We start from the raw sequence: 576,716 nt of genomic DNA, 5'->3' as shown, positions 1-576,716 counted from the left end.
GCGAGCGCAGCGGATACCTGTGAAGCCCGCGAAGGGACGCGTTTACCTGTGAAGGTATCCGCGTCCCCTCGCGAGGCTCGCTGCGCTCGCCATGCTTGGGGCTCGGTGGCTCGCTGCGCTCGCCACACTATTCTATTCTCACTCCACGCCCTAGTGGATAGTGGGGGTATGAAAAGGTCGGAGGACGCGTACCGCCGCCCCTCGCGGACTCGCTGCGCTCGCCACGCTTTGGGTTCACGTTCATCGCGGGGTGGCGTGAACTACTTTTGGGGGGACATTTCACTGGTCAGGGGGGTTTTTTGGGCTTTCTGGCCCATTTACCATTCTTCCCTATGATGATTTGGGTAAATTGACCCATTTAACATTGTTTCCTATGGGAAATCGGGGTCATCGCGGGTAAATTGAGGCATTTAACATTGTTCCCTATGGGGAAATCGCGGCCATCACGGGTGGACCATTTAAGCATTTTTAGGCGCACACGACGCGACCGACCCGATTTTTCACTGTTTTCAATGCATTTCAATGGAAAAATCGGGGGCATCGCGTCGGTCGCGTCGCAGGTAGGGAAGCCAATCCCGGGACACTTTTTCAATCCCGGGTATCGGGATTGAAAAATGCTCAATCCCGGGATTCCCGGGATCCCTGGATTGGCTTCCCTGATTAAAAAAAATGCCCCGGCCGCCCCGCATATCCACTTACATGTGTGGCGGGTGCGGCCGGGTAGGGTGGGCTGCTCCTCCGGGAGCTGGGCAGGCGACGGGTAGGGTGGGCTGCTTCTCCGGGAGCTCGGCAGGTGGCGGGTAGGGTGGGCTGCTCCTCCGGGAGCTGAGCTGGGCAGGCGGCGGGTAGGGTGGGCTGGTCCTCCGGGAGCTGGGCAACCGTACGATCAGCGTGGTGTGCTGTGCGACCTGCGCAGCGTGACCTCTGACATAGTCACGCTGCGCAGAGACGCTCTGCCGGGCACGGGAGAAGCCGGGCAGCGTCTGAGCAGGGTCTCAGACGCTGCCCGGCATTAGACTGCGCATGCGCAGTCTAATACCGAAATCCCGGGATTGGAGAGTCCAATCCCGGGATTGAAATCCCGGTGTTTTTAGGGCCAAATCCCGGGATCCCGCCGATCCCGATCCCGGGATTGTCCACCCTAGTCGCAGGCCACTATAATTAACCCCGATGGCCAAGATTTGTGGCCGTGCTAGGAAACAAGTACCGAAATACTTACATGGAATTATGCTAATGAATTATCTAGGGCATCACTGAAATATACTAATAAACTAAAATGCAGTTCCTTCTCCTTGTACACTAATGGTGTCAGATTGTGTATATACTGTAGTAATCATATTTTTTCAATGTACTCTGCATTTTCCTGGGTATTGTTCACAATTATCTATACTAGCTCTGTAAAGGCAATGCGGCTTTCATACCAAGGGGTAAATGTAATAGCGGACAAGTTTTTCCTATGGGACAAACTCACACTTTTGAAGATGTTAGTTTGCCCACAACTCGACAAAGTAATAGCCTACAAATTTGAGAGTTGGAGGCTACAACATTATGCCAGTCCAGGTAAGTTTTTTCCCTATTTAAATACATTGAAATGTGGGGTTCAATACAAGTTGTGAGTTTGACAGCAGCATGAACAGATTAGTTAGACCTGTGCATGCTACGGTCTGTAAAAATTCTGAAATAGTTAAAAATAAAAGCACAGGCAGGGGCGGTTTGGGAACTAAAAGTGACCCTGGAAAAATCTCTAGAAGTGGCCTCACATGGGCAACACCAAATTAATTGTAGGAAGAACAACACCAAAATAGGCTTAGACTATTGTGTGAAAGCACCTTATACCTTTAAGCTGCTGTGACAAACCACAACCCTCACATTTCACATAATACCCCTCCCCCCCACTGAGACTGACCACAGACCCCAAACCCTCCATTAAGCAGACAAACAACTCATTACCATAATCTCAAAAATAGTACAAATATCCCAACCCTCCCCCAGAAATGGTTACTCCCCCAGATAGTACCCACTCCAGTCCCTTTAACAGATGTCAAAAGGATACACAGTAGATGGACACTCACCTTAAATTGGTATTTGTGGTGTTGGGTACTGGCTGAACCAGAAAAGGTTGTTTGTATGGGATACAGCAGGGCGAAAGGGATACTATTCTGGACAGGGCCACATCTTTAAAAAGAATAAAAAAGACTTCCGGTGGGCGGGGCGCCTAGAGTGGCCGATTTTTACTGTGGCTCCTTCCAGCTTTTTGAGAATCAGCTTCCATCGCTTCTCCACTACATTTTCCCAAGCTGTAATATACCCCCCTGAGTGCCTTACACAGGGGGGATTGCGGTGCTACCTTTATCGAGCCAATAACACGAATTTCCACCGGAGTCTGGCCCTCAGTGTGGAGGGCCCGCATGACCGCCTGAGTTCAGGTGTGAAACCCGGGGCCATACTGCACATGCTGCGCGGGACCCAGATACTTGCTCAATTGTGACTACCCGCCCGTGGACTATTGCTGCCCAGTGGTGCTATGCCCCCCCTGCTTTGGGTGAGCCCTATTACCCATGCCGTTTGCACGCACCGTGGTGTCTTGGACCCCTGAGGGACGCCGCCTGTGCTGATAGATCGTGCGGATAACCTGGTGCTGCTGTGGTGTCCACTCTGCTGGCCGGAGACACTCCGGAGCTTCCCAGACCCCGTTTCCTCACCTGACCTGGGCTCCTCGTCTGTGGGAGGTGGACTGGGGCATTGTCCTTCCCCTCCGACGCTGCTGGAAGGTGCGGGGTCTCAGTGACGGCTGGACCTGCCGGGGCGGGTGGAGGCGCCCCCGATGCCTGTCACCCACGGTAGCCGGGACTGAGCCGGGATTGTGCCTGCCCCAGGACTGCTTCTCCCTGGAGGGGCAGCGTGGCCTCTATACCTGGTACGCATCACCCTCCCCTGCCTCATACTCCCGCCGGAAACCTTGGACCCCTCCGCGATTGTTGCCCTCGGAGCTGGACCGCGCAGGTGCCGCTACAGGGCGGTGCTGAGTACCCACTGCTTGGTGAGGCTCCATCCTGCTCCCCACCTGCACGCCTGCCCTGGCCTCTTCCACAGATCCGTTATCCCCGGGGTGGGGGTTGCTTTCGCTGCCCAGCGGCTGCTGGAGCCCCCCTGTGTTCCTGGAGCTGCGGGTCAGTGTGGGATCTCGGCATCGGCTGAATCTGCCCGGACGTTGGGGACTGCTCCTGCCGCCTGCTTCTAGGGTTGGGTGAGTGCCCTGCCAGAGGGGGACCCCCCTGAATCCCTCTTCACCACAAGGGACTTCTAGCTCCCATTAAGGGGGAACTTTCCCCACACAGACTGCCTCTCTCCTCACTGACTGTCCCTATCCCACTCAGGGAACACTCCCTTCCTACCGTTGGATATTTGCAAAGCAGTCAGATTCTGCCTTTCTGGATAGAATTGTTCTTACATCACAAATCTAACACCTGTTATTCATCGGAGATCCCATGCTTTGGGACGTCACGTGCTTATTATTTTGTGTATTTTAAAACCCTGCTGCCTCACAGACCAGCTATACCTGGCTACTGAGCCTAGGTTTTGAGGTACCACCCAACCTCCTATAGACTGGGTTAGCCAATACTTGATGGCTCTGATTTCTGTCCTCACTGCACCCTAATATATTGTGCTTATTACTGAGCTTCTCTGTGCATATACTTTTGTTTCACTTGTTGTTATATTAATTTTCCTGCATCTATTTGTAAGATACATGCCAATTGAATATTTGCCTGTATTTTCTGGGGTACTTGTTTCCTAGCACGGCCACACCGATTTACATCGGGGTGGTCGTGTCGGAAAAATCGAGTCGATCCCATCGCATGCGATTTGGTCGCATGCGATGCGATCGACGCGACCGACCGATTTTCGACCCGATTTTTTCATTGAATGAAATGTAAATCGGGTCCCTGGGACCCGATTTTACATTGGATTCAATGTAAAATATTCCCAACCCCCCCAAATTTTACGGCGAACACCCCACCCCACGATAGACGCCAACCCGAAGCGTGGCGAGCGCAGCGGTGCGCGTCCTCCGACCTTTTCATTCCCCTACTATCCACGTCGGCGTGGAGTTGAGAATAGAATAGTGTGGCGAGCGCAGCGAGCCACCGAGCCCGAAGCGTGGCGAGCGGACGCGTATACCTGTGAAGTTATACGCGTCCCCTCGCGGGGCTCGCTGCGCTCGCCACGCTTCGGGCTCGGTGGCTCGCTGCGCTCGCCACACTATTCTATTCTCAACTCCACGCCGACGTGGATAGTAGGGGAATGAAAAGGTCGGAGGACGCGCACCGCCGCCCCTCGCGGGCTCGCTGCGCTCGCCACGCTTCGGGTTGGCGTCTATCGTGGGGTGACGACGGGGACATCTATAATGTGAAATGGGTCATATTGGCCCATTTCACATTTTTCACATTTTTTCACGATTTCAATGTTAAAAAATATTTTAACATTGAAGCCTATGGAAAAATCGGGGGCATCGCGTCGGGACCAATGTTAATGGTCCCGACCGACGCGATGCCCCCGATATTTTACCTTTCCCGACACGATTTCAAGGTAAAATATTTTTTAACATTGAAGCCTATGGAAATATCGGGGGCATCGCGTCGGTCACGTCGGGACCAATGTTAATGGTCCCGACCGACGCGATGCCCCCGATATTGTGTCCTAGCCGGCAAAATGGACCTGATTTCAAAGGAAATCGGGTCCATCTTATGGATCGTGTACCTTAACTTAAAGGTACACGATCCATAAGATTGTGGCCTTTTCAAGTACCTTTTCTGGAAAAAGTATACTCTAAAGCAGCGGTTCTCAAACTGTGGGTCCTGACCCCAAAGTGGGTCCCGACCACCTCAACATGGGGTCACGACTCTATGTTGCTGATCATCAGGCTAATGTGTCTGTGGAGGGGGGACAGGGCATAACTCATTAAGGGCGGGATGTTGTAACATCCGCGCCCATTATCGCCGGACATCGCATTTTTAATAACGGCATATGCTATAACATATGCCGTTATTCATGCAAGGGACAGCTCTTGCGGTAAGAGCTGTCCCTTGCGATGCGGTGCCGGCGCTGGACTTCCGGGTCTGTGACCCGGGAGTCCATCTGCGCATGCGCAGACCCCGGCGCCGGCCGCAGGGCACGCTGGGAGGGATCCGTGACGGATCCCTCAAACAGCGCTGCGGTAAGAAGCCCATAGGCTTCTGCAGGGATTCGCCAGCTTTAGCTGGCGATTCCCTCCGCAGCGCTGACACTGCGGAGGCGCCATATAGCATATAGAAATGCGGTAGAAACCCCGAAAACGGGGTTTTTACCGCATTTCTGCTATATAGCATCCCGCCCTAAGTAAACACCAACTGCTTCCCACTTCCATTACCCTGTCACCTTTTTCCATCCCCCCATTACCCACTCTCTCCCTGTCACAATAGCAGTCACTTCACTTCACATGTGGCGGCCATTCAGTAGTAACTTGCTGGGGTCCTGTAATAATTTTTATTGTCTGACGGGGTCCCAGAGCAAACTAGTTTGAGCACCCCTGCTCTAAAGCCACACTAGTAGATTAATATCCGCTGTGGTGCATTTAGTGAAATCTGCACTATTACTTACTATCAGGTTCTACACTATACTAATTTGTGTATTTTTCTAGGCGCATGTTATTGCTTAGTTTACTATTCTTTTTGTTCCTCTGCATTTAGTTAAGCACCGCGGTAGGATAATTGCATGTGCTTACTGTAAACCAACACTTTCCTCCGCTACCATACTCAGTAAACATTTGCCAGAGTACTTTTGGTACTGAAATCATTTATTTACTACTAGAGAGCCTGGTCGAGTCTAGCCGGATTGTTGCAAACAAAGCACTTAATAACATTAATACTGTTTAGTATCTATCAACATTAATCTCTTCTAGCACCCTTCTAACTGTAAGGGATTCCTCTCGGTCAGTTTTGTTAAATACACTGCTCAGTCAAGAGGAGCTTATAGTAATGGCAGAAGAGCCTTTTGATCATCCAGTTACCATGATACTTACAGTTACCTGCTAATAATAATATAGATATTGTTTTGCTCTGTTGTTTTAGTTGGTTACTTCACTACAGGAGTATATTTTGTACACTCTGCATAACAATATTTCCGCATATTTCTATATTAATATTTCTGCATATCTAAACCCACCTCTGTTACATACTATGGGTACAATGACCTTTGTACACCTTTACATACTGTACAATGACATCAGATTTACCCATGACAACAGACACATACTTAAACACAAAAGAACTGCCAGTGCAGATTTCTCCTGGTTTAAAGCAGAAGCTTTTGCTTGACAACAACATATTTAAACCAGGCTCTTGTACGCCATTTTCAAATCCTAATTATATAAAGTGATTAAGGTGTCAGCCCTAAATTATTTAATATAGAAAACTCCAGCTAGACCAGTATTACCTTTCTATTTGACTACATATTTAATATGCACAAATATAAGCAGTAAACAGTTGTGTAAGCATTTATGACATTAGAGAAATATGAATACAAACACTCAGTAATCTAATAAAACCTGTATTAATCCCACAGTAAGTGGAAATACGGTACTTGTTTCCTAGCACGGCCACAACGATCATAATCGCGGTCATCGGGGGTAAAATCGGGGCCATCGCGGGCATCGCATGCGCAAAAAAATCGGGTGCAATGGGCCAGACGCGATGCCCGCGATTTCCCCATAGAGAACAATGTTAAATGCCTCAATTTACCCGCGATGACCACGATTTCCCATAGGAAACAATGTGAAATGGCTCAATTTACCCAAATTATCATAGGAACAATGGTAAATGGGCCAAAAACACCCCTGAACATTGAAATGTCCCCCCAAAAGTAGTTTACGCCACCACGTGATCAACGTGAACCCGAAGCGTGGCGAGCGCAGCGAGCCCGCGAGGGGCGGCGGTACGCGTCCTCCGACCTTTTCATACCCCTACTATCCACTAGGGCGTGGAGTGAGAATAGAATAGTGTGGCGAGCGCAGCGAGCCACCGAGCCCGAAGCGTGGCGAGCGCAGCGGATACCTGTGAAGCCCGCGAAGGGACGCGTTTACCTGTGAAGGTATCCGCGTCCCCTCGCGAGGCTCGCTGCGCTCGCCATGCTTGGGGCTCGGTGGCTCGCTGCGCTCGCCACACTATTCTATTCTCACTCCACGCCCTAGTGGATAGTGGGGGTATGAAAAGGTCGGAGGACGCGTACCGCCGCCCCTCGCGGACTCGCTGCGCTCGCCACGCTTTGGGTTCACGTTCATCGCGGGGTGGCGTGAACTACTTTTGGGGGGACATTTCACTGGTCAGGGGGGTTTTTTGGGCTTTCTGGCCCATTTACCATTCTTCCCTATGATGATTTGGGTAAATTGACCCATTTAACATTGTTTCCTATGGGAAATCGGGGTCATCGCGGGTAAATTGAGGCATTTAACATTGTTCCCTATGGGGAAATCGCGGCCATCACGGGTGGACCATTTAAGCATTTTTAGGCGCACACGACGCGACCGACCCGATTTTTCACTGTTTTCAATGCATTTCAATGGAAAAATCGGGGGCATCGCGTCGGTCGCGTCGCAGGTAGGGAAGCCAATCCCGGGACACTTTTTCAATCCCGGGTATCGGGATTGAAAAATGCTCAATCCCGGGATTCCCGGGATCCCTGGATTGGCTTCCCTGATTAAAAAAAATGCCCCGGCCGCCCCGCATATCCACTTACATGTGTGGCGGGTGCGGCCGGGTAGGGTGGGCTGCTCCTCCGGGAGCTGGGCAGGCGACGGGTAGGGTGGGCTGCTTCTCCGGGAGCTCGGCAGGTGGCGGGTAGGGTGGGCTGCTCCTCCGGGAGCTGAGCTGGGCAGGCGGCGGGTAGGGTGGGCTGGTCCTCCGGGAGCTGGGCAACCGTACGATCAGCGTGGTGTGCTGTGCGACCTGCGCAGCGTGACCTCTGACATAGTCACGCTGCGCAGAGACGCTCTGCCGGGCACGGGAGAAGCCGGGCAGCGTCTGAGCAGGGTCTCAGACGCTGCCCGGCATTAGACTGCGCATGCGCAGTCTAATACCGAAATCCCGGGATTGGAGAGTCCAATCCCGGGATTGAAATCCCGGTGTTTTTAGGGCCAAATCCCGGGATCCCGCCGATCCCGATCCCGGGATTGTCCACCCTAGTCGCAGGCCACTATAATTAACCCCGATGGCCAAGATTTGTGGCCGTGCTAGGAAACAAGTACCGAAATACTTACATGGAATTATGCTAATGAATTATCTAGGGCATCACTGAAATATACTAATAAACTAAAATGCAGTTCCTTCTCCTTGTACACTAATGGTGTCAGATTGTGTATATACTGTAGTAATCATATTTTTTCAATGTACTCTGCATTTTCCTGGGTATTGTTCACAATTATCTATACTAGCTCTGTAAAGGCAATGCGGCTTTCATACCAAGGGGTAAATGTAATAGCGGACAAGTTTTTCCTATGGGACAAACTCACACTTTTGAAGATGTTAGTTTGCCCACAACTCGACAAAGTAATAGCCTACAAATTTGAGAGTTGGAGGCTACAACATTATGCCAGTCCAGGTAAGTTTTTTCCCTATTTAAATACATTGAAATGTGGGGTTCAATACAAGTTGTGAGTTTGACAGCAGCATGAACAGATTAGTTAGACCTGTGCATGCTACGGTCTGTAAAAATTCTGAAATAGTTAAAAATAAAAGCACAGGCAGGGGCGGTTTGGGAACTAAAAGTGACCCTGGAAAAATCTCTAGAAGTGGCCTCACATGGGCAACACCAAATTAATTGTAGGAAGAACAACACCAAAATAGGCTTAGACTATTGTGTGAAAGCACCTTATACCTTTAAGCTGCTGTGACAAACCACAACCCTCACATTTCACATAATACCCCTCCCCCCCACTGAGACTGACCACAGACCCCAAACCCTCCATTAAGCAGACAAACAACTCATTACCATAATCTCAAAAATAGTACAAATATCCCAACCCTCCCCCAGAAATGGTTACTCCCCCAGATAGTACCCACTCCAGTCCCTTTAACAGATGTCAAAAGGATACACAGTAGATGGACACTCACCTTAAATTGGTATTTGTGGTGTTGGGTACTGGCTGAACCAGAAAAGGTTGTTTGTATGGGATACAGCAGGGCGAAAGGGATACTATTCTGGACAGGGCCACATCTTTAAAAAGAATAAAAAAGACTTCCGGTGGGCGGGGCGCCTAGAGTGGCCGATTTTTACTGTGGCTCCTTCCAGCTTTTTGAGAATCAGCTTCCATCGCTTCTCCACTACATTTTCCCAAGCTGTAATATACCCCCCTGAGTGCCTTACACAGGGGGGATTGCGGTGCTACCTTTATCGAGCCAATAACACGAATTTCCACCGGAGTCTGGCCCTCAGTGTGGAGGGCCCGCATGACCGCCTGAGTTCAGGTGTGAAACCCGGGGCCATACTGCACATGCTGCGCGGGACCCAGATACTTGCTCAATTGTGACTACCCGCCCGTGGACTATTGCTGCCCAGTGGTGCTATGCCCCCCCTGCTTTGGGTGAGCCCTATTACCCATGCCGTTTGCACGCACCGTGGTGTCTTGGACCCCTGAGGGACGCCGCCTGTGCTGATAGATCGTGCGGATAACCTGGTGCTGCTGTGGTGTCCACTCTGCTGGCCGGAGACACTCCGGAGCTTCCCAGACCCCGTTTCCTCACCTGACCTGGGCTCCTCGTCTGTGGGAGGTGGACTGGGGCATTGTCCTTCCCCTCCGACGCTGCTGGAAGGTGCGGGGTCTCAGTGACGGCTGGACCTGCCGGGGCGGGTGGAGGCGCCCCCGATGCCTGTCACCCACGGTAGCCGGGACTGAGCCGGGATTGTGCCTGCCCCAGGACTGCTTCTCCCTGGAGGGGCAGCGTGGCCTCTATACCTGGTACGCATCACCCTCCCCTGCCTCATACTCCCGCCGGAAACCTTGGACCCCTCCGCGATTGTTGCCCTCGGAGCTGGACCGCGCAGGTGCCGCTACAGGGCGGTGCTGAGTACCCACTGCTTGGTGAGGCTCCATCCTGCTCCCCACCTGCACGCCTGCCCTGGCCTCTTCCACAGATCCGTTATCCCCGGGGTGGGGGTTGCTTTCGCTGCCCAGCGGCTGCTGGAGCCCCCCTGTGTTCCTGGAGCTGCGGGTCAGTGTGGGATCTCGGCATCGGCTGAATCTGCCCGGACGTTGGGGACTGCTCCTGCCGCCTGCTTCTAGGGTTGGGTGAGTGCCCTGCCAGAGGGGGACCCCCCTGAATCCCTCTTCACCACAAGGGACTTCTAGCTCCCATTAAGGGGGAACTTTCCCCACACAGACTGCCTCTCTCCTCACTGACTGTCCCTATCCCACTCAGGGAACACTCCCTTCCTACCGTTGGATATTTGCAAAGCAGTCAGATTCTGCCTTTCTGGATAGAATTGTTCTTACATCACAAATCTAACACCTGTTATTCATCGGAGATCCCATGCTTTGGGACGTCACGTGCTTATTATTTTGTGTATTTTAAAACCCTGCTGCCTCACAGACCAGCTATACCTGGCTACTGAGCCTAGGTTTTGAGGTACCACCCAACCTCCTATAGACTGGGTTAGCCAATACTTGATGGCTCTGATTTCTGTCCTCACTGCACCCTAATATATTGTGCTTATTACTGAGCTTCTCTGTGCATATACTTTTGTTTCACTTGTTGTTATATTAATTTTCCTGCATCTATTTGTAAGATACATGCCAATTGAATATTTGCCTGTATTTTCTGGGGTACTTGTTTCCTAGCACGGCCACACCGATTTACATCGGGGTGGTCGTGTCGGAAAAATCGAGTCGATCCCATCGCATGCGATTTGGTCGCATGCGATGCGATCGACGCGACCGACCGATTTTCGACCCGATTTTTTCATTGAATGAAATGTAAATCGGGTCCCTGGGACCCGATTTTACATTGGATTCAATGTAAAATATTCCCAACCCCCCCAAATTTTACGGCGAACACCCCACCCCACGATAGACGCCAACCCGAAGCGTGGCGAGCGCAGCGGTGCGCGTCCTCCGACCTTTTCATTCCCCTACTATCCACGTCGGCGTGGAGTTGAGAATAGAATAGTGTGGCGAGCGCAGCGAGCCACCGAGCCCGAAGCGTGGCGAGCGGACGCGTATACCTGTGAAGTTATACGCGTCCCCTCGCGGGGCTCGCTGCGCTCGCCACGCTTCGGGCTCGGTGGCTCGCTGCGCTCGCCACACTATTCTATTCTCAACTCCACGCCGACGTGGATAGTAGGGGAATGAAAAGGTCGGAGGACGCGCACCGCCGCCCCTCGCGGGCTCGCTGCGCTCGCCACGCTTCGGGTTGGCGTCTATCGTGGGGTGACGACGGGGACATCTATAATGTGAAATGGGTCATATTGGCCCATTTCACATTTTTCACATTTTTTCACGATTTCAATGTTAAAAAATATTTTAACATTGAAGCCTATGGAAAAATCGGGGGCATCGCGTCGGGACCAATGTTAATGGTCCCGACCGACGCGATGCCCCCGATATTTTACCTTTCCCGACACGATTTCAATGTTAAAATATTTTTTAACATTGAAGCCTATGGAAATATCGGGGGCATCGCGTCGGTCACGTCGGGACCAATGTTAATGGTCCCGACCGACGCGATGCCCCCGATATTGTGTCCTAGCCGGCAAAATGGACCTGATTTCAAAGGAAATCGGGTCCATCTTATGGATCGTGTACCTTAACTTAAAGGTACACGATCCATAAGATTGTGGCCTTTTCAAGTACCTTTTCTGGAAAAAGTATACTCTAAAGCAGCGGTTCTCAAACTGTGGGTCCTGACCCCAAAGTGGGTCCCGACCACCTCAACATGGGGTCACGACTCTATGTTGCTGATCATCAGGCTAATGTGTCTGTGGAGGGGGGACAGGGCATAACTCATTAAGGGCGGGATGTTGTAACATCCGCGCCCATTATCGCCGGACATCGCATTTTTAATAACGGCATATGCTATAACATATGCCGTTATTCATGCAAGGGACAGCTCTTGCGGTAAGAGCTGTCCCTTGCGATGCGGTGCCGGCGCTGGACTTCCGGGTCTGTGACCCGGGAGTCCATCTGCGCATGCGCAGACCCCGGCGCCGGCCGCAGGGCACGCTGGGAGGGATCCGTGACGGATCCCTCAAACAGCGCTGCGGTAAGAAGCCCATAGGCTTCTGCAGGGATTCGCCAGCTTTAGCTGGCGATTCCCTCCGCAGCGCTGACACTGCGGAGGCGCCATATAGCATATAGAAATGCGGTAGAAACCCCGAAAACGGGGTTTTTACCGCATTTCTGCTATATAGCATCCCGCCCTAAGTAAACACCAACTGCTTCCCACTTCCATTACCCTGTCACCTTTTTCCATCCCCCCATTACCCACTCTCTCCCTGTCACAATAGCAGTCACTTCACTTCACATGTGGCGGCCATTCAGTAGTAACTTGCTGGGGTCCTGTAATAATTTTTATTGTCTGACGGGGTCCCAGAGCAAACTAGTTTGAGCACCCCTGCTCTAAAGCCACACTAGTAGATTAATATCCGCTGTGGTGCATTTAGTGAAATCTGCACTATTACTTACTATCAGGTTCTACACTATACTAATTTGTGTATTTTTCTAGGCGCATGTTATTGCTTAGTTTACTATTCTTTTTGTTCCTCTGCATTTAGTTAAGCACCGCGGTAGGATAATTGCATGTGCTTACTGTAAACCAACACTTTCCTCCGCTACCATACTCAGTAAACATTTGCCAGAGTACTTTTGGTACTGAAATCATTTATTTACTACTAGAGAGCCTGGTCGAGTCTAGCCGGATTGTTGCAAACAAAGCACTTAATAACATTAATACTGTTTAGTATCTATCAACATTAATCTCTTCTAGCACCCTTCTAACTGTAAGGGATTCCTCTCGGTCAGTTTTGTTAAATACACTGCTCAGTCAAGAGGAGCTTATAGTAATGGCAGAAGAGCCTTTTGATCATCCAGTTACCATGATACTTACAGTTACCTGCTAATAATAATATAGATATTGTTTTGCTCTGTTGTTTTAGTTGGTTACTTCACTACAGGAGTATATTTTGTACACTCTGCATAACAATATTTCCGCATATTTCTATATTAATATTTCTGCATATCTAAACCCACCTCTGTTACATACTATGGGTACAATGACCTTTGTACACCTTTACATACTGTACAATGACATCAGATTTACCCATGACAACAGACACATACTTAAACACAAAAGAACTGCCAGTGCAGATTTCTCCTGGTTTAAAGCAGAAGCTTTTGCTTGACAACAACATATTTAAACCAGCCTACTTCGGAATCCCCTTAGCTTTCCTTCCTTCTGAAATGATAAACCTGACTCGGAGTTGGCTCTTTAGGTACCCAAGCCCCTTTTGTTTGTCGTTGCCCTTGTTTCAGGGCCTTTTTGGTCCAGTGACAGGTATTATTATCTAAACATACTGCAGGACAGATTGCTTTGATATGACCTCATTTACATGCCATGACACACTGGAAAAGTTTATTGCCTAGGTTACTTTGTTTCAAACATGAACATCCCCCATAAATATTATAGATTTTATGGAGTACCACTTTGCAGGCTACCTCCTTCCTATATTCGGACCCCGATATTACCATAGGTTTACAGTAGCCAGGTTATCCTTATATTATCCAAGCTATATCTGCCTCTGGACACTACGTTGTCCAATAAATAAATTGGATTACTTATCAGCTGGGTATAATTTGTCTTGATGTTTAATGATGGGTTGTGCCTTCCACAATCTTCTATATATCTGGCTTATATATAGCACTCCAATCCTTACCCAGCATATTGGGTTTGGTTTGGTTTTGATTATTTAATATAATAATTTGTTGAATTCAAAACGAACCATTGAAAAAATGGTTCCTGTTCTTTTATGCAGGTTTGGAAAACTAAGAAAATGTGGTAGAGAAACTTTGCATCATTTAGTTTATAGATGTAACAATATTGTAACTTTTTCCTAATCCTCTTGTAAAGGATAAATCTGCTTTTATTCTCTATGTCATACAGCTCTTGAGATTTGTAATACCATTTGATATTTATACTGTTTACATTTTTAGATATATGTACATGTATATATATCAGCACTACATATTTATGTTGGATATAATGATGTGTATGACTTACTATAATGTGATGCAAATGTTTCAATAAAAATGTATTTAAAAAAAAAAAGAATCAAAAAAAGTAAATGGCTGACAGGTGGCCTCACATGTGCACTGGCCTACTGTGAATCTTCCCTGTAAGGTCTATCTGCCCGAGCACTGGGTTCCACTATCAGGAGTCCCCCCTCAAGGAATCCAAATTCATCCCGGCACTCCTGGGCTGTGGGTGTCTTGTGGTTAACCTCTTTTAACATCACTAACCACAAGGTTAATAGAGCTTAACCTTGCAGTTTCTATCATAGGATAAAATGTACAGATGTAACCACATTTAATGTTGCCATTCCAATCAGCATGTGCATCTCCCGTGGCAGTTGGCACGACCCTGTCGCCATGCGTGTACATCTAATTCACTCCTGTGGCTCATAGAAATGCATTCATCGAGTGGAGATATCGCAGCACGGGGATTCCACACAGCGAGTGTGAATTTGGCATGCCAAATGGTAAGAAGTGGAGGAAATCCCTCAATGATGAGCGCGGCTTCATTTTTAGTTATTCTCATCATAGATGTTAATGGCACTTTAATGGGTGCCGGCAATAGCCCCATCGTCAACTCTAGCCTGGGGTGCCTGGAGGGGAGACCCCTTTATTCTGGGGTGGGGCACACCCGGGGAGGGGGGCACTCTATTACATTGGATCTAAAACTAATTTTTTAAATGGTGATCAGCAAGAGACACTTGGCTGATCACTGGCACCAACTCCAGACTCTGTTCTGCCTGTCAAAATGGATAATGGAGCCAGTAATTGGAGAGAACCTGAGGATAACACAATCTGAAGATAGTGTTATTATCACAGAGCTGTCTTCTGTATTTTCTCATATATTTTTTTTTTCAGTACATTTTGCCAGATCACATTTCCCAAGTCTGATTACAAAAAAGTGGATCTGGAATTGTTGTTCACAAAAACTGCTCCAGAAAATCCTTTTAAATATTTCAGTAAAACTATAATAATGTGAAAAGTCCTTTCACATTATTTTAATAAAAATAATATTAACAAATATGCTATAAATGGTTAACCCCAAAAGCTACATTTACCAGTAGGAGCAGTGTATTAATGTAAAGGGTCACTCGACCTGCATAAGTCAAATATATAATATACAGTAAGCATGTATTTAGCTGTTAAATCAATCATACCCTCTTAATAAAATGTATTTTATGAAATGGCTGCTACCAAGTTATTTGAGTATAACCATTATTTCACATATGAAAACATTGCAGTTATAGTTTAACACAATTTTTTCATTTTTAGAAATGTTCTTATCCCCCATGCTAACTGATTTACCTTTCATTATGCTGGATATGTTGTGAGAAGGTTTAATGGAATGACAACAGCTAAAAATATTCTATTGAAGGAGAGCAGAGATACATTTCAGCATTTAAGTATATATTACTGCTGCATAATGGAATAAAAGAAATATCACAAGGGATGTCAAGAAATAAAAGAGAAAGGCTATTATCATGCAATGTGTTCCTGGAATATATCCAAGTAATGCTCCAATAAATGTACAGTGGGACACATGCCGGCAGAAAGCAAAGGAATGGAAATACAGTGAACAAATACTAAGCACCAATAGCAAGGTTCCCTTGCTGCTACAGTATTATGCACATAACTTATGTCCTTCCTGAGCTGTCAGTATTTTTTTATTATTTGGTCACTCAGAGTATTACCATAGTAGAAGCTCTAAAATCCGTCAAATATGAGAATGTAAGCATATTTATTACATTGCTTATGATGGTAAACAACTTACCATCAGGGTGGACTTAAGGGCCAGTCTGTATGCCACGAGATGACCAAAGTAGCCCCAACCTAATCCTACTACCATTTCCCAGACCACAAGTTGCTGTCCATTATTATCTTACTACTGTCAGTTGCAATCAGCGGCGGCTCTTACCTCTGCGGAGGAGGGGGGCTGGCAAGATGTTACCCCCTCCCCACTGCCGCCGCTGTGCTCATGGTCCCTGCCGCTGCCAGTCCACACCGCTTTTGCAGCAGCCCCCAGAGGCATATTACGTATTGTCCTTGTATTGCGCAAGCACGGGATCCGGTTTTTATGGGCTGCCATTCAGCAACCCATGTAGAGGCATCCCGCAGCGAGGCAACACCTCCCAATGGGCCTGCCTTGGGTGACTAGCAGGTTGGACTTCCAATAGGAAGTCACTACCTGTCACAGTGAAGCCAGAGTAGTCTCACAGACTGCATCTGGCTTCACTTCGTCAGAGAACAGTGACGTATTTCACCTGAGGGGGCTGTAGCCCTACAGCCCATAGGTAAAAACTGCCACTGGTTGCAATTTAAGATATAGTAAATATATATTAAATAAATTAAAGGTATATTAAAAAAATAAGTCATAAAAACAAAAAAAAATAGAATCACCTAAGTTCCAAAGCCTGGTAAGCTACCCTCCAGCAAGTGCCGCCCCTAGGCACATGCCGCCCTTGCCTAATGGGAACTCAACCACTGCTTACCATGTGCCTCTAGCAGACAGCAGAGCATGGTTGTGATGAGGCCTTACAGGCAGACCATCTATTATGTTCAATTTTATATAGGGGAGGTGAATGGGGTGAAACCCAGATAAAGACATAGGCTTAACAGCTGTCGATCCGGATAAGTATAGAGTTGGGGAGTAGATTATGGGCACCATAGCATAAAACATTTAGCCCTCTTAAAAAAGTTACGACCTTGTGTAAACCAATATTACTGCTGTTTGTCACTATACCACATAAGCTATTTATAAATGGCAATAGCAATCCATTCCCTATTTATAGCAAGTGAAAGTGTCATACGCCTTTCATCTTGGCCATTGGGCATGCACGTGACACTGCAGCCTGTCACTGTTAACGCGAGACTTCCAGTGCAACCCTGAAAATGAGATTTTTCTTAAGAAGTCCAATTTTAGAATCTACCCTGTGTCACATGTAAACTGGGTATAAGTCCAGATGGTCATGGCTGCCAGTTTAGCACTATATGTTCATGTGAACACTGTAGCTGCCAATTGTTTTTCTGTCCACACTCTCAACTGTCAGAATTAGTATTGGCACTTACACCTACCTCATGCTGGGTGCCAGAGATCCATCTAAAACAAGCGTATTCGCTCCATAAAACCAGCTCAGAATAGCTACACACAAACGGCCAGGACCGGTGTAAGGTTTCTCTGGACCCTAGGCAAAGCATCAACTTTCTGCCCCCTCAGGGACATGACTCCCAGAGGCAATGAAGACACCATCCTCTGGAATAATAGCACTGGAGGGACACCTGCAATTTACAGCAGCACCTGTGCAGTTGACAGTGGGATCCTAGTGTGACCGCTGCTCTACCACTAGAGCTCTGTGTTGCACCCACATAGATAACTGGCTTTATCCCAGGAGTCAGACTCAGTGGTGCCCCCCAAGATCCTGGCACCCTAGGCAGCTGCCTAAAGCTGCCTAGTGGTAGAGCCGGCCCTGCAAACGGCACACCTATCACAGTCCCACGACATGGTTCTCTTGCATGTATCCACAGGATAGCTACTCAGTTGACATCTAGAAATGATCAATTCACAGATGCAGAGAACCGCCTGCTGTCAAAGCCTAAGTGCATATACATGGCGCAATGCGTAGTTTGCAAAGAATGAGTAGATACTGTACACTGGCACTTTGACTTGCGTTAGAGTCAGAACAGTTGTGGTCTTAACTGGAAGTGTTAAATCAGTTTCCATTTAATATTAGTTTTAACCAGAATTTCACTAAATAACTTTATTACTGTAAATGTTTATTTTGTGTGGGGTTAAATATAATGCCTTAGCATTGATTATTTTACTCTTCAATTTAGAAACTAGAATTGAATTTAGGATATAAGATAAAAACTTTACGGACCACTCCATAGCACTCCATTCATGAGCTACTGTATATAAGTGTGTTATATATGTATCTATATATTCTATGAGCAGGAAAATGATTTACTTTACATAAAAGCATAGAACATGATAGCTGAAAAGTACCTACAGTATAGGTTTATCCTGTCTGTCATATGTGTATATTTATTTATTCATAATGATTTTTCTTAATATTCCAATCTAGCTCTTTGCATTTGGAATCTGGTTATCACATGAATTAGAAAGAGATTATTGCAGGGATCAATCACCCTTCCTGTAAAAAAGGATGTTTTATGTAGCTACATGCCCATACATTATGCACCAAAAATGTAATCCACTGAATGCCAAAAATATTGATGTTGTTCCAGTACACTAAAGGGTTAAATCTTATTTTGCCCAAATAAACATGCCAGCATGTTCCCCGAGAGTAATACCATTTATAAACTTCTAGTCTACTGAGTAAATGACTGATTCATCAAGTGATTGTAACCACTTATGCAGTATGGCTTACTCTTGTTTAGGTGTAAGTATTTATAAAAGGCACATTTTCAAGAAAATTGTTCTTTGCACGTGTAAAATTAGTGAGCTAATTATTTATGTGATCAGCTCCGCAGCACTCTGGTAATTATTTGCCATTGCTTGCTTCTCAGTCTAATCATAAATGCTGCATTATCATCATCTGAAGTATGCTTTGAGCAATTTTCATGAAAACAAAGAGAAATCAGCATGATCCTGGTATTGCATCATGTGACTCATTCCTCTACTTCAGGAAGATACATTTTCTGCAAATTCAGTTGCACATTGTATACAAATATTAACTAAAGGGTCCATGTGCTCAAAAACATGACTATTCAAGTCTTCCATTAATGAATCATTAATCATTTTGTTAGGACATTAAGGGCCAGATGTACAGATGGAGCAGCTCCCGTCGAAGCTGCTCCTGGTGATCGAATCGCCAACCGTCAGCTGCCAGCCACAATAAGGGGGTGTGCACAAAAGACGCTCATGAACCCCGTTCCAACGGAGCCCTATGCCAGTGCTGCAGCTCTCCCAATGCCCCCCAGCTGCCCCCAGCTTCCCCTTGATCCCTGCCCGTCGCCTTGAAGCACAGACAGGCTGGGAAAGCACTCCCCTCCCCACTGCCGTGTTGATGTGGACGCGCGTGCATGTGAGGCGCTCGTGCTTCGATGGAGCACCTCTCCAGCTAAGGGAATCTGTGGAGAGCGATAAATAACCAGCCAATCAGCTCCTACCTGTTATTTTTCAAACCCAGTCTGTAACATGGCAGGAAGGAGCTGATTGGCTGGTTGTTTATCAGTCTCCATTTTATCAGTTTCTGAAGCTTGATATATCTGGGCCAAAGCTAGGAATTAGCCATCAATGCACCTACAGAGACTACTTTCTTATTTTTACTATTGCATTGTCTAATTTAAGAGAAATGTTGTAGTTTCTATAATGAGTTACTATATTTGCCTTCTCTTCCTCCCTATTGACTGTGCTCACAATGGGCAGCACAGACAGTGTAATGGTTAACATTACTACCTCACAGCACTGAAGTCATGGGTTTGAGCAGAGTTTGTATATTATCTCTATGCTTGTGTGGGTTTTTTCCATGTGCTCCAGTTTCCTCAACAACTCAAAAATATACAGGTAAGTTAATTGTCTCTCAACAAAAATTAACCCTAGAATGTTTGTGTGCATGTACATATGTATGGAATATAGACTGTAAGCTCCATGGGGCATTGACTGATGTGAATGTTTAAATATTTTCTGAAAAGCTCTGCGGAATAACTAGTAATAATTATAATAAATAATAACTCCTTTAAAACAACATGCGTAGATCGCGGGTATTCTTCAGTCCAAGTAGGCATCCACGTACTTTGCAAAACAAAAAAAGTCAGTACGGGGATCCCTATACTGACTGAGGAGAAGCCGCAGTCTGTTTACATCCTGCGGCTTCTCCCCATGAATAGCGCTATTTGTATATACGGCCACTAAATACGAATACGAATTAGCCAGAATACGACTGGCTACGCCATCCCTCCAAATACGAATCCGTAAATAGGGCAGATTAGTTAATCTGCCCTATCTACGAATTGCATTTCGGCAAAAATACATCCGCTGCCATTCGCATTCATTTGTATAAGAATACTTATTAAATGTCTCCCTTTGATTGGTCTACTTAGTAAGCCTGACCACAAAAGTGTGCTATAGGTAGTGAGCTGTGTAACATGTGCAGCAAGGGTCATTTGTGACTTCTGGTGTACAGTATATTACATATATTATACAGATTTGTGAAACACAATTTATGCTGATATTGTAGTCAACACATTTTGAAATGTAACATGTCTAATTGACCATGCAATTTATTTATATTAATTATAGTTAAAATAAATATATAAAGGTGGGTTATTTTCTAACTTTGGAGCCTTTTACAAGTCTAATGCACTGAATAGATCCCAGATAATGTGGATGCTCCATCTAACCATTCACTACAATGTTACCAAATTCTAAATTGTTATTCAGGATAAATTATCATATGTGGACATTATCATTCTTATTATTATAAAAAGTACTGGAACTTTAGTGTTAGCTGGGCAGCCAGTCTATGGAATTACAGAGAAGTTTGGAAATCTTCTACATAACGTGTATAAGGCATATACTGTAGATCAGGCATTCCCAACCACGGTCCTCAAGGCACACCAACAGTGCAGGTTTTAGTGATATCCAGGCTTCAGCACAGATGGTTTATTCAGAATCACTCAGGTACTAAGTCACCTGTGCTCAAGCCTGGATATCACTAAAACCTGCACTGTTGGTGTGCCTTGAGGACCATGGTTGGGAAAGCCTGCTGTAGATGTTATAGCCATGCTCCAAGAGGCAGAAATCCATATATAATACCATCACAGCCATTAGGTGGCAAATGGAACATGAATGTTTTCAATATTAATTGATATAATTCTCATATGCATTCTCCTGTTTCAGAAATTCATAAATTCTGCACATGTTCAAGAAATAATATGGCGCCCCTCACTGTAAAACAATTGTGTTACAATTTCAGTTGTCAGAGATAATGAGTTAATCATTTCTATATGTACAGTAATTATTCCTGTCAATTCTCATGTGTACATAGAGGAAACACATAATCACAGATAATTATAGCACTTCCCAAGAAAATGTAGTTGAAAGAATTAACATTCTATACATTAGCTATGAATTTGAAATATTGTATCTACTTAATTGTTTCTGCATGGTTTCTTCTATTATGTTTCTCCACATGCTATACAATACATTTGTGCTTATGAAAAAATACAAATTACAGTGCAAAGCTAATAAACATTTGTATTGAATGTTTTCATTTAAAAACACATAAAGTGCAGATGCCACATGTACAAAACAAAAATTATAGCATTTGTAGATTATAAACATTGTATTTTTAGGCCCACATACACATAGGCCCTTATTCTGATTCACTTGCAAAGGCAAATTCCTTCTCAAATGGACAAAACCATGTGCACTGCAGAGGGGTAGATGCAACGTGCAGAGAGATTTAGATTTGGGTGAGTTACTGTATTTTGTTTCTGTGCAGGGAAAATACTGTAAAACCCCACCCCATTTCTAACTCCCTTACAGGTGTCATTGACGAGGGTGTGTTATTTATAGGGAAGGTGTGGGTGATTATAGGGTTCACATGTGTGATTTTTTTCACGCTTGTGTTTTTTTTTACATAATAACATCAAATTCGCCTGCCTTAAGTTGGTCTATTTTTTTGGCGATTTGTGGTAAGGTGAGCCATGCGATTTTGAAATTCATCCACTATTACATTTGCGATTTATTTACTTTTTATAATGGGAAACATCTGAATGTGAATTAAAGTATTACCAAAAACCGCAAGGTCGAAATTTGCAAATTTTGCGTCAAAAAGTGCAATATTTACCGCAATTCTCAGACTATTACATGTGCGATTTTCTGGAAAACGTGCAAATTTGGTCGTTTAAAAAAAAAATCACACATATCTAAAAAACCGCACCAGATTACATTTTGCCCCTGATATTTGGATAAGGGATATTGGCACTTATGTAATATCTGGGCTCCCGTTTTTCTTATGAGACCGCGTCTCCTCGCCACGCTTCTGGCACGGTTGCTCGCTGCGCTCGCCTTACTATGTAAAATCAACTCCATGCGTAGTTGGATAGTAGGGGTATGAAAAAATGGGGTGCATTTAACATGGGAGCCCAGATAATACATAAGTACCGGGATATTTAACCAAATTACATAGAGAGAGGGAGAGAGAGAGAGAGCACAGATACTTCAGAATTATTGTACAGAAGCAATATCGACCACTTTCATTTTAATGATTTAAAGTGTATGGGGAGAAGTGCCCCTTTGGGAGCAGGAGTCCGGCGGCAGATGACTCCATTGCCTCCCAGAGTTACACCTCTGCACACACATCAAGGTTTAGCAATTGAATGAAAACACTGGGGCTCTTCCAAGGATGCGTCAGATTTATTTAGGGGAATGAAAAAATAAACTGGGATCATGGAATAATAAGGTTTTTGGTAAGTCTTTTATACATGTGTGTCTGCTGAGCCGGTAAAGGAGAGAGAATCATAAGGCAAATGTGAGATAGCTTCATAGTTATTGCAAAGGGCTGGTCAAAGTAACACGTAACTACTGGAGCTTCAGGGGACGACAAAATAGCACCGTGTAAGGGCATCTAATTGAAGAGTGCAGACATTTTTAAAGTTGAGAGACTGAAAGAGATGAGAAGGGCATCATAGCCTACAGACCGAGTCACCAGTCTCATAGAAGAGACTAATAAAAATGTAGCTGCAATACGTACAGACGAGCCTGGTCACTAAGACAGCCAATTAGAGAACCCTGCCATATAGTTAAAGCAAACTGCAAAGCTATCTGAAGGAAATCTTACTCCCAGAGGCCAGTCTGCCATAGCACAGGAATAACTTGCCAAAGGTCCTATAGAAGCTGTCAGAGAACCAGCAAAGAGGAAGAGACATCAAGGTATCAGACAGGCAAAAGAGTCATCATTACAGTATTTATTTGTACAGGACTCACACACCTCTGCAATGCTAGACAGTAGAATTACTAATCATAGAAAATATAATTTAGACAAAAACAGAACAAGCACATACAAGTTTGACATATTAGGTTCAGACATGAGACAGTTGGTAGGGGGTCCTGCTTGTGTGTCTTTAGAGTCTAAAGGCAGGAGGGATGGCAGGGTATCTAGAGGAGGCAGATCCATTTACATAGTTCCACACATAATAGTAAACTGTGGCTCTTTGGGCCTTATTCTAGTTCACTCTTTCTGACAAAATCCTTCTTAGATGGACAAAACCATGTGCACTACAGGGGGACACATGTAAAATGTGCAGAGAGAATTAGATTTGGGTGAGTTAATTTGTTTCTGTGCAGGGTAAATACTGGCTGCTTTATTTTTACACTACAATATAGAGCTCACTTTGAATTAAAACCGCACCCAAATCTAATTCTCTCTGCAAAAGTAACATCTGCCCCACCTGCAGTGCACATGGTTTTGTCCATCTGAGAAGGATTTTGTCAGAAAGAGTGAACTAGAATAAGGCCCTTTGTGTGCATGCTCCTTTCTGAAATGAACCCTTGATTAATAAGTACCAATATAACTGTTCTTGGAAGCATGAAATTAAGATGGTACTCTCAAATAAATTATACTTATAGAACTGATGAGTCCATACTCATGTTTTAGAAAAACTGCTGCTGGGATGTCACTCTAAATGAAACAAGAGTTTCCAATATAATATATAGTATAGCAAAGGAATGGTTGCTTTCACCAGTCTTGAGTTTAAATGCCTAATTCAGGTTGGCTCACAAAAGCAAAATCTCTCTCTAATGGGCAAAACCATGTGCACTGCAGGTGGGGCAGATATAACATGTGCAGAGAGAGAGAGTTACATTTGGGTGGGGTGTGTTCAAACTGAAATCTAAATGGCAGTGTAAAAATAAAACAGCCAGTGTTTACTCTGCACAGAAACAAAATAACTCACCCAAATGTAACTCTCTCTGCACACTGTTACATCAGTCCCAGGTACTTTAGCCCTGGTTCTTGAGTGGCCTGTAATGGGGGACCCTTATTTGGGGGCCCCACTCCCCCAGGGACCCTAGCCAGGGCTGACCAGTTGGGGGTATGGTACAGCCATGGTCACTTACATAAAAGTGGCCCCTGGCTGTGGCATTAACTTACTGACTGGTGGAGCCGGATGCTGGCTTTAAAAATACAATGGACCCCTATGTCTTTTGCCTCATGTATATTTAGAAGTAGAACCAGTCCAAGAGTCAATTGCTGGTTGTTAAAATACATGGGACTCAGCCATATTGTTACCTGTATTTTTAAAAGGACCAGCTCAAGGAACGCAAGGCTTGTTATGCTTGGGAGGGGGAACTAGGAATTTTTGGGGCCCGGGACTGATTTAGCACTTTACAGACTATCAACCCAGCACCCACCACCCATGGGTGCCAAGAATACCCCCGGACTTTGGTTTTGGCTCTTGGCTGGCCTTATTAGGGTGTCCCCTTTCCCCCAGGGACCCCAATCAGGGCTGACAAGTGCAGGGGTATGGCACGTCCACAGGCACAGAATGTAAAAGTGACCCCTGGCTGTGGCATTCTCTTAGTGGAGCCCTGTACTGGTTTTAAAAATATAGGGGACCCCTACGTGTTTTGTCCCCCATATTTTTGGAACCAGGTCCAGTCCAAGAGCCCGGTGCTGTTTGTTAAAATACAGGAGGACCTCAGCTATTTTTGCCCCTGCATGTTTACATCCAGGACTGGCACAAAGAGTCCAGGTCCAGTTATGCTCGGGAGGGGGGACCCCACACGTTTTTTTTTAATTTTAGTGAAAAGAAAACCTACATTCCCTTTACTTAAAATATCACTTTCACTTTAATAGAAATCACACATTCAATATTTGTAAAACTGCATCCAGAAATGGGTTTCAGTACATAACAGCATTAGTATTAATAGGTATGCAACTATTAGGGCAGTGCAGTTCTGTTTTTAGTTTTATGTACAATAAACAATTATTTCTGGACCAATTATGATAAAAACATCTAATTATTTCCTCCAGATATATCTGTTCTCTTCCCTGCATGTGAAGATAATAATATATTTATATTGAAAAAATATTACAGTAAACAATAATTATGTCAATTTCTAAATCTTACAATGGTAGAAACTAGCAATTAACAAGTATGGTTAGTCACTATCAAAATATATACAGTAAGAATAGTAATATTGGTGTTGATACCAGGGTCAAATGCAGGATTTTCAGAAGGGGGTTTCCAGAGGAGCGGAGCAAAGCACGGAGATGGACACTTAGGTGACCCAGTATATGCCGGGTCAGTTAAATTATTATAGATAGACCAAATGTATATAAATAATAATAATTTTATATATATATATATATATATATATATATATATATATATATATATACACACACATATACATATATATATATATATACACACATATATATATAGTAGAGGGGGGGATTGGTGGCACTCCAAGCTAACGGAAAATCAATGTCTCTTGAAGCAAAATGAAGCGGTGCCCGTCCACTAATCAGCGCTAGGCTGTGGGTATGCAAGGGGGTGAGGGGCGGCGGCACTCGCAAGTAACTTGAGACCACACCATTTGGACACCCATTTGGTGTGGTCTCAAGTTACTTGCGAGTGCCGCCGCCCCTCACCCCCTCACATATATATATATATATATATATATACATACATATATATATACATACAGGGGCGTCAACAGCAGTCTACACCCATGGGCATACTATTGTATTGGGGCCCCAACCGTTCCTCCAGCGGTAGGGGTGGGGGAAGCTTTAATGTCCTGCGGGTGGTAGGGGATATTATATCAACTGCTCAGCATGTAGGGCCTGGATCAGTAATTTCCTCTAATTACCCCTTTACTGCACATATGGTGGGAGATGGGGTGGGAGAAGGGGGCATGGGCTGAATGAAGGGGCCCTGATACATAACTTCCAGGGTGGTAGAGGATGTTTAATATGCAGAGGAGGGGTGTATAGTGGAGTGGGCTTATTATCCATCATTTTCTGGTGGGAGGACAGCTTGCTTGACTGTGGATATCTCCAGTTCCCGGAAATAGATTTCATAGATTTTAATGGAATTAAAAACTAGAGAATCCCACCTACCAAATGGTATTGGGGACTAGGGGATCAGAGTTCAGGAGGCAGAGCAATATGCCAATGAGAATATGAGACTACATACCAGGTGTGTGGGGCTGGAGCAGTAACCAGCTGCTGGAAGGCTGATATCTCTGGTTCTGGGGACAGTAGAGACAAGCTACTAATGTCCATCAAAGGGGGAGAGTCCCAGCTTTTGGAATATACCCTCAGAAAACTTTAAGTCAGACAGAACCTGAAATATCTGACTGGGAAGAGCAAATAACAGGCTTGGATGGGGACCACTGCTTTGAAGTCAGATATCTCCGGCTCCCAAGGGCCGATTTTTAAAATTCTTGTACCCATGGAAAGAGGGGACCCTCAGCTTTCGGACCTTAGACTCCTAAGGGGGGTTTCTGGGTACTCATAAACCCCCCCTGCGTGCACCACTTGATACAGCGCGGCTCTGGGTATGACAGGCGGTGTAGAGGGGAAGAAAGGAGAGAAGAAATACTGTGATGGGTTTACGAGTAGGTGTGCAGGTGCGAGTGAGTACTTGGGGAAAAAAGACTGGGACCCCCAGTGGTTTAAAATTTCTTTATTTCTAATAGGAAATGTGCATACATAATGCCTGTTGGTACAGATTGGTAATGGGCAATTGTTTTTACAATGCATCTGAAAAATATTCACAGTGCTTCACTTTTTCCATATTTTGTTATGGTAAAAAAATGGAATAAATTAATTTTTTCCCTCAAAATTCTTCACACAATACCCCAGAATGACAACATATAAAATTACATAAGTATTCACAGCCTTTGCTAAATACTTCGTTGCTGCACTTTTGGCAACAATTACAGACTCAAATATTTTTGAATAAGATGCCACAACTTGGTATCTTTGGGCAGTTTTGCCCATTCCTCTTTGCTGTGCCTCTAGCTCCAGCAGGTTGGTTGGTTGGTTGGGAAGTGCCGGTGCACAGCTTAGATTCCTCCAGAGATGTTCAATCAGATTCATGGAGGCCAAACATATGCACCGTGTTCAAAAAGGATCAGCAGTGGATGAGCAACACCCCAGCCACTACCTATTTAAACTGCTCCCAGCTTCAGGTCCATTCCTACTCTGACAACTAGATCCTCAAAAAGCTTCTTCCCTCTAGCAGTCCACCTAATGAACAATGTCCTCCATGGCTAATTTGTAACGCAAATGCACTGATATGCTAAATACACTTTGATTTTTCATATGTGTCATGTATGTAATATAAGCTGTGTACCCCCCACCCCCTTTTGATGTCCCCCTTATGTTGTTACTTGGCGATGCGTGGTTACCGGAAAAAAATCCCAGTATACGTGACTATACCTGGCCAATAAAGCTGATTCTGATGTCTAGGCTAGGCATCAGAATCAAGGACATTCACAGAGTTGTCCTGAAGCCACTCCTTTGATGTCTTGGCTGTGTGCATAGGGTCATTGTCATGCTGATAGGTGAACGGTCGCCACAGTCTGAGGTCAAGAGCATGCTGGAGCAGGCTTTCATCCAGGATGTCTCTGTACATTGCTTTACCTCTATCCTGACTAGTCTCACAGTTCCTGTTGCTTGAAAACATCCCCACCGCACGATGCTGCCACAACCATGCTTCATTGTAGAGATGGTATGAGTGGTGCGAGTGAACCAGAATCAGGCCACGTATGTAGTGCCCTTGATTCATATTAAATCACACAGTAGTGCCCCTTATACACATAATGTCCATAGTTGTTCTGCTTATACACATCTGTCTCTGTCACTCCAGCAGCTCACTGTCCATGTCCCTCAGCAGTTCCATACCCTGTGTCCCTCCAGCAGCTTCCCCACCTCTGAGTTCCTAAAGCCCACTCTCACCCTGTCTTGAGCAAGCACAGAGCCTGTTCCTCTTAGTGGCACTTCTTCACTTCAGCGGCGGTGATGGCATGACATCACATACGCTGTGCCAGAAGAAGCTGCTTGGACAGGCTTTTCTGTTGGAGTTACTGGTCAGGGCTGTGGTAGAGGTGGAACTCAGTTTCCCCTATTATTTGAGGTGGTAGAACTCTGTTCCACCTCAGTTTAGCTCCTGTGTATACAATTTTCTAGGCAGCGGCACCCAGTGGGTTTGAAATAATGTAAATTCACACCATCGCTGTTTTGCAAGCTTTCGGAATTTGTTTCCCTTCGTCAGGTGGCATAAACAGATGATAACATATAATATAGAGGGCTCAGCTTAAGTACCTTAGCTCTGTACTGATCAAAGCTTGCTGACCGGCGTCCGGAAACCGGGAGTGTTCCACGCAATTTGATCAGTATATTTATTGCTGTGGGGCTAATGTGTGATTTCAGGCGAGACAGTCCATGGTGGTCCTTGAAAGCTTTTTAGCTTCCAAAGCAGATCTTGGTTGAGAGGTGCTAGATGAGTATTGCTGTGGGTGAGGGGTGATGGGTGTTGATGGCAGATGATGTCAACTGGTCTGCTGGTAAGTATTGCATAGCATGAGCCAAAATCTTGCATTGGGCACCTAATTGGCTAGGGCTGGCACTGCCTCTCTCCATCCACAGAAAATGTACCCTGCCTATCCTCACTAACTATGTACCAAGAATGTGATGTGTTCCAGGGCTTAAATGTGGAGGGCTTTGTACAACTTATCCTTAGAGGATTCCAATTGGATCCCTCCCAACACCACCTGTGGCTGCTGCATCCCTTGGGCCCAATCCCAGAAGTCCCAAAATTGCAGGACACCAGCAACCAATGGGAGGGACAGTGTCCAAATAGCAAGACTGTCTTAATGAAATAGCTGGACTGTTGTTGAAATTCTGTATGCATACCTCTCAACCAGGCCCGGTGACAGGGAGGGTCAAGGGGGTCAGCTGTCCCAGGCCATGATGACCTGAGGAGCCCCAAGGCCCACCAGCCCCCCGCTCAGCTGTCACTCAGATGAAGTCTCCACTTCCCATCCCCTCGCTCATATGTCATATGGCAGGTTGCGGCAAGCCTAGTATTATAAGAGTCCTGCAGCTCAGCCACTCTCTCCCTGCCAGTGCCACTGCTTGCACGCACGCATGCACGCACTCGGGTAAACGGGGGCAGAGCTACACAGAACTTGGAGGGGTGGAGCTACATGTTCCCGGAAGGGGCGGGGCTACAGAGTGACAGACTCCTGCAGTGCTGCATGTTCTGAGAGCCTGGTAGAGGAAGTAAAGAAGCTGCTGCTATTCCAGGGCCACCCACATTGAGAATGCACTCTGTGAGTGTTTATAATGTTAGAGTAAGTGCTTTGTGTGTATATGTAGGGTGGGTTAGGGTGCAGGATACAGGGGTAGGCAGGTTTATGGACCATGTCAGTGTGATAGAGCGCAGGCCATGGGCTGAGGGAGTGCATAAGTGTGATAGAGTGCAGGGTGAGGGATTGCGTTGGTGTGATAGAGCGCAGGGTGAGGGTGTGCATCGGTGTGATAGAGCGCAGGGTGATGGAGTGCATTGGTGTGATAGAGTGCAGGCCACGGGCTGAGGGAGTGCGTCAGTGTGATAGAGCGCAGGCCACAAGGTTAGGGAGTGCGTCAGTGTGATAGAACACATGCAGCAGGGTGAGGGAGTGCATCACTGTGTTATAGAACGCATGCCGTAGGGTGAGGGAGTGCATCACTGTGTTATAGAATGCATGCTGCAGGTTGAGGGAGTGCATCACTGTGTTATAGAATGCATGCCGCAGGGTGAAGGAGTGTGTCAGCATGGTAGAACACATGCTGAAGGGCGAGGGAGTGCATCAGTTGGATAGAACACATGCTGCAGGGTGAGGGAGTGCGTCAGTGTGATAGAGCATGGGCCGGGTGCTGAGGGAGCGCATCAGTATGATAGAATGCAGTCCACGGGCTGAGGAAGCATGTCAGTGTGATAGAACGCAGGCCACAGGGTAAGGGAGAGCATGGGTGTGAAAGAGCGCAGGGTAAGGGAGTGCAATGCGCTCAGTATGGAGCGCAGGTCGTGGGGTAAGGGAGTGCGCCAGTGTGATAGAGCCCAAGCCGTGGGGTGAGGAAAGGCGTCAGTGGTAAAGAACGCAGGCCACAGTGTGTCCAGTTTATGTTCCAACAAAAGGGGGGGGTTGATAGGGTTTGAGGGTGTGGGGATCCCCCAGGTATATCAATGTATGGGGCCCCAAAAATTCTGTTATCAGCCCTGCTCTCAACTGTCCTGATTACAGCGGGAGGTTGAGGGAGCCGATGATCACCGCTTCTCTGATCAGCAGCCGGTCATCACTTCTGTGCTGCAGGTCTCAATTTGAAGGAGAACAAACTTGCGAGGTATGTATAGGTCTTTATATTCTCAAAATATTTATATTGGTCTTTTTTTCTATGTTACATGTTAACAATTTGTATATAATAATTGCCAACAAGAGGACTTTTGACAGTGATTATTTACATTTTGATTACACTCCCAAGCAATACTGTAAAAGTCAGTGCCAGAAGTAGACATTTCGGTGCCAGGTGCTAGAAAGGGAATTGGTGGCCTCACCCCAATCATCCCATACTCAAGATAGATACATTTTAGGGGAGTGGCTTCACGGGGAAGGGCCATGCCACATAATAGTACCAATTCACAAACTCTACACAGTAGTGTCCGTTATTCACATTACACCACACAGTTTTGCCACTTGTACACATTGCGCCAGGTAAAGCCACTTGGGGCCCAATTCATACATTATCACTGCTGTGCGAATTCGGCCTGCATGCTGTCACACCAACACAGTCCCTCAACCCTGTGGCCTGTGCTCTGACCCTGACCCTGTGCTCTGACCCTCCCTGCTAGTGCCTAACCCTTACCTCCGCACCTTGCCACCTAACACTCCCACCTGCAGTCTAACCCTAAACACCTGCAGCCTAAATCTAACACGCACACACCATACTCACTCTTACCTTACTAATAACCGCAGAGAACGTTTTCACTGTTTTATTAATGCTTCTGTTTTCTGGTGAAAAGTGTGTTTCTTTTATTTGATGGTAAAGTGAAACAAACACCCTCAATGGTGAAAACACCTTCTGATAACTATAAGGGTAATTATGAGGAGTTGGGCTGCTACGTTTTGGAGGAATACGGTTACTAGGTCTACAAGGAGCAGGTGTGCCGATGGGTGGTATTTCATGCCCTACCATCCACTAGGGCACTGATGGCTAACCTTTTCAGCTTCACAAATCGTGAAAAAGTGTAGCCTCGAGTCATGTGTCACTTCAAGAAATATCCATTATACAGTACATATGCCACACACCGTTATGCTCCATTATACATATGCCACACACTGTCATGCTCCAGTATACATATGCCACACACCATGATGCTCCATTATACATATGCCACACACCGTGATGCACCATTATACATATGCCACGCACAGTGATGCACCATTAACAGAAACATGGCTCTCACAATCAGACACAGCCTCCCCTGCAGCCCTGTCACACGGTGGTCTCCACTTCACACACGCCTCCAGGCCTGGTGACAGCAAAGGAGGTGGCGTTGGAATATTACTATCCCAATCCTTCACATATACAGTTATACCACAGATTCCATCACTAACATTCAGATAATTTGAAGTACATTCCATCAGAACTTACACTCCTTTCTCACTGCGTGTTGCAGCTATCTATCGCCCACCTGGGCAACCAACACAATTTCTGGAAGAGTGTTTTGCCTGGCTCCCGCACTTCCTTTCCTCTGACATCTCAACCATCATCATGGGTGATTTCAACATTGCTATTGATAGCCCAAAATCTGCTGCTCATGCCTCTCTCAGTGGACTGACTCTTCTACTCATCGGGAGGGCCACTGCCTTGATCTTGTATTCACTAAGCTGTGCTCAGTGTCTGAATTCACCAATATTACTTTCCCTCTCTCAGATTACAACCTTATCACCTGCATGCTGTCCTCTAGTACTTCAAACTCCAAAACACTGAAATCCCTTAATGCACCTCAAGCCCACAGAAATATTAATGATACTAATTTTTTTATTTTTTTTTTATTGTTTTTATTTGCATATAAAAAAAGAAGACATACAAGAACAAACATACAAACACATCACATATTAACATACATAGTATACGACCTTGTAAGGCATTCTCAATTCCTGCTTGATTAGCCGTTATATACAGCACGGCCCTAAATTCATGCATATTAACCGTCCCTTTGCAAACTTCTTTAATATTGATTAGTTTGGTTCCATTTAAATTAACCCTACCACACCTTCCAATTTGAAGTCTGATCTACCTCCCCCTTTTTTTTTTTTTTTTTTTTAATATTAAAAATAAAATTTATTTATGTTAATGTATTGTATTGTCATTCTTAACCCTAGAAGATCAGGTCTATTACTTCATATAAGTTCATTGTTAAGACTCAGCAAAATTCTACCTACTCGTATTTGTGACAGCTCTATATTACATTAGCTTTGAGTGTTAACCATTTGTGCCATATTCTGTTAAATTTAGATAAACAACTTCTACTTTTGTACACATATCTCTCGTGCTTTATTGTGAATTTGACTAGTGCCCTCCATTCTTCTATTCTTGGACCATTTTTTGCAAGCCAATTTCTGGCTATAATAACTTTGGCCAGTGAACACATATTATTAATAAACATTTTAGTGAATTTATCCATGCCATCACCTTCCCTTATATTCAACAGACAACACTTAGGGGTGAGGGTCTGTCCCTCTATTCCAACTTCAATTAATTCCCTTTTCACCTCTGACCAAAATTCTTGCAAAGTGCGACATTCCCACATCAAATGGATAAAAGTGCCAGGTGCATTACCACATTTAGGGCATATATCCTCCCTCATGGCTCCAAATTTTACAAGCCTCCCAGTCGAATAATATGCCCTGTGCATAATAAATAATTGTATTTGCTGCGTCTTAACTGAACTTGTCGATTTTGGAATTATTGCAAGGGTGCTTCTCCATTCCTCATTAGATATATCCCCCAGATCTTTTTCCCACCCGTCTTTTACTCTGTTTAGACCATTTTTATGTTTTTCCTTTAGAAGAGTGTTATATATCTTTGATATTTTGTTGGCTCTTCCCCCTCCTGACAATATTTCTTTCACAGGTGAGATTCCAAACACCGGGGCCTCGTTTCCATGTTGGGTTAGCAATATATTTTTCAACTGGAGGTATCTAAACGTAAATGCTGAGGGGAGACCATACTCTTCCCTCAGCTGGGGAAATGACTTTAATTTATTATTCTCATATACCTGGTTGAGGAATTTTATTCCATATTTCTCCCAGGCTTTAAACATCTGTATCGTATCTCTTTTAGTTAACATCTTACCACTTATTAATGGATATTCCATGTCTAGGGCTTTAAAATCATACAACTTATTTATTTCTAACCATATTTTTCTTGCTTGTGTTACCATTGTTAACTCCCTACTTACTTTCCCTCCCAACATTAGATTTTGTACTGGCGTATGGATACCACCACTGTTTCGGACTAAGTCCTTTACCCCCTCGCCGATAGGTGTATCTCCGAGCCAGTCTACCAGTGATCTTACTTGAGAGGCTACGTAATACATCCTATAATCTGGCATAGCCATCCCACCATCATCTTTTTTCCTTGATAGGGTCTGAAAATTTATTTTGGGACGTGAGTTTTTCCAAATAAAAGACCCAGACATGCTATTAATTTTCCTGAAAAAATCCTTAGAGATGTAATGTGGAGACTGTTGTATAATGTATAGTAATTTAGGAAGTGTTATCATTTTTAAGAGACTCACTCTACCCATGCTTGTCAAGGGCAATTTACTCCAATGCTTTATCTTATTGGCCAAGTCATTCGTGAATGGGACAAGATTCAGTTTCTCAAATTCCCCTGTGTTAGATGATATCCAAATTCCCAGATACTTAATTATATCAACTACCTTAAGTGGGGAATTGATACCTATGTCACTTGCTTGAAGCGGAAGAATGCTTGACTTACTCCAGTTAACCTGGAATCCTGCATAATTCCCAAATTCTTCAATTACCTTAAGGGCAGTTGGAACTCCCTTATTACCATCTCTTAAAAACAATAACACGTCATCTGCGTACAATGCCACTACGTCTTTACATTTACCCCTATTAAACCCCTCGCTATGCAGTGTTTCCCTTAAGATACAGGCAAGGGGCTCTATTGCCAGTGCAAACAAGCTTGGGGACAAAGGGCACCCTTGCCTAGTCCCTCTACTGATCGCAAATGGATTAGAAATGTGACCATTTATTGCCACCCTGGCCTCTGGGTTATGATACAATAGCTTCACCCACTGTATGAAATTGGGGCCTATACCTACTCTCTCCAGTACCCCCCACAGAAAGGACCACTCCACCATATCAAATGCTTTCGTAGCATCCAAAGATACTATTACCGGGCAGTGGTCTCCTTCATGGGGGGCCTGGAGATGCATGAAGACTTTCTTCAAATTAAAGGAGGTATCCTTCCCCGGCATGAAGCCGGATTGATCTTCGTGTATAATTTGATCTATAAATTTATTTAGTCTCTTTGCCAGGATTTTGGCCAGAATTTTGGCCTCCACGGCAATTAAAGATATGGGCCTGTAAGAGTCCAGCATCTCAGGGTCCTTATCAGCTTTCAACAATATCACTATTTTAGTTTCGAGCATGGACCTTGGCAAACTTTTTTCCAAGAAACAGGTGGTGATAGTCTCTATTGATAGCCCAAAATCTGCTGCTCATGCCTCTCTCAGTGGACTGACTCTTCTACTCATCGGGAGGGCCACTGCCTTGATCTTGTATTCACTAAGCTGTGCTCAGTGTCTGAATTCACCAATATTACTTTCCCTCTCTCAGATTACAACCTTATCACCTGCATGCTGTCCTCTAGTACTTCAAACTCCAAAACACTGAAATCCCTTAATGCACCTCAAGCCCACAGAAATATTAATGATACTAATTTTCAAGTACTGTCCTCCTCTCTACAACAACAGCTTGCCCCTATTTCTGCATTCACTACTCCTGAGATGGCGGTTTCACACCTAAACTTAACTCTCAAAACAGCCCTGGATGAAGTGGCTCCAGTTACCCACCGCACTCCCCGTAGGCCTAGACGCCAAACCGTGGCGCTCTAAATTAACAAGACACCTACAAAATCTCGCACGCAAAGTTGAGCGTAAATGGCGTAAATCTCACAGTCCAATGGATTTCTTTACATATAAGACTATCTACCAGTCCTATAATTATGCCCTGGAAACTGCCAAACAAACATATTTCCAAACTCTCATTTCTGCTCAAGGTTCTAACCCAAAACGTAATTTTAATACATTTAAATTCCTTCTCAACCCTCCCTCACCCAAGCCACCAGCCACTATCCATGCACAAGATCTTGCTTCTTACTTCAGGCATAAGATTGACAAGATCAGAGATGAATTGGTATCCTCCAACTCAGTTGGTGATCCGCTCCATTCCATGCCTGAGCCCTCTGACACATGTAATTCATTTGATCCCACGAATGAAGATGAAGTATCTGCACTTTTCTCTTTCTTCCACTCTACTACCTCTCCTCTTGACCCTATACCCTCACAAATAAGTAAATCTCTGTCTCCTGTGCTCATCCCAATCTTAACTAAAATCTGTAACCTCTCTTTCTCTACTGGTGTCTTTCCTTTATTGTTTAAATACGCAGTTATTACTCCGATTCTGAAAAAAAAAAAACAGAATTCTGACCCAAGCTCTCTCTCAAACAACCGTCCCATCTCTCAACTTCCATGCACCTCCAAACTACTTGAAAGAATTGCCTACACTCACTTTCTTAACTCGCACAACTTACTGGACCCGCTTCAGTCAGGCTTTCATGCCCAACACTCCACAGAGACAGCACTGACCAAATTTGTGAATGATCTGGTCACTGCTAAGTCTAAAGGTCACTATTCACTACTTATTCTTCTAGATCTCTCTGCTGCTCTTGACACTGTTGACCACACACTTCTCATACAAACACTAGAATCCCTATGTCTTAAAGACACAGCCCTCTCCTGGTTCTCATCCTACCTATCTAACCACTTTTTTAGTGTTCGTTTCTCTGATTCTACCTCCTCTTCGCTACCTTTTTCAGTTGGAGTACCTCAGGGTTCAGTTTTAGGTCCTCTGCTTTTCTCAATCTATACCTCATCTCTTGGCAAACTAATCAGCTGTTTTGGATTTCAGTATCATCTGTATGCGGATGATACTCAGCTCTACCTATCCTCCCCTGACCTGTCCCCATCTGTATTGAGCCGTGTCTCTGCTTTTTCATCCTGGATGTCATCTCGCCACCTCAAAATTAATATTTCAAAAACAGAATTAATTATATCTCCGCCATTAAATAGTAGTTACCAACATGATATCTCTATTGCTGTTGAGAATATGACAATCACTCCTACCTCTAAAGCTCGCTGCCTAGCTGTTATCCTTGACTGAACATTCCTTTGTACATCTCAAAATCATGCCACATGCATCTAAAAAACATATTCAAAATTTGCCCTTACCTTACACAAGACACTGCAATCCAAGCTCTAATCCATGCTCTCATCATTTCACGCATTCATTATAGTCTCCTTATTGGCTCTCCCCAATACAGACTCTACACCACTACAGTCCATCATGAATGCAGCTGAGACGGCTAATCTTCTTAGCAAGACGTTTATCCTCTGCAAAGCTACTCTGTCAGTCACTTTGTTGGTTACCTGTATTCTATCATATTCAATACAAAATTACATACAAAGCCATAAACCAAACTACACCAACATACATATCTTCTCTTATCTCAAAATATCTTCCAACCTGACCTCTACGCTCCTCCAAAGATCTGCGTCTCTCATCCACACTCATTACTCGCTCCCATTCCAAATTGCAAGACTTTTTTCGGGCTGCACCCACTCTGTGGAATGCCCTCCCAAGCACAATAAGACTATCCCCCAGTCTCCAAACCTATAAACGTTCCCTGAAAACTCATCTCTTCAGGCAAGCTTATCAAATTCCAGAACCAGTCACTGAACCTTGCATTCTGGTGGAATCGATGCAATAAAGAATACAGTGGGCATTTCCAGAAAATCGCATATTTTATAGGGTGCGATTTGAAGTCCAGGATCCGAAGTAATACAAAAGGGGTACCTGAGGAAGGAAATCCTACTCACCTGGTCCCCGGCGACGACCCCGACATCTTCTCCGGCAGACGCGCTGCTCCCGGCTGGTACCCGCTCACGGACTGGAGAGGCGCAGAGATGTTTCATCTTCCGCGCCTTTCCTCCGGATGATTCTATTGGCCGCCTAGCGGCCAATCAGGAGCCGACTTTCTCAGCTCCTGATTGGCCGCTAGGCGGCCAATGGAATCACTCTGAGGAGAGGCGTGGAAGATGAAACATTTCTGCGCCTCTCCAGTCCGTGAGTGGGTACCAGCCGGGAGCAGCGCGTCTGCCGGAGAAGATGTCGGGGTCGTCGCCGGGGACCAGGTGAGTAGGATTTCCTTCCTCAGGTACCCCTTTTGGATTACTTCGGATCCTGGAGCCCGGAGACATCAGCCCTGGAGCCCAGGACCCCGGACCAGCTCCGGAACCAGGACCAAGGCCCCGGAACCGGACTCTTCAGCCCAGGAGCCCCGGACCCAGGAACCGACCTACGGGCTCAAGGTAGGTAAGTATCAGTATGTGTGGGCTGTGGATGTATTAAACTTTTATTTTTCTGGGTGTCAGTGTGTTTTATTTAACTATTTTTTGTACTGTGGAACTACAAGTGCCAGCGGGCCCTTTAATGCCCCGCATGCTGGGACTTGTGGTTCTCCAAGTCCCAGCATGTGGGGTAGGCTTGCTGGGACTCATAGTTCTACAGTATAAGACAATAGTTTTTATTCTTTTTTTTTACACTTTTCATCAGCCCGATGCCCACCGCCCAGGGGCATCGGGGACAGCCCCGGACTTTCAGCATGGACTGGTAAGTCCTGGAGGGGGGGACCCCTTCATTGGGGGGTCCCCACTTCCCCAGGACCCCTGCCCATGCTGACCAGCCACGGGGATAATGCTTTGGCCGCGGGACCTTATATAATAAGTGTCCCCCGGCTGTGGCATTACCCTGCTGGCTGGTTGGGTCTGGTGCTGGTTCTTAAAATACGGGGGACCCCTAGTCATTTTGTCCCCCGTATTTTGGGAACCAGCGCTGGACCTTGAGCCTGGTGCTGGTTTCATTAAATCAAGGGAACCCCTATTTGTTTGTCCCTCTGATTTTATGATACCAGCACCGGCTTTTTGAGCCCGGGGCTGGTTGTGCTTAGGAGGGGAACCGCACGCCGTTTATTTTTTTTTTTATTTTTCAACACACCGCACAGTACTGAAAATGTGCCGATTTTCATGACTGAAAATCGCACATTTTCAGGACTTAAAAATCGCCCGAAATCGCACCATATCGCACTTTTTTGCCGCAAATTCGCATCTCATTACATATGCGAATTCTCGGCAAAAAACACGATTTTTAAAGGTGCGATTTGGTGCGATTTTTTTTTACGAAAAAAATCGCACCCTATTACATTTCACCCAGTATCTATCCTTATGTATCAATGCCTATTTCCCTATAGTTTGTAAGCTTGCAAGCAGGGCCAACCTACTGTACCTTTTGACTGTCTGTAAATACCCTGTTTATTGTATCCCTGTCTCCTTTTGTAAAGCGCAACCGGCACTGGGTTCTCCATGTGGCGCCAGGCAAAATGGGGGGTGTCTGGGCGCTGCTCACCTGGGGAGGGAGGGCTGACCTGCCGCCCAACTGCTCAAGCATCCGGTCCATGGGGGGCGGAGTGCGGGCAGCCGCCAAGCTGATCAATTGCTCCATGGGGGGGTGCAGCAGATCCACCGCTCACAGGCTCCAGCGAGGGGGGGTGCGCACAGCCGCTTGGCAGCTCAGTTGCTCACAGGTTCCAGCGAGGTTAGGTGCGGACAGCCACCCAGCATCTCAGTTACTCCACGGGGGGGGGGGGGGGTGCGGCAGACCCGCTGTGCGCTGGGTTCATCCTCACACCACAACGCCACCGCATTGTCCGTGCCCTAGGCAATTGCCTAATGCTGCCTAGTGGTGGCACGGGCCCTGGGTGTACACCTGGCACTTCAACCAGACATGCAGCCCAGCCCAGCACTGATCACTGGCGAAACTTTGTCTGGTGTGCGGGGGTCACTTTCAGTGCGCACACTCCAAGCCAACATGCGGTCTGTGGCCTTATACATTAGCTACGCCACTGCCCCCTCCCCATCTCCCGCCAGTACATGCCACACCTGCAAAGTTTAAATAGGTCACTCACTGTCTTGGTGACTTGTTAATGCTGTTTGGTGGGCTTCCTGGGCAGTAAAGGAGGAGACAAGACAGATGGGCACAGGCTGATCTCTGAATCCACTGAACTAGCAGGTGGCTGCATTTGCGAAAGCCAGCGTCTCCTGGGAAGAGTGAAGCTCCCTGCCCAGGCATAACAATCAAGCGCCGAGCATATCTCTCTGCTCATCAGCACACATGTCACAAGTGACACGTGTGTCATAGGTTAGCCATCAGGGCACTAGGGCATGGCGGGAAAATAAAATAGTGTGCTAGACGACTCTCGGCTCTGCCCTCGGATGCAGCGGTATGGGATAGTGGAGCTCCGCTGCCCGGGCACCCCATGCCGCTTCAAATAAGGCTACAAGCCTCCCAGCTGCCTGCCTGTCACCTCTCCTACCTGGCCCAAGTTCCCCTGCCGCATGAAGCGCTACCTCAGCGCCATGCCCAGCACCGCTGGCTGCCATAAAAGGGAGAAGGAGCGCCTTGCCCCAGGATCCAAGATGGCGCCGGATGCCACATCCCGTAGAGCCCCTCCAGCATCTCTCTCCTCAGCCACTCAGGGGACATCACCCTCCAGCACTCCAACCTCTCCCCCAGGAGACCCCACGCACCACCACAGTGAGTACGAGTCCCCAGACCTCCCCTTGCCGCCTCTGATCTCCCCTATCACTTATGGGGACATGGTATCAGCCAAAAGGGCTGCCATAGGACCCCTATTAAAGGAGCAGATGGTGGATATTAACAAGCAAATTGCCCAATTACAACAGAGAGTCCAAGTTACGGAACAGACTGTGAGTGCAAATTTTGCTGACATAGCTGACTTAAAGGACTCCCTGCAGACTGCCCAGAAAGAAGTCACTTATCTGCATAACAAGGTCCAGGACCTAGAAAATCGTTCCCGCAGATGCAACCTGGGCATTATAGGTTTACCTGAGGCAGTCAGGAGTCAGGATCTGTTTGACTTTATTTGGGTGACCCTCCCTGAGCTGCTCCAGGTTTGTGCAATGACCTAATCATTGAGAGAGCCCACAGGTTAGGCTCCATTCGGCCACAAGATGGTGCCAGACCGTGGGCTGTGATTTTCAAACCTCTGAACTTCCTCCATAAATAACTCCTGTGGTCTTCCTCCAGAAAACTCTGGGACCTTACATGGCAAGGTCACAAGATCCTACTATTTCAGGACTTTTCTGCAGAATTATCTAAGGCTTGCAGAGATTTTGCCCCTACATGCGGCAAACTTATTTGGGATGGAACCAAATTCGCCATGCTATACCCTGCCAGGCTTTGTATCTTCGAGGGCAATACCTTTAAAGATTTTACCTTCCACCTTGACGCTGAGACCAACCTTCAGTGTCTGCTCACCCAGCCAGGGAATGGGCTGACGACCCCTGCTGATCGACCCGAGACTGCCTCTCCCCTTTTTTTATCCAGCCCGGTGAACTTTCCTTCTACATTACTGTTGCTAGTCCCCTCCTATTACAGCCAAACCCTCCCACTGCCCACACCTTTCTTTAGACGGATATGCACCCACTTCGTACCACCCTACCCTAACCAGGGACTAAGAATCCACCTCCCCCCTTTTTTTCTCCCCCTCTTGCCATTATTCCCCTTCATTGTGCCGGGAATAGGCTGGCAACCACTGCTTATCGACCCGAGACTGCCTCTCCCCTTTTTTGATCCAGCCTGGTGAAGTTTCCTTCTACATTACTGTTGCTGGTCCCCACCTTTTACAGCCAAACCCTCCCACTGTCCACACCTTTCTTTAGCTGGATGTGCATCCGCTACGTTCCACCCTACCCTGACCAGAGACTTGGACTCCACCTCCCCCCCTTTTTTTCTCCCCCTCTTGCCATTATGCCCCTTCATTGTGCTGGGTTACTCTACTCTGATATATGCAACTGTTTATTGTTTGTGTTACTGAATATGTCATTTATCGTCTCTCTCCCTTCTTCTTAACCTCTATGCCCCATTCCCCATCCTCTACTCCCCCCCTTTCTCTTTAGAACTCTGATGCCTGTGGTGGGCAAAATGCTTAGTCTGTTACAGTTATTTATGTTATATATTTGTTGCATGTGTGGGGGTGACGCCCAGGTGGAGGAATCGCTCCTGACTAAGGATGGCCATCGACCATCGATGATTCAAAATTATAGATGGTTCATGGCCGATGTCGAATACTTTTGCCATCGATGGGGGAGAACCAGATGGTTTCCCTCCATCTTTGGAACAGCAAAACAATGTTTTCCTTTTTCTTTTTCAAAGTGCCAGGACACGGAGCATAGCTCCGCCCCGGAGACACACAAAGCCCCGCCCCCATGTTTTTATTGACCCACAGGCCAATCAATCAAACAAAATGGATGGCCATCGATATGTAAAAATATTGATGGTCATCCATTGCCTAGTTTATCACTATCGATGGTCAGTTGCAGAATTGCCATCGATGGCAACAATCGATGGCAATGGCAACGATGGCCATCCCTACTCCTGACCCCCCCATCCCTTGACTGTACTTCTCGGCTTACGGTTGCAGATGTTCAGCCTCTCCACTTGGAAGTCTGTTTTTCAAAGTTTTCTTCTCCCTTCCCTCCCTTTTCCCTTATTCCTCCAGCTTGCAGCTCTGATGTCCTCTTATGTACTCACCATGTTGATAAAAATGTCCTTATTGTATTTAGTTCATTTTAGCCCACTTCCACTTCATTCATATGTCCACTTTGACAATTGGTAGCTGGAATGTGGGCAGAATAAACTCTCCTCAAAAGAGGAAATGCATTTTACTGTATCTTAACAAACTCCATGTGGATGTTATGTTCCTGCAGGATACTCACCTTACCTAGCCTGAGAGGGCTAAACTCCAAATGCTCAACTGGCAGGTCCTTTCTTCCGCTTCAATTCCCGGGCCTGGAGAGATGCGATCCTTGCGAGGAGACAGATCCCACTTACAGCCGAGACTCTCCATTCCGACCCGGAAGGTAGATTTACCCTATGTTGCATCACCCTTGCACAAGCTCAGTACATAATTTTTAATGTCTATGCTCCCAACACATATTCCAGGCATTTTTTCCTTGACATATTACATCTGCTCACCCCCCTCCTCCATTTACCACTTGTCCTTTGTGGTGATCTCAACTTAGTTTCTGATCCTAATCTAGATAAACAAGTCTCCTCAAACAGACCCCTCCCTAGGTTGGGGTCCCGGTTCTGGCGGCGAGGCTACAATTGATGGATATCTGAAGGGTGTAACTTCACATGCCTTTCTGCCTCCACCAGCAACCTCTCCTGTATCGACTACATCCTCCTCCATTCTAGCCTTTTCCCTGCAATTCTTTATAGAACCCATTTCCCTTTCTAACCGTGCGGTTATCTGGCTGAAAATACGCCTCTCCCCCTAACGAAGCCCCATTATCACATGGAGATGCCCCTCCTTTCTTCCCACCTCCACCTCCTCGAAGACAGCTGTCCTTTCTGCATGGGATGATTATGCGGAACATAATCACTCCACGGCTTTGACGAACCCACCCCTCTTCTGGCAGGCCTCTAAAGTAGGGATGGCCATTGTTGCCATTGCCATCGATGGTTGCCATCAATGGCAATTCTGCAATGGCTGACCATCGATATGTTTACATATCGATGGTCATCCATTGTGTTTGATTGATTGGCCTGTGGGCCAATCAAAACACGGGGGCACGGCTTTGCAGGTGTCACATGCGACATGTTGACAAGAACCTGCCAGTTTCCCTATTTGATACGGCTAAAGGTTGCTATGTTCACTCTCCTCTTCACTATGTCCACTGTTGTTGTAGTGTTATATGAGACCTTGTGTAGTTTTCCATTGCCTTTTATACACCAACGTGGATGCTCTGTACGTACGTTATCTGAACCTTAACATATTTAAAAATAAAAAAAGTGTGCTGAGCGTATTAAGGTACTGTGGCCGAAGCGTGGTGAGCGTGCGCTCGCCATGTGAGGGGACGCGGTGCTACGAGTCCACATTCAGGACACAAAAAAGTGAAAAAGCCCATGTTGACCTTTTGACTGTCGACCTTCCCCATGTCGACCTTCAGTCATGTCGACCTTCCTGCATGTCGACATTCAATCATGTCGACCATCCTGCATGTCAACCTTCATGCATGTCGACCTAGTGGTGTCGAACTAATGCTTATTGACCCAGTTGCTGTCTATCCTATGATCCATACCCGTTTTGGAGCCCAGCGCTCAGTTTGCTGCTTCTCCACCAGAGTGAAAACCAGCCCCTGTGCACCGCTGCGAATAGTAATCACAGCCATGTGAATATTAGCAAATCCATTCACATCACTCTCACCATCTGAGTAGCCATAAACTTACTCAGTGCTGTGATGACCAACAGCACATCAGGTCCAGAGCTGATGCCTTGGTCATGTCTGAGCTTTTCCTGGACGCTACTGAGACCTTCCTCCAAACACCAGCCGCTTGTCAATCCGCCAGCATACGGCCAGCGTTTACATGCTGACGCTGGCTTTCATCACAGGCTGGCTTTATGCATGCGCACTATGATCCGTGTGCATGCACAGACATTCCATAATTTCTGGGGCTGCTAATTTGCTGTCCGACGTACAGCTTTGAATTACCCCCTATATCCAAAAGTCATCATTTCCAAATTGATGTTCTGTTTTCGACATAATGTTCTTCTAATAGTTTTGAAAAAAGAATACAAAAAAAACATTCCAATTATAATTCTGTTGCAAACATTTCACTTTATTTTTACTATGTTTGGTCATCTTTGCAAGTAAATGAAATTTTTTTATTTATTATATATTTTATTCATTTTTACAACAAGCTGTAAAATAAGAGGAAGATGTAGAAATGGCTCAGTAAAATGGTAAATGTCAACATGCAAGATATGAGAAGGATGTTTTGGTATGTTTCAGCTCAACTCATCCTCAACTGCTCAGTACTGTCCATGCAAATAGAAACAAGTTAATTTGCCTGCTCAGATGCATGAGGAACTGGGTAATTCTGACAGATGCACCACTAGAATATCACCAAAGGCAATTGTTAACTCAGGCAAACATTCATTGTGGATTTTATTTCAGAACGAAAAATGTGCTCATCTAGTCACGACTATGCCACTTCTGTGGGGTTTTTGCACACCACTTTATCATACAGACGGCAGAACACATTAATGTTGTATTCTTTCATATTTCTGAGCTCTAGAAAACATAACCAATAAAGAAAGCTTCACCCTTTATAACATGTAAATACAAAAGGATCAAGGATATTAGATTCTATATGTTCAAAATATTTTCAATCCAACCAAAGTAGTCATAGCTGCATCTTTGTTTCTTTGCTTATTTATTAGTGTCATGCATCCACTTGTTTTATAATTTTAGTACTAGTACTTCCACCCCCCACCTAGTAACTCTCAACATGTATCCCAATTTCTGTGGCATCAGCATCAGTTTGTTTAATGTGCTTATGAAAAATCTTTTATTGTGCTATGGATCATGGTTGGAACACTCTGGGGGACTTTTAATAGGATGCGATTTAGATTTTTTTTCTTTTTGCGATTTTTCTGCAAAACGGCTGAAATTGAGCGTTTTCCCGATATCGTCAACTTAATGAGATGCGAATTGCTATAAAATCACGTATTCTGAAATGCTGATTTTTCAATTCGCATCCAGATGTTTTCCCATTAAATAGTATACAAATAGCAAATTTAATGGGATGCGAATTCTAGAACACGTTACTAAAAATCGCCACAGAAACAGACCAGGTTGTGATGGGCGATTCTGACAGAAATGTGTTAAAAAAAAAAGTTCAAAAAAATGGAGTGGGGTCCCCCCTCCTGAACATAACTAGCCCCGGGCTCACAGAGCCGGTCCTGGTTTCATAAACCGAATAGGGGTCCCTAGGATTCTATAAAACCAGCACCAGGCTGAAGGGCCGGTCCTGGTTCACAAAATGGGACAAAAAGAGTACGGGTCCCTCATATTTTAAGAACCAGCACCGGGACCAACCAGCCAGCAGGGTAATGCCACAGCTGGGGGGGAGACTTTTAATACAAGTCCCCCGGCCAAAGCATTTACCCCCTGACCAGTCAGCATGGGTAGGGATCCTGGGAATGTGGGGATCCCCCCAATGAAGTGGTCACCCCTCCAGAATTTACCTGCCCATGCTGCAGCCCAGGGCTGTCCCCGGTGACCTTGGGCGGTGGCCACCGGGCTGAAAAATGTGTAAAAGTGGAAGAAACTATTGTGTATTGTTGTGGAACTACAAGTCCCAGCAAGCCTGCACCGCATGTAGGGACTTGGAAAACCAAAAGTCCCAGCATACGGGGCATTAAAGGGCTCGCTGGGACTTGTAGTTCCACAGCAGTACAAATAGTTAAATAAATACAAACACACATCAGAAAAATAAAACTTTATTACATACGGAGCACATTCATGCAGAAACTTACTTATGTTGATAGTAGTTTGGTCCCCTTGTCCAGTAGAATGCATGTGGTGTTCCTGTTGAAAGAAAACATACTCACCAGCCATCTTCGGTGCTTCTCGGGGACCCCTGTAATGCTGTAGACACAAGCCTGTCTTCTGATTACATCGGTGGCTCCGCTCACAGATCAGGAGTTAGGCTGCCTACCAGCCAATCATATTTTGCCATGATTGGTTGGTGGGTAGTGATTTGTCCCGTGATTTTATGAAACCAGGACCGGCTCTTTCAGTCGCGGGCTGGTTATGTTCAGGAGGGGGGACTCAACATCGGTTTTTTTTTTCCCACTTTATTTACACAAAATTGCACATGTCTGAAAATGCGCACATTTTCATGAATAAAAATCGCACCATATCGCACTTTTTTGCCGTGAATTTGCATCTCATTAAATAGTCGAATTCAGGCCCCCCAAAAAATGTGATATAAAAAAATGCAATAAGGTGCGATAACGGAAAGTTCCTAAAGTCGCATCCTATTAAATGTCACCCTCGGTCTAGGCCCATGGGCTGATTCATCTCGGACAAACAGCTGAGTTCCTGTTGGGTTATATGCTTTACAGGGATTATGGGTAGCAGCTCTGATATAACAGGGTTGGCTACACTACTGTGCTGGTCCATCCGAAGAGACCAGCCACCCATGACCAGCAAACAGATAAAATATAAATTTGGGGCTCAGTCAGCAGCTGGTCTCTATGGTTGTTTTTTCTACTACAGGTACTCCATCCTCTAAATCTTCAACTGCAGCAGGTTTCTCTCTTCATCCCTGTTGGTATCTGCATGCTGCCAGTGCAAATGATCACAGGGTTCCACATGTCAAGGCTTCCACTGCCAAGTTCAGTGTGATCAGCTGACTGTGGAACTACCAATTGGAAGGTAGTTCCTGCCTCTCTGCAGCCTCAGCCAACCAGAAGCAACCAGTCCCTATGAAGAGACATTCATGGCAGCCGTCAGAAGAGGTGGATTTTTGAGGCTTTTGACAAGACATGACAATATTTAAACAGACCCCATCCCCATCATCAGAATCCTTATCATCAACATTCTCATTAGCACCAGCTACACCAATATCCTCCTTATCGTGTTGTACTTCTACAGAGACATCCTCAATATCAATGTCAGTACATTGACTGCTCCTCCCAACACTTACAGAAGGTGTGCAAGTGTTGAAAAAGTTAGGCCTATACATCGCAACAGAGGCCTTTCTTGGGGATTGGTAATATTTGTGAAAGCACAATTGGTTCCTGTGCCTTAACAAGTTCATTTTTTTAACTCTTCTACAGGGAGGAGGGCTTACATCTTCATTAAGAGACGCAGAGCCGCATTTCCTTGCCACTATGAATGACGAATAGCATATTGCCAATTTTATGTTTCTCTGTAGCCAAATGTAATTTTTTTTTTTTACCTTATCCATTGAAAAATAATTCTTCTTCTCACATTATACATGCCATGCATGCCCTTTGCCAATGGCCTTAGTAGAGGAAGCTGATGGACTTATAATATCATGACTGTTGGCAGCACCTGCAGCACTGCTATGTGCTTCCTGCTCTACTCACAGTTGTCTGTCCTTCATATCTTTCACAGCACAAAAGGCCAGCAGTCACAGTAGCGTATACATACTTAGGGTACGGCCAGCAGCCATAATACCATATACACTGTGTGGGTATGGAGATACAGTCACAGTACCGTTAACAAACAGTGGGGTACAGACAGTAGCCAGTACCATATACAGAGTAGTATACAGCCTGCACTTACAGTAACTTCCTACTCTCTTGAAAATTTTCCCAAAAGGAACAAAATTATTTAATTTGTGAATTGAATCTAATAATAAAAAAAAAGAAGTGGAGCTTTTAGCATCCAAACTTCAAGAAAAGCATGCTCTTGAGCTAGATGTTACTATAATGTCATATCAAAATAAAGAGCAAGCCATACTGCCTTTTTTACCCAACATAACAATCTTGTGTATTGCAACAGTATTTATTCCCGAATTCTCCAGATGATTGGCTTACCAGAATATCGAGCAGAAGACTGGCGTCTCATCTTGGATATTTCTAAAAAGAGCTTAAATTGTGCATTACTACCACCTCTTCTTATCAAACTGGGTTCACTGAATCATTTTGTCAGGCAACTGTTTCATGTATATGTCGAACATTTCCATCTCATGCAGTTGTATTGAAAATTAAAAACAGGAATTTTTGACAGCTCGCAGATATGGAAACTGGTAAAGGATCCAAATTTTATCACATTTATCTGAAGCAAGGCTGATTTATTTGTCTGTCATTCAAAATTTTTAGGCACTGACAAGGCAGGCAACTATCAGGAATTAGTCCACAACACGCTAAAATGTATCAACAAAGTAGGTGCCAAAATGAATATTAAAGTACATTTTATGCACAGACATTTAGATCAATTCCTGTCTAATCTAGGAGATTTAAAGGAAGAACAAGGTGAATGGTTCCACAAGGATATTCAGGTAATGGTTGACACATACCAAGGAAGGTGGGATTGCCACATGATGGCCAATTACAGAGGGGCAGAGGGACTGCCCTCAACAAGAATACAAAAAGATTTCCAAGAAAAATATTTCTCATAGCTTCCTGACACTTATGTATATAATCAACTTGTCTTTTTAAAACATTTTACAAATCAAATTTTAAGCAAACTAAAAATATATATTTTTAACTATTTTTAATATTGCATGCATATATAAAAAAACAGAGCCAATTGAAAAGTAATATGGAGAAGGAAAAGGTATGGGGAGGGGGTTCGTGCACAAGCTGCAATATGTGTTAATACAGAAATCCACTATAAAGATAATTATAAACCAAATGGTATACAGAATGATAACCCAAGTGGAGCTGTTACCCGGAGAGTAAAAAAGTTTGTAGAAAGAGAAAGTACTCTCTATTTGTGGGGGCACTCTTATTTAAAATGTAACTTTTAATTGATTTGTTAGAAATCTAGATACAGGAAAATTCACGTCAAAAGACAAACTTTTACACACAAATACACAACACAATAAAGAAAGTATTTATATATGTGCAGGATTTGAAAAAGTCAACGACACACAGGAAATGTGTCTCCTGATTGGTTTTTGCATTGGAGCTGACCAGGAAGTGTCATGGCACCATCCACAGAGAGAACTGGCAGGGAATGCCGGCGTGGTGTGGCCCGCTGAATCCGGCCAGGTTGCTGAGTGGGAATGACGCAAAGGCAACAGCGGGATGCCAGATGAGACAGGGGATGGAGGACTTAGGATAGCCCCGTAGGTATGAAAAGGCGCGGATGGGGAGCGCTGTTAACTTCCATTTTGTGACATTTTTCCTTTTGTCTCATTTCTCTTTTTTAAATACCATGAACAAAAATGTGGTCAAAGATAACCAAACCCAAGTCAAGTTTATGGGCTAAATATAGTAAGATAGGATTCTATTAAAAATGGTTGCTACAGGCAACATCTTTGGCGAGATTTATTGTGTTGACCGTTTTTCAGAAAATGCGATTTTAACTCAAATCGCCCTATATCGCCATTTTTTAAAATCGCATTTTTTCCCAGAAATCGCGTATTGAATGGCTGGCGCAAAGCCGCCTGAAAAGTGCGATAGATGGCGATAGACGGCGATAAGGTGAGAATTGAGTCGATGTAATACGCCATAAAAGTGCGATTTCCGGGTTAGGTCATGTGCGTATTTGCGGCCAACCGGAATGCGATTTACACCAATACACCTGATCAGCCCATACAACATGCTAACCTATTGGCCCACCTTAGTCCCTTGCAATACGCATAACACCCCCTATATAAAGGGGCGCAGACGCCATTTTACCCTTTGAAAGGGAGTAAGGCGTTTGAGATGGAGAGGAGAGGAGCAGTGATAAGGTGCAGAGGAGGCAGAGGGACAGCCAGCTTGGGCCCAAATACCCCAACCACTGGGAGAGGTAGGGGAGTGAGAGGCAGCACTGCCAGAGGCAGGACAGGGAGAGCCAGCATGCTCCCAGCAAGAGCTGCGCCAGGGAGAGGCCACATGGTGGAAGCTGAGCAGGTGGCTATGGAGGATGAGGAGGAAGCAGGCACAAGCCATGTGTCCTCACAGGAGGAACAGAGTGCCAGGCACACAGAGGAGGAGCTGCAAGAGGTGGACTGGCCTGTGCAGGAGGCAGATGAAGCAGACTTGGAGGTGCTGGGGGAAGAACCAGGACAGGAGGAGGAGGAGGAAGAGGGTGAGGCTGAAAATGTGGAGGAGGATGATGCAGCTCGTACAGCTAGTGGGAGGAAAGTCAGGTTCTCTTATGAGGAGAATATGGCCCTGGTGCGTGCACTCTTGCCCATGTATGACCGCCTACTTGGTCCTCACCATCACCGCACAAGTGTGGCAAGGAAGAAGGGGATGTGGGACAATATCACCTCCGCGGTAAATACAGTTAGCACACACAAGAGGAGTGTGCGCAACGTCAAAAAGCGATACAATGACATCAAGCGCCTCCTCAAAGCCAAGCTTGCCCTGGAGAAGAAAGAGGCCTGTCGCACAGGAGGTGGCCCTAGGCAGGAAGTCCGCTTTAAGGCCTATAAGAGGCTGCTACGCCGAATCATCCCACCGGAGGTGCTTCCCGGCATCCACATTGCCGACACAGACAGGCCCCCCACTCCACCGCCAACTGGTAAGTGTCCACACATGTCAACTACACATTTTGCTATGTCATGTGCGCATGCTATTATGGTGGTATGCTTCATGTGTCCAAAAGATTGCTGTGTGTGGAACTACATATCCCAGCAAAATCACATTTTGCTAGCTTGCATTGCTAAATAATGGACTGTGCATTTTGCTGGGTTATGTAGTTCCACAGATCCAATTAATGTGTGCTGTCCTAATCACTGTAGGGCTGCAGTGTACTTGATTGTTAATCCATATCAATCCTCTGGGTAGTTGGAAAAGCACTTTACAGTCACTTTTACATGTCTAATCTGCTGGTCTTTCCTGTTATTTGCAAGTGGATTAAAAATATCGTTCACAGTCATAATACTGAAATAACCACTTCAGTTCAAAGTGTTCACATTCCTTATGTAATCAAAAGTTTGATATTGGTAAAGTTTTTATCAGCATATTTGAAAAAGTGACAGTTAGGTGCAAATGATCATTATGGAAAATGTCTTCTTCTTTCAAACAGCTCCATCTCTGGAGTCCCAGCCTGCTGTTGAGCAACATCAGCCACATCCGATTGTTCACACTGTCCAGTCTGCAGGTGAGATATCATACTGTTACACAAACACATTGCACATTTCACACATGGCTGTCCCCACCACAGTAGCCTGTGCCAATGCATAATGCATGAGCAACACCTAACCATTCCAACTAAGGTAACATGACCCACCATACACCAATCTGCATAGCATACTTACCACTATTTTCGCATTTGTAGGTCCTTCACAACCGATGCCTGAACCTACGGATCCCATGCAAAATATGGACGACATGAGTGAAATCATCCTTGAGACGGTGCCATCGTTGGAACATGCACAAAACCAAGCACACCCAGTCAATGAGGCCCCCTATATGCAGTCACATAGGCAGCAGCCCCAAATCATTGCAGCCACCAACACCCCCACTAGTGCGGAGGAGTTAGCGCAATCTATCCATCTTTTCAAGGGGAAACAACTAGCTTTTATGGAGGTGCAGACCACCCAACTAGAAACCGTTAAGGGGTATGTGCGTAACATAGCTCTGCAAATGAGACAAATTTCTCAAAGTGTGCGGGCTAATGTAGGGACACAAATTCGTCTTGTCTCCACATTAGACACACGCTTAGCAGAAATTGGCCAAGCCATTCAGGGCCAAACTACTAATTTTAGAGCACTAAAACCAATATGGTTGAACAGACCCAAGCTATTAATGGCCAAACAACTGCGTTGATGTCCCTACAAACGCAACTTAGCCTCAGTGCAACTACTTTGTTAGGTCAGCACCAAACCACATCTACCCAAAGTAGTAGTGTGTCCTCCACACCCATGAGTGGATCCCCCACTACTCCCCCACGGCGTAGTGTCCGTACTAGGGGTGGTGGTGCCACTAGTGGTAAGGGTGCTAATACCCGGCCTGTATTCAAAAATGAATAATGTTGTTTGCATTTACATGTGTATCATGTTCTTTCTTTTTTTCCTTCACTCATGCAGTGAATGTTCCTGAAAATTTTTAATATGGTATGGCCTATGCCTAAATGTTTCAGCAAGTAAAAATTATTTGCATCCAGCAAACTTGTTGTCATTCTTTACAAATGATTACCCACACTGTTCTATTATGTATTGTCAACTAGTGACATTTTAGCAGCCACGGGACTTTGGGTTGTGTGTGCTTATTTGTCATGGAATTTTAAGGAAATAGTCACATTGGAAGGGGATAAGCATTGGGAATTGCATACTGTATGTAGGCGCCACTTGTTTTGCTACATTTCAACCACCTTAGATCAATGATCCATGTCACCTCCATCCATTAAGCCTATGTTACTTTGTATTTGCCAACATTTGTACACACAGAAAACTACAGTACTTACTTGACATTGTTATAGGTGTTATCATGTTGCCAGGCATAAAGTATGCTGTGGTGGGGTAGCTTGCAGGTGTTGGCCATTATTGTTGGTCTGCTTCTGGGCAATTAACATGGACAGGGAAAAATGTAATGTTACCAATGTATGTGTGTTACAGGTTCCCCATTACTATTCATTGTACACACAAAAATTACCTGTGAAATGCTGCAGGATCATCTGTGTACGAACCACATCCCCCCTCCGTGTACTTCGCACTACAACATCAGTAGTTTGAGCTTCCTGCACGACTGCTGCAGTGGCCACATCTACATAATTTGGTTGACCCAAAGCTATGTTATGCAGCATGCAGCAAGCCTGGACAACCAAAACCACTTTGGCAGGGTGGTATAGCAGTGTACCTGCTGACCTGTCCAAACACTGAAATCGGCTTTTCAGAACCCCAAAGGTGCGTTCCACTACATTGCGGGTAGCAATATGTGCAGCATTGTAGCAGTGCTGTGCAGGGCTTTGTGGGTTCCGCAGAGGTGTCATGAGCCACGAATGACACCCATATCCTGAGTCACCTAACATGTAAAGGGATTTGTGTGGTCACATATCATGTGGGTAATTTGCACATAATAGTAGCAGCCTATACTATATTGTTTGGGCTGGTATAAACCAACAGAAATGACTCTTGAATAGAAGGTTACACACATGGATGTTAAAGGGAAAGACATAGGTAAGCAAACATCAGTGACTTACCAAGTAACCAGCCCTCTGGTATGGTGTTGATATACATTAAAAAACAGTAAAAAATTAATTGATCCAGATCTCACGTGGTAGGGAATGTCCACATTCAGATTGTGTACAACCTGTACTGTCCTCACCGACAATGATCCCTGTGAAGGGCAAGGTCCAAAAAGGGGATGGAGACCCTTATGGAGTGAGTGTGGTGGTTGAGGGAGTGGCTGATGTATGGAGCCCAACTGCTACCTCACCATCATTTGTATCCAATTGTAGGAAATGATCCAGTTTTTATAGAGGTCGAGGACGGGAGGACTAAGTGTTTGGACAGGTACACCGGTGTGGTCCACTGAAACAACACGGATCTGGAACAGGAGTAGCACCACCAACGCGTTTCACTGGGCTGCCGCCAGCTTTATCAAGGTGTCACCTTGATAAAGCTGGCGGCAGCCCAGTGAAACGCGTTGGTGGTGCTACTCCTGTTCCAGATCCGTGTTGTTTCAGTGGACCACACCGGTGTACCTGTCCAAACACTTAGTCCTCCTGTCCTGGACCTCCATAAAAACTGGATCATTTCCTCCAATTGGATACAAATGATGGTGAGGTAGCAGTTGGGCTCCATACATCAGCCACTCCCTCAACCACCACACTCACTCCATAAGGGTCTCCATCCCCTTTTTGGACCTTGCCCTTCACAGGGATCATTGTCGGTGAGGACAGTACAGGTTGTACACAATCTGAATGTGGACATTCCCAACCACGTGAGATTTGGATCAATTAATTTTTTACTGTTTTTTTATGTATATCATAAGTTTATTCATTTGTGTTACAATAAATGTATTCTTTTTTAACTGAATTGATTCACCATCATTAATTCAGCGCTGCTTAATACCCCCCCTTTTTTTCCGATTACCTTGGGGACCGACCCACCCCACCTAAGCAGCTGCTATAAGGAAACAAAACATATTAAAGCGCTCTTTAGTCAGAGGCATTTTTTTGTCTCTGACTCTTTGCATTCTTCTGGTATGGTGTGGTTGTGGAAACGGTCCCAGAGAGCTGAGTGCCACAGGATATAGGCATCATGGCAGTTCCCGGGATAGCCTGCAACCACACTGAGAATTCTGAGGTTGGCATCGAAGACCACCTGCACATTGAGGGAATGTTTGCCCCTGCGATTCACATAGACATGCTCCCTCACGTGCGGAGCCCAAATACCAATGTGGGTGCAGTCTATGGCTCCCAGCACATTTGGAAATGCTGAGAGCCGATAGAATGCCACCTTCAGGTCCTGCCACTCGGACTCACAACGTGGGAATGTGATATATGTGTGCCACAGCTTCTTTAATGCATTTAACACTTGAGAAAAATGTTTAGAGAAAGTGGCTTGTGACACCCCCAAGGTCCATGAGCTCACAGACTGAGTGGAGCCTGTGGCAAACAAGTGGAGGGCGCACATTAATTTCTGCAGCCCAGACACTGCATAGTTGGCCCCCCCACAAGGGTCCAAATCATCTCTCACCTGCTCATATAAGTTCAACAGGTTCTGTCGGTTCAACCTAAACATGTCCACCACCTGTTGATCAGAGAGGGAGTCCAGGTACACCCTAGCACGGTACCGACGAGAAGCACGGAGTGGTCGGGGTACCTGGATCTGGTGGGCAGCATCATCCCTCCTGCGTAGCTCCTCCAAATGCCCCAGCTCACACACTAGCACCTCCAGTCCACTCTGCAAAATGTCCATCTCAAACAGCCTCACAGGTGTCCATAATCATGTGGGGGTATATGTAGGGGAGTTACTAAGTGCTATGTGGGTCACCTGTGAGAGATTTTACCGTTTATACGCTCAAACACTGGCGATTTTAAGCAAATCGCCACCCTGTACTTGGTCTATTTTTTGGGGGGGGGGGAAATCGCATTTTGCTGCCGATTTCCAAATGCGGCAAATATTAAATTAGCGATTTGTATCTTTTTCAATGGGAAAACATCTGGATGCGATGTTGTAAATCGCCACTTCAGAAAGTGCAAATTAGCGGCAAAAAGTGCGATTTATGCAGCAAATCGCCACCCATTAAAATAGTCGATTTGGGAAAAAAATGAAAAAAACGGCCATTTTTGCGATAAAAATCGCCAAAAACCCAACAGCGAACTCTAATAAATGTCACCCCTTGTCTTCAATAAAACTGCCGTCTTAGTAAATTTACCCATATGAGTTCTATCTTCATCACTTGCACTTTAGGTTGATTATAGAATCAAAACTACCATGATTGTTACTCACTTCCTGCCACTTTGTTTACTCTCCCTCACTATACATTCATACACACATTTTATATATATATATATATATATATATATATATATATATATATATATATATATATATACAGGTGTGGGGATATATATATATACAGGTGTGGGGATACATATCCCCACACCTGAGGGATTTATTCCCAAAAAATTTTTATGGTGATTAACCCCAGAAGTCCACGGTTTATGAAAACTAATCTGCGGATATAATTAACCTATGGATCTAGTATGGTTGCATTTACCACTGAATGTGCTTCCAATTAAATTCTAGGAGAAACTCCACCGCATTCCTATAGATGTTCTTCTAAAGAAAATTACTCATTTTATATTTTATATTGTATGTTCTGTGAATAAGGTTCTATCTTTTGGTCCGTAATTTATCGGACCTTCATGGATATTTGTCCACAATCAAATTTGACCTGACTTTGAAGGACATAAAATGTTGTATTCCAAATAAAAGATCACAAACCCCTGATGAAGCTTCTTTTGGAGGCGAAACGCGTTGGGTACTGATCACGGTTTTCAAAATAAAAATACATTTTCTTCAAAAGAACTACCTTGAAAGAATTGTTTGATTCTATTACTGATTTTATTATTATTGTTTTATTGTATAAACTATATGGACATTACAAGAAAAGGGTGCTGAAGACACTATTGTGTAGTATATTGAAGGTGTTTGCAGTCCCAGCTAGTAGGGGATTGAGTGTCAACAGCGACCGATATAGAGCTTGAATATAATAGCGCAATTTTAGGGATTTTGTTTTGGAATATATATATATATATATTAGTGGAAGAAAAGGCACTCGCTCTGATTTCTTTAAGGAAGAGGGACAACAAGAGTTGTGACCGACGTTTCGAAGTTTAATCCGTTATCAAGGTAGAGAACGATAATGGATTAAACTCCGAAATGTCGGTCACAACTCTTGTTGTCCCACTTCCTTAAAGAAATCTGAGCGAGTGCCTTTTCTTCCACTGCTGTTTATCCCCTTGACTATTGCACCCCGGTAGCTACCTTCTCCTCTAGAGGAGTGCCATTCAATGTCTACATACATATATATATATATATATATATATATATATATATATATATGGAAAATGCACAGGTGTATCAATCCAGCGCTAGTTTGCGATCCTCACAGCCAGTTAGCAATGGGTTAAGGCCAACCCTTTTCAAAGGTACACTAAGTCCAAATCCGGACTGCAGCTCACTCCGCAAGATTCCAGGACCCCAGGAATCAAACAACAATCTGCAGAAACATAACAACAGAGGAGCGCTCCATAGTGTAAAACTGATTTTTTAATAAGCATAAAATTGCTCCGGTGCAGTCTAGGTGGACTCGTACCAGAAATAAAACAGGTGTGGGCTGGGTACCACAAGGCGTATAATAACAAAGACCAGGCTTATCTCCTACCACCTCCGGGGCGCTGCGGACACGATTGGTATCCCGTCGGGCTCACACAAAGTGGGACACGGCGTTCCGAGAGTCCTAGCAGGAACAGATGAGGCAGGGGAGACCCGGCGTACAAGCAGGCTGACGTCACCAAGCCCCGCCCTAACGCGTTTCGTATAGGAACTTCGTCAGAGGGCGTGGCTGGTGACCGGCAGCTCTGTGTTTAAGACAGAAAGTGGCGACCAATAGGAGAGTGTTTAGCACATGTGGGCGTGAATAATTCACGTGCTGATTGCTATACCACATAGGCTCTTTACATACAAAGTTTTCAATAGAACATTGAGCGATTAGTTAAAAAAGCATATACATACACAGATCCGCAATTTTTTTACGTACATTGCTTTGATGCACATATTAGAGACGCAAACATTTTTATAACAACGTCCATAGTATCAACGGTCTGTATTGTATTCACTAACGAGACCGGCTGGCCATAGATGGACAGGAGCTAATTAACCCCTCACTTGCTAGCATAATATATATGTACATTTTATGAATAGTTTCACTACATCGTAAGACTTAGCAATACATGGAGAGAACAAACTTTACATATAGAATAAATATAAAAGCAAAAAAACATATAAAAAAAAGAAGAAAATTGGAAAAATTTGTCGCGAGTGCTACAGACCATAAGATCTGGAGATTGTACAATCTCGCAAATTTTTTTTTTTTTTTTTTTTTTTTTTTTACAATAGACTATATCAATCATATTAAATTTCAAAGGACATACATATAAAAGAGGCACAGAGATACAGGTATACATAAGATAGGAACCACATGATACAATGTGCAGAATAATAATCACTCCTAAAAATGGTCCCTAATAGGATCAATATAAAATATGGATCCACCATTATACATATTATAGCTTAAGGGTTCTACAAAATATATAATACATAAATATCAAGTTAATACATGCAAACCCAAGCTAAATAGTAAAGAGCGATTTAGAGGAGATTTTTAAAAAAAATTATTATTAGAGGGAAATTGAGAGGCTATGTATTTATAAAGGGTGTAATCTCGTAGCCCTCATTCAGGCCAGACGGGGTAAGGGTATTTAGTGTGAGAATCCAATAAGTTTCCCGTCTAAGGAGAGCTCGCTCCCTGTCCCCCCCTCTTTTATTAATCGGCACCATCTCCAAACCTCTAACTTTGAGGCCAGCAGGGTTACAGTTGTGGGTATTTTTAAAGTGTCTAGGGACACTGTGGTTGGTAATTCCATGTTTGATGTTTCACACATGTTCTAAAATACGGGTTTTTAAACACCGCTTCGTTTTACCCACATATTTGTAACCGCACGGGCATATTAACAAATAGACCACAAATGTCGAATTACAATTAATGAAATGGCCCACTGAAAACATGTTGCCATTTTGTCCCTCAAAGGTAGATCCCTTTTGTATTAGTGGACAAATTTTGCACCTACCACAGGGGAAGCAGCCCTTCAAGGCTAGAAAAGATGAAGCAGTTGACACCTCATTCGAGGGCACTTGATCGAGTTGGCTTTTTGCGACCCATGATCTAATGGTCTTGGCCCTGGTATAAACAATTTTGGGGGCTTCGTCCAGCAAAGGCCCCAGCAAAGGATCGCATTTTAAAACATGCCAATGTTTTTTAAGCATTCTAGAAATTTTGCGCTCCTCATCATTGTATTTCGTTATGAATAAGCAATCATTTCTATTTTTTTGTATCATCTTTTCTTTCCTTGTATTGCAGGACAGTACTTCTTTCTGCCTCTCTTGCCCTGTTAAATGCCAGTTCCACAACTTTGGTGGTATAGCCTCGTTCTCTGAACCTTTGTGTGTAGATAGAGGCTTGTTCAAAAAGGTGCATGTTTCCACTTTTTCAAGAGTGTTGATAGCAACAGCTATCTAGAGTATGAGAGCTGCCACTCCAAGCCATGGAGGGACAACATCCCATATTCACAGTTCCTGCGTTTACGCAGGAACTGTACAAACCTTGAGATGTTTGATGAACAAGCCTCTATCTACACACAAAGGTTCAGAGAACGAGGCTATCCCACCAAAGTTGTGGAACTGGCATTTAACAGGGCAAGAGAGGCAGAAAGAAGTACTGTCCTGCAATACAAGGAAAGAAAAGATGATACAAAAAATAGAAATGATTGCTTATTCATAACGAAATACAATGATGAGGAGCGCAAAATTTCTAGAATGCTTAAAAAACATTGGCATGTTTTAAAATGCGATCCTTTGCTGGGGCCTTTGCTGGACGAAGCCCCCAAAATTGTTTATACCAGGGCCAAGACCATTAGATCATGGGTCGCAAAAAGCCAACTTGATCAAGTGCCCTCGAATGAGGTGTCAACTGCTTCATCTTTTCTAGCCTTGAAGGGCTGCTTCCCCTGTGGTAGGTGCAAAATGTGTCCACTAATACAAAAGGGATCTACCTTTGAGGGACAAAATGGCAACATGTTTTCAGTGGGCCATTTCATTAATTGTAATTCGACATTTGTGGTCTATTTGTTAATATGCCCGTGCGGTTACAAATATGTGGGTAAAACGAAGCGGTGTTTAAAAACCCGTATTTTAGAACATGTGTGAAACATCAAACATGGAATTACCAACCACAGTGTCCCTAGACACTTTAAAAATACCCACAACTGTAACCCTGCTGGCCTCAAAGTTAGAGGTTTGGAGATGGTGCCGATTAATAAAAGAGGTGGGGACAGGGAGCGAGCTCTCCTTAGACGGGAAACTTATTGGATTCTCACACTAAATACCCTTACCCCGTCTGGCCTGAATGAGGGCTACGAGATTACACCCTTTATAAATACATAGCCTCTCAATTTCCCTTTTAATAATAATTTTTTTTTTAAAATCTCCTCTAAATCGCTCTTTACTATTTAGCTTGGGTTTGCATGTATTAACTTGATATTTATGTATTATATATTTTGTAGAACCCTTAAGCTATAATATGTATAATGGTGGATCCATATTTTATATTGATCCTATTAGGGACCATTTTTTAGGAGTGATTATTATTCTGCACGTTGTATCATGTGGTTCCTATCTTATGTATACCTGTATCTCTGTGCCTCTTTTATATGTATGTCCTTTGAAATTTAATATGATTGATATAGTCTATTGTAAAAAAAAAAAAAAATTGGACAATCTCCAGATCTTATGGTCTGTAGCACTCGCGACAAATTTTTCCAATTTTCTTCTTTTTATATGTTTTTTTGCTTTTATATTTATTCTATATGTAAAGTTTGTTCTCTCCATGTATTGCTAAGTCTTACGATGTAGTGAAACTATTCATAAAATGTACACATATATTATGCTAGCAAGTGAGGGGTTAATTAGCTCCTGTCCATCTATGGCCAGCCGGTCTCGTTAGTGAATACAATACAGACCGTTGATACTATGGACGTTGTTATAAAAATGTTTGCATCTCTAATATGTGCATCAAAGCAATGTACGTAAAAAATTTGCGGATCTGTGTATGTATATGCTTTTTTAACTAATCGCTCAATGTTCTATTGAAAACTTTGTATGTAAAGAGCCTATGTGGTATAGCAATCAGCACGTGAATTATTCACGCCCACATGTGCTAAACACTCTCCTATTGGTCGCCACTTTCTGTCTTAAACACAGAGCTGCCGGTCACCAGCCACGCCCTCTGACGAAGTTCCTATACGAAACGCGTTAGGGCGGGGCTTGGTGACGTCAGCCTGCTTGTACGCCGGGTCTCCCCTGCCTCATCTGTTCCTGCTAGGACTCTCGGAACGCCGTGTCCCACTTTGTGTGAGCCCGACGGGATACCGATCGTGTCCGCAGCGCCCCGGAGGTGGTAGGAGATAAGCCTGGTCTTTGTTATTATACGCCTTGTGGTACCCAGCCCACACCTGTTTTATTTCTGGTACGAGTCCACCTAGACTGCACCGGAGCAATTTTATGCTTATTAAAAAATCAGTTTTACACTATGGAGCGCTCCTCTGTTGTTATGTTTCTGCATATATATATATATATATATATATATATATATATATATATATATATTTGTCGTGCAGTCGGCAGCTCCACCCAAAAACTGAATTCAACAGACCCTGGTGCCTTCCCTGGCAGGGAGACTCTCACCACCACAGATACAGGAACGGTTAGGGCGGCACTCACTGGTTTTCAAATAAAGAATAACGCCTGGACACAGAACTACCTGTGTCCAGGCGTTATTCTTTATTTGAAAACCAGTAAGTGCCGCCCTAACCGTTCTTGTATATATATATATATATATAGTAGAACAGGCAGGTAGGCACACACTAAGGATATTGCAGGTACGGTGCAGCAGTCCATAAAATAATGATATATAGAAACTCACTCACCCAATCTCCGTTTGTAAGCAGACCAAGCAAGAAGGGACCAGCACTCGTTTAGGTGAAAAAAAGGGTTGTATTGAAGTTTACAGTACAGGCATGTTTAGCGTACAGACATCATGTACAGCTGACCCAACAGCCGTTTCAACCAGAACTTCTGGTTTTCGTCAGGGGTCTGACGAAAACCAGAAGTTCTGGTTGAAACGGCTGTTGGGTCAGCTGTACATGATGTCTGTACGCTAAACATGCCTGTACTGTAAACTTCAATACAACCCTTTTTTTCACCTAAACGAGTGCTGGTCCCTTCTTGCTTGGTCTGCTTACAAACGGAGATTGGGTGAGTGAGTTTCTATATATATATATATATATATATATATATATATATATATATATGTATACAAACACAGGTGGATATGCGCAAAGCAATACTTATGGATCAGTGAAACCCGTCTTCTGTTTGCAGTGCAGCTCACTCTTGAGAGGCTTTGTCACGGCCTCAAATAGAACACATGTAACACAAAAGAAAAGAGGAGCGCACAGGTGAGCAAGATTGAACAGCGTTTACTGAGAAAAAAGTGCAGGCTCACATACATTAAGGATAGCAGCAGTCAGCATATGTGGTAATCACCGTCAGCACACCAGCACATAGCACGGACACCGGAGGACATCCAGAAGACCGGCAATATGGAAATCAGGACAGCGGCGGCGGCGTTCTCCACACACGGACTCAAGACGGACAGGTAACTCTGTAATCAGGATCATATGTCACATCCTCGTCAAAGAACAGTGGATCTCGACACAACCAGTGTGTGCAAAAAAGCACTATGAAACGTGCGGCGGGTATTCATTCTATATATATATATATATATATATACTCTTCTTGACGGTGGCACTCTGGACTTCCAAAGAATAACGACAGACCACTTGGTTTCTGCAACGTTTCAACGCTTTATTGCGTTTTTATCAAGCTTGATAAAAACGCAATAAAGCGTTGAAACGTTGCAGAAACCAAGTGGTCTGTCGTTATTCTTTGGAAGTCCAGAGTGCCACCGTCAAGAAGAGTGTGAAGTGCCCCGCTGTCTTAATCGGAGCATACGGGAGGCACCTGGCGAGTAAAAGCCTGCATTTCAATTTGAGTGCCGACACATGGAAATTATATATATATATATATATATATATATATATATATATATATATATATATATACACAATGATGGATGGCGGCACTCACAGGACTTAAGGTAAAAATGACAACCATTCTGGGAAATCTTGTTCGACGAACCCGAATTCCCAGAGTGGTTGTCATTTCTTACCTTAAGTCCTATGAGTGCCGCCATCCATCATCACTGTTCCTGGTATTTGCTTACCCTGGAGGGCACCCATACAAGTAAGCAACTAAGTTGTGGCGAGACAGCTTTGTTCTGTCTATATATAGTATTTAATCATTTCTACTACATACCCAAATGTTTACAATAACAAATTTTAAAGAATGTTTTTCCCAATATGTTGCAATAAAAAGTTACTATTACTATTTTGTTTACTGTACTATTTTACTGTCAGTATGGTAGCTTAGAATTAATTAATGTTGTAAAAGACAGGGGTTGCTTGTACAAGTAATGGCATATATCTGGGACTGCTAGTCTAACATTAGCCTTATAACCATATATCAGTAAGCAATAATGAACACTTTTGTTTTTGCTTTCTATTGTAAAATATTTCCAAGACAAGTATCTCATAACCACAGTCACCATGGTGAATGCATCATACTTCAGTATTTCTGCCAGCGAGATTTAGAATACAGCAGTAGATTTCCGAAGACCCAAAAGCTAATATTCTCAATACAGCCTTGCTGCTAAGGAATCATACCTTTTGTTGTCTCCTCTGGAGAAATGACCTTTCTAGCTCATGCTGTTAGTATTACTATTTTAGCTATCAGTAAATAACTGAAATGTCTTCTATAACAAAAAAACAATCTTGGTTTCCCAACATCATTTTAGTTTATAGACTGATTATGTTTGTAAGCCATTATGAGGGAAATAATGTAAACACAGACAAATAAAGTAGAATTTTATGTTATAGGGTTCCGTAAGTTTAATCAGCAATGTATAATGTGTAAACATAAAACGTCTATGAATATTATAGATCAGACCTGGACAAAAGGTAGATCGTGATCCAGGATCGTGAACCAGTAAATTACCAATCCAGCTTACCTACTGCCAATACTGGCTGGGACAGCCGTATGCACCCATTGTGAATATCCAGCCAGCTGGCTCTCTATCTCTCTACAAGTACAGATTCTATTGTCCTTTTATGGGGGTTGTGGAACCTAATGAGGAAGAATATCCCCTGTAAGTCGGGATCCCGACTGTCGGGCATTTAACAGTTAGGATTCCGATATTGGTATACTGTCAAAATCCCAACTATTGGGAGGTCAACTGGCACCTTATAGCTCAGTATAAGAATAGTGAGGGCGCTGGACAGAAATTTTTCGTACATTTTGGTCCATGCGTGTACCAAAAAGTCTTTTCAGGGGTTTTTCTGCATGCACAGTAGTAAAAAATAGCTTAACTGCGCAAACATCAGTAAAGTGCTGCCTCATGCGGGGAAATACCATACACATCCCCTTGCATGCTAGCAAGGGTATTCGGTGCGTGAGCGTTCGGACTGGGCAGCATTTACTTGTTCACTACGCTGCGCAGCTCTGAATCAGGCCCATAGTTCAGATAGCCCGTACACTGCACAATGCTATATTTTGTGTCTGTTTCTCCCTTACATCACAAGTGCTTATGAGAAAGGACAGCCAATATGACACGATTTCTTGCATCCTTTTTGGTGGTCCTGGACCAAATGAAATCATTTATGATGAAAGTGACAGGTAAAACCAGTGCTAGTGGCTGTTAATCATAAAACATGTGGACAAGAAGCATAACTGTATAGCATCACATCACCGAGCCTAAGGCCATACCTCCCAACATGACCCATTCCTGGAGGAACACAATACTGTTCCTGGACTTCCCCCTTCATTTATAATTGCCATCACCTGTTAAATGATGAGTAAGGTGTTTCACCACACGTAATGGCAATTATAAATTAAGAGGGAAGTCCGAGAACAGCACATTCTGTCCTTTCAGGGATGTGTTTTGTTGGGAGACATGTACGGATGACATGTAGGCACAATTTACTTACTGTATTTTATCATCTTTTTCTAAAGTTATCAATAAAAAAACTTTTAACATAGAGGTGTTGAGAAACAAATGCTGATACTATTATAAGCAGGGGTATTGATTTCTGTAAATATTTACATATAAAGGGTGATGTAAGTAAAGTTTTAATGAACCAGACAGTAACACATCTTGGAAGTTATTGATTTTCTCATCCTCTAATATTCTCAGTACTTTACGTGAATGAACTCACATCATTTTTGCAGTTTTCACATGCAGCTATTTTAACCTCATATTAATGGACAATTCTGCTAGTAGCTTTGTTCTGTTTCCACCTGACTGATTCTTTAGCGTGTTTGTCTCCCATGGTGCAGATATGAAGTTTGAACAAAGAATAAAGATTAAATCATTTAGATCTCATGCATAACAATGATGTATTTGCGTTCTTTGCAATGAAATATATAAAAAGAACCCCCATTATCTGTCATACAAAAAAAAGAAGCTCCGGAAATGTCATGAACCTTCCGCAACTGGCCAGTGAATGCATAGCTGAACAGAATACTTAAGAAAATGTGGAGATCTGTTTTAAGACAGTGGGACATTTACTAAGCTGGGCCGTATTGGCCAGGCCACTATACGAATGTATGAATGGGTACGAACGGCTTTGGCATTGACTGACGTATTTTCGGCCTTAGAACTCAGAAAATTTACATAGCTGGCGAGTTCTCAGGATTCGTATTTTGCGATGGTGAAGTCATTCATATTTGGCTCAAGAGTATTACTGACCTTGAAGCATCACACCGATCTGACTGATGCATCTCTGTGTAAAAATAAAGAAGAAGTTTTGGAAAACAAAATGGCCTCCTGAGCATAACCAGCCCAGGGCTCTTTGAGCCAGTCCTGGTTTCAGAAATAGAGGGGAAAACATTATAAGTGTACTCCTGTATTTCCAAAACCAGCACCGGGCTCTTGGACAGGAATGCAGGTGACAAAAAGAGGAGGGGTGCCTTGTGTTTTTGTTACCAGCACCAGGCTCCAACAGCCATCAGGGTAATGTATCAGCTGGTGGACACTTTAATACAAGGTAATGTGGCCATAGCATTACTCTGTGACTGGTCAGCCCTGGTGGAGTACCTGGGGGAGTGGGGTCCACCCCAGGCCACTTGGCTGATTTTGTAAGTTTGCCAAACAGGGGGTCTTATTATCAAATGTATATGAATGGGTGCATTTATACCCATTTGATCTTAGAAAATGCCCCCCTTAGACAGAAAAGGGAATCTGTGATTTATTTATTTATTTACATTTTCCCACATGCCTGTTCCGACATACATACACTATGCAAAGACAATGATACGCTGCTTCATTACCGTATCCCATACCTGCCTACAAAAATTGGGTCCACCTCCCCAAGGTGATGTAAAACTCATCATCGCTGCCCTGCTCCATGTTGTGCAATGCCTGTAATATCAGCAATGCACAGCAGAGGCGTGGCCATGATGATGTAATTACAATTACCACGCCCCCACACAGGCTCCTTTGGTGAACTCCACCCCCTTTTGCATCACTTTCGCTTGCTCCACTCCCGGAGAGGGCAGCCTAAAAGTAAGCAACCCTACATTATCATAGAGATGAGAATTCTGTACAGTATGCCCTGTTCAGTCTCTCCCAAGCTGTCTATTACCAAACATATAAGAGATCTAAAATATTAATGTCTGTGTTTACAAATACTTATACCGTGTATTTAATGGATATTATTTTAGCCATTGCACTGTTCAGACGATAAATTTGTGGACCATTGGCCAATGTTTACTAGCGATATGCCTGTGAACAGTGTTTTTCACAGATATATTGCGTTGGCTGTGCAAAACAGCTATTGGACGATTTATCTATATTATTGGGCATTGTGCTGTGTTTACAGGTGGTCCGTCGACTGACCTTACTTCCACACCAGGAGCCGGGAGTTAATGACAATTCAAGTGGATGGGCGCCCACCTAGTTGTGATGTCAGTCAGGATGGATCAGGCACTGTGTATGGTGAACACGCTGCTCAATCTGTCTGTAGCTCAATTGATCTGCAGATATATCTACCAGTATGTACCCAGCTTAACTGTTACTACAATCAAGTTATTGCCTCTTCAGATCACATTTTTTTTTAAATATATAAATTAAACACAAATAATGACAAACAGCTTGTAAAAAATAACAGTATTAACACAAATTCCAGTGTGTATATATCAAGATCTTGAAAACAGTTTTATAATAAACCGAAACGTCGATCTGATAAGCATTGCCTCCTCTTGATTTATTACAAGACCCTGAGTGCCGGGATCTCTGCACCTCTCTCTCTCTCTCTCTCTCTCTCTCTATATATATATATATGTAATTATACATATGAGTGTATGGGGAAAATTTACTAAGATGGGAATTCTTTTTCACATGGTATATTGGTATGGGCAACCAATCAGAATATACTTCTTATTTATTTAGCACCTTCTAGAAAATAATATATAGTATCTGATTGGTTGCCCATAGCAACATTCCATGTGAAATACTGTAGAACACACCAGCGTGACTCTGATGTTTCTGAGGAAACCGTCAATACTTGAAGGACGGAGAAATGCGTTAAGAGAAGTTATCCTTGCATCTGAGCGATTCACTATTTATTTAAACCCCGATACTACTGTACTCCACCCTTTTGTTCCTATTTGGTGGATATCTGCACGCATCCCGACACTTACAGAGGAGACCTGCGGCGATCCTTAAGTGCACAATACCGGCACCTGGACGGTGATTGGTGTCTCAACCTTTGAGAAGCAGAGAGTAACACTCTACGGCGGCTCCCAGCGCCGGCTCCCTGTCTATCGGAGTCACGCTGTTGTGAGCGAGTCTGGGACGTTCATACCATCGCCTGCCTCACTGCGTATCTGCTCCCGGCACCGGCTCCCTTCCATCGGAGCAACGGCGGTAGAAGCGGACACTTTAACAACCATCCCAGCACCGCACCAAAATCAGCAGCCGGTAATATAAACCATCTTGAATGCAGAACAAATTCCAATGTCAGTAGCCACTTAGGCTTCTTTTATACCAAAGAGCACATTGATTGTTTTCAATAACATTGATACAAAATTTCAGCATATCATTTGAAAAAGTTTATTGGAACACTATCCATTTTAACGGAAGGCTACAATATGTTTAAATGGGTTTGAGGCACCCAGAAAGAAATATATTAGAATAATTGATTAAAAAAGTGGATGCTGTTGCATATTGATAATTAATGTATGAAATATTAATTGCAATTTTTTTAAGTTTAATTATTGTTTTATGTGTATGTCATTAGGTTATATATATATATATATATATATATATATATATATATATATATATATATATATATAATTTTTAATAAAACTACTATGATTTTTAGTTTAGGTATTATATTAAGAGTGATTGTACATTTTAATGACAGTGACAGAGGGCAGGCGGGTGCTGTGTATAGGAATATTCGGCTGGGATAGGACACAGGAGGCAAGTGGGGGAGGTGAGCTGGGGCCAGGAGGAGATGGGAGCCAGGTAAAGAATAGTAGGCCGGGTTTTAGACGGGTACTCGAGGAAGCATGAGCAGACAGAAAGTTGGTGCTGCTGGGGCCAGGTGCGCCGCAGTAATGTCATGCCATCATTACTGGCAGGCAGGGCCGGCGCCACCACTAGGCAGCAATGTAATGTCATGCCATCATTACCGGCAGGCAGGGCCGGCGCCACCAGCGGCCGGGCGGCGGCGCGAGAAGCGCTGCTGGGTTTGAAAACACTTGCTGCACGCTGATTGGCTGAGATTCAGCCAATCAGCGTGCGGCAAGTGTTTTCAAAATCAGAAGCGCTTCCCGCGCTAGTTATTTGCTAATCACTGCAGGGACCCCGCCGCCGACAGCTTAATACACAGCACCGCAGGCACCCCAACGGCACAGACACCCCTCCCGCTCCTGCCAGATGGCGCAGCAGGTACCCCTCAGCCCCCCCCCCCAGTGAGCACCGGGGCACCCCCCCCCTCGCCTGGGGTGCTCTGGTGCCTTGCACCGGCCCTGATGGCAGGTGTCTGGCCATTTAGTAATATGACAGGGGAGGCACCATGAAAGGAAGGAGGGAGTTACTTGTGCTCACAATCCTGGGAAATGGGTAGGGCCTCAAAGAGAATACCGAATACTTATGATGGGCATAGGGTGATGTCTTAAGAAAGCAGAGGGTGACAGGAACAGAGAGAGGATGAAGGAGAGATAGTGACTCAGGGGAAAGGCTGAGGCAGTGGGAGATGGAGAGGCAGAGGGAAATGGGATCAGTGGGCGACAGGATGGGAGGACACAGATGGAGAGAGATGGTGGTAGACAAAATGGCAGTAGGTGACCATAACATACTATCCTATCATGCTGCCTCACTCCCTTTTGGAAGCAGACCTAGAATTACAGGGATTACATAAAACAGCAGACCGAATGTTTCTCAGCAGCTATGTATCTATAATAATAATAATAACTGGAATAATACGTGACAAGTAAGCAGAGTGGTTGCAGGCCTTGGTACACAGTCTCTTGCAACCAGCAGGGATAAACAAGCAGCAAGCAGGTGTGCATGTATCAAGTATGTAGAGTGGTTGCAGGATTTGGTACAGAGGGGGTTATTCTGGTTGACTCGCAAGCTGCGAATTTTGCAGCTTTGCGAGTCATTTAAACGCTGCCCGCACGAACGCCCACCGCACGCACCGCGAATCTCCCAGCACACATGTGTGTGAATGGATGTTTTGCATGAACATCCATGCTCAGCTTGCATACGGCGGCAAAATCATTTAATGGTCGGCGACCCTCGAATGACTTTGCCAGTACTTGCAGCTCTAAGTCAGTCTATGTTGTGGCACCCTGTATGGGTAGAGGGTGGGCATCTGTCATCCACTGTCAGCTGCCTGCCCCCCGCTCCCGCATCACCAGCAAATTTCCATGGGAACACCCAGCATTTTCATGGCACGAACATGGCCCACCACCCCATGCCCCCCACCCGCACTTCTGTGGCCGGTGAATAATCAATTCGCCATGCCCGCTCGCACAAAGAGGATGCACATGCCGATAAATGCTTATGCATATGGGTAGTCTCTAAAAATCACTCCCCTGCGCGAACTCTCAGGGGAGAAAATCAATTAGAATAATCTCCACAGCCTCTATAACCAGCAGGGATACATAATTAGCAAACAAGTGTGCACTTAACAGGTAAGCAGAGTGGTTACAGGCCTTGGTACACAGTCTCTATAAACCATCACTGTCTTTGCAACACAACCTCTGTAACATTTCATAACCAACAGATCAATAACGTATTTCCAACAGCACGAAGGTAGCGTAAAACTGGCCACTATAATGTTGTTTAGGCATACACTTTAATACATTTCTATTAGCATAGAATCAGCATGAAAGTAGCCACTATGTGAATACAGCCCTACCCCTAAAAAAAACCACAGGGGACCCAGATGCAGAATGTTGGCCACGGAAGGGTTACTTAACGCTAGAACCCCTATCCTGTCCCATTTAAAAAGGGAGCTATCCCCTATTATATACAAAATAAATAAGGAGCCCACCAGCAGACTTGGCAATGGAAGGGCTCCTACGGGGAGTCCAACCCTAATTTGGCACTTGGTGGGTAATAATAGCAGAGTACTGGCAGCGGACTTTCACCACCAGCTGCAATGCTTCTGCCACCTCTGACCGACCTCTGTCTTTGGCACCACCCGGGATGCAAAGCACTGCTCCAGGGATGCAACCTGCCGTGGCTGTCAGCTGTCCAGATCTCTCCACGCCACTGTATGTGGGGTTATTACATGTATAATACCATAGATCATGAATCAGGCCTTATGATACGTCCAAGAGTATATTTTATCCAACATTTATTATTATGAGCTTCTTTTACTGTTCCATAAATGAAACTAAAACAAAATCCCAATTATATAAATCCAATTTGCACTTGTATAAAGCTGTTAAAAAACTACACTTGATATATCCAAACCTGCTGTATTTCTTACCTCCTGGCTGCTGGAAGTCCTATTATGCAGCTTATGGGAGCACAGCGCAAGGAAATAATGGTTCTTACTTTGTGCTACTGGTGGTCTTTCAGTACAGTACGCAGCAACAGTATCGGGACACATTTGTAGGTAGCCTTGCCAGATCAACCCTTTAGATGGGACACAAATGAATTATGTGGCTGGATGAGTACTAGTCTCAATTTCACCTTGTTTTAAATCAGCCACAGAACCAGGGTAATCCATACAGTATGTGCCCCTTATTAACCCCTTACTGACACAGCCTGTTTTTGCCTTCCTGACAGAGCCCTTTTTTTCAAATCTGACATGTATCACTTAAGTGGGGATAACTTTTTTTTGCTTTTACTTATCCCAGTGATTTTGAGATTGTTTTCTCGTGACACATTGTACTTCAAGTTAGTGGTAAATTTTGGTCGATACAGTCTGTGTTTTTTTGTGAAAAATACCAAAATGTCGTAAAAAAATGGAAAATTTTGGCATTTGCAAAATGTTAAATTTTCTGCTTGTGAGACAAATAATCATACCACTCAAAATAGTTCATAACTAACATAGACCATATGTATACTTTATGTTTACATCATTATTTCAACCTCCTTTTAATTTTTTGGACACTAGGAGGCTTAAAATATGAATAGCAAATTCTCAAATTTTCAAGAAAATTTCAAACACTGATTTTTTTAGGGACCAGTTCAGTTCTGATGTGATTTTGAGGGACTTGTATGTGAGACACCCCCATAAATGATGCTATTTCAAAAACTGCACCCCTCACAGTATTCAAAACAGCATTTTGGAAGTTTGTTAACCCTTTAGGTGTTTCACAAGAATTAAAACAAAGTGTAGGTGAAATTTCAAAATTTCATTTTTTTTGCAGATTTTCAATTTTAATACATTTTTCTAAGGAACACAGTAGATTTTACTAGAGAAATGTGACTAAAAATTGATTCCCCCAATTCTTTTGTTTTCATAAATATCCTATATGTGGCCCTAGTGTGCACGTTGACCAAACCACAGGCTTCATAATAGAAGGAGCACCTACTTGATTTTGGAGCCTCCTTTTTATGAGATTATTTTTTAGGCACCATGTAGGTTTCTAGGCACCATAAGATGCTAAAAGTTAGGAACCCCCCCACAAGTGACCCCATTTTGCAAACTACACCCCTCAGGGAATTCATCTAGGGGTATAGTGTACATTTCAAACCCCCAGGGGTTTCACCAATTTTGGTACAACTGGGCTGTGAAAATGAAAAATTACATTTTTTTACACAAAAATGCAGTTCTGGCTCAAAATTTTTCATTTTCACAAGGAATGAAGGAGACAAAGCACCCCAAAATCTGTGCCCCAATTTCTCCCGAGTACGGCAATGCCTCATATGTGACCAAAAAATACCATTTGGGTGCATGGCAGGACTCAGAAGGGAAGGAGTGATATTTGGATTTTGCCGCACAGATTCTGGTGGAATAAATGGTGGGTGCTATGTCGCATTAGCAAGACCCCCGAAGCACCAATACAGTGGAACCCCCCCACAAGTGACCCCATGTTGCAAACTACACCCCTCAGGGAATTCATCTAGGGATATAGTGTACATTTCAAACCCCCAGGGGTTTCACCAATTGTGGTACAACTGGGCTGTGAAAATGAAAAATTACATTTTTTTACACAAAAATGCAGTTCTGGCTCAAAATTTTTCATTTTCACAAGGAATGAAGGAGACAAAGCACCCCAAAATCTGTGCCCCAATTTCTCCCGAGTACGGCAATGCCTCATATGTGACCAAAAAATGGCAGGACTCATAAGGGAAGGAGTGATATTTGGATTTTGCAGCACAGATTCTGGTGGAATGAATGGTGGGTGCTATGTCGCATTAGCAAGACCCCCGAAGCACTAATACAGTGGAACCCCCCCACAAGTGACCCCATTTTGCAAACTACACCCCTCAGGGAATTCATCTAGGGGTATAGTGTACATTTCAAACCCCCAGGGGTTTCACCAATTGTGGTACAACTGGGCTGTGAAAATGAAAAATTACATTTTTTACACAAAAATGCAGTTCTGGCTCAAAATTTTTCATTTTCACAAGGAATGAAGGAGACAAAGCACCCCAAAATCTGTGCCCCAATTTCTCCCGAGTACGGCAATGCCTCATATGTGACCAAAAAATACCATTTGGGTGCATGGCAGGACTCAGAAGGGAAGGAGTGATATTTGGATTTTGCCGCACAGATTCTGGTGGAATGAATGGTGGGTGCTATGTCGCATTAGCAAGACCCCCGAAGCACGGTGAAATGATGAACCTAATAATCCATAGATGTGTGGTATATTTTAAAGCACTCCTTCATACATAGGCCGGGTTTGTCGGGGCAAGTTTCACAGTGGAAAATAGTTTGCTTTCGTATTCCCTTTTTATAGCAAACTTTGCACCTTTTTTGTGTCCTGCCCTTTTTTCCAGTGGAGGGGATTTCGTTAGGAAAATGCTGCCCTGATACAATACGGGGGCCAGTACTAGAAGTACTGGGGCCAGTACTAGAAGTACTGGGGCCCTCTGCCTGCTGGTTCCCAAATATTAGGCCCTTTATGACTTCCTCTTGAAAGTGCATAAATGTCCCTGTCTGGCTGGTAGAACGGAATAGTACGTAAGCGTTATACAGTGCCATCTGGATGATATACACGGCCAGCTTCTTATACCAGATTTTTGTTTTCCGCAGGGCACTGTACGGCTTCAGTACCTGATCTGAAAGATCCACTCCGCCCATGTACTTATTGTAATCAAGGATACAAATAGGTTTTGAGGTGTGGGTACTGGTACCTCGTACAGGGACGGAGGTGGTACTGTCTCCGTGAATTGTTGTCAGTATAAGGACATCCCTCTTGTCCTTATATTTGACCAACAACATATTTTCGGTGCATATTCCCCTGCTTTCACCCATTCTCAGTAATTAGGCAACGTGCGTTTTTGGGAGGCCTCTTTGGTTCTTGCGCACAGTACCGCAAGCTGCTGTACCTCTTGAACCAAGGGCCTTAAACAGGGGGATGCTGGTGTAAAAGTTATCCACATAGAGGTGATAACCCTTATCCAGGAAGGGGTGCACTAAATCCCAGACAATCTTTCCACTAACACCTACGAGGGAGGGGGGGCATTCTGGCGGTTCAATTCTTGTGTCCTTCCCTTCATATACCCTAAACCTGTGGGTGTACCCTGAGGTACTTTCGCACAGTTTATACATTTTTATGCCATACCTTGCCCTCTTATTGGGAAGGTACTGGCGGAATTTAACCCTTCCTTTAAAATGTATAAGTGACTCGTCTACACAAATGAATTTTTGGGGGATGTACATCTCAGCAAATTTGGCGCTGAAATGATCAATGACCGGCCTGACTTTAAATAGCCGGTCAAAGGTGGGATCATCTCTGGGTGGGCACTGTGCATTATCGTTGTAATGCAAAAATTTAAGGATCGTCTCAAAACGAGTCCGGGTCATGGCCATACGATGAAGTGGGGTGCTGTACAGAACATCTGTACTCCAATATTGCCTAATTTCTGGCTTTTTAACTATGCCCATATGTAACACCAGACCCCAAAACGTCATCATCTCTACTGCATCTACAGGGGTCCACCTAGCAAATGATGACGTGGGGTTTTGGGCAATAAACTGCTGGGCATATAAATTACTTTGGTCCACCATTAAATTTATAAAATCATCAGAGAAAAAGACTTTGAAAAAGTCAATTTCTTTGAGGCCTGTACTATCAAATTGGATTCCTGGGTTGGCCAAAAACTCAGGAACCTGGGGCTCAAAATTGTCTGGTGGTGGGGTCCATACGAGATCAAACATTGGGGGGGGGGTCTCAGCTGCTCTACGGGGGCGTCTTTGAGGGGGTCCCTCATCACTAGAGGAGGAAGAGGAGCTTAAGACAAATGCCAATTCATCGCTCACTTCACTGGCTGTGTCAGTGTCAGAGGCAAGAAGGGCATATGCCTCCTCCGCTGAAAACAGTCTTTGCGATGATTGGGACATTTTTATTATTTTTAAGTGTAGTGTATAGTGTAGGGGGGGTACAAACTTTATTTCAACACGGGGGGTATGTAGTGTGTATGTAGTGCTTTAACACGTGTAAGTTAAAAGAAAAAAAAAAAAGCTCCTGCGCCAAAAATTGAGCACAGATGTTGGTCAGTAACGTCCGTCACTGATCAGCGCTCAGCGGGCACAGGACACCCACAAAAGCACCGTGGGTGTAAAAACAATTTAAAAAAAAAAACCCACAGCAGTCTCCAAAAAAAAAAATTAAAAAAAAACTGCTGATGAGTCAAAGGCAACAGAAATTTGATCCAAAAAAAAAATAATAGATCAACCCTGTGCCAAAAATGCTGATCAGTGATGTACGTCACTGATCAGCGCTCTGCGGCCACAGGACACCCACAAAATCACCGTGGGTGTAAAAATTTTTTAACCCCCCCCCCACAACACCCTAAAAAAAAAAAAACTGCTGATCAGTGATGCAACACTGATTAGCAGTGAGGGGCAGCAGGCACACAACTGTGGGTGCAACCTGACAGGGTATATATATAAAAAAAAAAACCCTACACCCCAAAAAAGGTGCTGATCAGTTAGTTTATACTAATCAGCACAAAAGGGGGGCAGCAGGGGGCAGCAGATACAAAATTATAACACACAATTTAAATCTCTGACACAATGACGCTGCTGCAGCAGCAGCAGCAGCACCAACAGCTCAAGCACCAGGAAGCAACCAGTAGCTGGCAGCACGGATGCCACCAACGCTGATCAGGTCAGTATAGGGCACAGATGGGCACGGAGACCGCTCTGCACGCTGTTCCTGACCGGAATGGCGGCTGAAGGGCTGTCTCCGTTATCTCATTTGAGGTGTAATGGCTGTGATTGGTCCGTCGGTCCGACGGACCAATCACAGCCTTTGGGGGCAGGTGGGGTGAGGTGGGGTGACCACCAGTGACACCCTTACACCCTGTGGTGATTGGTGCTGTACTTAACAGCACCAATCACCACCGATCCCTGTGTCACCAGCGAACGTTATTCGCCGGTACACAGAAAACGCTGTAATTGGCTGTTCACATTGAACAGCCAATCACAGCGATCGCCGATGGGCGGGGGCATCGCTGCCCCCCCTGGGCAATGAGGGAAGATGTCTGCTGTCAGGGACAGCAGACATCGTCCCTCTGTCACCGCGTCTATAGACGCGGTGACAGTTAAATGGCATGACGTACATTTATGCCATGTGTCGGGAAGTACATCCCGACCATGACGTAAATGTACGTCAAATGTCGGGAAGGGGTTAAAGGGATGATTTGGCAATCAAGATTTGCAGGCCGCAGGTCATGTGCTCTGTGTCAACTCCAATTCCTTGACCACAAAAACAGAGGCTTTCACATACTATTAGAGACAAAGATCGTTGGGAGAGACAGAAGATGAACACAGAAAGATAGAGAGGTAGAGATAAAGGGTGAAATGTAATAGGATGAGAGATTTAGAAAGTGAGAGATTTGGTAAGAAATTTCCAGTTCTTTTAAAGCGGCAATCATTTACACTGCAAAATCAAACTGGCTTTGCTGTGTAAAGGATTGCCGCTTTAAAAAAACTGGAGATTTCTTACCAAATCTCTCACTTTCTGATTCTCTCATCCTATTACATTTCACCCATACAATGAGAGTGACAAAATAAGACATATAGCACATAGGGGGAAATTTACTAAGATGTGTATTCTACTTCACATGTGATGTTGCTATGGGCAACCAATCAGATCCTGTCTACTATTTTCTGGAGGGTGCTAAATAAATAAGAAGTAGATTCTGATTGGTTGCCCATAGCAACATCACATGTGAAATAGAATACACATCTTAGTAAATCCCCCCCCCCCCCACCCTCCCAATTTTCTTTGTAGGTTTTTTGTCTAATGTATGCACTTTTTAAGAATATTTAACTTCTGAAACACCCCCTTAACACTAGTACTGTAGTTGCTTTCATATGCCTTACATTTTGCCACACCTTACACCAGGCATGTCCAAACTATGGCCCTCCAGCTGTTGTGAAACTATAAGTCCCATCATGCACTGCCACAGTTTTGCTATTAGGGAATGCTAGAACTATGGCAAGGCATGCTGGGACATGTAGTTTTACAACAGCTGGAGGGCCATAGTTTGGACATGCCTGCCTTACACTCTACAACACGTGACATCACAGATATACTTTATTTATGAGATGCCCAGGGGGGTTTTGGCTGTACGGATTTGGGGGCACCCTGCGTCCAGATGTGAATTCAAGCGTGGGGACCTGCTCGACAAAGGTGACCTCAAAGTTGGTGGGTAGGTCCATATTTTTAGTCAAATATATTGTAACAACCTCTTAATTAAATATAAAAAGGTAGTATATATAATACAATAGCAGTAATGATTGTACAGTGCTCCTGCACACCCTCCTGTTTTGCAATCTGTCTGATGAGAACAAATATCTTATAATGTATGAGAGCAAAAAAACAATAAACCATTTGCTCTCAAATGCTGGAAAGCAGATAATAGTCATTCAGACAAAGTGGTTAAAGCCATTTAATATATCAAATTTATCCAAACAAATGTTTTTATCTGTTTTTCAGCGTATTTGCTTGTCATTTGCTTAAAGGCTCAGTATGGGACATTTTCTGAAGGTAATGTACACTTATTAAATGGAATAGTGCTGGCTACAGTATATGAGTCCCTGGGCCTTATTCTGGTTGGTGCGGCTGGCCCGTACGCGTACGTTCGGGGGTTTTTAATGATCTGCGCATGCGTACCATCTCCAATGCGCAGGCGCGAACACTCCACAACGCTTACGGACGGGTCTCTCCGTGCGAAAAAACCTGTACGCGAGAGTACGGGCATTGGGGGCGGCATAGGGGCGTGTTGAGGGGAGCGGCCGAAATAATGAGGGAAAATGGGCGTAAATATGGGCGTACACGGGGGTGTGCACCAAAAATGAACGGTGCTACTACCGCACGATCGGCTAAAGCACCGTTCATTTCGGACACAATGTAGGCGGCCGCCAACCGCCACCTCAGACCACCCCTACAGATACCGCATGCCAGCGTGCGCCTGGGTTTGCAAATTTACGCTGATTACTACTCAAACACATACACCTGAATGTAATAAGCAATGCTGCAGTCTATTAAGTCCAAACCATGATTTCACTACCTTCAAGCCACACACAGCACTCAAACACATTAGAAGCTTATCTTTCTATACTTCTCTACATTTAAAGGTTTGTTTAATTTAAGGTAAGAATCTTTTTTAAACCTGCTTATATATGCTAAGGTAGGTATTTGTTAAACAGTTATATACATTCACTACGTGCTTTCATAGACTTTACACAGTAGCACACTCAATCTACACAAGTCGACATGTGTCAACGTGTTCACTCTAATACAAACAAAGGTTTTGTATTTATGATACAATAACATAAACCACATCTAACACCTACAAAGGATGTTTCAGCAATGTTTTAAGCCCATGCCCACTATTTTGCACACAATCTTTGTATAGTACCCAAAATACAGAACTGTACCACTATCTGATCTGCTATGAATTGGATTTTACTACACTCTGGATGTAAGATGCCACCAATCACATTATTGCACTCACATCTCTCTAACAAAGGATTCCTACATCTGCTTATGACACTGTAAAATCATATATATTTAAAAAGTTAAACATGTTTGTCCACAATGTGAAGGGGAGTGTTTGCAAGAAGCAAACCAAAAGACAAATGTGCCTTTTTGGGCGCACTCTTTATATAGATTCGATATGGTTACTGCATTAAAACATAACTTTTAATAGGCTTCTTACACTAAAATATTGAGAGCATCCGTCAGTTTTTGATCAGTCATTTAGTATATATTCAATTGACTGTCACTCAAAAAATCACATATAACATTCAACTGAGACATGGACGGACAAACATTTAAGAGACATATTATATTAATAGCCTGTCTTAATAGGCATCATGATATCAATCTGATATTGAATTGACTTGGTACAATACCAATTTCTCTGTTGGATTATCAAAGAATAAAAATATTAAATGCCTTGGCAAAACATCAATTTGTAGCTCAGCCGCTTCAGTTCGGACCGTCACTCATGCTCTTGAATAGAAATATCAAGTCACTTGCTATACCTTGAGAACAGATGGAAGAGGGAGAAATCACTGAAGATGAATGGAGATATGAGAAAAAAGGAAAGAAAATACCCCCGTGAACAGTACTCCTACAACCGGTGGCTCCTGAGTGTCTACTGTTCATTCACCCGTCTGAGTTACCAACCAGTCAGTTCACCAGGAGTCTCCTCTCTGGAGACTCCTGGTGAACTGACTGGTTGGTAACTCAGACGGGTGAATGAACAGTAGACACTCAGGAGCCACCGGTTGTAGGAGTACTGTTCACGGGGGTATTTTCTTTCCTTTTTTCTCATATCTCCATTCATCTTCAGTGATTTCTCCCTCTTCCATCTGTTCTCAAGGTATAGCAAGTGACTTGATATTTCTATTCAAGAGCATGAGTGACGGTCCAAACTGAAGCGGCTGAGCTACAAATTGATGTTTTGCCAAGGCATTTAATATTTTTATTCTTTGATAATCCAACAGAGAAATTGGTATTGTACCAAGTCAATTCAATATCAGATTGATATCATGATGCCTATTAAGACAGGCTATTAATATAATATGTCTCTTAAATGTTTGTCCGTCCATGTCTCAGTTAAATGTTATATGTGATTTTTTGAGTGACAGTCAATTGAATATATACTAAATGACTGATCAAAAACTGACGGATGCTCTCAATATTTTAGTGTAAGAAGCCTATTAAAAGTTATGTTTTAATGCAGTAACCATATCGAATCTATATAAAGAGTGCGCCCAAAAAGGCACATTTGTCTTTTGGTTTGCTTCTTGCAAACACTCCCCTTCACTCAGTCACAAATACTGAATGTGTTGGGCGCACCACCAATCCAAGACTACCTTAATTTTATAAGAGCAGTCCAGTATATTGGTCTTTACAATGTTTTTCATAAATATAAAAATTATGTTCTAGTCTGTGCGGATCCACACCCCCTTCTTTCTTGGCATGTTTGTCCACAAGCAATTTTATCATGTTTGGCCGATTCACACATCTTTTTTTAGGGAGGACACATATGCATTCCTACACAAATGTCCCTTTTGACCCTTGTTTGTCTACCTCACCCACTCCATGAGGAAATCATTGTTCTGGACCTGCTTTTACCTACTAATGTAGGAGCTACCTCACCTGCACACAAACTGCTTTCTCACCTATTAAGTTGCTCTGCACATGTGCTGACACAAACTAATTAGCAGGGAAAAGTTGGATATGAACATGTGAATGGCCATGGAGAGGGTTACACATGGGAAACTTCTACCACACTTCAAGAAATGCTCAAAAATACCCTGGTCAGTAAGTACACATAAATGTAGTATTTGTTTCACACAAGAAATTACACATACAACAATTGTGTTTTAATTGGTAAAATAAATTTATTTGCTGTTCAGCATCACAGCTTATTTGACACTTTAATGTCATAAATCAAATAAACAAATAAAATATACACAAAAATAAAAAATCAGCCAGAACAAGAGGTTGCATATCTCCAAACATGTGTTACCCTGCAAATGCAATGGTGAAAGAAATGGGGACACCAGAATACGTACTGCAACAACCAGGGTGAATACTAAGCAAGATACACACCACCAAAAATTGATCCTGCATTTGTAGAGGTCAAAATAAGAACTTTAATGCCCATGGCACGAAAATGGATCGATGGCCAACTCAGGAAGTGGATGTCCAGTGCAATTTAAACATTTGGGGTCCAACCACAGAGGAAGTGAACCAGGTCTCATTATTTGGGCCCTTTTTTCCCCTTTTTAGATGGGGCCTTGGGGACAGGGGCCTTTGGCTCAGATGGCTTGCGCCGTCTTCCCCTAGTGGACACAGGAGGGTCAGCAGAGGTGGAAGGTTGGGGAGCAGCTTGGGGTGGGCCAGCAGATGGGGGATTGTCCCTTAGGGACCTGGCGGTGGTCAGCAGCTCCGCAAGAATGACATTCTGGCGGCTGAGTTGCTGGTCAATGCTTTGCATGCCAGCCGCCAGAGTGTCATTGATGCCGTTTAAGGCCTCACACTGCTGGCTCTTTGTGGACTTCCAATCTCCGAGAAATTCCACCACCTTCTGCTGACAGACCGTAGAATCCTCCACTCGCTGCTCCATCCTGTCCAGTATCACCATCCACCTGGCATCCCATGTGTCCTGTGGCTGGGGGTGTCGGGTTGGTGGAGGCTGGACCACTTGCTCCACCTGTGGCTCTGCAGAGGAAGATGCTGCCGGTTCATCCTGTGTTTCTGCTTGTTCTAGGATAATAATTGAAAACAATGTCACCATCACATACGCACTAAAAAATATCTTTCCAAATACAATGCATTACTGTGACTTACCATCAAAATCAGCAGCAAAGACCTCCACCGGGAGCTCACTATCCACATTGGATATCCCCCTGACCTCGGCCACATCAATTACATCCAAGGCCTCCTGCTCCAGGGGGGTATATTCCAAGCTCTCTGGCATAGGCCCCCTCCGGTGGACATGCTGTGGTTGTACCGGTCAGTCATCTTCCTCTTCAGTGTCGTTTTGAAGTCTGTCCACCTACAAGTTTAAAAATACAAATATCACCATGAGATATGTGCACCACTGTGCTAGTGAACATCATGACTACGTTACATTTCCTAGTGTGGGTGATCTTATGTTTTTTAGCCATAAGTGTCCCACACACACATTAATGTCTCCATTATGAGGCATTTCAGTGTCTCATCTCATTCATTAGGCCACTAAATGCACATACATAGATCACTATGCAGAAATGACATCATCCATAGCCAAATTATGCACCTCCACCTGTTGTGAAACTACACATTCCACCATAGCTTGACAGTGTGGTTATTATGGAGTAATTTAACTATGGGAAGGCATACTGGGATGTGTAGTTTCTCACCAGCTACATGTGCACAGTTTGGTCATTCTTGTTTCAGTAGCATCATATGGAACATGTTACAACAACTCTTTTTCAAAACACACTTTCTCTTGTCCCATCACATACTTCACATGAGCAGAACTGTGCCCATAACCTCACATCACACCAATGGTGCATGTTTCATATATAAATGTGGGTTATTAGACATGGTTGTGTTCACATGTGACATTGAAGTGTAGCACTATCTACAAACACACCTTTCTATTATTCTCAAAACATACATGTAACATATGTACACACATATGACATTATCAGGGGGAGAAACACACTTGCCTTTTCTTCACCGCTAGCCAATCTCTGACCACTGGTGACACCTGGTTCACTTCCTCTGTGATCTTGTCCCAAAGGTTTCTCCTTGCACTGGCACCCGGCTTCCTGGTTGGCAATTCGATCCATTCGCGTGCCCTGGGCACTAAAATTCTTAATTCTGCCTCTACAAATGCAGGGTTTCTCTTTTTGGTGGTGGTATCCTGCTCAGTCCTCACCCTAGATGTTGCAGCTCGTTTTCTGGTGGCCCCAGTTCTCTCACCATGCACCTGCTGGGTCACACCTGTTTGGAGAGATGCAACCTCTTGTTCTGGCTGGTTGCTTGGCCCTTGTGGAGCTGGTGCAGTTTGTACAGGGCCTGTTAGTGAGGGGCCCGCTTGGTCTTGCAGGCTACTCCTCTCTTGGGCCCTCCTTCTCCGCTCCTGTTCCCTCTTGTTCAAAGCTTCAAGCAGGGATTCTGCTGTAGCTCTCTGTAGAGCGTCCTCAGCTGCGGAATCATCTGAGCTAGACATGTTTGCAGCAATTCTGGCCTGCATCTGACTGAATATTTATATGGTAATCTCCCGCCATGAACAAGGGGGCGTATATTTTTCCCCGCAATGTAGTAGCTAATTTACGCCGATATTTCCCGCCGATAATTCCCGCTTAAATTACGCAGGTCTCAACGCACCTGAACATTCACCTGTACATGCACATACACAGGTTGTGGAGCATTGTGTGCTACATGGTGAAATGTGTGCACCTGTCATTCCAATGATGAGTGTTGTCAGCTGGTATCTGTTGGAGTTCGTGTATGCTTTCTGAATCACATTTCAAAACATCACGTTATAATGCTTTCCTTACATATGTAATGAGTATGAAATTGTCATACACCAACATGTTGCATTGTGCCTTTTTTAGCAGCGTATTTATTAGTAGACGGTTGCGTGTATTATTTTCAGCACACTGTATATACAGTACGTCTCTCTATACATTGAAAGCATACTGTTGGTTATGGTGTGTGTATATCAGAACGGTCCGCGTAAGTTTCTATTCGCATCCAGTTTGTTAATGTAAGAAGGATTAATAAAGTTAATACTAAACAAACAAGTTTTTAGACCAATCAGCAAGCACCAAAAGTGATATATGTACCTGCAATTAATAACTGCGCCATTGCCAATATGACTTCAACCAGGGCTAACGCGTTTTCTACCCAGGAGCTGGTGGCCTTGGTTGAAGTCATGGACCGGCGCCTGGGGCCCAGGGGCCCATATGTGTCCAACATGGACAAGCGGCGGGCATATAATGCTGCCCGCCGGCTAATATACGCCCGGACCGGCATCCAGAGAAGCTTGGCACAAGTAGAGCGGCGCTGGTCTGACCTGCGCTGGCGCCAGCCAGTGATGCTGTGTTCGATTCGCCGCCATATTGCCCGATGTAAGTTTTTATTAACTAGTATGTCTGCGTTTTTTTGCAATGATTTCTGTACTTTTTATAAATATGTTCATGAGTATGTGGGTGTATATGGGGTGTATATGGGGTGTATATGGGGGTATATATGGGTGTATATGGGGTGTATATGGGGTGTATATGGGGGTATATGGGGTGTATATGGGGTGTATAGGGGGTGCATATAGGGGTATATGGGGTGTATATGGGGTGTATATGGGGTGTATATGGGGTGTATATGGGGGTATATGGGGTGTATATGGGGGTATATGGGGTGTATATGGGGTGTATATGGGGGTATATGGGGTGTATATGGGGTGTATAGGGGGTGTATAGGGGGTGTATAGGGGGTGTATAGGGGGTGTATATGGGGTGTATAGGGGGTGTATAGGGGGTGTATAGGGGGTGTATATGGGGTGTATATGGGGTGTATAGGGGGGGTATAAGTAGTCGCTCTGTTTTTGGGTGTAGCATATCAATTAGTTAGCATGATAAATGTCTGAAATATAACAGAAATGAAAATTTGTAAGGTTATGAGCATGACTAATGTGAATTTTTCTTTTCCCCATTTTTATGAAACCCAACCTTCGATTTCTATGCCATCAACATGAACATTTCAGCACGGGCAAGGGCACGCATGGAAGCCCGGGAGGAGGCAGCCCGGGAGCAGGCAGCCCGGGAGCAGGCAGCCCGGGAGCAGGCAACCCAGGAGGAGGAAGAGGAGGAGGAAGAGGAGGAGGAAGAGGAGGAGACTATGGGTCCTGCTGGTGACCACCACATTTCCACATCCCCTTCCACCAGCCACTCCCCTACCCCCACCCCCTCCCCTACCCCCACCCACACCCCTACCCCCACCCCCTCCCCTACCCCCACCCCCTCCCCACCCCATTTCCAACCCCCCTACACCTCCCCACCACCCACCCCCAAACCTCTCCAATCCCCACTCCAACCCACTACCTGTATCCCAAGTCCTATCCCATCCCCCTTGCTCCTGACCCCCCCAACCACCGGACACCCAACCAGCGGCGAGCAGGATGGCTCAACTAGCCGTAAGTATTTAATGTGTCTAATGTTTACATACACATTTCTACACATAAACAATCACAACAACCACATATGTGTATCCAACATCAACATTAGTTGCAACATATCACTGCAGGGCGACCATGAGGTGTGGCCTGTCCTTCTCCAGGAACAAGGGTCCCCTTGGTGGTTTTTTGGAGTGTGGCCATGCCTTACCCCTTGAATAATTGACATAACAGTACATCCAATGACATATCCAACATTAGTGGTGTGGAGGTTATGTGGGTCCAGGTGTTGTGTAACTCCACTTCCCAGCATGATGTGCAACATTAATTTATAGATTGTTTTGTTAATAGTATGTGAGGCCATGCGGATGCATGCTTTACAAACATAGCTTTAGGCCTATAATTAGTACAGCAATGGTCAACATTTTACTAAGTAAGGAGTGCTTAAGCCGCAACAATGTCATAACCCATAAATAGCACAGCCTAATTGTGAGGTTAGAGGTGAGTCCCCCAAAACCAAACTACCAATTGGGATACAGCATACATTCATCCAAGAAGGAGTAATTTTTATAATTTTATGTAATATGTACAGTATGTGTGTGTTAACAGAATAGTATTTAGGAACGTGTTTACAGCATACCCATCTTCAATGTAGTTTAAAAATGTATGTGGCCTTCACACTTAACTCACAACTTCTTATTATGTACAAATACAACAAACATTTGTGTATATTATATATTCAATATAATGTTTTTTTTTCCTTCACTACAGACACTGAACAGCACCAGGAAGATGTGGGCCGCATTTTGCAGGAAATATTTTTAACCCTGCTTTATTTGAACATTCTTTTTTTGCGCCTGGAGGCCCTTCTTTAATTTTTTGATTATTTTTGTTTTTATGTTTGTAAAAAATACAAGTTTATATTCAGTTAGAAGTTGCCTGTGTTTTTAATTAGAAAAATGTTAGAGGGTTTGTAAGGGCAGGTACATACAGATGTGTCATGTAAGTTATATTGGTAATTTGAGGTGAGGGGTAATGAATGATGTGTGAATGTGTGTGTTTTGGGGTGAAATAACACATAGTGAAAAGGCATGATTTTTTATTGTTGTTAGATGAAAACATCACACATAACATCAGGGTAGGTATACATGTTAAAAAAATCAGATCAAACTAATTATGGACATAATTTAGTACATACACACAAACACCAACATAAATTTATTTACAAGTAAAAGCAATGTGGGGACACATAGATAGTGATTAAAATGCCACATTAGAACATAACAAATATACATGTAATGAGGGTTAAAATGTTGTGTTATTAGGGTCTTTATTAAGGTAGACAATTGAGTTAATAGAAAACAATAATTGAATAACAATTAGAATAATTAATTAATTTTCTTAATTATAGATGAAAGGCAAGATTTGCAGGTCCATATATGTGAAGGGTATGGCAGCGTGCACGGACGTACGCTCACTCTCACGAGCGGTGACATAAGCTGAGTTTTCCATTGAAAACAATAGCGACCCGTCCGTGCAAGCTGGCGTACGCTCAGATTGCCGCAAGAAGTCGGTAGGAAGACGGACGAGAGACGTCCGTAAACGGTGGCGTACGCTCTGTTGTACGCCAGTTGTCGGAGTCTAAGGGCTGATCCGTCCGTGTACGTTGGTGTACGCTCAATTGTACGCCACTCCCCTTTGACGTTGTTTCTGCCCGTACGTATGCGGCTGATCTGTGGGTGGACTTAACCTCAACGGCCGCGTACGGAGAGCGTACGTTGATATGTAACGTACGCACGTTTGGCCGCACCAACCAGAATAACCTCCCCTGTCTGATACTGGGCCTTGGACTGACCATCATATGAGACAGAGGAATAAACATTCTTCCTAATAGTCCCATGAGAAACATTGTGGTCTTGACCTTATGCATCACCAACACACACTGTACTACATTAATGATTCATAGGGTCTGATTCAGCAAAACTACAACGCCTGGCGCTAGCATGCAGGGAGCCACTCATCACATGGCCTTCCTACTGAGACGCCCATACAGTAGGTCACTATGCAAAATGAGACACACCATTGTAACACCATTGAAAATTGCACCAACACAATGGAAGCAAAGACTCACCATCTGAACATGGCCACCTGTGTCAGTACAACTTTGGTATATTCAGGCGCTTCTGGGAGTGGTTTCTCTAATGAGCTGCTGCTTGGTTGAGGTGTATAGTCAAGCACCTCAGATACATACAATGGAAAAAAGGCGGAAAAAAGCAGCGCTATAATGTTGACAATTTATAACATATATATGCAAGCGGGACTGTCTACGTTATAATTAGTAATTTATTAAAAAAACATTAATAACAATTAAAATATAACAAGAAAAATGAATATTATTTCAGAAATAACAAGCGCATTGGCATGGGGGGGATGGCACAATATATCTGGCGTAGTCCTCCCTAGTTATTGTCCTCCCTAGTTATAACAAAACATCTTTGTGAATGAAATTGTATATATCTCACCGCTACAGGAATTAGTATACGGTAGTTTAAATGTGAGTCCTCTTGATTTTGCAGATAGCCGCTGGAGTCTTCTCACAAGTGACAATCCTGGTATCCTCTCCAAAGATTTTGCAGCAAGCCGTAGGTGGATTAGCCACTGAAGTACTCCATTATACCGGTATGTCCAAGCCTTCCTCAATAGAATGCGGTATCTTTCCAAATATTGGTTTAACAATTAGATGGAATGTTTGCCAAGTTCATCTGGGGTTGATAAAAATGCCAGTAGTGTGCTCCAACATGACGACTCCCTGCAACATGCCTGCATCTGGGTAGCCATACAGAAATGCCAACCAAAATCTCATCTCTGTGTCTTTGGGCCTTATTCTGGTTCACTCCTTCTGGCAAATTCCTTCTTAGCTGGACAAAACCATGTGCACTGCAGGTGGGGAAGATGTTACTTGAATTAGATTTGGGTGGGGTTTTACTTCAAAGTGAGATCTATTTGTATTGTAAAAATAAAGCAGCCAGTATTTTTCCTACAGAGAAAAAAAATAACTCACCCAAATCTAATTCTCTCTGCACATTTTACATCTGTTTCCCTGCAGTGCACCTGGTTTTGTCCATCTAAGAAGTAATTTGCTAGAAGGAGTGAACCAGAATAAGGCCCTCTGTGCTGTGACCATCAAGTAGCAATTGCTGACTGAAAGCAATCAACATCGCCACTGTATGCACCTCTGAATCAAGCTCACAATTTACAAATGAAATAGAAATGCTCTGAGTAGATGCAAAACAAATCACCAAACACACACAAAGGCCACATGTGATTAAAACAATCCCAATAAAGGTTGAAATGTAATAGGATGAGAGATTCAGAAAGTAAGAGATTTGGTAAGAAATCTCCAGTTTTTTTTAAAGCGGCAATCAAAACTAGTTTGATTTGGAAGTGTAAAGTGCGTACACACATACAGATTTTTCTGTCTGATCTATTTGGTGGGAACAAAAACCTGGAAATGTATGGGAGTAAATGACAATCAAAAAATTGTTCCCAAACACTTGAAAACAGACAGTGATCAGTCAGACAAATTGTTTAAATCATTCTGATACAGTATAACACATTTATCAAAGCATATATTTTTTTATGTTTTCCTGCATTTGGGTGAAATTTTTTGATTGTCATATGCTCCCATACATTTCCAGGTTTTTGTTCTAACCAGATAGATCATACAGAAAAATCTGTATGTGTGTACGCACCTTAAATGATTGCTGCTTTAAAAAACTGGAGATTTCTCTCTCACTTTCTGAATCTCTAGTCCTATTAAATTTCACCTAAAATCTCATAGTGTTTTTTTTTTTATTATTCTATTAGATTGGCTATTATCAAATGAGGTCTTATGACCAATCAATTAACATAATAAAATTAGGCCAGGGGGGCGACCATTACTGTTGTGCTTAGTGCCCTCACCCTTAAGTAATTTTGCTTTGGATAGCCATTTTCTCCATATTTATAAATGATGGGCAAAAGATCTTAATATGTATACTTTAGAGCAGAGAAGAGAAAGGGGGGACATGATAGAAACTTTCAAATATATCAAGGGTTTTAACAGTGGCGTAACTACCTATTTTGCGCCACCCCGCCGCAAATTTTTGGGCGCCCCCACTCCCCCTCCCCTCGGCGCCCCCCCCCCCCCCCCCGCTGCTGTCTCTGCCGGTACCTGCCTGCCGTGCCCGGTGCCGTCACGGTCCCGTTTCCTGCTGCTATAATGAAAAGTCTCTTAGAAAATGGCTGCCCCCATACTGCAGACAGAAAACTGTCTGCAGTATGGGGGCAGCCATTTTCTAAGTGTCCGTTTTCATTATAGCAGCAGGAGCCACTAGCCAGCACTGGGAGAGATGGGACCGTGACGGGACCGGGCACGGCAGGCAGGTACCGGCAGAGACAGCAGCGGGTAACTATAGCCCCGCAGACCCCCCTGGCGCCCAAACTTTCTCTGCGCCTCCCCGCCACCACGGGGGCTGCATAGCTATAGTTATGCCACTAGGTTTTTAACAAGGTACAGGTGGGAGACATTCTTCACAGGAAGAGGAGCAACAGAACACGAGGACATGCACTGAAACTAGAGGGAGAAAGATTCAGGGGAAATGTGAGGAAGAATTACTTCACAGAAAGAGTAGTAGATAAGTGGAATAGCCTACCATCAGAGGTGGTAGACGCAAATACAGTAGTACAATTTAAACATGCTTGGGATAAGCATATTGATATCCTTACAAAAAAATAAGGATCAAATATGTTTTGAGGTAACATGTTTAAAAAAAGGGGCAGACTAGATGGGCCAAGTGGTTCTTATTAGGGATGGACATCGGAAGCCAACCATCAAATGATGGCAGTGCTTCCACCATTGAAACTTTCGATGCGATGGTAACTAACCATCGAATCAAAAGTATTCGATGGTGAAAACTAGTTATATGACTAGCGCATGCGCAAAAGCCTGTATTGCCATTTGTAAGGTGGTAATTGGGTTTGGTGGCAGGGCCCAGGCTCTGAGCAACATATTACTTTATCATTGGACATTGTGTGTATAATATACATATATAATATTCACACAATGCCCAATGATAAAGTAGTATATTAATTTTGTACACATTATTAACACTTTAACAGCAAGTAATCAAAATGTAATAAAATTAGATAAATTGTAAACTAACTCGTTTTAGGTTTCACTATTTTTCCAGATAGGAAAATGTCTATTTATTAAGGCAAGTGTAACTACACACACACAAATAAGGGAGATGATGGTATAGTGGTCACATCATTTATATGGTGAGATAAATATTGCAATGAGCAGGGCTGGCTCTACCATTAGGCAGCTGCCTAGGGTGCCAGGATCTGTGGGGGCACCACTATAATGCTACACACTAGGCGATTCTAGCTTCCATCGTCGCTCAGTGACCATATTGCCGGTGATACCTAGCGACCTTCGCCGTGTGCGCGCTCCCACCGCAGCCCAGCGACGGTCGCTGGTCGCAGGAACTTGCTAGAATCACTGGTCCCCAGTAAAATACTGATAACCAGCAATTCGGTCACTGAGCGACCAATCGCTAGCGACAAGGTCACGTAATATAAAAAATAGTTCACTATCTATAAAAACAGTTAAGGTGCCCCTACACTGAGGCGATTTGGTCCGATTGTGGCCAATTGCGACCAATCGACCCCTTAAATCGGACCAAATCGCCTCTCCCTGACATGCTGTTGGGTCCTGTGCGCATCGGACCCGACCAGGTGGTCAGACCGGCAGGCAGCCACCCGTTCCTCCTGGCGGTGAGGCGGGCCGGAAGCAGGGATGCATGCAATCCATCACAACGGATCGCATGCGTCCGTGCCTTGCAGGCTGTCGGGTGTCCGTACACTGCTGCGAGGCGTCACAGCAGTGTAGGGGCACCTTTATCTTGGTTCATTCCACTGGTACCCCAGGACTGTGTATATTGTTCCTCACTATCTCACTATATTCACAGAAACAGACAATCTCTGACCAACACTTCACTGATGATCATATAATGGTTGCTGCCTGGTAATACTAATGCAGTATATTAATGAGTGTTGTATGTAAGTGACATTCACAAATATCTGTAGCTAGCTGTATTGTGTACTTATTATTATTATTATTATTATTATTATTATTATTATTACTATTATTATTGTAGCTTGCCTGAGCTGGTATAACATTCAGTGACTTCTCCTCCTCTCTGAATCCTCCAGAGCTCAGTGTGTCTGTGTCTGTGAAATTTGCTGCTGTTTGAGTGACTGGTGCTGCAGGGTGAGGTTTGTGCTCTGATTGGCTCTCTGAGTCAGGGAGAGCCAATCAGAACTAGCAGTGGGCCCTGTTGCCTAGCAGCTACAGCAACCATAGAGAGGGAGAGGGAGGGAAGCAGAGAGAAAGTCAGACAGCCTCCAACGAACCTAGGAAGTTTCCCTGACACAGACCCAGCAGCCAGGGGAGGCATAGCTTTTGGGAATTACAAAAAATAAGCCACCATCGGTACACCATCGAATGATTAGCATTCGATGGTGACAAACATCGGAAGGTCACCATTAAATGGTAAAAACACTAACATCGAAAGAAAAACATCGATGTTTCAGAAACATCGACCATCGATGTCCATCCCTAGTTCTTATCTGCCGTCAAATTCTATGTTTCTATGGGCAAAACTGAATTAGAATTTGCACATCTACAGTATATTTCATTCACAACAGAAGTAAATAAGACTAAGGGGGGTATGCAATGTTGGTCATGCTCCCACAGCCATCTCTCGACGGGGGAGATGGCTGCGGGGCCCTATTCAATGCTGTCTTCCCCGACAGCATTGAACCGGGGTTCTCCGCAGAACGAGCCCGACATCACAAGCTGTCGGACTCGTTCTGCCGAGAAAAGCCGGAAATAGACGAGCTCCGGCCGGGAGCTCGCCTATTTCCATCCTTCAACTCGCGACCACGCCCCCTTCTCGCCGCTCGGCGGCCGGGACATTGAATCCCGACTGCTGAGCTCCAGACGAGCAAAACGAGAACGGGACAGGGGCACGGCTGTCACGCTATCTCGACAGCCATGCCCCTGACATTGAATACTCCCCTAAGGGCCTGATTCATAGGTGGATGCAATGCTGATATCTGCAGATGTGAGTGTTTGTTTGTGCTGCACATAGGGCAGGATGTATTAACATACATCGCCGTCCCCACCACGATGCTAGTGCATATGATATCTACTAACAGTGCGGTTATGGAGGCCCCCCCGCGATACCTGTGATGTGGTGTGCGGGGGGGGGGGCGACACCTCCTGTGCTCTGCGGCGGTACCCAGCGTCTCCTCCTCCCCCCTGCAGCCGGAAGGACATTCCCGGTTTTGACGTGCTGCTGAGGGAGGAGGAGCAGCACGGAAGACGGGGAAGGTTGTAGGAGTCTGCGGCGATACCCTGGTGATACCCTGCCCTGTGATGACGCAGGGGGTTTTACCGCATTTTTGGCTTAGTACATCCCACCCGTATACCAAAGTTACAGGTGGCAGTTGCAGTGATGATTTGGGTGCAGGGGAAAAAAGGTTGGTTTCTTACCAAAAGGTAAGAGGTGGGCGACAGAGAAGGGGTGGTTGTGATCCAAGCAGCTCACACCAAGGAAGGTCAGTTCCTTGAAAACATACGTGTAAAGAAAAAGGAGAGGTAGTGGAGCGCTAGGCTAGTATTAGAAAAAATTGGTTTAAGTAAGGTCAATTGGGTATCACAATTAATAGGTATTTATTAAACACTAATAAACATAGTATAAAGTGGTTGATACACTTAGACACATAAAAATGGTTATACAGTAAATGAATAAAATCAGCATATAAAAAGCTTTAAGATTAGCTGGACTGAGCACTATACTTATGCGTTCTCCAGCTTGCCAAATGTCCGAGCCAGTCCGTCCTGACGGTTAACTGGAGATTATGGAGGCTGGGTGTCCATAAACCATGCTGGGAATTGGATGCCACTGTGTAAGATGTCGATGTCTAGATGTTATGATGACAGATGCACAGGCTGAAAGTAGGCTTCCCAAAGAGTATGCTGGTGGTGGTAGCCCAAGGCTCTCTTCCAGTGGAAAGAAACGGATGGAATCTTGTTCTAAATGCAAGGGCTGGGCAAGGTGTAGTTTGGGAGTGTCCCGCAATAGAGTTTAGAGTCCAAATTGGTTGTATCCTGACGCGTTTCGTTACCTTGGCTTTTAACTTTATCAAAGGAATTCCTTTGATAAAGTTACCAGCCAAGGTAACAAAACGCGTCAGGATACAACCAATTTGGACTCTGAGCTCTATTGCGGGACACTCCCAAACTACACCTTGCCCAGCCCTTGCATTTAGAACAAGATTCCATCCGTTTCTTTCCACTGGAAGAGAGCCTTGGGATACCACCACCAGCTTACTCTTTGAGAAGCCTACTTTCAGCCTGTGCTTCTGTCATTATAACATCTAGACAGCGACATCTTACACAGTGGCATCCAATTCCCAGCATGGTTTATGGACACCCAGCCTCCATAATCTCCAGTTAACCGACAGGACGGACTGGCTCGGACATTTGGCAAGCGGGAGAACGCATAAGTATAGTGCTCAGTCCAGCTATTTTTAAAGCTTTTTATATGCTGATTTTATTCATTTATAACCATTTTTATGTGTCTAAGTGTATCAACCACTTTATACTATGTTTATTAGTGTTTAATAAATACCTATTAATTGTGATACCCAATTGACCTTACTTAAACCAATTTTTTCTAATACTAGCCTAGCGCTCCACTACCCCTCCTTTTTCTTTACATGATTTGGGTGCAGAGTAATTGGCAATAATAATAATAACAACACATTGATTTATCTGAAAATTATTTTTTTTTTTAATGCATTTTTGCTTCAGTGCATCCCATCCTATGGGAGGTAATGAGGGATGGCTGGAGGGTTTTGGCCATGTGGGGTCATATCTCAGCCTAAAAATGCATCTGTGTACACAGTTACAGTGGTTCCAGCAACTTACTTCCAATACTTTCAACGAACATTCTGAGCAACCATCTGGCTTAAATAATGAAACATTTTCCATAGTGCAATAGTTGTTCGGAGATGGCACTGAAGTAAGGAACCAACTGAAGAGGATTCTGATGTAAAAGACAGTTGTGCTGATGCCGGTATTACATTCATCGTACATCCAAGCCTCATCTTTTAGACTACTATAATTTGTGCACAACTTATACATTTATTCATTTACTCTGACATTTCGTCTTGTTCATGCAATGAAAAATCTCTTACATGTAGATGGTGCGAATAGCTGAGCTGTCCCCAGGGTCCACTTACTGGAAAAGAAAAATGAGCTTTACCTGGGAATAACATATTCACACTACATATTCCTGCTCAAGATCTGTTTGAACAATAAAGCCTGAAATAGTGGAATTCATGGTGTGACTGAATAATGAATAGAAGTACAGTATATTTCTAACTAATAGAGTGAACATACTTTGTTCAATGCTAAGTACACTACAGCATATAACATTGGAAATAGACAATGATACAGTACTATAATGATATATCAGATACTTCCTAATATGTTGAATTCTATATACAGTAGGAGCAAGTTTCATCTTTGCTCCTTTGGGCGTGGCTAGCCATGGCTATTCTATTGTTCTCAGCTGCAATACAATAAGTATTGCAGCTGAGAACAATAGAATAGCCATGGCTGGCCATGGCTAGCCATGGCCAAAGGAGCAAAGATGAAACTTGCTCCTACTGTATGTCCCACCTTGTTAAATATTCCTGTATGGTGAGTACCTTATTATTTGTAGCAGTTACACCCAAATGTAGAAGTTAATGATGAGACCCTGCAAACAGGGCCAAATTTACCCTTTGAGGGGCAGGGCAGTTTCTACAGGGGGACTCGCCTCCCGCCGTGCACTGACTGCTGACTACTATTGGTGCCAGGTCAACAATCTCTACCTGAACGTCAGCAAAACTAAGGAGCTAATGGACTTCAGCACAAAGCAGGAGAGGAACTATCAGTCCCTGACCATCGGCGGGACACCAGTGGAGAGAGTAGACAGTTTCAGGAACCTGGGTGTCTACATCATGCAGGACCTGACATGGTCCTGCCATGTTAACTCACTGGCAAAGATGGCCCGGCAGCGTCTCTATCATCTTAGACGACTGAAGGACTTTAGACTATCCTCAAGTGTACTAAAGAATTTCTATTGCTGCACCATTGAGAATATCCTGACAGGAAATATCACGACCTGGTTTGGAAACAACACTAAGAAAGGAAAGGTAGGCTCTCCAGAGGGTTGTGCGATCGGCAGAGCGTACCATCCGTTTCGAGCTCCCAGACCTGGATACTATATACAGCAAGCAATGCCGGACCAAAGCCAGGAAGATAATACATGACCTCAGCCATCCCAACAATGGACTATTCTCTCTGTTGCGGTCAGGGAAACTCTACCGCTCATTGAAGGCAAACACAGAGTGCATGAGAAGGAGCTTCTTCCCGCAGGCCATTAGGGCCCTCAACCAGACCTCCTAGTACCGGGACTTTCTTTCTTTCTTTCCTTCTGGACCTACCCAACACATTCTCTCTACACTCTTCCTCAGCCGAAGTAATGTAGGACAGTTGTATAAAAAAGCATTTCACTACATATTGTACTATGTATGATTTTGTATGTGACAAATAAAAATTCAATTTGATTTGATTTATTGCCTGTGGGCTGCCCGCTACTCACCCACCTGCAGGTTTCATCCTCACTGCCTACCGGTATGGCTGGTTTCAGGCTGCCAGTGGGTCCGGGTGCTCCCTCGATTCATCTCTCATACCCGACCCCTAGTACTGTGCTTGGATTGTGGAGTTACTCCAAATGACACTGCTGCATGCAGTGCAGGATTCCTGTGTTAGGATGCAGCAGTGTCATCTAGAGTAACTCCGCCCACTGTTTGGAGTGGTAGGTCCGACTACACATAGTAGGCTGTGCTGATAAGGGGCGCCACAGGGGTGCAAGTGGCCACCATCTCAGAGAGGGCTGCACAGCAGACAGTCACAGTGAGCGGCATGCAGTCATTGTATAGACAATGTCTAGGTCGACAGTCACTAAGTCAAAACCTAAAAAAGGTTGACATACATTAGGTCGACACTGCCAAAAGGTCGGCACAAGCTTATGGTCGACATAGGCAAGGTCGACAGTGAAAAGGTGACATGAGTTTTTCGTTATTTCTTTTTTTTAAAGTTGATTTTTCATACTATCCAAGTGAGCATAGAGTGGGAATATAATAGTGTGCAGCATGGCGAGTAAAGCGGTACATATTTATACGTGTCCATGTCAATGTGCGATTACATAGACACCAAAAAATCATTAAAAACTCATGTCGACCTTTTGACTCCCGACCTTGCCTATGTCGGCCATATGCATGCGTCGACCTTTTTGGTAGTGTCAACCTAAGGTATGTTGACCTTTTCAGTGTCGACCTAATCACTACCGACCATTAGTAGTGGAACTAGTGACCTAGACATTGTCTATCATCTATACCGTTACCACAGTTACCACAGTGAGTTCCGGGCCAGGTAGTCTTTTTCTGCAAGGCTACATCCCTGCCATAAGGCCACTCCCCTCCCTGAGTGGCCACACCCCCTTTCTAGTTTCTTGGTTTTTTTACATGTATGTGGGGGGGGGGGGGGGCAGGACATTTTTGCTTGTTCGAACTTGGAGTCAAATGGTCTAGAAGCAGCACTATTGGGGGGCCAAGTGCACTTAATACAGCGTGGTCATGGGGGTCCGCCACATGTTGTCAGCATGGGTATGGGTCATTAGGACGACAAAGTCTAGGTCGACAGTCAAAAGGTCGAGCACTATTGGTCGGCAGTCAAAAGGTCGACACATGAAAAGGTTAACATGGAAAAGTCAGCATAGAAAAACTTCCATATGAGCTATTCCGTATAAGTGTACCGCATCCCCTCACGTGGCTCTCTGTGCTCATCATCATTCGCTGAGCACAACACGCTACTCTCCCTCTATGCCCACTGGGATGGTAAAGCATGAACAAGTCCGTTTAAAATAAAAGATGAAAACTCATGTCAGCCTTTTTCCAGGTCGACTATAATCATACAGTATAGTGTTTCCAGCTTAGTTTCCTCAACAGAGAAGCAGTTTAGATGCCTACTTATACACAGACATGTTCAAAAACAAAGTAACAACTTAGAACAAAATGTTTTTGCAACCTGTGTATATTTCCTGTATAGTTTTGCAATTTATATGCTCCTTAATTCAAATACACATGAATGAATATGAAATAGCAGAACTCCCAACTGTCCCGCTTATCGCGGGAATGTCCCGGTATTTTGGGACATTCCCGTGTCCCTCCCGCCGTAGGCAGTGTCCCGCGGCGGGGGGGGAGGGGGGGCGGGGCGCAGTTGTGAGTCCCCCCTGTCGTCCGTGAATAGACGTTGTGCGCATGCGCACAGCGACTCTACTTGCAGGCAGAGGGGCTGGGGGCTGGCCAGTAGCTCATAGAGCTGCTGGGCATGCCCCCACAGCGGTGAAAAATGGGGGCGTGGCCTCACAGCAGCGGCACAATTATAGGCCACACCCCCTTTCTTATAGCCCACGCCCCTGGAAAATCGCTGCGCGCCTCCGACACGCACCCTGTCCCTCCCTGGCATCTTCAAAAGTTGGGAGGTAGGAAATAGGAATGTTCCACATATTAAAAGCAAAGGAAACCCCATTTATTAATGAAAAGTGATAAGCCTGAAACCAGGCTAAAATATATTTTGTGCTGTCTCTGTTACTACATTACACCTAGAGACAGAGGGTGAAATTTAATAGGATGAGGGCGGGATGTACTAACGTGTATCGCCGCGGCTGACGAATTTAACCTCCGCGCTTCTGTGTTCTCATATGCACAGACGTTGCAGTGTTTTTTTTTTCTGTCCTCACTTGTCCGTCGGGAAGTATCGCGGGACCCCCGCGTCGAGACTTCCTGGCATTAACTGCTGAGGTGAATTTGCGCGGCTGAGATGTTCTATCAGCCGCGCTGCTTGGTCACCAGTCTCATAGTAGTGCTTATATTCGCGCCTATCACCTGGCGAGTTCCTTCATTTTGCTATTAAATTTTTTTGTCTGTATTCTTTTTTTATTACTAGACTTTCAGGTAAATCATAATTATTATTAAACGTGCATTACCCATAGTTTGTTCTGAGCTATGAAGTATATATATATATATATATATATACACATATATATATATACATATATACATATATATATATACATACATATATGTATATATATATATACACATATATGTATATATATATATATATACATATATGTATATATATATATGTATGTATATATATATATATATATATATATATACATATATATATATATATATATATATATATAGAACTGTGGCGTCGGGAAATGCATACTGCGCATGACGGCAAGGGGTAAAACCCTGCGCATGCGCAGTGAAGACTGGAAAAAACACCGCGGCGGAGACAAACTCCGCAATTTCCCAGGGGACGTCCGCTGCATAGCTCATAAGGCGGGCGAAAAAAAAAAAAAAAAGAAAATCGCGGCGGAGTAAAAACGTAAGTGAGACGAAAAAAAAAAAAAAAAAAAATGATATTTAGTACATCCCGCCCTGAGAGAGTTAGAAAGTGAGATGTTTGGTGAGAAATCCCCAGTTTTTTAAAGCAGCAATCATTTCCACTTCGAAATCAAACTGGTTTTGCAGTGTAAATGATTGCCGATTTAAAATGATTGCCGCTTCTTACCAAATCTCTCAGAAGGTCAGAAGACTGATAGCTTCATGCCGATGCTGAGGATCCAGACAGGTAACCAGTAAGTACCCTCAACCTCTTCTTCTACTCCCCTAACCCTGCCCAACTGCAGCCAAACTCTGAACCCCTTCTCCTGCAGCCAGAGGAGTAACTAGATATTCGTAGGCCCCAAAGCAAAAGTTTGTAAGGGCCCCCTTATTTTGCAACTGATGGTGATAAATGTATGTAAAACATGTTACTTAGACAGTAAAGATGGCCCCCCTTCAGCTGTAGGCCCCATAGCAGCTGCACCCCTTGCACCTATGGTATTTATGCCCTTGCCTGCAGCCTAAAGGCCCCCATACACCAGAATTATATTGTACCCAATCGTACAATCTCCACTGGTTGGGCACCTGCACAGAATACATGCACAGTATGACCTCCAATGAGAGCAGTCAGGTAGCTTTCTGTACCTACATCACAGCCTGCAGCCAGACAGTAAATGGCATTCACTGTATAGAAGTATGGACAAGAACAGTGCAGCACCACAGGAGAGGTTAGTTATGTTTTTTTAATTATTATTTTTGTGCATGGGTGGGTATCTGCTGTCAAACCAGTTTGTACACACTAATGGGGTGATTCAGGTTGGTTTGCAAAAGCAAACTCCTTTTTTAAATCAACAAAACCATGTGCACTGCAGATGAGGCAGATGTAACAGGTGCAGAGAGAGTTACATTTGGGTGAGTTATTTTGTTTCTGTGCAGAGTAAATAATGGCTGCTTTATTTTTTAATACATCCCACCCAAATGTAACTCTCTCTGCACATGTTACATCAGCCCCACCTGCAGTGCATATTGTTTATCCCAGTGGTCAAAGTGGAAATTTAAAAGTGAGGGTATGCAAAAGTCAAGTATGTAATTATGCGCGCGCTCGGGGGGAGAGGGCGTGGCTACTAAAAAGGGGCTTGTCCTACAGTGCCAGATACATATTATATGCCTGACATTGTCAGATACACATTATGTGCCCTCAGCATTGCCAGATACACATGTCCCCATAGTGGCAGATACATATATGCCTCCAGAGCCAGATACACATTGCCCTCACAGTGCCAGATACACATTGCCCCCACAGTACAAGGTGCACGGGTCCCCCAGTGCCAGATACACATGCCCCCAGTGCCAGATACACATGCCCCCAGTGCCAGATACACATGCCCCCCCAGTGCCAGATACACATGCCCCCCAGTGCCAGATACACATGCCCCCCAGTGCCAGAAACACATGTCCTCAGTGCCAGATACACATGTCCCCACAGTACAAGGTACACGTGCCCCCAGTGCCAGATACAAATGTCCCCAGTGCCAGATACACATTGCCCCCACAGTACAAGGTGCACGGGTCCCCCAGTGCCAGATACACATGCCCCCAGTGCCAGATACACATGCCCCCCAGTGCCAGATACACATGCCCCCCCAGTGCCAGATACACATGCCCCCCAGTGCCAGATACACATGCCCCCCAGTGCCAGAAACACATGTCCTCAGTGCCAGATACACATGTCCCCACAGTACAAGGTACACGTGCCCCCCAGTGCCAGATACACATGTCCCCAGTGCCAGATACACATGTCCCCACAGTACAAGGTACATATGCCCCCTAGTGCCAGATACACATGTCCCCACAGTACAAGGTACACATGCCCCCACAGTGCCAGATACACATGCCCCTACAGTGCCCGATACACATGCCCCTACAGTGCCAGATACACATGCCCCTCCAGTGCCAGATACACTTGCCCCCACAGTGCCAGATACACGTGCCCCCACAGTGCCAGATACACATGCCCCCACAGTGCCAGATACACATGCCCCCACAGTGCCAGCTATGTCCCCACAAAGCCAGATACATGTGCCCATAATATGGGTATGATGGGTGGAGCTGGCTCCTACCTGGGAGCTGAGGTACCACTTCAGCCACTCCTCGTACAATGCCTCCCTGCGGCTCGTTCTCCATGCCGGACGCTGCACCTCTTCTTGTGCTTCTGCCCTCCTGGAGCTGGCCATCAGCAAACGGCTGTGCCTCCAGGATCTCTTTTACAGCGCACTACAGCCCTGTCTACGGGAGCGGGCACCCGGAGCACTCTGCAGACACGGGGGCTGGAGCGCCAACCCCCGTCCCGACTTACTCAGCAGCTGCAAAAAAATCAGGCTGATCAGGGCCAGAGCTGACATCACACACCCTCCCTCCAAACACCTGGGCATGCCTGCGTTTCCCTGATACTCCCAGAAAAGTCAGATTATCATCACCAAACACCTGTCAATCAGCTAGTGTACAGAAATCTAAAGAAATCTGGCTCTGTGGCTTCAATTTAAAAAATTGTTACAAATACTGTATGATACAAATGACACAGTACTATAAAAACAAAATTGTGGGCAACTGTAATATTCAGGGGCGCTCAACCCTAAAACAAGGAAAAAACACAAAATGACAAAAACACTGCAGTGAATTTAGTATTTTGTCAATCAATTCATGATATTTATTTATAAAATGTGCTATCAGCCACATCAATCGCTTACACTGTACACATGGCAATAAACAGAGGTGGGCCATGTGCAAAAATGTGGTCTCCCCCATAACACCCCCCCCCCCCCCCAATCCCAAACACGCACACAAAAATCGACAGTGTCTTCTCTTTGTTTATTTAAAATTTAAAGCCCAGTAACCATTATGCAACACACTGCAATGCCCATTAGCCTCAATGCCACACACCATAATGCCCATTACACATTATGCCACACACCATAATGCCCATTGCACATTATGCCACACACCATAATGCCCATTACACATTGTACCACACTGAATTGCCCATTACACATTATACCACACACCAAAATGCCCATTACATATTATGCCACATAAGTGTGCTTACCTACATGCTTGTTGCCAGGAATTACATGCTCCTTGCCAGGCGTTACATGTTCAATGCCAGGGTTTACATGTTCCTTGCCAGTGAGTTACATGCTCCTTGCTACAGGGGTTGTATGCTCATTGCCACAGGGATTACATGCTCGTTGCCAGGGGTAGTTACATGCTTGTTGCCCAGGTGGGATAACATGCTCCTTGCCCAGGTGGGATTACATGCTTGTTGCCTGGGGATTACATGGTCATTGCTCAGAGGGATTACATGCTCGTTGCCTGGGGGGGACTACATACTCGTGTCCCAGGTTGGATAACATTCTGGTTGCCCGGGATGCAGGCGCTCGTCGTGCCAGCACTTCTGAAATCCGCACTTCCAGATAGCACTGGGTGCCCTGACAAATGCTATAGGTGCAAGAAGACCTCTAGCGTCTGTCTCCTCTATGGTTGCAGCCATTTTTGGAGGGGTGCAGGGTCTCTGTCTGTATGTGTACAGAGACTCTGAGTCCCTGAGGGGCCACTCCCCACTTATCCCGGATTCTAGTTTATTTGTTTAATTTAAATGGCAAGCGTTGGATGGCCGAGGATCAGTGGCGTAACTACGGTGTGGCAGCCCCCGCCATTGCTTGGAGGAGCAGGGGTCTGCGGGGCGCAGCTGAATACACCCGAGCTGCCATGCAGGAATGACCAGTGAAGTTAAAGGGGAGGCGGAGGCTCCCACTGGCAGCAGCGCTGACAGTCTGCTCCCATCTGCAGCGTGGACATCCTGTTCCCATCCACAGCGCTGACAGTCCTGCTCCTACCCGCAGCGCTGGCTAGGTAAGAGGAGATGGTCCAGCGGGAGACAGGACACTGGAGAAATAGCCGCGGACATAGCCGCGGACCTTTCTGCTCCTGCTCGTCGGCTCCTGCTAACCCGCAGCGCTGTCTAGGTAAGAGGAGATGCTCCAGCGGGAGAGGGATACAGGAACTGGAGACATAGCCGCGGACCTTTCTGCTTCTATTCGTCGGCTATTTCAAATCTCGCGCTGCCAAGTGAGCCCAGCAGCCAGTCAGGAACTGCAGTGGTGGCTACTGATTGGCTGCCGGACTGAGAGCTGGCGCGAGATTTGAAACGGCCAACGATCAGCCAGGTCCATGGCTGGGCTATCTTTCCAGTGTCCTGGCGAGGACCTGCTCTGATACAACTGGGCTATGGTTGCTCAGCTGCCTGATGCCATGCTCAGCTGTCACCTCACTCACTGCTCTGTCATCCACCCCCTTGGCAATGCGCATTGATTAACCTCCCACTTGGCACTGATAACATTGATAGCACTCCCCATTGGCAGCTAGCATCGATTACACATAGCCCCATGCTATGCCTCTGCTTACTTAAGAGTAATCTTGCACAATATGGGGACAATATATTAAGCACTGTCATCACTGGACTTCCGAATGAATATAGCTTGAGGGGTTGTTTAGTATACTTAATGCTTTTGTGCACTTTAAATCACTAGCTTTATTAGTTATAGCACAGGAGCTTCTGTGCAAATTCTACCCTGCTCATTGTTCCGCTCCCCCATGGCAATGAGCATTTCACTCCCCTGTGGCAACGAGCCTGTAATCTCCTGTGACATTGAGCATGAAGTCCCTGGCATTGATCAAGAAACCCCTAACAAGTAACATGTAGGTAAGTGGCACTTATGTGGCATAATATGTAATAGCCAATACTGAGTGGTAAAATATGTACTAGGCATCACGGTGTGTTGCATAATGTGTAATGGAAATCACGGTGTGTGGTATAAGGTGTCATGGGCATCACGATGTGTTGCATAATTTGTAATAGGCATCACGGTGTAAGGCATAATGTATAATGGGCATCATGGTGTCAGGCATAATGTATAATGGGCATCATGGTGTGTGGCATAAGGTGTAATGGGCATCACTATGTGTTGCATAATGTGTAATGGGCATTACAGTTTGAGTCATAATGTGTAATGTCAGGCATAATATGTAATGGGCATTACATTGTGTGACTTAACATGTAAGCAAGAAACCCCTGGTAACAAACATGCAGGTTAAACATTGGTAGAATTAATGTGTGTGTGTGTGTGTGTGTATGGGGGGGGGGGCGCCAGAGACTTTTTTGGCAGGGGGGCGCAAAATTTCAAGTTACGCCACTGCCGAGGATTCAGCGGGGATAGAGGCAGAGGGTGCCTCACTGACTTGGCAACATCCCACCGCTCTTACCAGATTCGGTACTTGTGTAGTTTCACAGCGGCAGTTATGTAGATAGCATAGCATCCCTTTCAGAATCTGCATAGTGTTCCTGCAGCCAGCGTAAGCAGCGTAGTTAGCGTCCCTGTCAGTATCAGCATAGTGTTCCCACCCGTTCGCGGCTAGCCAGAGCTTACGTAATTAGCGTAGTCATTTAGATGTCCCTGCCAGTATCAGCATAGTGTTCCCGGCCATTTGCGGCCAGCCGGAGCCTATGTAGTTAGCGTAGTTAGTCAGCATTATGCAGTTAGCATAGTCAGTCAGCGTTTATTACATTGTGTGGGAACCATTGACCATTTTAACCTGCCTTACATGACAGGTGTGAATGTGTTACTGAAACACCCCCAATATCCATGCCAGCCCAAAGCGCGGCTAGCGTAGTGTACACCCACTATCCACGTAGGCATGGAGTTGATTTTATAAAGTGTGGTGAGCACACCAAGCCCGAATCGTGGCGAACACAGCGAGCCCCGCGAGGGGGCGCGGAATAAACATCAAGTAATCCGCGTGGGCACGGTAGTTCGCTGCGCTTGCCACACTTTATAAAATCAACTCCATGGGTTGCCGTACCCAGTTGCAATAATTACTGAGACTCTCTACTGAGACCTGCGTCTCAGACAGATGGAGCGCCTCTCCGCCAGCGCCGGCATGATCCCCTCTCCACCGGCGTCCGCCAGCGCAGGGGATCTGGCGGTTACCGGCGCTTTTTGAAAGGCGCTCAATAGGCTTGCCAGGGATGCCGGGGACAGAGCTGCAGCTCCCGGGGACAGTACGGAGACTAGCTGCCTGACGGGGACACTACGCTGACTACGCAGGGCTGCCGTGGAGTCGCTACACTGACTACATTGGACTATGCTGACAGTGTAGTTTAGCTATGCTGAAAACGTAGTGTAGCCTGTCGCCGTGAAACTACACAAGTACCCCGGGTTCCACCTGCTCTGTACACATGTAATGTCACTATAAACACAAACGCACATATATACATAGACACACAACTAAAGACAATGCTTAAAAAAGGTACAGCTCTTATCTGACCCCCGATTAGTATACTTGCTCTATGTCCAGCATGTTATGCAATACTAATATATAATGGCTCTATATAATGGCTCGCCATTGTTGGGACAAACAGGTAACTGTTGTATAGCTTGGTTAGTATTGATAATGCATTCCTGTATACTTATGCATGCAGTCAATCCTATTATTACTCCAACTTGTTAGTATTAGTTAGCAGATGATTAGTAGAATAGCATAAGCATATACAGTTCAGTATTCTGTCTGGTCAGACGGTTAAAATGTACCGTACAGAGTTAAGCAGACCCTTCCAGGACGACAGCAGTTCTGTGCCTCTTAGCTGCTGCTGCTTAGTCACCTGTAATGCAGCTTTCTCCAGAGTTTATATGAGAGGGATGCCCTTTATCATGTGGATAAAATAGGAATGTGTATTCTCAGGTGCATAAGAGAGCAGGGTTGCCGACTTTATTATTCTCCTCTCCGGGAGAAGCCCGGAGAGGAGAGTTTCAGCAGCAGCTAAGGGGGCTGGGCTTAAGCATGACATCACTAAGCCCTGCCCCCATGATGCTAAACCAGCTAATTCAGGGATCTCCGTGGAGGGGGCGGGGCTAAAATGACGCGATTGTGTCATTTTAGCTCCGCCCCTCCTCTGAGACCCGAGGATTGCGGCATTTTAATGTCGCAATCCGGGGGACAGCGGGGGTCCCCCCTGAATCCGGGAGGGTTGCCCACCCTTCCGGGGGGCCGGGAGGGGGACCCTGTTTTCGGGAGACTCCCGGAAATTCCGGGAGGGTCGGCATCCCTGTAAGAGAGTAGTCAGTGAGCCACTAACACGTTTCCCCGCCTGCTGTGAGCCTCAGTGGCTTCCTCAGAGACTAAGGGGGATATTTACTAAAGGAAATTTTAAAAAAAAATAGGTGTATTTGTATCTAGAAATACACTTATTTTTTACATTTACTATCCCGAAAATACGGCAAAGCACATCAATACGAATACGAATTGCCATATTTTCGGGATAGTAAGGGGGACATTTACCAAAATGGATTCGTAGAAAAAAGGTGTATTCGTAGGGAGAAATACACCTTTTTTTTACGAATTTGTATTTTCGGGATTTACAATCCCAAAAATACAACAATTCGTATTCCTAAAGATGGAACATTCGTATTTGTATTTACAAATACGAATGTCCTACACCATAGATAGAATGGGGGAAATTTACCAATATGAAAAACCTAGTTTTTCGTATTGGTTGTTTCCCTACGACTGCATACGACTGTTTAAGTCGTATGCAAAGTCGTGTTCCGGAGGGGGATTTACAAAGCAGTCAGATACGACTGCTTTGTAACCCTCCGATGGTGTAATGATTCGTATTAGCGGCCGTATATACGGCCGCTAATACGAATTATTTCTAGCAGTCTGCACGGATCAAGTCAGATCCGTGCAGGCTGCAAGGTGTAAAAAAAATAGAAAAATAAATAAATAAATAAAAAAAACGGCGTGGGGTCCCCCCCACAGCCATAACCAGCACCAGGCTGAAGGAGCCGGGGCCGGTAATTAAAAATCAGGGAGCCCGACAAATAGGGGTTCCCCGATTTTTAACAACCAGCCCCAGGCTCCAGGTCCGGGGCTGGTTCCCAAAATACGGGGGACAAAATGAGTAGGGGTCCCCCGTATTTTAAGAACCAGCCCCAGGCACAACCAGCCGGCAGGGTAATGTCACAGCCGGGGGACACTTATAATATAAGGTCCCGCGGCCAAAACATTCTCCCTACCGACCAGTCAGCCTGGCCAGGGGCCCTGGGGGAGTGGGGACCCCCCCAATGAAGGGGTCCCCCCCCTCCAGGACTTACCTGACCAGGCTGAAGCCTGGTGCTGTCCTCGATGCCCCTGGGCGGTGGGCATCGAGCTGATAAATGTTGTAAAAAATAGATAAACCTATTGTTTTTTACTGTGGCACTACAAGTGCCAGCAAGCCTCCCCAGCAAGCTGGGACTTGGAGAACCACAAGTCCCAGCCTGCTGGGCATTAAAGGGCCCGCTGGCACTTGTAGTTCTACAGTTAAAAAAATAGTGCACAAAACACACTGACACACTTTTAAAATAAAACTTTATTACACACAAAGCCCACACACACTAATACTTACCTATCTTCTCTCCGTAGGTAGCCCTGATGTCCTGTGTCGGCGTCTTCTGGTCCTGTGTCGTCTTCTTCCTCCATGTCGACGTCGCTGTCGGCGATGGTGTCCCCGTCCGGATCCGAAGAAATCCATTTGGGAAGCTGTGGAAGGAAACCATACTCACCTGTCCCAGCGCGACGTAGTCCAGGTAAGGGTCTTTGCAAAAAAATAAACCGAAAACCCCGAAACCAAACCGGACACGACGGAGACGCACGGTGTGTTTGTTTACATCGTGCGGCTCCGCCTCCCGAATGCCGCTATTGGCCGCTAGGCCGCAAGGCGGCCAATAGCGGCATTCGGGAGGCGGAGCCGCACGATGTAAACAAACACACCGTGCGTCTCCGTCGTGTCCGGTTTGGTTTCGGGGTTTTCGGTTTATTTTTTTGCAAAGACCCTTACCTGGACTACGTCGCGCTGGGACAGGTGAGTATGGTTTCCTTCCACAGCTTCCCAAATGGATTTCTTCGGATCCGGACGGGGACACCATCGCCGACAGCGACGTCGACATGGAGGAAGAAGACGACACAGGACCAGAAGACGCCGACACAGGACATCAGGGCTACCTACGGAGAGAAGATAGGTAAGTATTAGTGTGTGTGGGCTTTGTGTGTAATAAAGTTTTATTTTAAAAGTGTGTCAGTGTGTTTTGTGCACTATTTTTTTAACTGTAGAACTACAAGTGCCAGCGGGCCCTTTAATGCCCAGCAGGCTGGGACTTGTGGTTCTCCAAGTCCCAGCTTGCTGGGGAGGCTTGCTGGCACTTGTAGTGCCACAGTAAAAAACAATGGTTTATCTATTTTTTACAACATTTATCAGCTCGATGCCCACCGCCCAGGGGCATCGAGGACAGCACCAGGCTTCAGCCTGGTCAGGTAAGTCCTGGAGGGGGGGGACCCCTTTATTGGGGGGGTCCCCACTCCCCCAGGGCCCCTGGCCAGGCTGACTGGTCGGTAGGGAGAATGTTTTGGCCGCGGGACCTTATATTATAAGTGTCCCCCGGCTGTGACATTACCCTGCCGGCTGGTTGTGCCTGGGGCTGGTTCTTAAAATACGGGGGACCCCTACTCATTTTGTCCCCCGTATTTTGGGAACCAGCCCCGGACCTGGAGCCTGGGGCTGGTTGTTAAAAATCGGGGAACCCCTATTTGTCGGGCTCCCTGATTTTTAATTACCGGCCCCGGCTCCTTCAGCCTGGTGCTGGTTATGGCTGTGGGGGGGACCCCACGCCGTTTTTTTTTTTTATTTATTTATTTTTCTATTTTTTTTACAATGAAGCCTGCACGGATCTGACTGATCCGTGCAGGCTAAAACGCAAATAGAACAGGAAAATGGTGTTCTATTTTCCTGTCGTATTTGCGTGGGTGTTTCACACCACTAAGCAGCCGTATTGTCAGTACGGCTGCTTAGTAAATCAGAAACCACCATTCTTTTGAATGGTGATTTCTGTCGTATTCTATCGATGGTGTAGACATTCGTATTTGTAACTACAAATACGAATGTTCCATCTTTAGGACTACGAATTGTTGTATTTTTGGGATTGTAAATCCCGAAAATACAAATTCGTAAAAAAAAGGTGTATTTCTCCCTACGAATACACCTTTTTTCTACGAATCCATTTTGGTAAATGTCCCCCAATACGACAGAAATCACCATTCAAAAGAATGGTGGTTCCTGATGTACTAAGCAGCCGTACTGATAATACGGCTGCTAAGTGGTGTGAAACACCCACGCAAATACGACAGGAAAATACACCTTGCTTTCCCTGTCGTATTTGCTTTAAGCCTGCACGGATCAGTCAGATCCGTGCAGGCTTCAGTGTAAAAAAATAGAAAAATTAAATAAATAAATAAAAAAATCGGCGTGGGGTCCCCCCCACAGCTGTAACCAGCACCAGGCTGAAGGAGCCGGGGCCGGTAATTAAAAATCAGGGAACCCGACAAATAGGGGTTCCCCGATTTTTAACAACCAGCCCCAGGCTCCAGGTCCGGGGCTGGTTCCCAAAATACGGGGGACAAAATGACTAGGGGTCTCCCGTATTTCAAGAACCAGCCCCAGGCACAACCAGCCAGCAGGGTAATGTCACAGCCGGGGGACACTTATGATATAAGGTCCCGCAGCCAAAACATTAACCCCCTGACCGGTCAGCCTGGCCAGGGGCCCTGGGGGAGTGGGGTCCCCCCCCCTCCAGGACTTACCTGATCAGGCTGAAGCCTGGTACTGTCCCCGATGCCCCTGGGCGGTGGGCATCGGGCTGATTCAAGTGTAAAAAATAGAATAATCTATTGTTTTTTACTGTGGCACTACAAGTGCCAGCAAGCCTCCCCAGCAAGCTGGGGCTTGGAGAACCACAAGTCCCAGCCTGCTGGGCATTAAAGGGCCCGCTGGCACTTGTAGTTCCACAGTTAAAAAAATAGTACACAAAACACACTGACACACATTTAAAATAAAACTTTAATACATACAAAGCCCACACATACTAATACTTACCTATCTTCTTTCCGTAGGTAGCCCTGGTCCTGATGTCCTGTGTCGTCTTCGGGATCCATGTCGACGTCCTTCTTCATGTCGACGTCGCTGTCGGCGATGGCGTCCCCGTCCGGATCCGATGAAATCAATGTGGAAGCTGTGGAAGGAAACCATACTCACCTGTCCCAGCGCGACGTAGTCCAGGTAAGGGTCTTTGCAAAAAAACAAACCGACACCCCGAAACCAGCCGAACAGCTGAGCCGCACGGTACTCTGTGTACATCGTGCGGCTCCGCCTCCCGAATGCCGCTATTGGCCGTCTTGCGGCCTAGCGGCCAATCAGGAGCCGCTAGGCCGCAAGGCGGCCAATAGCGGCATTCGGGAGGCGGAGCCGCACGATGTACACAGAGTACCGTGCGGCTCAGCTGTTCGGCTGGTTTCGGGGTGTCGGTTTGTTTTTTTGCAAAGACCCTTACCTGGACTACATCGCGCTGGGACAGGTGAGTATGGTTTCCTTCCACAGCTTCCACATGGATTTTGTCGGATCCGGACGGGGACGCCATCGCCGACAGCGACGTCGACATGAAGAAGGACGTCGACATGGATCCCGAAGACGACACAGGAAATCAGGACCAGGGCTACCTACGGAAAGAAGATAGGTAAGTATTAGTATGTGTGGGCTTTGTATGTATTAAAGTTTTATTTTAAATGTGTGTCAGTGTGTTTTGTGTACTATTTTTTTAACTGTGGAACTACAAGTGCCAGCGGGCCCTTTAATGCCCAGCAGGCTGGGACTTGTGGTTCTCCAAGTCCCAGCTTGCTGGGGAGGCTTGCTGGCACTTGTAGTGCCACAGTAAAAAACAATAGATTATTCTATTTTTTACACTTGAATCAGCCCGATGCCCACCGCCCAGGGGCATCGGGGACAGTACCAGGCTTCAGCCTGGTCAGGTAAGTCCTGGAGGGGGGGGACCCCTTCATTGGGGGGATCCCCACTCCCCCAGGGCCCCTGGCCAGGCTGACCGGTCAGGGGGTTAATGTTTTGGCCGCGGGACCTTATATCATAAGTGTCCCCTGGCTGTGGCATTACCCTGCTGGCTGGTTGTGCCTGGGGCTGGTTCTTGAAATACGGGGGACCCCTAGTCATTTTGTCCCCCGTATTTTGGGAACCAGCCCCGGACCTGGAGCCTGGGGCTGGTTGTTAAAAATCGGGGAACCCCTATTTGTCGGGTTCCCTGATTTTTAATTACCGGCCCCGGCTCCTTCAGCCTGGTGCTGGTTACAGCTGTGGGGGGGACCCCACGCCGATTTTTTTTTTTATTTATTTATTTTTCTATTTATTTTTAACACACTGCAGCCTGCACGGATCTGACTGATCCGTGCAGACTGCTAGAAAAATTTGTATTAGCGGCCGTATATATGTGCCGCTAATATGAATCATTACACCATCGGAGGGTTACAAAGCAGTCGTATCTGACTGCTTTGTAATTTTCCATCCGGAACACGACTTTGCATACGACTCAAACAGTCGTATGCAGCCGTAGGGGAAATACCAATACGAAAAACTAGGTTTTTCATATTGGTAAATTTCCTCCTAAATGTCAAAAATAAGTGTATTTCTGGATACAAATACACCTATTTTTTACAAATTTCCTTTAGTAAATTTCCTCCTAAATGTCAAGAAGGACTTGAACTTGTCTACAGCCAGCGATAAAAACAAGCAGCAGGATGTGATCACAGGATGTCCTCACATATGCACACTATAAGCTGTACGCATGCGTAGTCTATGGATGAACACCCGGCCTGTGATTTTGCAGCTGTGTGATCAGGTCTTAATAAGGCCCATAGTAGAGCAAGTCCTGGCAAAAATGTTAAATTCGAAAAAAAAACTAGAACTAAAAATGTACCCCACCATTATTATTATTATTATTATTATTATTATTATTATTATTATAATTTTATTTATAAGGCGCCACAAGTGTTTCGCAGCGCCGTACAAAGGAACAATAAATAAATAAACGTACTACTACTACTACTACAATACAGGGAGACAAAGCTTGGCATAACATTGAATAAATAACAAGAATACAGTACAAATAAAGAGCGCCACAGTTCAATACACATTATAGCTTGAATATAAGTAGTGAGGACTCAATCAACATACAACTAGAGGCGAGATGAGTATGCGGACAAAGATGGTCACTGAGTGTTGGAGTATAGGAGAGCTGTGAGTGACATGTGAAGAGAAGTGGGCTTTGACAACAGGAGGGAAGAGGGCCCTAATCAGAGGAGCTTACAATCTAGAAGGAAGGGGAGACAGACAGATTACAAGAGGTGCAAGCAAGTGGGTGGTGGTTAGATAGCAGGATGTAAACAGGCAAGGGGTTGGAGAACCATCTGGTTTATGCAGTGGAAGGGTATGCTTTGATGAATAGGTGATTTTTTAGTGCCCGTTTGAAGCTTTGCAAGGTCGGGGAGAGTCTAATGGAGCGAGGGAGTGCGTTCCACTGAAGGGGTGCAGCACGGCCAAAGTCCTGTACTCTAGCATGGGAAGCAGTGATCAGGGTGGAGGAGAGACGACAGTCGTCAGCCGACCGTAGAGGGCGGGAGGGTGTATGAATGGAGATGAGGTTAGAGATATATGGAGCAATGGAATTAGAGATGGCCCTGTATGTGAGTGTGAGGTGTTTGAAGAAGATTCTGTAGGGGAATGGAAGCCAGTGCAGATTTTGTTGAAGGGTAGTGGCAGAATTAGAGCGGCGGGAGAGGAAGATAAGCCTGGCTGCAGCATTGAGGACAGATTGGAGAGGAGCCAGTTGGGATTGAGCGAGGCCGGTGAGGAGAACATTGCAGTAGTCGAGCCGTGAGATGACCAATGAGTGGATGATCAGCTTAGTTGCACTCTGTGAGAGAAAGGGCCTGATGCGAGCAATGTTGCGTAACTGGAACCGACAAGAATGGGCCAGGGCTTGGATGTGGGGTGCAAAGGAGAGGGAGGAGTCAAGAGTGACACCCAGGCAGCGGAGTTGGGAAACGGGGGAGATGATGGTGTTGTTAACAGTGATAGAGATATTAGTAGGGGGCATAGCTCTGGGTGGGGGAAAGATAATGAGTTCGGTTTTGTCCATATTCTGCTTCAGAAATCGCTCAGACATCCAGGTGGAGATGGCAGAGAGGCAGTTGGAAACCTGAGAGAAAACAGTGAGGGACAGATCAGGAGAGGAGAGGTAGATTTGGGTGTCATCCGCATAGAGGTGATATTGGAGGCCAAAGGAGTTAATGAGTCCACCCAGAGAGGAGGTGTACAGAGAGAACAGAAGGGGGCCAAGGACGGAACCCTGAGGGAAACCGACAGGAAGGATAGAAGGTGGTGAGGGAGAGCCAGAGGCACAGACTGAGAAGGAACGGTTGGAGAGGTAAGAGGAAAACCAGTTGAAGACTGTGCCAGAGAGGCCAATGTTTTGGAGTGTGTGGAGGAGGAGAGGGTGATCCACAGTGTCAAAGGCAGCAGATAGGTCCAAAAGGATAAGCAGGGAGAAGTGACCCTTGGATTTGGCTGACAGCAGGTTATTGGTGACTTTCACTAGGGCAGTCTCAGTGGAATGAAGTGGGCGAAAGCCAGATTGAAGGGGATCAAGGATGGAGTGGTCAGACAAGTAGCTGGTGAGACGCCTGTAAATCAGCCGTTCTAGTATTTTAGAGGCAAATGGGAGAAGAGAGATAGGGCGGTAGCTTGTGGGAGATAAAGGGTCCAGGTTTGGTTTTTTAAGAATAGGTGAGACCAGAGCATGTTTGAAGGGTGAGGGAAAGATGCCAGTAGAAAGAGATAGGTTAAAGAGGTGAGCAAGGTGGGAGCAGCCAGTGGGGGAGAGGGAACTGAGGAGACGGGAGGGGAGAGGGTCCAAGGGACAGGTAGAGGGGGGAGAGGATGAGATGAGGGAGCGGACTTCCTCAGCTGTAGTAGGGCAGAAGGATGACAGAGTGGGGTAGTTGGGAGGGGAGGATAATTGGGGTGGGTGGGCAGCAGAGGGGGTATGGGAGGAGATATCGGGTGACATTCTATGGAATGCGATTTGCGTTTTTTGGCGTTAATTAGACAACAAAATGGCGATATCGCATTTTCCCGTCAAATCGCCAATTTAATGGGATGCGCTAAGGGACTGAAATCGCATATTATGTGCGTTAAGGTATGCGGACCAAAAGTGCGAGATTATTTCGCATTTTTATTGCATCCAGATGTTTTCGTACAGTAAACTATACAACTCGCTTATTTAATGCAATGCGCATTTGCAAATCGCACTTTTTAGGTGTCTAATTATCGCACTTATTTCAGACCAGGTTCTGTTTGGCGATTTGGCCCAGAACTCATTTTGGTCAAGTGCACACATGGTTAATTTCACCAGAGGTGCCCTCATTTTCACTAACAAACACCCCTACATAAACCCCAACATCATAAGGGACACCTGTGAGGGTTTCAAACATGGAGATTTTGCAGACTTTTTTGGAGTTGCTTATCTGTGATGTGGGCCATTTGGAGGAGCTGCGCAGGAGGGAGGAAGCTGCGCAACAGATCCAGGTAGCCCCCTGACTACTGCGTACCCCACGTATGTATCGTGCTCGCCTGTACCTGGACTCCCTCTCGGATCCACAGGTTGTGGGGATGTTTAGGCTGAACCGCATTAACCTGTTGGACTTATATGAGCAGGTGAGAGATGATTTGGACCCTTTTGGGGGACCCAACTATGCAGTATCTGGCCAGCACAAATTAATGTGTGCCCTCTACTATTTGGCCACAGGCTTCACTCAGTCTGTGACCTCATGGGCCTTGGGGGTATCACAGGCCACTTTCTCTAAGCATTTTACTCAAGTGTTACTTGCTATAAAGAAGTTGTGGCGGACATACATCAGCAGCCGTTACTTTTCTGGTAAGCACATGTGTCCTGTACTCCAAAATGTACCTGTGGTGTAAGTGTACTCATAAACAAATTATTGACCAATACCATCTGTTTCCACCCACATTTAACCTAATACACAGTGCCCAACGGATGCAGATGGTGGTGCTGAACTATCCCTTGCTGGTATCTAGCTTGTAAGTACATTTGATACATGTATGAATGAAGTTTGCAGTCAAACATGGCTCAATGGTGTTGTGGAACTACATGTGCCAGCATGGCATGTAGTGGTTCGACTTTTTTACTTGTGTCTACTTTTTTCGAAGCAATCTGCATTTTGGCAGGTGAAAAATAACAACTCTGGGGGCATGTTACAAGATGTTTGGGATTTAACAAAATTAACAAACATATATATCAGCTACCTTCTCCCAGCATCAGGCACCCCTACACCACTTCTAGACCCTGCACCAAGCCCACCACGGGTCCGAACACTCCGACGGGGTGGGGAAGTGGGGGAGCCACTTATTGGGGTGCTGGATACACTGCTGAGGGTTGATGCTGCGCCACCTCCCACATTGGCTTCCAGCTGCTGTATTTGGGCCTGCGTAGCTAGTAAGGCATTGGTCTGCGCTGTGCATGATTGGGTTAGTGCTGTGATACTTTGCGCCAGGCTGCCAATATGCCTATTCTGTTCCCTTAGAGCAGCAGTTTGTTCTGCAAAACGGGTGTCAATGCTGTTAGCAATGCGCACATGAGTGCCTACACCTACCCGTACAATACGTGCAATTTTGCGTAACTGAAGGAAGGTGTCACGCATGTACAGTACCCCTGGATGTTACCTATTTGGAGGCTTTGGGAGGCCATGAATTCTAACTGTTTGTCCTTGAAATTAACCAAGGAGTTAGCTACTTGGGAAGCAGAAGCTGCTGTATGGGGTGTGTGGGTGGGTGGGGGTGGGTTGGGAGACACCCCACTTGGGGGAAGATCACTCTGTGACGAGGTCTGTATTTCTTCCTCTGCCGCAAAGGTGTCGACCGGATCAAGAATTATGTCCATTTCATCTAAGACCAGTATTGAAGAATCTGTTTGGTTGGACCCTAGTTGTATAGCACCTGTGGATACAGATGAAGAGGTAAGTACTGATGCATATACTGGCCACACTGTCTTCTATACTGTTTTACATAGGGCTTGAGATGCTGGACGCACATACCTAGGGGTGTTATGTACTTACACATGTACCCCGATAGAGCATGTAACATTGACATGAATAATATGTCACATGCCTAGCTCAGATGACATTCATGTCCGTTGCAATGTAGCAGCAGGAGATGAATGTAGTGTGAGATATTGTTGATGTGACATGGGTGTGTGTACTGTATGTGTAATGGCGTTTTTTTGGATCATTTACCTGCTTCCGCAGATTCAGCAGCAACTGGCCTTCTTGTCTTGGATGCGTGAGCACTTCGTGATGGACAATCTGTGCAAGGAAAGATGGGCAGGCATTATGGACCTTGCTATGGCTAAGCATTTTCTGCAAACATGCATTGAAATGACAATAATGGACAATACCCTTTGGATAAGGACTGCATTATTTCTTCACCACCTTTTTTTTGGTTTATACCCAAAGATTTTAATGGAAGATTATTATTAAACTATTGTACACATGACAACTATTGGATAATCTGTGGTATGTAGTCATGGCAGCTAAACCACCAGTACACCTCTGGGTTTTGGGCCACATACATGTTAGGCTGCTAGAAAGAATGTTACAGTGTTGAACAATCTGAGCAGTTGTGGAACTACAAGGCCCACCATTATGAGCAATTTAAAAGTAGGAGCAGGCAATTTCTTGTGCATGACCTTGCTGGGCTATGTAGTTCAACAGCAGCACTTTACTTAGCATAACAATACAAGTGAACATTACAGTTATAATACATTGCCATGTATGTTTAACATTGCATGGAGTCACACTTATCAGCTCTGGATGGCGTTTGCGGCCTATCGGTATCCGCCACGTGCATGCCAGGCAGGACCTCAGGGGGTTTGATGCGCTTCAGCTTCACCTCATATGAATTGTAGCACACAGTGGTGGGGCTTCCTCCTCCAGTCTTGGCGGCCTCCTCCAACTCCATGGCCATTTTATTTTTCAACTGCCTTTTGATGTCGTTAAAGCGCTTTTTCACATTGCGGACCAGGCGCTTGTGCTGACTGACAGCGTTCACCGCCTGGGTGATGTCCTTCCACATTGCCCTTTTGCGCTGTGCAGTGGTCTTGTGGTGAGATTTGCCAAGCAAACGCTCAAACACTGGCAGGATAGCCCGGACAAGTGCTGCATTTTCCTCATATGAAAAGCGGACCTTTCGGCCACTTTTGGTGCGGCCAGCTTCCACCTCCTCCTCCTCCTCATTTTCAACTCCAGCCATGTAGCCCTCCTCCTCCATGCCAGTGTCTTCCTCCTCCTCACCACCATCTTCCTCCACCTCTGACATGTGGCCCTCCTGCAGCTGGTGTGGGGTATGGTCAAGGTCCTGGCTGTAGGATGGGGATGCCAGCGGATCCTCCACCTCCTCCTGCTGGGGCTGGACGCCCAGGGCCTGGTGTTGGGCTGCCCTTGCTGTGGCAATGCTGCCTGCCACACTGCTGGCTCTCCCACTTGTCTGGCTGCTGCCACTGCTCCCTCTGCCACTGCTCCCTCTGCCACTGCTTCCTCTGCCACTCCTCACTCTGCCACTGCTCCCTCTGCCACTCCTCACTCTGCCACCAACACCTCTTCCTCTACTCACACTGCCACTGCTCCTCTCCATGCTCCTTACTTCCTATCAAAGAGTGAAATGGCGCCAATGCCCCTTTATATAGGGGGTGTGATGCATAATGGAGAGGACACTGGTGGGCCAATAGGTTGGGGGGTTCTTAGTCATGCGGAGACAGTTTTGTAAATCGCACTCGGGTTGGTCCAAAACTCGCACATGACCGGCGGAAGAACTCGCACTTTTTTGTTACTTAAAATCGCACCACTTCGCCGCAAATCGCACCTCTTCGCACTTTTCAGCCTCCAATGCGCATCACATTAAATATGCGAATTTTGACTGAAAAGTGCGAGTTGAAAAGGTGCGAATAGCGGCGATGTGGTGCGCTAAAAAAACATGCGCATTTATCTCAAAGCATAGAATGTCACCCATCATGTCAGATTATCTCAGTTTTAGAGAGGAAGAAGGAGGCAAAGTCAGTGGCAGTGAGGGATGAAGGGAGGAGAGAGCAGCGCTGTAGGAGGAGAGAATAAACTTGAAATGGAGGAAGTCTGCCAGAGAGTGAGATTTCCTCCAGAGGCGTTCAGCAGAGCATGCACATTTTTGCAAGAATCGTGTTATTTTGTTGTGCCAGGGTTGGGGTTTAGAGTGTCTGAGGGGGACAGTGTGGAGGGGGGCTACAGAGTCTAGAGCAGAGGTGAGAGAAGAGTAATAGAAAGAGGCAGCCTGGTTGGGGCAAGTCATGGTTGAAAGAGGAGAGAGGAAAGTCTCCAGGGAAGACAGGACAGTAGGGTCAAGAGACCCGAGGTTACGTCTGGTGACTGTGGGTCTGGGCAATGAGGGGAGAGGGGAGGATGAGAAGGTGAAAGAGAGCAGATTGTGGTCAGAGAGTGGGAAGGAAGAATTAGAGAAATCAGAGAGATTACAATGGTGGGTGAAGACTAGGTCAAGGGAGTGTCCAAGATTATGAGTGGGGGTGGAGGTCCATTGAGAAAGTCCAAAGGAGGTGGTAAGGTCAAGCAGATTAGAGGAGGCAGCATTATTGATGTCAATAGGAATGTTAAAGTCACCGAGGATGATAGAGGGGAGGTCAGAGGCAAGAAAGTGTGGAAGCCACGCAGCAAAGTTATCAAGGAAAGGGGAGCAGGGGCCAGGGGGGCGGTAGATTACAGCCACAAGGAGGTGAATAGGGTAGAAGAGGCGGATAGTGTGTACCTCAAAGGTGGAGAATGTGAGGGAGGGCTCAGGTGGGATGGCGCGGAAGGTGCAGTTGGGGGAGAGGAGGATGCCCACTCCTCCACCCTGGTGGCCATCAGGTCTGACCGAGTGTGTGAAGGAGAGGCCTCCATAAGAGAGGGCAGCAGGGGAGGTAGTGTCAGAGGAGGAGAGCCAGGTTTCAGTGATGGCGAGAAGGTTAAAAAAGTGGGAGATAAAGAGGTCGTGGATAGTTGGGAACTTGTTGCAGACTGATCTAGCATTCCAGAGAGCACAGGAGAAAAGAAGGGAGGGGAGAGGTGAGATAGTAATTAGGTTGTGTGGGTTGTGGGTGTGTGTGAGAGGTGTGAAAGTTGAGAGGGGGTGAGACCTGACAGCGAGGACTGGTATGGGACTGGATCGAGGAGCCATATTTCTGTGTAAAGTTGTTCAGAGTAGTGATATAGAATGAGGTTGGAGTGGCCTAGAATGAGTAGTGAGAAGGTGATATACTGGAAGCGTGGAGAGCCTACAGGAAGAATAGGTAATGTATAAGTGAGACAGAAGCAGTGTGTGACAGCACTTAATTCAGTGTGGAGATCAGTGTCCAGGTTGTTCAGACTGTAGGTGATGTTGAGTCAGGTAAATCACTGCAGTACTGTATGTTGATTGCTGGGGTTGCAGATGGAGGATGACGTGTTCTTTGTCCTCCTGTTTCCCTCCTGTTCATCTCCTGTATATCTCTGATGTTATATTACTATAGTCTGCATACTTTACACTAGAATACCATCACCATCAATGAGAACAAGTGAGGCCCCCTTCAAAAAGGGGACTTGACTCCATGGGTGAAATAATAAATAAATAATGTTTTTTAAAGGTTTATCAGCAGGTATTCATACATTGTACACAGGACCTAATTCAGCTTCAAATCCTGAAAGTTGTACTGTAAATCGGTATTAGGCAATTTTGGCACTTCTGTGCACATGCGGATGCATTAGTCACTAATAGGCTGCAGCAGGGCAGTGGAACAGCATTGGGAAGGCATGGTCTGGACAACACAGGCATGTCTGGACCATTTCGGTGTGGTTCATGGTAGCTGTGTGACATCACAGGCAGCCGGTGTGAGCTGCAAAAGTGGCGGCCCTGCGCCTGCCTTCAAAGCTGAGCTATTTAGCCTTGGGGCTATCTTAGAAAACATTGCATTTCTGCGATGTGATAGCAATTGCTTTGCAATCGCATGCTGGGCAGTGATTTTGCTTTTTGGGTGGCCTTGCCCTGTACTGGACAGCCCCTAGCATGCGAGAGACATCAATTGTAGTTTTGCTTTTTAGAAATTAGATCTGGGGAAAACAGTTTATATAGCAATAAACTAATCCTCAAATGCTAGATTAAATTAAAACAAATATATATCTTAAGGTGCATACACACTGCGTTTTTGCCCAGTGTGTATGCCAAGCGATGATGTGAAAATCGCTGATTGATAAATCGCTCAGTGCATACACACTGAGCCAGGGGTGTTACTAGAACATTGCGGGCCCCATAGAAAAATCTTGAAGACCCCCCACCCCCCGGCCATTGTCACTATAGTGCCCATTAGGGGGCAGAAGAAAGAATAAGTGACAAAGAAGGTGTAGCTTAAAGAGAGAGAGAGAGAGAAAGAGAGAAGCGAGGGGGTGGTCAGAAGAGAGTGCTTCATGAAAAAGAGGGCAGAGCACAGAAATGATAAAAAGAAAGGAGAGAAAATGGGGAGGGGAGAGGAAAATAGGAAAGGGTGGTGGCTGGGGGGGGGGGGGGGATCGGGGAGACAGGGAGAAGATGGGAGAGAGAAAAAGAAGAGAGAGAACGGAGGAGCTCGTCCACCTTGTGACTGTCTTGCCGCTAACTTATGTTCCTGCCAATATAGATGCGGTCGACTATATTTAGGTGTCTAACTAGATGTGTTCAAACAAGAGTGGTCGACCACGTGACTATAAATCTGGACGCCATCTATCCACTATACCAGAACCATAGGTGGCTGCTCACTAAAATTATGAGAATATTTAATTGTTCACTATGGGGCAAATTTACTAAAGCTTCTAAAAATAGAAAGATGTGATGTTGCTGTAGCAACCAATAAGATTCTGTCTATCATTTTCTAGGATGCAATAGAGAAATGATAGACTGAATTTGATTGGTTGCTATGGGCAAAGTCACCTCTTTTCATTTTAGAAGCTTTAGTAAATTTACGCCCATGTGTCGGTCTTCTATTATAGACATCAATAAACAAACAACTCGCAACAGCACAATATTCAGGCATTTTCTGAGCGATTTTAACAAATCACTAAGAAAATGCCTGAAAATGCATGTAAATCGCTGTGTATATAGCCCACACAGCGATTTACATGCGCGCCACACATTCGGGAGATGAGCAGGAGCTTTCTGAACAACTGCTATCAATTGTACGGCGGGTCCTTTCTGAATCTTGGACAAATTCAGAACGGACCTGCCGTACAATTGATAGCAGTTGTTCAGAGAGCTCCTGCTCATCTCCCGAATGTGTGGCCGCAGGCAGATGAGCAGGGCTGTTCTAAGCGACTGAAGCCCCGCTGCGAACGCCGCCACTGCACCTGAGTGAGGACTCCGAGGAAGACCGCCGAGCCATCCGCGTACTGATCCGGAAGCCCCTCCGCCGCTACCCGCTGTTCACCATGGTCCCCTGAGACGCGTCTGGAAGCCAAGCAGTCAGCAGCAGCAGAGGGGATGATAAGTGCTGCTGCTGCCCGGACCAGCCGCTCCCTCCTGGCAGACGATGCTCAGCATCTCTGCTCAGCACCCAGCAGATTGCCACTGCGGCAGGAAACACTTGGTTGGACAGGTAGATCCAGACCTGAATTTATGAATGAATGCTTCTTGCATCCGAGCCACTAATGATTAAATGTTTAGGGGGGAGGGGGGTCACTGAGCCAATAATGATTAAATGTTTGGGGGGGGAGGGGGTGTCGCTTATCCCATTTTAGCCTCGGCTGGGGGTCAGCACTTATGCTGGGTACACACCAGGACGACTAGGGCCCGATCCCCTCAATCTAGATCCAATTCCGACCAATTGGATGTAGATTGTGTGGTGATTGGGCCCTTTTCTGTCCTGGTGTGGACCGATACCGATCCGATGCGCGGTCCCGCGGGTCGGTCGGTCGTTATTGAGATCCTACCTGCTGCAGGTAGGATCTCAATGACGACCATACAGCCGAGTGCGGGTCGCCATAGGATCGGACATCGTGAGCGGGTCGTGCCCCCCCGCATCACTGTGAGCGGGTCGGACGAGACACTGACGCCCTGGTGTGTACCCTACATAAGGCGCATGCGCAGACCCCCTGGCGCCCAGGTCAGCACAACGCAGGGAAGCGCTCCTGATCAGTATTATTCCACCAAGATTGCAAGATGCGATCCTTCATAAATGGGCCTCTATAATTTAATAATAAATATACCATTATTACGTCACTTTTCTGTGACAGTTGTGACAGATTTGAAATCTCCCATGCTGAATCTCTGACACAAATCTCTCTGTATGTGGCTCATTATCTGAGAGAGTGAAATCTCCCATTATGAATCTCTGACACAAATCTCTCTGTACAGTATGTGGCTCATTATCTGAGAGAGTGAAATCTCTCGTGCTGAATCTCACGTTATGAATCTCTGGCACAAATCTTTGCGTATGTAGGGCCCTTTAGAATGGATTGATTGACATTGTGAATCTATGGTTTTAAATCCCAATAAAGTAAATGAAAAGGTAATTCAACCTACAACATAGTGGGTTAAAGATTTTTTTGTTTTGTTTTATTCTGATAGTCCTCTTAGTTTGCAACGTTAACAGCATTTCATCAACTGCTAGGTGTTATTTTTTACAGCTAAATGAGTATTGCGTAATTTAGGGAAATAGGATAACAGTGCCAAACTTTCTGCTGCAACTTTATTTACATGCTTAGTTTTAAAGCAGTCGCTGTGTATAGCAAACCAACACCCTTCCCTGTGATTGCCTAATAAAGTTATTATAGTATAGTATTTGAAATATTTGTGTATATAATCATAATTACAAATCAGGGACTTTATCGTATTTTGAAATTATGTCTCGTAGGACACCTGTAAAAAGAATGTGAAAATAAAGACACAGACATCATGAAATGTAAAACTTTATTTTACACTGTAATCACATTCTCACATACCCGTTTTCATCCCTTGAACTTTTACATATTTTTTGGGACAGAACCATGCACAGATCTCACTGATCTGTGCATGGTTCTGTCAAACTTGCCAGGATGGACCTGGTCTATTTGTTTTGCAACTTTTGGTTATTTTAAGCATGAATATTCGCACTCTATTACATTTGCAATTTTGATGTTTTTTATTAGAAAACATCTGGATGCAATTTTTAATGTGCGATTTTTATAGACAGGTCAAAGCGTGCAAATTGTGGTAAAATTTGCACGTTTTGATCTGTCTAAAAAAAAAAAATCGCACATGTCTGAAAATTGCACCCTACAACATTTTGACCTTAGGTTAAAGGGGGAGGGTGTTGCCTGTGGAGGGTAAATGGTTAGGTGTAGGCTGTGGGAAAGGAAGGTTAGGGTTAGTCTGCATGAGGGGTTGGTTAGGTTAGGCTAGTGAGAGGGTTGGTTCGTTTTAGGGGACTGGTTAACTTGGAAGCCATCAGCATTCTCAGAATTGAGATTCTCGTGATGGGATTCCGACTGTCAGATTTCATACCTAGCCTTTACAGACGAAGACATGCACACACAGATAAATAACATGGTAGTGCCAAAAGTGTGTCGTGAAGCTGCAGAGCACAGAGCAAGAAAATGTTACACCAGATGGAGACATTGCATACTGAAGTCAGTATAGCGAATATCATTAAGGAATGCTGTAGGGGAGGATTAGAGGTGTTCATTGTGCATCAAGTTCCAAGGCAGTGAAGAAGGACTGAAGTAGGGAACAGGGGATGCAACATGAGTACTGGAAGAGATTCCTCATCAGTGTTGCACTGCTTATTTTGCTGGGGTAAAGTCCCAGTGCTCTATTGAAAGCATTGTATGAACAACAAAAAAATGTACTCTATGCCTCTGGGTAATACAGATGAATTACAGAGTGGACATACTAAATAATAAAATGAGAGATTTGATTAGCATATGGTCTTGTATATAGTTACATAGTAGTTACGGCTGAACAGGGCCGGCGATAGGGGGGGGTCAAGGGGGACAAGTGTGATGGGCCCCAGTGATCTGAAGGGCCCCATCTGTGTGTGGCTGAGTCTGACTGACTCACTATGTGCCACTGCGGTCTACTGTGTTCCGTTCGGCTCTTAGAGCCGTCTACTCTGTGTGTGCACATGGCCTGGGGCCACAGGGGCACAGCTGTACCTGACGCTGTGGCCTCAGTCTTTGGCCCCTGTACTTTTACTGCGCCTGCGCATGTCATCTGTCCTGCACTCTGCAAATGACCAGCCCTGCCTGCTCGTAGTGCTCAGCGATCTTTTGTTAAAGTGACAGGCCAACAGCAGCCGGGAGCCAGCAGGAAGCAGGAACCAGGTCTTAGAACGAGAGAAGTCTGCACATGAAAGCAGGCTCTGGAGCAGTGAAAGATTAAATAAGGCTCATGCAGAAGAGCGTTGTGTGGATTTGGGATTAGGTGGGTGGCCCCAGAAATATTATTGTACAGGGCCCCAAGATTTCTGTTGCCAGCCCTGCAGCTGAATAAAGACATGCGTCCATCAAAAAAAATCCTTGAAAAAGCTGCTTTTTGCGGCGAAACGCGTTGCCCCAGGCTTCAAACTGCCCATTGATTACACTGCTCCCTATCATCACCATCCACTACCCACAACCAACTGGAGATCCATAACTGCGAATACCACCGGCACACCTGACCTGAGTGAGGCACTCACCTTCTGAAGGCAAGCCGTCTATCTAACACCCACCCAGTGTCACCCTGCGGGCGTCTCGACCTAACTTTCCATTCCGAATTGGGAGGCTCGCTACCCCCATATTACATCTGGATAAAGTTTTACTGAGCACCGCTGTTGCCAAGCACTACAGGATCTAACCGTCATTGGGTTCCCATTGAACTGTGGACATACAAAGGTGATATCAATACCTCAGTGGATGCAGCATTTTATTTCCCTCCCCCCCTTCTTTTTTACTGTGTAATTGTATTGTATTTTATGTATTTACATTACAGCATGCTATTGTAGTATTAAAAAATATACTTTTTTAAATATCCTCACTCTGTCATCAATGAGCCCAGTCTACCCTTCTTTCTTCCATTTTCTATAGGGACTGACAATCCCTTTATTGACAGCTGCTGGTTGAGGCCACTCATACAGGCGCCCCTTCAGTTACTTTGGTAATTGACCCCCCTGTTCCTTTCTATGCGTCCATCAAGTTCAAACTTTGGTTATAGTACATAATCTATTTGTTACAACCCTTTTATAAACTGTAAAATCTGATTTAATTATAGACAGATCATGATGGTTGTATGTACCCCTGTATATTTTTACCCAATAGATGCTTGTCCAACCTTATTTTAAATGTATTTATTGCATCTGCCGAGACCACCTCTCCAGGAAGAGTTTTATAATTTAACTGCCCTGAATGTAAAAAACATTTTTTTCTACTAAGGGTATGAAATCTTATCTTCTCTAGTCCAAACTCATGCCCACGTGTCCTAGGTTCCTTCCTCAGAGCAAAAATGGTGCCTGACAGTTCCTTATATTGGACCTTGATATATATTGTACACGAAAAGCAGGTCTCCCCTTAAACATCTCTTTTCTGGAGTAAACAATCCCAATTTGTTGAATCTTTCTTCATAGCTGCATTTTCCATCCCTTTTATTAGCTGTGTTGCTCTCCTTTGGACTTTTTCCTGTTCTATGATGTAATTTTTGTAGTGTGGGGGCCCAGAATTGTACTTCATATTCTACATGCGGTCTAACCAATGCTTTCTAAAGAGGCATAATTACATTTGAGTCCCTAGTCTCCATGCCCCTTCTTATACACTTGTGCCTTATTGCTTAATGACAATGAGCACTACACCTCTGTTGTCAATTTGGACTCCTAGATCCTTTTCCAGTTCCAATTTACCCAATGCCACCCCGTTTAGGTTATTACCAGCACACTGGTTATGTTGAACCTCAGTTTCCAATTTTTTTGCCCACTCTTCTAGCTTATTTAGGATTTAGGTCGCTCTGGAGCATGGAGACATCCCTGAATGCTCTAATTACCCTGTTCAGTTTTGTGTCATCAAAAATTTAGACTTTTCTGAGTATACCCACCCCAATATCATTAATGAATATCTTAAATAAAAGAGGCCCCAGAACTGAACCCTGTGGCACTCCAGGTCTCATGCTTGATACTACACCATTTACAACATCTGTTCTCTGTACTATACAGTATTCCACAGCTAGTTTCCTACTCATCTACAATTGTTTACCCCTAGTCCCAAATCCTCCAATTTATTTGTCAACCTCTAATGTGGCACAGTATAAAAAGCCTTGGCAAAATTCAGGAATACCACGTCTACACCCTTACCATTGCCAAGATTGTTGCTAACTTCCTCATAAAAGCTTATTAAATTAGTTTTGCATCAGTGTTTTTTTACAAACCCGGGTTTGTTAATACTAATTATACTGTGCAGCTCTAAATGTTTTTGAATATCATCCCTTAAAATTCCTTCAAATAATTTACCCACTATTGAAGTTAAGCTCACAGGTCTATAATTTGCTGGGTCATCCCTTTTTCCTTTTTTGAATAATGGTACTACCTCTGTTAGTCTCCAATCCTTAGGCACCTTACCAGATGAAAATTAGTTCTCAAAAATTTACTGTACCTGTGAGTTCCACTGTCTGCTCCTCCCTAGTAAACACCAACGAGAAAAATGGATTTAACAGTTCTGCTTTGTCCTTATCCTCAGTAAATCTATTTCCATTGATACTGGTTAATGGGGCTACTGTATGTTCTATTTTATTATTTTTTTGTTTTGTAGTTTAGCAATGATTTTCGTAATGCTAATAGAGAGTTTCCAGGCAGTGCATAAAGCAAATGCATGAGGCGAATAGTAAAAGGTTTCACAGGACAGTGTTGGTATGTCAAGAACACTGGAGTAGTGTTTGAGGGCAGGTATATTTGTCCCAGGTTCTTGTCCTACACCTTTTAGAAACAGGTGTTTGACCTCACAGAGGGCTAATCAGCGAGCAGCTGTGAGTGGGATGAGAAAAGGCTGCCAGACTGAGCAGTGTGCGCAGATTGCCTGAGGAGACTGCAGAATCTCTGTGTGAGAAACAAGCTGCCTTATACAAGTGAGCCACCCAGTGTTGACTGGGAAACTTTGTGTTTTTGTTTAGTGACAGTTAGGAACATCCTGTGTTTAGTTAGTGCCAGACAGACAAGGAATTTTCTTTTGATGTTTATTTTATTTTCTGCTGAATAAAACTCATTGTTGCCAGTTGCACCACAAAGACTGGACTTGTCTGATTTCTCAGCTGCTGCTGGCTGCCTTCTATCCCAGGAAAAGGCATGCAAATTCCCCTACAGTGTTACAACTTGGTGGAGAATGCGAGCAACCTGTTCTGTGCAAAAGTGAGAGCAGCAGCTGTGTGGGGCCTGCAGAAAACTGTGGTTTATGCAGATACAGCCCAGTGTGAAGTTGCTGAGACTCACCTGAGGATTTGATATATGTCCTGGGTGAAAGCAGCTATAAAGCCGCAGGAAAAATCTGTCAGCATGGATGAACTGCTTAAAGCCTTGCTGCAAGCCACAGCGGCACAGCGGGAGGCCACCAGGCTGCAGCAGGTGGAAATGAAGGAACTTTTCAGGCAACAGCAGCAGGATAGAAAGGCCTTAGTTGAAGTAGTGCGGAGCTTGGCAACACGGACTGGGGATGTGGCCATCAGTGCTCCGTCCAGCTCTGGTTCTGTGCGGGCCAGTCACTTCCTGCAGAAAATGACAGAGATTGATGATGTGGAGGCCTATCTGACCAATTTTGAAAGGACTGCTGAGCGTGAGAACTGGCCCAAAGCACAATGGGCCAGTCTGCTAGCACCTTTCCTCTTGGGTGAGCCCCAAAAAGCATACTTTGATTTAAGCCCTGCCGATGCTCGGGACTATGACAAATTAAAAACTGAGATCCTAACTCGCCTGGGAGTCACACTGTCCATACGAGCCCAATGGATGCACCGCTGGGTATATGACCTGGAGAAGCCTCCCTGCTCACAGATGCACAACCTTATTCAGCTAACCAAAAAATGGTTACAGCCAGAGACATTAACTGGTCCCCAGATGGTGGAGTCGTCATGGACCGCTATTTGAGATCCTTTCCTGTGGTCCTGCGCAAGTGGGTGAGCCATGGAAATCTGGATACTGCTGACCGGTTAGTGGATATGGTAGAGAGGTATCTGGCGGCAGAGGAATTACTGATGACCACCCAGCACCCCACAGATCCTCAACAGCGCCCTTCAGTAAAGACTGGTAAGACTGTTCCATGGGAAAATGTTGCTGGGCGGTTAAGAGAACGCAAGGCTGGAGAGACTGTAAACAGTGGCCCTGGAGACAGGCCAATGGGACTAGAAAGGTCTATGCTGCCCAAACGGGTTGATAGTCATGTGAATAAATGTTTCAGGTGTGGTATGCCAGGTCATATTATTTGCTAATTGCCCAGTTACGCAGAAACCCATGCAGTGTGATGCTGCCTTTGAATGTCGCAGAATGTCTTTCTTTGCTAGGTTAGCCTGTACTGTGGTACCTTCACCTAAACTGGAAAAACAAATGTGTGATGTGTTCTTAGAGGGTAACCGGGTAGAGGCTTTGCTAGACTCAGGAAGTTTGGTTACCCTAGTGAAAGCTGGGTTAACGAATCCCTTAAAAGTCCAGCAAATACCTATTGGGGTTACTTGTATACATGGGGATACCCAACATTATGCCACTGCTGAAGTACATATAGAAACTTGTTGTGGGTCAGCAAGTGTGAAAGTAGGACTGGTCCCCTCCTTGGTGCATGAGGCCATAATAGGGAGGGATTTTCCTCATTTTTGGAAACTGTGGGAATCACGTTTAGCCACAGATGGGAGAAGTGAAGAGCCAGTAGTTAATACCGATGATTTTGTGGATGTATTTGTGTCCTCTGAACCTTCTGACCCTTTATCTTTTGCTAGTTTGGCTGGGGAGGGGACAGATGGAGAGTCCAGTAAGGACCCTCTTGCTGGAAACGGAGAGGTAGTAGTGCCTGATCTGGAGGTAAAGAAGGATTTGTTTAGGTCTGAACAGTTAAAGGACCCTACTTTAATAAAGGCTAGAGAAAATGTTAAGGTTATTAAATGACGAACCCGTGGTACCAGGTGACAGGATTACGTATCCCCACATGGCTATTTGTAATGAGCTCTTGTACCACGTTGTCAAAATGGGTGAGGATGTGGTGGATCAGCTGGTAGTTCCCCAGCCTTATAGGAGAACGGTACTAGATTTAGCCCATAGTCACGTTACAGCAGGACATTTAGGGGCAGAAAATAGAGTTTTACAAAGGTTCTTTTGGCCAGGGGTTTAAAGAAGTGTCTGAATCTTGTTCCTCCGGTCCCGAATGCCAGTATCATGCCCCTAGAGCTCATTTCAGGAGCCCACTAGTTCCCATGCCTATTATAGAGGTCCCATTTGACAAAATAGCCATGGATCTTGTGGGGCCCTTGTAATAATGGACTACGCCACTCCATATCCTGAGGCTGTCCCTTTACGCATTATCACAACCAAGGCGATAGCTAGGGAACCGGTGCAGGTTTTCAGTAGAGTGGGAATACCAAAAGAAATTTTGACTGACCAAGGTACTCCATTTATGTCAAGGGTCATGAAAGAATTGTGCAAACTGATGGGTTGTGGAAAGATTTAATAAAACATTAAAAAGTATGTTAAAAAAGGTTGTTGACAAAGATGGGAAAAACTGGGATTATTTGTTTCCCTACTTTTTGATGGCCGTCAGAGAAGTTCCGCAGTCCTCTACGGGGTTTTCTCCATTTGATTTGTTGTATGGTAGACACCCCAGAGTGCTGTTGGACATTGCCAAGGAGACGTGGGAAGGACAACCCACCCCTTATAAAAGCGTTGTTGAACATGTATCACAAATGCAGGATAGGATTGCAGCCATGGTACCTATTGTCAGAGAGCACATAGAACAAGCCCAAAGTGCTCAACAGAGGGTATATAACTGGAGTGCCAAGATACTGGAATTTGCTCCAGTAGATAGAGTTCTTGTGTTGGTGCCCACTGTGGAAAGCAAGTTCCTAGCTAAATGGCAGGGACCATTTGAGATTTTGGAGAAAGTGAATGAGGTCAATTATAAAGTATACCAACCAGGAAAGAGAAAACCTGAACAAATCTACCATGTTAACTTAATCAAACCCTGGAAAGATAGGTTGTCTCTGTCGGCAGAGCCTTGCTCTTCGGTGTCTTCACCTCAGTTGCTTCCCGCGGTGAAGGTGTCAGATACATTGTCAGCTGAACAGAACAATCAGGTTAAAGAATTTCTCATCTGAAATAGGGAGATATTTTCAGAGCTGCCTGGCCAAACGACCATAATAAAACATGACATTGTCACTGAACCAGGGGTCAGGGTGCATTTAAAGCCATACAGGATTCCCGAAGCTCAGAGAGAAGCTGTCTCTAAAGAAGTTAAAAACATGTTAGAACTTGGAGTCATAGAGGAATCCAACAGTGAGTGGTCCAGTCCTATAGTTCTCATCCCGAAGCCAGATGGTAGCATACGCTTTTGTAATAATTTTCGTAAATTAAATGAGGTGTCCAAATTTGACACATACCCCATGCCCCATGTGGATGAGCTTATAGAAAGGCTGGGAACAGCCAGGTTTCTCACCACACTGGACCTGACTAAAGGTTACTGGCAGATACCCCTAACTGATAGCGCAAAAGAAAAAACAGCCTTTTTGGTTCCAGAGGGGCTGTACCAGTATAATATGTTACCCTTTGGGTTGCATGGGGCTCCAGCAACCTTTCAACGGACGATGGATACAATTTTGAGGCCCCATAGAAAATATGCAGCTGCCTATTTGGATGATGTGGTAATTCACAGTACGGACTGGGGGTCCCATTTGGTTAAAGTACAAGCAGTACTGGACTCAGAGAAGCAGGGTTTACTGCTAACCCAAAGAAGTGCTTCCTTGCATTGTAGGAGGTTAAGTACTTGGGCTTCACCATTGGTAGAGGTCTGATTAAGCCCCAATTGAATAAAATCTATGCTATTCAAAACTGGCCTCGGACAGTGAATAAAAAACAAGTAAGGGCTTTTTTGGGAATTACTGGGTATTACAGATGATTTATTCCTAATTTTGCAGCCACAGCAGTGCCGTTGTCAGACCTTACCAAGGGGAAGCAGTCAAATATGGTGAAATGGAACTCTGAGGCAGAAAAAATGTTCCAAGCGTTAAAAGTGTCTTTGTGTTCACAACCTGTACTGATAACGCCAGATTTTTCAAAATAATTTGATGAACAGGCAGATGCTTTAGAGGTAGGGATAGGGGCTGTGTTGTCCCAAACCAGAGATGGGGACAAACACCCTATCATTTTGAGTAGGAAACTCAATGAGCATGAAAAAATAGATACCTTGAGAAAAACAGTTCAGGCTAGTGACAGATCACGCCCCTTTAAAATGGATGCATGTAAACAGAGGTCAGAATGCTCGTGTAACCAGATGGTTTCTAGCATTGCAGGATTTCAAGTTTAAGGTCAAACATAGACCAGGTACACAGTTGGCCAATGCAGATGCATTGTCCCGCACCTTCTGTTTGGGGGCTACAAGTGTTCCGGCCCCTAGGTCGAAACAGGGGAGGGGGATATGTGACAAGAACACTGAAGTAGTGTTTGAGGGCAGGTAGATTTGTCCCAGGTTCTTGTCCTACCCCTTTTAGAAACAGGTGTTTGACCTCACAGCGAGCAGCTGTGAGTGGGATGAAAAAAGGCTTCCAGACTGAGCAGTGTGTGCAAATTGCCTGGGGAGACTGCAGAATCTCTGTGTGAGAAACAAGCTGCAAGTGAGCCACCCAGTGTTGACTGGGAAACTTTGTGTTTTTGTTTAGTGACAGTTAGGAACATCCTGTGTTTAGTTGGTGCCGGACAGGCAAGGTACTTTCTTTTTATGTTTATTTTATTTTCTGCTGAATAAAACTGGTTGCGGCCAGTTGCACCACAAAAGACTGGACTTGTATGATTTCTCAGCTGCTGCTGGCTGCCTTCTATCCCTGGAAAAGGCATCCAAATTCCCCTACAGTGTTACAGTTGGATTTTGACCCAGTGATATCAATGAGATTGTTCTTCACCTTTTTATCTTCTCTATAACTCTGAATTATACTATAAAAAAAGCTTACTAGACTTGTAGCAAAACACACATACAGTACTTGTACATATTCAATGTTTGTTCTAACAGACACATGATATCAGCAAAATGAATCAACTCCCAATAACTTCCTAAAACAATATTCAAAGTTAATAAAAATGTTTTATCACTTAGAAGCACAAACAGTAAACTTGAATTGAATGTTATTATTATAAACAGTACATGCATGAATATATTACACATATAAAAAATTATATGAGGTGGGAGCCATTTTGTACTTGCTGCATGTTTCAAAAAAGTGAATTTCAACTGTAAAGTTCAAAATTAATTTTGTTATCTTAAATAGGTGTCAGATTATTATTATGCAGAATTAATGGTCTATATCAAAATGTAATATTTTTAGATAATCCACAGGCACCATCATGTATTTATTGAATTCAGTCCTCACAGCATCACACGTAACATCCCCCTCCTTCTGTAGACAGATATAAGTTTCTCTTCTGATGATCAAGACATGAGCCATGCAGTTCTGTTTGTCTGCAGTCATATGAACAAACAGCAGGATAAATAAAAACATTGAGCTCTTAAAAGTATGCTTACTTCCAATCAGTTTTCAAGGCACTGGGACTGCTGGAGGATGACATGCATTGGAACAAATTTGGGCTGTTTCGCTGCTTCACTCAGGCATTTGTTCTCTATAATTTTAGTATTTACCATGTGTTCGATCCTCTCTCTCTATGGCGTGCACATAATGAGAACATATCTGAAGATATCTTGCGCTGCATTTGGATGGAACACTCTGATAACAACCTTGACTTCAGAAAGAGTAGAATTAATTTTGCCTTGGGGAACTGTATACACCTGTGAAGGCGCTCATAAATTAAACTGTAGAGGATTTAGGTCTGCCATGACCATATATAAATGATCTAACAACACTTGATGTGAAATTCCCCTGTGAGATATCATTTTATCAATCTGTCATGCAACAGTTTGTTATAACCAATGAAGCAAAACTGAATTTGGTTCTGCGAATGATCTATGACAGATCTGGTTGGAATTCTATTTTTACTAGATGCTCCTGGTGAAATTGGGAGGACATTTCTTATTAATTTGACCCTGGCTAAACTTCTGTCCTATGGACATATTGTACTTGCTGTGGGTTTGTCTTGCATAGTAGATGTCATGATCTGGGTAAAAAAAACATTATTTTTACCTTCAAGTGTCACCCCACAGTCTCTCCAGTAATTACCTGATTCTGCAGCTGTGCAGCAAGGCCTGCAATCTTGCCTGATGCCTCAGCTCACTACAGCTGCACTCATTATTACTTTGGTCTTTCGCCAGCCAAGTCTCCTCCCACCTGCAGGTATAAAAGGTGCTAGGAGGACTACTGCACTATGCTAGTGCGTCAGTTGTCATTTGTCTATGCAAGTGTTACCTGCTGTAGTGTGTTATCCAGGTTTACCATCTCCTGTGAGTATCCAGGTTACCATCTCCTGTGATTCCGTTTCCGCTGCCAGACTTACCTGCTGGTTCCAGCCTAGCTCCAGGATTCCGATCCTAATCCAATGTTCTGCCATCATCTGTGATATCCGATGTTCCATCATCATCTGATTCCGTTGTTTCATTCATCATCCAAGTTCCGATATTCCAGTCATCGATTCACAGTTCACTCTCATTCAAGTACAGTAAAGTATCACTTCCTTCATATTGACTTTGGCCCTTATTCTGGTTGGTGCGGATATATCCGCGTGCGTTCGGGCCGCCGATGTTTTGTATCTGCGTATGTGCAGAGGCGTCTCTGCACATGTGCGAGCGGGGCGTACGGCCAAATCCCGCATGATATGTTAACACTCCGAACAGGGGGTGGAGAGGGGCGTGAAGGGCTATTTGGGCTCATTACCATATGCATACGCCCCGCGTTTCATGGGCGTTCCCATGAAAATGCTGGGCGTACGTATGGTAATGCGGCCGTGACGCACGTGTAGGGGGCGGACATATGACATCGCCGGATGTCAGCTGCCCGCCCAGATCCCTGCTTTTGCACAGAAAAATGTCTGTGTGGTCTGAGGTTGCGGGAGCTGGTGGAGCACTCGGTCCTGCATTCGATGGTCTGCGACCATCGGATGATGGGGGAGGTTCCCTTAGATGGAGGAGGCGTATTCCGTGAAAAATACACGTGCGGTCCGTTCGGCCAGCTTCTTACCGCGTACGGACGGAGTTGGCGATCCGTATGGAAGGCGGGGTTTCGCACGCACGGTCCTGGCCGCATAATCGGATCCGGCCGCACCGATCAGAATAAGGCCCTTTGTTATTTATGGACTTCATCAGTGCTTTGCACTGCACCATATTTAATCTGTCCTGTGTCATTCCGTATTGCATACTTTTCTGCCCGTTATATACAACCTTCCTGTCTTTCAATAAACCTGGTTGTATTTTATCACTGACTCATCTCTGCCTCTGGGTGCATTGTCGCGCAAGTGAATGCGCAGGGGTCTCCTGCAGCCTCCCCGATTCCGGTATCGGTCCAGGTCCCCACCAGAGGTCTTATGGTGTGTACACACGGTCAGATGTGCCTTAAGATCCGATCAGATCGGATCTTAAGGCACATCCGATTTGCATACAATCTTGACTATATAGTGCAGATCTGCACTATATAGTCTTGGCTGCCCTGTCTATCTGATTTACGATTTCAGCTGACACGTGGGCGCGCATCGGGGTCGCAAGGGTAAAAACACATGCGATCTGTGCGTGATTCCGATGCGATTCTGACTATATAGTCAGAATCGTAAAGAGATTGTACCCGTGTGTACACAGCATTAGTCTCCACGACTCAGACTCCTGGTGTGACAGTAGATACTCTTAAAGAAGGTGGTAGAACAGAACAGCCCATGCCACTTTAAATTGCCATAAAAAATTTGGAATGACCACACTATGTGTAAGATTATAAAAAGAAGACAAGATCACTTAAAAAATGTCCTCTTGTGTGGGATGAGAGTACAATGTTCCACAAAGAATTTGCTGAAGCTCTGGAAAGGACACACCGGGATTTCAGAGATAACAGAGTGCTCATGGTAGGGTCACTGTGCTATTTACAGGAGACTTTAGACCAGGGGTCAGGAACCTTTTTGACTATGAGAGCCATGAAAGCAAAATATTCGGAAATTTATTTCAGTGAGAGCCATATAATATATTTTAAAAGTGAATTCAACTAAATGTCAATATAAAACGCCTCTGAATTTATTCTTTTAAAATTTAAAAGAATAAATTCAGAGGCGTTTTATACTGACATTAAAATTTAAATAATGTTGTTATAATACTCACCATTAATGCGACTTCTGGTGCTGCATGGATTTGCTGATGTCTTTGTAGTCTGGTTGGTACTTGGTGAGGTTAAGCTTCATGCAAGCGTTGAGACTTTCATCCGTTAAACGTGATCGTAGATTGGACTTGATGTTTTTAAGATGTGAGAATGACTGCTCACATGCATACGTAGATCCAAACATGGTCAACACAGCATTACTCACACGCTGCAGTGTGTGGTATGTGACAGGAAGCGCGTTCCAAGTTTTGAGAATCAGCTGGTCTTCGGTTTGAAGTTTTTTCATTTCTGTCCACATGTGCTTGCTCGCCAACTCCGCTTTCTGTCGTGTGATTCTTTCCAAATCTTCATTCAGTGACTTGAACTTGTTCACCCACATGTCTGAGGCCTTCAGGTCAGCCACTTCTGCTTCAAAATCTCTGATGGAGACACCAGCAATGTAACTCAGATCGGCTGTGTTTAGTGAACACTCGGTTGGATGGGTGATGAACTTAAAAAGACTAGCGTGCTCACGAAATTCTCCAAAGCGCGCTTTGAAGGACTGTAGGAGACTGGATGTGAAGCCAGCTAGCTGGTGGAGATCCAAGTTTTGATTGGGATCACTTGCTGTGCATGCATCTTTAAACTGGCTCAGTTTTTCAAAATGTAGTAAACGACCTGTTTCAAGATCCATAATGAAGAGCTCTAGCTTGTTTTCAAAAGCAAACACAGCTTGTTGAAGGGATAACACTGTATTTCCAATGCCTTGCATTTTCACGTTGAGCTGGTTCAGATGTTCAGTCATATCTACGAGATAGTAAAACTTGAGGAGCCACTCAGTATCGGCTAGCTCAGGATGCTCGATGCCTTTCATTTGAAGGAAAGTCTGGATTTCGTTCAGGCAAGCCGCAAAACGGCTAAGCACCTTCCCTCTTGACAACCAACGCACATTGCTGTGCAAAAGCAGACCAGGATAGTTATTTCCAACTTCATCCAGCAGTGTTTTAAACTGGCGATCATTTAAGGCTCGGGCAACAATAAAGTTGATCACACGAATGACCAGCGACATCACTTCGCCAAACTGCCCGTCACACATCTGAGCACAAAGTGCCTCCTGGTGTAGAATGCAATGGAAACTTAGGATGGGTCTATTTTCATGTTCACGAAGAAGCGCCACAAATCCTTTGTTTTTCCCCACCATACACGGAGCACCATCAGTACACACTGAGAGAAGTCTATCCATAGGTAGATTTTTTTCTTGAGCAAACTCCATGAAAGACTTGAATAAATCCTCACCTCTTGTGGACCCTTTTATTGCCAGAACAGCAAGACTTTCTTCGCGCAGTGTGTCACCAACAGCATATCTTGCAATCACGCTGAACTGCGACAAATGGCTCACATCTGTCGACTCATCCAAAGCCAGGGAAAAGAACGGCGCTGCATTTATGTCCTTCACTTGCGTTTCCTCCACTTTGTTTGCCATCATGATGGTACGATCATGAACAGTTCTTGCCGACAGAGGCATGTCTTGTATCCGTTTGATTATCTTGTTTTTGTTCGGAAGATCATCAAAAAGTTCATTGGCTACATCCAGCATGAACTTTTTAGCATACTCACCATCTGTGAATGGTTTTCCGTTCCTCACTATTGCTAAAGATCCAGCAAAGCTAGCGGAATTATAGTCACCTTGCCGGGACCATACGCGGAGTTGCTGCTGGCTAGCTTGCACCCTGCTCAGTAGCTCTTGGCACGCTTTCTTTCTGCTGTCTCCCACAGGGTATTTTGATGCAAAGGTAGCATGGCGCGTGTCGAAGTGCCGCTTTATATTTGACCGTTTCATCGATGCAATTTTGTCATTGCAAATTAGACACACCGCAGAACCTGCTCTCTCCACAAAGGCAAATTCTTCGGTCCATTCGTCCTGAAATGTACGATAGTCGTCATCTTTTATTCTTTTCGCCATCTTGTGGGCGGCCCTGTGAGCGGTGGTAGATTATAACTGCTGAGAGTGTAGGGGGGTGGTGCTGTGGATGGTTGCCCCTACCCAGGCTTTCTTCAACCGCAGGACCTGAAGAGAAAGGGGTCTCCTCTGATTGATTAAGCCAGGCCCAAAATCTTAAATAAGAGAGGGCATATCCCAGTGTAGGTTTGAGGTGAGGCTACTCGAGTCTCCTCCTGGGCATTAGCTGCTGCAGCTACCCCCTTAGGGAGTCTGTCTGTTGTCCCTATCTGACAGCAGCAAGGAGTCAGGAGGGGCTTGGATAAAGGGGTATACGGGAGCTCCAGTGAACTGGCTGCCTATCAGGGTCCCCGCAAGTCCCCTTCTCACCAGCACACATACAGGCCGCAGCGCGTCAGCCACGCCACAGCAAACAAACTCCGGGTCCCCGCCGGGTTCCCCCGCGTCTCTTGGGGCCACAAGGTGGAGGTGAGGGCACAGAGAGTGAGGCTGAGGAGAATCTTCCGGCGGTAGAACCGCCGGGCGGGAACACAGATGCCGCCGGGCTCCTCTCCTAATTGAGCTCCCGGCTTCCACCACCGGACCAGGCCACAACCTGCAAGCGCACCTAAAAGTGCACTCCGGCTCCGCGGCTCGGGTCGGTGGATTCAGGATGGTGGTAGGTGGCCTTGGGAGGTCGAGAAGGGTGGGTATCAGGGCAGGTTCAGGGCTGATTACCAGGGTCCTTACGGGAGCTCCTCTCAGCCGCGTCCGGTCCGAGCGCCAGCCACGCCACGCCTCCGCCCAATTAAAATAATGGGCGAGCCATATGAAGTCATCAAAAGAGCCACACCTGGCTCGCGAGCCAGTGGTTCCCGACCCCTGCTTTAGACAAACCCTTCCAGTCATCGTAAGAATCACCCGTGTGGTCAACGCATATCCTACATCTGGTTAGAAATGGTGAAGGGGTCTCTCATGGTAAACCTGTGTACACTTTTCTGTGGTGACAAAAATTAAAGCATATTTTCAAACACTCTTCTGAAATTGTGCTATCGCAATCAGCCTAAAAGTGAGTGTAAAATATCCATCAACAATTATCAGCTGTGTGTATTAGTGGATAGCATAAAAGAGTTTGTACAATCAATACATCCAGACAACAATAACTCCCCCCAAACCTTTTCTCCTGGTTTAAATAATGTGCAATTTTGGCATTCGCTAAGGAAACTGTAAATAACATTAATTAGCACATTCTAGAGATATTTGAAGCACCATCTAGAACATATTAATCAGTTAATTGAGTTATTAATTTCCAGAAAACAATCCAATATCCATTTACATTTTTAAATACACTTAACCCATTCAACCTCCCTGCTCACCAGCTGAAACTAAAATCCAATGCATGTATAATTCTTCTGCAAAATTTAGATCTGCTAAAACTCTGTAATGGAACTAATTTAAAAATATTCATAATATAAAGCTACTGATGCCCCTTTCAGACCGCACTAAATAACCGGTATATTGCCGATTTTTAACTGTTTTAAAACGGTATTCTGTGCGGTCTGAAAGTTGCAGTGATTTTACCGTTTCCAAAAAAACGGTTTTTGGAAACGGTTAAAAAGCAGGGTCCTACCCGTTTCAGACCCGTTTTTTTGCGGTCAGAACGGGTCTGAAATGGTATTTAGGACCCCACACTGGTCCCCACCCCCCTGGACAGCTCGGTCCAAGGCAGCCCCCCCCCCTCGTACCTGGACAAACAGCCTGTAATCCAGGCGGCATGCCTCGCTGTGGACAGGGGAGCCGGGATCAGATGCAGCAGGGTAGACGACTGCGTGGTCGGAAGATGGGGGGCAGGATGCTGGATCCCCGGGGCGCCTCATCCGAGCAGTTGTTGGGAGCGCCTCCATGCACAGGTAGTTGGGGTTGTTCTTGTTGGGCAGCTTTGCGCAGTCCAGCAAGTCGGGCCACCTGAAGTTAAACTGCTCCATGATGGGGGAGCAGCGGTGGCGTGCACATCTCCGGGCAGTTGGGGAGTGGGGAGCGGGGCTGCGGTGGCCATGTCAGGAGCTGCCAGCGGGGACAGCATCCCTGCTGCAGCAGGGGAGACGAGTCCCTGGGTCCAGGGGTCTCCCCAGCAGCACTGGGGAGACTGAAGGAGTGCCTGCCCCCTGAGCACAGGCGCAACAGCATCCCCGGCAGTGGGGAGCGGGGCTGCGGTGGTTATGTCAGGAGCTGCCAGCGGGGACAGCATCCCTGCTGCAGCAGGTAAGACGAGTCCCCGGGTCCAGGGGTCTCCTCAGTTGCACTGGGGAGACTGGAGGAGTGCCTGCCCCCCCGAGCACAGGCGCAGCAGCATCCCCGGCAGTGGGGGAGCGGGGCTGCGGTGGTCATGTCGGGAGCTGCCAGCGGGGACAGCATCCCTGCTGCAGCAGGGGAGATGAGTCCCCGGGTCCAGGGGTCTCCCCAGCTGCACTGGGGAGACTGGAAGAGTGCCTGCCCCCCCGAGCACAGGCGCAGCAGCATCCCCGGCAGAGGGGAGCGGGGCTGCGGTGGTCATGTCGGGAGCTGCCAGTCTCCCACTGGGGAGACTGGAGGAGTGCCTGCCCCCGCAGCCCGTATCATCACCCCCCGACCGGGGTATCGCTGTCCAGGTATGGGGGGGGGGGGGAAGCTGCCTAAGACCGCACTGGCAAGACCCTGTATTTGGAAAGTTTCCAAAAACGGGTTTGCCAGTGTAAAAAAAAGTCACTTAAATGGTAATATACCGTTTAAGAGATGCGGTGTGAAGGGGGTTTTGCCTGGCAAACCCGTTTTTGGAAACAGTTCCAAATACAGGGTCAAAGCCAGTTATGCGGTCTGAAAGCAGCATGACTGGTTGCCCCACAGAAGAAAGGGTCATCATCTCTTCAGATTTTCAAATAAAGCACCTTCAATTTCCCATGAAACTTTGTTTAACAATGACCACAAACAAGACAGTGTCAAACACTGAAGGAGGCCAGCATGAGTTTTTTGATCGTTGCTTTAACTACGTCACCTGCTCCTGTGTTAGCGCAAGCCACCAGTGTCAAACCAGGGCATGAACGGCTCACTGGGGGAAAGCAGTAGTAGCGACCCAGGTGTATGGGTGAGGCCAGACTATAGAGGGAGTGTGGCCAGCCACCACACAGGTTTTATTTCTGAGGGAGAAGCCAGTGGGGATCTGAAGGCTCCACCACCTCCCATAGCCAGAACACAGGGTGCAGGTCCCATCGGGTGTATGAGAAGAGTAGTAGTTAAGGGCTTGGCAAGGGCTGCTGTTTGTGAGTACATTTTTACTATGAGCATCACAGCAGGTGCCACTAGTTATGACTGAAAATGCCCTGCTCCTCAGCAGCATGTACATGGATCAACGCATCCTATTCCTCGTTGGTCATTAAAGTGGGAGGTGGGCCAGATCATTGAAGCATTGCCTGCTTCCCAGATCTCTTGAATACAAATTCATCAGTAAATACGAATGAGAAGTAGAACATCTTTTTGCAGCCTGCACGGATCTGATAGACCCGTGCAGGCTTATAACCACATCTGGCCTATAACCACCCCCGGGCTCATTGAACCGGTCCTGGCTTTAGAAATTCAGGAGGATAAAAAAGTGGGGTTCTCCAGTATTTCTAAAACCAGCATCAGGCTCATGGGCCAGTGCTGGTTCCTAAAATGGGTATGGATCATCGGATAGACAAGCATTTGATCTACAGTACAAGAATAAGGTTGACTACTAAAGGTCGACATGCATGAAGGTGGAAATGACTGAAGGTCAACATGTATGAAGGTCAGCATGACTGAAGGTTGACATTGGTTAGGTTGACAAGGTCATTAGAAGGACATAAGCATAAGCTATGGGGTTTTTCACTTTTTTGATCCGAATGTCGACATGTACAATAAAAAAGTGCACCACGTCCCCTGCTTTGGCACACTATTGTATTCTCTCAACGCGCCCTAGTGGATAGTGGGGCATGAAATACCGCCTGTCAGCACATGTATGGTTTTTGTAATGATAATGTGTGATTTTTATACACGGAAGGGTGCGGTATTTAGTAAAACAAAAAAATACACAAACGGCGTTCCTGAGTCAAACCAGCCGCGGACTCATTAAGCAGGTCCTGGTTTAAAAAATATGGGGGACAAGAAAACTTGGTGTCCTCCATATTTTGGAACCAGCACTTGGCTCCAACAGGCAGCGGTGTCATGCCACAGCTAGGGGAAACATTTTTATACAGGTTCCCCTGGTCGTACCATGAGCACCATGGCTGTTGCCGGCATTCCAGTGTGGCAGACACCGGGCTGATATGTGTAAAAAATTATAAAAAACAGGAGAACTACAAGACCCAGCATATGGGGGGGGGGGGGCATTAATGTGCCTACTTGGGCTCGTAGGTCTCCTGTAAAAAGAATGTGGAAATAACCGACACACCCAGAAAGTTAGAACTTTGATAATCATCCCTTTTACACCAAGAAATCATTCACACTTTCTTACCATGTCCAGTACTGTCAGCACTGTTGCTCTGCTCACTCAGCAGTGACAGCCGCCAACTGAGCAGGCTGCTCTATAGCGGATACCCGATGACATCACCACTATTATTGAGTAACGAGTTCAGGACACGGAGTGTAGACAATCGAGAATTAGTTCCCCCTTTAGGGTTGAAGACCAGCAGGGAAGGTCTCCATTGTTCCGCCACTGCTTGAAGCTGAAACCATTAGAAGTAATAGGTTAAATAACAAGTAATGAGTGAAACTGGAATAGACAAGTAGTAAAAAGAACTCTTGGTTAGAGGGATACAAACCCAGCAGTAGATATGAGGATAGGCCGTAAAAGAACAAATATGTAGATAGAAAGTGGCTGAATTTAGCTTAATTGTGAAAAGAAAAAAATGTTTGTACAGAGTTTATATGAAACGGATAAAGATAAATCAAATTACCCCTTGCTAATGCACAGCATCCAATGGGATTATATCCAATCCATCAACTAATCTTACAATTAAACACTGGGCTAGATTTATAAAGAATTCCAAATTTTGATTTTGATAGATGTATCTTAAGTCAGTGATGTGTCATTCATGTTGAAATAGCCCTGAGAAAATCAGACATTCAACTGAGATTCTACAATGCTTTTCGGCATACACACTGTACTAGCGTAGCATCCGCATAAAAAAGATCATTGAACTCAATGATCTAATGATGTCTCAGAGAAAATGTACACAGAGAAAACAAAAAAAAAATACCAAGGCACCCCTATAAATAGGAAAATAGATAAGGAACAACTTTGTTTACTTAGAACTGTGAAAAAGGGATATGGAAAATATGAGAACAACCATTAATTTGCATTGGAAGGCAAGAAATGAAGAACCACAGAGTAATTTCAAATGTTGAAAGTAACAGATAGGTGGAACAAGATGAGAATTGAAAGACTTCGCTTTGCCTAGCAGAGGGGAGGTTGTCAATTTAAAATGTTGGATGTATGATGACAGATATAGGAGCCTGTAATCAATGGTATTATCAGAACTTCATCTGCAATTTGTACTACTCTTGCTAAAGGATATAATTCCACCTTAAGGAGCGCCTTTTGTACATCATGTTAAATTTGAGTGCTGCATGCAAATTGCACCAGTATTCTGAAGTGCATGCAGTGTTGGACTGGGGCATGGGGGCCCATAATGCAATGGGAGGGCCTCACTGAAGGGAAACGACACAAAGCTGAAGAGGTGTGCCTAGCCAATTAAGAATCACAGTGATCACCATATACAGTATTACAGAGAGCATTGCAGTGACCACCATAATTACTGCTATAAATGCAGAGACCATCAGTGTGTCTTTAAAGTGAGGGATTGTGGATCCAGCTGATTATTCATCCGTGGCATATAAAAGAAACCCCTATGTACACATAGGGCCCAGATTAGAGGTCAGTACACCTTTGGAAGCCTAGATAAGGGATTATTTATTTGTGGTTGTGAAGCGCTAGAAAACCATATGCAGACCAGCGTGTGAACAAAATAAACCCCTATGTGCATATAGAGCACCATCACCAGGTCAGTGTGGTGATATTAGATGCCAGATGAATGATTGAATACCTACACTGAGAAAGTGTTAAACATTAAAAGGAATCTACAAGGAATTTTAGTTAGGACAGCGCTTGTGGTATATTTCAAAAGTCTTTTTGAACATTCCCTGTCACTTGGGACAGGCATCACTTTGTACATTACACCCCATGCTACACTCGCTCTGTTCCCCCTCCCATTCAGTCAGCTTTGGGTCTCCCACTCCCCTGCACTGGGTCTTCTGCTGACTAGCGCCGGGTCTCCTGAGGTCTACTGCTCACCGGTGCCTGCTCTTCTGGGGTCTTGGCTCACCAGCGCCTGGGGTCTGATGCTCACCAGCACCGGGTCTCCTGGGGTCTGATGCTCACCAGCACCGGGTCTCCTGGGGGGGTCTCCTGACGCTTACAGGGTCTCTTGGGGGGGGGGTCAAAATCATAGCTGCTGACAGGGGGATGGGGGGGGGCAGCAACGCCACTACTGTTGTAGCACTGTTCATAATTTCAATAGAGAGCAGGGTTAATTGATCTATATCTGCGGTGTGTGTCCAGTGTCACATAGGGGGTTATTCTAGTCCATTCTTTCTGACAAAATCCTTCTTAGATGGACAAAACCATGTGCACTGCGGGTGGGGCAGATGTAACTTGTGCAGAGTCCAAGTAACTTGTGCACACATACATGTATAGATGCTTCACAATAAAGCAGGGGCACTCACCAATGTGAGGCTTAAATCAGCACAATTTATTTGTAGTTTTTCAAATGATAGTCGACGTTTCGACCCTCTGGGGGCCTTTGTCAAGACAGCACATCATTCTAGGCACAGCAAGCAGGAGAAGTGATATCTATCTATCTATATATATATATATAGCAAACAGGCAGGATGGCACTCCCAAGATTTCAATAATGTAGATAAAGAAATAACAGTCAAACACCAATAGCTTGTGTCAACGTTTCGGGCTGAGCCCTTTAACAAGACAGGGCAAGTGAACAAAACAGTACTTACATTTATAGGGAAATGGGGGGAAAGAAGAACTCGTGCAGCCAACACCAACGCAGCCCCGGCGGGTAGTCAGTGACGTCAGGAGGCGCACTAGACTGCTAATCGGGGTCACTGGGGGGTGTGTCTGGAACACCCGGAGTGAGGGAGTCATGGCAACACAGACGCTGAAAGACGCGACTGTAAATAGCCGGGGAAAGGGCAGGAGCAAGGACGCCGCCTGCCCAGTATGAGAACATAGCTGGCTAGACCGACTGAGCACTAATGGGCAGAAGACAAAGATGACTGCGGCTTGTTGCTGTAGGCTGCAGCGAGTATTACAGCAAGCATTACATATGATGAGCATATAATAAAACGTACATACTGTAACAAACATATGAGGGCTCAAAACATTGTAAATTATGCAGCGTCAGCAAACATGATAAGGAAGCAGATCTGGGCAGCGGGTGGTAAATGCGCTGATACCAAATGAGTCCAAAGAAACAAGCAGGCATATATAAAATGACAGAACCTTCTCCGTACTACCAGGGGCCGAGTCCTGTTACTGAATCGTGAGGTCTTACTCACCCCTAAACCAGTGACTGCCACTTGCAACCGCATCGTATGGCCACAATGCTACTCAACCGCCAGCCATGTTATCGTCAAAGCTGCTAGAAGAATATGGCCCATCATCACCATGTACCCCAAATTGAAGGCTCTTAAAGACTGCACCATCATGCTGGCATTCAAAAGGAGCAAAAACATCAAAGACTTCATTGTGCATAACGATATATCCAGTCACAAAGAGGCCACAGCACAGACTTTCCTTCGCAGAAAAAAACGGTAATTTCCGCTGTTTAAACTGTGTCACCTGTAATGGACTGGAAACAGGCGACCATTTCGTACACCCACGAACTGGCTCCAAATTCAAGATCCGGTACCCCTTGACATGCAGTAGCCGCTATATTGTCTATTACATCAAGTGCCCTTGTGGCCTCCTTTACGTTGGCAAGACTATCCGTCAGTTGAAAGAGCGCATTGCCATGCATAAATCCAGCATAAGGGCTGCCTTGGGCACGAAGGGTTCAGACCAGCCGGTTGCGAGGCACTGGAAAGCACTGCAACACAGCCTCCCTAGCCTGAGGTACAAAATCATTGACTGGGTACCTGAGAGCCAGAGAGGAGGTGATAGGGGTCGCACCTTACTCAGACTTGAAGCTAAATGGATTCACCTTCTTGATACTGTACAACCACATGGACTTAATGAAATGATGCCATTTGCTTGTTTTCTGTGATTTGCCTTGTTCTGTCTCCCCCGCCGTCAGCCACTTGCTCTTTATTCTTTTTCCCCCCTTGCCCTCTCCATTTTCTCTGTCATCTTTCCTCTCGTCCGTCCTTTCCTTTCCCCTTTCACCTGTAGTCTACCACAGCACTTCAGTTTAGCCGGCACCCCGTCACGGCACTAGTCACTTCTAGATCCTGCACTTTGTCGTTTTACGTCAGCCACTCACCCGTCTAGTTCGTCTTCCACCTTTCGCGCTGACATCTCAGCCATGCTTAGTCTCCCTTTCACCCCACGTTTGGTGTCACGCCCTGCTTAGGTTCCTCTGGTTCACGTCCCCCTTCTTAGACCCCCCTTGCTGAGCCTTTGACACAGTCCCAGCCCGGTTCTTGCCATAGGCGCACCGCGGTTACACTGCACACCCTGCCATATCCCTAGTCGTGTTTGCCCCGCAGCTTCAATGAGGCGTTCCGCCCTTAGACTTTCACGCTAGCTCACTTTTTCTGGCGGTCTTGGTTCTCCTCTGCTCCCTTCCCACACCCGTTTTCCGTTTTGCCTCCAGCGCCGGCATCTCTGACATTTTTACGTTCTCTTCTCGTTTTCTCTTCACTCTCCCCCTCCCCTGCCCATTGCCTTGTCCAGTGGTCCCTGTTATTACTGTTTTTCCACAGAGATCATCCAGTAAGGTTCTGTCATTGTATATATGCCTGCTTGTTTCTTTGGACTCATTTGGTATCAGCGCATTTACCACCCGCTGCCCAGATCTGCTTCCTTATCATGTTTGCTGACGCTGCATAATTTACAATGTTTTGAGCCCTCATATGTTTGTTACAGTATGTACGTTTTATTATATGCTCATCATATGTAATGCTTGCTGTAATACTCGCTGCAGCCTACAGCAACAAGCCGCAGTCATCTTTGTCTTCTGCCCATTAGTGCTCAGTCGGTCTAGCCAGCTATGTTCTCACACTGGGCAGGCGGCGTCCTTGCTCCTGCCCTTTCCCCGGCTATTTACAGTCGCGTCTTTCAGCGTCTGTGTTGCCATGACTCCCTCACTCCGGGTGTTCCAGACACCCCCCCCGGTGACCCCGATTAGCAGTCTAGTGCGCCTCCTGACGTCACTGACTACCCGCCGGGGCTGCGTTGGTGTTGGCTGCAAGAGTTCTTCTTTCCCCCCATTTCCCTATAAATGTAAGTACTGTTTTGTTCACTTGCCATGTCTTGATAAAGGGCTCAGCCCGAAACGTTGACACAAGCTATTGGTGTTTGACTGTTATTTCTTTATCTACATTATTGAAATCTTGGGAGTGCCATCCTGCCCGTTTGCTACATTTGTCCTTATTTGGATTGGAAAGGCAACCCAAGTCGCTGCTTGCTCTCATACCAGAGTGCCGGGACCCATTCTACTATATATATATATATATATCTTGTTTTCTAGCACGGCGCCCATCGCATTGTATACCATAAGACTAAATATGGTATGCGATGCTGCACGATGTTGTACAAAATTGTATACAATGGCATACAATGCGATAATATACGATTTTTTATTGTACAATCACTCAGATGGGTCCTTACAATGTTAAATGCCCCCCCACTATCAACGCCAACCCGAAGCGTGGTGAGCGCAGGGAGCCCGCGAGGGGCGGCAGTATGCGTCCTCCGACCTTTTCATACCCCCACTATCCACGTCGGCATGGAGTTGATTATATATAGTGTGGCGAGCGCAGCAAGCCACTGAGCCCGAAGCGTGGCGTGCGAAGACGGAATACATGTAAAGTAATAGGCATCCCCTCGCTGGGCTCTCCACGCTCGCCACACTATCTAAGATCAGCTCCATGCCGACGTGGATAGTGGGGGTATGAAAAGGTCGGAGGACGCGTACCGCTGCGCTCGCCATGCTTCGGGTTCGCGTTGATAGTGGGGGTGGCGTGGGGCAAAAATAATAAAAAATAAAATGCATATACATGGCATCACAGACGGAGCAATGGTTAGCATTACTGACTCACAGCACTGAGGTCATGGGTTCGTTACCCACCATGGATCGATCTGTGCAGAGTTTGTATATTCTTCCTGTGATTGCGTGGATTTCCTCTGGGTACTATGGTTTCCTCTCACAACCCAAACAAATACTGGTAGGTCAATTGGCTTCCAACAAAATTAACCCTAGAATGTCTGTGTGTGCATGTACATGTGGTAGGGAATATAGATTGTAAACTCAACTGGGGCAGGGAGTGATGTGAATGTTCAAATATTATCTGTAAAGCGCTGTGGAATATGTATGTACATATATTTAAATGTATGCTGATTCGATCCCCAGGAAATTCGCCAGCACTGAAACATTGGCACTTGGGAATCAGGATAAACTATTACACACTGTTAAGCCTGCTTAATGTTCTCCTTTGAGGCCAATTAGAGTCTGGTGGGGCCCGATTAACAATGGGTAATGGCTTATGTGGATTCCCGGGTACTGATGCGCTCAGCATTGGGTATCAATGAAGCACATATATTACATACATGATAACATGTATGTATTGATGTTCCCAACTATTGGGAAATTATTGGTAAATTGACCCCTTCACTGGTGGGGTTTTTTAGGGAGCGCTCCCCACTGGACAAGTTTTTTCTGTGGAGAACTCCGTGAAAAAAACTCCCACCACTGCAGCCCCAGGTCCAGGCAGCGCCGCTGAACAGTCCATCAGCCTCTGCCCGGCAACCCGGCTGTGTGCGGCGTGATGTTATAAGGTCACGCCAGACACAGCCGGGTGAAGGAGGCAGGGCCGGGAAGCCTCTGAAGCTGAGCACGGGTCTGATCTCAGTGCTCAGTTGAGCGCCACAGCCCGGCGGGAGGGAGCTTAGGTAGTGGCACTCCCGAGAATTTTCTGGGTTTGCCAGTCTGCACCCCTGGAGCATAACCCAAAAAATTCTCAGGAGTGCCACTGAAGGGGTTAAGAAACAATATATTAATTCAATCAAATATGTTTATGTCATTTTTAGGTTCAATTATGTAGTGAGGGACAGGATTAGCTTCTGTTAATCCATATATTTTATGACTAGCAACCACAAGAACTGGCTTTGCCTATATTATGGGCCATAATTAATTTCAATTGGTCCTAGGCCCCCAACCCAATGCACCTCTGCCAGGGTGCCACACAAGGGCGTAACTACCATAGGTGTAAGGGGTGCAGCTGCTATGGGGCCCAGAGCTGAAGGGGGCCCATCTTTCCAGTCTAAGGCAGGTATTCAATGCTGTGGGAGAGTGGTGACAGCGAGCAGAGCTTTCTGCTCACTGTCACCACTCACCCTGACAGTATTCAACACAGCCCCCTCATACGCCAATTCCCCCTCGTTCCATTTTTTGAGCGAGGGGGAATTGGCGTATGCGGCTCCTGAACCAGCAAGACTCGCGGCTAAATACAGCGAGTTTCCTGCATTAGCCACGGGTCTCGCTGTTTTGGGGAATTCTCGCCGTCCTGTGACGGCGAGGATTTCACCAGAACATTGAATAAAGCGAGCTGCCGGCGCAGGGGGTTAAACAGCGAGGATCACTGGTTTTCTGCAATCCTCGCTGTTTAACCCCCTCGCTGGCCGCGGCATTGAATACACCCCTAACTTGTATGTGCTATATACATTTATTACCATCAGTTGCTAAATAGGCGGCCCTTACAAACTTTTGCTATGGGGCCTACGAATAACTAGTTTCGCCTCTGGCGCCACAGTACATAGTTTGGGAACCACTGCCCTATCTCATCAATCCAGGATACATAATTTACACACTGTGGCTGGCTCAATTCAAGCTTGCACTTCATCAGCCACAAAACCTGTGTAAATCTTACCTGTCCCAGATTAATGGGATGTTTTAGCAAAACTATCCTTACAAACGTACCGAAAGCCAAATCACCAGAGCGAGCAGGCTAAAGAAGAAACACTGACGCTCTTTTGGCGTCATATAAGAAAATATGCCAAATATCCCTGGGGCCATAATGGGGAAGTTTTTTCCTCCGGAGATGATTAGCCAAGCAGGAACACGTCCGGGATATCAGGATTCCCGGGTGTGCGAAAAGTTCCAAAAACAAAGTAGTCGCCAACTGTTCAGGCCCTGATCAGTGCACGCACCCTGGGTGCATGTCTTCTCCTCCCTTACAGCACGCAGCGGGCTCTACCTCTCTAGCTGCTGTCCGGGGCCGGGCAGGACATAGCCCTGGCTGGCAGCCAATGCTGTAACTCTATGCCCGGGCCCCGGAGTGAGTTGCAGGGATTCCTTCTGTGCTGCTGCTAATACGGAGGACACAGCTTCTGCCTGTCAGAGCCTCTCCCCGCCTCCTCCTCCCTCCCATGTGGATGTCTGTCACCGCTGCACGCTGCATGCATCCTCTCACTTGCTGGCAGCGGAGCTGACTATACACAGGAGTCCCCGGCTCTCCTTACCTCAGGTTCTCCCACCTACACCCGCACCTCTCCATGTTCGGGCCGGATAAGCTGGGGTACGAAATGGAATTCGGCTTTAGGAGTACGGCTTCTATGGGCGACTTTAACCCCTTCAGCGCCAGCATCCCCGCCACCAAAGTGGAGCTAACAATCTCTTGCAGGTGAGGACCATTTCTGATCCCTCCCCCCTCTCCAACCTGTGCCCCGAGCCCTGGCGAGCTGCTGGCCGTGCTCCAGTCCCGGACGGTCCCCACCTCAGTGTTGTGACGGTCTCGCTCAGCAAGTTTCTGATGGACGCACATAAAAGTGTTGTGTACTGCGTATAATTCCACGCCTAGGTATTTGTAAGGTGTGATCTGCACAATGGCTTCGTTATTGGCAAATACAGGATTGTCAGGCAATGTACGTGGTTTTGCTGTGTGTACAATATATTATATACTGATGCAGCTGACATGAGATTAGGGCTGATGTCTCCCATGCATACTTTATATAACTACTTCTACAGTAGCATGGCTTATGGCAAATAGGGTGGTAACTGTGTACTAATGCCCAATTATACTTCAACACATACCAGCATTAATGGAGTAACTGTGTACTAATGCCCAATTATACTTCAACACATACCAGCATTAATGGAGTTGACTGGGAAACTATGGCATTTGGAAATGTTGGTGGATGTGTTGGATTTAATATCCTAAGAAATCCCATTTGTTTACTGAGTGATTTGGCATGGTGGTCACAGGGTATGTCATATAAACATAGCTACTGGCAGGGCTGGAGCAGTGCACAGAGCTGTCTTTGTCAATCAGTCCCTCCCAACACATACTCCCCACATTCCAGACCTACTGTATTTGCATTCTATTATTATGGTCACATTTTATTTGGTTTTACAATTATTTGCACAGTAATGGAAGAACTACTACAATGTTTTTTTTTCGTTGTGTGTATTGTTGTCATTTTCTAGCGGATCTACATAGATGCTGAGGAATATTCACTATAAGCAGTAACCTATAGCAACTAGTTGCCAGTTACTTTGCATTGATATATTGCAATTTAAATGAATACATTAAATCTTTAGTTGGTATTGTGTTTTTTTGTTTTTTTTAGCTCTATTAAATAGCCTTTACAGCTCACATATAATGTATAATACTTCTGTAGTGTTATTTGATTCCCATATAATCTACTTCTGCATATTGGGCATTGTACCCCAAAATAATTGTAATTGCGTCTTCCCCATGAATCTTAATAGTGTAGAATTCCTCTCTCTCTCTGTCTCTGTCTTTTCTCTCTCAATAAATGAAGTATAAAGTAGATCATTTAAGTATACTAGCTGTATACAAAATGTATATTTTTTTTTAGTAGATAAACTGCAAAATATGATTGGCACTCAATCAATGTTATTGTATAGTATTTATTGTAAAACAGAAGCATATGCCAATCTACAAAATAATGTAAATATACAGCAGATAAATATTGAATTACTGGTATTACAATAACAAATTCAAGTTTAAGAACAATGGGAAAAATGTAAAATGTTGGGGTCTGGGATTTTGTCCGAGGATGGTCATATTTTCAAAGTGGCAATCATTTACAAGGCAAAGCCTACCCAGTTTTGCCTTGTAGATAATTGCAAATTAAAAATACAGCCATTCTTCGATGAAATCCCAGACCCTATTCAATTTACCCCATTGTGGTTGATTGAACTAGGTGTGATGTGGTTAAAATAAGTGTGGCCATATGTCACACTTCAGTAACTTCAGACTTGCCGATCTTCGTTTGCCGCCCCAAAGGGCTGTATAGTAAAATCTGCAAATTCGGGGTGAGTTGGGGACAAGATGAAGTGGAGTTGTCAGCATTTTCTGACCGCTGCAATGAAATTTCACTCCCTCGCACTTAATCGAATTGAACCCAAATTCTCAGATTCCCCCAAAATTCTTCTGTTTTTATGTTTCAATAAATAATAAAAAATATTATTATATAACATCAAAAGGTTAACAGATCATTCAACATTGGTATTGCTTTAACACTTCATGGTCAAATTTGTGACTACACAGTGGGATTAAAGGTGTATCAAAGACAAAAAGGCATCTTTACATTTTCATAGATACCATATTGCACTGATTTGTATTATGTAATGTAAATATATAGCTTGTATATGATTACTATTGTAAACATGTAATATCGGATGTATTCCCAAATGTAGTTTTTGATCTGGGCAACCATGGTCCATTTAATGTAAACTGAAAAGTTCACACCTAACCAGTGATAACCTTTATTATATATAAATGCTAAAATGTAATTAGATTATTATTATAGCATGGTTTATTGTGGTCTTATAGAAGACTACATGCATAATAACTTCATATTACTAGAGTAGGTGAATATAGTATTTCCAGGTATGTGCAGAAATGTGTTCATAAATACAACATCTAGTTCTTACTTCTAAAGGTGCTCAGACACTGAGGTGACTTTTACTAGGGGAGAAGTCGCCCGTGATCTCCCTTAAACAGCCTGAGAATCTCCCGGGTGACAGTGACAGCATACGATACACCGTATGCAGTCCTTTTGCATGCAATAAATTGTATGCGATCCAAGCCAAGCCTGCAGGGCAGATTTGTGATGCGATAAATATATAGTGCGGCCCGTGAAAACTTCAGGCTCTAAAGCGATGCTTACGGGACCATACATCTCATTGGATCTTAAGTCCATAACATGTGATTTGGACACTTTTCATCCAATTTATTGTCGCAATCGGATGAAAAGTGAGGAAATTGCCATGAAATATCCAGAGTGTACTCAGCCCTGGTGAATTTCAGAGAGACGGCTGACTACATCCTGCCAGCCCCGGGAGCCATGGCCAAATACACAGTCTACCAAGACTGACAAGTGTACAAGTGTTGCCTGCACAGACTATTTGGCCGGGGCGATGGCAACGCTGCAGGGCCGCACATCGCTATCGCCCGCGGTGTACACATGGGACAATTCTGTCAAACCTACTAAGCAATTATGACAATGTAATCAAAATTGCTTAGAAGATTCGCCCCCTGTATACACTCCTTAAGGGGGGTATTTATCAAAGCTGGGAGAGTGAGAGAAAATTGTACAAATGGTAAATGCTAACCAATCCACTTTCTAGGTTGCATTTTACAGGCTGTGCTTAAAAAATGACAGGAGCTGATTGGTTGGTATTTTTATCTCTCAAAATGTTCTCTCTCCAAGCTTTGATAAATACCCCCTTACAATTATTTGTCAGTTGAAAGTTTAATTTGTCTTTTTGTCTGGGGGTTGTTAGATTTTAGAAGTAGGTTTTTTACAAGACCATGCAACTTTCATATTTGCAGTTCACGTCTGTGTAGTAACATTTCTGAGTTGTGTTTTGAAAGTTTTACCCATGTTGCTATTTCAGTTATTGGAAAAATAAAATGGTAAAAACCTAAATGCCGTCTTACTGGCTTTCTGTGCTGTGCTGTGCTGTGAGGTTAGACTGTTATACTATAACTGTACTGTATACTTTAACATTTTTGAAAGGGACAAATGTCACAAGCCACATGGTCTATATTTGCAAACAAAACGGGTTGTAAAATGAGGGTGATTTCAGAAAATGTGTAGTGTTTATAGATCTGGGCACACACATTATAAACAGACCTATGACTATTAGATGCATGACTGTTGCGTAAACACTCACTACTTAGGATCCTGTTGCCAGTTACTGAACACGTATTGCACAACGTCAGTTAAATGTGACCAAACATTTTATAACTCATCCATAGTTCAAACATTGCTGAGCTTCAGACCGGGAAGTGCAGTAGAATGTAATATTCTGTACTCCTACAGACTACCGTGAGCATATGGTTGGTTGTAAATACTGTAGCTACAAACTACCTACAAATGTATTTTACTGTGCAATTTTTTTTTTATATAATCACTTTCAAAGTTGATGAATATATAATATTCCGAATACTTTAATAATTATTCAAATTCTGTGTTAGCCTGTTTTACACCCACGTAGTTGAAAGCATTTAGAGTTGTTGGCACACTCTACCATCAGCAATATTCGTTTATAATTTTAACCTTTTTGCATCTGTATAAAGTTGACTAATATGGAAGGCTATGTGTTTTCGCAGCCTAACGAGTATGTTAATGCCACCCCGTGAATGCATGCCCACCCTGTGCAGGCATGCAAACGGATGTATACCCATACACATACGTTGTAGCTGCACAGAGGAGACATCATTCGATGGTTACTTACCATCGAATGATTTCTCCTTCGCTCCGGCACTCGCAGCCGCGTGGCCCAGGAGCCACTTGGCGACTGCACGGATCGACGCAAATTCATGATGGACGCCAATGTCTTATGCCCACTTCCAAGCAGGCAGGGGAACGCCTGCATTCGCTGGGGCATGCAGAGTGTTTATATGGGCCTGCCCACCGTTTCTGAGGGTATGCACATAAAATGCTGGTGGTCCACCCGGAAACACCCCGTGCCTGTCACTCAGGCTGCGAGCGCATCAGCAATGAGAAACTTAGCCGAAGTTGCTTGCAGCCAGGTCCTACAGATGCGTATTGGTGACATTGTGCATGTGCAGACCCAGAACATCAGCGGAGGTGCTGAATTTGGACCTCTGTGAAGAGGTCTGAATTTGCCACATATTTTCCTGCAAATTTCAGTAAGGTCAGACTTACTCGGGCTGCAGTAGCAGAAGAACACCATGCCAGGTAGTCGCTGTGTTCCTCTTTAGAACTGCGAATGCACCGCAGCTTTTAGCAATCCTAAATGCAGGTAGGAGGTGGTGTGCACCACCCTCCGGCATTTGCATTGCTAGGGATCGCATACGCTAAGCTGCTGCAAGCAGCAAAGTATATACACTCCTTACTGTATTAGGCCCAAACATGAACATCAGTCTAATGTCAATGACTTTTAATCGTATTATAGTTTACTACTAAATTGGTCACTTCTTAGTAAAAATGCAGTGGCAGATGCAGAATTTGCATGGTCATTTCATGCAGAATGCCAGACATTTAACAAGTGCTCATCTGTGTCCAGCCCCTCCCTTATAATGCAGCATGCTCAAGTGATTGTACGTTGTAGCTCATCCTTATCGTTGCCATGCATATATTTGCTGTTTGCAGTACTCAATCATCCAGAGTTTATGAGCATTTGATGCATTTTTATCCAAAAAACTGTTGTGTGAAGGGGTTGCTTGCTTATGGGAAGCCTAACGGTGTGATGGTCCATATTTAATGCACTGCCAAGTGACCATGATCTCTTAAATTTGCAACTGAACTGTAAAAATGATGATTCTGTCTTGCCAATACTTTAGGACACCCACCTTCATACATGGGCAGTACAGATGGTGTAATGGTTAGCATTACTGCCTCACAGCACTGAGGTCATAGGTTCGATTCCCACCATGGCCCTAACTGTGCAGAGTTTGTATATTCTCCCCGTACTTGCGTGAGCTTCCTCCGGGTACTCCGGTTTCCTCCCACAATCCAAAAATATACTGGTAGGTTAATTGGCTTCCAACAAATTAACCCTAGAATGCCTGTGTGTGCATGTTCATGTGGTAGGGAATATAGAATGTAAGCTCCACAGGGGCAGGGACTGATGTGAATGTTCAAATATTCTCTGTAAAGCGCTGCAGAATATGTGTGCACTATATAAAAAAAATGTTAAATAAAAGAAAATACTGCTTCATTTTAAGTACTTAAAGACTTCTATACAGTATGTGCCTTTTCTATCCCATGACCAAATGTGGCTAGACGTGTCATGGTCTCTCTAGCACCCCCTTTAGAAGAAACAAAATATTGCACTTCCTGTAGATGTTACAATCTTAAAAATTCATATCCATGTATTTTTTTTGTATAAATCAGAAATATGTACAGAGTCACAAAATGGCAATCGCTGCATTGACATGTTTTTGCATTTTGAGGTTTTGCTCTTTCAAATGGCATAAGTTACTTGGAGTTCAGAATTATTACTACCAGCGGTGGGATGTAATTCAGTCTGAGTTTGCTTGAGGGGCTGGTGCATGTAGTTTATGAGGTAAAGTTGTGGATGCTAAAGTTATAATAGCATATGAACGCATCTTATAATTTATCAGGGAACAATGTCCATACTAATTATTCGGATTATGAACATGGAGCTGTATATTACAGCGATTCCCAAACTTTTTTGAATCACTGCAAAAAAAAGGGGGGGGGGCATGTCAGGGGGGCCCTGGTCTGGACACACAGTTTAAAAAAAAAAAATTTGGCCGGGTCTGAGTGTGCCGAAATCAGCTGTTCAGCGGCAGCATTGGGAGTGCGGATGTGGGCGGACGTGGGGACAACAGCACCACAGAGGTCCTTCTGAGCGTTGTTCTGCTCTCCGACTACAGGGCCTGCCACATGACTTGGGAGTTTACCGTGGCTCAGCAAAAGGAGGATACTTAGAGTAGGTAGTCCCTGGGTGCTGGGAGGAACTGGGTCAGAGAGAGGCCACCTGTCGCCGGAGTACCACCCACTCCGCAGAATCCAGCCTGCCCCACTCCTCACATTCCCATCCATGCCATGTCTCCAGCCCAGCAGTCCCAGACCTGGTTCCCCACCCATGTCCAGTTCCAAGGTGGAAGGTGGAAGGTGGTTGGCTGGGTGCTCTGTGTCTGCTGCCTCCCTGTATGCTGCTGGGGCTTAGATCCGACTCTGGAAGTCAGCATGTAACTCCGTGACAACGAGCATGTTAACCCCTGGCAGAGCATGTAAATCCATGGCAACGAGCATGTTAACCCCTGGCAGAGCATGTAACACCTGGCAGAGCAGGTTAATCCCATGGCAACGAGCATTTTAACCCCCTAATATGCGATGAGCATTACGGTGTGTGGCATAACGTGTAATGAGCATTATGGCATGTGGTATAATATGTAATGGGTGTCTGTGACATGTGTAATAGGCATTACGGTGTACATTTTTGTCCCTGTATCCACCTTGGAAGCAGTGGTGTAACAACAGGTCCGCAGAGGAGCTCTGTCTGGGGGGGCCCCAGGAAGTTGTTGTACCAGGGCCCAGGATTTCTCTTGGCGGCCCTGACCCTAGAGCAAAAAAAGGTTTTCAAGGCACCCCTAGACTAAGTGTTTCTTATGGAGAAAATTCAGAAAAAAATATTAAATTAAGTACATTGTATTTATATATCATAGTTATGTGGTGAGGGACAGGATTTGATTCTGTTTGTCCACATATGTTATGATTGGCAGCCACCAGCACTGGTTTTGCCTGTTACATAAATAATATCAATTGATCCTGGTCCACCAACCCAAGGCACCTGAGGCACACAGTATAGTAACCACTATTTATTTTAGTATTACAGCTGTTGCATTTCTCAGCCAGAAGGTGGCACAGCTAAGTAGTACTTTATAAATCTTCTAAAGACACAACTTGGTAAAATGAAGGTCCAGTTACTCCCAACACCATGTGGTCAGAGACAACTTGAGTCACCGTGGTTCTTGTTAAGCTTTCTGTAATCATCTGAATTTACCCAAAGAGCTTAATGTTGGTGGTGTTCATAGGTGAGACATTTAATATTATTATTATTAAGTTATTTATATAGTGCATACACATTCCGCAGCGATTTACAGAGAATATTTGAACATTCACATCCGTCCCTGTCCCAGTGGAGTTTACAATCTATATTCCCTACCACATGTGTGTACACACACACACACACATACATACAGACGTTCTAGACAGTGCTATTGTGTGGCTGTGCCTGTGCAGTGCAGCCAGGCCAGCTGACACCCACGAGGACAGTCTGAGACTGTCATCAGTTAGACAGTGATGACTGTTGGGAGGGGACGGGCCGGCCAGGGACGGGAGACCTCATGCTTGCTGTGATTCAATGGCGTCACTATTGGGGGGTGCGGGCCGCACCCAGTGTCACTGGCCACTGCTACCCCCTTGCAGACTGCCCTCATTGCGGTTTCCCATCTAGATGCTCCTGTTGTGCTGTCACCACTGACTGGCGCTACTAGTATGCAGTATGCAGAGGCACGTAGACTTCTCAAAGCCCTCCAGTGGTCTCTGGCAATTTCAAAAGCCGAACCCAGCTGACACCATATTTGAAATGCTGGAAAGAAGGGTGGGAGAAGCTTGCACTCTGTTCTCCTCCCCTCAGTGACCAGAAGCCGCTGCCTTGAGTGCCGGTAAATGAGCACTACCAGGGGGCATTAAGGAAATATGCGGCACTACAGGGGGCATTAAGGAAATCCGTGGCACTACAGGGGGCGCTATGGTTAAAAGTGACACTATAATGGCACTACATGTTTCAACCCTGGCAACGAGCATGTGAACCTTGGCATCAAGCAAGAAACTCCTTACAATGAGCATGTAACTCCAAGCAAAAAGCATGCAAGTAAGTGTGGTGTGAGCCACTGTATCATTAAAAACATATTAGCATGTAACTCCAAGCAAAAAGCATGCAAGTAAGTGTGGTGTGAGCCACTGTATCATTAAAAACATGTTCCCAATCTTTTTTGAATCACGGCACCCTAGAATATCAGAATTTTTTTGCGGCACCCCTACGCTAAAAAAAAAAAATTAGATTGTGTTTATATGCGATTTTTAGGGTCAGTTATGTGGTAAAGGGCAGGATTTGCTTCTGTTTGTACACATTTTATGATTGGCAGCCAGCAGCACGGCTTTTGCTCAAAAATAACTAACCATTAATAAATTGAGTTGGTCCTGGACCACCAACCCAGGGCACCCCTGTATGTGTCCTGAGGCACCCCTGGGAGCCACGGCACACAGTTTGGGAACCACTGTATTACAATATTACAAAATTGTATCGTAGCACTAGGAAAGAATGGCTTTAGGAACGCTTCCTGTTTTTTTGTTTCTTCTAATTTTATAATCTATCCTTACTTAACCTATTAGAGACGCATCATTTATCTGCACAGTTGTATGAACATCATGCCTCTAGATTCTAGTTAATTTAAGTAGCAGATGTCAGTAGAGATAAGGAAGTGTTAAAAGGGACTGTAGATATTCAAAGTTTAACTGGATGTCTTGTGAATAAACAGGTTTTGTTTTCCCTGATGCGGATAGATTCTACTGTGTATGTACTTCCTGACCTATGCCCAAACACATTTCAAATGACTAATGGGAAGAGAGGGAGTGACCTTAATTTTAAATGTAATAATGTCATTTTAAATGTAATAATGACTAATACTGATCTGTGATATGTTAGTATTCATGTTTTCTTTCTGTTTAAATTTAAATGGAAAGCAATCTCTTATATCAATGTTTCGAGACTTTTAATCTCGTCATCAGCAGCAAGCAGTGTATAACTGGTGATATGTCTTGACAAAGATCCCTGCGTGGACTGAAACATCGACTTATTCGTACCTCCCAACATGACCCTCTCCAGGAGGGACACAATGCTCTGTTCCTGGACTCTTCCCTCTAATGTACAATTGCCATCACCTGTTTCACACAGGTTAATTGATAAGAAAGGTGCTTCAACACAGGTGATGGCAATTATAAATTAAGGGAGAAGTCCAGAAACAGAGCAATGTGTCCCTCCTGGAGAGGGTCATGTTGGGAGGTATGTTATTTGATGTTGCCCTGCTGACCCATGGAATAAAGACTTTTTTTTTTTGCACGTTACAGTGCTGGTGAGTGCCTGTTTCCGTGAATATATATACCTGGGATTGCCAATCCTTTAAAGTGGAGCACCACCTGGTTGTCATCTATATTGGACTGAGTGCGGTTCTATATGCAATATATATATATATATATATATATATATATATCAGGCTGGATGGCGCGGCACTCACGACACTCACAAGAAGCTTACAAATTGCCAAGTCTGAAGGTCAACGTTTCAAAATTTAATTTGTCGTCAGGATTAATTAAATTTTGAAACGTTGACCATCAGATTTGGCAATTTGTAAGCTTCTTGTGAGTGTCGTGAGTGCCGCGCCATCTAGCCTGCTACATTGCCTTTATTGTGCTGCAGAGGCACCGACCACATCATATTACTGGAGTGCTGGACCCTCCCTCCTTTTGTATGTATGTGTGTGTGTGTTTAGATAGATAGCATGGCAGGTAAGTGCGGCACTCCCAGCCAATAACGTAAACGAGACAAGTGGTAAGAATTAGCAACGTTTCGACGTCCTTTACTGGACATTTTCATCGGGCTTACTGCATCAAAAAACATTACTTACCTTTATACACCTCCGTGACAACTGATTCCTGAACACGCTGACTTACTTCCGGGTCCCACAGGTGTGACGTCATCAGTAAGTGTTCAGTGCTCCCGGACAATAGTTACTGGCAACATCAAGCCTCTTCATAGGCATAAGGAGGATATAATTACTATTCCTGGGCAACTATGCACAAATGTCAACTTTACAACATTTCAAATCTGTGTGATTAGACAAGTTTATAAATGACAAATAAATGACAATTTATGTTACTTAGTGTTTAATGCTAGAAATGCTAGTGTTCTAACTTATGGTACATTAAACTAGCGCAGTGGGTGATGCCTATGTATTACAAGTGCACATGTATAATACTGCAGCGGTTACTTCAAATCTCTATTGGGGCACAAACTATTTCCTCGCCATGCAACTTATACCAAGATGCTCATTGAGCCCATTAGGGGCAATGGTACCAAGACGGTGAATCCATCTGGTTTCGCACTTGAGGAGTTGCAGTCCCCTATTACATATTTTATTTTAGTGGTGATGCAGGGAAAGCTGCTTTAATATGGTTGTATTTAACATCAGAGACAAGTTCCAAAAATGTTTTTTTATTTTATTTATTTTTTAGCTGGATAAATAGCACATTAATTTGAAATGTCCCCATACATGGTATGGGGAAGTAATGTAACCTAAACCTGGCATCTGTAATGTCTTGCCATACATAAATAGCTACAAGACATAAAACATAAACAATTGCTGTCTCCACATGATTATCTGGACTGAAGATTATGTAGAAAAATTGGCCTCTTAAAGGGCATACACATGGAACGATTTTGTGCTATTTTCTAAGCAATCTGACTAGATTGCTTTTAAGGTGTATACACACGGAGAACTTTTAATAGGAGATTTTGACTAGATAGTCAAAATCTCCTAGAAGGTTAGCCAAAATCTCCCTATTTTTCTCCTGCTTAGTTAATATTGTCTAGCAGAAATTGCTTAGTATAGATTGACTGTGCAGGCAAGGCAATTTTGACTAGATCATAGACTATCATTGCTTAAGGCCCATACACACTGGGCGACTTTGAGCTGAAAGTCGCTCAAAACACCCAGTTTGAGCGGCTTTCAGCTCAAAGCTGCCCAGTGTGTATGCCCCGGCGATGAACAGGGAGCTCTGCTGCGCGCTCCCGCATCATTGCCGGGAAAGCCGTTCATCTGCTGTTTATATAGCTCTGTGCTATGCAAAGCCGTTCCCCCCCCCCCCCCCCCCCCATCAGCACCGGGCAGGGGAAAAGTGTGTATGCACTGAGCGGCTTTCCCCGCAGCGATGATTGGCATCATCGCTGTCCATACACGCTGAGCATAGTTGCCCTTGGTGTATGGACCTTTAGACAAAATCGCGTCGTCAAAATCTCCAGTGCATCTAGCCAAATTCTACAAAATTGCTTAGTCAAAATTGTCCATTAGCCAAGCTCTCTGTGTGTACACCCCTTTAGAAAGTAAGCACAGATCTCTCTGTGTATATACTCTCCGAGTGATTAAATATCTCCTGCTAACTAAGTCAGTGCATGCAGTCAAAATCGAGTCAAATTGCTTAGCAGGTGACTGCATATCTCTGTGTGTGTGTGTGTGTGTGTGTACAGAATGAGAGATAGTGATTGAGATCTCTCATTCTGAACCACTACCTACTGCTTTTTTTTGCTTAAGCAAAATTGCTTTGCACAAATCTGTGCATGAGTATGTACTCTCCATGGGAGATCTGGAAACCAGGAAATCGCCTACCCTAAATATATAAGCAAAATTGCTTAGCACACGGAGATCTTAACACCAGCAAAATTGCTTAGCATAGATCTCTACCTGTGTATGCCCCTATGTGTGTAGCCCCATTAGTTTTAAATATAAATATTGTGTTTTTCTTTTCTTGTTTAAAAAAAAAAAATGTTTGTAATTGGAGAAATCCCAGGGGCTTTTGTGTTAAGAGCTACATGGCCATTAAATTCTTTAACGCTTTGATTGCCAATGTTGCTGTGGGCGATCCTCAAAATATGCGCTAAAAATGCCAGTGTCGCTCACAGCGACTATTCTTTTTTTGGGTACAATATTCAACTAAACTTCAATCAATTGACTTTGTTGTATTTGTATTTAGTTATACTAAAAGAACAGTCGCTTTGTTTCTAATAAAACTGATATTGTTACTAACATCATTGTGCCATTTAGTATAAATATCCGCACACATTAAGAGCTGATCTCCACCATTACTATTATTTTCCTCCTTCACCATTACTCCTATACAACAATAAGCTTAACCTTAAAGCCTCCTGATTAATATTGTGTAGGTCTCCCTTGCCACCAGTACAGCTGTGACCTGTCAATTAATGGAGTCGCCAAGACCTCTGACGTTTTCCTGGGGTATCTGGCACTAAGAGATTAGCAACAGATTATTTCATTCCTGTATACTGCGAGGGGTGGCCTCCATGTCTCGGATTTGTTTGTTTTTTATGTACTTCCCCTGCTCAATTGGATTGCAATCTGGGTTAAGTCAACTTCTTGAATCTGTCACATTCTTCAAATCATTCTGGTCTGCAGCAAAGTTTAGGTGGTTGCTATGTGTCCAAGTAACATCCAAATTAATGACGGGACCCAAGGTTTCACCGTAGAATCTTTCCCAGTGTCCCTGCTAGCTTGCCTTCTTCCAATAGTGCATCCTGGTGGCATTTCCTCTCCGGTAAATGATGCACATGCTTTTGAGCATTTGGCAATCTATATGACCAGACCATCTTCGTCCTTGGTCAAGTTTTGATGCTCACATGCCCATTGTAGGTGGTTTTGGTCCTGGACAGGGGTCAGGATGGGCGCTCCAGAGCCCCATATGCAGCAAGCTGTGCTCCGACATCTTTTTTTATCATAGTTGGCATTAACTTTTGCTACAAATTTGGGCTGTGAGTAGCTTTCCCTTGACCTAACTTAAAGAATCTGTGACCATCTGTGTTAAGATAGGCCATGTAGCACAAAACCTGTATAGCCTTTATGAATACATTACTCAAGTACCAATAGTTAAGGTAAATTATCATACTTTTCTTTTAAAAAGGGGTCAATTCAATTTGTTCTGACCCGATCTGACGTATATTTCTGTATGCAGGTCTGTGGGGATGAGAGCAAAGACTAGTCCAGAACTATAGTAAGTCTGGCATATAGCCACACTTATATCAGGCATACATGCTCAGATAAAATGCCTGTCAGATCGACTGGCATTTTGGACTATTTCTTTATACTATACATACATTTGACATTTCTGTTTTCAGCTCCACCTGACAAATTACTACTTTTAATTTGTCCACATGTTAAGGAACTGCTTCAACTAAAAAAACAGCACTACTGTTTCAGTCTCACCATTGTGTTGGTGAAGTATGATTTAAGGAAAATCTTGGTCAAACTGTCAGTGCATTTTTTCTTTACACAGTTCGTTTTTGGCCATTCTTTCTGGCACCTATTTTGCAGTTTTTTTTTGTGTGCAACTAATTTAAAAAATATGTCTCCACCTGAAAACCAACGCATGGAATTTCAACCCCTAACAATGTAGCTTAATTGTTTAAATTACATTTTTTTCATCTGTCTTATCTTTAAATTACAGAGGAGGAAATGTTATGATACATTAAATGGATGTAATGAGTTTGATAAGTAAGACATTTTTTATAAAATGTACTAATGAATGTGTTTTCTTATTTTTAATGAGAGCATAAAGGTTAATATGGCAGATATAGACTTCCTATAAAATTTAGAGTTTCAGCAACATATCAGTTTTAGGATGTTAAACGAGAGTACTATATTTTGCTGTGTGAATAGAAATGTTTTGGTTTCATTTGATATATTTCCTTGGCTACATTTTATCTATAACATACATCTATCTTCAATAGTGAGACTGCATGTCTCCTGCAACTCTGATGACTCAAGTGTCTCTTTGTTTTTTTGCCGAAATCACATCTTCGTTGCACCGCAATTCAACCAAAATGCATGAGGAGACAATTGTTGATTATTTAGACATATCTAGACACTTGTATATTGTGTGTGACTAAGGCCCTTATTCTAGTTCACTCGCAAAGGCAAATTCCTTCTAAAATGGACAAAACTATGTGCACTGCAGGGGGGGCAGATGTAACTTGTGCAAAGAGAATTAGATTTGGGTGAGTTATTTTGTTCCTGTGCAGGGTAAATACTGGCTGCTTTATTTTTACAATGCAATATAGATCTCACTTTGAAGTAAAACCCAGCCAAATCTAAATCTCTCTGCACAAGTTACATCTGCCCCACCTGCAGTGCACATGGTTTTGTCCATTTGAGAATGAATTTGCCTTTGCGAGTGCATTAGAATAAGGGCCTAAGTCTTTGTGCCTAATTCAGTCTTGATCTCTGGAAAAATTTGTTCTTAAAATGGGCAAAACCATGTGCAGTCCAGTTGGGGCAATTAACATGTGCAGAGAGATTTAGATTTGGGTGAGGTGTGTTGAAACTGAAATCCAAATTGCACTGTAAAAATAAAGCAGGCAGTATTTCCCCTGTGGGCAGTGTTTCTCCTAATTCTCTCTGCACATGTTACATCTGCCCCACCTGCAGTAAACATGGTTTTGCCTATTTTCCAAACAAATTTGTACTGCAGTCAGATCTGAATAATGGCCATTGTTCAGCACAGCCTCCTCTTGCACTGTGTTGCGTTGTTTTCTGGGGAAAAGAAAAGTCTCCTAATTTTCTTACGACCCAATGTGTCAAGACAGCAGCAAAAATTAGTTAAGGCATATCTGTATACACACGTGTATTAATCGATCAAGAAATTTACATAGGAATAGAAGCTTTTGAGTCAACTGTCCATATACTTTTGGTCCCTTGAAAAAGACAGGGCTACATATTTAGCAGCAGTATCAGGGGCTGGCTGGCAAATTTCAGCCTGGGGGGCAACACAAGCAAGTGGCCTCCACCACCATTGTCATTTCGCCACCCCACCCTCACATAGATAGTGCGCCGTTACATGTAATATACAACATATATTGTAGGATACTAATCCATATATTGTAGTAAGAATATATATTATCTCTCTTGAGATAGATATATATATATATATATGTAGCCTAGCACAGCCTCCTATGTAGTTGATGTAGTTATGTACATACTTGATATTACAGTGTATATAACTAAAAATATACTGAAGGAGCTGTGTTCTGCTGTTTGCACAACCTGGGATTTGCGGGTGTTTGAAGGGTGTAGGTTTAAACATGGACCTCTGCCTTTTTTTTTTTTACCTCCCCTGTGTGCCCCACTGAGAGGAAGATGCCACCTCCAACTACTGCTGCGGTCATGGTGGATCATGCATCTCTCGTCAGGGACACATGACATCCTTGTTTTGACCCACTGATGCAGCTCCCAGAGACAAACATGTCCCCTCGTCCAGTGCACTACTGGCAGTCTCATCAGTCTGCACAGGACCAGCAGCAGCAGCCAGAGGTGGATCTAGGAAAAAAATGACAGGGGCGGCACTGTGATAAGGGAAAGCATGATTGTGGGGTTGTGGTCAGATGGGGGACTAGGGATTTGGCACCATACATCTGCCGTGTCCACCTATAGTTGTTAGGGTTTAGGCTGCAGGAGGGAGGTTTCGATTTAGGGGGACATTAGAGATTAGGTTGCAGGAGGGGAGATTAGGTTCAAGAGTAAATTAGGTTTTGGGGAAAGATTATGGTTAGGCACTATGGGAATGGTTAGGATTAAGCTGCAGCACATTAGAGTTTACTGCGGGAGGGAAGGGCAGGGGTAAGGCTGCTTGGAGGGATGGTTAGGATTAGGCTGCTGGAGGGAAGGTCAGGGTTTTTGCTGTGGGAGAGTGGTCAGGATTTAGGCTGCGGGAGGGAGGGTCAGGGTTTAGGCTGCGGGAGGGAGGGTCAGGGTTTAGGCTGCGGGAGGGAGGGTCAGGGTTTAGGCTGCGGGAGGGAGGGTCAGGGTTTAGGCTGCGGGAGGGAGGGTCAGGGTTTAGGCTGCGGGAGGGAAGGTCAGGGTTTAGGCTGCGGGAGGGAGGGTCAGGGTTTATGCTGTACGCGAGTGGTCAGGATTTAGGCTGCGGGAGGGAGGGTCAGGGTTTAGGCTGCAGGAGGGAGGGTCTGGGTTTAGGCTGCGGGAGGGAAGGTCAGGGGTTAGGCTGCGGGAGGGATGGTCAGGGTTTAGGCTGTGGGAGGGATGGTCAGGGTTTAGGCTGCGGGAGGGAAGGTCAGGGTTTAGGCTGCGGGAGGGATGGTCAGGGTTTAGGCTGCGGGAGGGATGGTCAGGGTTTAGGCTGCGGGAGGGAAGGTCAGGGTTTAGGCTGCGGGAGGGAGGGTCAGGGTTTATGCTGTGGGAGAGTGGTCCGGATTTAGGCTGCGGGAGGGAGGGTCAGGGTTTAGGCTGCGGGAGGGAGGGTCAGGGTTTAGGCTGCGGGAGGGAAGGTCAGGGTTTAGGCTGCGGGAGGGATGGTCAGGGTTTAGGCTGCGGGAGGGATGGTCAGGGTTTAGGCTGCGGGAGGGAAGGTCAGGGTTTAGGCTGCGGGAGGGATGGTCAGGGTTTAGGCTGTGGGAGGGATGGTCAGGGTTTAGGCTGTGGGAGGGATGGTCAGGGTTTAGGCTGCGGGAGGGAAGGTCAGGGTTTAGGCTGCGGGAGGGAAGGTCAGGGTTTAGGCTGTGGGAGGGAGGGTCAGAGTTTAGGCTGTGGGAGGGATGGTCAGGGTTTAGGCTGTGGGAGGGAGGGTCAGAGTTTAGGCTGTGGGAGGGATGGTCAGGGTTTAGGCTGTGGGAGGGAAGGTCAGGGTTTAGGCTGTGGGAGGGATGGTCAGGGTTTAGGCTGTGGGAGGGAAGGTCAGGGTTTAGGCTGTGGGAGGGAAGGTCAGGGTTTAGGTTGTGGGAGGGAAGGTCAGGGTTCAGGTTGCGGGAGGGAGGGAAGGTCAGGGTTTAGGCTGTGGCTTGAATTTCGAGGTTTTGCTGGAGGGAAGGATTAATGTGTAGGCTAGAAGAGGCTTAGGATGTGGGAGGAGAGAGAAGTTAGGTAAAGGCTGCACGGGGGGGGGGGGGGGTGTAGATTTAGCAGCACCCCCAGCTCCCTCTATCCACAGCAGCACAGCATGACTTATGCAAATGCTCAGACCCTTCCCCACTCTCACAGGTGATGATTCCCTGGGAGCTGCCTTTTAAATCAGCTCCAGGCTGTAACCCCACGCCAGAGCCCATCTCCCCCTGCCAACTCCCCCCCCCCCCCGCCCGCCACCATAGCGCAGCGCGCAGGGAGGCAGTGTCATGTAGCTAGCCACACATCCGGCCCCATCCTCACCCACCTTGGTGTGACTTGTGCAGGACTCAGGAGCATGCTGATGCGTGCAGAAGGTTGTCCCCGCGGTGGACGCCGGACGACGCTAGCACTGGCAGTGATGTGCGCCGCGGGTCCATACGGAGAGACTGCTGGCTGGGTGCTGTAGGAGGAAGGAACGGAAGCTCCTGACCTTACTTCGCAGAGCGTGAGGAGGCGGAGCTCTGCAGTTATGCTGCTGAAGCTGCTCTGTATTTGGCAGCTGCAGTCACTTCAGCCGCAGGCCAGGTAACAAGCTCAGCGGCCGGGTAGCAGCCTGTGTCTCCCGGCCGCCAGATGCACATTTGGAATACACACTGGCCTGGGGGGCATGTGGCACCCTGCCCCCCGGCCCAGCCCGCCACTGAGCAGTATTCACTAAACTCTCCCCTCAGTTTGTATGCAAATATGTTTACATTAAAACTAATAGTCTGCACTCTTCATTGTGTAACTGTAACTTTGACTTTTTTTTATGTATAACCAAAACTGTTCTAGTGTCCAATTGTGTAGTGGACTTTTTTTAACTAAAATAAAATGAAGAAGGTTGTGCATTGCAATCCTGGCACTGAAGACCTGCATTCGAGCATGTGTGAATCACCACACAGCAATGTTTTGTAGAAATATGAGGAAACACATTTTTCCTATTTCATCCAATCAGCAAACTTTTTTTCAGCAGAGAACTAAAATAACTGAGAATCAAATAACAGCCGCCCTACAGTTTCCAGGAATCACGTTTTCTATAAATAAATAAACAAGGAAACCTCATCAGGATTTTTATTTTCTTTTTGTGGCCTTTGAAGGCCCTGGAGCTGAATATTAGACTAAAGTGTATTGCCATGGGTGGTTGGCAATATTCCTTCATAACTTTGGGACTGTTTTTGACTAAGGCACATTCTGTATTTTTTCAAGTGTATTACTACCTCTGCTACAGTCAGGTCCATAAATATTGGGACAGCGACCCAATGATCATACTTTGGGCTCTTTACACCACCACAATGGATTTGAAATTGACCAAACAACTTGTGCTTTAATTGCAGACTTTCAGCTTTAATTTGAGGGTATTTGCATCCAAATCATGTAAACGGTGTAGGAATTACAATGGTTTCTATTTGTGCCTCCCACTTTTTCAGGGTCCGAAAGTAATGGGATAAACTAAAACAATCCTAAATTAAACTTTCACTTTTTATTACTTTTGTTGAAAATCCTTTGCAGTCAATTACAGCCTGAAATCTGGGTCGCATAGACATCACCAGATGCTGGATTTCATCCCTGGTGATACTCTGCCAGGCCTCTACTGCAAATGTCTTCAGTTCCTGCTTGTTTTTGGGGCATTTTCCCTTCAGTTTAGTCTTCATCAAGTGAAATGCATGCTCAATCTTTAAACTAAAGCTGTAAGGGGATACATGTATGAAGTAGTGATAAGATTTTAGAAGTTGCCCACTGCAACTAATCAGCTGCTCTGTATAATTTTATAGTATGCAAATTATAAATGTTACTTCACTGCTGATTGGATGCCTTGGGCAACTTCTCCACTAGCTTGTTTCTCCACCATTGTCACTGCTTCATACATCTACGCCCTTGTCTCATGTGCTGAGTATGCAGTGATTATTACAATGAGATTTCATGGTCTCAGATAATCAAACACTCAGGGAGAAATTTACTAAAATACGAATGGCTATGAATGGCCGTGAATCCGTAGTTTCGAATTTACAAAGGTAGGTACCCACTGGGGTAGATTTATTAAGTGACGATCAGGGGAATATGCGCTATCCCCGTGCCTTATGGCAGGGGATAGCAATTCCCCTGATCTATGACACCCGCTGAGCGGGTGTCTTACGTGCGGCGGTGTGGGGCAGGAGGCATAGCGCAGCTACAATATTTTGTATTGCGCGCCTGCCTCCTGCCTGATTTATGAACGGTCAGCATCGCTGACCGTTCCGCCGCCTGCAATGTTTTTTACATTTTTGTTCGCCAATGTGGCGCTATTGAAATAATTGTTAATAATTAAAATATATCTCTCACCTTAACAACTCAGCACATGGGTCCCCGAAACGTCGGACCATGAGATATTTTTATCCACACTAAAACTTGCATTTGGATTTACAAGACTCCGTTTGTGCCACGGCAACCCCAAGATCACCTACCAAATACTGGCCGAGGGCACCAGAGCGATCAAACCCACTGAAAGCAGAGTGCCGGACCACCCACAAAAAATATATATATTTCTGATGCCCTTTCAATTTCAATGTTTGGTTTGCCCTTTTGTTTGTGAATGAAACCTTCCAGAAATAAACTAACTGAATCCCCCACCCTACTAGCCTTATTTTATGAAAAAAAAGTTGCAATCATTTGAATATTACATTCATCTCGTAACACTGATTGATTACAGGTTGAGTCTACCATACCCAAAATGCTTGAGACCAGATGTATTTTTGACCTTTGATGTTTTTGTATTTGCATATTGTAAGGAGATATTTGGGGTTGGACCTAAAGGCCCATACACACTAGACGCTTTTGCACTCAAAGTAGCTCAGTTTTCCCGTTTTGTGGTAGAGAAGGAGCATCCCTCATCGTTGCATTTCTCTGCCTCAGTTGGAGCACAGACAGGCACGTTGATGCATGACAACACACATAGCATGCAATATACATCTCCAACACTGGGTTGCTAATGCTCCACTAATCCAGTTCTTTTGCGAGCATAGCGGTGGATGGATATACTGTACAGTATATATTGCAAATGGCTACTGTAACTCAGACGGAGTGAGTCAATAAAAAAGAAACCAATAAATCAGTAATAAAAATAGTGTATACAGACGCAAATGAACATGTTCCCACTGGTCTCCTTGTCTGTGAAAATAGCAGGCTCCTAGGGGTAGGGGAAGGGAGGCAGGTAGTTAACCAGCCAGCATTAACCAGCAGAATTCAGAGACATTGTCTAAAATTCATTGTATCTATATTTTTCCAACATTGTATTTCATTTTACTCATTCACTATTATTTTCTCTTATCTTTGCCACACATTTATTGCACTCTGTTTCCCTCTTCACGCCTGCTCACATTTGCCTCACTTCTGACCTTCTCTGTTCCCTTCATCCTCTCACTTGTTGTTGTTTCATACTTAATTGGATTACTCAATCAACCTGATTTTACCCACTGGTCTCCTCTCTGACAGTAGTTCCTTGCCTGTTACCTTCTCTCTCACTCTGTTTTCTACCAAATCTACTACAGACGCTGTCTGTCCTCCCAAATCCCTCTGTCTGCTTTCACTAACCTACCCTCTCACCTTCGGTTCCTCATGGCTGTTAATCTCTCAACTTCACTTTCTCCAACTGCTCCTCCCCCCTCCAATCCCATACCTATCCTGACCACTCGCCCCCGCACCCCCACCCTCCCAATGACCCCCCCTCGCCTCTGCAATCCCAAAAACCTTATCCACATAAATACACAACCCACCCCCCCTCTTTCCTGTGCACTATGGAACGCCAGATCCATCTGCAACAAACTCCCTGCCATCCATGACCTATTCATCTCTAGAGCATTCCACCTCCTTGCTATCACCGAGACCTGGCTCTCCACCTCTGATTCTGTCTCTCCAGCTGCTCTCTCCCACGGTGGCCTCTCTTTCTCTCACACTCCCAGGCCTGACGGTCGCCAAGGTGGCGGTGTGGGTTTTCTCCTCTCAGCCTCATGCACCCACAGTGTCATTCACCCTGAACCCTCTCTCCTTTTCTCCTCCTTTGAGTCTCACTCTATCCGTCTATACTACCCCTACCATCTCCGTGTCGCTGCAATCTACCGCCCCCCTGGCCCTATCTCCCAATTTCTTGACAACTTCGCCGCCTGGCTTCCACACTTCCTCTCCTCCGACCTGCCATCTGTCATTCTTGGTGACTTTAACATCCCCTTGGATAACCCCGCTGATCCTGGCACCTCCAAACTCCTCTCTCTCTGCTCCTCTCTTGGCTTATCTCAATGGACTACCTCTCCCACCCACATCCAAGGACACTCCCTCGATCTCGTCTTCTCTCGCTCTTGTTCCCTTACTGACTACACTATCTCAGCTTTTCCTCTTTCTGACCATCACCTCATCTCCTTCTCCCTCACTGCTTCCCCCTCTCCCACCCCCCCTCCCAAGCGCATTGTCTCACGGCATAACGTCAACACACTTGATCTTGCTGCCTTCTCAAACACGCTGTGTCCTCTTCTCGCCCCAATCGCCCTCATGTCCTGCCCGAACCTCGCTGCCTCCCTCTATAATGACACCCTATCTTCGGCATTGGACTCTGCCTGCCCTCCCTCCTCTATCCCTCTTCGATGCTCCAACCCCCAACCGTGGCACTCACCTATCACCCGATTCCTTAAAAAGTGCTCTCGCACTGCTGAGCGCTTCTGGAAGAAATCACGCTCCCTTGCGGATTATCTCCATTTCAAATTCATTCTTTCCTCCTTCAGCTCTGCCCTTGCTCTGGCCAAGGAATCCTACTTTAAGTCCCTCATCCTTTCCCAATCATCCAATCCCCGCAGGCTCTTCGCCACCTTCAACTCCTTGCTCTCCCCCCCTCCTCCAGCTCTTCCGTCCTCCATCGTAGCCGCTGATTTTGCTACCTACTTTTCAACCAAAATCTCCTCTCTCAGGACTGCCATCACCGCTGCCATGACCTCACCCTCTCCCTCCTCCCCTCCTACATCTCCACTCCCCTCCTTCCAACCCCTGTCCTCATTTTACCCCACCACTGCTGCTGAAGTCCACTCTATCCTCCAATCCGCTTCTCCCTCCACCTGCCCGCTCGATCCTATCCCCTCCAATATTATCCGTCGTCTCAGTCCATTAATCTGCTCTCACCTGGCTCACCTCTTTAATCTTTCCCTATCCTCTGGGATCTTCCCTTCCTCCTTCAAACACGCTCTTGTCTCCCCAATTCTCAAAAAAACAAATCTGGACCCCAACTCTCCATCCAACTACAGGCCCATCTCCCTCCTCCCTTTTGCCTCCAAACTCCTAGAACGTCTGACCTATAATCGTCTCCTAAGCCACCTTACTGCTAACTCCATTCTAGACCCCCTCCAATCCGGGTTCCGCCCTTTACATTCCACTGAAACTGCCCTGACCAAAGTCACTAACGATCTACTATCGGCTAAATCCAAAGGCCTCTTCTCTATTCTCATCCAGCTTGATCTGTCGGCTGCCTTTGACACTGTTGACCACCCTCTCCTGCTCAACACCCTCCGCTCCTTTGGCATCACTGGCACGGTCTTCTCCTGGTTCACCTCATACCTCTCCGATCGCTCCTTCTCCGTCTCCACTCCGAGCTCCTCCTCTCCTACTACCCCCCAGCCAGTCGGTGTTCCCCAAGGGTCAGTCCTTGGCCCTCTCCTCTTCTCCCTCTACACCACCTCTCTGGGCACCCTCATCAGCTCCTATGGTTTTCATTACCACCTTTATGCTGATGATACCCTAATCTATCTCTCCTCCCCCGACCTTTCCCCATCACTCCTGTCCAAGGTCTCCGAATGCCTCACGGCCATCTCAGCCTGGATGACCCAACGCTTCCTGAAACTAAACATGGCTAAAACTGAACTTCTAATCTTCCATCCCCCGAACATCCCCTCTTCTCCCACTATCTCCATCAGCATTGGTGAAACCGAGATCACGTCCACCAACCAAACGCGCTGCCTCTGTGTCATCATTGACTCCTCCCTCTCTTTCACCCCCCACATTCGTGCTCTCTCACAGTCTTGCCGCTTTCACCTACGCAACATCTCACGCATCAGACCATTCCTCTCCACTGACGCGACCAAAATTCTCATTCACTCTCTTGTCATCTCCCGCCTTGACCACTGCAACATCCTTCTCTCTGGGCTACCTCTCACCCGCCTCGCACCTCTCCAATCCATTCTTAAGGCTGCTGCTAGGCTCATCTTCCTCTCCCGCCGCTCTACCTCCGCCTCCCCCCTCTGTCTATCTCTTCACTGGCTCCCCATTCCTTTCCGAGTTCTCTTTAAACTCCTCACCACCACCTACAAGGCTCTCTCCTCCTCCACAGCTCCCTACCTCTCTTCACTGATCTCTATCCACACACCCTCCCGTCCTCTTCGCTCCATCGCTGACCGCCGACTGACCTCTCACCTAATCACCTCCTCCCACTCCCGTGTCCAAGATTTCTCTCGCGCTGCCCCCCTGCACTGGAACAACCTCCCGCCACCCATCAGGCTATCTGATTCCCTTACCTCCTTCAAGCGCTCCCTCAAAACCCACTTTTTTCGACTAGCCTATCCCTCCTCCTAACCTCTTTTGATCCTCCTATCCTGCCTCCGTTCCCCTCCGTTCCTACTTATCCTATTGTATTTCGTTCGTCCACCCACCTATTTTTAGTATGTTAACTCTTATGAGCAGGGCCCTCCTTCCTCACGTACTCACCCTACCTCATTACCTCACCTGTGCTCCTGTCCTGTTCTTCCCTTCCTCTACTTCATCTTCAGTCTCCTTGACAATTTTGACACCTACTTCTGAACTGATGCTGATTTTAGTTCTACCAGCTATACCCCTATTTATACTGTATCTTTCAACACACCCTGTACGTTACCTTGTAATTTGTTTTTTTTGTTTGCTATGTACGGCGCTGCGGACACTTTGCGGCGCCTTATAAATAAACGTACTACTACTACTACTACTAAAATAGGGCTTATGTGTGTACCCAAGTCCCCTTCACAAATAGCTTATACAGATGCAAATGAACATGTTAAATCCTCCATTGATGATAGGCTTGTCCCCTAGACAAATAATTTTAATAAAAACAGCATATACAAATGCAAACCAATATGTTAGCGAAACTGCGTGTTGGATCCCCTTGGGGTGCGTGGTTCCCTGCTTTCCCTGCACCAATGGGCAGATACCATTTAGTGAACCAGCTCTTTGCTTGAGTTTGGCCTGCTACATTGCTCGTAGTGTAGCTCGCTAATCCCCATTGACCGTGTTTTAACTAATGCAATGAGAAGCATGAGCAGCAATGATTTTAGACAGGTAAAACCTATGCCGTTGCTCGCTCTGTAGATGTGGGCATTCTATTGGACATCTCATAAATGCACAGTGGTGATTTTAAAAAGCAGCATCTGGTGGATGATCGCTGGTATTACAATCACCAATAACACTCCATCTGTACTTTGTGCTCCAAATCTTCAAGTGTGTATGGCCAGGCAGTGAGCGCTGGTGAGTGCTCCCGCATCATCTCCAGCCGATGCTGCGTTTCAGCCTATTTTACAAGCCAAGTGAACCACTTTCCACAGTCTTCCCAAAGTGGTTCACCACCCATTAAAATCGATGGGCCGGGTGAAAATTGCTCAGTGTGTATGCACTGTGCGATTTTCTGGCCAGTGATTTTAACATGATAGCTCATCATACACACTGGGCCCAGTGTGTATGCACCTTAAGTCTAAACATATAATGCATGTGTGTTTTATGTACATATATCCTGAAGGTCATTTTTTTATACACTATGTTTAATAATTTTATTTATGTACCCACAGAAAATCTATATTTTCTATACATCTTACACATACAGCCTAAAGGTAATTTTATACAATATTTGTAATAATTGTGTGCATTAAACAAAGTTTGTATACATTGAGCCATCCGAAATCAAAGGTTTCACTATATCCGTTCTGTATTTCTGAATATTACATATTTTGGATATCTGAGGCTCACACTTGCATTTCCCGCAGCCACTGGTTTTGCCAGCCGTCGGGTGCCCCTGACGAGCGGCAGGGGGCATGACTCTCATTAATGATCCTCTCTGTATTAAAAATAGATTTAGATCATTAGATTTGTAAATAACTTTCAGACTGCTATGGAACCCTATAGCTATATACTATGGTATACTACTGTAATTTTGAGAACAAGAAATAGTTTTTATCCTTGTGACATCAGACCTATATTTAACAGTTACAATCATTTTAACAGAAAGAAATCATTCCTTGTAATTGGATTGGATCTCAGGTTTCTTATTCAAATGAGATGAAACTGATATATTTGAAATAGTATACAGAAGTTTGGGAGAAGGACAGCTGTGGCTAAAAGAGAAAAAGGATTCAAATAATTTTACTCTTCAGTAAATTTCTATTAAAGCTCCAGATGACAATCATAGATCTTACTTGTTTCACATTTTTGAACTACACTGAGTTCTATATAAATGCATCTGAATTAATGGGTAAAAGAGTTTCTATTCATTAGTTGTTTTTGTATTTTTCGAATGTTGCTTATCCTGTTTCAGTATTCTTTATCATTAATTGTATTTTTATTGACTTCTAATTCCAAGAGTTTTTTTTTATTTTATTTTATAATGATAATTGGTACATGTTTCCTAGCAGGGCGCCCAGTTTTCTTACGCACGCTACCGTAGCAAAATCGCATTGCATTGCATCTCATGGGCCATTATAATGCCATGCGATGCGATGCAATTTTTTAATGTAATTTATTCACTGCTCTGTTGGCCCTAGTGGATTGCAAAAAAATTCAGTAGAATTTGGTCGAGATCAAGGTAGTTTGGATGTTATTTGTGGTTACTGTATAAACTGATTTAAAGTGTGTAGTCTTTCCACAAGCAAACAATGAGCCTTATTCTGAGCCAGAAGCAACCCCAAATGCAGATGGATCTGCAGTCTGTACATGTGCCATAGAAAGCAATTGTCGACTATTCATGCCCCATACCATATGTAGTGTTCTAAGTAGGTTGTATTAACAGGGCGCAATGACCAGCTCCATTTTTTAAAAGGCAAAATGCATGCTGCCCCTATATCAGCACCCTGCTAAAACAGCCTGCCCATGCCATCACCATGTACGTAGATTCACATTAACCAGTGAACTTGGGGGAAGCCTAGCACCTCCGTAGGAGTTGGGCCTGACCCCAGCAGTGTTTTTGGAGCCGGGCACACCCCATCTGTGACCCCTGCAATGCTGTTCTGCCCACATTGGTGATGTCGGCAATGCCATCCCACCCACATCATTCTGCCTCTGTTCTCCTGCACCAAGTCCTGATCCTAGTGGGATCACTAATATAAGCATACAGAGGTAGAAATATCTATCTGTTACTCACCATCAAATGATTTCTCCTCTCTGCACATAAAAGTACGCTTGGACTTTTATGATCGTCTAATTCGGGGTGGGCGCTGACGACATGTGACATCATCCACCCACTCCAAACAGGCAGGGCCATGCCTGCATTTGATTGTGTCTTCCCGCGTACCATGGGCGTGCCCTCCTTTTTTTTTTTTTTTTTATGCACACCCATGGGTGGATACATTTTGGAGCTGAGGACCGGGGCTTTCCAATGAGCCCAGCCCCATGTCGCTAGCCCCCCGGGAACCAGAGATATTGCCAGATTTTCCCCATAGGATAACATGGGACCCGATAATTCTGACCCCCACCTGGTTCCGACGGCTGCCATTTCACCCCGTGTCATCACAGAAACTCGTGATCTCATTCAAACCCAAATCGCTGGGCCTTCAATTTGATGCCAGGCAGGTCCATATGGGTCAATTGGTTCCGGAGATATTGTGGGTAAACAGAGTTTTTTATTTCTGAAATGTAATTTCATGGCCGTTCATGTTCTTTGAGGGCAGATTACTCTGGAACCAAGCACCCCAGTTTCATGGGATCATTTGAAGCCCACTTAAAAGTTCATCAATATGATACTGGTCTCATGTAAATGGGTCAGTTGGTTCCAAAGATATAGGGCCAGATTCTCTAAGCTTCAGAAGTGATAAAATGGAGAGGGATAAACAGCCAGACAATCAGCTCCGGTCTGACATTTTTCAAACACAGTCTGTGACATGACAGGTAGGAGCTGATTGGCTGGCTGTTAATCACTCTCCATTTTATCACTTTTGAAGCTTAGAGAATCTGTCCCATAGCCTGTTAAACAAGATAGCCGACAGTCGGGATCCCGACAGTCATTTACCCAACGTCAGGATCCCGACAGTCAAAACCCAGATGGCCACCTGCTATTCTCCCTCGTGGGGTTCCACGACCCCCATAGAAGCAGAATAGAATACGTGCCCGCAGAATGGCGGGCGCAGCGAGCCTGCAAGGGGCTTGTTGCGCTCACCATGCTGTCTGGGTCCGGCCAGTCGGGATCCCAATGTCTGGATAATGACTGTCAGGATCCTGACTGTCGGAACCCTATATACCACACCTGGTTTTCTCTCCCCCTCACACCAGAAAATGCAGGGATTAGGCTGGTGTAAAAGGGGCCAACCCGGGAATGTCCCTGCATAATCCTGGAACAATATTCCCTGGTAAATCCCTGCATTTTCTGGTGTGAAAAGGGTTTTATTTCAAATATCCGGGACCTGCAGTGCTCTGAATACAGCCGGCCAGCCCCCCGCTCTCTGCCTGGCTGTCAATGGCTGTCACTTCTGCCTGGTGGTGGCTGTCCCCCAGTTACCGCAAGCATGTATTCCCCTTGGCAATGAGCATGTAATCCCACATGGCAATGAGCATGTAATCCCACATGGCAATGAGCATGGAACCCCTGGCAATGAGCATGGAACCCTTGGCAATGAGCATGTAGGTAAGCAGCACTTATGTAGCATAATTTTTAAAAGACATTATGGTGTTTGGCATAATACATAATTGACATTATGCTGTGTGGCTTAACATGTAATGGGCATTATGGTGTAAATTATTAATGCTCGCCTTCGTTGCGCAATGTCCCTGTTTATGAAGCATATTGTGAATTTTGATTTAATCTCTGTGGCATTATGCGAATTTTGGCTTTATTCATGTGGCATTATGTGAATTTTGGCTCAATCCATGTGGCATTATGTGAATTTTGGCTCAATCCATGTGGCAGCATGTGAATTTTGTCTCATTCCATTTGGCATCATGTGTAAGGGGCAAGTATAACGGGGTCTAGTATTTTGTTGCATAATGTGTAGAATCTTTATATGGTGTGGTACACTACACTCAGGGACACGCCCCCTTTTGAGTGGCCACACCCCCTTTTCCAGAACGCACCTTTGATGCGCGCACCACTGCATCCTTCACTTTTGTCGCCAAGGTGAGTCTGTGTACTTTAAATGCCAGGGCCTATTTTTATTCCCATTCCCGTCCTCTCTCTGCTCTCCTCTCTCTCGCCGCTCCCTTAGCATGTACACTGGCACCACTAACACCCTCCCCCTCCCAAACCCTCTCCTATCATGGTGCCCCCCCCCCTGTCATTTTCTCAATCTTCCCCTGTGCACACCCATAAAATGCTGGGCGGACTGTCAATCATTTTGCAAACACCCCGGCGAGTGTAAAACTCGCCGAAGGTATTTGTTCCGGGGGTGTGCACATGTGAATGAGTTAATATGAAGAATCAAACTCCCCCACCATTGGGGATGGGACTGGATTCGCTGCACTAGCATAAAATTGTGTGGGTTTGGTGGAGATTAAAAATAAAAAAAATCATTTTGTACAGTATGTACAAAATAAAAGTAAAATTGCTTCCCTATGCCTAGACACATGAGACGCCCTCAATTTCAAATAAACATTTTTCAAATTGGAAAGTGAAATAAAAAGAACATTTCTGAAATGGTGTAATACATTTCAAACAATTTGGTTATATAGCACAACCAAAAATAAACTGTAACAAATAGTATAAAAAATGAGGTTTTACCAGATGTTTGTCACCTTGAAGCATGTACAAATTTCAATAATCATGATGTATATATTTTTTTAAAAATACTATTTTTTTTTTTTTACTGTATTATGTAAAAGCTAGAGGGTGGAGGTAAGGTGCAAATGTCCTGGAAGGCTATGGTTTTGACCCATGTTTTTTTAAACTGTGTACATTGGTCACAGAAAGAGCTTGTACATAAGTGTACAATTTTTAGCCCATAAACTTGATAACATGACTTGTTTTACCATAGACTTAACTGTGCATTAAAAAATATGATGAACTGTACTATTTTCTTGCTTCTGTAGTGACCCTCTATATATCATTCCCTTGCACCTTGCATGAGATCACCCAAATAGCTCAAGCACAAATGAAAGAAAGCAGTAAACATTATTTGAATTTCAAATTTCAATTCATAAGAATTAATTCTTGGACGTATTCATTACAAAACAATATAACCAGTTGTTATATCTAGAAAGAAACAATAAAGAAAAAAAAGAATATTTGGTACTTGTTTCCTAGCACGGCCACAACGATCGTGATCGTGGGCATCGTGAGGAAAAATCGGGGGCATCGCGGCCATCGCAAGCACTAAAAAAATCGGGTGCGATGGTCGCGACGCGATGCCCGCGATGTTAAATGCCTCAATTTAGCCGCGATGCCCCCGATTTCCCATAGGAAACAATGTTAAATGGGTCAATTTACCCAAATCATCATAGGGAACAATGTTAAATGGGCCATAAACCCCCCAAAACACCCCTGAACAGTGAAATGTCCCCCCAAAAGTACTTTACGCCACCCCACGATCAATGCGAACCCGAAGCGTGGCGAGCGGCGGCGGTACGCGTCCTCCGACCTTTTCATACCCCCACTATCCACTAGGGCGTGGAGTTGAGAATAGAATAGTGTGGCGAGCGCAGCGAGCCACCGAGCCCGAAGCGTGGCGAGCGCAGCGGATACCTGTGAAGCCCGCGAAGGGACGCGTTTACCTGTGAAGGTATCCGCGTCCCCTCGCTGCGCTCGCCACGCTTCGGGCTCGGTGGCTCGCTACGCTCGCCACACTATTCTATTCTCAACTCCACGCCGACGTGGATAGTGGGGGTATGAAAAGGTCGGAGGACACGTACCGCCGCCCCTCACGGGCTCGCTGCGCTCGCCACGCTTCGGGTTCGCGTTGATCGTGAGGTGGCGTAAAGTACTTTTGGGGGGACATTTCACTGTTCTGGGGTGTTTTTGGGGCTTTCTGGCCCATTTACCATTGTTCCCTATGATGATTTGGTGAAATTGAGGTATTTAACATTGTTCCCTATGAGAAATCGGGGGCATCGCGGGTACATTGAGCCATTTAACATTGTTTCCTATGGGGAAATCGTGGGCATCGCGTCTGGACCATTTAAGGCTTTTTTAGCCGCATACGACGCGACCGACGCGATTTTGACTATTTTCAATGCATTTCAATGGGAAAATCGGGGGCATCTCGTCGGTCGCGTCGTATACCACTAAAAATGACACACGATGCCCGCGATTGTGGCCGTGCTAGGAAACAAGTACCGAATATTTATTCAAACTGGATTTCTCATCTGCATGTAGTAATTGTACATTTTAGCAGTGTGACTTCCTATTTTGGGGCTTTTCAATAAAAACACAATTACATCTGCTATCTGATCAGCTAGTGTTCACAATAACAATGGTAAAGTAATTAAGCAATCAGCATCTGTCAGTCTTTATAATTGTATTCTGTCATTTGTAAAGCTCCCTCTTTAGATCTTGTCATCTCAGTGTTACTGCTATCATAATATGACATCAACATAACACTAATCTGATAGATATATAGAACTTGCTTTTATTGTCTTTACAAGTGGCTGTTCTATTGAATATATCAATCTCCGAAGGCAGAATTTGTACAGAGGAAGAAAAAATGGCCAGTGTGATATTTGCATACTTTATAGTTACATTTGTATAATAACAATTTAAACAAACTTGTTAATATTTCAGATTTTAATATCTGCCTTGTGTGTGTGTGTGTGTGTGTGTATATGTGTGTGGGGGGGGAGATGGGTCAGTGTAAATGCAATTGTATTTCATGATGCAAGAAAACAATATAATTGAAATCACAAAAATTATAATAATCTCTATTGTACTGATAATACCCCTTTCAGACATACTCCAAACTCCCAGGTTTTTGCACGTGAACGCACATCAACCCTGAAAGGGTCAACCTGGGTGTTAAAACCCGGGTCTCAGACCCTTCTTTGTACCTGGGTTGAGGACCTGGGATTTACAACCCGGGTTGACCCCTTCAGACATCACAAAAACCCAGGTTTTTCAGCAATTTACCAGGTAGAACTGCTTCATCCTGTAATTTGCTACTGTTAGTGTGAAAGGGTGCAGGCTGCACCCGGGAAAATGACCCTGTACTCAAAATGCTGGGTAATTACCGGGTAGTGTGTCTAAAAGGGGTATAATTGACACATTTTGGAATAACAAAGTAAATGCCTTACTTTGAATGCAAGCCTTTAAACCAGGGCTGTGGAGTCTGAGTCGAGGAGTCGGAGCAAATTTAGAGTACCTGGGGTCGGAGTCGGCAAACAATGCACTGACTCCAACTCCGACTCTGAAAATTATAATTAATGACTTCTCTACTGTAAGAATAAAGACCAATGCATGCAGTGCCTCACGTAACTGCAAAACAAACACGTTAAGTGACCATGAAAAAGCATGCTTTTCATGTGCTTCACTATATGGCACGCAACGCACAATTCGGAGCACCAATACTTATAAATGTATTCTCCCTTGTAGTTTACAACTTATTTCCAACGTTCAATAAGGTTTTCAATACCTCGAAAAATTCATTCAACCAAGCTCTCCCACCATACGCACAACATCTTTTTACGCGGATGAAGATCTTGTTTCATGCGCGGGGTCGTTTGTTTACCTTGGCTAAGCCATTCCTTACGCTGGTTCATATTGATGTACAGGCACCATTTTTCGTCGCCAGTAACGATTCGGTAAAGAAATCGTTCCTTGTGTCCGTGAATTGAACGGTGACGAGCAAGCAAACCAGCGGACAAACATTGTGTTTGTCCTTTGCTTAAACTGTTCAATACAGTAGACTGTTGGCTTCCCAGCCTCTAGTTTCTGTAGTAATAATATGTATGTTGCCTTTCTTTCCTTCAAGGAATGTATCAAATACATTTGCATATTAATACAGAGGAGTCGGAGTCGAGGAGTCGGGGTCAGCCGTATGAGGAGTCGGAGTCGGACCATTTATCTACCGACTCCACAGCCCTGCTTTAAACCATAAAACCCTGCTCATTTAAACATTTGGTTGCTAATGAAATTGTGTAGCCCATGTTTTCTATAAAAGATCTAAATAGAATAGTAGGATCAGTATTACTACTTTTGACTGGCAACATCGACTTGTATCATTGTCATTGACCTTTATGTTAACAGAATCTGTACAGGGCTGAAAATGATTCCCCTTGTCCTAAAATACCTAAGCCACTTGTGTCTAAATGATTCACTAACAAAAGACCCATACGCACTGGGATGCTTGAGCTGGAAGCAGCTCACTTTTAGAGTTTGAACTGCTCTCAGCTCAAAAGCTGCCCAGTGTGTATGGCCTGGTGATGAACGGTGAGCACAGATGTGCACTCCCGCATCATTGCCGGCTGCTGTCACTTATCTGCTGGTATTAGCAGCAGATGAGTGGCGGGTGGTTGGCTTTCCAGAGCAACCATTCATGCCCACAAAAAAATCTTCTGTTAAGCTTCTGGGCATCTCTGGGGATAATACATTCTATATCGCTGTGATACAGAATGTGTGATAGTGCAGGCACTATAGAAAGATTAGTAAGTATTTCTCACATGTGTTGTTGGTATCCAAAGTTGTTTAACTCGTATGTTAGTGGTGCAGTGTAACTGTTTATGTGCATAGCCTGTGTTCTGTGGTGTATATAGGTTTCTTTATGCCCCCGCATGACTCTATCATTGAAGTTATTTCAGTTAGAGCAGGGGTCCTCAAACTATTTTGCTCTGGGACCCTATCAGACAATAAATATAATTACGGGACCCCAGCAAGTGACTGCACAAGGTGATCACATCACTTGTGCAGTCAGTAGACAGCACATACATGGCAGCATTGTGGAGGCACTAAATTATATAAAATAACATTTTTCAGACTCCTTGAATCACTGACTAAGATTAGAAAAGTCATCAGCCTGACCGTCACAACATGGAGTCGCGACCCCATGCTGAGAAGGTTGGGACCCACTTTGGGGTCAGGACCCACAGTTTGAGAACCACTGAGTTAGTGTATATATCCATGCCATATGTAGTGCTGTATTACCTGTATTTGTATATTTGTGTCCCTAACATGAGCTGCTAAATGTACCTAGTCTGAAGTATAATGTGTGTAGATTTATAAAAGTTACAAAAAGTAATATCCAAGTATATTTTTTTAAATTTACTGACTAAATCTAATAGTTTCTGTGTTTTTCTAAATGTACTTTTCATTCAGCCCTCCTTAAGGTGCTCTTGCATTGTAGTGTTTGAATCTTCAAAGTTTCCCTATTCCCAGGTAATAGAATAAATGGAGAGTCTAGCCTGCTGATACTGGAGCTTCTGCTGGCCTGTATTTGGGTTAGAGGAGGGTCAGGCTCATTAAGCTTTGCTGCTGTCTATTGCTCACTGCAGGAGCTGCAGCAATGGGTATGCTTATGCTTATCCACAATGTGCATATTTGCTCTGAGCTCTACAAACGCTGGGCAGATAATTCACATGAATATTTATCAGCTGCTGAGCGCTCATCAATTCAAAATAGTGGAGCACTCATGGCAGTAGAAAAACTTTGAATCATTTAAGAGTGCACATGGACCTGGTAGACGAAAGCTCAAATATGAATAATTGATCCATATAGAGAAATGCACATTGGGCTTTTAGCAAATGGTAAAAAGGAACAAGGAAGGGGTGTAAGCAAGACCAATACTGCTTTCCTCCGATATTTTTATTGAGTTTATAAGCCGATATGTGCACCAATAGAATACACCTAAATGTATATAAAAATATGGCTATAACATTGCAACCTATCATTTTATATTTTTCAGTTGCCCATATTTTTTAGATATGTGCATTTTAAGATACAGTGTGCTTACTGCTAAAGCACAAGGAGGGAAGACCGTGCTGGCTTATGGGCTTATTGTGAAAGGGGGTGGAGAGGTGACCAGTCTGGTTGTGGCTAGTGCCATGTGGGTGTGCACACCCCATATACGATCAGCCCCAATATCTCTGTAAACATGTAAAAATAGCACTGAGTCCCCTTACAAAAAGTGCTAACCTGCATAATTCTGGATTGGTCACATCAGATCAGGGAGGCCAGCACGTGAAAGCAGTTAGTGGTTGGCAATAAGTTAATGCCCAGCACCAGTGCTTTTTATAGAAGGCTACCTAGGAAGGAGCAATGTTTATGTGTTGAGGGTGGCTCACACTGTTACCCAACACCACTATGGGTCTTCCTATTTATAGCGTGACTGCTGCATGGTGTATTTTTCCCTTATCCATATTAGACTGTAAGTACAGGAAGGGTGCTTGGGTTGTGCTTCTTTTCATTTTTCTTCTCATTAGCCCGCATCTTTATGCCTGGTCAGAAAGAGTCATACCAGAAAAATTTTGAACCTGAAATTTCGACTAAAATATTATAATTTCCATTATCTTCATCTCTATTGTCTAATATTGTTATCTACCTCATTAATAAACTAAATCCTTGCATTATTGCTTCAAAAACCATACCAGTGACCGTATTTGGCTTATACTTCATTCCTGTCCAGCGCTGGATATTACCTATTGGATACAGGACTGCAGTCCCTCATCCCTGAAAAACCCGCCAGCTCAGCTCCGTGCCAGTAAAGCCAAATGCAGTCCCTGACTGCACAGGCTTCACTGTGATTGGTATCACTTCCTAGTTTAAGTTCTATGGGGAGGGGATCTGGACTTATTTAATGTGTGCTGGACTATCATCCAAATGCAAAGTAATTGATAACGACTGTACCCCAACTCCCATATTTAGTGTTTAAGATGTGTATATAAAGTTATCTTATTTACTTTGTAATCATTAGATAACTGGCATACCATACTCACAGGATGTGGTGGCTTGTACATTCACATAAAGGTATCTTTCAGATATAATCATTTGGGCGTGTGCTACCGCCGCTCTATCCTTTGTGCGTATGAGAGTGTCTAAATCTATATATCACAGTGGATATACCTATCCAGTGGACAGAATGGTCCTCAACATTGGTTTTTCATATATGCTACCCCAAAAAAGAATGGAAGGACACGGTATCAAGATTTTTGTATTATATGGAAAAGTTAAAAATATTTAAGTTTTTTTTAATTCAGAGAAGGTATATGTACAGTCAGGGAAAAATTACATGTAGCAGATTAGGATAAAAAAAAATAAATAAGAAAAACTAAAGATAAAAAGAAGGCAAAAAACATCCCATCCCCAAAAAATATTTTTCCAGACTGTTTAAACTCATAGAATTTCGATTCATGTATGGAGCTTTTTTCAAGACATGGAGACTGTTTAAACATGTTGTTTGGACATGTTGGTATTTAAGAAACAATGCCAGCATGTCCAACAGAGTCTCCATGTCTTTAAAAAGGCTCCATGTGAAAAACTGAAATATTTTTGCCTGTTTTACTTAACTTTTCCATATTCTATAAAAATCTTATCTGTTAAAAAAATATCTTTTTCAATAATAGATTTTTATTAGGTCTTCAGAGAAAAAGTGCAAAATACAAATGCATATACAAGAATATGAGCGATACTCAAACATGACAATGTAATTAAAGTTTGCGTCACTAGTGTATCACCCACTAGTCTGGTTGGACAATGCCAAGGAGATACATAGCATTTTTATGACCGCCCATAGAGACCTAAAAGTTTTTAATTTTAATATAACCATTAAGAAGTACAAACATGAAAGGTATCGAACATATATAAAAGAAAAAAGGGGGGGGGGGGAGAAGACAGACACAAAAGGGAAGAATTAAAGCCACATAGTATAGAGTAGTCATAACTTAGTCCTTGCGTCACACTAGGAGTGGCTCATTGCCAGGAGAAAGGGCAAACAGAAAGGACTATTAGTGGATTGAGACCTAAATCTTATATGTGTGGAGGTGAATTGATGGCATAAAGGTTCCATCTGTCGTCGCTAAACATAGAGAGGTTCTGCGATTCCCTATATTCACACCACTTCAGCCACTTAAGGTGAATCGATGAGGTGACAGGAGAGTATTGAATGTTTGCAGTTTTGAAGAGGTAGTGGTTATGGACCGTATTCACAATATGATTGATTTTTGCCGTAGATTTCCAGTGATGGCCTATAGCTGCTTTTGTAGCTATTAGGATATGTCTTAAGATATACAAATCTCCCCCAGCTAGGTGTTCACTATGGTGCAGTAGCGCTATCACCGGGTCTAACTATACTGGTTCTAGTTACTACGCTAATAAGATCAAAGATTTCAATCCACAGGGGACGGATCTTTGGGCACTCCCAGAAGATGTGGAAGATCGAGCCCACCTCGCCACAGTTCCTCCAGCATAGATCAGACACATTCGGCCATATGGCATGGAGTCTCTTGGGAGTGAAATACGTCCTATGGCAAAGTTTATAAAACATTTCAGCATGTTGAGAGCATTTGGACATTTTAAAACCTGAGTAAAGGATAGAGTCCCATGTCTCTTCATTAAAGGGAGTATTGAGGTCGAGTTCCCACTTTAATTGGGCATAAAAAAATCTTAAAAATAACTTTATGCGAATGTACAAGCCACGACATCCTTTGATTGCGGTATGCCAGTTACCTAATTATTACAAAGTTAAAAAGATACCTTTTTTATATACATATCTTGAACATTACCTATGGGAGTTGAGGTACGAAGAAGTTTCAAAGAAACCTTTATGCATCGTGCATTTATCCGCTCATATGTGAGTGGGGTACGTGCACATTTATCCCCACACAGCCTCACATGTTTTATAAAAACCTTATTACACTTGATTGCTTTTTTTTCTTTTGCTCTTCACATCTTTGAACATATTTGCACATTGTATACACATTTGGAGAAACATTTATCACATGGATCCCTTAAGATCTTAACTTTATTCCGAGTATGGTACGCAATTTCGTACCTGAAAATAATTCAGACACTAAAGATACGATTTATATGTTTACTCAAACACATTCTAATTGAGTCTGGGTACGTCACCTTTGAATTTCAGTGGAGGAAACACCTGTGATGAATACCAAAAAGATACCTTTACATATTTATCACTAGAGACAGGATTATATGCAACATAAAAAGCTTGAAATATGCATGCAAATATGCAAGAAAAATACTTAAAATATGCATGAAAAGTGTTAAAATATGCTACATTAAATAATAAAAAAAAAGTAATTTTGAACTTATTTATTTAAAAATCAGCATACAATTAGTTGCAATAAACCTCAAAAATAGGCCCACAGCAACTGCAGATGTCTAGTGCTGTACACAGGATTTTTTTTTTTCCTGGCTGCTACAGCATACGGCAGCATCCAAAGCTCTCATTGCATCAACTACACGGACCCCATCTCCAGCGCCAATGGATCAAATGTCAGTATAGCGTGTGAGGGCGGCGCAGTAGAAGGCTTCCTCCCTGCTCCGCATACTCACTGTGACACAGCATTTCCTCCGCGCCGTGTGATGTCACAACCCTTCTGCCCACCTCCTCTGCTGCAGAAGTCTGTCTCTTGGTGTAAAGTCACAGGCCAGGGGCAGGCAACGGTTCAGGAGCTTTGTAATGGCATCCGCCCGACTGACTTTTATCGACCTGGATTGGCAGCCTAGAGCAGTGTCAGACATAGCGTACATCCAAGGTTCCCCACACTGCGCACATATTGCCCCAGCCTGCACACTCTACCACTACCTGGCCAGCAGCAGCAGGGCAAAGCAGTGCTGTGACTCGCGGGTGGAAAGGGGGCAGAGCCTAAAATATGCACCATCACTAGATTTTAGGTAAAATATGCAATAACCAGTGACAATGGGCAAAATATGCAAATGCATATGCAAATATGCAAATGCATATAATCCTGTCTCTATTTATCACATATTCACTTTCCTGTGAGTGGGGTATGCCCATTCTATTCCTCATCATCCACTTTGAAAAACTGTTGATTAGGGATTGACCACAATACTACACATTGTGATTTCTCAATATTTTATGTCATGCACTGTGGGATGAGATATCCTTTGGAGGGAAGAAAGTACAGATAGGAAGAATTCAACTCCAAGGTCATCTATTAGAGAAACACTCCATCACACAGGAACATAGTGTCTATTATTAAATGATAAAAGACTGGAAAAGGTGAAAAGCAAGAGCAGTCTGCGTGCTCATATGGCTGGGTATGGCGTTGCACCTTGGCATTTCTCTTTAACGGTGTGTACACACGGTGCTATTTTGGCTACAATTTTGACTATATAGTCAAAATAGGATAGAAATGGGATTAACCAAAATAGCACAGTGTTTAGGAGGCATTGCGATACCGATAAGCAGCCCTTTGGCATCGGTATCGCAAGGGAAAATAGACTCTGCAGGCATTGATATTTTGACTGTCGCCTTTAGAATGTTTTTGGCCTGGGGCCAAATAGCAAGATAGTCAAAATAGCATAGTCAAAATCAGCCATTAGCCTGAATCACACCGTTTGTACACATCATCAGTTTTCCTTTACAATAAGCACTTGGGGATGGTGTTCAATATCTTTTATCTTTTTTTTCTTCATTTCTTCTATATTTTTATGTATATTTGATTTCTAGATAATATGTCTGAAATTATGAATGGCTATTATCTTAGTATCAGGCAATGTGATTTTTACATATTAATAATTGTTTTTTGTTATCTGAACATTTTCCCCAGGCTTCGAAAATGGCATTTTAAAAATATCACTTGTTCATTTAGCGTTAAGAGCTGGGCTTTCATGCTGGTAACAAATGGATTAGATAAAATACAATAGTTTATGTTTTGCAGCAAAGTTATGTATTTTCATTTTTATATTAGTGCTGTGTAATTTACTGCATGTTATGTCTTTCTTATTTATTTTCTAACACTGTGAATAATACTGGAATAGGACAGACATAGATGAATTTGTGTTTATTGATGAATTCATGCGGGTGTATACTTTTATCTGTCTGTCTTTTATTTTTATTGTTACATATTGGGCGAAATGTAATAGGGTGTGATTTTTGGACATGTGCGATTTTGGGTCAAAAACGGCCGAAATCGCACATTTTCCGAAAATCGCACATTTAATAGGTTGAAAATCGCGAAATTTTAGAAGTGCGATTTTTAGTCACATTTCAATTCGCATCCAGATGTTTTCCCATTATAAAGTATACAACTCGCAAATGTAATAGGGTGTGATTTTTGGTAAATGTTACCAAAAATCGCAAAAAAAATAGACCAGGTTCTGACAGGCGAATTTGACAGAACCATGCACAGATCATTGAGATCTGTGCATGGTCCTGTTAATAAAAATGTGTAAAAGTGTTTTTATAAAAAAAAAGCAGTGTAGGGTCCCCCCTCCTAAGCATAACCAGCCCCGGGCTCATTGAGCCGGACCTGGTTCCAAAAATACGGGTGGACAAAAAGCATAGGGGTCCCCTGTATTTCTGAAACCGGCCCCGGACTCTTGGACCGGTCCTGGTTCCAAAAATACGGGGGACAAAAAATCTGGGGGTCCCCCGTATTTTGAAACCAGCACCGGGCTCCAACAGCCCACGGTGTCATGCCACAGCCGGGGGACACTTTTTATACAAGGTCCCCCGGCCAAAACATGAGCACCGTGGCTGGTCAGCCTTGGACGGGGTACCTGGAGGAGTGGGGACCCCCCCAATAAAGAGGTCCCCCCCCCCAGGCTTCACCCGTCCAGGGCTGAAGCCCGGGGCTGTCACCGGCGTCCGTGGCCAGTGGACGCCGGCCTGATAGGGTTAAATCGATCATACATATCATTACATTGCTTTATACCGGAGAACTACAAGTGCCAGCAGACCTCCCCCGCATGCTGGGACTTGGAGAACCACAAGTCCCAGCATGCGGGGCATTAATGGGCCCGCTGGGACTTGTAGTCCACCTGTAAAAAGAATGTTTATAAAAAACACACACAGAGAGAAGTAAAAGTTTATTACACACACACACCTCACTTTTACACCAGCGTTACTTACCATTCCTGGATCCAGCGCTGGTCTGGCTGCTTTACAGCCGGCTCCCCCTGCACTGACAGGCAGCGGGGAGAACCGGCTTTCTCCGTTGCCTCTAACAGCTTCTGTAGCGCTGTCCGAGTGCTACAGAGGCTGAGAGCGCCATTAATGCCCCACATGCTGGGACTTGTGGTTCTCCAAGTCCCAGCATGCGGGGGAGGTCTGCTGGCACTTGTAGTTCTCCGGTATAAAGCAATGTAATGATATGTATGATCGATTTAACCCTATCAGGCCGGCGTCCACTGGACACGGACGCCGGTGACAGCCCCGGGCTTCAGCCCTGGACGGGTGAAGCCTGGGGGGGGACCCCTTTATTGGGGGGGTCCCCACTCCTCCAGGTACCCCGTCCAAGGCTGACCAGCCACGGTGCTCATGTTTTGGCCGGGGGACCTTGTATAAAAAGTGTCCCCCGGCTGTGGCATGACACCGTGGGCTGTTGGAGCCCGGTGCTGGTTTCAAAATACGGGGGACCCCCAGATTTTTTGTCCCCCGTATTTTTGGAACCAGGACCGGTCCAAGAGTCCGGGGCTGGTTTCAGAAATACGGGGGACCCCTATGCTTTTTGTCCCCCCGTATTTTTGGAACCAGGTCCGGCTCAATGAGCCCGGGGCTGGTTATGCTTAGGAGGGGGGACCCCACGCCGTTTTTTTTTAAAACTTTTTTTTTTGGCACAAAATCGCATTTATGAAAATGCGCACATTTTCATGACTGAAAATGCGCACATTTTCATGACTAAAAATCGCCCGAAATCGCGGCAAATCGCATTTTTTGCAGCTAATTTGCATCTCATTACATATGCGAATTCGCGGCAAAAAACGCGATTTTTAAAGGTGCGATTTTTGGCGAGTTTGGAACTCGTCCAAAAATCACACCCTATTACATTTCGCCCATTATATCATTTTGTAAAATAGATGAGTTTATTAGACCAGGGTTTTTGTAATACCAGCAGATGAGCGGTGGCTGCTGGCGATGATGCAGGAGCACGCATCAGCTCTCAGCGCTCATTGCTGGCCCATACTCACTGGGTGGCTTTTGAGCTGAAATCAGCTCAAATGACAAAACTGAGCTCAATGTCCCCTAATGTGTACTGGTAAGATATTTGGTGTATGAAGTTCCCACAGGTTGCTAGGGACCTTCGAGGTAAAGGGGCCTTAATTCTTGTAAGCGCTGTAACTCTTGTAATCATGATGTTGCCCAGAAAAGTCCCTGGTTCGGTATTTAAGCTCTAGGTCGTGGGGTGAGTGAATGAATGGATGTATGTTCCATCGCTCCGGGAGAGATGTACCAGCTCTCTGATATCACTCTACTCTATTTGCCCTTCCAATTTACATCAACAGGGTGGGTGTAATTTACAATCTACAGATTGGGTTCAGGTTTGGCTCATGAAGGGAATTTTACTGCATGGTCTTGAGGGTCTTGGGTAAATAATAAATGATCATGTGTGGCTGGGTTAAGATTTGCTGTATCAGAGATGCAATGCATTTCACATCTCCTGAGGCTTCCTTAGAGATGTGTGACACAACTGAAGCTCTGATTTTAAATTCTCCCAGCACTTGCAGGTTTAAGGTGCTGATTGGTAGTTGGAGATATCTGCACATACACACTTCAGGGGCAGAGCACTCCCTTACCCTTTACATATACCTCCCAACATGACCCTCTCCAGGAGGGACACATTGATCTTTTTCTGGACTTCCCTCTTACTGTATGATTACCATCGCTTGTGTTGAACCACCTTTCTTATCAGTTAACCAGTTTAATACAGGTGATGGCAATCAAAAATTAAGAGACAAGTCCAGAAACAAAGCATTGTGTCCCTCCTGGAATGGGTCATGTTGGAAGGTATGCTTTACGTATGCAATTCCAGGGCATCTAGACACATTCCCATTCTTGTACTATCTGCTGTGCGCAGGCTCATTTTATTAATATGAAAGTATGTTGTCCCTCAATTATATGGATGGTCTTCAGCAAACTATGTTTCAGGCTGCTATATTGTCCTGTTTCCATAAGATGATGTGTACGATTATACATCTGAGTACCCAGACAGCATGGGTACCTGGGAGAGCCTTACCACCTTCCTCTACCCTGAAGACTTTTGGAAATTATCTTAAACCCCCTACACCAGTGGTTCCCAAACTGTGTGCCTAGGCACCCTGAATTTCTCGATAAGCATTTGGCCTAGGGGTGCCTTAAAAATATTTTGATGCTCTAGGGTGCCGTGATTCAAAAAAGTTTGGGAACCACTGCTCTACACAATAGACAAGGTTTGAAAATAAAAGGGCCCTTTTGAGCAATCTCAGATACATAATGTGTATGCTTAGTGTTGTTAACTATGTGCATCATTAGCGGACCCCTCCCCACCCCCTTCGGCTAAACATGCAGGTAAACTTTGGCTATAAAGCCAACGACATGTATGAGGAGCGATAGTGGGTGATGTCACTGATCGATATCGGTAACGACGTCGTTAAGTGTGTCTGCAATATATTGTTCACCCATGGCCACCACATATAGGGGTGCAACGGGTCATATATTTTGTACAGGGCTTAACGTTCAAGTCTGTCATTTTCACTAAACATCACTTGACTAGTTTGTTTATGATGAGTTAAGAGGACAGCCTTCTATTTTATAAACCTTTTCATTCGGAAATAGGTTTACATTTTTTTCTTATTTAGAATGGTCTGCATAGACAAAAATGTGTTTGTATACTAAATGCAACTTATCACCAGCAGTGCTGTAAATTAGACATTTTGGTGCCCTGTACTAGAAATTATCACATTATATTGCACAGTAGTGTTTGTTATTCACATTAAACCACCCAGTGCCACTTGTACACATTGTGTCAGGTAGAGCCACTTGTTCACACTGCACCAGGTTTACACACAGTCTAATGCCCATTACACCTTATGCCACACTGTATTGCCCCTTACACATTATGCCACACACCATAATGCCCATTACATATTATGGCACACACCATAATGCCCATTACATATTATGGCACACACCATAATGCCTATTTTATATTATGGCACTCACTGTAATGCACATTACATATTATGCCACATACTGTAATGTCTCAGACACATAATACATCATGTAATGCCTCCCAGTACTCCTGGTTATACACTTAATGCCACCAGTAGTACCCCTTACACAATGCTCCCAGTAGTGCCTATTACAGAATGCCATCAGTATTGCACACTACAGTATTGCAGTATTGTAAGTAGTGCTTACCATGAAGTACAGCCTGGTATCTGGCATCCGCTGCGACCATTGCTGCTCAGTATGCTGAGAGCAGCGTTCACAACCTCCCGTTTTCTTCAGCGGATATTTCTTGAGAGGTAATCAGAGCTCATGGTCTGGCAGCCAATTGCTAACTCGAGCTGCTGGCCCATGAGATCTGATGGGCTCATTAGCCAGCATTACATTTAATATGTCTATTGGCGCTGGTGTTATCTACTCAGCAGCATAGTGTCCCGACCTGTGGATTTTGTGGAACCGGGTCTGGACTTTGGTCCGATGCAGCAGGAGTAGAAGGCGGTTGGAAACTAGCAGGCCTAATGTACTGCTTCCTCATATGCAGGAATAAGATTATCAGATACTCAATAGCTGGCTGAAACCCGATACAGTGGCGCGGAGTCTAAAATCGCTGGCGGTTTTCGCCAGGGACCCCCGCAAGGGGGTTTGGACTTCGCGACATCCGACGAGCAGGTAGCAGCCCTCTGCACGGGTCACTGGGACCTGCATAGGCACTGGGGAGGAGATACGGGAGAGTACTGAGAGAGTCCTGCCGCTCCCTGGATGGCTGCTGAGATGAGAGGAACTGGACGAATGTCTGGATAACTGGACCGAAAGCTAGATGGGAATGCCAGAGCCGGGAAAGTAACCAGATGACTGGACCGGAGGCTGAGTTGGGAATACTGGAACCGGGAGAGTAACCAGATGAGTGGACTGGAACCTGGAACGGGAATGCCGGAGCCAGGAAAGTAACCAGATGACTGGACCGGAGGAACCCACAGCGAGACGTCGGACAGGTGTCGGAAGTTCACCGTGAGGAGAACCAAGGACACAGCAGAACTGTGAAGTTGCACCAGCACCAGACCTTTCCAGGATCTGACCCTAAATACTCTCCCCTGCCGAGTTAGTAATGAAAAGGCTTTGTTTGGCCGAAAGGAGTCATATGACTCCAAAAAGATGGTGGCGCACAGACGACCGGGACCTGCTTCAGAGCCCGTCAGACTGTCCGGAAGAGCCAGCAGGGACGGCGCCGAAGCCCCAGCATGCTGGATGCCAGCACTGGAAGGAGACCCGCAGTGTCTGGACAGGTAAGTGTCGGCACTTCCGCTGCGCTCTCTGACGCATCGTGGCACATAGGGGCTGAGCAGTGAGCACACACCACATACATGGTGGGCAGGGAGTGGCCCTGCCAGTGGTGTAAATGCCCACCAATGGTGCATACTTAGTTATGGCCCTGAATACCTGTGTCATGATTGTACAGTATCACTTATTTCAAACCATGAAATACTTCCTCATAAAAAAAAATTAGAACCGCTTCGGATACATATAATTGCCTTAGGAATCTCGGAATTACCCAGTTTGCTTTATTTGTGTATACTTTTCTTTTGTCTATTTAAAGAATAAAAAAACACAGTAGTTATCAAATTACTATTTTTTTTTAAATAATATTCACGCTTTAATTAAAAATTAATTTCTGTTGTCAGAACACGTTCCTCAGGCTTTGGAGATGACATTCTAAAAATATCACTAGTTCAACTAGTATTTATGCTATGGGCTTATATATTGGGGCAAAAATGAATGAGATAAAATGCAATCATGTATCTTTGCATTTACAAATAGCATATAATAATGCATTTTTATTAACATTTCAGTGCTTTTTGTTTTTTTATGTTTTGGTACTTGTTGATCTTTATTTTGTCACACTATGATGACGGAGGATATCGAGACAAATCTCCTCTCAATACCTCTCCATTCCTTTCTCCTAAAAATATGTAATCCCAGAGAAGGTGCCAAAACTGACTGGGCCATCCTACATTTAGGACATTGAAGAGGTTTGAACCACTCACTTTTTTAGCATTTCCCAATGTGTAATACATACTCTATGCAAAGCCGTAAAGAGATTGCCTGGGACAATTTGATTGATACCAGAATTTTTGTACTCCAATACAAAGGGCCTTATTCTAGTTCACTCTTTCTGACCAAATCCTTCTTAGATGGACAAAACCATGTGCACTGCAGGGGGGAAGATGTAAAATGTGCAGAGAGAATTAGATTTGGGTGAGTTATTTTGTTTCTGTGCAGGGTAAATACTGGTTGCTTTATTTTTACACAATATAGATCTCACTTTGAAGTAAAACCCCACCAAATCTAATTCTATCTGCACAAGTAACATCTGCCCCACCTGCAGTGTACATGGTTTTGTCCATCTAGGAAGGATTTTGTCAGAAAGAGTGAACTAGAATAAGGCCCAAAGTCACAGATGAAACACAACAGAACTTGATGTAAGAAAAAGATGCAGCTGCTCGCATCTGCCCACTTTTTATACACAAACAGATGTACCGATGTCCCACATCCCAGTGATCAGTGTATTCTAGCAAAGTAGTTTTGTTAACTATTTTATGTGATAATTATGCAAAAATCAGTTTAATAAATATAGTCCTAAAACTGTTAACCCTTTCCTGTCCTGTCCTGTCCTGTAATCTAGTATACTGTTTATTTCTATATCCAGAAATGACTCAGCCTAATGAGTCCTGAGATGTTTCATTTCCCAAGTGATGCTACTGGATAGTGGAAAAGACTAGATTGCTAATAATCATGTTGAGTAACTTGTCACATTTTGAAAGCAGATTTGATCCATTGGAAGGTTAATAAACTATTGTAGAACATGTTGACATTTATGTTACCTATTTTTTGTACCTAATTCCGCCAGATTTACATTAAATTGCTTATTGTTATGGTAAAGGAGAGACTCGAATCTAGACGTAACAATCGTACGTGTTCTCTATTTATTGGCTCTAAAAGGTTAGCCAATTAAGAAATGTCAGGGATAACCCACCTACTTCAGTATCCACTACATAAATTGAATTTTTCTATTATAATGACATACTTTTCTACAACACTGTTACAACCAAATAACCTGCTGACTTACACACTATGCTATAAACCAATAATATAGATTGAGGTATTTCATCGCAGACCATTGTGCTGTTGCGTATATTGAATTCTTTCGGGTCTTTACACTAAAACGTGCAGAGTCAGTTCAGTGCAGTATGGGATATTTCCTCCACTCCCATGTTTCTCACATAAGGTTACTCTAAGCACTCATATTAAAAATATCAGGGCCACTGTAATGGATGGTTCGTCATTAGTATCTTTCAGGATACTTTGGATGATGCCTCCCTTAGAGGCCTGGGCCCATGTACTTTCTAAACCCACCCTTGGAGCCCATGGTTGCCTTTCAGAAAAAAAATGGAGTGTAAAAATCTGATAAGTTCTAAAGGTGCCCATACACTTATCCAATTTGGATCGATTTCACCTGATCCCAATGGATCGGGTCAAGAAATCGTGCCCAAATCGGATGTGTTTGACATCCCATCTGACCCCACCCGTGATCCCGTGCGCATCGGTTTAGACCCCACAGATTGAACCTGCTGCAGGTTCAATCTATCGGATTGGACCCATCAGCGGCACATCGCGGGTTCTTTTTTAGCATCCAAAATGTGTTGTTCCGATCCGTAGGTGTGCGCCACTGCTAGCACACAACTACATGTAGGGGTGGGCAACGGCGGGGTCCGGGCCGCACGGAGCTCCCCAGGGTGACCGCGTAGCGGCAGTGTCCGTGAAGCGCTGAGCTGCAGGTGCTGTGAGGCAAACAGCAGCAGAATAAAAATAAAAAATTTCAATAGACAGGCCGGCCATTGGCTGAGAGAGCACGGTCAGCCGGTATCCGGACTATTTGTCTACAACAAGAAGATAGAGAGCCATTAGGTCGACACCATTAGTTCGACAACTCAATAGGTCGACATGCCATTAGGTCGACATGTGATTAGGTCGACACTGCCATTATGTCGACAGTGTCTAGGTCGACAGTCAAAAGGTCGACATGGGGTTTTCACTGTTTTTTGAGCCGACATGTGCCGATAGGCAGTGTTTCATGCCCTACCATCCACTAGGACGAGGTGTGAGAATAAAATAGTGTGCCCGAAGCATAGCGAGCGATGCAGTTCACTTCAAACTGTGTCCATGTCGACGGTGTCGACATTTGGGTCAAGAAACAGTGAAAAACCCCATGTCGACCTTTTGACTGACGACCTAGACACTGTCGACCTAATGGCATGTCGACCTAATGGTATGTCGACCTATTGAGTTGTCGAACTAATGGCTGTCTATCTTCTTGTTGTAGACAAATAGTCCCGCATCCGGTCAGCCAATCAACATCCAGCACTTTTGTCATTTCTGGACTTCTTTTGATATGCTTTGAAAAAAACAATTTAAAAAACAATTTAAGGCTATATTGGTCTTCGGAAAGATCAACACATATATATATATATATATATATATATATATATATATATATATATATATATATATATATATATATATATATATATATATATATATATATATATATATATATATATATATATATATATATATAAAATAGTTGAAAGTATTTACACAAATCTAGACACACCCATGAGCAGACCATCCAACCAGAACATTGGTCACGCCCCCCACATTATTAGGTGCTGGCCACAACCCCTATTATTGCACATAATAGGCCTTTGATAATTTCCAACTTCCATACCCATTTAGACCTTAATTTGGCACTGCCAATCAGGTGTGTCTACCATCATCTATTGGCACTCGCTACAATATAAAATGTCTCTCAGCCACACCATAATCTCCTGCCTATTTCAGTTTTAAACTTCTAATTAATGGTCTAATACAATTAACACTGCAAAACACACATCATTGATTGATGCTTCTTTTAATGGAATACCACGCACAGGGCCGGGGCTAAGGTGTCCGGCGCCCTCCTGCAAACCATACATTTTGCGCCCTTTCACATTGCCATTGCAACAAGCTGCAGCACGATTGTGGGAGTATATGCAACATGCAATCCTATGGAGGATCTCGGGTGCATATACATGTATCAGAATAAATTTTGGTTGTGAGACTGCGCACTAAGTGCAGATGTGCGGAGTAAGCTGCTAGAAAAGTGCAGAAGATCAAACTGCAGAGGTGAGAGATAATTGGAGGAATTTCTGCGCTATACCCCTATGCAAAAATGATGAATGGAAATGAAAGCTTAATTCTCAAAAAGCTTTTTATTGGTACAAAAAAACAACGTGGTATAAACTGATCAGTGGCAGGTATATACAGTGAATCTTGAAAAAGCAAAAAAAGGGGGGGGGGATTGGGGATGAGAATGTCTGTGTCACACAGTAGTGGCACTTGATGCTTGTTCTGAGCAGTGAGTGCTGGCCTGTCCCAATAGTCCTCTGATGGTATCCCCTGGGGCTCTCTAGCTACGTCACTAGTGCTGTTGTTCTAGTAGGGACAGTAGTTAGTCTGCACAAAATAGGGGTTCAGTGGGTTAGTCGGGACGGTCAGGAGCAAACTGATCAGTGTGGTGGGGGGATGAATAAATCGCCCAATACAGTTCCTGGTGTGGGGGACTGGATCAGATGAGCATAGTCCTGAGGCAATCGGCAGCGGGGGTGAATACAGTACGTTGGTGGGTGGTGAGCGTGTGCGCTGGGTGGCACCGGAGGACGGCGTCCCTTACCTCGGGTGGTGCACCCGCACTGGCTGCTTCTCGGTCCCTCGTCGCTGATGGCTTGCTTCTGGTGTTGGTTGCTGGAAGTCCCGGGCTGCTCCGGCAGCTCCGGGTGCACGGTGCTTCTACGTTGGCCGGTGTTACTTCCGGGTCGGGCGATCTCGCGAGATCTCGTCCGCCGGGAGCGTACCTGACCAGACGGAGCTCCGTGTGCTCAACTCCTGGATTGGAGGAGGCTTAGGTGTGCAGATGTATAAGGATGAGTGAGGATGAGTATGTCTCCGACGCGTTTCGGCCCGTGGGCCTTCTTCTAAGGAGTTAAATGTCTATGGTAGACTGTGGGCAGTATTTGAGGATGGAGGGCGGGACTTGGCCCGATGTGTGTCCTCCTATTGGTCCGTTTCTGGCTCTCTGATAGGTTCATGCATCTGTCAATGAAGGTGACGCTTAGATTGCTTGGTTTTGTCAATTTTTATGTGGGAGATTGGTTGTTGTAGTCAGGGGTGCCTAGATACCATTTTAATGGTATTAGGAAGGTGGGTTGTACTGGTAATAACTAGGGTAACTTGGATGTTTAAGTATTGGAGGCTAAATTTATTTGGATGGTTAAGAAGCGGACTAAGTGAGTGGTAAAGTTGGGAGTGTTAAAGTATGGAGATAAAAATGGCTGTTTAATTTGCTCTTTTTTGTTAATTTTTTACCCACTATTGATTTAATTTCGTTGTCTAGGTTTAGACCCCGTGGCGGACTGAGTGAGTGGTAAAGTTGGGAGTGTTAAAATATGGAAATAAAAAATGGCTGTTTAAAATAGCTCTTTTTTGTTATTTTTTACCCACTATTGATTTAATTTCGTTGTCTATGTTTAGACCCCGTGGGGAGAAAGTTTTCATGGTGTAGATCCATCTAAGTTCTATTTTGTTTATGCGGTGGATATAATCTCCTCCTCTCCAGCTTTGTGGCACTTCTTGTATGCCTATGAATTCTAGACCTGCTGGGTTGCTATTGTGATGTTCTTTAAAGTGTTTGGATAAATTGTGTTCATCAGACCCTGTTTTGATTTTGCGGATATGTTCTCCTACACGTACTTTAAGCTGTCTAATTGTGCGACCAATGTATTGCTTGTGGCATGGACATTCTAATAAATAGACTACTCCTTTGCTGTTGCATGTGATTTGGGTTTTAATTTTATATCTGGTTTGTGTGCTTGTGGATATGAACTCAGTGGTAGGCTTAGTGCTTCTTTTGTTTGCGTTGGTGCATCCCATACATGTGCCGCAGTAATAGTGTCCTCCTGTTTCCTTGTGTTTGTCAATTGTGGTTTGTATTGTCCGTTGTGGGGGGATATGACTGTTGGTTAGTTTACTTCTGATATCTGGTGCTTTTCTGAATGTGATCTTAGGGTGTGTTGGGAGGAGGTCTGTTATTTGTTCGTCTTCTTTGAGTAGTGGCCAGTGTTTGCGCAGTATGTGTTGGAGTTCTTTGGAGTGTTGGGAGTATTCTGTTATGAACCGTATTTCTTGGGGTTTGTCTTGTTTGTCTTTGTATTTTAGAAGGTCTTCTCTCTTGTATTGGTGTACTTCTTTGTAGGCAGCTTCTACTGAGGTCTGGTTGTATTTTTTATCTGTGAATTGTGTGGTAAGATGTGCGCTTTGTGTCTGGAAATCTGTGGTTCTTGAGCAGTTGCGTCTTAGTCTGATAAATTGTCCTTTGGGTATTGCTTTTAACCAGTTGGGGTGGTGCCAGCTGGTGGAGTGTATGAAGCTATTGACGTCTACTGATTTCCTATATGTTTTTGTGTGTAGTTGTTGGTTTTCTATGAATATGTGCAAGTCAAGGAATTCTACGTCTGTTTTACTGTACTTGTTGGTGAATTTGAGGTTGTTAGTGTTTATGTTCATGTTGGTGAGGAATTGCTGTAGGGTGTGTTCTGGGCCGCGCCATATAAAGAAAACGTTGTCTATATATTGTGTCCAGAGCACGAGATTCGTCCCAAGGTGCCCACCCTGCCATATGTGGTTGTCCTCCCACCAGCTCATGAACAGATTGGCATAGCTTGGGGCGAATCTCGTGCCCATCGCGGTCCCAGTGTGTTGAATGTAGAATTGATCCTCAAACCAGAGGTAGTTGTGTTTCAGAATGAATAGTATACTGTCAGTGATGAATTTGCGTTGTTCTGCTGTCATGTTGGGGTCATTTTTGAGGTGGTAATCAATACTGTCTGTTCCCTGTTGATGATCTATTATGGTGTATAGTGAGGTTACGTCTGATGTCACCAACCACATGTCCTCCTCCCACTTGATGTCTTTTAATTTATTGAGGATTTGTGTACTGTCTTTAAGGTGTGATTGCTGTGTTTGTACGTATGGTTGGAGTAGTGTGTCTATGTATTCTGACAGATTGGTGGTTAATGAATTTATACCTGAGATAATTGGTCTGCCTGGTGGATGTATGGGGTCTTTATGAATTTTTGGCAAGTAGTAAAATACGGGTATTACCGGGTGATGTTTCTGTATGAATTTATATTCCTGTTGGTTTAGTATTCCTGTGTGTAGTCCTTTTTGTATGTGTTTTTCTAGCTCTCTATGAAATTGTTCTGTGGGGTCCTTTGTGAGTTTGCTGTATGTCTGTTCGTCATTGAGTAGTCTGTGTGCTTCTGTAAGGTAGTCGTCTTTGTTCAGAACAACAATTCCTCCGCCCTTATCTGCAGGTTTGATTATGATTGAGTGTAGGTCTTGTAGTTCTTTAAGGGCGGAGGATTCCTTATTGGTTAGGTTGTTCTTGGTTTTGTGAAGGTGTAGCTGTTCTAGGTCTTTTTCGACCATTTTTGTGAATGCATTGATTTGTGGGCCATTCATGTGACTGGGATAGAAGGTGGATGGTGGTTTTAGATTGGTGTGTTTGTATTGGTCTGCTTCGTTTCTAACTTGTGTTGGTATTGTAGATGAGAAGTATTTTTTGAGTGCTAGCTTACGGGTGAAGTTGTGGAGGTCTAGGTAGGTCTGGAATTTGTCCAATTTGTTTGTGGGTGCGAATTTAAGCCCTTTGTCCAGTAAACGTAAATGGTCAGTGGTTAATGTGTGGTTGCTAAGGTTGAAAATCCCTTTGCCTAATTGTGCCTCTGGTTCCTGGTTCTGCTTCTTTTTGTTTTTTTCTCCTCCCCTACACCCCCTCCTTGTTTTTTTGTTGTTGAAGTTGTGCGTTTGCCGGTTTTTCTTTGTGTTTGTGTTGCCCTGGCTGGCGGGTTCCCTAAAAAAACCGGATGGTATTTTACACATGTTGTAGGTGTTGTGTTGTTTCCAGAGCTGGTTGCTATGGTGGTTTCGTCTGTCTGTTCAGTAAGGGTTATCACCGGGATGTCGGTGTTTTCGGTCTCTTGATTGTCGTGTATCGAAATGTTTGTCAGGGATTCTAGTTCTTTGTCTGTGTCGGAATCCAAAATGTTTGTTCTGTCAGGTACTTGTGTTTGTGTCAGGCTGATTGGGTTCTGTGGTTCTCCTATATGGGTAGAGATGTTTGAGATATCGCTAGTGTTCCACCCAAGGCCTAATGATAGCCTAGCTAGTCTGGGGTAATTAGGAATTTCTTCTGTCTCGTGGGTAGAGAATGAGGTTTCTGAGTCTGTCGTGTTATTTTCGTCGTTAGTTTCTGGGTTTTCAGTTGGTTTTTGTGGGGTTGGAATGGTCTCTATGTGTTTGTGGATTTTGGACATATATTGTTGGTAGGTCAGGTTCTTCTTGTTGGTAAATCTATGTGATTCTTTCTGAACTGGTAGGGGTAGTAAGTGTTTATGTTTCAAGGTGGTGTGGGCGTTTTTCTTTTTGTTGTTTCTATCAATTGGTTTTTTGATGTGGAATTTGTCCCTGAGTATTTTATTCCTCTTTTTTTCTACAATGGTAGTTTCAGTCTTTTTAAGTTTTGAACTCGTGAGTTCTACTAGATTAATGAAATGTTCCTCTTGTTTGTAGGGGTCTAGAATGTTGTCTAGAGTTTTAATTTCTTTGTCTAGTGCCTCTAGTTTTTTGTGGTTGTCATCTATGAGTAGCTGCATCAATTTAAAGGAACAGTCTTTGAGGGTTTTCTCCCATTGGTGCATGAATGTTTGGTTTTCCTGGTTGTGTGTCGGTACTTTGCTGATTGTAAGTCCTTTTGGTATTAAATTATTTTGTATGTACCAGTTTAGTGTGTACGTGTCCCACCATAGTTTAGTTTCCTTGTTTATGAGTTTCTCTAAGTTTAGAAATGTGTCACAAAAAGTGGTCGCTTCTGTGTTGGGGTTGTTCTCTATTAGGGAGGAGAAAAATACTTCAGCTCTCCCTTCCCTGTTGATTCTTATATCAGTGAGGCCCATGTGTGTACTTTTGCTGCAGTTCACTTGATCTTTAGAAGGGTCAGAATAAATTTTGGTTGTGAGACTGCGCACTAAGTGCAGATGTGCGGAGTAAGCTGCTAGAAAAGTGCAGAAGATCAAACTGCAGAGGTGAGAGATAATTGGAGGAATTTCTGCGCTATACCCCTATGCAAAAATGATGAATGGAAATGAAAGCTTAATTCTCAAAAAGCTTTTTATTGGTACAAAAAAACAACGTGGTATAAACTGATCAGTGGCAGGTATATACAGTGAATCTTGAAAAAGCAAAAAAAGGGGGGGGGGATTGGGGATGAGAATGTCTGTGTCACACAGTAGTGGCACTTGATGCTTGTTCTGAGCAGTGAGTGCTGGCCTGTCCCAATAGTCCTCTGATGGTATCCCCTGGGGCTCTCTAGCTACGTCACTAGTGCTGTTGTTCTAGTAGGGACAGTAGTTAGTCTGCACAAAATAGGGGTTCAGTGGGTTAGTCGGGACGGTCAGGAGCAAACTGATCAGTGTGGTGGGGGGATGAATAAATCGCCCAATACAGTTCCTGGTGTGGGGGACTGGATCAGATGAGCATAGTCCTGAGGCAATCGGCAGCGGGGGTGAATACAGTACGTTGGTGGGTGGTGAGCGTGTGCGCTGGGTGGCACCGGAGGACGGCGTCCCTTACCTCGGGTGGTGCACCCGCACTGGCTGCTTCTCGGTCCCTCGTCGCTGATGGCTTGCTTCTGGTGTTGGTTGCTGGAAGTCCCGGGCTGCTCCGGCAGCTCCGGGTGCACGGTGCTTCTACGTTGGCCGGTGTTACTTCCGGGTCGGGCGATCTCGCGAGATCTCGTCCGCCGGGAGCGTACCTGACCAGACGGAGCTCCGTGTGCTCAACTCCTGGATTGGAGGAGGCTTAGGTGTGCAGATGTATAAGGATGAGTGAGGATGAGTATGTCTCCGACGCGTTTCGGCCCGTGGGCCTTCTTCTAAGGAGTTAAATGTCTATGGTAGACTGTGGGCAGTATTTGAGGATGGAGGGCGGGACTTGGCCCGATGTGTGTCCTCCTATTGGTCCGTTTCTGGCTCTCTGATAGGTTCATGCATCTGTCAATGAAGGTGACGCTTAGATTGCTTGGTTTTGTCAATTTTTATGTGGGAGATTGGTTGTTGTAGTCAGGGGTGCCTAGATACCATTTTAATGGTATTAGGAAGGTGGGTTGTACTGGTAATAACTAGGGTAACTTGGATGTTTAAGTATTGGAGGCTAAATTTATTTGGATGGTTAAGAAGCGGACTAAGTGAGTGGTAAAGTTGGGAGTGTTAAAGTATGGAGATAAAAATGGCTGTTTAATTTGCTCTTTTTTGTTAATTTTTTACCCACTATTGATTTAATTTCGTTGTCTAGGTTTAGACCCCGTGGCGGACTGAGTGAGTGGTAAAGTTGGGAGTGTTAAAATATGGAAATAAAAAATGGCTGTTTAAAATAGCTCTTTTTTGTTATTTTTTACCCACTATTGATTTAATTTCGTTGTCTATGTTTAGACCCCGTGGGGAGAAAGTTTTCATGGTGTAGATCCATCTAAGTTCTATTTTGTTTATGCGGTGGATATAATCTCCTCCTCTCCAGCTTTGTGGCACTTCTTGTATGCCTATGAATTCTAGACCTGCTGGGTTGCTATTGTGATGTTCTTTAAAGTGTTTGGATAAATTGTGTTCATCAGACCCTGTTTTGATTTTGCGGATATGTTCTCCTACACGTACTTTAAGCTGTCTAATTGTGCGACCAATGTATTGCTTGTGGCATGGACATTCTAATAAATAGACTACTCCTTTGCTGTTGCATGTGATTTGGGTTTTAATTTTATATCTGGTTTGTGTGCTTGTGGATATGAACTCAGTGGTAGGCTTAGTGCTTCTTTTGTTTGCGTTGGTGCATCCCATACATGTGCCGCAGTAATAGTGTCCTCCTGTTTCCTTGTGTTTGTCAATTGTGGTTTGTATTGTCCGTTGTGGGGGGATATGACTGTTGGTTAGTTTACTTCTGATATCTGGTGCTTTTCTGAATGTGATCTTAGGGTGTGTTGGGAGGAGGTCTGTTATTTGTTCGTCTTCTTTGAGTAGTGGCCAGTGTTTGCGCAGTATGTGTTGGAGTTCTTTGGAGTGTTGGGAGTATTCTGTTATGAACCGTATTTCTTGGGGTTTGTCTTGTTTGTCTTTGTATTTTAGAAGGTCTTCTCTCTTGTATTGGTGTACTTCTTTGTAGGCAGCTTCTACTGAGGTCTGGTTGTATTTTTTATCTGTGAATTGTGTGGTAAGATGTGCGCTTTGTGTCTGGAAATCTGTGGTTCTTGAGCAGTTGCATCTTAGTCTGATAAATTGTCCTTTGGGTATTGCTTTTAACCAGTTGGGGTGGTGCCAGCTGGTGGAGTGTATGAAGCTATTGACGTCTACTGATTTCCTATATGTTTTTGTGTGTAGTTGTTGGTTTTCTATGAATATGTGCAAGTCAAGGAATTCTACGTCTGTTTTACTGTACTTGTTGGTGAATTTGAGGTTGTTAGTGTTTATGTTCATGTTGGTGAGGAATTGCTGTAGGGTGTGTTCTGGGCCGCGCCATATAAAGAAAACGTCGTCTATATATCGTGTCCAGAGCACGAGATTCGTCCCAAGGTGCCCACCCTGCCATATGTGGTTGTCCTCCCACCAGCTCATGAACAGATTGGCATAGCTTGGGGCGAATCTCGTGCCCATCGCGGTCCCAGTGTGTTGAATGTAGAATTGATCCTCAAACCAGAGGTAGTTGTGTTTCAGAATGAATAGTATACTGTCAGTGATGAATTTGCGTTGTTCTGCTGTCATGTTGGGGTCATTTTTGAGGTGGTAATCAATACTGTCTGTTCCCTGTTGATGATCTATTATGGTGTATAGTGAGGTTACGTCTGATGTCACCAACCACATGTCCTCCTCCCACTTGATGTCTTTTAATTTATTGAGGATTTGTGTACTGTCTTTAAGGTGTGATTGCTGTGTTTGTACGTATGGTTGGAGTAGTGTGTCTATGTATTCTGACAGATTGGTGGTTAATGAATTTATACCTGAGATAATTGGTCTGCCTGGTGGATGTATGGGGTCTTTATGAATTTTTGGCAAGTAGTAAAATACGGGTATTACCGGGTGATGTTTCTGTATGAATTTATATTCCTGTTGGTTTAGTATTCCTGTGTGTAGTCCTTTTTGTATGTGTTTTTCTAGCTCTCTATGAAATTGTTCTGTGGGGTCCTTTGTGAGTTTGCTGTATGTCTGTTCGTCATTGAGTAGTCTGTGTGCTTCTGTAAGGTAGTCGTCTTTGTTCAGAACAACAATTCCTCCGCCCTTATCTGCAGGTTTGATTATGATTGAGTGTAGGTCTTGTAGTTCTTTAAGGGCGGAGGATTCCTTATTGGTTAGGTTGTTCTTGGTTTTGTGAAGGTGTAGCTGTTCTAGGTCTTTTTCGACCATTTTTGTGAATGCATTGATTTGTGGGCCATTCATGTGACTGGGATAGAAGGTGGATGGTGGTTTTAGATTGGTGTGTTTGTATTGGTCTGCTTCGTTTCTAACTTGTGTTGGTATTGTAGATGAGAAGTATTTTTTGAGTGCTAGCTTACGGGTGAAGTTGTGGAGGTCTAGGTAGGTCTGGAATTTGTCCAATTTGTTTGTGGGTGCGAATTTAAGCCCTTTGTCCAGTAAACGTAAATGGTCAGTGGTTAATGTGTGGTTGCTAAGGTTGAAAATCCCTTTGCCTAATTGTGCCTCTGGTTCCTGGTTCTGCTTCTTTTTGTTTTTTTCTCCTCCCCTACACCCCCTCCTTGTTTTTTTGTTGTTGAAGTTGTGCGTTTGCCGGTTTTTCTTTGTGTTTGTGTTGCCCTGGCTGGCGGGTTCCCTAAAAAAACCGGATGGTATTTTACACATGTTGTAGGTGTTGTGTTGTTTCCAGAGCTGGTTGCTATGGTGGTTTCGTCTGTCTGTTCAGTAAGGGTTATCACCGGGATGTCGGTGTTTTCGGTCTCTTGATTGTCGTGTATCGAAATGTTTGTCAGGGATTCTAGTTCTTTGTCTGTGTCGGAATCCAAAATGTTTGTTCTGTCAGGTACTTGTGTTTGTGTCAGGCTGATTGGGTTCTGTGGTTCTCCTATATGGGTAGAGATGTTTGAGATATCGCTAGTGTTCCACCCAAGGCCTAATGATAGCCTAGCTAGTCTGGGGTAATTAGGAATTTCTTCTGTCTCGTGGGTAGAGAATGAGGTTTCTGAGTCTGTCGTGTTATTTTCGTCGTTAGTTTCTGGGTTTTCAGTTGGTTTTTGTGGGGTTGGAATGGTCTCTATGTGTTTGTGGATTTTGGACATATATTGTTGGTAGGTCAGGTTCTTCTTGTTGGTAAATCTATGTGATTCTTTCTGAACTGGTAGGGGTAGTAAGTGTTTATGTTTCAAGGTGGTGTGGGCGTTTTTCTTTTTGTTGTTTCTATCAATTGGTTTTTTGATGTGGAATTTGTCCCTGAGTATTTTATTCCTCTTTTTTTCTACAATGGTAGTTTCAGTCTTTTTAAGTTTTGAACTCGTGAGTTCTACTAGATTAATGAAATGTTCCTCTTGTTTGTAGGGGTCTAGAATGTTGTCTAGAGTTTTAATTTCTTTGTCTAGTGCCTCTAGTTTTTTGTGGTTGTCATCTATGAGTAGCTGCATCAATTTAAAGGAACAGTCTTTGAGGGTTTTCTCCCATTGGTGCATGAATGTTTGGTTTTCCTGGTTGTGTGTCGGTACTTTGCTGATTGTAAGTCCTTTTGGTATTAAATATTGACCTACCAACAATATATGTCCAAAATCCACAAACACATAGAGACCATTCCAACCCCACAAAAACCAACTGAAAACCCAGAAACTAACGACGAAAATAACACAACAGACTCAGAAACCTCATTCTCTACCCACGAGACAGAAGAAATTCCTAATTACCCCAGACTAGCTAGGCTATCATTAGGCCTTGGGTGGAACACTAGCGATATCTCAAACATCTCTACCCATATAGGAGAACCACAGAACCCAATCAGCCTGACACAAACACAAGTACCTGACAGAACAAACATTTTGGATTCCGACACAGACAAAGAACTAGAATCCCTGACAAACATTTCGATACACGACAATCAAGAGACCGAAAACACCGACATCCCGGTGATAACCCTTACTGAACAGACAGACGAAACCACCATAGCAACCAGCTCTGGAAACAACACAACACCTACAACATGTGTAAAATACCATCCGGTTTTTTTAGGGAACCCGCCAGCCAGGGCAACACAAACACAAAGAAAAACCGGCAAACGCACAACTTCAACAACAAAAAAACAAGGAGGGGGTGTAGGGGAGGAGAAAAAAACAAAAAGAAGCAGAACCAGGAACCAGAGGCACAATTAGGCAAAGGGATTTTCAACCTTAGCAACCACACATTAACCACTGACCATTTACGTTTACTGGACAAAGGGCTTAAATTCGCACCCACAAACAAATTGGACAAATTCCAGACCTACCTAGACCTCCACAACTTCACCCGTAAGCTAGCACTCAAAAAATACTTCTCATCTACAATACCAACACAAGTTAGAAACGAAGCAGACCAATACAAACACACCAATCTAAAACCACCATCCACCTTCTATCCCAGTCACATGAATGGCCCACAAATCAATGCATTCACAAAAATGGTCGAAAAAGACCTAGAACAGCTACACCTTCACAAAACCAAGAACAACCTAACCAATAAGGAATCCTCCGCCCTTAAAGAACTACAAGACCTACACTCAATCATAATCAAACCTGCAGATAAGGGCGGAGGAATTGTTGTTCTGAACAAAGACGACTACCTTACAGAAGCACACAGACTACTCAATGACGAACAGACATACAGCAAACTCACAAAGGACCCCACAGAACAATTTCATAGAGAGCTAGAAAAACACATACAAAAAGGACTACACACAGGAATACTAAACCAACAGGAATATAAATTCATACAGAAACATCACCCGGTAATACCCGTATTTTACTACTTGCCAAAAATTCATAAAGACCCCATACATCCACCAGGCAGACCAATTATCTCAGGTATAAATTCATTAACCACCAATCTGTCAGAATACATAGACACACTACTCCAACCATACGTACAAACACAGCAATCACACCTTAAAGACAGTACACAAATCCTCAATAAATTAAAAGACATCAAGTGGGAGGAGGACATGTGGTTGGTGACATCAGACGTAACCTCACTATACACCATAATAGATCATCAACAGGGAACAGACAGTATTGATTACCACCTCAAAAATGACCCCAACATGACAGCAGAACAACGCAAATTCATCACTGACAGTATACTATTCATTCTGAAACACAACTACCTCTGGTTTGAGGATCAATTCTACATTCAACACACTGGGACCGCGATGGGCACGAGATTCGCCCCAAGCTATGCCAATCTGTTCATGAGCTGGTGGGAGGACAACCACATATGGCAGGGTGGGCACCTTGGGACGAATCTCGTGCTCTGGACACGATATATAGACGACGTTTTCTTTATATGGCACGGCCCAGAACACACCCTACAGCAATTCCTCACCAACATGAACATAAACACTAACAACCTCAAATTCACCAACAAGTACAGTAAAACAGACGTAGAATTCCTTGACTTGCACATATTCATAGAAAACCAACAACTACACACAAAAACATATAGGAAATCAGTAGACGTCAATAGCTTCATACACTCCACCAGCTGGCACCACCCCAACTGGTTAAAAGCAATACCCAAAGGACAATTTATCAGACTAAGACGCAACTGCTCAAGAACCACAGATTTCCAGACACAAAGCGCACATCTTACCACACAATTCACAGATAAAAAATACAACCAGACCTCAGTAAAAGCTGCCTACAAAGAAGTACACCAATACAAGAGAGAAGACCTTCTAAAATACAAAGACAAACAAGACAAACCCCAAGAAATACGGTTCATAACAGAATACTCCCAACACTCCAAAGAACTCCAACACATACTGCGCAAACACTGGCCACTACTCAAAGAAGACGAACAAATAACAGACCTCCTCCCAACACACCCTAAGATCACATTCAGAAAAGCACCAGATATCAGAAGTAAACTAACCAACAGTCATATCCCCCCACAACGGACAATACAAACCACAATTGACAAACACAAGGAAACAGGAGGACACTATTACTGCGGCACATGTATGGGATGCACCAACGCAAACAAAAGAAGCACTAAGCCTACCACTGAGTTCATATCCACAAGCACACAAACCAGATATAAAATTAAAACCCAAATCACATGCAACAGCAAAGGAGTAGTCTATTTATTAGAATGTCCATGCCACAAGCAATACATTGGTCGCACAATTAGACAGCTTAAAGTACGTGTAGGAGAACATATCCGCAAAATCAAAACAGGGTCTGATGAACACAATTTATCCAAACACTTTAAAGAACATCACAATAGCAACCCAGCAGGTCTAGAATTCATAGGCATACAAGAAGTGCCACAAAGCTGGAGAGGAGGAGATTATATCCACCGCATAAACAAAATAGAACTTAGATGGATCTACACCATGAAAACTTTCTCCCCACGGGGTCTAAACATAGACAACGAAATTAAATCAATAGTGGGTAAAAAATAACAAAAAAGAGCTATTTTAAACAGCCATTTTTTATTTCCATATTTTAACACTCCCAACTTTACCACTCACTCAGTCCGCCACGGGGTCTAAACCTAGACAACGAAATTAAATCAATAGTGGGTAAAAAATTAACAAAAAAGAGCAAATTAAACAGCCATTTTTATCTCCATACTTTAACACTCCCAACTTTACCACTCACTTAGTCCGCTTCTTAACCATCCAAATAAATTTAGCCTCCAATACTTAAACATCCAAGTTACCCTAGTTATTACCAGTACAACCCACCTTCCTAATACCATTAAAATGGTATCTAGGCACCCCTGACTACAACAACCAATCTCCCACATAAAAATTGACAAAACCAAGCAATCTAAGCGTCACCTTCATTGACAGATGCATGAACCTATCAGAGAGCCAGAAACGGACCAATAGGAGGACACACATCGGGCCAAGTCCCGCCCTCCATCCTCAAATACTGCCCACAGTCTACCATAGACATTTAACTCCTTAGAAGAAGGCCCACGGGCCGAAACGCGTCGGAGACATACTCATCCTCACTCATCCTTATACATCTGCACACCTAAGCCTCCTCCAATCCAGGAGTTGAGCACACGGAGCTCCGTCTGGTCAGGTACGCTCCCGGCGGACGAGATCTCGCGAGATCGCCCGACCCGGAAGTAACACCGGCCAACGTAGAAGCACCGTGCACCCGGAGCTGCCGGAGCAGCCCGGGACTTCCAGCAACCAACACCAGAAGCAAGCCATCAGCGACGAGGGACCGAGAAGCAGCCAGTGCGGGTGCACCACCCGAGGTAAGGGACGCCGTCCTCCGGTGCCACCCAGCGCACACGCTCACCACCCACCAACGTACTGTATTCACCCCCGCTGCCGATTGCCTCAGGACTATGCTCATCTGATCCAGTCCCCCACACCAGGAACTGTATTGGGCGATTTATTCATCCCCCCACCACACTGATCAGTTTGCTCCTGACCGTCCCGACTAACCCACTGAACCCCTATTTTGTGCAGACTAACTACTGTCCCTACTAGAACAACAGCACTAGTGACGTAGCTAGAGAGCCCCAGGGGATACCATCAGAGGACTATTGGGACAGGCCAGCACTCACTGCTCAGAACAAGCATCAAGTGCCACTACTGTGTGACACAGACATTCTCATCCCCAATCCCCCCCCCTTTTTTTGCTTTTTCAAGATTCACTGTATATACCTGCCACTGATCAGTTTATACCACGTTGTTTTTTTGTACCAATAAAAAGCTTTTTGAGAATTAAGCTTTCATTTCCATTCATCATTTTTGCATAGGGGTATAGCGCAGAAATTCCTCCAATTATCGCATATACATGTATGCATACACCATCTCAGTGCTGCGTCCGCAAAATGTTGCAGGTACTAAAGGTGCCCATACACGCTGCGAGAATCACGTTATGGGCTAGATCGCATCGCACGGCATGCATGCAAAGTGTGTGCGATGCGATCCTAAAGCAGTACAAAAAGTATGTGCAGCACAATACACCCCTCTCGTGACTGAGGGGAAAAGAAGGGGAGAGAAGGAAGAGATGGGAGAAGAGGGGAGGAGATAGAGGGGTGGAGTGTTGAGGACTGGCAGTGGCACTGGCACAGCACACTGAGAAGAGGGAAGGAAGGGGAGGCGGCACTGCTGCCTGTCCGTCATTTGATTGAAAGCTGACAGGCGCAGGGAGCAATGAGTAGGGGGAGGATCCGGACAAGAAATGTCATCCAGGCATTTACAGACAGCGCTACATGCCTCAGCGCAAGTGTCTGTGAGGAAAAGGGGGCAGGTCGCAGGAGGAGGACAGTGTGTGTGCAGTGCAGGGAGCTGCTCAGCCTCTCCATACTGCCGTCCGCTCTCAGACAGGCACTGCGGGCGGCGTGCAGGAGGCAGTGACAGTGAGGGCTGAGGCAGCAGAGGCAGAACAGGGAGGGAGACAGCGCCTTCTCAGCATGGCGCCTCCCTGCTTTGCAGGAGCTGCTGAGTGGGTAGCGCCGGCCCTGACCACGCAGAAAGCAAAACTCTTTGGTAAAAGGTATTGCTAGAAACAGGGAGGTGTTCAAAAGTGTGGGCACAGCATTAGGATGTGCCTGTGCACCCCTAACACTCAAAATGCGCACAATGCTCCTCAGTGGATAAAAAAAGGCTTATCTATCTTAGGCATGCCTCCCAATGTGTCTAATGCAGGGCTGGGCAATTGCGGCCCTCCAGATGTTGATGAACTACACATTCCAGGATGCTTTGCATTAGTTTTGCTATGTGGCCATGCTGAAACTGATGCAAGGCATGCTGGGATGTGTAGTTCATCAACATCTGGAGGGCCGCAATTGCCCGCCCTGGTCTAATGGAACAGTGCCACCCCAATGAATGCACTGGGACATATGACATGTAGTTTTTAAGTACAACAACTATGTTATACAGGTTGAGTATCCCTTATATGAAATTCTCAGGACCACAAGCATTTTGGATAAGGGATCTTTTTGGTGGTGCCCCGATGTCCACGGCGGCCTTCAGGATCCTCTTCAGCGGGACATCTCCGGTCCCAGGGGAGCATTGCGCAGGTGTGCAGTTGCGTAATGCACCCCTGGGACCGGAGATGCCACTGAAGAGGATCCCGGAGGCCATTCTGGACATCGGGGAAGGAGGTAAGTATGAAAAAGGGGTGGGGGGAATAAAAACCCGAAATATTTTGAAAAACCACAGTTTGGGGAATATTTCAGTTTTTGATAAGGGAGACCCGACCTGTATATAAATCTGCTTTAGATCCTTGATGCATGTAGTTCTGGGTCACATTACCAGATAAGGATGAATCAGATAATTATATTGAAACCGGCCCCTTATATGATAGAATACATTAAATTGGTTTAAACACACCAAAATCTTTGTATTTTCTGTTTATTAATGGGACATGTCATTACCATTGGGACACTTACCTATTATATTATTGGGACACCACACGCCAGGTGAACTACAATGCTGTGTTCCTAAAGCACCAGGATTGGATCAACTTAATCACCAAGGAACTGGTAACAAATTAAGCTGCCTTGGCAATAATGGAAAAATGCTCTATTCCTGAGGAATCTAACCAATAAACAGTGTTCCCGATTAGCCTTTGATTATATTCATATTATTGCAAACATATATTGTTTTCATGTTATGGGATTTATGATTGATAAATTATATTAAGTAAGAAAACCCTCCCTAACCCTTTTCCCTTTTAATGTAACACAGCCAGCGCTGGTACACTGTTTTCTCATACCTCCCAACATGACCCATTCCAGGAGGGACAAAATGCTCTATTCCTGGATTTCCTTGCAGAAGTGGGCCTGCAGCACAGTTCAAAATTCAGATATAGGGGGAGATTCTCTAAGCTAAAAATGCGGTAAAAACCCCGTTATCGGGTTTTTACCGCATTTTGGGATGCTGTAAGCATCCCTCGCCGGGTTACCGCGGCGGGGGTCATCGCCAGAAAAATCTGGCGATGCCCCATAGAAGCCAATGGGCTTCTACCGCAACCCTCCGCCTCCGCGCCGACCCCCCGCTGCCCCGCACGGACCTCCGCCGCCCCGCATCGCCCCCTCACCTGTGTCCGGGCAGCGCAGTGCTGCCCGGACCTGTGACCTCCTCCCTGCACTGATCCTCTTCCGGGTGCAGGGAGGAGGAGAGCCCGGTGCAGCAGCAGCGCCGGGTGTGTGAGGGAGGGGGGAGCCGCTGGGACCTGCTGGGACCCGGCGACTCTCACCGCAAAGGACAGCTCTTAACGCAAGAGCTGTCCTTTGCCTTAATTATCGCATATGTTACAGCATATGCGATAATTAAATATGCGAAGGGGGGCGGAGATTCTTAGAGAATCTCCCCCATAGTTACACCAACTGCCATTGAGTCCCAGATGTTGATGTTTGGCAGTGTCTGGGGTGGCAGTTGGTACAGCTCCGTAATATGAGTTTTGGACTGTGGTGCTGTTCCTTTTCTGCAACGGCCACTGACAAGAACATCCAGGAACGGAGCTTTTTGTCCATCCTGGAATGGGTCATGTTGGGGGAGGGGGGGGGGCAGTTGGGGGAGCCGGAGATCACTGCTGAGCTGAAGAGAAGCCGTGCGCAAGCCCTTAGCACTGCTCAGCTTAGCACCGTATGTCATTGATCAGTGAATTGGTCTGGGGATCGGAGCATTTATTTTATCTGCACTGTCATCTGCATAGTGTGTACCCAAAGGAACCACCATCTACTGTATATTCCTCTGATACCCATTTCAGACATAAGCGCAAATTACCAGGTGAAGCAATATTACCCGGTAATTTGTGTAGTGTGAACGGTTTTATCCAGGTTTTATTATTTACCCATCTCATTTATGGTTTACAATAAATAAGTGGATTGTAGTAATTGCTGGGGGCAAGTTTGTTAAGTTGTTCGTATTAGTGGTGTCATTATAATGTGTTTAAATAATGAATGCATGGTTGAATACAATTAATTAATGTACAGTATGCTCCTATAAAAGTAATTAAATCTTTGCCTCCAGTACCTAAATCGTATTGTATTTGTTGTCCCACCAGCCTTGCTTGTAACTCCGCTTTCCTCACCTTGTTTGCTATGTATGAGACTGGTCATAAGATACAAATCCATACGCCAACAGTCTGGTTTCTCTGTAATGTTATTTCTCTGTCTCCAAGAGACAAGCACAGTTTCAATCTTGTACATGTGCATAGTGTATTGTGATTTTTCTTATTTGTTTTGTGAGAATCTTTTTGAATAATTCAAATCAAAAGTAAGTCTGAATTTTTGGGTAATTTCAATGTAATAGCTGAAAATAAAGGGGTATGGGCCACAGGGTCGACAGTCACTAGGTCGACATGGTCATTAGGCCGACACAAGCATAAGGTCAACATGAGGTTTTCCATAATTTGGTGTCTGTCGACATGCACCCCGTATGTCGGCATGGTGCTTCACTACGCTCAGTACACTATTATATTCTAATTCTATGACCACTTGGATTGTAAAGTATGAAAGTATGAAAAACCACCTTTAAGAAAAAAAAAAAATTAAAAACTTTTGTCAATCTTTTCCATGTCAACCTATTTGATGTGTTGACTTGGTGACTGTCTACCTAATGCTTGTAGACCTAGTGACCGCTTCCCAATAAAAGTTATCAGCAAAGCCATTGAGTGCCTTTGTACCAGTGCTTTGGATTGTTTTACTATTGGTATGGCAGGAAAACAAAGATTTAATACTGTAGCTGCAACTTTTTAAAATTGTTTAGAATATGGAACAAGACATCTGGTTGCTATGGGATATATCTAGTTCCCCTGTGAATCCGTTTTTACAAATATGCTCAATTTAGTTTTGAGGTGACATATTACACTTATTAACCATTGTTTTATACCCTACAATTCTACTGCTTTACCCAGCATACATCATCCCATTCTATGGTTTTAGGTATTTCAAAGCATTATATACAGCCTATATGCCCAGGTTTGTGTCGGACAGATGAAGGTTACATCAGAAACTGATATCTGCTTTTTATTTTGATATATAGTGTGCAAGACCGGTAATTGTGTAATTGTATTCTGGTTATACTTTTTTTTTTTTTTTAAATATTAGATTTTAGGCATTATTATATGTGCTGGTTTGCACCAATTTATTCTGACAATATGACAGCCTGTCAGTAATTGTTTATAAAGAAAAGATTGCCCCAGAAACATGACAGATTTTATTGGTTGAAGAAAAAAAGTCATTTAAATGCCACTTTGCATTATGTTTATTCACTGTCATGGATTAAGATAGTTCTTATTCACGTTATTAGTTTATTTTGTTCCTATGTGTTTGTTTGGTGATTCAAATTTTAGTTTTTCATGTCCATATAAACAAAGTAGCGAGTCAGGTCTTAATGTGTAGTGAGGTAGGAAATACAGGCATGTTGCCCACAACCAATCACAGTGCGTCTGCTTCTTTGTTCTGTCTTATGGCCTCCATAAACTGACTTTAATTGTTCGGTGCAGCACAATGCGTGAGATTGTGGATTCAGCAATGCAATAAAAGAGAATTCTATTACACCTGTAAACATTATCAAAATCTATACTTAGTTCAGGGTTGCTTACCCTCCCAGAATGGCCGGGAGGGTCCCGAAAATCGGGTCCCCCTCCCAGAAAGGTGGACAACCCTCTCCCATCCCTGCTATCTCACCCCTGACCGCGGCGCTTAAATAACAGTATTGGCCAATCTCCGATGAGGGGGCGAGGCTAAAGTGGCAGAATCACGTAATTTTAGCCCCGCCTCCTCGACGGTGATCGGCAAATCGGGTCATTTCCCATCATGGGGGTGGGGCTTAATAACATCACGCTCAAGCCCCGCCCCCCGAATGCCTGCTGAAAGTCTCCTCTCCGGGCTTCTCCCAGAGAGGAGATTTAAAAAGTCAGCAACCCTGACTTTGTTTCCTCCAAGGTGAGGTGACTGTTCTCCTAAATTGATTTACAATTTTGACAGTGTAAACAATTAAAAACACATTTTATGTATCCATGATTTCCTATGTACTTTTGTTCATAGCTTGTGTGATGACAGACGGCCAGATGTACTAAACTTGAAAAGTGATAAAATAGAGAGTGATAAACCACCAGCCAATCATCTGCTAACTGCCATATCACAGGCTGTGTTTGAAAAATGACAGGTAGGAGCTGATTGGTTGGTGGTTTATCACTCTCCATTTCATCACTTTTCAGGGCTTAGTACATCTCACCAATAGTGTGATAGAATTAGAAAAACCTCATACTTACATTTTTTTTAAATTTGTAAAAGTGTGTGAAAGGGGACTTGTGCATTCAATAAGTTAATCCTGGTTAGAAAACAATGACAAAACAATGAGGACTTTAATTTAAGTGAGATATATTAAAAGTTATCCAATTTCAGATCATGTAGTTAAGTACATAACATTTCATGCTATACTGTGGTCATGATCATTGAAAGAGTGTGAAACCTCAAGATATGTATGTGCATGTGGGAATTAAACTTACAGATGGAGCCACCTGTGTTCAACCCGCAGACACGCCATAGCTTTCTGTCTTTGTGCGCCACTCGCTGGGGCAGGAATGAGTGAGCGTCTCACGCACTCTCGCATCCCATTCTTTCTGATCAGCTCGCTGAGATAGAAAGCTATGGCACAACCGCTGGATTAATAAAGGTGACTCAATCTGTATAAAATTAGGTGCATTATCTACACTGGCGAGATATGTATGCGCCTACTTTTCAAAATGCATTTTGGGGAGAGGCATGTCATAAAATGACTTGTAGATAAACCCAATGCAATAAAGAAAAGACACTAATACATGTCAGGGCTTGTTCATGTATTGGGCCGGTTTAAAAAATGATTTTTTGGTACTTGTTTCCTAGCACGGTAACACCGATTTACATCGGGGTGGTCGTGTCGGAAAAATCGCGTCGATCACATCGCATGCGATTTGGTCGCATGCGATGCGATCGACGCGATCGACCCGATTTTTTGATTGAATGAAATGTAAATCGGGTCCCTGGGACCCGATTTTACATTGGATTCAATGTAAAATATTCCCAACCCCCCCAAATTTAACGGCGTAAACCCCACCCCACGATAGACGCCAACCCGAAGCGTGGCGAGCGCAGCGAGCCCGCGAGGGGCGGCGGTGCGCGCCCTCCGACCTTTTCATTCCCCTACTATCCACGTCGGCGTGGAGTTGAGAATAGAATAGTGTGGCGAGCGCAGCGAGCCACCGAGCCCGAAGCGTGGCGAGCGCACGCGTATACCTGTGAAGTTATACGCGTCCGCTCGCCACGCTTCGGGCTCGGTGGCTCGCTGCGCTCGCCACACTATTCTATTCTCAACTCCACGCCGACGTGGATAGTAGGGGAATGAAAAGGTCGGAGGACGCGCACCGCCGCCCCTCACGGGCTCGCTGCGCTCGCCACGCTTCGGGTTGGCGTCTATCGTGGGGTGACGACGGGGACATCTATAATGTGAAATGGGTCATATTGGCCCATTTCACATTTTTCACATTTTCTCACGATTTCAATGTTAAAATATTTTTTAACATTGAAGCCTATGGAAAAATCGGGGGCATCGCGTCGGTCGTGTCGGGACCAATGTTAATGGTCCCGACCGACGCGATGCCCCCGATATTGTGTCTTAGCCGGCAAAATGGACCTGATTTCAAAGGAAATCGGGTCCATCGTGTGGATCGTGTACCTTAACTTAAAGGTACACGATCCACAAGATTGTGGTCGTGCTAGGAAACAAGTACCGATTTTTTTTTTCCCTGCATTTTTTTCTTTCATTGGGATGTGTAGTTCAACAACAGCTGGGGTGTCAAGGTTAGCCATCACTGGCCTAGAGTGTACACTGAATATTAACAATGCTTGCTCCCATGCATCATTAATAACCCCCCCTCATCCTACATGTTCTGACGAGGAAGGTCCTCATTAACAACAGTCGTGCTGCGAGTGCAGATTGGCCGTCTATCCCCCCCCCTCCACTGGCGCTCTCTTCTACACTGGCATGGGCAAGTGTTTATGCTCTTTCCAATTATCTGCTTCGGCGGGCATCAGCAAGTGTGTTATGGGGCTTAAAAGTATCCATATGACAATACAGAAGCCAACTAAGCCATGCTGTATTGTCTGCAATAACTATATTTTTGTTATAGCATGCTCTCTATATATTTCTGTTAGCTTTTTCATGATCTAATGTAACTGCTGCTCTCACAGTTGATAGCAGAAAAAACTGTTATATCTTTTGGTCTCACACTATTTATCAGTGTCTGCTTCTTCACGCCATTATAAAATGTACTATTTTCCATAGTCGCCTGTTAGGAAACAAGAAGTCTTGTTTGTATTTGTTGCACATATTCCCTAAAGGCTTTCCATTCATCACCTATGTCACATCTTTATTTTCCATCACCCACAATCTTGTAACTGTCTGCTTTTACCCTACTCCATCAGCAAAATTGTTGTTTATTTTGCTCTCACCATGATAATGCTACTCTGCTGCAATTTTTTTTTTTTGTGATATTTCAATGACTGTAATTCTCTGTGTCAGTAATCTTGGTTGTGGTACTCCTTTTATTTGCTTATTGTTGCGTTAACTGAAGTGTTCTCTTGTACACTGTTATGTTTTGCTTTTGTTTTGTTTTTTGGTCCTGTTATTTCTTTATATTACGCCTTACTGAATGAGCAGCACTTGCTGTCTTAGATTTTTCATATCCAGCTTAGAATTGGAACAGTTGAGCTTTCTGCTCATTAAACCCTTTGTCAGAAACATGAACCTGAAATTGTTAGCTGCATAAGTTTCTTCCATGTGGCCAAGCATTCAGATACAATGCATCTGTCAAGATCCATTGGAGGTACAAGCATAGTGCTGGAGGCTATCTATATCGCTGTCTCTTTGCTTCTATCATCATCTAATATTTATATTCTTATTTTGAGGGTTAAGACACTAAGTTGCTTTTACCAACTAGCACAATGTATCTTAGATGTATTTTGTTCCTGAGCTCTCTCAGGTAATTCTTTTTCTTGAAAATAAATAAAAAAAGTGTATGCACTATATAATACATATAGGTGCATTGTGAGGGGGAAAGTACACTTTACGCAGTCCTGATTAGGGTAATGGTCGGAGGTGTGGGGTGCGGTCCCCCTGGATTGATTGGACTGGATGGCTTTACATTCTATTAACGCGTAGCACTTCCTATTTTCCTCACTATTAGTGTGTACACACAGTGCGATATAGCTTCCGATGTTGCCGATATAGTGAACATCGGAAGCCATATCGCATGCTGATTGTGTGCTTTTTTAGGGCTTGCGAGCCCGATGCGCGCTCCTGTGTGAGTGCAAATCGGAAGCCAGATAGAGGGCAGCCAAGACTACATAGTGCAGATCTGCACTATATAGTCAAAATTGTGCCACTCCATGCATGCCGTGCTATGCCAGTCCCGATACGATCTGACGGCATATCTACCGTGTGTACACACCTTAACACCTTGTTTATACATTTGTGCAAATATATGTAAACAAGATCTCTGATTTCTGTTGCCATATAGAGTTTATATCTGGTATCATTCAGGGGGCTGGGGGAAAACGAAGTGTGTTTTTATTACTCAGAATTACCCCTCCCTTGTGAGAACCTGAGTGACACCACTAAACCATACTTGCCTACTTTAGATTTCACCTCTCCAGGAGAAGCCCCGGGAAGGCAACACGTCAGGGGGGCGGGGGGCAAGGCTGACATCACTTGGCCCCGCAGTGACGCAAAATGCAGTGATTGCGTCATTTAAGCCCCACCCCCTCATCGCGGACCCGTGATTTACGGTAATTAAACCAGCGAGTAAGGGGGGAGCGGGGGCTATCACCAGAAAGTGGGAGACTTGCCCACCTTCCTGGGGGGACTGGAGAAGGACCTGATTTTCGGGAGGCTCCCGGCCAATCCGGGAGGGTAGGCAAGCCTGCACTTAACCAATTGGGCATCTGTATACATATGTCTGTTTAGAGCAAACAAAAAAATCTCCAAAAGATTTTAAGGGCACTCGGCAAGGAGCTGTCACAATAACTGGAGAGCGTCCCTTCTCTAATACAGAAATGAAGACACAAAAAGAGGGAAAGAGTTTGTGTGGATGCACTCCTTAGTGGACAATCAGGGAAAATTATTGGATTTAATTCCTTTTCAAATCTAAAAAACGTGGAGGTTCCTTTTATCTTTATTGGGACCTGGATGGATAAGGATACCACCACATGTAGCGAAATAAGAGGTTAAAAGGATTTTTTACATTGATCAACAAACAGTGTTTATAGAGGAGAAAAATGTGATTAAAGATTTTTAAAAGTGTAGGTAGATACGAACGTTGGTGCTAGTATTTTAACATAAATTGGGGTGTATTCCCCACTAGAGTCCTTACATGTGTTATTGAATCTGTACCAATAAAGAATTTTTACCACACGTGTTTATTTATTTTATAAGGGCTTTCCCAGGTATAGACAATCCCTGGACACGGTGGAAGTTAGGGGTAAATTCCCCACACACCGTAGCGATATATACACCCAATCTGTGTTCACAAATAAAGAATTTTTACCACATGTGTTTATTTATTTTATAAGGGCTTTCCCAGGTATGAATGATCCCTGGACACAGTTAATGAGAATTAGGGGTAGATTCCCCATACACCATTTAGAAGGTGGGTTCCCCACAGGTATTCCCCAACAGGATATAGTTTGTATAAATTAGGGGTAGATTCCCCACTAAGGTTTTGCCGGACCGTCACTATTTGGTGTATTTTCCAGACAATCAAAGTGTCTAATATAGGTTCACCTATATATGTCGGTCGGTTCCTAGGATTCTGTCCAAAGGGATACTTGGTGTGTATGCCTACATACAGTTGGTCAGGTTTTTTAGGGGTAGATTCCCCATACAGGTCTTAGCAACAGTGTTGGTAGTTGTTTAGGGGTAAAATTCCCTACAAATCATCACTCGGGGTGCCTGTGTTTATTTTTATATTCAAAGGCTCCCCACAGGGAGCGTACCCTTGAAATTGTCATAAAATCTTATTGTGGGATATCTGCAGAGAACCTACCCCTGGACACATACAGTATCGATCTAGGTTAACTAACACAGGACCTTTCAACAGACGCAATCTGGAAGATCATAGTGGGGAATCCACCCCTTAATCCTCACAGATTATATCTAGGGGATACATATGGGGAATTCACCCCTCAAACTAATTCATAGCCTTTGAATATAAAAATAAACACAGGCACCCCGAGTGACGATTTGTAGGGAATTTTACCCCTAAACAACTACCAACACTGTTGCTAAGACCTGTATGGGGAATCTACCCCTAAAAAACCTGACCAACTGTACGTAGGCATACACACCAAGTATCCCTTTGGACAGAATCCTATGAACCGACCGACATATATAGGTGAACCTATATTAGACACTTTGATTGTCTGGAAAATACACCAAATAGTGACGGTCCGGCAAAACCTTAGTGGGGAATCTACCCCTAATTTATACAAACTATATCCTGTTGGGGAATACCTGTGGGGAACCCACCTTCTAAATGGTGTATGGGGAATCTACCCCTAATTCTCATTAACTGTGTCCAGGGATCATTCATACCTGGGAAAGCCCTTATAAAATAAATAAACACATGTGGTAAAAATTCTTTATTTGTGAACACAGATTGGGTGTATATATCGCTACGGTGTGTGGGGAATTTACCCCTAACTTCCACCGTGTCCAGGGATTGTCTATACCTGGGAAAGCCCTTATAAAATAAATAAACACGTGTGGTAAAAATTCTTTATTGGTACAGATTCAATAACACATGTAAGGACTCTAGTGGGGAATACACCCCAATTTATGTTAAAATACTAGCACCAACGTTCGTATCTACCTACACTTTTAAAAATCTTTAATCACATTTTTCTCCTCTATAAACACTGTTTGTTGATCAATGTAAAAAATCCTTTTAACCTCTTATTTCGCTACATGTGGTGGTATCCTTATCCATCCAGGTCCCAATAAAGATAAAAGGAACCTCCACGTTTTTTAGATTTGAAAAGGAATTAAATCCAATAATTTTCCCTGATTGTCCACTAAGGAGTGCATCCACACAAACTCTTTCCCTCTTTTTGTGTCTTTGTATACTAATGTTTGGGATAGCACCCCCACTGCTGCGAACCAGCATACAGTGGTACATTGCCCGTTGAATAAAGGGCATCAATTTCTTGTCTTTTTGTGTGCAGAACCCCCCAAACCCCTATTCACCTAATACAGAAATGTCAAGGTGAATAATGGTTTAGTAACTCCACTAAGCCAAATGAATAAATAAAGGTGGGTATATTTAATCATAAAAAATACAGTTTTACACAAAAATATCAAAATACGTAAAAATAATGTAAAATTTTTTTTAAGATAGTGAATAGTCTTGGACTAGTTGGAGTTTTAGTGTAAAGTCACTGAGTCCATTCCTAAAATACCCCAATGGTGTATATCTCCACTGTGGTAAACAGGTAGTGTCGTCCCAAGTACCTGGTGGTGCTTTGGCTGTATGTAGGATGCTGTTCACTTTTTCTCTCCTCGTAGAAATACTTTCATACATGGCGGAAGCGAGGTGTAGCAGCCAATGAAACTGTTGATATTCCAGCAAGTTGCTGTCAGGAAGAGCTGAACTGACAGCAACTTGCTGCAATATCAACCGTTTAATGTGGCTTGTCTAGCGCAGTTACTAACCCCTTTTACACATTGACATGTCTGTTTAGAGGTCTGACTGGGGCCCAGGCTGGGTCAGCTACTGAGGAAGGACACATTTGTCCCTTCCATGTTATCCCTTTTTTGTTCCAAACCTTGTGGAGCCTACACACATAGAGATTTTGCTGAGCAATCTGAGCGACACTAGATTGCTGGGCACACAGCACTGCACAGTGATGTGTCAGCGATGTGTGATGAGCGATCTGTCAGGGCCAGTGTTCTTCCGGTGAGGACATTGACCCTGTTCGGTGAGCTATATAGATTTTTTTAGCACGCTTGATCTTAATCTACAGACGAAAGGGATGCGCGGGGACCCTACACACGGAACAACGTTGGGGCATTTTCTAAGCGATCTAGGCAAATTAAGTCAGATCTCTTCGAAAATGCCCTGAAATTGGCCTTTGTGTAGGCCCCATTAGGAGGGGTCATGCAATCCAGTACATAAAGTCAGGTTTTATATTACATAAAATCAAACCAATGGGTGCATGGTTCCACAAAATATTTCAGTTAGAAATTAAAGCAGTAACTTAAATATTGTGAGACATACTGCCTCAGGCTGTCCAATTTTTTTTTACAATACACAAGTAAGTGTGATGCATCCTTCTTATCTAGCATACCTTAGCCCTGGTTCTTTGATTTAATTCTGCTTATAACTTTGTGACAACACTTTTAATCCGTAATTCAAACAGATGAAAACCTGTCTTTGTAGAACGCTTTACTTCCAAGAATTTTATTAGCATTTCTGCACTTGATTGTAATGAATAACATGCTCAGACCCTAAACAAATACACCCACACATTTTATACAAAGCCCTAGGGTTTGCTAATTGCTATAAAGTCATATAAATGTACTCTAAAATCAAAGTTGACTGATCTCTGGTCTGGCCGCTGTTGACAATATCTAAAAATATAGCTAAGAAAAGTACTCATACATTTTTGATGAGCCATTCAGTATAGGCTCATAATATGTAAGGGTCAGACTATTCTACTGTAGCTCACAGAGCTGTAGACAATCTGTGGCAGGAGAAATATAACATGTACCATTTTTACTGACAAGAGCAAGTCATGTTGTGTGGTGTCGGGAATATTTACTAAAAATGACTTAACAGGATTTAACGCTCAAAATCAACCACACAAGCAGCAATTAAAGGAAAAAAGTAGGCATTCTAATACTCCACATAAATACACCATACCCAGTAAGAGAATGGAAAAGTACAAAGGCTTTGCACAATGCACCATAAATGGCATAGTATCTCCATCCAGTTATTCTGCTAAGAACTTTTACATTTTAAAATTTTGCTTCAATAAGCACTTAATTCCCATCTGTGGTTACTTAAGTGGAACAGTCCTAGATTTCGAAAGATTTGTCCCCATTGACAAGAATATTGGTGGAAATATTGCCCACTCACTGCCACTTTCAATATATATTATTGTGTGGAAGTCCAGGAACAGAGCACTGTCTCCCTCATGGAGAGGGTCAGATAGGCAAATATAGGTTAATAAAAAATAAATAAATATATATATATATATATATATATATATATATATATAATGATGTAGCTATGGTGGCACTCCACGCTGTGAGCACAACATAGGTGTGCTTGCAGTAAGCTCCGGTGCCTTCCTGGAGAGCACTGTGAGGTGCTATGGATTACGGGCTGCAGGGGGGGGCGGTGGCACTCAGAAATAAAGACAGGATACAAGCGGTGTGTGGGGACCGACGTTTCAAAGCCCGCAGGCTTTTTTATCAAGGTGCTGAGGATATAATATATATCCAGGGAATCGGACGACACTCACTAATAAATTCCATTGATGCTGGGGTTCACACTCAAAATATCCTTTTGTTTAGAAGGGATATCCAATTTATATGTGGGTACAGACAGAGGCCACTCTCCAGACTGAAGGCAAATATCAATAAATGGTACTCTTTACTTAGCACGGCGGCCATCGCGGGCATTGAATGCACTAAAAAATCGTGTGCGACGTGACCGACGCGATGCCCGCGATTTCCCATAGGGAACAATGTTAAATGTCTCAATTGACCCGATTTTCCTGTTCAATGCCTCAATTGACCCGATTTTTCCATAGGAAACAATGTTAAATGGCCCACAGAGGCCAAATAGGCACCCTGAAGTGTGAAATGGCCCCCACAATTGTTAACACCACCCCACGATCAACGTGAACCTGAAGCGTGGCGAGCGCAGCGGTACGCGTCCTACGACCTTTTCATACCACCACTATCCACGTCGGCGTGGAGTTGAGAATAGAATAGTGTGGTGAGCGCAGCGAGCCACCGAGCCCAAAGCGGATACCTGTGAAGCCCACGAAGGGACGCGTTTACCTGTGAAGGTATCCGCGTCCCCTCGCCACGCTTCGGGCTCGCTGCGCTCGCAACACTATTCTATTCTCAACTCCACGCCGACGTGGATAGTGGGGGTATGAAAAGGTCGTAGGACGCGTACCGCCGCCCCTCGCAGGCTCGCTGCACTCGCCACGCTTCGGGTTGACGTTGATCGTGGGGTGGCGTTAACAATTGTGGGGGCCATTTCACACTTCAGGGTGGCTATTTGGCCTCTGTGGGCCATTTAACATTGTTTCCTATGGAAAAATTGGGTCAATTGAGGCATTGAACAGGAAAATCGGGTCAATTGAGACATTTAACATTGTTCCCTATGGGAAATCGCGTCGGTCGCGCTGCACCCGATTTTTAGTGCATTCAATGCCCGCGATGCCCGCAATTTTTTTACCTGCGATGCCCACGATCAAAATCGTGGGCGCCGTGCTAGGTAAAGAGTACCCAATAAATACTTTATTTAGTTACGCTGCCACATCACTGGTCAACGTTCTGGCCCAAGTCAGAGCCTTTATCAAGACTTGATGACAGCCGTCAGAATATACATCAAGTGAGAAGACACCTCACGGTGACACCTCAAACTCCGCTATATGCCATTCTGCACGCTAATCAACTATACATAATTGGTTAATCAACTATACATAATTATATATATATGTGTGTGTGTGTGTATGTATAGTTGATTAACCAATTTCTTCCAGATTCTCAGTATACCTTCTACAAGTCATATCCTTTTGACATCTGAATACTCCTGCCTCTTTAGCTACATCATATATAGTATATATCTCAGTAAGGTTAGACAAGGGGTGATACAGACTTTGTGGGGAGTAGGATGTACAGTGGGCATCTTTAACTACTGTAGTCTATTGCAAGCTGGTGTCATTTTAGAAGGTGTGTATTAGTCTCTTGGCTAAGCGATCACTCCTTCCTGGACAGTTGGACACTGCAGATAGTGGTTGGGTTTCTTTGGCCTTCTTTCTTCGCCCCTCCTCCAGTGACCAATGCAGCTGTTCCTATTGACATTAAAAGAAGTTGTATGGTGTGAGTGTATGCGAGGAAATGTAATAGGGTGTGAGTTTACTGTGGTTATTTTAAAATATGCGCAATCTTGGCCAAAAGCCTAGACCTGCACAAATGTAGACCCTATTACATTTCCCAGATGATGGGTTCTCCACCTACTGTGATTACAACAGATAGAAGTGAATGATGATCCTGTCATAACTTATTTCCTCTATTCCCTACCCTGGCATAACGAATTTCCTTCCCTGACCATTTATTCCTCCTGATGTTAGACTTTTGAAGAAAAGCAATACATGTAGAGAAAGTACTGGCCAGATTTATCATTCATCAGGAAAAAGGATCAGATTAATAATTAGTGGAGGCAGCTAGAGTCAGGAAATGGACCACATTGGGTATAACAAGGAGACAATATGGGAACAGTGTCTGAGACAGCAGAGTTCATGTACGGTTAACAAAGATTACCAAAGACAGAATTTGAACTGTTATAGTAGAACTAAACAAGGTGGTAACTGATTCAATGAGGGCATCACGCCATTCATTCAGTTAGAGTGCTACCAAAACGTCTTTACCATAACTAGGCACACAGGTGTGAAGTGTGATAAAAGGATTCGAAATCAGTAGTGAAAGCAATTGCAGTTAACTTCCCTTTAAAATGGGACATTATGGGCCAAGTGGCATAAGTTCATAACAGATGCCCGGAGGCAAAATAGAAGGGTATGCCCCCCTAATGGCTTTGGCTTGCACTTGTGCTGACATCCCAATGATTAGCATCTAAGAGAATAAAGACTCCTTATAATGGTACATTATCTCTCATGCGTTGTGACTAACACTCATTTTTATAAAAAGACTCCCGATGCTATGAAGTTTGCACAGGACATGTCAGCTCACTTATGCTGGCATCTTCTGCCTTATGGCTTAATGAGGATAGATGTTTATTCTGCCTTACACATTAGGATGTAATAGGATGCGAGAAGCCAGAGGTGCCAAGAGTGTGTTTGAGAATTGCTATATATTTGGAGCTCCAATCGTTAAGAAGGCAAAACCAACCTGGTTTTGCCTTCTAGATTATTGCCTCATTAAAAATATGAGTATTCATGGACAAACTCCTACACCTCCAGCCTCTTGCACCCTGTTACATTTATCCCTATGAATAAGTTAATTGCCCTGTAATATTCTACCACCACTTCTCACTGGATACTTATAATAAATATTGTGATGTTTATTATTCAGCTGTGACTTTTATTATTCAAGTAGAAATCTGAACACAATTAAATGAAAACCACTTGCTTAGCCCTTCGAACTCCAAGTGAATTTGTCAAAATAGGTGTAAAAATTGGCAAGCAGATTTTATTCATCATAATGACCTGTAATGTTTACCTTATATAGGAAATATAATCTTTTTTTATTTGAATTTCTATAACTGAAGTGAGTGACGCTGGCATTTTTAGTGGATATTTTGAACAGTGCTCGCAGATGTTGGCACTTAAAGGGTTAATATAATTTTTACTAGTGTAGATTATTAGATTGAAAATGTCTAGGTTGACAGGCAGTAGGTCGACACATGCAAGAGGTCCACATTGACAAAAGGTTGACACAATGAAAAGTGTTTTTTGGTGGCTATATCGACATTGTTCAACATGGACTGTCAATTAGTGTACCGCATCCCCTCACATCGCTTCAATCTCTATGCATTTTCCCGACGGTTGGAATCCTGGACCATATTTTGTTCATCCGACTGTAATTCAATGTACCAGCTGTCAAGTGTTGGAAAGTCCATGGATCGTCGAAAACAGATGTGGCCGTTTCTGACAATTCAGAGCCAACTTTAATAAAAAAGGTGGATCTGGCACCCGCCAATGCTGTTGTTAATGGAATATTGGCGCATATTGAATACTCCCCATAAATATTTTCTCTAATGGTCACTTACAGCCATTGGACTATTTCTTTTCGTGCCACTTATTTGAGGAGCAGATTGAGTTCATGCCTTTATCCAGGCTGCCCACTTTATAATTACCATGCAAATTTTATAACATACATTTTCTAATTAAATAGCAAGGGAGCGAGCATGCAGAATATAACTTGCTAAATGCTTAGTTAAATTAAAAAGTGGTAAAATCTCTGCTTAATTTGGCTAATTGAATCAGCCCTTATGTCTAAAGGTGGGTACACACTTGAGAGATGGGGATTCATTCTGAAATCGGAGATTGCCAGTATCCACTGGCATGATGTTAATGAAGGACAAAAAGATCACTATTCAGGCATTCATTAGCATGCAATATGTCGCTAGCGATATCTCTAGGTTTCATGTGCAGCACTTCAAACCTGACATGGTCGCATATAACCATGGGAGAGCACATATCACAAGTACACACTGAGCATTGTAGACCTATGCGGCCTAATGCACCCACCCTATGGTATATCGCTCCGTGTGTACCCAGCTTAAATACATTGCTTGATTGTTACAAATTACACCATTTATGATTTATTAACATGCTCTTATACAGCAAATTCTGTTGCACTTTACTATTGCAAACTGTGATCATCACAACTAGTGGTGCAACCAACAGAAACCACCGAAATGATGGACCAAGATAATTCTCCAACCCGTCCAAGCCTTCTCACCTGAGGAAGAAAACACATTGACAACAGTGACTCAAAGGCCATCAACTGTAGTGACACCCCACCCAACCCACACCCACCCAATCACCCCACACACCATCGACACCAGAAGAGGTAGCACGGTCATTGCACACATTTAAAAGCAAACAAATAGAATTCATGGCAATGCAAAGCCATCAAATGGGCAATATAAAAGGCTACCTGAGAAATATATTCCAGCGACTTAAAAAAGTGGCCACCAGTGTCCGTGTAAATATGGGGACACAAGTAAGAATGGCCTGTACACACGTCTGTCCGAAATTAGCCAGGCCCTACAGGTACAAAACAATAATATACAGTAGCTATCCTAAATGAAAGTGTTCATGGTCAAACACAAGCTACAGTATATCGGCACAAACCAATGCCTTGGTTGCCCTTTAGGCACAATTAAATAATCTAGAAATACATTTATTAGGTGCAGCTGCATCCAGTAGTAGTATGTCAAGTACACCACTGAGTGGCTCACCCACATCACCACCACGTAGGAGTGTGCGAACCAGGGGTGGCCTGGGGTCAGGGGCAAAGGGGGGATGTGCACGTACACAGGTTCCTAAAAAATGATTGCGGGTGGCAACGTATGCTTCGTTATAGTGGTGCTGTGCAGGGCCTCGCGGGGGAACGCAGAGGTGTCATGAGCAACGGGAGACACCCATATCCTGAGTCACCTTCAAAGAAAAGTTGAGGTCAGTACAGTATATGGTAACATATATGTGCAATTTCGTTTACATGAGCAAAGGGGACAACACCAATATGAAAAGAAGTCTGGTAAAGGAGAGGGACTGATTACACCTATATATTGGACATATCAGAAGATACTACACACTAAAGTGCCACTTTAGAGTTAAAAAAACATGCACTATAGTACAGGGTACACTTACTGTTGATAATTAGTGGTTTCACAAACAAGCATACCCATATTTTAGCCAGATTGACATCAGCTTTAAAATTGATTGAGGGTTAGATGCATTTGTGGGTATAGTTTACACACTTTTGGCACACTACACAGGAGTGTAATAATTGTTTAGTATGTAAATTAACACATTGTAGCACTATACATAGTAGGCAAACATTTTATATATAAACATTTATATATATGTATATATATTAAAATGAACTTCACGTTCAGAGATTGATGCCCACGCTCATGGGCATGTCCTCTCATGTGCGGTGCCCGAAGCCCAATGTGGCTGCAATCTACAGCTCCCAGCACATTTGGGAATGCTTAGAGCTGATAGAAAGCCACCTTAAGGTCCTGCCACTTGGACTCACGACGTGGGAATCTGATGTATGTGCGCCACAACTTCTTGAAAGCAAGTAACACTGGAGTGAAATGCTTAGAGAAAGTGGCTTGTGAGACACCCAACGACCAGGAGGTCACAGAGTGGAGCCTGTGGCCAAAAAGTAGAGGGCACACGTTAATTTCTGCAGCACAGACACTGCATAGTTGGCACCCCCATAAGGGTCCAAATCATGTCTCACCTGCTCATATAAGTTCAAAAGGTTATTGTGGTTCAGCCTAAATATCCCCACAACCTGTTGATCAGAGAGGGAGTCCAGGTACAGCCTAGCACGATACCTACTTGAAGCATGCAGTAATCGGGGTACCTGGATCTGGCGCGCAGCTTGCTCCCTCCTCCTGGGCAGCTCCTCCAAACGATCAAAGTCACAAACTGCCAGCTCCACACCACTCTTCACAATCTCCATCTCTCAAACCCTCACAGGTGGCCTTAATTATGTTTGGGTATATGTAGGGGAGTTTATGAATAAAATTGAGGACACCTGTGTGAAAATTAACCATTTCTGCATTTGACCAAAGTTGCTTTTGGGTCAATTCGCCCATCAGGACCTGGTCTGCATCATTGGCGATTTTTAGACCCTTTTGAAATGCGAATTCCGTTTGCGCATTCAATTAAATAAGCGATTTGTATACTTTTCTATGCAAAAACATCTGGATGCGATAAAAATGCGAATTTAAACCGGCAAGTGAAAAAGTGTGAGTTATCACACAAAATGTGCGATTTACGGGACTTAGCGCACCCTATTAAGTAAGCGATTTCGCCAAAATGTGCGAAAACGCCATTTTGTTACCTAAAAGTCGCACAAATGAAACTAGCGCATTCTATTAAATGTCACCCTGTGTGTTCGATTTACTGGTGAGGTGCTATCTCCCTTTTAGTGCTGCGTTTTCTACCCCTTTTTATTTACATATGTATTTTATTTATTAACCGCTTCTTATATAGCGCAGCATATTCCATTGCGCTTTACAATAGGAGACAGTTATACAACAAACTGGGTATTTACAGACAGTCAAAGGTATGAGGGCCCTGCTCGTAAGCTTACAATCTATAGGGAAATAGACCTCAGTTCCACCAGAATGCAAAGGTTCCTGGTGTGCTGCATACCTCCCAACTGTCACGCTTCCCACGTCCCGCCCGGGGCCGCCATTGTCCCGCGGTGGTGGGGACAGTTGGGAGCCCCCCCAGCTTGCAAAGAATAGACGCTGTGCGCATGCGCACAGCGTCTATTCAGCGCCGACGAGCGGCGAAAACGCGCGAACGTCCCGACCTCCCAACTTCAAAAGTTGGGAGGTATGGTGCTGTATGATACAGTGACACAGCAGTTTGGCCATGGGTCAGGAGGATGGAAAATGTGAAAAAGAAAGAGAGTGGATGTGTGTGGACTGTACAGTGGGGATGTGATTAGATAGGAACATATTGATGACACAACCTCTGGTCTCAGCAGTCTGTTAGTACTCAAATCATTAGTATTTCTACACTTTGCCCTGTGGAGTTTGTTTTGGATAAGCAGTATGCACAGGTCTGATTTGCCTGTATAAAGTCTAGGCATGTCTATTCTCACGTGCCTACTGCACTCAGTGTGTAGTTGGACTTCAGCATTGTAATTCGTTTCGCAATGCGGATAGTTGAAACATATTGCAAGACACTGGCTGGCTGATATTCAGAAGGAAGTATCAATGTAGTGCTCTTTAAGCAATCACTGATGTTTCTATTTTGCAATACCAGTTTCTGTTTTTATTGTTCTGCTAATGATTATTTGTATGGTATGAGTGGCAGCCTTATTTGACAGTTAAATGGCAACATTCAGTTTTCCAATCTCAGCTATTGCTGTTTGATTATACATTTGACTTCAGAGAAGAAACATATATATACTGTAAATATTCTCAGTATAGAAATTGTGTTTTTATTCTCATTTTAGATTTATACAGCCTGGGACAGACTAATATTATTTCAGCAGACTGGAGGATTAGGAAATGGTCCCGCAGACACTTCTCCCGCTTCCCCATATTAATAATCTCACACAATCTTTGTTCTCTACTCAATGTGTGCCTATTTGCCATTTGAAATCAATGGAAAATCTTTAACGCAAACCAGCTAATGATCATTTACTAATGTGCAAAATAGTTCCATAGGAAAAGGCACACAAAATAAAACCCAATCGGCCAGATGCACTAAACTTCAAAAATCAATTAAATGGAGAGTGATAATAAACCAATCAGCTCCTAACTGTCATTTTAAAACTCAGCCTGTAATATGGCAGTTAAGACCTGATTGGCTGGTTGTTTATCACTCTCCACTTTATTGCTTTTTGAAGCTAGGTCATCTGGCCTATCTGAAAAGCAGTATCCAGGTGTAGCAAATATAAGTATCCTTGTGTTCTATCATAGTGCATGGATATCATAGATGTAGCTATGTTTTTAATATTATTTATTAAAGTAGCATTATCTTATTTGTATACAAGTGTAATATACATGCATTTCCTTGTATAAATAAATACAAATTATATAGTCATGTTTGATGTATTTCTCTTTAAAATCCAATGGTTACGAGTAGACCCATATAGACATATCAAATAGGTAATATGAATAGACTGTCACAACTATATTATATAGCTAGAGTCTAAAAAATAAATACTGTTTGGAGTGGTAAATATATAAACAGCAAGTCCTAAGTCAGTAGTGCTGCTAATGAGCATTGTCATTGTCAATCTGTCTGTGCATACACTATTTGGAAAAAAGTATTGGCCACATTGGTTAATTGTTGAATTCAGGTGTTTCAATCAGACCCACAGGTTTATACAATCCATCACCTAGCTATGCAGTCTCCTTTTGCAAACATTTGTGATCTATAAAATACTGACCCATGGCCAAACTGCTGGGTCACCGTATCTTACAGCACACCAGGAACCTTTGCATTCTAGTGGACTTTGTGCAATAAAGAATATCAATCCTTTTGTATCAATGTCTATTTCCCTATAGATTGTAAGCTTGAGAGCGGGGCCCTCATACCTTTGAATGTTTGTAAATACCCAGTTTGTTGTATCACCGTCTCCTATTGTAAAGCGCAATGGAATATGCTCCGCTATATAAGAAACTGTTATTAAATAATAAATAAATAAATATAAAATGGTTCATTCTGAAGAGCTCAACGACTTCAAGTGTGGTATTGTGATAGGATGCCACCTTTGCAATAATAGGGTTTGTATAATTCCATCCCTTCTGGATTCCACAGTCAACTGTAAGTGATATTACTACAAAGTAGAAACCTTTAGAAACAACAGCAACTCAGCCACGAAGCGAAAGACCATGTAAAATCACAGAGCAGGGTCAATGACTGCTAAGGTGCGTGGTGCGTAAAAGTCTCCAACGCTCTGCTGATTTCCTAGCTGAAGACTTCTGAAAGTTCCCCTGGCATTAAAAGAATTGTGCGGTGGGAGCTTAATGGAATGGGTTTCTATGTCCAATCAACTGCATTCAACTCTCACATCAACAATTTCAATACCAAGCATCAGGTTGGAGTGATGTAAAGCACATCAACACTGGACTGTGCAGCAGTGGAAATGTGTTCTGTGGATTGACAAATCAAACTACTCTGGCAGTCAGATGGGCTAATCTGGGTTTGGTGGATCCCGTGAGAAAATGATCTACCTGACTGCATTATGCCAACTGTACATTGGGTCGCGTTTTATTGGATTACTTGAGGCCATATAGTAATAAATCTTATTTGACATGATACTTTTATCATTATGAAATAATTATTATAATTTTTTTTTATTGAAATAACGCTAGATTAAATGTATGGCAATACTGTCTCTTTAATATTAGGTCTTAGCTTATTCCAATGTCTCACGGATCATCAAGTGAAAATTATCCAGAAAATTATCCAGCATTTGCAGACATCTACGAGACCTGTATCATCCCCCCCTTCATTTATTTATTTATTCATTAACCTCCACCAGCATTCCTGCACCTTCACCTATAAAATACAATATACTTAAAGATCGTTACATTTCATCTGACCAAGGAATTTATCTTTCTAGCAGAAACCCCCTTTGTCCTGCTTATAGGGACATAGACGCGGCATACGTATCCACTAATGCCATATCCAATGATCTTGGTATGTCAATATTTATGACAGCTCGTGTGGAGAATAGATATCAGAGGGAATATATAAAGATGCGTTTCTTCTAATGGAAACGCCATGAAAGATAATTCATAATATCCACTGACTGGGAGATAAATATGTAGCAGTCATGATTCATGGAACAAGCACAAGCATAGCTGAAAACATAAATAAACAAATCCCACTGTGATATACTCAACGGCCAATCAGTAGTGCTGTGCCCACGGGGCGATGAGATCATTGGACGCAGTAACCGTCAATCTGGGCTGGAATCAGCCGCGCCCACGACAGCATTACTAGACATAGCCGCTACATAACCAGGAAACATATTTGAATCGGCCGCGCCTACTGAGCAATAAAGTGCCGCACCATATACGGTGCGAGCAGATGATTGGACGCGGCAACCATCAATCATGCTTAGAATCACTACGCCCATTGAAGGGAATGGGATATAAACAGCCTCAGTATGGCCAGTCGGGTTGGCCTTGAAAAAGCTGTTTGCGAAGCGCGTGCCGGCCAGCGGTGACGCTCCTTGACTCGCACTTTGACTAGGATGCATTTCGATCTGTACCTTTTATTTACAGGAACCCCTCAGATGTTGTAGTGTGCACTACCTGATTAAGTGTCATGGGTACAATTGGTGACATCCTCTGGCCACTGACCACAAACCGGCAGAGGGGCACGCTGGAGTATATTACTCCTACCCAGCGATGTTGCCCTGTCTTGGGACTGTGTTAAAGTGCCTGTAGCGCATTGAGAAAGGCACTATAGCTGCACTTGCTGTATTTACTGATATATAGATAAATCCTGATAACCGGTGTACAACTATTAAGTATTCAGGTGCGGCTATTATATCTCAGTTATCCCAACTTTCCTGTTAAAAATGATAAATTTTCCCATGGATCTCTTGATTGATTAGCTACAGGCATATTGTGGGCCAAATTATGACACCCTGACTACTTGTTGTAACCACTTTAAGGGCTACCCAATAGTGCCTACATACAGTGATGTCGACACACTAGTCAACATGATAAGGTGACTCTTTATCTATATTTACCCAAGTATACTAGCTTTCACCAGTAATTGCCCAATTAATACCTTGTTGCCTTCTTAATCAGGTGTAATCTCAGCCTACATATGATAATCATCGGTTACTTTGTATAAGACACAGTTGTCTCCATTATTGTGTGACACTGTGTCTACAGACAGTTACTATCATTAGAGAAGTCATGCACATGATACACCCTAAGAATTTATAGGATGTACTTTTAAACTAAACATAAAGGAATCCAATGGGCAAATTCTCTAGAAGGAACTAATAACTATAAGTCGACATCTGTGTTGACTTTTCATCATAAACCTACATAAGTTTATGGATTACTGGTGACTATATATTGGGCCCACATATATATTGGGCCCACCTTATAAGGGCAGTTATCGACAGCCCTATTTGGTGAGAAACTACTGACACTGATCGACATCAGTGTCGACTCAACTTTATAAGAGTCTCCTTCACTTATTTAAGACCAGTAGCATCCCAGGTGAATATTCAGATAGCCATTGGGATACTACCCCAGGGCTAAAGGAATTGTTTGTGGCCTACACGTATACAAGGTGTTAAATATATTAACCACCACACTGTTATCGGTCTTCTGCACCTACGCACAGGGGAATCTAGCCAATAATTTTATATATATTATTACAAAGAGTGTCGGCTAACAATACCTGTAAAAACTTATACTTACCTATATTCAATATTTGTGTGGAGTCGGAGAGCCATCGGTTTTTAAACACATTTGCGTATATGTTCTGTCTGTGTGTTTTTATATTTCGCTATCTTAAAATTGTCAATAAAAGTTAATTTTTATTCGTTGGAGTTTCAGCAGGTGCGCCACACCAGGACATACTTTTTCTTCTTAGTTACTTAGCTAATTTAATCAGATTTGGGGGTATACATGATTAATATATATGATTTTCAGAAGGATGTGTTTTGCTTCTCGAAATTTTAATTTGGGAGTATAGTATATTTTGGTGACATTCATAATGTCCTAATGACTTCTGGATCATTGTGGAGTGCTTTCATTGGTGAGAATAGCCACATCCTTTCTTCTAATGCCTAACCATCTACTCATGTAGGCTAACCCTAACATACACTGCCGGAGCCTAAACACTCAAGTATCAACGTTCGGTGGATCTCCACAAAGTTTGTGTCCTAACTATCATTGTGTTATGATATTATGACTACATTCCATTATATGGGGGTGTATATTATAAATTGTGTATTATAAAAGTACAGATCTTATTATTTAACTATCCTATTCTACATTTAGGGGAAAATTAGTAAAATCTTAGAGAGTGATAAAGCACCAACCAATTAGTGAATGGCATTTCTTTTTAGCACTGATGACAGAAGCAGATTGATTGGTACACTGCTACTGTGTATGAGGTTTGTTGTCTGTATAATTGAGACAGCCTGTTAACAGTACAGGGTTAATAACATCAGGGAAAAGAGATGCATTGCATATTATCATTGTTTTAAACATGGTAGATTAAGGTGATGTAGTTGAAATTTTCAAAACAAAATTAAAAACAAAAGCACATGAGTTGCCCTAAAGCAATGTACAGATTTATTCTTCTGTTGTATGATACAGTGGTGAGCCCTAGTTGTGACAGCATTTAAACAGTGCATGAAACCCTGGAGAACACCCCGAAACATCATCCACTCCAACTAACCTCTAGACACTCGCGCAAAACCAGTCAATCAGAAACTGATGGCTCTTACCACAGAGAATCCTGACAGGAAGAGCTAATACTCTCAAGAGGAGCATAGAGAAAGTGAGATATGGACAGAGTGAAATACTGAAATATTATGGGTAATAAAAAGTGGATACAAGAATCCGAAAGAGAATATTGTATAATTAGAGAAACTAATGGCCGGATTCATAGATGGATGGTATTGCAAAGCCATTGCTTGTTTGTACTCTGTGACTATGCGATCATATGCTAATGTGTGTGTAAATATCTGCAGCCATTGACCAGAAATTTCTGATATCTGCTTGAAGGGCTGTAGTGTAATGCAGGATTGTGCTGTGGGTAGGAGAATGTGGTCTGACTGCGTGCTAATAAGTAATGACTATTAGGAGTATGCATACAATACCAAGTATGTGCATATAGAAAACAAAAAAACGAAAAACAAATGTTGTGAAACAATCAAATCGTAAACATGAGTCTGGTGAAGGGTGGTGTCTGTTCTGTCTCACTGTATGTGACCAGCATAACATACCATTCAGTAGTAGTTTGAATCTGTGCCTTTGTTAAATCCTACTGTCTATAATTAGGAATCTATTGTCTATGAAAGTGAGCACCTTACGTAGTGATAGCTATGCATCTAGATAAAGTATTCTACACTTATATAATATGACTCCTTTACTACAATATTTCACACTATTTATTAGCTCGATGCATCCAAAAGTCTAAAATCTAATGTAATTTAAATGCGATTCTGATCCAATTCACAGTGAATTGGCCACATACAATGTATCGCATGCAATTTAGCTGTCAGGGAACCCGGCAGCTCCCAGACAAGGCTTTACCAAGGCATTGTATGCGATACCTTGGCCTAGTGCCTCATCAAAGGCAAGGAAAACCAAGTAGGCACCATTACAGGGAGGGTGGTGTGGGATACTTCCCAACATATGATTAGTGCAAACCAGGCCCCTTGCGTGGTAAAATTTTGCACTGCTGTAAAGGGAGCATGGCCTAAGCTGGACAGTGTTATGGCCTCATGACATGTCCCCTGTTTTGGTAATTCTCGGGTTGTGCTCAGCACTTACCACATACCTGAGTTGCCCCTGAGTTTCTTCACTGCACTGTTTAGATGCAATGTGCATGAGTACAGCATCTATATTGTGATCAGCCACTGCTTTGCTGTGTAGAAGAACAATGATCAAATGCTGCCCCAAACCTCCTCTCCTACTCACAGGACAATGTGGATTGCAGGAATCAGGACAGTTGAGAGGGATGGGTGTGGGCATTGGAGAGCTCTGAAATATCATTGGTCCATATAGAATAAATTGCTTTCCACCGAGTACCCGCTCCTGGCTCCATTCATTTGCTATTTTTTGGGAAATAGTACAGTTCCCAATTGGAGTCCAATTAGCGTGATGCTACCACTTTTCTATCCTCTACTCAGTACTTTAAATCTAATTTATGAAAAATTTGCCTTTCATCGATATATATGTCTAGAGTCCATTTGTGTGTCACTGAAACACTGCCATCAATTGGCAGCGAGTGAAACTACATCTCTCGCTCTCGCTCTCTCTCTCTCTCTCTCTCGTGCAAAAACACAGAGGCAATCACAAGATAGCATACTAGCTTTTGAAGCATTTGCTTTGAGCAGGCTTACTAGTTATTAATAATGTTAATATGTCCAAGTAGATTTGAGCCCTTGAAAGTCGGTGACCGTATAAAAATGATTGCAAAACAGATGCGATTATTTCAAGTTTTTGTTCAACCCATTGAATTAAATCTGAAAGTCTGCACTTTCAAAACTACTTTGGCGTACAGTTCATTGCCAAGAATATGAAAATTGTGTCCATGTTCAAATCTATCCTATCTATCTATCTATCTATCTATCTATCTATCTATCTTAAGGTAGGTAGTGACTTGACTTGAGATATGCTCTCCATGCATCTCTTTCGTAATGTAATTCATGATTATGACTTTGAAATTAGGTGAACTTCTCCTCAGGAAGAAGTGCTGAAATGAATGCAGTCTTGTAGCAGAGAGACCATGCTCCATACACACTAAGCGATATTACAAACGATAGCGCTCATTTTGGCCCTTCTGAGCAATATTGTTTATAATATCGTTAATGATGTGCGGTCCTGCTGGCCGTTATCTATGTCTTTCGTAGTCTGTGCATGTAGCTCAAGTTTTACTATTTTGTTAATGACTGCATGTACAGAGCAGGCACCCATTGACTTCACTGAATGATATTGTTAATGATATCACTCAGTGTGTATGCACTCTATCCTTCACCCAGGAGTTCAAGGAAAATTGTTGACGATATAATTTGTAAACAATATAGTCTATTGTTTATGGGCCTTTACAGTGGTATCCATACCATACCTTTCCCCTGTCCCAATTACAGCGGGACAGTCCAACTAATTGGAGACTGTCCCACTATCCTTCCTATGGGTCTCAGTGTTCCGTGGGCAGGGGGACATTTGTGGAAGCCAGTGATCAGCAGCTGCGGATCACTGAACAAATGCCATGTGCATGCGCACAGCATCTTTTTATTACAGGGAGGGAGCCGGAACTAAAATGATGCAAACAGGGGTCGATGCTCTGAGCCACGCCCTCTTTACCCGAACCTTTTCCCAACCTCATGGGACCTGCCCCTTTTTCTCTGTGGAGGCGTGGCAAGTCCCTTTTAAGGGACTTCATAAAGTGGGAGGTATTCCATACCATGCAGGAGCAAATAATGGCATGCAGTCATTAGATCTACAGGGTCTAGGTCCACAGTTAAAAGGTCGACAACTATTCGTCAAAAAGTCGAAAGTCGGAATGTTGACCTTGACAAAAGGTCTATATGAAAAAGGCCAACATGGGTTTGATTCTTTTTTTGAGCCAATGCGTGTCGACAGGCGGTATCTCATACCCTACCCTCTACTACGGCATGGTGGGAGAATATAATAGTGTGCCGAGTGCAGTGAGGAGACGCGGTACACTTAGATAATGTCCATACCGACCTATGCTGACATAGACACCCAAAAAACTGAAAAACTCATGTCAACCTTTTCAATGTCGAACTTTTGACCCTTTTGACCCTGTCGACCAATAGTGGTCGACCTTTTGACTGTAAATCTAGACATTGTAGATGTAATATACCCCCTCAAAACAGTGGAGATGGTGGTGGACTTCAGAAGGAAACCAAATGCCATGCACCCACTCATAATATCTGACAGAGTAGTGTCGAGGGTCGACTCCTTCAAATTCCTAGGAACAAAGATTTCCTGCGACCTCAAATAGGGTCCCAACATCATTACAACTGTCAAGAAGGCTCAGCAGCGGTTGTTCTTCCTGAGGCAACTCAAGAAATTCAACATCCCGCAGGAGCTGATGCTCATCTTCTACACTACCATAGTAGAGTCTGTCCTTTGCTCCTCGATCACAATCTGGTTCGGAGGAGCAAACGAGAATGACAGACGAAGGTTGCAACGAGTGGTGAGGATGGCAGAAAAGATCATTGGGGCGGAGCTCCCCACTGTCCAAGAACTATACCTAGCCAGGGTCAATAAGCGTGCAGGAAAGATCTTGGCGGACAAGCTACACCCTGGCCACAACCTGTTTGAACCTCTTCTGTCAAGCAGACGTTTTAGGACCATCCCAGAAAAGACGACAAGAACTACAAAAGGCTTCTTCCCAATAGCTGTCCACCAACTAAACCGTATTGAACGTACCAAATACTAAATACTAACTCGAACTGTTCTAGATATATGTGAAATGTATGTGATGTATGTTTATGCCTCTCTTCCCACCCCCTTTGTGTTCCCTGATTGATGCTGCACTGTTACCACAAAAAATTCCAAGCATACGCAAGTATACCTGGCCAATAAAGATGATTCTGATTCTGATATCCCGCAACCCAATCCCATACCTAAAAGCTGATAATCCTTTTAATGTTAAACTTATTGTTAAAAAAAAGAAAATAATGAATTATGGGCCGCAGCTATGAAAGTGTGTAAAAATATAACGTGTACTTGGTTGCATTATACTCTGGAAAATATGTTCTGGCAGTGTTAAAATGACTATAATGCGTGGCATTTATGTACTGAGAAACACACACTGATGTTATTAGGAGCACTTTACTGACCAGTGAAACAGATAATTTGAAACTGCTGCAAGCATTACAAATAAACTGTGTTCAGAAATAAACAACATTCATTGTGGTGTGTCTGTGTTTTTTTTAAATGCAGACCCCTATTGTACTTTATTATAATGTAATATTACCCTGATATTTCTAACAATGAATTGTTAGTCAATGTCAGAAAATGTGTAAAGTGAAAGAAACAGCCCAACATGAAAAGGAACTGTTTTGAAGGAGAATTGTTGATTGCCGGATTCCTTTGCACTGTCCTTTAAAGAAATAAATTGGCACTTTGGAATCCAGAATTATTTTTAGCGCAGAGGCTAGGCTAGTACTGTATTTACCAAGTGAGTTTGCATGACAAGACTTGTGGGCTTAGTTTTTGCTTTAAAGCACAATAGTTGCCAGTCTCTTAAAATAATCTCCAGAGACCCTGTTGCTGAGCAGGGGAACCTCAGCAAGTAATGCATAGCTGCCTAGATCAGGAATTTTAACCAGAGATGCCTGTACCCTCTGGGGGAATGAAACATTAAAGCTAGGGGTACAAGACACTCAGACCGAGTGTGCACTCGGTCTCCCAATGGGTCTCATGCCGACTCCCCTGTCAGGTCCCCTTCTGGGTACCCATCTTACACCATATGTATTATCTTCTGTCATGTAAAAATGTTATCTGGATCAAAGGAAATCAGTATCTAGATAGACAGTAAGTTGACACCATATAGTTGACATTGTCAAAAGATCATTGCACAAATGGTTATCATAAATAAATTGCACATGGTTTTTCATTATTTTTAGGGCTGGGTTTAGTGCTAGTCATTGGTGAAGGGTGTGGTTAGGGTTAGGCACTAGGGGGAGGTTTATAGTTAAAATAATCCTCCTAAAATAATCCCCAAAACATGCCAACCTTTTTCATTTCAATTTTTTTAACCCTGTTGACCTTTTTGAAGGTCAACCATCTGGTGTCGACTCATAATATTATATTAAATGGAAGAAAAGTATCAGAACAAAGCTTAAATTGTGTAAATACATAAACAGATTTTTATGGATGTGTATAAAACCAGGTCTACATAGTCATTACTATGTAGTCCTGGTTTTATACACATCCATAAAAATCTGTTTATGTATTTACACAATTTAAGCTTTGTTCTGATCCTTTTCTTCCATTTAATATAATATTGTGAGTTGAGTGGCGTGTTGATGTTACTTTACATGAAAGGCTTTACTGTAACTTGAAACTAACATTTCCTATGTTCAGTATACTAAAGAGAATACCATTGTAACCAGAATTCTGCTTGACTCATTTTTTTTTTTTTTTATATTTTTGTCTATGACTTCAGAATAAAAACCCAACTTATCTGAGCTAGTGTTTATTTCTTGCATCTGTTCTTTGAATTTGAGAAACAATAGAAGTAATTGTGGACATTAATAGATGTTCAGAATAAAACAGCCAGCTTTATGGGAGCACAAAGGAAAGTTGTTAGAATCGCAATGTGTCTTTCACACACACTAGTAATTTTGTAGCTCCACGGCATTAGCGATCAGAAAAAGCTGACAGCAGTAACTGAAATCAGCGGCATCTTTACAATTCATACAATGCATTATCGGACAAAAATCAAACAAAACAAATATACACATTGAATAGAAACATTTGCAAAATTGCATGGTACGAGGAGAGGCTGAGGCTCAATGTAGAGGGCTACTTAAAACATAGTGTTGTAGCCAAATGTGGCAAATGCAGTTTTGGCATTCAATCTGGGGGAATGCTTGATTGACCCAACGGTGATGTGTACCTTTATTGGTACATCTGTCATTTTTCAAGGGGTTCAATCATGCAGTCACACATCATCTGTAAAATATAGATCTGGGAAATATAGCTCTTCCTGGGAAGACTGCCACCATTTAATACCAGTCTGCAGCCATCTCCCATTTATTCGATTTAACTTTTAAAGTCTGGCTCCCCCACATTCACTTCAGACATCCCCTCCCTTATGATAAATGTTTATATTTTGATTAGATGTACAACATATCTCTCTACTGTGATATGGTTTCTACATCTTCAGACATCCCCTAGTCTCCCAGATGCTTAAGAATTTCTCCCCTTACCCTTCCTCTCTATGTATAACTGCTGTGACATCTATTTTTTAGATTGTTCCTATTTGACCTCAATGCATATTTTGGTACTTGTTTCCTATCTGGACGCCCAGGTTTTCTACGTTCGGCACCGTAATGAAATCGGATCGCATCGCATCGTACACATACACGATATTGAACGATGCGATGCGATGCGATCCGATTCGATTTCCCATAGGAAACAATGTGAAATGTCTCAATTTAGCCAAATTATAATAGGAACAATAGTAAATGGGCCAAAAACACCCCTGAACATTGAAATGTCCCCCCAAAAGTAGTTGACGCCACCCCGCCATCAACGTGAACCCGAAGCGTGGCGAGCGCAGCGAGCCCGCGAGGGGCGGCGGTACGCGTCCTCCGACCTTTTCATGCCCTACTATCCACTAGGGCGTGGAGTGAGAATAGAATAGTGTGGCGAGCCACCGAGCCCGAAGCGTGGCGAGTGGACGCGGATACCTTCACAGTTATACGCGTCCCCTCGCGGGCTTCCCAGGTGTCCATGGCGACGCGGACACCTGGGAAGCCCGCGAAGGGACGCGTTTACCTGTGAAGGTATCCGCGTCCCCTCGCGGGGCTCGCTGCGCTCGCCACGCTTCGGGCTCGGTGGCTCGCTGCGCTCGCCACACTATTCTATTCTCACTCCACGCCCTAGTGGATAGTAGGGCATGAAAAGGTCGGAGGACGCGTACCGCCGCCCCTCGCGGGCTCGCTGCGCTCGCCACGCCTCGGGTTCACGTTGATGGCGGGGTGGCGTCAACTACTTTTGGGGGGACATTCCACTGCTCTGTGGGTTTTTTTGGTGTTTCTGGCCCATTTACCATTCTTCCCTATGCTGATTTGGGTAAATTGATCCATTTAACATTGTTTCCTATGGGAAATCGAATCGGATCGCATCGTTCAATATCGTGTATGTGTACGATGCGATGCGATCAGATTTCTCTACGGAGAATAGCATGGTGCGCAATTAACTTAGCGGGCGCCCAGATAGGAAACAAGTACCCATATTTTTATACAGTTGGCCACCGAATCCTTTTGAAAATCCTCAATTTCATCTCCTTCAGCTTCCAGTATCATCTAAACATCTACGGCACCCACATGTACTTCTCTTACCCCTTAAGCCCTTTTCCATGTCAACTGTTGCCTACCTGCTATCTGATCTTCAATGTCCCTAAGGCCATATTAAGGCGATGGAAGGGTCCCTCGACTTTCAATTATTTCAAGCACTTCAGTCTTTCACCCCACTTAAGTTGATGTTTGGGAAGCAGAGCTTATGCCTTCATTTACACCAGGGGTGTCCAAACTTTTTGCGATGAGGGCCAGATTTGGTGAGGTAAAAATGTGAGGGGGCCGGCCATTCAGCCTGACATTCTTTGAATCATTAATCACATCAGAATGGTCCCCCACTCTGCCCCTTCACTGTATATTCCCCTGCCTGCCCCCTCTTCTCTGTATTTCCTGCAGCCTGCCCACATTCACTGTATGTCCCCCACTCTGCACCCTTCACATTATATTCCCCTGTCTGACCATCCTTCTCTGTATGTCCCCCCCCCATCTCTGAATGGTCATCACTGCCTCCATTCACTGTATGTCCCCCAGCCTGACACTCCTTCACTCTATGTCCCCTACTCTGCCCCCATTCACTGTATCTCCGCCTGTCTGCCCCCTCCCTTCTCTGTATGATTCCCAGCTCCTTGTGTGAGCCAGAGGACGGAGAGGCAAAGCAGGCACTACAAGGACAGGAGATGCTTGGGCTCCCGCTGCTGCCCTCCTCCGCTCTGCATGTTACAGGAGCAAGCTTCCCCCTTGCTGCCCCCCCTCCCCGCACACTCCTGTCATAGTGATTGTGGAAGAGGGTGATATACAATTGCAGCAGCAGGGGTTGGATTCACACGAAATACGCCAAACTCATCTCACTGTGGCGGACGGCACCTCCTCACTGCTGCAGACAGCAAGGTAAAGGCATGCTCGCCGGGACCCCACCTTTATTGTCGTGTGCTGTGCATCCTGCATCTGATGTTCCGCCCGCTTCTGGCTGGAGGCTGCGGGCCACTTGAAATGACAGCACGGGCTGCAATTGGCCCCCGGGCCACACTTTGGACATGTCTGATTTACAAGTTCAGTATTCATGCTGGTACTGATAGTTTGTTGCCCTTTTTTCTCACAGTGCAATAGTTCTTCCTTTTCTCTTGTGAAATAGGGCTAGTATGCTAAAGTTCCTTCCCCCCACCCACTGCTCTCAATCCAAACTTCATCTGACTAAAGGTGCGTACACACGGGGGCGATTTTGTCCAAAATCGCGGGAAATATGGTCGCTCAGCGACCATATTGCCCGCAATGGGAGTGTGCACCGGCGATATATCGCCGGGTGCGCGCTCCCGTTTTTGCCCCTGTGGTGATCGCTGGTCGCAGGAACATGCTCCTGCGACCAGCTGATTACCACTGCCGGGCTCCCCCGGCAGTTTCTTTTTCATCAGCGACCATCTCTGGTCACTGATGAACAGGAGAAACTGAGCAATATATTGCTCAGCAATATATGGCTGAGCAATATATCTCCCCCGTGTGTACACAGCTTAAGAGTCTGCCTCCCTACAGCACAGAGTGTAAAGTGACTTCACCCAGTGGAGCCCTGGGGTGCAGGTTACATTGACTTTGCAAAATAAATTGATAGGCCCCTAATGCACTAAGCTTCAGTCTAGTAGCCAGCCTAATGGATAATACCACCCTCAATGTCCCACACCTTTATTAAACACATTTTTCATCAAATCCTCTCTGTTGATAAAACATTCCTTTCCTCTCATCTCCTCCAAGTCCACTGTCTGGTTTTCACACCCAATTTTCCACTCTCACTCTATCTCCTGCATTCACTCCTTATTTCAATACTGCTGTTTTCACATACATGTCATTATGATACCCTATCTTACCCTAGAAGCCACCTTAATGCTTATTGATGTCTCTCATAATCTCTTGCCTAAGGGGTCTGTTTACTGTGTAAAAATAAAGTGGATGGAGATAAAGTACCAACCAGCCAGTTCTTTACTGCCATTTGTTTATGCACAACCTGAACCATAGCAGTTAGGGCAGGCATTCCCAACCACGGTCCTCAGGGCACACCAACAGTGCAGGGTTTAGTGATATCCAGGCTTCAGCACAGATGGATTAATCAAAATCACTTAGGTACTAATTAAGTCACCTGTGCTCAAGCCTGGATATCACAAAAACCTGTACTGTTGGTGTGCCTTGAGGACCGTGGTTGGGAATGCCTGAGTTAGGGTGGCTGGCTGATACTGTATTTCAAATTCCACCCTTGTATCTCTCTCCATGACTTAAGGTGACCATACACGTTACAATTATTGTATACAATATTGTATACAATATCGCATCTCATCCGATCTTGGTTTTGCGATGACATCAGATGAGATGAGATCTAGTACAAAAAGTACGTGCTGCACATACTTTTTGTACTAGATCTCATCTTATCTGATGTCATCGCAAAACCGAGACAGGATGAGATGCGATATTGTATACAATATTGTATACAATAATTGTAATGTGTATGGGCACCTTAAGTAAATATACTCCTAAATGACTGTAATCAACCTTTCTCCTGTGCCCCCCCCCCCTACTCCCCAACTATGTTGTTCCTTATTTTGTATTACATTGACAACACATAGTCCTGTAGAATGTAACTTTTATGCTTTTGTTGTATTTATGTCATTACAATATGTAACTTGTGTTAGTAAGCAGTCAGTGGATGTACAATGTCTAGGTCGACAGTCACTTAGTCATTAATGGTCTACACCTAAACAGGGTAGGCATACCTTAGGTAGATACTGGCAAAAGGTTGACACAAGCTTATAGTCGACATGTGCAAGGTTGACAGTCGAAATATTGATGTGTATTTTTGGTACTTGTTTCCTAGCACGGCCACAACGATCTTGATCTGGGGCATCGCAGGTAAAAAAATCACGTCGGTCGCATCGCATGCGGGCTAAAAAAATCGCATGCGATGCGACCGACGCGATGCCCGCGATTTCTCATAGGGAACAATGTAAACCCCCCAAAAAAACCCTGACCAGTGAAATGGCCCCCCAAAAATAGTTAACGCCACCCCACGATCAACGTGACCCCGAAGCGTGGCGAGCGCAGCGGTACGCGTCCTCCGACCTTTTCTTACCCCCACTATCCACGTCGGCGTGGAGTTGAGAATAGATAGTGTGGCGAGTGCAGCGTGGCGAGCGCACGCGGATACCTTCACCGGTAAACGCGTCCCTTCGCGGGCTTCACAGGTATCCGCGTCCCCTCACGGGGCTCGCTACGCTTCGGGCTCGGTGGCTCGCTGCGCTCGCCACACTATCTGTTCTCAACTCCACGCTGACGTGGATAGTGGGGGTATGAAAAGGTCGGAGGACGCGTACCGCCGCCCCTCGCGGGCTCGCTGCGCTCTCCACGCTTCGGGTTCACGTTGATCGTGGGGTGGCGTTAACTATTTTTGGGGGGCCATTTCACTGGTCAGGGGTTTTTTTTGGGCTCTCTGGCCCATTTAACATTGTTCCCTATGTTGATTTGGTAAAATTGAGGCATTTTACATTGTTCCCTATGGGAAATCGCGGGCATCGCGTCGGTACCATCTTATGCTTTTTTTGGCCGCATATGATGTGACCGACGCGATTTTGACTTTCAATGCATTTCAATGGGAAATCGCGGGCATCGCGTCGGTCGCATCATAGACCATTAAAAATTACCCGCGATGCCCGCGATTGTGGCCGTGCTAGGAAACCAGCACCGTATTTTTTATGATTTATTTTTTTGAAGATGGTTTTTCATACTATGCGAGTGGGCATAGAGTGGGAATATAACAGTGTGCTGAGAGCAGCGAGGCACCGTGTCTGACGCATGGCAAGCAAAGCAAGCCATGACAGGGGACGTAGTACATATATACATTGTCCATGTCGACATATGATTACATAGCCATCAATCATGGGAAACTCATGTCGACCTTGCCTATGCCCACCATAAACTGGTGTTGACCTAAGGTATGTCAACCCTTTTTTGTTGTTGACCTAATCACTGTCGACCATTAGTGACTGTTGATCTAGACATTGTCTATAGTCTATACTGTAACCAAGTGTGTTATGATTATGTATGTATATATATATATATATATATATATATATATATATATATATATATGACGTGAACCTGCCTATTGCTGATCAGTGTGTGTACATCATTTGTATGTTCTATTCTAAGAACCCTTATGATTCTTTATAAATAATATTATTATTAATGTCCTACAGCACACATGATTAAGGACATACATCATAGTGTATGTTAACGTTCACTCATTTGTGTTTTGGCGTATGGTATAAAAGTGATGTGATATTTGAGATGACTCTCAGAACTCCATATGTCCAGAGAAAACACTGGAGAAATTTGATCAAGCTAAATAAATACTGACAACCAAATATCAGTGATGTAACCTAGCCATCAATGTTTTTGATGTTCGTTAACAGAATGTTTTAAATAAGGCTGTTATCATATAACCATATTACTGTTTTGACATTTGTCTTGTCAGACAATATTTTCATCCCCCAAAAAAGTCTGCAATTGAACTGCCCAATGTAAAACGAATGGGAAAAACAATTGCAGTTAAAGAACCTTTTTTTTCTTTTTCTTTTTCCTGGTTTAAAACAATTTATGTGGAGAAAACCAGAACTTAAATTAAACAGTTTTGAAGTTCACTTTCCCTCTCTCTCTTTTGTTCATATATCGAAATAGAGTAACTTACTGTAATGCTTGTGTTCTCAAAAAGGTATATTTTTAACAGTAATCAGTGATACTCAAAACCAGATCAGCTTCACATTCATGTAAAGGTATGTGGCATGTGGTCATTAGGTCAACAGCATGTTGGTGGACAGTCATTAGGTCGACACCACTAGGCGGACATACTGAAAGGTTGACATCGGTCTAGTTCAACATGGGACAAGGTCGACAGGTCATTAAGTTGACATGGTGTAGGTTGACAGTCAAAAGGTCAACATGGGGTTTTTCACAGTTTTTTGAGCCGACATGTGCCGACAGTCGGTATTTCATGCCTTACCATTCACTAGAGCGTGGTGGGAGAATAAAACAGTGTGCCGAGCGTAGCGAGGCACCGTGCCCGAAGCATGGCGAGCGCAGCTGGTGCACTTTATCCTGTGTCCATGTCGACTGTGTCGGCATTCGGATAAAAAAAACGATGAAAAACCCCATGTAGACCTTTTGACTGTTGACCTAGACCATGTGGACCTAATGCTTGTCTGGACCTAATAACATGTCAACCTTCTCCAATGTCGACCTAGACCCATGTCGTTCTTTCAGCATGTCAACCTAGAGGTGTTGACCATATGACCCACACACAAGTAAATTTATATACTGGTGCAGACCCTTAAATTTAAATTCAGCCTCGAATGCACATCAGGGTTTCTTTGTAAAAGTGTGGTCTGACACTTGGATTATCTTCAGAATGAGTTTTAAACATACATCCAGAAGGGGTTAAAAGTTCCCATAAAATAACAAGGGGAGTTTAGACATCTGAACATTTTATACAGTAATCGGCAGACAGTCAATTCCCAGTGCTGCAGTCATGGAGAAATCAAAGGAAGTGCGTCCCTCCTACAGGTTAGTGACAGCTTATTAACCTGAAGGAGAGATGCACTTCCATCAATGTATTTGTTCAGTTTTATTGGAATGTACCGCTGACTGCCACTATAAAGATAACTTTACATAAATATTAGACTGAATTTTAATGTAAGTTCCACCATTTATACTTATTTCTTTATTCAACAAATATATTAAAATAAAGAAGCCATTTGTTAAAGCATTCTTACTGCTTCCATATCAATGAAAATTTCATCGAGGAGCTTCTAATCAACTGCTCTTCACAATTTCATCATCATTAAGTGCTGCTAGCTCTATATAGATGCCTTTAACGGGCTGGTCTTGGATATTCAGATTTGTGTTGTCTTTGCCAAGGGGTAAGAACATCTGTAATGGCCTTAGGGAAGCAGTTGGTCCTCTTCAGGCTAGAAGGACCGTTTCCAACAGCTCAGTACATAATGCTACAAATTTAGGTCATATTTATACTCTGAAAACATGCCTGCCAGTGCAGGTCACGCACAATGTTTGCTCATTTCTTAATGTAGCAATGTATTAATGTATTCTCTCCCCCCTCCCTTTAATCTGGTAAATTTGCTTTGCAACATAGGTATTGTGAACATGATGTAGGTCACTAAAAGCCAACAGACCTAGGGCCAGATGCACCAGGCTTTAAAAAGTGATAAAGAGGAGAATAAAACATGTACAACCAGCCAATTAGCTCCTACTGTAACTGTTATTTTTCAAACCCAACCTGTAACATTAGAGTTAGGAGCTGATTGACGGGCTGTTTATCACTCTCCACTTTGTCACTTTTTGAAACTTGTGGCATCTGGCCCATACTCTAGTTTGCCTTTTGGTGTCTTTTGTGCAGGTAAGCAGGATTCATGTTCATCATTTGTTTCATTTCAGCTCATTAACAGAAAATTTTCTTTCTTTTCAAACAGGAATCTTTTGGACAGAGATACATTTTCCAAATCAGATCCATGTAAGTTGTACTATTTTCCTGTATACATGTGTGTCGGCAACCCATCATTTGCATTTTTTATTTGAATTATGATAATATTGGGCAGATTTTATTTTTGATTATGATAACATTGGGCAGATTTCCTCTACGTCACAATATTAGTAATATCACTAAATCCTAATGTCCTTGGTTTTACAATCCAAAGCTTGGGAAATAAACCCCCAAATCTTCTCCATAATGACCACACAATTATAGTCCTGTGCTTAGATTTGTAACGTGGGTATTATAGAGGCTGTCCTGCAATAAAGGTTGTGGCTACATATTTCATGGATTCAGAACGTTGCATGAGCTAGACAATGGGTGAAAAGCCTAGTGCCAACTTATCTTTCATCTCCTAAAGACTGACTGTAGTGACTCTGCTCTGTTACATGGAGCGAGCTTTGAGTGCTGTATGGTTATTATTACATTATTATGTTGTCTACAATGTATTTTACTGTATCTCTCTACCTCCATTTCCATTACTCCATCCATGCCACTAGCCACAGCAATCGCAGGTCACTTGCTGTGGCTAGTGTGACCACAAATGCATATGAACTGCACACACACCCAAAACGGGGAGCACGTGTGCACGGCTAGTCGGAGTTGCAACTAGTACATCTGTGCAACTTGTTTGGCAACAATGATAACCATCTGTAGTTCTATCTACCCAAATATTGCATTCTAAGGGATGGTCAAGCAGAAGCAGAAAAGGAATATTGCTTTTCTGTAAAATCACCTGTTGAGATTCAGTGTGTGCAACGTTTTGTCAAAGCTCATCTCTACTTCTGTAGTAAGAAGCATATGGGATTACAAATCTAGGGCCAGATTCTCTAAACTTTAAAAGTGATAAAATAGAGAGTGATAAACAACCAGCCAATCAGCTCCTGCCTGACATTTTTCAAACACAATCTGTGACATGATAGGTAGGAGCTGATTGGCTGGCTGTTTATCACTCTCCATTTTATCACTTTTGAAGCTTAGAGAATCTGGCCCATAGTGATATTACAGATAGAAACAGGGGTCATCTTTTCATCATATGGTAATTTGTTATCTGGGCTAGATAATTTGTGAGCCTGCATGTCAGCTACATTTGTCCAGATGCCCTTTATTTACAATGATGAGACATCCTGTCTTCTGGATACACGTTAGTAAATATAACAAAAGAACAGTTGGTACATAATTTGCCATTACTGTGCTTGTGCTTGGTATTCATCTCCAGATTATCACTTATTTATCCGATGCTGTCTTTTTTTGTTATATAAATTTTTACAGTTTTCTCTGAGTAAAATTTTTACTAACTCATTGGTCCGTTTTCTTTTTAGAATTAATTTAGCCCATTTTGAAGCATCACTGTACAGAGCACTAATTAAGCCTCCATATTTTGTACTATTAATGGTGGGTTCAATTTGGTGCTTTAAATGTTATGATTCCAGTTAGATTAGCAATACACTCAAGTATTCACAGCACTGAAACTGCACCCCATCATATTGGAATAAGACACTAAAATGTTGTTGGTGAAATGTTCACAGCTTTATTGCTCCTGTGTGACAGTAGGTACGCATTCCCCATTCAGTGTGTGTCACCAAAGGGTGTTTGAGTGCTATGAATGCTATTCTTTTTGTAGCTGGAAAAGAGCTAGCATTAAAGTGCTATTTTGACACCATCCAAAATTATGTTATCTTTAGTATCACTATGGTGGGCATTTCATTTTCATGTAACCCTTTACCGTTTGAGTGCCAACATCTCTCTGAGAGATGTGCAAAATATCCGCTTAAAATGCCAGCATCGCTCACATTTGTTATTTCAATTCAAAGAAAAAATGTTGTGTTAAAAAAGATTATATTTCCTATATAAGGTAAACATTACAGGTCATAATGATGAATACAAATGTTTGCTTGGCAATTTTCACACCTACAAATTGACTTGGCACTCAAAAGGTTAATCGTGAATTTTGCAATGTTCCCATGTTACTTTGTGCAGACAAACAATATTATGAAATGAAAAAAATATATTATCAGTGGGTTTATTTCATAATATGGTGCAAAATGTGGTTGCTCTTTTACATGCAGCAGTCGGTCACATGCTACGTTTTACTCAACTGAATAGAACACTGATTAAAGCTGGTCTCCAGTTACTAAAGGTTGCAAAGTATCATTGCATCATATTGCTTAATAACCCGTGTCTATTTGTTATTAATTTATCACACATCTTTAAAGGATTTATGATGTAAAATTATTCTTGTTTTTCCATATATTAAATCTCTTTTTGCGGATAAAAGTGCATATGTTTTGTAGTGTGAGGTTGCCGAGTATATTATTGCGTGACCAAATCAAAGTTCACCGTGTAAGAAAATCATCTCTTTTCACATTCTTGGCCCACTGAAACATGGCTGATGGCATTGCCAACGAGCCAATGAATTTGAGCAACGTTGTTATGATTCGCAATGTTCCCCTCATTCATTAGCTTGTTAGCAATGGTGTTTACCGCCGTTTTTGTTTTTTAATCCCTGCCAATAATCTCAGGACCAAAACAACATAAATAATTGCTGACCTGTTGGCAACATTTGTTCTGATGTCAAGGCCACAATTTTTGGGGACCTCACAAAGTTAACATCACTAACACAAATGGAAGGTATGTATTCATTTAAAATGTGTATTTGTGGTGCTGATGTACAATGTTGATATGAAACTAGTGCTATAGTTATATTAATTAACATCATAATGCACTGGAGTCACCTACGCACTGTGGAAGCCACCATTTTGTGATTATAACCAAAATTCATCCTTTTTATTCACTGGGAACAAATGACCTCTCAAAAGGTTTAATGTTTTTAAAAGTCATAATCCTAGTTATTTTATGTATATAGTTTCTATACCAATATCATATGTCCACTTTGCGTAGTCAGTGGCACATGTTAAAGGGCAACTACCAATAAAGTCTGTTGCTACTGTAAACTAGAAAAAATATTGCAGCAATGAGGCAACTTGATGGTTTGAAATTTTTACATTTGATTTTCCTGAAGTTATTATGTGAAACAAGCTCCAAATTTACAAAACTGAGTCTAAAGGTCGAATTCTGAGTTTGGAATAAAGCTATATTGGGGTATTCAATCCATGGCAAATTTTTAAATTGGAAAATCTGTACTTTTCGTGGATTTTCAGTCAAATTTTTGACTATTTTCTGTGGATGCAGATTCAACTTTAAGTCGAACCTGCATTGGTGGAAAAGCCATCTGACAACGGCCACATTGAATAGATTTGTCTGGATTTTTTGGGTACACGAAAAATCTGGACAACATTGAAACCCCCTATAAAGAGTAAGTAACGAAGTACCTTGGTAAAACCATGTTGGACTGCAGATGGGGCAGATGTAAAATGTGCAGAGAGATTTAGATTTGGGTGGGGAGTGGCCAAACTGGAATCTAAATTTTGGTTTAAAATAAAGCTGGCCAGTGTTCGTGGGCTACATGCAAAAGCAGCCACTATTTAACCTGCATGTTTGTATTTTAACTCCTTTCACTGCAACATGGTTTGTCCAGTTATACAGTCACTTGTTTTATTCACAAATCAGGATCAAGTCCCTAATCTACCAGTTTACGTACTTTACTGTAAATTCTTAATGTGTATAGTACTGTCCTGGGAAACCACATTGCCATGCTAACTAAATGCATGAGGCGTGAATAAAGGCCTTTTTGCCAGTGATTAAAGGATTTCTTTACACTGATGGCTAAGTTTAACAAATGACTATTAATACAGATGTAGCCAGGCTCCTCCATCCCACATGGATGGAACGACATGTATACCCACAAATGAGAAACGCAATTCATTCCTATGGGCAGCCCAACTAATACTGCAGTGTGTGGCTACTACATCTGTATGTCCTAATGTGTGGGAATCCGCATCTCAAGGCTTTAAATGTAGTTGCCCTTTTATAATGTACAAAAATCTTGCAATGTGAATTATCTGTAATATCTCTTGCATTTGGTGCTTCAATAAAAACAATAATAATAAAAAATCTTGCAATGTTTTGACGATATTCACTGTTGCTCCAGAATTATTATATTGTTTTAATATTGTACGGTCATGTAAAAGCACTAATGCCGCTTATTCTGTAGGTCAGATGCTTGGCCAGATCTGGCATGATTCTACTGCTTCACTTACAGCTATACTGTAGTTATGGGTGACGCAATAATTATTAACCCAGCTGTGGTCATGGTGTATTCTATACTACTGGTCTGATTACAGTGAATGGAATATTGCTATTGGAAATAATTAATATTTAAGTAATGCTGAGCTTTTTTTTTTCTTCCTTTAGCTACAACAAATATCATAATTTTATAAATTGCTTCAGTTTGTTAGCTCTGTGTGCTGAGCAAAAGGCGCAGAACTGCCCGACCTAGCATAGCTAGGTCACCCTACACACATTGCTATGTTTGTAGGGCCGATACGATTAACAAAAAACATTTAAAAATTCACAAACTCTATTATCAATTTAGTAAAAAGGAAAGAAAAACATCTCAATATATCTTTAAGGTCATGTGGACACACTTCATAAGTAAACATTTAGAAGCTTTAGGAATATAGTGAACCTGCTACACAGTACATAAAATATCCTTTATAAAAAATAGACATTGGCCTCAACATGTTCTGAAAGCATTTAATGCCAATATATATATAGAACAAGTTCTCCAATTTGCGCTAATAGAGAGATTAGTCGGTCGCTGTAGACACTTAGTTCCCCACTAGTAGGAACTACTACTACACATAAACACCAACAATAGTGTCTTCAGCGCCCTATAATTATTGATGTCTTAAATTGATATATAAAATAGATAAATGAATATAAAAACAATATACACTTGAAGCTTCTTGTTTCTTGTGGAATAAATTTTCTTTTTATTTTCACAGAGCTTTAAGACAGAACCCTTCTGTCTTAAAGCTCTGTGAAAATAAAAAGAAAATTTATTCCACAAGAAACAAGAAGCTTCAAGTGTATATTGTTTTTATATTCATTTATCTATTTTATATATCAATTATAGTTTAAGACATCAATAATTATAGGGCGCTGAAGACACTATTGTTGGTGTTTATATATATATATATATATATATATATGTATATATATATATATATATATATATATATATATATATATATATATAAAAACACAAAATCTCCATTATTGCGCTTCTATAAAAGAGTGGTCGCTATGATTTATTAAGCTTGGAGAAGAGATAAACTGGAGATAAAGTGGAGAAAAGGTAAAAGGAGATAAAGCACCAGCCAATCAACTCCCAACTGTCTTTTTCAAACACAGCTGATTGGCTGGTGCTTTATCTCCTTTTACCTTTTCTCCGCTTTATCTCCAGTTTATCTCTTCTCCAAGCTTAATAAATCTGCCCCTTAGTTCCCTACCAGCAGGAACTCACAATTTTTCAAATACCCACAAAAGTGTCTTTCAGCGCCCTATGTACAGTATGTAATGTCCATAAAAGATATATCAAGTAAAATATGAAATAATGATACACTTGTAGCTTCTTGTTTTCTGGAACAGTTTTCTGTTTATTTTCAAATATTTTGATCGATACCCAACGCGTTTCGTTCCGGTTAGGAACTTCATCAGGGTTTTTTTTAATCTCTTCAAGTATTATGGTCTCTCATAAATTATGGATGCAGATATTATCTCCCCAATGGTGACGTTCAGTGATCTTAGATTACTTAGTGGGAAATAAGACCTTCACAAAAATAGCCTCTTTCTGAGGTAGAAGTTCTACTATATTATGGGTGAAAAAAGTTTATTCCACCTCAGAAATGCTGTCAACTTGGTAGTCCAGTTGTAAGCGCGTAAACAGACTCAGGTGGTGGTTCCAGGTCTATGTGTGTTCCTTGTGTACTCCTTGAAGTCCAGCCAGTACATATGTATGTATGTATGTATGTATGTATGTATGTATGTGTGTGTTCCCTACCCCACAACTTGTTACCTGATGTACCTGTTGCCTTCCTGTGCTGCCTTGAGAAAGGTCCTAAGGGACTGAAATGTCGGCAGGCCCCTCGATTGTTTATCATTAAAACTGGACATTCTGGTGAGTGCTGTTTCCCCCTAGGGGAGTAGTCTGTGTAAATAAATATATATATATATATATATATATATATATATATATAAAGGCAGGGGTCTGGCACTCCTCAGCCAACAGGTGGTGGCTTGTAGTAATCTTTGCCCGGGTGCACGCACGTGAAACCACAACGTGCTCCAAATGTATAGAAGAATAAATGCGTCACTCCTGGGGCTTCACCGAGATAAGTTTAATGGCGTTAGTCACCACCTGGATACAGTTCCTCGTCGGGTGCCTTCATCCACAGGGTATATAGACGAGAGATTGACGCGGCACTCCAAACCAGATTTCAAACTTGAATAAATTTATTGTGCTCAGCAACGTTTCAATACATGTGTATTATCTTCAGCCTGAAGCCTGAAGATAATACACATGTATTGAAATGTTGCTGAGCACAATAAATTTATTCAAGTTTGAAATCTGGTCTGGAGTGCCGTGTCAATCTCTCAGCTATATATAATGGGTGAGGATGGTGTGGCATTCACGACACTTGCTCAGAGACACGATGTGAGCCGTATGTAGATCAACGTTTCAAAAATTAATTTGTCATCAGGTATCCTGATGACAAATTACATTTTAAAACGTTGATCTACATACGGCTCACATCGTGTCTCTGAGCAAGTGTCGTGAGTGCCGCACCATCCTCACCCATATTCAGCTATCCTGCTGTGAAGGCACCGACCACAGTTTTATGTCTTATTGGGAGTACCGGACCCTATATTCTTATATATATATATATATATATATATATATATATATATATATACACAGTGTAGGTAGGGCGGCACTCGCTTGAATAAAGACGCTCACACATGGAGTATTTCAGTCTACGTTTCGGAGCTCTTTAATATCACTCCGTCATCAGGACATACAAAAAATAAGTAAAACACCAGCGAATTTATACATACCACAGACACCGTGCACGAGGACGCCTAGGATCCATGAAGCCGGATGTTGCTGGGGGAGACGTCATCACAACGTGCCCGATGCCACGGTATCCGTTGGATACGGCGCACATGTGATACGTCAGTCACGCAATACCATCCTGCGTCTGGTTACCTAGGTTACCTTTACAAAACAAGACGAGCATTTCAGGCAAAAAGGCAGCTCCGTATACACAGAGAACAATCGGAAATCACAAGAGTCTAATAGCTGCACATATTGAACAACAATAAATACATCATGCATAATGCAATAAGAATGTCACAAGTCATATATGAATATCACAATAATAAAACAAAGGAAAAAAGACATAGTATTACTTAAGGGAAAAATTAGACAAAGAGCATTAATGAAAGAAAAACATAATGTTATTGAAAACATAATTACAAGAAACAGTGCAGTCCATGTGCTTCATTAAGACCGCCAGGTGACAGTGTTCCTAGCCGCTGAATCCAGCAGGCTTCACTCTTTAATAGTTTAGATGCTCTGTCACCCCGTCTTAAAGAGACAGGTACATGATCGATAATAATTGATTTTAAGGATGCCACACTGTGCTTAGCCTCAAAGAAATGGCGAGCAAGGGGTTGATCACTACCACCCTTTTCATATGCAGCTTTGATAGCTGATCTATGGCCGGCTAACCTTTCCCTCAGGGTTCTCTCAGTTTTCCCCACATAATTGAGGGAGCACGGACAAGTCAACATATATACAATAAACTTGGTCGTGCAGGTGACCCGATGTTGTATAAAAAGTTTTTTACCAGATCTAGGGTGTAGGAAATAAGGGCCTGTAGACATAGAGCGACATGCAGTACAGTCTAAACACCTGTAGCATCCCTTGCGAGGTCTAAGAAATTGTTCACTGGTAGCTTATTGTATATTAGTGACATCAGTTTTCATAACTACATCCCTAATATTCTTCCCCCTAGTGTAACAATTCATGATATTTACATTAGATGTAAATATCATGAATTGTTACACTAGGGGGAAGAATATTAGGGATGTAGTTATGAAAACTGATGTCACTAATATACAATAAGCTACCAGTGAACAATTTCTTAGACCTCGCAAGGGATGCTACAGGTGTTTAGACTGTACTGCATGTCGCTCTATGTCTACAGGCCCTTATTTCCTACACCCTAGATCTGGTAAAAAACTTTTTATACAACATCGGGTCACCTGCACGACCAAGTTTATTGTATATATGTTGACTTGTCCGTGCTCCCTCAATTATGTGGGGAAAACTGAGAGAACCCTGAGGGAAAGGTTAGCCGGCCATAGATCAGCTATCAAAGCTGCATATGAAAAGGGTGGTAGTGATCAACCCCTTGCTCGCCATTTCTTTGAGGCTAAGCACAGTGTGGCATCCTTAAAATCAATTATTATCGATCATGTACCTGTCTCTTTAAGACGGGGTGACAGAGCATCTAAACTATTAAAGAGTGAAGCCTGCTGGATTCAGCGGCTAGGAACACTGTCACCTGGCGGTCTTAATGAAGCACATGGACTGCACTGTTTCTTGTAATTATGTTTTCAATAACATTATGTTTTTCTTTCATTAATGCTCTTTGTCTAATTTTTCCCTTAAGTAATACTATGTCTTTTTTCCTTTGTTTTATTATTGCGATATTCATATATGACTTGTGACATTCTTATTGCATTATGCATGATGTATTTATTGTTGTTCAATATGTGCAGCTATTAGACTCTTGTGATTTCCGATTGTTCTCTGTGTATACGGAGCTGCCTTTTTGCCTGAAATGCTCGTCTTGTTTTGTAAAGGTAACCTAGGTAACCAGACGCAGGATGGTATTGCGTGACTGACGTATCACATGTGCGCCGTATCCAACGGATACCGTGGCATCGGGCACGTTGTGATGACGTCTCCCCCAGCAACATCCGGCTTCATGGATCCTAGGCGTCCTCGTGCACGGTGTCTGTGGTATGTATAAATTCGCTGGTGTTTTACTTATTTTTTGTATGTCCTGATGACGGAGTGATATTAAAGAGCTCCGAAACGTAGACTGAAATACTCCATGTGTGAGCGTCTTTATTCAAGCGAGTGCCGCCCTACCTACGCTGTATATTTGGAATCCTGCCGGAAACCAAGGGAAGGCAACGCTGCAGTTGTTATCGATGAGGTGTGCTGGCCTATACTGGTGAATATATATATATATATATATATATATATACATATATATACAGGGTTGTAATAAGCGGCACTCGGAGGCTGGAGTAAATGGTGAATCAAAGTGGAAATTTATTCCATGTGCAAAAAAGAAAACGTTTCGGAGCTCGGGGGCCCCGTCGTCAGTTCAGGGAAAGCTTTCCCTGAACTGACGACGGGGCCCCCGAGCTCCGAAACGTTTTCTTTTTTGCACATGGAATAAATTTCCAATTTGATTCACCATTTACTCCAGCCTCCGAGTGCCGCTTATTACAACCCTGCATATAACCAGAGGACCCATCCCCTCTTGTGAGAGGGCACCGGAGCAAGCGGGCATCCACACTTAAGTCCAGAGTGCCGGTCTCATTGGACTGTATATATAATGTTTATGTCCAGAAGGAAGCAGCACTCCATAACAAGTAGATAACTGCGGGGGCCTTCAATGTACTCCTGGCAAGGAGTCAAATGTAATCCCCCATGACGGCGACACTCGACAAAGAATAGTTCCGGAGACGGCTATTAAGTCAATGTTTCCACGCATTTATTTAGCTTCTTCATCAGGACATAAATGTCATATACAGCAGGGATGGGCCGGCACTCGCCACAAATTAATACAGAAGCTGTGTGCCTTTGCCAAATTGCATATAAAACCAATGTCCCCAGACCTTGCGAAAAGAGTCAGGAACTAGCATGTCAATGCAGCATGTCAGGTAAAGTATAGCTTTATTAGCCTCGACTTTTCAGGGCTACAATCCCATGTTCCTCTTGAAAACGGGTTATATTATATATGGCATTTATTGCTTTCAGAACATGTTTTTTTTTTTTTTTTAGGTGATTATTGCTTACATGTTAAGTACCCTGAGCCAGATTCCATTACCTGCAACCTTTTGGATAAAGCACTGGGTTTACAGTACAACTTATAGGCCAAACTTCCCTTTGTGTTAACCCATATATTCTGAGTTAAGTTATGGAACCTATGAGTTGCCTGAGGATGTAAGGAAAAATCTGATTTTAGTGCACCCTCTGGGGCTTAACACGCAGAGATGTGTCACCTACTTGAATAGCTCAGGGCCAATCATTAGCCACAATGTAAACCCCCCAGCTAGTTAAATCTGCCCTAAATGTCAGTCATATTTTCTGCTGATTTTTGGCAGTTCAGATATTGATTGAAAAGTATAGCTTTCAAAGTACACATACCATTGTATCACATGTGAGTGATTTATGTAGTCTGTGAGAGATAGGGAGAAAGAGCTTATCAGGATGCAATTGGACTGATATACTGTATGAATAATGAGGACAAGTAAGAAAAAAAATACTAACTCAAAATGCATCCTAACCTAAAATTGACCCTAACACTAAACCTGGACATTGTAACTGTCAACATTCACAATGTCGATATGATTACCCTTTATGGTAATTATGGACATTATGACAATGTTAACTTTGTTAATGGCAACATGTCAACATGGCAACATGTCTGCGATCGACATTCTGGTGTTGACACTGAATGTTGACATAATGACTATCCCTCTCAGAATGTGTGCTACAGTAGCTTCATGATGCATAATATGTAGTTATGCCCCATCCCACATACATACTGTACATAGAAGAAAACCTAAATGTAGATGGAACAGCTACAAAATACTTTGATACTCTATACTAATACACTAATCTGTTATCATAACAGTGCTGTCTAACTTTATGTTTATTCGGTTCGGATTTATTGCTTTCAGAACATGTACAAACTGCACAATCCATGGCCTTAAAAAAATGGTGAGCGTAATGATCAGTGTTTGATCACACTTGACACCTCAGGCTCTTGCTGCACCTTTCCAAGGTGGCCCAATTGCCATTCAAATAATATAGCCTTATTACAGGCCAACCAACCAGTGCAACAAATATAGTACACGGGGTAGAATTCACAGAATTATGACTGCAACTGACTCTCACCGGTTTTCAGCTTGAACAGGCTAAGGGGGGTATTCAATGTCAGGGGAATGGCTGTCGAGCAAGCTCGACAGCCGTGCCCCTGTCCCGTTCTTGTTTTGCTCGCCTGGAGCTTGGCAGTCGGGATTCAATGTCCCGGCCGCCGAGCGGCGAGAAGGGGGCGTGGCCGCGAGTTGAAGAGGAAAATAGACGAGCTCCGGCCAGGAGCTCGCCTATTTCCGTCTTTTCTCCGCAGAACGATCCCGACAGCTTGTGCTGTCGGGCTCGTTCTGCGCAAAACCCCTGTTCAATGCTGTCGGGGAAGACAGCATTGAATAGGGCCCCGCAGCCATCTCCCCCGTCGGGAGATGGCTGCGGGAGCACGCCTAACATTGAATACCCCCCTAAGACTCCTGGTCCTGGAAAGGTGGTGGAACTCCTTGTCCACCACCTAATTATGTGGCAGAGGAAAATGAGTTCAACTACCTCTCCAGGACCACTTTAGGCACTGGAAACAGCATAAAATTGGGTATAAGAATGGAACCCATTGATTCAGATGATCCCATATGTAGCCTTTGTTGAGAAGATGTGTAATGTGGCATAGGTTTTGACTCCATAAACATGTCCATGCAGTCAATGTAGCGTGCTCTACTGATACCTCCCTACCCCTGACCAGAAGTGCATATGCTCTTTACCACTGTATGTCAAATATTATTGCATTTGACATGCAGTGTCACCGGCATTTAGTGCAATGCCCAGTGGGTGGCCAGCCTTGGGGAGTAAATGTGGATCTGGTAATAATTAGTAAAAAGTTAAATGTTACATTGAAGGAAAACTGCTCATGCTTGTACTGTTACAATGAAACATTTTCGGAGCTGCTTTTGACCTTTCAGTTAAGCTTGACATTTCCCATGTTCAGAAAAGGAAACATTTTGCTGCAGCATTCAACTATTGTAGCTCACACAGCAGGCAAAATTATAGCTGACAGGATAGTCTCCTTTTCTAGGCCAGGGCTGAGGTAGATAGTGACTCACTAAATTTCAGCCTAGCTCTATGTGAATGGAAGTAAGAAAACAAATTACCTTACAGCAAGAACATGTAAAAATAATGACCATGTGGATCAGAGGGATGCCTGTTATACGGGCCAGACATACCCAGAAGGAAGATCGTCGGAGGCTATTAATAACATCAATGCTGTCATTTAATATTAGGCAGTAACTCCGTGATTTTCATATCGGAATATAAAAATAATCTTGTTTATTGTAACCGTGTATTATACAGAATAGTGAATAAATAAATCAATTACAAGCCATGTATTTCTGGCAATTCTTTCTGTGTGTTGCATGTATAAGCTATGCTGGACAGTCTCATTAATTTTATACTTTTTATTTAAATATAATATTTTAGGAAATGTGCAGGTAATACTACACATATTAGAAAAGATTAATGATGTTCTCTTTTTATCCTATTACAGTATGTGTATTGTATACACAAGGTATTGGAAACAAGGAATGGAGAGAGGTAAGAATTTAATTCTCACCTTACAATACAAAATGTGTTATGATGCCTTCCATGTAACATCGTAAGTAAGGTTAAATAAAGACATACGTCCATCAAGTACAACCTCCTTTTTTCAGTTTTTTTTTTTACTTTAATCTAAGCATGATTACATTGATATTATCCCCCCACCCCTACACTCTACTAAACGCTAGTGTGATTATTAGAACCATGAATGTTGTTATGCAATAGATACCTTTCCAACCTTATCTTAAATGTTTTTGTCTGCCAGCACCACCTCCTATGGCAAAGAGTTCCGCACCTTTACTGCCCTGACCATAAAAAAGTGTCCAAAATTTCCTTTCCTTTAGTTTAAATGGATGCCCATATGCCCTGTTCAGAATGAAGAGGGTGCCTTACAGTTCCTTGTATTGCTCCTTGATATATTTGTACATGTTAAACATATCACCTCTTAACCTTGTTTTCTAAAACGTAAACATTACTAATTTGGCTAGTCTCAACTAATTTGGCTAGAGATTTGAGAATATTTGAATACCTGTAGGCTGCCAGCAAATAACAGTGAGCAAGACAAAATGAAGGGCCGCATGAGTTCCAAGTTCAGGTGCCATTGCAGGTGTTTATCTGCCATGGCAACTCGACCACCTTAATGTAAAATTATAACAAACACCTACAATACTGTATGCTATAAATGAATAAGGTAAATCCAGGCATTAGACCTCACTTTGATTTTAAATTGTTTATATTTATAAATGGGCACTCAATCTCCCTGGCACAGGTGTAAGAGTAATACAAAGAAGATAAATGCAGTTGACAAATGGTTTTAACTTGGTAGTTGTTAGATCAGTTACTAAGGTATTGTAGGGAGAAAATTATGCAATTGATTTTAATTCTTATTTGTAGTTCCTTTTATTTCTTATCAACTGACGTCTGGTCTTCTTTATATTTTCTTCATAAAATAAGTAGTAATAGGCTATCTGCATAATTATTAAAGCTCGCCTTTGAATAGTGAAATATAAGCACTGTACAAATAGGCATTGCCAAAGGCCACCTTCATTAATAACCTACCTAATTTGTGAATAACCTGTCCTACACTAATTTGTGTATAGAAGGGAATTGAATGGTGTACATCTTGTGACTGCACTTCTTGTGGTTGGTCTAAGACACGCCTTATAACCCCCAGGGTACTGATTTTTCTTAATTTTCCCTACACTGCTATGAGCAAGAGTTCCCTGATCAGAATCAAACCCATGACTCAAATGCTGACCGCATTCCCAGCCAATCTGCCACTATGGTTTCCATTGCTAACCACTCTGCTTTATGTCATTTATTAGAAGAACACAGGCTGTTAGTCAGCACAGTGCACGATCATGGGGGTGGTGGGTGTGTGTTAGACCATAGTAAGGGCAGATAGCTGCACAAACCAATGAATGTACTGTAATTTTGTCTGTTCATTGGCAATACACAGACATGCACAAGGCATGATGTCTGGCTCTCTTTTATGGAGAAAATATGTTTGGAAACATTGATAATTTCTTCATGATGAGAAGTAATAGAACCCCCATATTAGACAGTTCTGTAATTATCTTACAACAGTGGCCTAGTAGTTGATCTACAATTTTGAATAGTGTCTGGATATCCTTCTACTTAATGTCAGACAATGAACAATGACTGATATAAATACTATATTTGAAAATACATTTTATTTTCATTTTGGTTGGAAGGCACAGGTCTTGATTTTCAGATTATAATTTACCCTATGTAGTTGTCAGTAATATTTGGGGTTTATAATTTAACTGTTTCTAAAATAGTTTGAAACTGCAAATTATGATATTGTATTTCAGACTCATCCCAAACTATAATCTACAAGCTTGCAGTGGTGAAACTAGTTATATATTTCAGTAATCAGGACAATTTAGTATAAAATGAGTGTCCTTAAGCTTTTGAAGTAAAGCTGTAACTACTAATTAGTACAGTTTTTTATATAGATGTTACTCCTAAATTTTTCTCCTAATGAGAAATGTTTAAAATCTATGATGAATAATGCTTATTGATATTATTAAAATACTGATTGTGTTGTCCATTTATCATTAATACTTTTGCAAAAACAGAACTAACAACTGTAATTCCAGTAAATTAACTTTAAAGATACAATAATTACTGTAACGGGAAACTGAGTTCCTTCTCAGAAATTCAAAGTGCATTAATATAAAAAGATGGCTTGATTTCATCCTATTAAAATGAAATTTGTGCCAAGCACATTATAGAAGAGGAAGAGAGTATAAAAATCAAATTTTCAGTAACAGTAGTAATGTACGTATGAGTACAGTACATTGAATATCCTTCACAGTTCTAAAAGAAGAAGCCTTTGGAACCTCAATATTCACCAACATACAAAACAGCACGGAAAAGAGGTGTTGATTCATTTTCAGTAGATTCCTATACAATGTGGATATATTTTGGACAGTAAAGTGATAAGTTGCAGTAACAGTGGCCTAGATTAAAAAAAATAAAAAATAAAAATTATCGTTTTAATTGAGACATAGGGGGATATTCAATCTCCAGTGAGCACCTCCCATCGGGGAGATGCCCGCCGAGCCCTATTCAATGCTGTCTTCCCCGACAGCATTGAGCAGTGTGTCTCGGCAGAACGAGCCCGACATCACTAGCTGTCGGGCTCGTTCTGCCGAGAACAGGCGGGAAGTGACGAGCTGCCGGCTGCAGCTCGCCTCTTCCCGGCCGCAACTCATGGCTACACCCCCTTTTCGCTCCCTGGCAGGACATTGAATCCCGCCTGCGTGTTCTCGGTCGAGCTGACCGAGAACGGGACTGGGTCACGGCGGTCGAGCAAGCTTGACTGCCGTGACCCTGACATTGAATACCCCCCAAAGTCTTTTGATTATGTATTCCAAATCCATGTTTCGCATCTTAAACCCCAGAAGAGAGAACTGTTTAGATGGCTATTATTGGCCATAATAAAAGTATTTGAAGGTTCTCAAAAGGTGTCAAATGGCTGATGATTACATTATTATTGACAATGGAAATATGATAGTGGGCATAGGGTTTTTCCAAATTAAAGATTATAGATTACTTTGAGGTACAATTACTTTTGGAGATGATGCAGGAGGCCATTGATGGGGTTAGTCCTAGGCACCTTGCATCATTATTACTCTGCCACTGAAATGCAACAATTTGTGCACCTTTGTAGAATGGGGGACATGATTCTCACAGAATCATACAGACACAAAAAAAAAAATTTGTGGTCCATCAGTGGAGGTTTCTCTGTACCGCACCTCCGTCCCTTTCCCATGTGCTCTACTGGAAAGAAGGTGAAAGAAGTAAGGTGCAATGCAGAATATGAATGCACAAATTAATACTTTAGAACTTAAGGAGCAACCTAAATTGTGTTTGAATTCCCAAACACATAAGAGCATTAAAATACATTTGTTTGTGAATCATACCGAGATGCATGTGAAACTACTTCACACGCTATATTTAACCCCTGACAGATTACACACTATCTGGCCCTCCTCCTCCAAATATTGCTGGCGCCAATGTGGCGAGATTCACGGCGCCTGCTTAAACTGACAACCTAGCTTAGTCTACGTTGCAGTGTAGCGTACAGCTGCCGCCTTGAAACTAAACAAGTACTAAATATTCCATTGTGCTTTATTATGTCCTCTTCATTACATCATTATATATATATATATATATATATATATATATAATCACGGTATAACCGCACTCCAAGCCAGCTCTTGTTAATAGGGGTGCTCCTTATAGCAGCAACGTGTGCTCCCTCAATATAACATATGATGGGCCCCTCGGGGTCCAATCAGGGCACTCACCAAACGATTTATGAAAAATAGTAATTTAATACATCACCAAATGAAGTGGACCGTAGTCCTAGTCGACGTTTCGGCCGTAAACCGGCCTTTGTCAAGACAACAACAGTGCAGAGTAACTGCTTCCCTGTCGCACTGTTACTCTGCACTGTTGTTGTCTTGACAAAGGCCGGTTTACGGCCGAAACGTCGACTAGGACTACGGTCCACTTCATTTGGTGATGTATTAAATTACTATTTTTCATAAATCGTTTGGTGAGTGCCCTGATTGGACCCCGAGGGGCCCATCATATGTTTTATATATATATATATATATATATCTAGAAAGGGATGGAAGGAAGCGCTATATAGTGCAGTATTACTTTGATAAAAATGAATTTATTTCAAGACAATAAAACAGAGCTGGTGATACAATGCTCGTACCATTAATTTTCACTCTGTGGGCTAAAAATACCACATGGTTTTTAGATAATAAACCCGGTCACCGTCTATCCATGAAGCTGCCTCCTGGCAGGGTCCGCTTTGCCTCGCTCGCGTACTCAGCGCTCCACGATTCAAGCGGTTCCCCTCTCCTTCTCTGCAGCAGGACTGAGACTAGGTGTAGTAGATTTGCGTCAGGTGTGTCCTACCTGACGCAAATCTACTACACCTAGTCTCAGTCCTGCTGCAGAGAAGGAGAGGGGAACCGCTTGAATCGTGGAGCGCTGAGTACGCGAGCGAGGCAAAGCGGACCCTGCCAGGAGGCAGCTTCATGGATAGACGGTGACCGGGTGACCGGGTTTATTATCTAAAAACCATGTGGTATTTTTAGCCCACAGAGTGGAAATTAATGGTACGAGCATTGTATCACCAGCTCTGTTTTATTGTCTTGAAATAAATTCATTTTTATCAAAGTAATACTGCACTATATAGCGCTTCCTTCCATCCCTTTCTAGATACAAATTGGTTCTGTTTGGATCCCAGGACCCTACCCCGGTTGGAAGCTGCGGTCAATTACACTAATGACCTAGTGCTTGCTATATAATTGGGACAATCTGGTCCGGAGAACTGACTGTTTTAAAGTACTGGTTACTTTGGACTTGGTTAAAAAGAAACCCAGGCTGACAAGCTAGCGCTCCCCCAAAATCTTCTTGCAAAATATATATATATATATATATATATATATATATATATATATATATATATAATCCCTGGAGTATTGTTATGCCGATGCTCCGGAAGTTTGCAAATTTAAAGATTTATTACAATTTTCCCTGCAGCTCAGGATATTGTAAATATATGTTTGCATCTTCAATTAATTGCATTTTATTTGTTTTTGCTCTGCAGTATGGCAGGACAGAAGTGATTGACAATACATTAAATCCAGACTTCGTTAAAAAATTTATAATGGACTACTTCTTTGAGGAAAGACAGAATCTGCGATTTGATTTGTAAGTTTTGCTCAAACCACTGTAGAATTTCTGAATTCCCAACAAACCACTTACTGCACATAGCAGTTTTAATATTAGTTCTTAACATAGAATGTATTATGTTTTAGGAAAATGGAAGCTTTTATTTTTACAGTATTGGGGACATAACATTTTGGCATACAATGCAATTGTAATAGATGTGCTAGTATTGATCTTAACATTTTGACTGTAAGGTAGAGTTTACTGCATTATGAATAAACCTGCAGTTTTACTTATTTATGATGTATAGATCTAATTGTAAACAATGAAATCTCAATCTTTGGCTCACTACAGTGGCTCACCACTACAATTGGCTCTCTTTGGAGAAAAGGCGGATAATTATAGGATGCAGCATTGGTTGTTCCAATTATGAAAGAACATGTCTGCAGAAGTTATATTTCCATTGTCTCTAGTTCAGTTATCCATATACAATCCCCAAGCCAAGCACACAAGTTTGGTTTGTAAATATGTGAACAAATTGGAAAGAGTCTTATTTAAAAAATGTTGTACAAGTGGTAGGTCAGTGCAGCAGATAAGCAGCACATATTGCACCTATTTTTTCTCTATAAACATGTACTGTATGGGAGAGTGTGTCCCATTTAAATTGATTTTTTTTTACAGTTGTTTCTTTTTTGTTTAAATTAGATCAATTATAAGAGTTATAGTAAAGGGGTTTATGAGAGTGGAGAATGAAATTACTCTTTTTGCTTCTAAGGTTTTCTCAGTACTTATCTATAATAGTTAGACTCCTCTATTTGAACGAGGTTGACACCATATTTGTAACTTATACAATGGGTGAGGTAAGAGAGCATTCCTTCCCCTCACTCTCCTACATTAATTGTGTGTGTTGTTGTTTTTTTTATTCAAAAGTGGCAACTTCACTGGAAATGTGTGTGTGTGTATTTTTATCCACTTTTGCTGTGCAGGTTAAAGGTATACTTTTGCATAGTATTTACTATCCATTGTCTTAGTAACCCTCTTAGAATTGGCAGGGTGCATTACTCTCTGAGATCTTCAGAATTTTACTTAGAACAATTTTCCTTGTTGATATAATGCAATTTAATTATTTACCCTAACTGTTCTTTTGACTATTTCTACGTTGTCCAACAGCATTGTTATAAATTATTACATTTTGATTTCTTTGCAGATATGATTTTGTTAACTGAAAGTTCATGTACTGTAACCTTATTTGATCATTAGTTCTCTACTTCTATAGCAATTTATATAATTGTGACAGCGTAAGACATTTAGTTACATTCAGTTCGGGTTTGTCTGCTAATTAAAAAAAGGATAAAAAAAAAGTAATTCTTGAAAAAGTGCCTTGGAAGCTAGAACACTGTCAGTTGAAAATTGACCATTGGGGACTAAGCAGAATGTCTTCACTTTAAGATCTTTACATTTTCGTTGTGCATGGCTAATATATCTAATGCTGCTTTTGTAGTATTATGATAGGTGTCTTAAAAAATGAAAAAATGAAGACTAGTAGGAATGGTGGAAAGTGTCTTTTGAAGAGCATTTGTCATTTACTTGGCAAACAAGAAAAACTATATTTAGCTTGGGTTAATTAGGTAAATGAATGTATATTATTCCCAAAAAATCTATTAAGTAAATACCATATGCTGTGATTCTCATAAAAAAAAGCTGCAGATAACACTGCTGTTCCAAGAGCTAGAGATGAGACTTAACCAGGGAGAAAATCAGTGATAAGAATTGATGGGTAAGATGATATTTGCATTATTTTGATTTATAGCAAGTAGATCCACTCGGCACTCTTAGTATATAATTGCAGAATACTTGTCCAGGTGCCTTCCCAAAGTAAATGCAGTATGGTGGGGAGTAAGAGATGTCGCTTTCAAGTATATCAATCTAACTTTCTTCCCTTACTTGTTAAGATTCAGATGGACCTTGCCAAAGGGGGTTGGAACCAAATATCATGGATAGGTAGAGTGGCAGTTATCAAAATGATTATACTACCTAGAATCTTATATTTATTACATACTCTTCTGATTGCTATTCCTAGCTCTTGGTTCTCCACTCTTCAGAATAAGATTAGGGGTTTTGTATTGGCCAGATACAGGCCCAGATTTAACCCATTCAGTGGTGTGTTTTTTTTTTTAGGGAGTGCTCCCCACTGGGTGAGTTTTTTCTGGGGAGCGCACCCTAAAAAAAACCCACTGCTGTGTCCCCGGGTCAGGGCAGCGTCGCTGAACTGTCAGTCAGCCGCTGCCTGGCCCTGCGTCCCGGCCCCTACATGTGGCGACCCGGCTTGTCATAAGCCGGCACCACAGGCTGTAATGTAACAGCCGGGGGCGAGGGGTGAGCCAGGGGCACTGCGGTGGAGAGGGAGCTAATCACTGGCAATCCCGAGAATTTTCCGGGCTTGCCAGCCTGAGCATTAAGGCATGGCCCGGAAAATTCTCGGGATTACTAGTGAAGGGGTTAAACATGACATTCGTTATAAAACAAAGCTTCTGGGAGGACTTCAACTATCTCACTTCCACTCGTACCATCATGCAGTACTTGTTACTAGAATAATGTGTTTGTCGTAAACTGAACAGAAAAACAATGAACTTGCTTCGGTCCCACCACTCCATTCAGAATTGACCTGGCTTACCAGAAGCCCTTCAGTTTTGCATCCCCTTGTAGGATCAACCTTTGCTTGTTGGGGATGCTTGCATTCCCAATCCCTTCTTTCCCCATCACCATCTCCACCCATGCCACTATTTAACAATCCTGAGTTTCCACTGGGAATACAGTCCCTGTCATTTCACATTTGGTGAGATGGGTGAATTCAGAGGGTAGACCAACTACTGGGAGCTTTGGGCATTTTGAGTTTCCTTGATATAAAGAGATTTGGAGATACCAAATAAAGAGATTTGGAGATATCTCGAGATAAAACACTTTCTCTTAGGTTTAAATTTACCAAAGACAAGATGCCGGGCAACAGAGCCATTTGATAAATTGTGTCTCCCCCAGTCTTCAAGGCGCCACTGCCTGTCGATAATTTATAAGTTGTTAATTGATTGTGCCTTTCCTTTTTAACCTAAATGTATCAAAATTTGTGAATCCGACCTTGAGGGTTTGGTGAGTAAAGATTATTTGGACAAAATTTTTAGCAATATTTTTTCTTCTTCAGTTAATGTCTTAATATTAGAAACCCACTATAAAGTTTTCACTCAATGGTATTACTGTCCTTGTAGGTTGGCAAAAATGTATCCAGGAGTACCATATACTCCCTGGAGGTGTATGACGGCGATTGGTAGACCTTTAAATATATGGCGGAAATGTTCCCTTCTCCAGTGGAGACAGTCAAAATAATTTTCCACAAAGATTTCCCACTTTGCCCAAGTTTTTGGCAGCTAAACCTTTTGCGCAGACCTTGCTCCCAATTTAAGATAACACTGTTACGACACATTCTCCGTGCTTCAAAGGCAATCATTCCAGTTCATTGGAAATCCAGCATTGTTCCTAGTATTAAAGAATGGTGTGCCCTCTTAGATCACTGCATGTCATGGATGACCTTGCCTTAACTTAAGATTTGAAAAGGTATGAGATTACAGATACATGGTACCATGGTACATGGTACCTGTGATTGGTCTATAAAGATTCTGACAACTACAAATCCCTCCATAATTGGGTGTTAAACACACAACAACATCCTCACTGTTGGCATTATTCCCACTTAGATACACACTCAGCTATTTTGTTTGGCCTTGCGTGGGGTGAGAGGAGAGACCCTTTACCATTTTCCTTTCTTTGTTTCTTATCTTGTTCTTCCTCTTTTCTATACCTCTTTCTTTTTCAATATTTTCTATATATCCATTTTTTTTAGTCACGGTTTTTGACATTATATTAAACGTTGCCGGGTTCAGCATGCTGATTTAAGTATATACCATGTGTGTTTCACTGTATACATAGGAATTATTTTTTTTTCGGGGGGGGGGGGGGGGGATATGAATAGAATGTAAACGGATAAGTTATAAAAAAATGGGTTTAAAACACAGGCCTGATCCCTTGGCTGCTAGTTTTCAGAGCCCAGCAATCCATATAAGCCATCCCATCAGAGTGAAATCCCGCCCGTTTGTGAAAAGAAGCAGGATCAGGCATTTACCTGCAAATCCATTCGCAAGCCGCGCACCATCGGATGATTTTCCCAATGTGTGCAGTCTGTGCATATCCCTGGACTTGGCGGCTGCAATAAAATCAGGCTGATTGTGGCCGGAGCTGACGCTACACACCATCCCTCCCAGAAAACGTCCAATTACCACTCACAAACACTGGCTTTCTGTCAATCACCCCTTCAAACGGTGAGCTATTAAAAAAAAAAGGTAGCAGGCTCTCATTGCAGGATGGCACGCCCTGTGACCCATAAGCATGTGCAGTATATCGATATTTGGTGGCTGTGCGAATTGGCACAGCAGCAATCAAAACTGAATCCAGGCTCACAATCTGGAAATAATAAACAAGCAAATAATACAAGTTTCTTTCACTTTTTAACCATTTGTCATTTGGTTTCATTTAGGGCACAATTCATACCTGCTCACTGGGCTTCATACATTTGGAGTCCAGCAAGCAGGTTAACGCCTCCCTGGTGAAAACACACCATCCATGCCCCTGTGCAGGGCTGCGAAAGTATGTGTATGGGTACACATCCGTTCGCTAGCATACGCAAAGAGGAAAAACCATTTGATGAATGCATCAAATGAGCTTACCTCCTCTCTCCAGGGGCTCTCATCCGCTGCGTGACCCAGGAGTCCTGGCGGTGGAGGAATGTTAGTGAGTTTTGGGTGTGTTCTGATGCCATGAGCCTGCCCCTAGCAGGCAAAGGAACATTTGCTTTCAGCTAGGTACTTCCGGCATTTCTATGGGCACATCCACCGTTTTTTGTTGGCACGCCCATGAAACCCCGGGGGTCCACCATTGTGCGCCCTGCCTGACGGTCAGGCTGCAAGCACATTGGCAAGGGAGAAATTTTCCAAGACACTCACAGCCAGACCCTGCACATGCACATTACCGTCAATGCGCATGTGCAGCGAGCCCACCATAGGACAGGGGCTGAATTCTGACCTGTGTGTGCAGGTCTGAAACAGCCCCTTAGTCATACTTGCCTACTTTTCAAAACTAGTTTCAGGGAGATTATAGTTACATAGTAGGTAAGGCTGAAAAAAGACTTGTGTCCATCTAGTTCAACCTGGTATAGATATCCATTGCTGATTGACTGTTCTGACCGTAAAGAAATTCTTTCTACTAGCTGAATGAAATATTTTTTCTTCTAATCTATACTCATGCCCTCGTGTCCTAGATTACTTTCTAGTAGAAAAGAGGGTGTGTGACAGTTCCTTATATTGGCCCTTGATATACTTGTACATGTTGAGCATGTCCCCCCTTAAACGTCTCTTTTCCAATGTAAGTAGTCCCAAATTGCTTAATCTCTCCCCGTAGCTTAAATTCTCCATTCCCCTAATAAGTTTTGTTGCTCGCCTTTGGATTTTTTCTAATTCTATGATGTCCTTTTTATAGTGTGGGGCCCAGAACTGCACTCCGTACTCGAGGTGAGGTCTCACCAATGCTTTATACAGTGGCATAATTACCCTTGAGTCCCTAGTTTCCATTCCCCTCTTAATACATGCCAGAATTTTGTTGGCCTTTTTTGTAGCTACATTACAGTGGGCACTACATCCCAGTTTGCTGTCTATTTGGACTCCTAGATCCTTTTCAAGTATGGAATTATCCAGTTCCTCTCCGCTAAGGTTGTAACTTGCACACTGGTTTTGTCTCCCAAGGTGCATAACCTTACATTTATCTACATTGAACCTCATCTTCCATTTTTTTGCCCACTCATCTAGAATTGCAAGATCATTTTGAAGCATGGTGACATCTTCTGATGATTTGATGACTTTGCTAAGTTTTGTATCGCCCGCAAAGATGGATACATTGCTGAGTAACCCTATCCCAATATCGTTAATAAAAATGTTAAACAAAATGGGCCCCAAAACCGAACCCTGGGGCACTCCACAGTACCGGTATTGTATCTGATACCGCACCATTCACAACCACTCTTTGTTCTCTATTACATAGCCAATTCCCTACCCATCTGCAGATATTTTCACCCAATCCTAGGTTCTCCATTTTATTAATCAATCTCTTGTGTGGGACGGTATCAAATGCTTTAGCGAAAACTAGGAAAATCACATCTACAGCAATTCCATTATCGAGGTTTTTGCTAACCTCTTCATAGAACCCTAGTAGATTAGTTTGGCATGAATGATTTTTCACGAACCCATGTTGGTTAGTATTGAGTAGACGGTGATGGTCTAAATATTCATGGATACCATCCCTTAAAAATCCTTCAAATAGTTTACCCACAATTGATGTTAAACTAACGGGTCTGTAATTAGAGGGATCTTTCTTTTTTCCTTTTTTGAATATTGGCACTACCTCTGCTATTCTCCAATCTTTTGGTACTATACCTGACAATAGTGACTTGCTAAAGATATAATGTAGGGTGGTAGCTAGTTCATCCCTTAATTCCATTAATACCCTCGGATGAATCCCATCTGGCCCTGGTTATTTTTTTTTTTTTGAGTTTGCTTAGCCTCAGTACTATTTCCTTTGGCGTGAAATCCACAATGAGATCTGGCTTATTTGTCCCATTTGTGGTAAATCTTCGTTCCACAGTCTGCTCTCCCTTAGTAAATACTGATTAGAAGAACTCATTTAACAGTTTTGCTTTTCCCTTGTCCTCAGTAACCACTAGTATCAGTTAGTGGGCCTATGTTTTCCTTAATTAAACGTTTACTATTTATGTATTTAAAAAACTTCTTTGGGTTGGTTTTGCTTTCAGTGGCTATGCGCTCTTAATATAATCTTTTAGCTGCTTTGATTACCCCTTTACAAGTTTTGTTTGATTCTTTGTATTTTGCGAACGCCTCCTCATTCAAGTTATTTTTATAGAATTTTAAAGCTCTTGTTTTATTGTTGATAGCTGACCTTACTTTTTTGTCCAACCACGGTGGCTTTTTTTTATTGAATTTACCTTTATTTACTTTAGGAATGTATTCAAAAGTTAGTGAATCAAGCACCTTTTTTAGAGTATCCCACATTTCCTCTGCATTTTTTCCCTCCATAACCGTTTCCCACCCAATTCCTGTTAGGGCTTCCCTGAATAATTCAAAGTTCGCTTTTCTGAAGTTTAGTATTTTTGCAGATCCTTTTTGATGTAATTTACTGAAGTTTATTTCCAGTGAAACCATATTGTGATCACTGTTCCCTAATTGTTCAATTACTTTTGTGTTTGAAACTAAGTCTGTGTTATTTGTTAATACTAAGTCCAAGAGTGCCTTATCACAAGTTGGAGTTTCTACCATTTGTGTAATAAACTGGTCTTTAAGTAAACTTAAGAACCCATTGCTTCTAGCTGATTTACCTGTTTCGTTTTCCCAATCAATGTCGGGTAAATTAAAATCCCCCATAATTAATACCTGACCCTGATTTGATGATTGTTTGATTTGGTTTAAAAGAAGAGACTCTTCCCTTTCGTTTTATATTTGGTGGTCTATAGCATACCCCTATTATAATTTTTTTTTTTTTTTTGTTATTGTCGGTTATCTCTGCCCACACTGTCTCCGAGTTGTCGTCTTCTAGGTCTGTGCTCATATTTTTCTCACATGATGTTAAGTTATTATTTACATATAGGCACACACCCCCACCCCTTCTATTTTCCCTGTCTTTCCTGTAGAGTGTATATCCCTCCATGTTTAATGCCCAGTCATGCGACTCATTACACCATGTTTCTGTAATACCAATGATGTCGTAGTCGTCCCTACTGATCACCGTTTCTAGCTCCCTGATTTTACTCACTAAGCTTCTTGCATTAGCCAGTAAGCATTTTAATTTATTTTTACTTTTAGATATGGCTCTAATATTGTGATTAGTTTCACCCCAGGACCCATTTGAATTCTTTACTAGCTTCCTCTTTCCCCTCTCCCCTTCAGTAGACTCTCTACAGCCCTCCCCACCATGCACACTGCCTGCCCTATTTATAGTCCTGGGAATTCTTCCTCTGTCCTTCCCTCCTTCCTAAGATCATCTGTACCTAAGAACTGTAATGGGGTAACGTGACTGTTACAACATAACATTTTATTACATGACATTCCTGATGCACCCTGAGAATTACCCCCGATTATACCCTTGTTATGTCCCAGGACTTTGTCTGTGTCTCTGTCCCCCCCCCCCCCCCATCTCCTTCCCCCATATGATTCCTGATCCCAGTCCGGCTTCTCTCCCTGATGGTCCCATAATGTCTTGCTGCCCCCCCCCCCCCCCCCCCCCGTCGCCTAGCTTAAAATCTCTTCCAACCCTCTAACCATCCTTCCCCCCAGCACCGCAGCCCCCTCCTCGTTTAGGTGAAATCCATCACGGCCAAAAAGATGGCGCCTGACCGAGAAGTCCGCCCAGTGTTCCATGAACACGAATCCCTCTTTGCTACACCAGTCCTTAAGCCACACATTTACCTACCTGATCTCCCTCTGCCTCCCTGAGCTAGCGCGTGGCACTGGTAATATTTCCGAGAAAATTACCCTAGATGTCCTCGCCTTTAATTTCTTACCTAATTCCCTATACTCTTTCTTGAGGACATCCCACCTACCATTGACTTTGTCGTTGGTGCCGATGTGCACCAAGACCGCCGGGTTGCTCCCAGCCCCTCCCAACAATCTGTCAACTCGGTCCGCAATGTGCCGTACACGAGCACTCGGGAGGCAACAGACCGTGCGGCGATCGCGGTCCCATTAGCAGATTGCCCTGTCTGTTCTCCTAATGATGGAATCCCCTACCACCACTATCTGTCTTGGTACCTCACTAACTGTCATCCCATTTGAGCTAGAGGGACCGCTCCTCTGGTTGTTAGAGGGAGCAGTCTCCCCCAGCTCCGTCATTTCGTCTCTATCCTCCCCCGAAACTTCGTCCAACCGGGCAAATTTGTTCGGGTGTGATAGATCCGAGATGTCGTTCCTGTCCCTCCTGTCCTTCTTGTTTCCCCTTCTAACCGTGACCCAGCTGGCTGCCTGATCCTCCTCCTCTACCTTCTCAACTCCTCCACCGTTCTATCTAGGCTTTGCTCAAGATTGTAAATGTCTCTCAGTCGCTGAACGGCCTGCTCTAGATCAGTGACCTGGGCTTCCAGGGCGGACGTTCGCTCACATCATGTGCAAATGTATTCGCACTGGGACTCTTGCTCCAGGTGCGCATACATCTTGCATGACATGCACTGAGTGAGATTCTCAATCTGGGCCCCACCCATTATATCTACCTCCCTCCCTGGTAGTAGAATTTTGCACAGCGCCCCATTGAGGGGATGTGTCATGTTCACTTAAAGGGTGTGTCTAGTTCCATATACAGTATAGAGAGATTGTGAAAAAGAGATTGTGAACGTGGCACCTAGAAGCATGGGTGTGCACTGCTACATCTAAGAGGGTTGGGATCGTTTGGTCGAATGCATTATGGTCGAATGTCATTACATCGAATCCATTAGGTCGAATTGCTAAAAGGTCGACATGATTCTAGGTCGACATGGGAAAAGGTCGAAATGATTCTAGGTCGAAAGGTCATTAGGTCGACAAGGTCATTAGTTCGACATTGTCTAGGTCGACATTCACAAAGTCGACATGGGGTTTTTCACTGTTTTTTTACCTGAATGTCAACACAGTCGACATGGACACAGTTTAAAGTGCACTGCATCCCCTCGCAACGCTCGCTGCGCTCGCTATGCGTCGGGCACGGTGCCTCGCTACGCTCGGCACACTATTTTATTCTCCCACCACGCCCTAGTGGATGGTAGGGCATGAAATACCGCCTGTCAGCACATGTCGGCTCAAAAAACAGTGAAAAACCCCATGTCGACTTTGTGAATGTCGACCTAGACAATGTCGAACTAATGACCTTGTCGACCTAATGACCTGTCGAACTAATGACCTTTCGACCTAGAATCATTTCGACCTTTTCCCATGTCGACCTAGAATCATGTCGACCTTTTAGCAATTCGACCTAATGGATTCGATGTAATGACATTCGACCATAATGCATTCGACCAAATGACCGCATCCCATCTAAGAGGAATCTTATTAAATGCTTTGTATCCAAATGTAGATGAGCCCCAAAGCAGTTAGAAAGAGCTACTATACTTGCTAAAGTGCTGGGTAATGGCGCTGATGATTCAATGTAAATGTATCTATCTCTCATTCCTTTCCCCCCCATAATGTAACAGTGTAATGTAGGTGTAATGTAGGCTAGGTGAAATGAGGGAGATTGCTAGACTAATGAGGGAGAGAGGGAGATTGCTGCTATTTCAGGGAGTCTCCTGCAGAATGCAGTAGGGTAGGCAACTATGGGCCAGATGCTCTAAGCTTCAAAAGTGATAAAATGGAGAGTGATAAACAACCATCCAATCAGCTCCTGCCTGACATTTTTCAACCCAGTCTGTGACATAGCAGGTAGAAGCTGATTGGCTGGTTATTTATCACTCTCCATGTTATCACTTTTGAAGCTTAGTGCATCTGGCCCTCCGCCCTTAGTAATCTTAGGGTTGTGGGCATTAACAGAATTGTTCTTTATCAGTAAAAAAAACTTTTATTCTGAGAGAGCCATGAAAAAAATTCTGATAATCTAGGGCACCATGATTCGAAAAGTTTAGGAACCACTGATCTAGAACGTGGATACCAGAAAAACATTGGCTTTATGGAGGTTTATGTAATAACAATTTGCTATATGCACAAATTTTCTAGGCTCACACAGCTGTTACATTTCCTGAGTCCGACTCTGAGACTACTAACAGCTGTTATCTGTTTGGCTTCTGCGGAATACAGCATACTATACATTTTTGCACATACATTACAATTTAATGCGTACATTCATATACAAATACTAGCATGGAATGCATTGTTTTTGCTTAGTACAGTTCTCTTTATTTTCTGCCAAATCGCATAGTGTAGATTTTTTATGATCTTCACGTCTCAGAAGTGTGCTCTGTGCTTTTGCATGAATATGTGGGATTTATGCTTTTATGTCCGTTCCTTTTGTCTTTGAAGTTCTCTTCTGTTCTCTAATTAATTTTAAATTATATGCACTCTTTATATCTAGGCAGTAATAGAACATAATGTACGAGTATTTACCTTTATCATAGCCCATCTTTTACTCAGAAGCTCTCATACATTCCACAGTTAAATCATATTATCCGCCAAATACTATGAATTTATATAGAATATATATTTTCTTGGTTTTATGCATTGTTTGTGGTTTACATTTGTGTTTATACATTTTTATATGCATTTGTTTTGCTCCCTTGATTAGTGTACCTATTTAAAACCAGAAAACCTGTACCAAGTCCCTTTTTTCTGGTTGAATTTCACAGCCTTGCGAGTCCACCAAGGGCTGCCCGCCGCCTGCGCGGCCGGCCGACCCCCCCGAACCCCTGCAGGCATGCGAATGTATGATTTGCATTATCATCCATTCGCAGCCTTGGGTGCGGGGGGAGAAATCATTCATCAAATGATTTCTTCATCGCTCGCGGATCTGAGACACCTCTATGATGTCTCAGACCTGCATTTGCCCTGTCCACACCCCCTGCCTGGACTTCTGTGTGTAAGTGCTGTGGGCTCTCGCACACAGAGGCTGCATATGCGCATAAAAACCTGTGCACAGTTTCAAACAATCGGTCCCCTGTGCGAACGCATCCGAATACCCCCCAAGTCTTGCTCCTTGTACTTTATTAGATGATTGTAGGTGCTGATAATAGTGGTTGCTTTGAACATAGGGGCCAATTCTGGATCACGCGTAGTGAGCCGTATTCGGCCCCTGCCCTGATGGTGGTCAGGGTTTGCACATACGCATTACGGAGCACGTGCAAACCCCGACTGTAAATGGCCATGGCGAGTCGCTCACTCACTGGGCAATTCGCAGAGGGGAAGGAAGGGCAGTAGTGGCACTGGGCCATGAGAACTCCCAGTTTTTAGACATGTTTTATGTGAGAGTATCAAGCTCTATTACATTGGGTGAGTTGTACAAGTCACCTGAATGAGAGTTTAAATCGTAAGCGGTTTTTAGACCAAAAACTTGAGTTTACATGATCTCGGCTTCTCGAGTTTAAAAAAGTGTGAGAGTTTATGGTTACCCAGGAAATACAGCTTAATATTAATCTAACAGAGCAGAATTGCTGCAATGAGTAGGTCAGTGATTCCCAAACACACCGCTTCATGCTTAATGCTTCATGCATATACATCACAACTGGCTTCTATAGACTTCAAATGGCGGCAGCCGCATGCGACCTCTTGTTCCCATTGACACTATGCATAGCGGCAGGTACGTATAGCGTATGCCCCTCTACAGCAAGCTGCTATGCTGTGAACAGTGTGCTGCAATGCAAAAACTAGATGAGCCAAGTGGTTCTTATCTGAAAGAAAAGTCTATGTAATATTATGAGTTTAACAGTGTTAATAAAAAAAAAAAAAAACACCTGGTCTGTTTTTAGAAATAAACTATAGTTATCTACTTGTGAGGCAAAGGTACTAGTGTAACACAAACCCAAAGAAACATTTCACCACATTTTAAATGCAATCTAAAGGTAGAAAAATGCAACTAAATGTAAACAATTAATGGTAGAATTAACATTTGATTAAAACTTCCCTTCTATGAATGAGTCTCTCTAACAGATGGCCTGGATCATTCTCGTATATTCTCCTCTCATAAATACCATCCCTTTGGATACAAATGGGGAATTGTAAATTATGCGAGGCACCTGGCCTGAAACATAGCCAGCGTACATGCTGCACTAAATGGGGTCCATGTGCTGAGGTTTCGATTTAGTCACAAAGAACCCCTGAAAAACTCGTTTTTACCCTTTCCATGTCAACCTTTTTTAACTGTCAACCTCGTGCTGTAGACCTATTGAATGTCTTCCAAGACATGGGGGGTTATTCTAGTCCATTCTTTCTGACAAAATCCTTCTTAGATGGACAAAACCATGTGCTCTGCGGGTGGGGCAGATGTAACTTGTGCAGAGAGAATTAGATTTGGGTGAGTTATTTTGTTTCTGTGCAGGGAAAATACTGACTGCATGATTTTACACTTCAATATAGATCTCACTTTGAAGAAAAACCTCACCCAAATCTAATTCTCTCTGCACAAGTTACATCTGCCCCACCCGCAGTACACATGGTTTTGTCCATCTAAGAAGGATTTTGTCAGAAAGAATGAACTAGAATAAACCCCATTGTGAGCTAATACACACCCATCTTTAAATGTCTCATTCCAAAATTATAGGTAGAGATGTGGGGCCAAATGTAGTAATATGCTATTATTGTTAATGTGCGATTATAAGGCAACTGGCCGAAATTGCACATTTTCTGAAAATTGCACATGTAGTAACGTGCAAACTGTGGTAAAATTCGCACATTTTGACCTGTTGAAAAAATTGCAAATTCTAATTGCATCCAGATGTTTTCTCATAGAAAACAACAAAATCGCAAATGTAATAGGGTACAATTTTTCAAATTGCTCCCTAAATATGACCAAAAATTTAAAATTAAATAGACCAGGTCCAACCTGGCAAGTTTGACAGAAGAACAATTCACAGATTAGTGAGTAAAAGTAAGTTGAAATAAAATAATAACCCCTACCCCCTCCCCTGAGCATCACCAGCCCTGGAGTCATTGAGCTAGTCCTGGTTCACAAAAATGGGGGGGGGGGAGGGAGGGAGGGAATCGTGGGGATTCCCCAGATTTAAGAAACCAGAACCGAGTTCCAACACCCAGTGGTGTCATGCCACAGTCGAGGGACACTTTTTATACATGGTTGCCCAGCCGAACCATGACTAGCATGGCTGGTCAGGCCTGGACGGGGTACCTGGGGGAATGGGGACCCCTCCAATAAAGGGGTTCCCCCAGGCTTCACCTGTCCAGGGCTAAAGCCCGGGGCTGTCCCCACCACCCCTGGGCTGTGGGTGGTTGGCTTATTGTTTTGGTGTAAAACAAAAAAAAAAAACACATTGGTTTTCACAGTAGAACTACACGTCCGAGAAGGCCTCCCCTGCATGATGGGACTTGGAGAACCATAAGTCCCAGCATGTGGGGCATTAATGGGCCTGTTTAGACTTGTTGTTCTGCTGTTTAAAACAATGTAAAAAAAAAAAGACACAGACACAGAAAAGTATAACTTTAATACACACACTAACATAGAGTACACACATACTTACCCTATCCACCTTCTTCTGATGGAGCAGCTCATCTCCTATATGGGAGTCACTTTGAGGTTAGTCGCAGGGATTACCATGGACCTCCATCATGGAGAATTTGCTCAGCCCTGATTGGCTCTAAGCATTTCCATGGAGATACCTACAGCCAATAAGGCCTGAGCTGACCTCTGATTGACTCTAGGCATCTCCATGGAAATACTTAGAGCCAATCAGGGCTGAGCCGAATTCCTGTGATGGAGGTCAGTTGGAATCTCCCGTATGGGAGATGAGTCGCTCCGTCTGAGAAATGTGGATAGGGTAAGTATGTGTGTACTGTATGTTAGTGTGTATTAAAGTAATACTTGTCAATGTCTGTGTTTGTTATCACAGTAGAACTAAAAGTCTAAGCATGCCCAGTAATGCCCCGCTGGCACTTGTAGTTCTCCAATTCTCAGCATGTGGGGGAGGCCATCTGTGATAACCAATGTTTTATTATTATTATTTTTTTTACACCAGAGCAATCATCCCGCTACCCAGAACTGAGGGGTGGCGGCTTCAGCCATGGCTGGCAGAAACCTGGGGAAGACCCCTTTATTGGAAGGTCCCCATTCCCCAGGTACCCCGGCCAGCCATGGTAGTCATGGTTCAGCCGGATATCCATGATGGATATGGGAGCTTGGTGCTGGTTCCAGAATACGGAGGACCCCTAGTCTCCCCCCATTTTTGGGGAACCAGGACTGGCTCAATCAGCCCTGGGCTGGTAATGCTGGGGGGGGGGGGGGGATAAAGAATTGCACATTACTGGTCTAAAGAATTGCACATTACTGTTACAAAAATAAAGCACAAGTTTTCTGTCTAAAAATTTGCACCCTATTACATTTGCAAATTTCAGGAAAAAATTGCACATTTGACATTGTGCGTTTTTTTAGCTGTCTGAAAAATCTCACCCTATTACATCTCACCCATGATATAAAAATGAGTATTTATTTACAGTGCAAATTAAAAACAAATTGATAAAAAAAATAGTGCACTTCATAAACTCCACCAAGTAAGGAAACCATGGAAAGATGATAAAGAAATATACTGCTTGTGCAGAGTCCAGATGTTCTTGTCAACAGGCTGGCAATGGTCAAATAACTCCCTGTTATGCTTGGTAGTAGAGGGGAGTCTTCATTGTTTGCTACAAATGAAGGCACCCCTCTACTACTATTGTGTTTCTGTCCTGCCTGATCTTTGTCAAGGTGTGCCAAGATGGGCAGCAATGGTTCTATTTATACCACACGGCACTAAGGAAACAGGAAATTATGTCACATTCCTGGTTAGACTGACCATATGAATTAACCATTTTAAATAATGACCAGTATATTAATGAATAATATTCATAAAGTGATATTTCATTTCTAAACCGGTATGTTATTATGACAAGTGAATTTGTCAAAATTGTGTGAAAACTGCCAAGCAAACATTTTATTCATAGTTACATGCTGTAGTAGGTGAGGCTGAATAAAGACTTGCGTCCATCTAGTTCAACCTATGTTTATAGTAGCTTATCCCTTGTTGTATAGTATGTTTCTTATTAATTACAGATTATGATACTTATTCGTACCCATGGATGTTTTTAACCAATAAATGTTTATCCAACCTTATTTTAAATGTATTTATAGTGTCTGCCGACACCACTTCTCCAGAGTTCCAAAGTTTGACTGCTCTGACGGTAAATAATTTTTTTCTTCTAGATGAACAAAATCTTTTTTTTCTTCTAATCTAAACTCGTGCCCTCGCGTCCTAGAGTCCTTTCTATTAGAAAAAAGGGTGTTTGACAGTTCCTTATATTGACCCCTAATATATTTATACATGTTGAGCATATCCCCCCTTAAACGTCTTTTCTCTAGTGTAAATAGTCCCAAATTGTTTAATCTTTCCTCGTAGCTTAAATTCTCCATGCTTTGTTGCTCCCTTTTGGATTTTTTTCTAATTCTATGATGTCCTTTTTATAGTGCGGGGCCCAGAACTGTACTGCGTATTCGAGATGCGGTCTAACCAATGATTTGGACAGAGGCATAATTACTTTTGAGTCCCTAGTTTCCATGCCCCTTTTAATACATGCAAGAATTTTGTTGGCCTTTTTTGTTGCTATATTACATTGAGCACTACACCCCAGTTTGTTGTCTATTTGGACTACTAGATCCTTTTCGAGTACTAAATTACCCAATTCATCCCCGCTTAGGTTATAACTAGCACACTGGTTATGTCTCCCAAGGTGCATGACCTTGCATTTGTCCACATTGAACCTCATCTTCCACTTTTTTGCCCACTCATCTAGATTGTCAAGATCATTTTGAAGCGTGGTGACATCTTCTGATGATTTAATAACTCTGCTCAGTTTTGTATCGTCCGCAAAGATGGATACATTGCTGAGTAACCCCATCCCAATATCATTAATAAAAATGTTAAACAAAATGGGCCCAAGAACCGAACCCTGTGGCACTCCACTTAGTACTGGTATCATATTTGATACGGCACTGTTCATGACCACTCTTTGTTCTCTATCACACAGCCAGTTCCCTACCCATCTACAGATATTTGCCCCTAATCCCATGTCCTCCATTTTATTTATCAACCTCTTGTGTGGTACTGTGTCGAAGGCCTTAGCAAAATCTAGGAAAATCACATCTACAGCATTTCCATTATCAAGGTTTTTGCTAACCTCTTCATAGAAACCAAGTAGATTAGTTTGTCATGAACGATTTTTCACAAACCCCTGCTGGTTATTACTGAGTAAACTATGAAGGTATAAATATTCCTGGATATCATCTCTTAAAAATCCTACAAATAGTTTACCCACTATTGATGTTAAACTAACAGGTCTGTAATTAGCGGGATCCTCCTTTTCATCATAATGACCTGTAATGTTTACCGTTATATAGGAAATAACGCTTTTTTTTTACACAACATTTTCAATTTGAATTTATATAACAAATATATAATGAGATGTTTGCACACAATTTTTTGCGCATCTTTTACAGAGATGGTGGCATTTTTAGCAGATATTTTTAGATCTCTCACAGAGTATCTTCCATTAACTATTTATTTCCCAATAGTGCCAGCACACACATTGGCCCTTATTCTGCTTCACTCACAAAGGCAAATTCCTTCTCAAATGGACAAAACCATGTGCACTGTAGGGGGGGGGGGGGGGGGGCGTGGTGATGTAACGTGCAGAGAGAGTTAGATTTGGGTGAGTTATTTTGTTTCTGTGCAGGGTAAATACTGGCTGCTTTATTTTTGCACTGCAATATAGATCTCGCTTTGAAGTAAAACCCCACCTAAATCTAATGCTCTCTGCACATGTTACATCTGCCCCCCCCCCCCCGCAGTTCACATGGTTTTATCCTATTAAGAAGGAATTTGCCTTTGCGAGTGAACCAGAATAAGAGCCTTTGGCTCAGAAGTAGTACATCCCAAGTAGGACGTTTCTAATCTCTCTGTGTGCAATTACAATCGGTGGCTATGGGTGATTTATCAAGGCTTGGAGAAAGTACCCACCAATGAAATTCTGTCATTGTTGGTACAGTAATGTATCTCTCTCCAGTTTTTATTTCACCAAACATTGATGCATTTCTTCTCAAATGAGGTAGAAGGCGTCTAGTAGCAACCCTATATTTATGTTGCCGAAAGCCTTTAGAGAAGGGATGGGGAACCTTCGGCCCACTAGTTGTTGAACTACACATCCCAGCATACCTTGCTACAGGTTTTGGCAAACCTAGAAATATTAACAAGAGTCTTTAGGGGTTCTTAAAACACTGATTGATACCCCTTTCAGACAGAAAAAAAGACCCGGGAATTTCCCTGCTCTTGCCGTGTCAACCCGGGTTTTTCTTCTGTCTGAAAGGGTCAACACGGGTCTAAAGTTCCGGGACTTCGACCCAGGTATTTACCTGGGTTTTTTCCGTGTCAGACACGTGTTTGCGGCTGTGTGAAAGGGTCCGACCCGTGTTTTTCTCCTGACTATTAAAAAAATCATGCTGATTGGCTGATCTTTTCAGCTTCCCTGATTGGCTGAGCGGGCGTGGCAGTGCCGTGCAGCGCAACACTGGCCAAAATCAGGGCTCTCCTCCAGTGCAAATACCTGCGTCGAGTGGAAGCCCTCTCCACCAAAAATTGTGCCTTCCTCCTCCTGGCATAACACTGTGCCAGGTAGCACAGTGTAAGCATCTGCATAATGCTCTGATTTGCTGTAAGCAGCAAAACACACAGAGCACTCATGACCTCCAGGTTCTGCAACTTGTCAGCCATGTTTAATGCAATGCAGTGAGCAGACACCTCCCACTTTTCATGATCTCATCTCTGTGTGCCTTTAAAACTGTCCTTTTCTTATGACACACAGAGTTTTGCAGGAAAAATCCGGCTTCCCTTGCTGCCTAGTTGTACCCGAGTTTTTGTATCCGGGAAATACCTGGGTTTTGGGGATTTTTCTGTCTGAAAGGGGTATGAGTGACTTAATCTCTATTAGCCAATAGATCTAATGTCCCCATGGTTCCCCACAAATGGGATCTGGCCTTTGAGATGTAGAAAATGTGGACAGCGGTTTCTTACATGTGAATCTTAGAGCTGCTACACATCTAGGTCAGTATTAGTCAAGGGAACTGCTGCCAACCTATGCTATCATTGCCCAGTCACTGAGACTCTTGTATATAGGAGTTTAGGTCCTGAATAAAAATACAAAAAATGATATCAGCTGCACAAGTGTGTACGCAGGGCCCAGGAAGAGTGCACTTTCAAATGTATGATCAGTCTGTTAAATCTGGAGTAACTTGATGAGCAAGTCCTTTTACTAAAATAAATATTTGTTTTCATAAAGTAGCAGACCAAGGGGGATATCCTGATAGCAGTCCATTACCTCTGCTAATGGATTATCTGTTACCCAATAAGCAGGCTCAGGAGACTCAATTTTCTGCTGATTACACATGGGCCCAAGGAACTTATTCCGGATCCCATGTGTTTCTGCACGACAACAGGTCATTTACCAATTTACTACTGTTGAGCTGAAAAGCCTGTTATTATCGTGCGATAAATTACCACAAGGAATTGGACTACCCCAGAGAACTGGGAATCTGTTTAGACTCCATTACTCACATGCCTAATAGTAGAGGCATGTTACTTTTCTCTTTAGTGTGAAGGGGCTATCTGAAGCTTGACAAAGACATAACAAGCATTTTAGTGCGATAATTATGCAGCAAGCTTGAGTGACATGCACTCATGTAAAATGCATGAATGTCATACATAGTTAGAGTGCCCCCAAACCAGCAAAATTGGAAACCTACAGTGCTTCACCCAGCTTGCCATTTATCCTACCTCACATAACTTCCACCTTAATGCGTTTTCACACAGGCAACTTAGTAAGGGCTTGCATTAGTCATGGACACTGTATCTGCAGCAGCCCTTGGGTAAAGTATACATAATTCATATTGCTTACATAATTAGATTTAGCTGACTACCAGCAGAATTGATTTTATTTTATTTTTTCCTACATAAGACGTTTAAAATGCAATATACTATTCCAGACAGGTATACTGAAAACAAACGATAATACAACAAATGATAAAAATTAAAATGTTAATCCCGGTGTAGCCAAAGCATTGCATAGAAAATGTGAAAATTATTTGTCATGTGCAGAAGCCTCTGGATAACAATATGATTTTGAAATGAAAATCATTGTGTGCAATATGTTACTACCTAATGTATTTCACCCTGAAACCACGTGGCTATATTATAATCATAACATATATTTGTTTGTAACATACCGATGATGCCATACTTATTTCGCAGGATCGGTAACCCTCTGGGCTATGTAGTGCCACATCTTTAACTTTCCTCTGGGTGATTGGGATAAACGTATGCCCCTGATCTTTGTTCAGTACTGTGAGTGTTATAGGAACTACTTTTAAATGTAACCTGTTCTGGAGGCTACTTTAAAATGCAGAGCCACAGTGCAGGAACTACAAATCTTTGATGGCTTTAAAATATCTGATGTTCTGTATTGAATTCCTAAAAAATCTGGGGAGAGGTGTGCTAAGCTGTGAAAAGTAATAAAAAGGAAAGTGATAATTCTCCAACCAATCAGCTCACAACTGTCATTTTTTTCAAACACAGCATACAACATGACAGGAGCTGATTGGTTGGTACTTTATCTCTCTACATTTTATCACTTTTTAAGCTTCGTACATTAGTATGATGTCATACTTAGTAAATAACTCCCTGCATTATGTTTGATGGATTTTTACCTTTCAATAGGGTGGCACCTTCCAACATTGTGGTTGTTAAATTGGCAGTTCTCCACTAGGGATGGAATGTTGAAAGAAATAAACAGTCATAAAACATTGTTTAGTCCAGTGCAATTTGGCTTAGTCAAAATCAAGATGTGTAGTTAAGCCAATGGAGAGAGAGAGGCTGCCATCCCCAACCGCTTAGTCCGTGTGTACAGCCAAATACACTGTGCGGCGGCTAATCAAAATTGACTTGCCAGTCTATTTGAACTGCCGATTGCGACGACGCAGGGATGTGAATTGATGTTGCCCGTAGTGTTCACAAGGGACAATTCTGGCTAACCTAGGTGATTTTAACCATCTAGTCAAATTTGCCTGGCCAAATCGCCCCATGTGTACACGGCTTAACACTTAATTCTCTCAGAAGATCTACCAAAAGTCATACATTTGTATCACAACGCATAGACTTGCTAGCAGCTGGTTCAAATGCAGCTGCTACAATTCCCATTCTAGCCACAATACACCCTTCCTGTATTCTTATCACAGGCTGCCTGTAACATAGCAAATTTGTTTCAAGATTAGTTAACTGACTTTCAAAGCCCGACATGACCAGGGCAGGCATTTACCAGAAGCAACTTCTGATCCCTTGCTGCCTCTTTTGATTTACTGTAATATGTAAATGGACTATAAACTGTATCTATAATCTCCCTAAACTCATCCGCCGGTTAAACTTTCAGCTTTGCGGACCTGACTCGAAAGAACCCACTGCAGAGAGGTCTACACTATAAAATCAACCTGATTTATGTCTTGATTTACAACCTGATTTATGTCTTCCCACCGATTCCCCTAGTGGCTCGGGTGCTAAGGAAGATAAGGAGAGACGGAGCCGAGGTTATCCTATTGGCTCCAGACTGGCCATGAAGAACGTGGTATCCAGATCTTCTAAGTCTTCAAAGGGACTTGTGGCGTGTACCTCTGCAAAGAGACCTGCTCATGCAAGGTCCGTGCGTCTTCCAGGCCTTAGAGCAGCTTCGTTTGACGGCCTGGAGGTTGAGCGGCAGATCCTAACAGAGAAAGGATTTCACACATCAGTCATCAAGACCATGACGAGTGCTAGGAAGCCGGTAACGGCTGCACATTACCACCATATCTGGAAGAGATATGTAGGATGGTGTGAACAAGGGAAGTTTGCTCCGGCGGAGTTTAAACTTGATAGATTCCTCAGATTCCTTCAATCTGGTTTGGATCTGGGCCTACGTTTAGGCTGCTTGAAAGTGAAGGTATCTGCACTGTCTGTCTTTTTCCAAAAGAAGCTGGCTAATATACCTGAAGTGCAGACGTTTCTACAAGGCGTCTTGCATATACAGCCTCCTTTTGTGGCCCCAACTCCACCATTGGACTTGGATGTCGTTCTGACGTTCCTTCGATCCTCCTGGTTCGAACCGCTGGAGGAAATAGATTTAAAATATCTTACATGCCGGGCGTGGCCTGGCGGGCTTGCTGAACGCACGCATCCTAGTGCAGCTCCCGCAGCCCAACTCTTTAAAAGCCCTTTTCCACACCAAATAACCTAAGCCCATCCTGTACGCTGCCCACATACCTTCCCTCCTGTGCCCCGATCGAGTCAGCCGCTGGCCGCGGAGCCGGGGAGTGCTTTCTGGCACTTCTGCGGGTTGCGGCCTAGTGCATCCACTGAAACCGGGACCTGTAATTCTGGAGCCGTCGCGTCCATACCGGACGCCAGCGGGGAAGCAGAAGAGGGATCCCTAGGACACCCGGCAGCAGAGAAGAGTGCCCCCGCCCTGCCTGACTCGGGTACCCCCTGCGACAGCTCCGGAGATGCGCCGCAAACTGCGGCATCCAGATGGACCAAGTACAGGCTGGCAGAGGAGTGACGCGGCTAGAAGCGGGACCGCGTCACTGAAGAGGTAAGAGGAGACAGGGCCTGGCAGTGTGCCGGGAGCACGGGACGGCCCCGCAGAGCTCCCAGGGGAAGCGTTGGGGGACCTTGTCCACCAGGTCCCAGGACTAGTAGAGACGCAGCCGCCATTTTCTTTGAGTCACCCTGCCCTGGCTTGCAGATCTCTGGCAGACCCTCCCTCCCTACCCAGTGGGATACAATAAATACTTTGAGGCACTGCACAGAGGCTGTTCCCCAGCACATTAGAGTCCCACAGACCCTGGGGTCCGACTATACATACAAATAAAGGTCTACAGGCTGTGGCTGACAAAACATAATACTGAAAGAAGAGGGCACTCTCCCTTGGTCTCATGCACTTCTCCATCCTCTTTCTTGCATTGGAGCGCCATCTTGTGGTGACAGAGAATAAGACATCCTGATATATTATTATATTTCTAAACCATCCAAAACCACACTACACTGAACACGCTCCCAGAACTGTTGCATTCTATATAGCCCTCCGACCAATATTGGCAAGCCTCCAAACCAATTATGGGCTGACAACAGCAATTGACCACAGGCCATGACCCCATAACCACCCACACAATATGGGGAGGTATGGTCGCTGGTCTACCACCGGGCTCACTATGCACTAACCCTCCTGCAATATGCTACTAAATTGCTAAAGCTATTCATCCACCCACCTAATTTTCATAGTTTGTCTACTTATGGGGAAAACCAGGAGAGGCCTACAGACGTCTAAGAACCCGAGTGACAACCAACCTAAACCCAACATCTTCCGATATCTCACGCAAGGTCCTGGGGTTAGCACAGATGATATGCAAGCATCCTCGGACTGTTCTCAGTCGCCAAAAGATCCCCTTCAGATGGATTCTTTACCAAGCCCCTCCACCTTACAGACTACAGAGGTCACGCTGACAGAGGTCCTAACATACCTTCGCACCCTGCCCACCAAAGCAGACCTCCCATCCAAAAAGGATTTCCTTGACCTGGAAAAGTCACTGCGTGAAACAATTAAAGTGGAAATCTCAACGATGCAATCTGACCTGAATCACACGACACAACGAGTCTCTGAGTTAAAAGATCAAACTGGAGACATTACCAACTATCAGGACAAACTCTACGAAATTACCTCCACCCACGCTCAAGAACTGATATCTCTCCAACGCCGGTTAGATGATATCGACAACAGAGGGAGGAGGAACAATCTACGGATAAGAGGCCTTTCTGAGGACATACAGGGTCCTGGCATTGTGGACGCCCTCACAAAAATTTTCAATGAGATAACTGGTGCCATGCCCGACAACACCATTGTCTTTGACTGAGCCCATCATGCCTTGAGACCTCGAGGACTGCAATCGGACAAATCCAGAGATATTATCTGCCGCCTACACTATCATAAAGAAAGAGAAGATATTTTGAATAAGGCCCAAAAGTTAGAAGCCATTGAATTTAACGGTGATAGGATCCAAATATTCCCTGACCTCTCATGGAGCACCCTCCAACAGAGACGCCTTCTCAAACCCCTCACCGATCTACTTAAGCAGAAAAATATCAGATTTCGGTGGGGCTTCCCATTAAGTATTCAGGCATCCCATGAGGGTAAACTGGTGACTTTGCAAACTCCAGAAGATCTGGACTCATTCTGTAAGGCCCTTGAAATATCCAGACCACATATAGCCGATTGGATACACCTGACAAAATGTCTAGACCATCCACGCCCCCCGTCCGGCCACACAGTGGGTAAAAACACCGTTACACCTTCAACATCCGGATCGGCCCAACCTGACGCGGTGACTTGAAACGGATTTCCCTCTGATGAACTGAACAATACCCAATGAAAAGAGGGTTTGTAAGAATAATTTCAATGTCTCCTTTCTAGAGATAGCCTATGTCTTGAAAATGTTTCAGACACCCGCTGGTGATACAGGCCCCTTCCGCTTAGACACCTTGGCCTTTCCCGACACTCATAGGGCGTCCTAGATATTTAGGGAAAAGTACAATTGAACCCTTAATAGTTTAAGTTTAATTCTAAATAGCTCATTCCCCCTGACCCTCAATATTCAGGCCTACCTTTTCCCCAATAGCATATTAAAAAGTTTCCCCAACTGTTAAGATCCCTGTCTGTAGTATAAATTAGCTATCAACCTTGGAACCGCTACTTTTGGGTCCAATGGGTCCCATATTTGTTGGCAGCACCAGCCTCCCCTCCCCTAACTGTACCATGTTCTGAATGGTTTACTAGCTGTACCCCTGATGGGAGGGCCAACTGGTAGACGGCTACTGCAGGGAACCTTCTCTCCTATGGGTAATTTTACATTCCAGAGATGGATAGCTTTTGATTAACATAATGTGTGTTCAATATGTTCTACAGTCTTAACTGTTTGAAAAATTTTAAGTTTCATGTTTGTTTTAGCCTTACCTCACACCCGGTGGGGACTTCGAGCACTGACTCCAGTTAGGGTGAACCACATTTTTCTTGGATTGTGATGCCCTACGGTAGCATCACTAGATCCAACAGTGGTTTTACACTTCACTTGTTGAAAATTTGTAATTTTCTGCTTTTTTCATGTGTTTTTCTTCTCTGCTCTTTTCTTCTCATATATCCTCTCCCCCTCCCCCCCTCCTCCCCTTCCACCCCTTTGCCTAGGGACCACTTCATCCGTATACATCTGGACTGGAGCTGGACATGGTATATAAAAGTGTGCACTAGAAAACTCTGACATGCCGCAGTCGAATACAATCACACTTAATCTTTGCTCCCTAAATGTGAAAGGACTTAATATACCAGAGAAAAGGTCTTTTTTGCTTAGAGAACTTAGGTCCAAAAGAATTGATATAGCCCTCCTGCAGGAAACGCATTTTAAATTGGGTGCCTTACCTAGAATGACTAGTCATCACTACCCCCTAGTATATTCTAGCAGTAACTCCATGGGAAAAACTTTAGGAGTTTCCCTGCTACTATCTCGCAGACTACAACCTTTAGACATCTCACATCATACGTTAGTAGAGGGACGTTGTCAAATACTAAAATGCACAATACATTCGCAAAAATACACATTTGTGAATGTTTACTTTCCTAATACAAGACAGAGGCAATTTTTTAGTAGAGTCCTGCGACTTATTTAGCCATTCAGAGAAAGTTGCCTTATGATAGGTGGAGATTTCAATTGGTCTTTAGACCCCTTACTGGACTCCAATCCCTAGCTCCCCTCGTATACACGATCAACGTAAAATGAAGCAGCTTCTACATGACCATCAATTGATAGACGCATGGAGGATTCTCAACCCCTCGGTCAAAGACTACACCTATTTCTCACCACCCCACTCCATTTACTTCCGTCTAGACTATTTTCTGGTAGACCACCAGTATTTACAACATTTCACACATAGTGAAATTGGACAGATCACTTGGTCTGACCATGCCCCTGTCTACATCACAGTGAAAGTCCCATCCTCTTCTCCACGCCCCTGGTCTTGGAGGTTTAACGAACTCCTTCTTTCTGACCTTAGATTCAAAAAGGAACTATCTACAGCAGTTTCTGATTATATTGCTTACAATAATAATGATTTAACCTCTCCAATAACAGTGTGGGAGGCGCACAAATGTGTGCTTAGAGGGAAGTGCATACAACTGGGGTCCTTAATGAAAAAAGAAAAAGAAGCGCGGAAGGCGGAACTAATTGAGCAGATAAAATCCTTAGAAATGTCCCACAAATCTACACTTTCACCTGACACGTTAAAAGAATTAACGGAGGCTAGATCGATGCTTAACCAACTAATGCGAGATAAGACTAAACTTGAGCTGCGCAAGTGCAGGCACAAATACTACCTTTGGGGTAATAAACCCAGGTCCATGCTAGCGAGGGCCTTAAGAGCCCAAAGAGCGCAAACTTATGTCCAGAATGTAATGGACGCTGAGGGGAAACGGGTACACACCTTCACCCAGATAGCAAAAGCTTTTGAGGAGTATTATGCGCGGCTTTATAATTTAAGAGGTGGGTCTTCCCCGACAGACAAACTCTTACTTAAACAGGAGATTAATAAGTACTTAACATCAGTGCGATTTCCAAAACTCTCTGATGCAGATTTATCCTTGCTAGAGTGCCCGTTCACTATAGAGGAGCTAGAACAGGCTTTATCCAATACCCGCTCCGGAAAAAGTCCAGGCCCAGATGGATTCCCGATACTTTATTATAAATCCTTCCGTTCGATACTGATGCCCCTCTTTCTAAAGGCATGTAACGCCATCTCAAAAGAGACGATCTTCTCCTCTCAAAGCTTAGAGGCCCACATATATATCATCCAGAAAGAGGGGAAGGACCCAGCTCAGTGTTCCAGTTATAGGCCTACCTCACTTTTAAACACAGACCTAAAGTTATTTGCCAAGCTTCTTGCCTTGCGACTAGGACCCCTTCTCCCTGAGTTGGTTCATGAGGACCAAGTGGGCTTTGTCACTGGTAGAGAGGCAAAAGACAATACAACCAAGGTGATCGATTTGATCCACTTTGCGAAGCTTGGGGAAGCCCACGTGGTCCTCCTGTCCACTGATGCAGAGAAGGCTTTTGACAGGATAGACTGGACCTTCATGGAGACTCTTCTCGAACACATAGGGTTAGGCCTGAAGTGTCTCCACCGTATACTGGCCTTATATAGTACCCCTTCAGCCTGAATCCGGGTCAATGGAGCCCTATCGGACTCAGTTAGGATTCAGAATGGCACCCGCCAGGGCTGTCCCTTATCACCCCTAATCTTTGTAATGTGCATGGAGGCCCTGGCATGTGCGATACGAATGAACGAAAACATCAAAGGTGTCCAGGTCGGCAGAAATGAACATAAATTGGCCCTATATGCAGATGACCTATTGGCAACCATCTCGAGCCCTACTATTTCCCTGCCGTCTTTGATGTTAGAATTCGAGAAATTTGCTCTCCTATCTAACTTCAAAATCAACTTTACCAAATCTGTAGCCCTAAATATATCTGCCCCAGATAAAATAGTTGAAGGTCTTGAAAGGGCCTTTCCTTTTTAATGGCACCCAACATGCATCAAATATTTAGGGGTCTTGCTGTCCAGGGATAATTCAAATCTCTTCCAGCTTAATTTTGTGCCTCTACTCGCTAGCTTAAAAGCCGTGGTTTCAAAATGGTCCGTACTTAAATTATCCTGGTTGGGCAGAATTAACACGATAAAAATGAATGCCCTCCCCAAAATACTATTTTTATTTCAAGCCCTCACAATTACAATACCCTCTTCTTTCTTCAAAGAATTACAAAGCATAGTGAGCAAATTTGAATCGCAGACCTAGAAGCTCTCAAAGAGTCCTTGTCCAAAGTCGAGATAGGGGAGGTTTACAACTCCCTCACTTCCTTAGTTACTACCATTCTGTACTCATAACCAGGATTGTGGAGATGTCTAGGCCTGTACAATACAAACAGTGGCCTGCTATCGAAGGTCACTCAGTAGGAGTATCCCCCCGGTTCATCCCTTGGCTTCGGGGGATCCCTCTGGTACGACATCCAACTCTGACCCCAACACTCTTGTGTTGGAGCAGGTACAGACGTCTCCACTATTTTAACCCGGGTACGTCACTTCTTACTCCTCTAATTAATAACCCTGTATTCCCCCCGGGATTCAATTTACGGAATCTCCCTAGTCGCTTCTCATTGGACATATCATACCTGGGTCAGTTGGTAGATAGATCTGGTTTACGTTCCTTTGAGGACTTACATAAGGACGCTGGTGTCCCGACGGGTCTCTTCTGGTTCTATCTCCAAATTAGACATTAAATCTCCTCCCTTCCTAAACGAACTCATAGCTGGGAACCGACTCCCTTCGAGTTGTTATTGCTCTCTCAGGAGTCTCCAAAACACTTGATTTCCAAATTTTATCAAATATGCCTGAGTAACCTCCCAGATCCAATGCCTGCATACACAGTAGCTTGGCACAAAGAGCTTGGTCGGGACCTGTCGGGGGACCAGTGGAATCAAATATTTAAATATGTTTTTGCATCCTCCTCATCTATCCAAACACTAGAAACCCAGTATAAGATATTATCGCGTTGGTATAGATGCCCATCCACACTACACAAAATGAATAACACTATACCGGATCTCTGCTGGAGATGCAATCAGCATCCGGGCAATCCCTTACACATATGGTGGTCTTGCCCAGTTATTCAAGAATACTGGAGTCAGATCCATAATATCTCAGAAAAAATTACTAACTCCTCTCTCCCCTTCAGCCCGGAATTCTGGTTGCTTAATCTTATGGATACGCCCATTTCCCGATTTAAGAACTCACCTGATAAACACAGCTAGGGCGGTCATACCCTGCCATTGGAGAACCAACTTGGCCCCTCCCATTGCGCTTTGGTTTCGCAGGATAGATCTATACATGTCCATGGAGGATCTGACTTTATTTCTGAAAAAATCTCCTCAGACTTTCACTGCTACGTGGTTAGGTTGGCTCACATATAAAGAATCCGCAGATTACTCTCATTATATTACGCCAGGCCAGTTCGGTGAGATGTAGTGATCCCTGGGCACAACCCTTGCCTCCCCCCGCCCTACCTCCCCACCCTCCTTTTCCCTTCCACTTCTCTCTTCTTTACTACACTTTCACTATACTACTCCACCTTCTCTCAAAGAATGTACTTTCTATTTTTCTCTTAAACGACGATTAGTTGCATTATGTCAATGCTCTGTTTTATAAATGTACCCTCATCATATTCAGATATACGAATACTGCACATAATTCCTGTGATTGTCTTTATTATTTTCTTCTTTGACTGTGCATTACATTGATTTGTATCATTGATGTATTGTGACTTTCTTCAATAAAAATTGATTGCACAAAAAAAGGTACTTATGTAGTATCTGGGCTGCCGATTTCTAAATCGGGTCGGATCGGGAGATCGCATCGCATCGCATGCGACCATGCGATTCGATGCGATGCGATGCGATGCGATGACCCGATTTTTCCATAGGAATCAATGTTAAAATGGACTGAGTCCATTTTAACATGGAATTCAATGGGAAAAATGGGTCCTTTTCATACCCCTACTATCCAAGTGGGCATGGAGTTGGATATAAACCTGTGGCGAGCGTAGCGAGCCACCGAGCCCGAAGCGTGGCGAGCGAAGCGAGCCCCGCGAGGGGACGAATACCGTCCCCTCGCGGGGCTCGCTTCGCTCGCCACGCTTCGGGCTCGGTGGCTCGCTACGCTCGCCACAGGTTTATATCCAACTCCATGCCCACTTGGATAGTAGGGGTATGAAAAGGACCCATTTTTCCATAGGAATCATTTTAACATTGATTCCTATGGAAAAATCGGGTCATCGCATCCGATATCGGATGCGATATCGGATGCGATGCGATGCGATATCGCATCGCATCGCATCTGATTGTATGCCTTAACTTAAGGCATACAATCAAAAAATCGGCAGCCCAGATACTACATAAGTACCCAAAAAAAAAATATCTTACATGGAAGACAGTGGTCTTATTAGCCTTAGCCTCGGCTAGGCGGGTCTCTGAGCTGGGGGCGTTAACCTGCAAGAGCCCTTATTTGATCTTCTATGAAGACAGGGCAGAATTACGCACTAATCCGCGTTTTCTTCCCAAGGTGGTGTCAGCATTCCACGTGAACCAACCAATTGTGGTTCCTGCTAGTGGCCCTCAGTCTGAGGTACCGACAGCTTTGGATGTGGTTCGGGTTCTCCGTGTGTATATCCGGAGAACGGCAAGAATTCGTAAGACTGAAGGACTTTTTGTCTTATATGATGCCCAAAAGATCGGGCACTCTGCATCCAAGCAGTCTATTGCACGCTGGATCTGTGCAACCATAAAACAGGCTTATGTGGTGGCAAAGCTTCCTATGCCTGCTGGGGTGAAAGCCCACTCAACTCGTTCAGTGGGGACTTCCTGGGCGGCTGCCCGAGGAGTGTCGGCCTTACAATTATGTAGAGCCGCTACATTGTCAGGCCAACACACTTTTGTCAAGTTTTACAAATTTGATGCTTTGGCCACTGAAGATACTCAGTTTGGACAAGCGGTGCTGCGGCATTCTCCGCACAATCCCGCCCGTTCTGATGTCTTTGGTATATCCCCATCGTTATGAACGACTTCCCTGTATCCCATAAGAATGTAAGAGAAAATAGGATTTTTATACCTACCGGTAAATCCTTTTCTCTGAGTTCTTATGGGATACAGGGCGCCCGCCTCTGTGCGGAGTTCTGCCTTACTCACTCTGGTGAGCTGTGGACCACTACTGGGTCCTTTCATTACCCTGGTTCCTTGATGGTTAGCAAGGGTGGAGGTTACCAGAATAACCTTATCGTTTACATCATGTAACCCAGCTGTTCATGAGTGTTGTTGTCACTTAGGTGACATTTGTTATAAAGTTGTCCCAGTTGGGACACAAAGTGTTACAAATGTTGTCAATAGTTGACATATTAATAAGGCCCTGAAACTTCCACGTGTTTTGTGGTCGTTACAAGGGTATCTGTATGTTGAAAGTTATGTTTGGGTGTGCTGGATGAATCTCACCACATTAAATATTACACATATTCCTCTCATATTGTTCTTCTCCTTCGGCACAGTTTTCTATTAACTGGCTAGATGGGAGGGGAGAAGCCAGTACACCCTGTATAAAAGTTTATATGTGCCTGTCTCCTACGGAAACCCTCTTTCCCCCATCGTTCTGAACGACTTCACTGTATCCCATAAGAACTCCCAGAAAAGGATTTACTGGTAGGTATTAAAATCCTATTTTACGGGCTAAATTTATACAGTACTCATTATCTCCGATTTGAGGTGGTAGCGGGGTGCATCTCTAACTACTATCAGCTACCCAATGCTGGATGCACTCATTAGAGTTTTTTCCTAGATGCACTCCACATTTAATTGTTTTTGTGTTGTTTGTCAGTTTGTCAAAAAACAAGTTTTTTATAGATAAATAATAAAAGTTATGTTTTAAATATTGTAACCATTACATAAATCGAAGAAATCTTTTTTTCTCAAAACGTGCCCCCAAACAAAGGAGAGTACTTTTTTCTTCCTTTCATTAATTCTATGACTCTTTACTCTCAGGGGAGCACCTCCACAAATGTGATATTCCTTCCTTAATTGTACCAATCAATATTTCACCTTTATTGTGGATTCAACACTATTTTAACAGAAATAACTTGATACATCTTATACACTATATTGAGTAAGTGCTACTTGTGCACGGGTTCTCCACCCCAGTCCCCTTTCCCCAATCTTATATACCTTTATAAACCAACCTGATGAAAAGGCATTTAGCCTTGAAATGTCACCAATGATGGATTTATTAATGGTTTCCATTTGAAGTTCTTTGGAGTGCCGCCTGGTTCTTTTGCACCCGGAAGGGAACCACACCATGTATTCCAAAAATGAAGGCACCATGGCAGGTGACAAATTGACAGGAGTGCCACACCATTCCATTTGATTCAGGCTGGTAAGACCATCATTTTATTATAGTATAGCAACGTTTCAAAGCTACAAAGGCTTTGTCATCAGGCTAATAGATAAATATGATTAGCCTGATGACAAAGCCGTTGTAGCTTTGAAACATTGCTATGCTATAATAAAATGATGGTTTTACCAGTCTGAATCAAGTATTATTGGAGTGCCGCACCATCGCTGGGTATATATACATGTTTCTAGGTGCGGGCACCCAGTCATTTATGCATCAAGAGGCTGTGCCGAGCTGCCGTGTCTAATATATATATACAGTATATAGTCCAAATAGATAATGGCACTCGCTATACATATAATCCTGGTCCTGTTGCCTTCCACAATTAGGAGCACTCGGTCCCCACAAATAGACAATGTCCGGTGGCACTCAGGAACTTGAAAGAAGGACACAGCCACAGGCGCTCTTAAGAGCGCCTGTGGCTGTGTCCTTCTTTCAAGTTCCTGAGTGCCGCCGGACATTGTCTATCTATATATATATATATATATATATATATATATATATATATATATATATATATATATAAATATATATTTTTTTTTTTTTTTTTTCTACATGTATAAAAATTTACATTAACAAAAACTGTACTTGCCCCATGTGGGGTGTTATCCACTTTATTAGCTGATTGTACTGAGATATTTAAAAAGAGCCAATGTACTTGACATCATCTGAAGAAATCTAAATGGTCAAAAATATATTCTATTATTTTTTTTTTTTTCACTTGACTAATGGACATGATCATAAAACAATAATAAATGTATTTTAAATTGAATGTTTTGATACATAATACAGTTGGCGAAAGGCCAAGAAGCAAACCGATATATTAGATAATGATATATGCATAACCGTTTTTAAATTTTAAGTACAAAAATGGTTTCAACTGAATCTTTACACTATGTAAATAACTTGGCTACCCTAAAATATCATGCAATCAAATTACTTTAACAAATATAGAAAGTGCAAATTAATTTAACTTGTTTGTTGAGAAAATAATAATAAAAAGCCTAACTAGTTGTAAATCAGCACATGATGTGCTATGTTATATCCCAGCTTCATGACATCTCAAGGTTCCCCCACTATGTGTCCGGAGGAAGCCAGTGTGGGAAAGAGCATGTAATATGGTGGAGAAAATATTGTTAACTGGAGATCAGTGAGTCAGGTCATCCTTAACCGGAAAATAAACTACAACAAAAGTATGTCATATAATTGTACATGTTCTAGCAATGTGGATTTAATCAGCAGTGTTTAAGTGAATAGAAGGCCTGTGCGCCGCCTCCTTCGTTCAATCCCCCTCCTCTGTGCTGGCCGCAGTGCTAGGGTATCCAGCGCAATAGAGTTTGAGCATTAGAGCACTTATACTCTATTGCATATGCGCAGACTTCTGGAAAAATGGCGAGGCGGTACCCTGGAAGGTAAGTATTAAAAAATGGTTGTAGTGTGTGTGTGTTTTGGGCACCCCTGGGAATCAGTGGCCCGTGTGCATCGGGCACATTGCACCCATTATAAATATACCACTAGATTTAGTATTTTTACAGGTTTCTAAAATTAGTTTAATTTTATCCTTTTTTAGGCTTAAATTAAAATAAAATCATTGTAAGCTACCTATTACTCATTATAGATGCCATCTGCAAATAATCTGATACTGTAGTTTGTATATTCAAATACATTTTCTTTCTTTTATTTTTAGGTATGATGTTGACTCAAAAAGTCCCAATTTAGCAAAGCATGTAAGTTATTATTCCATTGTCCATCTTATGCATTCTATTGTGTAAATTTAATTTAAATAGCCAGCATTGTTGGTATAATAACTAGCACCACCCTGACAATGTATTGTAATGGATAAATACGGTATCCAGTCATTAGGTCTACACATAGGCGTGCGCACACTGGGCGGTATTCAATGTGAATACCTGCGAGGTGCAGCGAATCCTTTTTAGGATTCGCTGCACATTCGCCACGTTCCGGAGCCAGCGGGCTCCGGTATTCAACGTGTCAGGGGCTCGCTGCCCCTGACAGGCGAATATGAGCTCCTGCGGCGATTGCCGCAGGGAGCCTCAGGACGGAGCCAGGCAGAGAGATGGTAGTCTCTCTGCCTAGCCCAGACCTTTGTGGGGGCTTAGGTGTGCTCCCCGGGTGCCAGGCAGCACAGGCTGCCCCCCCGGCGGTGCCAGCAGGCTCACGTATATTCACTACACACGATCAAAATGATCGTGCAGTGAATATATGAATATGTAATGAGCGGCTCATGAATAAAAATAGCATGCCCCTCCTCAGAATAAAATTCCTGATTTTTTGACACCAAATGTAAAAAACAAAACACTTTATTTTAAAAGTTCACATTCCACTTCACCATAAAAAGATAGCGATTGCTACTCGGTGAATCATGGTGAAAAAAACCTAGAAATGTATTCGCCATGTGGTCATTGAATAGGGTGATTCACCGTTTTTGACAGAAATTCGCCAAACAGCACAAATTCGCCATAAAAACCTGGCGAATCAGGCTCATTGAATACCGCCCATTGAGTGTTAAGGGTGCACATGCACCCCCTAATGCTGTGCCCCCACCCCACACTTATTGCTGCTAGTAATACCAGCAATACCTTTTACCAAAGACTTTTGCTTTTTAGACCTGTATTCCATTAAAATAAGCGCCCATCAATCAATTATGTGTTTTGCATTATTAATTGTATTACACCTTTGTCATATCACAACATATCTGTGTCATACAGATATGATTTTGACTTTATTTGCACATACTGTTACACAGAGTAATTAGAAGATTAAAACTGAAATATTTAGGATATAATGGTGTGGCTGAGAGACGTTTTATATTGTAGTTAATGCACGCCTGATTGGCGGTGTTAGATAGACCCAAATGCAGTGTTAGACATGCCCAATAAAATGTGCTGCGCACGCCTATGGGTCTACAGTGTCTTAGTTGACCACTATTAGTCAACAGTCAGAAGCTTGACATGAAAAAATGTCAACATGGGCTTCTCATGAAAAAAAAAAACGACGTGTTCATACTTTACCATCCATGTGGATAAAAAGTTAGATTATAATAGTGTCCCCAAAGCATGGTGAGCGCAGCGACCCATGTTAGGAGACGCGGTATACTTATACAGTGTCCATGGCGACCTATGTCTACTCTATCATAGACACCAAAAACAATGAAAAACTCAGCTGACCCTTTCCAAAATGCAAACCTTTTTGATTGTGTTGACCCAATGTATGTCAACCATTTGTCCATGTCGACCTTCTGACTGTCGACAAATAGTGGTGGACCTTTGGACTGTTGACCTATACACTGTAGACCTAATATACCATAACCCCTAAATACAGCAGTCTGTAAAGTGTGAATTTCAGTTGGAGAACAAAACCGTAATGTTGTTCCCTACTGAGGAGAGCTTGTTCTATAAATACCATTGTAAAGTGTTTGTAAGCATTTGGAGGGATAAAAATAAAGTGGCATGCATGCAATGTAATGTTATTCCCTCAGTGTCATTGGTTACATGTGTTTGCCTGTTTTGCGCATTTTTTACCACAGAAATTGTCACAGCTTTGATATATTCCAATTAAAAAGGGCATCTTTTCACTATTTAGAGGCATTCTTGAAGGTATACTCCACTCAATCATAACTTAGAATCAGCAGAAAAAATACAACTGGCCTCTCTTCACAGAGATGTTGGTTATTAAAGAGCCAACATTATATTTCATTCACTAGGTTAATATCACTACTGCCCATTTTTATTTAATTCCTACGATCTGGGAATATGGCATTGTTTTAAATGATTAGGGTGACAACTGTAATAAGGTATTATGATCTGCCTCTTTTTAATTAACTGATGTTATTAGCTTTGTATCATCCCAAGAGATTTGGAAATCCAAAAAGTAAATTTTTTTTTGTCCATTCACACTGTAAATTTGACTGTGCTATTGGTTGTATTATGGCCATCAATCAAATTAGATAATTTAGAATCAATATTTTTCCATATGATAAACACATCTATATACTGTACACTACTGTTCAAAAGTTTGGGGTCACTTAGAAATGTCCTTATTTTTTAAAGAAAAGCACTGTTTGTTTTTTTAATGAAGGTAACAAATACACTCTATACAGAAACAGAACTACACTCTCTATACATTGTAAATGTGGTAAATGATTATACTAGCTGCAAACATCTGGTTTTTAAAGGAATATCTGCACAGGTGTATAGAGTCAATTTCCTCCTCCAACAGGACAATGACCCAAAGCACACCTCCAAATTATGCAAAAAACTATTTAGGGAAGAAGCAGGCAGCAGGTATTCCGTCTATAATGCAGTGGCCAGCGCAGTTACCAGATCTCAACCCCATTGAGCTGTATTTACATTCAAATCAGGTGAACGGTGTAGGAATTACTATGGTTTCTATATATGCTTCCCACTTTTTAAGGGACCAAAGTAATGGGACAATCCACTCAAAGCTATTTCATTAACAGGTGTGTGCTATTCCCTCATTTTTTCATAATCAATTAAGCAGGTTAAATTGATTCATGGTCTGACTTTTGCATTTGCAATCTGTTGCTGTCGATTCTCAATATGAGATCCAAAGAGCTGTCACTATCAGTGACACAAGACATCATTAGGCTGAAAAATCAAAACAAACCCATCAGAGAGATAGCAAAAACTTTAGTTGTGGCCAAATCAACTGTTTAGAACATTCTTAAAAATAAAGAGCACACAGGAGAGCATGGAAAATCCACCATGTAGTGGATGACAGAAGATTTACCTTCCTGGTGAAGTACAAACCCCTTTAAAACAGTTGATGAAGAACACTCTCCAGGAGGTAGGTGTATATGTGTCAAAGTCATCAATCAAGAGACAATTTCACAAGAGTAAATATAGAGGGTTCACCACAAGATGTAAACCATTGGTGAGCCTCAAAAACAGGGAGACCAGATTAGAGTTTGCCAAACAACATCTAAAAAATCCTTTACGGTTCTGTAACAACACTCTATGGCCAGATGACACAAAGATCAACTTGTACCAGAGTGATGGGAAGAGAAGAGTATGGAGAAGGAAAGGAACTGCTCATGATCCAAAACATAGCACCCCATTAGTGAAGCATGGTGGCGGTACTGACATGGCGTGGGGATGTATGGCTGCCAATGGAACTAGTTCCTTTATATTTATTGATAATGTGCCTGCTGGCACAAGCAGCAGATCGAATTCTGAAGTTTTTCTGGCAATATTATCTGCTCATATTCAGTCAAATGCTTTCAAACTCATTGGACGGGGCTTCACAGTTCAGATGGACAATGACCCAAAGCATCCTGCAAAAGCAACCAACGATTTTTTTAGGAAAATAAGTGGAATGTTACGCAATGGCCAAGTCAATCACCTGAATTGAATCCAGTTGAGAATGCATTTCACTTGATGAAGACAAAACTGAAGGCAAAATGCCCCAAAAACGAGCAGGAACTGAAGACATTTGCAGTAGAGGCCTGGCAGAGCATCACCAGGGATGAAACTTGGCATCTGGTGATGTATTTGTGACCCAGACTTCAGGCTGTAAATGACTGCATAGGATTTGCAAAAAAGTATTAAAAAGTGAAAGTGATTTAGCATTGTTTAGTTTGTCCCATTACTTTTGGTCCCTTAAAAAGTGTGAGGCACAAATAGAAACCGTTGTAATTCCTACACCGTTCACCTGAGTTGGATGTAAATACCCTCAAATTAAAGCTGAAAATTTGCAGTTAAAGAACATATTGTTTGATTCATTTCAAATCCATTGTGGTGGTGTACGGAGCCCAAAATATGAGAAATGTTTTGATGTCCCAATATTTATGGACCTGACTCTGTGTATATGTGTGTATGTATATATATATATATATATATATATATATATATATATATATATATATATTACGGTTTGAAGGCGGCACCCGGAGTCTCATACATACGAATGATACTGCAGAGACGTTTTCGATGTTTATGGCAATAAACATCGAAAATGTTTGATCACACTTCTCTGCAGTATCATTCGTATGTATGAGACTCCGGGTGCCGCCTTCAAACCGTACTATCCTGTGGGACCACAAATCCCTAATCGGGAGGGCACCGGGGCAAGTTCTTCTATACTAGTGGGAGTGCTGCTCACCAACCCCTTTTTATATATATATATTTATATATATATATATATATATATATATATATATATATATATATATATATATATAGACGCTCTTGTAATGACGCGGCACTCCAGACAGTTTCCAACTTGTAGTAAATTTTTATTGAAGCATCTCAGCAACGTTTCAATACGACAGTATTATCATCAGGCTCCCTGATTATCATCATCGAGCCTGATGATAATACTGTCGTATTGAAACGTTGCTGAGATGCTTCAATATAAATTTACTACAAGTTGGAAACTGTCTGGAGTGCCGCGTCATTACAAGAACGTCTGCATACCCTCTGGGTGAGGGCACCCGACGAGAACCTATCATTCGGTGGTTGTGCCCAGCCTTCCCAAGTATATGTATATATGTGTGTGTGTGTATACATATATATATATATATATATATATATATAACAGAGAGAGAGAAGACAGCAGGCACTTACTTATATAGATGTAGCCAGTGCAGGGTCCATACATAGAAATTGCAGGATCACACTTACACAATCCACGGAGCAGCAGAAGGAGCAAAATGCACATGATCTATAGGTAAAGAAAAAATTGTATTTACAATACAAGCATGTTAGTAAAACATAGTTGACAGCCGACCCGACAGCTGTTTCAACCAGTCAGTGCTTGTTTTCATCAGTATTGGTATGCAGTCACAGTAAGTGGGTTAAATGCACTGAGGTGGGCGCCAATCCCTCTGGCCGGTGTATTACAGCGTGTGCTACTGCTGTGTTTGCAGGTTGCGGCCTGCTAAACAACTGTATGGGGACAAATAAACATTGTCGGACATGCCTGTGAGAGATGATGAGGTTGCGTCTGGTGTTACAAATGACTTGTGAGAATGGTAGTGCAGCCACATCAAGAGATATGGCTAGCATTGTACAGCTTAAGCCACTAATGGTACAGGGAAGGCGGTATGTGATATATATATGGAACTATGGGGTGAGCAACCACCATAACCAATGTGGTGGCTGGTTCCTGATAGTAGAGATCAGGTACCTTGCTGCTCCAAAGGTGTCTCTCCTTGGTAAACGTGCTGTTTAAACACTGCTTTAATGGGTTATTCATCAGTGGTCCACTGGTATAGTAGTGTGAGGTAAGCAACCCAACACTTAATGTAATTGCTTTATAATTTAATGCGCCCATTTTTGCATGTGAGGAGGTACATGATATAAAATACAATTACAATCTGACATACTAACATTATGGCCCAAAGTGGGGCATATAACAATGTCTAGTGTGTCCGGGCCCTCCAGACAAAAACCAGGCTCGACTCATTAACCCAGGGCAGGGTATCCAACGTGTCATGGCTTGTCATACATTGATAATATGAGTTATATCTCAAGGCAGGTACATTCGGCCATGCTCCCCATATAAGAGCACACTCAGGGTTTGTACCTGAGCCTTGAGACTAAATCTCACCTCATCTACAGTCATGGCATGTCTAAGAATGACTTTTGATTATAGATAGATTAGATTATACTATTGTTGAGTTGGATTCGGTATGAAATCTCGACGGTCGAAATCCCGACAGGTTCAAAATCCCGAGTGGGTCAAAATACCGACATGGACAAAATACCGACATTTAAAATCCCGACAGATTCAAAATTCCGATATTTAAAATCCCGACAGGGTCAAAATCTCGACATATAGAATGTACAGGTGAAACAGTGTACATGCCTTTCGGTCGACAGGTGCGAGGTTGACATGGTTTTTTTTACAGTTTTTTTTACCCGAATGTTGACACAGTCGACATGGACACAGTTGCAAGTGAACCGCAGCCCCTCGCATCGCTCGCAATGCTTCGGACACGGTGCCTCGCTGCGCTCGGCACACTATTTTATTCTCCCACCACGCCGTAGTGGATGGTAGGGCATGAAATACCTGTCGGTTCAAAAAACAGTGAAAAAACCCATGTCGACCTCGCACCTGTCGACCGATAGGCATGTAGACACTTGTACATTCTATATGTTGGGATTTTGACCCTGTCGGGATTTTAAATGTCGGGATTTTGTCCATGTCGGGATTTTGTCCTTGTCGGTATTTTGACCCATTCGGGATTTTGACCGTCGGGATTTTGACTGCATCCCGTTGCGTTATATCTCAAGGCAGGTACATCCGGCCGTGCTCCATAAAAGAGCACACTCAGGTGCTGTCCGTGAGCCTTGAGAGTATATAAGAATGATTTATAGGTAACAACCCATCTTAAAGTCCTCATTTAGTCGAAGAGGGGACAAGCAGTTAAGATGATTGATCCACTGAAGTTCCAGTTGTAGTAAGATCCTTTCATGGTCATCACCTCGTCTTGATGGTGGAATGTGGTTAATGATGTAGCACTTCAGTTGGTTGACTATATGTCCTTTCTCTTGGAAATGGCGTGCTACCGGAAGGTTGGTCAAATCTGTTGCTGAGGTCGTGGTGCCCAAATGTTTTTTAATAGAGGAACAATGCTGACCGAAACGCTCTTTGAGCATCCTGCTGGTCTTGTCTACATATAGTAGTTTGCAGGGGCAGATCACAATGCATATGACATATTTGCTGGTGCAGTCCAGTCTGAACCTAGGCCTTGTGGTCCCTTGGGTTATTAAAACTCTTTCCCAACTGGAGAAATGGGCAATTGAGGCATCCCACGCATTTAAAGATCCCTGGGGTGAGATTTAATAGGATGAGATTTTCAGAAAGTGAGAGATTTGGTGAGAAATCTCCAGTTTTTTTAAAGCAGCAATCATTTACACTTCAAAATCAAACTGGTTTTGCAGCGTAAATGATTGCCGCTTTAAAAAAACTGGAGATTTCTCACCAAATCTCTCACTTTCTGAATCTCTCATCCTATTAAATCTCACCCCTGGTTTTTGTTTCCTTTGTTTTTTCTGTCTTTTTGGTTTGGGGGACAGTAGGCTTTCATATTTAGGAAGTGAGATCTTCCCCCAAGGCTTCTTCAACATCAGATTTGGAGTATCAAGGAGTCTTCTGGCCATTTGTGACAAGGGCCTTATTCTAGTTCATTCTTTCTGACAAATTCCTTCTTAGATGGACAAAACCATGTGCACTGCAGGGGGGCAGATGTAAAATGTGCAGAGAGAATTAGATTTGGGTGAGTTATTTTGTTTCTGTGCAGGGAAAATACTGGCTGCTTTATTTTTACACTGCAATATAGATCTCACTTTGAAGTAAAACCCACCCAAATCTAATTATCTCTGCACATTTTACATCTGCCCCCCCTGCAGTGCACATGGTTTTGTCCATCTAAGAAGGATTTTGTCAGAAAGAGTGAACTAGAATAACACCCAAGGCTTGTTCCATATCCTCTGGGACTGACCCAGATGATTTTTTTTTTTTTAGAAAAGGACCTTCCCCAAACTGTTGCTACAAAGTTGGAAGCATAGCATTGTTAAAAATGCCTTGATATGTGGAGGCCTTAAAATTGCCCTTCACTGAAGAGAAGGGGCCTAGCCTGAACCTTGAAAAACAGCCCCATATCGTTATCCCTCCTCCACCAAACCTCACAGTTGGCAAAATGCATCCAGGCAGGTAACGTTCTCCCAGCATCCACCAAACCCAGACTCACCCATCTACTGTACCTGCCAAACAGAGAATCATGATTATTCATTCCACACAACATGTTTCCACTGCTCCACAGTCCACTTTCCGTGTGCTTTACACAGGGCTGAAACTAGGATTTCTGGTGTCTGGACTAAGGCAGTAATTTGGTGCATCCCACCCCTCCCCCACCAAAAATAAATAAAAATAAATAAACAACCTATCACATATTGTAATTACACAGTTATCCTTGCAGCACCACAAGTCCCAGCATGACCAGTCAGTGATCATGTCATGGTGCGACTTGTAGTGCTAGGATAACTGTAATTACTCTCTGCTATAATATAGTAGGTAGTAATTAAAGTTATCCTTGCACTACAAGTCCCAGCATGACATGATTACTGACCGTTCGTGCTGGGACTTGTAGTGCTGCAAGGATACTTGTACAGTAGTTACTATATAGTCTATATCCAAATTGCCCATAATTAAAAAAAATATATCATTTTTAAAATCTCTGGAGTGCTGTTAGCCTGCCCATGCATTTACTGCTCTGTAGTATAGGAGGTGAGTGGCATCTGGCAAACTGCACTGAATCAGCCTCCACATGAGGAGATGTAGCTGCTGTGTGAGGTACTGTCCAGCAGACTTCCTTTACCATATTTATTAGGCTAATTCAATTATATGTTGCTCTGTTTAAAACATGTTGCTAGCCAATTGGATAAGACAAAAGGTGTTCTGCATTTCAATATATGCTTTTTTCGTATATTCCCCACAGGATTTTCTTGGTCAGATGTTTTGTACTTTGGGTGAAATAGTTGGATCTCAAGGAAGTCGTCTTGAGAAGTCTGTAACGTAAGTATTTAACTTCTATATATGCATCTGTCCTCTTTCTCTGTTAATGTGCACTTATTCTGAAACTAGATAACACAAAAAGGTTGGCACAGTCAAAAGGTTGACATGGCATTTTTTTTATTGGTGTGACGTGCAATTTACCATTTTAAGCCACGTGTAACCCCAATGAGTGTACCATGTCTACTCGCCATACTTTAAACAAGGTGCCTCGCTTTGCTCCTGCTGAGCTTAGCACTTCTTACTATTCCCAATCGTAGTTTACATGGATGGTAATGTTCAGAAAAAATTTAAAACTTGTATCAACCATTTTAACCTATCGACCTCTTGTCTCTTTCTTCCTTAAGCACTGTCGATCTTTACATGTCAACCTTTAATTCCTTTCAACCTAATGCATGCCGACCTGATGGGGTTGATCTATTTACTGTCGACCTATCATCCGAATACCGTTTGAAAATAATTTATTCATATTACTTTCCAGTTCTGTATATAATTGTTTGTCAAACAAACAGTAACACTTTTTTTTATTCTGTTGCCCCAATGGTGCCATCCTCCATTCCCCCTCGCCCACCCCCAGGACGAGCACTTACTCCAGATGCCTGTGGCAGCTTCTTTAGAAGCAGTGTGCTGCTGTAGGGTACTGTGCCCTACCTCCTTTGCTAGCCAGCTCTCTTTTTACAGATGCATTAATGTACAACTCAATTATATCACATGGGAGATAGATGTATGTGGACCAGCTGTGTGTGTATATAGTCCATATAGCTGACACTCTCATCTGACAAACCGTAATAGCTGGGGTGACAGTCCAAAGCATATGGCTAGTAAAAGTCCATATAGATAAATACTTGAAAACAGCGGAGTCACTCACCAGTCTTGTAGCTGTGTAAAGGTGTTTTTAAACAGGCAACATGGCAAGGTGCATCTTGACAAAGAGGGGTATATTCTTCTGCTGTTATCAAGTATCTGAAATGTGTCAATGATAACCATAAAGATGTGGATCAATTGTCACCATTGTGTGGACTTTTTAATAAACATTTGACATTACATGGACATTTTACTGTATGCTAAAGCGAATTAGCCTAAGGCTTAATTGATCTAATTGTGAAGATCAACAATAGGGGCCCCAACCTACAGCACAATTGTATTCTATATGTCCCCTTATCCCCCATCCAACAGGGGATCTTGTGAGTAAGGCAGCCCCCACATAATTACTTTAAATCCCGGGGTGCGATACAAGAGTCTGCTCTCTCTCTCTCTCTCTCTCTCTCTCTCTCTCTCTCTCTCTGTCTCTCTCTCTCTGTCTCTCTCTCTCTGTCTCTGTGTCTGTGTCTGTGTGTGTGTATATATATATATATATATATATATATCAAATCCCAATATTCCTCCACGCGCTATATTCAGAAATATATGAACAATTAAGTAAATAGGCTGCCCAACCACAATGTTTCCCAAAGGCCAAGGGAACAAATCCCACAATCTTATCCCCAATAGTGGTGGGGTGCCAATCTGTCAGTGTACAGTCCTTATGAAACCAACAATATTAAAATAATGACGAAAATTTCATCCAAGCGATTGCTTTATTTGATCCTTCAATAGACAGTCATAACTCGGAGAAACGCTCCAACACATTTCGTCTTTAAAAATACTTCATCAGGGGAATAACAGGTATAATCTTCTAGTTGATATAGGATTTCCTATTATCATGAGAGAGGTCCTGTGCGGTCCGTGTTGGTAATCCTACAAATGTGATTTATTCCTTGGTAGGAGACCCTTGGATGGTGTTTATATAAAAAGATAGAAACTTTTTCATCGATGGTAGACAATGATATTGAGCCTGTGTCCCCTCTAGAGGACACAGGCGTCCAGACTCTGCTGGCTATACCTGTGGGAGATAGGAGTCCTCTCTGCACTTGCACTTGTACCTTGACAAAGGGGTGATAAAGACCCTGAAACGTTGGTTTGCTTTTCTACTAATACACACGTTGATGAAAAATCCCCTTTGAGTGCCGCTGTTGGTTTCAATCCATATATATGTGTGTGTGTGTGTGTGTGTGTGTGTGTGTATATGCCAACTGCTGGTATACCAATCGACAGTTACAGAAAGGTAATTTTGCTTACCCCTCCATAAACTGTGAATAGAATCAGTCTCCTATGACACACCATATAAATCCAACATCTGCCCCAAAAGTGTAAAGAAAAGTATCAGAATATCCACTAGGTTCCATCCATCTGTTCATCACTTCTGCAAAAGGGTAGTCCTGGTTTATCAAGTTTCCTTACCACTCCTTTCAGGGTATTTCACTAATTCATTTTGCTGGTTAACTCCAGTAAGTGATATACGGCATACCTGTACATCTTTTTTTAATGGGCTTCCTCTACCGCTAATAGAAAACACACAGGATTAATGGTCGAATGGCATTTTAAGGTGTATTCAATTAAATGGCAATTTCTTCAAGTCATTGAGTTCATGTAAACCAATTTACATTTTTACTTAATGATGCTAACATAGGGTACAAAAAAATCTTTTAAGCTAAATAGGTACTTTTTTTATTCTGCTTGACCACCGCTAATGCCTATAAACACAAAAAGTAGCATTGTACCTATTTCATCCTCACTGGAATCATTTTTCCAAGTGTTGTACACTTGCAGTTCATGTATAAATAATGACTTTGTGATTTTGTGCACCATGCCAGGAGGTGTTCTATGCAGTTATTAGGAGCATTCAATATCTTGCAGCTTATAGGGCCAGAAGCACTAATAAAGTGGTGTACACAAGGGCGAATTTGGCAGGCTAACCTTCTAAGTGATTTTGTTTGTGCAGTTCACATGGTATCTACTCAAAATCGCCTAGAAGGTTAGATAAATTCGCACAGTGTTTACCCGGCGGGTGATAGCAATGTGCGGCCCCACTAAGTGAGAGTGATGAACATCCAACCAATCAGCTCCAATAATTTTTTAAACATGCTAGTTAGGAGCTGATTGGCTAGTTGTTTATCATGGTCCACATTATCACTTCTTGAGCTTAGTGCATGTGACCCATGTGTTGTTTATAGATAAGATGTCTATATTTTACCAGAACTACTTTTACTAGAGATTCCGCTAATGACAATGGCACTTCTAATTGATTAGAAAAATCTTTAATAAAAATAAAGCATTTTTTGCTGCATGTGATCAATAGCTTCTTGAAGGATATTAAGGAAAGTTTTGTACAAACTGTGTTGATAATGAAAACAGCCACCTTCTCAGTTAACAGTATTGATTAAATAGTTGAAAGTTGCTATAGCAGACACTTTTGTAACTGGATGAGGACAATTTTAACCCAGACATAGTGGATGACCTCATTAAGCAATGGAATGAAAAAACTAGCTGAAATGCAGTCATGGCAGTATTTGCTTTACCTGGGTTTAAACAAAAACCAAGCAAACAAAAAGGAATAAGACTTTTTTTCACAAGTTGCTATAAATACATTACGCTTGAAGTGCCCAGATAGACAGAAATGAAATTCTAAACGGGATTGTACAGTATATATCCATTTTATTAAGCTAACTATCTACAAGCCTGTCATACTGTAATAACAGAGCAGTAATGTCTGTGCCAGCAGTTGAATTGCTCCATTGGGTGACATCTATGTTTACCCACATATATGCGGAGCAGCTTTAGCCTTTTATTATATAGGATATTTTACAGGGAAGGTCAATGAGTCTAATAATAGATTATTCACTTAGACTACTATTCCTTATAAGGATTTAAGCTCACTGAAACATAGCATAAATAGGAAATATTAAAATGTTCATTTGCATTAGTAGCACAAAGAGCCCTCCAAATAACAGTTCTGCCATATTTTACAGTTTAATATAACTTTGATGAGAAGGAGGAGTCCTCCACAGTGACAGGCAAGTTTTAAAATAAATAAGTCTCCTTAGTGTGGACTTTGAAGACGTAAAAAAAAAGAACTAAATACAAAGAAAAGATGCTGTGAATGCTATTACTTCTGTACTGCAGTACAGGTTGAGTATCCCGTATCCAAAATGCTCGGGACCAGGAGAATTTTGGATAACGGATTATTCCGTATTTCGGAATATTTTAATATTTCAATGATGTATTTTGAAGTATCTTGCATTTATGCTGTATAAACACATAATATACACACAAATATATTTTATTACCACATAAAATACACACAAATATATTTTATTTGTTCAAAAAACAAGGTTTCAAAACGTGAAACAAAATGTGTGTACTATCTCAGCACTGAATTTGAATGCCAAGCAATCATTGTCTTGCACATATATAGTGCCAGTTACATATCATGTCCCCAGTGATGCTGTTACAAATGTCCCCAGTGAGTTTTTAGCAAAAAAAAAAAAATTTTTCACTTTCTGGAATGTCCGTATTTCGGAATAATTCGGATAACGGATATTCGGATACGGGATACTCGACCTGTATCTGCTGATACATGCATCGTCTTTATTTCGGGACCCGGTGATCAGTGCCGCTCCTGGCATCGGCACTGCTCCTATGACTCTTAAGGGTTAGCATCTTGCTTCTGACTTGCTGTGCTGAATTATTTTGGGCTTTCTGGAGTTCTCTGGATACCCCCTTCCCTAATGGCTACTATTCCCAGTCCCTGGCACCACCTTGAAATAAAAAAAAAAACTGTGGTACTTGTTTCCTAGAACGGCACCCACGATTTCCATCATATGGGATCCTAAAAATCGCATCGCATCCCCCTGGAATATTGTGGCATGTGATTCGATTTTTAATTGTACAAGCACCCATGCCATGAAATGTGATGGGTGCTTACAATGAGATGTAACCCCCAATATCCACGCCATCCTGAAGAGTGGTGAGCTCAGCGGTACGAGTCCTCCGACCTTTTCATACCCCCACTATCCCCCACTATCAACGTCGCTGTGGAGTTGATTTTAGATAGTGTGGCGAGCCACCGAGCCCGAAGCGTAGCGAGCCCCATGAGGGGATGCGTAATACGAGCCCGAAGCGTGGTGAGCGCAGCGAGCCCTGCGAGGGGGCACAGATTACTTTACATGTATTCCACGTCCCCTCGCGGGGCTCGGTGCGCTCGCCACGCTTCAGATTCGTATTCCGTGTCCCCTCGCGGGGCTCGCTGCGTTCGCCACGCTGCGCTCGACACACTATCTAAAATCAACTCCACGCCGGCGTGGTTAGTGGGGGTATGAAAAGGTTGGGGGACGCGTACCACGGCCGCTCGCCATGCTTCGGGATGGCGTGGATACTGGGGGTTACATCACATTGTAAGCACCCATCACATCGCATGGCATGGGTGCTTGTACAATTAAAAATCGCATCGCATCCCATTTGCTGGCATGCGATGCTAACAAGCATCACATTGCATCGCACGCATTGCACACCACTCAATAAGGTACATGATGCCATGCGATGGGCGCCGTACTAGGAAACAAGTACCAAAACTGTTGTTACCATGGAGCCTCTGCTTCCTGTATTACAGCAGTTCTCAAAGGGAATGAACTGGGTGCTTTCTGTATTATAGGATCAGATTTGTGGAGTGGGGTCTCCATATTGAATCAATTTGTCCTTACCCATCACATTTTCTACTCTGCCTGTATCGTGTGACTTGCGTGGTTGATAGTTGTGCTAATGGCGAAGCACTGCCAGACATTCGTTGATGTATATATGGAGCTCCTCTGATGCCTCTTCTCAGCCCTTACGGTCCTCTTTCCTGCCTCCATCCGTGGACCCTCATCAGGAGCCTGAGATTACTATAAAATAAAACTGATCCATTACTGCTTTGGAGAAAACAATGTCAATCTAGAATTCTGAGTTGCATAATCCTTTCAAATTTTCTAAAATAGTTTGAACATGTTGGAGAAGCTCAGACATTGGAAGATGTTACTTCTTAAGTGGTGGGACAGTTTACTACTATTGAGTCTCGGATGGCAGCCCGTCAATCCAAAATGTCAGACATTGAGGCATAACTTTGTAGAAATAACGTTTGGCTTATTGGTTTGCCTGAGATGGCTGAAGGTTCCCATCTGGAGGTGTTTCTGGAGAAATGACCACTTTATATAATTGGTCATGATGATTTTACTACCCAGTTTGAGGGAAATTACGCATTATATACCCACCATGGCTGCACCTCCTGATGCTGTTCCCTGCACTTTCATAGCTAAGATCCTACATTTGAAGGAGAGAGATGCAATACTTATTTAGCTCAGCTTAATGGACCTTTGGAATATAATGACAATAGAGAGGCTTTATACCCAAATTTCTATGGATGCAAAGAAGCTTAGATCCCAATTTGTAAAGGTGAAGTCAGGTCTCTGTGACCTGGGGATCTCCTACTGCATGTTGTTTTCTACAAAACTGTGGTCCTGATGGTCAATCTCACCTCTGTGAAACTACCACATGGGAAAAACATAGGGGATGCTCCTTAAGACTGATTTAGCAGGTTTTTTTAGTGGGCCGTGTTTATCTTTACCTGACGCCTTACTTCATTATTTTATTTCTACTGTTATTCCTTTAAATATATTTGCTTAATTGGGCCAATAATTACATGCAATTTTTGGGGGTTAAAAATGCATGAGACTGGAATAAATATAGCTGAAATGAATTCTTATCGGGCAATGTGTATGCCCTATATGCAGGTGAATACAGTCACTAGCTTTCTGTAGGATTAAACAGTGGTGGAACTACTGCCGGTGCACCCAGTGCAATGCATCGGGGCCCAACGGGATCATGGAGCCTGCTACCATCCGCACTGCATACCGCCGCCGTCATTTCCTTGTTTTTTTTTTATTTTAAAGCAGCAGCGGCATGGGTGTGTGGGCCCGCGGCCAGGAGATACGAACCTAATAGGCCGCCGGGATGGCTAAGGCGACGGACAGGCATTGATGCTACCCCGGCATCTGCATCCATGCTGGGGGAAGGTCCTCCTGACTACTGTCAGTGTCACTCAGCTGCAGCATAGCAACAGGCAGCCAATCGCGAGGCTGCCTGTTGCTGAATGTGAGCCAAGAAGACACTGCACTCAGAGTCAGACAGGAAGAGATTGTGTACATGGTTCAATGTGTACAAGTGGCACTACTCTGTGGTGTAATGTGACACTATTATGTGGCCATGCCCCTTCCCCACGACGCTGTTGCCCACCTTTGGCGCACACTGTTCCTATTTTGAGCCAGGTGTTGGGGGTTGAAGCCACTTCTGTATTAGACTATGGTGGCTGGAACCTTTAATCAGGCCCTGGAGGGGGCTGTTCAATAATAATAAAATCTTAAAAAATAATCTTATTAAAAAAAAAAAACAGTCTCAGGTACAATGTGCACAGGATTAATGACATCTAATTTGGCCCGATTTCTCACCCTGATCCATCAGGAACAGGTGAAATCTGCCCAAACCCTGTGTAATGTACGGGGGCCTTCAGAATAACACTTTCTCTTTTTTGAATTATGAGAAAAGGTTTTCTGTGAAAATTGTACAATGACACGAGACAATGACGGATTGTCCCCCAGATTTATATTCTTCAAATGTAAGAGACCATTTTTTGTTTGTTATTAAGAGGAGGGGTTGGGAGCACACTATATTTATTTATCATCTTCTATAGCAGAGGCAGTTAAAACCCTGCATGTCGGCAGGCAATCGGGCCATAATATGTTACCCGGCTGTTTTTCTGGGAGTGTGAGGAAAACGCAGGCGTGCCCATTCGTTTTCAGAGAGGTCATGTGACATCAGCTCCGGCCACAAATATTGCCTGTCTCTTTCACACAAGCAGAGTAGGTTTTGGGTCACACACAGACTGCACACACTGGGAAAATCATTCACTGGTGAGTGAGTTGCGAATGGATTTGTAACTATTTGACGATCAACATGATTTTCGCAAGCCATTTGCAGATTGGCACAGGGTGGGATTTCACTCTGGTAGGGAGGCAGTTATGTGATCACAGGGCTCTGCAAAATCGCAGTGCAGCAATCTGGCCTGAAATAGGCCCTATGTTTGCGTGTTTATCGGTTAAATTAAAAATTACAATATTCACTTGAAATTTGAAGTAAAACAAAACGACACTATGCGTGGTTTTTTTTGTGTGTGTATTTTTGCACCTGGGACCACAACTCACTAGTTCCGCCTCTGGGATGAAATATGATTGTTCTATTGTGTATAGTACACAGAACCTGGGTTCCCTGGTGAAAACCTCCATATCCCTGCCCTGGGTTCCCTGGTGAAAACCTCCATATCCCTGCCCTGGCTTCCACCAACTACCTGGTATCCTATCCCACAGAACAATTATTGTAACACTTATACTGTGCTGCTTTAGTCATGTACACATTATACCGATGTTGCACAAAGCACTGCACTTGTGTCTGTTGTACAGTAACTGGCAAGCAATTAACAGGTTGTGTACTGTATAGACAGGGAGTGTTTTATCCAGGTGCTGTGCAAGCATGTAAGATGTGTGAACTTTCACCAATGAATCAAATAAAGTATCCAAAAGTTTGTGAAGATGCTGAATTTATTTAATGTATTATTTATTTAATATTAATTTATTAATTTATTTTGTTTTTGTTAATTACAGTGCCAGATTAAGCCTTCGAGGGGCCCGGGGCACTTTAGGCAGGGGGTCCCCTTGCACTTGTCATTACTGGCCGCAAACTGCATGGGAGAATATTACACTGTCAAAACACAGAGTAAAGGCAGTATAAACGTGGTCAATGGCCCCTAGCTAGAGGGGGGCCCAGGGGTACTGACCCCTTTTGCCCCTGCTTTATTCCGGCCCTGGTTAATTTGTTTATAAATTTATGTTTAGTGTACTATCTTTACCATTAATCAATGCTTCACAATTCCCTGAAATCTTAGAGGATCTCTTGCACTTTTATACATAAACATACACTTTTGCCATACAGTATTGGTGCTCAGTTGGTTTTTTATTAACTCTGTGAGAGAAGTGCTAATTATCTGCTAAAATGCCAGCATCACTCACATTTATTAAGTAAATAAAAATAAAAAAATGTTTTGTAAAAAAGATTATACTTCCTAAAAACATTACAGGTCATTATGATGAATAAAAATGTTTGCTTGGCAGTTTTCACACCTATTTTGATAAATTCACTTTATGCTCAAAGTCTGATGTATGATATTTATCTTTTATTGTTAGATGATTTTTTGTTAATGACACATTCCTCCCCCTACAACTAGCAGAACTCTGGCCAGGAACATTACAGAACTTAATTCTGCTGGTATTGCAGTCACTGATGTTCCCTGCCCGTTTGGATTGGTGAAAACAACGCTGTGTCCAGTTGGAGGCTGTATTAATAAGTACACTGTTGGCACTGTTTGCATTTGCATCCTCCCAAGTTGTCCATGCCAGGAGAAGCAGCAGAAGTGCATCCTCAGCCAAGAGTTCTGCTAGATGGGAGTGGGGAACGTGGAATGTAATTTAAAGCCATTGAAAAATAGAATAATGTTTTATATTTATGTACACTACAAATTGACAGTGTGCCTTTCTGTCTGCTGCTAAATAATGTTCCACATGAAAATAGGTTCCTGATTTATGTCTTTAGTGTGGAACATAACTATGTTTCCTCTGGGAATGCCAGATATGATTTCCATAATTATACACATTATGGGTGAGATTTAATAGGATGAGAGATTCAGAAAGTGAGAGATTTGGTAAGAAATCTCCAGGTTTTTTTAAAGCGGCGATCATTTGCACTGCAAAACTAGTTTGATTTTGCAGTGTAGATGGTTGCCGTTAAAAAAACTGGAGATTTCTTACCAAATCTTTCACTTTCTGAATCTCTCATCCTATTAAATCTCACCCAATAGGTCTGATTCAGCATGGATCGCAAAAGCAAATTCTTTCTCTAATGGACAAACAGGGTTACCAACAGCGCCGCCAGGCCCCGGTAAAAAAAAAAAGTTGTGACCACTGGAGGGGGCGTGGCCATACCCCCTGTTCTAAAAAAAAATTTTTGCATGGGGTTCGGGTCGGCCATCCGTCCACTCAGAGAGAGAGAGGACTAGCTGCTGCTGTCTCTCTCCCCCTTCAGAACACAGCACTGAGCACCATGTGCTAGGCTGGGGAGAGGCTGTGCTGCAGCGGCAGCCTGTCCTCTCTACTTCCACTGCCCGGTTCCCTGCAATGGGGGAGGGGCCTGGATAAAAGTACCTGCCCCCCCTCTCTCTCAACGCCACTGTGGACAAATGCACAGCACTGCAAATGCATTTCAGGTGGACCAAATGTTACGTGAGTTAGATTTGGGTGAGATGTGTTTAAACTGAAATCTGAATTGCAAAATAAAACCGCCAGTTTTTACCCTGCACAGAAACAAAAAACTCACTGAAACCTAACTCTCTCTGCACGTTACATTTGCCCCACCTGCAGTGCACATTGTTTTGCCCATTAGAGAAAGAGTCAGGCCCCATGCACCCACTTCTCATTTTCTCATTGGTTTCATTGGTCGATGGAAATGGAAAGAAATGCTTTATTTGTAATAAATACATGTGAAGACTGACGAGTGCCTCTTGTTGCTGATTTATTTAAATATATATATATATATATATATATATATATTTGAATAGACCTGTGGTTCTTAAACTGTGGATTCCCTGTGCTGGAGTTACAGGATCAATTCAAATTATCAAGGGTCAATGTAATTGCTTGTGGATTTGGACAAGCAAACAAATCCTATCCCTCGCCACAAAATTCTGATACAAAGTTTGGGAACTCCTGTGACAAAGTTTGGGAACCACTGCAATATACAGTGAATGATTCAAATCTATGTCATACCTTACAACTGTCCTGATTTTCGTAGGACAATCAACATGTATTTGTGAGGCTGGCAGTGTCCCTCGGTGGGGAGGCAGTTAGGATTACCCCTCGAAACATGCTATTGATGTGAAGTGAATTGGTGCTGATACAGCCTCTATTCACTTGGGAGAAAGGGACAGAGGGCATGGCCAGAAGCTCACCGAGTGCTGGCTATGCCACTACAAAATGAGAGTTTGGCTTCGCGATTCCCAGAGAGCCATGCCTTTTTCCTGGGGCCGCACACCCTTTTTGGGAAAGCACACAGGAAGGCCTCAAGGTGTCCCAGCTACACATATAAACTATTGGTAGGTATGCTATATGCATGCAGAAAACATACTGTACAGATAAAATGCTTTTTTAATGAGCACTATGCCAGAATTTATGTCAAATGTAAATATTTATTAAAATAATTTAAAGATAGCTCTAGTAAAATAAAATGACAAGGACAGCAATCAGCCAGTAAACCTCATACAGATGACACCTCCGGCCCTCCTTCCAATGTGAATTCCTCTTGCCTCAACTGCTTAGCCCCTCCCTCTTTCTTTTCAATATTTATACCTTTATTCACTTGAAATATTTAATTACTCATAAGTAGAGACAGGATTATATGCAACATAAAAAGCTTGAAATATGCATGCAAATATGCATGACAAATACTTAAAATATGCATGAAAAGTGTTAAAATATGCTACATTAAATAATAAAAAAAGTAATTTTTAACTTAATTTAGCATAAAATTAGTTGCAAATAAACCTAAAAAATAGGCCCACAGAATCTGCAGATGTCTAGTGCTGTACACAGGATTTTTTTTCTACCTGGCAGCTACATCATACTGCAGCGTCCAAAGCTCTTCTTGCATCAACTACACGGACCCTCGTCTCCAGCGCTGATGGATCAAATGTCAGCATAGCGTGTGAGGGCGGCGCAGTGGAAGGCTTCCTCCCTGCGCCACATACTCCCTGCATTTCCTCCGCGCCGCGTGATGTCACAACCCTTCCACCCGCCTCCTCTGCTGCAGAAGTCTGTCTCTTGGTGTAAAGTCCCAGGCCAGGGGCAGGCAAAGGTTCAGGAGCTTCGTAATGGCATCCGCCCTGACTGACTTTTATCAACATGGATTGGCAGCCTAGAGCAGTGTCAGACATAGCGTAGATCCAAGGTTCCCCACACTGCGCACATATTGCCCCAGCCTGCACACTCTACCACTACCTGGCCAGCAGCAGCAGGGCAAAGCAGTGCTGTGACTAGCGGGTGGAAAGGGGGCAGGGCCTAAAATATGCACCATCACTAGATTATAGGTAAAATATGCAATAACCAGTGAGAATGGGCAAAATATGCAAATGCATATGCAAATATGCAAATGCATATAATCCTGTCTCTACTCATAAGTATTAAGTTTTATTGGACAGCTTTGCCTTCAGTAATAATGCTGCCATTAATTCACCCACCCTACTGTTCCCAGGAAGGAATTAGGCATGGTTGCCTCTATGGCCTTCGGGTCTATGTATATGTACTTCTGTTATCTTGTTATTCGCTCTTGTCCACAAGATGTTCAGACAGGCTGTCTGTTCTGGTCAATGTACCTTCAATATCACATTCCTAAACTTAAAAAACTAAAAACAACTTGTACAGAACAATGCACTATTACAGTAATATTTAAATCCTTACGCCATTCTGCATAAGGTACACACCTGTGAATCAGGGCAAATGGTAGGCCTTGCATCCTTAGCAAGGCGCCTGTACAACAGGCAATGTCTTCTGCAGTAGGACATTAAGAAAACAAATGTAATATAAACATAGATTTATTGATGAGTTGTTGGATAAATATGTATGTTTACATATTTCTTTTTTATCAGTAAGTTATGTTGCTCTTCTGTTATGAAGTCAGGGAGGCTGAGATCTTCCAATGGTCCACATTTATCAAATCACCTAGCTGGTGCAAAGCTGTGGTCATTAAAGCCCCGTACACACTGGTCAACTTCCAACTGAAAGACGCTCACTTTACTTGTTTGAGCGGCTTTCAGCATGTACGGGGCAGCGATGAGCGTTGAGCACTGATGTGCCCTCCCGCATCATCGCTACCGGGGCCACTCATCTCCTAGTATTACCAGCAGATGAGCAAGGGAGTGGGCAGCTTTCCATAGCGTCCCGCTATGGAAAGCAGTCCACCCCGGGGAAAATCGTTGAAATTGAGGAAGCTGGGCTGACATACACACTGTGCATACACACAGGGGGTTATTCTGGTTCACTCCTTCTGGCAAATTCCTTCTCAAATAGACAAAACCATGTGCACTGCAGGTGGGGTAGATGTTACTTGTGCAGAGAGAGTTAGATTTGGGTGGGGTTTTACTTCAAAGTGAGATCTATATTGCAGTGTAAATACAAAGCAGTCAGTATTTTCCGTGCACAGAAACAAAATAACTCACCCAAAAAATCTCTCTGCACATTTTACATCTGCCCCCCTGCAGTGCACATGGGCCCTTATTCTGATCGGTGTGGCCGGATCCGAATATGCGGCCAGGACCGTGCGTGCGAAACCCCGCCTTCCGTACGGATCGCTCACTCCGTCCGAATGCGGTAAGAAGCTGGCCGAACGGACCGCACGTGTATTTTTCATGGAATACGCCTCCTCCATCTCAGGGAACATCCCCCATCATTCGATGGTCGCAGTTCATCGACTGCAGGACCGAATGGTCCACCAGCTCCCGCAACCTCAGACCACACGGACATTTTCCCGTGCAAAAGCAGGGATCTGGGCGGGCAGCTGACATCCGGCGATGTCATATGTCCGCCCCCTACACGTGCATCACGGCCGCATTACCATGCGTACACCCAGCATTTGCATGGGAACGCCCATGAAACGCGGGGCGTATGCATATGGTAATGAGCCCAAATAGCCCTTCACGCCCCTCTCCACCCCCTGTTCGGAGTGTTCACATTTCATGCGGGATTTGGCCGTACACCCCGCTCGCACATGCGCAGAGACGCCTCTGCACATGCGCAGACACAAAACATCGGCGGCCCGAACGCACGCGGATATTACCGCACCAACCAGAATAAGGGCCATGGTTTTGTCCATCTAAGAAGGAATGATCCAGAAGGAGTGAACCAGAATACCCCACACAGAGTGTTTTTCAGCCCAGTGATTTTCCCCATAATCGTTATCCATACACGCAAAAACAATTGTATGAACTGTCACATTTTCAAACCTGCTGCATTCATTTCTACTATAGATCCACAGGTTGCCTGAAAAACATGATGTTGCACGCCGCCGTCCGGACGGTCGGCGGATGTGGAGCAGTGCGTCCCAAGCCTCTCTCTGAGGCCGGGCGTCGGGACGTTGCTAGGTAACGTCCCCAAAACTTCCGCCCAGCAGCAGCTGACGCGCGCACCTGACGTCACGCAGGCGGCACCAGTTTTGAATAAGAAGCCGGCGTCTGCTGGGCACAGACGCCGGTTATAGCTTCTAGCTTGCTCCCGGTCCCTGTTCCTGCGTTCTCTTTTGGATCCCTGGAACTATTCTCTGCAGTGGCTCCCAGCCATCTTGTCTGCTTCCAGCGGGCTGTTTGCCACAGCTCTGCTCCAGTGCCTAGTCTTGATCCACAGTTACCATCACCCCGTGGGTCACGTAAATGTTCCAGTGGAGCCTGGTGTTTCTCTTCTTTTCTCTCGGCGAGTTGCCGTTGATTTATGTTATTAAAGGCTGCTCAGTCCATTGTTTATTTTTGGGTCATTAATTGGTATATTAAAACCTTGGTGTTGGGATTTATTTAAAATACACTGTGGGGGATTCAATTAAAGTAGCTTCAAATTGTCATAAGAGTGTTCCTTTCACTCCAATGTTTACTGTTTAATCTTAGTGAATGATTGAGATTTGAAATCATTTTAAACTGGAGAAATTTGACAAACTAATTGGGTACTTGTTTCCTAGCACGGCCACAATCGTTGGGATCGTGTACCTTTAAGTTAAGGTACACGATCCCAACGTTGGACCCGATTTCTTTTGAAATCAGGTCCATTTTGCCGGCAAAGGTAAAAAATCGGGGGCATCGCGTCGGTCGGGACCATTAACATTGGTCCCGACGCGACCGACGCAATGCCCCCGATTTTGCCATAGGCTTCAATGTTAAAATATTTTTTAACATTGAAATCGTGAGCATCGCCTCGGTCTTGTGCCATTATAATGGCACAAGATGAGATGGACTTGATTAAGTCCATCTCACATTGAAAAAAATGTGAAAAATGTGAAACGGGCCAATATGACCCATTTCACATTATACATGGCCCCGTCGTCACCCCACGATAGACGCCAACCCGTAGCGTGGCGAGCGCAGCGAGCCCGCGAGGGGCGGCGGTGCGCGTCCTCCGACCTTTTCATTCCCCTACTATCCACGTCGGCGTGGAGTTGAGAATATATAGTGTGGCGAGCGCAGCGAGCCACCGAGCCCGAAGCGTGGCGAGCACAGCAAGCCCCGCGAGGGGACGCGTATACCTGTGAAGTTATACGCGTCCGCTCGCCACGCTTCGGGCGCAGTGGCTCGCTGCGCTCGCCACACTATATATTCTCAACTCCACGCCGACGTGGATAGTAGGGGAATGAAAAGGTCGGAGGACACGCACCGCCGTCGCTCGCCACGCTTCGGGTTGGCGTCTATCGTGGGGTGGGGTTTACGTAGTAAAATTTGGGGGTCTAGGGAATATTTTACATTGAATCCAATGTAAAATCGGGTCCCAGGGACCCGATTCACATTTGATTCAATCAAAAAATCGGGTCAGTCGCGTCGATCGCATCGCATGCGATGCGATCGACGCGATTTTTCCGACACGACCATCCCCGATGTAAATCGGTGTGGCCGTGCTAGGAAACAAGTACCACTAATTGTATTGCTTTGAATTGCTTTTATCCTAGTAGAGGCCTGTTAATATGGGAAATGTTCAGCCCCAGCTGTTAAATCAAATATGTAATTCGATTTAACATGTTTTAGGGTCCTGCTGTTGTTCTTTAAATAGCCACTACATTAACAATGACTGTTGCAGAGTCACACATGTAAATGAGTTGTTTAATTTCTTCATGATATGACAGGTGTCCAGAGACTGCATAGGTATACAGAAAGCTTTGTTTTAAACTATGAAATAAAGGGGGACATTTACCAAAATGGATTCGTAGAAAAAAGGTGTATTCGTAGGGAGAAATACACCTTTTTTTTACGAATTTGTATTTTCGGGATTTACAATCCCCAAAATACAACAATTCGTAGTCCTAAAGATGGAACATTCGTATTTGTAGTTACAAATACGAATGCCCTACACCATCGATAGGATACGACAGAAATCACCATTCAAAAGAATGGTGGTTTCTGATTTACTAAGCAGCCGTACTGACAATACGGCTGCTTAGTGGTGTGAAACACCCACGCAAATACGACAGGAAAATAGAACACCATTTTCCTGTTCTATTTGCGTTTTTGCCTGCACGGATCAGTCAGATCCGTGCAGGCTACAGTGTAAAAAAATAGAAAAATAAATAAATAAAAAAAAAAACGGCGTGGGGTCCCCCCCACAGCCATAACCAGCACCAGGCTGAAGGAGCCGGGGCCGGTAATTAAAAATCAGGGAGCCCGACAAATAGGGGTTCCCCGATTTTTAACAACCAGCCCCAGGCTCCAGGTCCGGGGCTGGTTCCCAAAATACGGGGGACAAAATGAGTAGGGGTCCCCCGTATTTAAAGAACCAGCCCCAGGCACAACCAGCCAGCGGGTAATGCCACAGCCGGGGGGAGACTTTTTATGCAAGTCCCCCCGGCCAAAGCATTAACCCTACCGACCAGTCAGCCTGGCCAGGGGCCCTGGGGGAGTGGGGACCCCCCCAATAAAGGGGTCCCCCCCCTCCAGGACTTACCTGACCAGGCTGAAGCCTGGTGCTGTCCTCGATGCCCCTGGGCGGTGGGCATCGAGCTGATGGTTTTGTGTAAAAAATAGAATAAAAACCATTGTTTTTTACTGTGGCACTACAAGTGCCAGCAAGCCTCCCCAGCAAGCTGGGACTTGGATAACCACAAGTCCCAGCCTGCTGGGCATTAAAGGGCCCGCTGGGTCTTGTAGTGCCACCGTAAAAAAAATAGTTAAATAAAACACACTGACACCCGTTTTAAATAAAAGTTTAATACACACATTACATACATACTGATACTTACCTTTCTTGATCCCGTAGGTAGCCCTGGTCCTGATGTCCTGTGTCGTCCTCCAGGTCCATGTCGGCTGTCTGCGTCGTCCTCCAGGTCCATGTCGACGGTCCGTGTCGTCCTCCAGGTCCATGGCGGTGTCCGGGTCCGAAGAAATCCATGTTGGAGCTGTGGAAGGAAATCCTACTCACCTGTTCCTGCGCTGAAGAAGTCTTGTCTTGATCCGCCGTAGTCCAGGTAATCTTCCTGCTGTCGCCGGTCCCCGCTGTCTGCGCTGTCCGTGCATCGCGCTGAGGAGAGATGCTGAAGATTCATATTCGCCGCCTCTCCTCAGACTGAATTCTATTGGCCGCCTAGCAGGCCAATCAGGAGCCGAGAAAGTCGGCTCCTGATTGGCCTGCTAGGCGGCCAATAGAATTCAGTCTGAGGAGAGGCGGCGAATATGAATCTTCAGCATCTCTCCTCAGCGCGATGCACGGACAGCGCAGACAGCGGGGACCGGCGACAGCAGGAAGATTACCTGGACTACGGCGGATCAAGACAAGACTTCTTCAGCGCAGGAACAGGTGAGTAGGATTTCCTTCCACAGCTCCAACATGGATTTCTTCGGACCCGGACACCGCCATGGACCTGGAGGACGACACGGACCGTCGACATGGACCTGGAGGACGACGCAGACAGCCGACATGGACCTGGAGGACGACACAGGACATCAGGACCAGGGCTACCTACGGGATCAAGAAAGGTAAGTATCAGTATGTATGTAATGTGTGTATTAAACTTTTATTTAAAACGGGTGTCAGTGTGTTTTATTTAACTATTTTTTTTACGGTGGCACTACAAGACCCAGCGGGCCCTTTAATGCCCAGCAGGCTGGGACTTGTGGTTATCCAAGTCCCAGCTTGCTGGGGAGGCTTGCTGGCACTTGTAGTGCCACAGTAAAAAACAATGGTTTTTATTCTATTTTTTACACAAAACCATCAGCTCGATGCCCACCGCCCAGGGGCATCGAGGACAGCACCAGGCTTCAGCCTGGTCAGGTAAGTCCTGGAGGGGGGGGACCCCTTTATTGGGGGGGTCCCCACTCCCCCAGGGCCCCTGGCCAGGCTGACTGGTCGGTAGGGTTAATGCTTTGGCCGGGGGGACTTGCATAAAAAGTCTCCCCCCGGCTGTGGCATTACCCGCTGGCTGGTTGTGCCTGGGGCTGGTTCTTTAAATACGGGGGACCCCTACTCATTTTGTCCCCCGTATTTTGGGAACCAGCCCCGGACCTGGAGCCTGGGGCTGGTTGTTAAAAATCGGGGAACCCCTATTTGTCGGGCTCCCTGATTTTTAATTACCGGCCCCGGCTCCTTCAGCCTGGTGCTGGTTATGGCTGTGGGGGGGACCCCACGCCGTTTTTTTTTTTAATTTATTTTTTTTTCTATTTTTTTTACACCATGCAGCCTGCACGGATCTGACTGATCCGTGCAGACTGCTAGAAATAATTCGTATTAGCAGCCGTATATACGGCCGCTAATACGAATCATTACACCATCGGAGGGTTACAAAGCAGTCGTATATGACTGCTTTGTAACTGATCCTCCGGAACACGACTTTGCATACGACTTAAACAGTCGTATGCAGTCGTAGGGAAAATACCAATACGAAAAACTAGGTTTTTCATATTGGTAAATTTCCCCCAAACTCTTTTTCAGGTGTTCAGTATGAGTGGTAAACAGGTTTTTTTATAGATTGGAAAAATAACAATTTTGGCTTAGTTTTGCTAGTTATAGGGGTGCTAAAAGATAACCCCTTGTCGAAAGGTTTAATGGGTACTTGTTTCCTAGCACGGCGCCTCCGATTTTGATCATAGTGCATCTTATACAATCGCATGCAATATAGCGGCATGCGATGCAATTCAATTTTTAATTGTACAAGCACCCAGATGGGTGCTTACAATGTTAAATGCACCCCCATTGTCAATGCCACCCCCACTATCAATGCCAACCCAAGCGTGGCGAGCGGCGGCGGTAAGCGTCCTCCGACCTTTTCATACCCCCACTATCCATGTCGGCGTGGGGTTGATCTAAGATAGTGAGGCGAGCGCGGCGAGCGGACATGGATTTCTTTACATGTATTCCGCGTCCGCTCGCCGCAATTCGGGCTCGTATTCCGCGGCCCCTCGCGGGGCACGCTGCGCTCGCCACGCTTCGGGCTTCTATTCCGTGGCCCCTCGCGAGGCTCGCTTCAGGCTTCTATTAAGCGGCCCCTCTCGGGGCTCGCTGCGTTTCCCACACTATCTAAAATCAACTCCACAACTTCACCTTTTTGCGATGAGGTCGCATAGTATTGGTTGTGATGGGGTCGCTTGGTCTGAAGTGCGACTGGGTCGCAGTATTTTCTTTATGGTTATCTTCCTTTATCCATGTGTATTTATCCTTTATCCCATACCTGTGTAAAGATAGGGATTTATACGTTTGTATTCTCCTTAACAATGTTATCAAGTTTGGGTTACCAGCTTAGTCAGCTTTCCTCTTGGACCTATCTCTGGTGGTCGCCACGGACTTGTAACTACATAACACCTGGTTGCACCGAAACTAGGGCGGGCTTAACTCACCCTTTGAAATGTGGCGGCTACAGGCGAAGTCTATCATCCTGCAGTCTGTGGTCACCTGTCAGAGAAGGCCAATAGAGTTAGTGTAGAATATAGAGGCGGCATGCAGGATCTTAAGTTACTCCCTGGAACGTAACACATACTTCAAAGTATTCACATTGTTTGACACAAAATAATCCAAATAATATACACCAAGAGATCAACATCAACTGCAAAGGACACCTGTAACATTGTAGTAATGAACTCTAAATCATTGATATTGGGTGAAGTTCAGGACCATTGAAAAATAAAAAATATTTTTGCAGCACTTTAACTATGGTGGTACCTATGTGCTGTATTTGGGAAGGACCACCCAGCAGCACCAACCAAGCCACACTATTGTCCTTTCATGCCACTGCCATTATTTGCAGTGCTTCCCATGGTTGATTGCGCAAGGCTTCTTCATGCAGCATTACATACATTATAGCTAGCCCCCCCCCCCCCCCCCCAGTGCTGTGAACAGGAACTTTTCAAAGCAATCTCCTGAAGGAGTGTAAACATGAATTTTAACAAATTGCCTTTCAACATTGCTTATTTCATTTTCAGGCGTCTACTCATTTACATTTCATTAGCGCTCTTTTGAATCTTACTTATTAATCTTTTATTATAAGAGCTGCTTACCCTCCTAGCGCGGAACATACAAATTTGTCATGCTGCAGCAGGTCAGCCAGTGGGTGAAATAAATTTGTGACGCCTGTGATGCCTTTGCCACAAAGCACTTTGTGGTGCCTTGTGGCAAGCTGCAGACCTCATTTTACCACTGGTGGTAACCTCATTCTCCCAGGTGACCAGTAGGCTTGGCAGATTTTCTATCCCCGTCCTTTCACAACCTCTTCTCCCTTGTTCCCTCATTAATACCTGTCCCCAGCCTTTCACATTTACACCCCCTTCTCCAATGTCAACTCACTTATACCTGTAAGTACCTTTGCAGCAGGAAAAAACTTCCATTAACCCCAACATCAGTCAGCAACCAAACACTCTTAACATCTTCCCACTGCCAAGACTTTATAGATTAGGGAATAGTTGGAGGACCTTATAGGTCGAGAACTACATGGGCCAGCATGCTCAAGGATGAAGGAGGAGGAATGAGCTAAAGGGACTCTGTGTGGCATAAATTGTAGAGGGCTCTGTCTGGCATAATGTTTATAAGTGGGTCTACTCTGGCACAATGTGTATAAGGGATACTACTGTGTGAATCAATGTGAATAACAGCACTCAATTACAGAGTACATAAACAATTAAGCAAAACCAGAAACAGTGACTTATAGTTGAATACATAGAGGACAAGCACAGAGTGCATAAACATAGCAGCATCCGCAGACGACACTGAAATAAGTATCAGGGTGGCAGAAAACAGCTGGATTTCATGCCATTGAAGATGATTTAAGGGTCTAGTATTCTCAAACTACAACTCCTGGCGCTAGCATGTGGTGGGCTAACCAGCATAGGGCATTGCTAATATGCGAGTACTGCATGCTAAGTGTAGCCCCCTGCCTATGCCACCTAGCTGGGCTGCCATGTTTTGGGTCATGCAAATGGTTCAGACACACCTGTGCTGTTCAGACTTCTCCTCCGCTGCTACATGCATGCATGTTCAGATTTAAGCACTTTAGGGAAGAGGGTCTTCTCGTGTGAGATTACATTCTAAAGGGGAGGGGAAGACAGACATAGGTGACACAGATGGGGTAGACAGTGAGCATGGAACAGAGGGTTAGGATTAGAGTTGGCTGGTTTGGTGAAGAAGTGGGTCTTCAGATCCCATTTGAACTTTTGTAGAGACTCTTAGGGGGTATGCAATCCAGGATTATGGCTGTCTATCCCTCCTGACAGCTGTGAACCTGGCCCATTTGCGCTTTGCCCGACAGCAAATTGGCAGGCGGGATTTAATGTCCCATCTGACAATCAGTGAAAAGGGGGCATGGCCGCAAAAATGGCCATGGATTGCCGATCTACGGCCAGAATCGCAAAAATCCACAGCCGTTATCGGCAGAACGGGCCCGACAGCTTTTAGAGTCGTGCTCATTCTACCGTGATCCCTCTTCAATGCTGTTGGTAAACACAGCCTTGAATAGGGACCCACCGCTATTTCCCCCATCGGAAATAGCAGCGGACGATTGCATACGCCCCTCAGGGAGAGAAGTAGAAAATACCATAGACTGGGAACAGCACATGAATTGGTGCCTTTCTGTTTTTGACACACACCTTTTTCAAGCACTAGCCCTAATTTCCCATATGCGGGGGGCACCAATTTCCAATCTGTGGACATCAATATATCTAGTTACAGCGCTTGTCTTTTGCTTCAGATATTCTTTAGTAAATGTAATCATGCTTCTAGGATTGTTGTCATGCTTTATGAAACATTGAGTAGTATTTGATAGACAACTTTGAATATTTAGAAAAAAAGTTTGCTGGGACTATTAATTGTTACAATTTATAATTACATTTTTTTTTTTTAATTTAGACCTAATCAGTTGTTACCAATGTGATGGAAAAAAAAATTGATTTGTGAATTTTCTTAATACTGTACTCCTCTATCCTAGAGTAGTAGTTATAATTGTTATGGCTGGTAATTTTGTTGTGGTGGCGGCAGGGGGATGGTTTGTTAGATGGGGCACTGGGATGGGGGATGGTTGGTTAGATGGGGGGACTGGGCTGGGGGGAGAGGGGGCAGAGGGAGGAGAGGGAAAAAGGTTAGGGGGAGCATGGATTTGAAAGAGTTGTAAGTTAACAACAGGCCTTTAAAGCTCCTGTGCCCCAGCGCTGCAGTCTCCATGTCACTGGCACGGTCAGTGCAGAGTCTCCTGCTCCCACTCACCAGCGCTGCAGGAGGACTCTGTCAATCTGGTCTTCACGGACCGGGTTTCCTGTTCCCTGGTGCCGAGTCTCCTGCTCCCACTCACCAGCGCTGCAGGAGGACTCTCTGTCAATGGTGTCTTCCTGGCCGAGTCTCCTTTTCCCCGATGCCGAGTCTCCTGCTTCCACTCACCAGCGCTGCAGGACTCTGTCAGTAGGGCAGTCAGCGCTGGGTCTATTGCTGCCCTGCCTGCTCCAGCGCCCCGGCACAGGGTCTCCTGCTCCCACTCCATTATGAAGGGTCTCTGTTCCCCGGCGCTGCAGGTTTCTGTTAATGGGGAGGCAGCGCCGGGTCTTCTGCACCCCCTCCCCTGCGCTGCTGGTCTGGGGCAGGCAGCACCGGGTCTAACATAGCCTTTACTCAGGGCAGGGCATTATTTGAAAAATACATTTGGGTGCAGGGGATTGCCTCAAGTGCCTTTGGGGCCCCCCAAGCGGCCAGGCCCCATAGCAATGGCACCCTCTACAGTTACGCCAATGCATGGTGGTGTTTTGTTTTAGTTTGCAAGACAGCGACCCTGTTTTGATGAATTCTGTCACTTTATGATTATGTACACAATCTGACAAGTGAAATGCTTAAATTGCCCACTTCTAACTACCCAATCATTCTCACATACTGAATGTAAAGGAAATTTCTGTTCATATAATGTTTGCTATATGGGGGAATAATATTTCCCCTGCACACAGTAAATAAAAATATTCCTATACTGTGTAGCTTTAGGATCTCCTTCATGAACATATGTACTAAATTGCTAAATGGTACTGTGCATATTTATCATTTGTTATTTTGCCACATTCCAAAATGCATTTTTATCCCTTTAATATTACTTAACTAAAAAACAATTCTAACTGGCTACAACTAACATGAACTCTAAATGTTTTGATCTCTAAAGGACTAAGGGGTAGATTTATTAAGCTCGGTGAAGTGATAGTGTCTGGTTTTTATCACCGGCCAATCAACTCCTACCTGTCATTATTCAAACCAAGCTTGTAACTTCAGAGGTAGGAGCTGATTGGCCAGTGATAAAAACAAGACACTTTATCACTTCACAGAGCTGAATAAATCTGCCCCTAATTTCTAAAAAAATTAACTGCAAAATTATTTGTCCAGTTTTCATTTAAAATATCATTTAAATTGTGTCCTCTAGTGTGTACCCAGCAAGACTGTTAACTTTTTATACACACGACTTTGAGCACCAGTCAAATTCTCCCTCTCTAAATACTTTGTTCTTTTTAAATAGAGGGATTCCAGGAAAGAACTGTGGAACCATCACTGTCACAGCAGAGGAACTGAACAATTGCAGAGTAAGTAACATACAATCAATCAATCTATATAAATCTATTAAGCGGTTTTACAAGCATATACAGTAGCTTCGCACTAGGGATGTGCACCAGCCACTTTAATGCTGCCCATACATATGTGAGATATTGCATGCAATCATTCGATTTTGGCCACATCTGGCCGATAAATGGAATGATTGCATGCATTTTTAAGAGTACATTTGACGCGATGCGCAGGCATGCCGTCGAATGTTGCATCGATAGATATTATGGGCTGCACATAATATTTATCGAAATTGCATGAGCAATCGCATGTGGCTTTTAACCACATGCGATTGCTTGAATGCAATCAACGGCGGGTTTGGGGGACTGGAGTGGGAACCGGAACTGGCGGAGGAGCGAAGCACTGGCGGCGAGTGGGTACTTACCTGACTGGCCATGGAAGTGGGGACCAGAGCTGGGAACCACGGTGGAGCCTGTGAAGAAGCACTTTCAGGTGGCGAGACTCAGCAGCAGATAGCACTGGACAGCCCTCTGATTGGCTGAGAGAGAGAGAGAGTGTGAATGTGAGCTCTCTCTCAGCAGTCTCAGCCAATCAGAGGGCCATTCAGTGTTTCAAAGTCATCTGCTGCCGCTGCTGAGTCCTGCCGCCTGAAAGCTCCACCGCTCCGGTCCCCGGTACACAGCTGCCACGCCACCCCTCTTCCAGCACACGATGTCCATCGCAGTATGGCAATACTTTCTGCTGCCCTCCTTTACATGTGTTTTTTTTTATTTTTTATAATAAATCTCTTAGGGGCTATTTGGTTAATACACCCCTCGGCATTTATCATATGTACAGTGTCCTAGTAATAAGTATAGTGCTGGTTTCAAGATAAAAAAAAAAGAAAATCCATATTGTAATGGTCCATTATGGTAGACTTGTTTGATCAAAGTGTGTTGCTTTAAATACAAGTTATTGAAATCAAGATCCAAACGTGTTTCATAATAATTGTTACATGCAAAATAAAAATTAGTAGTTTACATAATTGTATATAATTTGTGAATTTATGCTCATGTTTAGTGTGTTATTTTTATATAAGAGTGATTTAAGGACAGAGAGGAAAAATTGACAAATGATCGTCTCAGAATGAAATTCAGTTTGCAATATTACACTTTAGCTCCCAAGGGATGTTTCAGAGCCAACACACACAGTAATATATGATAATACCTGGGGAGAGAAATGCCTACGTTTCTGAGGCTACAGTCTCTCAACACACTTTCCTTTTTGTTTTGTGGTTTGTTTGTTTTTTATTGAAAAATCTGAGAATATATAGAAATGTCTGTAAGATATTGAACAAAAAGGGAACACCCGGAATTGTGCTAATCTATAGCCCTTATAGTTTTCATAAACATAAAAATCACTAAGATTTTATTTATTTGATTGCATTTACTCCCTCTTTTTTACTATTTACTTTCACAATTTCAATTCAAATCAAATTAGAGATTATGTTGTTCAAACAGTCCTATGATGCAGTAAAAAATGACAGGATAGAATTTAAAACCAGATTATAAACACATGAACTCAGAATTAAATCTAAGTATGTTTTAATATGGAAAAATTTCCACAATGCTTAAGGACAAAAACCATGACATAGAAAAATATTACTGCACCAGATCCTCCAAAATAATAAGTATTTATCTATCTATCGATCTATGTTATCTATCACCTCAGGGCTGTCTTCACAGCAGTGTGTAGCAAAGCAGTGTATCCCCTACAGCTGTCTGGGGATAGGTGGCAGAAGGATGTGGTATGTGGTATGTCCAGCCCCCTACTGACTTCCTCATAGAAGCTAATTAAATTAGTCTGACATTATCTATTTTTGACAAACCCACGCTGAGCCTTACTTATCATAATCTATGTCAAAATGTCTATAATTTTCAGGGTTAGTTTTGCTACCTTTCTTCCATATTGGTACTACTTTAGCTATGCACCAGTCCCTTGGTACCGTCCCCGAGTTTAATTCCGCGAATATCAGATATAATGGTAGTGCTATGACAGAACTCAATTATTTTAGTATCTTAGGGTGTATTTCATCTGGGCCAGGAGATTTGTTACTATTTAGGTTCTGTAATCTATTTTTGACTATTTCCTCACTCAAACATACAGTTTGGGAGCAATCAAGTGCCGAGCATTTAATTCGTGGGAGGTTCTTCTGAAGATTCTTCCCTTGTAAATACGGAAGCAAAAAATTAATTTAATAATTCTGCTTTCTCTTTTCCTTTTATTACCAGGGTACCCTGCTTATTTTTTAGGGGGCCAATATTTTCCTTCCTTAACCATTTCCCGTTTATATAACTGTAGAATTTTGTTGGGACTAGATTTGCTATCTGCGGCTATTTTACTTTCAGTCTCTAATTAAGCCATCTTGATTATATGTTTACATTTCTTATTACATTCTTTATATGCGGCAAATTATTTGGGTGTCCCATCTTGTTTAAACGTTTGGAATGCCCTACTTTTTTTTAGCTATTTCAAATTTGACTTTGCTGTTAAGCCACATAAGTTTCCTTTTGACATTTGTTCTTTTATTTACTTTAGCAATAAATTTATTGGTGCCCTCCAGCAGTATTTTTTGCCACCTTTTAGTAGTATCCATACCTCTAAATAATTCCTTCCAGTTTATATACTTTAAGGACTCATCAAACTTACCAAAGTTTTCTTTTCTGAAATCTAAGGACCTAGTTGGTCCAATATAAATATATATCAAATTTGATAATATTGTGATCACTGTTCCCCAATGTCTCCCTAATGGTTATGTAACAATGGCCCTTATTCTGATCGGTGCGGCCCGATCAGAATATGCGGCCACGACCGTGCAGGCGAATCCCCGCCTTCCATACGGATCGCCACCTGCCGTCCGTACGCGGATATGTGGCGATCCGCATGAAATTGGACGGGGATACGCCTCCTCCATGGTGGGAGCAGCCCCTGCATTCGATGGTCGCCGAACATCGAATGCAGGGCCGCACGCTCCACCAGGTCCCGCAACACAAGACCACACGGACACTTGTCCGTGTGAAATCTTGTATGGGGGCGGGCAGCTGACATCCGGCGATATCAGATGCCCGCCCCCAACACATGCGTCACAGCCTCATTACCATGCGTACGCCCCGCGTTTGCATGGGAACGCCCATGAAACGCGGGGCGTATGCATAGGGAAATGAGGCTAAGTAGCCCCTCACGCCCCTATCCACCCCCTTTGCGGCGTTAAAAAAAATTGTGCGGCGATTTCGCCTGCACATGCGCAGAGTGCCCTCTGCACATGCGCAGAGCGAAAACATCGGCGGAACGGCCGCATGCGGCCGTTACCGCTTAGATCAGAATAAGGGCCAATGTCCTCTTTGTTGCTTATCAAGAGATCCAGGATATTCTGGTTGGTTATTTCTGGTTTGACTTTCAATAAATTGGTACAAATAATGGTCATTTATGGCACCCAATAAAACATTTCCCTTAGCGGTACTAGTTGACCTATCTTTCCAATTTTTTTCTGGGTAGTTAAAATCACCCATAATAATAATGTCCCCTTAACTGTCCGCTTTTCCCACCTATAGCAAGAGGTCTTTTTTCTCCTCCTTATTTATGTTGGGTAGTTTATAACATGCTCCTACTATAAGTTTTTTAGCCCCTTTGATATTACCTGTGATTTCTAACCATACCGATTCTACTGACTCCATTGTGCTCTCATATATGTCTTCCCTTATGTTATGGTTTTAATGATAGTTACACATATAAATAAACCCCACCTACTCTTCTACCTAATCTGTTTTTCTAAACAGACTATAACCGTCTGTTAGCCTACAGCCTCCAGTATTTTTTTAAAGAGACAATTATTTACACAGCAAAACCAGTTTGATTTTGCAGTGTAAATGATTGCTGCTTTAAAAAACTGGGGATTTCTTACCAAATCTCTCACTTTCTGAATCTCTCGTACTATTGCATTTCACCCAAAGAATCATTAAGATCACTTTAATTTTGTGGTCTAAGGGACAGATGTATCAAGCTTCAAAAAGTTATAAAGTAAAGAGTGATAAACAACCAGCCAATCAGCTCCTAACTTAACCTCCATAACTACCCTTGAACTGCACTTGCTGACTCCATCTAAGTGTGCGCTATCTGTGAATCCAATCTCTAATTGTATATTCAGAACAATATATTGTTCATTTGGTGGTTGTGTACACTTGTTATGTCTGTGAACAATGCTGTTCACAGACATATTGCATTGGCCCTACAGCATAACCAGTGCCGATATACAGTAGTGCTTAAAATTTGGGGAATCAGTCAGAATTTTATGTATTTCTGCTGACATTGATATTTTACAGCCTGATGAGCATCAGCAACTTTTCTTCTGAGGCCCTCAGAAATCTCCTTTGTTCGTGACATGACACACTTCCACAAACGTGTTGTGAACATCAGACTTGATGAGAGGAACACCTGATAGTCATCCCATAGATTAACATTCCTTAACACTTATTCTGGTCCACAGGCAATGCTGGGTTGCACATTTTGGAACCCTGACATTACAGGGATTATTACACATAGTTTAATGTTGTACAATGTGGCACAGTATCTGTTATAAATAATATCATGACACCTCTTTTTCCTGGTCACCTTTAATTATCAGATCGAGGAGAGCAGACTCCAGAATACCATAATATCCTGGCGAACCTAGTAGCAGTGGTACACCAGGAGCTGTCTAATTAGCCACTCTTCATCCATTACCCACTCTTATGGGGTGTTATGCTTTGCGCTGCCGCTAAAGCTGCGACAACACATGGGATCAGGGACATGTATTTTCGCAGGATTGTGGATCCATTTTCTGCCAATAAACAGCCCTAACATAAACAACCTCTAAATGGATTCCGCTATAATAACAGTCAGTCATTATTCACAATATCAGGCCATTTTTATTGTCTGACAATACATACAGCCCTATGTATTCATGTTATTGCTTTCAGGAATTAATTTACTTGGATCCTTTTTTCTTGTATTTCTTTACAATGACTATGAATGTTAATTACTGATCGTATGTATTGTAGCATGGATCTTTAGTATATATCTTGATTCCTTTCTCTCATTTTGCTAATATCTCATGACTATGATTTATCTCATTAATTGAAATGCATGTAAGACTAAGAAAAGAAAAAAAAACGTTAAAAAAAATCTCATGGTGTATTTCTCAGTACCCATTCTCACAGCTCTAACACACTGTCTAAAGTCATATTGATATAGTTTAAATCATGACATGTCAGTGCTGCTTGCTGTATGGCATTGTCATGACCAATTCACTCTGTAATCTGTGGGACCATTTGTAGATTCATATTTTAATCACTTATGCTTTCTCAATGCACTTTAGGATGCTGTGTTAATGCAGTTTTGTGCCAATAAACTTGACAAGAAAGACTTTTTTGGAAAATCTGATCCCTTTCTTGTATTTTTCCGAAGCAATGAAGATGGCAGGTATGTCAATATCTCTTTATGTGCACTGAATGCAACAACATTTATAGTTATATTGATGCACTATATCAGGAATTGGATACTTCGTTATAAGTGCGCACAAAAATTACCTAAAAGCAGCTAGACAAACAAAATGAGGGGTGACATTCAAAAATACCCAAAATGAGCATTAGAAAAGATAAATTCAATGATGTCAGCACTAAAGGGTTCCCAAATACAATAGCAACACTTGTGGATAGAAAGCAATAAAATATGTCACCCTGAATCCAATGATCGTATGAAGAATAAAATCCTGGTATATTTGTGGCTTCACATTAGATGTGGTACTTATTCCTCCTCCAATAATTAGTATGAATACATGTGGAATAAATCAGAAACAGGACATAGGGGTAGATTTATTAAGCTCGGTGAAGTGATAAACTGTCTGGTTTTTATCACCGGCCAAACAGCTCCTACCTGTGAAGTTACAGGCTTGATTTGAAATATGACAGTTAGGAGCTGATTGGCCAGTGATAAAAAACAGACAGTTTATCACTCAACCGAGCTTAATAAATCTACCCCATGGTGCGTAAATTTAAAAACTCATTTGATAAAGATATGCACTTACAGTAAGTTGGAATAATCAAGCATAAAACAAATAACCCAGGGCAAAGCAGGCAGCACGGATGTCCTTAAGTCCAGTGTTAGCAGTTCCAATTCCGGATCTGGCTAATGCTGCCTACCGGTTCCACAGGCATGGAGTCCCATCGGGTGAAAAGGTCCAAACAGGTAGCCAAAGAGTGTATAGGTTGCGGCCTGATTAGACTGGGGTAGGGCAGCAAATGCAAAGCCAACAGACCATTCTGCCAATCATGCTGCTACATGCTGTGTCAAGCTGCCCCTGAGTCAGAATGCATGCCCCTAACAAATGCTCTAGGCATTTGCCTAGTTTGCCTTTGCCTAGGGCTGGCTCTGCTTGTACAGATTGGGAAAATCATTAGATGGTGAGTGAGTTCCGTATGGATTTGCAGCCAGCTGTAGACTTGCACATAGTGGATTTTCAATGTGTCTAGCTGGCAACTATCTGATTGCAGACCTAACCAAATTCACACAGCATCAATCAGGTCTGAATAAGGCCCATGATTAAATTAAAGCAGTCATTTATAAATGTAATGTCAGTGTCATTTCTTTAGCTCTTGCTCTGCTATCACCTTTGTGTAATCCAGGAGGTAACCTGTATGTGTTGAATGTACAGATGTAGCCCCTGTCATCTTTGGCCGGGGCGTGCCAGAGCCTCCCCTCTGGCGAGCGCCAGCGGACAGGGGCTACAATGAACTGGGACGCCCGTGTGTCTAACACACATGAGCGTCCCAATCCTCCATTGGCGGGGCACCATCATTCTGACCGTCTCCACTTTAGGGAGACAGGCAGGGTTAGGAGGGGGGACCAGAGGGGGAGTAGCGTCTGGGACCCGGGGGAAGCTCCGTTGCCATGGGGCGAAAGTATCGCCAGCCCCTGCAATGTTTAGGCCGGCTCCATCTGTATAATTTAACTTTTTTAAAACAGTATTATGTTCATCATAATATGGGTCAATTCAATTAGATGCGAGTTTGCCAAACACACATCAAAAAAATCTCATTGGCAATGTATGCACTTGCAATATGTGAGAATCAATTCAAAATGGTTAGTCATGAGACTCACGTCGATGTTTTGTGACTTTTCTACAATAAATAACCTGGTACAATACAAAAAACTGTGGGAAATCATTGTGGACCCCAAAAATGACAACTAAGGTGGCGGGACCATGTAAAAGGCGATTAGCGGCATAAGGAAAAAAAATGTGTGCTTTAAAAAAAGGTGTACCATTATTATTATTATTGCTGGAAAAATGATAGGCAACAAGTGTTTTTCTGCTAAAGTAAGTCGTTACAATATTTTGGTGAACACAACAATTTTTTTATTTCTGTTTTATATATAAAAAAAACTAGCTCTCAACTGCAAGTACAATCTCCCCTTTTCCATCAATACAATATCACCATGCACTTTTCCCACAACATCTAACCCAGGGGTTCTCAAACTCCGTCCTCTGGCCACCACACAGTTCATGTTTTACTGGTCACCGGGCAGGTGCACAGATGCATTCATTACTTATTGACACATTTTAAAAGATCAAACGGTGGAGCTAAGTATTTCACTTGCGATTTCAGAAAAATTCACCTGTAAATGTACATGTCTTTATTAACCAAATTATACTATTTAAACCCCTTTAAGTGCAATATTGTTCATTTTTGCCTAAAAATGTAATATTTTCCTATCATTTCACATAAAAAAAGTGAATTTGCTGGTAAAATGCAGTGAGTTTAAAATTCAATTTCAGATTATCCTTTTGAGTGCCAACATCTCTGTGAGTAATGTGCAAATATCCACTAAAAATGCCAGCGTCGCTCACATTTGTTATATAAATTCAAATAAAAAATGTGTAAAAAAAATTTATTCTATTTCCTATAGAAACAAAACATTACAGGTCATTATGATGAATACAAATGTTTGCAATTTTCACACCTATTTTGACAAATTCACTTAGAACTCAAAGAATTAAGGGGTAGATTTATTAAGCTCGGCGAAGTGATAAAGTATCTGGTCTTTATCACTGGCCAATCAGCTCCTGCCTGTCATTTTTCAAACCCAGCCTGTACCTTCACAGTTAGGAGCTGATTGGCCGGTGATCACGTACCAGCCACATTATCACTTCACCCAGCTTAATAAATCTACCCCTAAGTTTGCTGTTGGATCTGCCATGAAAATGGAATGGAAATGGAAATGGATCTGCCATGAAAATGGCCATGAAAATGGCCCACCTAATTACTGGGTGGAGGGGGGATATTCCTTACCAGGACCCACTACACACCCTCCCCACTTCCCTGTTGCAGTTACAGTAGCTGCAATTTGGCAAGGGAGAGTAAGCTGCACTTTGGCAAGGGAAAGAACTGCAGCAGCATCTATCCCTAACCCAGCAAATTGCACACTGCTGCATGCTGAACTGGAGATAGAGGCACCTGCAGAAGCAATCAGCCCTCTAATTCCCTATGTGGTGCAATCGACCCTCTCTTCCACACCCACCCAAACACCCACAGCCACCCCCAAATCTGGGACAGCACTCCCCGTGAGGCAAGCTCATAAGCTTTATTTTTCCAATTTTTTTAAGGGGGTCTGGACGTACCTCCCCAATTGGTGGCGCCCTCTCCCAGTACTTGCCCCTGCTCGCAAGACCCAGCTTGGTCCTAATTAAATTGAATTGAAACTTTCCTATACTTTTTTTGTGTATAGAACAGATGAGGATTGCACTGACATTCAACTGTATTACTAATTATTTTATTTTGTTTGATAGCTTTACAATTTGCCACAAGACAGAAGTAGTCAAGAATACGTTGAACCCTGTGTGGCAGGCGTTTAAAATTCCTGTCAGAGCTTTGTGCAATGGTGATTTTGACAGGTAAAAAGTGATAGATTCCGTGTTTTTACCAATGTGTTGCATTATGAGACTATACTAGAATATTTTCAGTTTTATAATTACATAGACAAAACCCATCAATAGTCGCATTAGATCTTTTCAATAAACCCAAGTAAAGGTCAAAATGTATTGTATTTAAATACCAAACAACACATCTGTGGAGAAAATGCACTTATCTGTCTTTTCATGTACTGAACTTTGGCCCTCATTCTGGTTCATACACTCCTCTAGGAGTTCGGTACAGCGCATAAGCATTTATGTGCATGTGTAGCCTCTTTGTGCGAGCTAGCGCGGCAAATCGATTATTCGCCGGCCCGTTTGCACCCAGCAGTGTGGATGGAGGGCATGGGGCGGTGGACATGGGTTGCACCTATAGGAATGCCCAGGGTTTTTATAGGCATTTCCGTGAAAACGCTGGGCGTTCCCATGGTGATTCAACTGTGACTTGGGTGCCGGGGGCGGGCAGCTGACGTCAACAGATGTCAGCTGCCCGCCCTCTTCTCGTACAAGGACGCCGCAGATCTGAGTCACCAGAGAGTGACTTCGATTTGCGAGCGCTGTAGTGATCATTCGATGGTCTTCTGCCCCGCGCGCAAGCTGCAAATGGATGTTTATGCAAAACATCAATTCCCACGAATGTGGGGGAATTCTGCGTGCATACGGTTGGGCGTTCGTGCAGGCGGCATTTAATTGACTTGCAAAGCTGCGAGTCAACCAGAATGAGGGACTTTGTGTGTATGACAACACAACCTTTCTGCATTCGTGTGGCAAAAGCCTAATATCAGTCTGCTATTGAGGAAACTTCTCATTCTGTTATTTGTTAGTCTACGGCTACTTGCTTTCGGCTTTCTTCTATCCTCTCCTAACCTTATGTCAAATGCTAACATCGGCAGACGGATAGGTCAATGCCTTCCACAAGATCAGCTCGTTCATTACTATTCTTATGAACAAACGAAATAATAAACATGGCAGACATGTAATAGCAGGAGTTACACAACTTAGTGATTGAGGTTGACTCATGTCTTCTTCCAATTTGTGGTGTCATATTCTTCTGAAACTTTGTAGAAACTAAATGCTCAGAGCAATTACTTTGAATCAGTATCATCATTTATGTAAGATACAACGTAGCACAACAGAGCAGGACTGTCAGTAAGGCAAATCGTCAATAGAAACATAAGTATATAAAAAAATGTAGAAAATGCAGACATGAAACAAAGGGTAAAGGAATCTGAGTGTGAGTTCATTCTGTCCAGAGAAGTAACACTGTTGAGGTCCTTGTTCTATTGTATGAACCATAGCCTTAAAATGACCTTTGAATTTGTGCTGCAGCTCTTCCTTTGAATAAAATAAATAGCAATTTTTTTTTGGCGTAATACACTTTTGCCAATGCACCATTTAGAATGTATGTGCCTTGAGTGGAAAACATGTATTCTTATAGTTCTACTGTATGTAACCATTAATTCTACATGTTTTCTTGAGTGATTGGGGGGTTCTACATTCTTATGAAACAGCAGTGATTCATTTAGTATGCCACACTTGCATACAGTATATATGTGTGTGATAGTCTGAATCCATGTAAAAATCAAAATAGAACTTTGCATAACAAACCCCCAAAACACAGAAACCGTATCCTAGCACTTTTTTATACAGATTTAGACACAGATGTACAAATGTTGAATATGAGAATAATCAGTGCAGTCTCAAGAAACCTTTTTGCTGGAACGTATCGCAATGAAAATGAAAGCATTCAGTGCAAGTAGAGTCGCATGGGACCTGGTGCCACCAAGAAACGATTTTTAGTGAAAACTGCATTTAAAGTACAGTATGAAGTGCAGAATCATTATTGTAGGGAGGAATGTGAAATTTGCGCCACTACTCAAGATGATGTACAGCCTGAAGAGGTGCTTGGAAACACATCCTTAGGATTCATCCAACTAATTGTCCCCTTCCATCTGGGGTAACAAGGAAATAGTCAGTGACCAGATATAGTTCTGCCATAAAAAGAACAAATTAGTCTTAATTAAAAGACTTCAAGATTAGCAATATGACATAGTACTTGTTATGGCTACTTTTGCAGGCATTTGGACATTGGATAAGCTCTGCTTTATATTTATTGGCACAGGTTTTTTTAATACATTTTGCACCTTTGGTGATCATTATTTTATATTGATTGACACTCTAAACCAGGGGTGTCCAACCTTTCACCTTCCCTGGGCCACATTAGAAGTTGAAAATTTGGTTTGGGCCGCACATAAAATAAAATAACAGTAACGATACCTGATCATCCAATATGAGGGCATGGTCAGCTCTCTAAGAGCTGTAGCCACATGGGGTGCGGCCATGGAAAATGGAGGTGTGATACACATATGCCCCCAATAGTACAGTGCCAGATACACATGACCCCAATAGTGCAGTCCTTGATGCCTATTATACCTATGCCGCATACTGTGATGCCCATTATAAATATGCCCCGCACCGTGATGCTCCATTATACATATACCCCACACCTGGATGCTCATTATACATATGCCACACCCATGATTACCATTATACATATGCCCCACAGCATGATACTCCATTATACAAATGCCCCACATCGTGATGCACCATTATACATATGCCCCACAGCATGATACTCCATTATACAAATGCCCCACACCGTGATGCACCATTATACATGTGCCCCAGAACTTTATACTCCATTAAACATATGCCACACCGTGATGCTCCATTATACATATGCCACAACGTGATGCTCCATTATATATATGCCCCATATTAAGCTCCATTATACATATACCACACACACTGTCATGCACCATTATCTATATGTCCCACACCGTGATGCACCATTATACATATGCCACACCGTGATGCTCCATTATACATATGCCCCACAATGTGAAGCTCCATTATACAAATGCCCCACAGCGTGAAGCTCCTTTATACATATGCCCCACACCTTGATGCTCATTAATTAATAATCATCAAGGTGTGTGGGGCATATGTCACACACATGATGCCACACACATGATGCCCATTATACAAATGCCCCACAGCGTGAAGCTCATTATTAATGAGCATCAAGGTGTGGGCCATTTCTATAATGGGCATCATGTGTGTGGCATATGCCCCACACACCTTGATGATTATTAATTAATGAGCATCAAGGTGTGGGGCATATGTTTAATGGGCATCATTTGTGTGGCATATGTTTAATGAGCATCAATGTGTGGGACATATGTATAAAGGAGCTTCACGCTGTGGGGCATTTGTATAATGGAGCTTCACATTGTGGGGCATATGTATAATGGAGCATCACGGTGTGGCATATGTATAATGGTGCATCACGGTGTGGGACATATAGATAATGGTGCATGACAGTGTGTGTGGTATATGTATAATGGAGCTTAATATGGGGCATATGTATAATGGAGCATCACGGTGTGGCATATGTATAATGGAGCATCACGGTGTGGCATATGTTTAATGGAGTATAAAGTTCTGGGGCACATGTATAATGGTGCATCACGGTGTGGGGCATTTGTATAATGGAGTATCATGCTGTGGGGCATATGTATAATGGTGCATCACGGTGTGGGGCATTTGTATAATGGAGTATCATGCTGTGGGGCATATGTATAATGGTAATCATGGGTGTGGCATATGTATAATGAGCATCCAGGTGTGGGGTATATGTATAATGGAGCATCACGGTGCGGGGCATATTTATAATGGGCATCACAGTATGCGGCATAGGTATAATGGGCATCACGGACTGCACTATTGGGGTCATGTGTATCTGGCACTGTACTATTGGGGGCATATGTGTATCACACCTCCATTTTCCATGGCCGCACCCCATGTGGCTACAGCTCTTAGAGAGCTGACCATGCCCTCATATTGGATGATCAGGTATCGTTACTGTTATTTTATTTTATGTGCGGCCCAAACCAAATTTTCAACTTCTAATGTGGCCCAGGGAAGGTGAAAGGTTGGACACCCCTGGTTTAGAGTGTCAATCAATATAAAATAATGATCACCAAAGGTGCAAAATGTGCAGCATTTGTTTAATGAGTCATTAAACATATGCCACTCAAATGATGCCCATTAAACATATGCCCCACACCTTGATGCTCATTAATTAATAATCATCAAGGTGTGTACCTCAAGCAGTGAAAACAAAATTTTTACCTAACGCAGAGCAGAGGCTGTGGCGCAGGACTGACTCTTGAGCAGAGGCTGTGGCGCAGGACTGACTCTTGAGCAGAGGCTGTGTCGTCTATACAAAGTGTGCAAATTCATACGCTGGGGACGTCAGGAGGTCATGCGGCACTCTGAGACCTCCTGCCGCCAACCGCTACGCTGCAGGAGGTCACTGCCGCAAAGTCAGGGCTACAAACGCGGCGTTAAATCACTTCCTGACCTCCTGCCGCCAAGCAAGGAACCTCAGTCTACGTGGCAGGAGGTCACTGAAACACGCCGAGCTACTTGAAAACACCCGGGGGAGCGACGGGTTGGCGAACCCTGCCATTTATTTTACTTAGAATTTCTTAAAATGCACTGGGCCGCATTACTACCCGACCTGGGCCGCATGCGGCCCCCGGGTTGGACAAGCCTGCTCTAAACCGTTTCCTACCTCTAAAGTGTCTGTCCTGGTTATTGCTGAGATTAGCTTATTTTGCACATTGCTACCAGCTGACCCTGTTCTTGCACAATTATCTCTGCTTGCCATGAATGTTCATGCCTGTGATTCCCCACTGTGTGCTGATTTTCTGAATGCCGGAGTTTCCGCCAAAACACTGGTATGGGTGCTGCCATCTTGGATGAAGCCAGCTGACTCCACAGCCAATCCTGACGCTGCTCCAAGGCTGACCACAACTTCCAATTACTGTAGCTTACACTTAGTGCTATAAAGGATACTTCCTGCCAGGACCAAGTCACCAGTGCAGAGTCTCTTCTACTAAGGAGATTACTCAGTGCTGTTCTCAATCTTCTGGCTAGTTTGTTCTGGAGCAAATCTGCTACTAGTCAGGTCTGGTAACCTGTACTAGTGTTTCCCATTCTCCAGACCTTGGGGTGGGTATTCAATCATTGCATGTTTTTTGCCAGGTTAAAAAAAAAAGCGACAATGATTCACCAATCAGTATTCAATCATTTTCGCCTGTTTTTGCGGCTGTTTTCGCCCATGACGTTTACTTTTTATCTATTTATTTTTTGGGGCGAATTGGCATTGGCAAAAACAGCCCTAAAAATGGGTGAAAGTGACTGCCATTTCACCAAAAACACATGGATTTATGGAAAATGTGCCTATCCATGTGGTTTTCACCAGTGCTGTATTTTTTGCACATGGAAAAAATAAATTCAATAGCGCATATCTAATTTACCCTAAAAACGGGTGAAAATTGCAGATTTTTAACTTGGTGAAAAATCCTTCACAGTTTGAATACCCCCTAAGTCTGGTAATTAAGGGACTTATTCTCTTTTATACCTGCCTGTATCCTGTTCCAGGATGGTTGTCTATTCCGATTCTAGTCTGGCTCAAGCTAATATTCCAGTTCCAGTCCAACTGTACTTTAGTTTTGGCAGGTTCTGTTCCAGTTACTCTCCAATTCTTGTACAATAAAATGAATCTTTATTCTGGCAACTCAAGCTATTACAATGGCTACACCTTCAAGTCCTAGGTAGCAGTACTCATCATTACTTTGCTCTATGAGAAAAAGCTGGATCAAGCCTCCCAGCTTTGTTCACACACACTCACAGCTCCAGTGCCTCACACCAAGCCAAGTCAAACCCAACCCTAAGGCATGACATTGCACTAGAAAGCACCCTTGTCTGTTTTCATTTTTATTTTTGGGGTGTGAACTCTGACTGGGAGGGTTATTCAGATGTTCTTACAGCTGTGATTGCAAAATCCCGATTATCAGTACTACGCACATTCAGTGGACCAGTTCTGCGTTGTAGCATGCATGCTGGCATCAGACTGTCAGTGATTGAAAGTCTGATGCCATTTCTACAAAAGGAAGGGTGTCCCTGCCGTTTTGCAGGAACGAAGAGGCCATGGATCCCCATGTTTGCACAGATATTTACTTCCCTCTGAGACAGATGTCTTGCTTGTCCCCGTAGGCGTTGCAAGCTGTCTGATGGTGTGTGAGTGATCCAATGCTGTGCACTTGGAAGCAGGCTGGATCCATACTGCAGCAAGGGGCATTTGCATACCATGCAGCAGTAGGCGTCTATTACAAGCATTCAGTAGATGCCAAAAGGTCAACACACGCTTATACAAACAGGATGTTACTTTGCACCTTATGCATGACCTGATGAAAAGACCGCACAGGTCTTGAAACATTGTCGTCTGCACTTTAAAAATGCTGTAATTGCTCTAAATATACCAGCACCTTAATCAAACCCGTTTGAGTGCCGCCTCCTTCCTCAAAAGTTCCTGTAACAGGGTACATGCGAGAACCTGCTTCTGTATCTTCTCCTTTGGAAGGCACCGCGGTCTGTTGTCTGCATTGTCCAGAGTGCCAATCACAGCCGGATTGTATATATATATCTCTACGCTGACTGTGCCTCTGACAGATAAACTCTGAACACTATCCATCGTTATCTAGAATTGACGGTAACGTGGAAAAGGACATCAGCTGGAGAGGCGTTTATTGCGCCCTAAGTTCTGAAATCGCTGTTCTCCATCGAGTGGACCAACACAGAATTGGTAGACTAACAGCGGAGACCTTGTCATCACTTAAAGCACTCACCCAAGAGTGTATTTCTAGATTTATACACTTAATCAAGGTTTAAAAGGCTCATTGATCTTGGTGTACTACCCCTGAGGAAGTCCCTAAGGGACGAAACGCGTAGGGTTTTTTCGCATGCTCATGCTACACCTGTGATTGAAGTCCTGTACTGAACCATGAAAAATAGTGCAAAACGATTTCAAAACTTGTACTCTTTTAAACTGTTTTATTGTAAAAAATAAATATTTTGTATTTTTACAAATTGTGGACTGGTGAAACCACCCTTTGAGCGCACCTCTACACCCTTTCTTTTCCATTCCACACACCAGACTCCCAATAGCGGCGGAGCCTTTAGAGTAGTGCTGCTCACTCACAAGCGCAGGATCGGGTCACAACCCCCCCCCCTTTCATATATATATATATATCTTATATATTTAGCTACATGTGTCAATCATTGTGTGTGTATATAACGCTGGGCAGAGTTACACCCCGCCCAGCGTTATCCACATGTAGCTAAATATATAAGAAAAAGAGTATGTGTAGAACGTGTTCTACACATACCCGTGTCCAGCCCACGCCCCCAACCGCCCGTCACCGTCATCGCACTGAGCCGCCCACCTTGCCCCCGTCACACTGCTGCGCTATTATTGCCTATGCGCCGTTCTAACTGTGGCAGCAGGCGCAAGCGTTGGGAGGGAGGCGATGTATAGAGACTCTGTGTCCGGAGGACCGTCCACGCCGTAACCGGAGCGACGCCACATCACCATACACCACCAGCCTCCCCACCCTCTCCCGCCACGCCGTCAGCTGGTACTACCTGGGTGAGTGACAGCTGTGGCGCGTCAGCCACCTTCACCCCGCAGGTGAAGGTGACTACAACACCCAACTTTTTCCATTCAGCCCGCATCCTGCCCGGCCATCTGCCCCCCCCCCCCCCCCCCCCTGCACACATCGCCTGCTCCCCGGCTCTCACTGCCAGACACATTCAAACTTCCACACAGGCTGCACCCGCCACCTGTATTCACCCCAGCTGCTGACCTCCCGTCTCCAGCAGTCCCTTCTTCCCTGGGGCTGTTACACCTCTGACTGGGGCCATGGCTCCTGGTTTCACCCTTGCCTACATACAGGTCTTCTCGGCAGGCAGACGCATCCACTCAACACCCCCTCCCCCTTCCATCCCTGCTGCCGTCCCTCAGTCCCCCAGCAGGATGACCAGCCGCCCCACCCCCACAATTTCCAGACACTGTCCACAGTCCTCAAACCCCCCCCCCCCCCGCCACCTTCACCAGCCGGAACACACACCCCCTATCGACAGTGTCCCCGGCCATCACTCCCTCTATATATTCACCGGCCACACCCCACCTCCGCAATCTCACACCAGAGTCTAGTGTTCACTCTAGAAATTTTTTAGGGCAGGGTGCTGACCACGGGAAGGGCACATTTTTCAATCGCGAGGGCACATTTTTCAATCGCGAGGGCACATTTTAATTTAAAAGGTCAAAATGGTGACACCTGAGCGTCACACCATCAGCACATTTATGCTACAGTATATAATCCACCTTGTGACACCTGAGCGTCACACCATCAGTACATTTATGCTATATAACCATCTTGTGACACCTGAGTGTCACACAATCAGCACATTTATGCTATATAACCGTCTTGTGACACCTGAGCGTCACACCATTAGCACATTTATGCTATATAATCCATCCTGTGACACCTGAGAGCGTCACACCATCGGCACATTTATGCTATATAACCATCCTGTGACACCTGAGCGTCACACCATCAGCACATTTATGCTATATAACCGTCTTGTGACACCTGAGCGTCACACCATTAGCACATTTATGCTATATAACCGTCTTGTGACACCTGAGCGTCACACCATTAGCACATTTATGCTATATAATCCATCCTGTGACACCTGAGAGCGTCACACCATCGGCACATTTATGCTATATAACCATCCTGTGACACCTGAGCGTCACACCATCAGCACATTTATGCTATATAACCATCCTGTGACACCTGAGCGTCACACCATCAGCACATTTATGCTATATAACCATCTTGTGACACCTGAGAGCGTCACACCATCAGCACATTTATGCTATATAACCATCTTGTGACACCTGAGAGCGTCACACCATCAGCACATTTATGCTATATAACCATATTGTGACACCTGAGAGCGTCACACCATCACCACATTTATGCTATATAACCATCCTGTGACACCTGAGCGTCACACCATCAGCACATTTATGCTATATAACCATCCTGTGACACCTGAGCGTCACACAATCAGCACATTTATGCTATATAACCATCTTGTGACACCTGAGCGTCACACCATCAGCACATTTATGCTATATAACCATCCTGTGACACCTGAGCGTCACACAATCAGCACATTTATGCTATATAACCATCTTGTGACACCTGAGTATGCTTGCACATACTTTTTGTACTTAGTTCTCATCACATTGCATCGCATTGCATGCACAACCCAGGCACAGGCAATGCAATGTGATCCGTGCTTGTTAAGCACGGAACGCACGCACGTATCGCAGCGTGTATGGCCAGCATTACATCAGCTTAGCCTCTGAGTATGGTCACCATCAGGGGCTGGCTGGCAACTTTCAGCCCAGGTGGCAGCACAAACAAGCGGCCCACCGCTACTCCACCACCACCCACCCCCCTCACGATATGCCACAATGAATGGGCCAAAATCCATGTTATGCCACACAAAATGAGCCAAAACTCACACTTTGCAACATGGAATGAGCCAAAATTCAGGGACAGTGATGGCGGGGACACAGGGACAGGAAAAGAGACAGCAGGGACAAGGAGACAGGGAGAATGACAGTGGGGATGCAGGGACAGAGAGAGAGAGAGAGAGAGAGTGACATCTGGGGCACGGTGACAGGGAGAATAACAATGGCGATGCAGGGTGTGTGACAGGGGCAACACAGGGACAGAGAGAGTGCAGAGGCCATACAAAAGATAATAGAAGGGAGCGCTAAAATAGTAGAGAAAATGAATTGATCAGAGCAATAATATTTAAATGTATGAATTTAAAAATGTATTTAATATAAAAATATATCATATATATAAATAAGTAAAATGTAATCACATATCAAGTAAGCACTAAAAAAAATAATTCAACTTGCTTATTTTGTAATTGATCATCTCCAATGCACAAACAAATTGATGGAGTTCTCTTATGTAGGTTCCAATAGTCATTAAATGTACATTCCCAAAGTGAAGAAAAGTTTATTTAATGTACAGTACACTCAAGCTGACTATATAATTTTGAAGCCTCAAACTCGGCTGTCAACAATATGTATAGCTAAAATTTACTCACAGCAAGAAGGATAGAAAGCCACAGCTCAGCTGTTGTGGAGTCCCCATGGTGTAAGATGACGCCGGCAGAAGAGGGAATTGCGGCCGCACTAGTTTGGAGTCCCAGCTGTCTTAGGATAGGGCAGCAATAAGGTTGAGGACACTGGTCAGCACTGACACAGGAAGACCCCAACAAGCAGTCGTATACACAGGTACTGCAACTATGCTCTCTGAGGCTGTTGCCGTAGATAACCTTTTGCCGACAGATGTCATTGTCCCTCACGCAGCCATGACGAACAGGCCAGCAGTTATAGCGATAATTGCTGGCCTCCGCATTGTTCCTGTTGCCCTGTGTCCCTCACGCAGCCATCTCTCCATCTGTGACGGCCGGAACTCCTTATCAGTCCAACCGAGACCTTACATCTGCCGCGCGCATGTGATATACCAGCAGCGCTGTTAAATGCTTACACGGCCGTGTACCTAGCATAACGTAATTGATGACAGCCGGGCAGCCTGTATGTGCGCTGTACTGCTGTAGTCTCCGGCAAGAGAATCTGTATTTTCATATCTCCCGCTGGACCGCCGGGCAGCCAATCAGGAGCTGCGGCATTGATAGCCGCTCCTGATTGGCTGCCGGCGGTCCAGCAGGACACCTGTGAAAATACAGATTCTACTGCCGGATACTACAGCAGTACAGCGCACATACAGGCTGCCCGGCTGTCAGCTACCCTACAGGCGGGCGGGTGGGCGGACGTCCAGGCAGAGCCACTGGTTGGGGGGGGGGGGGGGGGGAGATGCCAGCCACGGCAGCAACTATTAACTTGTGCAGGGCGCAGGGCGGGCAAAAAAGGGCAGGGCGGAAATCGGCGGCTTTAAAATGGGCAGGGCGCAGCGCCCTGTGAAATAAGCCTAGCGGGAACACTAAGAGTCTCCCCTGCCCTGTTACCCCATTATATTTGCCTTAGTGCATCCCCCCCAGCTTCAAAAAGTTTATCCAGCACCTCACCAATCACCCACCACCATCAACATCCGCACCACGCACCCCCCCCCCCCCACACACACACACACACACACATCTCCCACCGCTGTCCCCAGCACCCAGTCCCCCAGCGGCATCACCAGCTGGACCAAACCACCCATCCCTGCCGATCTCTGCACACGCCCCTACAGTAAACCTCCCGCCCTCAGTCCCCCGACAGCATCACCACCTGCACCCCCTGCCACCAATCTCCCGCCACTGGCCCCAGCCCTCAACACCCTGGCAGCATCACCAGCCGCCGCCCCCCCCCCCTCACCCCCCCATCACCCTCAAATCCCCAGGCCAAGATCCCCCACCACAGTCCCCAGCCCTCACTGCCCCACCGGCAGCACAAAAAAAACTCTCCCTCCATCCTGAGCAATCTGCGGACAGTCCCCTACAGCATCACCGCCCGCCCTCAGTCCCCCTATAGCAGGCATGTCCAAACTATAGCCCTCCAGCTGTTGTGAAACTACAAGTCCCATCATGCCTTGCCACAGTTTTTATATTAGGCAATGCTAAAACTATGCCAAGATATGCAGGGATGTGTAGTTTCACAACAGCTGAAGGTTCATAGTTTGGACGTGCCTGCCCTACAGCATCACAACCCGCACCCCCTCCCACCAATCTCCAGCCACTGTCCACAGCCCTCAGTTCCCCGGCAGCATCACCAGCCACACCCCACCCCTCAAGATCCCCAGCCAGTGTCCCCGCCACCTCCTCCATCCCCCGGTACCATCCCTGTCCCAGACTGTAACATTTCTCCAGTATTGTTAATAAATATATATATATGTGTGTGTGTGTGTGTGTGTGTTATGCACTTAAAGTAAACTTTATCATCTTAAATACCACATAGAGGTCATGTAATTCAATACCTATGTTGATTGTACATTAAATGTTTTGCACTGTATTTAATGCTTTTTCATTTGTTTCCTATTAACAGAACAATTAAAGTGGAAGTCTATGACTGGGATAGAGATGGAAGGTATAGTAACATTGTTTATTTTTTCAACTTTCATGTTTTGCCATCCTTGAAACCAAAGATGGATGGGTAGAATTTCTCTATTTGATGCCTCAGAGTCTTTTCATTTTTGCATTGCGAATTGAAAATCATTCAGAAATAGAGGAGCATCACTTTTCAGATGAAGGATGGGATTGTTAATAAAGGGTGGAGCAAGCATCGTTAATGATGTAGAGCGTACACACTATAAATTAGTTAAATATATTGCTTTGACAGATTATTGCTTTGTAATCTGTCAAACCATTTACAGAGGGTGGCAGGCCAGGGGCAGTCAGAGTTAATAGTCTTCCATATCACTCATTCCACTCTACAGAGCATAGTTTTGAAACTGTTGGAGCTTTTCTTCCTTTATATAAATAATACTTGTATAGATAAAGTATTTTATATTTTTATATATATATATATATATACACACACACACAAGTTGGTCCGGCGCTCCCAAATTCCTAGTATATCCTGACAAAATTCTTTAAATAACAATGAAACGTTGTTAAAGTTACACTTGACTGGACTGTTTTTTCCGTCACAGCGAGTGCCAATCCGTTCCACTGTATGTGTGTGTGTGGTTATATATATATATATATATATATATATATATATAGACCACAGCTGCTGCTGCAAAAAAGTCCTCTTTAAAAGTCCTTTGGAGTTTTTCTACCATGCAGGGTTCCCCACACTAAGGTCACTGTAGTTGACCATCGCTTCCCAATGTAAAAAAAGACTAAGCGGGTATTAGAATTCTGCAGAGACAGAGGCGCCCCGCCTCATAGTGTAATATGTTTTTTTATTAATTAAAAAGCAATCTTCACACATAAAAGCCCAGAGGATGGTACTCGTACCAAATAATTCCTCCGGTGTGGGCTAGAATACCACAAGATTTTATATCTACCACTCCACAGCACCAGCAGTTTGAACCTCTCTCCAGCGGGATACCGGATAACCACGCCGCGCGCTGGGAACCTTCTTCACCGTGGACCTGGGTAAGCCAGACACCAGTGGGACAGGGATAGCGTCGCACAGCCACGCAAATAAAGTTGATTTGCTAAAAAAAGCATATATTTAGCTTTTAAAAAAGCTTTTTTTTTAAAAGCAGCAGCCGTTTTACCCGTAATAGGAACACACTGGATTTTAGTGTTAAACACACTAGTGCCACATGGCCTAAATGAAAATGATTAAATCAACCCCTTTATTAAAGATTCATAAGAGTATGGATTTTATGTATAGTTATTTATAGTTATCTTAACAGCTACATATATTTTTCTATATTTTTATTATATTCTTTATTTTTATTTCTGATTTGCGGTTTTCCTGGTCTCACTATTATTAGTTTTAATTTTTATTTATTTTATGATTTATTCTTCGAATATTTTTCTTGGTAATACTGGCATGTGTTAATACTGGTATGAATTATAATATTATAATATTTGTAATGAAAGAACTCTCTGAGTATAGAATATATAGAATATTTGACTAGCTATGAAGCGCTATACTTTTAGTTATAAAATAGTGCTACACTTTCAAAAGACGGGTGTGAGAGTATATATTCCAGCCCACCACCTATAATGTTAAAACCCCGGACGACATGGCATCGCTTTGAAAATAGAGAGAATCTTCTTTTTTAAAAGCTAAATATATGCTTTTTTGGTAAATCAACTTTATTTAAATCCTGTAATAAGGATCTGTATGATTACTTTTTAAATGTATGATCACTTTTTAAATAATATCATCGCAATATTATTTAAAAAGTGATCATACATTTTTGAAAAAAGATAGATAGATAGATCTGACCTCTCTGCATAGGCTCAGCTCTGAAAATCCAGCAGTTCAAAAACACTTATACAAATGCTTCCCAGTTACCCTCACACAGCTACAAGTAGAGATGCAGTTTTGATTCATATGACTCATTGCCCATAGGGGGGGGAAGGGGGCAGTTGGGATTTCCCCCTTCCTGCCCCTGATCTGCACAGCACAGCAGCAGAGAATAGACACTGTGGGTGCATAGCATCTATTATGTGTAGAATAGGTGCTGGGAGCATGGGTAACAGCTTACACAGTTATGGCCAGGCCCCCATGATGGAAAGTGGGGGCGTGGCTTGCAGCTGCTTCATCCCAGCCACACCCCCTTTGACATAGGCCATATCCCCTTTTTTGGGTGCACGTAGCCCAATATTCATAATGAAACTGTTGGGAGGTATGAAGTACTAGTCCCACTTCAAACTGACAGTGCTCTAATCATTTCCTTAGTCAAGTCACATAGATTTGCTCTGGCGCTGACAACAACTACAAAAATATTTCTGTAATTATTAAATGGTCACAGTATTTTAAAAGGACTTCTCAGCATGTTTCAATGGAAAGAATAGATTGCACATTATAGTATAATTTTGGTGCTCATGACGTTTAGAAAAATTGTCACTTTCTATTGTATCTTATTGGCCTGACAGGATAATTGCACTCTTTCTATGCGGTATATATAATTGCTGCGTCTTCATTTTAACAAATTCACTTCAGAAATTGCAGGCAAGACTGTGCTTCTTTATTGGAGAACAGTATATAAAAACTGTGTAACTTTAAAATTCGTCCACATACATAGCACTGACCAGGAAGTAACAGTGGAAAGTAAGATGTTTGTGGCATATACAGGTTGAGTATCCCATTTCCAAATATCCGTTATCTGAAACCATACATTCCAGAAAGTGAAAACATTTTTTTTTTTTGCTAAAAACTTACTGGGCACATTTGTAACCGCATTACTGAGGACATAGTATGTAACAGCACTACTGAGGAAATGATATGTAACAGCACTACTGAGGAAATAATATGTAACTGGCACTACTGGCGACATCTGTAACTGGCACTACTGAGGAAATGATATGTAACTGGCACTATATATGTGCAAGAAAATGGTACTCTTTACCTAGAACGGCGCCCGCAATTGGCATCGCGGGCGTCGGGGGTAAAAAATCGCGGGCTTCGCGGCCATCGCATGCACATAAAAAACGGGTGCGACGCGATGCCCGCAATTTTCCCATAGGGATCAATGTTAAAAGTCAGATTGGACGCGATTTTAGTGTTAAATGCCTCAATGCCGCGATTTATACATAGGAAACAATGTTAAATGGGCCACAGAGCCCTAATAGTCCCCCTGAAGTCTTAAATGGCCCCCACAATTTTTATCGCCACCCCACGATCAACGTGAACCCGAAGCGTGGCGAGCGCAGCGAGCCCGCGAGGGGCGGCGGTACGCGTCCTCCGACCTTTTCATACCCCCACTATCCACGTCGGCGTGGAGTTGAGAATAGAATAGTGTGGCGAGCGCAGCGAGCCACCGAGCCCGAAGTGTGGCGAGCGCACGCGGATACCTGTGAAGCCCGCGAAGGGACGCGTTTACCTGTGAAGGTATCCGCGTCCCCTCGCGGGGCTCGCCACGCTTCGGGCTCGGTGGCTCGCTGCGCTCGCCACACTATTCTATTCTCAACTCCACGCCGACGTGGATAGTGGGGGTATGAAAAGGTCGGAGAACGCGTACTGCCGCCCCTCGCGGGCTCGCTGCGCTCGCCACGCTTCGGGTTCACGTTGATCGTGGGGTGGCGTTAAAAATTGTGGGGGCCATTTCAGACTTCAGGGGGACTATTAGGGCTCTGTGGCCCATTTAACATTGTTTCCTATGTATAAATCGCGGGCATTGAGGCATTTAACACTAAAATCGCGTCCAATCTGACTTTTAACATTGATCCCTATGGGAAATCGCAGGCATCGCATCGTACCCGTTTTTTAGTGCATACGATGGTCGCGATGGGCGCCGTTCTAGGTAAAGAGTACCAAGAAAATTATTGCTTAGTATTCAAATTCAGTGCCTGAGATAGGACACACATTTTGTTTCATGTTTTGAAACCTTGTTTTTTGAACAAATAAAATAAATTTGTGTGTATAAATGCAAGATACTTCAAAATACATAATTGAAATATTAAAATATTCTGAAATACGGAATAATCCATTATCCAAAATTTTCCTGGTCCCAAGCATTTTGGATAAGGGATACTCAACCTGTACCAACTTCAGACAGTCAAAATATTATAGTGCTATAAACACAACAGCTACCATATGCTTGCTTCGGTACTAAATTGTAACAACCCATTTTGGTGGGAAAATAGGTTAGCACTGTATATGTCATGTTCTGGTCTTGGTGCCCATGGCCTAACACCCAGTAGGCTAAGTATTAGGGGGGTATTCAATCACCCGCGACCATCTCCTGACGGGGGAAATGGCCAACGGGCCCTATTCAATGCTGTCTTCCTCAACAGCATTGAACAGGGGAGCTCGGCAGAAGGGGCCCAACTTCACAAGATGTTGGGCTTGTTCTGCCGAGAACGGCCATGAAGTGACGAGCTTTCAGCTGCAGCTCGCCTCTTCCAGGCCGCAGCTCATGACCATGCCCCCTTCCCACCCCACTGGTTCAGCTGACTGAGAACGGGACAGGGTCACAGCTGTCGAGCAGGCTCGACAGGCCTGACATCAGATTGAATACTCCCTTAGTCTCAACATTCTATCTTCTGCTCAGTCTTATTTCCTTAGTATTGTAGGCCTAATGATTACTAGCACAAATATGCTGCTGAACTTTTCTCAGCAAGGCACTAATATGAAACTGGTAGTAGCAGATCTGCTCTTCTTGCTTTTGTTGCCTCTTTTTGGTTTCAGAAAATGATTTTGTACATAACCCCCTCCTTCTGGTACTTCTTGTTTAAATTAATTGTGAGTTCATGGAGCAGGGGCAGTGGCAATACACTTGTTGTTTGAGGGAAAGCCATATACGCAGGAGCAAGGAGAACTTCAGATTGGGTGGAACTCAGACCCACTGGTGCAGTAAGTACTATTGGGGCAGATGTATTTTCTCCTGATAAAGAGATAAAGTGGAAGGCGATAACACACCAGCCAGTCAGCCTCTAATTGTCCATTTTCAAACATAGTTGATTGGATGGTGCGTTATCACCTTCCACTTTATCTCCACTTTATCTCTCCACCAGGCTTAATACATCTGCCCCATTGTTTGTTAAGATGTAATGTATAGTTGTAACATTGTGACATTGCTATCCAGGAGGTCATAGAGGGGGAGTGCCCATAAGCAACTGCAGGGTGTGTTGTGCATGATTATGTAGCAGGAGGAGGCGGGGCAATGATGATGCAGTTCACAGCAATGTATATATGTCATCATTACCATATACCACTCACTTCACTGTAGCAATGTCTGTGAGATTTTGTATCCAACAGGTTAAGTATTGTAAATAACTAACTAATGCTGCTTTCCCACTGCAGACCCGTTTTAGTTTACAGGTAATCTTAAATGGTATTTAGCATTCCCACTGCAGCAGATTACAGTTTCAAATGCCATTTAAGTACCATTCCATTGCAGGTAAAACGTTTTAGCTCTTCAAAACGTTTAGTGCCTGTGACAATGGGTCAGGCCTGTCTTTCCTTGTTGATATATATATATATATATATAGATCTATATATATATATATATATATATATATATAGATCTATAGATCTATGTCTCTATATATATATATATATAGATCTATATATATATATATATATATATATATATATATATATAGATCTATATATATATAGATAGATATATATCTATCAACAAGGATAGACAGGCAGCTTGGAGGGGGTAGTGGGGGGAAGCTGTCCCCGGGTGCTGTGGGGGTAGAGGGGGGAAGCTGTCCCCATGTGCTGCGGGAGGAGGGGGGTCCCTGCTGCTGCTGAGGGGAGAGGGGGTACCTGTCAGCCTGACACGGCGCTGCCGCTGCTGTATCTCCCCCCCGGCGGCCGGTCCTTGCGGCGTATGTACAGTCAGTGTCGGCGGTCCCTCTGGCGCAGGGGAAATAAGTACTATTTCCCCTGCGCCAGAGGGACCGCCGACACTGACTGTACATCCGCCGCAAGGACCGGCCGCCGGGGGGGAGATACAGCAGCGGCAGCGGCCGCCGGGGGGGGAGATACAGCAGCGGCAGCGGCCGCCGGGGGGGGAGATACAGCAGCGGCAGCGGCCGCCGGGGGGGAGATACAGCAGCGGCAGCGCCGTGTCAGGCTGACAGGTACCCCCTCTCCCCTCAGCAGCAGCAGGGACCCCCCTCCTCCCGCAGCACCTGGGCACATCTTGCCCAGCGCTGCACGCTGTGGACCCGCTGCGGGTGCCTGCACCCGCAGCGGGACCATGTACACCGCCATTTACACGGGACCCGTGTAAAAGGGGTATAACAGGACGGGGGCGAGGGGGAGGGGGGGGCGGGGGGCAGCGGGGCGTACCGCCGGGCTGAAAGTGGTTAATCTTTCAGCCCGGCAGCGTACACACACGGAGATGATTGCTGAAAAAATCATCTCTACCGTTTAAAGATGCATTCCCATTGCATCTTAAACGGTAGATTACCGTGCAAAACCCTGCTCTGAAAACGGGTTGAAATACCGTTTAACTTTAAACGGTATTTCAACTCTGGCGCTTTCCCACTGCAGCCTTAAACGGTATTTTGCCCTCAAAAATCGGCAAAATACCGTTTTAAGGCTGCAGTGGGAAAGGGGCATAATATTTATATGTGCTTATGCAACCTTGTGTTAGAATAATAAAGATTAGTATACTGGTCAGTATGGGTGCTTTGTTTGGGTGCATAAATATGTAACTTATTTTTATTTGATTATTTTTTCATTTAAGAATGTATTTCCTTTACTATATTATTAGATTGTATCTGAAATTACTTGAGTATATTGTAAGTGAAGTCTACTGTCTTTCAGTAGAGGATTACATACTATCAATTTTAAGGAATAGGAAACTGCAATAGGCCTTAGAAAAAATAAGCAGAGCTTCTTTGGATCATGAAGAAACATGGATTTCATTACTACAGGTATTTCTGGGAGATCACAAAACCAGTAGTATATTACAAAATAGGCAGAGCATGCTTCAGCCTTAGAACCTCACGCCTTTTAGGGGGCAAAGTTAGAATCAGCAGAATTAGCTAGAAAAAATGGACCAACTCAAAGTAACAAAAACTGTACATTAAATGCTCTATTGAGATAACACTGTATTAATGTACCCAATAACAACTAAAAGTACATAAACCATAGACATCACATTCCATTTATAGTTTCCAGATCGTAGATTGTTGGTTGGTATAAAAAAAATTTGGTACTTGTGAGTTATCTGGGCGCCCGATTTCTAAATCGGGTCGGATCGGGCACATCGCATCGCATGCGACCATCGGATGCGATGCGATGCGATGACCCGATTTTTCCATAGGAATCAATGTTAAAATGGACTGAGTCCATTTTAACATAGAATTCAATGGGAAAAGGGGTACTTTTCATACCCCTACTATCCAAGTGGGCATGGAGTTGGATATAAACCTGTGGCGAGCGTAGCGAGCCACCGAGCCCGAAGCGTAGCGAGCCCCGCGAGGGGACACAGAATACCGTCCCCTCGCGGGGCTCGCTTCGCTCGCCACGCTTCGGGCTCGGTGGCTCGCTACGCTCGCCACAGGTTTATATCCAACTCCATGCCCACTTGGATAGTAGGGGTATGAAAAGGACCCCTTTTTCCCATTGAATTCCATGTTAAAATGGACTCAGTCCATTTTAACATTGATTCCTATGGAAAAATCGGGTCATCGCATCCGATGGTCGCATGCGATGCGATGCGATATCGCATCGCATCGCATCTGATTGTATGCCTTAACTTAAGGCATTCAATCAAAAAATCGGGCGCCCAGATAACTCATAAGTACCAAAAATTTTTTAGGACATAATTTGTAAGGGGGCTCTGAGATTTGATAATAGCATAGGTGGTCCCAAGAATTGTCCTTGAACACTGTGCCCTTCAGTTGTACCCTTCATAATCAGACAGCAGCAGCTATGTGTACTTCGTTGTGGCCACATGGGTCGGGCGGAGGCGGAACGTGTTCTCTCTCCAATTATGGGGCCAATTTATCATTTAATATTTGTGGCTAAATCACCAAAACACCAGTTTACGCCGCAAATGTTAAGTATCACCTGAATGCTATACCTCCTGCATTCAGATGATAACTTATGCATTCAGGTGGTAACCTATGGGGCTGCTCCGCTGGCCGCATCCCCCATAGGTTACTATGGAGGATGCGAAGCTGCCCGATGTATCAACATCGGGCAGCATCGCTTTGGGCCGCTGGGCTACTGCCATTCTGATATGGCGATAGCCTATTGACTACACACCCCACTGCCACCGGGGCAATGCGGTTAGCAGGGTCGGCTGGGGGGGGTCAGCGCTGACCTGGCACCCGGCTTAGTGCATCAGAGGGACAGACTCCTTACAATGCGACCCTGGGCAGTAATATTCCGTCCAGAATGCATTGTATATGCAATCCTTAATAAATGGGCCCCAATAACTGATGGACCGAAGTCTGCCCTGTTCTTGTCCACTTTAACCCCTGCATCTAATAATGAGTTACGAAAAAAACTTGAAGTACATACATTTTGCACCCAGATAAAATGGATCTACTTTGGGAATTGCTAATTGATTGCGTCTTTGATTCTGATGAATCCATACACGTTATTAAAGGTTGCACACTTGTATTTGTATGTGTGTAGTTGAAAATACAGAAATGGAACATTGTAAATCAGGCACACAGTACTGAACTCCATGTGGAGAAGAATACAAATCACTTACAATATGAGCGATTATCCCTGAACTTTTTAGCTTTTAGCCATCTACTTCAAGATACAAATGCTATACAGAATACATAATGTTAATGTTTGGTTTTCTATACTAAAAAAATATATATACATTTATCAGCAGACATGAAAAATGACCGTTTAAAACACCATTATAGTTGTCTGCTGGTTTGAGTCAGCATTTTTAGTAAAAACTGCAGATTTATCTTGGTGAAGCCTATCCATCTAATACAGCAATCTAAATAACTGTGTAAAAGATAGATGAACAGATGTTACCTCTGCAGAGCTGGCATCTTTTAGTTAAATTGCTGATCACAAGTCAAGTTGTGTAGAAAAAGATTGCTACTGGCACTTTTTGTACAACAACTGCATGTTTCAAGTATCCAAACCTGTTAACTTTAAACATCTGCATTACATGTTCTGATTGGATGAAACAGCTCAAAGTTCCATGCTATAATGTATGCTCCAGTTATTCAGCTTAGTTCACATTCACACAGTTACATGTATTATGTATGCAGAGATATTCAGATCTTCCTCAAGATCTTGCTATATACAGATGGAGCCGGCCTCATTTTTGCAGGGCACGCACCCCGTGGCTATGGAGCTGGCTACGGATCCCCGCCGCCTCCCTCGGTGCCCCTCGCCCCCCTATCCCTGCCCATCTCCCTGAAGTGGAGACGGGCAGGGACCCGCAGCGACGCCTTCCTGAAACTCGGACGCGCTTGCATGTGAGACGCACGCGTGTCCCAGTCAGATGGAGCGCCTCTGCGCCGACGATCGCCAGCGAGGACATTCTGGCGATCCCCAGCCAAAGAAGAAAGGCGCTCCATCTGTAATCTGCATGTAATGGAGTATACAAGAATATTTATTTTTTTACATTATAATGTGTAACGTAAGGAGATGTTTTAGACAACTTAACAGACATACTATATAGTATTAAATGCCTAATAGACGTGAGGCATATTGAACATACAGACTTTGGGTGACGAAAGACAGAGGGGAGGGAGAAGGGTGGGGTAGACATATGAGGGGCATTGAGAGCACATGTAATACATCACATATTGACATTCTATACAGTAGTTTAATACACTACGACAGCGGTTCTCAAACTGTGGGTCCTGACCCCAAAGTGGGTCCTGGCCTTCTCAGCATGGGGTCGCGACTCCATGTTGCTCACCATCAAGCTGATGACTTTTCTAATCTAAATCAATGATACAAGGAGTCTGATAGATCTGTTGCATTGTCTGTTAGTTTAGACTCCTCCCATCAGTTTGTGCCTCCCCATTGCTGCCATGTATGTGCTGTCTGCTGACTACACATATGATGTGATGACCTTCTGCAGTCACTTGCTGGGGTCCCGTAATTATTTTTATTGTCTGATGGGGACCCAGAGCAAAATAGTTTGAGGACCCCTGCACTACGTCATTGAGTGGATCCCAATATGAAGCTATGGGGAATAGTTTCTGAACTGTCCTTTGTTTGTCCTTTCAATCTGTCTCCAAATCAAGTTACATGCATCTAAAAACCATATCCAAAATATGACCCTATCTCACAAAAGACACTTCTAAATATCTGCACTTATTATATCCCGCATTGATTATTGCAAAAGTCTCCTAACTGGTCTTCCCAAGAACAGACTCTCGCCACTGCAATCCAATTTAAATGCTGCTGCTAGGCTGATCTTCCTAAAAAGATGCTCATCGTCTGCCGATCCACTCTGCCAGTCCCTCCATTGGTTACCTTTCAGACCACCTTGTATTTTAGGTCGCATCAGTTTTGAGAGTGACATTCTTGGCTTTTGCCACACGACAGAAATTTGGACAGAAGTCTATTCAGGTACTGTATTGGATATCGGTGATAAGGAGGATGCAGTGCAGCATTTGTAGGCAATAGAACATTTTTGGAAAGATTATACTTTTCAGAACGGAGGCTCTACCTAGAAGAGAGATTGTGAGTTAAGTCCAGCTAACAAGCTGCAATTACATTTTGTTTATTGTTTATTAAGGGCGTACATTTTGCTTTATATATTTTGTGTGGGTCTCTAGTTATGGAGATTCCTAAATATTTAATATGAGTTGATTAAATGATATAAACTGTTGGGGTATACCAAATTGAGGCATAGGCTCTTATTCAGATCTGATTGCAGTACAAATTTGTTTGAAAAATGGGCAAAACCATGTGCACTGCAGGTGGGGCAGATGTAACATTTGCAGGGACAGTTACATTTGGGTGGGATGTGTTGAAACTGAAATCACAGAAACAAAATAACTCACACAAATCTAACTCTCTCTGCACATGTTACATCTACCCCACCTGCAGTGCACATGGTTTTGCCCATTTTCAAAACAAATTTGTACTGCGATCAGATCTGAATAAAGGCCACAGTATTTAAAAGGTTGGCCAGAGTACCAATTCAAAGGCTTTCTCTGCATCTATTGCCGATGTCGACATAGACAACAAAAATGCACAAAATATTGTCGACCTTTTTCCATGTTGAGGTTTCCCTTGTGTCAACCTTTTGTCAATGTTGACCTACTGTAGATCATGTTGACCTTTTTCATGTGCCAACCTATTGCCTGTCGCCTAATAGTGGTTGACCTATTGACTGTCGACCTAGACACTGGTGACCTAATAATCCACACCCATCACTGCTTTGGGTTTATTGGTGAACAATGTCTAGGTCGACAGTTAATAGGTCAACCAATGTTTGTGCTATCTTTTACATAGTGCCGATATAGACAGTGGTGCCCCTGTTATTTTTCTGCACTTCAGCAGAACAATACATGATGAAGGAGAGGTGGTAGGGGGAGATCCTAAATGTACCAACATAGGGAGCAGGAGTTTTGACTGAGTCACCTTTTTCTAGTCTCCACTCAGTACTGAGACAGTCTGACGCCGCACAGCATGCATGCAGACTGAGTCATGCTGTTAGAATAGAAGGAGCCAAGACATTGAGGAACTATGATGGGGGTGTCACCGGAGGCCAGCTCATGTTCCCAATGTACAGCATGTGGCGGTAGCTCACTAAGAGGTAAATGTATGAAGCTTGAAGTGGTATCTATCCACATAAAGAATGTTACAGATAAGCATTATCCCCTTGCACAAATGTTCTTTATAGGTATAGTTACCAATACTCCAAGCTTAATTTAATACATTTACGCCTGAATTCACTCCCTGGATCTGGCACAGCAATTGCAGGGTATTATTGCATCCCCGGTCCTGCACTGTGAAGGAGCGCACTCCTCGGCAAATGAAAAAATCATTGGCACGCAACAACATGCTGTACATGTACAACCGTTGTAGTGGTCGGATCAGCCCTGATTTTACCTGATTAATAATGCCATCTTGTATCTTTGATAGGGGTGAAGCATGTTACGTTGTGATTTTTGGGAACCTTTGCAGCAGTTTAGTACTGAAGGCAGTCTTTCATTTAGTACACTTCTTTAAAAAATAAATAATTTAATTCTGTATTTGGTTAATGAGACATGGCATTGATATGGATTTTTAAACCTTTATTTTATAATAAAATGTAACCCAAACATACAGGAACTTTCCTGCTGATCCAGTACATTTCAGTAATGTAATATTTATGCACCTTTTAATTACAGCCCACCGAGACCAGTTAGACTTGCCCAACCCCCATGGACGTACCTCAAGCTTCTGGTCTCCCAGTTTAGTACAAAAAAAAGCATGGCATTTGTCACAATGGGGCTTGTTTTGGGCTGGGGTTTATGTGGGCATATTACCCAACTTCTTTAAACTTGTGTTGTCCTCATCTTGGTCCTCCTCCTCGTCATCCACATCGCCCTCCGCCTCTTTCTTTCTTCTTCCCTCCCTCTTATTATTTTTATATTTGTTATTACTACCACCATTATCATTCTTTTCAATGGCCCAATTAAACATCAATATGGAAGGGCAAATATTTATGGATTAATCGCACTTGTCTTAAGTTGTTTTTTTAGTATTTCAAACCAGTGACTACATTTTTATTGATTTTCTAAGCAGTTTACTTAATTCAGTTCTAAATTTTGTGATCAGGGGAAAGAGCAGGGAGAACAGTTTTTGGACCCATTTCCAAAAATCTCAATCCGACTTTAAAAAAGTCAGACAGGGAGGATGGCACAGGGTGAGCAGCAGCTGCTTACCTGCTGCTGTCCTCCCATCTGCCGGCCTCCTTCATCCTCCTCCTGTAACTCACCCGGACCCGGCGCTGGCCAGGTGAGCAGCAGCAGCACCCAAATCTGACAGTCTGATTTGGCTGCTGATTGAATAGGGCATGTCGTATGCATTCAGAGGAGAGAATGTCGAAATGGAACCAACTTTAATTGAATATACCCCTATGTGTTAAACATTCCTCCAGTGTACAAACAGAATTTGTGGTACAATATTTTTTACTACCTTAGAGGCTTTAAACTATTTTTACTCAGAAATTGGTTACATTGGGAAGGTCTGTGGTCAAGAACTATGTACTCGATAAGTCTCAGTTATTTACTATTGTTCAATAAGTATTGTTTGTGGCCCGCTTCTTATTTCAGGTGTTCATGATCCAAGAAACAAATATTCACCCCCTGGTGAATATTCTTCAAAACATACAGTACAAATGCTAGTGAAAATCACATGCCAAAAAAAAAATACAACCCAAAATATAACTAAAGTACAGACACATCTATATGGGGAGATTCAATTATCAGATGTGTATCCTGGAACAACACATCAGAACCCCAACATCCCCAATTCTGACTTGCCACGCCGAGGTACTCAGCAAATTAGAATTGTTGGGCAGCCATAATATAGTGTGCGCACTATCAAGTGAGTATTGTTGGCATCATTTGCCTACTCTCCGGAAAGTGCTGGAAGACACTCAATTTCTCAGGCAGTACTCGCCCCCCGGAAGAGTGGCAGATCTCCTTCATCCTTCCCGCTCTCTAGTGAAGCGGGCAGGGTAGGGGGAAAAACAGGGGAATCACAGAGACATATGGAGGGGATGGTGATTATGTGATTTTGTGTAGAGATCAAGCAGCATCTCCTCTCCGGGCTTCTCCCAGAGAGGAACAGTAGTTTTTTCATAGGTGAGTGCCAGTCTTATGGCCTTTTCATCTGGTAGCTGTGGAAGCTGCTACAGGAGAATCCATCTCCCCTCCATAGCAGCTGCTGCAGATGGCTGTCCCCAGTAGCTGTGCCTCCTGTAGGGACATGCTTGCCACTCTTTAAGAAGTGACATCATGTTGATTTTACATTTGAATTCCTCCCTATGGGACAGATGCACTAAGCTTCAAAAAGCCTGCCAGGCTGGGTTTGAAAAAAAAGAAATGACGGAGCTGATTGGTTGGTTATCATTATCCACGTTATCACACTTTAAAGCCTAGGTCCTTATTCTGGTTGACTCGCAAGGCTGCGAAGTCCCCTAGATGCCACCCACACGGCTGCCACCCCCAATCCCAGCAGGCATGGAAATGGATGATTTGCATAATCATCCATTTGCTGCCTTGGGGGCAGGGGAGAAATCATTCGATGGTTGACGAATCCCAGCGACTCTTCAGCACTCGCAGATCTGAGACGCCTCTCATCTGCAGGCGCCCTCTGCGAGGACAGGGCAGGCAGCTGTCAGTCCCTCGCACCCGCAGCATTGGAAAATTACCATGGGAACGCCCATGAAACGGTGGGCGTTCACATAGGCAAATTCCCAGGCCCACCTCCCATGCCCCTCTGTGCCTCCCGCCCGAACTTCTGTATGCGAGCACTTGCACACAGTGGCTGCACATGCACGTCAAAACATATGCGCAGACCAATTAAATTAGAATAACCCCCTTAGTGCATCTGGTCCTATATGAAGATGTCTCTGGGCACTATTTAGGCTCGTTATTTGATCTCCAGAATCTGTATTGCCAGAGCTTCCATTGCACCTGCTCCCTTGGTACTGCACCTAGTGACTTCCTGATTTGACTTTGACATATATCTGACCTCATTCTGCCTGGCAATGCACTGTCTGCTTGGTTCCGATCCATTTCTGATGACCACACTTCAGTAGGCCTCATAGCATGAAATTCACAAGGTGTTCAATTTCATATCCATTGTTTTTATATTGTGCATATTCTGCACTTTTGGATTAACCATATATACATACATACATACATACATACATACATACATACATACATACATACATACAGAACATACATGCAGATTTATGGGTTTGATGCCAAATCCCGGCGGTTGGAATCCTGGCGTTCAAATTCCCAACAAGGATATTTTCTGATACAGGCACACCAGATGTATGCTTTAATATATAAAAATAAATAAGTGTTATTTAGGCACATGCTATAAACAAACTAGTTACTACGCTCATACCCCCACTATCCATGTCGGCATGGAGTTGATTTTATATAGCGTGGCGAGCGCAGCGAGCCACCATGCCCGAAGCGTGGTGAGCGGACACAGAAAAACTAAACAAATAGCTTGGTGGGCGCCCAACTAACAAATAAGTACCATTAAAAATTTTTAGTTTGCAATGGAAATCACCCTAATAATTCCCCATTTTCTTGCTTAAAATATACATTTCTGCGTTCATTTGTAAAAAAAGGTTTAATAATTAAATGTAGTTCAAAAGGAAAAGAGATGCATTTTAGTGTATAATACAGTGTTTATTTACATCACAAATGTGTGTCCAGTGATAGAAATAATAAAATATTGAGTGAAAATACTAGAAATTAATACTAGTTAATTCAAATAAATACAAAGATTATCTTTTTTATGAAGTTAAGTTTTATTATGCTGTTAAACTTACATAAAATCCCTGACTGCTATAAACACTCACAGCAGTCAGCTAATTAATGCATGAAGGAGATTCCTAATTGGAACTATGGAAGTACTTATTGAGGAACACAATTGAAACAATTACAGTATATGCTTTCAAAAAGTCTCTGTGGAAGACTATTGTGGGCAGTATTCAATGAGAAAAATTCTCCGTGCATGGCGAGAGATTTTTTCTCTCGCCATGCACTCGCCCTGTTCCGGAGGGCTCGCTGCCACTCCTGTTCCCACTATTCAATGTGGTTGAGACTCGCCGCCACTTGCGGCGAGTCTTAACCCCTGCAGCGGACGAGCGTCCGCGGCAGGGAGCTGGCAGGGAGCCGGGGGATGGTGGCAGCCAGGGAGATTAAAGTCTCCCTGGCTGCCCCAGAACATATGTGGAGGGGAGGAGGGTTCCCCGGGACCCAGGCAGCACAAGCTGCCCCCCCCCCCCTATAGCCAGCGGGGGACCCAGTATTCACTGCACCCGATCGTGCATATGTAATGATTGGGTGCAGTGAATATATGAATATCTAATGAGCGGCTCGAGAGCTCCGGCCCCCTGCTGGCTGCTCTGTGTAAAAAAATAAAAAAAAATTAAAAATATATATATTTTTAAATTAAATATATATTCATGTGCTATAAGCACATGAATAAAAATAACATGCCCCTTCACAGAAAAAAAATCCTGATTTTTTTTTACACCAAAATTTAAAAAAAAAACCTTTTAGTTTAAAAGTTCACATTCCAGTTCTCCATGAAAAGATGGAGAATTGCTACACGGAGAGACACGGCGAAAATCACTTAAAAAAGACGGCAAAAATATCACATTGAATAGGGTGGTTCACTTTTGGAGAGCAAAATGCTCCTTCCAACGCGAAAATAGCACAAACTTGCCATAAAACACGGCAAATTTTTCTCATTGAATACTGCCCTTATGTGTGTGTATTCAAGGAGCTATGGAGATGACACAGCAAACAAGGAAACAGAATTTATATTGATGTGATAAAGAGAATATTGTATCATGAATTTGATGTGTGGTGCTGTGTAAAGGTGATACAGATTCTTTATCCACTAAGGTCCATTGTATTGAAACTATTTATACACTATGGTGAATGTTTATATTTCCATTCTTAATATAAGAGGCTTGGACTTAAATATTGATATACAGTATGATTTACATGTATGATTATATTCCAAATAACAGAATAGCACACTTTCATTGACTCTTGCTCCTGAAAACTCCAAAAATAAATGTGCATTATTATCTATTATGGAGTGTGCTACTGCTAAAGTTGGACAATCTGATTATAGAGAGTGCACTAGCCATCTAGTGAGAAGGAAATCTCTTATATATTTAGCCAGATCTGTCAGTCTACGCAGTGTGGCAAACGGTGGGCGGGGTTTCATGGGTGATTGACAGGCCCATCCACCGTCAGCCACACTGCAAAAGCAAGGCACTTCCGTTCTACATGTTCTCCACAAGCACACACCCCTCCTCGCCCACTAACTCCATCCACGGCTGCTCACCACCCACAACCCCTCCCCCAACACACTCATCCCCTGGCCGCCCATAGGGCATCTACACACCGCGCGCCCAGCCCCCCCCCTCATATACGCGCTCACCACGCGGCGTAACTACTACTTACCCACCGCCCCGCCGGACATTTCGCCCACCCCCCTTCTGCCTCACACCTGACAGCGGTCCCTGGCTACGGCGGCAATAATAGCACAACAGATCCGCCCCCCTCCCAGCATTCCACTTCTAAACCGCCCACATCCCTCCCTCCTGCCATACAGTGGGTTCTTGAATCCCCCCTCCCAAATCACTAGCCGGCCGCCGCATCACACTGAAGCAGCAGCTCATCGGGGTATAAGGCACCCCCGGCACTACTTAGAGGCGGTGAGCACAATTATTCCACCCCAAGTCAATGCCGCCCACCGCTTCACACTAGCACCCCTGAAGGAAACAGCTCACTGGGGTATGAGCCGCCCCCCCCCCCCCCCCGGCGCTACCGAGCAGCAGCGGCAAGCGCAACCATTCCCCCCCCCCCCCCAAAGTCACCGCCGCTTCACACTTCCCTGCAGTAAACAGATTACCGGGGGATGACCACCCCCCCCCCCCAACCCAGCAGCGGCGGCGAGCGTAACTAACCACCCCCCCCCCCAAAGCAGCGGATCTCCGGGGTGGGGTGCCGAATAGCAGATGCCAGTACAGAACGGACCACACTCGGCAATACATACTGCAAGGAGGGTAAGCAGCAGCTAGCGGGACGCCGCTCTCTGCTTACCACTAATGATGTTTGGATCGGCATATCAGGTTTTTTGTGGCTTATTCCCTCTTCTGGACTTTACTTTTTTCCCCCTACATACTAAATTCCATATCATCCCGCACAAATATTTACTTCTATTGAATGCCACAAACGCTCACTCTCCCCCCATCCCCATCAGAGACCTCTGCACCAGCTATAGTACATAGGCCCCGACCCAGGTTAAGGTACCTATGTCCCCCCACCCCCTGCCTCCTCCGGTCCCCAGCCCCGCCAACACCCCCCTCCCCCATCTTTCATCGTTCTCACCGCCATACCTCCTCTTTACCCTGTCAGGTTTCCCAGCACCCCCTACCCACAAACCATCCCCACCTCCTCATTCTACACCGGGTTCCGCAGCAGGTACCGCAGACCCCCTCTACCTGCGCACCAGGCAAATCCACCATCTGCGGTACCCACGCACCCATCTATCCAGCACCCTCACCACCCCTGCAACTGCCAGTCTCTCAACCATTCCACCCCTGCACCTCACCAACCCACACCGCCCATCCTAAAAACACCCCGCATGTTGAACTCCAACACCCGCAGTATCCTCACACCTGTGACTACCCCACCTGCAGCACACCCAAACAACCTCCCTCGCACCCCAACCTCCCATGACACCACCCCACCCACAGCACAACAGCATCCACTTGCAAAACACCACAACCACACCTCCAGCACACGCAGTACACCAACACCCGCCCCCATCCACAACACACTCACACCCCATCCCTCACCCCGCACCTCCAACCCAACTACAGCACCCCCACTTCCCTCACAAGCGTCACGGCACCAAACCAAACGACACGGCCCAACCCTGCAACTCCACCACACACAGTATCCCCACCCACACCACCCAACCCTCACAATAACTGCGTACACAGGTTAAGGGGGCACAGCCCCTTACGACGGTGTGAAGAGCGCCCGTAGGGCGCGATGAATCACCTCGTATTATATATATTGTGACTAGGTGGTGATGTGACTATAAAATTAATTTTAATCAGTTGTTCAGTATGTCCTCCATTGTGGTCATCAACAGTTTGCATTTGAGAAACCACATTATATATTTTTTTATTTTAATAACCAGCTTATAACACCCAATGCAGTCTTTCAGTTCTGACTGTTACGATATGCTTGCCAATATACCTAGTTCATACTTGGACCATCTTATGGGCATCTTATGGGCTCAATGAGCAGCTGCCCAAGGGCCGCCCAACTCTAGGGGCCTTAGAGCTGGGGCAGATTGGGTTGTGGGCATCCTACCAACTGCTTTTATGGGTGGATATCTTTTCCTCCTTACAGAGAAGTATGGAAAAATCGTCAGTGGGGGAGCAGTAGGCAAGAGCTGTTTGACTTAGCAGCAGCTGCAAAGAAATATTAGGTTTAGTCAAACCTGAAAAAAACACATGTATAGCAAGGGGGGGGGGGGGGGGGCGCTTAACATAAATAAGCTCAATTACCGTTGGATTGACTTTACATATGTATTAAAATTGGTGGGAATTAGTATCAATACATTAAATATACCATTTAATCATGTATAAATTACATAACAAAATCAAATTCAAATGAATAAATTAAAATCAAGCAGTTGCATTCAATTTTACTCAATATTGACTTGGATTGACACTGTTGAGACCTGGAAACATCAAGAGTGGAATTAGAGATGTGCAGGCTCTGATTTCAAAGCAAGATCGTATTGGCTATCAACTGTCAACAACTGTCATGTGATTTGGGATAGCCAATAAGATCCTGCTTTGAAATCAGAATAAATCAGAGTAAATCAGAGTCTGCATATCTGGGATTTGTAGTCCACCTGACACATAACTGTATTGATTAATTATGAACTATATTGAATAACAGCAGAATGTTCTGCCTACAGTAATGCATGTGCTTATGCATAATGTATACAGTATTTGGTATATTAGATTCCAGTCAGAAGTGCTGTCTGTTCAATTCTAGCTGCTTTTTTCCAACAGGTTGGAATGTTCTGACCTGCTGGAAACCAGGTGGATCCATTCTGACAAATGAATGTCGGCCATTTACAGGGTGTTGTTTTTTGCACAAATATTCTCTGTAACGATACCTTTAGTTACTTGGTTGCTTGTTTCTTTTAAGTTATTATACTAACATAGAATTTTCTTTCTCTGCTGTAGCCATGATTACATTGGTGAATTCTCAACAAGTTACAGAGAGTTATCTAGAGGACAGTCGCAGTTCAATGTCTATGAGGTGAGTTATAAGCAATTTGTACATTGAATTAAATCTAATAAATTGCTAATGTGAGGATTTTCATTTCATGTGTTTATCTGTTTCCACAACTAATATTATTGCTAAATGGGGGGGCGTGGCTTGGCCGAGCATGTGAGCAGAAGTGTTCTCCCGGAGCTCCTCCATTAATCCTGCACAATCATCACTCCTGAGACCTTATTCAGCCCTGAGCGCTCCCATATCCCCTCCACATACCCCCTGGACATTGCTGCCACGATTTGAAATCCTTCTTGGGGAGCGGGCGCCTGCCGGCGGGAGACCCGGTTCTCTGTCCGGCCCCCCTGCACACTACGCCCGCCGCCATCTTGGGGATGGAGACGCCGGAGAAGCTGCTGAGCTGCGACCTCTCCCCTGTGCGCGGCTGCACCCACCTGCTGCCGACCGCCCGACTGCCTCCTGTGCCCTCTCCCCGGCGCACGAGTGAGCGCCAGCATCCACCCGCCACCGTCCGCCCAGCTATCTCGTCACACAGCAGCTCCGGCGCCCGGCGCTGACGCGCACCCGCAGCCTCGTCCCCCCGCCCGGTACTTGACACCAGTAGGCGGCTGGCTGGACGCGGGGACCCGGCGCCTCCCAGCTCCAGACCCATCGGGAGGTGACGGTCCCCCCCGGAGGCCAAAAAAACGGGTGAGTCAGGCCGGTGTGTCCGGCAGGAAGGAGGGCGCTGGGGGGAGGAGAACGGCGCCATCTTAGGCCCCCCCACACTGTCTGACCTAGGAGCCACCAACAGATTGCTGGGGCCGCAGTCTCACCACCTAAACTGCGCGACCTGGAGTTAACAAACGGGCGCTGGGTCACAGGCCTGCAGTCCCACCACTCCATATACTGTCTGCCCTGGACACTTCAATTGGGTTCTGAGGCCATAACCTGCACATCCACCATTCCCCACACTGTCTACCCTGGAGACATCCACTGGGCACTGGGGCCGCAGCCTGCCCTTCTACCACCCCTGCCCCTCCACCACCCCTCCTTCACCTAGCCCTGTTGGTGGGTGGGAGCGCGGACAGTGGGCCCTTTGGACCTGGAGTGGGAGCTGCCATCCCACACAGTGACATTATTCCCTCACTCTCTCTGGGACCCTGTACTCTAAAACCTGCTGAGGGCACCCCCCGAGAAGTTGCACTCTGATCAAGTGACTCTCTGCTACTGTGAAACTGCCACCTGCTGCAGATGCCCCCTGAGGGACTGCCCTCTGTCTAAGTGACTTTGGCTCTCTGATATTGCACCATTCACTCCGGCCTGCACTGGGAGATCTGCCTCCTACTCAGTGACTCTCTGCTCTCTGATATTGCATCATTCACTCCGGCCTGCGCTGGGAGACCTGCCTCCTACTTAGTGACTCTCTGCTCTCTGATATTGCATAAGTGCCGCCCTCACCTGCTTGTACCCACACCAAAAGGGTCACCCTCTACCCCTGTGATTTGAGTGCTCTCTGAATTTGCTGCTGGGACCCTACCACCCCTCACTGCTGACATCTGCTGGGAACTGGTGGGATAGCGCGCCTTTAAGATCGGTGACACAGGCCTCAGACCCATTACAGCTTCAAACCTCTGCTCTAAACACACCGATATTCAGCCCCCTAGTGGGTACTGGTCATATCCGAGCTCTCAGTGGCCCTAACCATGGGAAAAACTGGGGGCGCAACTGCCGCGTCCAGGCTTGAGAAGTATGCCCGTGGCTCCCAGCCCCCTCCCCCAGCGCAGTCTGCGCAATCCTCCAATTCCTCACAACCCTCGAATGTGGAGGAGGACTCCCCCCCTGCTGAAACCCCAGCCCAGTCCACCCAGCAAATCCTCATGGCCTTGGCGGCCACCGAACAGAGAGTCATGGACAAAATGGGCCAGGTGCAATCTGATATTTCCCTTATCCGACATGATATGCAGAAGGTTCGTGAGAGGGTGGGGGAGGCTGAACACCGAATATCTGATTTAGAAGATGTGACTAACCCCCTAAAGGCAGCAGTGGCGGATCTCACCACGCAAATGGCATCGGTCAAGTCCAAAATGTCAGATATGGAGGGGCGCCTACGTCGCAACAACGTGCGCTTTGTTGGCCTCCCGGAAAGGGCGGAGGGCCCCTCCCCCGAGAAATTCCTCGAGAAATGGTTGCTAGAGACATTCTCCCCTGACGACTTCAGCCGACAGTTTACTGTTGAGAGAGCTCACCGTTTGCCCACTGGAGCCCCACCACCCGGGGCCCCGCCACGCACCTTCATTGCCCGCTTTCTACATTACAGGGACAGAGATGCTGTCCTCCGGCTGGCCCGAGAACGCGGCCCACTTAAGATCGACAACCAGGTGGTGGCGGCATATCCGGATTTTGCAGCTGACGTCCAGAAGACCAGGGCCCAATTTCTTCAGGTTAAGCGTAAACTACGGGACAGACAGGTGCAATACTCTATGTTATTCCCGGCGCGATTGCGCGTGGTGGCGGATGGCATCACTCATTTCTTCAACACACCCCAGGAGGCCGAGCAGTGGCTGGACCGCAGACCACGGCACCCGAACTGACATCCGTATCGTGAGCAAAATTATCCTAATATCCCACTGGTGGGACACCTAACCCTCTTTACTTTTCCTTTGCCTGGCTCTGTTGTTCTATAAATTTATCTGTTTAGCTCAGGATATACTCCACAAAGGAGCTCAAAGAATGCTAGGAAATAGTTTCATTTCTATAGTAGACCGTTAGTCTCTATACCCCTTAGTTAACACAGTTATTAGCCTAACTGGGCAAGTTTAGTTTTAACTGTTATTGGGATCCAAGTATATCTAATGTTTGGTAGGTATACCGGGTGGGATGGGATGTTGGGATTTTTTTTGTTATCTATGTCTTTGTCTGTCTTTTACTGTACTTTCTACTCTCTACTTTTTTTATTGTCTATAAATGCAAGGTTGTGTACGCTGACACGTTACCAAATTTCGATTGAATGTCTGTGCTGTGGCCGGGTTGATTTGAGAGTGAGGAACCGTGACTTTGTCTCCACCAATTGTTTCCGGGACGGGTTGTGGGTGGGTGGGACCTTACTCCAGAGCAGGTGGCCGATATTTTGTATCCCCCCGCTTTGGCCGGAAATGTGCGCGTCTGTCCTGTGTCCTGGTGATGGGCGCCCCCCCCTCCTCCTTTATCCCTGTCTCTTCCCTAACCTATGCCCCCCTCTAATACTGTAGCGGGCCTCCACATGCTCGGCTGGAACGTGCGGGGTCTCAACGACCGCATCAAACGCTCGCTGGTGCTGGCTGAGATCAAAAAGCAAGGTGTGGATATAGCCTGTCTCTCAGAGACGCACTTGATGGGCACTAAAACGTTGTCGCTTAAGAAGCCCTGGGTGGGTCATATGTTCCATTCCACCTTTTCCAACAACGCCAGAGGGGTTGCGATCCTAATCAAAAAAACCATCAATTTTCACCTCACCCATCATCAAATCGACCAATATGGTCGATATATCTTCCTTAGGGCACATATCAACCACACCACCATGAATATATTAGCAATATACATACCCCCCCCCTTACAGTAATGATGTCCTCAGGAAGGCAGTGGCATTTATTGCCTCTTTCCCGCCGGCCCCTACGGCCTGCATAGGGGACTTCAATAACATCCTTGACAGGTCACTTGACAGATGGTCGGCTGTGGGCCGCTCTCCCCCCTTCTCTGGTCCCTCGCCCACCCCGTTTGCTAAACTTACCACCGAACTGAACCTAACTGACGCCTGGAGACATAGACACCCCACTGACAGGCAGTATTCATGTTTCTCCCCGGGCCACCAGTCGTTTTCTAGAATTGATCTCGTGATGGTCTCCCCTGACCTGCTCCCCAAAATCCTTGCTGTGGAGTACCTCCAGAGGGGGATTTCGGACCACTCTCCCCTATCTGTCACACTGGACTTGATGCCCCCTCGCGGCGCTAGCACCTGGAGGCTCAACCCCTTTTGGCTCACTCTCCTTACTGATAATGAGGCGCTGGTGGGGGAGTGGTCCGGGTTCCACGAGGACAATGCTTCATGCAGGGACCCGGTTATAAGACACGAGACGTTTAAAACAATCATCCGTGGCTCCTTCCTTAGGAGAATAGCAAACATTAAGCGGGCTGGGAGGGAGGAGGAGGTCAGGTTGGAAGAGGCGTGCTCACTGAGTGAGGCTGCGTACCTGCGATCTGGTCTCCCTGAAGATAGACTTAGGTGGGACGTCACACGTAAACTGTGGACTGACCACCTACTTGACAAATCTAAACGAAAACTCCTCTTTTCGGCCCACAACAGATACTCCCAATCTGATGTCGGAGGTAGCTATTTGTCGTATCTCGCTCGGGATGAAAGATCCTCCTGCTCCATACAAAAACTATGCGACCCTCAGGGGGAGGAACATTACACCACGCCGGAGATTGCTCAAATCTTCCTGGCCTTCTACTCCTCACTCTACTCATCCCGGGCGACATACACCTCACAACAGCTAGTTCAGTACCTCTCGGAGATCAATATACCTCACCTCTCTCAACAATCGGTTGCATTGATGGAGGCTGATATTACATCTGCTGAGATCGAGGCAGCCATAACCTCCTTCCCTAATAAAAAAGCTCCCGGTAGTGATGGCATACCGATAGAGATATATAAAAAATATAAAGACTACTTTGTCCCTTATCTCCTTCAATTATATGGGGAACTGGGGGAGGTGGGTGGCTTGCCCCCGTCCATGGCAGAGGCAATTATTGTCGTGATCCCTAAGCCTGGGAAGGACCCTTCCCTCCCGGACTCTTATCGTCCCATATCCCTCCTTGCCACTGATGTAAAAATACTCGCTAAAATACTTGCAACCAGGCTCAATTTGGTGGTAACCTCAGTCATACACGAGGACCAATCTGGTTTCATGCCGGGCCGCTCCACCACTCGTAACCTCAGAAGACTATTCTGCCATTTACAAGGGGGCGGCGCGGACTGTTCGGAGGCAGTGGTGGTGTCACTGGACGCTGCCAAGGCCTTCGACTCGGTGGAGTGGGACTATCTCTGGGAGGTCATGCGCAGGTTTGCCTTTGGTCCTAAATTTGTAAAGTGGGTGCAGCTGCTGTACTCCTCACCGATGGCCCGTATTTCAGTCAATGGCTATGTGACGGAGGCGTTTCCACTGGGTAGGGGTACTAGGCAGGGCTGCCCATTATCACCGGCCCTGTTTGCCCTTGCCATTGAACCCATGGCGATCATGCTCCGTGACTCCCCGCTGATCCGGGGCATCCCCCTGGGTGGTCGGGAAGACGTTGTCGCACTATACGCGGACGACACCCTCCTCTTTCTAAACGACGCTGCGGCCTCCCTGAAAGAGATGCTGCAGATAATACAATCATTCGGCACCTTTTCGGGACTCCTTATCAACTGGGGGAAATCCAGTATACTCCCCCTGTCCGGAGTGATACCGGACAGGCCACCAACTACCTCTCCACTTCAGTGGGTCCTCAGGTTTAAATACCTGGGGGTTTGGGTAACCCCTACCATTACAGACTTTGTAGACCTCAACATACATGCGGTCACCAGGGAACTAAAGAATAAAATACACCAGTGGAAGAAACTCCCCCTGATAGTTATGGGTAGAATTAACCTTATCAAAATGTCTATTCTCCCTAAGTATCTATACCTACTCCAACACTCCCCGATCTACATTCCCAAACATGTATTCCTGGCCATCAACACGCTCCTTTCCTCCTTCATATGGGCAAACAGGCCCCCTAGGATCGCAATCAAGACCCTTACTAAACCAAGGGTGGACGGGGGTCTGGGACTCCCCGATTTCAGGCTCTACTACTTTGCAGCCCAACTGGCACATATATCAGACTGGATAATGGGGAGATCAGGCCCTACCTTTGAGGGCACCTTTGCCGAGTGTGTGGGGTCCCGCCTCCCCCCCCCTTCAGTTTCTTCTTTCCTCCCCCTTTAAACCTACTCTGTCCCCTCTCTTCAGGCAGGCGCTACTCATCTGGCGCCAATCCCACAAAATATGTGGCTGGGATGGGGTGGATAGGGAGACTCCCCTATGGTTCAACAGGTCGTACCCAGAGTTCAAACAGCTCTCCTCTGATGGTTTCTGGTTGAGGGCGGGCCTCACATCAATCTCACAGCTATTTTCCACGGGCACCATTAAAACATTCCAACAAATTTCAGAGGAGCTCCAGATTTCCTAGATCTTTTTACAGATACTTACAACTCAGACATGCGGCCCGGACTCAGTTCGGTGACTCCCCCCCCTCTACCTCTGACTCCCCAATTAAAAGTCTCCTCCAGTCCTTGGCCACCACAAAGCAAGTCTCCACCATTTATAAATGCATTATCAGCCGAACAGACACTAATAGCCTTGACCACCTCAAAGCTAAATGGGAGCTTAGTATCGGGGAACTTGATGGGGAACAGTGGACCGAGATTCTAGACTCAGTCAGGTACGCTACCCCCTGCTTGAAATACCAGCAAGTGTCATTTTATATACTACATAGAGCCTATAGATCCCCACTCTCCATGCTGCGAGCGGGGCTTAGACCGGATGACGCCTGCCCCAGATGCGCGTCACCTGGCGCCGACTTCTGGCACATGTTATGGTCTTGCCCGACGATTTTGGCCTTCTGGGAGGCGGTATGGGCAGATGTACTCCTCACTGAGCCGTCTCTCCCTTCCTTTGACTCTAAATACTGTATGTTCGCTTTGGGAATACAAGAGTCTCACTCGCCCCCAGTTTATAAATATGTCCTCTGCCTTACTGCCCTCGCGAAGGTGCTCATAGCCAGGAAATGGTTCGACGTATCATGCCCGAATATTTACCACTGGAGGGCGCATGTCAATGAGGTTGTGGGCCATGAGAGGTTTACTTACAGGTCGAGGGGCTCGCTCGTTCCTTATGCTGCCAAGTGGGACAGATGGACCTCCTCTAGGCTGGCCTTGCCCGCCGACCCCATGACATAAACAAACAGCTCGTCGACCATCCACAGGGGAGGCCCTGATGATCCCCGCCCCCCCCCTCCTCCCTTTGTACCATGACCCGTGTCGCGGCACCCTCGTCTGCCTTAGCACAATAAGAATGCCCCCCCGCCTGGGGCGCTTGATAAATATACCCTGCTGCCCTCACAGCGGTTGGCGTGCTACTTGCCTACACAACTATATCTTCTAGGCAAACCTATTTTATTGTATTCTCCCTTCTTTTTTTGTACTCTCTCTTATTTTCTTTCTCTTTCTTCCTCTTTCTACTTCCTTTCTATATGTTGGTGGGAGGGGGGATGGTGCTCAAAACGTGAGTACCGGGATAGTTTATTAAGGAAAAAAATTTACTTGACAATTTCATATGTACATCTGTGCTACCATCGAACATTCTCGAAAATATCTATGGACGCTTAACCTTGCCACAAAGAACACTCAGAGACTGATTTATGTCGAAATGTTGGCAAGTGTTTTATTGTTTTTGTTGTCCATACATGTATAAACGGATGCAATTTAAGAATGACAATACTGTTTGATAACTGTACAGATGTACATTCACTTTCATTTGCTTCAATAAAAATTTACCCAAATTAAAAAAAATATTATTGCTAAATTGATTTAGTTTATTGTGTAACCATCTTAAATTGCCCTTTAATTTCCTTTATAAATCTTTTGCCAGGGCAGAACAGTACTACAGGTATTTGCACAGGAACATTCCTATCATAATAGCTGCTTGATACTAGAGTAGCACATTATAAGGTCCTCACCTCTTATCCTTCAGGCTCATTGGTCTCATGCTTGTATTCCTTTGGATTCCATTACTCTGAAGGCAATCACTGACTGCCATAGAAAGTGCCTGTTGATATCAATGTGTGTTTCCTATAGCAAAGTGAAGGGGAATGTGGCTGGTTTCATGATGAGTAGAGGATATTCAGAGAATGCAGATTACTTCCTACCCTGTCAGTAATCTTGCTGACATTTTACAATGTTCAAATGGCTTAATATTGAAAGTTTAGGTAGCTGCATGTTACCAACATCTTTGGGTTTCAAGGTTCACTGCTGTAATGTTCTTAAATATCACCAGATGAGGACCCTATGCTTTTCCTGGTACCATCTATTGTCTTAATAAGTTGAGCCCACTATTTTTGGTCTTTCAAGAGCTTCCCCCGCTAGCTGTCAGCAAAGTTGTGCCTCTCAGTTTAAAACAGCACTTCACAGAAAGGACTACAGAGATTCAAATTGTAGCCAAGTGTAATGATGCACCATTTGACTGGTAAAGTGGTTGGTAAAATGTATCTACAGCTAGACTGCCCAGAGTTCCTAGCCACAGGGTTCCTGCTTTCACCAGATAACCAAACATTTTCTATGTCTGGACAGTTTCTATATATATATATATATATATATATATATATATAAGACTTTCGTTTGCGCAAAAATTAGCAGCTCTTCTATAAGACCTCCCTGTTAGTGGAGGACAGTATCAATAGATATGTGCACGAAAAAGAGATATAGAGAGCGCTAATTAAAGAAACCTCCACCTTAGTGTATTGGTGCAACAGTGAGGTACAGGATTTTTGCAGTTTGTAAAATAGTTTTATTAAAACATAAATGGTATGGTCAATGTCAGACACAGTTTACAGCATGGTTTGTACATTTTTGGTACATAAATCGAGTCGAGACCCAGCGCGTTTCGTCGCTGCACGACTTCTTCAGGGGTGTTGAACTCTAAAAGAATATATACAGCCCTTAAGATATTTATCTTAATTTGGAATGGTAGGTATTTAAGTGGTATGGATAATTATGTATACATACCGAGTTTCCTGAGCTTTAAAAGGTATATGAGTAGTTTTTAAAAAAACTTTTATTCTGACGTTGTGATGACGTCTAAAATATTAAAAAAACATATATAAATTTTAAATTTTAATAATAGATGAGGAGTGAGCATGTGGTGGAAGAGGAAAGGTAGTGGCGTTTTTAGGCCTCCTATAGGATACATACCCATAGGTGACGGGAAGTGAGATCCTGCAGAAAGGCTGGATTCGCTGTCCCAGGTTATAGTTAATACCTAAATGATGATGTGTCATATTACTCGTAGGTGGAATCAATGCTTAGGTTTTATTAATTAATTGCTTAGGAGTAATTTCGGAAAAAATAAATAAATTCAGAAAAAATATTCGTGGTACTTGGCTTACTGCTGCTTAAAGCCAGTAATTTGGCCAAGAGCTTGATCTGGGTGCCAACATATGTTTAATGGATGTTACTTAAATGTATAACCTTACTTGGCTCAGATTAAAGCTACATGGAATATACACAATGGGACCATCTTAGCCTTTTAGATTTAGTAGCTAGTATGGTTACATAGTATTATAGTTACTTAAATGTACAACATTAATTGGCTCAGGTTAAAGCTACATGAAATATACACAGTGGGACCATCTTAGCCTTTTGAATTTAGTGACAAGCATGGTTACATAGTATTATAGTCATATATGAAAGTGTGACATTGTTGTTCAAACAAGCGTTTTTTTTGGCTACTGAGCACCAGGGGGTAATGATAGTATAAGATTCACTTATCTCCGTTAGCATATGGATTACAACTGAACATCCAAACATCCGTATGAAAAACTAGTCAGATGGAGCGCCTTTTCAGGTCAAAGTATGATCATAAAACATAAGAATTGCATTCCCCACTTTGTTCAAAATTAAGTCTTACCGGTGGAATACCGTTGTGTAGTTCCTAGTGTCTGACTGCAGACTTCTACACCGTCTGTGCCTCCTATATAAGGCTGCAGGCGTGTGACGTCACTTCCGGTTAGGTGTATCGTGGTTTATGTTCAGAATTGTGCTTTTTGAGGTTAGTTATAGACTTCTATAGCGTCGGCTGGTTTGTCCCTCCTGACGCGGGGATATCCCGATTCGGTATATGCTCTGGGATAGAGTACAACGCAGACAACGAGTATGCGTTCCAAATGCGTTCCAATAGGAGCACTGTGGGCATTTCCTGTTTCTGGGTAAGCGGCTTACGGCTGTTAGGGAATTTGACGGGCAATATCTGTCATGACTTTTACCCTTGATTTGCTGGATGAAATAGGCTTCCTGATCCACTGGAGTGGGTTCCTAGAGTGACGGGCGGTATTGCTCTCGGCTTTACCATTGGTTTGTTGGGTGGAATGAGTAATATATTCTAATACCTCTTGAATAAACGGCATATTTGCTGAATGTTTTAAAGGTGGCAGATAGAAAGAAATGTATCATAATTTAGATGGGAAGCTCAATGTATTGCGATCTTACTTGCTCCTCTGAGTAGTTAGTCATTTACATTTAAAATACATTGCAATAAACCAGTATTGCTGTGGTGGTTTCGAATGCTCACGCAATATTTGTTAAATGGATTGTTACATTTAAAATGGTTTAGAATGTTCTCACAATAGTTGTTGAATGGATTGTTACATTTATCCATTTATAACAACTTTTACAATGTAGATATTCCTCGCTTTGGTTTAACAGGTATTACTTGAGCTGTTCAGGCATGTATAAATAGAAAAATGAACTACTGACCATTTAATAATACAGTCTTCTCAACTTCAATTTATGATATTGGTGATTTGGTTCAGTTATCTTCATATGTAGAAACGATACATTTTTTCATGATAAATAAACATATATTTTAGTGCCATCTTAACGAACAAAGTGATGAACCATCGGTGTGATGAACCATGGGTGTACAATAGTGACTGGCTTATAAGTGTGGCTAAATCACTTTTCTTAGTGATCGATACACTAGTAGATTAAATTGACCATCAATGTGCAAAAAGAAACAGCTTATGACCGTGACTTGGTCACTATTCTTAGTGATCGTATTATTGGTGCACAGGTGAATTATATTGCCCAACAGTGTGCAATAGTGACAACTTATCAACTTAACTGGATCATTTTCTTAGTGCTCCAGTGTGATACTGTTATTTGAGTATGTTTTTTTGAATTTGAACTTCATTAATATTTGAATTGTGATACATCGCAGTGTGAAACAACGGATTGCGATGTAGAGGTGTAAATCATTGCAATGTGAAAAAGCCAAAAAAGATTTAATAGTTCTTGAAAGCTTAGGTACAAACTAATTGCTTAGTGCGGTTAATTGGTGCATATTCCCTAATCTCTTTGAAGGAGAAAAAGTGCCATGATTGGGTGTGTTTTTGTAATAGCAACTTATTCGCTTATTCAGGGAATGCCCTGTGTATTTTGTGGTAGCGACATATTCGCTTGTTCGGGATTGGTGTATAATTGATGAATAGTGGCCTTAGGTATGTGCTGGTGGATATAGGTTTATGGTATGTGTTACCCATATAAAGGACCTAGGGTCTTCTTACTGATGGGAAGGGAATTAGTATATGTAAATGTTGTTTTACAGCCAGTTTTCTGAAATGTTCACGTAGGTTCTTTATGGGCGCCTAAACTGGAATAACTCTGATTCTATAATGAGTACGATGTGATTAACTTCTTTAACTTTTTAACCTAAATTTGGATAGTTATTTCTTCTTTGGAGGGAATTGCTTCATGATTATGCTTGTAGTTTGGCCTGTATTAGGGTTATTTTTTCCCTAGGAAGGAAACTATATCCAAATTTTCATTTAGTCCTGTTAGTTGTAGAGAATTGAGGGAATATATCCAAAAGGTTTCTTTCCGTGACAGATCTTCATCTCTGTTGCCTCCCCTTGGATTGATGGTAATGTGTTCTAGTACGGTAAATGTGAAGTTTTCTTTCTTTCTTTGTTGACTACAGATTCATGTTTTTCGTTGAAATGCCGAGGAAGACTGTGCGATGTTAGTTTGTGTTTGATATTGCGGATGTGTTCTTGTATCCTTAGTTTCAGTTGTCTTTTTGTTTTTCCGATATAATTCATACCACAGCCACACGTGATTCTATATACTACGTAGATGGATTTGCATGTGCAAGAAACATTCAAAGAATATGACTTTTGATTAATTTTGGTTTTGAAAGTTTGTCTCTCCATATGCTTGCAGCAGATACAGTGACCACAAGGGGTGCATCTGATGGTGTTCCCAAGGAACGTGGTTGGCTGAGCTGGGGGTTCCAGTTTGGTTTTAATGGTGCTGGAAGCTATTAAACTTTTAAGGTTTTTCGCCCGTCGGAATACAAGGTTGGGTTTTGATGGGAGTACCGGCCCTAGGATGTTATCTTTCTTCAAAATGTCCCAATGTCTGTTGAGGACTCTCCTGATGAGGTGACTTTCCTTATTGTACTGTGTGATGAATGGTCTTTGATGTTGTTTCTGGGTTTTGAGGGTGTCTTTTGGCCTGGTTGTGAGAAGTTCTTCTCTTGGTTTAATGCTTGCTTTGTGTTTGGCCTCTTCTATTTTTACTGTGTCATACCCTCTTTCTACAAATCTGCCAGCTAACATTGATGCTTGTGTTTCGAAGTCTTCCATCCTAGTGAAGTTTCGTTTGATTCTTGTAAACTGGGCATAAGGGACGTCATCCTTCCATCTGGCATGGTGGCAGCTATTGTAAGGGATGAAGCTGTTTGCATCTACCTCTTTGAAATGGGTTTTGGATGATATTGGCTCACCAGGATTGCCCATTAAAACAAGATCCAAGAAGTCGATGTTTGTTTGACCCGTTTTGTGGGTGAATCGGAGGTTGAACTCATTCTGATCCAAAGATTTAATGAAATCGTCGATTTTCGTTGTATCACCACTCCATATGAAAATGAGATCGTCTATGTATCTCATGAAGAATTTGATGCGTTGTTGAAAGGGAGAGTTGTATAGATGTTGTTCCTCCCATATCCACATAAATAAATTGGCATACGATGGGGCAAATTTGGTCCCCATCGCCGTGTCCGTTATTTGAAGGTGGAACTTTCCATTAAACTCGAAAAAATTCCGTGTCAGGATATATTGAATGCTAGCCAATATAAGTTCAATTTCCTCTTTGGTTTTCCTGTTATCTCTTGAGAGGATGGTTTTAACGGCTTTAATTCCTTTGGCGTGGGGGATTGATGAGTACAAGGCTTGTACGTCCACTGTTACCCAGGTGTAATGAGGTTCCCACTGGATCGATGTCAATTTGTTCAGTAGACTCCCTGAATCTTTAAGGTGTGATGGATTTTCCGATACGTACGGTTGAAGTATCATATCGATGAAGTGGGAGAGGTTGCTGCTTAACGACTGGATGCCCGCCACGATGGGTCTTCCAGGGGGTTTGTCTTTGTTCTTATGCACCTTTGGGATGTGGTAAAACGTGGGTATAAGTGGGTGCTTGACATAAAGGTAGTTGAATTCTTCTGAGCTGATGAGATCTTTACTTTTTGCATCTAGGAGTAACTTGTGGAGTTCTTCCTGGAATTCTGCGGTGGGATCCTTTGGAAGTTCTCTATAGGTTGTTCCATCTAGTAAGATGTTTTCCGCTTCTTTCAAATACATTTCCTTGGATTGGACTACTACAGCCCCTCCTTTATCCGCGTTGCGGATGATGATATCATTGTCCTTTTTGAGTTGTTGTAATGCTTTTTTTTCCTGAGTGTTTAGATTGCTATTAAACTTGGTGTTGGTAGTTTTGATCTTTTTAAAATCCTCGTTCACAAGATTAAAAAATATATCCAAATGACTCCCCCTTGACTCCACCGGATAAAATTTTGAAGGGTTGCTGACTCTTGGTTGGGTTTTATCTATTCGATCAGGTATTGGGTTTTTGAGAAAATGACGTTGCAAAGTGAGGTTTCTTACGAATTTATTCAAATCTATGAACAAGTCAAATTTGTCCAGGTGACAGTCGGGTGCAAATTTGAGGCCTTTATTTAGTAGAGAGACCTGGGTGGTAGATAACTCCCTCTCAGCGAGGTTAATAAGCCCTGTTTCAAACTGGTTTGTTGTGGTGCTCCCTTTTTCTTTTTTGGGCTTCTTTCGTCCTCCTCTGCATCCTCTTCTTCTGTACAGTTCAATATTCTTTTGGTTCCTTTGGGAGATGCGATTCTGTCAAATAGGACCTCTTCTTTCTGAAGTCTGAAGGGTCTCCTGGCTTCCCCTAAAAAATGGCTTTGCGTTGATCTTTCTTGTGAATGTGAACGTCTAGGCTTTTGTGGTGTGGGTGATCTATATCTTTGTCGCCTTTCTAAAGGTTTATTTCCATAAGGATGACCATAAGTATGGTCGTGATGGGCGTACTCTTTTCTATCCCGATATGATCGGATTCGGCTTCTATTACGTCTATGATCATCATTGTACGAAGTGAATTGCCTTTGGTGTGGTCTTTTGTATTGATCATACTGTTGTCTTCCTGGAAATCTTCTGGGGTGATCATTTTGGTATCTTGCTGGAGCTCTAGAGGGTCTTTCTCTATGTTCGTAAATTGAGTAATTTTCAAAGACTGGTTGCTGCCATTTGTGTGCATTGGTACGTCTTATGTTATCCTGTTGGTACCTGTTCGTATTGGAGAAATTGTGCCGATTATCGTTGTAATTATGGAAGTTTTCCATTGTGCGCAGTTCTTTATTCGACCAATTTTGAACTTGGCCGTTGATATAGTCGTTTCTATCCCGGATAAACTTTTTTTGTTTGCGTTGAATTATTTAATTTTCTGTTCTTTCTAATTTATGTTTGAGGTCTTGGACATCTCGCTTGAATTCTTCACTGTCAGAGAACTTCTCAACTACTTTATCTAATTTATTAATTTCTATTTCGATTTTCGAAATTTCTTTTTTTCTTTCGTTAACGACGAGAGTCATTAGTTTGTTGGAACACTCCTCCAGAGTGTTATTCCAATTTGTCATGAAGGTTTCAGTTACATTACCCACTGTGGGTGTTTTTATTATTCTCAGGTCCCTTGGTATTCTTTTCACTTCTAGGTATTTTTCGAGTGTGGTAATGTCGTACCAGCATTTCAATTCCTTCGTAGACAGTTTTTCCACGTTATTCAAATGGCTACAATAATCCTCATCATCTGATATGTAAACATGATCCTCCTCCTCCAAAAAGATGTTTTTAACTCTAAGTGATCTTTTAGATCGATCGTTAAACATGGGCATAATGGATGTAAGCAGCAAACTGGGTCACTAACAGTGGGAATGGTGTATAAAACAAAGAAAGACTTTCGTTTGCGCTAAAATGAGCAGCTCTTCTATAAGACCTCCCTGTTAGTGGAGGACAGTATCAATAGATATGTGCACGAAAAAGAGATATAGAGAGCGCTAATTAAAGAAACCTCCACCTTAGTGTATTGGTGCAACAGTGAGGTACAGGATTTTTGCAGTTTGTAAAATAGTTTTATTAAAACATAAATGGTATGGTCAATGTCAGACACAGTTTACAGCATGGTTTGTACATTTTTGGTACATAAATAACAGGTGAGTCGAGACCCAACGCGTTTCGTCGCTGCATGACTTCTTCAGGGGTTTGAACTCTAAAAGAATATATACAGCCCTTAAGATATTTATCTTAATTTGGAATGGTAGGTATTTAAGTGGTATGGATAATTATGTATACATACCGAGTTTCCTGAGCTTTAAAAGGTATATGAGTAGTTTTTAAAAAAACTTTTATTCTGACGTTGTGATGACGTCTAAAATATTAAAAAAACATATATAAATTTTAAATTTTAATAATAGATGAGGAGTGAGCATGTGGTGGAAGAGGAAAGGTAGTGGCGTTTTTAGGCCTCCTATAGGATACATACCCATAGGTGACGGGAAGTGAGATCCTGCAGAAAGGCTGGATTCGCTGTCCCAGGTTATAGTTAATACCTAAATGATGATGTGTCATATTACTCGTAGGTGGAATCAATGCTTAGGTTTTATTAATTAATTGCTTAGGAGTAATTTCGGAAAAAATAAGGTCCTCACCTCTTATCCTTCAGGCTCATTGGTCTCATGCTTGTATGCCTTTGGATTCCATTACTCTGAAGGCAATCACTGACTGCCATAGAAAGTGCCTGTTGATATCAATGTGTGTTTCCTATAGCAAAGTGAAGGGGAATGTGGCTGGTTTCATGATGAGTAGAGGATATTCAGAGAATGCAGCTTACTTCCTACCCTGTCAGTAATCTTGCTGACATTTTACAATGTTCAAATGGCTTAATATTGAAAGTATAGGTAGCTGCATGTTACCAACATCTTTGGGTTTCAAGGTTCACTGCTATAATGTTCTTAAATATCACCAGATGAGGACCCTATGCTTTTCCTGGTACCATATATTGTCTTAATAAGTTGAGCCCACTATTTTTGGTCTTTCAAGAGCTTCCCCCGCTAGCTGTCAGCAAAGTTGTGCCTCTCAGTTTAAAACAGCACTTCACAGAAAGGACTACAGAGATTCAAATTGTAGCCAAGTGTAATGATGCACCATTTGACTGGTAAAGTGGTTGGTAAAATGTATCTACAGCTAGACTGCCCAGAGTTCCTAGCCACAGGGTTCCTGCTTTCACCAGATAACCAAACATTTTCTATGTCTGGACAGTTTCTATATAGCCTGACGATAATACTTAAGTGTATTGAAACGTTGCTGTGTCATCGTTGTTCGCAATAAAGAAGCTTTTGAAAACGGGCTGGAGTGCGACACCTTTGTGGATTATAAATAGCGTACTTGCTGTGTGGACACCCGCCGAAGCTGAAATTACAAGTGGTTGTGCCGGATCTCCTGTTTACTATATATATATATATATATATATATATATATATATATATATATATATATATATATATATATATTCTGGTAGACTGCATGAGTTGTTGGTTGTTATCACTCACTCTTACCAGGAAAATCTCAGTGACTCACACTTTATTACTCTGCCCAAAGAAAAGAGACATTGTGCTAGGACCTTACCCCTCCGGTAGATTAGCTGCCGATTGTGGTTCAACGGCCATTGCAGTGCTATTACAAATCAGTGAGTATAGGCTACATTCAGACATTGGATTCTCACTGGATAGACTAAGAAATTGGGTTTAACTCCATATTTGTGTAATCTGACACCTGAGATTGTGTCTAGAGATCGCTGGGTTTAACTCCATATTTGTGTAATCTGACACCAGAGATTGTGTCTAGAGATCGCTGGAAAAAAAAAAATATCTTTTGATCCTGTATAATGATATAAGAGTGACGACACGTAATACCTGTCCCTAACAGTTTGATCCCTATGGTTGACGTAGTGGTAACAGCACCCCTGATGAAGTCTTTCATGACTAAACGCATCGGGTCTTTTTCCACCTTGAAATAAGAAACTGGAATGCCATTTCTGATTTGTGTATTTAAAATTTTAATAAAAAGTTTTTTTACATTAAACATATATTGTGTAAGGTTTACACTTTGAAGGTGGTGGCTAATTAGCACACTCTATACCCATTCATTCTTTCCTCCACTAACAGGGAGGGATTATAGAATGCAGCTTCTCTTCACTAGCGCAAATAAGGGTCTTTTTCACCCTTTTCTTTTATATATATATATATATATATATATATATATATATATATATATATATATATATATATATATATCCTGGTAGACTGCATGAGTTGTTGGTTGTTATAACTCACTCTTACCAGGGAAATCTCAGTGACTCACACTTTATTACTCTACCCAAAGTTGGGAGACATTGTGCTAGGACCTTACCCCTTCGGTAGATTAGCTGCAGATTGTGGTTCAACGGCCATTGCAGTGCTATTCAAAATCGGTGAGTATAGGGTTTTAGAGAGGCAAAAAAACATGTTCCGGGTAGTCTCACGAGGTTCACATGTGTGCCATGCCAAAAAATTAGGAATATCCCAGATGAAAACATGCATCCCCACTAATGACACCAACTTGTTACGATAATTCTTTGTACTTCACATAAACCAAGGTGCATTTTCTCACAAAGAAGCTTGTAGTGTTTGCACTGCTGAATTACACTTTTGCTGTTTTGTAGATTACTATTATTTATTACTACTAGTTTTCTATTTTCCAATAATGTACAATATTTCAATTAATGCATTAAAATTTACACGTTAAACTTTTTTATTAACAGGTCATATGTGTCATATGTGTAATTTTAGTAAAATAATTATCCACCTTTTACTGCTGCAGACTAATTTCCTTGAAAAGTTGGCAAATGTTACCGTCTGACATTACAAATGACTACAACAACTAAGTGTTAAGCTCAAGTAATTTTATGTATAGATTTACATACTGAAAGAAAACAGTATCTAGAAAAGCTAAAAAGCTAAAAAGCTTTTTTTGTTGTTAAAAGTAATCCAGATATAACATTGTTTAGTAAATATATTTTTTATAATCTATTTTTAATGTTTGATTTATGTTTGATATGTTTTGATGTTTGATTTATGTTTTTAGGTAATTAATGCCAAGAAAAAAGGAAAAAAGAAAAAATATGTGAATTCTGGAACTGTGAGTAACACTTTTTAGCCCTTGAATATCAGAACTGCTCTCATAATTTATTCATTGTCAGTACGTGTTTTCATTTATGAAATAAACTATCCTATTAGCTCCAGTGGAGCTACTTTGAAATTAACAATCAATGCGATTTATATGGTTATGGTCCATTTGTTATCATCATAATTTGTTATTATTATTTGTAATATTTGCTGTAGTTCTGTTCTTAGTTTTGTCCACTGTCAGGAAAAGTTGAGATTGTAGACCTGGTATATCAGTTTAACATATGTTTTGGTTGCATTCTCATTTTAATGAAATTCTTGACTGCTTCATTTTGGTTAATATGTAAAGAAATAACTAAAACAAGTTGATACCCTCAAATTGTGTTAGACTTTCCTTTAATAATTGTGTTGAAAATATAGTTCATGAATAGAAACTAAAATTGTATTACTTAACATGTTCTGATTTAGGGAACGATTACTGGACTCTAAGTGACAGGTATCAGACTTTTACTTACATCGCTGTAGCCAAATCATGTACAGTCCTGTAAAAGCATCACACATTTGACCACAAACCTAGTGGTTTGCATACAACACTGATGGTGAGAGATCTGCACATAGATCAGGATTAGCAGCTAAATGATGCAAATCCACAACGTTTAGCCCCGCTCCCTCTACAGACCTGTGATTCCAGCAATTGTCTCCCCATTCTGACTGCTACTAGGCTGCAGTTCAGAGATCACCTTATGAAAAAGTCAACTTCTCCATTAAAAAATAAGATCAAGCTTAGACCATGTCTGTACTTTATAACTTGATAAAGACCAGAAGAACAGAAAGCAAAGAATAAGAGCTGTTGTCAATGGGACATAAAGTAGAGAATTGGGCAGACGGATCAGGAAGTAGCTGGCAGCCATAATGATGACTGTTGGTCGTCACTGTTCTGTGCTGTGCTAAATATAAATTGTACAACTCAATTTATAAAACTATTACTACTACCCCCTAGATGGGAGGGCCAGGTGGCAGGTATGAAGAGCATGATAATTTAGAGACCAAACTTATAGCACACCAGAAATTCACCCAAATTGATCCTGTTTCCATGTTTTGAGGCTTACAACAGCTTGGAACATGGAGATAAATGTTGCTGCAGTTTCTTGGGCGTTTTTAAACAATCTCATTCAACCCATGTGAAATGTGGCTTTTTTTGTAGTTGCACACGTAATAGCAGGATAATCAGTGCTATTAATGAGTCTTTCAGCTTATGGGTTTCTAAGAATTCTTCACGGATATTATATCTCTACATAAAAAGAATGTACAGTACATTAAAGTTACAAGTGAAACTAATTTGCATTCATCAGGAGAACAAAGAAATGCAAGATGTTCAGAAAGAAAACTGAACAAGTAGAACAGAGTCTTGAAATTCATTTAAGATTCCTAAATTACAGACAAGACTTTAATAGAATAAGGCTGGGGCCACACATAGTGGACAAGCGAGCCCCGCTTGGCTACAAGGAGGCTGTGTGGGGTCACACACAGCAGTGTGGTCGGATCCTGCAGAACAGTATCTGCCCACTGCTGACTGGATTTCTAGTGTTACACTGTGTGTACACATACATTGTATTGTACAGTATGTGTTCTTTTCTAAATCCGGCCGTCCCGCCACCTTGTGCTATCGCAGCTTTGGTCCCACCGCTAATGTGTGGGCGGTCGAATAGAAGCCTGTGTGCAGGCTCCTTGCGGCATAGCACTGTGCCACTATGTGTGGCCTCAGCCTTAGATTTTACATTTAAAAATTATGCGGCTTTATCAGTGCATCATTTATATGTATTATTAGTCTTGAAGCCCATTCGCCGGACGGGTGAAAGTTTATGCTTATGCAATTCTTGTTCGACCTACCCTTCCCAACCACAGCAGGGCAAAAGATGCTGCAGCAACCAGAGCAGGTCTCCAACTATCCATCTACCCTACCCAACCACAGTAGAGCTGCTGCAGCAGCCAGAGCAGGTCTTCAACTATCCAACTACCCTTGCCAACCACAGCAGGGCAGAAGCTGCTGCAGCAGGTACAGAAGATCTCAAAAACACTCAATGAATAAGCAGACAATCAACAGAAAAAAATAACTGACTGGGGATCGATCTCACATGGATTCCTACAGTGTTTGATTCAGAGACCAATGAGTCGCTTATTAATTTCAGTTTGTCAAGAGTTTTGTAAAGTGAAAATGTTTATCATATAATTGACCTTTGTAGGCCTTTAAGGGTCCATTTAAGGGAGTCTGTTTATTGTGTTGTATTCAGAAAGTCATAAGGTTTACAGTGGCATATCACAATGCAGAAATAGCATGAACCCTTATAACAGCACCCTTAAGGGCTTATTCCCATCTTCGAACGTAAATCGCCCCTTAAGATGATAACGTAGTGTGCAATGTATAAAGATAATTCGTTTAAGCATTCAAAAGTTATCGTCGAACATACATACACACACACACACACACACACACAAACATTGTTTAAGTAGATATACACTGAGCGCAGATTTATAATACCAAAAATATAGACACTGTGCATCAATGTGAGTTATAGTAGGTAATGTCTATGGATGATGTGAAGGAAGAATTTTAGTTTTCGGATTAACGCGTGTGGTGATGAGATTTCAATGCAAATGTAACTATGAGTGATATTCTTGTTATCATTTGTTAAATGATAAATGGTGCTCCAACCATTTGTAATGTGAACATGTGATAGCAAGAATATTACTCATTGTTAAATGTGCTCCCTAGTTTTTGTATAATGCACTGTTGATCTTTAACCATTTTTACTTTGTTTTTAGGTTACTTTGCTTTCTTTTCTAGTCGAAACAGAAGTTTCATTTCTTGATTATATCAAAGGAGGGTAAGTAGTGTTATTTGTTTTTTCTAGTTACATATTAAATGCAATTGAAAGTTAATGTGATTTATAGGTAATTGTATGTTCTGTCTATGTTTTCACTGAAAAAAAAATGTTTTTTTTAAATGCTCAGATGGTAAGAGAGAATAAAAGTAAATGAATAAATTTAAAGAATGTAGCTATATGCATACCACTCACTTTTTGGGTCCCATAAATAGGGTGCTCCAGAAAAGGGGTTTGGTCTCTTGCAGGACAAGCATGGCCCCCATCTAGGGGGTGTAGTTTTGTGGATAGTGTTGCTATAAGGAGTCATGCCCCGTTTTTTCACGAAGGGAGCAATTCCTAGAGCTCTTTTAGCTGCCGGCATGCCCCCATATCTACTGCAAAATGAACATTTTGCGTATGCAAGAGGCCAGAGGAAGTGCCCTCCAAACCAACCACAGGACACTGTGGGTGGTAAAGCATGACCGTCCAAAAAAAACAAAACAGCACTGTCCTGCAAAAATCAGTTTTAGTTGGGGGGGTATTCTTTATGTGGTCTCATTTACAAAAGTTGTGTAATGGAAAAAATCTAGCTAGCATATGACAATTATGAAATATTATTTATGTATTGTTATGTAATCTACACTTGCAGCATTTTGTACAAAATATTTCAGAATTGCACATCAATGTCTGCTCCAGTGGAGTTTAGTCTATGGGGCAGAGGCACTAAGCCTTGTCCAGAGATAAAGTTTCAGTAAGTCCAAATCTAACTTCCATGTTACAGGCTGTGTAAAGGGGTGTACACACGGTTTGATCCCAGCAGCCATCGATACAGATTCGATATCGACAGCCATTGGGACACTGCGGGTTGCCGAAATTGAACAGAAGGGTGGGAGGGCAGCCGGAGGATGGCGCGGGGGAGGGAGCGGGATTCTGCATAGAGCCAGCGGTGTAGCTAGGTGCCACGGTGCCCGGAGTAAGGGCATGTTTCGCACCCCCCAGATTTGTAGTAGGCAGGGCTCTTGTGCGGCAAAAAGGGGGCGCAGCCTAACATTATACCACATACCGTAATGCCCATTGCATATTTTAGCGAATTTTGGAATACCCATTAAACATAAAGCCACATGCTGTAATGCCAAATACACATAAAGCCACACATGATGCCCATTACATACTATATAACAAACCGTAATGCCCATAAAATACTATATAACAAACTGTAACGCCCATTACACATCTGACACATAAGTGCTACTTACCTACATGCTCATTGCAAGGAACTTCATGCTCGATGCCAGGAGCTTCATGATCGATGCCAAGGGGCTTCATGCTCAATGCCAAGGGGGACTAATATTGCTCATTGCCACGGGGTGCTTGCCAAGGGGGACTAATAATGCTCATTGCCAAGGGGGACCCCCTCCCTGCCCGGACCGCTAGCCAATAGGCGTTTGTGGTCCAACAGCCATCAATGCTGCTTCTGATTGGCTGGTGGACCACAAGCACCTATTGGCTAGCGGTCCAGCGGCAGACTTAATAGAGGTGGACAGGGCAGCTGAGCAAAGCCGGGCAGAGCAGGGAGAGTGCGGGGGAGTGAGCTCCACAGCTCTGGCTGCCTTTGATGTCTCGGCACCCAGAGCTCCGCCCTCCCTACGCCCCTGCATAGAGCAGCATGTAACTGCCTTCGGTCTTCCAGATTGAAGGAGAAATACTGTAGACTTGCCAGACAAGTCTATTTCTGCTTTCATTCCCGGGGCCGCGCATCTGGATCAAATCTAGATAGAAGGCAGATTTCGATTCAATGCAAAATCGAATCAAAAACTTGTACAAATCAAACAGTGTGTGTGCCCCATTAGACAAATGACAGCCACTGATTGGCTGGTACTCCTATACTACTCCTATACTCCTGGTACCCCTATGTGCTCTACCACATGATCACATACAACCACACATTAGGGGTCCTTTGTTTTAGTCAGAAACCATCTAACATGAACATTTATATTCTATTTTATTGGAAATTTTATGTTCTAAAAAAATTAATTTGTCATTTATGGCACTCTGCAAGTTTTTCTATAACCAACATTTTTTGGATTTTTATCCATCCCCCAGAATAACCTACAGTAGGGGTTTTACTATAGGACCACTGCTGGGATGGAGGCTAGAAACTATACAGTGTTGTGATTCATGGGAATGCTGATTTCTCTTTTCTCTACTTATCCTTAACAGCCAGATGGAATTAATTTATGTAGATTGGCTGTTGGAGATAACAGAAAAGCAGTGAACATTTAACAGCATTATAGTACTAGTTGGCAGTGATATATCTTGGAGCAGAAAGAAGCATATTACAGCCCATAGGAGTTTTATTTGTATGATCAAATAGAATTTGGGTGCTATCTAAAGGATCCTAGTTAATGTTTCCCAATGATTCTGTAAAGGATTTTTACCAGTGTGTACTGTAATGTTAAAATGTCTAAAATATAACAGCAAACATACACTTTAATGCAAGGATTAAACTTGAATGCACAGCACTCAGGCCCTTATTCTGATTCGCGCGGTACGGCCCGCGTGCGGCCGTACCGCCGATGTTTTCCGTCTGCACATGCGCAGAGGTCAATCTGCGCATGTGCAGGCGAATTCGCCGCACATAACGTTACTACGCCGCAAAGGGGGCGTATAGGGGAGTGAGGGGCTTCATGCCCTCATTTCCCTATGTATACGCCCCGCGTTTCATGGGCGTTCCCATGCAAACGCGGGGCGTACGCATGCTAATGAGGGCATGACGCAACTCATGGGGGCGGAAAGCTGACGTCGCCGGATGTCAGCTTTCAGCCCCCATACAAGCTACCACACGGACGATTGTCCGTGTGGTCTCAGCTTGCGGGAGCTGCCGCGGCGTGCGGACCTGCCTTCGATGGTCGACGACCATCGAATGCAGGGGGCAGCTCCCACCATGGTGGAGGCGTAGCCTCCACCATTTTTATGCGGATCGCCAGCCGTCCGTGTACGGACGGCCGTGGCGATCCGTAGGGTGGGCGGGGATTCGTCTGGTGCGGTCGGAGCCGCATATGCGGCTCGACCGCACCAACCAGAATAAGGGCCTCAGTTTGAAAGATAAAATTAATCAGTTTGTTCTGTGTGTATAAAGAAAAATCCCAAATGGGAAGTAGATTAATCCAAATTACTTCCTGATTTTTCGTGTAATCAATCACCATACATATATATGGTTCCCCACAGGACACCTTCTGCCCTTATTGTGTAGAGTCTGTAAATACAGTAAGCACATTGCCTAGGCAAGAGATAAAAAAAAGTTCTATAAAATAGTTTTAAAGAGATAAAAATAAGTTCTATTAAAAGTTTTCTATAGAACTTTGATAAACCTGGAATAATCCCTACACACAAATATCACTTTCCAAAACCTATTTTAAAATCCAGCTATTAACGCAGTGCTTTATACATCATATGTGGCATGTCCAATAATTTGTGGGTAGGCAGTGGAGAAGCGGCCTCTGTAATACTAACTTTTCTGGGTATCTGTAAGAAGCACTCAGGATTTGGGGCTCTTCAGGACATTCCATTTGGGGTAGGCAAGTATGGTATCTAAAATATTCTGTACAAACATTCCATATAGGGTACTATTCACACTGTATCATTCTTATGACTATGACTATTCAAATCAATAAAAAAAAGAAAAACAATACACTGGAACATGGCCCTGGCTATGCCATTACACCCCCTGCTAGTGGAGCCTGGTGCAGGGGCCTAAAATACAGGGGACACCCACTCATTTTGTCCCCCATATTTTGGGGGACAAAACCCCGGTGCTGGTTCCTAAAATACGGGGGTCCTTCACTAAATTTTCCTGCCAAAAACTGCATCCTGCTAAAACGCAATGTGTGGCCCAAGAGTTATGGGTGATGCTGTAGGCTGATGCTTTGCCTAGGTGGTTGAACCTAGAAGGAAACATTACATTAACTTACAAGCTGATTCTAAGGGGCACATTTTATTAAGCCTGGTGGAAAGTGATAAGGCACCAGCCAGTCAGCTCCTATCAAGCCCACTAAACAGCATTTAAAAAGCAGTCATGATACACAGCTCTGCATCATCTAAGTTGACTAGATCTAAGTACAGGGAGGGGAGTTTCAGGACAGTGGCATGCCCCTGCCCGCAAATGCATGTTTGTGATACTAGTGTCAGTGAGCTTTCTCCATTAGGAGCAGATGTAATAAGCCTTGTGAAGTGATAAATTGGCCATTGATAACTCACCAGAGAGCTTGCAATCCCATCCTGTAATGTGACAGTTAGAAGCCAGTTAGACAGTTATCACCTTCCACTTTATCACTTCACCAGGCTTAATAAATCTGTCCCTCGGTTACTGTATGAAAATCCTGATAATTCAGAGGAGAGAGGTAATAGCTTTTTGTTTTGTTTCTTATTCCCGTTTAGTTAGTCTGCCTCCCAGTAGGTCATAAATGAATTCTGTAAGGATATTGCAAACATATTTTTACAGCATCTGTTTGTTTGTTCTAACCTGAGCCTTAGCTTACATCTGCTTCAATTAGTGCTAAACACATGATTTTCTATATATATATTTCTGTACACTACTGAGAGCTAATATGGGTCAATTTAGAACCAACAGCTCTCACTGCTGAAAGACAAATCTAATGGGTTTTTTTTTTGGATGTTTAATTGCGGCTTTCTTTATGTGCTGTGCTGTATTGTATTGTATTGAATACTGTGCATCTCTAATCATACACTTGGAAACTCTTACTAAAGCTCAACCTCTTGGTTGCTTATTGCTTAAGATGTCAGCTGTCTTATACAGTTAGCAACAAAACTATAAGTACAATGGTTTGGTGATTACAATTATGTGTAAATAGTTTTCAAGTGGTGTCCTAGTAACCAAGGCCAGACGGGATACGGTCGTTTTATCGAATGACATTAGGTCGAATGTCATTTGGTCGACCCCACTAGGTCGAATGTGTAAAAAGGTCGACATGGGTTTATGTCGAACTTCCGACTATGTCGACTGCCATTAGGTCGACTGGGGTTAGGTCGAATTGCTCTTTTGGGGGGTTTTTTGGTGCCGACATGTGCCGACAGGCGGTGGTTCATGCCCTACCATCCACTAGGGCGTGGAGGAGGTTATTAAAGCTGTGGCGACACTGTTGACATTTCGGCCAAAAAAAACCCCAAAAGAGCAATTCGACCTAACCCCAGTCGACCTAATGGCAGTCGACATAGTCGGAAGTTCGACATAAACCCATGTCGACCTTTTTACACATTCGACCTAGTGGGGTCGACCAAATGACATTCGACCTAATGTCATTCGATAAAACGAACCGTATCCGGCCAGACATATCCCTTCAGATGGGTGCAGGATATGCCATAGTAATCTACAGTATTTTATGTCATGTGTACAGTATACGTGAAGACAAATTATCTTGCTAATAGACCAGGGCTGGGCAACACCGGCCCTCCAAATGTTGATGAACTACACATCCCAGCATGCCTTGCATCAGTTTCAGCATGGCCACATAGCAAAACGAATGCAAAGCATCCTGGGATGTGTAGTTCATTAACATCTGGAGGGCCGGTGTTGCACAGCACTGTAATAGACTGTGGGGGAACAATAAAATGGAAAGTGATATAGTACTAACCAACCAGCTTACTTGGGGGTGTTCATTTTTTCCCATTTTTGTTTGGCCTTCTATAGCTATATATTTAAAAAAAACATCATCTAGTACAGGGGTGGGCAATTATTTCAACTGGGGGGGCCACATAATACTTCCAGCAGATATTCGAGGGCCGCACTCCAGAAATAGGAGGTGTGGTCACTCAAAAGGGGGTGTGTCTTTGAATGTATTGTAGCACACCAAATACCCATTTTACACAACATGCAACACAATAATATACTTGCCCCTTACATTAGTAATGCCATACTCCAGCTCCCCCCTAGTTATTCCACACAGCTGACCCTATTAGTAATGCCACACACCTGTACCTCTTTAGATATTCTAAACTCAGGACCCCACACAGCGCATGTTTTGCAGGTCTCCTCACAAAAGCAGTTTTCTGTCAAATGTGTTTTGACATGTTCATTTTATTAATTATAAGTAAAGGGAATAAAGAATTACAAACATTGTATCAATATTGTTTAAAGCAATGCAGTTTTTGTATTGTGTTATTGCTCAGAATGCTGGAAATAGCTTTTTTTGCCTATATCAATCTATAGTCAGGCATACTAGTGGAGCAAAGCAAGACCTTTGTTACTTTACTTATGATTATTATGAAACAAAAATCATTCTAAGGACAAAGAAGTACAATATGCTTTGAGGTCAAGGAGAGCACTAACGTAATGGTTATGGATCTTCATTCCTTTCATGCATTGTTTAAAGTCTAACCGAGGTTGACATCCATTTTTGTAGCAAAAAAATTTGTGCAGAATGATAAATGTTATGATTAACAAAATAATTCTGTTAAAAATTATAATTGTAAAGTGTGGTTGAAAAAATATCATAAATATCTATATATGCTTTTGGTATGAGAAGCCAAATGCCTTTGCAGGAAAATGCCTCAGTTTCCATTCAGGAAGCTAAAGTTCTCTGACGCAACTAATACCCCTTTCACACAGAAAACCAAATTACCGGGTGAAGCAGGTCTACCTGGTAATTTACTGAATAACACAGGTCCTTTTTCTGTGTGAAAGGGTCAACCCTGGTCGGAAATCCCAGGTCTCCGACCCTGGAATTTACCAGGGTTGTGACCCGGGATTTACGACCTGGGTTGACCCTGTCACACAAAAGAAATACCCATGTTATTGAGCAAATTACCAGGTTAAGCTTTTAACACAACCATGCTTTTGATTACCTTTGTTAAAAGCATTGTTCTTACAGTAATGGACACAAAGCGATCAACTAATGTTATGCTCTCAAATCTATGATAATCTGTTCTATAAAGCGAATTAAGCTGACATAAACTTTAAGGTCATAAAGGATAAGTTTATGTGCAGTACGTTTTCCAAGAGAGACTCTGTATATAGTATTAGTGTGTTCTATAATGATGACACGAAACAAAATGATTCGATTGAAAATACAGATTCACAAGCTTTGATCGGTGTATCAAAACTCTGGAGCATTCCAATTTGACATAAGAAATGTTTATTCAGTGCCAGATACAAATAGTTTCAGATTTCAGCCTAGCTGGCTGGAAATGCTGCGTGTAAACCAGGGTTGCCGACCCTCCCGCATTTAGCGAGAGTATCCCGCCTTTTGATCCTGTCTCCCGGGAATATATCGGATCCTCCCGCTTTAGCCTGCCTGTCAAAAAAATACAGTGACTGCGCATGCGCAAGTCACAAAGTACAGGGTCTGACTGTGACCTTGCGACATCCTATTAGATGCCGGCCGGGGTTCTGTAGGACCGGACTTGGTCACCGTCATAGCCCTGGCAGCAGATCACAGCATGGGCCAGCCGCAGGAGTAGCAGAGTGAGCGGCACAAGCAGCAGAGGGCAGCGCTGCAGACATGGCAAGCTAGCGGCTGGCTGCTTCCCTCCTGCTTTTCTCGCTCTGCTCCCCGCTGTTCTCTTTAATAGGGCTCAGGCTGTCTTCCCCTCCCAGGCTGTCTCTCTCCCCCGCTCACTGCAGACCCCCACGCTCACGCTGCAGCAGCAGCACAGCTTTGTAAAAATCGTTCCACTGCCTTACAACATTTTAATGAGGGTGCAGGTCGCAGGAGGTGAGGAACGGTTCATTTTATAAAGCTGCAGCAGCGTGGAGGGAGGGAAGCAGGAAGGTTTTCAAATTTGATAAATGTAGCACTAAAGTACACTGAAATGTACTTTGGATAGCTCCGCCCATGTCCCCGCCCCATTTACATGGCGTAAACCATGGACCATGGGCGGAGCTATCCAAATTACGCTTGAGAGCTCCCCACGCCCCCTATTTCCTATAACAAACTGCTCTCTCCCGCAAAGCCCAGCTGAGAAGTCGGCAACTATGGTGTAAACAGGTACAATCAGTGAATGTTTATATCACATGAGGAATCCTGTGGAAAGTGTGTATTATTATGGGAGAAGTTAGATTATTTTTTTATATGAAAATAAAGGATCATCTACTGCTATTTCCCTCTTGTTTTATACATTGTTTGTGTGCTTTCCCCTTAATGTCTGTTATAAAGTACTCAAGGATCCTGAATTGTCTTGCAGTCCGTTATCGCAGACTCCTCTCTCACCACAATAATGCCCATGATTTCCTCACATAAATGCACAGCACAAACTTGATTTTGAACTTCAAGGCGCAGAGAATTCATATTTGTAAAGTATATTTATATCAGAGATGAGTAAGAATGCGCTTCACACATGGCTGTGATATTTGTACTGTATGGCTCACAATAAAATGGTGTGAGAAATAAGTTCCAACACATACATAACAAATGGAGACAGAGTAGTGTGAATACAGTATGCTGGAGAGAAGAGGGAGACCAGGGAAGGTGAAAGTATAGTAGTGCATTATCACAGAGACCTTTCAGCTATAACTGTGCTGTTTGATTGTTCAGCGCTTTGGCTGAGTTTAGAATTTTTTTTTTTTTTTTACAGTGATAAAATGTACATACTATATAAGAAAAGGTACTTATTTCCTAGCACGGCACCCACGATATTCAGTCGTATGACATTGTATTCAATTTAAAATTGTATACCATTGTATATGGCATACAATGCAATGCGATGCGATTTTAAATTGTATATACAATTTTTAATTGTATAAGCACCTTAATAGGTGCTGACAATGTTAAATGCACCCCCACGCCACTGCCACTATCAACGCCAACCCGAAGCGTGGCGAGTGAAGCGAACCCGCAAGGGGCAGCGGTCCGCGTCCTCCGACCGTTTCATACCCCCACTATCCACGTCGGCGTGGAGTTGATTTTATATAGTGTGGCGAGCCACCGAGCCCGAACTGTGGCGAGCGCATTACTTTACATGTATTCTGCGTCCCCTCGCGGGGCTCGCCGTGCTTCGGGCTCGGTGTCTCACTGCGCTCGCCACACTATATAAATTCAACTCCACGCTGATGTGGATAGTGGGGGTATGAAAAGGACGGAGGACGTGTACCGCCGCCCTTCACGGGCTCGCTGCGCTCGCCACGCTTCGGGTTGGCGTTGATAGCACGGGTGGCGTGGGGGTGCTTTTAACATTGTAAGCACCTATTATGGTGCTTATACAATTATTTATGTTATAGGGGGCACATTTAACATTGAAAACACCCATTAGGGTGCTTATACAATTTAAAATCGTATACCATTTTATATGCCATACAATGGCATACAATTCGATGGTATACAATGTAAAATTGTATAACATCGGCTAACATCGTATCGCATCGCATTCCATCGTATGCCTTATGGTATGCGATAGGCGCTGTGCTAGGAAACAAGTACCGAAGAAACATGCTATTTGTATACGTTATTTTAGAATTTGGACTCTAGATTAGTGATGGCCAACCTGAAATACCATTAGATGCAAAGGGCCATACTTTACACTTAATAAAAAAAAAAGGTACTTGTGGAGTATCACGGCTCCCATCGCATGCCATCGCATGCCATCGCATGCCATCGCATGCCATATATAGTGGCATGCGATTGGATGCGATTTTTGCGGTTTTTAACCAATTTTTTTACAAAATCGCATGCGATCGCATGCGTTTTTTAACAGAAAAGCATCCAAATGCATTGAAATTAGTATCAAACATGTTCAATGGCCCCCAAATGTCATTTTTGAGGCTGTACCACCCCCACTATCAACCCGAAGCGTGGCAAGCGCAGCGGTACGCGTCCTACGACCTTTTCATACCCCCACTATCCACGTCGGCGTGGAGTTGAGAATAGAAAGTGTGGCGAGCGTAGCGAGGCGAGCGCACGCGGACACCTGTGAAGCCCGCGAGGGGACACGGATACCTGTGAAGGTATCCGTGTCCCCTCACGGGGCTCGCTGCGCTCGCCACGCTTCGGGCTCGGTGGCTCGCTGCACTCGCCACACTTTCTATTCTCAACTCCACGCCGTCGTGGATAGTGGGGGTATGAAAAGGTCGTAGGACGCGTACCGCCGCCCGTCGCGGGCTCGCTGCGCTCGCCACGCTTCGCGTTCACATTGATAGTGGGGGTGTACAGCCTCAAAATTGACATTTGGGGGCCATTGAACATGTTTGATACTAATTTCAATGCATTTGGATGCTTTTCTGTTAAAAAACACATGCGATCGCATGCGATGCGATTTTTTGCTATGCGATGCACATCGTGGGAGCCGTGATTGTCCACAAGTACCAAAAAAACAAAAACAAAATAATCGCATCACTCATTCCCAAATACAGCCATATTCCTCTTAATTGTTTCTTTAAATTAAGTAGTTTTTATTGCATTTTCATAACATAGCACACATAAGCAAGGTACAAAATCCCGACAGAGACATACGAATTAAATACTGCATAGTACTAAGTAGTATTTTGAACAATTACAGGATAATATATGAGTATAATTAAGTTAGGCAAAACTGATCCCCTTTTGCTGCTAAGGATATAGTGCAGTGGCCCGAAGGCACCATCCGGGCACACACATCAATAAAAAAATGATGGGTCATAATCGCAGGCTAATAATATAAATGGTACTACCAGACTATACATGAGAAGCGTAACAAAGTTTTGGTCAGCTGTCGGGAGACCTAAGCCCACTAACTCTAATAACATAATTAAACCCACCCCCCATAAGCCCAAATCAAACCGCCCAGAAATCCCCCCACCCTGTACAACACATCCCCAACTTAGGTGTACCTGGATCCCTAAAGATATCCCCCCCACTATCTCATATAGGTTACAGGACAAGGCAGACTAGTGGCCTACAGCTATAGTAGCTAACCTAGCCATGCAAAAGACTAACCTACCTCTCTTGCTAACCCAACTACCCTTTACACTATAATATCTATCTAAACCCCCCCCCAAATATAGGAAGGATAAACAGAACGAATGCCTGACAGGGGCAATATAAGGCAGGATCAAATTACTTTTAGCAGCTCCTCTGAACCCAACAGACACAAAAACAATGCGATAAGCATTACATACTGTAGGATACCAGAAAAATAAATAAATAGGTGAAACAGAATTTAAACTCCGCTTCAGTTCGGCAAGTATATTTAGCATATTCATTTAGTTTAGTCCGGCCAAGTGTCAGCGTGTGTCAGGTAGGTAGGTACGACTATTTCCACTAATCTGGCCAATATTCTGTATCGTTAAAGAAAAATGTCAGAAAGGAAGCATGACCCCACCTTGCATTAAAATAAACGGGAGGGTATCCAGTAGAGATGTGTCGTTCGCGAACGATCCGGCTCTTTTGAACGGATCCATCAAAAGAACGAGCGAGCCGCCGATCCCAAAATGGTGATCCGGATCGGTTTCGCTTAGCATTACATACAATACAATGCACATTGCATTGCTTGAGCTCAGCACTGCCCCCTTTGGCAGCTGAGATATTTTCTTCTAATTGGCTGCTTGTGCTGCTGCTGCTGTTGCTGTGTCACTTGCAGATCTAGATTCTTCTGAATCTGGAAGCCCTGAGGGAGGTCTGGTGACTTCAAGATTGCTTCACCTGAGTTCACCAGTAGTATCACAGAAAGGTGTGTAGTAGAAGTATGAACACACAGACACACAGACATAAATTAGGCAGTGCACATTTTTTTTTTTTTTTTTTACTAGATCTGTGTTTGCTGGGCTGTGTAGTACATTTAACTTTAATTTGGAGGGGGAGGGGGCCTTCTTTTAACTTTCATTTGGGGGGGGGGGAGGGGGGGCTCGGCAATGAGCAAATTTAGTCTGCCTTGGCAACGAGCAAATTAATACCCCTTTTACACCGCTGCAAAACCCCGGGTCTTCAGCAGGTCAGACCCCTGTCAGCGGCAGTGTAAATGGGACACGCCGTGTCCCTTTATACGGGACTTCTACCCAGGTCCTGGGAACTGGATTGTTCGTCAGACAAGCGTTGGTCAGACAGTCACTAGGTCGACATGCAGAAAGGTCGACATGGGAAAAGGTTGACATGGGAAAAGGTAGACATGGACGTTAGGATGACATGAGGAAGGTCATAAGGTCGACATGGGGTTTTCGCTGTTTTTTGACCCGAATGTCAACACAGTTGACATGGACACAGTTGGAAGTGAGAATCGGACCCTCGCATCGCTTGCAATGCTTTGGGCACAGTGTCTCACTTCGCTTGCCACACTATTATAATCTCACTCCATGCCCTAGTGGAAGGTAGGGCATGAAATACCGCCTGTCGGCACATGTCGGCTCAAAAAACAGTGAAAATCCCCATGTCGACCTTATGACCTGTCGACCTTCCTCATGTTGACCTATAACCATGTCGATCTTGTTCCACGTCGACCTTTCAGCATGTCGATCTAGTGTTGTTGACCTAATGTCGACCTAGATCAGTCGACCAAACGACCGTTTCCCCAGGTCCTGACCTGGGTAGAACATGACTATGACCTGGGTAGAGGGCAGTGTAAATGGGTACACTGGGTCATCCCTCTTAACGAATGATTGCTATTACCTGTTCTAAACAGGTAAATGGGTAAGAAAGGTGTTTCCACACAGGTAATAACAATCAAACATGAAGAGGGAAGTCCAGAAACAGAGCATTGTGTCCCTCCTGGAAAGGGTCATGTTGGGAGGTATGGTACACTAACTCAAACCATAAATAACTGTCTTTTTTACACAAATTGATCCGTAGAGCCGCCCAAAGGATCTAGATCTTTTCAGTGACCGACCCGGGTCGAGTCGGGTCGGCGAAAAGATCCGTTTTGCCCATCTCTAGTATCCAGCATATATAGTGAACAGCTCGTATGGATTAGGTACAGTCAAAAAAGATAGCACCGTATTTTTTAAAGGGACTGCGGCTTCATCAGGACATTTAGGAAAGTAACAGCAAAGAGACTCATCTATAAGCACAGGCATAGAAATCGGAGGACTGAAAGCATATTTATCTGCAGACGTAGTTAGCTTAACAGAGTCAGACGTTGAGTGTAAGTCCAGGACAATCCCATCACTGCACTGCCCATCCAGGCAACTTGGTATAATAATGTCAAACAGCTGGAGAAGCCTCTGGGTCGAGGCTGTTATGGCATACAGGATTTGTTGTATATGGCTCTCCATAGTGCTGGAAAGATGTGACCCAAATTCAATCTAAGCAGCAGGTCAGTAGCGAGGTGGCAGCGGCTAGCACGCCGCCAGAACTCACCACTATTGTGAAACAGGAGAGTATAGAATGACGAGAATCCCGGCCAGCACGTCAGGGAGAGAGACACAGCCGTTGAACATACAGTAGATAAATTATACTTGTGCAATGTAGCCTTTTTAGTAAGTGAATAGCTGCACCTGTGCAGATTGTCAATGGCAATGCAGTTAACAGTGAGTAAGTAGGAACTCTGTATAACGGTGGCTATTGAGGTAATGTGTCCCTTCTAATGTGAGTGCAGACTCATATTCAACACCGCTATATACATAAGAGGTGGGCAATCCCAGGCCTGAGCAGCTGAAATAAATGTAATGGTGCCTGTTACACCGGGGCCCTCCAGGTCGAGACGGTCACGGCCTCCTCCTCACTACCACAATGCACGTGTACCAGGGTCCAGGGAGCGGAGCAGGCAGCCGGAGCAGATGACTTGGCAGGGCAGGATGACGCAGGACAGCAGTTTAGCCGCCCGTTGCCGCGACGGGTGGTAGCAGCAGCAGGATATCACCTGTCTGTCCGTCCAGGAGTCGATCGCTGGCAGGCTTGTGTAAGCAGGGCAGCGGCTGGGGGAGCGCACCTCCGGATGCAGCTCCCAAGATGGCGCCCGCCAGGGAGCACACCAGGCCGGGGGAACCCCCACAGGAGCGCTGGGTCCTCCAGGTGGGCACCGGCCAACACCTCAGGCACAAAGGGAGAGCAGGGGCACCCAGGAGAAAGAACAGGGAGGCGGCCGGGGAAGCGTCTCTCAGGCCGCAGCCTCCAAGATGGCGCCCGCTCACCGGTACAGAGGAGTCCAGGGGACAGCACACACCAAGCTGGACGGGTCACCGCAGTATCACCAGGTCCCAAATCAGCGCCACAAATGCAGAGGAGCAACAGGGGTGCGTAGGAGCAGGGTTGGGGTTCCCAAACTGCAGTGGCAAGGATATTTAGCTGGATTTTAACGGAGCACCTGGACCCTGCATCCGCTCTCTTGCTTGGCTAAAACTCCTCCTTAATTGTTTCTTAATGACAAAACATTCCACTCATGCCCGTCACATGATCCAAAATAGCACCACTTGCTACAAAATGTGCCCACATGCACACATATCCATTCAGAGTTCCCCCTCCACATGCCACTCATAACTGCACATAGTACATGCTTATCACTGACAAAGCATTTCAGGGTGTTTGTAAAAGAACACCTACAGTATGCATACTGCATTGAAGAGGACATAAGATATGCTAGCCTAGCCGAATTAAAGACTACATGAGTCTGGAGCAGAAAATGTTCAAGGGCCTATTAGCAGGTGGCAAAGTGGGACCAATGCTGCATGGATGAAACCAGAGCCATGTGGGCATGTATACACCCCCCCCCTACACTGTTAGCCACAATGTCTCCCTACGCAAATAAAAATAGAAAAAATGTAATTTTTATGTAAGAAAACTAGAAATACATTTTATACTTCTGAGTTATGGCTAACTGTACGGGCAACTAGGTATCATTATTTATTTATTTATTTACAGTTTCTTATATAGCGCAGCAGATTCCGTTGCGCTTTACAACAGTAAAACAAACTGGATAACAACAGACAGACTTGGAGGTAGGAGAGCCCTGCTGCAAGCTTACAATCTATAGGGATATAGGAGGGAAACACAAGGACAGGCATCAGTAATAGCATAGCAGTCCCACCAAGTTACAAGTCCAGAAGGGAAGCTATATAATACATAAGTGCCTCTGAGTGTTATGCGTGTAGAATTTAAATATGATAGGCTTGCCTGAAGAGGTGAGTTTTCAGGGAACGCTTGAAAGTTTGGAGGCTAGTGGAGAGTCATCATTGTGCATATTTTTATGTGGAGGCCTAGAGCCGGACGTCCATCTGCCTCATTGTTAATTTGGCCCTGGCTGATAGGGTCATCAGGGAGTCAGGGAAATCTATATCTCAGGGAGTGTCCATGTCATCCTGGGAGAGTTAAGTTCGTGCCACTTACTTAAGAGCTATTAAGTTCCCAGTCGGAGCCCTCAGATAAAGCAATGCAAGCATGTTATGTAGATATACTGTATTGTTTTCTTTCTGATTGATTTGAAATGAAGAGGAGGTCACATGACGCAGAGGAGGTCACACAATGTCTTAAACTTCAGATTATATCAAAGCATAGAATTAGATACTATGCTAAATACTTTTTTTAAGTATATAAGTGAAAGGAGGAAAACAAATGGAGGATAAAATAAGACTGCGGACAGACACTGAGAATTTGGTGGAGGGAGACAAGGCAATTGCAGATCATCTAAATAATTACTTTTGCTCCGTATTCACTATAGAAGGAGAAGGGAAGGGACCACAGTTAAGTTGCAAGGACAGTCATAAAAATAAGGTAGATGGAACTACATTTACTAGGGAGAAAGTCCTAACAGAACTTTCAAGACTGAAAGTGGATAAATCAATGACGCACTCAGACGGAGTGCATCCAAGGATACTAAAATAACTAAAAGATGTGTTGGTAGCACCATTAACAGATTTATTCAACCTGTCACTAGATACAGGTGCAGTTCCAGAGGACTGGAGAAGAGCAAATGTAGTTCCACTGCACAAAAGCGGAAGCAAAGAAGAAGCAAGTAACTACAGACCAGTGAGCCTTACATCAGTAGTAGGGAAATTAATGGAAACACTATTAAAAGAAAGAATAGTGGAATATCTTAAATTAAATAAGTTACAGGATCCAAAACAGCATGGTTTTACTGCAGGGAGATCATGCCAAACAAGTCTCATTGACTTTTTTGACTCCGTGACCAAAATTCTAGATGAAGGGGGGGCTGTAGATGTGGCATATCTAGACTTTAGTAAGGCATTTGACACTGTCCCACATCTCAGGCTGCTAAATAAACTTGAAAGTGTGGGATTGGATTATAAAACAATTAAATGGATAAGAACCTGTTGCAGGATAGGAAACAGACAGTTGTAGTAAATGGAGTGCATTCTATGGAGGGACATGTTACCAGTGGAGAACCCCAGGGATCTGTACTTGGACCAGTGCTCTTTAATATATTTGTTAGTGACATTGCAAAGGGTATTGAAGGGAAAGTATGCCTTTTCGCAGATGACACAAAGATATGCAACAGAGTAGACACACCAGGAGGGGTAAATGAAATGACTGATGATCTAAGTAAACTTGAGAATTGGTCAAGAGCATGGCAACTACAGTTTAATGCTAAAAAATTCAAAATTATGCACTTGGGACTCAAAAACCCAAAGGCTCAATATAGTATCAAGGGTACTATAATGGAAACTACTGAGGAGGAAAGAGATCTAGGAGTCACTATTTCAAGTGACTTAAAGGCAGGAAAGCAGTGTAGCAAAGCAATGAGGAAGGCTAGTCAGATGCTTGGTTGCATAGGGAGAGGAATCAGTAGCAGAAAAAAAGACGTAATAATGCCACTTTATAGGTCATTGGTACGGCCTCATCTGGAATACTGTGTCCAGTTCTGGAGACCATATCTTCAGAAGGATATAAATACCTTGGAGAGTGTACAAAGAAGGGCAACTAAAATGGTGCATGGCCTACATCACAAAACTTACCTGGATAGACTAAAAGATCTTAACATGTATAGTTTGGAGCAGAGAAGGGAAAGGGGGGACATGATAGAAATCTTCAAATATATCAAGGGTTTTAACATAGTACAGGAGGGAAATTTTCTTCAAAGGAAAGGAAGTAATAAAACACGAGGACATGCACTGAAACTGGAGGGAGGTAGGTTCAGGGGAAATGTTAGAAAGAATTACTTCACAGAAAGGGTAGTGGGTAAGTGGAATAGCCTCCCATCAGAGGTGGTAGAGGCTAAGACCGTAGAACAATTTAAACATGCTTGGGATAGGCATATGAATATCCGGTACTTGTGAGTTATCTGGGCGCCCGATTTTGGTACTAGATCGCATGCGATATCGCATGCGATATCGCATGCCATTTGCGATTTGCATGCGATTTAGCATGCGATTTGCATAAGATTTGCTATTCATTTCATTACCCCACTATCCCCAAAGCGAGGGGACGCGGACACCTGTGAAGCCCGCAAGGGCACGCGGATACCTGTGAAGGTGTCCGCGTGCGCTCGCCACGCTTCGGGCTCGGTGGCTCGCTGCGCTCGCCACACTATTCTATTCTCACTCCACGCCCTAGTGGATAGTAGGGCATGAAAAGGTCGGAGGACGCGTACCGCCGCCCCTCGCGGGCTCGCTGCGCTCGCCACGCTTCGGGTTCACGTTGATTGCCACGCTTCACGCTAAGGGGATAGTGGGGTAATGATGAATAATGAAACGGATAGCAAATCGCATGCGATATCGCATGCGATATCGCATGCAAATCGCAAGTACCCAAAATCGGGCGCCCAGATAACTCACAAGTACCGAATATCCTTACAAAGAAATAAGGATTAAAAAGGGTTAAGATTACCTGAAGGGTAAAAAAAAGGGGGCAGACTAGATGGGCCAACTGGTTCTTATCTGCCGTCAAATTCTATGTTTCTAGATAGGGCTTGCCAAGCTGAACCACATAACTATTTACTGCTATAGTATGTGCAGCACTTACTATATATTAACTAGTGCAACTCCAGGTAGGATAGGTACCAGGAATGTTTTATGTGGTTACCATAGAGACACTTATGTCCAATCTGTTTATGATGGGTTCTGAAGAGTAGGCAAACGTTAGGATAGAAAGACAAGGGGCAAGATGTACTAAGCTTGAAAAGTGATAATATAGAGAGTGATAAACCATCAGCCAATCAGCTCCTAACTGACATGCTACAGGGTGTGTTTGAAAAATGTCAGGTAGGAGCTGATTGGTGAATGGGTTATCACTCTCCATTTTATCACTTTTCAAGGCTAAGTACATCTCGCCCTAGGAGTAAGGGCAAATACTTTTGGTTTTGGCTTAAAAAAATCCCTGCGCCAAAGCCAGAGAATAATTTGAACTTTTCACAAACTCAATGCTCTAAGTGTATTTACTAACTGCATATATGTGGAAAAAACTACTCCTTAGGTAAGAGTTTATCATATGCAGTACATTAAATTCCAGTAGGTACAACAGTTATGGTATGCAGTCAGTGGCAGACCAAAATTGTAGGATCCACGAAGCTTGAACGGTTGTAGGAGCCCCTTTGCAACCAACAATAAGGCAGCATCCAACAAGGTCCAAATATCCCACCTTCAATTATCCCCTCATAGCACCCCGCCCCCCCCCCCCCCACCTTGAGAAATCACATCACAGTTCCACCACTTAATTTATCACCTCAAGGCACCCCCCCTTTCATTAAACACATGACAGCATGCACCACAGCGCCAGCAATATTATTTTTTAATTGGGACTCCTCCTTGTCCCAGGCTCCTTCTCACCTTTCATTGCTCCCAGCCTTCTCCCTAGGATGGACCCTCTCAGGCCCCACCATTCCTGGCAATGTCATATAGAAAAGTTCTGCAGACTGTAAATAGTGTGAAACGATTACATGTTTTAAACTCTTTACAGAGCATAAATCAAAGAGCTAGACTACGATTCCCAATTGCTCCTACAGCACTAAGGGGTACACTTATTAAGCTCGGTGAAGTGATAAAGTGTCTGGTTTTTATCACCGGCCAATCAGCTCCTACCTGTCATTTTTCAAACAAAGCATGGAACTTCACAGTTAGGAGCTGATTGGCCGGAGATAAAAAAATCAGACACTAAATCTGCCCCTAAGTGACTTGTATCCAAGTTGTAATAGCTATGCTGTAGTAGATGCCTGGTTGTCATGGTTTCTTCGGCGACCAGCTACAATATAACCATATAGTGCATAAAAACAAGAGGTGGAAATCCAATTTTGGTGTTAAAACAAGCACACTTTAAAAAAAAAAAAAAAAACTCCATTGATTTTGTTAACTTTAGGGCAGGCATGTCCAAATTACGTCCCATCATGCCTTGTTACAGTTTTCCTATTAGGTTGGACATGCCTGCTTTAGGGGATCCAGAGCAAATTCAGATTTCCTGCCTACCCAGTTGCCTGGGCTTTTCAGATGCACATTTCTGTGGTCAGCCGCTGCTCCATCCATTTCCTATGTTCTTTGTCTGCCTCGATCTGTTTGTGTTATAGTCCTTTGTTCTGTTTACAGTAACGTATCAAAAAACATGCATCTCTGTCTTGTGAGCTGTTCTTATTGAGCAGAAATCTGCATACTGTGTGGCTATTGTGCATTTAGCTATTTTATCTTTAGCTGCTACTACAATTGACCTCTAGCAAGTGCAGTTGTAGTTTTCTAAACAGCAGTGGCAATGTGATGTACTTGTGTATATCAGTAATTCTCAGTTCTGTAGAAAACATCACTGCAATGTACCGATTAATAACAAACACTTTAAACTGCATAATGCAAAATAGGCAAAATGAAACACCTGACACTGCGATATAAGGCTTGGAATGGAATAATCTTTATCCTAGCCAACCGTGTGTAGAATATCAATGAATGCATTTCTAGCCACTCAGAATAAAGTAAGGATGATAGGCATGTCACTGTAATTTTGTATGCAGTTTCAGCTAACTGTCCATCTAGAACATAATTGGGAGCCACATTTATCAAGTATATGAAGACCCCAAATAATAAATAATAATAATAATAATAATATGTCTGGTGGCACAATTATTTAATGAATACAGTGTAAGTGGCATCGTAATGTTAATTTCAAAATAATAAAATAGGGGACAATATAATGGTTGATAAGTGCATCATTTTATTTGTAAATTTAGTTAATTGGGGACATACTGTACTGTATATTACAGTAGTTAATAATAGAGGAACATGCATGCTGGTCAGACTTATGCACTATGATCGACGACCTCCATAGTAAATTAATTTGACAACCAGTAATTAAAAAATATTATGAAATCTTTAGTAAATATTTAGGGACAATTCGTATTTGTAAATTATTTGTTTAATTTAAACCATTTTAGATTATTATTATTATTATTATTAAATCACCCCAATAAGTACATTTATGAAATAATTGCACATCCATAATATATAATAATTGTTTTGTGTAATAAGGTGTCGATAACTAATAATAATTTATTAATAATAGATTCTGGACATACACATATGTATGTCTGTTTTCCTGGTGATTACATTTTCAACTGCTAATCTACTAGAAAATCTAACTGTTTGGAAGGAAAAAGTTGGTGACAATGTGCATTGATCTGTGTCAAGTTTGGGAAGTACAATGAATGATACGTTCCCTCAGAGGCTCTTCACTGTATCATTTGCTTTACTGTTGCAAACACAAATGAACTTTCAGTAGATAACACTGTCTAAATGATGCCTTCCACAGTCATCGGACTTTCTGCCCACGCATGTCCTGTCTACTTCATCTGTGCCTTCAGAGCTCCTTACTGCTTATAACATCTCTTTTCTAGGCTCTGCTGTGTTAATACTACAAGGGAAAGCCTAGAAAAGAGTTGATCGAGTAATACTCTTCAGTTATAGCTACAGGTACTTACATTTTCCAACTCCTAGTCTGTGAAAATCCCACCTCACTAATGGCATCTGGAGGACTTGTGTGTATAATAACAAACTGTAGCTGCTGTGCTTGGTGTTTCCTCTTGTTGCTATGTGAGATTTGTGAACATATAGAACAGAATGTGCAGAGGGTGGTTCAAGAGTTGCGCTAGTGGAGTAAAAAACCAAGCTGCAACTCTGAAGTGTCCCTCCTGTTAGTGAAGGACACAGGTAAAGAACAATGGAACAGAATGATCAGAGTGCGCTCCAACTGTACCACCTAACGTTAATAAATATAACTCATGATTATACAATCAGTGATTTTCCATAGAAGATTTCAGGGTACTTGTTTCCTAGCACGGCCACAATCGCATTGATCTTGTGCCCTTAATAGTGGTATGCGATGGCCCCCGACGTGATGGACCCGATTTCCCATTGAAATGCATTGAAAAGTTAAAAAATCGCGTCGGTCGCGTCGCATGCGGCTAAATAAGCATTAAATGGTCCCGACGCGATGCCCCCGATTTCCCATAGGGAACAATGTTAAATGGCTCAATTTACCCAAATCAACAGGGAACAATGTTAAATGGTCCAGAAACCCCCAAAAACACCCCTGAACAGTGAAATGGCCCCGCAAAATTAGTTAACGCCACCCCACGATCAACGTCAACCCGAAGCGTGGCGAGCGCAGCGAGCCCGCGAGGGGCGGCGGTACGCGTCCTCCGACCTTTTCATACCCCCACTATCCACGTCGGCGTGGAGCTGCGAATAGAATAGTGTGGCGAGCGCAGCGAGCCCCGCGAGGGGACGCGGATACCTTCACAGGTAAACGCGTCCCCTCGCGGGCTTCTATTCTCAACTCCACGCCGACGTGGATAGTGGGGGTATGAAAAGGTCGGAGGACGCGTACCGCCGCCCCTCGCGGGCTCGCTGCGCTCGCCACGCTTCGGGTTGAATTTGATCGTGGAGTGGCGTTAACTAATTTTGGGGGGCCATTTTACTGTTCTGGGGTGTTTTTGGGGGTTTCTGGACCATTTAACATTGTTCCCTGTTCATTTGGGTAAATTGAGGCATTTAACATTGTTCCCTATGGGAAATCGGGGGCATCGCGTCGGGACCATCGCATGCGATTTTTTAGCACGCATGTGATGCGACCGATCAGATTTTTTTACCTGCGATGCCCCTGATTAGAATCGGTGTGGCCATGCTAGGAAACAAAGTACCGATTTCAGATTTTCAACAATGAGACGTACAGTAGACTTCGTTCAAAAAGGTATTCTCTTTATTAAAAAAGGCTTTTTTAATAAAGAGAATACCTTTTTGAACGAAGTCTACGTCTCATTGTTGAAAATCTAAAACCTTCTATGGAAAATCACTGATTGTATAATCATGAGTTATATTTATTAACGTTAGGTGGTACAGTTGGAGCGCACTCTGATCATTCTGTTCCAATATAGAACAGAATACCTGTCTGTGCTGCCCTGATGCATATACCTGTTGCAGCCATGTCTGGGATCTGTGACTTCACCCTCTGTATAGTTTTTTAACCAAGAAATATCACCAGTATAGTAGGCAGCAAGATTATCCACCTATACCCTTTAAAGTTGACCATGTCAAATCATTGTATGGTAATCATTGGCATTTAAAGGTTCATGTACAGTATGTGTGACAATCTGATGCTACCTGGGTCCTGAGACATCCATTGGTGCCCACACCCGGACACCTCAAACACCCCAGTAGTCTGCCAATAGTGTCATCTGCTCATTACATCTGTATACAGTTGCACACATGATGTCATTATGTAATAATGCAGCGCCTCTTTAAAGGACCCCACACCCAAACAGAGCTGAGGGGCTGGGTGTGCCCAGGACAACATCCCTGCATGCCCCCCCCCCCCCCCCCCTGCACTGCAAGCGCCTCGTAGATTATGCAAGTCTCCAAGGGCGCCCGCAGTGAAACCGTGCACAGATCTACAACATCTGTCCCCATTGCGAATCTATAGATTGTGGGTCATTGAACCAAAATTCCCAAGACTGTGTATTGATGCATTAGGAGTCCCGATACTGTTGCTAACCAGTAACGCTAGAAAGCAGTACACCAATCAGCTTCACCACTGAAGTTTTCATTGTTAAATTGCAGCTATATTGTATGTCAAATGGTCTAAGAAGGAATGGGATTATGATTATTCCTAAAACATATAACGCTCCGCATTCATATGATATTCCACAGTGCCCCTGTGACACTTACTGTATAGCAGATTGCATAAATTCAAATAAGATGTGATAGGACATACAAACATGGGCGACAATAAGAGACCTGTATAAGGTCTATCTTTGGGGGCCTGGTATTGGCAGAATGTGATGGGGCAGTATGAGTTCTTTACAGTACATCCCTAGCTGAGACACAATAAAGGTACACATGCTGCACACAATGGGGGTCTGATTGCTGATCAACAGGATTATGGGTAAGCACAAAATGGCTGTGCAGTTTCAAGTATATTACTCAGAGTACATCAAGTTTTAGACAGTCATTGGCAATCATACTTTATGTATTCATCATTTATTTATTAGGTTATTCATATAGCGCACACACATTCTACTGCACTTTCAGGGACTAGTTAGTCATTCCCCGCCTAAGTGGAGTGTAGAATGTACCACATTCCCTACCACATGTACATACACCTGAATGTACATTAGTGTTTATTATAAGACAGAATTAAATGAATCTACCAAGCTCCTGTGAGCTCTCAGGAGAGTAGACCAAAATCCAGATACCCCTCATTTCTCCATTGAAGTGTGCTGTACACCGGAATGATGACGCAAAGTGTGTCAATGTTTTCTTGCTTCAGCTCAGTACTGCAAAGCCCAGCATGGCACTGGCAGGGGAAGACGGACTATTTGGTGCAACTGAAGCCCCAGTGTAATAGGATACATCTGTATTTTCACACCTTCAATGAAGTGGCATCCATCTCATAATAAGTCATAGGAATCTCTCTATGTTTGTTGGCTTTAAACAAAAGTTTCTGGTTTATGAAGCACAATTGCGTAGAAAAAATGTAGTTGCAGAAATATTCATATGGTCTAAACACACCAGTCTTCTATAAAACACACTTCTATCAAAAGGCATGATTTATCCTGTTATATACTTTAAACACATCTATATCATACTTGTTGTATTGTCTGGGAGGCTCCCAAAAATCGAGTGGTGCTCCCCCCCCATGGATAGGTAGGCAAGTCTGCTGGATCCTGCCTTCTGCACCCCAATACTCCCCCTGCAGCTGTCCTTGAAAAGTGGGTTGTCCAGTAAGGCCAGTGACGTGATTTGGGCTGAAACACATCATCATGGCTTATCCCCTGTTTTACAATGCTTGTAATATGGGCACTGAACAGTTACGATCACACAGCTATGCCACCACACTACCCACCCGATCTTAGTTGTACTGGCCTAGCTCCCCCCTTCCCCATGGAGCAGTGTGAAAGTCCATATGTAAGAAACACTGAAAAGTGTGATCTATATGTAAGATTCACTGGTAACAGAAAGAAGTTTGACCAGGTTTCTCAGTAGTCTGCTAATCATAATTCCAATATTCAAATGTTCACATAAAAAGGTCAGAAAGGTGTCAACAGTGGAAAAGTTGACATTGTCCTAGTGTTAACATTTACAATATGGTTAGGTTATAGGCTTATATAATCAACACATTTCAACAGTTTTTGCATTACAGCAGTGTTAACAAGTGTATAAATGCACATATAATAAGAACACTCGGTGGTAAATTTACTAACCATTGGTTTTGGCTCTACTCCAACTATATTGGCAAACAATCAATGTACAAAAGAAGCTTACTGCCAGTTATATAAATAGCTGGTTGATTACAGTTTCCTAGCAACATTCTGACCTCTGTACTTCCTGAAAACACTTGGGGTGAAATTTAATAGGATGAGAGATTCAGAAAGTGAGAGATTTGGTAAGAAATCTCCAGTTTTTTTAAAGTGACAATCATTTACACTGCAAAACCAGTCTACTGTATCTCATCCATAAAAAGGTTTATTAACACCTTTACCACTGAAACTCTTCTTGCTCCTGACTTTTTTTTTAGCTCAAACAGAAATCCGCAGTAGGTGCCCTTATACACCTACTGTGCTAAGAACGCATTAACCCATAGCTCCAGGTACTTATTCCAGAACCTATGGAGTAACACATATTAGCCGCAATTTTTACAGTGTGAAAAAAGGGATAATTGATTAGCTATGGATTAAAAGTTCAAGGTTACCAACCTTTTCCTCGCGTGGTAAGCTTTCGAGGCTTTTTAAACATGAGCCTGTATCACCGCAACCCATATAGCGTAAAGGCCACCTCATAGCTTCATGTACTTTCATACAGTTTTATGTGCCACCATTAGCTCATTTACTTAAAGTATATCCTCATATACTTTAATACTGTCTTACAGTATATAGAGTTAGGAGCATTTTAAGAGAGGAGGAGGCATGCTTGCAGATTCCTCCTTCCGGGCCCCCTCCTCTCTGCCGGCACCAGAGCCATGCTGTAGGAGTCTGAGCACTAGAGTGCTCCAACCTTACTGTGCATGCGCAGATCTTCAAAAATATGGTGCAGAGGCCATTTTTGAGTGATTTTCATAGTGCAGCAGGATGGCGCTGTAGGGTCTGAGCACTCTAGTGCACAGCAAACATTTTTTCCTGGGATTTAAGCAGTTCTGTGGCTGGCATTGTGGTAATCCAGAGGGCAAGTATTAAAAAAAATGGGTGCAGTGTGTCCAGTGTGAGCTGAATACAGTACATATAATGCTAAATAGAGTCCCAAGAATGTATTGTTCACCCACATAGACCAGGTTCATCCTCAATAATGAGATTTAGAAGATACAGTATATACAACCTTCAAGAGAGATTATGTTGGACAAGATTCCCATAGCGCACAATCACCTTGCAACTGTCATTATAGAGTGTCATCTCTGTTTATCATGAAACATGACATGAAGGATTGTAACTACTATATACTGTAATCTGTACTTGCCGCCAATATGTGGGAAGTGTGCCGCTGATATGTAGGGACTGAACATTCAGAGTGAATTGCGGCTTTTTATGGTGGTTGATTTGACAGTCACAGGAACATAGGAAATTCTTAATCTTTATATGGATCTTATGTGACTAAATCAATTTTAGTATTATGTAATAAATCTGTCAGTTATATTTAATGTCAATATTTAAAACTCACTTTATATAGAAAAATTATATTACCCATAACCAAAACTTTTATTTGTCTTTTATCAATAGGACACAAATTAATTTTACAGTTGCAATTGATTTCACAGCATCAAATGGTAAGTATAGCGATGCCATGTATTAAGTGGTTTATATCTTTTTAGAATATCATATATTCATTTACATTAAAAAAGAAATTTAGATATTGTTGTGTATGAGCAACCAGCATAATGTTTGAATAAAAAATGCTGTTTTAATACTTTCTTTACCTATTTGGTAATCTGGCACCAAGTGTAATAGAGTAGGCCCCAGCCTATGGGACCAGTGTCTTTTAGGGGTCCTGATCAAAATAGCCTTGATTTGATCTTGAGAGAAAAGTACATTAAAGTTTTCTTAAATTGTTACCAAAAGATAGAAAAAACGAATCCAAGAAAATTAAAACTTTGAAATAAAGACTATAAAGAAATGACTGTATTAATGTAATGTACCCATAAACATGTTAAAGTACATAGACATCAGATTCAAATGACTGTTGTCAGATCATAGCCATGATCTAGTGCAAATTACAAATGATAAAAATGTTTGCATGCTAGAAATTGGATGGTTCTTAATAAATAACTTAAATCACATACAATATGAACAGCTGAGTAAATACATTATTGTGTACTATTTATCTATCTCTGAAAACAAGCAACATATTTTTGTATATTGTCAAACAGGAAACCCTGCACAACCCACCTCTCTGCACTATATGAATCCTTATCAGCTGAATGCATATGGCATGGCACTAAAAGCCGTTGGAGAAATTATTCAGGATTATGATAGCGATAAAATGTTTCCTGCATTAGGGTTTGGAGCAAAGTTGCCACCTGATGGAAGAGTATGTCATGAATTTGCTTTGGTAAGTTATTTTATTCTTTCTACTCATGTTCATATGTAACATGGTAAAAGGACAACAAAACCTCATATTGGCAACCTGCCAATATGAAAATGCTGTAGAAGGTACCCTATGGATTCTACATGGAGAAGAGGAAAGGCCTACAGTGGACCCTATAGGTACGTATGGATGGGTGATTTGTAGTTTGTATTAAACTTTTATTTTTCTGTGTGTGTGTCATTTATTTGGACATTATTTTGTTGAAGACCCAGCAGGCCGATTACTGCCTGCATGGTGGGACTTGTTGTTCTCCAAATCCCTGCATGCGGGGAGGCTTGCTGAGACTTGTAGTTCCACAAAAAAACCCAATGTTTATTATTCTTAATCTTACACATTTATTTCCGGGGTTGCCCTGGAGGGGGGGGGGGGACGACCTCTTTATTGGCCAGGGTGACCAGCCAAAGGTTAATGCTTTGGCCAGGGGGCCTTGTATAAAAAGTGTACCCTGGTGCTGGTTATAGAAATACAGGGGGACCCCAGATTCTTCCCCCCCTCAAAGAGCCTGAGGCTGGTTATTGCCAGGTAGGGGGACTGCACGTCAGTTTTTTTCAATTATTTCTTCTATTTTTTTTTTACACAGGCCAGCATCACATGGATCCGACAGATCCGTACGATGCTAGTGGCTAGTATGTATTTCCCTAATACAAATGGCTACAACATCGCCAAATACAAAACCTGAGAATACGCTAGGATTGTAAATTCTCTGTTCGTACCGGGATCTGCCGTATATGGCCGACCTTAGTAAAGTTACCCCAATGCCTCTACAAATGACATATGATGAGAAGAAGGTTGGGTCAAGGATGGTGCACCCACACTCCCATTCACTCTATGACATTTTTAAGGTGTTGAATGGTGTGTGACTACATTATTTATTTAAACTTGAATTGAGTATATTGCCAATCATTACCTTTCACTTTGAGAATTAGGCAAGCTATTCAGATACTCAAGTTTTTGCTCCATTGAATAATTTTTTGAGAACTGTGGGCTAATTATGCTTAAAGCTAAGTCTAGTATCATACAGGGAACATTAGTTTCAAATTTTAGTAGCGCCATATCAGGTACGCAAACAAAAAGCTAATGATGGCTGCATATACGAGAAAGTTGTAGCGATATATTAACCTGAAGACCCTGACCTTACTTTACTATTACCTGTTTAAATTCAGCCCTCAAATGTGCTCTAAATCTACCCCACAAATTCATGTTTTTAATGTATTATAAAATAACAAATGACTGTAGCCGATGGCAGGTCTTAAGCATACGATGCAATAAATATTCTATATTCTTCTATTTGCGGTACAGAATGGTAATCCACAGAACCCATACTGCCAAGGAATAGATGGAGTGATGGAAGCCTATTATAGAAGCTTGAAAAGTGTACAGCTATATGGACCAACCAACTTTGCTCCAGTTATTAATCACGTGGCAAGGTAAATAAATAATCATCTAATGTTTTTATCAACCATGTAGCTTATCATGTTGAGAATATTTTTTTATTTCAGTAAAAACAATTACAGTATACTGTATACAGTTGCTTCACATTCAATTGTAATGTGTGTTTGGATGGATACAAAGCCAGTAGTTTCTAAAGGGATGCAGTCAAAATCCCGACAGGGTCAAAATCCCGACATGGACAAAATCCCGACATGGACAAAATCCCAACATTTAAAATCCCGGCAGGGTCAAAATCCCGACAGGGTCAAAATCTCGACATATAGAATGTACAAGTGAAACAGTCTACATGCCTTTCGGTCGACATGGGCTTTTTCACTGTTTTTTGAACCGACATGTGCCGACAGGCGGTATTTCATGCCCTACCATCCACTACGGCATGGTGGGAGAATAAAATAGTGTGCCGAGCGCAGCGAGGCACCGTGCCCAAAGCATAGCGAGCGGCTGCGGTTCACTTGCAATTGTGTCCATGTCGACGGTGTCGACATTCGGGTCAAAAAACAGTGAAAAAACCCATGTCAACCTCGCACCTGTCGACCAAAAGGCATGTAGACTGTTTCACCTGTACATTCTATATGTCGGGATTTTGACCCTGTCGGGATTTTAAATGTCGGTATTTCATACCGAATCCTTTCTAAAGTCTCTACACATTTTTTCACAGGACCCCTAGGCCAAGTGTGCCTACTCCACCAATAAATAAAATAAGAATTTTGTGCTGCTATTCTTATGTTCAGTGACGTATGTCATAATGGACATGGTTGCACATCTGTTTGTGTGATTGACAACCACATGCATTGCTATTGAGTATAACAATGAGTGGAGGAGGAGAAAAGACAGGTGTGAAAAGGAGATAAGGAAGAAGTTTGGTACAAATGGAAAGATGGAGCAGCTGGGGAAAAAATATGGTCCAAAGGCGCTATGGGGAGACAATGGGCTACATGTAAACAAAGGTGGGACAGAAAGACATGTACATACAGTATACAGGTTAGAGACAAATAGACTTATACAAGGGTGGAAGTGTCATATAAAAACTACAACATAGTATCATTTAACTATTATGGTAAATGCCTTTATACAAGAAAAAAGGATACAATTTATATCCACTGCTTCTCCAAATTGTTGAACTATTACCTATGGCAGGGGTTCCCAAACTTTTTGGAATCATGGCACCCCGAAGCATCAGAATTATTTTGCGGCACCCCTAGGCTACAGGTTTCTCATTGAGAAAGTTAAAAACAAATATTAAGTTAAATATATTGTGTTTATATCTCATCATTAGGATCAGTAATGTGGTATTGGACAGGATTCACTTCTGTTTGTGCACAGTTTGACTATAATGTTAAACATAAATAACTTGAATTGATCCTGGACCACCAACCCAGGGCACCCCTGCAAGTCCTTCAAGGCACCCCAGGGTGCCACGGCACACAGTTTGGGAACCCCTGACCTATGGAATGAAACCCCCAAAAGAATACACTTTTATTCCTTGTATATCAAACCCCCCTGGTTGCACTCACATGGCACTATGGTCACTGTGATCAGCGGTTACCCTCACTGTTGTGAAGTCATGAGTTTTATGTTCATTTCTGTATTGCGTTTGTATGGTCTCCCAAGGTTTGCATGGTTTCCTTCCACCCTGGCCAGTTTATTGGCTGCTGACAATTATGAACCTAGTTTGTTTGTACATTTGTGTAAAGGTCCATTCACACTGGATGTTTTTGCCCAGAGTGTATGCACAGCGATGATGGGGAAAAATCGCTCAGTGCATACACACTGAGCGATTTGTACATGGGGTGGACGACTTCCCATAGCAGGACGTATAGAAAGATGTTCACCCCGTCACTCAACTGCTGGTAATACCAGCAGATGAGCGGCGGTGCCGGCGATGATGCGGGAGCGCGCATTACCGCTCATAGCCAGGCCATACCCACTAGGCAGCTCAAAACCGTCCAGTGTGTATGGGCCTTTAGGTAATTTAAAGTGCATTCTGCAAAGGGCCAAATGCTACTGAGAACATAATTGAGAAATATTCTCTTTATACAGTGCTGTCTGAATAAATAATAATAAAAGGACAGAGTGAATAATTTCTGAATTTGGTCTGCTTTTTTTATGTCTGCTTTTTTAGGACCAAATGGAGAATCAGGCTAATCAATATGCTCGGCGGCAGAAATCAATAATGAAGATACACACAAGAAGTTGTGAGTCCTTACCCACAACTTCTTGTGTGTATCTTCATTATTGATTTCTGCCGCCGAGCAGATTAAAAATCTCATGAGTGCCCTCTTCACATCAGTCTACATTCTCCCACAACGATTGAGTGGCACCGGGGTTGTTGACATCATCTGTATTGAGTGCTGGGACCCTTCCTACGCTATATATATATATATATATATATATATATATATAAGTGTGGGACTCACGCTGCTTGCTTCAAAGACAACAGTAATTTATAGTTAATTCAACGTTTCATTTTTTTTTATTAATACCATCTTCAGGATATGAAAATACATAAAGACACTCACCTTAAATAAGCAACTACCAAGTTACACAGAGACACACTGACTGCTGAGCGCTGCACCCGCCACTGATTGCGGAGGCGGGGTGTCGCTTGGAGCATCAGGACGCACACTGACATCATCTGATGCCTTGGTCAGCCACCGTGAGATACAAATACAAAAATCATCAATGAGCCACAATCAAATATGTACAAAATGGCAAAAACACAATATAAAGCAACACTCACCTGGAATAATACAATATCTCACTATAATTATAAAGAGACATATTATTATCATTATTATATCACATGTCCCAGCGTGCTAGTCAAAGGTGAACTGCAACACAAGCAGCGCACCCCGCTAGCCCTGCAGACCTTGGACGTTATTGTTTAATAACACAGTGTATATTTATTAGTCTTTTCACTATACATATTAGTCCTCTGATAAGCCCCGCACACATTGGGCAATATTGGCTTGCAGCACTGTATATATCCATCAGTCCTTTTTAGGACTCTAATGTCTAATTGTGATCTGTAGCAGCTACGTCCGCTATATTGGTATTCCCTCTTTAGGGCACCCTAAATATTTAGATTGCTGCTCTATATATCCTATTATACAGATGCGTGGTGAACCCTAGTTTCCACGGGCTACACCACCAAACACCATACACATACGTACACATACACCAGACACCATACGTGTCCTTATATCGGACACGCTTCTGCTGACACTGTAAGGCAGTGGCGCACTCAGGGGGGGGGGGCGGTTTCTGAGTACCCATAACACCCCCCCCCTAGGAGTCTAAGGGCCCTAGGCTGAAAGCTGAGGGTCCCCTATTGCCATGGGTACAAGAATTAAAAAAATTGGCCCTTGGGAACCGGAGATATGACTTCAAAGCAGTGGTCCCCATCCAAGCCTGTTAATTGCTGTTCCCAGTCAGATGTTCGGTTCTGTCTGACTTAGAGTTTTTCTGAGGGTATATTCCAAAAGATGGGACTCTCCCCCTTTGATGGACACTAGTAGTTTGTCTCTACTGTTCCCAGAACCAGAGATATCAGCCTTCCAGCAGCTGGTTACTGCTTCAGCTCCACACACCTGGTATGTAGTTTTATATTCTCGTTGGCAGATTGTTCTGCCTCCTGAACTCTGATCCCCTAGTCCCCAATACCATTTGGTAGGTGGGATTCTCTAGTTTTCCATTAAAATCTAAAAAATCTATTTCCGGGAACTGGAGGTATCTGCACCAGAAAATTATGAATAATAAGCCCACTCCACACCCCTCCTCTGCGTATTAAACATCCTCTACCACCCTGGAAGTTATGCATCAGGGCCCCTTTATTCAGCCCAATGCCCCCTTCTCCCACCTCATCTCTCACCATCTGTGCAGTAAAGGGGTAATTAGTGGAAATTACCACCCGCGGGACATCAAAGCTTCCCCCACCCCTACCGCTGGAGGATCGGTAGGGGCCCCAATACATTGCTATGCCCAGGGGTCTACACTGCTGTTGATGCCCCTGTATGTATGTATGTGTGTATATATATGTGTGTGTGTGTGTGTGTGTGTGTGTGTTTGTGTGTATACATATATATATATATATATATTTTTTTTTTTTTTTTATTATTATTATTATTATATATATATATACACATTTGGTCTATCTATAATACTTTAACTGACCCGGCATATACTGGGTCACCTAAGTGTCCATCTCCATGCTTTGCTCCGCCCCTCTGGAAACCCCCTTTTGAAAATCCTGCGTTTGCCCCTGTAAGGAGACATAACCTTATAAGTCTATCTGGCACCAGTGCAAAATTGTATTCAGTGACCATTATCTGAATAACATTCAAGAATAAAACCCAGATAAAGAGCGTTCTGTGTCAACATACTAAAACATATGTATACATTTTTGAACTATAATGCTACATAGTATATGATGTATGACACTCTACCCAGTACCTAAATATCTACAGTGCATAAGCCTTCTGATCTGCACCTACAGTATACTGCCTATAAACACCTAACCTGTGATAGGGACACTAAAACATCTATGAAAATAGCAGTACTTTGAACTGACGTGACCGGGATAAAAATTGCACACAGACACAAATGATTAATCTTCAAGATTTATTGGTATTTGCGTACGATAGATCAGCTGACCATAATCATTGATACAACAAGGTTTCCCGCAATACTTACGAGCCATAAGGGCCAAACATTAAAGGGATAGACGCACTATTATTATCAATTCAAGGAATAAGTGCTAAGGGACATACCGCACATGCATTTTTAACATGCACTTTACTTACCATGTCTTTGTTCTATGTTTCCTGTAGTTTGTTATATGTCGCAGCCTTTTTTAACATATAACCCTAATAAAAGGTATATTTTAAGTCTCCAATTATTTCTCCCTTGGTGCACCACTCATGTGACAAACTTTCCCTACCCCCTTTCTTACATATATAATATAAAGGGGGAAATTTACTAAAGGAAATTTGTAAAAAAAATAGGTGTATTTGTATCCAGAAATACTTATTTTTGACATTTACTATCCCGAAAATACAGCAATTCGTAGTCGTATTGGTGTGCTATCAATATGAATACGAATTGCCGTATTTTCGGGATAGTAAATGTAAAAAATAAGTGTATTTCTGGATACAAATACACCTATTTTTTACAAATTTCCTTTAGTAAATTTCCCCCAAAATGTCTAGTGTCCGTGTGTAACCAAAACACTTCCATCTGCTAGCAGTGAGTGAAACTACATATCTTTCTCTTTCACACATACAGATACACAGAGGCAATCACAAGGTAGCAAACTAGCTTTTAAAGTGTTTGCTTCAAGCAGGCTTAGCTAGTAGTGCATACCATGCAAGCGTCAACAAAGGTTATGGGTCTATAGCCTTGCAAAAAGGGGCTTACAGTATCTCTAGCACTCCATTCTTCTTCAACAGTTGTGGATACTATTTCTGGCTCCTGTCATTAACTGTATAAATGTGCAAACCTCACGGGCAATATATTGCTTGCTATCGCTATCTCAACTCTTGTACTTGTAAATTGTTTTATAACACACTGACTGAAGCCAAAAGCAATTGCTTCTGCCTTTGTTATGGCTTCCAATTCTCCTTTCCTTGTAACCTTAATAAGTAAATCTAATTAAAATATTAAATATATAAATTATTTAAGAAGGCCACCACAATAGACTTATAATAACCAGATTGGCATTTTTCAAAGTGTTGGGGTTTATAGAGGGTACACACGGTGAGATATGCACTATTTTTTTATTTGATTTTGCGGTACTTGTTTCCTAGCACGGCGCCCGTCGTGGTTAATAGCATACCTTAAGTTAAAGTAATTTAAGGTATGCGATGGACTCGATTTTCTGTCATTTTTCATCCATTATTGCCGGCAAGGGTGAAATCGCGTTGATCGTCCGATGCGACCGACGCGATCAACGCGATTTTACATAGGGTACAATGTTAAATGGCCCCCAGAACCCATTTTTCATTGTATGCCCCCCCATTGTTAACGCCACCCCACTATTGACGCCAACTCGAAGTGTGGCGAGTACGCGTCCTCCGACCTTTTCATACCCCCACTATCCACGTCGGCGTGGAGTTGATTTTATATAGTGTGGCGAGCCCAGCAAGCCACCGAGCCCGAAGCGTGGCGATCGGACGCGTAATACCTTTGAAGTAATGTGCGTCCCCTCGCTGCGCTCAACACACTATATAAAATCAACTCCACGCCTTTGTGGATAGTGGGGGTATGAAAAGATCTGAGGACGCGTACCGCCGCCCCTCGCGGGCTCGCTGCGCTAGGGTTGACGTTCATCGTGGGGTGGCGTTAACAGTGGGGGACCAATGAGGGGGGGTATGCAATTAAAATTGGGGTTTCGGGGGCTTTTAACATTGGGCCCAATGGTAAAATGGTCTCGACGCGATTTTTTTCGGCCCCGATGCTTAAGATAAAAATCGCTGGCGCCGTGCTAGGAAACAAGTACCAAAAAAACTACAGAATGTATTCTGAAAGTTATTGTACTAAACTGACACAAATAGCAAATCCAATGTTTACTAATACACAAAGGAAAATATGAAATTCTGCACTGTTTGCTGAGTAAGAGTTCTCAGGATCACGCCTGCCAGAATTCTAGCTCTTTGACAGGATCAACGCTTTCTAAACCTCTGGTCAGCACTAGGTGGCCTGCGGGCCTGCTCTGCCTTTCTTGTGACCCTGAGAGAGTTCTAATGTTGTGTACACACTGTCTGATTTTGGCTACAATTTTGACTATGTAGACAAAAAAGTTCATAAATAGGATAGTAAGTTATCCAAAATCACAGAGAGTTTAGGAGGCGTGTGATCAGGGGCGTAGGGAGGGTGGGCCCAGTAAGGGAGGGTGGGCCCAGTAAGGGAGGGTGGGCCCAGTAGAGGGCACTGTGCAGTGCAAGCGCTAGCTGCTCAGCAGAGGATGTTGCTGCATCCCCTGCTACTGGCCTCTGTGGCTGTTGGATGCCGCTGTGCCTGTCACACAGCATGATAGGAAGCAGTGCCAGTAGCAAAAAACTCCCTCCCGACTCAAAACCCCTTGAGACAGCATCAGCAGCAGACAGCTGAAAAGGGGTGGAGCTACACAGGGCAGAGCTAGATGAGAGGATGATCTGCCGGGCAGAATTAGGTAATTACAGTGTGTGTGTGTGTGTGTGTGTGTGTGTGTGTGTGTGTGTGTGTGTGTGTTTGTGAGAGAGAGTGCTGCTGCTGTCGGCTGTAAACGATATTTATAAGCAACACTACTACTGTCAGCAGCTGACAGTGTTATGTAAAAGCAGCGCTACTACTGTTGGCTGTGTACGCTATGTATACACATCTCTAGTACTGTTGGCGACTGTGGACATTATGTATAAGCAGCACTACTACTGTAACACTGTAACACTACCTGTAAATCAGTAATGGATTCCACCTGGGTTGTACTAATTGTCAGAATAAGATGGCTGTGTGATCTGGCTGTTGCAGCTACACGTTGTTCCATTGAGTAGTTAAGCTCAGACAATAAATACTCTGTTTCTTTATTGTCCTTTATTAAGCTGGAAAACTACTGTAAAGACTTTTCTTTAGTGTAAGAACTTCAAAGTAATAAAAAGATTAACTGTGCTTATATTATACTTAAAATGCAGTTCACTTTTGTTTTGTTTTTATATACATAATCCAAATTACCATACATTACAGCAATAACGAAGTCTTAATTTAACTACACAGCTACAAATAGTCACTTATGAATTAAATTAATAATGGGCCCCCACATGCTAGCTTAAGGCTTCGAACCAATTTCCTTTGGCATACTCAGTTTATGATCACTTTGGCTCAGATTTGCAAGTTTATACTGCAGGCTTTGCATATTGGATTGCTCAACCTCAACCTCAGTTCTAAACAAATATACAATAGTTACAGTATCTTTGAGGGGAGATCATATGTAATATTGTAGCCGGGTTGCTTGACATGCATAATGCTACAGATACTGGCGCTCAGGTACTTTCTCTACCCAGATCCACCTCCACGCAGTAGGGCACTGTCTCTCTGTAGCACACTTTAGCTGCTCCTCTAAATCTGCCTCAGGCTGCATCCCTAGGACTTTAAGTAGCTCCTTGTGGGCCAGATTCTCTAAGCTTCAAAAGTGATAAAATGGAGAGTGATAAACAGCCAGCCAATCAGCTCCTGTCTGACATTTTTCAAACACAGTCTGGGACATGGCAGACAGAAGCTGATTGGCTGGCTGTTTATCACTCTCCATTTTATCACTTTGGAAGCTTAGAGAATCTGGCCCATTGTCTGCCTTTCCACACAGTGTGCTCCTACATCTCACTCACTCTCCTCAGCAGTGGGGGTCCCAGCTCACCACCTCCATGGCATGTGGCCCCACACAGCCTCCATTGGCGGTGACACAGCAGCACCAGTTCCTACCTCTCAGATCAGACTGCACCCCCAACTTCTGCTCACTCTCAACTGACATCTCCTGACACTGGTCATGTGACATGCTACTGATTTTTTGATCAGCTGCTGAGACTGCTGGGAATTATCCACCTGTGTAAACAAATTCACTCTAGTGCACTTCAGTGTCACACACAATACATTGAATTGAGGGTATTACACTACTATCAGCAAGTGTGGGCATTTTGTATAAACAGCCCTACTACTGTCAGCAGCTGTGGGCGTTATATGGTTTATGGTGGGCATTATGTATAAGCAGTGTAACTACTGCTCATGGCAATGGGGTCTGCAGTATGCCTGAGTGGACAGGCCAGCGGGCAGTTAGTATTACTTGGGGCATAATGTGTGAGGCACTACTGGGGCATTATGTGCTAGGCATTAAATGCCATGGGTGAGGAGGCAAAGGGGGCGGGTGCCTTGACATAATCTTGCTCCAGGTGCCATGGTTCCGCACTACACCTCTGGACATGCAGCCCCGCCATTAGAAGGTATTGCAATATGGTCAAAATCACAAGTGTAGTTAGCCAAAATCATATAGTCCAAAAAGGAGAAGTCTTAATCAGCCACTAGCCTGAACAGCACATACCTTTAGACAAAGCATTACCTCCCAACATTGTATTCGGGAGAATCTGCACATTTGGGAGGTGTACACTAAGCATAGTTCTCATCTGACTGTGCAGTCTCCTAGGATTGCTGCATGTACACTCAGAGGCGGATTGGGATGGAAAACCAGCCTGGATGCAGCTCGAATGAGGGCAGGTCTGTTAAGGGGGAGGGAAGGGTGAAGGGCAGAATACTTCCTCCTCATCAGGCCTGATTCTTAGGGGTAAATTTACTAAAGCTCCTAAAAGTTAAAAGTAGGGATGTTGCCCACAGAAACCAATCAGATATTCGCTATCATTTCTCTATTGCATCCTAAAAATTGATATAATCTAAATGATTGCTATTGGCACCATCCACACTTTTCACTTTTAGAATCAGTAGCAGTGCTGCTTATACACACAATGCCCACATTACTAACGCTGCATAGTTCCCACAGTAGCAGTACCACTTATACACACACATGTCCACAGTAACAGAACCCTTCTAACACTGTCAGTATCACAGCACAGCCCCAGCAGTGGCAGGGGGGAGCAGTCACCACTGGGGCACAGGGTCACGGCACTCTAACAGATTCCTGAGTGAGCTGCAGCAGCTTCTCCACCACTGGCTGTCTGTGTGAGGAAGCAATGACAGGGTAATTGAGCTTCCTCACACAGACAGCCAGAGAGCTCCCCCTTCCACCTTGCACGTGCTGATGTCTCTTTTGGGCTCCCTGTAGCCTGCTGGGCTGTGGCTTCACATGCTGTGTGAGAGCTCTGCCTGCTATACGCTGGCAGGCAGTGCTCAAAGTGGCCTCACGACCTTCCTTCTTACAAGGGCTGCCAGGCGGCGGTAGTGCAATGCAGGCAGTGTATTACAGCCAGGCTCTCTGTCCTGTCAGATTCTGCCACAGAGAAGTGGCACCTGTCTGGCGTAATTAGTGTTTGCCAGTTTACTTTAATCCAGGTGAGCTGGCAACTAATGAACATGGTGGGAGAGCCTAGAGATGAGAGATGCAGGCTGAAACGATAAAGGGAGCTGGCCATGTATTAGATTAGGGTTAGATGTAGAGCCCTCTGGTGCAGATGTGGACAGAACAAAGGTTCTGCTCCTTCACTGAGTCAGAGGTGCTGGGTTGATAGAGGCAAAGAGAGAGAGAGAGGTACAAGAGTATTAGAGGGAAGGAGGGAGGGAGAGGTTCAGGGTTGATAGAGACAAGGAGTGTATTAGAGGTACAAGGGTAATATAGGGAAGAAGGGATGGAGAGGTGCAGGATAATTACTATTATTCTGCATGTGTGTGGCATAATGTGTAATGGGCATTATGGTATTGGGCATAATGTGTAAGAGTCATTGGGCGGTATTCAATGAGGCTGATTCGCCATGTTTTATGGCGAGTTTGTGCTATTTTCGTGCTGTACAGCGATTTTTTGACTAAAACGGTGAATCACCCTATTCAATGACCAGATGGCGAATACATTTCAAGGTTTTTATCGCCATGATTCACCGAGTAGCAATCGCTATCTTTTTATGGTGAAGTGGAATGTGAACTTTTAAAATAGTGTTTTGTTTTTTACATTTGGTGTCAAAAAATCAGGAATTTTATTCTGAGGAGGGGCATGCTATTTTTATTCATGTGCTGTAAGCACATGAATATATATTTAATTTAAAAATATATATATATATTTTTTTTTACACAGCAGCCAGCAGGGGGCCGGGAGCCGAGCCGCTCATTAGATATTCATATATTCACTGCACCTGATCATTACATATGCATGATCGGGTGTAGTGAATACCCGGTCCCCTGTTGGCTATCCCGGGGGGCAGCCTGTGCTGCCTGGCTCCCGGGGAGCCCACCTCCCCCCCCACAAACGTTCTGGGGCAGGCAGGGAGACTTCCATCTCCCTGCCTGCCGCCGTCCTCAGGCTCCCTGCGGCATCGCAGCAGGAGTTAAAATTCGCCGGTCAGGGGCAGTGAGCCCCTGACTCGTTCAATACTGGAGCCGGCGAGGCTCCGGAACGCGGCAGGCAGTGGCGAATGTGCAGCGAATCCTAAACAGGATTCGCTGCACATCGCCAAAATTCTCATTGAATACTGCCCATTATGGTGTGTGGCATATTCTGTAATGTGCATTACAGTGTGTGGCATATTTTCTACTAAGCATTGCCTTACAAATGGTGTGGTTTTTTTTTTTGCTACCTTTTTTTTGCCCAAAATAATTCATTTTCCCTTCATCCATTAGTACTGGTTTTTAAAATTCTAGATCTAAAACATTTTTGTATTAATGTCTTTCAGTGTGCTAGTAGTAGTTTGGCAAAACTGTGGTCCTTATTCTGGTTGACACGCAAGGCTGCGAAATTCACCCCCAGACGCTGTCGCACGAAACCTCCCTCCCCGAACCGCCGCAGGCATGCAAATTAATGATTTGCATAATAATCCATTTGCAGCCTTGGGTGCGGGGGGAAATCATTTGACGGTCGGCGGCCATCATATCATTTCTTCAGTGCTCACAGATCTGAGACACCTCTATGGCGTCTCTGATTTACAGGCACCCTGTGCGAGGACAGGGCGGGCAGTTGACATCCGCTGACAGGCATTCCCATGAGACTAATGACTGTCTGCCCCAGCCCCCCGCATCCGCATCATCAGGGAATGATGGGAACAATGGGAACACCCATCATTCTCATGGGAACGCCCATGAAACGCTGGGCATTCCTATAGGTAAATTCCCCGGCCCGCCTCCCCACGTGCCCCCCACCCGGACTTCTGTGTGCAAGCGCTGTGGGCTCATCACCAGACTTTCCAATACAAATCACCATGGGAGACCGTAGGCCTCAATAAGAGACCTACGAGAGCTTAAAGGAGTCTAGCAAAGACCCCCTGAACCCCGTTTGGGAATCTCTCATAAGTGACACTTGTTTTGGAAACTTCCCACGATACTGGGGACCCCATATAGGTGTATGAAAACACCACTTAAGACCGCACAAGGTATTTAAACAGACTCAACACACAAGCAGATATTGTGTGCATTCCCAATATTCAATTCCCCGCCGAACTTGACGGGGGAAACAAAACCCCCAACCCTTCCAACACTGTTAATTAATAAACACAACCTTTTGACCAAAATCATCTCGATTTTTTAATTAACCACAGATTTCACCTAAATCTTTTCAACTCTTTCCCTTCACTCCTCACCACTTTACAAGCACTCCAATTCAGGCAGCGCTCATTCTTAACAACCATTTAAACAGCTCGCACACAGCGGCCGCACATGCGCATAAAAACCTATGTGCATGCGCAGTCGGGAACAATCGGTCCCCCAGGTGATTGCATTAGAATAACCCCCTGTGTTTAGATCTCCCTCAGCATGTGGTTGCTACTGGTACGCCATAGGCATGTCATGTCAGCTGGAAATACTGTAAGGTGATTTTACATTAAAATACTTTATTAGACACAAACTAAAAGGATATTTTTATTGTATACCTACACACAGTTCTTCACATGAAATGGGCTAACAATTCTTTTTCAGCATAATACTTTGTCAGATGCCACACAGTTTACTTGATTTCTGTATTTTACAGGAGTTCCGTTAAAAAAAATCTGATACTCTATGGTGCTATGATTCAGTGCGGTAAATTTACTAAGATGGGAGTTCTATTGCAGATGGGATGTTGTCCATAGTAAGCAATGAACTTCTACTTATTTATTTAGCACCTTCTTGAAAATAATGGATTTTTGGTTGCTATGGGCACCATCCCATATTCAAAATAACTCCCATCTTTGTAACTTTTCCCAAAAGCATTTGGGAACCACTGGCATAAAGATTGGCTGGCATTTCTACAAAATGCTTCTACAGGTTGAGTTCAGTTTTAAGAAGAATTTTGTCAGGTTATCTGTCTTTGTTCCCACATTCATTATATAGCCCTAGAATAATTTATGAATGATTTTGAAAATAGCACTTTAGAATTGTAGAGAAAATTACTGCTTTCCACATGATTTTACGAAAGAGTGCCAGCATTTGCATCACAATGTGACATTGTGTCAATGACAACCCCATCGCAGTGGGAAATTACCCATGCTGCTGTGCAAGTTAACACAGAAATAGTGTATGTTTTTTCACTTATTTATTGCATAGGACAGTGGTTCCCAAACTTTTTTGAATCACGGCGCCCTTGAGCCTCAAAACAATTTCACGGCACCCCTAGGCCGAATGTTAATTATCGATAAATTTAGAAAAAAAATATTAAATTGTGTTTATAGGTCATCCTTAGGGTCAGTTACATAGTAAGAGACAGGATTTACTACTGTTTGTCAATGTTATCATTGGTAGCACTGGTTTTGTCTGTGATATTGATCATAAATCATTTTAATTGGTCCTGGGCCACCAACTCAGGGCACCCCTGCAACTGTCCTGAGGCACCCCAGGGTGCCACGGCACACAGTTTGGGAACCACTGGCATAGGAGAAAGCTTGCAATTTGGCAATATGTACAGTATACTGGCTTATAGGAATCAATGCAAATTAAGTATTGGAACTATTCTATACACTTTCATTTGCCTTTTTTTTATACTTTTCTTCATAAGGTCTTAAAACTATATCAAGCCTACGTTTTATGTTTGTTCTAAAAGAGTTGGAAAAGTCGGCCAATATTGAATAACCCACCCCGACAGGCGGAAATATCGTCCGTCAGTATTTAATCCCGGATGCTTTCACCCATGAGTCCCTTATGCAGATTCAACTTTGTTTAAAGTCGAATCTTCATTATTGAAAATATTTTCTGGAATGTATTCCAAGAGGCCGAGCAGAAATATAAGCTGTAGCATTGGGGGAGGGGGGGCAGGTGAGTGCAGAAGTGCAGAAATTGACTATTCGTGATTACCACACTTCTACGACCACTACTGAATCAGGCCCATTGCCATTACTTTTATAAGGAAATATTTGTAGGACCTCTATGGCACTGCCACGGTTATTAAAATTCAATTTTGTGGCATATATTTTCCTTTTTTTTTCATGAAAATATCCAGCCATGATAACTGCAGGGATATCGGTAATAATAATACTTTAAAGGAGGAAACAGGCTGTTCTATACTTTGAATCTATATTTAGAGATTGGCTTTCTTATTTTAAAAGCCCTGTATACCTGTATATAATATATGAATGTGGGTGAAATAAATGTACTTTTTTTACTAATGGTCACAGAATCTCAAGGTCATGTTAAATTATACTTTTTAGTGATCAGGCACAAACTTATTGCTATGAATTATATTATTTTTTACACCAATTAATTACCAGAGCCAGAATTGCTACATGTGATGAAACAAAGAAATACTAGTAGCACACTACACAGGTAGAAATACGTAATGTTGGAAGTTACATTCCGTATCTATTGTTTTCTTGTTATCAGAAAAGCATTCTTAGTCTTCCTGTTCCCGTATTACTATCTGGTCTAAATGTATTCAGGATTTGCAGGTACTTTCTGAAGCTTATATTTAGAGTAATTGTTCTCATTCTTTCCTGTAGATATGCTTCCTCAATAAAGGATGGCTCCCAGTATTTTATTCTGCTGATTATTACAGATGGAGTTATCTCTGACATGGCGCAGACAAAGGAGGCAATAGTCAATGTAAGTGAACTGCTTTTCATGCAGCCTTGGCAGTTTCCCATTATGTCTGAATGCACCTGCTCTCTTGCTATGTCAACTCGGTTTGCTGCCTTCAGCCTTAAGCTTGCACATTCACACACACATTTAACATATTTCTCTCTGTGTAATTACCCGAATGAAAGAAGCAATCTGCAAGTCACATTTTAAATCATGACAATTAGCGTCTGTATCATTAAAGGAGTACAGTATGCTGTGTAACTTAATATAATGACATCTGAGCAATATGGCATTGATGTGTTTATGGGGCTTGGCATATACTGTACAGTACCTGCATTTTAAAATCTCTATTAATGTGTGTTATTTGTATTATTTGATAAGGCTTACTACTATTAAGGCAAGCTATACATATTTGTGGCTATCGTGGTGAATGTACTGTATGGTTCTTTTGAAAATTTGTGATTATAGGTGCATATTGGTTAAGACCTATAGGGAGGTATTCATTTCTGTTCTGGATTTTTTTGACAGTCAAAAAAACTGCGCTTTTTGCCGGTTTTAGGTCAATTTACATTCCATCTATTCAATTAATTATTCTATTTTTTTTTTGACTGTCAAAAAATCTGGCATGGCCAAAAACAGGTGGATCAGCGAATTACTCATCAATTCACATGTTTATGTCAAAATTGCGTCTGTTTTTTAGTCATTTGTTGCTGATGCAATTTTGACTGCACCCGAAAATGTCCACAATTGAATAGTAAAGTCAGTTTTTTGGGGGAGTACCCAAAAAAACAGACTTAATTGAATACCCTTGGTAGTGGCAGACTTCTGTTGTATTGCAGTGTTTCCAAAATACAGTCCTCTAGAGCTTTCATCATCATTCATTTACCAGTATCAGAAAAACATCAGCTGGAATGAAATGATGGAAATTCTTGTGGAAGACCTACAATGCAAACTCTGATAGAGTCCCAGTAGCTCATAAAAACTATAGGGCAGATATACTAATCTGTGGAGAGAGATCAGGTACCAACCAACCTGCTCCTGGCATTTAGAAGCTACAGCAATTGGCTAGTACTTAACCCTCTTCACTTTACTTTTCTCCAAGGCTTAGTACCCCCCACTATATCTGATAAAGGCCCTTATTCAGATCTGATTGCAGTACAAATTTGTTTGGATAAGGGGCAAAACCATGTGCACTGCAGGTGGGGCAGATGTAACATGTGCAGAGAGAGAGACTTAAATCTAAATTGCAGTGTAAAAATTATGCAGTCAGTATTTACCCTGCACAGAAACAAAATAACTCACACACATCTAACTCTCTATGCACATGTTACATCTGCCCCACCTGCAGTGCACATGGTTTTGCCCATTTTCCAAACAAATTTGTGCTGCGATCAGATCTGAATAAAGGTCAAAGTGAAGATGCTCTAAAGGCCAGTGGAGTTCCACCATGGCAAGTACTGTGCATATACTCTGATTGTTTGGATTCTTGAGTAAAACTTCTTGCCTGAATTTCCAAAGAAATAAAACTGAACCAATGACCCACACTTTAGCAAACCTACACTATTCAATGTTTGTCTTACCGTACTGGAATTACTCTGTCCACTGAAAACCCATATATCTCATATATATGTGTTTGTGTGTGTGTGTGTGTGTGTGTGTGTGTGTGTGTGTGTGTGTGTGTGTATATATATATATATATATATATAAAGGGCTTAACTGATGTTTATGGACATCCATCCACTATTTAAGTGTACAGATTGTTGTTATACCATCGGTTCACAGTATCTGTAATCGGACCTTGTCTATATACTGCTACGCTCCTGTGAGCAACCTTTTAATAAATTGTTTTTTACTGTCATTTGAATTGTACAGTTCAATTATATAAGGTCTTTAGCGCACCCTGATAACCCCACATTTCTCCATTTCTCTAACCGGGTCCCATCTAACAGAGGATCCTTTCAGGGTTGCAGCTCTTTCCGTTACTCCCATTGAGCGCACTGTGTGGCCCCCCCCTTTGCCATTTCCCATATATATATATATATATATATATATATATATATATATATATATATAGAGAGAGAGAGAGAGAGAAAAAAGAGTCTAGAAAAAAGAGTGAGAAGGGCGCCTCCTAGTGTAGTATTATAATTCTCAGTTTCCCTTCACCACAGGTAAAGACGTACAGGCACCCCAATGTTAAAAGGTGTACCGTAATCAGTGGCTTTTCACCACTTCTTATGAGCGAATTCCCAGTTTTTTCACAGGGTATTTTCTAACACCAAAAACCGCTTTCCTCTGGTTTTCTTCTCCCTGGTGACTCACACCGTGATCCAAATGTATATGGGATATAAAGAGCAGAAAAAAAGAGGAACAAACTAGTGTAATAAAGTTTACACTTTTTTTTTGAATAAAGTTGGTTTTTATTAAGAAAAAATAAACGTGGTAGATCGTGGTCATTTACATTGCACAATTATTGAAGATGTAATTCTTCACATTTGACGAACATGTAGGTACAATCACAGCCAACAAATATCCTCGCATTATTGTGTGATCTATGCAAGAGTATCTGCACGTGTACATACATGAAAACCTCTATTATGATTTTCGCCCCCCCCCCTATAAACTAAACTTAAACTAAGAAGAAAAAAAAAAAAATTTATATAATAAAAAAATATTTTAAAACATACCCAAGCATTAACATCAACTCATTTAACATAACGTATGGTAACTAGCTGGATGCCTTCTTACGCCAATTCCTCTCGCGCTGTTCAGCATATTATCTTACACATTGCTGCCTTACTGCGCGTCCGCCCGGCCCTCAAATGCTAGGCCCTCTACTCCGTTAGCCGATGGCCTCCTATGTATGGTACGGGGAGTCCATCCATTTCGACCATATTTTGTCAAATTTAGCACTGGCTTGCCTACTCATATAAACATATCGCTCATGGGCAATGGTGGAGTTTACAAGAGCACGGAAGGCAGAGAATTCAGGGCCGCTGGTGGCCATCCATGAGCGGGCAATAATGACCTTGGCCAAAGCACATACATTGATAACATACAGTAGTTCCGCTCGAAGCAGAGCCCCCTCCTCGGCAGCTCCCAACACACACAACTTTGGTGTTAATAATACGGAGGCAATGCCCGTTGAGACTAAAGCTTGATGCACCCTAAGCCAAAATTCCCCAACCAGCGGGCATTCCCATAACAGATGCCAGAAAGTACCCACCCCGGACAAGCACCTGGGACATGTAGAGGAAGAGCGAGCCCCAAATCTAGCCAGTCGCACCGGCGTCAGATATGTTCGGTGTAAAATAAATAATTGTATTTGCTGAAATCTAATACTAGTAGTAGCAAGTTTAGGTAATTCCCTAGCGGCTATCCAGTCATAGTCGTCCATGGGGCCCAGGTCACGCACCCATTGATCCTTGAGTTCAGTAAGGGGATCTAAATGATGATTAAACAGCAGTAGGGAATAGGTTAGAGAGACTGTTTTTCGGTCGCTGAGAGTAATCATAAAGGACCTAATGGGGGAAGTAGATAGGGCGGGAGGGGAGTCTTTAAATTGTACCTGCAAGGCGTGCCTTAATTGTAAGTACCGAAAGAAATAGTGTTGTGGCAGGTTGAACTCCTCTTTTAGTTGTTGAAAAGATTTTAGCTCCCCATTCAAATACAGTTGACCCAGCGCTATAACTCCCTTGGAGGCCCATAATCGCTTCCCTGTAATGGTTCGCAATTCAGACAAAAGAGTAGAGTGCCAGAGGGATGTCTCCGGATCAATATCTGAAAAGCCAACAAGGGTCTGGGCTACCTGCCATATTTTAACCGCCTGAGTCAATATAGGGGGACTATGAGGAGGTAATTTGGCCCCCAATAGCAATTGTATCGGAGTACATCCAGGGACACAGTGTCTGACAAATGCAGCATGTAGCGCGTCCACATTGGTATCCTGGACCCATCGCCTAAGATGTGCGAGCTGTGCAGCGCAGTAATAAAACCGAAAGTGTGGTAAAGCCAAGCCACCAGCAACTCTAGGCCTAGTAAGTGTGTCTAATTTAATCCTGGGACGTTTATTGGCCCATATTAGTGAACTCAACATACTGTTCAGCTTTCTAAAAAAGGCAACCGGTATATACACGGGGGACTGCTGAAGGACATAAAGGAGCTTTGGCAGGACCACCATCTTTATCAAATTGACCCTCCCTGTAACTGTAAGGGGTAGCCTAGTCCAGGGGCCAGATTTATCCTTGATAAACATTAAAATTGGAGCAAGGTTGAGAGGTATAAAATTTGAGGAATTGCTAGTAATAATAATACCTAAATATTTAAATTGGGGGACCCAGCATAGAGGGAGAGGGATTACTGGGCATGACAGGGAAGCATCCCTCAGTGGCATAATAGCCGACTTGCCCCAATTAATAGAAAGGCCTGAATAGGTACCAAATTCAGTAAAAGTAGACAGGACTATGGGCATCGCAGCTCTATAGTCTTTTAAAAAAAGAAGGACATCATCAGCATATAGTGCTATGGTATCTGTCCTTGTGTCTAGTGTCAATCCCACAATTCCTGGGTGGTTGCGTATCAAGCATGCCAATGGTTCAATAGCAAGGGCAAATAGTGTAGGGGATAGGGGACAGCCCTGTCTCGTGCCTCTAGCCAAGGGAAAGGAAGGGGAAACAAACCCATTTACTGCAATTCTAGCTCTGGGTTGGTAATACAACAATTGTACCCACTTAACAAAAGATGGGCCGAAACCCATACTCCTCAAGACCTCCCACAAAAAGGGCCACTCCACCGAATCGAACGCCTTAGCGGCATCTAATGAAACTAGGACTGAATCGCCCCCCTCTGAGTGAGAAGCCTGGAGATGAGTATACACCCGCCTAAGATTGATAGCTGTCGACATACCTGGCATAAAGCCCGTTTGGTCAGGGTGTATAATGGAAGTAATAACAGAGCTTAGTCGGTTTGCCAGGACCTTAGCCAGTATTTTAGCGTCAGTAGGGATCAGGGAGATTGGCCTATAGGAGTCTGGAAGTCTAGGATCCTTACCAGGTTTGGGCAGCACGACAATGATGGCCTCAGACATCGAAGAGGGAAAGACACCCTCCTCAAACAATTGATGGAAAAGAGTAAGTAATCTAGGTGCAAGAACCTTGCTGTGTTTTTTGTATAGCTCAATTGGGATGCCATCATTGCCGGGCGCCTTGCCTCCCGGAGAGGCGTTGAGGGCCCCCTCCACCTCCTCCAATGTAATTGGTGCATCTAAAAAATCTCGGGCCTCCGAGGTCAGCTGCGGTAAGCGGGCAGATTGCACAAAGGTCTGCAGGGCCGCCTGTGTACAGGTTAGCCTGGATTCATACAGGGTCATGTAGAATGACATAAAAACGGTCGCTATGTCCGGGGTAGTAACCACTATGTTACCTCCAGTATCTAATAGTTCCATAACTGTCGTCCCGGGTCTATCTGCATGGACTAAATGTGCAAGGAAGCTACCTGGTCGGTCAGAGTGTAAAAAATATTTATGGGAATTAAATAACTGTCTGCGCATGTTGCGATCAGATTGATGCTGTAGCCAGTGAGACTGGGCAGCAAGCCAGCGTGCCCTAGAGTCCTCCGAGCCATCCAGCAAGTACCGGGATTCCAAGGAGCGGCACTCAGCCTCCAATTCTTCCTCCTCATTTCTACTAAAAGCCTTCAAGGCCGCCACGCGTTTTATCAAAGTGCCCCGCATAAAAGCCTTGAAAGCATCCCACACCACAGCCACTGAGGCAGAGCCCACATTTTCCCTAAAGTAACCCTCCCACGAGGCTTCTAGTTCCAAGCCCGCCCCCATTTGCAATAGCCACGCCGGGTGCAGCTTCCAAAAAACCTGACCCCGCTGGCACTCCATATCAACTCGCAGAGACAACGGGGAGTGATCTGACACCCCTCTGGATTCATAGTGGACATCCTGTATCTTTGGGAACAGGGAGGGGGAAACCAGTGCTAGATCTATCCTAGAGAAGGAGTTATGGGATTTGGAAAAACATGAGAATTGCCTGTCTTGAGGATGTGCTAATCGCCAGGCATCCACAAGACCTAAATTATTAACAAAGGAAGCAAATACCGTAGGGCCAGACACTGTGTCAGGTCCCTGGTTCTCCCTCCACCTATCAAGGGAATAGTCCATCACATTATTAAAGTCCCCGAGGCAAATAACAGGGGTGTCAGGGGATAGGGCTATGAAGGCCGCAGCCTTCTTCAGAGTTTCGTAGGAGAAGGGAGGGGGGACATACATGGCTAGTATAAGGAATGGCCTAGAGTGCAGTTTACAAGCAATAAAGACATATCGGCCGTATGGGTCAGAGGTCACAGATTCCAACACAAAGGGCACAGACTTCTTGATTAAGACGGATACTCCCCGGGAGTGAGTGGTATGGGAGGCATGATATGCCCATCCTATCCATGGCTTACGAAGCGAGAGAAGCCTGTTACCCTCCAGATGCGTCTCCACAAGGCAGACCACATCTGACTTATATTGCCGCAGTAGTTTAAACACCAGAGAGCGCTTAATCCTGTCATTCAATCCGCGGACATTCCACGTTAAACATGTGAGGTGAGACATTTTGCAGTTCAAATGACAGTAACTCGGAGCAACAGCATAGCCAGCATATTAACCAGGCATATAACGCCCAGCAGGCAGCGCACATACAATACTCTAATTCGTCAGCAGCAGAGACTATAGTACGTATATCAGCACATCCAGAAAACAAAAACAAAAACATAATAAAGCAAACAAACAAACATCCCCGCCCATCCACCCCGCATACCATCCCAACCACGGTACACTTTGTCCCCAAACAAGAACTAAACTAGAAGGGCAGGGTTATACTAACCCTCCCACTTCCCTATAGAGAACCTAACAACACTAACAAATAGCAAGTCGGTCCCAAAAGTTGGAAGCAATCTATGTACCAGCCACCAAAGCAAGGGGGCTCCCCAGTCCCAATTAGCTAGGAGTTACGTACCTCCCTTCCCACAACCCCTCCCCCCCCCCCCCGACAACCCAAGCGTGACATATGTAATCAATTTGCGTAGACAGTTATTCAAATCATCATATATGTAGCGATCAAAAAACATAGGTCATAGATATTGAAAAGGAAAGGCAAAAACACTGATTATGAAAAAAACACCCCACAGAAATATAACCACTCTCTATCTCTCCCCCCCCCCCCCCCCCCAGAAAAAAATAGGATTTATGCTCCGGAGATCCAGTAGCATTGTCCCGTATCAGAGCCCACATGTTGCAGCCGTGACTTCCAGGCACAGCGTCCACGGATATATGCCGCAAACACTTCGTCAAGATTTAAACCCGGGACAGTCACTCCGGAGCCATCTGCCTGACCGCAGGGGCATAGCGGTCTAGCCATGCAGCAGCCTCCCTGGGATTGGAGAAGAACTTTGTCTCCCCGTTCGCCACCACTCTAAGCCTGGAGGGAAACAGCATAGCATAATTTAACTCCAGTTCACGGAGTCTCCGCTTAATTGGCGCAAACTGCGCCCTATCCTTCTGCACCTCCGCTGCAAAGTCCGGGAAGGCAGATATCCGCACACCATTCCTCATCAGCGGACCTTTAGTGCGACCCAGCTGCAAAATAGCGTCCCTGTCTTTGTAGTGTAACAGCTTAGCAATGAACGTGCGGGGTTGTGCACCAGGGGGCAAGGGGCGAGACGGGACCCTGTGGGCCCGCTCCACAGCAAAGTGAGGGGAAAAAGAGTCTCTGCCGTAAGTCTCCGTCAGCCAGGCCTCCAAGAAGGCCTCTGGAGCAGCACCCTCCTCCCTCTCCGGCAGCCCAACAAAACGGATATTATTCCTGCGTAGACGCCCCTCCATATCCAGAAGTTTATTCTGTATGGTCGCTACTTGGCCATTCAGTGTAGACGTTGTCCTTGAGCGGGCCAAAAGAGTCCTCAATGGTGGAGACACGGGTCTCAACTTCACCCACACGCTCTCGGATTCGCTGCACATCGTGGCGCAGTAATGATAAATCACTCTGCACCTGGCCTATCTGGTCAGTAAGCCGTTTTTCAGTGCCAGCAATGGCCTCCAAAACTTGTTGTAGTGAGATAGGAGGGGGTGAGGGAGTCTCAGAGGCATTATCTGAGGAGGAGGTACCCTGCTGGGGCTGCACAGGTTCCGGCGAGGCCGAAGAAGTCTGAGTTGCGGAGCCACGGGCATATTTTTCCAGTTTAGCAGCAGCAGCCTGCTGTGCCTTCCTCATTTTGCTTTAACTGTTATTTACTGCTTTGCTTAATTATTTATTTATTTTTATTGTGGAGGACAGGGAGCCACAATGACAGGCAGGGGATGCCAGGGTACTCTGCAATAAGTAGTCCTTGCAGGGAGCACCACCGCAGTCAATGACCAGCAGCAAGGAGGGGGAGACCCAATATCCCAGGCAGCTTAGCAAAAGCTTAGGGCTGATAGTGAGGGGGGGGGGGAGAGAGGACCCCCGTCACCCCCGACCTCCAGGCAGTCTAGCAGGGTCTATTTAAATTTGGCTGCCGGGCTCTGGCGCAGCCAGGGGAGCAGAGCCAGCACAGGGCTGCAGGCGTGACCCCAAGCTCAGCCGACTCACCCACCTCGCCAGGCTCCGAATCCCCCAGGGAGAGGCAGCAGGGGAGTGTACTTCAGCTCCGCCGCGCGTCGCCGGGAGTCCCCCGGTGTTTCAGCCGCGTGACAAGGCGCCGGCCACTGGAAATGCCGCAGGAGCGGGTTCAGGGGTCAGGCTCCACACAGCGCCCCCCGGAAGCAGGCCGCAGTCCACCGCGCGGCCGCCCAGCGACACCCGCCCGCCGGGAGAGTGGTAGGGGACGGTCGCCAGCAGCCCAGGGCTCGATGTCACGGCAGGTGAGGGGTAGCGGCAGCCTAGGAAGGGGCTCAGGAGTGTAATTTCAGGATGTAGGACCGGGGAGCACAGAGACCTGCTGCCTACGTCCTCGCCGCCGTGGCCACGCCCTAAAGTTTACACTTTTAATGGTTACCGCAAATGATACAATAAAAACTCGTACAATAAAAAAGAAATATGAGGCTTATCTGATGTTGCTCTATACAATCATCCTCTCATGGGCCCTTATTCTGATTCGAGCGGTACGGCCCGCGTGCGGCCGTACCGCCGATGTTTTCCGTCTGCACATGCGCAGAGGTCAATCTGCGCATGTGCAGGCGAATTCGCCGCACATAACGTTACTACGCCGCAAAGGGGGCGTATAGGGGAGTGAGGGGCTTCATGCCCTCATTTCCCTATGTATACGCCCCGCGTTTCATGGGCGTTCCCATGCAAACGCGGGGCGTACGCATGCTAATGAGGGTATGACGCCAGTGATGGGGGCGGAAAGCTGACGTCGCCGGATGTCAGCTCTCAGCCCCCATACAAGCTATCACACGGACGATTGTCCGTGTGGTCTCAGCTTGCGGGACCTGGTGGGGCGTGCGGCCCTGCCTTCGATGGTCGCCGACCATCGAATGCAGGGGGCAGCTCCCACCATGGTGGAGGCGTACGCCCCACCATTTTCGTGCGGATCGCCAGCCGTCCGTGTACGGACGGCCGTGGCGATCCGTAGTGTGGGCGGGGATTGGTTTGTGCGGCCGGAGCACCGTGTGCGGCTCTGGCCGCACCAACCAGAATAAGGGCCATGGTCTGGAACTGTGTCCTGCTCTTTATATCCCATATACATTTGGATCACGGTGTGAGTCACCAGGGAGAAGAAAACCAGAGGAAAGCGGTTTTTGGTGTTAGAAAATACCCTGTGAAAAAACTGGGAATTCGCTCATAAGAAGTGGTGAAAGGCCACTGATTACGGTACACCTTTTAACATTGGGGTGCCTGTACGTCTTTACCTGTGGTGAAGGGAAACTGAGAATTATAATACTACACTAGGAGGCGCCCTTCTCACTCTTTTTTCTAGATCCTACATACGGGGTTCCAGGAAACAGGAACCCACAGGAGAAGGAGCTGCCACCCCGGAATAAGACAGGGGGAGTGTACCATCGATTTAAACACCAGACAGTGTATCATTAAAGACGGTTTTTAAATCCAAGAAGTGGGGGAGAAACAGCGCTAGTACCACTACAACCCATATATATATATATATATATATATATATATATATATATATATATATATATATATATAGCATTACGACATTTAACTTGCATCACTGTTCTTCATTATTCCAATCTTTAATTATAATTCTAGGTGAATGCATCATACAAAAATAGGAGTCACCAATTTCTGCCACAGTAACCCATATAGTAGCCCCCTTATAATAATGGGTGTGGTGTAGGGTTCCGACATTCGGGATCCCGACAGTCATTAGCCCGACATCAGGATCCCGACTGGCCGGACTCAGACAGCATGGCGAGCGCAACAAAGCCCCTTGCGGGTGCGGTGGCGCGCTGAGCTCGACACCTATTCTCCCTTCTATGGGGGTCGTGGACCCCCACAAGGGAGAATAGCCGGTGGCCATCGGGAACCTGTTTGTCTGTGTTTTAACAGTCAGGATCCCGACTGTCGGGACCCCGTCCGGCACCCATAATAATGGTCTTCCTTGATATTTTCCTGAGCTGTTTATTACTAATTGTTTTGCTCGGTGCTCCTCCTATTATATTTATGGTTACATGTATAAACATTGTTCTAATAACTGCAGGTATGACCATGCACACTTGATTTGCTGTGGGACATAGATGATCCTGTTGAGAACAGTTGCAGCCCAGACAATTAAAGCTTGTAAATTGTGTGTGGTCATTGCTGCATTCTGAAGACTATAAATTATTTTTAATCGCATTAGTAGGATAGATGACATATACTTTTAAATTGAATCAGTGGTTACAAGAAAATTACATAGCACTTGGCTAAAAGCATATAATTTGTTTCACTAACGCTCGCTCTCAACTAATATAAGTAGTCAACTCTTGGAATTTCAGGATCTCTGAAAACTTGCATATCCCTACATTTTTTTCCCAGGGAGACTTTTAGTGCATACATTTTTTTTCTTTAATTGTTATGGTGGAAAATTGCAGTAGGAAAGCCTCTGCTTCATTACGCATCAGACCAAATCACCCTTGTTTAGTAATGAAATTTTCAAACGTTACATGTATTTACATATTTATATAGTCATGCGCTATATGGACAATCCTTCCTGCACAAAAGTACAAATTAGAGACACTTGGGGCAGGAGAAATATTAACTCATAAATCTTATGGAACAGAATTGAGTGCTGACATTTTCAGTACTGCTCATAGGGATAGTTAGTAGTTTAGACATCCACATATGGAGTAAATGAGGTGCTGTTTGGTGCAACCCCAGCTGCAAAGTATGAGGAGGCATCTGTACACAGTCAGGTTTGGTTTTGTAGAACCTACAGGATTGGCAGCTACACGTACAAAATATACAGTATATACTGTGTAGATGATTATATTTAGAGTGTATATACTGTCAGGATTTAAGTAACCACAGAACATTGAAATGTATTATTATTATTATTATTTATTATTGGTATTAAAATGATAAACTGGCAATCCTTTGGGGATGTAGTTAATATGCCGACAGTCCGGATGCCAATGCCAAGATTCTGACTGCCGACATTAAGTCCAGATACCAAAATCAATATAAGGAATATAATATATATACATTTCTTTAATACACCTGCTGCGGTACAGAATGTTTTTGCTGAAGATGTTGCTCAAGAGGTAGTCTACATACAGATTTTTACTTACAGACTTTTCTTTTCTCGTATCTGGGAGAAACCTGAAGACTGCAGAGAACTTTAGGAGTGGGACCAGGCTCTGACATAATTAATCACACCCCACATCATCAGAATCCCACTTTTTGCGGGTCCATTGGAGGGGACACAGACACAATGAGCCCTACCCCTTCCTTTGGGTGGTATTTTCTCTTTAGCCAGGATATCTGCCTGGTCTTCTGGGTATTCAGTGGACTGTCCAAAAAATTCGGAACCTCCAAAACTTCTGAGATAGTAGGGCAGGGGAGAGGGAGAGAACATAAGAACCCCAATTATCGCTTTCAGAGAGATGCTCAAGCCTGAAAAAATGCTTTCTACTGAATGTGCTTGGGATGAAAGTGCTAGGGCAATAATTGAAACCCCACTAAAGTGGTTTGTTTAATATTCAATATTAATTAATAAGAGTGTTAAGCAAATATGAATTGAAGGGGGCTGAGGAGACGCTGCTCTATTCAAAATTTTGTCAGTAGCCTCAGTGAATTTTCTCGCAATGCTCTTTAAATTATTGCTGGGTCTCTATCTTTATAATTATGTTTAGTGTGATGGTAGTCAATTCTCACAAAAAGTGAAATAAGTGTATAATATGCAAATGTGGGATGCACATTGGCATACAAAGCAGCGCTGAATCAAATTTCAGAAAATATATATGATTTATTAATTAAAAAAAAGAATAAAAACACATAAAACAAATGGCAAATTGATATAAACAATTGATATGCTGCCCTGATGGTATGGTAACCCCTTGTTCCTATTAAGCTTTGGAGCAGCTGGTAAAGTTATACTGTACATTCATGGTCAGTATGGAGAAAAGGGTGGGTTATAGTTACCAACTGATCACCATAGTATTGAAAGAAGTCGTATATCGCTCTGAATATTGCAGTCCAGAGCATATTTCCTTGTATTCCAGCTATGATGCTTTAAATATTTTATTACAAGACCCTCAAGTGACAATGCTTGATTTGTTTCAGCATATATATATATATATATATATGTATATATATATATATATATATATATATATATATATATATATATATATATATATATATAGTGGACGGTGATGAACCGGCACTCCCTTGAAGGATGGGGCAACTGCCCTGGGTGCCTTCGGTGCAATGTGGATTGAAGGAAGAAATCTGCGACACTCCAAGGGACTTGTAGATAATACGTTTATATGGTGCAAATAAAGTGTACACAAAGTACAGGTACCACACAATGATGTCGACGTTTCAACACACGGCTGTGTTTTTTTCAAGACAGTGAGGACCTGTGTAAACCTTGCACGGCGGCAAGAACATAACAACAACGCTCACACGGCGGTGAGACTTTTATACATACCTGCCTATGATCTCTCCTGCGGCCGTGTGAGGCGAGCGTTCTCCCACGAGTGAGAGACGCACACCTCTGACGTCAGTCCATTTGCTGTTGCCAGGCAACCCAGGTAACCTAGGAAACCTAGCCGGCTCAGGACGCCGTCCACAACGTTTCATTGCTCTTTATTGCTCAATAAAGAGCAATGAAACGTTGTCGTACTCATGACTGATTAAGAGCCTTTTTTCAAAGACGTTTGGAGTGCTACTTCCACCCCCTAAACCCTCTATTGCTACATTGAAGCGGGCACCCAGCGCAGCAGGAGTTTCCTATAGGGAGAGCCGGATCCCCACCCTTGTCTATATATATATATATATATATATATATATAGAATGATGTGTCACAGGATGGCACTCAATGCAGGTAATTGTTAATAGTCCGGTGCCAGGTACATATGAGAAACATGAAAGCACTTACCCCCTCTTACAGGAAAGGATTGGAACCAGCACACGGATATGAAGTGAAAGAAAAAACGTGGTTTATTGTACAAGCATTATTGCACAACAGACAGCTGTTCACCTGACAGCCGTTTCAACTGCATGGCATCAGATGAAAACTGCTGCCATGCAGTTGAAACGGCTGTCAGGTGAACAGCTGTCTGTTGTGCAATAATGCTTGTACAATAAACCACGTTTTTTCTTTCACTTCATATCCGTGTGCTGGTTCCAATCCTTTCCTGTAAGAGGGGGTAAGTGCTTTTATATATATATATATATATATATATATATATATATATATATATATATATATATATATATATATATATATATATATATATATATATATATATATAAAATCTCTGACGGTGTACACAAACAGCGGCACTCCAATTTTAGCGCATTGAGTGATCCAACGTTTCGGGGCACATTCGCCCCTTTGTCAAGGTGTGCAAACCAAGCACAGCTTAACAAAGGGTTGAATGTGCTCCAAAATGTTACCATAGGTAATTGTGTTCTAAGTTATGCCTGGTGCAGTCTGTGATGAAATGTGCCTGATCGTGGGGTAATATGCTGTCTTGTTTTAAGTGATGGTCATGCACTACTAGTGTCTCGAATGTGTCTATCAAGTGTCCTCTCATGTGTTGGGAGTAGAACTTGGATTTTGGTCTAAGGTTGGAGTGTCTGTATGTAGTATCCTGACTATCCATAGATTGATAAGGGAATGGTTTGTGATGATATTTTGCCAATGTAAGTTTCCTGATAATTTTGGAAATTTGTCTTTCTTCAAGCGTGAGGTTGCTGAGGTTGAAAATGCCAGAACTGTCTGTTTTGTTTGTCTTGGGCTCTTGTTTTTTTATGGATCTTGTTTCTTTTTGTATGTTCTCCCTATCCTACATCCTCGTCTAGTGTGGCTAGTTTACTTTTGTTTGTCTTGACCAACCGTTTCTCGTGTTGAGTTGGTGGTGCCTCCATGTAGTTTGGGTTTGTGTTGTTTCATCTGCAGGACCTGCCTCCTGCTGCTTGGGCTAAAAAAGGGGAATCTACACATGTTGTGTCGATGTTTCTTTTTTCTAGCCCTGTGTCTATTAAGTCATCGACCCTGGCCACGTCGTGTAATGTGGCTTCCTGTTGTGTGTCTTCTCTGAAAGTTACAAATGGTAATGAAGTCCCTATTTTTAGGGATTGTCTGGCTAGTTGTTCATATGCCTGCGGGGTCTCTTCTCTAATGTTGTATGTGGAGAAGGAAGTGTCTGCAGTGTCGTCGTTGTCAGATATGCTGAGGATGGTGTTGTCTAAATTCTCAGTTGCTTGTTTTTGTTCAAGTCTGAAAGGGGGTATGGTTGTTCTGCTGTGCAGTTTGGTCATATACAGTACTGTTGATATGTTAGTCGCAACCTTTTGTAAATGGGGGTATTTGTCTTGTTTCTTTCTTATGTGGGGTTTTTTATTTATTGTTTTTCTGTATCATATGTTTAGACCCTTGGGATTTGTATGTTTGTCCAGAGTCTTTGGATTTGTTTTTTTTGGGTGGTCTTTTTCCAACTTTGTCTCTGAGTATCTTAGCATTTTTTTGTGTTAATGATTGTGTTATCGTTCCTTAACGTCTAGATATGCTTTCTAGTTTAGGAATTCTTTGATTTCCTTGAACTCATCAAGTTGGTCATTTAATATGTTGATCTCAGTGTTTACTAAGTCAAGCTCTGCGAGTTGCGTGTCTATAATCAGTTGTGTCAGTATTGTGGATTAGTCATGGGTGATTTTCTCCCACTGAGTAATAAAGGGTTTGCTTTCTAAATGGGGTTTTGGTATTTTCTTAATTTTTAAACCTTCAGGTATTAAATTGCTGCTAATAAACCATTGTAGTGTTCTGACATCCCACCATAATTTTGATTCTTTAGTCACCAACTTTTCAAGTGCTAGAAAAGTGTCGCAGAATTTTGCGCCATTTGTTTGTATGGTAGTGGTCGTGTCTGAGTCAATGAAGATCTGGGTTGCTTGGATGTCCCTATCTTGTCTGATGTCTAGAATCCCCATTCGAGGGAGCTGCACACCCTGGGCCTTGGTATGGATATGGTTAGAGGGGATTAGCGCTCGCCTAATATGGAGATTGATAAACTATCAGCTGCTGGTCTCCAGAGAAGCGGGCCACCCTCTAATTAAAAGTATGAGGCAAGGAATGGCAGGGACCTGCGCTAAAATAGTCTACCATAAGATTGCTTTAGTGTCTATATACAATTATATTACTGACAGAAAATTACAAGGAAAAATGTGTGCTGCAAGTCTGATGTTCTTTATTATGCAAAAGGATGCTTCCCAGCTGGGAGGAGACTTGCGATAGATGTTGGGTGGGTAGAGGTGTAAGTTTGTAGCCTCAACGCATATCGACAAATTTGGGTCTTCTTCAGGGAGAGTGTATAGACTGGGATCTTGGTGGTGGTTTAAACAGTTTTTCAGTAGGAGTGGCAAGTGTCTAGTGTGGCCATCTTTATTATGGGCTACATGCCCTTAAGCACATGGATAGTTTTTTCCTTAATAATGGCACAAGTCTGTATGACCATCTTTGTTATGGGCTATATGCCTTTACGCATATATAATGTGAAGATGGGTGTATAAACAGAAATTAATTATAAGTAATATAGACACTCAAGCAATCTTATTGTAGACGATTTTAGTGCAGGTTCCCACCATTCCTTGCCTCATACTTTTCATTGGAGGGTGGTCCCCCTCTCTGAAGACCAGCAGCTGGTAGTTTATCAGACTCCCTATTAGGTGAGCGCTAACCCCCCTCTAACCATATTACATTCAAGTGAGTTTAACCCAAAAAAATATTTGTAATGCCACCATTTGGTTATACAGGTCGAGTATCCCGTATCCGAATATCCGTTATCCGAATTATTCCGAAATACGGACATTCCAGAAAGTGAAAAAAACATTTTTTTTTGCTAAAAACTCACTGGGGACATATGTAACAGCATCACTGGGGACATGATATGTAACTGGCACTATATATGTGCAAGACAATGATTGCTTGGCATTCAAATTCAGTGCTGAGATAGTACACACATTTTGTTTCACGTTTTGAAACCTTGTTTTTTGAACAATTAAAATATGTTTGTGTGTATTTTATGTGGTAATAAAATATATTTGTGTGTATATTATGTGTTTATACAGCATAAATGCAAGATACTTCAAAATACATCATTGAAATATTAAAATATTCCGAAATACGGAATAATCCGTTATCCAAAATTCTCCTGGTCCCGAGCATTTTGGATACGGGATACTCAACCTGTAGTGGGTATTTAAAAAAAATTGGATCATGTAACTGTGTATATGAAAGTAATATAAATAAAACCAAAGGGATATATAGGTGAATAAAAAGAGGAGAAAACTCAGGAAAATAGTAAAATAGTCATCCTTGAAGATGGAACTTTAAAAACAAAAATGCTTTCCAATGGGAGAAATGAACAGCTAATAGTGCAATATTGTTTTAAGCATTTATTAACATAACACACAAGCAAAAGGTAAAATTGGACTTGTACAATATAAATAATTGATAAAAGCAGATCTGTTTAAGAATGCGCTTTTAGTTTCTGAAGGTTAAAAAATTTGTCTCAAGTATGAACCTAAAAAAAGCTCATATAAAAAATATCCAATGTTCAATTAAACATGTCTACTCAATAACAGAACCTATCACACACATGTCCATAATGGTGATATTCCATGGGAGTATTGCCTTTCATATCCAATTTACTGAAGTCAAGTAGAATTATTCATACACGTCTCAATGACTGTTATCATTTTCTGCCTAAAGGGATTTAAACGATTTTTGACTACATTACTGGAGAAAATAATTTCCTACCCATTCCCAAGGTTTAAACAAGATATGTTTATCTTCTAATGTATGTCATTCCTACGTTCCTTTAATTTCATTTGTTTAACATATCTTATTTTGAACTTACGAGTATTTTATTGCTTTCTTTAAAGGCTTCAAAACTTCCAATGTCAATTATTATTGTAGGCGTTGGACCTGCAGAATTTGACGGTGAGTGGTTTATTTATTGAGTCAATGTACTGTGCAGCCTAAATTTCTTGAAGTTGTCATATATTGGTAAAATATACTGCACCAATATTCATATCCTATTAGTTAGTCTCGCAGTTACCGTTTATTAGATATATATAATACTAATTTTGCATGCTGTTAATCTAGGTTTACTTCATGTTATTGTCAATGAAAAGAAATACCCAGTATGCTTGTACTGTATTTCACATTATAAGTAGCAAAGAGCACAATTATTTCTGCTGTTGTATAAAATGTGTCTGGCAATGACCACAAAGAATTCTCTCATTCCTGCCAAGACAGTGTGTCTGTAATTGAATATGCCTTATTTGCTAAATGGTACAGAACATATTGCCTCTTGTAAAACAATTCAATAAATGAACAGTTATTCTTTTGAGCTTTATATTAAGAAAGTATGAATTCTGAAATTGGAATAAAACAAGAGCATGATTACCGGTCATATCGACAGTATATGAATGACTTGTTTGGAAATAACCAGTGTAGAGTGGGAGCTGGATTCTTGTTAACCCGATATGGTAGCTGTCCAATAGCTCATATGTGTTTATGAGGAAAAAAACAAAAAGAAAGGACAGCAGTCAATATAAGGTCTGTATATATGTTTTGAACAGGAAAGTGAAGGGACCAATTCTGGCAGAAAAAGGTTCCCAAGGGGATATCGTACCCTCACTCACAATGAACAGTGCGTGTACATCCACATCAAGGTTTCTTTACACTTTTGAGGAAAACACCTCCGTGCAGGGGAAATGATTATTTAAATGAGTGCGTACCGTACTCACATGTACACAGACAATGTAACTCCTATAGAGGTATCTTTGGGCCCCAGTATGACCAATGGGATTTCAGCAGGTACCCCCAATATGCTCCAGTATGACATGAAAGGAAACAAGGTTCTCTCTCAGTACAAATATTCTTTTATTCATCAAGGTAAAACATGGGTGGTGTGCATAAAAACAATCTGCACCGAGTTGGTATACAAGAAAGGGGAACAATATCTGAACAAGCAATGTATGGCCATCCACCGCTAGCCAGGTAGTCCCCAAACGGTACAGATAATACAGATGCACAGCTCCTCTCTCACCTTTGTTGTATTGTTAGTATATGAATGACTGCCCACTCAATGACTGAGTAGCATAACTATTTATTTTGCTAGTTAACATAATTAATAAGCAAAGTTTTTTGATCAGATGGGATAGTAAAACTAAAAAAAAATAACGGGAAGGGAAATTTTACAGCAGTTATAGTTTGAATGAACCTTATAGAATGGATATAGGTTTAGGTTCTTCCAACTTTAGTTCACTTTTTGAGTACAATGGACACCACCTATGTTCCCACTAATGGGTACCATCCGCCTACTTGGTACCGTACACAGGCAGGTGTAAAGTCCTTCCTAGACAGTGAGCCATGACATCACAGTTATATAGTTATATGCACAAGCCTTATCTGGATTGCTTGCCAGACCATGAGTAAGTTGACAACATATGGTCAATATGGTCAAAAAGCTTGACATGGCAATGGTTGACACATGAAAAGGTCGACATGACTTTTTCATGATTTTTCCCCATTTTCATACTTTAACATTCCCAATCGGAGACTATGTGGTTAGTAAAGTGTGCCACATTGTCCAGGCACATTAATTATGCATTTTTGGTGTCGTTAGGTGCCGACATTGACACAAAAAAAAGTGAAGCACTTATGTTAAAATTTTCCTTGTGTCATCTACACATAATCAACTTGCTATACCACATCTGGCACAAACAATACCATCAATGGATGCTGAAATAGGCCACCTAATTGTCTTATGTATAAAACAGAATTGATAATAAATAAACCATTCCTACCTTTTGACTGTCTGTAGATACCCTGTCTGTTGTATCACTGTCTCCTTTTGTAAAGCGCAACGGAATATGCTGCGCTATATAAGAAACGGTTAATAAATAAATCTTTCATTTTAAAGCAATGATCGAATTGGATGGAGATGAAATCAGAGTTTCATCAAGAGGACGGTTTGCAGAACGGGACATTGTACAGGTAAAACAGTATTTGGTTAAATGTCTAAGAAGAAGAATGCTATGTACTGTACATTGAGTAGATTTCTGATTAAAATAAATGCTGTTTAGATTTTTTTATATATATTTTTAATTTGTGAAAACCTCATTATTTCAATAAGAGCAATGAGACTCAAATCTTACTTCAAGACTTAAATTAGGTTAATACTGTAATACTTGATTTAACAGTAAATGTAATACTACAGTATTTTGTATAAAGAAGAATGGAAATGTAATAATTTTACATTTTAAATATTAATTTAATCTGTAATTTGCATGGTTTCATTTTATTAAAATGAACAATGCAGTTTTACTTATCTGACTGCAAATATGTTCTTATACAGTGGTGTCCATTTATACTCTGTCTGAAATAACACCATATGGGACTGTTTGGTTCACCATGGACTTTGTAACTTAGCTGAGTCAAGAGCATTTTTCTTTAAATTTGCATCTATTTCATCTTACTAAAGTTAAAGAACTACATTGCTGGGGTGCACTATCTTCTATGTGACTAAGTGGGTAATTAAGACCTGATTGCACAGCTGCAAATCCACACGGTGGTCGATTATCAATAAACTGCGTATGTGTATGGCCCATAGTATGCATGCACAAAGGTCATCCTGCGATGAAGTCCTGCTACGTTTTCTATTTGCATGCAGTCCACAAGGTGATTGACAGTAATTCGCCGTCTGCGGTTGAAAACCGGACGTTTAGTGGGAGTGCAAAGATAAAAGCAGACAAGCCTGTCCGAGAATGTTTTAGGCGTGCCTGACTGTCTTAGGGGAAGGTGTGTGATGTCCTCTTCAGGTCAGATATGCCTGTATTCATCGTGCTGCCGAGTAAGTCTCTGGCTACTCGGAGCCTGCAATGACTGGTGCCCCATATAAAAATTATTAGATGGTGAGCCTTTTACAATGAGTTAGCCCCTAAGTCTAAGATCTGGGGGGGGGGGGGGCTTTGATTTAATGGCTGCACCAGGCCTCCTGTCACATTTCATCATTTTTATTCAGAAAATCTGTAAACATTTATTCCAAATTTTGTGAGCTGCAAGAAGTAATGCACTAATGCAGTAATGCACTAATGCAGTGATGGGACTTTGTGAGTTACTTTGGTCACATTACTCCCCGTAGCAGAGCTTGTCCGAACAAGCGTCTCATGCTATAAAGCGAAAAGATGATGTCAAATGTAATGCATCTTTATTCTTTCTTTATTTTAGTTTGTACCTTTCCGAGACTACATTGACAGAACTGGAAACCATGTTTTAAGCATGGCACGGCTAGCCAAGGATGTCTTAGCCGAGATTCCTGACCAATTTCTTTTGTATATGAGATCCAGAGGATTCAAGCCATTTCCTGCTCCACCTCCATACACACCTACTGGGCACCCACTACAGACTCAGATCTGACTAGTATAAAGTACAGTTCTTCCAACTTTTTGTGAAATCTTGGAAGCTGCCAGTGCCAGGCCAGCTTTGAATTAAGGTGCACTAAGACTGAACCCTTACCAAGACCTGCTCATATGCATGGAAATGCGAATGCTTTTTTGGATCTAAAAAATCTGTTTACAGACCAAAACTGTAATTATTGATACATGGAAAAAATAGAAAGATTTTAAATACTCGGCAGGAAAAAAAAAAAACACACAAAAACTGTTTCCTATCTGAGTCTTATTTTTGTGGCTGTTAATTTTTATTAGAACTGTTGGGGAAAGCACAAGTCACACTTTTGTTCCAAACCTTCTTGTTCTCCCTGACCGAGATCTACTTATGTGGGAATGCAATTCCTTAGTGTCAATGTTTACATGTTACTAATTTTTAAAATTCAGTACTTTTGTAACCGTTCTTAAAAAAGGTTTTAAATGATATAAAATCCAGTGTCTTCTAGCTGGCAATAAATATACAGTAGCTACATAAAGCAATATCCCTATAAAGGATCTCTTACACAAAGTTTAGAAAACATGGGCTGGTGCTTTAACATATCTTGTAAAGAAAGAAATCCCAAGCTTCAGCACTTATTAACCAGTCTTCATATGAAAAGAAATAAAGAATGGCTTAAACAAATTAAGTTAACACAGAAAAAAAAAAATTTCCCCTTCAGTAGTTTATTCTCTAAAAAATAAAATTGAATAAACCCTCTTTTCAAATCATCAAATTAAAATCACTGATAGTGACATATCAAACACAAAAGAAAATGTCAACTTATCAGTGTTCATGATTGACCTTTTTTTTATTTGGATTTCTATTAAAAAATATTTTTATATTTTATTTTGTAATGCTTCAACGGGTGCATGGTGTCTTAAACTGTATGTCAACGAGATGATGGTGATGATGCAACATGTTGAGAATTATTGTTAGCACCTAATCACATTACTGTCATAGAGAATTGCAGATGTAGAAACTAAGGATGTGTTGAGAAATCGGTCTTCCGTTGCTCTGTGCGAGTAATGCTAATGCAGGACTATGAGAGCGCCGAGATGTAAGAAGAGATGTATGTCCGTGTAACTTTACACAAAACTATGTTTACTAAATTACCCAAATACATATATATATATATTTATATATATGCTTGTTCATATATAAAGGTACAATGTTTTTGCATGTACAGTTTTTACAAATATTACACAGTTTTGTGCTATTTTGTGTCAAATACAATACATTATTCTAGAACTAATGGCCTTAAACACACACCCAGTTCCTCAAAATGATTGTGAATTGCCTTTAAATGATGGAAGCTATTCTATCTTTTTTTTGTGTTGACCTTGTAACTGCTTTGTATTGTAATTTTTATTTGCATAATATATGCATAAATATTTTGTCTACTTCTATGATGTACTGTTAAAACTAAATTTATTGTAATTACCCCTTTCTTTTGTAAGCATGGTAACAGGTATTTTGCTGAATTATATTATATCTACAATTTTAGAGGATATATACTTATGTAATCTGATATCTTAATTTTTTATTATATTAAAATAAATGAAACACCGAACATGGGGATTCTTATTGCACATAATGAAAAAAAAAAAAACTTAATTGAGCATCCAGTTTTAGATCTAATTACTAAATTAGCTCACATGCAATGTCTTTGTTTGGGTTCAAAAGTTGCAATGTCAGTGAGCCTTTTAATATTTTATTAAAATGGATTAAATGGTACACTAACAGAAACATGCATTGCAAGGTAAGATTTAACCAGACTGTGCCTGTGGTGAATACATTTGTAAAGTTAAACAAAAGACCAGGTTATTATTTAATATTTACAATTCCAGTAGAAACATTTACAAATCATATATGCAGTATATTTTCTTTTTTGATATTTTATTTGTTTTCAATGAAAGAGGAAAAAAATTGTAATCCCAAATAATATGGTATAATTAGATAGGAGAAAGATCACTAGTAATGATTGAATAGACACCATGAATAAAAGTGAAGAGATACAGTAGATTTAACCTTTCCAATATTAGTGTTCTAGCAATAAAGACTGCTAAAGGCTGGTAAAGACTGAGAAAAATGTATACAGTAGATTGATTAATGGACATTAAATAAATGTAATATGCAGTATAATTCTACTATAGTTTAAACCTACTACACTAAAGTATTTATGATGAAGCAGTAACTAATGAGGTACCAGGAGGAAGAGTGTGAATGATACAAGATTTACCATGATGTGTATTACAGCATAAATACTGATGGTGTGATTCTACCTTTACGGAGATGAACGAAAATCAAGCAACAATTAGGTGCATAGACGTGGATGATAAATAAATGTGTTATGATCTGGCAGGATACATTATTCAACACATTGGGTGAAATTTAATAGAATGAGAGATTCAGAAAGTGAGAGATTTGGTAAGAAATCTTCAAAATCAAACTGGTTTTGTAGTGTAAATGATTGCTGCTTTAAAAAAACCAGGAGATTTCTTGCCAAATCTCTCACTTTCTGAATCTCTCATCCTATTACATTTCCCCCATTAAGTCTGCGTAAATGAAGGATGAAAGGAGTATAATTGAAACATTATATGTTTCAGTATTAAAATCAAGATTATTAAATACTGGTAACATAGCCAGGAAGTGGCTGGGGAGGGGTTGCTGGTTAATTCAATGTCTAATTAACCAGCAATGATCAAATCACCACCTAAAACCTAAAAACCAGGTGATAAACATCTTTCTTACATGTGGTAGCTTGTTGCTCTGCCACATTCCCCCCCCCCCCCCCCACGTGATAGGGGCATGTGACTCACATACATAGTTAATGTGTGTCGCGTGTTCCAAGCCTCAATATCAAAGTAAGAACACGGAAGTCGGGACATCACGTGACCATCTATATCCGTCTCATGTGTTTCATGAGCTACATCTAGTAAGTCATCTGACTATTCAGGAATTTGGATGCTTTTTCTGAAAAGAGTATATCTCTCCATGTTTAGAGCCCAATCATGTGAATCGTTGCACCATGTCTCTGTTGTACCAATCATATCATAGTGGACGCTTGTGGACAGAGTTTTAGGGGGGTATTCAATCTTCGGGTCACGGCAGACGAGCTTGCTCGCCTGCCGTGACCCAGTCCCGTTCTCGGTCAGCTCGACCGAGAACATGCAGGCGGGATTCAATGTCCCGCCTGCAGCGGGACGAGAAGGGGGCGTGGCCGCGAGTTGCGGCCGGGAAGTGACGAGATGCAGCCGGCAGCTCGTCACTTCCCGGCTGTTCTCGGCAGAACGAGCCCGACAGCTAGAGATGTCAGGCTCGTTCTGCCAGGAAACCCTGTTCAATGCTGTCGGGGAAGACAGCATTGAATAGGGCCCGTCGAGCATCTCCCCCACGGGAGATGCTCGACGGCGATTGAATCTCCCCCTTAAGCTCCCCATTATTGCCTGCCAAGCTTCTTGCATTGAAGACAACAGGCTGTATGGTTATCACACACCTGGCAGAAGATTGCCCTGTCTGTTTTACAGATGATAGAATCCCCTACCACCTCAATCTACCTTCGTGCCTTAGACTTCTTTTCCCATACTAAGCCTGATGTGCTGGTTGCTAGAGGAGTTGGTAACATCCAACCCCTCCGGTACTGAAGCAGCATCCGCAGTAGCCTCATCCAGTCTGGCAAATCTACTGGGATTAGCTAAATTAGCACTGGCCTGCCTCTTCTTCCCCCTACTACTCCTTCTCACCCACCTCATCTATTGCTATTGCCCCTGATCATCCAAAGTTTCCACCGTAAGGTGAAAGCTTTTTACCAAGTTTGCAATGTCCCTCAGATTTTCTATGGTCTGCCTTAGATCAGATATCTGAGCTTCCAAGGCAACCATCTCTACACACTTCACACAGATGTATTCACCCTGGATCCTCTGATCCATGTGCGTATACATCTGGCATGATTGCCGACCCCACTCATGATCATTCTAGGGTGAATCCTCCTAATACCAATTTATTTAAATGTTAAGGGAAATTAAAAGGATAGAAAATCTACCACAGCTACCACACGGCTGCTATATACTATACTATATTGTACTATGGAGATACAATCTGGGCATTTATTATTACTGAAGGGGACCTATAAAGAACCTATACAGAACCCATCAGTATACTATCTGGATATTATAATCACTGTAGGGAGAATATACATGTACGTGAACTCCTATACCTATGGAGATACCTATACAGATACTAGTACCATTTAAAAATAAAGAAAATTAGCAATCCGCTATCATCTATCACTGTCCTTTAGCAATCCCGCACACTCCTAATACTCCTAGGTCAAGCAACAACCCCAACTCAAATGAATCGAAGAGAGATCCAAAAAAGTTACAATACAATATTAATACCTCTACTACAGGGTTTTACACTTGCGTCTCACAGTTGTGGTCATTGGTTTCAGCTGCTCTCCGTATCCAGTCCCACCTCTATCTCCGCCTGATGTCCGCTACACACCTGGTGCCGCCTCCCTCCACACACCTTGCCCAGTGTCCTGTAGTAGGTAAATCACAGCACACAGGCCTCCTTGCAGTGGCTCACAGCCACCTCTTTGCCACCTCTTTTCCACATCCTTGCTCAACTGTCAATCCACTCTCGCCACCCCAAAAAAGCAGCTTTAGGGGACGGCTAATACACCAGCATTCCCTGCACCTGTACCCAATTCCCTACTCAGCCAGTGCACACAGCTTCAGGCACACAGATGCCTGCACACAACTCCCTGCTCCCCCCTGTCTCCCTTTACACACTCACGGCACTAATCTCCACATTCCCCTCCCTCTCAGTATTCACACAGTATGCACACACTCCCTCCACAAGCTTCCAGCACGCAGCTCACAATACACTCACAGCTCCTGGTTCCCTCTGCCCCCTATCTCCTTATACAACGCCTGACACCACTCTCCACTTAGTACATGCTCCTGCTCCCTGCCCTCCAGCTCAGCTTCCGCCTGCGCACCACCACACTCACACGCACTGTTGGTGCCCTGCTTGCCATCTGCCCAAGCACTGATGCTCTCACAAATGGTGTAATGGTTATCTCATTACTACCTCACAGCACTGAGGTCATCAGTCTGATTTCGAACATGGTCCTATCAGTGTAGAGTATGTATATTCTCCCTGTGCTTGCATGGGTTTTCTCAAGGTTCTCCCATTTCCTCTCACAATCCAAAAATATAATGGTAAGTTTATTGGCTACAAATTATATTAATCCTAGCACTATTGTATATGTGTGTGTGTGTGTGTGTGTGTGTGTGTGTGTGTGTGTGTGCGCGCGCTATGGAATATAGATTGTAAGCTCCACTGGGTCAGAGACTGATTTTAATGCTGAATATACTCTGTAAAGTGCTGTGGAATGTGTGTGCGCTATATAAATAACTGGTAATAATAATAACAACTGTACACCGTTGGTCCGAAATGAAGCAGCAGTGGTTGGCATCCCTATGGTCAGGTGCTTCTGCTCATATAAGCATTTAAATGCGATTGCATTTGGAAAAAGATAGCAACAGCAATCAAAAGAAAACCAGGTACTTATGTAATATCTGGGCTCCCGTTTTTCTTATGAGCCCGCGTCCGCTCGCCACGCTTCGGGCACGGTGGCTTGCTACGCTCGCCACACTATATAAATTCAACTCCATGCGTAGTTGGATAGTAGGGGTATGAAAAAAATGGGGTGCATTTAACATGGGAGCCCAGATAATATATAAGTACCGAAAACCATGTCTGAATTAGGCTCAGTGAGAATCTTTGAAAATGTTGTTGTAAAACTGGAATGTCGTAAGTGCTTTTAACTACTACTAATTGTGCTGTTACAGTAGTGATGAGACTTCAACTAAACGCCAGTGAAAGTGCAAATTAATCAAATTTCTTCTCTTTCTGACACACACTCAAATAATAAGTAATTACTATCAAGATTTAATACATTACAACTAATTATTTCAAAATAAGGAGACCGTAAAAGGTGAAACTCTTCTATAAATCCAATTAATACATTTTTCTTTTATGTCTAGTACTTGCACAGAATTAGCAAATAACAAATTTAGATGAATCTTAACCATGGTCACTTTTTAATTGGTGGTTTCTGATTGGTGGAATGCTTGGGCGGCTGATACAATCAATGAAATTTGTTTCAACAAAGAAAAATATGCTATCATATGCTATCCCTATCCGGGATTCCTTTGGAGGATCCTTGTGTGCTGCGCCAACTGCTACCACTGCTGCTGTTCCTGCTGGGAGTCAATCATCATCCTACATTAACAAAGCATTTATTTCTTATTTATTTACAGTTTCTTATATAGCGCAGCATATTCTGTTGAGCTTTACAATTGGAAACAACAGTGATTAAACAAACTGGGTTGATAAAACCGACATGGAGGGCCCTGCTCCCAAGCTTACAATTTATAGGGATAATAGGAGGGATACATAAGGATGGAATTCCATAGCATGGCAGTCTCCCATCAGATTACTAGACGGTCCTGATGGGATGCAATAAGATATGAGTGCTACTGGAGGTTGTGTGGGGGTCCTGCTAGCCTACAGAGGTGACTTTTCAGGGAACACTTGAAATTTTGGAGGCTAGAGGAGAGTCTTAGTGTGCGTGGAAGGGCATTCCACAACGTGGGTGCTGCCCGACAAAAATCCTGCAAGTGTAAATGGGATCGAGTAATGAGTGTGGATGAGAGACGCAGATCTTGTGCAGAGCGGAGAGGTTGGGTGGGGATGTGTTTTGAGATAAGCAAAGAGATATGTCAGTGTAGTCAGAGTTATGGCTTTGTATGTAAGTAGAAGAATTTTATATTGAATGCAGTAGTAATATACAGGAAACCAATGGAGGGACTGGCAGAGAGGATCAGCAGACGATGAACGTCTAGCCAGGAAGATCAGCCTCGCAGCTGCATTCAAAATGGATTGTAGTGGTAAGAGTCTTTTCTTAAGAAGACCGGTAAGGAGGCCATTGCAATAATCAATGCGTGATCTAATTAGTGTATGGATTAGAGTTTTTGCAGTGTCTTGTGTAAAATACGGATGAATTTTGGATATGTTTTTTAGATGCATGTAACACGATTTAGAGAAAGATTAAATGTAAGGAATAAGGGACAGTTCAGAGTCGAGGATGACACCTAGACAGCGAGCTTGAGGAGTAGGATTGATTGTTGTGTTTTCAACAGTGATAGAGATATCAGGTTGGTAACTACTCTTGGCTGGTGGGAATATAATTAATTCTGTTTTGGAAATGTTAAGTTTGAGGTGGCGAGATGACATCCAAGATGTAATAGCAGAAAGACATTCAGAGACACGGAGCAATACTGATGGTGACAATTCCGGGGAGGATAGATAGATAGATTTGAATATCAGCGTACAGGTGATAGTGAAATCCAAAAGAGTTGATTAGTTTCCCACGTGAGGAGGTATAGATTGAGAAAAGCAGAGGACCTAAGACTGAACCTTGTGGTACTCCAACGGACAGAGGTAGTGAGGAGGAGGTAGATTCAGAGAAGCGAACACTGAAAGAGCAATTAGATAGGTAGGAAGAGAACCAAGAAGGGCTGTGTTCTGAAGACCTAGGGATTGTCGTATTTGTATGAGAATAGAGTGGTAGCAGCTGAGAGAGCTAGAAGAATAAGAAGTGAGAAATGGCCTTTAGATTTAGCAGTGGCCAGATCATTGACTACTTTAGTCAGTGCTGTCTCAGTGGAGTGTTGAGAGCGAAAGCCTGACTGAAGTGGGTCCAATAGGTTGTAGGAGTTAACAAAGTGTGTGAGGCGAGTGTAGGAAAGTCACTCAAGTAACTTGGAGAGGCATGGGAGCTGAGAGAAAGGATGATAGTTAGAGAGACAGTGTGGATTAGAATTGTGTTTTTTTAGAATGGGAGTAATAAGTGCATGCTTGAACAGAGAAGGAAAGATACCAGTAGAGAGAGAGAGGTTACAGATATTAGTTAAGCTTGGGATAAGCACAGGAGACAGAGCTTTACTAACTTGTAAGGGTATAGGATCAAGAGGAGAGTTAGTGGAGTAGGAAGATGAGAAGAGTGTGGATACTTCATCCTCACTTGTGGGGTCAAATGAGGAGAAAGTGCTCAGGAAAGGAAGTAAGCAAGTCACTGGCTGAAGAGGAGCATGCCATTTCATCTTTGATTTTAACAATCTGTTCCTTGAAGAAGGGAGCAAGCTCTTACGCACTGATATTGGCAGGTGGGAAGGGTGAAGGAGTGTAAATAAGTAATTTAAATGTATTAAAAAATCGCTTGGGGTTAGTGGCATGAAAAAAGATGAGAGATTGAAAATAAGTTTGTTTAGCAATGTCCAGAGCATTACGATAGGAGTGGTAGGTAGTCTTAAATGTGACAAAAGTCACTTGGATTTTGAGATTTACATCACTGACTTTCAAATCTACGTGATAGTTTTTGCAGGTGTCTTGTTACGGTTGGCATCTAAGCCTACGTGGATTGTGAGGAGTAGCTGGAGCAGCTGCATAAAGGGTAGTTTGTAGAGTCTGGTTCAGGTGGGTTACAGCTGTCTCAGGACAGGCAAGTGTAGAAATGGGTGAGAGCAGTTGTTGCAGAGAGGTAGAAAGTTGTTGAAAATCAATAGCATTAGTATTTCTTTGGGTTAGAGGAGACTTCCATGATTTAGGTATTATAGAGTTTGGAGAAATGGAGGAGGTTGAGAAGGTGATAAGGTTGTGATCTGAGAGAGGGAATGGGGCGTTAGTGAATTCAGAAACAGCATAGCCTAATGAATACAAGATCAAGGCAGTGTCCCTCCTTGTGAGTAGATGAGTCAGACCATTGGGAGAGGAGAGAGTTGTTTAGAGGCATGATTAGAAAGTGGGCTGTCAATAGCGATATTGAAATCCCCCATGATGATGTTGGAGATGTCAGAATATAAGAAGTGTGGGAGCCAGGCAGAGACATCTTCCAGAAATTGATGTTTGGGAAGCCCAGGTGGGCGATAGATAGCTGCGACACACAGAGAGAAAGGAGTGAAAACCCTGATAGAGTGAACTTCAAATGATGTGGATGTGAGTGAGGGAACCTGTGGTAGGACTGTGTATGTGCACAGCTGGAACAGTAATATACCTACCCCACCTCCTTTAAATGTTGCCAGGCCTGGAGGAGGTGTGTGTGAAGTGGAAACCACCATGTGACAGTGCTGCAGGGGAAGCCGTGTCTGATTGCGTGAGCCAGGTTTCTGTAATGGCCAGCAGGTTGAAGTTGCCAGAGATGAAGAGGTCATGGACCGATGTTAGTTTATTGCAAACAGAGCATGCATTTAGTAAGGTACATTTGAATGTCCAGCATTTCTTTGCAAGGAAGATGAAGTATGACAGCAATCACCCTGTTGCAAAGCGGATTACTGAGGCCATAGCAACTATGCTAGAGTTAGACGTGTTCCCAATATCCTCCATCAGTGCAGTGGGATTTAGACAGTTGATGGATGTGTGTCCCCGCTACCAAATCTGTGTAGATTCGACTTCACTGGGCAAGCAATTCCCAAAAAAAGTATCCTTAGTGTCTTGAAAATGCAATTGTTCTTAACTATGAACCACTTAACTATGAAAATGGGGACAAGTGGAACAAGGCAAACTAAGGACTACATGATGTGGCAGCCCACTTTATCAATGTATTGCATTACGCAGCAACAACAGCCACGGCACCAATAGCAGCATCTCACAAACGCCAACTCATTCCAAGGCAGGCTAGGCTGTGTATCACCAGTTTTAGTAAAAGGCATCCCGCTGACAACCCGTTAGATAAACTGAGGGACACCATAGCACAATGGCGTACCCTGCTTAGACTCTCCTGGGGATTTTTGATATCTGACAATGCCACCAATATTGTGTGAGAATTACATCTGGGCAAATTTCATTTTGCACCTCTTTTCTTTGTCTGCCTTATCAGCCCAGGGGTGCTTCTGCCTGTCTGCTGTGATGTGTACTAACTAGTTGGGTGGTTTAAGACAGACGGGAGTACCATCTGGTGGGATAAAGGCAGAAAGCAATGGAAGATGCAGTCCTAAGTCCAGGAGCAAAACTAAAGGCATAAACAGTAACTCAGGCCAATGCATTGTCTTCCTTGCAGCCTGGAGTCATTAGCAGCTTGTTCTGTCCTCACTGTGTTCCTCTTCCCGCTTCTTAGAATCTGAAAAGTCTTCAAAAATGGAGGTTGTATGATTCAGAGAACTTGGACAGCTTTTTCCTGTTGCTGAAATTATGAGTTTGTTAAACTTTTTCTTTGCATTATGTGCTCTTTGGGCCTAGTATTTAAAACTGCCATCCTGTCTGCCAGTGCAGTTCCACTCCTAAATGGGCCACATGTTTGTGCCACCCACTTGGGTCGCTTAGCATGGTCCATCCAACTACCCCTGTGTAACCTTTTGGCCTAAAAACAATATTGAGATGTGTGAGGTGTTCAGAATAAAATGGAAATTAATGTTACTGAGATTAATTATATTGTAGGAATAAAAAAAAAAATTGTGTGATTTTAGCTGTTTTTGAATTCTATTTTATTTTTAAAAATACAGATCCAAAACCCGAAAGGGAGGTCTTCGCAAAACCAATCCAGATCCAAAACACGTAGGAAAATTCAGATCCAAAACCAAAGCACAAAACCCAAAAAGTGTTCCGTGCACACCCCTAATTAATGAGCAACCATCATTCTGTGTATCAAGAACAAGAAAGAAAAGTGAAATGCTGGGGTCTACACAGTTTTATGGGCCAATTCAGACCCTTTGGCGAGTATCACACTTGCCGAGGCGTTCGCACGGGCAGAGAAGATAGGGACAGGCATCAGGGGAATGCCCAGCATTTTATGGGCATTTGTTGGTAACGCAGGTGGGTCAATGCCTACTCTGGGCGGGTACTGGCATTACATGATGTCCCCTTTTTGGCAATCTATGATGGTAAAAAAAAGGTCAGTTATGACTTCCTTTTGTTTCCAGATGGGGAGAGAAATAATTTGATGGTCGGTGCCCATCGAATGAATTCTCTCTCCTTCGGCCACATGCGAGGGGGTGTGTTCTTGTACATAGCGAGTGCTATCTGCGGGTGGGTTGCTTGTGCAATAGTGTTTGGCATATGTGTAAGGAGCATTATGTGTGTCATGTAAAAATGCATTAATAATGTGCGACATATGTGTAACAGGCATTATGTGTGTCGTGTATAAGGGCATTAATAATGTGCAACATATGTGTAAGGGGCATTATGTGTGTCATTATGTGTATGAAGGGCATTCATAAAGGTTGGTATAATGTGTAAGGGGCATTATGGTTGTAAGGACATTAATAATGTGTGTCATGTGTAAGGGGCATTACTGTGTGGTATTATCAGGGGTACAGAGAGAAAGGGGTAGGGGGTACAAATTACCCAGGCCAAAGTCTGATGGAAGAGCCCAGTGGGGGCCCTGGGCCCCCTCCCCTTAAGTGACAGCAGCAGCTGCAGCTCTGCTGTGTGGCCATGGAGGTGCTTAAAATACAATATTTTCTCAGGATTTTTTTCTAAGGGTATAATGTGAATAATGTGAGGAGTAATGTACATAAGGTAAAGTGGTACTACTGTGTGATGTAACGTGAATAAGGGACACCATCTAAAGATATAATGTGAATAAAGTTGCACTACTGTGTGGCATAATTTGAATTGGGGGTACTATTGTGTGGCCATGCCCCTTCCCAGCAAGAACATACCCCTGTTTGGGCTGAGCACCAAATGTGTGCACTGTTTCTATTTAAAATATTGCGGGTAGGAGCACCAAAATGATGACTGTTATGATGACGGTTAATGGTGCTGGGAAAGGGGAGCAGGGTCAGAGGCGGAACTAGTGGCGGTGCTAGGGGGCACCAGCCAAAATCTTGCCTAGGGCATCATTTAGGCTAGGGCCGGCTCTGGACTGAAACACAGATAAAAAGAATCCTATTGGTTGCTCAGGCACAATAGTGTGTGCTGAGCAGATATTGCCTTCTGATGTCAACAGGCATACAGTACTGTAGAACCTGGCTCAGAACTGCATGCAGTGCCAATGTTTGCGTACACCCAAAAAAGTGAAAACTCATGTCGACATTTTGAGCATGTCAAACTTTTTACCCTGTTGACCTTTAGAATGTTGATCTTTTGATTGTCAAAATTTGTCCCTGTTGACCTACTGACTGTCTATCTAGACACTGTAGATCTATCAATCCACAACCACAATTCACAGACATGCTATTCGGCTGCACAGATGTACACAAGGGAAGGAGTTTGTATGCCATTTACATAAACTCACATATGGGCTCCAATGGATGCAACTGCCTGTGACTCATGGGGTTATTCAGAGTTGATTGCTGTTATGAGAATTCGCAATCCTATAGACTATCAAACAACTGCGGAAGAGTACGCAAAGGCAAATGCAAGGGGGGGGGGTTCTGGTTGCCCCTCTTGGAAAGTGCCTTAAATTAGGACAAAAATTGCACTGGTATATAATATGATCGATAGAGCTGCCACCACATCATGTAAGAGACAGAGCGGAGATGCTGCACATGCCCAGTGTAACAGCTTATTCTACCACATTTACGGTATGTGTGGATCTGAGCCCACAATCATCGCAATGGACCAGATAGCAGCTGCCAGAAGGAAGAAACAGGAGCCTTACCATAAGGTAGGGGATTGTGAGCTTAGAACGTTCAGTACTGCTTCTTTTATGTTTGTGAATTTATTTAATTAATATGATATGTTCAACCTTTTCCTGTCCACTTATCTTATTTAAACTGTAGACCATCTGTATTGTTAAATATTAATGCTGTATTCCATACAGTATCCAGTGTATAAAAATACCAATTTTCAGTGCTGTTACTGCTCCCTCAGACTCCCGTACTTACTCCAATGCACTTCAGAGTGGGGATTTTGGATTACAATTGGAAAACCCCCTCTAAAAATCCTGCCTCTGCCACTGGTACAGATCAAAGTAGACAATGGAAAATAATACAGAATAATCTAGTCGCAATCGCCTTTCAATTTGAATGACAAGAAGCCACCATTTGGGGGTGTTAGCCTGCCATTTTCCGACTGTCAGAAAAAAATGTAGGCATGCCCGGGTGTTTTAAGGTAGTGACGCCAGTGCCAGCTTCGATCAGCCTGTTTGTCACAGAATTGTGAAAGGGTTAGAGTTACGCACACTTGCACAGATCAGGAAACTCATTCCATGAGTAGTTAGTTGCAGATGGAATTCAGTCAGCAGCTTTTCCCAATTCATTTTCTATTCCCAAATAGATTTGCAAAGGGCATGTTTACATGCTGTCTGGGTGGTGGCTATCTACTCACAGTCCTCTGCAAATTTGCAGATCAAGGGGGTGATTCACGTTGGCTCGGCCAAGCTCAAATTCGGTCCTCGGACCGATGGTGCAGCTCTGTGCATGCTTATGGGCAATTATATGCATGTGCAGGTCCGCTGTGTGAACACCTTTGGCGATTATCACAGTCACCAAGGCGTTCGCCAACCCCGTTCTCGGACATTTCCTGAAATTGGCCCAGCAATGTGATGTGTGGCTGAAGCCACACAAAACAATGAGATCGCCAGCATTTATGTTTGGAACACTAATGAATTAAATGAAACATTTTTTTGCCAGGTTTTTTTTTTTTTTGTATGACATTTACATGAATCAATTATAGTAATTAATTGGATAATCAGTCATGGGAATTGGAAGAAATGGAGCACACCTTTGCCCTCCAATGTGGATATATTGGCAGGTAACTTTTTCTTGAAATTTAGTTTGGTTTTATTCTAGAATTCAGAAAAGGATGAACCAGATACTACACGTTTCAATTTCAAAATATTGATAGTCTCTTCTCCATTTCATTCAGTAAATGTCCAGTGCTTTACATACATATTCTCATGGATGTTATTCAGTAATATGAAAAATTTTAATCAGAGCATAGGCAAAAAATCATCACTGAAGCAAACTATCTAAATAGCGCATATAAAATATACCCATGAGAGAGCACAAGGGCTGACATCTCGCCCCAGCTGTCTCACAATCTGTACTCCATGCTGGCCATGATTGTATTTAGAATTCCCTTGGAGAGTACATGCTCTAAAGTCATGCCAGGCATCCTATTAATACAAGCATGACAACAGATTAAAAACAAGAACAAAAATAAATAGGATAACATATTTAGAAGTATAAGGGCATATTGATTTCACTCTGGGGTTTATTCAATGCGGCCGGCGTCTCACCCTATTCAATGTTCTGGGGGAATCTTCGCTATCAGAGGACAGCGAGGATTTCCCCAAACAGTGAGGCTCATGGCTAATGCAGGGAGCCTGCTGCATTTAGCCAGAAGCCTCACTGTTTAAGCAGCTGCATACGCCATTTCCCCCTTGCTCAAAAAACCTAGTGAAGGGGAAACGTCCTGTGCAGGGGGTCAGTTGAATTCTGACCCTGCGAGCTGTGACAGCGAACAGTCAGCACTGCTTGCTGTCAAAGCTCGCAGAAAGAATTGAATACACCCCTATATGTGAAATTGGTTAAATAAAACAATGACAAGACTTAAGGGGCATACATATGGGGCGGTTTCAGCCCCATTTCTAAGCAGTCTGACTAGACTAGCACCTTGTTTTCAATAACTACTTTCCATTTCAGCACACTTTTCCACTATTCTTTTCTGATTACAGCTGCATTTACTGCATTTTAATCTCATGAAACAAATATTTAGCTTAACAAACATATCTGATAGGCCAAGTGCACCAGAAGTAGTCTGCACCCTAACATTGGCGCAACAATAGCCCCGCAGACCCTGCGGTTGCTTGTAGGCACTTAGTAAACTTAGGCGCCAGGGGTATGCGGGAGCTATTGCCAGGGCGAATACAGAACGGGGAGAGGGACGGCGGGGCCGGCATCTGCTGGGTCTCTCACATACTGACACGCACCCGCTCAGCTCGGCTACATCTCCCTGACCCCACCTGCCATTGGTGGAGACCAAGCCATGACCAGTCTGTCACTGCCAGCCCCACTCCTGCTGTAATCCGAATGTTCCTCGATTGGAGCCCCAAATGTTACAATGCAGAGACTGGTAGACAAGTTTCTCTATCTAAAAAAATAAAATTGGGCAGTGCCAAGTATGTCATTAATATAACACATTGCCATTTGAAATTCCGGTACTTGTGAGTTATCCGGACGCCCGATTTCTAAATCGGGTCGGATCGGGCACATCGCATCGCATCGGATGCGATGCGATGCGATGACCCGATTTTTCCATGGGAATCAATGTTAAAATGGACTGAGTCCATTTTAACATGGAATTCAATGGGAAAAAGGGGTCCTTTTCATACCCCTACTATCCAAGTGGGCATGGAGTTGGATATAAACCTGTGGCGAGCGTAGCGAGCCACCGAGCCCGAAGCGTGGCGAGCGTAGCGAGCCCCGCGAGGGGACACGGAATACCGTTCGCTCGCCACGCTTCGGGCTCGGTGGCTCGCTACGCTCGCCACAGGTTTATATCCAACTCCATGCCCACTTGGATAGTAGGGGTATGAAAAGGACCCCTTTTTCCATAGGAATCATTTTAACATTGATTCCTATGGAAAAATCGGGTCATCGCATCCGATGATCGCATGCGATGCGATGCGATGCGATATCGCATCGCATCGCATCTGATTGTATGCCTTAACTTAAGGCATACAATCAAAAAATCGGGCGTCCAGATAACTCACAAGTACCGAAATTCCTCTGCTTATGAAATATATTCCTTGCAGTATTTCGGAGAGATTTCCAATGACAGTTACTATATAAAGTGTCATTCCTTGTTTCTAACTATAGCATTCGTTCCCACACAGTTTGTTTCTACAGCCAAGCTTTCAGCTGCAGCAATCTCACTGATGTAGCATTTCCTGTGCATGTGTGCAGAAAGCATCTAATGTATTAAAGTATGTAAGACCTTTCTGTATAGGAGTAGTCACTCAGAAGTTATGAAATGTTATTAAAGTCATTCATGCTGCAGGAGCAGAGAAGAAGATTAAAGGATAAAATCATGTCCACAATGTATTGGTGGAAACTGGACATCGCAGTTCTCAAAGGGTTGCAATTACATTTGTTCTATCATTATTATTCTACATCATGAAGACACTACTTTAAATTACTCAATTCAGAGCCCCTGTTCTAACAGATTACATCTGACTTGTCTTGCTTTATTTCACTGTACAATGAAAAGGTTTCAAAATGTCAAGTAAATCATATGCTCCTTTTGGAGATGGATAAAATATTTCCTTTATACATGCGTTTGTACTTTTATTTTATTTCTCTCTACATATTTTACAGACAAATAAGTTAAGCAGGTAAGTCCTCATATATTGTCGCTTCAATCACAAAACACAGTCCCTCTTGGCACTCCAGGGACTAGAAAATTTGGTGCCACCAAATGTATTTTTCAATCAAAACATGCAACTTTATTTGCATATATAACTGGAAGTGCCAAACCGAATATCGTACAACACTTGTACATATATGTGCAAAGGATTCTGACACTGTATTGGAACAGCCGCATACTTCCCGACTGTCCCAATTACAACAGGACAGTTAAGCTAAATGGACACTGCCCCACTATCCCATTGGCAGGTTGCAGTGTCCAGCGGGCAGGTGGGGATAGTTGGGAGAGCCAGTGGCGGCCGCTGCTCTGCAAATCAGCCAGGATCACTGAATAGATGCCATGCACGTGCCCCTGGGCATGTGCCAAAAAAAAAAAAAAAAAATGATGGGGTTGTGGCACTAGACCATGCCCTATACCAGAGGCCCCATCCACAATGTCTGAAGCCACTGCTGCTTTTCCACCATAGTTGTGCCTGAGGTTCCTATTTTCAAGCTGGAGAAGGTATGCAGCTGCGGCTTCATTGTGTGTGTGTGTGTGTGTGTGTGTGTGTGTGTGTGTGTGTGTGTGTGTGTGTGTGTGTGTGTGTCGGAAATTAATAGAATATGAGTAGAATGATCTAAAACAAGTACTATTAAAAACAAAAAAACAACTATGTGCACATTTGTTATTGTAAACCACAAATAAAGGCATCTATTCCAAAAAATTGCTTCATCCAGTGATCGCTTCTATGCCCAATTTATACAGTAGTTCCTTTATAATTCAATATTTCAATATTTTTGCCACCACCAACAAAACTCAGTTTATGGTTTAGCCAGCTTAGTCTGCCAGACTCACAATGGTGCAGCTCAACTCTTACATATATTCTACTCTGGTTTTTCCTATCACTGTCAAAGCATTGCTGGGTAATTTCAGTAAAAGCTCTCTTATCTCCTTATCTGATGAATATAAGTATGTGTCACAGGCTGACATGTGATGAAAAAGAAAAAAAAGCCTGACGTGCATCCAAGGTAATAATGAAATGGTAATTTACTGCATGGCATTCCAGCATTACCAACCAAACCTTGTCTGGAAATCCCAGATTGCCTACAGAAATAACTGTGCTTAAAAAATCCGCTGAATAAATCCTTTGAAGCTGAAGAAGGAAAAAAAAAAAAGGAAACCATGAAAAGTTGCTATCTGCGATCTTGTTATACAAATATCTTATAAATCAAGGGCAGGGCAGCAAGCTGGAATGCTCCAGAAGCAGAATATATGTGCACACATTTCTATAAATAATAAGTACAATAAAACAACATATTTATGAACTGGAAAGACAAAATCATCTAAGCTGTAGAAAAGACATCTATTGTTTTTCAGGAATATTAATATATACCTATGGTCGCTGCTTCTGTTGAATGCAGATGTTGCTGCAGTTGTGTCTTTAGGCTAATGCAGCTACAAAGTTCTTCCATGGTTTAGATCCTTGCATATGACCATGCAAAGACTGTGATGCCTACTGTCATCATCCGTAGATACTGAAGTACCACTTGACCATCAATCACAACTTGCTTTAGCCTTATGACACTTGCAGTTTCTCCTTCTGAATAGGGCCTCCAATGTGAGGACATCAGCGTCTTTTGTACACAACTGATATATATATATATATATATATATATATATATATATATATATATATATATATATATATATATGGTACTCTTTACTTAGAAGGTCAGCCATCTCGGGCATTGAATGCACTAAAAAATCAGTGCGATGCGACAGACGAGATGCCCGAGATTTCCCATAGGGAACAATGTTAAATGTCTCAATTGACCCGATTTTCCTGTTCAATGCCTCAATTGACCCAATTTTTCCATAGGAAACAATGTTAAATGGGCCACAGAGGCCAAATAGGCAGCCTGAAGTGAATAATGGCCACCCGAATTGTTAACGCCACCCCACGATCAACGTCAACCCGAAGCGTGGCGAGCGCAGCGAGCCCGCGAAGGGGGGCGGTACGCGTCCTACGACCTTTTCATACCCCCACTATCCATGTCGGCGTGGAGTTGAGAATAGAAAGTGTGGCGAGCGCAGCGAGGCGAGCGGACGCGGATACCTTCACAGGTATCCGCGTCCCCTCGCGGGCTTCACAGCTGTCCGCGTCCCCTCACGGGCTTCACAGCTGTCCGCGTGCGCTCGCCACGTTTCGGGCTCGGTGGCTCGCTGCGCTCGCCACACTTTCTATTCTCAACTCCACGCCGACGTGGATAGTGGGGGTATGAAAAGGTCGTAGGACGCGTACCGCCGCCCCTCGCGGGCTCGCTGCGCTCGCCACGCATCGGGTTGACGTTGATCGTGGGGTGGCGTTAACAATTCGGGTGGCCATTATACACTTCCGGGTGCCTATTTGGCCTCTGTGGCCCATTTAACATTGTTTCCTATGGAAAAATCGGGTCAATTGAGGCATTGAACAGGAAAATTGGGTCAATTGAGACATTTAACATTGTTCCCTATGGGAAATCTCGGGCATCTCGTCGGTTGATCGCACCCGATTTTTTAGTGCATTCAATGCCCGAGATGCCCGAGATTTTTTACTAACGATGCCCACGATCAAAATCGTGGGCGCCCTTCTAAGTAAAGAGTACCATATATATATATATAGGGGCGTGGCCTGGCACTGATCATTCCTGGACGAGTGAGTGTAACCTCTCCTACCTTGCCGCCTGAGGCTTAAGCGGTGCGGTGTGTGATAACCGCCTGCTGTGGTACGTGATTCATTTTATTTACACGTGAAATTCTATCACTTTTTATCCAAACAATAAAAAACAATACTTGCACTATGGTGCGCTCCACCTTTGTCTTTTTCTAGAAATATATATATATATATATATATATATATATATACACACACACACACACACACACACACACACACACACATACACATACACACAAAGACAGGTACACACTCACTGATGCTGGTTAAAGCATTTAGAGACAGATAGGTGGCACTCCACGGGCTTGTCAAAAATCAAATTATATTTGAAGCATGATAATGAACCAACAAAGTTCTATCGGGCAAAGGCCCTTATTCTGATCGGTGCGGATATATCCACGTGCGTTCGGCCCGCCGATGTTTTGTGTCTGCGCATGTGCAGAGGCGTCTCTGCGCATGTGCGAGCGGGGCGTACGGCCAAATCCCGCATGATCTGTGAACACTCCGAACAGGGGGTGGAGAGGGGCGTGAGGGGCTATTTGGGCTCATTACCATATGCATACGCCCCGCGTTTCATGGGCGTTGCCATGCAAACGCTGGGCGTACGTATGGTAATGCAGTCGTGACGCACGTGTAGGGGGCAGACATATGACATCGCCGGATGTCAGCTGCCCGCCCAGATCCCTGCTTTTGCACGGAAACATGTCCGTGTGGTCTGAGGTTGCGGGAGCTGGTGGAGCACTCGGTCCTGCATTCGATGGTCTGCGACCATCGAATGATGGGGGAGGTTCCCTTAGATGGAGGAGGCGTATTCCGTGAAAAATACACGTGCAGTCCGTTCGGCCAGCTTCTTACCGCATACGGACGGAGTTGGCGATCCGTATGGAAGGCGGGGTTTCGCACGCACGGTCCTGGCCGCATATTCGGCTCCGGCCGCACCGATCAGAATAAGGGCCAAAGTCCTTTCAGTCACATGTCAGGCTGAACCAATCATATGCAGTCTAAGCTCTGTGTCATACCTACCCAGCCAATCATGGCTTACCAGTGGGTATAAGTATGCTGGAAGATCACAGACTGATTCTAGTGCTTCAATTGTCTTCTGTGATTCAGATGTGCTTTGTCTGCTGCAGTGTGTTCTCAGCTCCAGGTATTACAGCTTCTGTGATTCCATGTCCAGCCAAGGATACTCACCTCAGCAGTTACCAGCCTAGCTCCAGTCGATGTTTTACCATCGTTCCACATTCCAGTCGATGTTCTAACATTGTTATGCATTCCAGTCGATGTTCTACCATTGTTCTGCATTCCAGTCGATGTTCTAACATCGTTCCGCATTCCATTCGATGTTCTACCATTGTTCAGCATTCCAGTCGATGTTCTGCTAATCGTTCACTCTGTGGTTATTGGCTCATAGACTTTATGTACTTCATCAGTGCTTTGCACTGCAACTGTCACCTTGCTTCCATTATTGTCGCTGCCTGTTACCAATTGCATACGTTACTATATCATCAGTTGCCAAGTACAACCTTCTGTTTCCAGCTTCCATAATAAAACTGGTTGTACTTTTACCTCTGCTTGTTTACTGCCTCTGGGTGCACTACGGCGCTGTTTATGTACAAAGGTAGTAGTAGTACGTTTATTTATAAGGCGCTGCAAAGTGTCTGCAGCGCCGTACATAGCAAACAAAAAACAAATTACAAGGTAACGTACAGGGTGTGTTGAAAAATACAGTATGAATAGGGGTATAGCTGGTAGAACTAAAATCAGCATCAGTTCAGAAGTAGGTGTCAAAATTGTTGAGGAGCCTGAAGATGAAGTAGAGGAAGGGAAGAACAGGACAAGAGCACAGGTGAGGTAAAGAGGTAGGGTGAGTACGTGAGGAAGGAGGACCCTACTCATAAGAGTTAACATACTAAAAATAGGTGGGTGGACGAACGAAAAATAATAGGATAAGTAGGAACGGAGGGGAACGGAGGCAGGATAGGAGGATCAAAAGAGGTTAGGAGGAGGGATAGGCTAGTCGAAAAAAGTGGGTTTTGAGGGAGCGCTTGAAGGAGGTAAGGAAATCAGAAAGCCTGATGGGTGGCGGGAGGTTGTTCCAGTGCAGGGGGGCAGCGCGAGAGAAGTCTTGGACACGGGAGTGGGAGGAGGTGATTAGGTGAGAGGTCAGTCGGCGGTCAGCGATGGAGCGAAGAGGACGGGAGGGAGTGTGGATAGAGATCAGTGAAGAGAGGTAATGAGCGGTGGAGGAGGAGAGAGCCTTGTAGGTGGTGGTGAGGAGTTTAAAGAGAACTCGGAAAGGAATGGGGACCCAGTGAAGAGATAGACAGAGAGGGGAGGCGGAGGTAGAGCGGCGGGAAAGGAAGATGAGCCTAGCAGCAGCGTTAAGAATGGATTGGAGAGGTGCGAGGCGGGTGAGAGGTAGCCCAGAGAGAAGGATGTTGCAGTAGTCAAGGCGGGAGATGACAAGAGAATGAATGAAAGGTCTGATTAAGCCTCCCCGATTTGTACATCGGTCCGAGCCTACGCCTGAGGCCTGAATCACGTTGACTCAGACCCCAGGCATGACACGTGCAAAAGTATTTTATTTAGTAAATGATCGTCATCTCAGAGATTCCAACGTTTCGGGGATCTGACCCAGACAATGGTCCCCGAAACATCAGAATCTATGAGATGACAATCCTTTGCTAAATAAAAGATTTTTGCACGTTTGTAACCAGAGTGCCACTGCCATTCCAATTTGTCTATATATATATATATATATATATATATATATATATATATATATATATATATATATATATATATATATATATATATATATATATATATATATATAGACACTTGTGAGCTGGACACATTGGAGAACACACACGTTTTATTCTCTAGGACTAGGAATAATCTTTTATCCTATCCTAAATTCCAAGGTCTGAGGTAGGTGGAGTTATTATTTCAACAGTATGGTATTTTATTGTTCTGAATTGTCCATATGCCAAAAAACCAACAATAGTAGATAAGCCTTATAAAATAATCTGAAGGCGAGCCTTCAAGGGATACCCTAAGTCACTTATAGAGGTATATATATATATATATATATATATATATATATATATATATATATATATATATATATATATATATTAGGGCGGAGTGAAAAAACTGAAATTGAGAAATTCAAAATTGGCTAGTGTGGAAAAGTTGTGACTTGACTTGAATAAGAAACGTGCAAAATCATTTTGATCTGAGTCAACATCTTCTGTTCTGGCAAGAGGCCTGAAGTTTCACTTTTTTGGTGAAAATGACGAAAACTATGAAGATGCTCCGATCTAGTTAAAATGATGTCAGGATGTCTTAGAGTGGTTCATTAATATACTTTAGCATAGTAAAAGAGAGTACGAGATTGTCCTAGTGCAAAGTAAATGACTTTGGTGGGAGAAAAAATCCCTAATAATTGACCCATTTTCATGGTCACAATTGTGAATATTGTGTGTTTTCTCCTGAACGTGTTTATAATAGAAGAAGCACAAATACTCTAAATGGAATTTCGGTGACACTGTGTGAAATATAACACTGCATAATAGCCCTTAATCAGAGCTGATCCCAGTACAAATTTGTTCTCAAAATAGGCAAAACAAATGCTGCATTGCAGGTGGGGCAGATGTAACGTGCTGAGAGAGTTAAATTTGGGTGGGGTGTGTTGAAACTGAAATCTAAATTACAGTGTAAAAATAATGCAGCCGGTATTTACCTTGCACAGAAACAAAATAACTCACACAAATCTAAAGGTGGCCATACATATACAGATCGATTGTCAGATTGGGCCGGTTTGAACAAACAGCTGGTAATATCTGAATGCCAGTTTTTAAGCATTTCAAAGCAAATGGTCAACTGTCATTTGCTCTCATCTTTTACCAGGATTTTGTTCCAACCAGACAGATCGGACAATAAATCTGTAGATGTATGGCCACCTTAAATCTCTCTGCACATGTTACATCTGCCCCACCTGCAGTCCAGCATTTTTTTGCCCATTTTGAGAACAAATTTGTACTGCGATCAGGTCTGATTAAGGGCCACTATGCAGTGTTATATTTCACACAGTGTCACTGAACTACATGAAATTGGATTTATGCTGCTCTCTTTGCAGTGCATATACAAAGATAGACTGTGTATATAAAAAAGAAATAACTGTTGCAGCCTGTTATTGAAAAACAGTAACTTACAATAAGTTTTACAAGTAACAGTGTAAACTGTCTAATGTATCATTTTACATATCACTTCTGTTTATTGACAGAAAAACAGTGTTGCATCCCCTATACTGGGAACATGATTGGGCTGCATTACAGCATATAATTATGCCAAAGATACTGTAAGCCAATATATTAACTGTTAAATACGTTGAAGTGTAATATGATGTAATAAATTGTAAGCTTGCAGCAGGGCCCTCTAACCCCCAAGTCTGTCTGTCATTACCCAGTTTGTTTTATCACTGTCTACTATTGTAAAGCGCAACGTAATCTGCTGAGCTATATAAGAAACTGTAAATAAATAAATAAACAAATACATTGATTCAAAAAATAACAGGTTAATCATTCTATGAGTGGTGTCCAGCAGTACATATATGCCAATCACTGTGTTCATTTCTAGGCAGCAGGGCCGTCTTAACAGCAGTGTGGGCACCTTGGCAAAGCAATGCACTGGGGCCCTTACCCATTCTCCCCTCCTAGGGGTGGGGGGTGGTATCAGCAGCAGCTTTGATGTCCCACGGGTGGCAGGGGGTGCTCTATCTTCCATTCAACATGTAGGACCTGGAGCAGTAACTTCTGCTAATTACTCCTTTACTGCACAGGTGGTGGGAGGGTGAACACTAACGTGTGGAAGGGGGCACTGAGCTGTATGAAGGGTCCCTTGTAAATGACTTCCAGGGAGGTAGGGGGTGTTTTATACACAAGGGACAGTTGGATAATGGAGTGGGCTTAATATTCGTCATTTTCCGGTGGAAGGGCAGCTTGTTTGACTGCAGATATCGCCATTATCTGGAAATAGATTTCCTAGCCTAGTATAAAAACCTAGAGTCCCAACTTTCAGGAGGTGCTGGGAACTTGGGTATCAGAGATCAGGAGCCAGAGCAATCCATTGACAAAAATATAAAACTACACCAGACGTTTGGAGCTGGAGCAGGGACTGGCTGCTTGAAGGCTTATATCTCTGGTTCTGGGCATGATAGAGACAAGCCGCTAGTGTCAGAGAGAACCTGAGAAATATGACTGGAAATTGTAATTAACAGGTCGGATGTGGACTGCTGCTTTGAAGTTGGATATCTGCAGTTCCCCAGTGCCGGTTTTCAAAATTCTGGTATCCCTGGAAAAAGGGGATCCTCAGCTATCAACATAGAGCCCTTATACGCCTGGGGCCCCTGGGCAAGTGCCCATTAAGCCCATACAAAAATAAGGCCCTGCTAGGCAGGATTGATCAGCAATACTTATTACAGCATAATGCACTTTAATGTATTTAATTGTTAATATATTGGCTTATCTTTGGCATAATTATATGCTGTAATGCAGCTGCAGGTGGGGCAGATGTAACATGTGCAGAGGGAGTTAATGTGGCCATACATCTACAGATTTATTGTCTGATCTGTCTGTTTGGAACAAAATACTGGTAATGGATGCTTTGAAATGCTGATACTTTGCTTTGAAATGCTGGAAAACTGCCAGAAACTGTCATTCAGATATTACCAGGTATTTGTTCCAACCAGCCAGAACTGACAATCGATCTGTAGATGTATGGCCACCTTTAGATTTGTGTGAGTTATTTTGTTTCTGTGCAGGGTAATTACCTGCTGCATTATTTTTACACTGCAATTTAGATTTCAGTTTCAACACACCCCACCCAAATTTAACTCTCTCCGCACGTTACATCTGCCCCACCTGCAATGCAGCATTTGTTTTGCCCATTTTTAAAACAAATTTGTACTGCGATCAAGACTGATTAAGGGCCATTATGCATTGTTATATTTCACACAGTGTCACTGAAATTCCATTTAGAGTATTTGTGCTTCTTCTATTATAAACACGTTCAGGAGAAAACATACAATATTCACAATTGTGACCATGAATATGGGTCAATTATTAGGGATTTTTTCTCCCGCCAGTCAGTCACTTTGCACTAGGACAAGCTCGTACTGTTTTTTACTATGCTAAAGTATATTAATGAACCACTCTAAGACATCCTGACATAATTTTAACTAGATCGGAGCATCTTCATAGGTTTCGTTATTTTCACCTAAAAAGTGAAACTTCAGGCCTCTTGCCAGAACAGAAGATGTTGACTCAGATCAAAATGCTTTTGCACGTTTCTTATTCAGGTCAAGTCACAACTTTTCCACACTAGCCGATTTTGAATTTCTCAATTTCAGTTTTTTCACTCCGCCCTAATATATATATATATATATATATATATATATATATATATATATATATATATATATATATATATATATATATATATATATATATATATCTCTATCTGAAAACCATAAAGGTTCCATCCTCAGAACTAATGAGATTCCCAATTAGGATATACACATAACTCAATTACCCTATACTGAGGATCTTTAATATTCTGAATATCCCAAATATTCTGATTATTCAGACAGATATTCTCAAGAGATCATCATTATTTACCCCTGATGAAGTCTTTTGCATAAGATGAAACACGTTGGGTATGCTACATCTGTGATTGCAAACTACTGTGTACAACAATATTTACTCCAGCTACAAGGAGATGTCATATGCACACTTTTTAATACATATTTTATGACTGTTTAAATTCTATTATTTGGTGTTATGGAATATAACCCATGTCATTTTGGGTGATGTTGACACTGTTGTGTTGGATATAGATATATATATATATATATATATATATATATATATATATATATATATATATATAGATATATATATAGATATATATCTATATATATATCTATATATATATATATATCAGGATCTCAGCAGGCTCACAACAAACCAACTGCAGGATTTGTTGTGAGCCTGCTGAGATCCTGCTTGAGGAGCCCTTTTGAAAACTTAAGAACCACATTCTCAATGTCTAGGAACCCCATTATGGAAACCTACGAAATTTGATGCGGTTGTGCATTTATATTAAGGATCTTCAAGGGATCCCATTGTTTTTTTTCTTAAAAAGGTTGTATATACGGGAGCGAATATTCACACTACCCAATTAACATATGGAAATTTACCCCTGAGGAAGTTGTGTCGACGAAACGCGTTGGGTATTTTCCTTGTCATACCGAACTGTACTGCACACAGATGAAAAAACAGTTTTATTTGTGATTTTAAAATTGTATTAAATGGTCAAATTGTGAATTTGTCTTAAATCACTAATGTTTGGACATCCTATCGGTGGTGGAGTTACGGAATAGGAGCGCACTCTGTTTCTTTCTTGTTATTTCTTTTCCCACTTCCCCCACTAACAGGGGGGACTAACAGAGTTGCCGCTTAAGTTCTATTAGTACAGCGCATTGAAGGGGTGCCTCTCTTTTGTCCATATATATATATATATATTAGCTTGAGTATCCGGTGTTATGTGTACCCAGGATTTTAAAAATGCTTGTTTACCTAAATCAATTTAAATATTAAACACACAGTATAGTTCTGGAAGTTTTCCTAGAAGATTGTTTATTTGGTGTTAAGATTTTAGGTACTTGTTTCCTAGCACGGCCACAATCGTATGGATCGTGTACCTTTAAGTTAAGGTACACGATCCATACGATGGACCCGATTTCCTTTGAAATCAGGTCCATATTGCCGGCTAGGAGACAATATCGGGGGCATCGCGTCGGTCGGGACCATTAACAATGGTCCCGACGCGACCGACGCGATGCCCCCGATTTCCCCATAGGCTTCAATGTTAAAAAATATTTTAACATTGAAATCTTGTCGGGTAAGGTAAAATATCGGGGGCATCGCGTCGGTCGGGACCATTAACATTGGTCCCGACGCGATGCCCCCGATTTTTCCATAGGCTTCAATGTTAAAATATTTTTTAACATTGAAATCTTGAAAAAATGTGAAAAATGTGAAATGGGCCAATATGACCCATTTCACATTATAGATGTCCCCGTCGTCACCCCACGATAGACGCCAACCCGAAGCGTGGCGAGCGCAGCGAGCCCGCATGGGGCGGCGGTGCGCGTCCTCCGACCTTTTCATTCCCCTACTATCCACGTCGGCGTGGAGTTGAGAATAGAATAGTGTGGCGAGCGCAGCGAGCCCCGCGAGGGGACGCGTATACCTGTGAAGTTATACGCGTGCGCTCGCCACGCTTCGGGCTCAGTGGCTCGCTGCGCTCGCCACACTATTCTATTCTCAACTCCACACCGACGTGGATAGTAGGGGAATGAAAAGGTCGGAGGACGCGCACCGCCGCCCCTCGCGGGCTCGCTGCGCTCGCCACGCTTCGGGTTGACGTCTATCGTGGGGTGGGGTGTACGCCGTGACATTTGGGGGGGTTGGGAATATTTTACATTGAATTCAATGTAAAATCGGGTCCCAGGGACCCGATTTACATTTCATTAAAAAAAAAAATCGGGTCCAAAATCGGTCGGTCGCGTCGATCGCATCGCATGCGATGCGATCGACCCGATTTTTCCGACACGACCACCCCGATGTAAATCGGTGTGGCCGTGCTAGGAAACAAGTACCAGATTTTATTCCTTTATTTCCACCATACCCAGTTCTTTTCCTTAGAATGGCCGGGAGGAGGACCCAATTTTCTGGACCTCTGGAAGGGCGGCAAGTAATTTAGTAGCGCCCCCACATCTGCCCCCACAACCCCTTCCTCTGTTGGTCAAATATGGGAGGGGGCATGGCTAAATTGACGCAAATTACGTAATTCAGTACACCCCCTCTCCAAAGAGCCGCAAATAGCAGCATTTTCCATGATGGGGGTGGAGCTTAATGGGGAATGGCTTAATGAGGGCAAGCCCTACCCTCATAAAGGCTGCAGAGAGTCTTCTCTCTGGGCCTCTCCTGCTCCCTTAAAAATCTTCTCTTTCTCCTGGTCTTCTCTTTCTCTTAAGAGACTACTCCTGGTCCCTTAAAAAGTGTGAGGCACATGTAGAAACTATTGTTGTTCCTACATCATTCACCTGATTTGGGTGTAAATAGACCTAAAATTTAAGCTGAAAGCTCAGTTGCGGGCACAATTTTAGGTTGTAGATATATCTATATATATATATATCTATATATATATATATATATATATATATATATATATATATATATATATATATATATATATATATATATATATATATATATATATATATATATATATGCAATATCGATCAGGCGGCACTCTCGGAATTTGGTGAATTTCAAATGAGGTTTATTTCTCCTACATGTTTCGGGCTACTGCCTGTCCTCAGGGAACAACCAAATACACTCTGTGGTACAATATAAATAGTGCAATGCAAAACAGAAAAGTGACACCCCCTTCCGGTGAATTCCCGCCACATAGCACTTACCAGCGGCTTCCCAGCCTGTGTCCTCCTTTCCGCCATTGACACGCCGTGCTGCGCTGCGGGGAAACGTTCTGGGGCGCACCATCACTTCCGGCTCTGTTGGCTCAGCCCTCTGACGCACCTCCCCCGTCCTGCACTGCGCTCCAGGCTTCCAGGTTCCAAGCCTCGTTATGGATGCCGCTGTCAAGTGACAGCTACGCGAATCTGTGTATAAAGCAAACCAAATCAAAACGTTAGTTATAAATATCAGAATTAGATTTCCAACAAAGTGTGCTAAAAGCTTTAAGAGGCTCAGCATGAGCCATATAAGAGGCCAAGAATACCTGACCATTTAAAATGTGAACAACATTTAAAGACATACATACATCAAAAAAAGTGTGAAAAATTGTTACAAAAAATGTTAAAAAGTACAGAATACAGATCATCTTGTTTATCACATTCTAGAGTATAGTAATCGAATATTTCATTTAAATTTTACTTTATACCCAAGAGATCCGATCTACAACTATGTATTACCCAGAAATTAATTTATTTAATATTACTTAAATATTAATTATATCTTTACAAAAAGCTTTGTAAGCCATATTGCTGATTTAGGCCTCTGGGCGCAATTGTGTCTAATCTGAAAATCCATCTGGCCTCTGCCTGTAGCAGGAGCCTACCTCTGTTACCTCCTCTTATTGTAGGTGGGATGTGATCCACTATTTTTGAACGGATGCTGGCAATACTGTGTTTAAAAAGCGCACAGTGTCTAGCCACTGGTTGATCACTTGTGCCAACACTCAGTGCCTGTCTGACTGCATGGCGATGGTTTGCCATGCGTTCTTTAAATTGACATTCTGTCTTGCCCACGTAGTATAAACCACATGGACAAGACAGTGCAGTGTTGATGTTGTAGGACTGTATACGTGTATCCCCCATGAGGAGGGGATGAGGGCGGTCCAGGGTTTACTGGAAACCAGCCCGGCCTATGCTGGCCCAGATAAAAAAAAATTTCTAGACCTACTGCATCTGGTATTGAATAGAAACTATTTTTATTTCAATGGCCAGATGTACCGCCAACAGCAGGGCGTGGCGATGGGGTCCAATGTGGCCCCATCCTACGCCAATGCGTACATGGATGTTGTTGATCAACAACTCATATACCAGGCCCCACACATAAATAAGGTGTTATTGTATCTCAGGTACATAGATGACCTGCTCATATTTTGGCTGGGCAGTGAAATCGAACTCAGAAAAATTCTTGAAGATCATAATGAGAGTTCCTGCCCCGCCAAACTGACGTTTAATATGAGCAGGGAAGAAATACATTACTTGGATGTGAAGATATGTATCAGAGAGAGGAAAATTGAAACATCTATTTTTGTAAAGGAGACTGACCGTAACACGTTGCTGAGACAAGAAAGTTGTCATCCGAAGTCTCTGCGTTACGGTCTCCCCTATTCACAGATGTTACGGGTGAGGAGAATCACGAGTAATGAAGAACAAGTTAAAATAGACTTAGACCAGATGCAGGTGAAGTTTGAGCAGAGGGGTTATAAGAGAAGCGATCTGGAGATAACTAAACAAAAAGTTCTGAACATGTCCCGCCAGACTGTTCTAAATACATCTAAAAAGAAACAGTCAATTGAAAATAGAATCCCCTGGGTTACGCAATATGCCGATGGCAGTAGCTTAATGACTCAAAAGGTCAAGAATCTATGGCCTTTAGTTGCCACTGACAGGGATTTAAAGAGCTTGAAAGATTCCAGGATCATGCCAGCCTATAAAAGAGGTAAAAATCTAGCTGACATCCTGGTAAAGGTTGACGTGACCAATCTTAACAAAAAGAAAACACCAGCACACTTTATGACACGCCCCAAAGGCTGTTATAGGTGTGTGGGGTGTACCACCTGCAGCTCTATGCTTGTAGGGGGCACTATTAATCATCCCCACAATGGCAGCAAGATAGCCATAAAACACTCGGTGACCTGTTCTACAAGATATGTTGTTTATGTTCTGTCTTGTCCATGTGGTTTATACTACGTGGGCAAGACAGAATGTCAATTTAAAGAACGCATGGCAAACCATCGCCATGCAGTCAGACAGGCACTGAGTGTTGGCACAAGTGATCAACCAGTGGCTAGACACTGTGCGCTTTTTAAACACAGTATTGCCAGCATCCGTTCAAAAATAGTGGATCACATCCCACCTACAATAAGAGGAGGTAACAGAGGTAGGCTCCTGCTACAGGCAGAGGCCAGATGGATTTTCAGATTAGACACAATTGCTCCCAGAGGCCTAAATGAGCAACATGGCTTACAAAGCTTTTTGTAAAGATATAATTAATATTTAAGTAATATTAAATAAATTAATTTCTGGGTAATACATAGTTGTAGATCGGATCTCTTGGGTATAAAGTAAAATTTAAATGAAATATTCGATTACTATACTCTAGAATGTGATAAACAAGATGATCTGTATTCTGTACTTTTTAACATTTTTTGTAACAATTTTTCACACTTTTTTTGATGTATGTATGTCTTTAAATGTTGTTCACATTTTAAATGGTCAGGTATTCTTGGCCTCTTATATGGCTCATGCTGAGCCTCTTAAAGCTTTTAGCACACTTTGTTGGAAATCTAATTCTGATATTTATAACTAACGTTTTGATTTGGTTTGCTTTATACACAGATTCGCGTAGCTGTCACTTGACAGCGGCATCCATAACGAGGCTTGGAACCTGGAAGCCTGGAGCGCAGTGCAGGACGGGGGAGGTGCGTCAGAGGGCTGAGCCAACAGAGCCGGAAGTGATGGTGCGCCCCAGAACGTTTCCCCGCAGCGCAGCACGGCGTGTCAATGGCGGAAAGGAGGACACAGGCTGGGAAGCCGCTGGTAAGTGCTATGTGGCGGGAATTCACCGGAAGGGGGTGTCACTTTTCTGTTTTGCATTGCACTATTTATATTGTACCACAGAGTGTATTTGGTTGTTCCCTGAGGACGGGCAGTAGCCCGAAACATGTAGGAGAAATAAACCTCATTTGAAATTCACCAAATTCCGAGAGTGCCGCCTGATCGATATTGCTTACATACCGGGTCCCAAGGGTCCTGTGAGGAAGGCACCGGGTAATTATTGCAGGTCATACTCCGTGGAGTGCCGGGCGACATCGTATATATATATATATATATATATATATATATCTATATCTATCTATCTATCTATCTATCTATCTATCTATCTACAGTATATATATATATATATATATATATATATAGGTAAATCAGGCAACAGGCGTCACTCGGAGTCTTGAAGTAAATAAAGTGCTTTATTGCATATCAGGTGACCTACACCAGTGTTTCGAGCCCAGTGCTCGTCCTCAGGGTACAACCAAGCAATGACACAGAGTCAAATTTAAAGCACCCTGCTACCATCCCCCGCCTCCACACAGCTGAATAATCAAACTCATACTCACCTGAGAACGGTCAGCATGAAGCCAGTGCAGTGTGTAGCCGGATCGCCTCAGAGCCTCTGCGCACTTCCGGGTTACATCATAAAGACGTCCCACTACCGGTGAAACGCAGATCTGGCGTCCTGGCAATCCCAACTTCCGCCCCTTGAACCGCATCACGCCTCCGTCTCAGGGAGCTGTCAGTGATATAAGAAATATGGCTTTTAACCAAGAGCAGGCTAAAGCATAATACATTTATATGTGCATGTGAAATAAACAATATAATAACAAAACCACACACATAAAAAAAATTCAAAAAATGAAAAAATAAAAAATATTAAATATTGTAACTGTAACTCAATCAGCATGGCTCAGCATAAAAGCCTACCACTGATTATACCTTGTACAGCATATAGTGTTATTTATTTAATTAAGCTGGGATAGCACCAAAAGGCAAGCAATCTAATACTCTATGTCAACCGGTGTATATAAACTAAACATATCACCATAAGGTGATATGTTTAGTTTATATACACCGGTTGACATAGAGTATTAGATTGCTTGCCTTTTGGTGCTATCCCAGCTTAATTAAATAAATAACACTATATGCTGTACAAGGTATAATCAGTGGTAGGCTTTTATGCTGAGCCATGCTGATTGAGTTAAGATCAACGGCTCAGCATATGCCATTAATATGTAAAAACAGATTGTAGGTTACAGTTTTAATATTTAATATTTTTTATTTTTTCATTTTTTGAATTTTTTTTATGTGTGTGGTTTTGTTATTATATTGTTTATTTCACATGCACATATAAATGTATTATGCTTTAGCCTGCTCTTGGTTAAAAGCCATATTTCTTATATCACTGACAGCTCCCTGAGACGGAGGCGTGATGCGGTTCAAGGGGCGGAAGTTGGGATTGCCAGGACGCCAGATCTGCGTTTCACCGGTAGTGGGACGTCTTTATGATGTAACCCGGAAGTGCGCAGAGGCTCTGAGGCGATCCGGCTACACACTGCACTGGCTTCATGCTGACCGTTCTCAGGTGAGTATGAGTTTGATTATTCAGCTGTGTGGAGGCGGGGGATGGTAGCAGGGTGCTTTAAATTTGACTCTGTGTCATTGCTTGGTTGTACCCTGAGGACGAGCACTGGGCTCGAAACACTGGTGTAGGTCACCTGATATGCAATAAAGCACTTTATTTACTTCAAGACTCCGAGTGACGCCTGTTGCCTGATTTACCTGTGTTGGACCTGCGTGGTTCTGGGAAGGCACCGGAGCAAGCTGCCTTTTTACTTCTTTAGTGGAGTGCCGGATTATCTCATATATATATATATATATATATATATAGAAGAAAATGGGCACTCACCAAGGTCTTAATAACATCAATTTATTCCAGAGTAATAGCCATATCCGACGTAACGTGACGTTTCGATCCAATAAAGATCGTTATCAGGAATACATGCAATAGGGTCAGCACAATCAAACAGGCAACCTGGTATCCTGTTTGGAGGATGGATACCAGGTTGCCTGTTTGATTGTGCTGACCCTATTGCATGTATTCCTGATGACGATCTTTATTGGATCGAAACGTCACGTTACGTCGGATATGGCTATTACTCTGGAATAAATTGATGTTATTAAGACCTTGGTGAGTGCCCATTTTCTTCATATTATGCCTTGATGTTTGCTCATCTGGTGGTGGAACACCCCCTTCTAAAGTACGGATCCTTGAGTGCGGTCTCAATGGATATATATATATATATATATATATATATATATATATATATATATATATACACATATATACACACACACACATACACACACATATATATATATATATATATATATATATCTCTTATATATTTAGCCAGATCTGTCACTCAACCCCTGTGGAGAACGTTCCTGTGTAGGACAGTTTCACTTTCATGTGTCTGACGTTCCACCCCCTTGACATCACCTCCCCCCGCCCAGCCAGGGCTACAGTACACGCCCACCATCCACCAACCTACTCCACAGCCACCATCCACCATTACTCCTGCACATCCCTATCCTCTGCCGCGACCCCCCTCCCGCGATTCGCGGGACCCCCGCGACCACTCCGGTATCCGGACTATTGTTAGACAGCACTTACATCGACAGCCATTACATCGACACCATTAGTTCGACAGCTCAATAGGTCGACATGGTTTTAGGTCGACATACCATTAGGTCGACATGTCATTAGGTCGACAGCTCATTAGGTCGACAGCTCATTAGGTCGACAGCTCATTAGGTCGACACTGCCATTAGGTCGACAGTGTCTATGTCGACAGTCAAAAGGTCGACATGGGTTTTTTCACTGTTTATTGAGCCGACATGTGCCGACAGGCGGTATTTCATGCCCTACTATCCACTAGGGCGTGGTGGGAGAATAAAATAGTGTGCCGAGAGCAGCGAGGCACCGTGCCCGAAGCATAGCGAGCGGCTGCGGTACACTTCAAACTTTGTCCATGTCGACTGTGTCGACATTTCGGGCAAAAAAAAACAGTGAAAAAACCCATGTCGACCTTTTGACTGTCGACATAGACTCTGTCGACCTAATGGCAGTGTCGACCTAAAAACATGTCGACCTAATGAGCTGTCGACCTAATGACACGTCGACCTAATGGTATGTCGACCTAAAACCATGTCGACCTATTGAGCTGTCGAACTAATGGTGTCGATGTAATGGCTGTCGATGTAAGTGCTGTCTAATATCCGTCCCAGACCCGACCACCCCCTCCCGCGATTCGCTGGACCTCCGCGACCACCCCCTCCCGCGAAACGCGGGCCCCCCGCAAATCGCGGGACCCCAGCGACCCCTCCCTCCCGCGAGCCCCCTCCCGCGATTCGCAGGACCCCTGCATCCTCCCCTCCCGCGATTCGCCGGACCCCTGCGACCCCCCCTCCCGGCATTAAAAGGGCCCCCCGCGACCCCCCCTCCCGCGATTCACGGCACCCCCCCCTACTGTGATTTGCGACCCCCCTCCCGCAATTCGCGCCGCCCCCTCCCGCAATTCACGGAACCCCCGTAGCGCCCCCTTCCCACGATTTGCGGGCCCTTTTGGCACTTCTCGCGATTTGCGACCGCCCCCTAATTCACACATTCGGGGACCCCACCTCCCGCGATTCATGCCCCCCTCACGCAATTCACGGCACCCCCCACACCCCCCTTCCTGCGATTCGCAACCCCCCACGACCCCCCCCCTCCCGCGATTCATGCCCCCTCCCGCGATTCACGGACCCCCGCACCACCCCCCTGCGCCCACCCTCCCTTGATTCACGCCCCCCTCATGCAATTCACGGCAACCCCCCACACCCCCCCTCCTGAGATTCGCAGCCCCCCCACGACCCCCCCTCCTGCGATTCATGACCCCTCCCGTGATTCACGGACCCCCGCACCACCCCCCCTTGACTCACGGCACCCCACGCGCCCCACCCGCAATTCACGGACCTCCGCAACCCCCCCTCCCGCAATTCACTAACCCCGACAACCCCCCTCCCGCAATTTGCGGACCCCCTTCCCACGATTCAAGCCCCCCCACGCCCCTGCCCACGATTTGCGGACCCCCGCCCCCTCCCGCTAACCGCGGATCCCCACACACCACCCCCCCTCCCGCAATTTGCAGACCCCCCAGACCCCCTTCCGGCAATTCCACCCCCCAGCGGACCACCGCGGCCCCCGCTCCCGCATTTCACGTACTCCCGTGACAATGGGGGATCCTGTACCACCACAAGCAGGTACCGCCCCTAGGTGGGAAATCCGGCCCTGGCTGCCGCACTGCAGGTTTCCCCACTGCCCTCTGCACCAGCGCCACAACTTTTATCAATGTCTTGCCCACATACCACTATTATACAGCCTCCTGCTCTCATGCACGCTCACTCCCTCCCAGTGGGAGGAGACGCTCACCCACTGCCGGGAGCTGCATACTGTCCCCCACCCTCCTCCAGTTCTAGGGATGCCCATCGACCATCAATGATTTTCAAATAATCAATGGTTTATGGCCGATGTTGAATACTTTTGCCATCAATGTGGGAGGACACTGCCCTGCCTCCTGTTCTCCTGCCCCGTAACTTCCGCCAGTGGAGACCCCCTCACCCTGTGTTGCCCACATTCCCCTATCATGCTTTACCGCCCAGCCTCCTGCTCTCATGCACCCTAACTCCCACCCAGTCGGAGGAGACACTGACTCCTGTATTTCTGTGCTGCCACGCTGGACCCTCACCCACTGGCAGAAGCTCCACAGTGTCCACCACCCTCTTTAGTCCCCCGTATGCCCACACACCCCTATCACTACCCAGCTTCCTGCTCTCCTGAACCATAACTTCCACCACTGGGTAATCGCTGACGCTGTGTTGCCCACATAACCCTATCATGCCTCATATCCCAGCCTCCTGCTCTCATGCACCCTAACTCCCACCCAGTAGGAGGAGACACTGACTCAGGGCCACCGTCCGGTACTCCTGTGCTGCCACGCTGGACCCTCACCCACTGCCAGAAGCTGCAATACAGGGCATCTTTCATACAATTCTAACCATATTTCTCACAATACAAATGTTCACAAATTAAGGGGCGTAGCCCCTTACGCCGGTGTGAAGAGCGCCCGTAGGGCGCGATGAATCACCTAATATATATATATATATATATATATATATATATATATATATATATATATATATATATATATATATATATATATATATATATATATATATATATACACGTAGGGTAGCAGGTCGGCACTTCCACAGAGGTATTATTACCAGAGTTCCGGTGCCAGGTCCATAAAGGAGAATGTATAAGCACTTACCCCCCACACTCGGTGAAGAATTCAGACCGGCACTCAGTTAAAGATGAAGAAAGAGGATTTTATTCCATGTTGTGCAGAGTTTCACAAACAGCAGCTGCTGTTTGTGAAACTCTGCACAACATGGAATAAAATCCTCTTTCTTCATCTTTAACTGAGTGCCGGTCTGAATTCTTCACCGAGTGTGGGGGGTAAGTGCTTATATATATATATACATATATACATACATACATACACACACACCCCCACAAACAACTCCAGTTAAAATACAAACTGCCTCAAAAAAGGGCTACTACAATTCTGCCAGGTAAAACACACTATAAACACACCATAAACCTCAAGTATGTATGAGGCACAACAATTTCGCTACACGAATGTGGCGAATCAATAACAAGAAATGCCCCCCCGAGGATGCTCTTGATACATAAGAGCCCGCAATGACTGCTCTTTACAATGAGCAGTCTACACCGCCAGAGAATTCTCACGCTAATTGACGCGCCGAAGACACAGCGAGTTTTTTTCAACAAAACTTTATTAATACATTGGAGAACAGGATGCCACAGTGGAAAGACAGCACAAGCACCGCGATATCAGTTAGTACAGCTCGCCCACAGTATATAGATAGGCACCAACACAAATTTTAGTTTACTACAACTATAGCAATAAATTATTAAATACAAACTTTAAAAAAAAATCAAACCATAAACAAAATAAATAAATGGAAAAAAAATGAAAGGAACAGATTTAGCAGCAAATTTATGCTTTCATTTTTTTTTTAGCCAGATGCTGCTGGATGTTCAGAGCTGCTGCCAGATCGCCTGGCTTCTGGCGTCTCTGAGATCAGCATCTACAGTATAAAAATGAAAACAGAATCTATTTAAAAATGATATTTAATATACACATATAAGTGCCCATTTTTTAATAATTACATTTGCCATGCAACCTGGGTGCTATATTTGTGTCTAAAATAGCATTGCATTATGCAATTCTTATGCAATTCTTATGATGGCATGTATCACCCCCAGGGACATGGGCTCCAAAGGAGCCTATCCCTGCAATATTCTCTGATTGTTGCATAGGCTACTATGCATGCATGGCAGCCATTGCTGGGGAGGGTCCCAATGGGAACCCTCTGTTGCCTAATTTTGTTCTATAGGTCACAGGCTTAAGCAGCCTATGCCCATCCTGAGCTGGCAGTAGCTGTAGGGGGCAATCTACAGTAAGTATGATAAATATGATATATTCACATCTCCCATAGGAACCCAAGGTAGGTTTTCGGCTGCATTTATCACATGGGATGGTAACGGGATGCCGGTCACAGGAAAGCAACATCTTTTAGGTCCATATGTTAACCCTCCCTCCTAAGTGAATAACCATAATTCCCTTCCCCCCCAAAGCCCAAGCATAACCGTACCCCTTAGCGCCAAAACCTAACCCTAACCTCCCTCGCCCCCAGCCTAACCCTATCCCTCCATCTAGTGTATAATGTAGTGATGTAGGGATCAGAAATTTGCATAGTGTTTTATGGCTTTTGCTACTGCGTATGCATGTCACACCAGGTATACTGTAAATGGGGATACATGCAGACATGCCAAGGGTAACACAACAGATTCAGGAGGATGCAAGATGGGTCAAAAAAGAAAGAAAGAAAAGCACCACAAGTACAAGAGACAGCAATGCAACATAGTTCTGTGCAGTATAATGTAATAAATGTAGAATTCATGTGCACAAGTTGGAGGTGGGGGCCTCCACTCAGTGGGGCCCACCAGGGATTTCCCCTGTGTCCCTGTGGGCCAGTCCCACACTGTATGCAACCAAGATCTCTGAATTATCTGATTATTATGTAGTTATTTCTCACAGTGTGCAATTGGGATAGCAAAATGTTTTTTCCTAACCAGAATTACCCCTCCATTTTAGCACCTTAATGACATCAGAATCTGATTGAGCAGCTTGCCAATAAACGTGATGAATGTTTAGTGGCACAGATTAGTGATTGGTCCTTGCCTCCTGACATTAAACCCTGGGTGGATTTGGAGAGAACGCTACTACCCCATTTCCCCATTTTAGAGTTCAAGCAATTGCATTCATTGTCACATGATGATACCTGCTTAGCATAGGCGAATCTAGAATTATGGTAATTGGTGGTCCCAGATCCAGACATAGTAGCAGGGGGACCTTTGCGCGGCATAGCCAAGCTGCAAAAGGGGGCGTGGCCTCATGAGAAGGAGGCGTGGCATCACAAAGAGGGGTGTGGTATTACACTTTAGACCAGGCTTGTCCAACCTGCGGCCCTCCAGATGTGCTAAAACTACACATACCAGCATGCCTTGCCACAATTTGGCTATTAGGGAATGCTAGAATGATGGCAATGCATGCTGGGATGTGTAGTTTTAGCACATCTGGAGGGCCGCAGGTTGGACAAGCCTGCTTTAGACCATACACAGTAATGCCCATTACACATTTTAGGCAACTCCGTAATACCCATTACACATGATGCCGCACACCATAGTACCCATTACACATGATGCCGCGCACCATAGTACCCATTACTATTAATTAGTACACATAATGTCCCTTACACATGATGCTGCACAGATAATGCCCCTTACACATGATGCTGCACACATAATGCCCCTTCCACATTAAGCCACACATTATGCGTAATGCCCCCACATACCGCCACTTGTAGCGTCCCTTAAGCAATGCCCCCAAAAGTGCCACTTACTGTAAAATTTTATATGAGCCTTCGCTGCTGCTGCAGGGAGAGATGGAGAGCGGTGCAGCTGCTTCTATGGGGAGAGGAGCAGAGCGCAGCGCAGAGCACGCTCCCACTCCCCTCCTGGTGTCCCCTCTAGCCGATTGGACATTTGAAATATTGTGCGCGCTGTTGTTGTGCGTGACGTCGGGGGAGCACGCTGGGCACCGGCACCACATGATTAAAAGGGGGGGGGGGCGGGCTGAGGTGAAAGCGGGGAGAAAAATTGGAGCGGAAGCTGCAGGGGAGACAGTCATTGACAGCTGGGCAGAGAGCAGGGGGCTGCCCGACTGTATTCAGAGCACTGCAGGTCACGGCTGTTTGAAATAATACCCCTTTCACAACAGGTTCAGGTTGCCGTTGATAGTGGGGTGGCGTTAACAATGGGGGGCATTTAGCCATCAGGGTGGGTATACAATTAAAAATTGGGTCTGGGGGGCCATTTCACATATGAAACAGGCATCTGGGTGCCTGTACATATAAAAATTGCGTCAAATCGCGTCGCATCGCATGCAATATGATTGTATGCGATGCGATACAACGCGATTTTAAGGTGCGATGAACAATATCAGGCGCCCAGATAATACACAAGTACTCAAAATAGTTTTCACCCACATAGGTTGGTAGTTTAATAAACTATGAGTTTATTATGAGATTATGCAAACAGTGCATAATGCAAACACAATAAGGTGCAAGATGGAATTATCATATCAACAGGACATGCACAGTTTAACAAAGCAATAAGTTCAGCGACAGGGACTGCCACACTTACTCTTCCTTGTTAGTAGCGATAATGTGACGCAATAACCTGTTGCTGGCTCTCCCTGTCAGCAGCCTTGTGCAGTCTCCAGCTGATGGAAGGATTCTTTATCTTGCACTACTCATATACGCAGGGATGCCTCTGTCTATAGGCAACCAAGACACCGGGTCACTTCTGTGTCTATGGTTGCTGTTACCTTTTTGCACACACTGTTGCTGAAACACCTGTCCTTCCTTTCACTAATTACATGTCTGCTGCTGGTGATTGGAAGGCCTGTGTTTTAAATTCCCAGCCAATTTCCTCCTGATGCAGTGGGACTGCAGTGTTGTCGGTCTCCTGTCTGTCCCCGTATTCCCGCATTATTTGGTATCATTCTATCTGCCACAGTTGTCCAGTCCTCAGTCCGTCCACAGCAGCATTGTCTTTCAAGACTGTCTTAATTCTGTCATACTGCAATCCTTCCATCAACTGTAATATTTTCAGAGTATAACCTCAGGTCTGGTTTGCATCCTTCCTGTACCTGCACCATTTCTTCATACTGCCAATCCTCCAACATTACCTCGGGACTCTGTATCCCTTTTTTGAAATTGTATCATTTTTTGTGTGTTTTTTTTTTACATTTTTTTAAACTTGCATTAACAACAGTGGGGTAGAGAGAGCAGTCACAGTACCATATAAACAGTGGGGTACGGCCTGCAGTCTCAATAACATATACTCAGTGGGGCACAGACAGCGGTCACATTAACGTATGCAAAGTTGGGTATGACCAGCAGTCACAGAACAATATGCAATGGGGTTATGGCCAGCAGTCACAGTACAGTATGCAAAGTGGGGTTATGGGCAGTAGTCACAGTACAGTATGCACAGTGCAGGGGCGGATTGGCCCACCGGGAAACCGGGCCATTTCCCGGTGGGCCGTTCCATAACACATTGAGATCGGCCGCTGCCCCCTCCCCCGGGCTGGGCCGCGGACCTCACCTCAGCGTTTAGCGGCCGAAAGTCGTTTTGCCCAAATCTAAAATGGATCCCACGGGAGGGCTGCTGCGCATGCGCAGCCGCGCACAGCTCCTCCCAAGTTCCTTTGCGGTGCGGAGCTCGTGAGTGACGACTCGCATTATCACAGCTCCGTTCTCCCCATCCTCTGATCCCCGGCACTGTTGCAGGCAGTGATCAGGCAGCCTGCGGTAGTACAGCGGGTCCCACTCGGTGGCTGAAGAGAGGGCCGCCGATACACCCGGCTGAAGAGAGGGCCGCCGATACACCCATTCCCCACCAGCTGCACAGATGGTGGACTTCCGCAGCAAGCAGCTGCACAGGGATGCAGACCTCCATTCCCACCTTCCCTACGGACCCTGCCTGCCTGGTGAGTGAGTGCACTGCTGACCCCCTGCTCTCAAGCATACTTCTCTATCTCTGGCTTTCTGTGTGAGGATGCTCAGTGACCCTGATGGGGCGGGTCACTGAGCGTCCTCACACAGACAGCCAGAGAGCTCCCCTTCCTCTCTGCCCACCGCTCCCCCTTCCACCCTGCCCGGCGCCCACTGCCCTTCTACTTTGGCCGCCACTACCCCTCTGCACTGTGCATGCAGTAAGAGCGGCAGCCAGCTGCTGCCAGGCCCAGCGACAGGGGGGGTCCCCAAAACAGCATCCCACCCCATTGCCCGCCCCCCCCCCTCGGCGGGTGGGCGGAGTTTTGCGGACCCGATGGGGGCGGAGCTAAACGGAGCTACATTGTGTGATGGCTGCTGCTGCTACCTAGGCAAAAGGGAACAGATGCTACTCTGTGGATGTTCCAAAGGTAGGAGTGAGGGTTATGGTATGTGTGTTTATTTGGAGGTGATTTGGGCTGAGGGGTGGGGGGGGGGTGGTGAGGGTTAGGCTCAGAGAAGGGGGGTAAGTGTTAGGCTGAGGGAGGGGTAAGAGTTAGGTCTCAGGGTACTAGTGGGGAGGGTCAGAATTATCCTGTGGGGGGTCAGGACGGAGGGTTAGGGAGCTCGTCAGCATAATAGAGCGCAGCCGCGGGGCAATTGAGTATCTCATGGGATATTGTGCAGGGTGAGGGAGTGTGTCAGTGTGATAGAGGGCAGGCAGAAGGGTGAGGGAGTGCATCAGTGTGATAGTGCGCAGGCCGTGGGGTGAGGTAGTGCATCAGTGTGATGGAACACAGGCAGCATGGTGAGGGAGTGTGTCAGTGTGATAGGACACAGGCCACGGGTTGATGGAGTGCGTCAGTGTGATAGAACACAGGCCACGGGTTGAGGGACTGCATCAGTGTGATATACAGTAGCGCAGGCCACTGGGTGAGGGAAAGCGTCAATGTGATAGAGAGCAGGCCGCAGGGCGAGTGTAAGTGTGATAGAGCGCAGGCCAGTGGGGGAGGGAGATCGTCAATGTGATAGAGAGCAGGCCGCAGGGCGAGGGTCAGTGTGATAGAGCGCAGGCCAGTGGGGGAGGGAGAGCGTCAATGTGATAGAGAGCAGGCCATAGGGCGAGGGTCAGTGTGATATAGCGCAGGCCAGAGGGGGAGTTGTCAATATATATATATATATATTGTACTGTATCCAAAGGTTTAGCAAGTTAATAACTTGTAGCAAGGAGCACTCACAGGTAATAGTAGTCAAAACAGAGCCCTTTATTAATCCATCATATAATTATGTCAACATTTCGACCCCATCGGGGTCTTTGTCAAGACGACAAGAAAACAGCATCAGTGCATCACGGAGGTTAGGGGCCAAGGCATGTGCCCCCTCTGTCATTTAGGTAATTATTATTTTTTTATCTAGTTTAACCCAGGAGCTGACACCAGAAGCAAGAGCTGGGAGCTGGAGTCTGAACCTCACTGGAGCCAGAAGCAGAACTGTAGAGGCGGGACCCTGACCCTCAAAGCTGCTTGGAGCTGACACCAGAAGCAAGAGCCAGGAGCTGGGGTATGAACCTTGCGCTAGCCGGAAGCTGACATCTAGAAGCAGGAGCCGGGAGATGGGGTCTGACCCTCGCAGCTGTCGGGAGCTGACAGTCAAAGGTAAGTCGGGAGGTCTAGCGCAGCTTAGGATGTGGCAGTAGGATGTGGTGAGAGAAAGATAACTCCATCTTTCTCTCACCGTCTCTCCTTCTCTCTCTCTCTCTCTCTCTCTATCCACATCTCCGTCTCTCTTTTCCTTTCTCTCCCTTCATTTACCCCTGATCTCTCCCTCCTCTCCATTTCTCTCCCCTCCCCTTCTCTCCCTCGTTCCTTAGCCTCTATCTCTCCCTCCCTATGAGAGGCAGAACTCTGGGAGGCAATGGAGTCATCTGCCGCCAGGCTCCTGCTCTCAAGGGGGCCCATCTCCATCACTGCCAGTTTAAATCCATTAATTGAAAGTAATCAAAATCACTTCTGGAGTTCTGAAATATACATGTATGTGTTTTCTATCTCTCTGTCTCTCTCTCTGTATACTGTATAATACAGTATATTTTGAATATCGTTGTGTGTGGGGGGGGGCAACCATATTCATCTTGCCTCTGGGCAACTGGGACAAACTTACGCCACTGCTCCATATCATCCTCTTCATTTGTCTCTCCCTCTCCATTTCCCTCTACCCCACTCTCTCTATCCCCCTCCTTTCTCTCTGCCTAACTTCCTCCCTGCCTTCCCCTCTATCCCCCTCACTCCTTTCCCTCCTCCCTCCTCCTTCACCACTATCTCTTTCTGTCACCTCTCTCCTGTCATCCAATGCCTCTACCTGCCATCCTCTGTCACACATTGCCTTCTCCTGGCATCACCCAATTGCTACCTTTTACTCTATCCCTGAGGTCACCCACTGCTTCTCACTGTCATCCTTTGTCTCTCCCTGTAAATCACTGCCCCTCTATCTTCCATTATCTCTCCCCTTTATCCACTACATCCCCATCTACCTCTCCCCGGTGGCACTGTCACTATCTCCCCATTTCCCCCTCTCTCCTGTTGGTCTCTGCCTCTTTCAGACATCATTCTTTGCCTCTCCCTGTTACCTTTTCATTGTCCACTGCCTCTCTACATCATTCCCTTTGAGATGACACCATTGTAAGGCCATGGCCACTGTTCCAGGAGCTCACACAAATAACCTTTCCCACTGTCATGGTGCCCCCCTGTCACTTTGTTCTGGATCCACCCCTGGATCTGCCTACACTGTGTGTCATAATGTGAGGAGGGAGGGGGGGCAGTTGATAGTCCCACTGTCACCCCTTGTCTTTACCTCCCCAGCCCCACAGGCTGCAGAATAGACGCTGTGCGCATGCACCTATCTGCAGCCTGAGGGGCTAGGGACATAGGCAGCAGCTCAGAGAGCCACAAGCCATGCCCCCACAGCGGCGATAATAGGGCGTGGCCTCGTTGAAATAGGCCATGCCCCCTATCACTAGGCCGCACCCCGGAAAAAAATTGGCCGCGCCTACGGCGCACAACAGAATCGCACCCCCCCCCCCCCCCTTAGGGCTGCTTTAAGATATTTCTCAGGCTGGATTTATTTCCCAATCCGCCCCTGGCACAGTGGATTTATGGCAAGAAGTCAAAGTACAGTGTGCACAGTGGGGTTCTGGCCAGTAGTTCATAGTACAGTATGCACAGTGGAGTTTGTGGCAAGCAGTCACAGTACAGTAAGCACAGTGGGTTTATGGCAAGAAGTCACAGTACAGTATGCTCAGTGGGGTTTGGCCAGCATACACTGTATGCAAGTTGGGGTTACAACCAGCAGTCACAGTTTGCATCGTGGGGTTTTGGCCAGCAGTCTCAGTTTGCATCCTGGGGTTTTGGCCAGCAGTCACAGTTTGCTGCAGTCTTTTCAAAAGAGATAAGTCTTGCCGAGTGCGCCAGTGGAGCACGCAAACGCTAGGCTTGCATCACATATAATGGCACTAAGTTGCGGCCTATACGCTTTATATGGGATCCAATTCTTGCAAGAACCTGAAGACGGGAATGTAAAGTTGGGCCTTCTTCGGCAATCTGAGGCTGGCAAGAAAAGCTGAGCCGCAGCTCAGCCAGACTCATATCCCCATGTTTGGGACTCTCATGTATCCGAACCACTCATCTCTAATACATACTCTATTGTGCACTTCTCATCTCTACAGTTACAATACCAGTTACCTCATAGTGAACTGTTTACATATTATTATTTATTTATTTACAGTTTCTTATATAGCAGTATGGATGGTGTAATGATTAGCATTACTGCCTCACAGCGTTGAGGTCATGGGTTCGATTCCCACCATGGCACATGGCTGTGCGGAGTTTGTATATTCTCCCCGTACTTGCGTGGGTTTCCTCCAGGTACTCCGGTTTCCTCCCACAATCCATAAATATACCGGTAGGTTAATTGGCTCCCAACAAAATTAATCCTATAATTAATGTCTGTGTGTGTGTACATGTGGTAGGGAATATAGATTGTAAGCTCCACTGGGGCAGGGACTGATGTGAATGTTCAACCATACTCTGTAAAGGCTGGCACGGGTTGGCGCCGTGGTAAGTGCCGCGCTTAGGAAGCAGTGTGACCTCGGGTTCGAGGCCCACCCACACGGCTCATGCGGGAGGAAGCCAAACACAACCATACTCTGTAAAGCGCTGCGGAATATGTATGCGCTATATAAGAAACTGTTAATAAATAAATAAATATAGCGCAGCATATTCTGTTGCTCTTTACAATTGGTGATTAAACAAACTGGGTGGATACAAACTGACATGGAGGTAGGAGGGCCCTGCTCGCAAGCTTACAATCTATAGATATGTGCATATTAGCCACTGGATTTCCTGTATGCTTAAACTCTTGGTTCTATACACTCACCACCACCTACTGTTATGTCTAAATTAGTAGTAGGCAATGGCGGTTTTTACCTATGGGCTGCAGGGCTGCAGTTCCCCCAGGTAAAATCCACCACTGTAGTGAAGCCAGATGCAGTCTGTGAGAATGCACTGGCTTCACTGTGACTGGCAGTGACTTCCTATTGGAAGTCTGACCTGCCAGTCATAAAGGCAGTCCCATTGGGAGGTGTTCCCTCCCTCCAGGATGCCTTTCTGCAGGATGCCGTGCAAAAACGGTGCATGCGCAGTACCTATATCGGTACTGCGCACACACTGGTCCTGGTGCCTGCCATTTGTATTGTACAGGCACCGGGACCAAGCTTCCTTCTATGGGCTGTTGGCAAAGCAGCCCATAGAAGCTGGCCACATGCGCAGTACAGATGTTTGTACTGCGCATGCGCCAGTCCCGACGCCTGTCATCAAAGCACTGTGGTACTCAGGAGAAGAGGCAGCGGCGGCAGCTGCAGCTGTGGCAACAGGGGGAGGGTGTGCTTGAATTGTGGTACCAGAGGCAGCCCCCCTCTCCCAAGAAGGTACGAGCCGCCACTGGTAGTAGGTATGTCCAGAGGTTCTATTAGGTTCTGGCACTCATTGTACCGGGAAGGAAGTGGCCAAGTCTCCTGTGCAATTGCGATAGGAGGCTGATTTAAACACTACATTCAGGTCTCAGCAATGGGAGTCGTTTATCTTGTTGCACCCAGATTTTTTTAAATGTTATAACCATTTGTAAATGCAATTGAAACTGCTGCATAGACTATATTTCATACTTCATAAAATCTGGCACATTTAATAGAAGTTTTTATTTGGAGGATTTGTGGGGAGTCTGGAGACATCTACTGTGTTTTTAGGAGTTGCCCCAATATTTGCATGCTACAGTATGAAACAAGGTTTATAAAGTTCTTTGTAAATGTATTCAGAAATCACCCTCCCTAACCTTCCTCTGTCTATCTAAGTCTATCCACCCAATTTATCTGATGCATACAAAATTTGATAGCTCAAATTCAGTATAACATATCGAGAGACAGTTTGAGCACAGGGGCTCTGTTACCAGGGTTAATAGTGTATGCACTCTAAGGAAAAGAATTCTCAAATGTACCGTAATGAGGACAAATTGATTCCCAAATTAATTACCTTACAAGTATTTAATACACACAATGAGACATTTTTGCATAACATTTCAGTAATATTCAGAACATTGAAGTTTGATTAGTAAGTATATGCCTAGTACTGGCGGTAAATTTTCAATCCGGGACATCACATATTTTGTATAATTTCATTAATTGTATCCAATTTCAGTATAACAATTACAATTGTGTATTGTAGCAGAGTTCTCTGCACTAAGGGTAGTTAAAAGATAGAAACAAGTCAAAGAGCGAAGGGGGACTGTTGTCATCCCATTTTCAAAAACAGTTGATGGCTGATGAGTGTTCCCTTCTGCTCTCTGCTTACTGATCCAATGTTAACCCTGCCGCTGTGTTGCAGAGCATTGCACTGGTGCTAATTAGAGAGCATATGCTGAGTGACAGCCCATAAAAACTGGGTACCGGTTATGCGCAGCAGAAGGACGATACTGCACATGCACCGGACCTGGGATCTTGATTATGTCTCTGTGGGCTGCTGTAAGAGCAGCCCATATAGGCTTGGGGCCAGCGCATGTGTATTATTGAAGAAGCTACTGCACATGCACTGGGGACCAAGACCGTTGGATGGGAGCAGCGGGGACCGGGACCAGAAGCACAGTAGCAGCGGCAGCAGCAGTGCCAGTGGCGCCAGCAGAGGGGGCGGTCCTGCATCGCTTCAGCCCCCCTCCTCCGCATAGGTAGGAGCCGCTACTGCTAGAGATACATCAAGGTGTTTGCGTCTGGAATGGGGATCAGGTTGAATGAGTGTGTTCAAAGAATGCTTGTTCACATTCAGGCCAAAATATTAACAAGTCTTCACTTACGGAGCAAAATACACAACTGTCAGATATGAAGCTTTTGAGTTCCCAGCTGTGATTCTAGTGGGCCAGTGGTGGAAGCCAGAAGGAAGCTGGGTGGCTTTAGGTAATTAGATAATGAGTAGATTTAGGACTGAAACCAATAATGCTGATATGCTGATATTGAGCTGGAACTGATAATGCAAATATTGGGCTGGAACTGATGATACAAATATCGATCTGGAACCAATGAAACTTATATCAGACTGGGACTTATGAGATTTATATTAGACTGGAACCAATGAGGCTGGAACAGATGATGCATATATTGGGCTGGAACCAATTAGCCTTCTATCAGACTGGAACCGATAAGACTAATATTGGACTGGAACTGATGAGACGTATAGATCAGACTGGAACCGATTAAGCTTATAAGCTACAGACAAGTCTAAAGCAACATGTGCAGATTAAGTCAGTTTGGAGCTGACCAATACTTCCTGATGCAACAGGAATAACCTGGGGAAAGCAGACTGAGGATAAACTACTGCAAGTAGTAACCAGACTTTTGGAACCCAGGGACGCAGCTCTGTGAAAAAAGGCACCTGCAACTTGTCCGAACTTCCTCTTGATTGAAAGGCAGAGTCATCTGCCCACTGAAAGAATGTGCTTGGTCAATCTGAAGTCAGCTGATCACCGGTGTCAAGGTGACACCCAATGTCCAGAGATGGTGGGAGTAAAGTGGGTTTACACCAGAATTGAACCGAAACATTGTGGATAGTAGCAAATCAGGAATTTGATGACGCTCCCATAAGCGAAGCGTACACTGACCCGTCAGCTATTGCTGTGACTCCCTACTCCCTTTCCCCACATACCAATGTTTAATAATCTGTGAACTGTAACCAGCTGAGCCGAATCGAACAAGCACGCACCAGTTACCACTGGGCACGCTCGGTCAGAGACACAGTGTTTGACGTCAGCACCATCTCTACTGACCGCTCAGACGGCATTAAGCCTCTGGCGCACTACTCAGAGATGCCGCGGCTCACCCCGCATCTCAGCTGGAGATGTTTGCGAATCCGTGTCATTGACTGTGGTGGTACGGCCTTCTGACTGTGAAAGTGGCAGCTCACATCAGACACGGTCCACTCACAGGCACGAGAAGCGCAACCGCAGACCCGGGACCCGCCACTGACCTTCAAGTGGGTTCTTACGCATTACAGTATTTGTAACCTGTATTCATTACGTGTACGGCAAAACTGGACAATAAGTCAGTCTCCAACAACAGAATTTATTCTCAGATACATGAAGACAGACACACTTACAATAAATTTTGGCAACTGGGATACAGTATTGTAGTCACATCGATTAGGATTTATTATCCTTTTTAAATCCCATTTATGTTCCATGGTTTGTTATGTATGTGTCTATACTTTGCTACTATTTTAAACATATGTAATAAAAGTTACATTTTAAATTAACCATTTCTCTGTGCACCACACAGCGACATTCTTTCCTTTTCCTTGTTACTATTTTAGAGGGTGCATACGCTGGCCAGCTCTAGTTAGGAAGGGTGTAGTGACACCTGAAAGGTAGACAGAGGTTTGCAGGGATTGTTTGTGGTAAAATCTTGTACTGCTTGTATATTGTGTCCGTGCAGAGCAAAGTTGTTTAGGTTGTTGTAGTTGTGTTGCACCAAACACACTTAGTAAGTTCTAGGGCTTTGTGTTGTAGTTAAGTAGTCGTGCCACATTTAGGTTGTGTTAGGCTCTGCACGTGTCTGGTGTTTTTTGTCTCCTTACAGGGACCTGTAAGGGACATGAAGGAGAAGGTATAAGATTGGCACCGGTGAGTGTCATCTTGTCTGTCCATCTGTGTGTGTTTGTTCCTGCCTTTCTGCCTTTCCGTCCTCAATCCAGGGCATACGTGGACCTTGCCTCTCCGTGCGAGGTCAAGGCCTCACCTAGGTGCGCAAGTGCCAATAGGTGACACTCCGGGCTCTGAGGCCGTGCGCCGATGATGATGTTTCACGGAGCCTGGAGGGTGCCTCTGTAGTGATGTCGCGGGATGAAGGGCACATCGGTCTTCATCCAGGAGGAACAGCTCTCACCTACTCTTCTTCCTCCTAGGTATTCGTGTCGGGTGCCGGAGAATTCCAGGACCGTGGTTTGTCACGACCTGCAGGTGAGAGGGTACGGCGCCAGGTAAGTAGTCCGGCGACACCTGCACAGCAAAAGGCACCACACTGCACTGCCCCAACTACCCTATCACAGCTGCACCATGGAGGGGAGAAAGGTGTAACCGGCTGCTGGAGACTATAGACTTGGTGATGGTTAGCATCCCTCCATTTGTCTGTCCCCATCTATGCTGCTGACCATTTGTCAGTCTGCCCCCCATTATGGTGTTCATCTGTCATCTATGCCCACGCCCCACCCGTCTTTGTAGCTATGGTACTCAGTCCTCATCTGTATATGCCCCCCCATCTGTGCATGTCCCCATCCATCTTTCGATCTATGGTGCTCTTTCCTCATGTGTCTATGCCCCCTGTCTGTCTTTTTGTTTATGGTGGTCTGTCCCCGTCCGTCTATGCCTAGCACTGTTCTATCCCTCAAAGCTTGTTTTACACTTACACTTGTTTTTACCTTTTTTATGTATACGCATTTTAAATGTATTCCCCATGATTTTATGAATATTTCCGTATTTATCTGTTTTTTCACAATTGTGATAATAAAGGTTTTGTTAAATCTTAACACACAGTTCTGATTTCTTACCTGGTTCATCTTATAGAGCATAGATTATCTACTAAATAGACATAATGGCATGTGACTCATCCGACAGTGAACACCAGTGAGCGGCAGTTCCTGGAGCGAGTCGGTTCTTTTCCAATCACTGTCAGTAAAGAACCCTCTCACTGCAAGATCCGCCGGTCAATTTTAATGGCACACAGTTCATTTTTAAGAACCGGCTCTTCAAGCTGTCTCAATTGTGAGCTACCCATCTCTATGTCTGATTAACCCCCAGTATTGGTAGCAAATACTGCCACTAGAAAGAGGACTTGGTAATGCTAGGAGGAGATGCTGCAGTTAGGAACAGAGCACTGGGTAATGCTGACAGTTAGGGGCATTTTAAGAGAATATGAGGCCTGTGAGCAGCCTCTTCCATGTGTGATGGCACACTACATCCATTAAATATGCCAGTTCTGGTAGAAGATACTGCAGCATCTTCACAGGCTCTGACAATCCTTGTGGCAGCCATGGCGATCGCCGGATACAATCCAATGCGCATAGGACCATGCATCTGATCGGTTCTGAAGGTAAAGCACATACAATATGGCACTTTTCACATGATGGGTCATGTGAAAAATAGCCACAAATTTACACTAGAGAAAAGACGTTTAAGGGAGGATATGCTCAACATATATAAATATATTAGGGGCCAATATAAGGAACTGTCAAACACCCTTTTTTCTACTAGAAAGGAATCTATGACACGAGGGCACCAGTTTAGATTAGAAGAAAATAAATTTTGTTAATCTAGAAGAAAACATTTCTTTACAGTCAGAGCAGTCAAACTTTGGAACTCTCTTCCTGGAGAAGTGGTGTCGGCAGACACTATAAATACGTTTAAAATAAGGTTAGATAAACATTTATTGGTTAAAAACATCCACGGGTACAAATAAGTAACATAATCGGGTACTCTTTACCTAGAACGGCGCCCGTCGCGGGCATCGCGGGTACATTTATGTATGGCCGCGACGCGACCGACGCGATGCCCGCGATTTCCCATTGAAACCAATGTTAAACTTTGAAATCGTGTCGGTCGCGTCGCGGCCGTCCATAAATGTACCCGCGATGCCCGCGACGCGATGCTCACGATTTCCCATAGGAATCAATGTTAAAAGGCGCGATGGACCCGATTTTACTGTTAAATGCCTCAATCCACCCGATTTGGCCATAGGAATCAATGTTAAATGGGCCACAGAGCCCATTAACCCTTAAATGTCCCCCCAAATGTTTAACGCCACCCCACGATCCACGCGAACCCGAAGCGTGGCGAGCGCAGCGAGCCCGCGAGGGGCGGCGGTACGCGTCCTCCGACCTTTTCATGCCCTACTATCCACTAGGGCGTGGTGTGAGAATATAATAGTGTGGCGAGCGCAGCGAGCCACCGAGCCCGAAGCGTGGCGAGCGCAGCGAGCCCCGCGAGGGGACGCGGATACCTTCACAGGTAGACGCGTCCCCTCGCGGGCTTCACAGGTGTCCGTGGCGAGGTGGACACCTGTGAAGCCCGTGAGGGGACGCGTCTACCTGTGAAGGTATCCGCGTCCCCTCGCGGGGCTCGCTGCGCTCGCCACGCTTCGGGCTCGGTGGCTCGCTGCGCTCGCCACACTATTATATTCTCACACCACGCCCTAGTGGATAGTAGGGCATGAAAAGGTCGGAGGACGCGTACCGCCGCCCCTCGCGGGCTCGCTGCGCTCGCCACGCTTCGGGTTCGCGTGGATCGTGGGGTGGCGTTAAACATTTGGGGGGACATTTAAGGGTTAATTTGGCCTATTTGGCCCCAAATCGGGTCCATTGAGGCATTTAACAGTAAAATCGCGGTCAATCAGCCGTTTTAACATTGTTCCCTATGGGAAAATCGCGGTGATCGCGGTCATCGCGGTCATCGCGGCCATCCCGATTTACCCGCGATGCCCGCGATGACCGCGATTTTTACCCACGACGCCCGCGATTTCAATCGCTGGCGCCGTTCTAGGTAAAGAGTACCCATAATCTGTCTTTAAAATATCAGAACATACTATACAACAAGGGATAAGCTACTATATACATAGGTTGAACTAGATGGATGCAAGTCTTTATTCAGCCTCACCTACTATGTAACTATGGGCCTTATTCTAGTTCACTCTTTCTGACAAAATCCTTCTTAGATGGGCAAAACCATGTGCACTGCAGGTGGGGCAGATGTTACTTGTGCAGAGAGAATTAGATTTGGGTGGGGTTTTACTTCAAAGTGAGATCTATATTGCAGTGTAAAAATAAATCAGCCAGTATTTACCCTGCACAGAAACAAAATAACTCACCCAAATCTAATTCTCTCTGCACATTTTACATCTGCCTCCCTGCAGTGCACATGGTTTTGCCCATCTAAGAAGGATTTTGACAGAAAGAGTGAACTTGAATAAGGCCCTCTGTAACCTTAATTGGCATCAGCCCTGCACCCGGTACAAGAGAGCCATGTGAAATCAGTCATCTCTGCAACTCTGCTTCGTCTGCAGTACCACATACACAACCTCAAAACACTTTGTCTATCTGGAAGTGCCCAGTAGCCACCCGGTTACATTCACTTGCAATGCATATAACTGATTTGTCTGGAAAACAGACTTGCTTGTAACTGTGAATCAGGGCCACTATGTTTTGAGTTGTACATTCTGTATCTAAAAATATGCACATCTCAAAATACACTTTAGGTGGCAGGTGTGTGCTCGTCATTTTACACTTATGCTTGGGTTTCAGTTTTATGACCTACTCTAAATTAGGCTTGTTGTGCTTCCAGCGAGATACTTTTGTTTGTTGGTACGTTAAATGATTGTTGAAAGTGACTGTTTACCTTTTTACCAACCCTGAATATTATTCTTAGCGGTTACTTTATATAGTGTAAATGGAGTTTTCTGCAGTGTTTCCAAGACAACAGAACAACAGGAGTTAAGAAGCATTCCTGCACACGTTCCAGACTGATTATGCAAATATTGAGAATTCTCAAACTTCTAATCTGGTTTCTAGGACAACAGAAGAAGTGAGTGCTACATAATATTTTGCACATATTCTACCAGAAAATAAATAGAAGAAACAAAGCTTTTATTGCAGAAAATACATTGTTGTTATATTGAGAAAGGGGTTATTACTGTACTGTACCACAAAGGTGCACTGGGTGACCCCCAACCATTAGTGATGCCACTGTGCTCAAATATTCACCAGCTCCCTCCTCAATGAGCCAGTTCCTCAGCTCCAATTATCAAGCCCCCTGTCTTATTGCTATTTATAGTCCCACGTGGGTCGCCATGGCAACCTACTTTAAATCACCCCATAGCTTACCACATAATGGATACGCTTAATTAACACTTTCACCACTGACATTATTACAAACTACAGTAATGTGTTCTACTTTGTACCGTTTAGATGCCAATGAGACCTCATCAATTCCATGTACATGTCTATTAGGCCTCCCCACATGTGTCTAACATGTCAATGAGTCCTCCCTGTCTCATATATAGTATGCTCATCAGACCTCCATATATTTCATGAGCCCTGTACACAATTCTCTTAGAAGCCTTTCAGATCTTCATATATATATATATATATATATATATATATATATATATATATATATATATATATATATCCACAAAATAAAGATAGCACTCCAGGGCTTTTCAGCTTGAATAATGCTCTGCTGTGTTTATTGCATCAGCAGGATACATAAAGGTACATACATGTCAGGTCGACGTTTTGGCCACAGAACGTGGCCTAAAGCTGGGTACACATATGTACAATCGTCGGGCCGTTCTTCCGTTCTGCGGACGAACGGCCGTTCGATTGTATATATGTGTACGCAGTCCCGATCCCTTCGTTGCGATCGATAAACGGCCAAAAATGCTCTTGGCCGTCCACGGTCGGTCGGTCGCAGGTTCTTTGCTGCTTAATATTCTTCCGACAGGACGGCTCCATATCGAAAGAAAAGTGACATGTGTACGCACGTTCGATCGATATGCAGCCCGTTCCTGCGATCATAACTCATGACCACATCAAAGACAGACCAACAGATCCCTACCAATAGGGCCTCCCCTTATATCCAAAGCCGGTGACACCCACCAAACAATGACAAATCAGCTTCATCCTGCTACAGGCACACGCCCTATAGCAGATAAGTTACCAGTAAACCTAGTGGTGCAAAACGCTATACTCACATAATGTTGTGCGCTGGCTGGGGCGGCAATACCGCCATGCTGTCCGGCGTGCGGTGCACTCAGACCGGAAGCGCATCTCAGTGCGCCTCAATAGCCGGAAGCGCATCACACGGCGCTTCAATATGGCCGCAGCGTCATGCGTTCCACCCGTCCGACGGTTGGAACGCACGGCCATCTTTAAACACTAATCCACTGTCAAACCCGGAAGCGCCTCATAGCGCTTAAAGTAGATGGGTCATACATTCTACCAGCCGTGGAAACACCTGCTTAATGCATTTCGGACCTTTGGGTCCTTCATCAGAAGCACATGCTTCTGATGAAGGACCCAAAGGTCCGAAATGCATTAAGTAGGTGTTCCCGTGGCTGGTAGAATCACCTGACTTCGAACCAGAGGAATTTTCTGTAAGTATGACCCATCTACTTTAATGACCAAGAAAGATTCCGCAGCCTTGAGGATCACAGAAGTGCCTTGGATGTAACCTCCCACAACTTTGTCACCGGCTGGTGACTATATGCTTTTAAATGTTGTGAAAATTGTGAGTGCATTAATAAATTGTTATCCCTTTAGCAAAAAGGTGTTGCACTATCCCTTTTTTCTTCCATAGAAAACTCAGCAAGGGAAAAGGTTATCCAAAACATAGAATACCGGAGGATCCGGACCTATGCATATATCTGGGTTCCATTGAAAATTTCATAAGGACTTATTTCCCTCGAAAATTACTGAGGACATTTATCCTACAGTATATCTGTGTCATTACAGTGATATATATATATATATATATATATATATATATATATATATATATATGACGTGAAAGCGCTAGGGGTATTTGATATTTCTTGTCGTGTTCTATTGTTAGAAGGTTGGTGAACTTTCTGTTTATCATTTACTGGCAACTTTCATGGAATTAGCGCAAGTAAAGTACAAAACACCATTTTGTTCTTTCAGGATTCATGAGTTAACATGATTGTTTTATTTATACATTTTTTTCAAAAGTAAAAAAAAAAAAGAGAGAGATCCTGGGCCAGATTCTCAAAACTTCAAAAGTGATAAAATGGAGAGTGATAAACAGCCAGCCAATCAGCTCCTACCTGTCATGTCACAGGCTGGGTTTGAAAAATAACAGGTAGGAGCTGATTGGCTGGCTGTTCATCACTCTCCATTTTATCACTTTTGAAGCTTAGAGAATCTGGCCCTAGGAGAGAGATAATTTTAGTTAAGTAGATGAATCAGTATGGCTCGTGGTGTCACTAGGGTTGGAGACACCCTGTGCTATAAATCATAGCATATATATAATAGAGCCCATCCCCTTACCCAACATTGAAACATCCCTTTTTTGCAAAATATTGGTTGTGACCACTATCCAGTGAATAACTGGAAAGTCCCTGTGTTTTGAAATGAAGGAAACCCAGATAATCTATCAAAAATAAAGCTTAAAATCTATGTATCAGTTGTGACATCCCTGATATCACATACTGTTTCACTCAGTGGCAAAACAGAAGATAACAACATTAACAAAGTCTACTGATCTGCAGAATTAATATCATGTAATAGAGGAAAGAGATCCACTGCATTAAAGATTAATTGTGTATTTTACAATGTATAAGTGCCCCTTGTGTTCTTATCTGGACTCAGCATCAAGAAAAATCTTGAAAGAAGAGATGAAACAAAGCTTCCAAGAGTTCTTCAATGGTTTAATTGATAGTGATTGTGGAAAGTATGATGAGAAAAGAATATATAGTGTAGAATTTCCTGGCACAAACTGGCCTAGTAAAGTGTAATATCATGAATTTAAGAAATTAAATAAAGAACACTTGAAAACAACATTGGCCTAAAATCTGCATATTATACATGTCTTTACTGCCAATAAATAACTACAAATTCAAAAATAACAATAGTGTACACTGGGCCTTTTGATGAATTGAAGTGCACTATAATTACAGAGACAGGTCTACCGTTAGGCAGCTTTAGGCAGCTGTCTATAGGCTCCAGAATCTATGGATAACCCTTAGCATGTCTATCACAATATTAAGGTTGACCCCGAGAGAGGCATCCCTGTTGAACTTAATTCAAATGGCATTAATGCAAACAGAACTTCTAAGTCCTCACCTCCACACTTTTACCTGAGGTTATGGTATGATGTTGTGGTGGTTGGAGCAATCAGGTGACCAAAACCTTGCATCAGATCTGTGTAATTACTCCTAAAATACAGGAGTAATTACTTAGGAATTTTAGGAGTAATTGTAGGAGTAATTACTCCTACAATACATCATATATGTACTGTTTCATACTCCTTATTATCCTCAGGACACACTTTCACCAGATAATACTTTTTACAAATCATACACTTGAAATGTACAGAATTCCACATAGCCCACACACAATCTCTGAGCTTTGCCTACATGAGATAGCACAGCCCAGTTACCCTCTTTAGTCCCGTAACTAGACATTATGGTGCCCTGTGCCAAAAAGGGAATTGGTACCCCACCCCCTCTCCCAATAAAAAAAAACAGGGCCAGTGAGAGCTGCATAATTTAGGGGCATGGCTTAATGGGGAAGGGGTGTGGTCACATAATAGTTCCAATTCACATTTCACCACTTAGTAGTGAAGGTTATTCGAATTACCCCACACAGATGCCACAGAGGGGGAGTGCTGACCTGTAGCAGCGCCGCTCTCCTCCTCAGCATATTAGACTCAGTACTCCGTTTAGCAGGCTGCACTGTGAATAACAGATGATCCACCGGCTGGAGAGCGCAGTGGAGCTCGGAGGAGACGAGCTGTCACTGATCATGGCGAAATGAGTCAGGGACAAGGTGTGTGCCAGCAGATTCACCCACAGTGCAGATGTGCTGCAGGCACACACCTAGTTACGGATCTGAACCCCTTCCATCACATAGGAGAACTTATTGAAATGCGTAAACATCTGCCTTGTTTGTATTTGCGTCATTGCGTTCCAGAATCATGTATAGTGTAAGACAGACAGGACATGCTCTAGAAACCTCTGTGAATTCAGCTCAACATCAGTGTGCATTCTTTATTACTTGTATTTATCTGTCATTTACATATTTATAATAAACATTATTGAATCTTAAATTATAGCATAGTGGTTTTTTTTACTAATGGCATTAGTATTCAAGTCCTGTCTTAGATTTATTGTATTTACTGCCTTAAAAAAAATCCTTTGATAGATCAAGGTCTTTGGGGCTCTTTTCAATTTCTGTCCTCAGAGTCACCAAGTGTCATCTTTAACTGTTCCTTATATATTGCACTGGGGAATAAAAAATGGTGATAAATCCATCAACTTCAAACTGTTATGTGTTTATCCTGTACAATAAAACTGACTGATTCCCTTTATACAGTAGCTGTGTAGTTTTGTTCTCTGTACACTGGAAATCTGCTATATCACTGATGTATTATACAATGTAGAAAGAGGAGTATTTAAAGAATTTCCTGTCTCTGTATTCTCCTATAATAACTTTCCATTCAAAAAATCTGTGTTATCTGTACACGAGTGCTTGGTACATTAATTTACATTGTTGCCGGATTTTCTAATAGGTGACATTACTAGATACCTCAAGACATTGTATATATATATATGTAATTGCATTTTTTTCCATTCACAATCAATATATAATTGATGGAATCTCAACTCTGTGCCCTTGTGCACCTGGAATTTTCACTACACTTATTACAATTGAACAACATTGAATAAGATTGCACTGCCGGTCTTTAGTCCATCAAAGTAACCTGCTTAGAGATTACTATTATTTTTTTAAGATGTTTTTTTAGTTAACAAAAACAGTAGGTTAAAGTACAGTTGTATAAAGGAAAATAAAGTATTCAGTCAAAGTAAGTGATCTGTACTTTAACAATAATGCTAAAAATGAATAAATACATAAAAAAATGTATTTTATTTTAATTTAAAAGTAATTTCATATAAATAAATATTTTTTAAAACTCACACACATGCTTTCACATTAGAAAGTTAAAATCCAGTATACAACATATATAAATACTGTACGAATAGCTCCATCATGCGTACCATGACAACTAATAAAGGACCAATCTTGGACCAGCTCTGGAACATTCATGAGCTATAGCAGGGGTGGGGAACCTTTTGTGTGCCAAGGGCTGTTTGTATGGGGAAAAAAATCCTTTGAGGGCCCTATGTAAAAATTTCTCTTGCAAATTGTCCTGCTGTAGCTGTCCCACGCTGCAGCGGCTGCCGCTGAATAGGACTGACAGTCTCCGGCTGCGGTTGATTACGAGGAATCTACCGACCTCTCGCGAGAATTCCCCTGTACTTGACTCCCGGCAAAGCCGCTGGGCGGGTGGGAGGGCCATTCAGACCAGCTACGGGGGCCGCATACGATATGCAATAGTGAGCATTTATAATTGCTAGTGTTCATTAGATTATGTGAGTTCAATTTGTGTTGGTAAGAATTTGACATTTATTATAGCTTTAGAGCCTGATTCATACCAAGTACAACTGCCGGTGGTAGCCAGCTGAGGGGTTGCCCAGTACAGAGCAAAGCCGCCCCATTTGCCCGCCCACTTTGCTCCACAGCTAAGACCTCCCCCAGGGCAACCTGAACACGCCTGCGGTTTCTGAGCTGCTCACAGAAAGTGCTTGTGTCTGCTCCCCAGTGGTCTGTCACCACCACCCATCTTGACGTTGCCGCCCCTGTCAGAACGTAAACTGTATTTGTGAATCAGTCACAGATTAAGTGTCTGTGCACCTGCAGATGTCTAAAAATTGCAATATATGATTTTTGGACATCTGATCGTGGGTTCAACTTAGGCCCTTAGTCTGCCCACCGCACATTTTCTTATTTATATTTTCTCCCAAAAGTTATTTTGGGAGCTCCATCACTCCCCTGAGGCTGCAGTCTTTTACCCAAATCTACCATTAAGGTGCCTACCCTGTATCCTATAATCACTTCATATGTTATATTATGCCTACTATTATTGTAACGTTGAGGCAGATGTATTAAGCCTTAACAAGAGATAAATGCAAGTGTGATAAAGAGAGATAAACTTTCAGCCTATCACCAGCAAACTGCCATGTTACAGGCTGTGTTTGAAAAAAGTCAGTAAGGAGCTGATTAGCTGGACGTTTATTTCTCTTTATCACCCTTGCATTTATCTCTTGTTAAGGCTTAATACATCTGCCCCACTATAAAATAAATGTGATAGCTACATTTACTCCAGTAGACTAAAAAGAAATAACTATTGCATCAATAAATACATTTTTTTGGGCCACAATATGCTTTCTGCTAAAGCTGTCTTGATGTAGTGCTGCAGTATTTGTGCTTCCTAGGCAAAAGTGGGATTGCCATCTGGTAACTCTTAGTAGCTTGTTTAATAAGATTGCGCCATAAGCAGCGATGTAACCTACTGTATATCAACCAAACAGATATTCGGGTACTTGTTTCCTAGAAGGGCGCCCATCGCAGGCATCGCATGTACATCGCATGCCATTATAATGGCATGCAATGCAACCGATGCGATGTCCGCGATTTTACATAGAAATACATGGTAAAATGTAAATCACGTCTGTCGCGTCTGCCGCGATGGGACGCGGAATACATGTTAAGTAATCCGTGTCCGCTCGCCACGCTTCGGGAGCGTGTTCCGCGTCCCCTCGCGGGGCTCGCTACGCTTCGGGCTCGGTGGCTCGCTGCGCTCGCCACACTTTCTACGCCGACGTGGATAGTGGGGATATGAAAAGGTCGGAGGACGCATACCGCTGCGCTCGCCACGCTTCAGGTTGACGTTGATCGTGGGGTGGCGTTAACAATTGGGGGGGCCATTTCACACTTCAGGGTGGGTATTTTTTTCCTTGCGATGCCTAAGATCAAAATCGTGGGCGCCCTTCTAGGAAACAAGTACCGATATTCGTTTTCTACCAGTGTCTAGGTTGACCCCAAAAGGTTGACATTCAAAAGGAGTCGACCCAAGTAAAAGGTTGGTGTGGAAATTGTCAACATATGAAAACGTTGACATTAGTTTTTCTCTTTTTCTCTCTTTTTGTGTCAAATTGTAGATTTGAGCACATGGACCCCCAATTAGTGTGCAATGTAACCTTGCATGGCCTGCTTCACACATCATGCTACAGCCAGGAGCACACTTTTTTTTTTTAAAGAATTTTATTGACAGATAATCAGAAAAATAATAGCAATACATGTCCAAGACACAAAATTGCAGCAACTTATTATAACGGGTACAACAAATTGTTGACACTGATGTAATAACCGAGGTAAAGAATTATTGGTATTCCACCTCTGTCTAGATGCAACATAACACCATAAGCAAACATTGACAAAACATCACATCAAATATATATAAGACAAAGTTTAATATAACAAGACTAGAAATTGCCTTCATAAAATATGAAAGAGTTAGGTTAAATAAAGTGAAGTGGGTCATTAGACTGGTCAAAAGGGGATACCAGCGGCAGTCACGTCCATGTAATACTAAGTGGTAAGTTGAAAACATTTACGAAGTGCGTCTTTAATAGATCATGACAGTGTATATGGTAGCTACATTTCACAAAAACGGCCTGTCAATTTGTCTTTCTGGAGTGTGGTGTCAATCCATAGAGAACAAATATGTAATTCGTGGTAACGTATGAAAAAGTAAAACTTTTTTTAAAAATCGTTAAAAATTCATGCCAATTTGTATGTATCACGTGTCTACCTTTTGCTTGTTTCGACCTTGTCAACGTTGACTATATAATGTCGACCTATTGACTATCAACCTATCATCCGGATCCCAGAAGAAAAATCTGTAGGCTAAAGCTTGAATTGATGTAAGATATAGCCTACTGTACCATACCCTCCAACATGACCCATTGCATTCGGTACACAATGCTCTGTTCCTGGGCGTCCCTGGTAATGTATGATTGTCATCACCTGTGTTGAAACACCCTTCTTGTCAATTACCTAGTTCCACACAGGTGCTAGCAATCCTACATTACCAGAGAAGTCCAGGAGCAGAGCATTGTGTACTGAATGCAATGCGTCATGTTGGAGGGTATGCTGTACCTGTTATTATTTGATTAAATAGGCTCCCTAGTGTGCTAGCACATACTCTCAGGGCTGCAACTCAAACATTGTGATATAATGCAGCACCTGTCAGTGAAGAAATATGTAGCACTCAACATTTGTAAGTGGCAGAAATTGTATTCCAGTATTTAAAAAATAACTTGTTCCTGTTGTAAATCTACAGTATTGAAAGTTGTTTTAGAAGTAGCTCTTTCTGAGACTGTGAATTGACATTCTCTGAAGAAAATATGCAAATCAGTAATAATGACTTAACCACCCACTCATCGAGGGGCTTTATGTGGTGAATCACTATCATTTATGCAAATGAGCTTCCATCACTTCACTAGGTTACAGGTGACATATTATAAGATTTCTAACTGTTGCTGAGGGATCCACTTAGAATATCTGTACTTATAAAATCACTCCGTTTGTTAATAAAATGTTGCTGCCAGTTGTTTAGAGCGTTGGCTATGAATAGGCCATACATTATTTATATGTATGCTATCAGGATTGTGATGTAGTTTCCTTAGTGTTTTTATTCTCAAAGTTACAAATATAAAACAATATTTAATTGCAACTTACTGTATACAATGTTATTTATCTGTTCTTTCTGTCAATAAGCCACCTTCACTGGATGTGATCTTAATTGTTTAATTAAATTTGTGGTGGTTCTGCTCTGTGTAAGAGCTGCTCTAATTATTTAGGGAATGTTATACGGTAAAAATGAGCACTATAAAATATGTAAATTATATAATATAAATATTTAAAGTAAGAGGGGCGCCTGCATAAGAAAATAATAGTTAATGTTATGTTTGCACCCTTTTGGGGATGTTTTGAAAGATTATTATAATAACAACTGTTTTTAAATTGGAGGTGCCAGTATTCCTTACTCTTCCTTTCTTGCCTGCTTAAAGTGTATCCGACTGGCCACGCTGCTCGCTGGCGGGACCGAAAGTGGCCGGAAGTTGTCCACGGCTGCCAGAGAGGCTTGTGAGCGGGTCGGGTATTGGAAGTGACGGGTCTCCAGTGATGTCCAACGCATTTCATGCATCATGCACACTTTTTTAAGGATGATCCTTGATAAAGTGCACATGACGCACGAAGCCTCTCCAGCAGCCGTGGACAACTTCCGGCCACTTCTGGTCCCGCCAGCAAGTGGCGCAGCCAGCCGGATACACTTCAAGAAGACAAGAAATAATCAAGCTACAGTGTAAGGCCCAGATGTATCAAGCTTCAAAAGTGATAAAATGGAAAGTGATAAACAACCAGCCAATCAGCTCCTACCTGTCATGTCAAAGACTAGGTTTGAAAAGTAACAGGTAGGAGCTGATTGGCTGGCTGTTTCTCACTCTCCACTTTATCACATTGTGAAGCTTGATACATCTGGCCCTAAGTCTCTCCAGGAGGCTGCCTAAACATTGTGTAGCCATCCTGTGACTATGGAGAGCAAATATCTGATTGCGGACATCAGCCTGCACCAATTAAGACCACAATGCACAGCTTAATTTCTCCACAGTTGGAGCAACTTAGGGTGAGAGAGGGTAAGGACTACTGGCACCTCCAATTTAAAAAAAAATAGTTTTTTATAATAATCTTTTAAAACATCCCCAAAAGGGTGTAAACCATTATTTTCCTTTGCAGATACCACTCTTACTTTAATTATTTATATTATATAATTTACTTATTTCATAGCGCTCTTTTTTACCGTAAAACTCCAATCTCTGACTAAAGAATTCATAAATACACTTCAAAACTGTTATGTAGAAAATTAATTTCTCAGGTGGAATTTGTCCTTAATCATTTTGCATGGAATTCCCCACGTCTTTTACAGTATGTTCCACCCAGAATTCAAATAGCACCACAGGGCAGAATGCAATGACACGGCTGCTATACCAGCTCTATTTATAGTTAACAAATTCCGTGAAATGTGTAATGTCCAATAGAGTACAGGGCATGCAAAATAATAAATTGAAGGATGAGTTGCTGCACCTTTGTTCCTCTGTTAAAAAAAAAGGCCCTTTATAATATGTATGTACAACAATACAGAATTACACTGGTTCCAATAGAAGGAGAGTAAACATCACAAGCCTTTAATACACAGTGATATTCAAAATAAGAAAATGAAAGCTTCAACCAAATGATTGGTCAAGGAGATAGCAAGAGGTCAGGTGTCAGAGGTGCCATCCAAAGCCAAAAGGCCAATGATTTAGAAGGCTAGTCATCCAAAGCCATAAGGTGAAGCCTGAGAGCATAGCCACGCACATTCAAAAGAACAAATCACTATTAATTAGAATTGATTAAGTAGTCTTGAGAAGCTAATAGTAATCATTATGAACATTATGCTATGTTACAGGGGATATTGGTCACTAATCTAGGATTTGTGTGGGCAGGAAATTTTGCATAGAGGATGCAGAAGTGCCAAAACTATTCAATAATCAACGTCATGCTGGCAACAATGAAGAATTAGCAGAGGTCTGCAAATTATGGAAAGTTAGCAGTCCAGAGGTAAATAGGAGATTGTGGTAAATGCAATAACGAAGTGAGATTGGCATTGTCAAGTATATATTGAGTCTGGTCATGTTTTAAAGGAGTCATCAACAAACAAGCAAACAAACAGATTTATAGGTACATAGATTAATATATGTTACTAAGCTAAATAATATACAAGGACATACGGAGAAGGTTTCCAATTACTTAAATACTTGTAATAGTGAAATATAATAGAACAATAATGAACAGTAAGTGTTTGGAAGAGTTATTGACAAACACAGATTCACACTGTGGTTTCAAATCTGCGCCTCATATTCACAGTTTTTTGTTTTTGTGTACATCAGGAGCAGAAGTGTCGTACGGTATATTGTGTGTATGTGTATATTCATTTACAAGGTATGGTGTTGCCATGTAAATGACTGCTCTTTTAAAAGGAAATATCAGAGTTGGACCGGTTGTCAGACTCGTACTGTATTAACTCTGGCCATTAATGTCCAAACATAAAATGTGTGTGTCCAGTGTTGGCATGCTGGTCAAAGTTGGAGATCACTGCATGTCTTGTGGTCCAGAAGTGTAGATGACAAAAGGGAAGTGCATGACAATAGTAAAAGTTTTGTTTGGACCTTCATCATTGGCAATTTTATATTTAAATAGATATACATATATACATATATATATATATATATATATATACACTCAGTTTAGATGGCCCCCCAGTGCTAGGAAGACACTTGGCGATTCCGAACTTCTTCCATTTACGGATGATGGAGGCCACTGTGCTCATTGGGACTTTGAAAGCAGCAGATATTTTTCTGTATCCATCCCTAGCTTTATGCCTTGAGACAATCCTGTGTCGTAGGTCTACAGACAATTAATTAAACTTCATGCTTGGTTTCGGCTCTGACATGCCCTGTCAAGTGTGGAACCTTATATAGAGTAGACAGGTGTGCGCCTTTCCAAATCATGTCCAATCAACTGAATTTACCACAGGTGGACTTCAATTACGCTGTAGGAACATCTCAAGGATGATCCGTGGAAACAGGATGCACCTGAACTCAATTTTAAGCTTCATGGCAAAGGCTGTGAATACTTATGTACATGTGATTTCTTATTTTTTTTATTTTTAATCAATTTGCAAAAAAATCTCCCAAAAACTTTTTTCACGTTTTCATTATGGAGTATTGTGTGTATTAGTTTGAGGGGGAAATAAATGTATTGCGTTTTGAAATGAGGCTGTAAAATTTGGAAAAAGTTTAGCACTATGAATACAGGGAATAGCAGGCCAGGAGAAGTATTGCATACAAATGATTGTGCACACAAGTGCTTTCAGACACAAAGATGTAGCAATGACAGCGAAATGTTTTATTTTGCCCAATGCTATTCCATCATCAGTCTCTGTAAAGTACCCATGTGCATTGTTAATCTGTTTCTCTATAGAGGTTAGTGATCTCTATGCAGGTGTCCATCACTCGTCTATTCTCCTGTCAAAACCGGAACAGAGAGGTGACTGCTGCAGAATAGTGTGCACACAGCATAAAGGATTCCTAAACTCAAAATCTTCCATTGTCAATAATCAAGCACAAACTAGAATATGATATTTCTGATCATCTTTCTTATATCCTTCATGGGTATATTTATTAAAAGGGAGGTAAGCCCCATATCCATTGATCTTTTTGACATATATACTGCTCCACTAAAGGATTACTATCAGCTTTTACCCACAATACACAATGCCATAAAGACTACGCACCAATTTAAATAGAATTGTGGCATTGTATTTTAAACAAACTTGGACCTAGAAGTCTTAAGACAGACCTCGACCCTATGAAAAATCCTACGCATGTATATACAAGAGGATTCTGAGTTCTCCCATACCAGCCAGTATCCCTCGCAGTATCCTTTCTTACACATTTTGCTAAACTATCATCTTTAAGTACTATGGTATTTCCCTTGTATCATAAACGTATTCTGTAGGATTGTCTAATCCTTTTCTTGGTATTTATTTCCACATAATATATCAGCATATCAGATTACTTGTTTAAATGGCTTGTGTACTGTATGTACTTTAAAAGTTTTGTCATTTGGGTTAAAAACAGCTACAACCAGAACATTGTCTAAAGAGGTAAGAATGTAGAACAAATCTAAAAAGATAAAGCAGATCAAGTCAATTCAGTAGGAAGGGGGCATATCCCTTTTACATGTACTGTATGCAGAAGGAAGAGGTTTTGACCCCTGAGCAACTCTTAGAACATTTATTTTCCATTTATACACTATCCTGGTTTGTCTGTAAAGACCATGTGTATTGACTCTATATTCTTTCTAACAATCAATATTACCTTTTTCAGTTTCTTTCAAATCAATCTGTGCTCAGGCTGAACAAGGCTAGGCTCACACATGCCTGTGTGTATCAATAGTACAGAAAAAGAACAGGAATTTAACTCATCAGCTACATCCTTTAAACATCAGCTTAATTTACTTTACATTAGTCATTTTCTGCTTTAGGTGTTAGAAGTGAACGTGTCACAGGATTCAAATATTGGATCAAAAACAATGGTCTTAAATAAGTAATTAAACTGCTACTAATACTACTACTGCTACTACAGCAATGGGTGGATTGGGCCATGGGGTTGGTCCTGTTGTCCCCTAAGTGGCTGCCCTTCACTAACCCTCCACCGTACAGCGACTCCAGTTGGGCCGTGTTACAGAGAGCTTCTGTGCATGGATAGAAGCTAACCGATGCAAATAAAAAATGAATGACAGGAGATTTGCTGCGTATACCCAGCTGCAGCACTCCTCCCATAAGTAGTAACTGACGGCCTCCGTCCACGAGTCTGTCTACAGCCCATCCATGAGTTCACCACACTGGCCAATGTATTTTATTTTTTCCTGTGGTTGTAACATATGCATGCCTACATGCATGTTACATGGTGGCTAATGAGTTTGTCTTTTTTTCTAAGTTACATTGCACAAGTGTCCCTATGGTGTTTGTACAGAGTTGCAGTACAGATTTAGGCACACACAGATGTGAGCATTCCTTTTACGGTTAATGGAGGACTAATCAGAACACTAATGTAACAATATATTGGTCAGGGGCGTTATAAGGACCTTGTGGGCACATTGACACACATATACATACTTTTACCAGGGACAATGGGCGCATACACAATATCCTCCCTTCCTCAGGCAAGGAGTACCTGTGGAGTGGTGCTTTCACATCTCAGTGGGGCCTGGGAGCGCTGCATGACTTCTAGCCAGCCGCGGGACTCAGGAGATAGCCTTATTGAAGGTTTGGCGCTGCACGCTGGTCAGCCCTGTGTAGGTGGGGGCGAGGTCAGTCAGCATGGCAGCCAGCGGAGGGCACAGGGGAAGGTGGCAGACAGATTTGGTGCATGGGGATCTGCGGGCCTTGGGAACAACCCCATTGCAGCTGCACCCTCTGTACTTACGGAAGTGGTGTTTGAGTATTATTGGAAGGAAATGTGTGTGTTGCTGAAGGTGCGACCATTGGTGGCGTCTAAATATGCACAAAGCTTGTAGACACTGAAAGTGGGCTTCTCAGTCCTTGTATATTCAAATGCATAAATGAAGACCAGGGAGGGGCATTTGTAACAGCATTCATTTAAGACGCAAATACATAAGTTGCAAAGATGGCTGCAACTACTGTACATTCAACTCAGAATCAAGCCCTATGAGGATGCACCGCTCCCCCTTAACAGACTCCACCTATCAGGGCTGATTCCATAAATTCCTGTGCTGGCTTTTTTTTTAATATGTGAAATAGGTTTATTTAAAGACTGCACAAATCCTATTAAATGATACCAATAATTTAGTAATGAAAGAAAAGTTGCTGTTTCCTTATTACATATGCAGAAGAAGACCTAAGAGCATACAAAACTCCAATTTAATGAAGCTAAAACAAACAATAGCCGCATGTGATTTAATTAAGGAGAAGGATGCTTGTGAAAGAATGTGTGTAATTGCTGACAGCTTTTTACAGATAATCTACTTTCATTGCATTCTTTGTTTCATAATCAATCTAATTCCACTCATTATTCATCGTTTCCTGTAAAAAAAAAAATGCATAAAATTGTTCATTTTACAGCATATATTTAAATTATAAAAAATACATATGTCATGGTGTGCCTTAATCACTTTTAGTAATACAAATCATAGGGCCCTGATTTAGCAAGGCTCGCTAAGCAGTGGCATCAACCCCCCCTCCCCCACTGAATCCCCTCGGTGACATGCAAAGGGGATGTAGGTGATTCAGTTGAAGTGGACCATCGAATGATTTCTCTCCCCTTCGGAAGTAAAGGTCAGTCTAAACTGATTTCTATTTCCGGCGTAGTTCGCTGAAGAGTGCACCGACGTCATGTGATGTCAGTTGCCAGCCCCAAGCAGGCATCGGCCCACACATGTTCCCAGGTGGAACGCCCCGCATTTTCATGGGGATGCCCATAAAACTCTGGCCAATCCTTTGCTCTGGGCCCTGCCCGTCACCCACCCTCCCCTACCTGTGAGAATGCCTTGGCGTCTTTGAGAGTCACCGGAGGCTTTTGTACATTGGACATGTGCAGTGCCACACCATCAGTCCTCGGCGCAAATAGCGCTCAGACCCTACTGCGCATGCGCAAACCTCCAGAAAAATTTGAGGTGCACTACAAAAATGACAGTCTTTTTGGCTTTAGGACCTATCTCTGCTCATGGGACAAATGAAAGATGTAAACTGGCAGTAATGTCTAAAATATTGCTAATTGTGATTGACATTATTGGCGGGACGTAACGCTGCCCATGTTCACTCTGACTTTTTTTAAAGGGGGAAATCACTATCAATGCATGGTTTTGCCTGGATTGCCTGATTCAGACCTGTTCGATAGGCTGAGTATGTTCGCAGTCTAGTGAACAGGTAAACGCCGCCTGCCCACCAACCGATAGCCTACCCCCACATGCCCGCATACACATGCACAGACCCACCCCATCGTAAACAGAGCTGAATCAAACCCTATGTGTGTGGTATAAACATTCTACATGTTCACAGGCACAAGTTCATTTATTAAACATTCACAATACACAACAAGCAGGATAACACCATTTCTATATCTGCTCTCATTAATCTGAACATCTGCATTGTTTAAACTTTGCATTTATTCCAGTTTACCCCATTTTTTCTGCACAGTATCTAGCAGGTTTAGCAACCCATCTATTTATTGAGGAATCAGAGTTGGTCATTTCCGTAATGCACCCCCCTGTATGGACTATGCATTAAGTGCAAAATATGTCCATATCCTACCACTCAAAAGTCCCCCAAAATGACTTCCATCACACAACCTTCACTCTCTGCTAAGGAAGATAAAAGTAAGCGGGGCATGATTCAAAGCAATATATTATTACCAATAATAACAAAAGGACAGAACACATCCACTGTCTGCAGCCAAAATGATTTTTTCTTGTGCTGGAGGCAATTTCAATTACATAAGGTTTAAAAAAAAAAAAAAGAAAGAGCCACAACCTGCCCAGGTGTAGCAGACATTAAATTGCCTTGTGATGAGATATCCATGCATTTTGTTAATGTTTAACACCAGTTTTATTTACAATGCTATGCCTTGTTATGAATCATTGTAAATAGTCTAAATGACAGATAATGACGATTATACATTAACACAATTAAGCCTACGGCTAGGATGTAATGTAATTTAGTATCTGGGAAAACTTGCTTGAAGTCGGACATTATGTGCAAATTGTCTGACTTTTCATTGTATTTTTAGACCAGGAAGCGTCCTACTTTTACAGACCAAGCAGAATATAGCTGTAGTAAACAGTTGCTGGCAGGGATGTAATTGGGATGTAGTCAGATAATCTCCCACAAAACCACTCTATACATTCTGGTCTGACATTAATAGAGCTGGCTTTTTTTTTTGGGGGGGGGGGGGGGGGGGGGGATATAAGTTGTTTTCAGCAATGATGTCTATAACAAGTATACAATTACAGCACATTTGCAAATAACATTTCTAAACAAAAAAGTTTAATATATACTTTGATCACTCAAAATAGCTCATGTAATTTTTACAAGTGCATCTTAGTCATAATGGGTTGCGAGAGTCGGACAAGTGATTAAAATGATATGCATCATGCCTATTTTCTGTATGTAATTATCTGCATATAAAATGTTATGCTTCAATGTTTTCCAGCCAATCACTGTAACATAATTTGGTATGCAGATTCAGGCACATACAGTGATATGTAGCATGCCTATATTGTGTGTGTAATTGCGACTGTATCACCAAGCCTAATTATGATACAGTGTTTGGCTGTAAAGCACTGCAGCATAACAGATACACAGATACAGTTCCAGTGTACACAAAATAGGCATGTTGTGCGATTCGTATTCAGTTTTGAATATTGCAAAATGTCAATAATACAATTCTGTTTATAGGCAACAGAAATCTTAGGGCCCAGTAAAATGACATGTCTTGGGGCCCCATAAACCATCCCCATCTTGACCCCAGATCCAGATTACAATATTAGTGCAGCCAAGGCATATTGAAGAATCTCCTATAATTGTTTAGCAATAGTGCCCTCATAAATGGAGGCTGGGACTCTTGTCCCCTTTGTCCCCAAAATGCACTTGATAGGAATATTGCCTATATAAACCTTATAAGGATCTCAAAAAGATTATTGATTTAGTAGATTCTATATCTACAGCTAGGTCGACAGTCATTAGGTCTACCACTATAGGTCGACAGTCACTAATTCGACACATGAAATAGGTTGACATGCATTAGGTTGACATGGTCATTAGGTCAACATAAGCATTTGGTTGACATAGAAAAGGTTGACATGAGTTTTTCATGTTTTTTTGTGTCTATGTTGACTTAAGTTGACATGGCCACTGTATAAGTGTACTGCTTCGCTCGCCATGCTTCCAGCAATACTTCACTCTATGCCCACTTGGATGGTGAAGTATGAAAAAAAAAACCCTAATGACCACATCCCATTGTTTTCTCCTCACCTCAGGCTACACTTTTGTCTTTTTATCTCTCAGTCTCTTCTGGCTTCCCCTCAGGTTCTAGGCACTATGTATCAAACACCCTTTTAATGTATATCAATTTCAGGATGGTCTATGTACAGTATCATAACTTACTGCAGAGATATTAGAGATATCACCCACAAAGAGCTAATTACAGTACATACAGTAGTTCCTCAAACTGGGTGAATGCAAAAAACAAATTCTTATCACAGATATTGGGAACTTGGCCCCATAAATGAACATTGGGCATCATTCACTGATTTGTACCTATGGAGGCATTCTCGCAGAAGAGAGACTTGCTCTTTGTAGTGTGGGGTATTTCTCATTTGCTCCTAGGGGGGCTGCTTGTAGATAAACCTACAAAGTCTAACCTTCAAGACTTAATAGAATAGTCAGGAGAAAAGGGGAACGGTAAACCAGGCTTAGCGCCTCACGGTACTCACGGTGCAATGAAGTTCTTCAATTGTATAAAGGTATCTTGTGTGTAAAAACTTTAATTTGAAAAATACAGGTGTACAATAAAAATTGGGTGCAGGACAGAGGTAGGGTCCTGCGCTAGCTGAAATGACCTGCAATTGGACTTGATCCGGACAAGGACCAATGCTGGAAATGACAGGCTCACCACAAGTCTTACCCTTAGTTCTTCCCAAGAGTTTGTAAACACAGTAGTCAGCTCCTCAGGGACTTGCTCTGTCTATTCCCTCCCATATTATTTTTTATTTTGGCAGGCAGATGTGTAAGGCGCTATGCTCAGCTAGTGTGATGCTTGGCTGTGATATCATTTCCAATATCACGCTCCCGACATAACAATGACAAGGACCAGCCAACAGTTTTACATAACAGAAAGATGCTTAGTTGCTCTCATTACAATCAGAGGCTGGTAGTCCTGTGACACCTCTAGTGGCTGTGTTTCAGACATCTCCTAGCCACTGTCACCATAGGCAAATGCTTTGGTTCACCTAATGGTAGCATCAGGAATGCTAGATCTTAGTTTACAGTGATTTTGATTTACCTGCAATGGACAAAATATAATTAAAATCCCATTGCCATACTTCACAGCATCTGTTATTTAGAAAACATATGGTTGGATGGCGGTGGGGATGCTGGTGGTCAGAACACCTTACCTCCCCCCTGTCCTCCCCCTAGCCCTCCCTGCAGCCCAACTCTAAACCTCTATTCACATTGCCTGCCTGATAGTGCCTACACTTACTACCCCGCACCTTAAACCTAATCCTCCCACCCACAGCCTAACCCAATGCCACCTTCTAAGTGCCTAACCCTACCCCTCCCTCAACACAGCCTAACCCTAAGTCCTCCACAAGTGCCTAACACTCCCCCCCCCCCCAAAGAGCAGTGTACGACTAAATGGTCTGTCAAGACTGTGATTTATTTAGAGTAACAGGCTCTGCAGAATCTATGTTAAATGCACTGTTGACACTTTAAGAAACAGGAAATCCATGTCCCCTTCGCTTTCCTAGCGGTGACATAAGAAAGCACTTACACCCTAGTAACCACTGTGAAATGTTTTAGCATTATAGTCTTGTAGAAAGTGATTACTAGAGATGAGTGAATTCACTGGAAAGCTTAGAGCACATCGTGTCTTGCGGTGGAGTCATCTGTTTTACACAGATATAAAATTCCCACAGTACAATCTTCAGGTCCCTTATTTGAGTTACTAGTTCATGAAAATATGAATCATCTCTGTATTTGTAAATGTATTTACCAGTCTATGGATAGTGCTGATGGTCAATTCATCCTGCTGCAAAGTTAGTAGGGTAGGACTGGAAACACTATGACAAAATTCTGCTAATAAAATATACCCACTAGTTACAGGAATCTATGGTCTGCAAACTTTAGATGTTTTATTACAGGGGTTCTCAAATTATTTTGCTCTGGGAACCCATTTGACAATAAAAGTAGTTATGGGACCCTAGCAAGTTACCGCAGAATGGACATCCGATCATGCATGTAAGGTACCACTGTGGAGACACAAAACATAAGTGAAGTGAATGCTAATTTGATCACTTAATTTCTTATACATCCAAGGAACGCGCTCCTATTGGAGCTCCTGACCTGCAAATAATATGTTTTTATTACATTCATGTGTATGTTAAGTTTTTACTCCCTGTTAAAGCAATGGCGGGAGAGGAAGAGCGTGACTGGGGAGACAGTGTGACAGGTAGAAGGAACAGGATGACGGGGAAAGACAGTGGATGACAGGGAGAGTCAGTGAGTGATGGGAGCCTAATTTGGAGTTCACCGCAGTTGTGGTTAAATACACACAAGAGGCAAGAACTTTAGGGATAAGTTCTAAAAGACATTTTAAAGTAGTGCAAATAGTTTTACAATTCTGTGAGTGATGTTGTGCAGCTCTTGTGCATGGACCACACTACGTTCAATGGCCCTTATTCAGATCTGATCGCAGTACAAATTTGTTCGAAAAATGGGCAAAACCATGTGCACTGCAGGTGAGGCAGATGTAACGTGCAGAGAGAGTTACATTTGGGTGGGGTATGTTGAACCTTAAATCTTAATTGTAGTGTAAACATATTGCAGCCAGTATTTACCCTGCACAGAAACAAAATAACTCACACAAATCTAACTCTCTCTATAGATGTTAAGCAGCCCATACACACTGCGATGCCGGGCTCTGCGTTCTGTGCTTTGAGGTGCGCGCTCCCGCGGCACCTCATCGCACAGTACAAAAAGTATGTGCTTGCACATACTTTTTGTACTTTGTTCTTATCACATCGCATTGCATTGCATGCACAACGCGTGCACACGCAATGCAATGTGATGTGATCCGTGCTATTTAAGCCCACAACGCACGCCCGCATCGGGCCGTGTATGGGCAGCATCACATCTGCCCTACCTGCAGTGCATTTTCCAAACAAATTTGTACTGCGATCAGATCTGAATAAGGTCCATTGAATGTAGTGTGGTCCATGCACAAGAGCTGCACAACATCACTCACAGAATTGTAAAATGTTTTGCACTACTGTAAAATGTCTTTTAGAACTTATCCCTAAAATGCTTGCCTCTTGTGTGTATTTAACCTGTGTCTAAAAATTACCCCACAATCATTTTCGCCTGACTACAGTGATATTGATATTTGCTATTATTATTTTTTATATCAATAAATTCTTGTGATGATTACATGTGATATTGTATTTTACACTAATAAAATGTGACGTATTTTGAACTTATGTAATAAAAGTTAGATTTTAATCTCACTCATTCTCTTACTTTTTCACCAATAATTACTATCAAGTGTGCCCCAAAAACCTTTTTGTTCTTCCTACGTCTACCTTAGACATACATTTATACTCAGTTACATTGCTGAACTCTTTTGGGCGCACCACTAACCAAGTACCCTGTGAGACTATTTTCGTTAAATACGGTCTTATGTTGGTTTCTTTAGATTAATACTTCTATATACTTCAAATTATTATTAGCTTGTGACAATCCTTCCAGTTAGTACTAAAATGGTAAAATCAACAGTACACACTTAAAAATATACTCCGTACCAGGGCCCTAACTTAGGCCAGAATGATGATCGCGTAAACTCCTCAAATGCTCCCTGCGATACAGGTTGCTATCACAATGATCAGCCAATACCTCGGAGAAGTGGAGTACCACATATGTTCAATTCGACCACACACAGCCGATATTGTCAACAATATCGGCCGTGGCCAGGATCAACTAGTGTGTATGGGGCTTAAGTGTGATATCAAGTACAGTAATTACAGTAAAATATAAAATGTATAACTGAATTGGATTGGAGGTTACTGTTTAAGTGTCTATTTAAGTAAGTGCTTTCTATTGTTGTAAGCATTGTTAACAAGTATACATGTAATGTTTATTTCAATATACCTTTCTCTGCATATAACAGCACAGAGTACAGGCTTGGCTTCCTTTATGTGCGTGCATAAACAAACAACAGACTAAGTGGTAATTGTGAGCTGACCTTTTTCTCAATAACAAAAGGAATGCAGCTATGTGGCAAAGCTGACTAAGGAAGAAAGATACATTGGATTAATAAAGATAAATATCCCACTGCTCTCAGCAACAAAAAAAACCCCGTCTGTCAGGTCCCTACAGGAACGCTAGCTCCTGGAGAAATGGGCAGGTTAGAATGTGTCCTTCATGATGATATATTGTTTGTTTAACAAGCCTACACTGAATTCAAAATGAAAATATTCAAGAAGAGCTTTTGAATAAACTGAAATTATAGCGACAAATTATTCATAATAATATGGGAACACAAGAGAAAACTTACACATTAATTTTAATCTTCTGTTTATTGAAAACAAATCTAGTTTATCATAGCGCACTACAAACTTCCCCCATATGTGGAAGTGTATTATGGGGTATGAAATCTTAAATACACATGGACAGCCTGTAGGATGACTGATACACCGCGGTGAGTTTAAACCCTGTAGAGCTTTGCTAATTTTTTATTAATAATAAAACTAGTACTTTATAATTACTGCTAATGTGCCTTTCCAGCCATCCCAAAGGCAATTAAACAGCGATGGAAGAAGGATGAGTAGACACAAGCATAGGAAATTATTTGCATTATAACACTTCTCAACAAAACAGATATTTCATGGACAAGGATTACTTGCAACTGGAATATAAAGAATTCTTATAATTAAAGTGTATGATGCTGTAGCTTTACGTCTGTTGTTTTCCAGTTTTGTTCTATTACGGTTGTTCCCAATTGTAAAGGCAACGGAATGTGCAGTGCTGTATAAGAAACTGTTAATAAATAAACAATAATAGATCCTAAAAATAGGGTCTTTAAAATTGGCAAAACATCTCAGGTTTTTTTTATTTCTCCCTGAAATTAATCATTAAAATCAATTACTTTCAGTGTTGCTACACAGCATACTTGCCTACATTCTGCATCGTCCAGGAGGCTACCAAAAGTAGGGTAAACCTCTCCTGACAACCGGAAACCCATCGGCCCACTTTGTGAGTAAAAGGGGCAGTATTGGCGACCAACTGTATCCATTAGTCCAAAGTAGTGACTTATATCATAATAATACTACGTTTGTTTTATGTACATCTTTTTATGGATCAAAAAGGAGAACAAGATTTTTTGGCTGTGCGCTAAATATACCCCTTGTGTGTCAAATAGTCTTACTATTTAGAGCCGCAGTGACTATGTGGGTACTAATCTTTCTTTCCTTCTGGTACCAGTTCAAAGCCCTGTTGGAGCTTCTACACAGTTGGGCGGACCCTGGTTGTCAGGTCTGAAGTGCTAACCAGCGACAACTGTGAGCCAGGAGCCTACAATTATCTGAAAACCAGCAGGTGGCCACCTGTATTCAGTATATGATGGTATCAATGTCTATATAAATATAAAACTATCATCAGACGGAGGGGTAACTATAATATCTGTTACTTATTCTTCATTATATATGCTGCCTCTGTCTCAGCCTGAATAGGCTATACTAACAGACTAATACCTGTTTCTGTTATTGCTAACATCGGCATCTCTGGGCATTTTCCCTTTAATATCTGACATATCTCCTCTTCAAATTTCTGTTGTCATTCATGTTGATTGTATGTTATTGTCTTTTTAATATTCTATGTCTATAAATGTATTATTAAATTATGTTTACTACTTTAGCGCAGTGATCTTTTTCTTTCTCTTTGTTTTTATGCATCAAATCATTTAATTTGTTTTTGTAGGCACTGCCTGGCTTTTAAATGTCCTAATGTCTGATATCAACTTACAACTAGATAAACCAATATGTGACATGCCATGCTTAACTAAAATAATTACATGGAGACATATGTGGATGAGTGAGATTTATACTGTATATTACAGTAATTAATTTTAATAAAAATTAAATGAATGAAACTGAAAGTATAGTAGAGAAGAAAGATCTATCAAACTCAAAGTATTGCCATTTGCCAAGTCTACTCATGGGGCCTAGGTGGAAAGTCAACTTGAGCCAATCACCTTTGAACTCCAGAGGATCTTCTCTAGTGATTGGCTCCCCAAGTCCCATAGAACTCAATATTATGAAAATAAGTCATCCATGGGTGAATCCTATAAAATTCAAGGAATTTGAATGCAAGTGTAATAACCAAAGAGTAAACCTAACACAAATCTTATCCATAAAAGGATAAAACTAAAAACAAAGCTTCCTCAAATGATTGATTTATAAAATAAATAAAAAACCACTCCAATACATTGACTGAGGTGGCCTCATGGCAAAAAAAAATGTTGAATAAGTCTATATTTATTAAAATTTCTCCCACTGTTTCTAAATACCATTCAAACTTACTATAAGGATACCCAAGTACGCTGTCTTGGAGTAATCCTTGACTCCTATCTCTCCTTCAAACCACATATTCAGAACCTCTCACAAACCTGCCATTTTCATCTCAAAAATATTTCCAGAATTAGACCTTTTCTCACTCAGGGTGCCACTAAGGGGGGTATTCAATGTCAGGGGAACGGCTGTCGAGCAAGCTCGACAGCCGTGCCCCTGTCCCGTTCTCGTTTTGCTCACCTGGAGCTCGGGAGTCGGGATTCAATGTCCCGGCCGCCGAGCAGCGAGAAGGGGGCGTGGCTGCGAGTTGATGATGAAAATAGACGAGCTCCGGCTGGGAGCTCGCCTATTTCCGGCTTTTCTCGGCAGAACGAGCCCGACAGCTTGTGCTGCCGGGCTCGTTCTGCGCAAAACCCCTGTTCAATGCTGTTGGGGAAGACAGCATTGAATAGGGCCCCGCAGCCATCTCCCCCGTCGGGAGATGGCTGCGGGTGAACGACAAAGATTGAATACCCCCCTAAGACTATTATCCACTCACTGATCATATCCAGGCTGGACTACTGCAGTCTCCTCCTAACTGGTATCCCTGACAAATGCCTGTCTCCACTCCAATCTATCCTCAATACTGCAGCCCGGCTCATCTTCCTCACCAAATGCACTACCTCCACCTCCCCTCTTCTACAAGCCCTTCACTGGCTTCCCTTCCCTTTCAGAATTCAATTCAAACTTCTCACAATCACTTTTAAAGCCCTAACCCACTCCTCTCCCATTTATATCTCTGACCTTATATCCCTTTACACTCCTACTCATCCCCTTCGCTCGGCTAACACCCGTCGGCTCTCCTGCCGACTTATTACCTCCTCCCCCTCCTACCTCCAAGATTTTTCATGTGCTGCTCCCTTACTCTGGAATTCTCTACCTCTCCCCCTCTACCTCTCCCCCTCAGACTCTCCACTTCTATACAGAACTTCAAACGGGCTCTTAAGACCCACTTCTTCACCAAACCCAGCAAACTGTCCTCCTAAACTTCGGTTTCTCGCCCTGTCTATCCCTCCAGGGTCACCCCTGTCTGACTGCACCTCATCTTTAGAATGTAAGCTCTCACGAGCAGGGACCTCTTACCTCATGTGCTTATCCTTTCTTACTTCAGCAGTCTTCGACTGCACCAAAGCATGCTGTTTGCTGCCACCTGGATACTTATGTTGCAGCAATCGGCTGATATGCCTATAATCATTTACCCTGTATTTGTCCTGTATTGTCTTCAACTGTAAGTTACTGGGGTTTTTTTCCCCCGTTTGATTATGTGTACTCTGTAACTGGGAGCTGCAGAACTCTTGTGACGCCATATAAATAAAGGATAATAATAATAAGGATAGCCTATCATTAACAACCACAATTTATTAAAATAAAAAGAGTTAATTTGAAAATAAAGTGTTATTTCTGCATTGGTATTGTTAAAATAGCAGGACATATTTTCATTTCACTAGAATATTTTGATAAATGTCTTTCATTTTAGCAAACATAATTGGCATTATGAAGTAATATTGGGAAGTTCTGTGTGATCATTTATCAGTGTAAGGAAAAGCTATATATAATGGAAGACAATCCGAAACACATTTTAGAATTCATAAACAAAGCAGGAAAATGTAGCCAAACAATGAACAAACAGTAATATATTAAAAATGTTATATTGCTCTACTTATGTGAGTCACTAATTGTGCCTATTGGCTCTCTGACTTTATATTCTACATTATAGTGTCATGCGATAATGGACTCCCCTCTGCATTAATGGGAGCATTTTAGTTTTGTGATAGCTGACAGGACATTAACAAAAGCAGATCTTAATAAATGGAGCCAGGAATTAATCAACCAAGCTATGTGCAATTCTGTGTCCTTAATTTTCACAGATAGCTGGGAGCTATTTGTAATAACAAACTGCTATCTAAGTTTATGGATAATTCTGGGATAATGATTAAAGATCTCAGAGCTAGCATATTAAAGTACAGGATTGAAAAATGCACAGAGAGTAATTTACAGTTATAATAAGATAATAACTTACTTAAAACAATGAGTCTTGAACCTCTGTACAGAGGCTACTCTCTACTGCAATCCCGACATAAATCCACCTCAGTTTGAAGCACAGGAATCCCATTTCAGGAATTAACACAAAAATAGGCAAAGTTTGTTTAAATAGGAATTAAGGGCCAATTTAGCCCCATTCATAAAGGGATGAATTTTACCCCATCCCTGATGGTCATAAAAAAATAAAAGTTGATGGTCAGTGGCTATCAAAAGATTTTTCGTCCGTTTGGAACGGCCCCACAAGATGCAACTAGGGACACTATAACGCGCTTCCATTTCTACCATATCAAAGAGATAATCCTGCGGGCTACGAGATCCAAAGACCTGGCAGCACCGATTCTAGGTCCCCTCCAAATCTTTGGTGACCTCCCGGCTGCCACCATAGCCCTTCGACGTACCTTTCTACCAGTAACCAGAGCTCTTCAAAAAGCCGAAATCCAATACAAGTGGGGGTTCCCCACCAAATTAATTATTCGACGCAATGGCTCTACAGATGTAGTGACGACACCAGAGGACGGTATCAAACTCCTCGTCAAATGGAACTTGGACGGTATCTCAGTGGCTACTTCAAATCACCCCAGGCTGAATAATGACTGGTCCATGGCGAAATAAGCTGGGTTTATATATATCCTTTTGAGTATTGCCATATATAAACGTTGGTTATTTTACAGTTAGTGTTATAGAGATCTATGATGTGTCTGTGTGGCTGACCTGCTCCCAGCAGCGATGCGGGGGTATGCCACGGCTGCCCCACCTCGCTGCTTTCTCAATATTGGGGAGGGGCGGGTTGGTGATGCAGATACTACCCTTTTCTTGTGATGTTTAAAACTCATAGCGTTATCTAGGAGCGTATCCTGGAGTGTTATAGCTATAACGTTATACTAGAATAGTCTTAATATTAGAGAATTAGAATACTAGTTTGCACTAATCTCATGCAATATAAACTAATCGACCAAAGAATGACAGAGGCGCATATTTCCTCCACGCCTCCTAAATGTGCCGCCTCCTATGGTGGCCTTATTTAGTAGTACCTACTTGGTACTCTCAAACCCCCCCTTATTACCCTTGTTTTTTCCCCCCACCTAACCAAATGGTACGGTCTCTATCATACTCCACTGAATGGTCCACCCCTCTGACTCTGCATGATAATGTTCCTTTCCCTGACTCCAGGCTAGCACTGGTGTTGAGAATCAACCAACAAACAAACCACAAGTTTGTTGACAGCACTCACCATTTTCAACTAAATAATGGTTAATGTTTTATCTTTAAATGTTAAGGGTCTTTACTCTCTGAATAAAAGGAAACTGGCATTACATCACTTTGCTAAATTGAAAGCACATGTGGTGGCAGTCCAGGAGACTCACTTTATGGCCTCCTCTGCACCTAAATTCACTAACTATAAATTCCCTACTTCCTACACCTCCAATGGCCCTAAGAAAAAAGCAGGAGTAGCACTCTTAATTTCCTCAACATGCAAGTTTGTATTAGAAAAACAAACAACAGACTCGGAGGGCCGCTACCTGATCCTTAATGGTAAACTAGAAGATAAACAAGTCACGATAGCAAATGTATACGTACCTAACTCTAAACAGATCCCCTTTATACGAAAATTCTGCACAGTACTTCAGGCTAACTAGTTGATTTCAACCAGGTATTGGACGCCCACATGGATAAGTCGTCCCCACTTCGAACTTTAACCAGACCCACCCCTAAAGATCAATCTAACCAATTTAGAAAGATACTCTCTATGATATTTGGAGGGCAAGGAACCCCTCATGTAGAGACTATACCTTTTATTCCCCGGTGCATAATTCTTATTCCAGAATCGACTTAGCCCTCTCGGATAAATGGACACTTCAACAGATCAAAAAGGCTAGCATAATCCCCATACCTTGGTCCGACCATTCTGCTCTGACTCTAAGGTGGGACTTGAGCTATTACCACCCATCCTCGAGACAGTGGCGACTTGATGACTATCTTTTAGACATCCCCAGCGTTAAGGAATCTATACAAAAAAATCTGCAGTTATTTCTAAATACAAACGATCCAAATGACACAAACACTTTTAATTATTGGTGTACTTTGAAAGCGGTGATCAGAGGTGCAATTATTCAAGCAGCAGCTAGACACCGTGCCAAACAAAATAAATTGCTGAAGGAGGTAGAGACCCATCTGGCTGAGCTAGAATCTAAACTTAAAAGCTCCCCCAATGACAAACTAATATATAAAGATTTACTTAAAACTAGGGAGGAATGGAATATGTTAACCCTTAAAGAGGTGCACAAGAACCTTTTCAAATTGAAACAAAAATTCTATGTCCAGGGAGATAAGGCAGGCAGATTATTAGCAGGAAAACTTAGGGGCAAAACAGCACAGGAAAGAGTAAAAGGAGTGGTAAACTTGAAAGGCACGAAAGTGACGGACCCGTCCGAAATAGCGAACGCCTTCGCTGAGTATTATTCCTCATTATATAACTTAAAAGACGACCCTGTGACCCCTCAACCCACTGCGGAAGGCATAGCCTCCTTCTTAGAAAAAATCTCTCTGCCCTCCCTGGACCCGACTACTCTTGCTTCCCTAGAGAACCCCTGGACAATAGATGAGATTAACAAGGCTATATCGGATCTTCCGTCGGAAAAAGCACCAGGCCCTGACGGCTATTCCAATAAATTTTACAAAACCTTCAAAGATTCACTAGCTCACCCAATGCAACAGGTGTATGAGGAGGCTTCCAGGAAAGGGACCTTTCCAACAGAAATGCTGGAAGCGCGAATAGTAGCATTCCCTAAACCGGGGAAGAATCCCTCCAATCTAGCCAACTTTCACCCCATTGCACTTCTAAACACGGATGTGAAAATATATGCAAAACTCACTGCCAATAGACTTGCACCGCTGCTCCCATCCCTCATCTGTCATGATCAGGTGGGATTTGTGAGTGGCCGCCAGGCATCGGACAATACTAGAAGGATGATCGATGTCCTGGATGCCTTCTCCGTGTCCCCGGAGCCGCTACTATTGCTCTCGTTGGATGCGGAGAAGGCATTTGACCGATTGCACTGGGGATATTTAAGAGCAGTACTGACTAAATTTGGTATCAAAGATAGAGCCCTATCATCAATATTAGCCCTGTACTCAAACCCATCAGCTAGAGTCTTTATTAATGGAATGCTCTCAACCCCCTTCGCTATATCTAATGGCACCCGCCAGGGCTGTCCCCTGTCCCCCCTGATGTTTGCCTTGGCAATTGAGCCATTGGCTGAAACCATCAGAACCACACCTTCAATAACAGACCCTGCCCTGTTTGGCCACTCACACAAAATTTGTCTGTTCGCGGATGATGTTCTGCTAACTCTTACAAACCCAAGCACCTCTTTACAAGACCTACACAAAGTCCTACAGGACTATTCATCAGTTTCCTTTTATAAATTAAACTGCTCCAAAACGGAAGCACTCCCGATCCATTTTTCTACTACCTTACTAGACCAACTTAAATCTCAATATACATATGCATGGCAGGATACTAGCATTAAATACCTGGGCATACATGTCCCGGCAATACCCCAAGACATTCTTACATGCAACTACCTCCCCCTACTAACCAATCTCAAAAAATTGACACAGGACTGGATGATGCAACACGTATCTTGGATGGGCCGAATAGCCGCTCTAAAAATGGTTTTGCTCCCAAAACTGTTATACTTATTTAGAACAATACCCATATTACTACCTGACACCCTACTCGCAAAATTCAATAAACTGTTTATATCATATATATGGAAAGGCAAAAAACCAAGGCTAGCACGAAAGATAATGGTTCGACCCAAATCCCATGGAGGTCTGGCGTACCCAGATCTCCAAGCGTACCAAATGGCCTCTATACTCTCCTCTATAGGGGCATGGATGAGTACCGATAAACCTAAACCTTGGGTTATAGTGGAAAGGGGCCTAGCATCTCAGTTCCCTCTCATGGACCTATTATGGTTACCTCCCTCAGACGTAAAACAATTAACCCAAACTTCCACAGTAGTACAGGCGATATGCAAAACATGGAATAATTTTAGGTCCCGTATGCTAGGAGGGTCACTACCCACGCTAGAACTATCACTGAGGGGGTTAGCAGTACTAATCCCGAATTTGTCCCTCGACTTGTGGATATCTAATAACATTATCTCGCTGAAAGATATAATAGACTCAGGAACATTACTTTCCTTCACCCAAATTCAAGAAAAATATTCTATACCTTGGAAAGAGTTCTACAAATACTTGCAAGTGAGACACTGGTTGCAAACTATTTCCCCACCCCCTCAGACTCTAAAGCCAATACCCAATGCGATAGGAGCATTACTCCAAAAGACAAACAGTAAAGGCGCAATATCCAGGTGGTATACATTCCTAGTCACACCCCAACATTTTTCAAAACTTCCCTCTCAAATCAAATGGGAGGCGGATATGGGCTTGACCATATCAGAAGAGGAGTGGCAATCAGTGTTTCAGATGTGTTTTAAATTGTCTAAATGCATATCTCATGTTGAACAATATTTTAAACTCCTGCATAGGTTGTATATGACTCCCGCTCTTCTCCACAGGATAAGCACCACAAACCCTTGTTTCTGCTGGCACAACTGTGGCATGGGGGGATCAATGTACCACATATTCTGGTCATGCCCTCTATTGACCGAACTATGGAGACGAGTATTCCGACTTGTCTCCACTATATTACATAGAGCTATCGCCCCACAATCAAAAATTGCATTGTTCCATATTCTTCCAGACATAGCCTCTCCCTCTGATAAATATGTAATTGGGCATATACTGTCCTCAACTAAACGTCTCCTAGCCCGCAATTGGAGGACAACTAGTGTACCTAGTCTTATGGAGATAAAAGAGGCGGTGCAATCTCATTTTGAATTTGAAACGGCTGGCATAACTTATAGTTCATCATCTTCCGCAATCAAGCTATGGCTAACTTGAAAGGAATATAAATCGGATCTAGCAATGTAGAATATAGAAACTGTATGTATTCTCTGAATATGACCAACCTATTGTATTGTATTATTGCACTAATACCGTACCCCCCCCCCACCCCACCCTTGTCTTTATTCTGTACCCTTCCCAAAAACAAATCAGTCATAACTATGCTTGAATTGTTCTATTGTTTATTTTGATATGTGACATTCAATAAAAATTTAAATAAAAAAAAAAAAAGATTTTTCGTCCGTACAGATGAATGCGAGGGGATGTGGAAGCATGTGGGGGTGGGCGTTTGGCCTGTCAGTGGGTAGCATTTAAGTGTTCACTAGGCTGTAAACATAAGCAGAAGAATGGGAGGTGGCATTAATCTAAAAGGGAGTAATGGTGTTCACACAGGTTGCTGGTCTTCAAAAGAGGGGGTCCATCCTCTATGATTGATTTGTGAAAAAAAGGGGTACGAAGGCCTGTGCTCAAAGTGTACAATATGAGAATGGTGTATGAGGAAATGGAACCTGAAAGAGGGATGAGAACATGCAAATGGTGCAAAAAGAAATATTCCTATCACAATAGGTGTCATGCAAACAACACGTTTAGTTGCGTGATAATCTCTAACAATGGTCGCAATGGCAAATTTCTGAGGGGAAACTGCAGAAATTTGGCATTGTGACCATTGCTAGAGATCATCACGCACTTAAACGTGTTTTTTGCATGACACCTCCTATTGTGATAGCAATATTTCTTTTTGCACCACTTGCATGTTCTCATCCCTCTTTCAGGTTCCATTGACTCATACACCATTTTCATAATGCACACTTTGAGCGCAGGCCTTCGTACCCCTTTTTTTCACGAATGTAAACATAAGCAGCCAAGCAAACAGGTCTTAAGCAGGTCATAAATTCACAGTAGAACACACATGTATGAATCAATGGACCATCAGCCAACTGGGCAGGACACCCAATACAACACAAACATTTACTGTCATTCTTACAAGCAAACTGCCGATTCAGCTCAAATAAAGAGTTAAAATTGAAAACAGAAAAAAATCTGTATTTTTGGAACCAGGACTGTCCCTAGAGCATGTTGCTAGTTGTTTTTTTTTATACAGGGAACCCCCTACACATATTTTTCGCTGTATTTTTAGAACCAGCACTGGCCCTTTTGTTTACTATTACATACAGAAGCACTGAAAGGATTCACTGATTTGTGTGTGCTTCGTGTTGCAACTATGGGTGTGCACCGGCCACATTTAGGAGCTTATTCTGATCGGTGCGGCCAAACGTGCGTACGTTCCAAAACAACGTACGCTATCCGTACGCGGCCGTTGGGGTTAAGTCCACCCACAACTCAGCCGCATACGTACGGCCAGAAATATCGGCAAAGGGGAGTGGCGTACATTTGAGCGTACGCCAACGTACACGGACGGGCCAGCCCTTACACTCCGACAATTGGCGTACAATTGAGCGTACACCACCGTTTACGGACGTCTCTCGGCCGTCTTCCCACCGACTTCTTGCGGCTATCTGAGCGTACGCCAGCTTGCACGGACGGGTCCCTATTGTTTTCAATAGAAAAGTCAGCTTATGGCACCGCTCGTGAGAGTGAGCGTACGTCCGTGTACGCTGACATACCCTTCACATATATGGACCTGCATATCTTCCCTTTCAACTATAATTATGAAAATTAATTAATTGATTGAATAAATTAATGTGCAAAATAGTGGCCATGGGATTAAAACATTGCTGAAACATCCTTTGTAGGTGTTAGATGTGGTTTATGTTATTGTATCATAAATACAAAACCTATGTTTGTATTAGAGTGAACACGTTGACACATGTCGACTTGTGTCGATTGAGTGTGCTACTGTGTAAAGTCTATGAAAGCACGTAGTGAATGTGTCTAACTGTTTAACAAATACCTACCTTTGCATATATAAGCAGGTCTTACAAAGATTCTTACCTTAAATTAAACAAACCTTTAAATGTAGAGAAGTATAGAAAGATAAGCTTCCAATGTGTTAGAGTGCTGTGTGTGGCTTGCAGGTAGTGAAATCATGGTTTGGACTTAATAGACTGCAGCATTGCTTATTACATTCAGGTGTATGTGTTTGGTAGTAATCAGCGTAAATTAGCTAACCCAGGCGCACGCTGGCATGCGGTATCTGTAGGGGTGGTTTGAGATGGCGGTTGGCGGCCGCCTGTTTTGTGTCCGAAATGAACGGTGCTTTAGTCGATCGTGCGGTAGTAGCACCGCTCATTTTTGGTGCACACCCCCGTGTACGCCCATATTTACGCCCATTTTCCCTCATTATTTCGGCCGCTCCCCTCATCACGCCCCTATGCCGCCCCCAATGCCCGTACACTCGCGTATAGGTTTTTTCGCACGTAGAGACCCGTCCGTAAGCGTTGTGGAGTGTTCGCGCCTGCGCATTAGCGAATGTACGCATGCGCAGATCATTAAAAACCCCGGGACGTACGCGTACGGCCCGGCCGCTCCAACCAGAATAAGGCCCTTAGTGTTTTGTGTTTTGAATCTGTATCTCTGGCAGTGTTTTGGATCTGGATCTGTTCCAAAACAACACCCTTCACTGTTTCGTGTTTTGTGGTTTGGATCTGTATTTCTTTTTTAAAAATCGCTAAAATTGCAGACTTTGGTTTTTTTGCTCCTATGCTATTATTAACCTTAATAACATTAATTTCCACTAATTTCCAGTCTATCCTGAATACCTCACAATGTTGTATTTAGGCCAAAAGGTTGCACGAGGTAGCTGGATGACTATGTTGCACAAGGTAGTTGGATGACTAAGTGACACAAGTGGGCAGCACAAACACGTGGAACATCTAGGAGTTGCACTGCAGAGGCAGACAGGAGGGCAGTTTGAAAAACTAGGCCCCATAGAACATATAATGCCAAAAAAAGAGGTGCAAGATGGAATTGTCCTCCCACCCACCTTTATGTTGCGTAAATAGGACAGCCACTTTAACAAACCAATCATTTCAGCAACAGGGTCTGCCACACGACTGTGGCTGAAATAATTGGTTTGTTTTGGGCCCCCACAACAAAATAAGCAATTAATCTCTCTTCCTGTACAAACCGGCTCTAGAGAGGAAAGATGTCATCCTCATCCTCCGATTCCTAACCCCCTTCAGTGTGTACTTCCTCATCCTCACAGATTATCAATTCGTCCCTGTTGGACTCCACAATCACCGGTCGCTCTGTAGGCTGGTCTTCTTAGTAGAATTGATCATTCATTTTGATGAACATCATCTTCTCCATTCTGTGGAAGCAACCTCCTTTGCCCCTCGCTGACCAGGTTCCCGGCTGAACTAAAAACTCTTTCGGAGTACACACTGGAGGGGAGACAACTCAGGTAAAATAGAGCCAGTTTTTACAGGTGCCTCCAAACTGCATTTTTTTTCCTGCCAGTACAGATACGGACTGCCTGACATGTCTACTTGGATGCTGTCAGCAATTGCTGACAAGTCCTTCAGTCCAGACCAGATGTCCAAACTCGCTCTGCCCTGCCTCACCACCAGCAGGTCTTATAGGAAATTTGAGTTGTTTCCTCGCAGCCACAGGTGTGGGAGAAAATGATGGATGTGCTGTTGCCATGTCACAGCCCGCTTCAGATGACAATCTCCTAACCAGCAGGTCTTTGCACCTCTGGTTAGGAGAGACACAACATAGGGCCGTATTCAATGCGGCCGGCGAGGGGGTTAAATGGCGGGGATCTCCCTTTATCCCCTGTGGCAGCCACACATCCTATTCTACGTCCCGGGGAATCCTCGCTGTCAGATGACGGTGAAGATTGCCCCAAACAGCAAGGCTTGCGGCTATTGCAGGGAGCCCGCTGCATTTAGCTGCGAGCCTCACTATTTTAGTGGCCACACACGCTGTTTCCCTGTCGCTGCAAAAACCTAGCAATGTGGAAATGGCATGTGCCATCAGTCAGTTGAATATGGACTGTGCAAGCTGTGACAACGAGCAGTCAGCACTGCTTACTGTCACAGCTCGCAGAAACCATTGAATACTGCCCATATGCATTAAACTGAAGATCGAGCACGTGGTTAAAATTGAATCCTCTGACTTTACTAGACTGACCACCTTCACATCCTGGCAAAGTGTATGAAGGGCTTCATCGACAAGACCTACATGCTTTGCGGAATCACTATGCTTTAGTTCTTCCTTCACTTTCTCCAGCTGCTTCTGCAACAGTGCTGACTGCTCGTCAGGGGAATGACCTGACTCAAGCTGGCAGTGTCGGAACTGACTTCACATGTGGTAAGTTCAAATGGCTGGAGAAACTTGCACAACACGGAAATCAGTCTCTACTCTGCTTGGATCAGGTGCACCCCCTCCTTTGCCTATGTCATAGGTGGCTGTGTAAGCTTGAATGACCTTTTGCTGCTCCTCCATCCTCTGCAACATATAGAGGTTTAGTTCCAGCGTGTTACAACCACTTGTTTGAGAAGATGGCAGGGCAGGTTCAGGAGGGTTTGATGGCACTCCAGTCTTTGGCAGGCAGTGGCAGAATGGCAAAAGTATCCAGCAATTTTGCGGCCCACCGCAAGCATCTCCTGCAAACTCCTGTCACTTTTGAGGAAATGCTGCACCACCAAATTTATTTTGTGGGCAAAACATGGCACATGTATGAATTTGCCCATATGTAATGCCTGCACAATGTTACTGGCATTGTCCGATACCACAAATCCCCTAGAGAGCCTAAGTGGAGTATGCCATTGAGCGATGATTTCCTTCAGTTTCTCTAAAAGGTTGTTGGTGTTGTGCCTCATAGTGACACCAGTGATACACAGCGTAGCCTGCCTGGGGTTTCAGAGATGCTGCTGCTGTTGATGCATCTACCAATTGGGATGTCACAGTCATATAGTCCTTAGTTTACCCTGTACCATTTGTCCACATGGTACAGGGTAAACTGTTAAGCGGAGAGTGGGTACAACTGCATTTTTCAGGACACTGTGGACACTTTTTTGGGGTCTCTGTACATCCTGAGTATCTCCTGCCTAGTGAAGTGGAATCTAGATAGGATTCGGTACTGGGGACAGAATACCTCCATCAATCGTCTAAATCTCACTCCACTGATGGCGGATACTGGAGGCACATATAACACCAACATAGCTGTTAGGGCCACAGTTATCTGCTTTGCGATAGAATGACCGCTGTTGTACTTCGTCTTCATTGCAAACGATTGTTGGACAGTCAATTGCTTAGTGAAAGATGTAGCAGTGTTTCGACTTCCCTTCTGGGATGATGAATGACTCCCAGCAACAGCAACAGCAGAAGTTGCAGCAGTAGACATAGCGATACAGGATCCTCTGGAGGAATCCCGGATAGAAGAGGAGTCAGTCATGCTTGTGACATGGCCTGCAGGACTACCTCCATTCTGGATTGAGGAGGAAATTGACAAGGTGTGACTTGCTGGTGTGGTTTTCAGGCGCTTGGGTACAACAGGATCAAAGGATTTAGGTGTCCCTGGACTGATTATGGTCCTAGCCACAGTTTCTGAACTAAACAGTGACTTATGAACGAATTTCAGGTGACGCATAAGTGAAGATGTCCCTGGGTGGCCAACTGCCTTACCTATGCTTATTGCAGCTTTACTTAAGCTATATATGGATAGACAATTGTTGTCCGGATTTGGATAAAATAATTCAAGAACAAAGAGGGGGATTTTTTGGTCTTCAGTGTCAGGCATGGTGACAGCCTTTTGCATCCCACAGATAACAACTGTCTCACCCATTTAAGCAAACCACATCACCATCAGCAGCATCCTCCTCGTCAACTTCCTCCTCAGCGCCAGCTACATCAATATCCTCCTCCTGGTGTACAACTTTGACAACTTCAACTTCAAAATCAGGAACTGGACTGTGGATGATCCTTCCAGCATATGCAGAGGGCATGCAAATGATGGAAGGAGACACCTCTTCCCGTACAATGATGGGAAAGTCATGCATCGCATCCACCCCTGGACTCTCCCTGGAGATTTTTGATACCATGTCTTTAGAAGGCACAGTTGTTTGCTGTGTTTTTGATGACAGCTTAACTCTCTTAAATTTTTAAGAGAGGGAGGAGGAGGAGGGCTTGGATCATCATGTGAAACTGAACCACTAGTCATGAACATAGGCCAGGGCCTTAGCCGTTCCTTGCCACTCCATGTCATAAAAGGCATATTGGCAAGCTTTAGTTTCTCCTCAAACCATTTACATTTATTTTTTTCTTCAAGTTACTGAACTTTGCCATTTTGGATTTTACATGCCCTCTACGATGACATTGGGCATTGGCAGATGACGTTGCTGGCATTTCATGTTATATGTCATGACTTGTGGCAGCAGCTTTAGCACTAGGAGGAAGTGGTTCTTATTCTTTCACTATTTTAATCTCCAAATGTTGGTTCTCCATTATCTTTTTGGAGTATCATTGGACTGGAACTATACAGCACTATCATTGGACCGGCCTATACAGCACTATCACTGGACTGGCATACCACCCAAGGGGTTAAGGGCAGTATTACTGGACTTATGCAGCAGTACCAATGGACTTTAACAGCAGTGTCACTGAACTGGACTATACAGCAGTATCACTGGACTTTAATGGCAGTATTACTGGACTTATGCAGCAGTACCAATGGACTTTACCGGCAGTGCCACTGGACTGGACTTATGCAGCAGTATCACTGGACTGGACTTATGTAGCAGTATCACTGGACTTTAACAGCAGTATTACTGGACTTTAACAGCAGTATTACTAGACTTATGCAGCAGTAACAATGGACTTTAACAGCAGTGCAACTGGAGTCTTGGCGGGAGTTTCCAAACAGGCTCGGAGCACAAGTTTGGATTGGGGGTTTACAGGGGTGTCCAGATTCCCCCAATCCGAACTTGCACATCCCTAGTTGGCAACTTGGCTGGAACACAACAACTTACTAAATTTACCACTAAGAATCTGTGAGGGATTCTATATAAAAGAAAGGGAAAAATACAAAATCTAGGGTCCCCCCTCCTTTGACAATGGGAGGCAGTTGATTATAGAGGTATAAAAACACAGTACTGCATGGTGTAGAGAACAGGGGGATGCACCTTAGAGGGTGTGGAAACACATTTCCTCTACTCTATCTGTGACAGGGGGTCTCGTACCTTGTGCTTAGCACGAGCTTCATAATCCAAAGTAGATTCAGAAGATGGTGGGACCAATGTTCCCTCTAATTTTACAAAGGCTGTGTGCGGCAAAAGATTTTGGCTGTGCAATTTTGGAAGGAAATTTAAATTTTTGTGCGTCACTTATATATAACTGGAAAATGACGTTCAGCATTTGTGGTAACTTTACTTCAAAATTATATTAAACATTTAAACATTCAGAACACAGCACACAATGTAGTTAATGGGTGAAACACACATTAATTGAGTCCACAAATGCAAAAAGGGACCACTGCTGCTTTGTGCGCTCTGTTGTAATGTCTGTGCGCACACTCGTTGAGTTGTGTGCGCGCGCACGTGCGCACAGCTTAGAGGGAACACTGGGTGGGACCCACAAATGCTTTTAACAAAAACAGCTGCCACGGGCCCCACCCATGTTGTTTCCAATTTACGCATCAGTAGCCACACGCACACTGCTGCATGGACTACAAGAGTCAAGGGGATCTGAGGCAGAGCTGTCACTCACGTGCTCTGCTCCGCAAAAGCTGATGGGAGGAGCTGCGGGTAGCAACACATGCACTGCAGTCCTCCTGCCACCATCTCTCTTACACACACAGCACCCCCTCTCCAGTGACATCTCTCTCTAAAACACAGCACCAACCCCCCCACTGACAGCTTTCTCAATGCCAACTCTCACACACACACACACACACAGAGCACCACCCCCCCGACACCTCTCTCTCACACACGCTGCACACACACCTCCCCACTGTCACCTCTCTTACACACACACACACAGACATACACACCGCCCATTGACACCTCTCTCACACATACAGCATCAACCTCCCCCCCCCCTCGTAATCTCTGCTTTGTCCTAATCTACAGTACCTAGCAGCAGCCTGTGTGTGGCCCGGTACACCTGTCTGCCCTTCTGTAGCTGCCTCCTGCTGCTCCTTCTCCATTTTGCTGTTTTCCAGGCAACCCATCCTTCTGCCCTACACAGCCAGCTACCACTGGCCACAGATACAGTCAGGGCCCGCAGCTGCACCGAGTGCCCCATCTGGCACCGCGCGATTCACCGCCACCTGCAGTCTAGCGGCTGTGTCTTCTATGCTAGTGGCGGAATGAGGCCGCACCCACCACAGAGATTTCTCCTGTCCTGTGACGGCTGCAGGAGTATGGCCACCACCTGAATCTTACTACGATGCAGATTCTGCATTTGGCTAGGGGCACGAGGAAGTGCTCCCTAGCTGTAGCAACAGGAAGTTTCTTGTTTCCATAAAGCATGTTAGCCACCGATCAGAGAACTATGGGGCCGGCACAAGGGCTATGTAACTCGTAAGGCCCCATTTGACTGGCCCACCAGAAAATTGTCTCGGGGGGGCAATCCACCCCTGAAACTAAGTGACCTGTGTTCCACCTTGTCCTAGTGGTAATCAAGATGCTGTTGCCTAGAACAAAGAAAACTCGGAGTCGATTCTATATAGTGTGTCCGTTTGCTTGTGGAAGGGGGCGTGAGTTCCCTCGCTCGGCGTCTAACCACTCAGTAAGCAGCGAATGTACACTGCTTACCGAGCCAACGTGAATTACCCCCTTTGTCCAGAAATTGCATGCTGTAATGAAATTGAATCTTTGTAAATGTTGCCATTTCAGCACCAAAATGTTTTTGCAGTTATAAAAAAATGTCCTAAACATATACATCTCCCATTCCAGTTGTTGCTTGTAATCTACAGTATGTACTAAAATCCTATTAAGAGTTGTAAATTCTGCATTCAGTCACGTTTGATATCAGTACAGTGTACGGCTAGTAGTAACATACCAGCTGGCAGCATATACTGATTAATGCATACGATGAACACGTACCATCTCCACCACTTACACATTCCAGTTGAATACATTTTTTTATTTAAAAAGATTGCAGTAATGTAGGGCAAAGTATTACAATTAAGTTTTCATAAATCATTTCTGCCTACATACACAAGCTCCCAATTAACAAGCAGATGTTCATTCTATACTTCAAGCAAATTATATAAGTGTATGGTAAATCATTGAACAATAATCAGGCTGCAATATTATTTTATCCCAAAAGACGGTACTTATGTATTATCTGGGCTCCCATGTTAAATGCACCCCATTTTTTCATACCCCTACTATCCAACTACGCATGGAGTTGATTTTATATAGTGTGGCGAGGGGACGCGGTCTCATAAGAAAAATGGGAGCCCTGATATTACATAAGTACCCAAAAGACTTATAAAATACACATAGAGATGGCTCAGTGAAATGATGTATTGTTATGTGTTGCACTAGCGCACGCAGGTGGGTTTCTGAGTACCCAGAACCCCCGGACACACTCATTTTCGTTTTTAGTTTAAAAAGACACTACCCGCCATTAAACCCTGCCCCCTCCGGCATTAGGCTCCGGCCCTTGGCCCCGCAAATTATGATGTGCAACCATGTACACTGTCCTCCTATGTCCCCCCTGCTGCTGCAATGTCCCTCCACTCACATGAACTGTTAGTACAAGTAGTTCCTGCTTTAAAATAGGTTTGTTTGTGTGTGTGTGTGTGTGTGTGTGTGTGTGTGTGTATATATATATATATATATATATATACATACATATACATAGTGCAAAAATACTATGTAATTTATTACAGAGACCTGATGAAAAGACCGCACTGGGTCTTGAAACGTTGTCGCACATGTCTGTACCGATATTGTACCATAATATAATACTATTTTGAACACAAGTCCGATGAGTGGCGCCATTAATTTCTACAAGGAACCTGCTGAGGGAACCAAGTGGGTACCTGCCGAAAATGCCACAGTAATAGGCATTGAAACATTGTAAGCTACGCTTGTGTCTGCGCATTTATTTCAAGACGTCTGGAGTGCTGTGCCCCATCCATATATATATATATATATATATATATATATATACTATACCCAGTGCCCGGCACTCCTGTGGATGTCACTCAGTATGACCCGGTGCCTTCCTGGTGAACTTGGTAGGTCCTTTGTAGAAGCACGAATAGAGATAGGCGGCACTCTCGGATTTTTCAAAATGCAAACAAATTTATTGTGGTGACTCCAACATGTTTCGGGCGCAGCCCGTCCTCAGGGAACAACTCACACAGTGCACAGTGCTCAAATAAATACCAAAACTCTACATAGGAAAACCCGCCCCCCGCCTCATTAATCCCCCACAACTCTCACCTGTGGGCTCCCCTGCAGACTGTCTCACCCGTCCGCCATTCCCGCGCTTCGCTGGCTCAGACACCTCAGTAAGAGCTCCGTTACCACACAGGCTTCCGGTTTCTCCCTCTGATGTCGTCACCCCGCTCTGCGCGTCATCTGGAACGCACAGGGAGTCCAAGCCTCTCTCTGGGTGCCGCTTCAGGGATATGTTGCTAGGGCAACCAGGCGCTCCTATGAACAAAACAAAAAGCACACATATATGAATAAAATTGTGTTAAACATGACATAAGAGACCCTTTGCAGGTCAATTTAAGAGATGCCTAATCTGACATCATATAATGACTGCAATTTAATGCAGTAGTGTTATTAAAAAAGTGTAAATTTTACATACATAAAAACATACATTTAAAAATAGCACAGCAGGTATATGGTGGGGCAGCTTTTATCTTAATATGCTAACTCTCACTGTTGAAAGCTGTACCCCTCCAGAGCAACACATAGCATTAGTATCATGTACAAAATATTATGCACAAAATACATTCATGCACAAAATATTGTATAAAATATCTTTATATACAAAATATCTTTAACTCATTAAATAAAGTGTTGTAACCCATGCTGCTCGTTCAGGCCCCTGGGGGCCAGTGTATCTAACAGGTGGATCCATCTGGCTTCTGCTTGTAAAAGCTTTTTCTTCCTATTGCCTCCTCTGGCCGTGGCTGGGACTTGGTCTATTATCTTTGATCTTATGCTCGCTAGACTGTGTTTATTCTCTACACAGTGGCGTGCTACGGGTTGGTCGCTTCGCCCTGTGTCAATTGCCTGGCGTATGGCCAATCGATGATTGGCCATGCGTTCTTTGAACTGGCATTCTGTCTTGCCCACGTAGTATAAACCACATGGACAAGACAGAATGTAGACCACGAATTTTGATGAACAGGTTACAGAATGTTTAATTTTAAATTTTTTCCCTGTATGTGGATGATTAACCGTGTCTCCTGTAAGCATTGAACTGCATGTTACGCAGCCAGTGCATTTGTAACATCCTTTTGGCCTAGATAAAAAATGTGATGGTATACTTTTTTTCACCAATGTCGAAACATCTGTCTTTACCAAAAGGTCTGCCAGATTCCGCCCCCTCTTATAGGCTGGCATGATTCTGGTATTGTGCAGGCTTTTTAAGTCACGGTCTGTGGCTACTATAGGCCAAAGTGCTTTGACCTGTTTAGTGGTGTCACTACTTTCTACACTAAATTTTGTAACCCAAGGGATTTTATTTCCTAATGATTTTTCTTTAGTGGCTCCAACCAGCGCTTTTTCTCTTGGGGTGGCCAGTACTTTTTGCTTAATTTTAACCAATTCCTCAGTTTTGTAGCCCCTTTGTTCAAATTTCTTTTGCATGCTATCAAGTTCATCTTTTACACTATCCTCTCTGCTGGTGATACGTCTCACCCTAAGCATTTGAGAATAGGGTAAGCCCTGTCTGAGGGGAAGTGGGTGGCAGCTTTCCTGTCTCAAGATCGTGTTACGATCCGTTTCCTTTACGTATAAAGATGTTTCAATTTTATTGTTGATCAACTGTATCTTTACATCAAGGAAATTCACTGTGTCCCTACTCAAGTTGTAGGTGAGCTTGATGGGACTATCGCTGGAATTTTGTATCTTAAAGATATCTTCTAGCTCACTAGAGGTACCTTGCCAAAAAATCAATAGATCATCAATGAACCGTAAATACAGTAAAACCTTCCCAGCATGTTGTCCTGCAAAAAAAAGTTTATGATCAATTTCATTCATGTACGCATTGGCGTAGGATGGGGCCACATTGGATCCCATCGCTACGCCAAGTCGTTGGCGGTAAATCACGCCATTAAATAAGAAATAGTTCTTATGCAATACCATAGATAATAATTCCATGAACAAAGGAATAGGGGGGCCATTGTACTGTGGACTGTTCCTGAGCAAGTGCTCTACCGCCTGCATACCCTCTTGATGTGGGATGCAGGTGTATAGTCCAACCACATCAGCGCTACACATGATCAGATCATCTGGCAAATTCCCCAATCTGTTAAGCCGATCAATCAATTGGTTAGTGTCCTTCAAGTATGACCGTGTAGCCTGCACACAAGGGTTTAGTACTGCGTCCAAGTACGTGGACACCGGCTGGTAGAGGGACCCCCTGGCCGAGATGATAGGTCTGCCAGGGGGTCTCTCCAATCCCTTGTGTACTTTTGGTAGTGTATAGAAAGATGGAGTAATGGGATATTCTGTACTCAATGCTTTACCCAGTCCTTCTGATATCATGTCTTCGCGGACTGCTGCAGATAATACCACCTCCAATTCCTTCTTATACTCCATAGTAGGGTCTTGTTTCAGAACCTCATAAATCGTGGCATCTTCCAGTTGTCTCGAGCATTCACGGATATAGTCAGGGAGATCCTGCACTACGACAGCTCCCCCTTTATCCGCCTTTCTTATGACAATGTCAGTTCTTTTTTGCAAATTAATTAAAGCTTCTTTCTCAGGCTTAGTCAGGTTCGGGTGACCACCCGGATAGTTGTGCTGGTTTGTTGCCTCCATCATCCTTATTAGAGTTTTAATTGATGGACTTGTTACTGGGGGATCGAATGATGATTTTTGTTGTAGTTTCTTCACCTGTGGCGGTATGTCAGTTCCCTTTGACTCCACCACAGGTTTATCCTTAAAGAATTCTCTAAGGCGTAAAGTTCTTCCAAATTTATAGCAGTCGACCTTCCACTCAAAATTGTCACGTGTATGGCTTGGTACAAATGACAGCCCTTTAGAAAGGACTGCCACTTCCATCTCACTGAGTGGCGTCTTAGACAAGTTGAAGACTAGTTCTTTCAGGGGCGGCTGCTTTTTCGGCTTGATTTGCCTCTCGGTCTGCCGACCGCGCCGCGTCTGGTTGCCCTAGCAACATATCCCTGAAGCGGCACCCAGAGAGAGGCTTGGACTCCCTGTGCGTTCCAGATGACGCGCAGAGCGGGGTGACGACATCAGAGGGAGAAACCGGAAGCCTGTGTGGTAACGGAGCTCTTACTGAGGTGTCTGAGCCAGCGAAGCGCGGGAATGGCGGACGGGTGAGACAGTCTGCAGGGGAGCCCACAGGTGAGAGTTGTGGGGGATTAATGAGGCGGGGGGCGGGTTTTCCTATGTAGAGTTTTGGTATTTATTTGAGCACTGTGCACTGTGTGAGTTGTTCCCTGAGGACGGGCTGCGCCCGAAACATGTTGGAGTCACCACAATAAATTTGTTTGCATTTTGAAAAATCCGAGAGTGCCGCCTATCTCTATTCGTGCATCTACAAAGGACCTACCAAGTTCACCAGGAAGGCACCGGGTCATACTGAGTGACATCCACAGGAGTGCCGGGCACTGGGTATAGTACATGGATCTTGGAAGCAGTGATATTCCTCACTGGCTTGCAGCATCAGCCAAGGCACCCGAAGGATCCAGTTTACCTCTGAAGGGAAAATTCTGTTCCATCTGCCAGCAGCAAGACCCCGAGGGGTACCCAGAGTCGACAGTGTTGACACCGCTGGCTTCCACCTGCTTGTCTGCCTAAACGGATTACAATTATGGAACCCAGTATACCCGGGGTGAGTTTTGCCCAAGTGGATACGGGTGACCGTTTCAGCTATTCCGACAGTGACGCGGATACTATATTGGAGACAGCGTTGACACAATCGCAAGTGTTGACCGTGGAAAATGAGGACTTGTATAAAGACTGGTACTTCCTAAAAAAACGGGAGGTGGATTATATACTACATGCCACCACCCTTGCTGAGTACTACAAGGAGAAGCAGATCCCGCGAGGGTTTAGGGTCCGCAATGTCCCCACAATTGGGCGACAGAACGTGGCCTTCTGCAAGCGTTGGGTCAGCATCTTAAATAAGTGCTCAATGGACCTGTTATTATTAGTAATTGATGAATCTTCCAAAGAATTAGCAGCTACCCGCACCAAAATTGAAGTATTTGAAAATACTAATCTATCTACTATTAATGCCGACACACAAGTCGACTGGTGCAGCAAATTGAAGAACCAGATTGAAACCTATAGAAAAGAACTGGTTAAATACAAACGTGAGAAACGCAGGAAGGTGCAGGCCGACTATGAAACTAACCGGGTTTACCAGTGGCTCAGTACGGCGGGGCCACAAATGAGTAACCCTAATCGACAGAAACAACGTCGACACAGACAGCCGCCTCACATTGACTACGAAGGGACCAGCACGTCCGCAAGTGACATGGAAAATCCAAATCCCACACTCACGGAAAATATCCACCCTTTAGGGGTTCGGACCCGGGCGGGTCTAAAAACACCCGCAGGCAGGGGAGGAGGCGGACGCGGCGCGGTCGGCAGACCGAGAGGCAAATCAAGCCGAAAAAGCAGCCGCCCCTGAAAGAACTAGTCTTCAACTTGTCTAAGACGCCACTCAGTGAGATGGAAGTGGCAGTCCTTTCTAAAGGGCTGTCATTTGTACCAAGCCATACACGTGACAATTTTGAGTGGAAGGTCGACTGCTATAAATTTGGAAGAACTTTACGCCTTAGAGAATTCTTTAAGGATAAACCTGTGGTGGAGTCAAAGGGAACTGACATACCGCCACAGGTGAAGAAACTACAACAAAAATCATCATTCGATCCCCCAGTAACAAGTCCATCAATTAAAACTCTAATAAGGATGATGGAGGCAACAAACCAGCACAACTATCCGGGTGGTCACCCGAACCTGACTAAGCCTGAGAAAGAAGCTTTAATTAATTTGCAAAAAAGAACTGACATTGTCATAAGAAAGGCGGATAAAGGGGGAGCTGTCGTAGTGCAGGATCTCCCTGACTATATCCGTGAATGCTCGAGACAACTGGAAGATGCCACGATTTATGAGGTTCTGAAACAAGACCCTACTATGGAGTATAAGAAGGAATTGGAGGTGGTATTATCTGCAGCAGTCCGCGAAGACATGATATCAGAAGGACTGGGTAAAGCATTGAGTACAGAATATCCCATTACTCCATCTTTCTATACACTACCAAAAGTACACAAGGGATTGGAGAGACCCCCTGGCAGACCTATCATCTCGGCCAGGGGGTCCCTCTACCAGCCGGTGTCCACGTACTTGGACGCAGTACTAAACCCTTGTGTGCAGGCTACACGGTCATACTTGAAGGACACTAACCAATTGATTGATCGGCTTAACAGATTGGGGAATTTGCCAGATGATCTGATCATGTGTAGCGCTGATGTGGTTGGACTATACACCTGCATCCCACATCAAGAGGGTATGCAGGCGGTAGAGCACTTGCTCAGGAACAGTCCACAGTACAATGGCCCCCCTATTCCTTTGTTCATGGAATTATTATCTATGGTATTGCATAAGAACTATTTCTTATTTAATGGCGTGATTTACCGCCAACGACTTGGCGTAGCGATGGGATCCAATGTGGCCCCATCCTACGCCAATGCGTACATGAATGAAATTGATCATAAACTTTTTTTTGCAGGACAACATGCTGGGAAGGTTTTACTGTATTTACGGTTCATTGATGATCTATTGATTTTTTGGCAAGGTACCTCTAGTGAGCTAGAAGATATCTTTAAGATACAAAATTCCAGCGATAGTCCCATCAAGCTCACCTACAACTTGAGTAGGGACACAGTGAATTTCCTTGATGTAAAGATACAGTTGATCAACAATAAAATTGAAACATCTTTATACGTAAAGGAAACGGATCGTAACACGATCTTGAGACAGGAAAGCTGCCACCCACTTCCCCTCAGACAGGGCTTACCCTATTCTCAAATGCTTAGGGTGAGACGTATCACCAGCAGAGAGGATAGTGTAAAAGATGAACTTGATAGCATGCAAAAGAAATTTGAACAAAGGGGCTACAAAACTGAGGAATTGGTTAAAATTAAGCAAAAAGTACTGGCCACCCCAAGAGAAAAAGCGCTGGTTGGAGCCACTAAAGAAAAATCATTAGGAAATAAAATCCCTTGGGTTACAAAATTTAGTGTAGAAAGTAGTGACACCACTAAACAGGTCAAAGCACTTTGGCCTATAGTAGCCACAGACCGTGACTTAAAAAGCCTGCACAATACCAGAATCATGCCAGCCTATAAGAGGGGGCGGAATCTGGCAGACCTTTTGGTAAAGACAGATGTTTCGACATTGGTGAAAAAAAGTATACCATCACATTTTTTATCTAGGCCAAAAGGATGTTACAAATGCACTGGCTGCGTAACATGCAGTTCAATGCTTACAGGAGACACGGTTAATCATCCACATACAGGGAAAAAATTTAAAATTAAACATTCTGTAACCTGTTCATCAAAATTCGTGGTCTACATTCTGTCTTGTCCATGTGGTTTATACTACGTGGGCAAGACAGAATGCCAGTTCAAAGAACGCATGGCCAATCATCGATTGGCCATACGCCAGGCAATTGACACAGGGCGAAGCGACCAACCCGTAGCACGCCACTGTGTAGAGAATAAACACAGTCTAGCGAGCATAAGATCAAAGATAATAGACCAAGTCCCAGCCACGGCCAGAGGAGGCAATAGGAAGAAAAAGCTTTTACAAGCAGAAGCCAGATGGATCCACCTGTTAGATACACTGGCCCCCAGGGGCCTGAACGAGCAGCATGGGTTACAACACTTTATTTAATGAGTTAAAGATATTTTGTATATAAAGATATTTTATACAATATTTTGTGCATGAATGTATTTTGTGCATAATATTTTGTACATGATACTAATGCTATGTGTTGCTCTGGAGGGGTACAGCTTTCAACAGTGAGAGTTAGCATATTAAGATAAAAGCTGCCCCACCATATACCTGCTGTGCTATTTTTAAATGTATGTTTTTATGTATGTAAAATTTACACTTTTTTAATAACACTACTGCATTAAATTGCAGTCATTATATGATGTCAGATTAGGCATCTCTTAAATTGACCTGCAAAGGGTCTCTTATGTCATGTTTAACACAATTTTATTCATATATGTGTGCTTTTTGTTTTGTTCATAGGAGCGCCTGGTTGCCCTAGCAACATATCCCTGAAGCGGCACCCAGAGAGAGGCTTGGACTCCCTGTGCGTTCCAGATGACGCGCAGAGCGGGGTGACGACATCAGAGGGAGAAACCGGAAGCCTGTGTGGTAACGGAGCTCTTACTGAGGTGTCTGAGCCAGCGAAGCGCGGGAATGGCGGACGGGTGAGACAGTCTGCAGGGGAGCCCACAGGTGAGAGTTGTGGGGGATTAATGAGGCGGGGGGCGGGTTTTCCTATGTAGAGTTTTGGTATTTATTTGAGCACTGTGCACTGTGTGAGTTGTTCCCTGAGGACGGGCTGCGCCCGAAACATGTTGGAGTCACCACAATAAATTTGTTTGCATTTTGAAAAATCCGAGAGTGCCGCCTATCTCTATTCGTGCATCTATATATATATATATATATTATTTTTTTTACCCAATAGTGGTATGGCGCCTAAAAACAAAGTCCAAATGCAAATTTGCAAAATCCATATCCAATAAAGTAATAAAGGAGATCTTTTTCCAATGGTTTGTTTATTTATTATCTTCACAGGATAGTCGGGTAAAAACGCTTGTAGACAATCCCAACGCGTTTCGTCTCACAGAGACTTCATCAGGGGAAATACAATAATCTTGTGGTCGTGATATTTGTGAAATTAATAGGATACTTTTTCCGTTTACACAAATATTTTCCGGAATAGGTTAATAATATAAGACATGATATTCTTTATACCTATAATGGGAGTATAAATTTATATCCGCTGGTAGGTTTGGATTAAGCCAATTAGTGTGGCCTAAAATGGAACAGGTCTTAAAATTCCTGTCTGCCTCCTTTAAATTGGAGTGGGTGAGTTTGCCTATGAAGTAGCAGGTATTTGGATTCCTGTCAGCCTCCTTTAAATTGGAGTGGGTGAGTTTGCCTATGAAGTAGCAGGTATTTGGATTCCTGTCAGCCTCCTTTAAATCGTAATTGAAATAATTTGCCTAAAAACGTGGATGATGATTCTTCATCCAAAATAAAATATACATATATATCTCCTATGAGACTCCTGTGTGCTTCAGAGAGGCTAGCAGATTCTGCGCGCTCCCGTGTGCACTGCCTAATGGTCGCTGGTCGCAGGAGCATGCTCCTGCGACCAGCGCCTTTCCCCGGCGATCGATGTGCCGGGAGGTCAGCGCCGAGGAGATCAGCGTTGATCTTCCCAGTCCCGTGCCGCTGCTCCTTTCCTCCTCCCATCAAAGTGACAAAGTCCCGTCTGCTGCTGCTGCGCTCCCCCTCTGCCCCGTAGCAGTGTCTTCTTTTCATCGCTGATGAAAAGGAGACACTGAGCAATATGATTGCTGGGGATATATTGCTAGCAATATATCCCCAGCAATCATATTACCCCGTGTGTACACAACTTTAGAAGGATTTTGCCAGAAGGAGTGAACCAAAATAACCCCCTTTGTTCCCAGTCATCATCATAGATTTATCACATTCCCGGTGTCATTATATGATCATAACACATAGTGAACCTTTTTTCCCCCTCTTTTGATATGCATGACTAATATCAGGCTGTTAGCTGCTGCATCGTTTTACCGAATGCTGTTCACAATTATTTTCTTGCTTAAATACAGATGTTTTCATGAGTGCATAATAAATTGTTTTTAATATATACTGGCACCATACAATTTTTGTGATTTTGGCACAGTTAGTTATCTTTGTACTGTGTAAAACTCATGCCCCTATCCCCATGTACACCCAATATGGTACTTCTCATTCTCACCCAGTGATGGTTACAAATGGATCCACGTTTTTTTCTATAAATTAGTTAATTTATCAGATTTTTAACAAACAAAATATATATATATATATATATATATATATATACATACATACAGTAGTTTCCAATATTTGCGCAAGAAAGTCCCAGTATATAGGTAGATCCGTCCGTAGATTGATTTCACATGTAGTGCAGCTTTACTCAGTTGTGGGAATCACCATAACCCACGTGGAGATACATGTAGAAAAAGCCAGAGAAGCGCACAAATGAGCGGTATAAAAGTAACACTTTACTATAATAAAATAGCTCACATACATGTAAGTTTAGAACAATATGTAGGCAGAAAACCTGCAATTCTTAGCCCGGGCAACAGGAGTCCAGCAACAGCACGATGTGATGACACCAGACCGGTGTAGGAACTTGCAGCCGGGACCAGACAGATCTGAGGACGACAGCAGCGTCAGCGGGATGTCAGCGTCAGCCAAGTATCCGCCCCAACGCGTTTCGTCAGGGTATGACTTCGTCAGGAGGCGTGTCTCATTCTCATCATGACGTTACTTATATACCCACTGGTCAGTAATTATCAAAACCACATGATTGCACAATCAAACATTTAAAGTGACATATGCATGGCTAAAGATCACATTAAAAACAATGACAACAATTTACAATACAATGCACATATATGAGCAACAAACAAATGATGCTCATAAGATACATAAAATACATATATCATATAAATACATATATACGCAATATTACAAAAAATATACACAATTACAAAAGAAAATATTTTATACAAAAATCACAAAAAATATATATATATATATAAAATAATTAATAATAGTATTGACATGAATAAATAACACAGACACAGAAATGCACACCGCAAAGCGACCACCGCAAGACTATAGCAGGAACTAAGGGGTAACCGCCCAACAACATAGCTCTGCCAATCAAACGGGGCCACTCAGCAGATCTAGTGCAAAAAAGGAACTATGTCTATGCCCTCATTCATGCCCATCGGAGACATAGTTTTCATATTAAAAATCCAGTAGGTTTCCCTACGACTTAATTTCTTTAACACATCCCCTCCCCTTTCATCAAGGGTGACGTGTTCCAGGGCTTTGAAAGAGAAGAAATCAAGGTTAGAATTGCAACAAGAAATAAAATGTCCTGGGACACTATGTAGCATACATTTATTTTTTATACTGCGGGTATGCTCTAAAATCCTAATTTTCAAGGGGCGCTTTGTTTTCCCCACATATTTTTTCCCACATCTACACATTAAGAGGTAAATGACACATGTAGTTAGACAGGACATACGACTCTTTATATTCCAGGTTTTACTATTATCACTATTACAGAATTTATAATGGTCCTTATCAACATACTGACAGACTTTACACTTATTGCACGGAAAAAATCCATTGCATGTTTTCAGCCACCCATCGCTAGAAACATCTTTCTTAATGCGACTGGGTGCTAATATTGATCGCAATGAGGATGCCTTCTTAAAGACAAGTTGTGGCTTAGGGGGTATTATATCATTCAACAAAGGATCCAAAAGGAGTACATCCCAATGTTTGTTGAGAATGTCCCTAATGGCATTACTATTAGAATTAAATTTAGTGACAAATGGGAGGAAATTATCACTTCTATCTGCACGTTTTTGATATTGTAGAAGCTCATTGCGATCACGGTCACGAGCCCTCTTCTGACAGCGATCAACAAGATGGGAAGGATATTTCTTCTCACTAAAACGTTTACTATAAACAGCCGATTGTTCGTCAAATTTTTTCACATTAGCACAATTCCTCCTAACTCTAACAAACTGTGAATATGGAATGTTGTTAATCCATTTACCAAAATGGCAGCTATTAAAGTGAACGTAGCTATTACTGTCGACTTGCTTTATATATGTCGATGTTTCAATGATATTATTAGTCAAAGACCATTCAGAAGTGTCCAACAGTAAATCTAAAAACTCAATTTTATTTTCATGATATTTGGAGGTGAAATGTAGATTATAGGTATTTATATTGATGGCCGAAATAAATTGATTAAACAAAATTTCATCACCCTCCCAGATAATTAATATATCATCGATATTTCTATGAAAAGAAATAATATTGTCTTTAAAGGTACAATTAATCTCAAAATTAAGTTCCTCCCACTTCCCAAGGTATAGATTGGCCAGGCTCGGTGCGTATGGGGTCCCCATAGCGACCCCACACTGCTGAATGAAATATTCACCTTGAAACGTGAATACATTGTTAAACATGACCACCTTTATACATTCAAGAAAAAAATCAGAAAACAACTTTTCGATGGTATTATCTTTATCCAAAAAATAATCCACCTTCATGTGGAATCGAGGTGTACAGCGCCTCCACATCGATGGTACACCATCTGTATGTGGGGCGCCATACAAAATCCTTCAAAAACAATAAAATTTGCGTGGAGTACTTAGTGTAAGATTTTAACGCCATTACATATTTTTGTATGGATAAATCAATGTATTCAGACAACTTAGTTTAACAATGTATTCACATTTCAAGGTGAATATTTCATTCAGCAGTGTGGGGTCGCTATGGGGACCCCATACGCACCGAGCCTGGCCAATCTATACCTTGGGAAGTGGGAGGAACTTAATTTTGAGATTAATTGTACCTTTAAAGACAATATTATTTCTTTTCATAGAAATATCGATGATATATTAATTATCTGGGAGGGTGATGAAATTTTGTTTAATCAATTTATTTCGGCCATCAATATAAATACCTATAATCTACATTTCACCTCCAAATATCATGAAAATAAAATTGAGTTTTTAGATTTACTGTTGGACACTTCTGAATGGTCTTTGACTAATAATATCATTGAAACATCGACATATATAAAGCAAGTCGACAGTAAAAGCTACGTTAACTTTAATAGCTGCCATTTTGGTAAATGGATTAACAACATTCCATATTCACAGTTTGTTAGAGTTAGGAGGAATTGTGCTAATGTGAAAAAATTTGACGAACAATCGGCTGTTTATAGTAAACGTTTTAGTGAGAAGAAATATCCTTCCCATCTTGTTGATCGCTGTCAGAAGAGGGCTCGTGACCGTGATCGCAATGAGCTTCTACAATATCAAAAACGTGCAGATAGAAGTGATAATTTCCTCCCATTTGTCACTAAATTTAATTCTAATAGTAATGCCATTAGGGACATTCTCAACAAACATTGGGATGTACTCCTTTTGGATCCTTTGTTGAATGATATAATACCCCCTAAGCCACAACTTGTCTTTAAGAAGGCATCCTCATTGCGATCAATATTAGCACCCAGTCGCATTAAGAAAGATGTTTCTAGCGATGGGTGGCTGAAAACATGCAATGGATTTTTTCCGTGCAATAAGTGTAAAGTCTGTCAGTATGTTGATAAGGACCATTATAAATTCTGTAATAGTGATAATAGTAAAACCTGGAATATAAAGAGTCGTATGTCCTGTCTAACTACATGTGTCATTTACCTCTTAATGTGTAGATGTGGGAAAAAATATGTGGGGAAAACAAAGCGCCCCTTGAAAATTAGGATTTTAGAGCATACCCGCAGTATAAAAAATAAATGTATGCTACATAGTGTCCCAGGACATTTTATTTCTTGTTGCAATTCTAACCTTGATTTCTTTTCTTTCAAAGCCCTGGAACACGTCACCCTTGATGAAAGGGGAGGGGATGTGTTAAAGAAATTAAGTCGTAGGGAAACCTACTGGATTTTTAATATGAAAACCATGTCTCCGATGGGCATGAATGAGGGCATAGACATAGTTCCTTTTTTGCACTAGATCTGCCGAGTGGCCCCGTTTGATTGGCAGAGCTATGTTGTTGGGCGGTTACCCCTTAGTTCCTGCTATAGTCTTGCGGTGGTCGCTTTGCGGTGTGCATTTCTGTGTCTGTGTTATTCATTCATGTCCATACTATTATTAATTATTTTATATATATATATATATTTTTTGTGATTTTTGTATAAAATATTTTCTTTTGTAATTGTGTATATTTTTTGTAATATTGCGTATATATGTATTTATATGATATATGTATTTTATGTATCTTATGAGCATCATTTGTTTGTTGCTCATATATGTGCATTGTATTATAAATTGTTGTCATTGTTTTTAATGTGATCTTTAGCCATGCATATGTCACTTTAAATGTTTGATTGTGCAATCATGTGGTTTTGATAATTACTGACCAGTGGGTATATATGTAACGTCATGATGAGAATGAGACACGCCTCCTGACGAAGTCATACCCTGACGAAACGCGTTGGGACGGATCCTTGGCTGACGCTGACATCCCGCTGACGCTGCTGTCGTCCTCAGATCTGTCTGGTCCCGGCTGCAAGTTCCTACACCGGTCTGGTGTCATCACATCGTGCTGTTGCTGGACTCCTGTTGCCCGGGCTAAGAATTGCAGGTTTTCTGCCTACATATTGTTCTAAACTTACATGTATGTGAGCTATTTTATTATAGTAAAGTGTTACTTTTATAACGCTCATTTGTGCGCTTCTCTGGCTTTTTCTACATATATATATATATATATATATATATATATATATATATATATATATATATAGAGAGAGAGAGAGAGAGAGAGAGAGGGGGGGGGGTGATCACAAGAGATTGCATTCACAGAGGGAGATGTATTGGATTTTTACTCTAAACACCATGGTTCCACATGGGATAAATGAGGCATTTGAAATGACATCCTTTCTGTGAAATTAAGAATAATAAAAAATCCTCCCCTCTCTCTCTGCTTTTATTGTTTTATCCTGCTATGAAGAATGGGTACTTGTTTCCTAGCACGGTGCCACCAATTTTAATTCTATGAAATTTGGTCACAAAATCGGATCGATCGCATCGCATGCAACCAAATCGCATGCGATCGACCCGACCGACCCGATTTTTACATTGGAGCCAATGTTAAATGGTCCCTGAGACCCGATTTCACATTGACCCCAATGTTAAATGCCCCTCAGACCCCATTTTTCATTGTATGCCCCCCCATTGTTAACACCACGCCACGATCAACGTCAACCCGAAGCGTTGCAAGCACAGCGAGCCCGCGGTACGCGTCCTCCAACCTTTTGATACCCCCACTATCCATGTCGGCGTAGAGCTGATTCTATATAGTGTGGCGAGCATAGCGAGCCACCGAGCCCGAAGCATGTTGAGTGCAGCGAGCCCCGCGAGGGGCCACGCATTACTTCAGACGTATTACGCGTCCCCTCGCGGGGAACGCTGCACTCGCCACGCTTCGGGCTCGGCGGCTCGCTGCGCTCGCCACACTATGTAAAATCAACTCCACACTGACGTGGATAGTGGGGGTATGAAAAGGTCAGAGGATGCGTACTGCCGTCCCTCGTGGGCTCACTGCGCGCGCCACGGTTCGGGTTGATGTTGATCGTGGTGTTGCGTTAACAATGGGGGGCATTTGAGATAATTAACCATCAGGGTGGGTTTACAATTAAAAATCTGGTCTGGGGGGGCATTTAACATTGGGTCCAATGTAAAATCGGGTTTCAGGGACCATTTTTACATTGGGTCCAATGTAAAAATCAGGTCGGTCGCATCGCATGCCATTATAATGGCATGCGATGTGACCGATTTTCAAAGTGCGTTAAAAACATCTTTAAAGCCTGAAAATCGGGTTGGTCGGGTCCCATCGCATACCTTAAGTTAAGGTATGCGATAGGACCCGACGGGCGCAGTGCTCGGAAACAAGTACTAAAGAATGTCCTATAACTAATATGTATTGCTCCAACACCCTTATATCTAAAACCCTGAATATGAAGTTCAAATATAGCAAGTACTTCCTTCCTTTTTCACTAATAGAACCATTTTAAAAGTAACATATTATGGAAAATGTAAGTAAATTAAATAATATTGTCATATTGAAGCTGTACGGTTTTCTGTGCAAAATGATGTTTAGGTATTTTTATAATATATGTATTTTTTATTGCATGTTACATACACATTTTTTGTAAATATTTGTAGTGCGGTAAAAAAATGTGTCCGAAATTATTCCTCCGATTATTTAATCATGATATGAACAGGAGACAATTGAATATATTGAATACGCCAACATAATCCCCCTTTTTTTTACCTTTATTTAGACATGTACAATGGTATAAGAATCATTATGTGTGTAGAATTGATCACACATGCGCATAAAGTATAATGAAAACAAGAGCGTCTAAAGAAAGAGCATCTTAATGGGAGATAATCACCTTAGTTACCATAAATGCACAGTGTAAAAGAAAAACGGAGCTTGTCCACATTAGTTACGTTAGACGTACAAACCTCCAGCACAGGCGCTGTAATTGAAGTGGAGACTTTACTACTGAAAGTCCCGCAAGCCCATAAGAATTCTGCACATGCGCGACTCCGCGAGTATGTCTATATAATACTTATTCCTATTACTATACTAGCGGCGTCTTAACGCGAGACTACGGTAATCTCGCGCATGTGCAATGAGCGTATAATGCGCGAGTACGTCTATACAATACTCATGTCCTATTACTACACTAGCGGCGGTGTAAACGTGAGACTATGGCAATCTCGCGCATGAGCAATGAGCGCATAATATGGAACCCGGAAGTTCCATATTTGGTTTGATGGTTTAATTGACTGCACTATAAATATACCTTCTTTGGTTATTGTAAATATACTCTCCTGATGAAATCCAACCTATGGAATTAGGCTATAAGTGACAAACGCGTTGAGAGCGATCCACATCTACTACTGCACTTTATGTAAGCTGTTTGTCCATTTTTATTTTCACCTTTTGCACTTTATTAAAACGCCACTAAAAAAATTTAACTGGAGTTTTCTTCTTTCACTATTACGTGACACTGATGTTCTTGGACCCTTGTTTGAAATTGTGAAAAAATTGCCAGAAGAGGCTATTTTAACTCATCCAGGCAGTTCCCTGGTAACTCGCATGAACAGGATATCCTAGGATCACACTTATTGATGAGCATTAAAGTACTTTAAAAACGGTACGCACAATATTTATATTGTATTCATGGAAAACCCATCTACTACACTATAGAGCGCTTTTTTCTCATATATATATATATATATATATATATATATATATATATAATGAATCGAGCAGATTATGTGGCAGAAATGAATAGATTATTGTGTGATCCCATCTCTTATAGAAAACTCTCAAAAGATCCCACCATAGAATTTCTGGGAGAATTAAAGAGCCTCTTAGACAAAGGAAAATCCCAAGGCTTTCTATCAAATTCAGAATGGGATTATCTATGGAATGAGCATATGCATATGCTGATTGTCTCGGGCATTGACTCGTTAACATCGAGGGTTTCAGAATATGTTGATGTTAACATCAAGAATTATGTTCCAATGTTGCAATCATATATTCAGGACTCCACCGCGGTGTTGCAAATGGTGGAAAGCCTGACTTGGGATAGAAATTTCAAATGGGGTACGATTGATATTAACGCACTCTATACCTCAATACCGCATGCTAAGGGGATAGAGTGTGTTACCAATGTCATTAAGAGACAAACTAATGTGCCCATTGGAAAATCCAACTTTATCAAGGAATGTTTGGAGTTTGTGCTATGTCATAATTATTTCACTTTTTTGGGGGACTTCCATGTCCAGAAGAACAGGACAGCGATGGGGACGATATGTCCCCCGGGGTATGCAAATCTTTTCCTAGGAGAGTGGGAGAAGAAATTTGTATATAAGAACAACCCCTTTAGTGACTATATAGTGCTCTACAAGCGCTATATAGACGACATTATAGTCATATGGAAGGGTACAGAGCAATCCTTTGAGGAATTTGTAAAGTATTTGCATAATGAAGAGTATAATCTAAGCTTCACCTCAAAGTTTGATGCAACCTCAATTGAATTTTTAGATTTGAATCTGAAAGCCAAAGAAGTTAATGAAGGCTTAAGAATTGAGACTAGCACGTATTTCAAAGCAGTAGATAGCAACAACTATTTAGATTATAAGAGCTGCCACTTCAGGAGTTGGAAGATAAATTTACCATATGCACAATTACATAGACTACGGCGTAATTGTAGTTCTATGGAGAAATTTAATGAACAAGTCCCCATATATATGGAGAGATTTTTGGAAAAAGGGTATCCCCAAGAGTTAATAGAGTGTGCTGTATTGAAAGCCAAAAATCTAGATAGAAAAGAACTAATTAAATATAAGACTCCAGAACAAAGGTTGAAGGAGAATAGTCCGTTTTGTCCCTTTGTAACTCAATTTAATGTGAAAAATAAAGACATTCGTCACATTATGAACAAATACTGGTATCTAATTAAAATGGATCCAGTATTAGGAGAAAAAGTCAGCTCACATCCTGAAATTGTGTTTAGAAGGTCTACAACCTTAAAAAACAAACTGTCCCCTAGCCTGCTACCAGTTATCCCCGAGGTACACGAAAATGGCACAATTTGTGATACCAAAGTGCAAGGTTTTTTTACATGTGGGAGATGCAAAATGTGTGCACGTGGTACAAAGACTAAAACCTTCACAGATGGTAATGGAAAATAAAGAATTATAAAATCTTTCATCAATTGTAATTCGACCTACATAGCATACCTCCTGATCTGTGGATGTGGGAAATGGTATGTAGGAAAAACTAAAAGAATTCTCAAAGTGCGAATATTAGAGCACCATCGAAATATAAAGAGAGGGGTTGAAAACCATAGTGTGCCTAGGCATTTTTCATCATGCCAAAAAGGTGACCCTTGCAATATGAGGTTCTTTGGTTTGGAACAAGTAAACTTGGATATAAGAGGTGGGGATAGAGACCGAGTATTATTAAAAAGAGAATCGTTTTGGATCTACACAATGAATTCATTAATACCTGGAGGTTTAAACGAAGGGGTCGAAATAACACCCTTTTTACGTTAAAATTCCGGGATATGTATATGAACCCGTCCTCTTCTCCTTGTTTCTACTAATATCTGTTTCTGTTATATCTGCTCTCCCTATATTGGGATTGGTTCCTCTTGTATGGTTATATTATATTGCTTTTGCTATATTGATATATTTTCCTCGTTAATGTATAGTGTTAAGAAAAAGAATATATATGCCATATGTCGATATATTCATATATCGGATACTAATGCTCTCGTCTAATTTTTGAAAAATTATTGCATACCTATATTTGTATTTGTATGTGTGTCTCTTTAATAAGAGATGGAATGCACAGATTAGGGCTGCAAAATTGGTCTGTGTGTACATTCTGTTAAAAAGCCTGTTTTAAGAAAATTATAGTCGTTAAGTTTATTTCAAGCGATTTCACATAATAAGTTTATAAAAAATATTCTTGGGAAGTCCGACAATATTGTCTCATATAGGTAGACTCTATGAAAACGTAGGCACAATTTTATGCAAAAGGATTGTAGTCTAGAATGTTATTTTAATTCACTGTCCCTTTAAGATGTGTTACAGATATGGTCCATCTCTAACTAAAAGGCAAAAATGTGAAACCTTATATATAAAGGATACGATGACACTGAAAAAATGAAGCTCTGTCATCTGGAAACCAGGAGTGGAAGCGCATCTAATTATACGTAGCGCACTATGAATTTTATATTTTTTTTTTATTTGTGTGTATTTTATTCATTGATATACAGTGTTGTTTTATACAATGTTATTTTATTATGATATTTGATATTTTTTATGTAATTGATGTATTAAAATTATGTATATGTTTTTGTGGGTATTGTTACTCGTTGCAACAGGCGAGATAAGTCATATTTACTATTGTCTATATGCGGC

At 43.4% G+C, this 576,716-nt stretch overlaps 2 protein-coding genes across 2 annotated transcripts; one reads left to right on the top strand and one right to left on the bottom strand.

Moving 5' to 3' along the window:
* Window positions 1-134,645: 134,645 nt before the first annotated feature.
* Window positions 134,646-136,583, bottom strand: LOC146072993 (protein FAM200C-like). The gene has a single exon (XM_083180164.1). The coding sequence runs from the start codon at window positions 136,581-136,583 to the stop codon at window positions 134,646-134,648; it is 1,938 nt and encodes a 645-aa protein (XP_083036290.1).
* A 12,463-nt stretch (window positions 136,584-149,046) lies between these two features.
* CPNE8 (copine 8) lies at window positions 149,047-464,259 on the top strand. The gene is made up of 20 exons (XM_083182933.1): window positions 149,047-149,468; window positions 251,977-252,017; window positions 264,656-264,702; window positions 269,867-269,970; window positions 303,585-303,624; window positions 312,381-312,457; window positions 336,164-336,227; window positions 341,600-341,703; window positions 345,068-345,172; window positions 357,240-357,281; window positions 377,272-377,347; window positions 395,663-395,716; window positions 398,527-398,588; window positions 424,614-424,660; window positions 425,261-425,442; window positions 426,778-426,905; window positions 441,507-441,609; window positions 459,165-459,222; window positions 461,213-461,286; window positions 462,520-464,259. The coding sequence occupies exons 1-20, from the start codon at window positions 149,341-149,343 to the stop codon at window positions 462,706-462,708; spliced, it is 1,725 nt and encodes a 574-aa protein (XP_083039059.1). The 5' UTR covers window positions 149,047-149,340; the 3' UTR covers window positions 462,709-464,259.
* Window positions 464,260-576,716: the final 112,457 nt, after the last annotated feature.

This window comes from Crinia signifera, chromosome 4, assembly GCF_055691185.1.
Source record: "Crinia signifera chromosome 4, ASM5569118v1, whole genome shotgun sequence".
NCBI lineage: Eukaryota > Metazoa > Chordata > Amphibia > Anura > Myobatrachidae > Crinia > Crinia signifera.
The sequence above is the reverse complement of the archived record's forward strand: the minus strand, read 5'-3'. Positions and strand labels throughout refer to the sequence as shown.

What these genes read in the sequence shown, in the direction of transcription:
- LOC146072993 (XM_083180164.1), bottom strand. Translation starts at nt 136,583, where the DNA reads ATGGCGAAAAGAATAAAAGATGACGACTATCGTACATTTCAGGACGAA.
- CPNE8 (XM_083182933.1), top strand. Translation starts at nt 149,341, where the DNA reads ATGTTCGGGCCGGATAAGCTGGGGTACGAAATGGAATTCGGCTTTAGG. An exon ending in CTTGATTATATCAAAGGAGG is followed by an intron (nt 398,589 to 424,613) that starts GTAAGTAGTGTT and finishes TTTTATCAATAG; the next exon opens with GACACAAATTAATTTTACAG. An exon ending in GTTATTAATCACGTGGCAAG is followed by an intron (nt 426,906 to 441,506) that starts GTAAATAAATAA and finishes TCTTTCCTGTAG; the next exon opens with ATATGCTTCCTCAATAAAGG.